The sequence below is a fragment of the Canis lupus genome, chromosome 3, assembly GCF_048164855.1.
Source record: "Canis lupus baileyi chromosome 3, mCanLup2.hap1, whole genome shotgun sequence".
In the NCBI taxonomy this organism is placed as follows: Eukaryota; Metazoa; Chordata; class Mammalia; order Carnivora; family Canidae; genus Canis; species Canis lupus.
In genome coordinates, this window is record NC_132840.1 from 24,728,528 (window position 1) to 25,257,767 (window position 529,240).

The following is a 529,240-nucleotide window of genomic DNA, read 5'->3' on the forward strand; positions in this document are numbered from 1 at the left end:
CTGCTCCATGATGAGAAAAATCACCGATTCATGCCCAGAAAACACTGGAGCACTGTGCTCTGTGCCTCTCCCCAGGCAAGCAAGCATGGAGTGGAGGGGTGCAGGGGGCAGGGGGCATAGAATCTGCCTGGAGGGAATCTGCACAAGGCAGAGAACAGGGGTCAGGAGACAGGAGTCCTCCGGTGCAGGGGTACCACATCTCCCATGCAGCACCCTGCATACCCCTACACTGGGAGTCCTGCCTGCGGATGGGGGTCCTGTGGAGCTGGGCCTCATGCCTGCATGAGGCAGAGGAAGCACAGGGGACAGGTGTTCCAGGACAGGAGGGAAAGGCTCACCTTTGACCCTGCCTGGACCTCAGCCCCTCCACCCCCACGTGTCCCCAGTGCCCTGCTTGGGGGAGGGGGGGTGCTGACAGCATGAATCAGGCATTGGATGGGGTGAGGTCCTTGTTGAGAAGGTGGCCCCAGGCCAGCTGTGTCCCATCCCTGCAGCGTCTCTGAGGAGCACAGGGTCTGTGCTCTGTGGGCACACACTCCTCCTTTGCACTGGCTCGCACGCCCGGCCCCCGCCACCAACATCAGCAGCCTCCAAGGGACTCCGCTGGTCCCAAGTGGAAGCTCAGGGAAGTGGCTCCCGTTCTGGACATAGAGCCAGACAGTGGTCTCCCTGAGGCCACGCAGCACAGGACCTCCTGTCCCAGTCGTGAGTCACTCTGCTTTCCCTCCCACTCCTGCCCAGGCCCTGGGAGCAGATGGCAGGGGGTGGGTCAGTCTGGGGAAAGGAGGAGACAATTAGTTTCCAAATTAAAAGGTCTTAATTGGCGAGGAAAAAGTTGAAGACGCAGAGCGACCCCTCAGCTCAGTCCTGTGTGCGGCCCCTCCTGGAGAGGGCCGGTCGTGTACAAAGAGCATTTAATTAATTTATTTATTTCTTTACACATAACTGAAGTGATGTTACAGTACATAAGTTATTTACAACTGTGCAGTAATGTGTTGCAAAATAAATTATCTAGAAGGCAGCAAAAGTACATTGTGAATGTGTATAAAACTGTACAGCGTTTACGGGTACACTTTTTATATGATTATTGGCTCTGTAGTGTTTCAAGTTATGTTCTCAGAAAGAGAAACAAAATGCCCAAGATTAAAGGAAAAAATATACAAACCACGTGGATTTGACTCCATTAAAAACACAACCCAAGTCCTGTCCTGGCTCTGTGTCCATCTGTGGCGGGAGGGCGGCGCGGCCGGGCCCTGTCCCCAGCACAGTGTCCCAGCGGGACTGGCGCCCATGGCAGCAGGAGGGCCGCTGGGGCGGTGCTCTCCCTGCCCTCCGACCTGGAGGGCACTGTTTATGAGGGGTGGACGCCTTAATTTTATTTTTTAGTTGATCAGAATGGAACAAGAAATTTTAAAAACACTCGGTTCTGCAGCTCCTGAAATGCCTGTGCAGACGGCTGGAGAGCAGACCCCCGGGCCGCTGTGTCCGCCTGTGCGTCCCCGCGGTCTTCTCGGCCTCCCGCGGCAGCTGGTAGAAAAGAGACTTGCTCCAGGGAGCAAAGTGCGGGGTCTCTCCCTGGGTGTCCCCACCTGAGGGACGAGGTCTCCTTCCCCAGCCCCGGATGTGGCAGCAGCGCCGGGCAGACGTGTGTGGCCCTCGCCTGTGTCCTGTGTGGCCGTCCTGCGGTGCGTCAGGCTGGCAGAAGCACGAAGTCGTCATTGACATCGACCATGGGCACGTAGAAGGAGGGCACCTCGTTCACGCACAGGGATTTGTGCCCTGCAGGGTCCAGCTCCTGGACCTTCAGCTGCCACTCCATCCTCTGCACAGCGTTGAGGGCTGCGGCCTCGTGCTGTTGCCGCATCAGGAGACACGTCTGCGCGGGAAACACAGCAGGTGAGGGGAGCTGAGGCCAGACCCCGGCCACCCCCCGCGGCTCCCATGCCCCGCCCCAGCTTCACAGCAGCATCTGACTATGAATTCTAGCTGCTGTTCTTTTCCATTTCATTTTACAATTACTTAGGGCTGGTGATTTCTGTTTCACTTGCAGTAGAAATTATGCCATTTTAAAAATGTATTTTTAAGAAGGCTCCACACCCATTGTGGGGCTTGAACTCATGACCCCAAGATCGAGTTGCGTGCTCCACCCGCCGAGCCAGCCAGATGCCCTGAAATCACGTCTTTTAAAAGTGAACATTAAAAAAAAAGGGGGTTTCAAGCATTTAGTATTTGGGGGTATCCTCTCAGGTCCTAAATAATGGTGGTGGTACCATCAGGGTGTGATACTAAGTATCCCGTGTCAAGTAGGAAGAAAACTGAAACCTGAAATAATGTCTCTGACGGGATTCACTGAGCAGGGACAGGACGGGATGCGGCACAAATGGACCTGGGTCGGACGCGGTTTGAGCAGAGGGTGGCTGTGAGCAGTCTGACGTCACCGTGTGGCTCGTCTTGTTTCTCAGATGTGTGCAAAAGCACTGAGGGTGGTGGAGTATCACAATGTCTAGTTTCCCTTAAAATAATTCAGTTAAAGTGTGTTGAGGGGATCAAGGCATAAGCCCTCCTCCATCTGTAGCCTTCTGGAAACAAATCATTGTGCGCTGCAGCGTGGTGGCCAACTCTCCAAATCTGTGCAGACTCAGTGTATTTCATCCGTTTCTTTTTCTTTTTTTAAAAGGTGTTTGTTGAGAGTGCATGCACCAGTGGGAGGAGGGGCAGAGGGAGACAGACTCCCACGCAGACTCTGTGCTGAGCGTGGAGCCCGATGCAGGCAGGGCTCGATCCCACGACCCTGAGATCAGGACCTTAGCCGAAACCAAGAATTGGATGCTCTACTGACTGTGCCGCCCCTCCCCCCGCGGCGCTCCTCCATTTCTTCTGTTCACTCTTTTCTTACGGTTTTGTAAGTGCCTCATGTTAAGGGCACTGGACTCCTGGGCTCTTAATGTATAACGTCTAACTCAAACGTGGTCAAGACGACCGTCTCCGGCTACAGGAAAGCCTTCCCTGCGCAGCCCTGCAGCCCAGGCTGGCCCAACTGTGCGCCATCACCCTGGAGCTTCCCAGGGACCAGCCCAGGGCCATGGACGCCACAAGGGCTCCTTTCTCTCTGCTCTGGGCTCTGTCTACTCCGCACAAGCACCTCCCCGTGTGCACTGCTGTGGCGCTGTCGTGGTCACAGGTCCAGGAGGGAAGGGACACAGGTTAAGGCTGGCATCCTGGAAACACTCTTCCTCTCCAAGAACAGGTACCCCCAGGGGGTGGGGATGGAGCCCCAGAGCTTTAATGAGAAGAGCAAGTGCGGCCCTCCAGGCCCTGCCTCCTGGAGCTTTCTGGGGGTGGCGCTGACCCTAGTATTAGTTCTGGAAATGGCAGTTCAGTTCCTTGGCTGGTGACCCTAGCACCTGCAGGTGAGGACGGGCTTCTTACTTGCTAATCTTTCTCTATCTCCCACCCATCCTCTGGCCTGCTGCACTGGTCAGCACATCCAGAGCAGTGGTGCTGGGTGCATGCTGTGACCTTTGAGGAGGGCTCAAGGTGGGGTCCCACAGAGGTCTGACCGCCAGCTGGTGACAGGAGCTGCTCCCCGCACACCTGGACAGGAGGGAAGACACTCTAAGGAAGCAACATGGGGGCGGGGAGACCTCAGCTCCCTGAAAGTATCAGCTGGGCTCAGAGGGTCCGACACTGTCACTTCCAAACAGGGAACCCAGCAGCAGCCCACCCGCCCCCCACCCCCTACACCTGCTGGGACCCCCAGCCCAGGCGCAGCTCAGGGGCCAGAGGCCCTCACCTTCATGCGGTCATACTTGTCGTCCACGTCCTGCAGCCAGGAGATGAACTGGCGGGCATTGAACCGGTCACGCACAGACTTGTTCTCGTCCCCCTACAGGAGAGAGAAATGTGGACACTGGGTTGGGAAGAGCCAGGAGAGGGCACCCATGCTGGCACCTCAAACCGTCTCTCAGGTGGAGAGTGAAAGCCACAGCTTTCACTGGGTCTTCCAGGGTCCCCATGGGCAATCCTGTTCAGGACTGACCAGCATGACCCTCCCTGTGCTCCCCCGCAGGAGGCTGCTACATGGGCGGGTGGGAGTACAGGCTTGGCACAGACATGGGCACCATCTCCCTTGGGGGCCATCCGGAGGGACACCCTAAGGCCTCAAGGAGCACATATTTTCACTTCTTTGTAACTGTCTTTGAAAAGGACTGTGAACGGCCCGAGTTGGCTCCACACAGCAGACAGTGCCAACTTGATGTCACAGTCCTCATGTACAGTGGCACCTGTGCCCTGGGAAGAGTCTACAAGCAGGTAAGCCTTAGGCCAGAGGGGCAGCCAGCTTGGTGGTTTCACCGGCCCCTGCAGTCGGGGCCTTCTGTGTGACCAGCACTTGTCAGAGTCTCTCCCTGCGGCCCCATGCAGCCCCTGGGAGCTGAGCGCAGGCCCTGTACCAGATGTGTGGGCAGGCCTGCTGTGGCTGGACTCCTCCCTTACGCTCAGAAGCAGCTCCTAGGGTCACCAGGATCAGCTCCCAGGGTCACCAGGATCCTTGCTAATCCCTGAAGTATCCTTCAGCCCCTGACCTCGTGATTTTATGGTTGATGGACTACTGCTTTGCTCCAGGCAAAACTTGTCCTATTACATGGTATGTTAAATGGGGAAACTTTATTTAAAGTAGGTTCCATGGCCAATGCGGGGCTTGAACTCACGATCCTGACAGGAAGGGTGGCACGTTCTACCGACTGAGCCAGCCAGGCTTCCCTGGGGGGCAGAAATTTTTAAGATCTATCCTTAAAGACTGTACATAAGTAAATGGAAAATCCTAATCTCTAATTAAAAAAAAAAAAAAAACCCACCAACATCTACACACAGCCAACCCGAGAATGCTGCTCACAAGCCTGGGGTGCAGCGGGAGCTCACGCTGGCTCATGGGGCACCGGGGGTTATGAAGGGGCACAGCAGTGTTTGGGTCTGCCCCCACACCATATTCATGTGGACTCGGCCCTAAGTGACACACGCTGGGTGGATTATAAGAAGTCACGATGGTTGCTGGGGAAAAGAAATAGTCTGACCTCCGGTGTGAGTGCGGGTTGCAGCAGGATGTGGAGAAGCAGTGGGCTTGGGATGGAGGAGGGGGAGGGACACCAGAGTCTGCTCTATGCGGTTTGATCTCACACATGTCTGTGGACAGCTCAGCACTGGGAGTGAGCTCGCCAGGCTCCTGACGGCATAGGCACGCTGGCGCAGGCACAGTCCTACAACCATGGCAGGGGCAGTGGGAGGAAGGCTGGCCACCTGGAGTGGACAGAGCAGGACTGCACTGGGGCCTGGGTGTCACCAAGGCAGAAGCACAACCATGGGCTCTGACGCTCCTTGGCCCTCAGCTGCAGGATTGTGCTGTGCCCCTGGCCACACAGGACAGGCCTTCCCTGGGGCAGACCCCTGAAGCAGCAGGTCTAGGTACAACTCACCCTAATTGTTCGTTTGAGAGGAAAATATTAGTGACTTTAAGTGACAGACTGTACTCACTGAGGCCCACGAGGACTGTGGAATGGAGTCATGCGTACTGCTGTCTGGTGGCCCTAGGGCCAAGACTGAATGAGACCAGGTGGGAAACAGGAGAGGAGTGCCCAGCCCAGGTGGCCACCAACCTGACTTTCCAGAGGCATGTTATAGACCTCAGAGTCGAGCAGCATGGTGCAGGCGCTGAATGGCACTGCCTGGTTCGCGATGGTCCTCGCCGCCCGGCAGTGAACCCGCAGGATCTCCTGCTCGCAGGAGACAATGAGCTTCTCCTATAGGAGAGGAGCTGGATGAGCTAGGACTCATGTGGGCCAGATGTGCCCCGACCCCAGGCCCCATGCCCACCTCTTACCCGCTCGATGCTGTGCTGCAGACGCAGCTTCCCCCGCACAGCCTCCTGCTGCTTGAACAACTCCTTCAGGGGCTCCGCCAGGGAGGGAGGGGGCGCAATCTGCAATCATGGGGGCAGGGGGTTGGTGGGGCTGTGAACCAGGAACACCCAACCCATGCTCTGCCGCCCTCTCTGTACAGCCTGGGTGCCCTGCACCATGGTGACAGGCAGGGGAAACTTAGCTTTCTTCTAGGAAGAAAGATGTGAATCCCAGTGGAAAATAAGCAGAGATTACACAAACTACAGGGACCCCTCCTGTTCTCCGTTTCCCAAACTTCCCATGATGATCATGGTACTGTTTTGAAAACTAAAGTTTAAACAAAAAACAACCAAACATCTCACTGAACAGAAATCTCAGGCCAGATTTTTCCAAATCTAGTAACCCAGGGGATTAAGCAGCCCCTCAGGACAAACAGCCTCGGTCTCTTGCCCAGGGTATCCTGGAATAGGGAAGAGTCATGCTGGGACGTCCTACTGGGGTCAAATCTAGCTGTTCCCACTACCCACCCCCAGCTACCCCAAGAGCTGGCCTGAGCTGTGCAGGGAGAGGGGTGGCCCAGGTGCCACACCTCCCACTGCCTCACCCTGTGAACCTGACACTCAGAGCCACTTGTCCTGGATCAGAAGGCCCTGGATGTCAGTCCTGGTCAGCTGTGCTTTGTGCTTAGAGGGGAGCCAGCTCAGCAGCTTTGAAAGCACCCTCGTCCAACGTGACCCCCTCTGGGGGGTTCCCACTCAGACTAGCCCTGTGGGCTGTGTGCCTGGGCCTTCTTTAGGAGGGCCTCATGGCATAAAGAAGTTTCAGCCTTTCTTCAAAGTGTGCTGGCGCCCCTCTCCCCCCCAAAAAAGCAGCAGTTCACGGGTGCAGGGTGAGAACAGCCACCTGGGCTGAGATCCTGGAAAGCAGAACAGAGGAAGGCTGAAGTCTGGCTGTGTTGTGCAAAGAGGAGGCAGGAGCCCACGCAGGGGAAGCCGTGAGGGGCAAGATGTGTGATTAATGGCTCAGACGTGGACTTGAAGGGGTTAGGAGGTGGTGTGCATGGTAGGGCGTGGATGGGTCACGTCTGCACAGACACGGGGTCACCAGGTACCAGTGGAGGACAATCAGACGCCAAGGGAATGCAGAGAGGGAGAAGAGGGCTCTGGGTGCAGTGCCTACAGGTGGGCTTGGGAGGCCTGAGGATAGCCCTCTGCATGGAGAAGCCTGGGAGACCCACGGAGGGTACACCTCGGGGAGGTGGGAAGGGCCCTCGTGGAAGGAGGGGTCTGGCTTTGAGGCAGCAATGTGGGGCTACTGGGAACCAGCACAGAAGTGTGGCAGGGCTCAGAGGGGCCAGGCCCTTATGTCCCTGGGGTGGTAAAGGGGTGAGACAGACCCTCGAGGGTCAAGAAGCAGTACTGCTGCATAGGTGTGCCTGACGAAGGAGGAGGGCCATCCAGGGTGAGGAGAGAGGACACTGGGGGGGTAGGGGGGGGTGCAGTGCACAGGGTGCAGTCACAGCAGGCAGAGAGCTGGGTGGAGGTGGACAGCACACAGGCACCAACTGAGGACCCCGCGGAGCAGACGCAGGACAAATGATGAGTGACAGAGCCGAGCGAGCAGGTCTCCTGAGCCAGAGGGGCTCTGCCAGCAAGGACCACTGAGCGGGAGGCTGGTCCCAGGAGGCAGCAGCCCAGGCGCCCCAGCCCTGCTACTCACCACGGGGATGTGCAGCTTGCTGAGTGGCTTGCCGTCCAGGAGGTAGGAGCCCGTGTAGGTGACGTACTCGGCGTAGCACTGGGGTGCCTGAGGGGTGATGTAGCAGAGGATCTTGCGCTTCTCCTCGATCTTCTTTCTGATCTGCAGGTATTCAAAGTATGGGTTGGACCTGTCGCTGTGGTAGGGCTCGATGTCGTCCAGCTTGATGGCGTCCACGATGGCAGCCAGGGTCTGCTGAATCACTTCCCGTGTCTGCTGTGTGGACGTGTTCATCTGCTGCTGCAGCTGCTGACTGGAGCGCTGGAAGCGGCGCTTGCGTGGGTGCTGGGCCTGGGGATCATCCTCCTCACAGCAGCGGCCCTTTGCTCTGGGGGCAGGGGCAGGGGCGGGCTCCTTCTCCGAGGGAGGTGAGCTCTGCTTGTTCTGATTGGCTAGCATCTGAGCCCGGTTCCTGGTCATGCGCTGGGGGATCTCCTCTACTTTGGGCGCCTTTGGGGCTTCAGCTGCAGGTTTGGGTTCTGGTTCTGTCACTTCAGGCTGGACGCTGCCCAGAGGCCCCTCGAGACTGGCACTATCCAGGGGGCCTGCCCCGTCCACTGCATGTGCCTGGGCCACACCATCCACAGGGGTGTCAGGCACACTGTGGGATGCGGCTGTGAGATCCTGGCCCTCGGCCTCCTCCTCTCCACTCCCTGGTGGAGGCTGCTCCAACGGTGCTGCCGCGGGCCCCAGGCTGGAGTCTGAGTCCTCGGGGACCCTACCCTCTGACACGGTGCCTGCTTCTACCGTGGCTTCCAACATTGCATCTGGCTGGGGCTCCTCAGGGGGCTCGGGCTCAGTGGGGAGCCGGGGGGCCACCGAGTCAGGAGGCAGCACAGGCTGTTCCTCGGCAGCTGATGCAGGGATGTCTCCACCACTGGGGACTACAGGGGGCCCTGCAGGGGCATCTTCAGGAGGAGCCAGGGCAGTCTCTTCTACAGGTTCTGTTTCAACATCAGAAACATCTTTTGCTTGAAGAGGGGGGAGCTCTGGCAACGAAAAAGGCCCAAGATCTAAGTCGTCTTCAGAGTTGGGGAATCCATCAGGCCAGGGCACTGGCTCCACCTGGCTGAGCGCCGACAGGTCATGCCCATTTTCCAGGAAGTTACTTTCTATGGGCCCCAGAGCCTCCACCTGAGTCACCGTGGTCAAACACGAAGGCTCCGCGGCCACATCGGCAGGTGCTTCTGGAAGCGGTTTGCAATTGGTAAAGAAAGGTTCCAGCCTGGAAGCAGCGGCAAAGGGGGCTGGCTCCTCTGGGGTGGAGACGGAGGCTGGGACAGCCTCTACCTCATCACCCTTGGCACCCTCAAGTCCAGGCTCAGTGGCTGACAGAGGGTACGCGTCAGGGGAGCCTGGGTAAGGGGGCTCTGTGGTGCCAAAGGGCCCTGGGGCAGCAGGGTGGAGGGCCTCAGTGGGGCAGAAATGCTGCGGGGACTCTGGGAGCCGCTGTGGGGACTTGAGCAGAAGGTCCGGCCCAACAGGCCAGCTGACAGGGTTCTCAGGGGCGCCCCCAATCAGACTGCAGGAGAGGCCCTGCTCTGAGGCCGCCGGATGTGCCCACTCGACGGGTTCCTCCGTGATGACCGTGCTGAAGGGGCCCTCATCCAGTGGCTCCAGGTAGCTGGGCTCTGGGGGGATGATGGCGGCAGTGGCCTGCTGGTCCTCTGTGGCATCCAGGGGAATGCCCAAATCAGGGGGAAGGGCTCCCTCCATGGATGGGGCCAACAGTTCATCTCTGTGCGGAGGGGGGGACTTTGCTTGTAAACCAGAGAAGGCACCCTCTGGGGAGGGGGTGACGTTGACCACAGCTGCGGGTGGGCAGTGCAGAGCATCTGCTTTGGGGGAGGGGATGCCATAGTCTGGGGAGTAGTACCCCGGAGACAAGCAGGCGAACTTCTCGGCAGGACCCGGGGGCCCAGGGGCCTTGTCCTCCAGGTGTTGGCCTGGTGAGTCATAACTGGATGCCGTGGGCACGCTCTGCTGTCTGAACAGCTTGTCCCCAGTGCTGAACTCTTCCTCAGGGGTCCTCCTGATATCGACAGAGACCGAACGATAAAGGCTCGTGCACAACGGCCTTGTGGGCGTCTGGCTCGCGGTCTCTGAGATCCCGCTTGCTGCCACTGAGAACCTGTCGAAGAAGGATGGGGAGCAGGCGCTGGTGGATGTACTGGACACAGGCTGAGGGTCTGTGCAGTCGAACATGAGGTCAGAGTAGTCATCAGCACTGCAGGACGGCGTCCTGGGCGTGTGCATGGCCTCCTCATAGCTGGGGCATGACACCACGGAGGCAGGCGTGGGGACCCCAGTGGGCCGGCCTTGGTCAGGCCTGGGAGATGCAGGCAGAACCTCTTTCATGTGTGGCCCTGCCAACCAGTCCCTGGTGTCCACAGCTGGCCCTGGGTGGGGCTTGTTCTCGGGAGCTGCTGGAGCGGGAGCAGACTCCCTGAGCTTCTTGTCCTTCAGGGCGGGGTCCAGCGCCAGCGGCTTCTTTGGAGGGACATCCAGGCTCTTCTTCCGTGCGTCCTCAGCTGGCTTCATCCTCTCCTTGAGCTTTGGGTCTCCAGACCTGTGCCTCATCTTCTCCATCTGCTTCATCCTCTCCTTATGCCGCTTGTGGCGCTCCTCGACCTCCAGGTCCTTCTGGGAAAGCATGCGCTCGAAACTGGTCATCATCAGGTCGCCATCACCCAGCAGCTTTTCTCTGGGCCGGGCGTCTCTCTTGCCCGGGTCTCTGGACACTGGCAATTTCTCGCCGTTGCTGACTTTTGCCGGGTCACCCTTCTCTTTCTCCGGATTGTCCTTGAACTTCTCCTTCAGTCTGGCCTCGCTGAGTTTCAGGCTGTCCTCCCTGGACCTGTCTCGGAGCGGGTTTGGGGGTGCATCCTTGTCTCTCGCCGCAGGCCTCTGCTCGTCCTTGTGATGCCGCAGGAGCCCATCCCCGTGCCTGTCCCTGTGCTTCTCCCGCTCGTCCCTCCACTTCTCCCGGTGCTTCTCTCTCCTCCTCTTCTCCTTGAGGGCACTGGCAGCACTCGACCCATAGGGCTTCAGCTCCTTCTCTATTTTCTTGGACGGCTCTCTTTCAGAATCATTTTTCTCCTTCTTCTCTGTGGAGAAGAGCTCAAGGGCTTTCTCTAACCCGTCCTCTGTGTCAGCTTTTGCGCCATAAGGGAGCCCGTAAGCATCAGCATCAGAGAAGTCCTTATCATACTGGATGGGGTCCTTCCTGCCACCGGAGTCCTTGTAGTCATCGCTCTTTTCTCTCTTCTCAGATTTGTCTTTCTTGACTCTCTCTCGATCGTGGCTTTTCTTGGACGAAGATGAAGAGTGTCTGTGCCTCTCCTTGTCCTTGACCTTGTCCTCGGTGGGCTCCGTGAAGGACACCTCTAGGAGGGCGCTGAGGCCAGGCTCCTGCCCACGGTCAGTGAAGCTGTCCGAGGACACCTCACTGGCCTTATCATTGGAGTCCTCCCTGTAGGCGTGCAGGGCCTCCTCTTCCAGCTTCTCCAGCAGGCTTTTCTCAGCCTCGGCACTCCTTGATGCCTTCCTGTCACGGCAGTGCTCCTTGTCCGGCCTCTCCCGGTGCCGGCCCTTGGTCTTGTCCTCGGCAACAGGCCTCCTCTCCACCTTCTCCGGGGGCTTCTGTTTGTTCTTCTTCTCCTGTGTGGAGTCCACCGATGTGCGGTCCTTCCTGTCCTTGTACTTCTCTGCAGGCTCTTTCTCCTTTTTGTCCTTGTGCTTCTCGGGAACTTTCTCTCTCTTGTCCCTGGCCCCATCTGGAGCTCCCTTCTCCTTTTTCTTCTCTCGGAGTTCCCGGTCCTTCTTGTCTGTGTGCTGCCGCTCAGCAGAGTGCTTCCGGGGCCGCTCAGTGTCTGTGGGGCCATCTGCCCGCGCCACATCACCGGCCTCTCCGAGCCTGAGTGCGCTGGCCGCGTACTCATCTTTCTCGTCCTCACTCTCGTCAGTGAAGATGTCTGCGATATACCAGCTCTTCTCCTTACCCTTCTTCTCGTCTTTCTTCTCAGGGAAGTCCTCGGAGAGCAGCCCAGGGAAAGTCTTCTCCCTTTTCTCCTTAACTTGGTCGAGAGATGCTTTCCTCTCCTTGTCTTTGCCGTGTGTATCTTTATGCTTCTCCTTGGCATCTTTTTTCTCTTTGAAACATTTATCAAATTCCTTGTCCTTCGGACATTTCTCAAGGATAGACTTTTCACTTTTATCTTTGTCGCCGGACTTGTCTCTGTATTTATCCCCCTTCCCTCTGTCCTTCTTCTCCTTCTCTCGGGCTGGATGGAGCCTTTCCCAGGGCTCTAGGCCCTTTCCAAAGTCGCAGTCGGGCCTGTCCTTGAAGCCAGCCTCACCCGCCAGCTCCTTGAGCTCCTCGCGGTATGCCTCATCGGGCTTAGCCCGGCCATCCCTCCGCTCCTTGATACTCTCAAGGGGGTCCTTCCTGTCCCGTCCACCCTCGGCAGATTCCCTCCTCTTCTTGTCCTTCTCGGGGAGGCAGCTGGTGACGCCTTTGTGCTTCTCCATTGGCTCCTTCCTCCTCTCGCAGCTCTTGTCCAGACATTCCCTGTCCTTCTTCCTGAAGAAGGCATCCCTGTCATTCCGCTTGTCCCCATAGTCTCGCTTCTCGCGGCCCCTGTTCTCTCGCTTCTTATCCTTGCTGTCCTCTTTGACTGTCTCCAGGATTAGCCTGGCCACAGGGTCACTCTTCACATCCCTGTAGTCCGTCACTGGAGAGTCCCAGCTGTCATCCCCTTTGAAGTCGAAGGAGGAGTCGGACAAGTCAGAAAACCACCTGTCCTGTTGGTCATCAGAGAGGCTGAACTTGGTGTCTTCGTTCTCCAGAAACTGACTTTTGTTACAGTATTCATCAAAGGCGGACGAGTCTTCCTTATAAACCTTTTCTTTTTTGAGTTTTTCTTTCTCTTCTTTGAAAGTCTTCTCCTTCTCCTTTGAAAGTCTGTCCTCCTTAAAGTCATTCTTTTTCTCTAACTTTGAGGGCCTGTCTTTGGACTTTTTCTTCCTTTCCTCTTTGTACAGTCGCAGTTTTTCCTCTTTTGGAGACTTTTCCTTCACTAATTTCTCCTTTTCTGCTTTATTCAAGCGCTCCTTCTCTTCTCGGAAAGACCTGCTCATATCTTTGATTCTTCTCAGGGATTTTTCATCCTTGGAAACCTTGAGCATCTCGTCTTTGAAGAGCCACTCCTTCTCCTCTGCCTTTACTTTGCCAAGTCTCTCCTCCTTCTTGAGATGCTCCCGGTCGTGCTTCAGGGCTTTCAGCTTGTTGTCGTTGGAAACGTCGTTGTCCAGAAGGATGGCCTTATCCGACCTCTGCTTTGAGTCCTCATACTCATAAGTGAAGCTCTTCAGCTTAAGCTCCTGACCAGCCGAGCACAGCCCCTTCTCCTTGTTTTTGTGTTTGTGTTTCGTTTTGTGTTTCTTGACAACTTTGCCCTCCTTGTCCAGCTTGGGAATGGCACCATCCACGCTGGTGTGAAAAGAGTTCTTCTTCTCTGACAGCGTGCTCTGCAGGCCACCCCTCTTCCTATGCTCCTGCTTCTTCCTCACGGGCTTCAGCGACTCCACACTGGAGCCGTCAGAGGAGCAATCAGACTCGCTCGTCAGTCTCGTCCTTGTGGAGTCTGATAAAGAGCTGACCTCCGACCAGGCAGGAGAGGAAATGGTTTTCCAATTGTCTGTCCGCCAGTGCTTGGCGTGTGGGTCTGCATGGCTGGGGTTATGCTTCTGGGCAGCAGAGCTCCCGTGAGACGAGGTGGAGGAGGCAGACAGGGAGCTGAACAGGGAGGGGTCCTTCAGCACCAGCGGGGACTCCTTGAGGCAGCCGGAGCTCCCCACCGAGTCCCCGTCGTCCTCGCCGCTCTCTGAGGACTCGCTCTCTGACTCTGATGAACAGAACTTGTCATTCCTCTTCCCAAATCGCACTTCTTTGCCTTTTGTTTCTTTCTTTCGCTTCTTTTTCACTTTATTTTTTTCCTTCTGCTGCTTGGAGTTGGAAGGTTCCCGTGTTTTGTTACTGGGCAGGATCGTGTGTGCCGAAAGCCTCAGCTTCTCTCCTGTCCCCACGGTGACACCAACGTCCTCTTCATCCGACGTGTCTGACAAGATGCGATGAGCCGCTTTCTTTGGTGCTATTGTGTTATTTTTAGTGTAACTTTTCACTTCCATTTTGGGTATAGAAATAAAACTATTTGATTTAGTTTCTTTTCTGTAATCCTTTTTCAGTAAGTGTTTGTCATCTACTGGAGGGACTCTGTCTTGCTCATCATCCTCATCAAACTCGTACTCGTCCTTGACAGGTGTCACAGTTTTCTGGGGCTCCGGGTTCTTAGCCTTGTGCTTCAGGCCTTTCTCAAATTCAGAGTCTGTGTTATTGCCATCAACTGAGCTAGAAGGTGCGAATGACGGGGCGTCCTCCTCCTCTGAGCTCTCTGCTGGGAACAGGGAGGAAATGGTCAGAGGCAGATTCACAGCAACTGCGCAGGACATGCGCAGGGAGAGTGCTTTGTGTGTGAGGCCTGGGCTGCCCTTGGCCGGGGGAAGGAGAGCTCTTCACCAGATTTAGTGGATTTAGTGATGTGGAAGGCTGACCCCAGGCAGCAGGAAGTCAGAGAGAGGCTTGTGTGAAGGCAGGGCCGGCATATACAGAGCCAGCCCCTAGTACTGTTGGCAAGGAAACCCCAGAGACAGGTCTGGGCAGTCCAGAAGCTCCTTTATAAGCACAGGTGTCTACAGAGGCAGGGAGGCCCACTGTGCCCATATGGTTTCTGGCGCCCTGTGGCACTGGGAGGCCCATGCCCTGCACCCCCACCCCAGCTGACACACATAGCATGGCACCCAAGTCACTGACCGGTTGAGCTCTCCTCACTGGACGTGTAGGTTCCCTTGCCCAGCAGGAGATTCACCATGGTTGGGGAGTTGGCCACCTTTAGTGGCGTCTCGCCTTTTCTGTTGCTCTGCTGAGGGTTTCCTCCATAGCGTAACAACAGCTTCACCACCTACAAAACAGCAACAGGCATATCAGGGAGCTTTCTGACAGACACAAAGCACACCACCATCTGGGTGAAACTGCAGCCCATTCAGAGAGCCTTATGCTGAACCAGAGAGCAGCGCTCCGTCCCCATGGCTGAGGACCAGAAGCCGTCTGTGTACACTACACAATCCGGCGGGGTCTCTGAGCCGGAGCCTCTCCTGCAGGAAAGACCCTAGCGGTGTCCCACCCCATTTCAAGCTCTCCACTGCAGAAGTCCTCCCCGCTCTCCATGGGGTCCCCACACCCCCAGAATCTCCTCATATGTGCACTCCCTTCCCGCCAATGATGAGCTGCCATCCGGCAGGGTTGACGGGGAGTGGGCACGTTCTGAAAGTTTTGGGGGAGGGAAAGGTGTGACAGAATAGAGGATACAAAGACCAAGCTTCCGTAAGCAGGTTTATTTTGGGTTTTCATTTATTTTAGAAAAGATCGCCTCTTCCATGCTTTGTGTTACATTGAGTAAGGATGGTCCTGTGAATAATAAACATGCAGGGTGACATTTCAGCAGCTCTGTCCAACTGTCTACACCTGTGCTTTACACGTGGGGGACGGCCACTCCCTGGACTCAAGTGCAAATCCCAAATCTAATCACAGCTTTGTTCTGGAGAACATAGCATGAAAAGAACCCATAACAAGGGCAGGAGGTCGCTCACACATCCGTTTCTCGCTTAGGATGCCGTGGCCTCCCTGACCGGGCCAGACACCTACTCTAGCGATTCAGCATGCCCTCCAACTCACCAAGACTGAAACTGATCTTGTTGACCCTACAGTGTGGGTGGTGTTTGCTCCTTCCTTTCCCTGCGCGTGGGGCCCTGGTGGTGCTGGGATCCTGGTGCTGTGTCCCTGCTGTTTGCCCGCCAAGGGCTATCCCAACCGCTGGAGGCCACCATGTCCCTTGGCTCCTTCCACTAAGGCCAGCAACGTGGGGCAAGCCACCCTCATGCTCTCCTCCCTCCTGCCACTGCTGGGAACCATGACCTGGCCAGGAGAGGTCTGTCATACAGACCCTAAGGCTACAGGCCCATGTGATAATCCAAGGCCACCACTTCCTGATCCTTTGCTTCCTCCCATCTGTGGAGTCCCCTTACCCACATGAGGTCACAGGTCCCAGGACCTGGGCAGGGGTTTCTCTGAGGGCCATTACCCCATCCCTCACAACACTTCCACAGTCTATCTCATGAGATGGTTTCACAATAATTATGAAAGAATAGAGATTCAAAGGGAAATCCCCTTCCTCTCCACTCTATCAGCTACCAGCTCACAGCAGCCTCATGTCACCCATATGGTCCCCCTGCCCTGGCTATTTTTAGCAGATCTCAAGCATTTCATAAGCTTTATCAGTAGATTTCTCTAAAAAGACCCTTAAAAAAAAAAAAAAAAACTATGATGCCTTTATCTTACCTAAAAAGTCATCTATAATCCCTAACATCAAGCACAGAACCCACGTGCAGATTTCTCCAGTCACTGTGGGCATCTTTTCATTCAGAATCCCTCCTCCCACCGTGGTGACCTGTCACCTTCCAACCTCTCATCACACGCTCAGTGCTTCTAGTTCCCTGGCATCAGCCAACAGCGGCCAGGCAGGGCAGCTACAAAGGAGTGTTAGAAGTGCATTCTGGTCTATAGGTGCTGTCCTCACCATGCCCCAATGTCCATCTCTGGTCAGGGCCTCATCACGATGGTCTGGTAGTGACTGCAGTGAGAGCCTTGCCCTCTCTGTGCATCTGCTGCTTCAGATCTAGAGAGAGCTGTGTCCCCCAGGGGGGCTGAGTCCTCTTGGGGAGATGGCACACTTGGGTGCTTGCTGCTCCCAGGCTGGTTACAATAGTCCTCCCATGTACTGGCTACGCTAACAGTGAGTAGGACAGGGATGAGGATGGGCAGGCAGTAGCCCCTGAACCCCCTCCCTATGGGTACAATCATTCACCTGCTCAAACACAACCACACCTGCACGGCCAGAGCAGGGCCCTGTCACACAGGCCATGAGTGGTTAAGAGGCCACCAGGTGCTGAACCAGGATGAGCAGAGTGAGCCATGCAGAGGATCGCTCTGCTAGGGGAGGGGTAGGCAGGTAACATGCAAGCCAACAGGGATGATGGGAGGAGGCCCAAGCCAGGGAACATGTGGGGCGGCGCTCACCTTATAGTGCCCATTGTTGGCAGCGTCGTGCAGGGGCGTGTCATCATCCAGGCCCTTGGTGTTCACCTCCGCGCCTGCGGCCAGCAGCTGCTTGGCGACATCGTAGTAGCCCCGGTTACACGCCTCGTGCAGTGCTGTCCAGCCTGGAAACAGACACTTAGGACCTATGTTATTTAATCCTCGAGAACACCACTCCTGTCCTGAGGCCACACCCTCCAGTGCATTGGTGGTGGTGCCTGCAAGGGAGGGCCGCAAGCCCTGGGAGGCCCTGTGTGTCCTTTACTGCAGTACCTCATTCGCTCCAAGATGTGTAGCTAGTTAACTCTGAACATTAACAACTTGCAAGGATCACCTGGGATGGAGGACCGGTGAACATAGGGTAACAGGCAGCAGCCTTGGCCCAAAGGAGCCAGAAACATGAGGAGAATACTGGGGAGGCTGAGGAGGGACTTGGGGAGGATGACAGAGCCTGTCGCCATGGCTGCAGGCCTGGGAGTGCACCCTCTGTGAGCATGAGGCTGAGGCCACACACGGAGGCCTCCCCTGGTGGCTGCTTCTGCCAGAGCCTCAACAGGCCACCAGGAAGCATGGCCTCAAATGTCAGTGTGCAAAGAGGCCCACCCCCATAGACACAAATTCCAGGACTTCGGAAAATCCTGACTTAGGAAAATGGCTTTTTAAGAAAAGGTGCTGGGCTCCCTGGATGGCGGGCTCAGGGTGTGATCCTGGGGTCCTGAGATCGAGTCCCACAGCAGGCTCCCCACAGGGAGCCTGCTTCTCCCTCTGCTTATGTCTCTGCCTCTCTGTGTCTCTAACGAGTAAATAAATAAAATCTTTTTTAAAAAAAAAAGAGGGCTAGATTAGTTTTGGGTCAGACAACCACCAACTAGGGCAGTGGGAAAAATCTAGATGGGTCTGTCATGAAGACTGCTTTGCTCGTTTTCTGTTCTCCCCACACTCAGAACACAGGGCTGGAATCCACAGCAGAGCCTCGCGCCAAATATCCCGTGCATACAAGGTAGTGCCCAGCTGCTGCACAGACTCCCTCAGGTCAGTTCGGCTCCGCCGTCTCAGGCCAGGCAGCTTCTCCCCAAGTACGCCAGAGGCAGACCTCCTCCAGTAGCCAGGGAGGAGGATTCCTCTGCCACAGAACTGGGGTTTCCATAACACTGCAGGGTGGTATCTAAAAATTCCCCAAGCCTCATTATTCTTAAAAATAATGAAAAATAAGAAAACAATCTTACTTTGAAATATTTCCCAAAACACTGATGCCATAGAAGCAGCAAATTATGCTGGTGTAAGAGCGAGGACTGCCCCCCAGTCCTGTGCACATGCTTTGATTCCCATCATGCTGACTCCCAGGTTGGAATTGTGCCTTCTGAGACCTGGTGCTCACTCGGCCAGAGGGCTCCAGCACACGGGGGCCAGAGCAAAGCCTCCCGTCCTTTCATGAGTGCTCACCTGCAAAATCCTTGACGTTGACGTCCGCGCCCTCTCCAATCAGCTCTTTGATGCGCCGGGCATCCCCGCGGATGGCTGCGCGGTGCAGGCGGGTCTCTCCACGCTCGTTTCGCTTGTTCACTTTGTCTTTGGTTTTTGAGGCAGAGTTAGGCGTCCCCTTCTGACACACTGTCGACTGGGAGGGGTGCTTTGGTGTTGTGTCTACTGCAGGCCAAAGAGAGGACAAGCAGGGACGTCAGTGAGGGGTGGTGTCCCTGGTCACAGAAGCTTCTAGGATCTTGGTCATTTCCACATGGGAAAGGGGACACCTTCACGTGGGCACCCATCCCTAGGATGACCCCAAACCCAGGGGCTCACCTGGGCTGTTGGCAGACTCCTCGGCAGTCATCTGCATGAGGAGAGCCACCTGCTGGCGCTCGGAGAGGGGGTAGCCGGCTCGGATCCCAGAGAGCCCCATGCCAAACAGCAGTCCAGCCTTTCGGGTGACAGGCTCCTTCTTAATCCTCTTCCGCTCAGGACCCTGCTTCTCTGTGAGGCGGTGGAGGAGACAGGGGGAGATTTCATGCCACGCAGTCCTCAGAACCCAGAGCCTTACCTGGCACCATGGAGCCCCTGCCTCCCTCCTCACAGCTCACAGGGAAAGGGCAAGAGCAAAGGTGGCAGCACCGTGCCGCCTGTCATCACCTCCAGCAGTAACAGAGACAGTTTCGACACCGTGTTATGAGCCAATGAAGCCTGCTCCGCCTCTGCCCCCACCGACCGTTCAGTCCGCTCAGGCGCCTCCCCATACTGACCACCGTGCGCCAGGCGGTGGGACAGCCTCTCACCGGTGTCCTGGCTCACACAGGACAGGTCTCCGTCTATTAAATACTGTGTCCACACTCTGATTCCTCCTTCCCCGTCCCGCCTCCAAACAGTGCAGATATAATTGGCAAACATAGTTTAGAAATACATAAATAGATCAAGGCCGACTCGTCAGTACTGTACCTTTCTTCTTGCTTCTAGGGACCTCCATTTCATGCCATGGCCCTTCGAGGAGCGAACCAGCCTTGCAGTACCACGACATGGACTGAGCTGGAGGCATCTAAAGGCATCAACACAGAGCACTAACCAGATACGATGGAACAGCTCAGCCGTTCCGTGTCAGCCTCCTCGGGACGCGCACATCCTCCACTTGTCTGACCCGTTACAAAACACCCTGCCAACCCTGAACACAAACACGTTGTGCTGTTTCTTCTAGAAGAGGCAGGTGTAAGGGAGAGAAAATACACCCCAAACTCCATGAGCCAGGAGCCAAAGCTCGCTTTTGTCCTTCACCCTCACCCTCCAACTGGGGATTAGGGGTCCACGGGAAGCCTGGAACCCTCCCCACACTGCCCCATGTGTGCGGGGGGGAGCGGGGAGGCTTGTTTGGGAACCGGGGTAGTTAGGGTGTGTTCTAGGTCACAGGGTGCAAGCTGTAGCTGGGGAAGGAGGGGCACCATGGGAAACTCAGGTCCCTGAAACTTCTCCAGGTGGGCTGAGGGGAGTATTGTCCTGCTTTCCACCCAGTGCAATGGGAGACCCCTCCAGGCCCTCGGCAGGTTCGCTGGCTGGGGCCTGCCTGAGGGAGGTGGGTGCTGTCTGTGAAAGACGACCAGACAGACTCCAGGACAACATGCCCAGCCCCACAGATACAACATCTTCCATTCTCTTAACAAGAGTTTTCTGGAGCTGTTTCCCAAGAAGGTATTTTGGTCTGCCTGTCATAAACTACGGCTATGACCTGCTGGAATGTAGGTTCCTGTGCTGCGAGTGGCAGCTCCCCATCAGCAACAATGAGTTTCTAACCAGCCCACCAAGCACAGGCCCAAGAAAAAAGTAAATTCCAGAACGCTCCTCACAGTGACCACAGAACCCCAGCTCATCCCCTCTGTCCTGTTCTACTCATGCTGGCAGAGGCAGGGATGAGCCTCTGTGCAGGGTGAACAGTATACCACAGCAGCCCTGCCCAGTGGCCCCCCAGGTCCCAAGAAGTTATGCTACACTTCCACAGGGACTTGGGGCCACAGAGCCCAAATCAGGGCATTTGGTTTACAAGTGCTCCCACAGCTGAGTGCTCCACTGATCTGTCCCTGGATGCGCCCTGCCTCTACCTGCCTTCTCTGTTTACCATTCTGCCACCAGCAGAAATGTTTATACACGTTCTGATGTATAAACAATGACAGGAAATAAGACCCACATCCCACAGGCTGGCCCTGCCAGCACAGTGCGTCCAGCACAGGGCTCTGGGTGCCAGAAGAGCAGGAGGAAGGCATGTGCACACGCCCATGCTCTGCAGTCTCCCAGGAGTTACCACTTAGTCTCAGACCACTGGAGCCCAAGGTGCTCCCACTAGGCGTTCAGGAGGCCTCTGCTGCCTCCCTCGGGTGTAGTGGAGACATACAGCCAGCAAGGGGAGGGAGACGGCAGAGCTCAAACAGGATTCCTGCAGTGCCGAGGATTCCTGGTCAGGGGACAGAGGACGAAGCCAGTGGCCCAGCCCTGCTCTCCACTGCAGTCGGCCCAGGGAGGGGCAAGGCAGGGCCTGCGCCAGGGTGCAAGCGATGGTACAGGCTGCAGACTCCTTATAAGTTGGGAAGCCAGGAGAGGCACTTCCCGGAGGTGACAGCTCCAAACCCGTGGCCTTTTGCCCAAAGGGTTTTCTGCAGTAACAGAGCTTGCCTCCCACACCAGAGGAAGACATGACAGCACCAGACCTGTGGCCTCAGACGACACCAAGACACATGTAGGCTGTGGGGGGACAAGGTATGCAAGGAGGCCTCTGCCCCACCAGGCCTCCTTCCCTGCCCCCTCACCTGAGGCCAGGAGCCCTGGATAACATGGGACAATGCTCAGGGACACTCCCTCCTGATGGGTCTCCTAGGGCTTAAACAGGACACCCTACGTGTCTGTTTTTTCCCTCTACGTGTCTTAATGCAGAGGAAGAAACCCAACTGTAATCACATCTTCTAAGACACCCATTGCTTGATGGGGAAATGTGGTTCTCCAGCAGCACCTGCAGCTACCAGTACCCAGAGGGCCTGAGTCCAGCCAGGCCATGTGGCCTTGGGCGAGGGAGCCCAGGGAAGCAGCACCCACAAGAAGCACTGACTTCTGGCCAGAGGAGCCAAGCCACGTGGGGTTGGTCCAGCCTGCCCCTCTTGCCAACCACTGTGCTGCCTTGACCGTGATGGGGTGAACGCATCAGGAGGGGGAGGACACAGAGCCTGCCTCTGCACCCCCACTGGCCAGATGAGGTGCCATGACCCAGAGCGGCCTCTCAGACAATTTGGTGGGGGGGTCCCCACTGAAATCTGCTAGTTTTTGTTTCTAATAGCCGACTGGAAGCCAAGTGGAACTTACACAACTTCCCAGAGCAGAAACTGGCAGGTACACTGGTGATGGAGAGAGGTCGAAGGACCCCAACAAGCCCACCTGTGGAATGTCCCCGTGGTCAGCTGCAGGCATAGGTGTGACGCATGGGCTCTGCACAGGCCAGGGAAGGCAGCCCAGAGAGTGCTTGGGAAACATAGGGCCCCAGTCCCAAAGGCTGTGCAGGGCTGCATCTTTCTGCTGGCTCCTTCCTTCCTGGACCCAGCCAGTGGGAGATGATGGTTTCCCTGAGCCTGGACAGTCCCCCTGCATCACTCTCAGGAACACACGCTGATGGGACACCACTTTATGTGTTTATGGCGTGAGCGCGCTGTGGCCTGTGACACTGGTGCCACACCGTGTCACCTCTTCTCAGTGCAGCCCCCTTCCCCAAGCTTGTGAAAGCAGGGGTCTCTGTCCTCCACAGCCCAACCCACGAAGCCCTCCTTCTCACCTGGGCCTTCTGGGACACAGCATAGAGGGTACGGGGCTGGAGTGGTTCTGAGGGACCTTGGCTTCCAGACTCCACGTCCTGCCGCTGCACTTCCCTCCCCAGCAGAACCTGGATGTCCCACTGCAGGAAAGGCTGCCAAACCCCAGTAGATTCTGGCAGCAAGGAAGCAAGGTGTGCCTGCAAGGCAGTTTTCCTCCCTGGAAGCAGGTGGGAGTGTTCCTGGCCCTCTGGCCTCGGTGGCCACCTCAGCACTGCTCCACCATCTTGTCACCACACACTGCTGTGTATACCCACCTGTGTTCTGCCCATAACACATTGTACCCCTACACTGGAGGACCCGTTGCACAAAGGCTGAGGGCTCTGCCTTCCCGGTGCCGCCCAGCCGTCTTCTCTCAACACCTGGAACCTCTTTGCTGCCTCCTGTCTCTTCCTTTTTCTCTACCGCAGTCCAGGCAATCTCCTTGGCTATAACCACCAACCTGCCAATTCATATGCCCTATGTAATGAGCTGTTTAATCTGTCCACTGAAGTTTTTTAATTGCTAATTTTCATTTCCATGTATCCCATTTCATATTTGAAAAAAGTCTACATGGATGCAGTCTCTGGCTGCATCTTGTTCCTTGGCTGTGCTTTCATTTTCTCCTTTAGTACATCTACTGATTTGTGCTTTGTATCCAGACATCCCCACATGAGGTCTCCAGGGCTGGGTCCCGCCTCAGGATGGGACTCCTCCTCATGCTCTGTGGTTCTGACCCGGCACTCGTATTTGTCTGAACCCTGGGGCCCAGAAGTTGCATGGAAGCTCATCTCTCCAGAGAGGATTGGCTTTTCCTCTGATCTGAGACTAGAGAGAGGGAGAGGCATTCCCAGCAACACAGGGTGTGGCTCAAGTCCAGGTCACAGGGAAGCTGGGGTTAGTCTCTGGGGCCACCTCTCAAAGCCCTCTGCCCCGTCAGGATGCCCCCAAGAGAAGACAGAGATGGGGGTCTTCTTCCTGCCTGAAGTGTCCCAGGTGTGGCTCTCACGCGCATGTCCATTGCGGCCCTGACACCCTGAGGCCAGCAGCCTGACTCCTGCACTGTTCCTGGCTCCTGAGGACTTCGAGCGCTCCACAAGGCATTATGTTCACCACTCACCATCTCTGACTTCTGGAGTGTTCTAGCTGAGGGCTTTGTCAGGAGACACAGTCTTCTACGTCGCCTTAAAGGGAAATCTGAAACCTTTACGTTCCACCGTAAAATCCTATGATGTCAACACCGCTTTGATTCCACTCCACAGGAGAGCATCTGGTAGTGCTGCTCTGGAATCACAGCACTCACTAAGATGCCAGGCAGAGTGCAGGGACATCTGATGGTGGGCAGGGTGCTAGGGAACCAGGGACACACCATCATCAGGAACACGCCTTCTACACCAGACGCATGGCCCGCGCCCGGTGGTAGGAGTTATGAAAGAACCACTCTGGGTGGGATGGTCCCCAAGCTGGAGGTGATGCAGGAGCTGCAATGGGGCTGGTCTCTGTCACAAGCCCCCTGCTCAGGTTTTCTAAGTGCGGCAAGACCAGGACCCGAGGGCCCACCCAACCCAGCTCTGACGTTCGGGCTGCACTTGTGACTGGCTTTTCCTTTTGTTTTCCTCATGTGTGTCCACTTCTTTCTTTCCTCTTTCTGAAAATGACCACCACTGATCACAGACAGAGAGGGTCTCCAGCAACCCCCTCCTTCTCTGGTCCAAGAAGGGAGGGGCTGGGGTCCCTCTCTGCCACCTGCCTTCTTCTCCCAGGTCACAGCTGTGGCCTCTACAGCTGTGTTTCTTCTTCTCTAGACAAGAGTAACCATAGTCCTCTTTCCACAGGGGCTCAGGAATTCAGTGAGGGCTGCAATGGCCATGATGAGGAAGCCAGGGTATTAGGAAGTGCTGTTGGCATAAACGGCCCACATGATACAACCTCCCAACCACTGACCCTCCTTTCATGGCACCAAAGCACAGTGAGAACTTTTTTAAATAAAATGAAGTAAATCATACTCCAAACCCACACCAGCTTGTGAACCATGCCATCAATCATGCTAACCCTCCAGGCCTGTCTGCAAAAGCCTCTAACCACCTCTTAGCCCCTGCCCCAGGCCCTGGGAGCACTACCAGGTGGAATGGCCACGTCGTGACCCAGGCTCCTCTCAAGAGGACTCCCGAAGCTGCAGCCAGCTTCCCTGGATGAGGCCCCACGTGCCCTTCTCTGTGCAGATTTTGTTCTGCACATTGTTGGGTCACCAGCCATGGTCCAGAAGTCCTCCCTGCGAGTCACAGACCCAAGATGCTTGTGAGGGCCTGGCTCACCTACACTGTGTATGGACAGCAGGGCCCCTGAGGGAGGCCATGATCCTGTAAACAGGGGACACTGGGGATTCTCAGCAGAAAGACCTTCCTTGGCTAGTCCACCCGCTCTCCGTACAAAAAGGAAAAAACTACTCAAGTTTAGGGAAGAAAAATGATGGAGAAGTGGTGTCACTGTGGGTGGCACGTGCCCTCTCCAGCCAGAGACCCCCCACAGCAGCAGCAGCACTGCCCTGCTCACTACCATCACCTGGCGAGTAAGCAAGTGAGCAGAGAAGCCCTTCATTGTCATGCACATGTCACCTGCGGCATGCAGCAGCACATGGGGTTCAGAGTTCCTTGGAGTCCTGCAGATAGTGGCGGCGGAGCCAGAGTTCTTCCTCAAACGGGGACAGCCCCCCGAGGGTAAGTCCTATCCCTTCCCATCTTATAGAAAAGGGATGACCACCATTTCAGTAAATACATGAGTGCCTCCACACCCGTAAAATGGAGTGAACAAGTTGTCTACATGTCAGCATTCCTGAATAAACACAAGACACAAGTCTTAATCATAAGATAAAAGCAAAATAAGAAAACCTGAATTTTTCACTACTCCAAAAAAACTTTCAGGTAGAACAGGCAGTTGCCAGCTCATGATGCTTCTGACAGGGCAGCCCTCTGTGAGGGGATCTGGCCTCTGGGGACAGGCAGGGCCCACCCCAGGGGCACACAGCCTACATTCAGACTAAGGGACAGAACACTGTAACAGAGCAGGAGGTTTATGAAGGAGCCTGCAAAGGGTAAGTAAGCATATAAGCCAACCTAAACATTTCCTGACAGGTTTTTCTTTAAGTTGAGAGGAAATTTAAACATACAAAAAGTAGATTTGTATAATTTAAGTGCAGACATCATATAATTTCATTGTAAGTTTGGTAGGTGATAAAGCATTGTACTTGGAGACTAGCATCACGCTGGGGGCCAGGCAGCAGGGCCTCATGTGGCCTGCCTGGAAGAGGCCACCTCAAGAAGCGTGCCTCTTCTTCAGCGGAGGGGCTGCCTCCCTCAGCAGCAACAGGAGGAGCTGTTGCTGGGCTGGTTTGACCTAGCCCTGCTTTGGGTCTGGGCTGGCAGGGTTACAACGCAGTGAGCACACGCCGCCGGCTCCTCTGGTGCCCACCTGGGACATATATGGCTCTGGGGCATGCTCTGGCCATAGCTTCTGGAAGGATAGATACAGTGACATACCACATGTGGTGGCTGGCCTTCGATAGGCTCGGATGCAGACAAGCTGTACTGCTCCTGGCAGGCAGCCTCCAGGCCTGACAAAGCACTGTAGACAGAGGTCGCCTCCTGGGAGGTGAGGAGGCAGGACAGCGCTGGCAGTTCGGTGGTCCTTGGGCAGAGGATCATTAGCCTCTTCCCACTTGAGAGACACAACTAAGCAAACTCACTATTTGCCTCTCAAAACCCTGAGTTCTGGAGCCTTCTACCAAGTTCCCCTCGGGGTGAGCACAGGCCTGCATCTTCCCAGCAGAGGGCGCCGGAGGGACGCAGCAGGAGCAGGCACTGGGCGGGGTGGGGATGCATCAGACCTTCAGGACCTGCTTGGCCCCTCCCAGTCTGCCACTCCTGAGGACACTTCCTCCTGACCCTGTGGGAGGCACAGTCCAGCAGCTGGGAGGCACCTGGCCAGAGGTGTACGTCTTTCAGAGTCAGGCCAGGCTCATCAGAGCTACAGTTTGACCAGCCAGGGGCCCCAGAAGCCCACCTCCTGATGCTGCGCATGACCCACAGATTCATATTTGGAAGGCTCCTGATATAAGTCATGCACAGCACACCCATGTAAGAATCTTCTTAGTGGAAAATCTAGCTTTGTTATGTTAACAAAGCGGATGTACAAGATATAAAATCGTCCCCCAGAATAATGAGCGCAAGTATTATATCTCATATGTATTCAGATGTTTGTAACACAGTCCTTGCCTGTAAAATACTGTTTTTTAAATGTTCACTATTTTTCTACTTCATGGTGAATCCCTCCCTGCCCTCACCCAGACCTACAAGTTGCAGAGAATAAATGTCAACACTTCCTGCCTGCCCCAAGACTGTCCTAGACACCTGAGAAGCCACGTGGATTCAGGTGAACCCACATGTCAGCCTCTTGCTGAAATGCTAACCATCAGTAGACAGATCCATATGGCCTGCTGGAAACACATGAACCCGAGAAGTCAACATCACAATAAAATGGGCACTGCAAAGAAATCCTACCAACCAGAGCAGAATGGGCAGCCTACTCAGGCATGCTCAGCTCAGGCAACATACTCCCCCAGGAAGCAGAAGCTCTAACACTGTCTCCTTAACTCACAGCAAGGCTGCTGGGGAATTTATAGGAATGTCCCAGAGGCTGGACATCCATCTCCAACTCTGACCATGCAGAGAGCTAACAACCAAATAGAGATATCAGGCCCTCCACACCCAAAACTGGAATAGGCACCAGCGACAGGAGGGAGGATTTCCAGGCCTGGTCTGATTTCCTCCAGACCTAAAGCCTAAGTAACAGCATCTCTGCAAGCTCTTGCATTCTGGCAGGAGCCCAGCGTCCAGAGGTATCCACAGGCACCTCTGCTCTTTTGTGGAGCATCAGCCCCTCTACCTGCCCACCCACCCAGTCCTATCCCCACTGTGCCAGCCCAGCCCAGACACAGGTGCCGTGGGCTCTACCACACCTCCGTGAAGGATTGCTGTGGGCCCATGATACCTTCCTCATATCCTAGTCGGAAAAACAAAATCTACTTCTCTGGCTTTCAACTAATCACATGTATGCTCACGGAGCACCTGCACAGGGTATTGGGGGAGGGCCCCATGGCCCTGTGAGTAACAGCCAAGGCACACACACATTTTCATGCTGCTCCCTCTGCCATTTCTCCCAATTTTCTCACGTTTATTCTGTTTTAGTACCCAGCACTTTCCCACTGACACAAACCCGAAGATGCAGGAAGCCCCACCCACACCCCCATCCTGGCAGGGCCTCAGCTCCTTCTCCTAATGGCTGCATTTGTGTTTTTATGGGTTCACCCCAGGTTCCATGGCTCTCTGGGTATTGTGCCCATATTCACCCCTGCCTGTGACTGGCATACATGTCTGCTGCTCAGATGACCAGCAGGCCGGGAAGGCCCCTGAGCACCAGGGTTAAGCAAAAGAGAGAGTCTGGGCTGGTATGAGAAAGGCTGGGCTCTTGCCTAGACCCAGGGTGGGCCCCAGGATGTCTGCTCAAGATGGCATCAACTTCAAAGTGGACGTGCCAAGTATGAATCCCCCATGCACACACATACACAGAGAAACACATGCACGCTCATGTGCAGACACGTGCGCGTGCGCACACACACACATGCACATACACCCCTGCTCTGCAACCCCAGGCTCCCCCACACACCCACAGGAAACTGCACTGGCTCTGGCCCACTCTCAGTGGTCCTTTTGGCTTTTATTTCAAACAACTGGGTTTAATTTATGTGCTGTTGTAGCCCTAAGGGAAAACACGTTTACCCAAGACTTTCAGGGGACTGCATAGAGCACGGTGGGGAGCAGGAGGCTGGAGCCTCCGGGGAGAGGAGCTCATACTCATGCCTACACAGCTGGGCACACAATGGGAACCTCCCTGGGTGTGCTGGGGGCTGGGGGTATGTTCCTGCTTGGCACTCTTGTGGAGAATTCTCTGTGAACCTTTCCTATCAGCACCAAGTCACCCTCAACATCAAGAACAGAGCAGATGCTCTTAGACCTCACTCTAGATGACCCCACCCAGGCCTCCAACAGGACTCCTCAAAGAGTCCTGGTGCAAAGCCAAAAGATGAAGAGAGGCTGGGGCTGTCAAGGACACTTTCTGTAGAAGAGAAAAGCGTGGCAGGTGAGATGGCCTTGGGTGGTCAGCAGGGAGTGAGGGGCGGCACCTATACCTGTGTCCGAGTCCTTCTGCTCTCCATTGGCCCCCACAGTGAAGGGCAGCTTCCGTTTGGTTGCTCGCTCCCTCACCTCCTTTCCTCCATCACTGCGGTCCAGCTTTGGGGTCTTGGTCAGAGAAACTTTATCTTTATCCTAGAAAAGAAAGTGACGCTTTCAGACATCATTCCCAAATTAAGTTCTCGGAATCCTCACATTTACTGCGATTTCATTTCAGGTACCAGGAAAAGCAAATCTTTTACTTGGGCAATGAGCAGCACCTCCCACTCGCCAGGCTCACACGAGCATGCACGGCTTCCTCCACTGTATTCTGGCCCCACACCCACCCCTTCTTGTCCTGAATCCCAAGTATTCCCATGAGTGTGAAGAGAGGAGAGATACAAGTTGTCTCCAACACAGCTTTCCCACAGAGGGATTAAATAATGAGAAAAATAAGAGCTGGCCTTAAAAAGGCCACGTTGCCAAGTGGAGAGTCCTATGCATGATTCAGGGAAGGAGCCCGCAAATGCTCCCACTTGCCTGGACCTCCCTCTTCCCCAGCTGACATCACCACCAGCCAGTGACACGGTGGGATTGTTGTGGGAACAGATCAACCCCCGATGCAGGAGAGTGGGTGGTGCACATCACCATCACCCCCTTCCTGTGTCTCAGGGCTGGTCCCTCCTGTAGGATAAGGATCAAGAAGCCCATATCCCAGGCCCATCCTGACCAGCAGGCCAGCCCTGTGCCTGTCTGGGTACCAGCAACTGTACAATGCTAAATAGCATCTACTCCTTCTGCAATGCTGTCTGCACAAGGGAAGAGGGCCCATGTGGAAATGTAAGTGCACAGATCCCTGAAGGGCAGGAATGGGGCAGCCCCATTCCAAAATGATGAAGGACCCAGCACTGAGCAGAAGCAGAAGCCCCTGCCTTGCTGCCTGCAGTAGCTAAACACCCTAGACCCCTAAAAGCTCCTGGCTGATGACACTGTCCTGGATGGGGGCTGCTCACAGAGATTTCCAAATTCTAACTAACACCCTGGCTCTGTTTGCTCACAGTAGTGCCTCAGCATCCCCACCCTGTCCACAGTATAGCAAGAGGCTCTAGGGAGCATGTAGAGAGCCCCACACAGGCAGAACATGCACAGCCTGCCACACTGGTCTGCACACTGGGGTATGATCTGCATACTGGGGTATGACATGGTAGAAAGGATTGCTCTACCAATACACGGCTCCCTTCTCTGCCAGGGTGCTTGCTGACTAATTTTCCCCAGGGAAGCTGTCAACAAACACCGTACAGTCACAGCCACACCCCCATGCCCCCCTCCCAGCAGCAGGGGTCCTTGAGGTGCTCCTGAGAGGAGCCACCTGCCAGCACAGAACATGGCCACAGTCCCCAACACCTGTGGTCCCGACAATCTTCCACCTTGAACAGCCAGCCATGCCACGGCAGTTAATGACAGACACCCCTCAATAGACCAGGGGGATTTCTGCCAGAACACATGGCCAGCTTTAAGGGTGTCTGGAATGCAAAGAGGGGCCCTGGGTAGGGCCTAAGCCATGAGACACTGCGGGAAGAGGGGGCTGCACAGATGCTAGGTGCACCACACCTCCAGAGACGTCCACCAGGACGCCTGTCATTACCTGCATGCTGCCCATCAGGAAAATCCCCAAAATGTAATAAACACCTATCCACCAAGAACACTCCTGACCCATTGGTGAATCTGACCCACAGGTTTATATAAAAGAGATAATATAGATAAGAGCAATAACAAAGTATTCAGGAATGCAAGACATTAAAAAAACCAATGTAACACACCACCTAAAGAAAATAAAAGAAAGAAAATCTTACAATCACCCAATATTTGCAAATAAGCCTGTGAGAGAGTTCAATACTGGTCCTGACAAGAGCTCTCAGCACACGGGAATGGGGACAGTCCTCCACCTGACCAAGAGCCCCCAGTGCTGATGCTGACAAGGGGTGCTTCCCCAAAGAGTGGGAGGCAGGAAGGCCTAATTGTCACAGCTACTAAAGAACGAAACAATTGTTTTTAAGAGAGCAAAGATGTGAATATACATTTTGGAAAAGGAAATAAGCATGTAACCAATTCACATTTGGGAAGATGCTCCGTATAAAGATAAAGTGAATTAAAGCCAAGAGGAGATACCAATGCTTCCACCAGAATGGCTAAAACCAGAGACACAGGGTATCAAATGTTGACAAGAATGTGGCAGAGTAGGCACAACTCGAGTTACTGCTGTCAGCAGCTTCTAACATTAATGCAACATGCCCCTGTGCTCACAACTGGCACTACTGTTCCCCAAAATAAAAAAGAAACCTCACAACTGCTCACCAAAGACAAACACACACAGAAGGTTCCAGAGTGTCAGAAAGGCACCAGCACACACAAGCTCACAGAATGTCTCCAAGGGGCAGACAGGACCCGTGTGCTCAGCTGCCAATGGAGACACAGGCAGGCTCCTCTGGAATCAGATCTGCCTCCATTCCTCCCCCACTTGTCTCCTGAGCAATAACAAAGCCTTAATGTGAAGATGTTATGAGTATATCCATGAATATTAAGCCATTCAGATTAATAAGTGAACGAGACGTTGCTGGATACAGAAAAGTAGCTGATTTCTATCAACTCGAAACAATTAGGAAATGATGTTAAATATCACTTCAGTTAGTATCAAAAATCATCAAATACACAGGAATAAACCTAACAAATGACAATAATTTAAGCCATCAACACAATTACAAAGCATTACTGAGAAAACAAAGGCTTAGAAAAATGGGAGACATGCTCCTGTTCACGGGACAGAAAGGGCACAACTGTTAGCAGGACGACTCGCTGCAAACTGCACTTTCCGTTCAAAGTGATCCCATCAAAATACCAGCAGGCCTTCTGTGGAAACCAACCAGCTTCCTCCAAAAGGTCTGAGTAATGCCAAGGGTCAAAATCAGAAAGAGAATGCTAAAGAACCACAGACACCCAGACTACAAAATGAGAGCAGTCCTGCCCGGTGGTCTGGGGCTGAGGCCCAAAGTTTCCGAGCAGAGGCTGCAGCCCTATGTGCCTGGGGTCAGGCGATGCTGTGACACAGCAGAGGAGGGGCCCTGCTCCATCAGCAACGGTGACCTTGTGAACATTCCCAGGGAAGGAAATACATACTGACCCCTGCCTTCCATGGCAATTATCAATCCCAGATGAATGCCAGACGGCAAAGATAGGCGCATGTCCTCATGACCAGCACACAACAGAAAAACAGGCAAAACCACAAGGTGCCACTATACCCAAGGGACAAAAGGTCAGCCACACCACCTGTGTGACAAGGACAGCCTCAACTCTCTCAGCACCTAGGATCCAGAACTGGGGCAATCACCATGACAAGCCATTACACCATATCTGCCAATGTGCACACATTTGTGCCATCACTCTGTTACACCCCCAAATGGAGCAGCCTGGATATTCGTCAGCAGTACAATGCATACAGAAGGGGCTGCTGCTCACAGGAAATGTCCTGTGAATGGGACGTAACACTGAACAGCTAGTCCCCTCTTATAAGTCCCAACAGGGGCGGTCCCTCCATGGTGATGGATGTTGGGAGGGAGGCGGTAAGGAGGCCTCCCCAAGGCAGGTAATGCCGTGTGTTCTTATCTGGAGGGAGATTTATCCCAGGTTTTATTTTTTTATTTTTATTTTTTTTAATTTTTATTTATTTATGATAGTCACACAGAGAGAGAGAGAGGCAGAGACACAGGCAGAGGGAGAAGCAGGCTCCATGCACCGGGAGCCCGATGTGGGATTCGATCCCGGGTCTCCAGGATCGCGCCCTGGGCCAAAGGCAGGCGCTAAACCGCTGCGCCACCCAGGGATCCCTATCCCAGGTTTTAAACGTGAACTGTAAGACGTGACATATCTTACTAGAAAGCTGACAGGTCTTGAGTCCAGCTCCTCATCTCATGAGCTGTGCTGGGAAAGTGAACACTGGTGACGTAACCAGAGTGGTCCAGAGTGAGCCCTGGGGCTCCGATGAGGTACTCATGGCAGACAGGATGCAGAACCTTACTGAGCAGCTCCACCAGGGCAGGGAGCTCACTCGAGGCTGCCACTGATCCCTCACTAGCACAACAGGGATTGCCACAGAAGCCAAGAGAGAGTCTGTCTTAGGTGGTACTGGGCAAAGTATAAAGTTATCTTACTTGAAAAACAAAACAAAACAAAACAAAGCCAGATCCATACATCACCTGTGGCAAACGTGTGTGCTGCTCATGCTGCCCACACCGGAGCCGGTTCCATCCAGTGACTGCTCTCATCAAGGAAAAGAAAGCAGCTGGAACCAGCCCAGACCAAGCCCTGTGTCCAAAGGAGGCCAGGAGTGCATGAGACCCACATAACTGTCCCCATCCCCACTGCCCCTGGCAGGTGCTGAGCTCTTGGGGGCCTTTTCTGATATCTGCCTTAGTGGGGCAGGCCACATGGACAGAGAACACCTGAGCTGGTAGGCACAGCAGTCTGAAGCTCTAGCTGCCCACCTGCACCGGGGAGCCAGTGGAGAGGCAGAGAAGGCAACCCCAACAGGGATGCATGTGGCCTCTCCCTTGTCCTGTGATCGTGTAATCCCGTCCCAGGAAAATCCAGAGACCTGGGAACTATGATTACCAACGACAGTCTGGCCATTTAGTGTGAGTGTCCCAGAGTGGGAGTTACCTGCTCCCCCAGGGCACATTTGACCCCACTGGCTCCAGCTCCTCCTGGGCACACCAGCACACGTCCATCCCAAGTTGTAACGAGACCCTCCACAGGCCTCCTGGACAAGCACACCTCTCCCAAGTCCAGACCAAGCTCAAGCCTCAGCCTCCCCACAGTTCCATGCTGTGGCTCTGTCCCATTCCTGTACATGGCATGGGGTCCTGGGGGACGGTGTGTGGGAGACAATGTGTGGCCACAGATGCCCATATACCAGAGCCTCTGAGGCCTGGTCATTCTGATGAGCACTGAAGCATGCCTATGTTCACAATCTGCTCCATGTTTCACCTAAACCAAAGGAACCACACGGCTCTGCTTGCTTACCTCCTCGTGTGGAAAACAGGCTAACCTCATGCCCCATCCAACCAGGGTGTCGGCAGAGCCAGCAGGCTCAGTACAGAGAACTTCCATGCACACCCAAGTGTTGAGACAGAAGACCGGCCCCGGGGTCACAAATCATACAGGTCACAGCATGGATGGCCTGCCACATGGGCATCCAGGGGGGACAGGGACACATCAAGGCTGTGGACCAGCCGGCACAGGCACCTCAGCTCGCCTGCACCAGCACGTGTTGCTCTTGCTCTTACCACAGACACGGTCGGGGCACAAAGAGAAGAGGCAAAGCCCGGACCTGCTCCCTGCTCCCATCTGATTAAAGTCCACATCCACCAGTGCCCCTAGGCTTCTGGGCGGGGCATGCACCCCGGAGCCCAGAGGCAATAGCACAGGGCCTTTTCCAAATTACATGGACAATGGGCTACATTGGGCTACCCACCTCAGCCATGTTTCTGGTTAGGGCAAGGCAAACATGGTTAAATGTCAGATCTGCTCACTGAAACCAACAGACATCTGTGGCCAGAAATGTGGGCCCTAATTGTGGTTCCTGAAAAATGAACACATCCTTAAGATACAGCAGGTCCTCTCTGGCCCTCTCTGTCACTGTAGCCACAGAGGGACATCTACAAAGACAGGGGCAGCCAGCCAGAGCTCAGTGATGGTGAGGCAGCAAGGGGAGGGCAGCTCGGATGTTACCTTTTTCCCCGTCTGTTTCTCCACCATGTCGTTGCTGAGGGAAAAGTCTTCGTGCTGTGGTGTTCTAGAACACCCACCCTTGGGCATCGTTCTTCTCCCCTCACCTGATCTTCATCTATACTGCCATCGCTTCGTCATCGACAGTCTGCTTCAAAAGAGAGGACACACAGCGTTAATCAGGACCAATGCACATGAAGCCCAGGCAATCTCAAATTCATGCCCCAGAATGGACTGAATGTCACCCACTGCTCTGACAGGGACCTCAGGACCCATAGCCCAGTAGGCCACTCCAGGATGAAAAGTTTGGCCCTGTCCTCCCCTCTTCCCCCAGTGCCCTCTGCCTGCACCACGGGCAAGATCAAAGCCCAGGGGCAGTACACCACACTCACCCCCCTCCTAGACATGGCCTCCACCCCACGCATCACCTGCACCCCCTCACCCCAGGAAAGCAGCTCCCTTCCCACACTGCCCCCAGACAGAAGGAAGGTCAGGATGAGCTCAGACCCAATCCCTAACCTCTCTCAAATAAATGAGCAGAAGGTAGGGGAGTCCTCACCATCCCCTAAGGTCCAGGCAGCTTTGGTGTGCTGATCTGTGCCCACTGAGCCAGACCTTACAAAGGGGCCTGAGGCCCAGCCCCTGCATTTCCCAGGAAATCCCAGGACATACGCTGTATCAATTCTGTATTTTATGATGTTTAGGCATGTCAAACCAACCAACCAACCAACCAACCAACCAACCAACCAACCAACGCCTGCTCTCTGGGGAGAGACTGTCCCTCCCAGAGCTAGCCCTTTATTAGAGACAGAAAATCCTTCTTGCATAAAACCACCAACCATTTCTTTATCTAACACACACAAGCCAGTCACCAGGCAACAAGAGACCACCGCATTATTCAAACTAGCCAGTCCTGAGCTGTCCACCCTGCCTGCCCGCTCTCCCAGCAGAAAACCCAGCAAAAGCTCTGGCCAGCTTTGTCCTTGGTCCTATCTTCTGGCCTGTGAGGGCTCCCTCTGGGACCTGGGAGAAGAATCAGCCTCCTTCAGGTTCTGCCCATGGCCACACTGACCTGACCAGACCATGGCCTCTTCTACACCTTTCAGCGTCCGGTTTGCTCCATGCATCGATTCCATCTTCCCAAAAGCCACTGCCTTCCTTTTTATATATTCTTAAGATTTTACTTATTTATTTGAGAGAGAAAGAGCTAGGGAGAGGGAGTGCAAGCGGGGGGGGGGGGGGGGGGCGGTGGGCGGAGCAGCAGAGGGAGAATCAGGTTCCCGCTGAGCAGGGAGCCTGGAGCCTGACCTGGGGCTGCATCCCAGGACCCCTGCGATCACAACTGGAACCAAAGGCAGACAGACGCCTCCCCGACTGAGCTACCTGGGTGCTCCTACTTGCTCCTACTTTCAAATTTTCATCATCAGAATTAGAGAACATTTTATACAAACAAACCACGTGTACTATTTCTTCTCTACTTCCCTTGGTGATACACCTTTGCCATTTTGGATAAGTAGTTTTTTTAAACTAAATCACCTGGAATTAAACAGCCTCTATACATGAAGTGTGGCTTCTGAAATACTATGTTCAATGTAATCTATAAGAGGAGCTCTAATCCGTAGTTTGTGTAGCTCTCTGTGCGCTGAAAACTAAACCTGCCCTTTACCATGTTTTTTTCTACAGATCCTCTTATTTTTCCACATTAACTGATAAAATTTCACAAAGTATTCTCTTGATACTTAACTGACCTAAAACTACATCTAAAATTTATTTTGGGAAGATGGACAAGGCTGACTGCTTTATCTACTTCCTGACACTTCCTTCCCCAGCACACTCAAAGCAGGTGGACAGGGCGTTTCTATCCACACACTCCAGTGGCTGAGGCCAAAACAACATCTCCCATCTCCTCTTGAAACTGAATTCAACATTCCTCTCCAATTTTGCACTGGGAAACTAGAACATCTCAGCCTAGAGAAGTAACCTCTCAGAGCCTGACTCAGAGACAGCTGCTAGAACTCATTGGTAATGTTTCAGTAGAAGTTTAAAAAAGAGTACGGAAGTTAAATTTTTAAAAATTCCTGACTGCCTGCTGTCATGATGGGAAATCGAGCATAGTCATCATGGGATGTCCAACCCTCCTGCTCTTGAACGTGAAACACAAGAGTCCGTGACCATGTAGGATACACCTAGACCAGCACATGGCCACAGCGCTGCCCCATGATGTCTAAACACAATCTTCCAGCCTACTCCACAGTGCCCACACCAATAGATGGGCACAGGTGGCCACCTCACTCTTTCACCCAGTGATTTCACTACATGTCTGCTAGGTGGTCTCTCTATTCAGAGTAGAGTCGTGAGACCCCAGAGCTGAAAGACCTGCCTCCTCCTCCCACCTGCCCTCCCTGGAAAGATGGCATGACAGCTACACAACAGCATGAAGAGAACAGAGTATAGTTCCAGAACAACCACTTCAACCTCCAAAGCCTAAGGATCTTTAAAAACCGCCCCAGTAGCCACAGGGCAAGAGGAAGGAGTGAAGCGAGTTCTGAGCTTGCTCCTCCAGGACCTTAGACCTTCACGGTGCCCTGGTCCCAGTTCTGACGTGGATGCTAGGCATCAGTGGGAAGGATCTCTGCCCAGGACTGGAACAGCCTGAACTGCACAGTGCCACCTGAAGGCCACCCACAGTGGCCCTCTGTGTGCACCTGGCTGCTCTCAGAGTGCTCTACAAACCATCAGGTACTAAACCAGTGTGCCCCGTTAACGAACCTTTTGTCAGTATTAAAATTAAACTACTGAGGCCCTGGGTGCAAGTCTTTGGGCCCAATGCCTCTGACATTCAACTCTTCTGCCACAGACAGCTGTTCCTTGCTACCAGTGGACACCTACCTGCCAGCATGTTCTGTTAATGTTCAAAATGAAACTGCTAGTTATTTTAATAGCAAAAATGGCTTTATTCCGGAATAGCAGACAATGGCAAGCCATGCCTAACACACCAGCCCCAAACCATAGACAACTCCAGGGAACAACACAGAGGTGGCTCTTTTATAGCAGAAAGGGGTAGGGATGGGAAGAGTGGGTGAGGCTGTTGTAAACTACAAGTCTATTGGAGTAAACTGGGAGCTGGAAGTGTAGTGGCTGTTCACTGGCTGGGTTGTTGCTGGGACAGGAGAAAACCTTCCTTTCTCCTCCTGGATTAGGAAAGCAGGAGCTGCAGCAGGTAGCATCCCTCCACAAGGTCTCCTCCTGTTGGATCTGTAACTGACAGCTAGTGCTGGGCATCAGAGCTTCCCATGTTTGTGTCGCCTCCCTACTCCACTGTCAATGAGATTTCCCTTTATTAATTTTCACATTTCATTTTGTGAACAACCAGATTCCATGCAATCTGTTGCAGAGTGAGGGCATGCCCAAACCTTACCACAATGGCCCAAGGGACAATCTGTGCCAGCCACTGGCCAAGCTTGCAGTGTTCTGTACCCACCAGTGGGCCTCACTCACTCCCGAAGGTCAGGTCCTCAGGGCACCACCCTTCCCCTCCCCCAAGGGCTAGGAATGCCATTAGCTAGTAGGTTAGGAGTGTCATCCCAGATGTTCTATCTTCTTTTTCTTAAGACATTTTTCTTGAGCCCACATTCACAACAACAGCTGAGACCACCAGAGCCATCTCACTCCTCTTGGTTACAAACAGCTCAGTATTCTGAACTAGTCAGAAACAGGAGGACAACCACAAGGAGCATGGTCCCATCAGGGTCTGGGACATTGGACTCATTTCTTTAGGGACCGTCACTGATGGAGCTTTCAGCTCCAGGGCTCAGATTGCCACTGATGCATTCCAGTTGACTTTCTTGGAGAGCTGGGCACACTGGGTGAACCATCCAGTGCCTCTCAGGACCCGTCTGGCAAGCTGTAGGGCCAAGGGGACCGGAGTCCTCCCTGTTACTTTTTCAATAACAAATCAGCTAAGGACAAATCTCAAATGCACCTTCATCTTCTCCCATCTACCTTGTCTTTCCAACCCCCTCATAAGCTGTCCAGGCTCTAGGGCTGAATGCCATTTCACCCCCCTGTATCCATTCAGCCTTTCCTTCGGCTTAGGGAAATGGCCATGCCAGCAAAGGGAAGGACGCAGACACAGAGAACCCAGCAACTCTCATCACCACCCACGACTTCTACACGTCAGAAGCTGGGCTTGCTGTTTCTTCCACGGGTCCTCTCTGAGAGCGAGCAGAAGCTGTCAGGGTGCCACAGGCCTTCCTGCTGACTGCTGGGCATTCACTGCTCAACCCAAAAAAGAGGATGGGACACCACCACCACACCCTATAGAGCCATCACAGTGGAGGCAATCTTCGTGGCAGAGGTTGGGGGGAGTCTTCCCTTCTAACCAGCTACAAGGCTACCTCAATCTGAGCTCTGGGGCTTTCTTACCAAACAACCCAAGCCTCAGGCCCCAGAGACAAGCAGGCTGTCCCTGCTCAGATATACTGTAACGGGGATCTAAATCCTCTCACTTCTAGTGTCAGAAGATGCCTGATCTGAACACAGGGATGTTCTGGTCCACGTCAGAGCACTTGGGGACACATGCAGACTTGACACACAGCACCAAAGCAGCAGCACGTGGGGGAGACATCTGCAGAGCAGGATGAACACGGACAAAGAGAGAATGGCCGGTATGGGGTGTGCTTTGGCTGCTAACCAGTCCCTGATCGGGATGTGCTACAGGGTGCAGGTTCTCTCCTGTGCCTCCAAACTGAAAGGCAGCTGCTCTAGCATCAGAAGCTGTTGGGAGGCACAGAGACCACTCAGGAACGCACTCAACAGTGTCTGGAGTTAGACGAGTTCTCTGAATAGAGACCCCAGCCCGTTTCCTGAAACCAAGGTACAATGCCCACACTGCTGGTGCAGGGAATTTGCCAATAATTTGGCAGCCACATGCAAAGCCCAAGCAAAACATCTCTTAGCCTGGAAGGGATCCAACAGCTGTCTGCAGCCAGGGTCATGTCTGACCCAGGGTCACATATGGGCTGGGAAAGGTCATCTAGCCCTGCACCTGTCTGCATCACAAGTGGCACACAGCCCATGGAAGCTCCAGGTGCTATCTGGCTGGTGGGGTATCTTTCCTGCTTGCCCCCAGGACCCTGCACTGTGGGCTTAGAGAGAGAGCCTGATTCAAAGGGCTGGCAGAACAGACATGCTAAGAGCCCTCCAACAAGGACCATGACCAGGTGCATTCCCTCCCAAAGGTGCCTGGAGCAGTGTTCTTGTGTGAGAGCTGCCACCAGAGCCAGCCCCCACCCACACCTCCACAAGCACACACAGGGCTTCATCTAGGCTGACACCTGACATACCATACTATCTTCCCTTCTCACAACACAGAATCACACGGCCAGTCCCTCTCCATGGGTAGGAGACACAACGCACAACAGAGGCTCCCTCCCAGATTGAACCTGATACAAGAGCGGTAGCTGACTCTACTGCAGGGCCTGAACACAGGGATTTTGCTAACCTGAACCCAGGTTAGCAAAAATCCAAGGAGTTAGTCACCTTTTCAACTGACATGCTAACAGCAATAAACTAAGGGAAACTGGAAGGCACTGGTACTGGATTCATGTGGATCAGAGGTGGAACCCAAATGGACAAAGCCATCGCCCATGAAAGCTCACACAGGCCCACAGGCCCCACGTCCACAGGACCAGGAGGGCTCCACCCAGCGAGGCCAGGGCAGAGCAGCTCCTGTGGGAAAAGTGCAGTGGCCCTGGATGTAGGGTTGAGAGCCACTGCCACTCCAAGCAGGCATCATGCCACAGCCATCAAGGAAGGCCCACCAGCCCCCAGGGGTCTCGTCCAACTTGGCAGTTAGCTCAGTAAGGAGAGAGGAAGCCTGAAAAGACAGTCAACATGAACAAGCTCACACTCATGAGGGAGTTCGGAGAACTCCAAGGACACCAAGAACCCCTCCTTAGTCTACTCAGAGACACAGATTGCAAAACAAAAGAGAAACGATGACTTAGAAGCAATCCTGGTTTTAGGAGAGTAGAATAATTCAAGGAGAGAGAATAAAAGATGCAAAACTTTAAAAATGAGAGAAAAGGCTAAGTACTGGAGAATCAATACAAAATGCCCACTGTCCTATAAGGGCAAAGACATAATAACAGCCTAGGATACAACTCTTTCAACCGGAGGAATCTGACCGAGAGCAAATCACCAGCACTGATTGTGACTTCACTTTGCCAAGCCTCCAGAGGTGCGCCCACCAAGGACAAGAGCCTGGCGAAGCGCCAAGGTCCTTGGCAAAGGACTCCCTCCATTCTCGGAGTGCCGGACAATGGAACAATGGTCCAGAGACACAAATACATTTCAGCTACATGGTCAACCAGGGTAAGCACACAGAAGAAAGCTTCAAGTACACAGAAAAGCCAAGCTACCGGCCCCTCTACTCTTCCTGAAAGGAGGATGAGAGCTTACAAAGGTGACAAACTACAGCCCAAGGCCAAAATCAGCTCTCTCCCTGCTTAGGTAAAAACTGAGAGCTACTAATGAGTTTCCTGGTTTATTTTATTTTTAAACAATCTCTACACCCAACATGGGGCTCAAACTCAGAACCCCAAGATCGAGAGTTTCCTGCTCCAATGTGACAGCTGGGTGCCCCGGATTTCATATTTTATACCTTTGAGGGACAAAGAAATTTAAGACTAGTATTTGTGACATATGAAAATTACATAAATTAGAATTTCCATGTCCATAAATAGTATTACTAGACTACAGCCACAACCCAAATGCTTTCCTGGCCCACGATCCCGCTGCATTAGCTACTGACCCCCACCATGACGCAGTGATTATGTTGTCTGTAGGCGCAGAGGGTCCCATAACCATTCTGGGGGGTGGGGGGCTTTTAGGGCCAACACTGTTTTTTTTTTTTTTTTTTAAGATTTTATTTATTTATTTTGAGAGACGCACAGAGAGAGGCAGAGGGAGAAGCAGGCTCCCTGTGGGGAGCCCAACATGAGACTCGATCCCAGGACCCTGGGATCACAACCTGAGCCAAAGGCAGATACTCAACCACTGAGCCGCCCAGGTGCCCCAGGCCAACACTGTTTTCGTGACAACATGCCTTTCCCACAGGACTGGTGCAGAAATGCTGGTGTGCCCCACAAGAAGAGACCCTCACACATGCCCAGTAAAAAGCCCCAGCATCATCTAACAACTGTCCTTGGGAAAGAAGCAACAATTTTAAATCTTATTAAATTACAAACCTTGAGTCCCTGTCCTTCTGGTACTCTGACAAGACTCAAGGGTGCATGGCGGGCAGTGTTAGTCCCCAAGAGAATCTCTGGACGTGACCAGCTGACCCAGCTGCATTTTCACAGGACACAGGTTTCACCTGAAAGACTCTCAGGCAAACTGTTATTATTAAGAACTGAGTATCCAGCAGTTATCTCCTCAATAATCAATGAACTGGGGAATCCCTGGCTGGCTCAGCAGTTTAGCGCCTGCCTTCAGCCCAAGGCATGATCCTGGAGTCTCAGGATCGAGTCCCACATCAGGTTCCCCACATGGAGCCTGCTTCTCCCTCTGCCTGTGTCTCTACCCCTCTCTCTCTCTCTCTCTCTCTCTCTCTCATAAATAAATAAATAAAATCTTTAAAAGAAAAAAAATCAATTAACTGGAGCTATCACTTCAAGGAAAATTAATAGTAGCTGTGGTTAATAATAAAATTTAAGCTTCCAAGTGCAACTTGAGCTTAGGAAAATTTTATTCGCATCCATTAGGCCAACAGCATCGCAGTGCTTGAAGACATTTTAATGAGAATGTTGGTAACCTTAAAAGGTATATGTATGTAAATATTTATTTACAGTAGATTCCAATGTGGGGCTTACACTCACAATCCTGAGATCAAGACCTGAGCTGAGATCGAGTCTGACACTTCACCTACTGAGCGTCCCATGAGCCTCTAAAAAGGTGATTTTTAAAATAAACACATTAACATTAGGAAGATATGCATAAATCAATGAACCAACATTTTCCAAATAACCAATATGGGATACCCACAAGGGAAGACCTGCTAACACACAGGACACAGCCCCCAAATATGTCTTTCCATACCACATGTCCATGAGAGGCTGGATTATTTTTACAATTAGAAAAAATAGCAGAATGCCATAGATGGAGTGCAGACCATAGGTAGCAGTATCCAGTTATCTGTTATTTAAGGCAGATAGAGAAGACAATGCCATTCCTCTCATTAAATTTGATTTCTTTTGTAAAATAGTTATTTTACGGAAAATTTTATATTTTTATGTACTATTTTACTACTTTTTAAAGTTTTATTTTCTTTAAAGTAATCTCTACTAGACCCAACGATGGGGCTTGTACTCATAACTCCAAGACCAAGAGTCACATGCCTCTGAGCCAGCCAGGTGCCCTGTACCACTTTATTATTTTAAGTGAATTAAATATTTAAAAATTTTTACAGTGTTACTTTTATCTATTTTTTATTTTTTTTTACAGTGTTACTTTTAAAGACAATATGTTACTGTGATGAGAGCTGTAACCTATACAATAAAAATTGAGTGGGGTCTTTACCAATCCTCAAGCCTTGTAAGAGAATCAGCCCAACAAGTCTGAGAACCTCTGCAGAAGCACAAGGCCAGAGTAAACCCTGCAAAGACCTGCTATCAGGAAATAAACTCAAACCAGGAGGGACTGCCATGAAGCCATAAAACAACTATGGAGAAGAAGCCCAAACTGTCCTGAGAAAAAAAAGACAGATCTAGAAAAGATCTCTAAAAAAAATAAAGACAGAATTCATACAAATAAATTTGAAATTGAAAGGAAAGAACCTCAGATTACATAAATACATATTAATAAAATTAAATAAAGTCAACGTCAAATAGTTGAAGAAACAGTGTCAAAGCAGCATCACGTGCTGACTAACAGAGTGGGGGGGAAAGAAGCCCTTGCCCACTGTGGACACTGATGTGGGACCTTGCGGGCTGCAGAGGGCAGGGCAGGGGTGAGAGACAGCTCTGCCCACCGGTGGTGAAGGGACAACTGGACACATCTATGGCAAAATGTGACAATTTCCAACTTACACCATATGCAGAAATCAATTCTGTACAGATCACAGATGTAAATGTAAAAGGTACAGTCACAAAGCTACTACACAATAGTACAGAAAAGACCATCACAACTGCGTCGTGAAGACAGATCTTTTAACCAGAAACGTTAACCAAAAAAGTCTGAAAATTCTGACAATTTAAATAACAAGTTTTGTCCATTAAAGGTGCCTTCCCACAAAGGAAAAGAGGATACTTTCCACGCATATAACTGACAAAAAGCTTTTATCCAGAATAAAGAGCTCCTACAAATCATTAAGAGAAAGACAAAATACCCAAAACAAAAATGGACACTAACACATATCACAAAAGAGGAATCCAAAAGGCCGATATGTAGATGAAAAACTTAACTGCTTTAGCAATCCAGGAAATGTAAACAAAAGTCAAAATAAGGTATCAAATATCAATGAAGATGTAGAGCGAAGAGAGCAGATTCATTCTTATGAGAGTGTGAATCATGCAACTGCAGCAAGCCTGGGCGCATATCCAAAAGAAATGCAAGCACAAACGTACCAGGACCTGCACAAGAATGTGCCCTCGAGCCACATGCCTAAGAGGCCCCGCTGGCATGGAACAGTACATGGCAGTGACAACACAAAAATGACCTGAATCAGTCTCCCAAATAATGCTGGGAAAAAATACACTGTGTATTTACATAAATTTCTCCCAACAGTAGACTACAGTGCTTGCAGATGCATGCCTGGGCATCAAGACTATTTAGAGGTGAGGATGTGGTTGCCCAGGGAGTCTAGAGACCAGTGGGGGCTGGAGGTTGGCTTGAGGGGCTGCGTGAAGTACATCTTTACTTTGTGGACATTGTGTGTCATGTTACATTTCACAATAAATGTTTTAATCATACCCAGCTTCTTAAACTTCATAGTATGAACAATAACCTGGCAGGAATTTAGAAACAAGACCTCTCTGCAGACCAGCCTCCCCTCCTGTGGCCCTGGTTCCTAGGAAGGGACAGTGTAACTACGCAGACATAAAAGAGTAACATTTCAAAGCTTCCCAACACATGGCATGAACCTAACCTATGCACAAGGCATAAAACTGACACTAAATAGAATGGAAAACAAAACCTTCAGACATTCAAGGGTAGGAGATGAAGAGGGACTCAAAAAATAGCACAGCGAAAACACTGCCTTCCACAGAAGGAGCTAAAATCCACACTGAATGTGATGAAACAAGAGGGCAACGTGGGGCACCTGAAGGGCTCAGGGGCAAAGAGTGCCTTTGGCTTGGGTCATGATCCCAGGGTTCTGGGATCAAGCCCTGCATGAGGCTCTCCGCTCAGCTCAGCGGGGAGCCTCCCTCTCCCTCTGCCCCTCCCCCTGCTCACACTCACACATGAGCGCTCTCTCTTGCTCTCAAATAAATAAAATCAAAGAGGAGAAGGAAGGAGGAGGAGGGGAAGGAGGAGGAGTCATGTGGACTCCACAACCACCTGACAAAGAACAGCAGCAGACTGGAGGAGGACTGAGTTCCAGACATACTCTAAGGTTGATATGCGTGGACACAAAGTGATGGAGGTGCCCAGTAGAAGAACAAATACAGAGAGAAGATCGGAAAGAGGACCAGGCACACCCTGCGGAGTCAAACATGCATCATCCTACAAGCCAGCTGCCCCATGGCTGGAGCTGTCCCGAGATGCAGGGGCAAGGACAAGGAGAGGCAGTACCACTCAGAAACAAAGCCCATGTGCCAGGTGGCTGCTTAGAGCATGAGGTATATCTACACCACGGAGCAGGACAAAAAGGGGCAAGATCTATTACTCTGGGGTGATTTCACAGTCTTGTCAGGTGGAGATGTAGGTGTGTTTTTGGTAAAGAATACAGACTGTGCGAGGCTGGGTCTACCTTGAAAATCTCCCCATAGTAACAGGCTAAAGAAAAAAATCACAAATCATAACAACCGATACAGATAAAGTATTTAACAAAATACTCCTGATAAAAACTCATAGCACAATCAGGGAGGGCACAGAGGAACAGCCTCAATGTGATAACAAGCATTCACAACAGCCTACAGCTAACATCATTCCTGTGAAAACCTGAATGCTTGCTTTCCAGGATCAGGAAGAAGAGAAGGATGTCTCCTCTCACCACACTTTTTGGACATCATAATGGAAATACTAGCCTGTGCAGTAATGCAAGAAGAGATAATAAAAAGTATACAAATTGGAAAGGAAGAAAGAAAACATTGTTTGATGACAACATGATCATCTAACCTAGAAAATTACAAGGAATCTCCAAAAACTCCTAGAAATGAGTTCAGCAAGGGTGCAGAATACCAGGTCAACACACAAAATGCATACAGAGGTGACCCCAGAACAACACAAGTTTGAATTGCAAAGATCCACTTACATGCAGATTTTTTTTGATAAATACAGCATAGTCCTGTAAATTTATTTTTTCTTCCTCATGATTTTCTTAGTAAACATCTTCTCTTCTCTAGTTTACTTTATGGTTAAGAATATACAATGTGGAGGGGCACCTGGGCAGCTCTGTTGTTGAGCATCTGCCTTTAGCTCAAGTCATGACCTCACCCTGCATCGGGCTCTCTGCTCAGTGGGGCATCTGCTCCCTCCCTCTGCCCCTCCCACCTACTTGTACTCTCTCTCTCTCAAATAAATAGAATCTTTAAATATATATAAATGTGTGTATATATATATACATATATATAATACGTACAACATTCAACATGTGTGTTGTTTATGCTATTGTTAAGGCTTCTGGTCAACAGTGGGCTAATTAGAAGAGTTCTGAAGGACTCAAATTTATACAGAGATTTTCAAGTGTGTGGGGGTTGGTGCTTCTCACCCCACATTGTTTAAGGGCCAACAGTATTTCTACAAACTAGCAATGAGTGTGTGGAAATACAACACCTACAATTGCACTAAATAAAAATGAAACAGTTATAAACTTATGAAAGAAAAACTATAGAAACCTATAAAATTTTTAGAAGAAAAAAATATATCAGAAAATCTTTAAGATCTAGGGTGAGGCAAAAAGCTTTTATTTTTAAGTGATCACTACACCCAATGTGAGGCTCGAACCCATAACCCCCAGATCGATCAGGAGTCACAAGTTCCACTGACTGAGCCAGCCAGGCACCCCCGGGACAGAAAGTTTTTTAGACGGGACACCCACCAGAGAAGGAAAATTTTGGTAAAGCACACCTCCACAAGATGAAAGCCTTTGCTCTGTGAAGAACTCAGCTCCCAAGTGAAAAGATAAGTTGCCGATTTGAGAATCACCAGTCAGACAAAGGGCGCATTTATTAATAAACCACAATCAAAACAGCAGTAAACAGCAAGCAATCCAATTAGAAGATGGACATAGGACAGAAGACACATTTCACCAAAGAAGAGACAGAAACAATGTACCGTGGCTTAGGAGTCATGTTAGGGTGAGATGGAGATCACCTGGCAAGGCATTTCCAGAACAGACACTGTTTAGAAAGTGAAATAACACACACCATCTCATGAAAGAAGATGCTCTGTAAACATGTTTCTGGGGTGTGTGGAGAGGGCGTGTGTGCAGGGCAGAGCCACAGACTATGTTTCTCATGACAGGAAGCTGTAAGGACATTTCAGAAACACCAGCTGAGCTGCTTAAGATGGTCAGATATGTCTAAGTTTCTCCATCTATAAAATAAGAAAATAAAACCTTCTCCTATTAAGAGGTTAGGACAATGTCTGACACCTGGCCCAGTGCTCACTCAATGCTCCTTAAGGACCTGCTTCTCAGGCTTGAGGGCCCCAGGACGTGTGTCCCTAATGCTGGGAGCCCTGAAATTGATGAAGCCTGGCTCTATCAGGAGCCATCAGTTGTGAGCCTCCAACCTTCCCTGATAAGACTGGAACACTGCCTGTGCTGATGTGCTGCTGACAAAGCCATGAGGCGTGCTTCAATCTGCCCGATAACACTCTCAAGTAGGTCTCTGATTAGAATTCCTAAATTAGGAGCAACTGGGTGGCTCAGCAGTTGAGCATCTGCCTTTGGTTCATATTGTGATCCGGGGGTCCTAGGATCAAGTCCCGCATCGGGCTCCCCAGAGGGAGCCTGCTTCTCCCTCTGCCTCTCTCTGTATCGCTCATGAATAAATAAATAATATCTTTTTTTAATTTATTTTTTAAATTTTTTATTTATTTATGATAGTCACACACACACAGAGAGAGAGAGGCAGAGACACAGGCAGAGGGAGAAGCAGGCTCCATGCACTGGGAGCCCGACGTGGGATTCGATCCCGGGTCTCCAGGATCGCACCCTGGGCCAAAGGCAGGCGCCAAACCGCTGTGCCACCCAGGGATCCCAAAAGGTTAGAGTTCTTTTTTTTTTTTTTTTTTTAAAGATTTTATTTATTTATTCATGAAACACACACAGAAAGAGAGAGAGAGAGAGGCAGAGACACAGGCAGAGGGAGAAGCAGGCTCCACACCGGGAGCCTGATGTGGGACTCGATCCCAGGACTCCAGGATCACACCCCGGGCCAAAGGCAGGCACCAACCACCCAGGGATCCCTTTTTTTAATTTAAATGACATTTATCTGAGGTGGTCTGGGGGATGTGATTAGAGCCTCCCCAAAATCCTTGGAATGGCCCGTGGGACTCAAAACAGGATCCAGTACATAGGCCAGGTAATAAATAGTATCTTAAAAAAAAAAAAAAAAAGAATTCCTAAATTAAGAAGTGATGGCTGACATCACAGGAAAGTCAATACAATAAAGACACCTTTTAAAGACTGGATCCTGGGACCCCTGCCCACATTCCCTTGTACCTTCCTAACAAAGTTCAGGTTATAGCCGCTGTCTTTGCCACATGGGTGGGAATCCAGAACATGCTTGAAACACGAGGCACCCTGATTACAAGAGGAACCTCTGGAGAAAGGAGAGGGAAGCCACCGGCCAAAGCAGGTCTTCTGGGAGTATGGCTGGCAGGTCCCTGTCCTAGGGCCCCTCTGTGTAGCTCTCAGCACTTTCATGGCACCCACAGGACAATGATTTTCATGTAAATGTAACATTTTAGATTGAAAGGGGCTCTTCGAAAGAAAGAAGAAAGAAAGAAAGAAAGAAAGAAAGAAAGAAAGAAAGAAAGAAAGAAAGAAAGAAAGAAAGAAAGAAAGAGAAAGAAAAGAAAGAAGAAAGAAAGAAGAGAGAGAAAGAAAAGAAAAGAAAAGAAAAGAAAAGAAAAGAAAAGAAAAGAAAAGAAAAGAAAAAGAAAGAAAAGAAAGAAAGAGAGACTCTTCCCATTGGAAATAAAGGCAGACACAACAGCCTCTGAGATGGACACCCTACATTCATGGTAGTGTTGAAAGGAGGACACGTAACTAGACATTCACCCACACGGGATTCTGCTGCACAATAAACAGAGCATGTTCAGGCCATTCCAACAACAGAAATGATATGTGTGTCTCCTCCCTTGTTCAGCTCACCTGGGTGTGCACACACAGGCAGCTCTGAGCATGTGGGCATTCTGGGAACTCTGGGACTCCGGGTGTCCTGTCTCAAGGCCTGTATCCCCCACACATTGACATTCCCGCTGTGGCATCCCATCCATGCCATCACCCCTCATTCACAAGCCCACATTCCTACACCAGCCCATGGCATACATGGGCAGGCAGTCAGGTGACACATTCATGAGATACTGCCAAGTGGTCTGGAAAAAGGCTGTCCCATGCATGGCCTTGCCAAGAACACACGGGGTGCCCAATCCTCACCCTTGCCAAAACCACTTTTAACAACAAAAAGATGGGTTAACACCAGCCTCCAGGGCCCACACAATCTTGTTGGTGCTGGTGGCTGCCTGTCCATTTGGGTCTCTTCCCAACTGCCTGCACCCTTCAGTGAACCACCTGCTCTGCTTGTACTGACTGCACTGCCCTGTGTGCATTTGGCATGTGTTTCTTCATTCCAGAATGTCTCAGGAAAACAACTTGCTCAGAACAAGGCAAGCAGGGCGGGCGACTGCGAGCAAGGGCATCATGGGATACATGGTACGAAACCATGACTGTGCAGGTGGACAAGAATCATCAGAGCCAAAGGAGTGGCCCTGCTCTCCCCCCTTCTCCCCCACCCTCCTGTGTCCTCACCCCACCCGTGCAAGCCTAGACCTGCACTTGACCCCATGCTGAAACTGAGCTTATGGGCACACCTGCTGAGCACCAGAGTCCTGCCTTCCCAAGCTCATTGTTACATGGAAGACACACTAAATGCAGCTATCAAAGTGATGGCAGGGCACACTGGTGTCACCATAGGATGTGATGGGCTGTCCAGCTGCCATCATGTGGGGCATGCCCCCACTGTACCTCCACAGTGACAACCTCTCCCCTGTAGCCCTTCATGTCCATCTGTCCAACATTACAGAAGATGCTCGCCCTGTGCACGTGCTGTGACTTTCCTTCAGTACCACACAGTAATGCTGCCCAGGACAGCCATCTGCTTACAGAGGGTACTGATCAGTGCACACCTGCTGCCAAACCAAAATATCAGTCTGCAAAGGACCTGTCTGTATTAGAAATACTGTATTCACAATGCACTCTAGTTTCCTAAAACAGAAGACCTTCTGCAGAAAAAAGGCTACCCCCCCCCCCAAAAAAAAAAAAACAAAAAAACAAAAGATCATCTTTGCTTTCATAGATTAGATAATCGGCTGGGTTAAACAATAATTTCCCTCCTGTAACTGCAACGTTTGCCAAGTGAATGCTGGGAGCAAAACAAGCCTAATTAGTAACAACTAAATCTTCCAGAAATAAACCCATAATGAAGCCACCTCCTTTCCCCTCAAAGTCATTGTTAACTGGTCTCACCAGACTCAGAAATGTAAAAGCCAGGAAGGTATGCAGCGTCCAGTGCGCCCCAGTGTTTAACCTCTGTACTTGAAACCAGAAGGCTGCTCCAGGGCAGGCCTCCCAATAGCATGTAACTTAGAAGAACTCAGTCTGAAGATCTGTTCATAAGGATGGACAGCAAGAACTTCGTTCCTTGTTCTCCTGGTTAAAAGAGGGTACAACTGCATTTGCCTTTGTGGGAACAGGAGGGGCAGGTTCAGAGTGGTATGGCCGCAGAAGTAGTGACAATTCCACACTTGCCCTGTGCCACCTCACCAGGATGGGGCTTGGCATGAATGTGACTCAATACCTAGGGCACACCAAGGCTGGCAAGCTGGATGGCCACAGAAGCTGCTTACAGAAGAAGCCACGGCCCCACTGCCTCTAATCTGTCAGCATGGCTAGCGGGGTGGTTGTAGCACATGGTGCACACACTTTGTCCTGCATTTCCTTGCGAATGTTACACAGGGACCTCTGGGTTCTCCTGGCTCTCTGGCACCTACTGTAGCCTGACAGAAGAGAAATCCTGCTCCCCCAGGACAGCTTGCCCTGGACCACTCTCCTTCTCAGTCCAGGACTGCCTATCTTTGCAAAACCAAATAAAAAGCTTCTGGGGAAGGGGTGCCTGGCTGGCTCGGTTGGTAGAGCATCTGACTCTTGATCTCAAGGTTGTGAGTTCAAGCCCAATGTTGGGCATAGAGCCTACTTGAAAAATAAATAAAAAATACATTTTTAAAGATTTTATTTATTCATGAGAAACACAGAGGAGCAGAGACAGAGGCAGAGGGAGAAGCAGGCTCCTCACAGGGATCCTGATATGGGACTCAATCCCTGGACCCAGGATCATGCCCTGAGCCAAAGACAGATGCTCAACTGCTGAGCCACCCAGCTGTCCCTAAATAAAATTTTTTAAAGAAAGCTTCTGGGAGGGGTGCCTGGGTGGCTCAGGTCATGATCCCAGGAGAGTCCCACATCAGGCCCCCTGCTCAATGGGGAGTCTGCTTCTCCTTTTGCCCACTCATGCTCTCTCAAATAAATGAAGAGAAGGAGAAGGAGGAGAAGAAAGAGAATGAGAAGAAAGAGAAGGAGGAGGAGGAGGAGGAGAGGGGAAGGAAGGAAGGAAGGAAGGAAGGAAGGAAGGAAGGAAGGAAGGAAGGGAGGGAGGGAGGGAGGGAGGGAGGGAGGGAGGGGAAGGAAGGAGAAGGAAGGAAGGAAGGAAGGAAGGAAGGAAGGAAGGAAGGAAGGAAGGGAGGGAGGGAGGGAGGGAGGGAGGGAGGGAGGGAGGGAGGGAGGGAGGGAGGGAGGGAGGAAGGAAGGAAGGAAGGAAGGAGGAAGGAAGGAAGGAAGGAAGGAAGAAAGAAGAAGAAGAATGCTTCTGGGTAAGGCAGCAAAATGTCCAGAGAAATTAAGATTTTTTCTTTATTAAGATGGCATTAGCTGAGAGAACACATTTAAAATACATTTACCCAAATGTCCTACTTTCAATACAAGGGAGCAAATCCAGCTATATGCATGAGAGCCCAACTGCAAACAACACAAATGTCCATTACCAGGTGAATGGATGAGGGAGATGTGGGGGTCATGCCATGGGATGACAATAAGGATGAAATGACTCACTACACAGCACTGTGGATGACCCCCAAAGAGACTGTGCCAAGGGCAGACAAAGATGAGGGACACAAACATGCTCCAAATAGTGTCATTCTGTTTACACGAAGGCCCCAAACAGGCAACACCAGGCCACTGCAGGGGGGCTCGTGGTACCCACAGGGTACTGGACCCAATCTGTACCTTACAGGGGTGGGGGAGGTTTACACAGTGGTGCACACTTAAAACTGTACACTTCAAACCTGTGCATCTTATTCATGTCTAAATCTAAAAGGAGAAAAAAATAAAAACTATACATTTATCTCAAGAAAGCATCAGTAGTGTGCTGAATTGTAGCACTTACCCCAAAAAATATATCCACACAGAACCTGTTAATGTTACCTTATTGGTGCAGGTGTACTGGACTGTGTGGGCAGACTCTGAATTCAGAGACTCACATCTCTCTCTCAAATAAATAAATAAAACAAGAAAGAACACCAGTTTCCTCCCAATAGCATGTAACTTAAGAACTCAGTTCCACAGAACAGCTCTAAGACCTAGGGAAACAGAAAGGTAAAGAGGAGAACAGAACCACAGAACAGTTTCCAAAGAACAGCTCTAAGACCTAGGGAAACAGGTAAAGAAGAGAGCCTGATGGGGAGAGACAAGTCACAAAAGAGGACACTCAAAGTTCTGGTAAAAATGTAACACACAATATAAAAGATCATTTCTTTATGAGACAAGAACCCCGAAGCTCCTAACATTAGCCGTCCAGGCAGGAGGGATGCATTTTCCAGAAAGTATTACCTATTTGTATTTTCTGCTTTTCTACCAAGCACATGCATTGTTTCTAGAATCTGACTTCAAGAAAAGACAGACTGAATCTCAATGTGCATGAACAATACTTATTCAAGTTTTACTCATCATCTTCCCTACATGATCTGGACAAAGTCCTATGAGTTTTGTCCCAGGGCATACATTCCACAGGTGAAAAGTAGGACATGCACACAGTGGGAAAGGAGAGGAGGTAAGACTACAGCCACACAGACACTGCCACCAGCCGTGGTCCCTGTAGTCCACAAGCATATTAAAAGGGCAAGTTTCGCTATTAAGTAAATTTTCACCCGCCAATTACAAGGGAAAAAAATCAATTATGAAACCTAAAGCTGTACCCTCAGTGCGCTGGCCAAGCAGCACCCTTGGGTGACACTGCAGCCCGAGCCCACAGCACCTCCTCGGCACCAAGCATGACTTGCATTTACAGAGCGTAGAAGGTAAAAAGTTCTTTTTCAAACAACCCCAGGAATTTAGAGTGTCACTAGATGTGTTCAAGAGGGGTTGTTATATTTTAGGATTTCCTCAGAAATATTTTCAATCCTAGGGACACCTGGGTTTCAGCTCAGGTCATGATCTGCAGAGTCCTGGGATCAAGTCCCACGTCAGGCTCCTTGCTCAGCAGGTACCTGCTTCTTCCTCTGCCCCCAATTCGTGCACTCTCTCTCCCTCTCTCAAATAAACAAATAAAATCTTAAAAAAAAAAAAAAAAAAAAGGACAAAGGGTTGCAGGGGGGAGGAAGGTGGGGGGATGGGGTAACTGAGTGTTGGGCATTAAGGAGGGCACACAATGAGATGAGCACTAGGTGTTATACTATATATATTAGCAAATTGAACTTAAATATAATAAAAGAAATATATTTTCAATCCTCATCGTTCTACAAAAAAGTAACAAGGGCTATGATTTTCACTAAAATGTTTCAAGCACACAGAAAAGGATGAGAAATAATGCAACAAACACTCATATATCCACCATCTGTTCATTTTGCCATGTTTGCCTTGGAATTTTTTAAATATAGAAAATATTATATAGATACCTGAAGCCCCTGTGTAACCTCATCTCACCCTTATTTCTCTTTCTCTCCACAGATTTTTGGATTTTGATGCTAATCGGATTTAGATGCTCATTATTCATATATATGTCTTTATACTCACATGTAACCCTATAAATACAGTACATAGTATTTTTACAGGAAACACTGTACAGATCTTCATGCCCCTGTCTCCTCCAGGTCAGGCTTTGGGCATCTATTTGTGCTTTTGTTACACGCAGTTCTACTCTCTGCACTGTAACAGTGGTGGGACAGCCTCCTTCCAGAAATACTCCCTCTCCAGTGCAATGGCACTTGTGGTTCCCTGCTCCTCATGCTACAATAAACATCTGCCAGTGCACTTTTTTACACACCTAAGAATTCCCTTTAAAGTTTACAGGCAGAAATGGATCTGTAACAAGACACTAACTGTAAATGTTTTAAAAAATCTGATCAAACTACACAGTCATTCACAAACATACCTTCTCTTGCATTGTAAAATTATCAAGAAATTTTGGTTTGGAAAGGGGAAACGGTACATTTCATGTAAGAGACTCTCAAGGAACAAGATGAGGTTGTACAAAAATAGTCAATAATCAACTTTTACTTAAAGAGAAATTGTGAAGTCAAGAGATCATGTGAGGTTGTCCCTGGACAAAGCATCTCAGACAAAGTATAGGGACAGCAGAGCTCAGAGAATCACAGTCCAGAGAGTTTCGAAACCCCAGAAATCACATGAACAAAGTGCAATACACGTAGGTTCCTTAGGAAGGATCCAGAGCTTCTGCCCAACTCTCACAGAGTCCATGACCCAAAAAAGGTCTTGACAGTTGTTTTTTCTTTCTCAAAGTGTCCAACACCGTGGCAGGTATTAGCACCCAAATGAAGGGCTAGAAGGACACTCTATTTCCCGAATCCAACTTCCAAATGACTAAAAATTTACCAACATACACAGAGGAACATAATTCTGTTATAAATAACTTCAAACTTCTTTAACCCAGAAAAAATTCACAAATCATTACCCAAGTCCTATGACTAATGCTGTTTGTGTGTAATATTGTAATGTTTTTAAAAATTGAGATTTCCACTGAGAAACCTGTAAAGCCAAGGTCATAGTCCTGTTTCAAGAGGAGTGAGAGGTGAGGCTAATGGCAGACCTGAAGGCTGGCCACACAGTGGAACAGCGACAAGACATGAAAGCAAGGCCGTCTTATTTCTTTTGGCAGTAAATACATCTCAGGACTTTTCTGTGCAAGCTGTGAGGTAATCAGGCAATCAAGCTAAAAGGGAACAGACAACATAAGCTGGACAGGGCACCCCGTAAACTCCCCGAGTACACCGACAATGCCATTGTATGCATGGACCCCATTGAGCATCCCCACCTTCCAGAAAGACTGTGTGGGTGAGAGTGAGGCTCATCACCTTAGCAACAGCTCCAAACATATGTGCACCCAACACCAGCTGATTTCTGAAAGCTGTAAATAGAGGACAATAGCGTAAAAATTCCAACTTAAGGCAAGGACCATTCACCCCCTGCCCTCTCTACCCTTCTCAAGCCTGCAATCCCTCTGAGAGCACCGTCTCATTCTGAGTATGCACAGGTGCTTTTAATCTCCAAGCATGTGGAACACTGAATAATTATGTGCCTCCAGAAGGCAGAGTAAAGCCGGGCTGACCACGGGTCTCCTCCAGGGCCCCCTCTCTAGAGGCCCCTATCCCCAAGGTTCTTGTGACAAACCAGAAGTCACAACAGAACAGAGGAAAGGTAAAGTCGGCCTACAGCCGAGGGACATCAGCCTGGGAGAGGCTCCTGGTGAAGCCCAAGGTATGAGACTCAGAACCCATTTCTGTCTTGGTTTGGAAAACAGTCCATTCCATCTTGGGGGAAGAAAACAAAGAATTTCCTGGAAATTTTAAGAACTTGGAACTCAACCATTCGGTCCAGGATAAAACCATAGTATAAGCAGGTGTGCCAGGGACCAGGACTGCAGAGGGCCCGAAAGGAACACACAGAGTGAGGCAGGGCTGAACAGAACAGCAACTGGCTTAGTTTCATACTAACTCTGTTCAGGTCATAAATACCCATCCCATCCCCTTCCATCTTCCTCCAGATTATGATGTGGTAAAGAATAAAATGCTTTTTCCTCATTCCCTTTCTACTGTTTTTAAAACATTAAGACAGAAAACTAGCAAATAAATCCCCACGCATGGACTAACATTTTTCAGAGAAAAGACAAACTTGATATTTCAGGCTGCAAAAACCCACCATGGGCTGTACAGATACACTTCTCAGTATAACCATTACAGAATCTAAACACTCAATATTGCAAGGAAACACCCAACCACATGTTAAAACCGAGATGTTAAAATGTTCTTATGAACTGTTTTTACAGAATAATCAAACTTTTGTTTGTTGAGAACTGAAATAACTGTCTTTGTGCAGAGATGTACCCCCAAATGGTAAAGGGGTGGAGGAAAGAGGTGAAGTCAGAGAAGGCCCCTGTGACATATCCTGAGACAGGTGCCACTTATGTGCCTCAGAGGCCTGAACTCAGTGTCCTCATGTTTGTAGGCAGCTCTAAGTGCATTTTGTTGAAGCAGAATCTCAGTTCCTAAACACATATAAACCAACACCGACAAGCTACAACACTTCCTGGTGGAGGTCCAGCTATTAAACTGCACCTGTGGCAAATTCCTTCCAAGTAAAAACAACTTAGATTTATCTTTTTAGGTGACCATCACTCTGTGTGTAGGGGTGATGGGGAAGAGAGACCCTGGCAGTGGAGGGAAGGGTACATGCCAACCCACCAGGTGGTCCTGGATGGACAACCTCTAGAGAAGGACCCTGGCTGGGAATATCACTCTGCTGAGAACACACAAATACCAAGGAGTCTGGAATTAGCCAGCAGCTGCCTGATGAGAGGCACTTTAGAAGGCCTATGTGGTACTCCTGTAGAGAAAAATGGACAGAAAATCTTTATTCCCGAAGAGTCACTGCTCTTCTTCTTCAAGGACATATCTTGAGCCGAAAGAAATCCACATGCCGTGAATGCCGCCCCACTCCTCCTCAGCCTCCTGCCCCACTGCTTTGGGCTCTCCCTGGCCACACAAGACTGTGTTCCGTGCTCTGGAGGCCCCGGGGGCTGCTCTGGGTCCAGGAAGCCACAGGTGGGAGTGCAGGCACCAAACACCCCAAGTCATGAGCCAGCTGTGGACTGTGTGCCTAGGCGTCTCTGCCTGTCACTGGGAGGAACCACTGTCCATCAGGGCCTCGGGAGCACAGGAGAGTGCTCCATACACACTGGCAACTGTAATTAATGACAGCATCCCACCCTCTGCTGAGATTGAATGATCCATTTCAAGTTACATCTGCACAGCACTTTCCTCTGTTATTTAGAGCCCCTAAGTAGTTTCGGTTGAACAGATGGTATTATTTCCACTTTACAAACAAGGCAGGAGCTGAGATAATCCAAGACACACCCTCAGTGGGAGTGCCCGACAGGCAGGACCTCAGACGGGGGATGGTCCCTCCGGGCCATGGCCAGGCTGTCGGTCAGCAAGCTCCCAGGGAAGGACAGACAGATCTTATCCCCTTGGGGATAAAGAATGTTTCACAATCACCTATGAATTAAGGAGTCCTGTCTGTGTAAAAGCTGCCTCTGTCTTGAGGATAACCCTGGGTGTTTCTTGGAGAACAGGCCTAACGAGAGTCAATGAGATCTATAAATAGGCCAGGAGGAAAAGCCTGCAGGGACTGCCACATAGAGTTCACAAGCGTCAGGATTCAAAGGACAGGAAAGATGATTTGAGGAGCACCATAAAAAGGACAACAAATGAACAGGTGGGAAGTCTGAGCAATCTTGAAAGTTTCTGTCATCATCTTCAGGTATACACAAAATTGCATTTTCTTTGGTTTTATCAAAAGGCCTCTCATAGAAAATACCACTAAAAAAATGACAGAGGGAAAAGGAAAACCAAGAGCACATACACAATATAATCAAAGGAAGAGTGGACAAGGAGTCTGCAGAGGTCGGCCTAGGCCGCCTGCCCAGTGACTGGCATTTAAAGACCAGTCTGAAGCATACGCAGGGGTCGACACCTGGGAGCATCCACCAGGAGACGGAGAGGCTGGCTTGCCAACATAACACTCTAACTTCCAAAGTGACCATGAAAAGAAGGTGTGTAAGTGTCAAATTTGTAGGGAAAAAAGCAGAGAAAAAAATAAACAAGTGAAAACAGTCTAATCTAGGTGAGCAAACTGAATGCTCCTAAGTACAAAGGTAAGAGGGCTAGGAAATCCACCTAAAAGACAAAGTCTGTCAGACTGGACTGAGAAGCTGAGAACAAGTGAAGGAAATCTAAAACATTAAAATCTGGAAAGATTCCAAGAAGAGAGGAACAATAAATCAGGTAAACACTGAGCAGAAGGGCAGAGGTTGCTCCTTCATGCTGGACACAGGCTTGAGGTCAAAGCACAAGTCCTGAGACAAAATTAGCTTCTAAACACAGCAGGAGGCTCCTTCCCCAGGGGAGGCGGTTCCCAGTACCAAGGGAGCCACGGAGCAACCCCGATCAGGGAAGGAGACTTCAAAATAACTGTCCGCATTTGAGCAGACAACTTCAACGAAAAATTAGGACTACAGAAGATTCCAGCACAATAGCAAGCCTGGCCCAATGAGCATACACAACACGTTTGGACCAATAACCACACAAGGTCGATTGCTTCCAAAGACACAGCAGGCAGTCGTGAGCACTGACCAACCACACACAGACCCACTGAGCAAGGCTGAAATATCTGGCAATTAAGAAATTGCTTCCAAGGAAAGAGCCAGGGCCAAACTCAGAGTGGCAATTAAAAATCTTTAAAACAGGGAATGACACAATGCTACACAGTACATCAGGAAATCCAGGTAAAGCAGTTTTTAGAGGGAAATGTACTTATTTCCAGAAGGCATCCCAAAAGAGGTTTAAAAATAAGAATATACCTGGGATGCCTGGGTGGCTCAGTGGTTGAGTGTCTGCCTTTGGCTCAAGTGATGATCCCGAGGTCCTGTGATCAAGTCCCGCATTGGGCTCCCCACAGGGAGCCTGTTTCTCCCTCTGCCTATGTTTCCCAAGCTCATCTGCTGTCCTCCAGGCAACTGATGGTGGGCTGTCCACACCCACAAATAGCTTCCCAGCAACAGCTACACTAATGCACCGCAGCCTAACCCAGTCAACCTATCCAACGAGCTCACACATATGTACACACACACACATATATGTGCACACGTCAACACACTCAGAAAAAAGATTTCTAGGCAATGAAAATAAAAGGATTTTTACAGCTATACTGATGTGGATGTAAGATTATAGACTTCCACTCTCATCTTGCCTCTGATTATGGTGTGAGGTGGGGTGGGCACTCTCTGCTATGGAGAAGCCTGTGAACAACTGGGCATGGTTTATTCTTTAATGGATGGTATAAGTCAAAAGTGAGCCCATGTGGGACTAAAGGTTTTTTTGTGTCAATAACTGTAATTAAATATTCAACTTCTTTAACAGATACAGGACCACTCAGGTGATCTATTTCTTCTTGAGTAAGCTTAGGTAATTTGTGTCTTTTAAATAATTTATTCATTTCATCTCAACTGTCAAATTTATTGACATTAAGTTAATAAAATTCTTTTATCCTTTTAATGGCTATAGGATCATAGTGACATTCCCTCTCTCATGCTTGAGACTGAAAAATATGTATCTTTTTTTCATGATTTGTTTGGCTAAAGGTCTATAAGTTTTATTTATCTTTTCAAAGAACCAACTTTGGAGTCCATTTTTCTCTACTGCTTTTAAAAACTATCATTCTGGGTAGCCCCAGTGCTTCAGTGGTTTAGTGCCGCCTTCAGCCCAGGGTGTGATCCTGGAGACCCAGGATCGAGTCCCACGTTGGGTTCCCAGCATGGAGCCTGCTTCTCCCTCTGCCTGTGTCTCTGCCTCTCTCTCTCCGTGCCTCTCATGAATAAATAAATAAAATCTTAAAAAAAAAAAAAAAAACTATCATTCTGATAAATGAATAAAGCATGACATTTACAGAGCAAAGTAAGACAGGGAGACTTTGCCAACCTAATAAAGGGAATCTAGCAGAACTCAGGAGGTGAGGACTTCACAGTGAAAAGCCAGAACCATCCCTCCCAAACGGGACTAGGCAAGAACAGCTACTCCCAACACTCTGTCCAGCATGGCAGGACCTGGACAGTACACTGAGACCATAAAAGGAAATGCAGGGTATACAGACTGAAAAAAGGAGAAGTGTCTTTATGCACATTTGGTATTAACATCTATGTAGAACATTCTACGAAATCTATTTTCTCAAAGAAATTACAGTGAGTTTATTAGCAAAGTTGCAAGTTATGTCCCTATTTTAAAATATCAATTATATTTCTATGCATTACAAATAAACAAGCAGACACTAAAATTTAAATAATACATTAATGTGTAAAGTTGTTTAATCACTATATTGTATACCTGAAACTAATATAACACTGTCATTTAAAAAATAAATAACAATAAAGTCACAATAGCATCCCCATAATGAATTACTTAGGCACAAAATATGTGCAACCTCTCTAAATAAACATAACATTCTATGCTGTTAAGATGGCAGTTCTTTCTGAACTGATTTATAGATTCAACACAATCTCAGTCAAAATCCCAGCAGACTCTTTTTGTCATAAGGAGGAAGGGATTCTGAAATATTTATGTGGAAATGAAAAGGTATACACTATGTTTCAAGACTTACAATAAAGCTACAATAATCAAGATAGTGTAACAGTGACATGTAGACCAACAGAACAGAACACAGTCCAGAAACAGCTCTGCATACACACACTCAAGTGATTTTCAATAACAGTAAAACAACTAAATGGGAAACAATCGTCTCATCAGCGATTATGCTAGAATAACTAGACATTCTTCTGCAGAATGGGGGGAGGTGCTTTAACCGTATCTTACACAAAAATGGGTCTCAAAATAGATTACAGCAATGAATACAAAAGCCAGAACTACATAACTTCTACAAGAAAACATAAGAGAAAATTTTTGCAACATTAAGTTAGACAGAGGTTTCTTAAGGCATAAAAAAGCAGGGGATCCCTGGGTGGCTCAGCAGTTTAGCGCCTGCCTTTGGCCCAGGGTGCGATCCTGGAGTCCCGGGATTGAGTCCCACATCGGGCTCCCGGCATGGAGCCTGTTTCTCCTTCCTCCTGTGTCTCTGCCTCTATGTCTATCATAAATAAATAAATAAATAAATAAATAAATAAATAAATAAATCTTTTTTTTAAAAAAAGACATAAAAAAGCATGAAGCATCTAAGAAAAGAATTGTTAGGCTGGACTTCATTACACACTTTTGCTCTTCAAAAGACACTTTAAGAAAATGAAAAGAAAGCCACAGATGGGAAGAAAATATTTGCACAAGAGAAATCTGATAATGGATTTGTGCCTAAAATTTATAAAGAACTATTTTTTTTAAACAGACAAAAATAAATAAATATACAGGAAGAGATACTTTACCAAACAAGATACATGGGTGACATGCCCCCCCCAAAAAAATCATAAAAAATAATCTACATCATGTGTCATTAGGGAAATGGAAGTTAAGTCCACAATGATTGGGATACCACTAGAATGACCAGGTAAAAAAGACTAACCATATCAAGTGATGGTAAGTAAAGAGAGCAACTGAACTCTTATTCACTCTTGGTGGGAACATGAAATTGTATAGTCACTATGAAAAAGTTTGGCAGATTCCTAAAACATTAAATTTTGCCCTGCCATATGAACCAGAAATCCCAATACTAAGTATTTATCAAAGAGAAAGTAAAATATGCAGCCACAGAATATCTTGTATATAACTATTCATAGCAGTTTTTTCCTAATAGCTAAAAATTGGAAACCATGCAAAGGTCTATCAGCTGTTGATCAGATAAATAACATACATGTACAATGGAAGACCAGGTTAAGTGAGAGAAACCATTCATATTAGACTCTAGAAAAAGAAAACATAGTGACCAAAGTCCATCAGTGGTGTCCTGGGCCCAGGGATAGGAGGAAGGTACTGACTACAAACAGGCACTTTCCAGGACAATAGAGATGTCCTAGGTCACAAATGTGGCAGTGGGAGTGTGACTCAGTAGTGTCAAAACTTATCACACTGTATACTTTCAACTGTAGAATTTCACTGTATTTAAATTATGTCTCAATAAAGCTCTCAGAAAGAGAGGGTGGGGAGGTTAGAGAGACAAGTATGACCATCTCTTTAAGAGGGCTTTTGCTATAAAGGGGAGTAAAGAAAGGGGGTGGCAGCTGGTGCTAAAAGTAGGATTGGGTTTTTTGGTCAAGAAGGGATTAGGAGAGCAAGTTTTCCTGCTGATGAGGGCACCTCACCCTCACCCCTCCAAAAGAAAGTCTGGGGGACAGGATGGCAACTCCTGGATCCTGGGAGAAAGCACTCGATGGGGTTGGGAAGGGAGGTGCTCAATGACCTGTGGGGCAGCAGCTGTGGCAGGCACAGGCAAAGGGCAGCTCTGGTGCTGGGGACAGTGGAAGACCTCTGGGACCTGCATGCAGCTAGCTTCTCTAGACGATTTGTGAGAGCAGTTCCCAGGGCTGTTTCAGCTGGGCCGGAAGCTGACCACAGCAGAGCCGATCCTCACTCTGTACACTGTACACAGGATCATACCCTACTTTCAAATGAAGTGTTTGATACAGTATCTTTAAAGTGTTTTTTTTTTTAAGATTTTACTTATTTATTCAGGAGACACACACACACACACACACACACACACACACACACACACGGGGGGCGGGTGGGCAGAGACACAAGCAGAGGGAGAGGCAGGCTCCATGCAGGGAGCCCGATACAGGACTCGATCCCAGGACTCCAGGATCATGCCCTGGGCTGAAGGCAGGCGCTAAACCACTGAGCCACCCAGGGATCCCCATCTTTAATGTGTTTCTAAGTTAAATCACAGACACCTGGGTTCTGTGTTTTGCCATTACAAACAATTTTCCACAGACACTCTTGACGTGTCCACAGGCAAGAGTGCACAGATCTCTCGGGACCACACAGTATAGGACTCCAGATAGGAAATGTCCACAACAGGCAAATCCACAGGGAAACAAAATAAATCGGTGGTCTGCTCCAGGGTGGGGAGGGGATGAGCAGTGATGATCACAGGGCATGGGTTTCTCTCTGAGGTGATGAAAGCCTCCTAAAATGGAGTGTGGTGTTAGCTACCAATTTCTGTGAACACTATGAAGACCACTTTAATGGGATGAACTGCATAGCATGCAGGCAATATCTCAATAAAGATGTAAACTTGTTGAAAAACTTGAAATAAGGTGCCCTAGGGATGGACTGCTAGACAAATGATAAGGTCTGTCAAAAGGACTGAGCCTCCTAATGATGGAGAATGTGCTACACCCAAGGCCAGGGTCAAAGCCAGGCATCAAGGCCCAGCGAAGACCTTTCTCACTGCTTGCTGGTAGGGAGTACCCTTGGTGTGGCCCTGGAGAAATGGGCTCTTTTTGTGCTAGTAAGTGGACAGGAGGGCACACCCAGGCACAGAGGGGCACACCAAGGAAGCTTCTGAGCTGCTGTCAGGGCCACCTGGCAGACACCGAGCCAGTAGCAGCCCCACCGCCCTTCTGTGCAGCTCTCGTGCATGCAGGAGGCCTGTGGCTGCCACTCAGTCTGTCACTCCCAGCCCTCAGTACCCAAGCAGCCCACGCTGGCCCTTGTATACCAGCTGACCCAGTCTGACATTAACAACCCTCGTCAACATAGCATCCACCTGCTTCTGGGAATGTCTGCAGCTCAGCCTTGCACAGGTGCCTCCAGCACTGTCTCTTGCACTCACCCTTTCTTCTGCTCTGTGGCACGTTTGAGCAAAGGGGACAGGTACACCAACATTATTTTTAAAGTCACATATTTAAGGAAAAGCATATGGAATAAATTTTAAATGTGAATATAAACTGCACAGAGCCTCTTTAACTTATCCTAACACTGATGTAAAATTATAACACCAGAGAAGTGAACAAGAAGCTTCTACCTGTCTCTAAAGAGCATCTCCAAGAAAGGCTGTCAGAAAGAGTCATCACAAATGAACACTGTCCCAGGCAGGTGGAATATGGTCACATATTTATGTAATGTAACATTTCTAATACGCAGACACAATACTATACCCATCACCATTGAAATTGAAACACCAAAACCAAAACCAAAACCCAGGCCTGGAGGCTGACCGTGTGCTGCCCAGGCCAGCAGGACCACAGGGGCAGAGCTAGGGCAGTAAAGATCTTCTGCGGGCATGCTACCCCCACAGCACCGGCTCAGGGAGCCAGGAGTCCAGATGGCTCTGCCCCTGCCCTGTCGTCTGTGTCTGCCAGCAACATCACTTCACAGCATCAGGGGATTGAAAGCACACCTCTGCTCATTCACATCTTCTAAGGCATGCATCTTTACAAAATAATTTTACATGTGATAAATGCTGCATCAAGAAAAAAAAACTGTCCTTGTTGGAGCATAGTATCTCACTCTAGAATATGAAAAGCCTTCTTTTCCTCCTCACTTTCAATTTAAAAAAGGAAGCTCTAAAATAAATAAATAAATAAATAAATAAATAAATAAATAAATAAATAAAAAAGGAAGCTCTAAGACAATCACTATTCTGCAAGTGGAATCTCGTTGAGCAGTACTATGGAAAGTCGGCCAGTTGCCTCCACCGGTAACCCCGACATCAGGCAAACTGCCAGGACCCCCGAAGGCCAGCAGAGTGCACGGTGTGCCGGGCAGCCCTCTGCTCCTTCTAGACACACCCTGGAGAGGCTGCAGCAACCAGACGTGGTTCATCTGTGCACAACCAATGGTCCAAACATGTGAGGATGATGTGGCAAGCACACACTGCTGTTTCCTTCAGTAAAGAGAAGCCCCAGAGGTGGAGGGGGCAGGAGACAGGCCCTCAGAGCCCAAGGAGGGGTTCAGAGCAATGTACTAAGAAGAAACTATTGAAACAAGAGGTTTGTTTTTAACTAAAAGCATCAGAACACAATCTTGATGTTGCCAACTCTTTGACAACACTGGCTCCAGGCCGGAACCAGGTTGGAGGAAGGGAAGGGGCAGGGGGCCTTGCCAGTAAGTCCTCAGAAGGCAACAGGAGTTCCTGGGAGGACCAAAGATTCGGGAGCCGCCTTGTAGGCAACCACCACTTCTGGGATTTAACTTCTCATCAGCCAGACTGTTCTTTTTTTTTTTTTTTTTTTTTTTTAATTTTTATTTATTTATGATAGTCACACAGAGAGAGAGAGAGGCAGAGACACAGGCAGAGGGAGAAGCAGGCTCCATGCACTGGGAGCCCGACGTGGGATTCGATCCCGGGTCTCCAGGATCGCGCCCCGGGCCAAAGGCAGGCGCTAAACCGCTGCGCCACCCAGGGTTCCCAGCCAGACTGTTCTGCCTAAAAGATTGAATTAAGGTTGACAAGAATTCTGCAAAAAATTTCAAATTATCATCTGTGGTGAGCTTCACCTCAGTACAAAGTGCATGTGCCACTTTCTGAAAATTATCTTTTCTAGCTATGACAATGAGCACCAAAATAAACTCAGAACCAGACCTGCGAATCACAAGTGTTATAACAAGGTATTTTAAAAACTAAGGTTTTGTTCCATTAATAAACAAAATAGAAAGCAAAGATACATCCATTTTTTAAAAAAATATTTTATTTATGTATGAGTGTGTATGTGCGCTCAACAGGGTTCGATCCCACAACCCTGAAATCATGACCTGAGCCAAAATCAAAAATGAAGATGCTTAACTGAATGAACCACGGTGCCTCAAAGATGCCTCATTTTATTTAGTCTTGGAATAAGCAGACATACAGTGAAGCCAGCCACCTATTCACAGTGCGAGTTAATGCTTCACTTAGCAAGACATGAAGCTCTCCTGTGGAACTTCTCGTGGAATTATTCAATAAACCCATGAAACAAGGGAAAAGAAAACATTTCCTAGCTAGGGACACCAGGGCTCAGGATTATAAGTGCCTTTATCCCAAGGGCACATGAAATGGAACCAAGAAAAACCAAAGGGGGATCCCTGGGTGGCGCAGCAGTTTAGCGCCTGCCTTTGGCCCATGGTGCGATCCTGGAGACCCAGGATCAAATCCCATGTCAGGCTCCCGGTGCATGGAGCCTGCTTCTCCCTCTGCCTATGTCTCTGTCTCTCTCTCTGTGTGACTATCATAAATAAAAAAATAAATAAAAAAATAAAAAAAAAAAAACCAAAGGCCTCTGCCTTTAATGCGTCCTTAACTGCTCTGCACCTAAAAACTGGTGTAGTTGCTAAGTGCTGGCCTGAGCAGGAAGAGCAGCACACAGAAGGAGGAGAAGAAAGGCATCTGATGGTCCCTGTCAGGAGCCATGCACTAGAGTGGACTTGCAAGCGTGAATCATGTGCTGGGCCACCTCACATCACTCCCGCAGGAAGCAAGCACGTAACTGTGTCGGCATCCTGAAAACCTCAGCACGAATTGCTGCTTTTTACCAATGAAGCACAGTATTTCTATTCTTGAATTTATAATCCTTATCTTTTTACAAATTTAACATTTACAGATTGCAAACAATGAACAGTCTGTTCTGTTTATTATTATTTTAATAAATAGTAATAAAATTATTTATTACTGGTTCTCAATGGTCCAAACGGGACATCTTTTGTCAAGGGAGTAACAGGGAAAAGCTCTCTCGATGACCGGCTTCTCTGTCGTCACTGAACAAGGGACACTGGACATCAGCTGGCCTTGCTCACAAGAAAAGTGCCTCGGGAGCTGGAGGGTGCAGCCGGATCCACACACTGCTGACTCCAATGCCTACTCTGTCAAGAATGTACCAGGGCAATTCTGGGGATGCCTCCCCAAAAGGACAGAGCACATAATGGAAAAGCAACCCCGGCTCCTGCCAGGGGTCAGCTCCTGGCCAACTCCAATGGTCCTAGGGAGGTGGGGAGGGGTGGCGGGATGCTCCCTCAGGATGACATATCCCACTGTGAACAGTTCAAACATCCAGGCACGGCATCTTTTATTCTAGAAATTTATCACAAAATAACCAAAGGGCAGAGATGGGAGTGAGGCTGAGCATATTGGAGGGACAATGGGGGACAGGCAATGGGAAGAAGCACCGGGAGTGGTGGCTTCGACAAACCTATGTATGTGCACATCTCAAAAGGGGGTGGGTGCCTGGGTGGATTGTCTTTAAATACACCCAGGATTCATCTCCCATTGAGAGAGGCCTGCTGATGAAGGCAGCACCACACTAGGAAGGAAGACAAACTGCTGACCATGTGTCCTGACTGGCTGGTGGCTGGCGGGTACTGAGCAAGCAGGCAAGGGTGTGGAGGAAGGGAGACCCATGTAGCGCCAGCGGGAACGTAAAATGGTGTAGCTTCCATGGAACCCAGGGTGGCTCCTCAAAAATAAATCTGGAACTACACCAGTGGGTCCCATTTCTGGATACACCCCCAAAAGGAATGAAAGTGGGGTCTCTAAGAGATGTCTGCATCACCATACTACTATCAGTGTTACTCAAAACAGCCAAGACATGGGAGGAACCCAACCATCTACTCACAGATGAACGCGTAAAGAAAATGTGATGTCTACGCACAATGGAATATTATTTAGTCTTAAAAAGAAAGGAAACCCTTACACCTCTTCCGACACATATAAACCTTAAGGACATCAATGCTAAATGTGTGATTCCACTTCTGAGAGACCCCTAGAGGAATCAGACTTGCAGATGTGACAGGGATGGAGTGAAAACAAGCCCTCCCTTACTGGCCTCCTCTCAGCCTGATCTGTGCAGGAACAGAAGCACACAAAGGCCTTCTGCACACTCGCCAGGGCACTATGGCCCCAGGCCCCCATGGAGGACCACTGCAGGAAGCCAGGAAGGGGCTGTGCCCATCACAGAGTAAAGCAGGGAGGCCTTCGCTGGCACACAGGAGCAACACCACTGTCTCAGCCCCTTCCAAACTAATCTCTGCAGTGTCCAAGGCAGCTCTACAGGGCAGAACTGTTTCTGCCTGTAGTGGCCGTGTGGGGACCTGGGAGGTCAGCTTCTGGACTGAGGGGTAGCAGGTAAGCAGGTCAGAAGGTGGGGTGGAGGGGTGGCTGGGAGAAACTCTGCCACCTTCTACTCAGTAGTAGGGGCCGGAGCACAGGCCACTCTATTCAGGGGCACCTATCCTTTCTTTTTCTCTTCTTCTCTTTTTGTAAACAACAACGGGGTAAAAGGAATGAAAAATACTAAGTCCTTCAAAACACAAACCAGGTGCAATTAATGCACTCCCTTTCTGAAACCCACGTTTAAAATCAGTGCTGTGAGCATGTCCTTTTCATTTCATGAAACCACTTCTCACAACCACAGGGGCTCTCAGGACTCCTCCACCCTCCAACCCTCTAACCACCCCCCGCCCCCCACCACCACTAGGAATGTCCACACATATAGCTGTAGGTTCCAGGAAGACCAGCTCCCTCACTGGTTCAAACAAGGGGGAAACGGAGGCTCCAAATGTTACGGGTCAAAGGTGTGACCATTCTTTTTTTTTTTTTTTTTTTTTTTTACTTATTTATGATAGTCACAGAGAGAGAGAGAGAGAGAGAGAGAGAGAGAGAGAGGCAGAGACACAGGCAGAGGGAGAAGCAGGCTCCATGCACCGGGAGCCCGATGTGGGACTCGATCCTGGGTCTCCAGGATCGCGCCCTGGGCCAAAGGCAGGCGCCAAACCACTGCGCCACCCAGGGATCCCCAGGTGTGACCATTCTAAGGACCAGGGCTATGGCGTGCATCCCCCATGGCCCTGATCGACACTCGTCCTGCACAGCGGACACAGGGCAACTGGGCAAGCCCCACTTGGTGTAACCCACCACTAAGTGTGCCTCCCCAGCAGGATTTTCACGGCACATACACAAGAGTCTCCATATTCATAGATACATGCAGCTTAGCAACAGTGCAAAGAGCAAGGCAGACAAGTGCCTCTGTCACTGGAACCTATGTGCACAATGGGTTAGTCACCATGTATACAGGAAGGACTCTAGAGGACCTTTCCCCTTCATTGTCACATGGGCCTTATTCAGAGGTTCTGTTTAAAATGGGAGTAGAAAAATAAAAAACATACACAAAACCAAAACTTATGAGCTTTCTCAGACTGCCATCTGACCAACAGGAAACCTATACATGTGTTCTCCAAAGCGAAAAGCCAGGAGGTTCTAGAGGTTTCTGTGCCGGGAGGCCCGAGGCTGGGAGGCCAAGCCTAGGGACTCGGGAGGTAGCTCTCCAAACACTGCACACTTGTCCCTCACGCATGCTGAAAAACATGTCCCAGGGATTATGTTCCCAAGCCAGAGAAGGTGGAAAAGAAAGGAGCCCTTAAGCAATGGACCAAACTGTCCTCCTTCACGCCTCAGTGCAGCTTAGATTGCTCTTGCAGCCCACCATGAAGACGGTTCAAAAGCTCCAGCAAGATGGCACTTATGGTAGATATGAGAAGGCCATGAGCCAGTCATGGGACATCATTCTCCTCGTGCCAGTAAACCCCAACTAGTCTCACTTAAAGATTCAGTTTCAGCTTTAATATTTTGGTTTCTGGCTGAAGATTCTGGAACACTATTCACAGCCATTTTAATGTCTGTTAGTAAAGAAGATGATGCCTGGTTTGGTAAAGATCCAGATGCCATCCACTATATCTCATCACAGAGGACTCAAATGTGACACAGAAGACTGGGACTTTAGCACCGCCCACTCGGCAAATGAGAATTCCACCGCTGGATGTGACGTCATTCTTCTGTTGTAAAGCACCATCGGGACCATCACCAGTTGGTCCCTGAAGGAGCAAGGGCATCAACAACCACAAGACCCAGGTCCTTCTCCCAGAGACCATTTCTGCTATATCCATCCATGTTACCAGTTACTTATTGAGCAAAACTGTCTTCTGCTTTAAAACTGAGGATTCCACAGACCTCAATACATCACTGTCAATGTCCTCATCTAAATGACGGCTCCAGAAAACACAATCTCAAAGTAAGACCACAGAAGTGCCCCCTGCCCTCCACACACCATCAGTGCCTCCACAAAACAAATGCCAGATGTAGATGGCAGAGGAATCTTTATTTTTAGTAAAGACCAAGTAAGATTTCCATGGAAGCCATTTTCCATACAATCCAACTGATGTGAGTACCAAGTGAGAGGCTAATCCCCTGCGCCTCAGCACAGACACCCAAGCCTGTGCCTGGCAGTGGCCATGAGCTTCTTGCTCAGCTCCTGCCTCTTTGCTGTGGTCTGGCCATCCGGTTGTTCTGGCTACTTCCATGATCTGAGCCTTGGCTGCCAGCCACAGCTGTTCCTACTGGCACTTGGGACCTCTCTGCCTCTCCACACTGAACCTGCAGCTGGAATCTGACCTCCTAAGAGGCAACTTCACTCTTCTAGCAGCAGCGTGAGATGTCCAAGCTACTTTCCAAGTGATGCAGAAAGGAAGAGAGGACAGCACTCATCAGACTCTTGTGTAAAAGCTACAAAACTTAAAAACGACAAATGTCACAGATACCAAAATTAGCATCACATATTTTAATCAGTTGATATCACATTTGTGATGAATAGTATTTAAGTTATAGGTGATGAAATTATGAAGGATCATACACCTTAAATTTTAAAATATTTAAAAGATTCAAGGCCCATAGATCTATTTTTGTTACCTGCCAGTGCTGGTGTTTTCAGGAACCAATGTCCCCTCTATATACGTTGGCAACATGGGAGGAATGTCAGGAAATGGGGCATGTTAGGAATAGCTCCACTCAAGATGAAATCAACTGCACAGAGCCTAGAATGCTGCCACTGACATTCAGCAGCGTCATCTTTATGGGGGTCCCTTTCTCATCCAACGGGGGCGGGGGGCGCGGGGGGATGGCTACACAGAGAAGAGATAAAGTCTGGCATCCACCACAACCACCTATTACTGCACAAGAGAAGGAGCTCAGTGATCAAACACCTTTGTCAGTCCTGGCCTGAAACCTCCCAGCTGTAAAGGGAAGCACAATCCAAGGTGTCTCCCCACAAAGCTGCAGTGTCACACAGGTGGCAGACACCCCCATCCTTCATGCAGCAGGTGCCTCCAAGTCCTGTCCCTGCATGTCCTGCTACAGCCTCCACAGTGACCCTGGGAAGACAAGACCCCTCTGTCCCAATCCTCAGCTGCCCTCTTGGGCCTTGCCTTTCTCCTGCAAAGTCCGAAAGCCTGCTCCCTGATGCAGGTAGGGAATCTTCTCAGCCATCCAAAACCACGACCTTGGCCCTCTCGACGGGAACCCCCACAAAAATTTCTGTTCCTTCCCTTCTGGGAAGCATGCCCAGGTAGCAGGGAATAAGGTGACTCAGGGACACAGGCCTGGGGAAAACCTCAGGAGAAGCACCAACTGCACTTCTCTGGGAGCCAGCAAAATTCTCAGGGCAGTGAGCTGCAGATCACTGCCCATGCAGGCCCAGGGACCACATTGTTCCAATTCAGTTCTGAAGCTGGGGGTTTTCTCATCCTGTCTGTGCTCCACAGGTTCACCCTGAAAACATGAACATGCACGGTCTCTGTGGTTAGAGTAAAATGTGAAATCATCAATAAGGTGTCAGTCAGAAAATACCCACAAGAAGGCACGCCCAGGAGCATCAAACCAAAGTATTCAGTTACAAAATGAAGTGGGCAACACTGAAGCCTGAATGAAACATAATGAATATTAGATAAATGTAACTCAACTCGAAGTTGGAAAAAACACACCTACCAATATTTATTAAATACATACAGTATTTCCAAGTTAAAGAATTCTAGTCAGAAATATATAGGTTTTCAGGATGCCTGGGTGGTTCAGCGGTTGAGCACCTGCCTCCGGCTCAGGTCATGATCCTGGAGTCTAGGGACGGAGTCCCACATCCAGCTCCCCACAGGGAGCCTGCTTCTCCCTCTGCCTATGTCTCTGCCTCTCTCTGTGTCCCTCATGAATGAATAAAAATCTTTTTTTAAAAGTGAAAGAAATATATAGATTTTTATTCACTCTATAATCCAAAAGCATTCTCTAAATTCACCCTATGACTGAACAACACATATAAATTTGCTATTTATGCTTAAACCCAGAGAAGGATCAAGATTTAGTCTCACAAAGTTTTAAAATCTCTCAAGTTAGCAACTTAAGTAGTTCACAATTCTCTATCTAGAATTCAGGAAAACTGACCCAAATTTTCTTATCATTCTATTAAATTCAGATGCAGCCTCTGTACCAAACCCAGCTCACCACTTAACACACCACACACACCATGTGGACTGGATAACGAGCCACAAGATTCCCAGCTCACCTCATCACAGAGAGAACCTCTTTCCCTGGCACCTCATGAGCACTCCTGCACCCACAGGGAATCCTGGGCCACCAGCTTACTGTCACCTAATGAATGACTCCAACATGACCAGAGAAAAACACATTAGAACATTAAAACTGCTGTTTTTAGACATAAGGTTTTGTGTGGTTTTGTTAAACAGCAATAGACAACTGGTAAATCTCATTCAGGACAGGGTCTATTTTGAAATAAGGAGAAAAATATGGGACGCTATGCAAACACACTTGGCCCTGCACACAGCACTGCCTCTGGGTCTAAGTTTCTTTCAAATCTCTTCTTCCTCTGTATTGCCCCTAAAATGGCACTGAGGGAGTACAATCAGATCCTAAAGCACCTCGTGTTCCCTGCAAGGCTGCAGAGTCCCCACATGGCACAGGTTGGTCCTGGCTCCTTGAATTGAAGCACTACCCACTACCCTCATCACACTGTTTCCTTGTTACGCTCAAAATGCCGGGCATGTGCACGGTCCCCACATGTGAAATCCCTAGGCATGAACCAAAGTGAAAACTACCATGTTAATTTTCAAATTTTAGGGATGCCTGAGTGGCTCAGCAGTTGAGTGTCTGCCTTTGGCTCAGGGCAGGATCCCAGATTCTGGAATCAAGTCCCCGCCCCCCCCCCCATTGTGCTCCCTCCATGGAGCCTGCTTCTCCCTCTGCCCAAGTCTCTGCCTCTCTCTCATGAATAAATAAAAAATTCTTTAAAAAATAAAAGTTTCAAATTTTAGCACAGAAATGACATTTCAATATTTTTTTCCCAAAATTTTTAGAGGATGCTGGGAAACCTCTTTCAATAAGTAACAAGTCTGGAAGTCAAAATAATCAAGATTTAATAAAAGTGACACAAATCTCCTTCCCATTGCCTGCTCTTCCTGATTACAGACACTATGTGCAGTCCTTTCTAGGAGATTATTAATTCAATTCTCTGTGAACAGCCCCACATGAATGACAATTTTGTTGGCTGACTGAGGGCTGAATTCTTGAAGTAGCTGAAGGATCCAGTGGGAGGAAGAGTTCCAGAGAAGACAACTGATTTTTGGAAAAACAATCTGTAAATGGAACTTTAGAAATCTCAGATTCCATTTGATAATAACACGTCCTTGTGAATCTGGTTAGTGTATGCTTAATTATTACAGACAAGTGTGCCAAATAATTCAATATAAATACAAAATATATACTATATACATAACATTCCATATATTCTCCATACCGCCTGCTTAGTAACATTTCCATCTTAATTCACTAAGGTCATCAAAGACCTGTGTTGAATCTTGATGTTAGAGCCATAAAGCTAAATTACTTATAGGAAAAATTCAAAACACACAATATGCAACCACTATTTGATTTATTTGACACAGAGAGAGAACGCACCAGAGACCACAAGCAGGGGGAACAGTAGAAGGAGAGGGATACGGGGCTGGATCCCAGGACCCCGGGAACATAACCTGAGCCAAAGGCAGAGGCTTAACTGAATGAGCCACCTAGGTGTTACTCTTTGATTTAGAAGAGTGAGAACATCCACATGTGGCCCCAGGGTGGGCTAAGCCTTAGGGGTAGGAAGGTATCTCTTTTGTGCAGGGGGGGGGGGGGCGCGCACGGGACACTTTGTAACACAGAGGTGGCTACAGGGCTTTCTGAAACTGACCCCCCCCCCCACACACACACACACCCTATGAGCAGAGAAGTAGGCAGGCTCACAGAAAGAAGGATGGTGTCCAGAGAGAAATGTGAGGATGGTGCTCAGGGAAGTTCTCAACAAAAGCTATCTATCATGACAAACTGGCTTCGATGTGCCTGCAACCAAAAGATTCTTGCTAATGGTGCAAGAATGGCGAGATAGTGGCCTCTCGCCTGCCCCGGCCTGTGTCTCCTGACTGCTGGAATACTCCAGACATAGGCTGTCAGTGCTGCTACCTGCACTTCAGCACCACGACTTCAATTTAACAAAGCAACTCCCCAGAGCTGGCAGTGAAGGGCACACCCACTCCTGGCTCCAGGAGGATGGCCCCTGGAAAAGACCAGACAGCATCTCCTCTGTAGGCTCTGCTACTGTGAACAACTCTTCAAAAAAAGGTAAGAACCACCCCCAGCATTCTGGTCATGCAGATACAGTCTGCAGTTTGCCAGCAGCTGGCCTGTGGCCCAACCAGTGCACAGCCCCAATCCCTCCCTGTGGCCTTCCTCTGCCTCGACGACAAGGGGCAGGGACAGTGAAATCACACAGTCCTTGTGCCAACACCTAAGACAACTTTGAGTGCCTGAGCATGTGGGCTTGATACTCTTACAGGCGGGGTAGCCTTCCTGGTAACAGTTCTATTTCCTGCTGACAGCTGGTCCCACCAGCCAGGCAGCACCAGACAACCCATCTCCTTCGGAGCAAGCCTGGGCTGCTCATGGCCAAACCGGAGACTGCTCCAAAACTACCCAAGGGACCCCGATATGGCCTTCGCATTTAAACAATCCCTGTAAATGCCCAGCAGCCCACAGCAACCTGTGGCAGAGGGAACAGCCTGGAAGTGTGTCTGCGCTGTTACTCACAGGACCCTCCAGCCCCCTTTCCTCTGACCCAGTCCCTCCCTAGCCTCACCTGTTCACCTGCTTCCCTGGAGCCTGCAGCAGGCCAGAACAGACTCCACACCTGTTATCCCTGTGACATCCAGTGACCACTTGTGTGTGTGTGCGGCTACCCCTCCAACACAGCTACCTGCCCAAAGGCAGAAGCCTTGTCCTGATGTGGACAGGCCACCCTCCCAAGGCCCTGAGGTAAGTGCTTGGGAAAGGGGTTCATGCTTAGAAACGCTTTCCAGATACACACGTTGTGTTTTGGGTTAAAACCACTTACATCTGAGGAAAATGACACTAAAACAGTAACTGAATGGGCCTCTGAGCGGTGCAGATGGTTACGTGTCCAACTCTTGGTTTCCACTCAGGTCAAGAGCTCAGGGTCGTGGGATGGAGCCCCGCATCAGGCTCTGCACTCAGCAGGGAGTCTGCTTGAGTGCCCCCCGCTTCCACTCCCCTCCCCAATGCACATGCTCACATGCGTGTGCTCTTTGTCACTGAAATAAATACTGGGGGAAAAAAAACAGTAACTCAAAACTAAATATCCCTCTTAAATTCCCTTTTTGTTTTATTAAACACCAAACCAAGCAGATTTACCATGTGTGTTAGCCATCATGAGAGACACAGGAGGAGGGAGAAGCAGGCTCCTCGCAGGGAGCCCAGCATGGGACTTGATCCCGGGACTCCAAAATCGCATCCTGGGCCAAAGGCAGGCGCCAAACCGCTGAGCCACCCAGGGATCCCCCTAACAATGAGTTCTTTTTTTTATTTTATTTTATTTTTTTTACTTATGATAGTCACAGAGAGAGAGAGAGAGAGAGAGAGAGGCAGAGACATAGGCAGAGGGAGAAGCAAAGGCTCCATGCACCGGGAGCCCGATGTGGGATTCGATCCTGAGTCTCCAGGATCGCGCCCTGGGCCAAAGGCAGGTGCCAAACCGCTGCGCCACCCAGGGATCCGTAACAGTGAGTTCTTAATGGAAGTATCTGCTTTATAAGAAACTGTACTTGCAGCAAACTGCTGCTCTATTCATCTCAAGAGGTTGCATCTACCTGGTTTCTGGTTTTGTTAACAAACAGCAAGTTCTGTTTTTTTTTTTTTTTTTCAAACAGCAAGTTCTAAATGCAACCAGCTTTCAACCACTTTGTCCAAACCCATCTTTTCAAGGCTTTTCTGTGCAGCACTTTCTCTTGCTCTCAAATTAATTTCTTGCTTTAAAGGAAAATACAGGACAATAAAAGATCACAGAAGAAGGGGGTGAAAGGACAATAACAGAAGGCCCTCCTATTTTCCTGAGGAAAGTGGATAGCTGTGTGGTGGCAGGATGTCCGTCATGATACAGGCGCCAGGCTGCAGAGGAAGAGGAAGCCCATCCGTCCCCTCACAAGCCACAAGGACCAGGAACACCCAGCTCGACCCTGGCAATGTGGTCTAGAATAAGCACAGCACCCCAGATCAACAGGCTCTTCTGGGTGACACATAAAATTCTCTCATCTCCAAAGGCTTGAATCCAAATAAAAAAGCAGGGCAGCAATCCGGCTCTTGGCCAAGAGAAATGAAAACTTGTCCGTGAATGTTCCTCCAGCACTATTCATCACCACCACGAAGAACAAACAATGCAGATGTCCGATCACTGGTGAACAGACACACTGAAACAGGATTCAATGGCAAAACAAGTCAGGTTCCGGAAAAAACAAAACAAAACAAAAACAAGTCAGGTTCCGACACATGCTACAGCAGGCGGGAACCTTGCAAATGGGATGCTCCGGGCAAGACGCTGACCACAAAAGGCCCCATATGGTGTGGTTTGGTTACATGAAACGTCCAGAAGAGGCAAATCCACAGACACAGAACAGAACAGCAGGGCGATCCTGGTGGTGGGGAGCTGGGCTGAACTGCAGCCATGTAAACACACACACAACTAAAGCAGCCGGTCCAGGACAGCGTGAGTAAGATTAGAGGATATCCTGTCCTGGCTGTGGTATTGCTCACAGGTGTGCAAAATGTTACCACTGGAAAAGCCAGGCAAACTGTGTGTGACTTGACAACAATCTGGAGAAAACCCATAGCCAAAAACAAAGCAGGGGGAGCCAGGCCATGTCAACCTCTAGCCCCCAGATGAGTGCTTAACCCCCAGGCAGGACTCTGTTTCTAGGACCACAAAGCAAATCTCTTCTGGATTCATGTCCAGGAACAGCCATTGGGGAAAGACACGGGCCGTGTCAACCAGGTGTGGTGGAGAGGGCATGGAGGGGGCGGAGCTGCACAGCAATGGAATCAGGACAGCTAGCTTCTCTTCCTTTCCAAGAACACTTGGTCCTTCTATTCACTGTTTGACACTCTCAGGCTGAGAGGACCCCCAGTCTGGAGGCAGCCACAAGCTCCAAAGAAGTGTAACCTGAGTGTGGGGTCCATGGGGAGAAGTTGCCGGAAGGGGCTATAGACCACAGTCAGCGGGTCCCAGGTCCCTGACTGAGGGAGCAGTGGCCTGCCAGCACCTCTCTAGGACCACTCTAGTCACTATCCTGGAGCCCAACATAGACTATGTAGGCAGGGACACCTGAAGTCTCCCACTCCATCATGTCAAGCAAAATGGTAAAAGACTTTTACAATCTGATACTCAAGAGGCTTGGAGCCAATGCTTCTAGCTAAGAGACCAGGATCAGTGTCTGCTTTGAAGACATCTCCAACTGCCTACTGCTAATGAGAATGAGTCAACCAAAGCCATCAATCACCCAGATGAGTGTCGCATTGGGGTTCACCGGCCCACCCTCAGCTGACCTCATATCCTGGCCCTGCAAGACCCAAATACAGAAGAGAGCTATAAGCAAGGAGATGGTCATCTTGAGCAAGTTTTCCGTGACCCTGGTGAAAGCCTGCTGAGCACTGCCCACAGACAGCCCCTGCTCACCTGGCAGATACGTGCACACAGGATGAGGGAAGAACCCACCCTGAGGCCCCCAGTATTGCTTGGCACAGCTCTGCACACTCTAGGGTCCCTAATGGAGAAAACTATGTCTGGCAAATGACCCTACCAGCAGATCTCATGACAAATAAGACAGTGAGAATGAAAAACTGCCACAGAAGCACAGAGCATGTGTGCCTGTGCCCTTTCTTGATAAACCCAGAAGGAGACTGACGGACTTTCATTTCCACCAACACTCTCTCAAATACAAAAGGAACACCTCGCAAAGAGGAGGGGCATGAAACATGACACCTCACTGAGTGGTTCCTAAGAAACAAGACTAGTAACTCTGCCATCTCCACAGTCTGGTGTAGTTTTAACTGGGCCCATCCCACCCTCACAACAGACATGGGACACTGTGGCCCCAGGCAGCAGAAAGCAGAACACATGGGTTCCTGTGAAGTCAGCACACAGGTCCAGCAGAGCTTCTCTGGAGGCAGGAAAAGGGGAGGGCAGTGCAGGCTGCAGATCTGAGCCCCAACCCCAAGAAGGGGCTCTCTAAGGTGACCAGGCTGGCACAGATCTGCTAGAGCTATGCTGGCAGCACCCAAACATTGCCACACAGGACAAAGAAGGCAGGGCTGCAGGTGTACCTTGTCCTCTCCAGGCCTCTGCCCAAGGTCAGCACATCCTGACACTCACAGGCCAAGGTCTCCCACAGAAACCAGAGAACCATGTCGACAGCAGGCACGCTGACCAGGGGAGGCAGGGAATCTGACAGCCAGGAGAGGAGCCCATCCAAACACTTGTCTCCTACAATCTGGTCCATTATACAACACCAAAGGCCAGTTCATCGAGAATCACTTTTTATTTATTTGAGAGAGAGAGAGAGAGAGAAAGCGCACATGAGTACATCCACACATGTGGGGCCAAGGGTGCAGAGGGAGAATCCATGCAGGCTCTACATCCAGCTCAGAGCCTGATGTGGGGTTCCATCAAACCCGAGACAAAATCAAAATTCAGACACTCAAACAAACTGAGCTGTCCAGGCGCCCCAAGAAGCACTTCTGAAAAAGTCCTACAAAAGCTCTCCTAAACTGGAACCAGAGAGCAATGGATTCCAGAGCACAACAGGAGGGGTGGTCTGTGCCGAACCCAAGGGTCCTCCCACTGATTCCCATTTCAAACCAAGAACTACAAAGACCTGACTCTCACATAAAAGATTTTAAATACTCAATTCTGTGAAACATTACCACTAGAATACACACCCTAAGGAGGAAAAGAACAAATACGTAAGAGATGTACCATACACAATACTCAAAGTCTAAGAGAAAAGCCACACAACGTCGTCTTCTATGTTAGGGTGAGGGAGCCACCCACAACTACACAGTATCACCCCCATGTTTTCCTCTATCAAGAGGGTCAAGGGGAGCCACCTATAAGAGAGGTGGGCAGGAAGTCCAAGCAACAGGCCCGACGAGAGGGAGCCTCTGCTCTGGAGCCAGGCGGTCAGCAGGTCTTCAAAGGACAGTTATAAGCACCGGCTGTGTGAACCAGGCACCACTAAAAAGCAAAGGCCAAGATTTTTTTTAAGTCTTTCACTATTAGAGATACTGCTGAGCACGTGCAAGGACAATGATGTGATGTCTGAGATTTACTTTAAAATGTTAAAATTACAAATTTTTCAAGAAAACAGATACAAATAAGCAGAGGAAGGGAATAGATATAACCAGACTGACAAAATGTTAGTGACTTTTGAAACTGGGTACATGGGATACTATTCTCTAAGATTATGTGAATTGTTTGGAAATATCCCTAATGGAAAGTTAAATAAAAACTTTTATGTGAAGTCAGAAAGCTGCTGTGTCTCAGTGGTTCATGGAAAGTCATTCTCTGGCAATACACTGTCCATCCTCTCAGTCATCAGTGTTCATTGATCCCCTGTGAGCGTTCCCACATGACCCAATTTCACAGCGTCATCATTCACAGAATGGCTGCTATGCACACATGCACGTGTCAGAGCAAAGCCAGAGAAACCACAGTCAGTGTTTTCACCACAAGAAATGAACATTAGTCTGTCTCCCCCCATAATTACGACCATAAAGAGCTCTCCTACTGTTCTAGATCACCGACAGAGAGGAGACAAAGCCACCAGCCAGGCACCTGGGGGAGTAATGGGGTGACGAAAAAGCTTTCAACGATCAGCCAGTCAAATTTCAAAGAGTTAAGTCACTTTCCCAAGATCCTGAACCAAGCTAATGGTTGAGCTTGAACCAAAAAAGCCGTTATTTCCAAAATCATACCAAAGCAAGTAGTATAGCTATGGGGTAAAAAGCAATACCTGCCCTAGCCACACTGGGTTCTGGCCTTGTGTGCACCTCACGGCTAAGTGCTGTAAGGCACTCTGGTCCCTAAAAATGCAGAACACCAGGGACACTTGTACCTACCATTAAGCACCGTGACCACAGTGAGAGCAGCTAGCCTTCCTCCCTGTGCTGTGCTCCCCCTGCAGGCCCCCAGGGCTTGATTCAGGTCCCAACCCCAGGGGCTTGAGGGTAAAGGTGCAGGGGGCTCCCTGTCGGCCCCTTTCTTATGACTGGGAGGTGGGTAGTCTGCAGTGCAGGTCAGGAAAATCAACTTCACAGTGCACATATCTTATTTCAGAGAGCTGGAAAGACCAACTTCAGCACAGGGCTAATGTCACGGTGCACAGACTTTCTGAGCCACAGGAAAATGACATTCTAGAAGGTAGACACCTATAGATGAGATGCTAAATGCAGCTCACAACACAGCCAGAAACCAGCTACTCCAGAAAGAAAACAGCTAGCACGTAACTAATACCAACATGTGAAGTTCATGTTCCCCCAAGATGCTCCAGAGCCAATCACAACCCTGTGTAACTCCCACTAACACACTAACCAGGGTCCCTGAGAGGCCTCTGAGAATATAACCTGGTGTGGAGCAAACACATGCTTTGACCTACCCTCATATCTTCCACACTTAAGAGATGATTGTGATCAGCATAATTACATGTGATTAGGAATATTGATTCTGCTTGTGGTGGAAAACTAAGCCCCTCAGACACTGAGGCCATGGCTTGAGTCTCTGCAGGTCAGATCCATGGGTCAGGGTCAGGGTCCTGGGCCCCATCCTGAGTGACCATCTGGACTCTAACAAAGGAGCGGCTCTTTTTCCCCAGCATGGAAGGAGGCCTCCCTCCGAACCAAACCATACTGCCCAGTGGAGAGGCAGTCAGGTCTGCCTCTGAGCTGGGGAGTCCCAAGCATCCTCCACCACCCACAGAGGATTGCTGTTGAGCCTTGGCTGCCCTCCTCACCCACCAAAGCACTGCATACCTTCTGCCTTAGCTCTGCTCTCTGCCTGGCGGAGTCTCCCAAATGCCCATGATCCTAGATCTAAACTCAGTCCAAGTCTTGTTCTGATCTGGAAGAATTCCCAAATGCTGCCTCCCCTTCCCTAATTCTCCCTTGCACTGCTGATATTTGAGGTGAACTATGAAAATCTGAGGTTTACAGGGGCAGTCCGGGTGGCTCAGCAGTTTAGCGCTGCCTTCAGCCCAGGGCCTGATCCTGGAGACCTGGTGTGGAGCCTGCTTCTCCCTCTGCCTGTGTCTCTGCCTCTCCCTCTCTCTCTCTCTCATGAGTAAATAAATAAAATCTTTAAAAAAAAAAAAAAAGAAAATCTGAGGTTTACAAATAATAAATGCAGCACTAAGACACAACAAGTACTCAAGAAAAGAAAAACCCAGCCTTTGGGCAAGGAAGACAATTCCTAGATGCTCTGGGACAATCATATACTGACACATAGCTGTGCTCACCTGCAGGGGGACAAAGCTGGGGGGGAGGGGGTTCAATATTGCAACAAGACAAAACTTTTAAATAATTATTTTACTGGCCATTTCCTTCACTTTCTCCCCTCCCCATATCCTTTAAATATGTCCTTCATGCATAAAAACTCTTTTTAAAAATATTACTATCAGACTTGCAAATGTATAGTTTTTTTTTTTTTTTAAAGAAAGGGAAAAAAAAAAGAAAAAAATAAAGAAAGGGAATGGGAGGGGCAGAGGAGAAAGAATCTCCAGCAGGCTCCACGCCCAGCACAGAGCCCAACAAGGGGCTCGAACCCACAACCCTGAGATCATGATCTGAGCTGAAATCAAGAGTTGGACACAACCAACTGAACCACCCAGGCGCCCTGCAAATGTGCAGTATTTTAACAGAAACCAACCAGATCTTGTGCCTACTGATCTTAGTTACTCTCTTCATAAAAAGTACTGGAAGAGAACAGGGCTCAGCGACTCACGGCCACCATCTGTCTTCTCCTAGAACAATCCTGCTGTCTCATTTCCGCACCGTCTGTGGCTAGCCAGGCCCAGCATGCTGACTAGCTGGCCCTGCTCTGAGCTGCCCTCCCCAGCAAGGTCCCAGAGAGGTCAGATAGATGGTCAGAGACAGCACGTGTGGTGAAGGAGGGCTTTCCTATTGCTTTGGGGCTGCACCACCTATGCAGCCTCTCCTAGGAAAACCATTACTTCAGTCACTTCGGTTCAGATGAGTGGAGGCCCTCTCCACAGCCTTGATTAAAACATTTCAGCACCTCTGTTGAGGTAAGGGCTGGAAAAGATAAGAGTCAAAAGGTTCAAAAACCATGTGATTACTATGTCTGTATGCATGTATAAATGACGACTTGATAAACACAGAGGCCCACCATCCTGGTGAGTGATGCTTAGTCCCAATTCTTGATCCTGACCTAATCACTATGACAATTTCCACAGAAAATGACAAAAATACAGAGCTTAAAAAGATATTAAACTAAACTCAATGTTATTAGGGTACAGATAATGCAGGTGGAAAACAAGAGTAATGGGATTATAAAGCATGATTAACTAGCATGGTATTTTTTCAGGGCTTTCGTTAAGACACAGGTACACAAAAAGATCTTGAATATTAACAGTCTAAGAAAAACATAAGCCTGATTGTGAGCTTGGTGATATACAAATGCAGTCTGAATTCAGCAGTGGCTAGAACATCAGGAAGGGTGAGCAGCAGCATGCCCTACAGTCTGAGTCTCCATGTGCAAAGACTGTCCCCCTTAACACACACATACAGGCCCTGGCCTGCAGGCATCCCTGCTGGGGTCAGGAGTCACTTCTGTGACAACAACCGCAGCCGGAAGCATAGAGCAGGGAAGAGGAGATACAGAGTCTAGAGGATTGCGGAGAAACTCTTGGGCACTGCTTCTGTGGAGGTGCGGGGGTGAGAAGAGATTCTGTCAAGGTGAAAGTCCTTTTAGGCCTATGTCACTGTACAGGGTATGGACAGCACACGAGGAGTCTAGGATCAAGGTGTCTCCAAGAGCCACAGCCAAGCCCAAGCATGCACTGGGACGTACTAACTCTGCTACTCCCTGACAGCGGCCAACCAACAGAAAGGAGACTCAGCACTTGGGAGTCAACCGTGCCCACTAATATTCTGCAAAAAACTGGCCCTGAAATGTGTGAAGCTGGGACATGCCTGGAAAGCTTTTCTGATGGGTTCCTAGAAGGTGGGGACAGCCCCACGCCTGCCCCACACAAGCCACGAAGCAGTTCCAGGAGCAGTCTGCAGTCAGCTGGGTATGGAAGGAGGCTGGCATGTGTCTCAGCAAACAAGGCACACTTGGGCATTTTATCTCATTTTAAAAATCTAAGGATTTCTGAGATAGACTGTCTACCAGTTTCTAAGCAGAATGAAAAATTTATAAGATAATAAAAAAGGAAAAAAAGCAGCAGCTCAAATCAAGTATAAACCATTAACAGGCCTCTTAATATGCCTTGGAACCTGGATGTGGGGCTAAGAGCCTGGAGAGGCAGAGCCCACATGAACAGACCCATGAACCCAGACCTTGTCAGGGTCTCCAGAAGCTGCTCCCTCAGTGCACTCTGTACCAGTGCACTCCTCTCGTGGATGCAAGCTCAAGATGCAGTGCACACAGCCCAGCAAACGTCAGATTCATGCCTGCTTGCTAAGAGAGGATGGCACGGAGGGTGGGGGCAGATAGGTTGTCACCTCCATGCATGCTGTGACTACTTCTGATAATTTCCTAAGAAACAGAATTTTCATCTAAAAACTTTGTAAATATAAAAAGCCCCCAAAATTTAAAAACCAACTTGTTGCAGGACCTAATAACTATTTCACAGTTTCCAGTCCTCATTTCTTAAACACATACACCTTCATCTTTATTCACCAAACATTCTATTTCCTGCGTCTCTGAGCTGCTCAAGCTCTGATTCAGGTCCAAATATAAATGAGTATATATCAAACGCCTCCTTTCTACCAAGAAAGCCACTGTGAAAGATGTTATTTCTGGCATCCCAGTTGCAAAGTGATGATGCTTTTTTATTAACTCCTTTTCTCCTAAATTGTGGGGCACCATGAATGTCAGGTATCTAGCTAGCAAGCTACTCTAGAGAACATGCACCTACACCTGTGTCCCCGGGGATCTGGCACATCTTGCACACTCACACTGAGGACCCTGCCCAAACAAGGGAGGGATCCTGGGCACTCAAGAGTCAGTATTTTTGCTGTAAGGCCAAATAAGTCTTTGTTTAAAAATAATAATCAACAGGACACAGGTTTATTTGCAAAAAATCTAGAGAAGGGACACCTGAGTGGCTCAGTGGTTGAGCACCTGCCTTTGGCTCAGGGTGTGGTCCTAGGATCCCGGATCAAGTCCCACATCAGGCTCCTTGTGGGGAGCCTGCTTCTCACTCTGCCTGTGTCTATGCCTCTCTCTGTGTCTCTCATGAATAAATGAAATCTTAAAAAAAAAAATCTAGAGAAAAATGCAGGGCAAGTTGACTGAGCTGCTGAGCTGAAAGCCACAAGCTCTCCCATCAGTTTGCTTTCTGAGGGGTAGGTGGGGGTGGTGGGGGAGGAGGAAGAGAAAGGGGAGGAAGAGAAAGGGGAGGAGGAAAGAGAGGAGGAGGAAGAGAAAGGGGAGGAGGAGGAAAGGGAAAAAAGGGAGGAGGAAGAGGAAGAAGGGGAGGAGGAAGAAAAGGGGAGGAAGAGGGAAGAAAGGGAAGAAGAGGGGGTAAGAGTGCTGGAGAGAGCTGGTGGCAAATACATAATGAAGTCCTCACTGAAGTGAGCGGCACTAGCTCACTTGGGAGAAAGCGTATGGTTCTGGCCTCAAAGATGATGAGAGCCACACCCAGCAAGTCAGCCTGGGGTGAGGAACACAGTGACAATGGAAGACAGTGATGCAAACAGGCAGAACAGCTTCCTGGCATGTGCTCCAGAGGATGGTTCACTGCATATATGCCCCAGCCATGGTGCTTGCAGGCCCAGGGCCCAAGCCCTGAGCTGATGGTTAATAATCGATCCAAACATATATGCAGGGGTGGGCATCAGAGAGGGGACAGCAAGAAGGTAGACCTGAGAAACTCCCCAAATGCCCACACCCATCAGGTCAGGCATGCCATCTGAAGGAACAACAGCTTTCCTTGTTGTAAAAGCCCCAACTTCACACTGTCAACAAAAAGCCATACTATGACAAGAATCCTAGTTTACACATGATTTTCTAGTTATGTGAACAAGCGACTCACACAGGATGACACACCTTCTGACACCAAAAGGAGGATGGAGTTATTAGTCCTGCCCAGAGGCCCAAAGGAACAAAGCTCCTGGACCCCCAGGTTCATGGAGACTGTGGAACCCACACAGACACAGACACAGACACAGCATCCCCCCTCCCTGCAAGAAGGATACTATCTTCATCTCAAACGAGGGAAAGCACACAGAGGGCAGGCAGGCTGTCCACAGGGACTGCTGCATGGGGAGCAGCTCAGGAAAGCTGGGGGGGACAGCACAGCCCCACATTAGATCCATTTCCAAGTGCCTTCACCTTGGCAGCTGGTTCCAGGTGAACATGTGTCCTCAGCTGGCCCATGAAGCAGAGCCTCAGGACTCTTCTGGAAAAAACCTTTACAGGCAGAGGAGAAAGCTCCCTGCACTGAGACTCACTGCCCTGGACTGCCGCGTCCCGTGAACCAGTATGTCATTCCTGAAAAGAGCTAGCTGGAGTCAGGATTTGAAGCACATACCATGTGGGCCCCCAGGACAGCACACACAGGTCTGCTTCCACACAGCCACATTCATCTGTCCAAACCCAGAAAGCAGTAGCACCAACAACAGCCGTGCTAGGGAATGCAGTCTGCTGAACTCACCTTTAGAATTCTCATCTCAAGAAACGGAGGCTATTCTGTGACTCAGATTCAGGCTGGAGGGTATTTGCTGTGTGTGTGTGTGTGTGTGTGTGTGTGTGTGTGTGTGTGTTCACCAAACTTACCTCATCATCAAATGTTTAATGAACATTTTTAGCAGAATGAACAAATGTGACGGAGGCAGAAGAAAGCCAGATGAGACCTCTGAGGGCCATGCGTCACTCGCCTGGTGACCACAGTGCAGCCACTCAAGCTACTGGGGCCGTGGCCTGGCCTGGCACTCAGGGTGCCTGAATTAGTCTTAGGGTACATGCTTTGGCAGCATTCCCCAGGCCCGGGACAGGGGAGTGTGTGTGTGTGCTGACCCACCTCCCCTCCCCTTCCCCTGGAGTCCTCAAAGCCATCAGACACACTGCAGGTCGGTAGCCACTACAGGGATGCCCCCAAGCAGAGCTGAAAGAAATGTGTCACTTCAGCCTCTGCTTCACCTGAAGTCATCACCTTACAGTCTGACCAAGGAGTACAAATAATCCACAAAGCCATTTATTTAGTTTTAACTATGCCATGTCAATACTTCTTTCTTGTCTGGATTTTCAACAACTTTCATACCACTATCAGTTACCAAAAGCTACTGAAAACAGCTGATGGTCAACACTAACTCAGGCTTGTACCCCCTCCCTTCTGCACTACAGTCCACCATTGGGCTCACAGGGTCAGGAGAAAAGAAGAGGAAATGAAGTGTGGTCTCTGTCAACAGCAGTTTCATGTGAAAACAGGAATACATTTTTACTATAAAACATTAGATAATATGGGCACACCAGACGAGAATTAAAGATGAATTCCCACTACCCATATCTCCCAGTAAGACAGTGCTATGCGGTTTTTGTTTGTTTCTGCAGTAGGCTCCACACCCAACATGGAGCCCAACATGACCCTGAGACCAAGATCTGAGTTGAGATCAGGAGCCTGACATGGAACAGACTGAGCCACCCAGGCTTCCCTGCTGTGTGTGTGTGTGTGTGTGTGTGTTTTTAAGCCAAAACAACAAGATTACATTGAACCTGCTGTTTGGGGACTGAGGTTTCTGAACCAATGCTCCCCACCTCTCCACTGAAGATTACAAGTGTTAGGAGCCAACTTTCTCTACATCAACATGGAAATACAACTCATGATCCAGACTCGCTGTGCCTGGATCCACACTACTTTATAAAATGGCAAGGACCCATTATCTTGACCTGCTCCCACTGCTCAGTTGAACAGAAGAAGAGCCTGAATGAAATGTCCCAAAGCATCGTAGAATGTGCACCTCCTGCCTTGCAGAGCAGAGGGCAGGCTCTCTCCTCTGTCACTTGCCACCCAGTGGGACTGACCCACATAGTTATTAACACATAACCATGACCTTGGAGAAGGTTTTGGTGGTGGCAGTCATTTATGGACTCCCCACTGGACCACTCCTAGTGGTAATTACAAGCTCCTTCCCAACCAGGACCAGTCCTTGTGGCTCTGCTGCTTCTTTTATCTTCAGGTAGCTGCTAAAAGAGTGTGACCAGCAGCCTCTTGCCACCTGGAAATGTGTGCCTATGACACAAGGCAAAAGAGGTGCTGTGGTACTGATTAAGGTCAGAGATAAGGTATAGGGACCAAGGTCATCTGGAATATAAACAGAGAGAACGATAAAGGGAAATTATTATTTTGTGGATAAAAATTGCAGGATAACAGAAATTTACCAGGAGTGATGTGATTTTCCCAAGGAAAATCCTCCTGGCTGTGACTCCCCAGCTGGGGGGGGCGGGGGGGACACGACGACGATGATGACGGGACACCAACAACCTCCGCATATATGTGGACGCCTGCCATTTTATGCATGTCTGCAATGACATAGTAGGGAAGTCACCCTGGAATAAGGCTGCTTGCTGCAGGAACAGCCAGAGACCAGCTGAGGCCCCACAGGTGGTCAAGTGCTCTGTGGAATCAACATGCAACAAGTGGACAGTCAGACAAAAGCCAAGAATCTGAGCCAGGTTACGATGGCACCAAATGGGCATATCTGTGGATCCCACAGACCTGGAGAGCCTGGCCTGGCCCTACCCGCACCCCGCTTCCACCTTCCAGTCCTCGTTACAATATCCATGAATTCCCAGGGAGGTGACTGCATTTCACACCCCCTAGCACTACACAGGTATTTCACATGCTTTTGTAGCTGTCAACTTCAGCTCCCCCTGAAGGAGGCACTCTAATGAAACCAGCTGGCAAGATAAAGAATCCAAATGGTCCCCATCCTGTCCTGAATTCTGAACTCAGGAAAGGATATTCTCTAAGGCTTCCCCAAATTGCTCAGGCTTGTCTCAGACCTCACCCTCAAACCCTGAGGCCTGGAGCACTCTGGAAGAGACCGACCCTATGCCCCAGCCAACCCCAGAGAGTCTGCTGAGAGGTGGATGGAGCTACCCAAGCATGGTCCTCCAGAGTTCTGCAATGGGTGGGTGTTCAAGTGAGAACAGATGTCCAAGCACACCACGGGGCACCTAGGGGGGCTCAGTGAGTTCAGCATCTGACTCTCAGTTTCAGCTCAGATTATGATCTCAGGGTTGTGGGTTCAAGCCCCGCTTCAGCCTCCACACTCAGCGAGGAGGCTGCTTGAGTTTCTCTCCCTGCCCCTCCCCCACCCTCTCTCTTTCTCTATAATTAAATCTTTTTTTTTAAAAAAGCAGCACTCCAAGAACAGCTTGTGAAGAAAGCTAACCTGTCTGGGAACATACTCCCCCCTTTTGTGCAGGCAGTCACTTGCTCTAAAGTTGCTGTGAGCCAGCAAGATTAAGGTGTGAGTCAAACAGTCACCTAGGTATCAAAATACAGCAGAGATCCAGAACACAACACCCATCTCCACGCACCAGTATGACAAAATCTGAACTCCAGAAATCAGGGGTAGAACAATGAGAAGGGTGCCTCTGACCAGATCAAATACAGGGAGCTGGCACAGATGAGGATGCCTAGGGAGCAGGGAGAGGTTAGCAGAGGACAAAAATATTCACTGTGGGAAGGGGCAGAGTAGGTGTTACCCACTCTCATCACAAGAAAACAACGGTGAGTCCATGAGGTGTGCATGCGGGATCAGTCCACAGTGGATCACACATATCCAATCACCATGCTATACACCGTAAGTATATGCAGTGTCAGATGTAACTATATCTCAATAAAACTGGGAGGGGGGAACATCATCAAAACTTTCAAACTGGAAAGGGAGAGAAAATGATGTTATGCTGCCTCTCACCTCAAGCTACTGGCCTCTGGCCTTACACTCACTCTCTAGAGAAATCACATCTAACACTCAGCAGCCAGAAGCACGGGAGGTCATCAGCTGTTCGAGGGCCTCTGTGGGAACACATTAAGAGGTGACTTTTCATGGCAGAGTCTGTATGAGAGAAGAGAGAGCTTCCAGATCATACCAACAGTCAAAAAGAGAACTCAAGACTGTCTTTCCCTGTGGTCTTTACAAAATAATAAAACACCCACCTGTTCATATCCTCAACTTCAGGGAAGAATGTGCCCACGAGAGCCCTGGCTATGATAAAAACACCCACCTCACAGCAAGTCGGGCCAGAGGGTGGCTGTTTCTGCTGGCTGCCAGCAAAAGACGAATAAAAACAGAGAAGGCAAAGTTGAAGCATCAAAGCTACTTTTCATTCTGCCTTCAGAAATGCAATTTATTCCCAACTATTAAACAAACAATACAAATATTTCATGGTATTTATAAATTTATATTCTCCTCATTATTCTCTAATCAGACCACTGAGTTATTTGAGAAAACACAAACTAAATGTTTCATAGGCCACCTTACAAACAAAACTTTTCTGATACTGTTCTGCTATAACTGTTTTGAAAACAATTTTCAAGAGAAGTTTCTAAACTTCCAATCCTCCATAGCTAAGAACAGATCTCCAGTGGTTTACAACCAGAAAGTATGAATGGACAGCTTGCTTACAGACAAGGACATAACTTTCTGATCCTCTGCATCAGCAACAACCAGACAGATGGCCATCACATGCATGAGGATCTTGGCTTCTGGCTGTGACGTGACCACCTAATCGACCAACCTCCTCCCACCCAGAACACTGAGGAAAGTCCATTCTGCAAGTCAACAGCCTGCACTGCTGTTCTCCCCTTGCTGTGCAGAGGGGAAGCACAAGAAGAACCCCAAGAACCCACACGTGATCATGACTAGGCCAAGAACTGCTCTCTGTGGCCTCCTCAGCCCCAATGAGTGAGAAGGGGGAAACCAGAGGTCCTGTTCCCAACAACAAAGATGATCAAAGGACCCTGTTTTCCTTCTTCACTCAAAAGTTTTTAAGACTTAAGAAACATAAATTCATTTTACTACAACCCATCAGCCTCAGCCTTTGAAAGAAAACAATCCCGTTCAGCACCATTCTTCATTTTTGGTAAGAGAAAGCCCCATGCTGGTTGTGACATGATGGTGTGAAGAATCTGCTACTGGGTGACATGGGGATGAGGGGACCCAGACACTAACACTGGGCTGGCACCACTTGCCTTCCAGGGGAGCCTCTCTCCATCCAATTACACAGGGACTCAGGCAGGAAGGCCCAATGCCCAGACACATCATAGGAAAACTGAGGACAGCCAAGTGTCTCCAGTACGAGTGCCAGCTGTTCGTTCTCATTATTGCCCATGCAATGAGCTACCCCAGGATCCCCAAATCTCTACAACAAACTGTGGAGGGTCAAACTTTAATAATTTAGCTAATCTCATTAAAGGAGAGAAGAAATTCTAAGCCCTGTCAACTGGCTTTAAAAAGTTAAGAAACACAACCTCAACAAAGTCATGGAAAGTAACTGGCTTTGCCATATTTGCCAGAGCTGAAAGAGGTGCCAGGGTTCCCTTATTACTGCTCAGATTTTCACTTTTTAAGTAAAGCCGTTACTGATTAAAAAATACTAGACTTGAGATAAACAACTTATCTACTTTTAATGTGGGCCAAAAAATAACAAAATCCACACTGCAAGGTTTTCTATTAACACAGTAACTAAATACAAAAATGAATTCATGTAGAGAATCACATTTTCAAAAGTTAGGTGACTAAGAGCGATGAGGCACGTAACCCTTCTTCTCACAGCAGCATATCCAGGTTTTACATGGCAGGCAGATGGTCCTGGGGAACCTGCCCATGCTCCTCCCTGTGACCCTACACACACAATCACCTGTCCCTCAGAGCCAACAGCGAATGGGGACACAACCACTCACCAAGGACTTGCTGCCCAGCAAGGCACCCAGTGCTCAGTTCTGATGGCTGAGAACAGAGAACATAGCACAGCTCTGGGGCAGAGGAGGTCTTCACTTCCCCAGAAGGGTCCTCAGAGTTGCAGTTCTGGTCACCTGCTAGGAACAGTGTTTTTTAAGAAGGCCGCAGGACATAAGTAATGACGGAAGTGCAAATCCTGACCTAGTGAAATCACCTCTCACCTTCTGGTAGGTGGAAAGAGCAGATCTTTCACAGGTTACTAATATTTTTATTTAAGAAAATATGGCATTGAGGACCACAGATTACATCAAGCCAAAACAAAAACCAGAGAGTCATTTTCAGACAATACAACGACTTCTTTTAAACAGCATGTTCATAAGCTGGAAATCTGAAAACTCCAGCCCATCACTGGCCAAGCTGCAGGCAAGCCCAAAATGCACATCCCAGGCACCAGCAAAGCCACTGGAATCACTCCTGAATAGCCCAGGTCATAAGGCAGGAAGGGCTTAATGTGTCAATACAGTGTCTGTAGCACCAGCTATGGCTGGAGGCAGAGGGACCCCTATACGGAAGGCCCCGTGAAAAGCCAGTGGACAGCACTGTAAACAGATGGCAACACGTGAGGCACACAGACACAAGAGCAGGGAGAGACAGACCATGCCGGCTGGCAACAGTGAAAGCAGGCAGTGAAGCCCTATCACAGAAGAGGGCAGGACGGAGAGGCCCACAGGATTTCTAGGACATGACACCATGTTTAAAAAAAAAAAAACAAAAAAAACAAAAAATAAATAAAAATAAAAATAAAAATAAAAATAAAAAATAAAAAAAAAAACAAAAAAAAACAAAAAAAACAAAACCACAGCCAGTCTGCTGAATAATGCCAGTGGATGTAAACACAGGGAGGCAGGGTCAGCAGGATGTGCTTCTGGCTAACAGGCCCCGACCTCCAGTCCGGAAAAGAGAGGGCAGGCAGAGACCACAGTGAGAGAGAAAGGAGGGGCTGTTGCGATTCACACTACACACTTGTGAGTCTGCGCTTTTTTTCTTTTTTTAAGATTTTGTTTATTTATTCATGAGAGACAGAGACAGAGAGGCAGAGACACAGGCAGAGGGAAAAGCAGGCTCCATGCAGGGAGCCCAATGTGGGATTGGATCCCGGGACTCCAGGATCAGGCCCTGGGCCGAAAAGAGGAGCCAAACCACTGAGACACCCAGGCATCTCTGAGCTATTTTTCTTAAAACTGTACCCTACTGGTAGAACACTGCCGTAAACATCCACTTGGGGGGGGGGGGGCGGCGGGGGACTCTATTCACCTATTGGGTTCTTTTTTCAATTTTGAGATAATTTCAAACTTATAACAAAATGCAGAGCTCCTATCTACCCTTCCCTAGCCTTCCCTAGGCTCTCTTACTGTTAGGATCACACACAATCACGGTGAAGGGATCCAACTCCAAAGACCCACAGCGTGCTATTAAGAAAGGAACAGAGGGCGCCTGGGTGGCTCAGATGGTTAAGTGCCTGCCTTTGGCTCACGTCACAAACGATCTCATGGTCTTGGGATCGTGCCCCACAGTAGGCTCCCAGCTCAGCTGGGAGCCTGCTTCTCCCTCTACCTCTGCCCTTCCCCCTGCTTGTGCTCTCTGTCTCTCTCTCAAATGAATAAAATTTTAAAATCTTTAAAAGAAGAAGAAGGAGAGAACAGACCTAACTCCAATGTGACTGTCCTGCTCTAGCCCAGGCCCCACATTGTACTTAGGGTCATGTTCCCTTGCTCTCCTTGCTACTTTTAAATGATATAAAATGAAACAATACTCTTTTAAATCACATCAAACAGAATGGAAGCAGTTTCTGCTTTGCATGAAGGTCTGTAAAATATGCACAGTTATTAAAAAAAAAAAAAAAAACTCAAAAGGATTAAAAAGCCAGAACACTACATGTGTGTGTTAGTGGGAATATTTAAATCAGAGAAGAAGTAGTTTGAAGGAAATTCTCCAGAGGCCTGCAGAAGTCCCCATGGGTCTTCGGAGAGCAGGAAACAACCCATGAGCAGGAAGGGAACCATACACAGATGAGAGGCAGTGCTGGGCTCCAATGGCCAGAGTGCAACACTCTTGGGGGGCAAGGGAGAGCTCTAGCCCAAAACTGAGCAAGGCCCTGACCTGACCCACAAATCCTAAAAGCAAGACCTGAAAGGAGCAAACTGTTTCCAAGAACTAACTGGATCCCAGAACAAAGCCCAGGAAGATTTACAGGAATACAAAACCATGCAGCACCGAATGAGGCAAAACCAGGCGTCTGGCATCCAGATACTCCCAGACATGGAAGCTGGGACAATCTGAACAAAACATAAATAGCCTGGTACAAAATAAATATACATGAGTCCATACTGACATAAATAAATGACTGAAGAAACAAAGAAGTGGGCAGAAGATACAAACCTTCCTCACAAGGAGATGTTCCCCTCCCCTTCGTGTGCACAAGGCTCCTGGCTTGCTTTCTCTGAAGGACAGAGGGGGGGCTGTGACTGCACTGTGTGGGAACCTGGCAGTCGCCCCTATGACCAGACAGCTGAGGCTAGCCCGTGCAGGCCACAGTGAGAGGACACACTCCAGACTAGATATGAGGAGAAGGCATGCCTTCCCTATAGTCATCTCCCCCCAATACAAAAATCCCAGTGTACAAAGAAAACATCACACAAACCCAAATAGAGGACATCCTACAGAACACTGGCTGGAGCTCCCACAGACCGCCAAGGTCACGAGGACCAGAAAAGACTGAGAAACTGTCCCAAACCAGAGGAGACCGGGAAGATAGGCCAATTCAATGCGCTGGATGCGGTCCTGGGACAGAGAAGGGACATCAGGTAGAAACAGAGGAAATCTGAATAAAGTCTGCAGTAGTGTGAATAGCCAATGTACTGATGCTGGTTGCTGTCTTAGGGAATGCAACATGGAAAGAGAAGATGTGAGCACTTAGAAGAAACTGGAAGAGAGGTATACAGAAATTCTCAATTACTTTAAAACTTTTCTGAAAATCTGAAAGTTCTCCAAAATAAAGTTTACTGAAAAAAAAAAAATGCCCCCAGGGATGCAATTAAGAAAATACAGCACAGGGCAGGCCCGGTGGCTCAGCGGTTTAGCACTGCCTTCACCCCAGGGCATGATCCCAGAGACCTGGGATCGAGTTCCGTGTCGGGTTCCCTGCGTGGCACCTGCTTCTCCCTCTGCCTATGTCTTTGCCTCTCTCTGTGTGTGTGTGTCTCTAATAAATAGAATCAAAGAAAAAAAAAAGAAAAGAAAAGAAAAGAAAAGAAAAGAAAAGAAAAGAAAAGAAAAGAAAAGAAAAGAAAAGAAAAGAAAAGAAAAGAAAAGAAAAATACAGCACTTAAGAAAAACCAATCAATTGAAACCAACCCAGAGTTGACACAGATGGCACAATTAGCCGGTACAGACATGAGTCAGTTAATATATGTGAACTAGAGACAGGCTAGATAGGAGCCTCTAGAGGGTGAAGCCTATGCCCAGAGAGGAGAGATACACCAGGTGGGGCTGCCAGCAGCAGAGGCAATTAGAAGGGAAGATGGGGGATGCTGTGTACAGACCAGAGGTGATGCAAAAAAAAAAAAAAAAAAAGTGCAAGTTAGGGTCAGCAAGCAGGCAGCTGCAAGCACCTCAAGAGCTGTGCACAGATGGCCCCACAGGGATGAGGGGCAGAAAGATACTTTCTGAAGAAGAAATAAAGCACCCAGAGTTCAAATCCTGATGAAAAACCGTCAACTCGATCAAGGCACTCAATGAACCCCAAGTAAAGAAACATGAAAGAGGGATCCCTGGGTGGCGCAGCGGTTTAGCGCCTGCCTTTGGCCCAGGGCGCGATCCTGGAGACCCGGGATCGAGTCCCACGTCGGGCTCCCGGTGCATGGAGCCTGCTTCTCCCTCGGCCTATGTCTCTGCCTCTCTCTCTCTGTGTGACTATCATAAATAAATTTAAAAAATTAAAAAAAAAAAAAAAAGAAAGAAACATGAAAGACACCAAATCATGGCACACCACATCATTGGAAAGTTTTAAAAGCATCCAGAGTGGAAACAGCAAGCAGAGAGAAGCAATGGGATGGCAGCAGGCCCTCGTAGGGAACAAGCAGAGAGAAGCAATGGGATGGCAGCAGACCCTCGTAGGGAGCACAGGCCAAGCAGCATCTGTGAAGACCTGAAAGAAAAATATCCATTATCCTTCCATTTGACACCCACTGATAATTTCTCAAAAACACAAGTCTATGAAGATGGGAAGGGAATGGTCCTGACAAGGGTGTCGATAGGGTCCTTCCACGGGAGGGAGAGGACTCCGGATGGAAACAGGCATCTTCACTAGAGCTGAAGAGCACCAGAAATGGCAAGGACACAGCAAATACCTCAGACTTTCCTTCTGAAAATGGTCTCGTTTCAACAAAAACAATAGCAATCAACCGCATAAAAAGTAAAAGGTAAGACAACAGTATGGAGGTGGAGGAGGAGACATGGAAGGATACTATTTTAAGGTTCTCATGCTATAAAAGTGGTACCTGACAGGACATTTAAGCTTCATCACATCAATAAGCACACTAGGTGTAAATGAATGGTCTAAATACTCATTAAAAGGCAAAGATTGCCAGTTGGGTGTACTCTTTTCCAATTTTTTAAAAATATCTGATAATTTTCAAAATAAAGTTTGTTTGTTTTAATGTACATGATGCTATTCCTGCCCTCCAATTTCTTTAAAGATTTTATTTATTTATTTGAGGGAGAGAGAGCACGAGCAGGGGGGAGAAGCAAGGAGTCCAATGTGGGGCTTGTTCCCAGGACTGTGAGATCAGGACTGAACCACCCAGGGGGGGGCCCCCAATTATTTTTTAAATTCTTAAAATAAGAAGGAAAGGCATGTGAAGTTGGCTTAAAATTAAGATGGGACTTGTTAAGTTCAAAAGAGAACTTGCGAATATAGCTGAAATGCCCTTCTGGGGGCGCCTGGGTGGCTCAGTGGTTGAGTGTCTGCCTTTGGCTCAGGTCGTGATCCAGGGATCAAGACCCGCATTGAGTCCCACATCGGGCTCCCCACAGGGAGGCCTGCTTCTCCCTCTGCCTAGGTCTCTGCCTCTCTCTGTGTCTCTCATGAATACACAAAATCTTTGGAATGCCCTTCTTCAGAGACCTTCACCATTGAAACAAAACACATGTAGAAATTTTGAATCACCCTTAGGTTTCTTTGCTGGAGTGCCATGCCAACTTCTTTCACTAATGTCACTGTCTCTCACTGAAAGACAAAGTGTCATTATCCCAGGAGCTGACCAAGTCCATGGAGTCTCAACATGGATGGAGCTAAAGGAAGTCAGTCACAGAAAGACACACACCACATGGTTTCACTCATATATGGAATTTAAGAAACAAACAAACAAAAACAAACAAAGGGGGTCAAAAAGAGAAAGGCAAACCAAGAAACAGACTCTCAACTATAGAGAACACCTTGATGGTCACCAGAGGGGAGGGGGAGTGGTGGAAAGGTGATAGGAATGAAGGAGAACACATGTCATGAGGAGCACTGAGTAACGTATAGAACTGAATCACTAGATTCTACACTTGAAACTAATACAGCACCATATGTTAACTATACTGGAATTAAAATTAAATAAATAAGGAAAAATCTGTCTAAATGTTTTTAAAAAGGAAAAACAGTGTCAGCTGGATTTCAAGATTTATTCTAGAAAAAGAGGGAGGGGGTCCAGAGGAAGCAGGAAAGAAGCAGACTTCCTGCTGAATGTGGAGTACCCCTTGGGGCTCAATATCAGGACCCTAAGATCAGGACCTGATAATGAAGCCAAGAGTTGGACGCTTCACTGACTGAGCCACCCAGGCGCCCAGGTTAGACTTCTTTAAAAGGCAATACCCAACTCCTACAAGGCTGCCTGAAAAAAAATCCTCTTTAAATATAAAGACAGGGAACCCTAGGTGGCACAGCGGTTTGGCGCCTGCCTTCGGCCTAGGGCGCGATCCTGGAGACCCAGGATCGAATCCCATGTCGGGCTCCCGGTGCATGGAGCCTGCTTCTCCCTCTGCCTGTGTCTCTGCCTCTCTCTCTCTCTCTCTCTCTCTCTCTCTCTGTGACTATCATAAATAAATAAAAATTTTTAAAAAATAAATAAATAAATATAAAGACAAATAGCTTAAACCTAAAAAGATGGAAAGGATGGTAATACTAGTCAATACTCATGGAGAGTAGCTGCTTTAGTATCAGACACACTAGACTGCAGAGCAAAGACTATCACCAGCAGTAAGGGCATCTCATAATGATGAAGGAGCAGGATTCACCAAGGGGACCTAACAGCCTCTAATAACTTGAGCTTCAAAATGAATGAACTACATGGAGAAATACATAAAACCAGAGTCATCAGAGATTTCAAGACCCTTTTCTGAATAACTGATAGGACAAGTACACAGAAAATCAGTAAGGATTGGGAATGCCCACCTCTAAAGGATAAAAGTAAGACTCATTACCCGGATGGTGGGGTTTAAGCTGGGTTCCTCCCACTCTTTTGCATGTTTTATTGTGCTTTCTATGATAGGTGAAAACAGGAAAGAAAAAAACAATGTTTCTTTTCTGAGAACCCCAGGATGGACCTCTTGGTCTGTTTTCTAAATGAAAGGACGCAGTGAGGCCCAAGCTGAGGTTCTCAGGGCAGCACAGTCCCTCATTCTGTCACTTTCACTGGGCATTAGCCTTGCAGGGCACCTTGACTGGACCGCAGAACCTGGCTGCATCTACAGTCTTAGAAGAGAGGCGATGAGAGGTGACCCAACACCACCCACAAGCTCATCAACAGTCTTGGGGCCTGCAATGCTTAGTGTCAAACTCCTGAAACGGAACACTCCCTTGAAGGCTGCTTTTTTCTGAACACTAAGTTTAGGGGGCAGAAGGGAACCCACTGGAAATAGCTTTTAACAAATTTCATTATCTAAGCAAGAAAACACTCTTGAGAGTGAACCTATGTCTAATCACCACTGGTTACCTCTCCCATCTGAAATAAATGAGTGACCCTCCATCATGCCATTTAGCAAAGGCACTTTGATATATACTCTTTCCTCCAGTAAGATGCTTCAGTATCAATTGTGAATAACTGTTAAACAATTATTTCAAAGCACCCACGGGCACGAGCCCACATCCACTCCAGAAGAACTTCCCCTGCCACCCTATACCTGCTCCAACTCTGGCCCTCTCTCTCCTCATCCAAGGAATCGAGAATCAGGGAGTGGGACTGGGGGGAAAGAACAATAAAGATGTAACTTAATCCAAACAGGTGTGTGAAAAACTAAACTCTATTCACGGTGACACATCAATGTGTCAGCTCCATTAGCACAGGGACATCCCTAAGGTCTGGAGCAGCCCTGGACAGAGCTATGTGGCCAGAGAATGAGTTTACTCAGCTCTGCTACAGCAGCCCAGGAAGGTCTAGGAGAGCCTCACATTCTTCATGTTCACTGCTTCTGTTGTTGTGGGTCCCAGCCCTTCTGACCCCCAGAATCAAGGAAGTCAGCTTCACTGGAGGTAGGGCATCAGGCTCACAAACAAGAAAGGCCTGTCTCAAGTTGAAACAAACAAACACAACTACTAAATGGGATTTCGGACTGAAACCTCACCACATGGGGATCCCTGGGTGGTTCAGCGGTTTAGCGCCTGCCTTTGGCCCAAGGCGTGATCCTGGAGTCCCGGGATCGAGTCCCGTGTCGCACTCCCGGCATGGAGCCTGCTTCTCCCTCTGCCTGTGTCTCTGCCTCTCTCTCTCTTTCTCATAAATAAATAAATAAATCTTTTAAATCAATCAATAAATCATCAATCAATCAATCAAACCTCACCACAAATATCTGGAAATTAAACTTGACTTCTTGGGGTCTTAGTGGACTTCAATCTGAAAAACATCAGTTATTGCTTCATGAGACCATTCTAAAGCCCTAAAATTGCGTAGGAAAAAATAACACGAAGGTTATAGGAGCTACACTTTTTTATATAATAACATACAGAAGAGAACACAGGCATCTGATTTCTGAAAACAGGAAAATGACCTAGTATACCTACACATTACCGATTCAAACAATCTACTACAGTGGGAAAAGTTACATTTATACATCTTTTAATTTCTTAAAAAAAAAAAATCAAATCATGCCTGCTGAAGATTACTGTGTAATGCTAGAGTGGTTTATGTTGGTTTGTTCTGTTCATAACAAATCTTCCTTCTTTTTGCCATGTGAGCACATGCACACAGATATGCACAGATGTGGGGGACTCCAGGGCTCAACTTCCTGTTCTGAATGGTCTCCCAAACCCTGGACACGCCTTGCAATGGTCCCTTTTCCCATGAGCACCTTCAAATCCATCATGCCCAAACCACAGCCTCTCCAACCATCCCCTATATTTCTGTGTCTCCTATCTCTGCAGGGACACCACTGTCCTTCTAGTGACCACACCTCTAGGATCCAGTTGCTCTGCTTCCCAAACCCACATTCCATGGGGTGTCCTCTCAGGCCCTGGGTCCCAGAAAAGCCAAGGAGACAGAGACTCGTTCCCCACTCCCAGGGATTCCTGACCCACGGCCCTCTTCTTAACACATGCTTCTGTTCACCACCTATCAGGATACTCCTTGATGTGGCATCAACAAGCATTCCAGGTAAGCCATTACTCTTCACCTCGAAACCCAGTCCAGTTTTACCTGGCATCTTGCATTAACAGATGCTAAATATTTACTCAATAGAAGGAAATATGTCGGACAGCCCCAGTGGTTCAGCAGTTTAGTGCCACCTTCACCCCAGGGCATGATCCTGGAGACCCGGAATCGAGTTCCACGTCGGCCTCCCTGCATGGAGCATGCTTCTCCCTCTGCCTGTGTCTCTGCCTCTCTCTCTTTGATGAATAAATAAAATCTTTATAAAAAAAAAAAAAAAGAAGGAAATATGTCAGACAATGAGAATTACCATTTTTATTTGTATAAAAAAATTGATGCCAAAAAAGAATACAAAGACAGTTCTTTAATAGAGGTTGATGTAATTCTGAGGTCTACTAAGAAAGATCACACTACCATTTGTCAAAAATGGAAGTGGGTCCTGACTAACAGTTTCAATTATGCATATCCAGCAAGGCCAGTGACTCACAGGGATGTTCCTCTTGGCCCCTTTCGTGACATCCCAATGCAGAGCAAGCTTCCACAAAGCATTCAGCAGCCTTGGACACAATCCAGTGTAGAGGTGAGTATTTCAAGGGTCCATCCTAGTCCACCCCACAATGTGGCCCTGGGCTAAGACTATAACCCCAACTGGGCTTCCAGGTCACAGAAAACAAAGAGCCTCAATCCTGCCAAGTCTGCTCTACAACTCTCACCAACCAACACACTCTTACTAACATAAAAATCCCTCTGAAAAGTAAAAAAAAGTATAAAAAAAGAGGGTTTTTCCTTCTTTATCTCAAAAAAACCTGAAAAATATAATTTCCTACATGGGAGCTATATTTTAAAGGTATCTATAGGATTTTACAGCATAGTTCATAGTTACTGGCCTAAAGAATTAAAAACAAGAGGTTGCTGGGCTGCCTGGGCAGCTTGGTCAGTTAAGCGCCAAATTCTTGGTTTTGGCTAAGGTCATGATCTCATTCAGGGTCGTGAGACTGAGTCCCGTGTCAGGATCCACATTCAGCACAGAGTCGGCCTGGGTTTCTTCCTCTTCCCTTCCCCACTGCACTTGCATGTACGTGCTCTCGTTCTCAAATAAATAAAGCTTTAAAAAGAAAAAGAAAAAGAAAAAAAAAAAAAAAACACCCAGAAACAAAAAACAGGAGGTTGCTAAGGTGTTGAAAAAGATCCAGGGGATCCCTGGGTGGCTCAGCAGTTTGGCGCCTGCCTTTGGCCCAGGGCGGGATCCTGGAGTCCCAGGATCGAGACCCGCATCGGGCTCCCGGCATGGAGCCTGCTTCTCCCTCTGCCTGTGTCTCTGCACCCCCTCCTCTCTCTCTCTCTCTCTCTCAGTGTGTCTATCATAAATAAATAAATAAATAAATAAATAAATAAATAAATAAATAAATAAATAAATCTTTAAAAAAAAAAAAAGAAAAAAAGAAAGAAAAAGATCCAAAGTCCTCATTGTCAATTAAAGCAAATCAGCTCCAGCCTCATTAGAAAGTCTGTCTCACGGTCTCATTGTAGCCAATTCAGAGATGGCAATTTTTAGAGAGACTACTATAGGCTGAGCATTTGGAACTTCATAACTTTAAAAAGTTCTTCTAACTGGCAAATATGTAATGATATATTTTAAGTCAATGAAATCCATACCATCTTTAAAGATCCACAAGATGTGGAAAAACAAATTTTTAAATCCAGTGACCAGGCTGACTAAAAGCTAGGATTAAAATGGGCAGAAAGGGGTGCCTGCGGGGGTCTGTCAGTGAAGCGCCTGCCTTCAGCTCAGGTCATGATCCCGAGTTCCTGGGATGGAGCCCTACGTCGGGCTCCCTGTTCCACGGAGAGTCTGCTTCTCCTTCTCCCTCTGTTTGTCTCTCCTGAATAAATATCTTTAAAGGAATAAATACAGCAGAGTAAGCAACATGACCTAAATAATCCAAGAGAATCAGGGACGCCTGGGTGGCTCAGTGGTTGAGCATCTGACTTCAGCTCAGGGCATGATCCCGGAGTCCTGGGATCAAGTCCCGCATCAGGCTCCTTGCAGGGAGCCTGCTTCTCCCTCTGCCTGTGTCTCTGCCTCTCTGTCTCTCTCATGAATAAATAAAATCTTGAACAACAACCAAAAAAAATCTAATAGAATCAGTGTGCAACAGGAGGTGCAGGTTCAGTTCTGAGGCAAGAAGAGCCATGTGAGGGGCCTGCATCAGCACTAGGAAGGCCCTGTTCACCCCAGCCTGCACCATCGCACTCACTGGTAACTCTGGTTCACAACAAAAGGCCGAGTCAGAGGAAAGGAAAACAGCCCCATGTAAGCCGTGGGCTGTGAGCCACGCACAGGTGAGGATGTATGCTGAACCCAGGAGCCCACACCCAAGAACAGATGTGCCATCTCATCTCAAGCGGGCAGAGCTTATTACATTTCCACAAAAACTTCGGGAGAGGTTCACTGAATTAGGAGGTCCCTGAAAGTGTGCGCTCATGTGTGTAACTGGGGAGATAACAGGCAGAGTCAGATTCTCCCCTTTAGGGCTGTGAAATTTTTGGATAAACACTTAAGCTGGGCAGCACTGGTGGCTTAGCGGTTTAGCACCGCCTTCAGCCCAGGGCATGATCCTGGAGACCAAGGATCAGTCCCACATCAAGCTCCCTGCATGGAGCCTGCTTCTCCCTCTGCCTCTCTCTCTGACTCTCTCTCTAATAAATAAATAAAATCTTAAAAAAAAAAAACACTTAAGCTGACTTGATTTGTTCAGCTACATCTCACACAGACTGAACAGCTTCATACAGCTATTTCCAAAATGTGGTCCGAAACCTTGGAGATCCCTGCAACCCTTTCAAAATTTTTCCCGTAATAATGCTGCATTTTTAGCCAGGGTAATATTTGTACTGATGCAAAAGTGATGGTCTAAATTTGCTTACGAACCTCCAAGATAAAGTAGTAATTATTAATTTCATTAAATCCCACATCTCCATGCTTGTCTATTTCATATCCTATGTGACAAAATGAGAAATGTGCCTGAAGCTTCTCTTCTGTGCACCAAACAGCTTGATAGTGATGATGTGGGAAGTGAGCATCTGGATGATCTAAGTAACTCAGCAAACCAAAGCTTGCCAAATCACCAATGCACAATGCTTACAAAACCAAACACAAGTGAAGACGCAGTCACAGCGCCAGAAAGACCAGGGGCTCCGTGCTGCTGCACACCTTCACCATTTGTGCAGCTAGGGTGTCCCATCAAAGAAAATCTCCAAAATTAGGGGAACTATTCAAGTACTCTTCCCTATTCCAACTATAGACATTCTTTGTTTACTTTAACCATGGCAATGTGACAATCACCAACTTTTTGTTCTGGAAAATATAGTTTTAGTAAAAATGTGTTATACAATGAGTTTAAACACAATTCGTAAATAAATGTTTTACTGATAAACATATCTATATAGACAAAAGTTTTCTGGATTCCTCTGTATTTACAATACAGAGAGTTTCTGGGACAAACAGCATGAGGACAGGGCCCAGGAACAAAGGGAGGCGGGGACACTGCCACCCAGGCCCTGCCTCTACCACATACCCTGCCAGGACCTCACCCGTGCATGACAAGACCTGTTCAATCTGCGTGCCCCACTGTGAACACTCTCAACTGGATAAGAAGAGAGAAAAGGTGTAAGTATACAAAATCCAAGTGTTTCAAAGAAATGTCGGCTTCCTGACTCCCCTTGGAGTGGCCCCAGATGGCACTGTTCCACGTGAGGACTATGGAGTTGTGCCTATGATCCCACTTGCTGCAGTCCTTGATCCTTCTACAGAAACAGGAAATGCAGTCACTTCTGACTAAGATATGTGGAGACCATCAGAGCATGCCTTGTTGGCTACAGGTCAGGGACACAAGAGGCCCATTTGCCTCTGGCTTTGGCATATCCGTGACTTAGTCCTTTATGTGCGGCAAGAATAAAATACTATTTTATATTTTACAGTGCCTTTTTATAAACCCCAAACCAGCAACATCCTCTGAATATCAAGATGAAAGGATCCAGAATCATCTACTGCAGGTGTCCCCTAATTTACAGACAAGTAAATGAAGGTCTGCATGCCTGGGGGCGGGGGGGGGGGGTAGGGAGTGGGAGATGTAGCGTGGAGTGAACTGACCTGTTCCAAGTTGCCCCAAGCACCCGAAGTCCTTCTTCCTGGGACATGCAGTCTGCCAGGCAGGACTCTGCGTCAGAATATAACGACGCAGCAATCCTGTTCCTGAGCCAATAGAGCTTATGCTCAAAAGCGACCAGAAAGGACCACAAGATGCTCTGTGTGTTGAGCAAATGAATAAAATTAAATTGTTTTTTGAGAACTTGGTGATATCTTGAAATAAAGACCCCAGTGAACCCAAAGTGTTCTAAATCCAGGTGAAGAATCATGAGTCTAGTCTCTGAAAGAAAAGCTAGGTGGTGTGGGCAAAGGCACAGTAGCTAGACACACTTAAGTGTGCTTCCCAAGGGGGCCCAGTAAGTGCTTCACATGTCTCTGGACCAAGAGGTACCGCCTCAGAGGCCCAGCCTCCTCCTTGGGTGGGTTTCAGCGTCACAGGGACAGTTTCCTGAGATGTACGCCTCTTTCAGCTGCTGGGCAGACATCTGAGCAGGACATGCTGAGCAATGTGGAGGCAGGAGAGAGTTTGCCACCTGCTCACCCCAAATCCTGTCCCTGCCCCAGTCCCTGTCCGCCCCCAAGGCCCCAGAAACAACACAAAATGACTTCTGGTTTGTTATAAATTTACAACAATTTGGAGCAAACAGATGTGGCAAACTGTGAGGGCCCTAAGCACTAGCACGACAGTGACTCAGGCTCTCTGGAGATGGTGACATTGCAGGTGGGAGCAGTTCTGGGCACAGCGCAGAGATGCTGCCAAGTCTCCTGAGCGGCTGTGTAAAGTGCAGCAGCACCTCTCAACCTCCTGGAGCCTGAGCATCTCTGATGGGGCCCTGCCTCGGTCACCTAGATGCCAGACACCGGGAGGGACCTGAGGGCATGTTTACAGTAACACACACAGCAATGCTGTGAGGTACACGATGTGAAATGTTTTTCCATTCTCAGATGAAACACTTCCCAGAAAGCCCCATGACGGGAAGGCCCCAGAGCCCCTGGCACCCGAGCCACTCGCACTCCCTGACCTAGGAATACTGTGAAATCCCACCACCCGCAGGCCCAGAGCAGTCTCACCTGTGGCCCTGTCCCTCACTGGTCACAGGCTGACCCCACAAGAACGAAGAACGCATCCATCCGAACCAAGCCTGAGACCACGTCAACCGCAGCCTAGTCTCCTGGAAGGTCTGTGCCATAGGGGGAGACACCTCCAGAGAAGCCAAAAACCTGCCGTTTCACACATAAACTGCAAATGAACTTAACAAATGTTCGGCCAGGGTTAGGCAGCTGCTTAAAAAGTACTTCCCCATCAAAACAATATGCTTTGTCCAAATTATTTTCTGTCCTTATTATTGAGATGGATTAATCTCATTTTTTTCTTGATGATTTGAAATTGTAAAAGTTGTCCAGCTATTGCTTAATAAAATCTTGCAGATAAAAAAAATTACTTCCCTCCAATAAGTAAGTCAGGTGTACATGCACAGATGCCCACCGCTTCTAGGGAAGGTCCAGAGTGGGTGCTGTGCAGCACACCAGGGACAGAGCTGCGCAATGACACCGGGCTCCCACTAAGTCACGGCCACCACAGGATCCAAAGCCAGGAGCAGCTCCGGCAGCCCACCAGGCAAGCGGTCAGCCAGGCCACAAGGAGGGGCAACAGGACCCACAAGAACAAGCTCAGCTGAAAAGAGGAGACCTCCTACAAGTCAGCGGGTCAGCAGCACACTCCTGTGGACAGGTGATGCTCAGGCAGACCTGTTAGTAAATGCCTCTGAGACCCCTGTGAGCCTGCAGACTTTGGCTACTGGCAGGAAGACCTGCCTGCGCTGTACCCACCCCCGAGGGCAGAGTTCTGCTGTTCTTGGAAGGCCACTGTAGGACCCCTCACACATGAATCATTCGCTGAAAAGGGGTCTGAGGGCAATAGGAGGCCCGGTTCAGTCCTGAGGCAGAGGCAGTCCCAGCCCAGAGAGGACACAGCTGCATGGCCACTGTCTTGAGCCTCGAGCAGGAGATGCTCTGAGCATCATCAGGTCTACACCCCATGCTGGGGTCTTTCAGAAGCACTGAGGTCGAGGCTGCTGCCCCTCGCCCAACCTCACAGGGCTGTTCTGGGAGCTGAAGGTGTCACGGGGCCAGAGGCAGACCCGGCTTTCATAATGTTCACGCCACATAAACATACTGCTGAGCCCTGGTTGGCATTCTTTTCTCTGGCATGGGTGATGCAAGCTCATTAGCAAGCAGGAGAGTAGTATGCTCAGACCACCAGAAATGCAGTGTGTTTTAAATAAAAATCAGACTTCCGAAAAGAAGCATCTAATGATTTCTTCTTTCCACAAGGCACCCAGGTCACCATCAAGAGCAGGCCCAAGGTCACGACCACAGACTCCCCTGTGCACCATATACTTGACAGCCAGCTGACACCTGAGCAGAGCAGGAGGGAAGACATTCCTTCACGGTACTCGCTCGCTTGCTCTAAGATTTTAAGGGGTGTCTGCGTGGCTCAGTTAGTTAAAGATCTGTCTTGATTTCAGCCCAGGTCCTGACCTCAGGGTCATGAGATGGAGCCCTGGGTCAGGCTCAGTGCTCAGAGTGGAGTCTGCTGGAAAGTCCCTCTCTCCTTCGGCCCCTTCTCTTGCTAGCATGTGCATGTGCACACGCTCTCAAAAAAAAATTTTTTTTTAAAGAATCACACTATCCACTATAACAAATTGTTTAAAAAAATATTTTAAGTCATCTCTACACCTGATGTGGGGCTCCAATTCACAATCCCAAGATCAAGAGTCACATGTTCCACAGACTGAGCCAGCCAGGAACCCAATCCCTAATGTTTTTTTAAATACTTTATTCATTTATTTGAGAAAGAGAGAGCACCGCAAGCAAGAGAACACAAGCCAGGGGATTGGGGGGGTGGGGGAGAGCAGGCTCCCCGTGGAGCAAGGCCCAAGGATCATGACCTGAGCCCAAGGCAGACACTCCCCCAAAGTTATTTTAATGAACCTCAGAGCAGCTCTGCTGCCAGAACCTGTGCCCTCAAATCATCTTCACTAGCTTATAAAAGATGCCCTACTAGGTAACAGAGGAGAGAAAATAAAGGATTCTGTAGTACATATTTGCAAACAGCTATGGACAGAGCCTCCCTCAAGCAGTCATGCCCAGCACACTTCCTGAGGACATGTGTGATTACGTTTAAGGCAGGTGTGTACTTTTGGTTCCGTATCAGGAAATGTGCTACTGGGACGCCTAGGTGGTTCAGTGGCTGAGCGTTTGCCTTTAGCTCAGGGCATGATCCCGGAGTCCTGGGATCCAGTCCCATGTCAGGCTCCCTGCATGAAGCCTGCTTCTCCCTCTGCCTATGTCTCTGCCTCTCTCTGTGTGTCTCTCGTGAAGAAATAAATAAAAATCTTAAAAAAAGAAAAAGAAAAAAAGAAATGTGCTACTGGAATTCCAAGTGCCCTCAGAACCCACACAGACCCCCAGGCACTCAGGGCTCAGAGCCCCTCCCTGCATTACCATCAATTTCCACTGGTCTCCAGCAAACTTTCAACCAGAAAATCACCAACGTCCTAAATCCAGTTAAGCCCTTTGTTTTCTGTTTCTTCATTATAAACACACAGCAAGGGGTTGGTGCTGTGAGTTGGAAACCCTTCAAGACCCAGTTACTCTGGACGGCAGCACTTGGAGGATGGCTTCCAGGCAGATACATTTTACACCCACACCACAGCCAGAGCACAGAACTGTCCCCAGGCTTCATACCAACTCAGGGGCACACACTCATTACACCAAGGGAGAGCATCACCTCCCCAGCACTCCTCCAGGTGGAGAGAAGGAACCCAGTCACAAACCACCCAACGTGCTCTTGAACTTAGAAGCAGTCCTGGAGGAAAAACAGAAATGTGCAGCCCCCAGAAAGGCATGAGGGGTGAAGACACCAACATGAGCCATGGAAAAAAGACAGCTCTGAGGAGGGAGACAGAGGCACCCTGGGTCTCAGGACCTGGGGGGACAGAGGAGACAAGGAAAGCTTAGGGCAGGAGAGCAGACATGGAGTTGGCTAGATGCAGCATGTGCCTGCATGAAAGGATCAGGAGAAAGACTCCCTTCCAGAAGACAAGCCTACGTGTGTTCCCTGAGCTCACCAAGCACAACCGAGGACAAGAAACGCACCCCCCCCCCGCCCGCCCAAGGCTGTGCCCTGCTGGAGTGTGTCACAACCCAGAGGAAGATGCTCCCAAGAGGCAGCAGCAGAGACAGCAGCAGAGGGCACAAAGAGGTGAGGTGAGGGAGCTTGATGTGAGGACGACAGACAGGACAGGCCACCAAGACAGCAGTCCACAGAGACGGGAGGGAAGGAAGCAGAGAGGGTGGATGGGTGAGGGCAGGCAGGGATGAAGTTCAGGGAGCCCAGGGGGACCGACCACTGCAATGTGCCTCTCCTATTGGCCCAGCCATGCCCTTTGCCCCAACTCCACCTCACCAGCGCCAGATCACCAAAAACACAGAGCAAGGAAATTAACTTCTTTGTTCAGACAATAAAACTCCATCTTCCATTTAACTTTTAAAATTAATTAATTAATTACAGAGGCCAGACTGATGAGCCACTAGGTCAGGAGCCAGGATCTCATGAACAGTGTGCGGGAAATCACGGTTGTCCCTCCACAGCTGCAAACACAGCATGGTGGTGCTGCTCCCCCTGAAGTGGATCCCAGACGCCAAGAACAAGGAGCCCTGGGCACACGTGTGATCATAGGCACAGCTGGCAGGACTCGCACTGCGTGCACAGAGACAGCCTGCAAACCAACTCTGACTGAGTTACCAGCTAGGAAACCTCATACCAGCGTAGGCCTGCTCGGAGATTCTCAAAGCAGCAGCTCCCAGGATGAGGACACAGGCCCAAGACACCACTGCGTGGGGTCAACAAAACAAACCACTGCCAATAGCAAGGCTCCCTAGTTCACTTGTCTCAGAATGCCATGTAAATGGGAAATGGGGGACAGCCATGCCAAGTGCCAACCATGTTAGTGAGGTGGCCTGACTAGGCAGGGAAGGCCAGGTCCAGCAGCTAGTTCCCTGGATAACATAGAAGGAAAAGGATGACAGGGAGAAGGCCTTTAGAAATGAGCCTCACCCTGGACCCGGGTTTCACAGATTCGTTCCCTGGGCCTCAGTCTGGACCTGGCCCATTTTAAGCACATCATGTCTGCCCAGGAGCAGAGCCTTGGGGCTATAAGTGCTGGGGTGAAAACCTCACCCTCTACCACACACACTCAGACCTTAAGGACCAGCAGATATGCCTGTGGCAGAATCATGGGACAGATCTGAAAGAGGGTCCAAGGAAATGCCAGCTGCTACAGTAGACCCGCACAGCCTACTCCCTCTACTGGGCTTCCCACCACCCTGTCCCTTCCCACCTGCTTCCTCCCATCTTGCCCAGAGTCAGGTACTAACGTGACTATCTCTTGTGTTAGTCTAAGAACCTTGCAATTTCAACACTCACTCTGCTGCCAATCAGCTATGGAACCATGAAAACCCTACTATTTAACACCCTTGAGGCCTAGGCTCTCAGACTAACAAGTGGAAAATGCTACCTATTCGTAGGGGGGAAAACAGGATGTAACGTGAAGAAGGTACGTGCCTGCTCATAGGCCTGGAGAGTTACTGGAATATGCAAAGCAGCAGGCATTCTTGAGCATGACTTCTCCTGTGGGCAGGGGCCTCCAGTAAGGGGGTTCCAAGAAAAGACTCTGAGCAGAAACCCAGAAAAGCAGCAGTCCCAGCTGAAGAAAAGCCAACATCGAACAAAGATTTTTATTTTATTTTATTTTTATTTATTTATTTTATTTATGATAGTCACACACACACAGAGAGAGAGAGAGAGAGAGAGAGAGAGAGGCAGAGACATAGGCAGAGGGAGAAGCAGGCTCCATGCACCGGGAGCCCGACGTGGGATTCTATCCCGGGTCTCCAGGATCGCGCCCTGGGCCAAAGGCAGGCGCTAAACCGCTGCGCAACCCAGGGATCCCGATTTTTTTTTTTTTTAAGTGAGGTTTCAGCTTAAGGAGGTTATGTGAGCCTATACACCCAATCATAGCTTTTCCTATAAAAACCACTCAAAATGGTTTTTCTGGCTACACCACCCCAGGCTCCAGTACAAAACTTTGTTTGCCCCCCACCCACCCATCCATCTGTCTCTAGGGGACTCAGGCCCAAAGACTGGCTCTGCAGTCCCGGGGTTAGGCCAGCCAGCAGGCTGTGGTACCCAATTCACAAACACTCTGACAGCCACCTCTAAACTTTCTCCATCCCTTCTCCATGAGCTACAGCCAGCATTCCCATGGACCTGTGTAAGTCACTATGCCTATGAAATCACAAAAGCACAAAGAAACGTGGGGGTGGACAGTGCATGGAGGAGGTGAGCTAGACAGTAAACTTTTCAAAAGAATTAAAATTGGTTTTTATGTTAATGGAAGTTTTAATTATAACACTGAGGTTTAAAATACAGTATTAGCAGGCCAAAATACCCTAGAGCTTTCTAAGGTTTCTTTAATCAAATCTGGTCACACCTAAATGGGCATCTTTCCGCTTGATTCTCAGCTTCAATCTAACTTTATAACATCTGCTATTATACTATAGGGCAAGTTTAACATAAAATAGGTTCACCATGAAACTGGATGGGTCACCTGAGCACCACATGACATTCTCGTGGGATCACTTGTCTCCAAGGCAGCATCTTGTCAGCCACTAGGATACAATGTTTAAAACTCTGGTTCCCACTAACTAAAGCTGAACAAGAATAAACTATAAAGAGGCTAACTGTATGCAGGAGATGAAAAGAGGAAAAGACTCATGGAAGGCAACGGCGGAGAGACTCCTCCAGGCACACCGAGCAGGTGCAGAGGGCCAGCCCACCTGGGGCTGCCATCAGCAGGCCATGCACCCCTACGAGGCCCAGAGCTGCAGAAAAACACTGCCTCCACTCCCTGCTCTGGTTCTACCCTTCTTTCCTCCAAAAATACCCAGGGTCCAAATAGCTGCTGCTCTCGTCTTTATGTGCTAACACCCTCAGAGGCAGACAAGGGCCCCAGAGTGTATATTTTCCAAAACACAAACCATCCATTCACAAAAGGTCAACAAAGTCAAAAGCTTTAAAAGAAAAATATTGTCTCCCTTCCTTCTTTCCCCCTTTTCCTGCTCCTGCCCATGCAGAATGCTCTCTGAGCCCATAGGTGCTGTAACCCAGGCCCAAGGCTGGGGACTCTGACCTTAAACGGGAAAGGGAGGGGGCACAGAGCTACAGATGAGAACATGGACGGGTCGGCATCAAGAAAGAAAATGCACGTGTGTGGAGAGTGCACTTGTGTTTGCAAGCAGAGCCTTACACACTGGGTCACATGACGAGCAAAGTCCTGGCAGAGCCCATTGCCAAAGTCAACACGTTCTATTCTCCACATTCAGTTTCCTTAAAGTGAGATGCAACAAGACGGGGGACTCACCTGGCCCAAGGCTCAGGACTAGATGCTGGCAATGCAGCTGCAGCTGTGCACACACACATCCACGCAGCTCAGATCCTGCCCTCCCCCACCTCTGGCACTTGCTGGTCCAATCACAGGTCCAGGGACAGGACCCTGCTCTGCTGTGCTTTCTTTTCAAACTTGCTGCCCAAGCTGGCACTTTCTTTGTTCCATCTCTGGATCCCTCGCACTGCTGGGGTGGGGGGGTGGGGGAAGCCCCTCAGTGGCATCAAAAAGAGGGACAGACTGACCCCACTAAACCAAACACTGCAATCTTGAACTCAGAAGAGTGCACATTTCAAACCCCACCACCACCCTTTATTTTACACAAAGGATATCCCAAATTCCTTCTCCCCAGCAGCAATGCAAGTGACAATCAAGATACCTATTCTAGAGTGGAGAAGACACAAAGTTCTTGTCAGGCCCAGCAAGCTGACACCTCTCCAGATATGGCCCCTCCTGCCTCCTTCTTCCTCTCACCAAGATCCAGATGAGCTGCAGGTGGAAATTCCTGTAGCAGACATCCCTAAGCTGCACAGAGCCCCCTTCCCTCTGTGTTACAGGACCCCCTTATATTCCACAAGGCACAGGAGGAAGGGAAGACAGGTGGTGTTCCAGAAAAAAAGTTCAGCTCACCTTATGAGTACCCACTCTAAGAGAGATCCAGGCACTCCTCCTCACCCTCAAATACAAAACAGAGAGGAAATCTCTTTAGCCGGTTTTAAAATTTGATGGTATTAAAAAATAAACACTGGCTCCACAAGAATTTCCATAGTTAAAAATGGAAGGAAAATGATAGCAACTGATAATAAATGGGGTATCACGAACCACAAAAACTCTTCCTGGAACCCAAACAGGTAACTCTACATGCCTGCCTTCCCAGTGTGGTTGAGCCCAGAGGCCCATTCCAGCTAGAAATATCCAGAGGGAAATGACCCTGGCGGCCAGAAGTCCTGGCCGGGGTGCAGATGTGGGTGTGGACTCAGACTTTCCCCTTCTGCTTTGATCTGTCTACTTTCCAAACCCTCTCCCTGTCCCAGGTACATGAATTGTCCCAGCATTCCAAAGTACCCTGGAATAAGAAGACCAAAGTTCAACCAGTCGGCCAGCACTGCTGGGGGAGAGCAAGAGTTTCTGGGGGAAAAGTGTATGAACACACTGTTAATTTTCATATTAACCAAAAAAACACACTTAATGAAATCTCATTTTACTGAGATCTAACATTCTGTACTTTTTATATAGTTTAAGGGGGTGTAGCCAAAGGATATCCCCTAGAACTCTAAATATACAATAAAAACTTATACTCAAAAATTCAGTAAATTATGGCACAATTAGCTATGCATATTTCTTTTTTTTTTTTTTTTTTTTTTTTTAGCTATGCATATTTCTTTGAGAATGAAGCAAAGTACGTTTTGTTATCTATTTGTGAACCCTACAAAACCTCTTTGTTAAAAAGGCAAATGAATCAGCAACAGGACCTACAAGTTCCTTAAAATCTGCAAATCCAAGTCTGCATTGCCCACAGGTATGGCAGCAGTAGCAGGAGCTGGAACCCACCTGGCAGCCACATGTGCTGTGACCATGAAGGGCACCTAACAGCCAATGAGCATCGGGCTGGTGGTTGGGTCAGGAAGAACTGCCACTCCTAACATACGAGCTGGGAAGAGATTCTCCGTTTCAATACCAGATAGCAAAAACATTCAAGGTCAGGAGGGGCGTCCTCCAACCTTGCTGCTCAGGTGGGATCCCTGGTGTCGCCAGCACATCAATAGTTGACAGAGGGACACCTGACTCTGTTGTCAGGAAGACTTTCAGTCCCTGTGCTTTTAGGGAAGCAGGACCAAGTGCCAGCCATGTACACCACTCTACAGTGAGCACCACTTGCTCAGGGCACCCAGCTCAGCATCATATCCAGGGACCCTGAGACTATGCCTTACAAGTTCAATGTTTTAGCTGGTCAAAAAGCAACCACTTTTCTATTTTATTTACTTTTTTCTTTTTTTTAAGATTTTATTTATTTATTCATGAGTGACACAGAGAGAGGCAGAGGGAGAAGCAGGCTCCTCGAGGAGAGCCCGATGTAGAACTCGATCCCAGGACTCTGCAGCCACGCCCTGAGCCAAAAGCAGATGCTCAACTACTGAGCCACCCAGGCATCTCCACTTTCCTATTTTAAATAGAGGTGTCCAAGTATAAAATCTATACCTCCACTCATATAAACACTACCTTTATCATTACAACATGTTACTTTCAGAACCTGTTTTGTTTTTAGAAACACCAAAATTCCTGTCTCCCAGCAAGCATGAGTGTACACTCACATGCCACCGGGGGTCAGGGCTGGGTGACAGACAGCTCTTACTCTCTTGTACACACATTCACCTGCTCCTGGTGAGATGGGACCTGCCAAGAGCCATGTCAATCTCAGCACTCCTCTGAAGAGGTCGAGACCCTCTACCTCTACCAAGCAAGATGTTGACAAAGCAAGAATCACACCAACTGTCAGATGAAACAGTTTTGTGCTAAAGAAAGGTTAAAATTAATCTTATAATTTTAAAGTTTAGGTTTTCATGGAGCTTTATTTCCATCAACAGTGCCACTTAATCTTGGAAGAAATCTTTAAGATGGGTGTCACCATTACCCCGTCACAGCAGGGAAGCCCAGGACTGAAGAGAGCCAGGTCAGCCAACCCAACCCACACAGGTTGTTATGGATACTGTAACACAGCCACACCTGGAATAATATCTCAGGGCAGGGCCAGCCCAAAATCTATCCAAACTGGGTGCTTAAATAATTCTCAAGATGGAGACAAGAGCACAGGATGAAATACTCACAGGGCCTACCAAGCCTACCTCTGTCTCAAATCTGATCTAAATGGCTCATATTAAGCAGTCAAAATGAAAATTAAAAATAATGTGAATAATAATGAAAAATTATTAGAGTCCACAAAATTATCCTATTTTTAAAATTCTGCCTTTTTGGGCACCTGGGTAGTTCAGGTCATGATCCCAGAGTCTTGGAATCAAGCCCCATATTGGGTTCTCTGCTCAGCAAGGAGGCTGCTGCTCCCTCTCCCTCTGTCTCTGCCTTCAACTCGTGCTCTCTCTCAAATAAATAAAATCTTTTAAATAGATAGATAGACGACAGATAGATTGACTGATTCTGCCTTTTGATTCCAGGAACGGTCATGAAGGGCAGACCTCACCCACAACTGCTGCAGTCCTGTTTCCTGCTAACACATTTGGGCCACTGGCCTAAGAGGAGACCTCACCATTAATAAGAATCTTTGTATTTATTCAACCGAAACACTAGATTTTTTTAAGACTATTATAATCAGTATTAAGTGAGTACCGGGATGCCTGGGTGGCTCAGCAGTTGAGCGTCTGCCTTTGGCTCAGGGCAAAATCCTGGAGTCCCGGGATCGAGTCCCATTATCAGGCTTCCTGCATGGAGCCTGCTTTTCCCTCTGCCTATGTCTCTGCCTCTCTCTCTGGGTCACTCATGAATAAATAAATAAACTCTTCAAAAAATATATATTATCTGAGTATTTATGATTTCCAAAACTATTAAATGGCATGAGATGCCTTGGGTTATTTTTGTGATGTGGTCAAAAAAGCTAGTCCTTCCTATGTTAGAAAACCTTCTAAAGATTAACGCACCTATTGCTCTCAATCCATCAGACCAACTGGGCTGACCCCAGAATCTGCCAGCAAAGAGTCACTAGTAACTTGTTTTCCTTTAATCAGGAAATATATTATTTTGAATCACCAAATGCTTACTAGAACCTAATTCAGGCAGCACTTCCTTTTTCCTTATTATGAATTAGGACCAATGTTACAGTTTCCAAACAAATGCAGAGGTAAGCTTCCTGTGGGGAGTGGGTTTAGTTCTTTCTCTGACCCCACTACGTCCTTTTCTTTAGGACCTAGTCTCTCAACGGCTGACCCGCTGCCTAGGACAACCAAGCTGAATCCACATGCACGTTCTGGAAAACCACACAGGGGAGCACTCTTCTACAAAGCCCACCAACGACCTCACCTGATCACCAACACCTGCACTGGCTTCTTTCTAACCACTAACCATCCCGCAGATTAAGAGAAGACAATTCCAGGCCTACTGTCAGAGACATCTAAGATTCCTATTCCGTCAAACCTTATCGCCATTCCCAAGGAAATACCTCAGTCAAGTCAAAGAGACCGAGAGGAACCTTCTAAGTGGCTTGATTCAGCGATGGCTGAGATAAAGGACAGGTTCTGTTAGATTAAGGACACTCGTCTAAGGATGTAGCAGGAAAGGTTTCTGTCATGTCTGCTAGGAACAACAAAACAGAATGGATAATGCATCTTTGGACTGTCTGCTTTAAAACACTAATGCCTGACCAAGGTATGAAAAACTAAAATGAATCAAGAGTTTTCTATCATCATCAATGTACTTATTAAAAGAAATAAACTGGGATCCCTGGGTGGTGCAGCGGTTTAGCGCCTGCCTTTGGCCCAGGGCGCGATCCTGGAGACCCGGGATCGAATCCCACGTCAGGCTCCCGGTGCATGGAGCCTGCTTCTCCCTCTGCCTGTGTCTCTGCCTCTCTCTCTCTCTCTCTGTGACTATCATAAATAAATAAAAATTTATTAAAAAAATACATAAAGTTTAAAAAATAAATAAATAAATAAACTGCCAACCAATGCAACATATCCCACAAGGAAGGGACTTTGTTCTAGAGCAATAGATGCTTGCTGAGACCTGAGACCAGGGTCCTTAAGGAAGCAGCTCCTCCACCCCTCAAAAAATTTACCAGTAATTTCCAGGAGGAAGCAAGCAATCAGGGCAACCTAGCAAAAGATCCCATTCTTTACCCACCAACCACACAAGCTGGCCTCAAGCTCCTAAGAATCCCACGAATAGTTGCCCAGACACACGGGACACCAGATGAGAGCACAGCCAGGCCTCCTCCACTGCTTCCCCCAGAGGAAGAGGACAATTCTCAGACTAGAAAATCTCTTCTCCATGCCAAATGTTTGTGCAATATGCACAGAGCACAAAACATAGTACTGGGTCCAGACTCCTCCACGGTAGAGCCAATCAGATAGAGAGCTTGAGCAGAAACAAACTTCCTTCACAGCCTAGGCTCCTGGCCTAGATTCTACAGAACCCTGCCACTGGAACACCAGGGAGCTGTTTAATAGCCCACAGCTCACCACCACTGCTCTGACACACCGGCATCCAAAGGAAGTCTAGGACAACATCCAGAACAATCAGCTAGCACAATCAAGCCCCAGGAAGCCAACATGGAAGTCTAGCATTATCTTCTTACCCCTTTTCACAAAGCAGTGAATATAACAAAATATGAACGGCAGTGCAATAAAATATTTACCGATTCCATAGCTGAAAGTCGATGCTGATGAAGACTGTTACATCCAACAAGGCGCGTCCCAGAGCAGAGCTGTGCACATTCTGAAATGAGAGAGCACAATTAGCTTATACATTTTTCCCTCAGTCACTTTGTCCAATTCCAGTCTCTCCATCTGGACCAAATATTCACTCTGCTGCTCCCTTCCTTCAATTCACTTAACTACGGACAACAAAAAAAAGTTGTTAAGATGTGTGCTTGGCTGATTTGGGTTATAAAGGGAAAATAAGCCCATGAAAGGGCTCACACCTAATGATTTGCTTTAGGGCACTATCCAAATGGGAATTAGTTTTCGGTAATTTTTCCTGGAAAGCAGTACCCAGAAGGGCCAGGCTAAGGAAAGAACACTCCGTGGGCCTGTTTCTCTCCCTGGAGATGAGGCTTCTGGACTGGGGGCTTGAAGAGGTCATTCACAGACCTTCCTTCTCCCACGGACCTCAACAGAAACCTCACAATTATGAAGCCTTTGTCAAAGTTACCCATCCTGCCTCATGGATGTTCTATCACACCCACGTGAAAGCCCGAAATCTCCCTCAGGCTTCCAAAGGCCCAGCAATTGCCTCTCTGGCAGCACCCACCACCCCTTGCCCCACTCTGCCCCCACCTGGAGACTCCCACTATAGGAAGTAAACCAAGTGGCCACTGTGGCCTTGCCAGTAAGACGAGCATCACGAAGAAAACTGGCTGAGTAATAACACTGTGTGACCTCCTAGGAGAGCTCTGAGATTTTCAAGAATATAACAAGCCAGTCACAAGAAAGAAAAAAAAATTTTTTGTTCGTGACCCTTTTCCCAGAACCCCATCAAAACATCAGACTTGCTTCCATCTCCAAGCACATCACAGGTCCAGTCAGTAGGGCAATCATACTCATGGACAGGAGGCAGGGAGAAGGCTCCCAGACACGGTGCCCACAGCAAGCAGGGTCCCTCAGTTCTCCCAACATCTATCTACCTGGTCTCCTGACCTGTGCTTGCAGGTGGCTGTGTGTTTGCAAAGACAGAGCAAAGTACTTCTGTCCCTGTATTCCTGTACTAGATTTTTCAAAGCCAGCATGAACTTCAAGGATTATTAAACACAACACAGAAAGAAAGCAGCTTCCAAAACACAGTACTTGGTTTTATTGAAAAGCAACAAGTATGTGGTTAAGCTTTTCGATTTTCTTATAAAGACAGTAAGAGAAAATACAGAATGCATGATGAATGTCCACACTAGGAATACAGCATACTATCCACCATTACAACTTTGAAGAAAACTTGTTCCTAACCCAAGGTTTCTCACACTCAACAGCCCTGACACTTAAGACTAGGCCATCCTCTGTCTCCCGGGCCCTGGAAGAGGATGCTGAGTAGCAGCCCTGGGCCTGCACCCCCTAGATGCCAGCAGCACACTTCCCCAAGCAGGTTGTGACAACCAGAACGTCTCCAGGCCCTGTCACAAGTCCCCCAAAGGGCAAAACCATCTAGGCAGAGAACCAGTGCTATAAATCCAACTGCTACTTGACAAATAAGGAAACCAAATCAGGTTTAGCTGTCTGTGGTCATGCAAGGAACTAAAGGCAGGTTGGAAAGAGAGCCCAGGTCTCCCAAATCCTGGTCTAAAGGTCTTTTTATTCTAAGGGAAAATACTTTAGTAATTAACCAAATTACTTCTGACAAATTAAGAGCATCCAAAATATTTATGCTTTTTGACAAAGTAACCTCATTTCTGGAGAATACACATTGAAGAAATGTTCTAAGACACAAAAAAAGCTTCATGTGGCATACACGTTCACATCAAAACTACAACCACCGATGCAATTATCAAGCTACATTTTCAAACAGAAATGCACTGGACCACATCTTTTACAGTTACCGTAGTTCAAAAAGCATGTTCCCAGCCAAAAAATAAAGAGATCAGTGAAGACAGAGTACAAAGACTGTGGAGACATGAAAAGCCAGTGTCCAGCACAGCTGGAGAGTCACCAGGAGAGGCAGAGGAAGCATCAACAGATGGGGCAGCTGCCTACCCACATCTGAGGGCAAGGCCACCCTGACATATGGCCTTGCCAAGAATCTATCTAAAACAACAGGGAGATGTTTTCACACCAATGGGACTGGCAATATGGATAGGACAATAATCACAAGTGCTGAGGAAGTCTGATGCATTATGAAAAACAACACAGGTTTTTGAGAAAAACTAGGAAATACTTTTAACATTAATGGTGGTTATCTCTGAATAGGGTAGCAGTACAAGATTTTAAATTTATCTTTCTACTCTTTCATATCTCACCAATTCCTATAATGAGCTGGGTACTATATGAGGGGTAGAGAAAAAGCTTTTTATTTATTTTTTTAAAGATTTTATTTATTTATTTATTCATGAAAGACAGAGAGGCAGAGACACAGGCAGAGGGAGAAGCAGGCTCCACGCAGGGAGCCCGACGTGGGACTCGATCCCGGGTCTCCAGGATCACGCTCTGGGCTGAAGGCTGTGCTAAACCGCTGAGCCACGGGGCTGCCCAAGAAAAAGCTTTTTAAAAAACCACAGATGGGGATCCCTGGGTGGCTCAGCAGTTTAGCGCCTGCCTTCAGCCCAGGGTGTGATCCTGGAGACCTGGGATCGAGTCCCATGTTGGGCTCCCTGCGTGGGGCCTGCTCCTCCCTCTGCCTGTGTCTCTCTCTGCCTCTCCCTCTTTCTGTCTCTCATGAATAAATAAGTAAAATATTTTTTAAAAAATTAAAAAATAAAAATAAAAAACCACAGAAAAACAAAACCTTGCAGAGCACATGGGTGGTCAGTCAGGTAAGTGTCTGCCTCTGGCTCAGGTACCGGTCCGGGTCCTGGGACGGAGCCCAGTGGGAGTTTGCATCTCCCTCTCCCATTGCGGCCCCCTTGTTCATGTGCTCTCGTGATGGAGCTAGAGGGCATTATGCTGAGTGAAGTAAGTCAGTCAGAGAAAGACAAATGCCATAGAATTTCATTCATATGTGGAATTTAAGAAACTAAACAAAACAATCATGGGGGTGGGTGGTAAAAAGATGGAGGCAGACCAACAGTAAGAGTCTTAACTGTAGAGAACCTACTAACGGTGTCGAGGTGGGGTGGGGAGCACAATGGACGGACAGACGATGGGGATGAAGGGATAACACTGGTTGTGAGGAGCACTGGGTGATATATGGATCAAGGAATCACTGAGTTCTACATCTGAAAATAGTAAACGGTATGTTAATTAACTGGTAGATAGACAGTATTTAGAGACACACACACACACACACACACAAAATCAAGAAATACTGTGCTATTCACATTAACCAGACTTCCTCTTGCCTCTGCGTCATACTGGCCAGCCTTCCTTTCTCTGCTACGGGACGAGAGACAAGCTGCCTCTGAAGAACCAGGGATTACATCACTGTCCCCAGCACAGAGTCATAACTTGTAAGGACCCTGGACAGATTTTACTACTTCAGGAGTTTTCTCTGAGTCCAAAATTACTAAATGCTTTTTTACCACAGAGAGTCATCCTTCTCCAAGGTAACCCCAAGTTTTAGAAAATTTTACTTAACGTGAACTGTATTTAATTTGCTTCAATTTTTATCAATGAAAGACCTATAATTACTAACCATTATTTCTGATTAGCATAAGATGATCAAATTTTTTTAAACCTATGTTGATACAATCCAACCAATACCAAAGTAATCCCACTATCTTCAGTTGGCCCACACAGCCTTTCTCCAAATTACTGATTTTCATTCTGGATTTAAAGTACTGCACACTGCCGAAGGCTCCTTCAGCCCCCTCCCTTTACCACCTTTCCAAATGTCCTAAATGCCCAGGAATCCAAATCAGCAAAGGCATCATCTTACTGCACAGGCCTTTGCCCATGGGATTAAAACACAATCGACAACAAAAACACACCATCAACCACAGTCCATGTAGACCTCAGGCTGAACAGGAGAGTGTAAACTCAAACCAGTACAGAGCAAGCACCCACATGCCCTGGTTGATTGAACAATTTAATGATGCCAGAGTCCTGGGTGCTGCTCACCCCTAAACAGCCGCAGGACCTGGTGGGTTCCTATATCTTCCTTGCCTGCTGTGCACAGACAAGCAGCAGCGTGCTCCTCCCATGAACGGCTGTGAGCAGGGGAGCACAGGCTGGCTCTTCAGGGACCTATGCGGTGCTGTGGCTTTCCTATTAAGTATACACTTTCCAGGTTGATTCAAACACATTCACAGAGATGGCAATGTCCTGCTGCACTCACAGTGGAGCCCTCAAGTGCCTTCTGGGGACCACATTGAGCTATTAAGGACCACCATCTCTGGGGGGTCAAATACGGCCCAACAAAATCTCCCCAAAGTGTTCACAGCAGTTTTATTCGTAACTACCAAAATCTAGAGTCAGCCCAGATGTCCTTCAGTGGGTGAAGGGTTAAAGTGTGGTCCACGCACAGCACAGAATGGTAGGTACACAGCAATGAGAAGGAAAGAGCTACTGACACACAGCAAGGACTTGGACAGACATGGACAGACAGAACCATGCGGAGCAAAGACAGACAGACACTCCCCGCAGGTTACATTCACACAGCTCCATTTATAGGACATTCTCAGGTGACAAAACTCTAGAAGGGAAGGACAGATCAGGGGTTGCCAGGATCGCAGGTGTGGTTATAAATGGAGAGCAGGAGGATCCCGGTGGCGATGTGCATCCACCATCCAGGAAAACGGGGGCGTCTCAGACCTGTGGACCATGTCCCTATAACGTCTTGGCTGTGACAGCATACTGCAGTTCTGAAAATGTTACCAGGAAAGAAACCAGGCAAAGCATACAAGGGATCGCTCTGTATTTTCTTACAGCATTATGAATCTACAATGATCTCAATTTTTTTTTTAAGTCTAAGATTGGCCATTTCATATGGTCTGACCTAGTATTAGCTCAGTTCACTTAAACCTCACAACTCCCTAAAGTAGAGATCCTTATAACCAAGGCTATAGATGAGAGGTCTGAGGCCCTGCAAGGGGTCCCATGTGAAACGGTGGGGCCAGCACTGGCTCCAGAGTCAGTCACTGTCCCTGAAGTTGGACACATGAATTAAAAGGCACATGGAGTTCTCCTTACAGGTTAAAAAAATCTTCTTAAAATGGGGGTACCCGAGTGGCTTAGTTGGGGAAGCGTCTGACTTCAGCTTAGATCATGATCTTGAGGTCTTGGGATTCAGCCCCAGAGTCAGACTCTGCACTCAGCAGGAAGTCTACTCATCCCTCTGCCCCTCACTCTCCTCATGCTCGTTCTCTCTCTCTCTCTCTCTCTAAAATACATAAATAATATATTTACCAAAAAAAAAAATTCATTACATTCTTAAAATGTAACCTTGGAGAACTTAAGTAGGACACAGCCCTCAGATCTGGCCTTACCTATTTTAAAGTTCTCCTTCAGGGCAGGTAGGACAAACTGAATTCTACCTATACTCAGAGCTACCAACATACTCCCCTGATGGCGTCTCCCGCTTCACTCTGCTGTGGGGCCAGCGCCACCTGCCATCTCAGGTTGGGGCTATCGGCCTGGCCTTGACTGCCTTCCAGGAAACAAGCAGGGGGACCACTAGGATTTTTTGCTTTAGGATGGGTGCTATTTGTTACTGCCTTATTTGCTAGATTGGTAGTCAGAGCCAGCTCAAAGTAATGAAAGCACTTAGCAGATGGCAGATACAAAGGTAAGGTTGGCCAAGACACCACTAGGAAAAGGAATGCCCCTCACAGAGCTTCCGTCCTCGGTTCAGATGCAGAACAAGGGAAGAAAGAAACAGAAAAAAACTGATGTCCCAGGACAATTCTCTTTACATCCCTTATCAGAAGAAAGTGCAAAGTGAATCAATGCAGAATGCAAACAAAGTAGGTGGTTTGCCCCCACGCCCTCAGCTCTGGACAATGGTGCAGGCAGTAATCAACACCACATCCCAACTCACCAAGGTCCAGGGAGAACAGTCTGAAACTCACACTGCTAAATCCAAGGAAATGACAGAAAATGAGTTTTTTAAATAAACAGATACAAAGCCATAAAGGAAATCAGAAAAGGGAAATTCTGTAGACCAGAGACTGGGAAATTCTTGAAAATCAGGAGGATAGAAGCATGAAATCAAACCAGAGAAAGTACTGGGAACATGCCTTGAAAATAGGCCCCTCACAACCACAGCAAATGGACAGGGCTGGGGTGGGCCAAACTAGCTGTCTCATCCCCGGCAGAAGTAATCCAGATTCCACCACCAACCCATCACCCAGTGCTGACTCTCAAGAGCAAGTCCACAGGCTCCTCAGCACCCTCAAGACGATGCACACATGTGTGTGCGCGCGCACACACACACACACACACACACACACATTGAAATCCTGATTAACAAGGGCATCAAACAACTTTTCTGAGGGTCTACATCAGGAAATAGTACCAGTACCTCCAGCTCTTAGCAAAGTCATGGAATTCCAAATCAGCATCATGCTCTAAGGGCAAAACTCAAAAGAAACATGAATATGCTGTTATCTGCTCGTCTTTTGGAATGCATTGCTGACCTCACCATTTTATGATGGGGCCAGGGGCACTGGAAATACAAAGATAACAGGAATCAGGGCGGTTACTGTTCCACTTCATTGGTGTGAAGCTCCAACAAAACGATTGCTGATTTATTTGCAATCTCACACAACACTTATCTGCTCTATTGCTACAAAATGAACAACCTGAGGACAGACTACAGGACACTGGGTACCAGCTTCCCTTCTGTTAAACAGCAACTCAGAATCAGACAGAGCTCCCCTTATTTCACACAAGTGCTCTTTGCAGTGACAGAGCTTAAGAGAAGAGACGAGCCAACCACACCAGGTACACAGATGGGAAACCCAAAGCCACCCTCCAGCAGACACAGCGTAAGCTTGAACTCAAGAAGGCTGTCCAGCTAGAAAACTCACTTTGAAAAAAGGAATATAAAACCGAAAGGATATACAAGACACTGTTGGAGCAAATAAATGAGCAAAGCGAGCAAGGTTACAGGATATAAGATCAATATACAAAATTTGGTTGTATTTCTAATCACTATCAATGAAAAATCTAAAAAGGAAATAGGGCAACACCATTTACAACAACATCAAAAAGAATGAAGTATTTATGGATACATTTACCCGAAAGAGGTGGAAAACTTGCACATTGAAAACTACAACATACTGCTGAAACAAACTCAAGAAGATCTACATAAGAGGAAAAAAATCCCATGTTCATAACCCCAGGACCTAATGTTAAGATGGCAGCACTCCCCAAAGAGATTGACAGATTCTGACAGAATTATAAATGCTTTCCTTTCAACATCCTATCTACTGCAACTCACAGAACTACAAAAGTTTTCCAGGGTCTTTTTTTTTTTTCCCTAAAAGGGTGATTTTTCAAGTACTAGAGAAACATCCCTCAGACTATCACCCTATAAAACAAAGAGATTAAGATTTGAGAATCCCTAAACCACTTTAAATTATAAAAGTTTAAGATTCCTCAGCGTGAAACATAACATTGTTTCCCTTAAGAATACACCCCTTTCAGGGTGCCTGGCTAGATCAGAAGGTAGAGCATGCCACTCTTGAGCTCCAGGTTATGAGTTCTAGTGGCACGCTGGGTATACAGATTACTTAAAATCTTTTTAAAAATACTCCCTTTTCCCTAAATGTACTCTTTTCATTGAGAATATGAACCCACAGCAGTACTTTGTACAGTTTAACCTCTAAAATGCAATGAAGGGGATCCCTGGGTGGCTCAACGGTTTGGCGCCTGCCTTTGGCCCAGGGCGCGATCCTGGAGTCCCGGGATCGAGTCCCATGTCGGGCTCCCAGCATGGAGCCTGCTTCTCCCTCTGCCTCTCTCTCTCTCTCTCTATCATAAATGAGTAAATAAAAAATCTTTAAAAAAATAAAATAAAATAAAATAAAATAAAATAAAATGAAACAATGTAAGGGGGGAGGGCGGTAAAGAAGGACTTCCAGCCCCCAAGAACTGAAGCAGAAGCAGGCAAGTCTGAGCTGTGACATTCCAGCATTCTGCTGAGTGTGTCCTGTCAAGAGGACAAAGCTCAGGAAGTGTGTGTGGGACAAATGACTTATTATCAGGTGCTCTGCACTGCAAGCCCTACCCCACCCAGCCCTGTGGGGTGTGTCCAGTACCTTGAAGCAGTATATCTCCTGATGCCCAGCCAACAGGAATGAAAGGAATATCCCCAGAACCAACTCAGTTGCTTTCTTAAAACAAACAAAAGGGAATTTACTCTTTATATATCTTTTCCAATTCCTCCCTGGAAACCATCCTGTTAGTTTGTGATGACTGTACTTACGCACCTCGACTTTCTCTCCCATCACAAATGGAGGCCCTGCACCTGCTAGGAGTGGGTGAGGAACAGCAACAAGAAGCCACACACCAGCAAGTCCTTAGAGCCCCATCCAAGGTTTTCAGCAAAGCCTTCCTGGCCCGCAGAGTTCATGTCACCTTCAACACAATCTCTAATTCCAGGAACCCCCACTTTAAGTCTGCTTCCTGGTTAGGAACTGTTTTTACAGATTCTCAAGTAGCAACAATGAAGTACAGAAGACAAAAGCAAGCTGGCCGGAGGACATGCGACCCCACAGACAGCTGCACTTCTGTGTTGTCTGCATGAGCTCTGAGGCATTTCAATGTCTGGAAAGGTTGTGGCACAGGATGGTGGCCCCAACCAGCCCCTGCAGGTCCCCACCACTAACCTCTGTGATGTCCCCCGAGCACCTCACTAACCCTCATGACAACCCTCCCGTAACAGGAAGGGGTAAGAAATCAGGTTCTGAAAGTCTGAATCATATGCCTCAAAATTAGGATCACACTTGGGGCTGTAGTGCTATCACACACACCAGGCACCTGCCATGCCTTCACAGCTCCTGGAGAGAGTCCTCCACAACCTGAAATATTGACATCATGCCAGCACCTATGAGGACCTCACTCACACCTTCAACACCCAGGCCAGTTTCTGTTCATCCTCCATCTACTCCAGAATGTAGCTGATGCTAACCCCCCCACCCAGCCTCTCAGCAGCATCACCCTACCACTGACCCCCTTCCCCAGGGTTCTCTCGGGCAGTCTTAGCTTCTCTTGCTGACTCTACTTCCACTTTGTTCCACAAGCTAGATCTCCCTCCTCCACTTCCTCCTTAAATGGCATTTCCTACATGCTCGCTCTGGGCAATCTTATCTGCCTCTAATAACCATGCTGTTAGATCCCTCCCATTTCTCCAACTCAGAGTTCCCCAGTGAACTCACAAAGTCCAACTATGTAAGAGACACACCTGCAGCCACACATACCTTGCACACGTGGACCTCTACCTTGATTGTGACTGCTGTATTTTCTGCCCTGGTTTAGAGTACCATTGTCTAGAAATCCTCCAAGCCAGAAACCTGTTGTCCCTTTCTCTCTCATGATCAAAAGCCATCTGACAAGTTCTGTCAATTCCAGCTTCTGAACACACTCTCCTCCTTACTGCCCTAACTCCTCCTAAATGAGCAGAATCTCCATTATTTTTTCACTTATGTTATCATGACTTCATTATCTCTACCTCCAATCAAACACACCAACCAACCCATTCACCATATTGCTGAGAAGTGAACTTGGCATGTCTGATTCTCATCTCTCGAGCCTGGTATGGGGTAGAGGGACTGGGCTAACGAGGACTATGCTACTCTTCAAATTTCAAACCCAGAGTAAGAGATATTTTACATCATGATCCAAGACACACACACATGCAAATACACAAGTGAAGGTAAGGCTTCCTAAGACAACACTGCCCTCACTCTGTGCAAAGCACCCCAGTGTTTTCTACTACATCCTAGGCTGCCTGTTGGTTGTGGCTGGTTTTTAAAGTGGGTGCCGCCCACCAAGTAGATCTCACAACCCATCAGTGTGGCAACCCGCTAATGGAAAGCCACAGGAACACAGGCTTTGAATGATGCTGTCCTGGGCTGCCTCCTCAGCAATTTCAAACACCTCCCAGTTTCTGGAAAACAAAGTGTTTCACTCAGAGGAAGCTCCCTCCTCCCCTCTGTACCTGGGCAAGTCCCTGTTCATCCCTCAGCATCATACCTTAGTCCTGACTTCCTGACACTGCCAGTATTCTCCAGCTTTCCTAGAGTGGACAGGTACTGTTCCAGCTTTTTATATCATGCTGCCATCCTAGGAAACCTTCCCCAAATGCCCCTCCGATTCATGCTGCAGCATGACCATTAAGCACTGAGGCCCAATACTACACTCAGGTCTCACAGCACATACACAAACCCAAGACCCACTGTAGAGGAAAGCCTGCCTTCAGAGCTCTCAGGACACATAATCTGCTGGTAAACTGTTAAGCTGGAAGCAAGGCTGCCTCCCAGGGGAGCAGGGCCACAACAGGCTTCTACCCTTTGCATCAGAATCTGTGCCCTTTCCAGGCAGCTCACACACATTCTTTGACACACATGAAAATTCATCTCAAATAAACACAGTTGACAGACAAAATCAATGAGAAATTAAGAATACAAAAAGGAAGAAGGCTTCCCATCCAGAACATTTCACTGTAAGATCCAGCTGAGTGAGTGGCCGTGCCTGGTCACCCCGACATCCAGATAATTCATTCTCACACAGCTGGTTCCTCAGAGTTCTCTGATTCTGCATCATCTATAAATCAGTTCACTTCTATATGTCTCCATCTTCTCCTTTCCAGAGTTACCACTTCCTGACAGTGCAGAAACACCTCTGTGTGCAAGGTTCCCTCCACCCTACTGCTATCTACAAAGCTCTCAAAATATATTACTACTAAATGGAAAAGAAATACAACTCACTAGTTCCAGTTCAAGTGAGATGAAGCTCTCAAGTTCAGAGCCCCCTCAAGGAGCCACGAGGGAAAGAGACAGAGACAAGTGAGGTGGGCAGGTGCTCAGCCTGCAAGGACAGCACAGGAACAAACTGGGGAAAGAGCCCCATAAATGAACAGGCTACACCCGGGGCAGCACCACTCCCTGGCTCTTTTTCCTCCACCCACAGTGGCTGAGGGGAGAGACCCACACAGGACCTGGCCTCCAAACACAGAAGCTTCCCAGGATTTAAGACCCCCACTGCCCTGTCCTACTCACTAGATGGAAACCAACAGCCCAAACTTCAAACAGGCCAACAGGCAGCCGAGGCAGAATGCAGCTGCACAGGAGGCATTTGCTAAGTCCCAAAGACAGAAACCACCATTATTTGTCTCCTTTGTGTCTCCACCCCAGAGATACTTCAGTCCGTGTGCCCAGGGGTGAGGATGGTAAAATGTTATTTTTGTGAAATGTATCCCAAGCACATCTAATACATAATCACTGATCTCATCCCACTTTCTGACCCAAACCCCCAATTATGCAGTTGTGGAAACAATCACCAGAAAACACTGTCCCTTAAACTTGAGAATTCTTGTTACCCTTCCCTCCAAAATAAGTTGAAGAGGCCTCGTTTGAGGAAGAGGCCAGAGAAATGACAAGATCCCACAGAAGCCCTGTAAGGCAGGAGTAGCAGGGCGTAGGAGGGGCCAGCATTCCCCCAGCGGGGTGCCCGCAAGTTCACATGACAACGTGAAGGCACAGGCTGCTGGTCTACTGACCAGGCTGCCCCCCAAATCCCATGACAGAGGTCTCCTCAGCCCAAATCTGCTCTGCAGGACAGGATCAAACCCTTCTGTATTCAAGGTCGGAACGTGAACAGGCAAAATCAGACTCATACGGCTGCACCACATACATGATTTCTGAGGAGTAGAATCAAAAATCTTCCAGATTCTGGTGATCATTAATGTGGGAGTTATCTACCAGGGTTTGGGGAGGTTCTCATCCTGAAGATTGCAGCAATGTGCAAGAATGAAGGAGCTGCAGGGGAGGTGCAGGTAAACTCTCAGGTGTGCACAAAGTGTGCCGATTCATGTTCAAGACAGGACATCTGCTGAGAGCCCAGTGTCCACCAACCAACTCACAGTTCATCACCCCTTCCAAAAACCAACATGCTTTCAGTGCTGTCAGTTCAAGGAATAATGTGTCTGTCTCCCTTCAATTTCTATATTTAATTCAATACACTAGCAATGCTCTTCATGTACAAATCTCCTCAAATTTCCTGAAGGACAACTGTGTTCTAACACAGCTAAACTGTTACAATGATGTGTTTTGCTGCCAAGCAGAGAGACACTGGCACATCCACACATACCCTCCCACCAAATAAACAGGAGACACCGAAAGCAAAGGAGGAAATTTTCCATTTTGAAAAGTAAATTTTTCTTCTATTAAAACATGAAAATTCAAGTTTCTTCCCTGTTAGATAAATCCTCATTAACAAGAGAAATTTCAATAGAAAAAGATACAGCGGGGCACCTGGGTGGCTCAGTGGTTGAGCATCTGCCTTCGGCCCAGGGCGTGATCCAGGGATCTTGGGATTGAGTCCTGCATCAGGCTCCCTGCATGGAGCCTGCTTCTCCCTCTGCCTGTGTCTCTGCCTCTCTCTGTGTCTCTCATGAATAAATAAATAAAATATTAAAAAAAGAAAAAGATACAGCTTTCTAGCAATAAGTATTAAACAGGAACCTCAGATAATGGCTGCCTTGGGTGTTAAGAGAGAACAGAGCAGGACAGTCACCGAGCAAGAGTCTAAAACTAAAGCAGCTGAAAGGGAGGGACTGAAATTGAGACCCAGATGCATGAGCTTCAGGGCAGCCCAAGCCTTCTTTCTAGAGCTACTACCATCAGAGTATTCCTATCAGTGGACTCCCTTCAGAAGTAGAACAAAGAATTATTTTCAACACTGACAACTAAGTGTAGGATACTTGCAAATGAGACAACACTGACCACATATTTGTTTCAATGAAATGATTATAATTATCTTAAGTAATTAGCAAATTGTCAATTGTGACATCCCGAAATAAGAGTTAAATAATAGTACTCCTTTAAAAAGAAGTTATGTTTTACCCTTAGGTGGACTAACTGAACAAAATTCTGAATGTAATGCACATTTATTAATCAAATTTTTTTTAAGATTTTATTTCTTCATGAGACAGAGAGAGAGAGAGAGAGAGAGAGAGAGAGAGAGGCAGAGACAGAGGCAGGCTCCATGCAGGGAGCCCGATGTGGTACTCAATCTCAGATCACGCCCTGAGCCAAAGGCAGACGCTCAACCGCCAAGCCACCCAGATGTCCCTTATTAATCATATCTTAAAAGAGATGGGGAGGAGAGGAATGGAAAGTGGGGAAGCTCAAAGTAATTTCATTTAAACCAAAGATGGTAATAGTGGGTAAACTGAGTTCTTGCCCCCAATCTCCTGAAAGGTGACTCCCAAGAAAAGAGTACTATCAACAAAACGAACACCTACCCAAACCTAACTCAACTTGCGTGTTACCATTTTCAAAACAGTAATATAATTAGAGGGGCGCCTGGGTGGCTCAGTGGGTGAAGCGTCTGCCTTCAGCTCGGGCCATGATCCCGGGTCCTGCTCAGTGGGGAGTCTGTTCCTCCTCCTGCTCGTGCACGCTCGCGCACTCTCTCTTTCTCTCCTTCTAAGTAAATAAAATCTTTAGAAAAAAATAAAATACAGGGATGCCTGGGCGGCTCAGCCATTGAGCATCTGCCTTCGGTTCAGGGCATGATCCCGAGGTCCTTTGATCAAGTCCCACATTGGGCTCCCTGCGAGGAGCCTGCTTCTCCCTCTGCCTGTGTCTCTGCCTCTCTGTCTCTCATGAATAAATAAAAAATCATAAATAAATAAATAAATGGAATGGAATGGAATGAAATGAAATGAAAAATAAAAAACACTGGTCAAATATTTTTTTCCTAAAGAACTGTCCATTTATAAATTGAGTGGGAGACAGGACACAACTCTTATTCCATGACCTAAAGAAAATGCTTATCAATCTATCCCACAACAGAGAATAAAAGTGAAAGGCTGCAGAAAATCTTTCAACTATACACCAAAAAAATGGAACACAGTTTTGCCTTCAACACCTGATTCCTTCCCTCTGACGTTTGCAACAACCAGTAGGGCCACAGAGGCTGGCACTGGCCTCCTGCAGCACCCCTGCTCCATGCTGTGGACTTCACCTACACCTCTTCCTCCTCCTGCTCTTTATTCCTCCCCAACCCTCAAACAGCCCCCCAAATCTTGTACCTCAAGTCTGGCATCTCTCATGAGATCCCCACTCCCTCGACACACCTCCAACAAGGGTGTATCCAGCTGGCGTGTCAAGGTCACACACTCAGACCCAGGCCTCCCCAACTCCCTGTCCTGGCCACACCTCCATGCCTCCAGTACATTCACTTCCCCTCTGTGCCCTCTGTACCCTCCTGCAATCTGCCACAGCACTGCACCATCGTGCTGTGGCCTGTGTACTTTCCTGAAGGTCAACATGAAGCAAGCTAAGACCAGAGACCACAGACTCTGATGGCTGGGGCCAAAATTCTAACCCTGCCACTGTATTTACTGGCAATGACTTGCATACATTTTTACAGCCTGTAACATCCTTAATTTTCTCATCTGTAGAAAAAGAAGTTCTTGGACACAACACGTAAAAGGAATATACACAATGCAACTGCATTTCTGGATACCAGCAACAATCAGTTATAACATATAATGAAGACAGGTGACAGTGTCACAAGGATGGATGGGCTGAAGAGTCCTGACACACTTCAAGCACAGCAGGAGACATGGTTCAGGACAGGTTGCACTGCAGGTCAGCTAGCAAAGAGCACTCTACTCAGTAGATGAGGCCTGGCCAACTGGCCAACTGCTACCTACCTGGGAAACTGTGAACACTCCTTATTTCACACCATACACAAAAACCAATGTGGGATAGATTAAAGGCAAAAGTATATAACTTTCAGAAAGCACAGGAAGCTATCTTTATGTCCTCAGGATAGGGAAAAATTGCTTAACCAAGAACTAATGGGTCACGATGCACAGTTTGGAAGACACTGTCCTACAAGTTGGCACAGTCCCTTCAAAAGGATTCATATTTCACTCATCGAGTGGAAGAGTGTTTTCTAGTCATCTTAATGGTAAGTATCACAACAGATTACATTTTTTTTATTATTTATTTTAGTAACCTCTACTCCCAATGTGGGGCTCAAACCCACAACCTCGAGATCAAGAGTTGTGCTGCATGCTCTTCCGACCCAAGTGCCCCTCACAACAGAATATTATCATAATGCATCAAATGACTCTTCCTTTCACAGATGATTTCTCTGTGGCAGACAATGCTGTTTTATGACATTTTACCCACCATAGAACTTACAAAATTAGAGTCCATCCTCTCAAACCTTGCTGCTTTATCAATTCAGTTTATTCAATATTCTAAATCCTATGCTGTCGTTTCAACAATCTTCACAGAGACACCACCAGAAGTAGATTCCATCTCAAGAAATCACTTTCTTTCCTCCCTCATTAGAAGCAACTTTTCATCTGTTCAAGTTTTATCACAAGGTTGCAGCAATTCGGGCCCATCTTCAGGCTCCATTTCTAATTCTAGTTCTCCTGTTTCCACCACATCTGCAGCTACTTCCCCCACTCAAATCTTGAATCGCTCAAAATCCATGAAAACATTTATCTTGCTGCCCATCCCCATCAGAGCTCATGGATGACCAGGTGTACTGTCAATGAGCAGTAATATTTCTGAAAGGAATTTTTTTTTCTGAGCAGCAGGTCTCAACAGTGGGCTTAAACTATTCAGTAAACCATGTTGTAAACAGATGTGCTGTCATCCAGATTTCACTGTTCCATTTATAGAGTACAGCTCCTAAAGGCCCCAGGATTTGGGGAATGGTCAATGAGCACTGGCTTCAACTTCAAGTCACCAGCTGTATTAGCCCCTCACAAGAAAGTCAGCCTGTCCTCTGAAGCTTGGAAACCAGGCACTGACCTCCCCTCTAGCTGTGACAGTCCTAGATAGCATCTTCTTCCAAAGAAGGCTATTTTGTCAACCGTGGAAATCTGTTCAGTGTAGCCACCTTCAGCAATGATCTCCCCCAGGATCTTCTATACCACTTGCTGAAGCTTCTACATCAGCACTTTCTACATCACCATGCACTTTTGTTACAGAGATGTTCCCCAGGATCTTCTACATCACTTGCTGTAGCTTCTACATCAGCATATGCACTTTCTTCTACATCACCATGTGCTTTTATGTTACAGAGACAGCTTCTTTCCTTAGACCTCATGAACCAGCCTCTCCTAGGTTTAAACTTTACCTCCATCTGCAACTTCCTCACCTCCCTCCACCTTCAGGGAACCCAAGAGTCAGGGCCTTGCCCTGGACTAGGCTCTACCTTATGGGAATGTAGTGGCTGATTCAAGCTTTTATCCAGACCACTAAAACGTTCTCCTATCAGCAATAAGGCTGTTTTGCTTTCCTATCATTTGTGTGTTCACCAGAGTGGCAATTTTAATTTCCTTCAGGAACTTCTACTTTGCATTCAACACTTAACTGTTTGGTGCAAAAAGCTGTTTTTGACCCATCTTGTCTTTTGACATGCCTTTCTAACTAGGCTTAGTCATTTCTAGCTTTTTATCCAAAATGAGACATAGGAGATTCTTCCTCTCACTTAAACCTTTAGGGGCCATTGTAGCTATTTACTGGGCTAATTTCAATATTATTGTGTCTCAGGAAATAAGAATGCCTAAGGAGAGGGAGAGAGATGGGGGACAGGCGGGTTGGTGGAGCTGTCAGAACACACACAGCATTTATCAATTAAGTTCACCAACTTCTATGGGTACGGTTTCTGGCACCCCAAAACAATCACAACAGTAAGATCAAAGACTACTGATCACAGATCACCACAAGAAAAAAACATGAAAAAGTTTTGAAATATTGCAAAAATTATCAAAATGTGACAGAGACACAAGTGGGCAAATGCTGTTAGAAACATGGCGGGCGGGGGGGGGGGGTGGGCTTCTCCTCTATTGCCCCTCCCTCTGCTCCTGCTCTCTCGCTCACTCTCTCAAATAAAATCTTTGAAAGGAAGGGGGAGCCTGAGTGGCTCAGTGGTTGAGCATCTGCCTTCAGCTCAGGGTGGGATCCTGGGGTCCTGGGATAGTCTCACATCAGGCTCCTCTGGGACACTGCCTCTCCCTCTGCCTATGTCTCTGATGAATAAATGAATAAAATCTAGGAAAGGAAAAGGAAAAAAAATTTTTTAAATGGCACTGGTAGATGTGCTCTACACAGGTTAGCCAAAACCTTCAATTTCTACCAAACACAGTATCTCCAACTACAATAGACAAAGCATGCCTGTATATATAAACTTAAAAGCCAGGAACATTCAGTTAATAGTTTTACTTCTAAGGGGATAAAATCAAACATGGCCTAAAAACTGCACCAAATGAAAAAAAAAAAAAAAGCAAGTAACAAAGTTCTCCATGTAAAACAGGATTTAGGCATATGCATGAAAAATTAATGGAAAATACAACGTGATATTTAAGATGAAACTGAAAAATACAGGGAACAGCCTCAGCAACAAAGACTGTGAATATAACCGCACAGTCAACAAAGAAATGCCTGTTATATTCTGTACCTACACAGTTCACAGGCAACACCAAAGGTGTTCTAAACAAATCTCTGTAAACCTTAGACCCCTGTAAAATGTTTCCATTCTAAATGATCACATATGGACCTGGCTGCGAGCTAAATGCTAACAAACAGAACTCTTTTAGGGTCTAGACTGGATGGCCAGCCTCCAGAAAGGAAGGCTCCACTGCACTCCATACACAGCTTTCTGAACACCCTACCCACATCAGATGGCATTTTGTTTCTCCTCGGTCTGGGAGCTGAGCCACAGTTACCATTTTAACTCCATGATCCATGACTTTACTCTCATGAGGAGACTGCAGAGGGAAGGACTGCATGCCATGGGCAAGGTCTACAACAGTCTCCCTCACTTCTAGCATTGGGTCCCACACCATTCTCCCTGCCTCTTTTTACTCTCTGTTCTTCAAGGGGACAAACAATGCAATGATTCAAACCAACAGGCTTCCTGCGAAGAATTCAGCATGCTGTTACTGAACAATGAACATCTTACAAATATATTCGTATAAAATGTCAGCGTTCCCACAGGGGTGGAGTAAATATAACAGTAGAGCCACGACAAGAGAACCACCAGACAATGCCAAGTACTAACTAAGGGCCAAAAAAAGTCTCCGCCCCAGCCATGTGGGCACAGCCCCCAAGAGGGCTACAGACACTCCTGGCCCCATTCAGCAGGGGGCAGAACAAGGGGACAACCTCCTCCAGGAGCTGAGAGCTGCACCCAGCCAGTCAAGCGAGAAGAGAGAAGAAATCCATATGACCCAATAATAGGCACACTTGCGACTGTGTTGTAATGTGTGTACTGTAGGCATCTTGGTATGCCTATGTATGTTGAAGCAAAAGGAGAAGAGTTTATTTTAGATCACAGTTAAAATAATAAGTAAGTTTCCTACACTATGTATGTGCTAAAGCTCCCTGGGGGGAGACGCCCTAAAATATTTAAATGAATTTTCATTCTGAAGAGACTAAAGAAATTCTCAAAACAGACTATATTACACAGACGTTTTTTTTCAGACCCTGCAAATCTAAGGGCAGAATATATTCTGCCATCCAATTACAAATGCAGTAAAAAAAAAAAAAAAAATTCAATTTCAAAAAAAAAAGTCAAAGATGTACAAACTTGAATTGAAAAAATTAAACCTACCCTGCATAATTAAACACAGGCCTCATGCTGCAATCTTCGTAACCTAGTGTTGCCATAGTGACCCCACAGCGGCACCAGCCAATTATAGCCACTCACAGAAAGCTGCCTTCCTGGGTTCTTGGTAAAAACCTTTTCCTCAAGTCATCCAAGATCTGAGCCTGACAGTACATTTGTTGGCAGATTTCAAAACAATCTATTCTAGTTAAACAACTAAAAATTAAGGGTCTAAAAGGTAAAAAGTCTTGCACTGGAAGCAAAATCAAGATCAGTTGTGACCAAGATCCTAGAAATACACTTCCTCAAAGTAAGAAACATTAACTCACCACCATGTGGAGAGTCGGACAGGTCTAAAGAGTCCTTGGTGCGTACAAGTGCAGGAATCACCAAGGACAGGAGCCAAACCAGCATTAACACATGAGGGGAGGGAGAAAGCCCAGCAAAGGCAGGGGTGACACCCACAGGTGTGGCACCTTGGGAAACACACCAGGTGATGTCTATACCCTCCTCACCAAGAACTTGCACCCGGTATTCTACACTATCTTCTACACCGTTTAAAACATAATTAAAAAACATGTTTTGGGATGTGATGGAGTAGTACCTATCTAGGTCACACTTGGGAAGCTCTGTCTCAAAAAGCTGCCTATTAACAAGAGATTAAGATTCTTCATTTCCCCAGAGTTTTGCTCGAAAGTGATCCCAAGTAAAGAAAATTCCGTCACCTTCTCTCTAGAAACAGCTTATCCAGACATATTGCTTTTGTCTGTTTCCATCTTTGTCTCTCAATTCCTTTAAGTTCTAAGCCAAAACAAATCCATTTTTTTACCTAGCTGGCCTGTGTCTTTCAGGAATATTTTAACATGTCTAAGACTCACTTCCTAGACAAGCGTGCAAGTGTCTCAAGGAGGAGATGTGCACAAACATCCAGGCTGGTTCCCAATACAACAGGAATGCTCACAGCAAGACATCCCTGAGCTGCTTCCAGCAGCCTCCACATGCCCCACCCCTACCATCCAGCCCCTCAGGCCACTGTTCTGGACAGCCTCCAGCTGTAACCAGCACTCCTTCCAACTGGCTGTTACTGTCGCTGCCACTGTTATGGAGCACTTCACCACAACATCCAGTCTCTCTGTCTCTTTCATTAGAAAGACAAATATGAATGTTTCCTCTAGCCAGGAAATGTGTCAAACATGAAATATTTGAAATGAGACCTGTTCTGACTCAGCAAAGACAGACAGGTACCTGTACTCCAGGGCATCGGGTGCCCTGCAGCCAGTGAGGAGGTGAAAAACACACAAACACCCCTCCCCTAGCACCACCCTATGTGAGAGTCAACACACAGGTGTGGAAGAATGCCTGCCACACACCCTCCCTGCCTACCTCACATGGAAAATTCTTTAAGCAATACCCTCCCCACCCAGAGGCTACCAAGCCTGTTAAGCACTTTCAACCAGGTTTTGCAAGCAAGAGAAATAAATAAATTTATTAGGGAGAGTGCTTATGGGGAACATTCCTTTTTACATGAGAAGATACACAAATGGAATGAATTGAGGGGAAAAGAGCAAAGACCTATTACCCAGACACATTAAGAAGCAAGTCTGCACCTGTGCTGAGGAATGCCCCCCAAGGGCCCAAACGAGTAGAGTGAACCCACTCTGAGAGTGTGAACAGAACTGTGCCAATGTGTAACCACCCTGTAAGAGAAATGTGCAAGGACAAAGCAACCTGTCAAGCTGGACAGGGGGATACATCTGAGGATCAACCACAAAGTTTTAGTAAAACATTCAAACCTATCAAGGGTGGGACAGAAGTTGATGGAAATTTTAAATATTTATCCAATAGGGGTGGCCTGGGTGGCTCAGTCAATTGAGCTTCCAATTCAATTTCAGCTCAGGTCATGATCTCAGAGTTATGAGATCGAGCCCCACTTCTGGCTCCATGCTGGGCATGGAGCCTGCTTAAGATTTTCTTCCCTCCCCCTCTGCACCTCCCCCAAGTCCCTTTTGCTAAAAAATTAAGTAAATAAATACATAAATATGTAAATATCTTTAATTGATAATAACACGTGGATGTTTTACTAAAATAGTTACATAATTTTTGTGCTCCTGCATACAGTAGTAAAAAGACTCAGGATGATAAATATTGCTGTGCAACAAACTGTTCTGAAAACTTCCACATCAGCAGTAAGCCTAGGTGATGGGCATTAAAGAGGGCACACAATGAAATGAGCCCTGAATGTAATACCGTATGTTGGCGAACTGAATTTAAATTAAAAAAAAAAAAAAGAAAAGAAAAAAGAAAAAAAGAAAATGCTGTGAGCAAAAGAATTTATCAATAAGAAAATAAGTTTCACAGCCAGAGTATGCTCAAGTGCATGAAAGACCTTTGCTGAGCAAAGCAGCTGAACCTTAATACATTCTTTCTTCAGAGGACCTGTTTTGGGGAGGGGTGCAGGCTGGGATCTGCTGTCAGAATCAGCAGCTTCACCGACCACAGAGGCCCAGACTTTTCCACAATACCTGTCCATCCCTGCACTGCACCTAAAATCTGATTCGACCAAGAGCAGCAGAAGAGCCAAATGGTCTTGGCAAGCACACTATAGCTACTGCCTCTTCTCCCAAAAGCAGGAAAAATAAAATGAGGCCAGTAAAAATGAAACTATTATGGACCACTTCGGGGATTTATTCGTATGTAAGATTACTTTTAAAACTTACAAACAGGGCAGCCTGGGTGGCTCAGCGGTCTAGCGCCACCTTCAGCCCAGGGCGTGATCCCGGAGACCGGGGATAGAGTCCCATGTCGGGCTCCCTGCATGGAGCCTGCTTCTTTCTCCCTCTGCCTCTCTCTCTCTCTCATGAATAAATAAATAAAATCTTTAAAAAAAAAAAAAAAAAAAAAAAAAAACAAATAAAACTCTTACAAATAGAAATCAATTATGAAGAGCCAATCAACAGACTCTATTCTGTGCTGTCTTCATGAAGCGCATCAGCGACTGGCCTACAGAGAGCCTCTCAGAATCTTCAGAAGGAAAGGAGCCCACAGAGGGCAAGGTCCCAGGGCTGACAGGGACACACACAGCACCACAGCACTGCTAGACCCTGAGCCACTCAGGTCACATGGCATCTACCATGCAACAAGCACCTAGTCCCGCTGGCCTCCCAGGGAAAGGACAAGGCATGGGTGCACAGGCATGCACTTACTGAAGCCCTGTATCTCCCCACAGCAGGCCCAGCTCAGGGGACGCAACAGTCATGGGCTGATTCCTTCCCAGGCCTTATCTGTGCGGCTTGTGTAAGAGGCAAACAGGCTCACTGCAGAGAAGGCAGCAGAGCTGTTGTAACACAAACACAGAGCTAGCCCTGTGATAGGCAGGTGCGAAGTGCTTTACCAATCTGACCTCAATGAACCTTCACAGCACCTCCACATGGGAGATTCCACCATTCAATGCCCAGCTTTCTCAGCAGATAAGGAGACCCAGACACAGTCTTGCTCTGCAACCTCCCGGCCATACGAGCGGCAGGTTCATGACTGCTTCTCACAACAGGAAGGACAGGCAAGCCTACAGATGCGTCTGCAGCACCCACAACTAGACTCAGAGTGCAAACTGACGTAGACCACCACCCAAGACACATGTCCTCTGACACAGAGCGGCAAGAACCTCTTTGGGAGAACACAAGGCCATGCAATGACCCAACTGGACCGGAAGTAGGAAAAGGCACTATACAGATGCTGCCACAGATTCTCTTCCTCCAGCCAGGAAAAGCCAAAAAGAGTAACAAGTATTGTCACCAGGGGAAGCAGCCAGCAGAGCAGAGGAGGACTCCAATAGAGAGCGAGATTGTAGCTCAAGTCCTATCAATGACAGCAAATCCAGGCAGCCTCTGTGCCCTCTGGGGAAACTCAGAGACCATGTCCATGGAGTCCTAGATGCTGCCTCTGGAAGCCACCTCCTACCTTCAAGGACGCCACTATCGGCCTCAGACCCTAATCCCCCAACCCCGTCTGGAACCAGTGCCCCCAACCAATAATCCCCTACCTCCTTCAAACTGTCAGGCTGTTTCAGCTGCTGTACACAGGAGAGAACCACCATGACAAACACAACTCCCTGCCTTACATCTGACTTCTTATTGGGATATCCCAGTACCCTTTTGACTAAAATCGTGGAACAGGTTTATTTTTTTAAGCACAGAAGGATTTTTTAAAAGATTAAAAATGAAAGAGATTTTTAAAAGTCTAGCATAGCATGTATGTTCTTTAACTAATAAACAGCAAAGAGAATATAAAGTTTTGTTTGGTTCCTGAACAGGATCTACTTAAAACCACTGCCTTAAGGAACAATGTCTTTTACAATTTTATACTAATTTCAAAAGAGCCTCTTTCTAACTGCATTTCACACAGGATGTAAGAAATCGACGATCAGCTCCTAGGTGTGTTTTCAAAGAACGGGACAGAGAGGTGAGGGGAAACACCAGAGGATCCCCGGCTGCCCAGACACTCCCTGGCGAGCACTGCCCCCCCCCCCCGCACTTGCCCAGTTCTCTGACTGGGAGGCCTTAATGGAGGCTAGTACAGCACTTAGTATGATTTAGAAACATCTAACACAAGAGCCCTGAACAGACTCCTAAAGCTTGGGACAAAATCATGAGCACTGACAAGAAGGAAAAAGCTTACAACATAAACAGAGATGAGGCTCTGCCTGCCAGGCCTGTGAGAGTTTTGAGGTGAAATCCTGCAATTCTTCTGACAGAACCCCTGTATATACACTGGACATCCCTCAAAACGTGGCACAGGTAAAGCCACTCCAAGCACTCCGTTCCCTGCCCCAACAGCACCCACTGAGCACCTTCCCACTAACACTTTCCTGCTTTCCTGCATGTAGTCGACTTCCCCCTGACTCCACTCCAGAGTCCAGGGACTGCTGCCCATGCCCACGGCTTTCCTCTGACCAGCCATGGAGCTCTGGCTAAGCCACCCTCTCTGCACCCGTGGGAAGGATGGCAGCCTCTCCCTGCTGGGCTGGGTCTCAGTTTAGGCTTCCGTGGAGCAAAGAACGGGAGTACTCAACACAAGGCCCAGCCCACAGTCCAGGCCCCACTGATGAGGACGCTGCAAGAGTCACCCCTCTTATCCCCCAGGCTCGGCCTGTGCCACCTCCACATGAAGGGCATGTCCAGCCATCCAGACACAAACCTCCCCCTTCAGCCCCTGTATACATCCAGCACCAACAAACACACCTCCCACCCTTGTGGTGGCTCCCCTCACTGTACTTCACTAAGATAGCATCCTTGGGTGGCCCTCCACCTGCAGGTCCGCCAACTCCCCGGTCTTCACTCCCAGGAGATCCCCTGCATGTTGCTAGCTGAGCCAGCATTTCTGAAGGCCAACAACAGGACCTGAGCTGCAGACCATGGTGCGAGCAAAGGTGGTGAGCCAAATCACAGGAGGTTCGTGCAACCTCACAATCTCTCTTCACGCCTCTGTTCCCTCTGGACTCTCTACAACTCTGAGGTAATGCCCCACCCTGTGTCACAAGTGCCGCCTCTTCTTCCTCCTCCTAAACAAGCTGCATGCAGGCCCTCAGCCATCCTCCACAGCTAACCTGTGGAGCTCACCTCACACCTTCCTGGGACTCCATGGACTGTATGCTTCCTAAGGCCAACCCTCCTGACAAAGCCCACCACCTCCCAGCCACCGTGGGACCCTCACCAGCCATCTCTGCCAGGCTCTCCTTTCTACATCTTGTACCACAAAACAAGTTGTACATCTTCACATGTAAAACATCCTATTACATACCAACCAGTACATACTATGAGAATTATTCTGCAATTGGCTCTCTGGCCTCTCTACCATCCCACTGAGGCACCCTGCAGCCCCTACCACCTCCTAAACAGTCACCCAGACTGTCTCTCCCTGCACTGCTCGACCCTTGGTTCCCTTGCACACTTAGGCACTATTCTGTCCATGTGATCAACTCTTAATACACACCACAGAATCCATGTCAGCAGTCCCTTTCCTGATAATGCATGAGGACTGTCCCTGGGCTGAGGTGATCACTCTTTCCTTAGGCCATCAGTCTGCCTTATGTTCACTTTTTTTTTTTTTTAAAGATTTTATTTATTTATCCATAGACACAGAGAGAGAGAGGCAGAGACACAGGCAGAGGGAGAAGCAGGCTCCACGCAGGGAGCCCAACGTGGGACTCGATCCCAAGTCTCCAGGATCACACCCTGGGCTGCAGGCGGCACCAAACCGCTGCGCCACAGGGGCTGCCCTTTTTTTTTTTTTTAAAGATTTTATTTATATGCCTTATGTTCACTTCTGTGACATGTCTAACATCACCTAACATTTCATCTATCATACAAATGTTACCATTCCCCCATGACAGTGCCATGTCATGTGAAAGCTGGTCACATGAGCCTCTGCTTCTCTCAACTATTCCGAAGGAAGTGGCTATTTCCTCTTGCTTCGGTGGCAGTCCCAGCTGTGACAGGCACTCTTCAGTTATAAAGCAAAGATGCATTTGTTAACAGGGATCATCCTTTTTAGGCTCCATAACGCACCCAGTTGTTGCTTTGCAAGAAATACAGAACTGCGGGGATCCCTGGGTGGCGCAGCAGTTTAGCGCCTGCCTTTGGCCCAGGGCGCGATCCTGGAGACCCGGGATCAAATCCCACATCGGGCTCCTGGTGCACGGAGCCTGCTTCTCCCTCTGCCTGTGCCTCTGCCTCTGTGTGTGTGTGTGACTATCATAAATAAATAAAAATTAAAAAAAAAAAAAAAGACATACAGAACTGCCTTCATTTGACCAGGGCCAACCATGTATCTCACTGACAGAAATCAAACACTGTGCACACAAGAGCTTTCCATTTCAAGGTTCAATCTCAGTGTAATTTTTCAAAAGACGTTCGAACATCAATTGCACTTAAGATTTTTAGTACCAATAACATACATAACTCACCTAAGCTGACAACAGTGTGAACAGCAATGACCAGGACCACGCAAGGGCCAGGAGCTCTAACTCCTTAGGACTGCTGCCTGCATCCATCAGACATTCCACTTCAGAGCTGTAAAATACCATACCCCTTGGAATCAATGGGAATGACAGCAATAACTGATTTATAAAAATTGTTTTCTCATTTATGGCAAAAGGTTCCTTAAGGGCAGGGCTTGAGTGTCTTGTTTACTTCTGTACCCAGCATCCTAGCCCAGGCCCTGGCATGAATTAGGTATTCAATAAATAGTGGCTGAAAAAATAAAGCAAAATAGAATCTGATGTGATGAAAAGTCCCTTCAAGGTCATTTGAGCCAGGAGTTCTCATACTTTTCTAAACACAATCCATGGTGAGAAATACAATTCACACCCTGATCAGGATACACCACACCCAAGCAAATCAAAAATATTCAGAGACGGGATTTCCATACAGTATGTGTGACACACCAGTGTTTTCTATTCCATTTCCTTAAATTAAAAGAACTGGCAAGACCCACTCTTCTATGCTCTCCACTAGCCCACCCAGCCAATGACTGCCCAATTCACCCATCTGGGTACCATATTCCTAAGTTTTTGCCATACTCATGTACTCACTACACATATCATATTTTCTTTAAACAGAATAGCATTCTTTAGGGGCACCAGGGTGGCTCAGTTGGTTAAAGGTCTGCCTTCAGCTCAGGTTCATCTCAGGGTTCTGGGATTGAGTCACAGATCAGGCTCCCTGCTCAGTGGGGAGCCTGCTTCTCTGCCTACTTATGCTGTCAAATAAATAAATAAAATCTTTAAAAAAAAAAAAAAAAACACTCTTCATGTGTTTAAGTAAAAATAAAAAGCTCCCTATCCTAACACCACTATGATGAAAATGAGAACCTTTCATATATAGACACTATCCTGAAATGCACCATTTGCTCCGCCTTCAAAGTTCTGTGCCTCAGCCCCTCCCTGGAAGCAAACCCTATGAGCACTCCCCTATTTCCTCCAGGTGAATGCCTGGCCCCATCCACCTCCCCACCTCGGCAGAGCTCACAGAAAGATACAGAGATACAGAGAAGAATGGAGGTTGGACATTCTTTCACTAGCTACCTTGACACGAGGAGAGCAACAAGCCTCTATGCCCAGCCCATTCAAATCACAACAGCACACGTGTGCACAAGTGTGGCAAGTGCACGCTCACCTATAAGACTCAGCTCAACCCCAGGCTAGGAGTCCTATTACAGTCCTGCGCATCTCCTATTCCTTCCAATGGGCTTCTGGCTGTCTGGTGTCAAGTCTGTGTCCACACCCAGGTACCCAGCATCTCCAGGTCAGGCACTGTTGCCTTTCCTCATGGTGGCCCTAATAACGAAGCACAGGGTCAGACACATAGTGGGCATGACACCCTGCCAAGGGAATGCAGGACAAGCTCATGGCACAGGCCTACTCCCTGACCAGTATTAGACACTGCCTGACAGAGGGAATGACCCTGTCACATTCACCCTGGCAAGCAGCAGGCACAGAAACTGAGATGAAAAGGCTACATTTAGGTAGAATACACAAAGAAGAAAGTCTCCTGGGGCACCTCGGTGGCTCAGTTGGCGAAGCATCTGCCTCAGGCTCAGGTCATGATCCCAGGGTCCTGGGATGGGGCCCCACGTCAGGCTCCCAGCTGAGTTGGGGACCTGCTTCTCCCTACCCCCCTGCCATTCCCCTTGCCTGTGCTCTGTGTCAAATAAATAAATACAATCTTAAAAGGAGGAGGAGGAGGAGGAGGAGGAGGAGGAGGAGGAGGAGGAGGGGGAGGGTCTCCAGAAATATTCAATCGCAGGAGGAGGAGGAAAGTCTCCAGAAATATTCAATCGCAGGGGCGCCTGAGTGGCTCAGATGGTTAAGCATCCAACCCTTGATTTCGGCTCAGGTCATGGTCTCAGGGTTATGGGACTGCGCCCCAATCAGGCTCAGGCTCTGTCCTAGGCGGGGAGTCTGCTAGTGATTCTCTTTCCCTCTGCCCCTCCCCGACTCTGCATGCAATGGCTGGCTCGCTCCAAAAAAAAAAAAAAAAAGGAAAGAAAAGAAATTATCAACCACAATCATACATGGTCCAACAATAAAATCAAATACTTTCTTTAAAATTTGAATAGTAAAAGATAAAATAAAATTTGAATAGAAAGGATAAGTTAAATTAATACGAATGCTAGTGTTCTATAAAACACTCTCTGGGATCCCTGGGTGGCGCAGCAGTTTAGCGCCTGCCTTTGGCCCAGGGCACGATCCTGGAGACCCGGGATCAAATCCCACATTGGGCTCCCAGTACATGGAGCCTGCTTCTCCCTCTGCCTATGTCTCTGCCTGCCTCTCTCTCTCTCTCTCTCTCTCTCATAAATAATAAAAAAAAAATTTTTTTTAAAAGCAAACAAAAAAATAAAACACTCTCTATGATCTGCCAGAATTCACACTATGGGTTCCAAATCCTGTCAAGGCATTCAAAGTCTTGGCCTAAACAAACCTATTGTGGCACCTGAACACAACTTTCCATTATCCTTAAAAAAAAAAAAACAAAAAACAAAAAAAAAAAAACTTACTGTCATATTACTAAAACTCTCAAAGCACAAATCGAAATTTAAAATATAAGCTTTAGGGGCGCCTGGGTGGCTCAGGTAGTTAAGCATCTGCCTTCAGCTCAGGTCATGATCCCAGGGTCCTGGGATCAAGCCCTGCATCAGCTCCCTGCTCAGAGGGGAGTCTGCCTCTCCCTCTGTCCATCCCCCCACCTTGTTCATGCTTGCTCTGTCACTCTCTCAAATAAATAAATAAAATATTAAATATATATATATATATATATATAAGCTTTATATGTAAGTAAGTACAAAAATACCTTTCAGGTAACATTCATGTATCCCATATTAAAAGCAGATATTTACCCATACACACATTCAGTGAATTTAACATTTGCAAGCAAAGATAAATGTCAAACAGTGCTGGCCTTGCAGTCCTAGAAAAACAGCACCGAGCTGAGAGGACTCGTCACCCACCATCTCTGGCATGGTCTGCGTACGAGCAGCACCACTCTCCCCGACCTAATGCCCCAGTGTGCTGGCCCCACTGTCCCTTCATTCACTTCTTATTAGCAGCTATCAACCGGGATAAGCTAGCTTGTTATGTTCTTTGCTATTTCAAATCAGCAAATGAAAGAGAAAATCCAAAAATAGAAACACAGTAATGGAGAGAATGCAGCTATAATGGGGCCGGTGTAAACAAGGTTGGTGATCTACAATTATACACATACACCATGTTGCATTCTTCCATCCTTGTAAAGAGCATGTGTATCTTTTTAAGCACTGTCTCCTGAGCAAGGTTAGTCACAAACTGAAACAGAGGGACAGATGACTTGTTCCAAGTGACACAGACAGGGCAGAGCCAAACTGAGGAGTGCAGTCCCCCTGGCCCCCCAGCTGGGCCTCCCTCCACCACAGGTGCACTCCCCACTTGACACAGGAACATGTCTTCATTGCATGTTTAGTAAAGTGCATTATTTTCCCTTGGATTTCTCATAGAGGTCTAGCCATTTCTGTGTGGAGTATCTGACTTCAAGATTTGTAAACATTTATGCATCTGCCCAATGTGTCATATTTCCCTCCATGTTACAGGGAGAGTAAATGGCTAGAAATACAATGGAACAATTCTGGCTTCATCCCTATTTTCCTTTTTACCCCACGCCCAAAGAATCTATCATGTGCTTAGCTCCGATCCCTCACTGAGAGCGTGACCGAGCACTGAGCCAGCCTAGTCCAGCTCAGATGTCCCCAAAATTCTGGAAGCCAGTTCCACTTAAAGGACATGCCATAAGTTATTTTTAGTCATTAAAATTCAAATACTGGAGCACCTAGGCATCTCAGTCAGTAAAGCATCTGCCTTCCACTAGGGTTCAAGGAGTCCTGGGATCAAGCCCCTCACAACAGGTAGCATGCTTCTCCTTCTCTCCCTGCCCCTCCCCCTACTTATCCTCTCTGGCTCTTTGTCATATAAATAAAAATCTTTTTTAAAACTTTCATAAACTAAGAAATTCCCCCAAAACGTCGTTACATATCCCTTTTTTAAACTTAATCATAAACACAAGAGCCAGACCCATTTTTTAGCTCCACGAAGCACTTTCTTTTTATTTTTGTGTTATTAGTTCTACATAATTTACTGGTAATTCACTGATGAACAGGAAGACAGTACCATCTTCTTGTGCTGAAAGAGTCACAAGTCATCCTAACTTGTGCTCTCTCTCTTCTCCAAGGGAAAACAGCAGGGGTTCTAAGAAAGGATGAAGGTTGATGCTTAAGAACCAGAAGGCGGTGCACACATTAAGAGCTCTACTCTGAGGGCAAGAGAGTCAGTAAAGTTACCCAGGACAATTTACGAATTTTTATAGAAATTTGATGTAGGCACCTCTGGTGGTGCAGCGGTTTAGCACTGCCTGCAGCCCAGGGTGTGATCCTGGAGACCCAGGATCGAGTCCCAAGTCAGGCTCCCTTCATGGAGCCTGCTTCTCCCTCTGCCTGTGTCTCTGCCTCTCTCTCTCTCTCTATCTCTCATGAAGAAAGGAAAGGAAAAGGAAAAGGAGAAAAGAGAAAAGAAAAAAGAGAAAAGAAAGAAAAAAGAAAAGAGAAGAGAAGAGAAGAGAAAGAAAAGAAAGAAAAGAAAAGAAAAAAGAAAAGAAAAGAAAAGAAAAGAAAACGAAAAGAAAGAAAAGAAAAGAAAAGAAAAGAAAAGAAAAGAAAAGAAAAGAAAAGAAAAGAAAAAAGAAATTTGATGTAGAATGGGGCACCCAGGTGGCTCTGCTGGTTGAGCCTCTGACTCTTGATACCAGCTCAGGTCATGATCTCAGGGTCTTGAGATTGAGCCCTGTGTCAGGCTCAATGCTAGACATAGAGTCTGTTTGAAATTCTCTCCCCCCCCCCGCCATATGTATAAACATATGAATGTACATATGTGTGCACATATATATACAGGTATGTATATGTATTGAAAACTTGAAATTTATTTTTAAAGAAATTGGAAAAGATAGAGGTGATCAAGTTAATCACTTCATCTTCTTCTTAAAGTTCCTTTATATATCTCAGAGATAAAAGTCATCAGAAAGAAAGTTAGAACATCTGAACGACCCAAAGTATAATTCTGTGCCAAAGAAGCCTGAGAAAATTCCAAAGCATGTGTCAATTCTATAGCACACAACCAACTGCCCTAAAACCTAACAAGCATTAATGCACAAGGGCCAAAGTACATGACATAGCAGAAATAAATCAAAATACATCAGAAATCAGGGACGCCTGGGTGGCTCAGCGGTTGAGCATCTGCCTTCGGCTCAGGGCATGATCCCAGGATCCGGGATCGAGTCCCATATCGAGCTCCCTGGGAGAAGCCTGCTTCTCCCTCTGCCTATGTCTCTGCCCCCCTCCCCTCTCTGTCTCTCATGAATAAATAAATATTTAATATATAAATAAATAAATCAGAAATTATTGCATGACGCTAGTCAGAAAAGTGGAAGCTGACTTATGCAAGGTCCTCACTATTAGTAATACTCTGAATGTCCTCTTGAGATCCAAATGCCAGAGGACAGAAAAATAAAGCCTGTAGGCCAGAAGCGCAATGTCACGCAATATCCTGAAGGCTGATGAACCCCAGAGGTACAGGGGGAGTCCAAGCCAGATCTCACTCCTCTTTAGCCTTTCATTTGAAACTTCCTTGCAAACGTGTGTCAGCACTGCACTCCCACAGGAAGCACCTGCAAAGAGCACCTACCACATGGGAGAACATCCATGCGGTCATCTTCCATCATGTGTGCATCTCAGAGGATGTGAGGCAGGGGTGGGAGAAGAAAGGGCCAGGGACTACCTCAAGTCCTGGTATGTAATCCTCTAAGCAAGGGCCACTACACTTGTAGTTAACATGCTGTTTCCCGCGGTTTACTCCAGACCCACCCCCAGGGGATCTAGCAGTGGGGTGCTGGGCAAGAGTGATGGCAGTGGTGAGCACATCTGTAAGTGAGGAGGAAGTAACCCTGAGCAGAGGCGGCATGGTACAGGGCTGGAGCACATACATGTATGCTGCAATCCTTGACTTTATTATTATTTTTTAATCCCTGACTATATATATATATATATAAGATATATATATAATATATATCTTATATATGTATCATATATATATCTTATATATATCATATATATCTTATATATATCCTATATATATCTCATATATATATCTTATATATATCCTATATATATGATATATATACATATATATATAGGATATATATATATATCCTATATATATATCTTGGGACACCTGGGTGGCTCAGTGGTTGAGTGTCTGCCTTTGGCTCAGGTCGTGATCCTGGGATCTGGGATCGAGTCCTGCATCAGGCTCCCTGCCTGCTTCTCCCTCTGCCTGTGTCTCTGCCTCTCTGTGTGTCTATCATGAATAAATAAAATCTTTAAAAAAAAAAAAAAACAAAATAAATTTGTGTGTGTGTATGTGTGTGTGTGTGTGAATAAAATCTTGTTCTCTGGGGACAGGGACCCCGGATTCTGTAAGAGGACACAACAGCCCACCCCGGTGGTACTCTCTATAAGGTGAGTAAACACAGGATTGCCAATTTCTGCTGTGAACACCTCAAGGTTGCTCAGAACACAGCAATTTTATAACTGGAGAAGGGAATTTTTCCATTTTGTAAAAAAGTAAACAAAAACGTCAGACTCAGAGACATAATGAAAAAATCACACAGAGGGAGTATGGCTGGCTAGAAGGACAACTTTTACAGTAACAACCAAGCCCACCAGGACCAAACCCACACCTGCTGGTCTAGAAATGTTTAGATCTTCCATTTAAATCTAATAGATCCACATTTAAATTTTTAAAGTTTTATTTTAAGTACCAAATCCCCTCACTTTCATATTTATTGCTGATGAATGCTTACTCATGACCCTACAAAACTCAAATCCTGTCTCATGGTTACCATTCCCAGACTCTCTAAAACCTAGTACTTACATGAGTACTCCTAAACTCCTAATTTCTCTGAATTGTCAGGATAATCTAAATTCTTGAATATCTTCCCAAATACCATTACATCTTACTTAATTAAATATCACCCATAAATTAAGTAGCTTAATATCAGCCATCAACATGACTGCTGAAAACATAAACTTGCTGTGATCTCTAGTCCTGGTTTCTGTACAAAGTCCAGCTGGCTCCCATTCACCATTTCACCAACCATCTATGGCTATTTTCATGGTTCAATGGCAAAGTTGGGTACTCGCAACAGAGACCTATATATGGCCCACAAAGTTCAAAATATTTACTACCTGGCACTTTACAGAGAAAGTATGCTAGCCCCTGGCCAACATGCAAGCCCAAAGCTTTATACACTGGATAATGTGCTGCTGCTTTTAAATGTGTTTAAAGATTTTTATTTTAAAAGTTAACTATAGGGATCCCTGGGTGGCGCAGCGGTTTGGCGCCTGCCTTTGGCCCAGGGCGCGATCCTGGAGACCCGGGATCGAATCCCACATCGGGCTCCCGGTGCATGGAGCCTGCTTCTCCCTCTGCCTATGTCTCTGCCTCTCTCTCTTTCTCTCTCTGTGACTATCATAAATAAATAAAAATCTAAAAAAAAAAAAAATTTTTTTTTAAAAAGTTAACTATAAAAAAAAAATCAAACCCCCAGGGGCGTCTGGCTGGCACAGTCGGTTACGCATGTTACTCTTGGTTTCAGCTCTGGTTCTGATTCTGGGTCCTGGGATCAAGCCCCACGTGGAGTTCGCACTCAGCGTGGAGTTTGCTTCAGATTCTCCCTCTCTCTCTGCCCCTCCCCACTCTCTAAAATAAATAAACAAACAAGTAAATAAATATTTTTTAAAAACCAAAAACCTATAGAGGCAGAAAATAGACTAGTGATTCTCTGGGGCTGAGGACAGGAACAGAAATTAACTATTAACAAGTGTGAGGGATCTTACTGGGGTGACAAAATGTTCTAAAACTGGATTAAGGGTGTTGGTTTCACAATTCAGTAAACTTCACTAAAAATCACTAATTATACATTTTACAGATAACTGTTACAAGCCAAAATGCATTTCCTGGAAACAGTGACTGCCTATCACTAAGGTACCACATAGAAAAAGTGTTACTAACACTGGTACCAGGTACTTCAAAAAGTATGGCCAACCAAAAGGACGCAATAGAGATGTTTTTTAAATAAAACTACAAAGTGTCCTTTCATGAGCATGGATATAAATGGGAAGACATGAAGACAACACAATGTAGAGAGAACATCATTAAATTATCACAGGAGATACAGCCACGTTCCTCTACCATATAGTTATTTACCTGTCCAAAAGAAGAAGGGGAGGGGGGTAGAGGGGGGTGGAGAGAGCCAAATCATAGAACATGTGACTGGGGACAACACTGCTGAGTGACCAGAGTGGGGCTCTGGAGCCAGCTTGCCCAGGGCCAACACCAGTGCTGCCACTCATGGCCTGTGTGACCCTGGGCATGTGGCCCAGCTTCCCTGAGCCTCAATGTACTCACCTGTGCAACAGGGAGAAGAGGCCTGTGCCTCGGGGGTACCAAGATCAAATGAGTTCATCTGGTAAAGCACACAGAACGGCACTGGCACTGCGCTCTGTGTTGGCAACAGTGAGTAGAAATGATATACTCCCTAAACTCACATGGGGAGGGTGCTTTACAAAGAGCCTGCAGGCCGACCACCGGAGCAGATAACAAGAGTGCTCTGATCATCAGAGATGTGAAGAGCTGCTTTTTCAATCACTGAGTGTGAAAAGTCCTGCCCTGCAGGGGCCAGAGATCACGACCTCTGCAGGCCTGCTGCTCAACAGATAAGGCTGAGCACAGATCAACAGAAGAGCCAGTGAGGCCAACCTTTAGTCCAGCATCAAGGCCTGCATCTACAGGTGTAAGAACCTGACTCACAGTTTGCAAATCTTACACGCTGACCCAATAGATAAGAGAACCATAAGAAAAAGCAAGTTCTTAGAACCATACTAAAGCCAGTTAAGGTGGCCCTGGGTGGTTCAGTCGGTTAAGTATCACTCTTAATTTCGGCTCAGGTTGTGATCTCAGGGTCCTAGGATCAGGCTACACAACCAAGACCAGATCTGTGCTCAGCAGGGAGTCCGCTTATCCCTCTGCCCCACCCCCTTGCCTCTTCTGTCTCACTTTTGTGTGTTCTCTAAAAAAAATAGATAAATCCTTTAAAAAAAAAAAAGACCAATGTCATATGATTCCATTTACATGTAATGTCCTGAATAGACAAATTCACACAGAACGAAAGCAGATTTAGTGACTGTGAGCAGGAGCACAAGCAGTGGCTGTTTAATGGGTACAGGATCTCCTTCAGGAAGTGAAAAATCTTCTCAAACTAGATGGTGGCAATGGTTGCACAACAATGTGAAAGCACTAAAGGCTACAGAATTGTACACTTTAAAATAGTTAGCATGGTGAATTTCATGTGCTAAATTTACCTCAATTTTTTCTTAAAAAAAAAATCATGCTGTGGGAATGAGACTCAAAAGAGTACCTCCTGTGTGATTCCATTTATGCAAAATTCTGAAACAGGCAAAACTAACTCAGAACAAAAAAAAATTGGTGATTGCTTAGGGTGAGGCTGGAGCTGGGGGGATGGTGATTAAGTATTACAAAGGGACTTTTGGGGGTAACAGAAATGTTCTAAATCAAAATTTGCTGTCAGTGCCATGGACAAATACAACTCTAAAAACTCACTTAACTGCAGATTTTAGCAGGGGCACTGTTACTGTCTGAAGCATACCTGCACAAATGTCACCAACACACTCACAAGTACCTTAGTGATAATCATAGGAAACACACGAACAGGGAGCTCAGTGAACCATGAGAAACGACACATAAAGGTTTGACAGAGGCCTTCAAAGGACAGAGGCCATGAGCCTCCTGGTGAAAGCCCGTCAGCTATCGTGACCAGTGCAGCTAGGAGCCTGTGAGTGCCAAGTCTGTTGGTGCAGTCACCCTTGGGCTCTCAGTGTGGCACCATTGCTGAGAAGTGACCAAAGGAAGAAAGTGACGATAAAAGAAGTGTTTTCTGAAATTATTAAATTTTTAAAGATTAATCAAAGTAAAATTTAATCCATTATTTTCTTCAAAAGTCCTCTTCTTTCTTCTTGTAATACTTTAGCACACATTTTATGTACTTCAGATACGTGGGTGCCATTTCTTAGGAAGCACAGACTGTACATGAAAAAACTTTTTTTGCAGTGCTTTCATTTACTTTACAGTTCCACTGTAAGGCTAAACATTACCCTGGCATGTTCAAACATCTTCCACTAATCATCTCCAAAGCTGCTGGCTACAAGAACCTGCTTCATTACACAGCAGGTCTTTAAACACAAAAATCCAAATTTGTCTTACCTAAGGTAACAAAACTTGATTTAAATTCTCCAAAAATGAAATAAGCCTACCTTATTTCTTTTTTAAGTGAGTGTATCTTTTATATCCTAAAAATACTTCCAATCTATCCAAAACCATGGCTACAGCACCAGCCCTGACCCATTTGCACCAATCACTGTCTCTAGACTTTCTCTAATCCAGAGTGAACAAAGCAGGGTCTTTGAGACCCAAAACCACCGTCATAATGGTTTAAGAGAAACTGTCTGTCCTCTTCTTGGAGTCAACATTTATTTGCAAGGAGGGTAAAAGTGCTGGTGCTCCAGACAAGTCAAGGCAGAAGCTCCAATCCACCAGAATAGCAGGTACCATGTTCTTCATCACCATCCAATCATAATTTTAAAACATCAGTGTCAAGTGCCTGGGTGGTCAGTCAGTTAAGCATCCAACTGTTACTTTTGGCTCAGGTCATGATCTCAGGATGGTGGGAACGGGTCCCATATTGGGCTTCATGCTAGGCATGGAGCCTGCTTAAGATTCTCTCTCCCCTTGTGCCATCCCCTACCCTCTCCCTTTCTAGATAGATAGATAGATAGATAGATAGATAGATAGATAGGTAGGTAGGTGGATAGATAAAAGCAAGCCAGGGCACAAGGGTGGCTCAGTCAGTTGAGTGCCCGACTCTTGATTTCAGCACAGGTCATGATTTCGAGCTTGTGGGATTGAGCCCTATGTTGGGCCCCGCACTGCAACACCTGCTTGTGATTCCTGTCCCTCTCTCTTTACCCCTTCCTCCCACTCGTGCTCTTGTGCTCTGTCTAAAAATAAACAAATAAATAAAAGCCTAGCCCACCCCCCAAAATAACAACAAATAAAATACCACTGTCACTGAAGACTGCCCTGGATTAATTAGCAAAAACTAATTTTATTAAATTTTGACACAGGAGTACAAATCCTTTTAATACTCTGTGACAAAACCAAAGAGAGCATAAAGCACACCTGCTGAAGGGCAAAGTACATCAGTTCTCAGGGGCAAAGTATTTGGGTTTGAACTCCAATTTGTTATGGAAAACCCAATTTTACTTGAACAAATGACAAACCGCAGTTATTCAAGTAAACAACTGTTGATATTTGTCAATTATAAAATCTGAGCTTTCAAGCAAAAATATTAAAGTTTCAGGAAATTTCTATCCCAGCTTCCAATTTGACCAAGGTGGAGTAAAAAGGGACTAGATCCACTATTGCCCTTAAACTTGGACAAAAAGTAGGAAACAATGATTTTCAAGACACTGACATCAAGCAACATCCTTGAGATGAAAACCATGCTACAGCCCACTGCACAGGTAGAGGAGACCCAGGCAGGCCATGCCTCCTTAACCAAGAGGGATGACGCTGGGATTCCAGGCAGGCCAGACCAGCTCGACTCTGCAGTGAGAGTGCAGGAGAGACCTGCACAGACATCTGTAAAACCAGCCCTGGACTAAAAGCTGCTCTAGATCTAACAAAGCATGAAATGAGTAACTAAAACAACCAAACTGCTTCAAAGTGGCTTAACTACATCCAAAAACAAAGCCCAAGGATATTTACAGCAATATAAAAATATCCAATGACAAGGTAAAATTAACAATGTCTGGCAAGCCATCAAAACTTATCCAACACACAAAGAAGCAGGAAAATGTGAGCAACAGTAAGGAGAAAGACAAATCCACAGACCAGAAGTGACACAGATAAAACAATTAACAAAGGACATGAGAGCATTCTATATATTCAAGAAGCTAATGATTGTGAGCATACTAATTAGATACATGAAGGTCTAAAAGGAACCCAGGTCACACTTCTTGAAATTAAAACTACAGTATGTGAGGTAAAAATTTGAGACAGGGCAGCCCTGGTGGCTCAGTGGTTTAGTGCCACCTCCAGCCCAGGGCCTGATCCTGGAGACCAGGGATCGAGTCCCGTGTCAGGCAGCCTGCGTGGAGCCTGCTTCTCCCTCTGCCTATGTCTCTGCCTCTCTCTCTCTCTCTCTCTGTCTGTCTCTCTGTCTGTCTCTCTGTGTCTCATGAATAAATAAACTTAAAAAAAAAAAAAAGAATCTAATGTTCAGGGGTGTCCAGGTGGCTCAGTGGTTAAACAACTGCCTTTGGCTCAGGGTGTGATCCCAGGGTCCTGGGATCGAGTCCCACATCTAGCTCCCCACAGGGAGCGTGCTTCTCCCTTGGCCTATGTCTCTGCCTCTCTCTGTCTTTCATGAATTGAATAAATAAATAAAATCTTTAAAAAAAAAAGAATCTAATAAAGATTAGAAATCTAAGTGGATAAACATCCACTCGGGTGCTATTAATCTTGTGATTAAAAACACTTTTACAACCAAGTGGATTTTTTTTAATTCCATTTATTTATTCATAAGAGACAGAGAGAGAGAGAGGCAGAGAGAGAAGCAGGCTCCGTGCAGGGAGCCCAACGTGGGACTTGATCCCGGGACCCCAGGATCACACCCTGAGCCGAAGGCAGGCGCTCAACCACTGAGCCACCCAGGCAGCCCATCTCAGGGTATTTTTAGCTGATGGGACACTTGGGTCTGTCACAAGCTTCACTTTACAAGCAACCTCATTAGCACCAGCTCAACCATCACAAATACTTCGTCTCCCTGTTATTCCAGAGCAGCGTTTAGCTCACATTTAATTCAAAATTAATTCCTGAAGTTAGCTTGAGTGCATGATGATTGTTATTAAGGAGTAACAGCTTTCTCCATAAGGAAATCATTCATCCCTTCTGTACACATCCATGCATGTGTAGGGGAAGGTGCTTCCTGTCCAGAATGCAATTATGCTAAGATCAATGCTATCAGATCCAGTGCTGGACTATATCCTTTTCATCTTAAAGTGAGAAATATTTTGGAAAGAATATACCCATAACAGTACTGGAAAACAGAATGATATACCAGATCAGATGGACGAATAACCCAAACCAAGAGAAACCGCAGAGCAAACTATACAAAAAAAGAAAGAGCAAAGTCAAAATTGCTGCAAAGCTAAAAGAAAGCTTCAAAAACCGAAATCAATTAATTCAAGCAGTTCCAAATTCATGTCATAAGACCGGGATCAGCAAATGGGGGCCAGGAGGCAAAAATCTGGCTGAATGCCTTTTTTTATATGGTCCACAGTCTATGAATGGTTTTACATATGTACTTGATTGAAAAGGAATATTTTGTAACAAGTGAAAATGACATGAAATTCAAATTTCAGTGTCAATAAATAAAGCTTTATTGGAATACAGCCAAGCTCATTTGTTTATATATAGTCTATGGTCCTTTCCTGAGTTGAACAGGTGGTCCACAAAGTCTAAAATATTTACTGTCTGACCCATCACAGAAAACTTTTGAAAGATGAACTCAAAAAGATAAGTCTGCATCTTGAAAGAGCTACTTAATACTGAGCAGTATGAAAATGTCCAATCCAAACCCTAACAAATAATTGTGAAATTTCAGACTCCCTCAGATACATAGAAAATCCTGTAAGTTTCCATAAAATCCTAAAAGATTACCTACAAAGGATTATGAATCAGATTGGCCTTAGACTTCCCTCAACATCAGATACCACGTGTCACAGAACAGGGATTGGCAAAATTTTAATGCAAAGGGCAAGAGAGCAGCTGTGTCCCTCTGCTGAACCCAATTCCTGCCCACACACCTCAGTAGAAAGCTTGCAAGGAGAACAGCTGCTCTAGCAGGTGGGTGATCCTAACTCCTCCTCCACGACTCCATAGCAAGACAAAGGAAAATCCCTTGCCCCAAGTATCTGGCAACAACCACATGATTCTTGTTTACTCCCAAGATTTCACGTCTACAGAAAAGCAGCCTACTCAGCTGCAGAGTCACCAGTCACACTCTGAAAAATGTCAGGATGCTGACAACAGGGACCAGAAGAATGAGGTTGTATCAGCATAAACGCAATACCGTGTCTAGAAAAAGATGCTTGTAAAACCTGCCCCACTGGACATAAGGCAGTCCCATCATGTTAATATATGAAGAACACATTCACTCTCCTTTCTCTACTGGCACAATTCTGCTGACAGTTCAATTCTCTGAAGAAGAAATTATTCCCTCATTTATCTAAAACCTGAAAACCTTACTTCTTAACCTCCCTGCTAAGCTTCACTTTGGTCATTAATAAAACAGAAATCGGGACCACACAAGATCATGGGGGGGGGGGATGTAGAGTACCTGGCATGCATACAATTAACTATCTGACAAACATTAGCATAGTATTGGTTAAAAACTAAATAAATTTTTAAAGCAAATCATACTGACATAGGGTGGGGGTTACCTGCTCTCTAAGATTAGGAAAGCCAGAACAAGTCCTCACTTAACATTCTAATACCAATAAATTCAGCACAAGGCAGGGACCAGATTAGAGGAATGGTGCCTGCACTTACACAAAGCCATGGACAGCTCCTGTTCACACCCACCTGAGGCGTGCATCCCTCCATGCATACACACATGCACACACTCAGATATGCCATCAATCACAGCATCTCAGGATAAGTGAGTGTTTATGAACGTCAGATAAAACTGCATTACCCACTATTCATGTTCTCTAACACTTCACAACACTGTTACCAGGAAACCTAGCAAGGAGGATCTGCTGATTCAGTAAATGTTAACCTGAAAAGGAAAACCAAAATGGAGTTAACTAAACATTTGTTAGGACAGTTACAGCAAAAATGAGAGGATCTCGGTGTAAGCCACTAAGACGGCCATGAGCCACAGTAGACTGTACACAAGGCACAAATTCTTGCTCTTACTTATTATCCACACCTGTGGGTACTGGAATCTACTTCACATCCCACAATCCCAGCGGGCCTTGGGACCTGTTTGGAGCAGCAGAACGAGGCAGAAGTTAAGCTCTGGAGGTCATATGGCTTCTGCTCTTGCTCCTCCACTGTTCCTAGGAACACAGCAGCCACCACTGCATGGGGAGCTCAGGCCTCTCTGCTAGATGATGGCAGGCACATGGCCCAATCACCCACCAGCCAACCAGCTATCAAGACAGCTAAGTGGGTTCTTTTTTTTTTTTTTTTTAATTTATGATAGTCACACAGAGAGAGAGAGAGAGGCAGAGACATAGGCAGAGGGAGAAGCAGGCTCCATGCACCAGGAGCCCGACGTGGAACTCGATCCCAGGTCTCCAGGATCACGCCCTGGGCCAAAGGCAGACGCTAAACCGCTGCACCACCCAGGGATCCCAGCTAAGTGGGTTCTAACTCTAGAAGACAAATTTGGTTTAACAGTCGAAAAACAATGTTATTCACAGTATTAACAAACCAAAAAAGTAGGAATGCCTGGACGGCTTAGGGATTGAGCATCGCCTTCGGCTCAGGGCATGATCCCGTGGATCCAGGATCGAGTCCCACATCAGGCTCCCTGCATGGAGCCTGCTTCTCCCTCTACCTGTGTCTCTGCCTCCTTCTCCCTCTTTCTCTCTGTCTCTCATGAATGAAAAAATAAAATCTTAAAAAAAAAAAAAAAAGTAGGGACATCTGGGTGGCTCAGTTGTTGAGCATCTGCCTTTGGCTCAGGGCCTGATCCCAGGATCCTACACCAAGTCCTGCATCAGGCTCCTTGTGGGGAGCCTGCTTCTCCCTCTGCCTGTGTCTCTGCCTGTCTCTCTCTCTCTGGATCTCTCATGAATAAATAAAATCTTAATAAAATAAAAAATAGGGATCCCTGGGTGGCGCAGCGGTTTGGCGCCTGCCTTTGGCCCGGGGCGTGATCCTGGAGACCCAGGATCGAATCCCACATCGGGCTCCCGGTGCATGGAGCCTGCTTCTCCCTCTGCCTGTGTCTCTGCCTCTCTGTCTCTCTCTGTGTGACTATCATGAATAAATAAATAAAATCTTTTAAAAAAATAAATAAATAAATAAATAAATAAATAAAATAAAATAAAATAAAAAATAAAATAAAATAAAATAAAATAAAATAAAATAAAATAAATAAAATATTAAAATATTAAAATAACTTAAAAAATAAAATGAAATGAAATAAATAAAATAAAATAATAAAATAAAATAAAATAAAATAAAATAAAATAAAATAAAATAAAATAAAATAAAATAAGAAATGGTTACCTGGGTGGCTCAGTCAGTTAAACACCTGCCTTCAGCTCAGGTCACGATCCCAAGGTTTTGGGATCCAGTCCCACATCAGGCTCCCTGTTCAGCAGGGAGCCTGCTTCTCCCTCTCCCTCTGCCTGCCAACTCCACCTGCCTGTATTCGAGCTCTCTGTCAAATAAATAAATAATATTTTTAATTGTTTTTTTTTCTTTTATTGGATACCTATACTAGTACAAAAATAATCAGAAAAAGTTTAAATACCATTTACAACAGCATTATAATATGAAATGCTTTAGGGATGTGACTAGAGGTGCCTAGGTGGCTCAGTCTGTTAAGCATGACTCTTGATCTCAGCTCAGATCTCGACCTCAGGGTTTTGCGTTTAAGTGCCGTGTTGTGAAAAAAGACGTGTAAGATTCCAACACTCAAAACAGAAGCACTGTTCAGGGAGACTGCATCCACCTACATCAAGTAGAAGGTGTGTTGTGTTCATGGGGGCAGAGGCTCAACAACCTTACCAGGTCAGCTCCCTACAACTAGTCAAAGCCACCCCAATGAAATTCCCAGCAGACTTACCTATATGGTTGTCCAATCATTAATGGAACACTATGTGCTATACTTCAATTAAAAAAAGGAAAAAAAATCCCAGGAGGCTTTTTTGTGCATTTTGACATATTGATTCTAATATTCATATGGAAATCTGGAAGACCTAAGATAACCAAAACAACTCTGAAAAAAGGAAAACCAAGCTTGAAGGACTAGTAGTCCCAGATTTCAAGGCTTATTATAAAGCTACAATCATGGTTACAATGTGCTAGGAGCAAGAACACATAGAGATCAATGGGACATAGAAGAGTCTCTAGAAACAGACCCATCCGTATATGAACAACTGCTTTTGACAAAGACACAAAGGCAACAGGGAAAGAAAAGATTCCATTCATATGAGTTCTAAAAATATAAAACTAGAAAATTTCTAGAAATTTTATAAATTTTATAAAGAAATTCTAGAAAATACAAAGTATTCTACAGTTACAGAAAGTAGACTAGGGCAAGGTAAGGCAGAGTGAAAGGGAGGGATCATGAAGGGGTCCCAAGAAACCTTCTAGGGTGATAGATACATAACTGATTATCTCCACTGTGGTATATACATATGCCAAAAGTTACCATATTGTATACCTTAATAAGTAGTTAATTGTAGGACAATACGTGAATAAAGCTAGTTAAAAAAAAAAAAAACAGCAAGCATCAAATGTCACCCTCGGCAAAACAAAACAGGAGGAAAATAATAAATAAAATTATTAAAATTATTATTTAGAGCTTATGTACTAATCAGTATGCTAGCTACTTTTTTTTTTTTTTTGCTAGCTACTTTAATAGTCATTAGCATATTTTGTCAGGGGAAAAGAAAAAGCCTGGAGAGGCAGACATAATCCCAGTTCTATGATAAAAGCAAGAGAGGGGCATCTGGCTGGCTCAGTCAATGAGTCATTTGACTCTTGATCTTGGGCTCCTCAGTTTGAGCCCCACAACGAGTATAGAGATGAAAGAAAAGAGAAAAAGGATTGGAAGTAATTTGCCCATGGTCATGGGTCATGGTTTATAACCCTGTCTACACTACCCTACAGGAAAGAGGCTGAGGTGGGATGTGCCACAGAGCATGCACACAGCAAAGTGAAAAGAGTGCACATCAATTAAAGTCAAGGTCAGTGGCATAGGAGTCTGAGGACAGGGTTTGTGAGGGACAAGGCTGAGGACATACAGCCACAGAAGTCCTATGTCCAGACTAAACAGTGAGGAAATTGGTTAGTCTGAGGAACTGAGATGAAAAAGGGAATACTCCACCTCAAGAAATCTCAGGAAAGGGGATCCCTGGGTGGCTTAGCAGTTTGGCGCCTGCCTTCAGCCCAGGGCGCATAATCCTGGAGTCCCAGGATCAAGTCCCACATCAGGCTTCCTGCAAGGAGACTGCTTCTCCCTCTGCCTGTGTCTGCCTGCCCCCCACCCCTCTCTCTTTCTCTCTCTCATGAATAAATAAAATCTTTTTTTTTTTTAAATGAAATCTCAGGAAAGCATAGAAACCAATTCTTTTCCTCCTGTATTCTAAATTTAAGGAGCACTACTGAACCCCAAAATGGATGCTATTCAGAAATTCCAAAAATTTCCTCACAGCCTGAGAGCAGCTGAACACAACACTGAAAGGGTTATGCACATGAACCCCTGCATCATGACCTCATGCCCCAGGAACATAAACATGAAGCAGGGGATTTAAAGCAGGCCAAGGAAAATCGTGAATTCTGCTCCAGAAGACACAGCTCACCACGCTAAGGAAAGGCATTCTCTATTCGAGGCTGCTCTGTGCAAAAAGGTCAGGCCATGGACAGGGCCTCTGGGACTCGATCCCAGGACCCCAAGATCATGACCTGAGCCAAAGTCATTCACCCAACTGAGCCACCTAATCGCCCCATCCTAATTTTTTTAAAAACTATATTCACTTTCTGCCAAAGGGTACCTGAGTAGTGAAGTTACTATAATTAGCACTGCTTCCCCCTTAGCAGGCATACATCATTACTCAAGTCAACAAACACACCAATCTCTGTAGAGGCCCCATGTGAGGCCTCCTCCAACTCTGACATTCAGGTGATTTCTTGTAAAGGCACTCCCAACGGAGCAGGAGCACATCAAGACCAAGGACAGAAAGAGAAAATGGCACCACGTTTCAAGGCTCTACATCCAAGAGGACATTTACCAACCTTTTCCTAAAGCTGAAGCTGCTGTAGCTGTGACCACTGAAAGCACCATGTCAACAGTCCCAGGGGCAGAGAGCAAGAGCTACAGGAACTGACAATGGGAGACATGCAAGGGCATGAGCTTGATTCTCCATGTTCCAAATGAGTTACCACCTATGCTCTTATTTCTGCACAAAAATGGAAGAAGGTATCAGCATCTCTAGTTAAGCACAATATTTGGGAGATCTGGACAATTACTACAATAGAGAATCTCAGACTCACACAACAAACCCAGCAGTGAAAGTCAGCAGACTTACTAATACTCAAAGTAAATGAAAAGCAAGGTGGGTCACAATGGCCAGAGACCCAGGGGTCACAGACCCTTTCCCTCTCGGTTCCACTTGGAAGCCTTTGTTAGGCAGGGACACTGTTTCATTAGGCATCCCACCAGGAGTATGCCAACCCCTGTGTTCAGTGCCTGCAGATACAAGCTGCATTTAGTGCAAAGACACCTAAGGATGACTAACACAAAACCATCAATTATTACCATAGAGGGGAGCAGAGGGCATCAAGAGACAAAGGAGAAACTCGCCAAAGGGGGGGGGGGGGCAGAAATCACACACCACAAAGAAACTGAGCCAGGAGATGGAGAAGGTGGACATGGACACTGAGGCCTGAGGGTAAGCGTGCATCGCCAGGGAAAAGTGGGGACAAGGGAGTTCCAGGCAGAAAGTGCACCATTTAAAACCTGGAAGGTGGCAGTTCTCTCTCCAAAGAAGAGAATAACAGAAGTAGATCTTTGTTTGTTTGTTTGTTTTAATATTTTTTTAAAAAATCACTGTGGTGGACGCCTGGGTGGCTCAGTGGTTGAGCCTCTGCCTTCGGCCCCAGGCATGATCTCAGGATCCTGGGATCAGGTCCCACATCGGGCTCCCCACGGGGAGCCTGCTTCTCCCTCTGCCTGTGTCTCTGCCTCTGTCTCTCATGAAAAGATAAATAAAATCTTAATAAATAAATAAAAATAAAAGATAGCTGTGGTAATTTGTGTGGAAACGTCAGGCACCAGCTAGGGCTGCTACGGTCATAAAAGAGAAAGAAGTGGGACCAGCAGTAAGGGGGCGACAGTGGAGACAGACCTAAGTCTGCACACAATGGGAGACGTTCAAGAGTTAGAGTGGTGGGCAGCCCAGTTGGCTCAGAGGTTTAGCGCTGCCTTCAGCCCAGGACATGATCCTGGAGACCCAGGATTGAGTCCCACGTCGGGCTCCCTGCATGGAGCCTGTTTCTCCCTCTGCCTGTGACTCTGCCTCTCTCTCTTTCTCTCTCTCCTGTGTATTCTCATGAATAAATAAATAAAATCTTTAAAAAAAAAAAAAAAAAAGAGAGTGACGAGGGGCACCCAGGTGGCTGTAGTTGAGCATCTGCCTTCAGCTCAGGGAGTGATCCCAGGGTCCTGAGAGCGAGTCCCACATCAGGCTCCCTGCAGTGGGCTTGCTTCTCCTGCTGCTTATGTCTCTGCCTCTCATGAATAAACAAATAAAATCTTTAAAAAAAAAAAAAAAAAAAAAGAGTTAGAGTAACAAGTGTCCAATGCTGTCCAAAAGGCCTCAGACAATACTCCCCACCAAAGGGCCCATCTACCCCACAGAGCCCAGGCTGGAGGACCAGAACATCAGAAAGGCTACAGCAAGCCAACAATTCTGTGTGTACGCCTGGACAGAACCAACCCACAACCTGGAGAACGGAGAAGAGGCAATTTGGCTCACTTGGCTCAAACCAGCATTCCACAAGTCCTGCCCAGCTGGCTCACTGACCACACCCACTGTCTCACCTTCACCACAAACCTGAGAGCCGGGCAGGACAGCTGAGAACAGAAGACATGGGGGAAACCTATCATTAGGCAGCAGGCCACATGCTCTTTGCACCCAAGCTGTGGCCCTTAGTGTCACTTCTGCTCTCACCCACGTAACTGGGCCCAACCACACAGAGAATGGAATGGGTGGTGGGGGGAGACAGTGTTCAGAGGGATGCCACCCCAAGACTGGCACACCACAATCTAGGGACTGAGAGTTCTAAGAAGCACCGATTCCAATGGCACTCCACATGGCAGACAGACCCTAACGTGATCCCAGTGACCTCACCTCTGAGGACCCATACCTTCCCCTAACCTCCGTCACTGCAGTAGAGAGTAGGGGGGACCTGTGACTTGCTTCTAAACAACAGAATATGGCAAAGGGGATAGAATGTCTCCTCCGTGATTAGGTTGCATGTGTGGCAGAGTTAGTGTGTTGGTACTCCCATGATGACATCCTGTTACATAAGACTCAGTCTTAGCCGACTGGAGCACCACACTCTCACTTTGGGCTTGAAAGAGGGTTATAGGGCAAGAAGTGCAGGGGCCTAGAGCAGTCTCCAGATGATAGCACAAAAACAGGGACTTCACAACCACAAGGAAATAAATCCTTCCATCAACCTGAGAGAGCACGGAAGCCAACCACTGCCCACTCTAGCTTCCACAGAGACTACAGTCCCACCTGACACTGGGGTTGTAACCAAGTGAGAGAACCCAGTTCAGGCATGCCCAGACTCCTGACCCACAGAAACCGCAAGGTAATAGACGTGTGTTGCTTTAAGCCGCCACATTTGCGGTCATTTGTTGTGCAGCAATACACACATATTCCATCTGCCCTTTTCTGCCTGCCACCTCCCTCCAGGCACAGAGAGTGAGTGACTGGATCCAGGCCACCAGAAAGTGTGCACAGGCCTCTCAGGCATGAAGTTCAAGAGAAGAACATCAGAACTCTAAGTGTTCTTTACAACCTACAACTCAGATTCTGCCAGCCAAGCTAACTGACCTTGTCACTTCCCAAACTGCTTTATGCAAGGTTTTCTCAATAATTTAACAGAACGCTGCTCTCCAGGGTGAAGTCGGCCACCAACTCTAACCCAAAAACAATGCGTAACAGACTAAGACCCACTGACCTATAATAGTTCACAAAAAAAAATCTAATTTAAAATCTAACTTAAACTTCCAAATCCAAAGATGCTGACAGCCCAGCAGGAAGGGACTGGGTTTTTTTTTGTTTTGTTTTGTTTTTTTATTTATTTATTTATGATAGTCACAGAGAGAGAGAGAGAGAGAGAGAGAGAGAGAGAGAGGCAGAGACACAGGCAGAGGGAGAAGCAGGCTCCATGCACCGGGAGCCCGACGTGGGATTTGATCCCGGGTCTCCAGGATCACGCCCTGGGCCAAAGGCAGGCGCTAAACCGCTGCGCCACCCAGGGATCCCGGGACTGGGTTTTATCTGGCAGCCAAGGCCTTCCTCCTTCTTCAGCAGTGGGCAAGGCATCCCTGCCCTGTCTTCCTGCCCTGCTGGTGCAGGGAGATGAGGATCTCAATTAAGGGGTTGGCAGTGAGGATGTTCCTGTTCACAATTCAGGACAAATTTTAGCATGTCTTATTTAAGTAGTGATTTTCAACAAGCCCTCCTGACTGCTCCCTGGGAGAGGATCTTATAGGACAAGCAGAGAGCCTGAAGAGGTCTTCAAGAGCCAGTGGGGTTATACAGACAAGAGGCACAGGCAGGAAGAAAATCCATGACCACTCAGCCAAAGAACAAAAGCCTCCAGCACTTAAGCTGAAGGGAAAGAAAATCACACCATTCTAATCATCCAGATCCCAATACTCCTGTACTAAACAGGATGAGCTAAGGAGACAACGCAGTCCCTCCCCTGCAAGCCCTGCTGCAGCTGTGGATGGCTGCGGAGCCGCAGAGGGCTACAGCCAGTTAACAGAAAGGCTAACCCAGCACTTGATTAGCACTCACTACCACACTGGCTGTTTCCATAGCAACCAGAAGGAAACTATAAAGCAACTAGCTTTACATGAAAATCATTCTCCATCACAATAAAATGTTACAGTCAGGAAAAGCATTTTGATAAAGAACTAGATAGACACTGACAATGATGCTAATTATTTAGTCACCATCCACAAAACCATTTTTCCTTCTATTTTAAAATAATTTTATATTGTTCACACCAGAAGTCTAAAAGCTATTTTATGAGTTCCAAAATTGCTATCAATAAAGTACGTCAGGTCCTCCACTTTTAAATCAGGAAGAGGCAAAGGCTATCACAAAAGCAATTACATCAAAAACCAAAATTACAACCAAATCAAAATTCTGATCTTTGCTCTAATATCTACATCAAGCTAGAAATGCCCTCTGAAATCTGGAAAGAGATAAGGAACAGCTGAGCAAAACAATGACAAAAAAATAGAAATACACAAATTCTAAGAAAACAATTTTAGCCAATGCCTTGTCACAGCAAACATGAAATCACAAACCCAACTCAGGTCATGTCAACCTATTGTCAAAAAATGCAGTCAAGGGGCACCTGGGTGGCTTATTTGGTTGGGCATCTGCCTTTAGCTCAGGTCATGATCCTGGAGTCCTAGGATCTGAGCCCCACATTGGGCTCTCTGCTCAGTGGGAAGCCTGCTTCTCCCTCTCCCTCTGCTTGCTGCTCTGCCTACTTGTGCTCTCTGTCAAATAAATAAATAAAGTATTTTTTAAAAAATGCAGTCAAATTCAAAAGACCTTGGGGTACCTGGCAGGTTCAGTTGGTGGGGCATGGGACTCAATCTTGGAGTTGCAAATTCCAGCCCCACACTAGGTGTAGTGATGACTTTAAAAAAATAAAATCTTAAGGGGCACCTGAGTAGCTCAGTAGGTTAAGCATCCAAATCTTGGTTTCAGCTCAGGTCATGATCTTGGGGTCGTCAGATTGACCCCTGCATTTGGCCCCATTCTCAGCGGGGAGTCTGCTTAAGATTTTGTCTCTGCCCCTCCCCACCCCCTGCATGCACTCAGTTGTGCTCTCTCAAATAATAAAAATTCTTTAAAATTTTTTTTCAACAGACCTTGTCCTCAACATCCCTAGAACTCTTGCTTGTCACAACACTTAATAACCCTTAATAAAAAAAAAAAAAAAAAAAAAAACCTTAATAACCCAGCCACAAACAGGAGGTAAAATCAGAACTCTTAACTGGAAAAGTGTTAATATCTCGTTATTCTCAGTTCTTAGCTTGTGTATAGAACAGTAAAGTGATTTGCTTTGTAATGATAAAATGACTATTTACATGTCAACATAAGGAAGAATACAGACCAAACCTGGCCAAACTGGGAGTAGTGTCTGGACCTTGCCGGCCCACACCTGCTTCTGACCAGACCGGGCAAGCAGGCAGATCCTGACTCAGCAGGGTGTGGATCTCTAAACAGCAGCCGCAGACGCAGCTGAGACCTCCAGCTGCAGGGACTGGGTTGCCCAGAAAGACTCTTCTCCCTGTTCTCACACCCGACTGGAGTAACTGGTTCTTCCAGAAAGAGGCTCTAGCACCTTGATCCTGCCAATGCCACTATGACCACTGCCACTCCATGCACAGACAGGAGAGGGGACTGGGTTTGCCACCAGCCCCTCCCTTCCCCAAAGGCCCACCACCACCCACCTTCTTCCCTGACTCTGTTGGTATTCCTTCCCCAAATCCACTTGTGCTTCTAGAAACTCCTCTGCCTTCAGAGAAGACTGTCCAAGAGATGTCTTCCCCTTCTTCCGGACCCACAACCTTCAGCCAAAAAGTATCCACTGGCTTTGCAGACACTGATCTCCCAGCACTCACATGGTTACATGTTCCTTGGAGTCCAAAGGGCTTCCACCATCATGGAGACAGGCAAACACTACTGTGTACAATTACACATTACAATAATGACAAACTTTAATAAAATTAACTGTGTAACCATTAATATTTTTCAGCCTTTTCTAGACAGAAATAGAGAAATCTCCATAAAATACAACACCCCCTAAACACTAGTCCCCCAATGAATGAAACTTTTCAACCTATTCAGAAAGGATGACTAGTTTGACACTTCTCTCAAAGGTCAGAATTTTACTGCTTTTGACCCAAAGAATGGAGAAAGAAAATAGTTAAATGGTCTTTAGAAATAAATTAAGAGAATGGGATGCCTGGGTGGCTCAGCAGTTTAGTTCCTGGCTTCAGCCCAGAGTGTGATCCCAGAGTCCCAGGATCAAGTCCCACATTGGGATCCCTACATGGAGACTGCTTCTCCCTCTGCCTGTGTTTCTGCCTCTCTCTCTCTCTCATGAATAAATAAATAAAATTTTTTTAAAAAAGGAAGGAAGAAATTAAGAGCATGCATACATAATTGGTGAGCATTAGTCAGCACCACCTCAGCAGAAAGCAATCTAGCAAAATCAAAATGTTAAATACCTGTCACCCTTGACTCAGCAATGCTAGGGATGTAACCTACACCCATGCACAAGGACATTATCCTGTCTGTAAAACAGGGGGAAGAGGCAAATAAAGTAGGTTGTGGCACATTCCTATCACCATGATGAAACAACAGGAGGCAGCTCTGTATCGATTTTTTTTTTAAATAGCCACTTCTTTTTTTTTAAGATATTATTATTGTTGTTGTTGTTATTATTATTATTATTCATGAGAGACAGAGAGAGGCAGAGGGAGAAGCAGGCTCCCTGCAGGGAGCCCGAGCGGGACTCGATCCCAGGACCCTGGGATCATGGCCTGAGCCAAAGGTAGATGCTCAGCCACTGAGCCACCCAGGTGCCCTGCAGCTCTGTATGTATTAATACAGAATATACTCCAAGAGAAAGTACAGAAGAACACGCCTAGTCCGGTGCACCAACCACTTTCTATACACTCACAGGTATGCACATGCAAGGATGACCAAGGTGTACAGAAGCTGCCTCTGGGCTAGCGCTCGAAGGCTGGGGACCTGAGGCCAAAACTCCCCATGCCAGCCAACACAAAGAAAACCACTATTCCCAATGGAAAAAGTAAGCATAAAGATATAAGCAGAACAAAATTAAATGGCATTAAGATAAGAAAATGCATAATTTTAGTTCTCAAAACAGAATCAATCCATACATCACCATGGAGTCATTAACAACCCTAGGTACAGAGACTTCTGTTTTCTCCTATTACTGAAAATTCTAGCCAACCTCTGTCAAAACTTAAGATTTTTACTATTCAAGTTACTTACACTTCTCTATATAACAAGAGTGGGCCAGACCTAAGTCACCAGATGTAAACATCTTGAAGGGTTCTAGAACTCTTTGTCTAGAACCACAATCCTAATGTTTATTGCACTCGCTGGAAAGTAGACATAGGAATACACCCTCTCCCTCCTCCCGTACCATGTCCCCTCCTCACTTCCCGAGGAATCTGGCACTCAGAGAGGCATCAGAAAAGCTGGGGCACAGACCAGACTTGACCTCTGAGTCTCTTTGCAGACCCATCTTACTCTACAGGAAACACACAACATGCACAGACTAGCATACAAGATCTGGCTGGCAATGTAATGTATGGGACCTCACTAAGCTTGGAGCTAATTAAGGGTAAAATAGGAAAAATGGGTGGAAGTCTACTTTGAGCATCTATTAATGAAAACAAGTAGCTTAGGAATGTGAGAAGGGGGATCCCTGGGTGGTCAGCGGTTTAGAGCCTGCCTTCGGCCCAGAGTGTGATCCTGGAGTCCCGGGATCGAGTCCCGCGTCAGGCTTCCTGCATGGAGTCCGCTTCTCCCTCTGCCTCTCTCTCTCTGTGGTTGTTGTGAATAAATGAATAAAATCTTAAAAAGAGAGAGAGAGAGAGAGAGAAAGGGTTTTTTTTTAATTTTAAGATTTTGTTTATTTATTCATGAGAGGAGAGAGAGAGAGAGAGAGAGAGAGAGAGAGAGAGAGAGACATGCAGAGACAAAGGGAGAAGCAAGGCCCCCTATAGGGAGCCCAATGTGGGACTCAGTCCCAGAATCCCGGGATCGTGTCCTGAGCCAAAGGCAGATGCTCAACCACTGAGCCACCCAGGTGCCCCAAGAGAAAAAAGTTCTTTAGTCTTGCTTGGTCTTACCTACCCTTAGAAGGACGTAGTTTAGCTTGCTAAATGCACCTGAGCAAATGGATGCAATATGAAACACATAAGCATTACCTGCAAAGTATTTCTCCCATATTTTTTATAAGAACATGTGAACTGTAGAAAAGGTGAGAAATTACCACAGTGCACATGTGCCAGCCCACACACAGACTCAAGGGCTCACACTCCCTCTCCTCTCCATCCACATATCTATGTGAAGCAAAATTATGTCCAACAAAACCACAGAATCATTATCACACATATGTAAACTAACAATTACTAATATCGGGATGCCTGGGTGGCTCGGTGGCTAAGCGCCTGCCTTTGGCTCAGGGCGTGATCCTGGGATCCCAGGATCGAGTCCCACATTGGGCTCCCTGCATGGAGCCTGCTTCTCCCTCTGCCTCTGTCTCTGCCTCTCTCTGTGTGTCTCTCATTAATTTTTTTTTTAAATTACTAATATCATCTTGTATCTAGTTCAAAATTATACAAGTGTTGCCATTTTTTAATTGAGGCATAACTGACATACAACCCAAAACAGTTTTTATTTTTTATTTTTTTTTTAATTTTTATTTATTTATGATAGTCACAGAGAGAGAGAGAGAGAGAGGCAGAGACATAGGCAGAGGGAGAAGCAGGCTCCATGCACCAGGAGCCCGATGTGGGATTTGATCCCGGGTCTCCAGGATCGCGCCCTGGGCCAAAGGCAGGCGCCAAACCACTGCGCCACCCAGGGATCCCCAAAACAGTTTTTAAAAGCCATTGTGTTCCCTCCCTCCAAACCAGGATCCAAGCAAGGTTTCCTCATTGCATCTGATCATTAATATAGACCCAGGTTAAACATTTGGTAAGAATACAGATGATGCTATGAATCAGTATTAGTAATGATGAGTTGGATCACCTGATTAATAAGGTAGGGACCACCAAATCTTTCCACTTCTAAAGAAACCCATGACCCTCTGCAACCAAGAAATAATCTATGGGGTGATCCTTCGTCACTATTAACAATCCAAAAGTTTTACTTATGTAGGTAATGTTTAATCTGACTTTAATCAAGCCTTTCAACCAAACTTCCAGTTTACAGGAAACACAGGACAAAGAATAAGTGAAACCACACAAGCAGGAAAAAGCCAGACAACTCAAGAACGCCCTCCCGTGTACAGATGACTGGTCTGGACTCATGAAGAAAAACAAAGCAAGGAGAGTTACTTGACATTAAAAACACTAAAGGCAAGCAAATGAATGGCAAGAAGACATGTATAAGTTAGCTAGGATTCCAGAGCTAGTGGACTGCACAATATAAAAATGACTTCTGAGGTGTAATGTGGTGTTACAGTATGCAGGAGGCAGTCATTTTATAGACATGACTATGAGAGTTAAGTGTCCTAAGGTCTACATTTTACTTTTTATTTTGAGAGAGCGAGCACACGAGGGCAGAGGATCAGAGGGAGAAGCAGACTCCCCAGTGAACCCCTCAGGTGCCCCTATATCTTACTTTCACTGTCAGGCAACAGGACACATGGGAATGCAAGGCAAACATGGCAAATGTTAACAAAGCCTGAATCCAGATGATAGGACATGGGGGTACTGGGTACTCTCACTGCTTCTCCGTATTCCTGAAATGTTTCACAGTACTCTCTTTACTTCTCCATATTTCTGAAAAGGGTGAGGACAGGAGAGAAAACACTGATTTGTTGCTCAAGTTTACTGAACTAATAGGTGCTTACAAAATCAATTAATAAAAGTATTTCATAAGCTAGATATTAAATGATAGAAAATTATTTTTTATTTTGTTAAATATGACAAAGGTAGTATGATCGTGTAAGAAATTAGCCTAAATGACGTTTTTCCAGATCTGTAGTTTGCTTTAAAATACTCCAACAGGGGCACCTAGGTGGGTTCAGCTGGTGAAGCATCTACATTTGGCTCACATGATATCAGGGTCCTGGGATCCAGCCTGGAGCCAGGCTACTGCTCAGTGGGGAGCCTGCTTCTCAGTCTCCCCACCCCTCCTGCTCTCTCTCATAAATAAATAAAACCTTAAAAAAATACCATAAATAAATAAAGCCTTAAAAAAAATAAAATCCTTCAACATAATAATGCAGTGCATGGGTCACTCAGTCAGTGAAGCATCTGCCTTCAGCTCAGGTCATGATCCTGGGGTTCTGGGATGGATCCTCTGCTCAGCAGGGAGTCTTCTCCTGCCTCTCCTCCTTGCTGTGGGCACACACACACATATTTTTTCTCCCTAATGAATTTAAAAATCTTTTAAAAAAATACTTTAACAAAAATAATAATGAAGCAAATAGAGCGAAATGCTAATTGTTAAGTCTAAATGATATACATAGAATGTTCATTTTACTATTCTACTTTTCTGTATTTTATAATACAAAGTCAAAAATGAATGCTCCTTTTAAAAAATGTGTTAGTGGTGCAGCTGCTGTGGAAAACACTTTGGCAGTTCCTCAAAAAGTTAAACATAGAATTACCATATGATCCAGCAATTCCACTTCTGGGTATATCCCCAAAAGAACTGAAAGCAGGAACCTGAAGAGATATTTGTATACCCATGTCCATGGTAGCACCATTTACAATAGTTAACAACCCAAGTGCTCATCAACAGATACACAAAATCAGTACATACACAAAATGGAATACAATTCGGCCTTAAAAAGGAAGAAAATTCTGCTACAACATTGAACCTTTAAATCATGATGCTGGGGCAGCCCAGGTGGCTCAGCGGTTAAGCGCCTGCCTTCAGCCCAGAGGCCTGATCCTGGAGACCTGGGATTGAGTCCCACGTCGGGCTCCCCGCATGGAGCCTGCTTCTCCCTCTGCCTGTGTCTCTGCCTCTCTCCATGTGTCTCTCATGAATGAATAAATAAATAAAATCTTAAAACAAAAATAAAAATAAATAAATCATGATGCTGAATGAAATAAGCCAGACACAAATGGACAAATACTGACGATTCCACTTACATCAAGAACCTAGAGTCACCAAATTCACAGAAAGTACAATGGTGGTTACCAGGAAATGGTGGAAGGGGAAATGGGGAGTTACTATTTAATGGGACAGGGTTTCCATTTGGAGTGATGAAGTTCTGGACATAGACGGGGTGATGGTTCACAATAATGTGAATGTACCCACTGCCACTGAATTAGATGCTGAAAAGTAGTTAAAAGGGTAAATCTTATGTAATGTATATTTTATTACAGTAAAAAAAAATACAAAGAAAGATGGGGAAAGTTTATGAATATACAGATGAAGGTCACAACCCCTAACTCTACACCAGAGAGCACCTGAAGAGAGCTCTAGCTAAAAACAGATACAGGTATCGTCTGCCACAGCTTTTACAAAAGACCTACAGTGGTATTAGTTTTCACTAACCAAAAGAAATCCAAAGAGGATTTTCACTTTTATCAAAGAAAGCAAAAAGCAAAATCAGAATTCAGCGTTGGTTTTGCACGAGCCAAGGTAGCAGCAGCACTCCCAGAAAACAAGAAGGGCCCCACCCAGCTCCTTCCCCAGGAACTACACTCAGAATCTCAGCAGTGGGCAGCCGGGTGGCTCAGCAGGTTAGCCTAAGGTGTGATCCTGGAGACCCGGGATCAAGTCCCACATCGGGCTTCCTGCATGGAGCCTGCTTCTGTCTCTGCCTCTCTCTCCTTCTGTGTCTCTCGTGAATAAATAAATAAAATCTTTAAAAAAAAAAATCTCAGCAGCAAGCCTTCAGAGTTTTGAACTGTATCTTTTAGCATCTGTGCTTTATCTCAATTTATTTTGTGTATCCATTAACAAGAGGCATCCTGAAATATCAGAAAAGCCTCCCAGAGCCTGGGAATGCTCAAAAATTTTTCCATGTAAGTTAATGGTAACTACTTCCTCCCTTTACATCATTTCAGCTTACTTCATAGGAGCATTCTGCTTTCAGACAGGAGGGGAGACTTGTCAAAGGCAAAAATCAACACCATGATGCAGAACCTTTCTGAAATATCCCCTGAAAACCTGGCTAAGTATTACAGAATTTAAGATGAGGATCATGCTTGGGATGTCTGGGTGGCTCAGTAGGTTAAGCATCTGTTTTCAGAGAGGGTCACGATCCTGGGATTGAGCCCCACCACAATGGGCTCTCTGCTGAGCTGGGAGTCTCCTTCTCCCTCTCTCTCTTCCTCTACCCCAGCTCACATTCTCTCAAATAAATAAATAAATCTTAAAAAAAAAAAAAAAAAAAAAGAGGGATGCTTCAGTCAGTCTACCTTCAGCTCAGGTCATGCTCTCGGCCCCACACTGGGCTCCTTGCTCCTGGGGCAGCCTGCTTCTCCCTCTCCCTCTGCCCCCTGCTTGTGCTGTCAAATAAATAAATCTCTTAAAAAAAAAAAAAAAGATGAGGATAATCTTCTCTTTTTGTTTTTCTGTTTAAGATTTTGATTCATGAGAGATACAAAGAGAGAGGCAAAGACATGGGCAGAGGGAGAAGCAGGCTCCCTGCGGGGAACCCAATGCAGGACTCCATCCCAGGACCCTGGGGATCAGACCTGAGCCAAAGGCAGATGTTCAACCACTGAGCCACCCAGGTGCCCCCAGAACAACCCTTCTCTTAACTAGTTTATTTCTACTACATCTGAAGATACCTTTTTCATTAAACTGACTCACCGGATATCAAGTGCCTACCTATGAGCAAAAAATATCAAAATCTTGATAACGCGGACCTAGAACACTTAAGTCACGCCATTACCCTTTTTTCTCAACACATCGTAATCTGACTTCACTGGATGTTAGAGCTGCAGAGAAGTTATGGGCAGAACGGAGCCAATCATCCTTTCTCTGTCCCTAGTGTGCATGTTTTCTTTCTTTCTTCCAGTTTTCAGAGTACTGGTGATTGCACACCTTTGGATATAATTAATTGTGCTTCATGGAAAAGAGCTCACAGTAAAAGTTTTAGAATTATTAAATACAATAGATACATTTTAATTTTTTTAACATTTTATTTATTTATTCATGAGAGACACAGAGAGAGGCAGAGACATAGCCAGAGGGAGGAGAAGCAGGCTTCCATGTAGGAGGCCAATGTGGGACTCGATCCCAGAATTCCAGAGGCAAAGGCAGACACTCAACCGCTAAGCCACCCAGGCGTCCCAATAGATACATTTTAAATGTCAAAAATTAGACCTTACATTTGTTTCTTGATATGTATTCGGCAATATCCAATTTATTATGGCTTCAAAAAAAATTTAATGGTTTAACATACAGAGTGCTTAATAAGCTGGTTTTGAGTTTTACTTTGTTTTTAAAGATATGTTTGTTTATTTGAAAGAGGGTGAGGGGCAGAATCTTCAAGCATACTCCCTGCTGAGTGCAGAGCTCAACTCTGGGCTCCAGCCCACAAACCATGACATCACGACCTGAGCCAAAACCAAGATACTCAACTGCCTGAGCCACTCAGGCACCCCAAGTTTAACTTTCTCAGGAATGGTTCCTAACCAGTCTTTGCCAGGACACAAAACATCAGTGGGCACAGCTCAGTGGCCTGCTCAGCCAGCCTGGACTTGGGACTGTGGGGGAATAGCACACAGGCCGGCCCTCAGGGATGGCAGGCACAAGCCAAGAAACATCCCCATGACTCAAGAGCTGTGCTTCTATAGCCAGGGTCCAACAAACAGGAGTGCACCTATGAACCATCACCCTAACAGTGTGAATGCAACAACGACAAAGAAAAAAACAAAAAGGAGAGGATAAGTAAAGCCAGATTCTTGGGATGTATTTTTCTACTGAAATCTCTCAGGGACCTGGTGGCTCAGTGGTTGAGCGTCTCCCTCAAGCTCAGGTCCTGGGATTGAGTCCCACATCAGGTTCCCCACAGGGAGCCTGCTTCTCCCTCTGCCTGTGTCTCTGCCTCTCTCTCTGCCTCTCGTAAATAAATAAAATCTTTAAAAAGAAAGAAATCTCTCAAATCTACATAAAACTAAGACATCCTATTCCAAACATCTTAGCAGAAAAGAAAGACCAATACACCATCTCCATCCCACCTGAAAACATTCCCACTTGGCCCACCAAGTCAGCAGACACAATGTCCCAAAGTGACCAGCTCTCAGGCAGGCCTCACAGACTGCCCCCAAGAAGCAACCTGGAGGTCTTTCTCACATAAGTAGTGTCCGTGTACCCTTGAATCCTTGCTGTACTCAACAGTCACACCAGCTGGAGGCTTCCCCCTTGGGACTACACTCTCTCCTCACACCTGATGGCTGGTGGATAACAGTTCTCAGCACATTTCTAACACCATCAACAACAACCAACAGTTTCTTCCTAGGAAATCTGCATCAGGATTTCTCATAAATGAATCTCTATGCTTAATGAAAATCCTTATTCTCATAACTCTCACATCAAAGAACCACATCTCAAGGAAAGGAAACCTTCATTGTTGTCACGTTTTCTGCAATGAGGTAGGATGGAAAACTAAACGTGCACAAACTGAGCCATCCTCCACAGACATACATGGGCCCTATGTGAAATGACCCAAATCAGGTAAACAGCCCATCTTTGAGAAACATATGGACAATGTATTAACCTGCTCCCATAGTCCTTAGGAGTTCTGGGTATCAGGTAACTGACCTCAGGACAGAGTAGTGTCCCTAGAAGAACAAGTATTACCAGGCAGGTCTGTCTCCTGTATAAAACAAATGTGACTTGATATAAAAAATATCTCACTACTCAGAAATGACTTTTCATAAAACTGAGGACTATTTTAAGCAGCCTGAAAAAAACTACTTCCTTAGCCTAATCAACACTTGATGCTCAGTTTTGTATAAATTCAGTTTACAGACTATATCTGACTGTTTACCTTCTAAAGCATAGTCATGTACAGATATACTAACACTCCAGCAACAGACAGGGCAAAAAGCAGAAGTGGTCAGAGGTGGTGAGCCATATGGACTTTAGAGAACTCCAACCAAAGGTGTCAGAAAAATCCACTGGCCTCGCCCTGTTTAGGAGGTTTTTAGATGGCATTTCTAGTACTAAGTAAGCACTGGTGAGGTCTTACAGTGATCTTTTTTTTTCCCCCAGCTTTATTGAAAAATAATTGACTTACATCTCTGTGTAAGTTTCAGGCATACAGCATGGTGGCTTGTTTAGAGATATTACAGGAGAGGTTCAAGTAGATATCACAAAAAGAGAAAGAAAAAACTCAGGACTTACTCTTAACCACTGTGCTATAGATCACAGAGCAGTGTCTGCTCTCTTCACCATGTCATCCATCACATCCCTAAAACTTATTTATAACTGGAAATTTGTACCTTTTGCCCACCTTTTTCTAGTTCTGCCTCCTGTACTCTGGTAACCACAAGCCTGGTCTCTTTTTCTGAGTTTGGTTTTTGTTTTTGTTTTTTTAGATTCCAAACATAAGTGAGACTATACAGTATTTCTCTTTCTCTGCCTGACTTCACTGAGCACAATGGTTTCAAGGTCCATCCGTGTTGCCATAAATGGAAGATTTCCTCAACTGCTTTACGGATAATATTTCATTGTACATATACAATATAAACCACAACTTCTTTATCCATTCACCCGCCGATGGGACACTTAAGTTGTCTGCCCCTCTTGGCTAATGTAAATAATTCTGCAATGCATGTAGGGTGCAGATATCTTTTCACGTTAGCATTTTCACTTCCTTTGGATATGTTCCTAGAAGTGGGATTGCTAGATCATATGGCAATTCTATTTTTATTTTTGGAGGACCCTCCATACCATTTTCCATAATGGCTGAACCAATTTACATTCCCACTAGCAGTGCACAAGGGTCTTCTCTTCCCCCCAACCACACCAATATGTGTTATCACTCACGTTTTTTTATGATAGCCATTTTAGCAGATGCGAGGCAGTATCTCATTGTTTTGATTTGCATTTCCCTGTTGTCTTTCCCTGTATCTGTTGGCCTTTCATAGATCTTTGGAGAAATGTCTACTCAGGTTCTTTGCCCATTTTTTAACTGCATTATTTGAGTTTGTTTTCTTTTCTTTTGCTATGCAGTTATAGGAGTTTTTATTTTTATTTTTTGTATATTAACCCACCATCAAATATATACTTTGCAAATATTTTCTCCCTTTCCATAAGCTGCCCTTTCATTTTGTTGATGGTTCCCTTAGCTGTGCATGAACTTCTTTTGAAGAAAGCTCCATTGTGCAGCCTGGGTGGCTCAGCAGTTTAGCGCCTACCTTTGGCCCAGGGCGTGAACCTGGAGACCAGGGATCAAGTCCCACGTCAGGCTCCCTGCATGGAGCCTGCTTCTCCCTCTGCCTGTGTCTCTGCCTCTCTCTCTGTCTCTCATGAATGAATAAATAAAATCTTTTAAAAAATAAAAATTAAAAATAAAGAAAGCTCCATGAGTCAAGAGAGGACACAAGCGATATAACATGATGCTAACAAAACATTAACATAAACTCACTAACATCTGGAACAAACTAGACTTTTACATTTTACAACCCAAAGAGTAATTTTTATTGCTTGATTAGATTATAACACTTGAGAAATAGGCCCATACAGGAATGAAAACTTAAAACCACTCAGTTACACCATGCACCTGAAATCATAGCCCTCAAAAGTATCCATGGACAAACAATAACAAGTCAGCCTCACCTAGGGTAAGAACAGCCATGACCTCAAGAGTGCTCCATCCCATCCCCCATCCCTGCTGTGACCGGCACAGTCACCAAACACTGGAGCTAGGGACACCAGTAATTTATAAATCCAGACTGCATTGCTCTGTAGCTTCTAAATGCAGTCTGCTAATCAAGAAAGGACGAGTGGCAAGAAAGACCAAGGAGAGGAGAGGACAGAAGAGGGGAGGGGAGGTAATAGGGGAAGGGAAGAGAGGAGAGGAGTGAAAGAACTGAACCAGTGGCAGAATTAGCTCTGTGACAGTGTTAACTATAAAAAAAAAAATTTCTCTCCATCAAAGAAACTCCAGCTGTCAACCAGTGAAAAGGTAAAATGCAGCAAAGTTACAGAGGGATTGGTATCAAGGGGATTTAGCAGAACTAAGGCAAGTTTAAAAGTAAACAGAAGGAAGTAAACACACCACACACAGGCAGGCCACCCTTGGCCCTGAGGCAACTCCCTTTATTAGCGCCCCGCCCAGGGCACCTGCAATGGTCAGGCTGTCCAAAACATTTACTTTTGCTCTCCATTTATTTCTGCATCTGCAATCAAACTACATTCAATTTAGACTCCTGACAGAAACAGTACAGTCCACAGAGACAGCCACCCAACAGAAAGCTGTCTAAGCCAGATGCCCTGAAATTCACTATTGCTCAAACCAAAGACAGACACTAGGACAAAGCTCTTCTACCCCAGCACATAGTAAATAGTGCTGTAACAGAGCAGGATAAAGCCTACATTTTACCGACTCGAAGTAACTCAGGAATACTCTCACACTACTAAATATGTTTGGCACATGTTTAACATATTAAGTATTTCTTACATGGAATATATTTCCTGATAGGTATTATTCTCTGGCCATAAGCCTCTTTTCTTAAGTCATTAACTTGAAAGATTGAGCTGTCATGCAAATATTAATCAAATACCTATTAATATGTGTATTGATATATGTAAAATACAAAACAAACACAAGTCCAACATAAGTCTAACAAAAACAAAGTACAGGGTGCCTGGCTGGCTCAGTCAGGGGAGCATGTGACTCTTGACCTCAGGGTTTTAACCCTGCCCATGTTACAGTACAGGGTTGTAACCCCTGTACACCATTCTGGGTGTAGAGATTACTCAAAAAATAAAATCGGGGCACCTGGGTGGCTCCATCAGTTAAGCGTGTGACTTTGGCTCAGGTCATGATCTCAGGGTCCTGGGATTGAGCCCCGTGTCATGCTCAGCATGGAGACTGCTTCTCCCTCTCCCTCTCCTTGTGCTCTTTCTCTCAAATAATAAAACCTTTTAAAAAATAAAATATAATCTTAAAAGAAAAGTCTAACAAAGTATTTGAGCAAGTAACAAGATAGCAAATACCTTCCTTCTATGCTGACTGTACCAGCAGGCTACTTCAGCCTCCCAATCTCTGGCCCCTCCTATATATGAACCCCAAGCTACTATCCCTGGCATGCAGTTTATACTGTCTTAGCCAAGACTCTGTCTTGAACATGAGAGGTCCAGACTCCTGGCCTCTGCCCGTCAGACTGCACCATGAGAACAGGAGCATACAGGTTTCTCACAGGTGCAGAGGTCCCATCGCATCTAGTGTGCCATGCTACAGGCACAAGACCATACCCAAGCCCCCTCCTGCCTCTCTTCCATCACCTCTGTCTCTTCACAAGACTGTCCATCACTTGTATGCCCCATTCCATCTGCTCTGAATCAACTCATCTCTCATTTTCTACCATTTCTATACGAACACATATTAGCAAACCACCACCTCCTCTAAGTCTTCACAACTTGCTTACCCAGCCCACCTGAAGAGCCCCCTCCATTACGAGGCTCCTCAGATCCTCTTAGGAACGTCTTGGACCACACCACCCCCTCTCTGTTGACAGAACCTCCTTCTCTTGCCTACAACACTCCCCCCTCATTGACAGACCTTCCGCCAGGCTCTCCTCACTGCACTTCACTCCCTAGTTACTTCTGTGATAGGCATTTCAGCCACTCCTTTGAGCTTGAGCTTTATTCCTACAACAAATTTTAAATCCCATCATCCATTTCTAATTAGCTGTTTTATATTTTTCCCTGGAAAACAGTGTTCCTACTTTCTGCAATAGTGCCTCTGGTGAGAATTCTTTTAAACCTGCTTATTTGTCCGAAAGTGGAGGGCAGTGGGGTGAAGGACAAACAAGACACGTGGGTGACCTAGCATTCACCTGCCTCCAGGAGCACTGCCACTCTTAGATACCATCCTTCCTCGTGTCGTGACTTCCCACATTCAGGCACAGGTTCTCCCAGAGCCAGTCTGACCTCCATCGGGCCTGTCTACCAGCGTCACACTCGGACACACCACCTCCTGCCACAGAGCAGGGAATACCACCTTCTCAGCAGGCCCAGTCTTACACAACTGGAGTCCAGTCCGTTTTCCCAGCTTTATCTGCTACTATTTTTTTAAGGGCTACATGTTCTAACAGGTCTAGCTGACATTTCCACATTACAGCCTATCTCCCAGTGCTTCCCACAGTCCATGACGGCCTCACCCTGCTTCCTACACACCGATAGCTCACTGATTCTTAAATAACACTTCCTCCAGGACATCTCCCATCCAGACTTCCAAATCAGACAGGCTTTCTCTCCCCTGTGCTCCCTCACCTCCACCCCTGACCCAAGGACCTCTTCTTCCTCCCCAGGCTCAGGGCAGGGCCAGATCTCAGTGCTCCTTGGCATCCCACGCCACATCCTAGCAGCGTGAGCAACAGTGACTACATCAGTGTAACATGGGAAAAGCTAGGTTCACCTGGTCCCGGAAGTCTCCTCCATAAACCAGGTTATTCACTCCACTTGCAAAAAGATACATAATTGTTCTCCTACTACACAGCAGTCCACCTCTGGAAAAGTAATCAGACGTACAGCCCTTTGTAACTGTGCCAAATGGGTGAATGGTTACAAAGATGTAAAAACAAAGACTGTACTTTTCAAAACTGCCAAAGTCATGAAAAACAAGGAAAGACCTGAGAAACTATTACAGACAGGAAGAGACTAAAGAGACATAACTAAATGGAATATAGGATCCTAGAACAGCAAAAGAATGTTAGAAGAAAAATGAGTGAAATCCAAATGAAGACTGGGATTTAATTAATAGTAATGTACAGGGATACCTGGATAGCTCAGTTGGGCATCTGCCTTCAGCTCAGTCATGTTCTCAGGGTCCTGGGATCAAGTCCCACATCAGGCTCCCTGCTCAAAGAGGGTCTGCTTTTCCCTCTCCCTCTGTCCCACCACACCCTGGTACGTTCTCTATTCTCCCAAAATAAATAAATAAAATCTTTAAAAAATAACAATAATAATGTACCAATGTGGACTTCTCAGCTTTGACAACCTCAGCATTGTTATGTGAAATCTTACCATTCAAGAACCTGGATAAAGAATAGAATGGAATTCATCCATTCTATTACTTCTACCATGTGCACCACTTCTGTAAATATAATTATTCCAAAATAAATAAAATAAAATAAAATAAAATAAAATAAAATAAAATAAAATAAAATAAAATAAAATAAAATAAAATATAAAATAAAATAAAATAAAATAAAATAAAATAAAATAAAATAAAATAAAATAAAATATAAAATAAAATAAAAAAAAGCAAAACCTCATGAAGGACATGTATTCCCACCACACTAACTTCCTATCAATGCAGAGTCTTCCCAAGGCCAAGACAGTTCTGGTGAACTGAGGCAAGCGCACCAGAGCCACCTGCACAATAACTTAATCCAAGCTCAGGTGTTACGACCACATTCATGGAAAATCTAGTGTGGCCAGCTGAACACTGCTCCCAAAGAGTCCCTATTCTAATCCCTGGAACTTGTGGGTATTTTAGGTCACACAGCAAAGGGGAATTAAGGTTGCAGATGGAATTATGTAGTCTAATCAGCAGACAGGGAGTGTATCCTGGATTATCAGGGTGGGCCCAATGTAATCACAAGGGTCCTCAAAAGTGGAAGAGGGTGCAGGAGAGTATAAAGGAGATGTCAGGGATCCCTGGGTGGCGCAGCGGTTTGGCGCCTGCCTTTTTTTGGCCCAGGGCACAATCCTGAAGACCCGGGATCGAATCCCACGTCGGGCTCCCGGTGCATGGAGCCTGCTTCTCCCTCTGCCTATGTCTCTGCCTCTCTCTCTCTCTCGTGACTATCATAAATAAAATAAAAAAATAAATAATAAAAAATAAATAAAAATAAAAAGGAGATGTCACACCGGAAGGTCAGAGATGCAACACTGCTGATGGAGAAAGGGGCCAGAGGCCAAGGAATGTGAACAGCCTCTAAAAGATGAAAGAGGATAGGAAACAGCCTCCCCCCTGGAGCCCTTAGGAGGAACCAGCCCTGCCGACACCCTGATTTTAGCCCAGGGAAATTCACATCAGGCTTCTAATCTACAGAGCTTTAAAATAATAAACCTGTATTGTTTTAAAGCACTAAGTTTGTAGTAAAAGTGAGCAGTGGCACCACTGAAATACAGCAACACAAGCGTTTCTCCAAATTCTGAGGGCATGTTGTCTTCCTCCACCCTTCACATCCTCTTGTGTCACCTCTCTAACATAACATACCTTCCACCATCTTCTGTTCCCCATCTCCCTGGAGCCAACACATTTGGGGACTTCAGAGAAAACTACCTAGGAAAGGGGAAAGGAGTAGGTTAAATAGGACAAAGATGCTTTCCCCAACTAATACTTCACTGTGCCATTCGTCTCTACTTAAATATCTCTTTTCAAAACATTAAAACTACTTCAGCACAGTCGTCTTTTACAAGTCAATCATCTGATGAGAAGCCAAGTTTAGCAGAATCAGATGTAAGCACTTCACTAAACAGAAAGTTCCCAAATAAATTCCATTAAGGTTGCATCTGCTGAAAATTAATCAGTGAAAGCACATATCATTTTTCTAAGCTTCATACTAAAAGACAAAGGACACAATTCAAAGATTACTCAAGCATTGGAGAAAAATTTTCCTACAAGAAAACGTTTTAAGTGTTAGCATATTTAATGTATTAATCGCTAACCTAAGAAACTTCAAATCTCAGATGAACTATTCTCAAAGTAATGGAAATACCCATGAAGGTAATCCAAATCCTCTACCTCTAGCAAAGAAAAAAAATTCACAAAGCCTTGGGACCCCTGGGTGGCTCTGGTTGAGCATCTGCCTTAGATCAGAGCGTGATCCCAGAGTCCTGGGATCGAATCCCCTATTGGGCTCCTTGCATGGAGCCTGCTTCTCCTGTCTCTACCTCTCTCTCTGCCCCTCTCTGTCTCTCCTAAGTAAATAAGTAAAACCTTAAAAAAAAATTTTTTTTCACAAAGCCTACACACTCCTTGAAATGAGAACCACCTGAAGGACTACGGAACACTTAAGACACTGAAGCTTCTTGGCAGTTTAGACCCATAAGGCTGGGCTTTCTTTTTCATCATCCAAAAGGTGAGGTGTTTTTTTTTTCTCCTTCTCCTTCTCCTTCTCCTGTGGTCTGCATGTTCTATAATCAGCCAGGCATTTTTGTGTTTTTTTTTGGTTTTTTTTTTTAAAAAAGGGGGAAGCCCGGGTGGCTCAGCAGTTTAGCACCGCCTTCACCCCAGGGTTTGATCCTGGAGACCCAGGATCGAGTCCCATGTCAGGCTCCCTGCATGGAGCCTGCTTCTCCCACTGCCTGCATCTCTGTCTCTCTGTGTCTCTCATGAATAAATAAGAAATCTTTAAAAAAAAAAAAAAATCCTTCAAGAGTGTTGCTTTGGATTTTCTTGTTGTTGTTGTTTTATTTTTACTTCCTGTTTTACAGGATGTAAAACCACATTTAGAAACGGTGGTGCATGCCAGCAAGGCTTCACCTCTCAAGAGTAATAAGGTTCTTCACTACTTCTCTCACCTTCTCTATTTAAGATAAGTTTACTCAGTTATAGCTATAATGATTTCAAGTTGACATCATCACCCAGAATTAAGTGAAAGTCTTACTTTGCTACATATGAGTGCAGTAGAAAATAAAACAATCAGAACTCTGGCCAAAACCTTAAAAACCAGGGGCACCTGGGTGGCTCTGTGGTTAAGCGTCTGCCTTCAGCTCAGACGATCCCAGCCTTCAGCTCAGTGACTCTGGGGTCCTGAGACTGAGTCCTGCATCCGGCTCCCCGCAGGGAGCCTGCTTCTCCCTCTGCCTATGTCTCTGCCTCTCATGAATAAATCAGAATCTTTACCAAAAAAAAAAAAAAAAAACACTTAAAAACCAAGCACCCTAGGCAAACTTCTCATTACTTAGAAATATTCACTATTCCAGGACATTAGCATTCTAGCTCTGGCGCCTGCCATCAGGAGGAGGGAGGAAAGGGGCACTCTCTATCAATGCCCTGAGAAAAACTATTTGCTACACGTTAGATGAAAACTAACCTCTGATATCACAAAGTTATTAAGCATTTACAGGTTAAATTTCTTCTAGCCATTCTAAAAGGTCACATTTTAGGGCACCTGGGTGGCTCAGCAGTTGAGCATCTGCCTTTGGCTCAGTTTGTGATCCCGGGGTCCAGGGACAGAGTCCCACATCAGACTCCTCATGGGAGCCTGCTTCTCCCTCTACCTGAATCTCTGCCCTTCTCTCTCTCTCTCTCTCTCTCTATCTCTCATGAATAAATAAATTCTTTAAAAAATATAAAATTAAAAAAAAATAAAAAATATAAAATTTAAAAAAAGGTTTTAGAGAGTTAAACAAGTAACTGGAAGGCAGAGGGATTTCATCATTTTTATTTAACCTTGACAAAAAAATTCTGATTTTCAAAATGTTTTATGTTGAGAAAAGGCCAACATTTTTATATAGTGAACCAATGCATACTGGTCTCTTTACAAGTGGAAAAAGAGTGCCTACAGATTTTCAGGATAATAAATAATTCACCGCACAGATGCCAAGGGCAGAGCTGGCAACCTGGGTCTTACCCTCGGCCAGCCAGTAAAGACACTGTAATTCCCACAACCACCTCAACCTAGGTTGGGGGTGGTGGTGTCCAACAAGCCTCGGCCCAGCAACAGAATTTCCAGTCCTTTCAGCCCTTGAAAACTTCAGCTGTATTAATGGGACAGACTTCTTTTATTTTCACACTGAAAACCCACTTAACTCTCTAGTCACTGAACCAACTTCAAACCTGTGGGATTTCTTAAGTTTGAGAATGGTGTCTCTAAATATTTTCAACCACAATCAATTCCCCTTACCCCTTACTGCCTAAAACGTTAAAACCACACAAATTCAGCAGCTATCCAAACCAAAAACTCAAGTGTCTATCACTCAATTATACCCATAATTAGTCTTTTCAAAATCAACCTTTCTGGGGCACCTGGGTGGCTCAGTGGTTGAGCGTCTGCCTTTGGCTCAGGTCATGATCCTGGGGTTCTGGAATCAAGTCCCACATCAGGCTCCCCACAGGGAATCTGCTTCTCCCTCTATGTCTCTGCCTTTCTCTTTCATGAATAAATGAATAAAATTTTACAAAAAAAAAAAAAAAAGGCAACCTTTCTGCCAATTACATAACATTACAAGACATAAGCAGGGGAAAATAACACACAACTCCATTCTGGTGTATTTCCCTCCAGAGAGATTACCTTTTTCTTCATAAGGCAGCCGACTCTTGATCTGGGCTCAGGTCATGAACTCAGGAAAGTGGGATCCAGCCCCTCTTCTGGCTCTGGGTTCAGCAGGGAGTCGGCTTGAGATTCTCTCCCTTTCTCTCAACCTCTTCCCCCACTTGTCCATCTCTCATTCTCTCTCAAAATAAAATAAATAGGGACCCCTGGGTGGTTCAGCAGTAGAGTGTCTGCCTTCGGCCCAGGGGTTATCCTAGAGTCCTGGGATTGAGTCCCACATTGGGTTTCCTGCATGGGGCCTGCTTCTCTTTCTGCTTGTGCCTCTGCCTTTCTCTCTCTGTGTGTCTATCACAAATAAATAAAATCTCTAAAACAAAATTAATGAAATATTTTTAAATTCTAAAATTGGGGTCAGGGCAGCCCAGGTGGCTCAGCGGTTTAGCACTGCCTTCAGCCCAGGGTGTGATCCTGGAGACCCGGGATCGAGTCCCACATCGGGCTCCCTGCATGGAGCCTGCTTCTCCCTCTGCCTGTGTCTCTGCCTCTCTCTCTCTCTGATGAATAAATAAATAAAATCTAAAAATAAAAATAAAAACAAAATTGGGGTCCAAGGGATATTAAGAGGCCACCTCCATTCTGGAGAATTTATATTTGAACAGAATCTGTGGCCTCAAAGCTCAGGAACTTTTTTATTACAATAGCTTGGGAGGTTCAAATAAAAAAAAAAAAAAGTAGGATAAAATGCTTAAATTTTCCAAGTACTCCACTATCATAATAAACCACTGCTTAGGGGATCCCTGGGTGGCTCAGTGGTTTAACACCTCCCTTTGGCCCAGGGCGCGATCCTGGAGCCCCGGGATCGAGTCCCACATTGGGCTCCTGGCATGGAGCCTGCCTCTCCCTCTGCCTGTGTCTCTGCCTCTCTCTATGTCTATCATAAATAAATAAAATCTTTAAAAAATAAAAATAAAAAAATAAACCACTGCTTATGTTACAAGGGGACAGAAGGTGCTTAAAGTTCTAAATGAAATACAGCAGCAGCAAAACTACACTCAGTAAGCCTTCATCTTGGCCCCAAAAGCAGCAGTCCTACTAAAGTGCTTCGAAGGTTTTTTTTTTTTCTTCCCACAAAGACAACTATTCCATTAATTATTTTCCTTTATCTCTTGTGCCATCTGTAAAAGCCATGTCCCACACCTTGACCTAGATTATAAAGGAAACCTTACTTTGAGGACAAATGGGAATGTGGCTGAAATCATCACCTAGCATCATTCCTAGTCAATCAAATAAATCAAAGTTCATGATCCCAAGTGTATCCTTTCAAAATCACTGAAACACTTCCAAAGACAGTCTTTAAACAATTCAACAGATATTTCTGGAGCCAATTCTATGACTACTGTCATACCCTAGACTGGCCCCCTAAGTGATCACAGACCATCCTTTTTTTTTTTTTTTTTTAAGATTTTATATATTTATTCATGAGACATACAAAGAGAGAGAGAGAGAGAGAGAGAGAGAGAGAGAATGGCAGATACACAGGCAGAGGGAGAAACAGGGTCCATGCAGGAAGCCTGATGTGGGAGTCGATCCCGGGTCTCCAGGATCATGCCCTGGGCTGAAGTCGGCACTAAACCGCTGAGCCACCGGGGCTGCCCCATCCCTATTTTCATTAAGCATCCAGTCCCTTCTTTCACAGGGACAGATGAAAACCAAGTGTTACCCATTTGATCAATCTTGTTATAAGTTCTATGTGGCTTTAACAAGGTGGGATGGCACATTCCTTGGAAATGATGATTAAGAAGGTTAAGAGAAAGCATTATTTAACTAAGACCCAAAGGCTAAGTGGGAATTGCCTTGTAGATTTGGAGAGGGGAGGATCTGCAGAGGCACCAATGATGGACACACAGCAGGACCCTGGTCCAGAGGATCAGCATGTGTCGAGGTCGTAGGAGAATAAGGCCCACCCATGTCCCAATCTAGGAAATGGTAGGCCAATGTACCCAGAACATCAGGAGTTTATAGAGTGGCAGTGGATCACAGAGGTGGTTTGGCAGGGGAGGGACCATACAACCAGGGTTAGGACCTTACCATAAAAATAACATCTGTAGTTCTGGTACATATATAAAACACTATTTTTAAAAAGTATTAACTGTGGAGGAGGAGCAGAGCAGAGTTAAGCACAGAAGGATAACAAAAACAGACATGGAAACACAGCTCTGTCTGACTTAGCTCAAAAGATACCAAGAATAAGATCCATCCAACAGAAAAGGAGCCACTTCATAACAGAAACGTCTTCATTAGAATTAACAAAGTTGTCTTTAAAGTGAATCATTTCCTAAGCCTTTTAGGCCTTCTGTGCTGATTATTTCTAAATGTCTGAGTTCCAGGAGCTGAGGATTAATACTCTCTCTTTCATATAGCTTTAAGATAAAACTGGAAAAGGTGAAATGCACAAAAATTTCATTTGAAATACAATCAAGAAAACACATACTGAAAATTTTTAAGACAAAAACTTTTAGCATTTGAGTTCAATCTTTTTTAGGAAGTTTATCAAGCAGGCCAAGCTCAACCCCCACAGAGCACGGACTAAACAGCAGTAATAAACTGACACAGCATGCAATCAGACAAGCAATGCATCCTCATTTTCACCTATTAACTAACAAATATCTTGCTATTAAAGAAAGCTCATCCATTACACTTACCACGTGAGGGATGAAGGGACTTACACGAGGTAATGGACAGATCAAAACACTTATTTTGGCAACAAATGCAGATTATGCTCTGAACCAGCATTTACTGACACTGTCTAATTATGTTATTTAATTGATAATGGGCTCATTGCCCATATGTAAAATAACGCCCCTGTTATATTAGATAAAACATAACCCTACTACATCAAATATACTTAAAAAACCAAGGCATACAAAGGTGCTTGAAAAATATTCTCCAATACAAATTTAACTCAATGTGTGGAAAGTTCTACTTGTCACAGTATCCACATTGTAATTACAGCTAACATGACAGCCACTAGTCATAAGCAGCCCATCTGGTTTAGAGAGATGAAAGGCACTGCCAGGGCAATGTGATTAGCATGGCTAGTCCACAGAGGGTCTAGAGAAGAACATCTGACAGGGCAACACAAGTAAGAAAGCAGACACAAAGTGAGAGCTGCAAATGAACTCAAGACTATGTGACATCTTTAAAAACAAACTTCTGGTAAAACTTCTCGATATTCTTTCGCCATTAAAAAATATATTTAGAATTTAAAAACCTCTCAACGTTTCAGATTTAGATCAAATTCAGCAATATTTGGGGGCAGCTGAGAGACACGCACAAAGGACAGAAAAATGTCATAGTTCCTTGGTCTTTGTTTCCTCCCATCCCATTCAGGAGGGCCAGCCTATCACAGGAGATCCGGCTCCTCAACACAAAACTACAGAGAGACCAGCAGCTGAATGGAGGGTGGGGGAGGAAACACCACCATAGGGATCCAATTCAAGGGTCACAATCAAAGTTGAGCAAGATGTTTTTCCTTTTTCTTTTTTTAACTACAGTTTCAAAGTAGTATCACAGCACTTGTGCAATCAGTCTCAAAAGACATAAAACAGAACAAGTCTTCCCAGACAGCAACATTTAGTAAGAGAAATCAAGGTCCCAAAGGCATCAAATACATCGTCTCAGGGTCTCTGATTTAGAACTATTCAAGTTATGCCATTGACTGGGTTTGCACAAACCAAAAATAGCAACTGTGTCAATGGCACTTTTTCCACCAGCAGTATCATGTTACATCGTTTTTGCTGAATGCCTCTCATCAATCCTCCATAGGTACCAAAATATTCTAAGTTTTCCCATTCGACAACTGTGCACACTTTCACTCCTAGGTTGAAATGGAATGTTAAGTGTATTACTCAAATCGCTTTAGAAACTCTCACCTTACAAGAAAGCCCGGAATTTCATTTTTCTACCGGGAAATCTGCAAAACCATCCCGTTCTTGGAATGGGATATAAAACCTCCTATAACCTGTGGAAATCACGAAATCCGGGCATACTGCATACTAACTGGTTTTCAAAGAACAGGGTCCTCCTGGGCCAGCTTCGTCTTCCAAAGTCCCTTCCAAAAAAACCCTGGGAGCCGGGAGACAAGACGAGCTCTCCAAAAGAACAACAAAAGCAGAAAACCTGGTTGGGGCACCAGGAAAAGAGCAGACCTCAAGAAAAACGAGGGCCCGTCCACCTCCCCGCACAGCCAAGACAAGAGATTCAACAGCACAATCCCTCTTTGAGAGGGGACTGAATCCATGTGGCAAGGCCAACCACACACACACACACACACACACACACACGCACGCACACACACTCGCACTCGCACTCACAGCTACCGCCCTGCCAGGGGATGATGAAATGAGGAACGGAAATTAACATTTCAGGCAACGTCTCACATTGTTCCTTGAGGCCAAGGACTGCTGTTGCAGCCGCCACCGCCACCGCTTCCCTCCCACCCGCCCCCCGGTCCCGCCTCCCCTCCCCCCGAGACGACACCCCCGCGCCGCTGCCCCGCATTCCTGCCCCTCCGCGGGCCCACGCGCGCCGCCTGCACCCCCGGCGCCCCCACTCTCCCTTCACGACTCGGGCTCGCCCGCCCCCTCCGGCTCGGAGCCCGAGAGCCGCCTGCTCCCGTTTCAAAACAGTGATAATAATAGGGACGCTGGGAATAACAACTACAACCCACAGCGCGGAGGCCCCCGCCCCGGGTCAGAGGTCGGCGCACCCGCACCCCAGGCGCCCGGGGCCCCCGCCCCCCGAGCGCAGCCTCCAGCCCTCGCGGCAGCCCCGGGCCGCCCCGGCCCCCCCGGCGCGCTGCACGGCCGCCGGGCCCCCCGCCCCGCCCGGAGACCCCCGTCTGTCCCCTCGCGGCGGCCCCCGGCGCCCAGCCCCACCCGGAGCCCCACCCGGAGCCCCTCGCGGCCGCCCCCGGGCCCCCCGGCCCATCGGGAGACCCTCGCGGCGGCCCCGAGCCCCCCAGGAGCCCCGGGAGCCCCCCTCGCGGCCACCCGGGCCCCCCAGGCCAGCCCGAAACCGCCAGTCGGGCCCTCACGGCGGCCCAGGCGGCCCAGGCGCCCCAGGAGCCCCCGGAGCCCGCGTCAGCCGCTCACGGCGGCCCGGACCCCCCGGAGCCCCAGGTCGGCCCCTCAGGCCCCCGGGCCCGCCGGCGCCCGTCGCGCTGCTCCGCCCGGAGGGGAGGCCTGCAGGCCGCACGGCGGCCCCGTGCCCCCGCGCCCGCCCCGACCCCCGGCCCGGCCCGCGGCGGCTCTCACCGGCTCCCGGCTGCACTGCTCCGCGGGCTCCGCGGGCTCAGCGGCGGCGCGCGGGCGAGGCCATGCAGCCCCGGCCCGTCTCCCGGCCCGAGCGGGAAGGCGGCGGCGGCGGGCTCCGAGCGCCGGCGAAGCGGCGAGGCCGGCGGGAGGCGAGCCCGCCCCTCGGGCGCGGCCAGGCTCGGGCGGCGCCGCGGCGGCGCGGGCGCTCACTGAAGGGACGTCGGGCCGCGCGCTCGGCGGCGGCGCCTCCCCGCCTGGGGCCCTCGCTCCATCGCGCTCCGGCTCCGCGGCCTCTGGCTCCGGGACCCGGCGGCGGCTGCGGCGGGCGCCGGCCGCATGAGACGCCGCCGCCCATTGGCCCGCCGTATCCGCCTCCGCCATTGGCCCGCTGCGGCCGGGCACAGGGCTGCGCACGTCACGGCGTCGGGGAGGAAGTGCGCCGGCGGGGGTGAAGGGGCGGTGGCAAGAGGGGCCGCGGCGGTGACAGGCCGGGGGCGGGGCCAGGAGGACGTCCGGGGACGGATTGGTCAAGGTCGTGCGTCCCGGGCGCACGGCACGCTGGGGCAACGAGCAGCTGGATTGGCTGCTGGCGCCGAGGGGAGGGAGGGCCTTTTGTTCTCGGAGGCGACGATTGGTCTCTCCAAATGCCGGAAGCGACGAGGGGGATGGCCGAAAGACGGGGTCTGGCATCCACCGAGCGGGAAGACGAGGTGTCCCGAGGGCGGCCGCGGCGCTCATGCACGGTCCCCGAGCCGCGTCCCCGGGGGACGCGAGTGGCTGTGGCTCCCTGGGTGAGCCGGGCACCTCCTCGGGAGAGTGGCCTGCAAAGTGGGTAAAATGCAGGCTGGCGACCCCACGCTCGTGTCAACCTGCACGGGAGAGTCAGGGGTCAGCACGTAGTGTGACCACGCTCCTCCGTGGGAAGGGTTGAGAGCCACTGACCTTCGCCGGTCACATCCTCCCTACAGGGAATTTGCCTGGGAAACAGTCGGACGAGGTGAAAACGAAGCCGTGTAACAAAAACAGCTGCAAGTGAGAACTGCAGCGGGGAAAGAAGTGCAGGGAGAGGGGAAGTGTCGCCGGGGACAAGGCCCGGGTTGGCGGAGCTCGGGCGGGATCCGAGGACCAGGGGGGGCCCGGGGAGGTGGCTTGAGGAAGAGGCGAGTAAGTCGTGGGAGAATATTCTAGGTCTGCTGCCCAGGATAGCTTATGGCCACACAGGAAGCACCAGAGATGTGGCTAGTCCGAAATGACAGGTGCTGTGAGTATAAAATACACGCCAGGTTCCTTTTTTCTTTCCTTTTTTTTTTTTTAAGATTTTATTTATGTATTCATAAGAGACACACAGAGAGAGGCAGAGTCACAGGCAGAGGGAAAAGCAGGCTCCCTGTAGGGAGCCGGATGCAGGAATCCATGCGGGATCACGGCCTGCCAACCGCTAAGCCACCCAGGCGTCCCAGGTTCCTTTTTTCCTTTAACATTTTACCTATTCAGGGATTCCTGGGTGGCGCAGCGGTTTAGCGCCTGCCTTTGGCCCAGAGCGCGATCCTGGAGACCCGGGATTGAATCCCACGTCGGGCTCCCGGTGCATGGAGCCTGCTTCTCTCTCTGCCTGTGTCTCTGCCTCTCTCTCTCTCTCTCTCTGTGACTATCATAAATAAATTAAAAATTAAAAAAAAAAAAAAAACATTTTACCTATGCATCGGAGAGAGAGCGAGCAGGGGGATGTGCAGAGGGAAAAGCAGATGCCCCAGAGCAAAGAGCCCGAGATCCTGACCTCAGCCGAAAGCAGACGCTTGCCCACTGAGCCACCCCGGCACCCCAAAATACACACCAGATTTCAAAGACTTAGCATGAAGAAGAAGAGAACATAGGATATCTCATGAGTACTTTTTGTATTTATTACATGTGGATAGTCGTTTGGATAATGGCATTAAATATAGTGTGGGAATTAATTATATCTCTTTGTAATCATTGCTACAAGGAAGGTTTTTTCAAGATTTTATGTAGTTTGAGAGAGAGCATGCACGAGGTAGGGAGGGGGTGGGGGCAGAGGAAGAAATAGACTCCCTGCTGAGCAGGGAGCTGACCCCATCAGCCGCCGGGCTCCATCCCAGGACCCTGAGATCATGACCTGAGCTGAGGCACATGCTTCACTGACCTCACCAGCAGAGCCACCCAGGTGCCCCCCTGCTAGAAAATTTTAAATGATGCCGCAGCTGCATGCTGAGTCCTGGACAAAGGGGCAACCTAACTGGTGTCATTAAGGTAAAGAAAGGTGTGGTGGCTCAAGAGCCAGCATTCAACACACATACCTAAGGCTCTTAAGTTCCACCGTTTGAAGAACTATATTATATATGGGGTGATGGTGGCAGAGGAGGAGGTGCTGTTTAAGTTAATTGGTGAAGAACTCAGATACAATGACTTTTGAAGAGAACCACGGAGTGAAGAAGCAAGGCATGATTTGGGGAAGAGCACCCCAGATGGGATGGGAAGGAGCCCTACAAGCAGAGAGCAGAGTCCAAGCAAATGAGATAAAGGACGTGCCTGAGCAGAGGTCCTGAAGTGGAGTTGGGATCTCACCCAACTGAATGAAAAGGCAAGCCACCAGACTGTCGCGGGAAGATGAACCATGCACGACCTGGCCTCCCATCGAAGGCTTGCTGTGGAGATGACAAGAGCACAGAGAGGGCGGTGTGAAGGAGCAGTGCAATCCACAATCGTGAGACAGTTGGGTCTGAGGCGTGTTTTGAAGATAGAGTTGGCAAGATTCTGTGGGCTCTAAGAGAAAGAGAAGGGTCCAGGATGAAGTAGGCACTGGCCTGAAGGACTCCAATGGAGGTAGACATTTGGGCTCACATACTGAGAGTTCAGTTTCGTACGGTTAGGTCCAAGATGCTTGGGCCTCAGTGTGGATGACAGGTAGGTGGGGGCAAGCAGGTCACAACAGAGCGTGGAAAGATCACTGGGGCAGGTGGGGCCTCCCATGCACACAGGACGTTTAGCCTGCAGGCGACACCTGCCAGTGCAGGGCTTCCATCAGGAGGCACAGGAGCAACATCCTATTTTAGAGCAGCACGGGGGAATCCCTGGGTGGCTCAGCGTTTTAGCGCCTGCCTTTGGCCAAGGGCATGATCCTGGAGTCCCAGGATCGAGTCCCACATCGGGCTCCTGGCAGGGAGCCTGCTTCTCCCTCGGCCTGTGTGTCTGCCTCTCTCTCTGTGTCTCTCATGAATAAATAAATAAATCTTAAAAAAAAAAAAAAAAAAACAGCATGGAGGGTGAGACCATGACAAGAGGCCAAGTGAGAAGCTGTAGCAATAGTTGCCGAGAAGAGAGACACAGGAAGGGGGCTGGGGATGTGGTAAAGATGGCAGACTAGGAAAGCAGGGGCTGGGTGGCCTGAGCCAGGCAGCCAAACAGCCAGCAGGGCCACACCTTCCAGTATTCCCCTGGAAACTAGGAATTAAATTTTTACGGGACATTTCGATAAAAACCATTTGTCAAACATGTGGCCAAACAAAGCACATCAGATCCATAGACTCCTCCTCTTGATTCCCACAGGGAGTTCTGCAGGGCTTCCCAGGGAAGCCTGTTTGTTTTAGCGCAGTTACCTGGACCACCAGGAGATTCTGATGCAGGAAACCCAGTTCCTGCCAAAAGCAGTTACATCGCAGTATGTCTCTGTTCCCCTAAAATCAAAAGAAGCTAATTGTTGATTAAACATAAACCATCAGGGATCCCTGGGTGGCGCAGCGGTTTGGCGCCTGCCTTTGGCCCAGGGCGTGATCCTGGAGACCCGGGATCGAATCCCACGTCAGGCTCCCGGTGCATGGAGCCTGCTTCTCCCTCTGCCTGTGTCCCTGCGCCTCTCTCTCTCTCTGTGACTATCATAAATTTAAAAAAAAAAAAAATTGTGGAGGGAGGGGCACCTGGGTGGCTTAGTGTGTTAAGCACCCAACTCTTTATTTAAAAAAAAAAAAAAAAACATAAACCATCATGCAGAATTCAATAAAATACCAAAAAAAAAAAAAAAAAAAAAACATAAACCGTCAAAAAAAATGAGCCATCATATGTGGCTCTGGAAAACTCTAGTGCCCAGGTGATTCTTGATGCCCTCCCAGAGAAGAAATACTGTGTCCTATGTTTTGCTCCCAGCCCAAGGTACTCGACATGACTCTCCCCCCTCCCCTGGACACCACCCTTCTGCTATGGCCTGGGAGAGTGATGGGGCACCGGTGGGGCCCTTCTCTACCTTACAGAATTGCCAAAGGTCACTGCTAGAAGAGAGTCAGCCCAGCCACCTTGTTTGCTTTCTACTTCCTTTTCTATACAAGTGCAGAAGTGGCCAGAGCAGGGCCACATTCTGACACCTTCCCTCTGTCTCTTTCCTCATTATGATGGGGAAATAACTCATCCGGGTTTAGGCCCAGCCAGCCCACCCCCAGCCCGTGGTCAACCCCAGCTGGCCAGCATTCTTAGCATTAGAATTTGGAACCCCAGCCAGCTTTACAATAAATCATGACATGCTTTCCAGTTACCATAGCTTTGTGATGCACTGCTCTCCCAAACCTCAAGGGAAGGAGGCAAGATTCAGATGTTCCTTGGACCCCTGACCTCAGAACCACCAAAACTACCCCATAATATTTAACTGTATACCTAACCTTTTTATAGTCTACCAGGTCGTTTTGTTTTGTTTCCTTTTATTTTAAAGATTTTTTCTTTTTTGTTGTTGTTGTTGTTGTTGTTGTTTTGTTTTTAAGAAAGCATGCATGTGGGGCGCCTAGGTGGCACAGTGGTTGAGCTTCTGCCTTCAGCTCAGGTGGTGATACTAGGGTTCTGGGTTTGAGTTCAGCATCAGGCTCACTGCCCAGAGCCTGCTTCTCCCTCTACCTGTGTCTCTGCCTCTCTCTGTGTGTCTCTCATGAATAAATAAAATCTTTAAAAATGATAATAAAAAAAATCATGTGTACCCTCATGCAAGTGAGGGGAGGGACAGAAGAAAGAATCCCCAGGTAGACAGACTCCCCACTGAGTTTGGAGCCCACTGCCCATGAGGTCATGACCTGAGCAGAAACCAAGCATCAGTCACTCAACTGAGCCACCCAGGTGCCCCTAGTCTACCAATTTTTATGTAATTTTAAAATCTAAATATATGAGCTATTCTTTTCTTCAATCAGTTTCTCACAAATCCAACTAGAAAGGTTGAGAGTAAAAAATAAGTCTTCCTAAGACTTTTTCCTAGTGAGGGTGTCATAATATTGCATAATGTGTTTTATGTAATGAATGTCAGCTTGCAGAAAGCAAGGAGCTTACTCAGCTGGGAGGTGGATTGTGTACTCATTCAACAAATGCTGGGGTCCCTGCTGTGTTCTGGACAGTGTCACAGCAGGGACAGAACACAAATCTCTGAAACACTTTCATGGCCCAGACAGGATTTCAAAGATGGTCCTGTGGTTCTGCAGCTGGCATATGACATTCCAGAAGCTTTGGTGTGTGGCCATGGTCAGTAAATGACACTACACCCATCTGCAGCCCCTCTCAGTTTATGAAGGGAATCACAGATTTACTACCATAGAGACTTTGCCCTTGGAAATCCCTAGAAACTAGCCCCTGGGAATACAGTTGAGCTTTCCTGGGACAACAGCCCTCTGGCCTGTGCCAGCACTGGGAGTAACCACGATAGTCCATTCAGAACCTTTCACTAATGCTGAATCCAGTGAAGATTTCCTAACAAATTCCCCAAGTCGTCCCCAGAGACTTCAAGATGTCTTTAGCTGAAAAGGTACTCACAAAGGATAATCTTGAAACTAATCTGAGGGCAGCCCCGGTGGTGCAGCAGTTTGGCGCCGCCTGCAGCCTGGGGTGTGATCCTGGAGACCCAGGATCAAGTCCCACATCGGGCTCTCTGCATGAAGCCTACTTCTCCCTCTGCCTGTGTCTCTGCCTCTCTCTCTGTGTGTCTATGAATAAATAAAATCTTTAAAAAAAAAAAAACTAATCTGAGTAACCTTTTAAAAAATTTTTTTTCAGTAATCTCTATACCCAAGGTGGGACTCGAACTTATTACCCTGAGATCAAGAGTCACACTGCCAACTAAGTCAGCCAGGTGCCCCCATGTTCCCTTTTTAATTTAATGAAACCCATATATATCTTTTTTTTTAAATATTTATTTCAGAGAAAGAATGTGTGCTTGAGCAGGTGGAGGGGCAGAGGGAGAGTCCTGAAGCTGACTTTCCACTAAACTGGGAGCCCTATGCCCTACCGGGCTCCATTAGAGGACCCAGTGATTGTGACAGTTTAAATCAAGAGTTGGTTACTCAAATGATTGAGCCACCCAGGAGCCCCAAATTCACAAATCTTTGTTAAAATAATTCTAATGATGTTAGAATAGCCATGATTAACACCATGGGTTCATTCACCAAGTGTGGTCCAGGAGCCCCAGGGGTCCCCCAAGACCCTCTGTGGGGGTCAGCAAAGAGTCTGACAGTTTCGAGGGCATGGCTGCAGGCTGTTGACAGAGGTAGCTGTTCTCAAGAGGGCAATAAAGAGGGCAGCCCGGGTGGCTCAGCGGTTTACCGCTGCCTTAAGTCCAGGGCCTGATCCTGGAGACCTAGGATTAGTCCCGTGTCAGGCTCCCTGCATGGAGTCTGCTTTTCCCTCTGCCTCTCTCTCTCTCTCTCTCTCTCTCTCTCCCTCTCTCTCATAAATAAATAAATAAATACAAACCTTGATTTAAAAAAAAAAAGAAGGCAATAAAAGTCACTGGGGTCTGGAAGATTAAGTTACATGTCCCTAGACTCGTTGGAAGGTGTACAAGGTGGGCAGCCCTGGTGGCTCAGTGGTCTAGCGCCTGCCTTCGGCCCAGGAGACCCTGGATCAAGTCCCATGTCGGGCTCCCTGCATGGAGCCTGCTTCTCCCTCTGCCTCTGTGTGTGTGTGTGTGTCTCTCATGAATAAATAAATAAAAATTTTAAAATATTTTTAAAAAAAGGAAGGTGTACAAGGTAACAAGGGAGAAAGAAGTAGTCCCATTGAGTAGTAGCACACAGTGTGGACAAATGGTGAAAAGCAGTGAGCCAAGATAGAGAACCACCAGGCTTTTTAGCAGCTTGGGAGCTAACGGATGGCCCCTGGAGCTGTCCTGCAGGTCACTTATGCACCTGCCTGGTGGTGAGCAACAGAGACTTCTGGAGGTAGGTTTGCTCTGCGGTATGACCAGGCCACAGGAACCCAGATGCCAGTCACTCGGCACTTTCCTGGAGAAGGCAGCCTGGGAATGCTCACTCACTCTCCCTCACCAGCTCTCTGGGTGTAGAGGGTGCTTTATGGGTATACATACCTGTCAAAACATGATTACACATACTGGGGACAGCAGAGATGTTCAGTATTATAGGAATTAGCAAATTGTGTCACTGAAACTCAGCTTTGCACCTTTAAAAAGTATTCAGAAAATGAAAGGATAGATGTCATAGGAGTTAAATAAAGAAATGCTACTGGGCGGCTCCTGTGTCTCAGCATTGAATGCTGGAGGTACCCCCCGCCACCACCACCCCCCCCGCAGTGGGCCTGCACATAGCACCTATACTGTCCAGCAAGCATGGCTCCTCGAGCCCACACACCCCAGACCTCCCAGAGAAACGCTTTAGTCCCTTCCTTCTGCCCAGAGGTGGATCATAAACATAGTCTATGGGCTCTGTTTCATTTTGTTTATTCTGTTTACGAAACTGTAACCTCATGTAGGATTGCCTTAGGGCCCAAGTAACAAATGAACTGTCAAACAAAATATGCGTAAAACAGCAGGGACAGAGATGTGGCCAAACCCAAATTGCATGCTTCGATTTCAGGAAAGTTTAAAGCCAAAGCACCCTCCTCTCTACAGATAATTTCCAACTTAACCTGACCAGCTCTAAGGCCTCCTCCAACCAGGGCTGGCTGTGAATTCCAGAAACACAGGATCCTCTGGGGAAAACAGCTAAGTGTACCACAGGGAGGGTCTGGCGCCTCGCTGCAATCTGCTGGTATGTGTCTGTAATATCCAATGATCCGTGGGGGAAGGGGGCTGAAGCGAGACCCGGTTCAAATTCTTTGTAGAAGTGGTCACCTTGCCCTCTGTCAAATCAGCCTGTAAATTACAGTGAAACAGACCCTGCCTGAAACTGTTCCTCTCACACCTGTGCCTGGTGGCTGCTACCCCAGCTGGCTTGTCCTACAGGGGGGCTGGTTGAGTACTCGGCCCTTCTCTAAGCAAGGGCAGTCATGTGCTGCTGACCCCGTGATCATTCGGCCACCAAGATAAACATGAGGCCACCCCAAGCTTTCCTGTGCCTCTGAGAAATGAGCTCCCTGCAACCTGTCTATCCCATTCCCCCCCACCCCCCACCCCCACCCCCTGCATCCAAGCATATCCTCCTGGTTGGGCTCTTACAAGCCCTGCCCTCCCCCTTCCCCACTTCTGGTCAAAAGGATGTTCATAAAACAGACCAATCAGTCTCCAGCTCAAACTCCTCTACACCCTCCTCCCACTTGAGCATGGAGGCAGGGTCCTCACAGCAGGGGCAGAGCCCAGCACCCCCCCCCCCCCCCCGCACACTGTTGCCCACAAGGGTGCTGGTCCCTCCGCTTTAGCTCCCGGAAGTCTGCCCTGACCATCTCATCTCATGCTTTCCTCTTCTCACATGCCATGTGCTTTGCTGGTTTGGTTGACTCTTGTTTCTCACTAGGATGGATGCTCACTGAGGACAAGCATCCATTTGTTCACTGCTGTGTCCTCAGCACCAAAGACCCAGAGTGTCTCTTAAGGGAAATTCCATTTTATCCCATAAAAATCTACTTTTTTCTCCAGTTCTTTCATTTTCTGCAACTGCTTTGAGGGCCTCTCACCACCTCCCCCAGAAACTACCCCCACCTGCCCAAGGCACCCCTCCTCCCCTCTTTTCTTCATCTTTGCTTTGGGACCAGTAACAGCTTTGAGGGGGTCTTTCCCTCACCCTTCTTTATCTCATCCTTTCTTTGACCTGTTTTTGTCCTTTCTCTTTTTGTTCTGTGTTACAGAACCTCCGGGAATGAGCTAGCAATCTCTGAGAAGAGGGAGTTGGAAGTTCTAAGTGAACAAAGGCAGGCTGGCAGAAGAGGCAGGGGTGTGTGGGAACATTTGCTTGTCGCTGTGCCTTGTCCAAATTCAGTGCAGTTCATGGGAACTTCTACAGAACACGTCCACCCCTGATCTGCTGAAAGGCTGTAAAAGTCACAGACCTCTAGGGTCCAGGCCCAACCAGCTGGTGGGGACAGAAGGGCACAGAGACCTCGTACTGTCCTCCTTCTGGGGGACAACATGCTCTGTCCAACCCCAAGAAATGGAATCACCCTGCTGACAATTGCTAGCTGTAGATTAGAGTGGAGACACAGCTGATTGATCACAGCCACATCCCAGAAACAATCAAGCAGAGGATCCTATTGGTTACGTGGCACTCCTGTCTGAGGGACCACATACAAAAAGTGAACGCCTTCTTCCTTTGAACATCTTATCATTCACCTAACAAGTAACCCCTGGGGCCAGGGAGATAGCAAGCTAGTAACTTCCAGGAACATCCAGACATAGTCCCTCTTTTCTGGGAGCTGAACCAGACAAGGTTTCTGAACCCACAGTGAAAGGTCAAGGAGGAACCCCAGGGCTCTGGCCAGTGACCACTCCCCATTAGCTAGTGAACCTGGACAGGTGAACCCCAACTTGGACCAATGAAAGCCCCAAATCCCAATGTACATTTGCATCTAAAGAAAGGGATTGGCTCATAATGAGGAATGAAGTGGGGGATCCCACCTACTGTGACTGGAACTAGGGACACAAATTGGCTTATCCCAAGCCTCACCTGCAGCCCTTGTTTCTTTATCTGTGGGCCAACTTCTCTCCAACCATGGTCAGCTTTCTCCACATGGTGTGAAAGGGCTGACAGGATACTCAATCCATACCTCTACTCCATGATCCCAAAGGCAGAGTCCCTTCTTTCTTCTTCTTCCTTCTTCTTCTTTCTTCCTCTTTTTTAAAATTTTTATTTATTTATGATAGTCACACAGAGAGAGAGAGAGAGAGGCAGAGACATAGGCAGAGGGAGAAGCAGGCTCCATGTACCAGGAGCCCGACGTGGGATTCGATCCCGGGTCTCCAGGATCGCGCCCTGGGCCAAAGGCAGGCACCAAACTGCTGCGCCACCCAGGGATCCCTCTTCTTCTTCTTTCTTCTTTCTTCTTTCTTCTTTCTTCTTCTTCTTCTCCTTCTCCTTCTTCTTCTTTTCTTCTTTTCTTCTTTTCTTCTTCCTCCTCCTCTTCTTCTTCCTCCTCTTCTTCCTCCTCCTCTTCCTCCTCCTCCTCCTCCTCCTCCTCCTCCTTCTTCTTCTTCTTCTTCTTCTTTTTTTTTTACCCAGAGTCCAGCAGTGTGGTGTGTGGTGGCCTGACAGGCCCTGGTGTGGGGATGTCAAAGTGGAAATGGCACAGAGATACTGAGAAAGCCCAGAGACAGAAACTGAGATGTGGAGAGATATCAGAAAGCACAATAAAAGAGAGATAGAGAGACAATCGGAGAGGCTGCTGGGTAGACCCACAGAAGACTCCAGAGACACAACGGAGATGGATAGAGAAAGAGAAATAGAGTTTCTTCTTGGGAGAGAAACTCTTTGAGGGCAGTGGGAAGAGGGGATGCAAGAGGGGATGCAGGACAGGTGAGAAGTCCAGCTCCTCCTCCCAGGGTACCCTGGCATGGGGCAGCGATCAGAGGCTGGGGTCCCCACCAGCCATCCCGTGCAGGGCGCAGCCTGGGGCAGAGTCCCTTCTTCACCTTCAAATAGAAGCTCTAAGGAAGGACCTCATAGGCTGACTCTGTTTCTGAACCAATTAATTTTGGGATGAATGCAGCACTAGGAACGTCTGGGGTCATGTGGCCAGGGGGAGTCAGGATCCAAGGGTTGGGTTTTGCTAAGCAGATGTGAACAACTGACATCTTCCATAATCATCACTGTGGTCAGTAGCCTTCAAGGAAACCCTCAATGACCCCTGCCCCCTGGTATCCACACTCTTGAGCTGTTTCTGCCAAAAGGTACCATGTCACCTGAGAAACCCCATTGAGACTCCATGTGGTGAGGAGCTGACATCTCCCACCAATAGCCATGCGAAGACATCACCTTGGAAACCCAGCCACTAGCACCAGGAAAGCTTCAAAAGACTGCAGCCCCAGCCATTGATGAACTGAGGAAAACTGAGCCTGAGCCACCTGGTCAACCACACCCAGATTCCCGATCCAGAAAACTGCGCGACACAATGAATATTGTTTTAACTTGCCAAGTGTTAGGGTCATTTGCTCCATATCAACAGATAGCTGATACTATCAACAGAACAGATTAAATGAATGAACTTGATATGTGCTCTCCAGAGCTATGGGAGTTAATATGTAGAGAAGCAGCCCCTGCCCTTTCGGGATGCCCCCTGGACATCAGTCAAAAATCTCACACACATTGGGAATCCCTGGGTGGCTCAGTGGTTTGGCGTCTGCCCAGGGCATGATCGTGGAGTCCTGGGATCGAGTTCCACATTGGGCTTTTTTTTTTTTTTAATTTATGATAGTCACAGAGAGAGAGAGAGAGAGAGAGAGAGGCAGAGACACAGGCAGAGGGAGAAGCAGGCTCCATGCACCGGGAGCCCGACGTGGGATTCGATCCCGAGTCTCCAGGATTGCGCCCTGGGCGAAAGGCAGGTACCAAACTGCTGCGCCACCCAGGGATCCCCTACGCATTGGGCTTCTGTGTGGAGCCTGCTTCTCCCTCTTTTTTTTTTTTTTCCTGCTTCTCCCTCTGCCTGTGTCTCTGCCTCTCTGTGTGTGTGTGTATGTGTGTGTGTGTCTCATGAATAAATAAATCTTAAAAAAAAATCTCACACACGGCTGTCTTGAGAAACACTGAGGATACAGACATTTAGTCACACACAAATTTCTGTACAGGATTTTGCTAGTAGAAATGGACTTTTTATCCTTTCAAGAACAAAATCTATGATTACAAAATCTTGTACATATGATGACTGAAAGCCAGCTAACAAGTGATATGAGAAGAAATAATTTCCTAAGAAAGATCTCTAGTTCAGAAACAAAATTTACCCAAACTCAAAGAAATGAATGAATTTACTGAGACGTCCTATAAGGGAGTATATCTTATAGAAGATGTCCTAATATTAGCCAACTACCTTATTGTGGATCAGGTCATTCCAAGCTATGCGACGTGGCCTCAGCAGGATGAGCTAGCTGCCCGGCAGGATTACGGAAGCCACAATTACATGGCATAGCCACCTGAGGCCCTCAAAACACAGGCTAAGTGTGGAAGCAACTGTGCTTGAGAAAAGAAAAGAGTTTAGAAGTTTAGTTGCTGGGGGATCCCTGGATGGCTCAGCAGTTTAGCGCCTGCCTTTGGCCCAGGGTGTGATCCTGGATACCCAGGATCGAGTCCCGCATTGGGCTCCCTGCATGGAGCCTGCTTCTCCCTCTGCCTGTGTCTCTGCCTCTCTCTGTCTCTCATTAATAAATAAATAAAATCTTAAAAAAAGAAAGAAAATATAGACATTAAAACCAAAAAGGGCCCAAAAGATCAACTCCTGTGTCAACTGCTAGCATGTCATTCCTACTTTAGAGACAAGGAGGACTTGTCAGGATTCTGAGCGCCAGGACCCCAGGGGTGGGAGTGGGCAGGGGTCTTCCCATAGCGCAGGCTCGAGCACATGCACCTCCTCAGGATTGCTTAGTTCATGGGGAGATGTCCACAGATGGTTAAGGGAAGCCACATGGAACTGTCCTGAGGTACACTGAGTTCAGAGAAAGAAGAAATCTTGCCAGGGATGGATGTGGTGGCGGGGAACGCCTCTGAGGTAAGGGCTGAGGGCTGAGGAAGGTCCTGTGAACCAGCCTGCCTAGGCCTGATGTTTCTAGGGTCTGGGTCACAGGGCACCTGGAGGCCTAAACTAGATCCCTATTGTCCAGGGGACTGAAGCAGGGCAGGTGCAGAGTCACCTGAGGGCCTGGACACAGCCAAGCTCCAGAACAGTTGTTAGATGCATCTAAATAATGCATCCATAATCTCTTCTCCCACAATCTCATTTGCCATGACATCCCAGGAAGAAAGTCCTGGATGAAAAGAGTTCTGGCCTCATGGGCTGTTCTCAGGTTCTTTTATTGCATGTTATTGTTATGACAGCCCCGTGGGAAACTCAAGGCTGCTATTAGCCTCATTTTGCAGATAATTATAACCCCATTTTACTGTCAAGAAAATTGAGGCTTGGGAACCCAGTAACTTGCTCAAGGTCACAGGCTGAGGGCAGAAGCCAGTGTTCTTCCACCAGAGGCTGGCCCTTTGCCACTGCACTGCTTCTGAGTTGTTGCCAAGAAGTCAGACCACAGTAACAATTTTACTTCAAGTGTTAGTGGGATAGTATCTTACACTCTTCCCAAACATGTTCACATTTCCTCGAGGAGGCTTTGAATCACAAATCCTCTGGACTGGATGATGAGGGCATAGGCCTGAGGATGGGGGGCTAGGCTGTTTCCTGTCAGGGCACATTGCACAAGCTTCGATAAGGTGCAAGAAACCACGCTCTCAGAAGTCTGGTCACAGTCACAGGACTGGTCTGGGTAGAGTGAGGGCAGGACAGCTCTAGCTGGAAGGCACAAAGTGAATGGGACGACTTAACCAGTAGCGTATGGAGGGGGCTGGGGGGCTGGAGAAGAGGAAGATGGTACGAGGACAGGAGAAACAGAGGAAAGGCAGTGAGTCCAGGTGTGTGAGCCACTGGCAGCCTGGGGCCTAGGGGTCACTCTCTCTGCAAACCAACTTCCAGTAACCACCTCTGCAAAAGCACCAGCCACTGAAGAGCTCAACACTCGTAATCAAGTTACTGACGGTAAAAAATGTCCCGAAACTTTTCCAGTTTCTGCAGCAAAGGAAGGAAGGACACACAAATCACAGTACTTGTGTAAGACGAAAGGAATCATGGTGGAGGGTGCAGGCCCAGAAACCAGTCAGACCAGCTCAGAGACTCTGTGCCATCACTTCTTAGCTGCGACCTTCAATGCGTTACTAAACCGCTGAGCCACACAGGCCGCCCCTCGATGCGTTACTTTTAATTTCTGAGGCTGTGTCCTCATCCATAAAATAAGTATTAAAGTACCTCAGAGGGGACACCTGGCTGGCTCAGTGGTTGAGCGTCTGCCTTCAGCTTAGGGTGTGATCCAGGATGGAGTCCCACATTGGGGCCCCTTAAGAAGCCTGCTTCTCCTTCTGCCTAAGTCTCTGTCTCTCTCATGAATAAATAAATAAAAAATAAATCTAAAAAAATAAGTACTTCAGAGTTGTGACTATAAGGGTACCTGATATGGGGCACCTGGTGAAGCGTCTGCCTTGGTTCGCTTCACAACCCCAGGGTCCTGGGATCCAGTCCCATCTCTCCCGCTAAGGCGGGGGTGGGGGTGGGGGTGGAGTCTGCTGCTCCCTCTCTCCCTACCCAGGCCTTGCTTGCGCACGCGCTCTCTCTCTTTCTCTCTTAAAATCTTAAGAGTATCTGCTATGGAGCCGGGCACCAGCTCTTACTAAGATGCCTGTAGGAATTTGTGGAATACAACGTTACCATAACCCTACTCTGGAACATCCACCTAACCTTTCAGTTTTCTAGGAAAGGAGCTTTTCGGCTGGCAGTCAGCAGCTCTTCAGCAGCGTCAAGGCGGAGCCCTCAGGCGCTGGGCCTCAGGCCGCAGGGAAAGGGTGCACAGGTGGAGCAGAGGGGCGGGGGCGCCGACACACTGACTCCAGGCTGCCATCCTAGTCACCGGGGCTGGGCACCACTTCCAGACTTCGTCGTGCCGTTGGCAGAAAGTCACTAGTTACCATGATTATCTGAAAGGAAACACTCTTAGGACAAGGACCCCGGCACCCGAGGGTTCCAGGCCACCCTCCCTCCGCTAAGCCCCAGGCTGGACCCCAGGCCCGACCGCTGCACTTGCAAGGGCGAAGCCCTGCGGTCAAGACACGGACAGATGGACCAGGGTCCCCGGTCCCCAGATGGTCGGGGTCTGGATCCCCGGTGGAGGCTGAGGCCGTGGGGTCGGAGTCCGAGTCCGGGATGGAGACTGAGGCTGGGGTCCGGGTTGAGTCCGGGGTTTGGATCCCGGGTGGTGGCTGAGGCCGGGGTCCCGGACCCCGGTGGCGGTCGGGGTCTGAACGCCGGCTCTCTGGGCTCGTTTCCTCGGGCTCTCCCGCTCCGCCCCGTGACCCTGCGACCTGGCTGCACCTCGCAGGCTGCTAGGAAACACGGGCGGAGCGCGGCAGCGGGTGGACGGCGGGCAACCGGCTTGGGCAGCCCCGACTGCGCAGGCGCCTTTCGCGCGGCCTCCACTGCGCAGGCGCCGCTTCCGGGCCAACATGGCGGCCGCTCTCCTGCTGCTGCGAGCTCTTCGCCCGGGCCCTGCTGTGGGGTCTGGGCGACTGCGGGGCCCCTGCTCTGGCTGGACCCTAGGCCTCTCCCCCGGGGCGGGAAGGAGGTGCCTCCACTTCGTCCACAGGCCTCCGACCCGACTCGTGGGGACCAGAGACCACGCCGAGCAGGTAACCGCCGACCTGGGGTCGGGGACCGCCCATTCCTGCCCCACAAGCTGCTGGGCCCTCCCGCAGCCTCACCCCTCATCCCCTCACCACCCCCATCTCCTCACGTCCCCCCCATCCCCTCACTTCTCCCATGCCCTCACCCACGCATCCCCTCACCCCTCCACTCCCTTACCCCTCACCCCCATCCCCTCAGCCCCTCACCCACGCATCCCCTCACCCCTTCATTCCCTCATCCCTTCATTCCCTTACCTCTTATCCCCTCACCCCCATCCCCTCAGCCCCTCAGCCACGCATCCCCTCACCCTCATTCTCTCACCTCTCAGCCCCATCCCCTCACCCCCCTCCCCTCACCCTTTCATTCCCTCATGCCTTCCTTATCCCTTCATTCCCTTACCCCTCATCCCCTCACCCACGCATCCCCCTCACCCCTCATTCTCTCACCCCTCAGCCCCCCATCCCCTCACCCCCATCTCCTCACCCCTTCATTCCCTTACCCCTCATCCCCTCACCCCATCCCCTCACCCAGGCATCCTCTCACCCCTCACCCCCTATCCCCTCACCCCTTCATTTCCTTACCCCTCGTCCCCTCACGCTCGCATCCCCTCACCCTTCATTCTCTCACCCCTCAGCTCCTCACCCCCAGCCAGCACCTAGCCGCGGGTCCCCCCATTCCCCCCACCCCAGGGCAGCCCTGGAAGAGACCCCGCACAGGCCCCAGCCTGCATCTTTCCAGCCCTTTTCTCGTGTATTGATTTTTTTCTGCCCATTTGCTTACTTTCCTAGCGTCTTCAAACTGAATCCAGGGATGCCTGGCCCAATCAGTGGAGCAAGCGGCTAGATCCTCGGGTTATGAGTTCGAGCCCCATCCACGTGGGCTGTAGAGATTACTTAAAAATAAAGTTTTAAAAAATGTTTAAAAACCGAATCCAGTAAGAGTTTGACCGAGAACTATTTGACCATTGGCTCACATACAGACGTTGTGAGGATGATGGTACCTAGTCATCGCTCAAGTGGGAGGACAGTTTTGTATGAGCAGATCTCCCTCAGCTGTCTTAGGTTTGTCTCCTAGCGGAGGGCGTTATGGACCTGGATTAATTGAGCACTCTTTTTTTTTTTTTTTTTAAAGATATATTTATTATGATAGAGAGAGGCAGAGACACAGGAGGAGGGAGAAGCAGGCTCCATGTCGGGAGCCCGACGCGGGACTCGATCCCGGGACTCCAGGATGGCTCCCTGGGCCAAAGGCAGGCGCCAAACCGCTGAGCCACCCAGGGATCCCCCTAATTGAGCACCCTTAAGTGAGGGCTGTGCTTCAGGATCTGCTCAAGTGACCTCTACCTAGAAACAAGGATCCCAAGCTCTAGTGCCATCTTGGCTGCTTTTTCTTCCAGTCCTTTCTTAGGAGCTTAACATACTTGAGGTCATAATTTATTATTGTTCTTTTTTACCGTAACTTGAAGACCCGTTTGTATTATAGTTCTATTGTAGATCACTGGTTGTTCCTCCCGAGCCTGAACCTGAGGGACGTATAGATGTATTACACTTTTTTCCTTTCTACTTTTAGTTCTATTGAAAAGGAAAATCATAATTAATATTGTCTTTAGTCTGACCCCATGCTTATTCTATGAAAGGAAAGGCTGAAGTAGGAAATTCACATATTGTGGAATCTCCGCAGGCTCCCTCACCAGTGGCTGTAACAGAAGTAAACTTAAGTAACCTGGGTTAAACAAACTGTTTGGATCTGACTTTAGAGAATGACAATTTTTAAATTTTTATATCTTTCAAATTCATGATACTCGTTTATTAGGCCCAGTCTACATTCTGTGTCTACTCCTTATAGGACTCCTGAACTCAGTCATCACTGAGCCAGGTGTAGTAGTTTTAATTAAGTGGGACAATAACTATAGATGAGGAATGTTCTTCCTGTTGCTAACAGGAAATTACATGGAATGTGCTTGCTACCCAAAAACATTGAGCAGGATATTACTTTATTTTTAATATTTTGTTTATTAGAGTGAGAGCGAGCACAAGCGGGGAGCATAGGGAGAAACCTCCCCACTGAGCAGGGAACCTGATGTGGGGCTCCATCCCAGGACCCCAGGATCCTGATCTGAGCTGAAGGCAGACACTTTACCGAATGAGCCACTCAGGCACCCCGGGGTATTACTTTCCTTGATATCAGGGCAGAGATGAGCTAAGGAAAAAATTAAAAACAAAGAAATAAAACAAATGAAGAAAGTGCCAACAAAGAGATAAAAAAATTAAATTGGATCATTGACCTTGGCATAAAACACAAGTGGGAAAATGCTCATCTTGAAAGCAGAACTTCAGAAAGACAGACTAGTAACCCCCTATAGTTCCTGAAAATGTTCTGCAAGGAGCATTGTCTGGAGAGGTCAGGTGTAAGGGCTCTGGGCCCTCCCTTCCACTTAGCCCTTCCAGGGAGCTGTGATCCTCAGGGCACAGAATGGCAGTCTGCACTCCCTGCCTTTCCTTCTATGTTTCTTTGACTGGCTTCCTTGCATCACTTTTGTTTTGATGTTGAAAGTTTGAAATAATGCTTAGATCATATATCAGGGCAATGTAAACATTATAAATATTTGAGTTCTCAGAGGAGATTTTGCTACAGACTCCAGATTTTCGGTCCACATTGCTCTGGTGTGGTATTAGTGTGATCCATCCTCTGTGTTTTTTGTTTCTTTTCAGAGTTTGCAGCTGTGCCTGCTAACCCCTACCTTTGAAGGGCTCACTGGATTGTTGTTGAGACAGCATCTAGTCCAGAATCCAGTCAGACTCTGGAAACTCTTAGGTGTGTATCTTCTGAAACAGGTGATAGGCACATCCTGTGACATCTATAAATAAATTAGGGTGATATGGCTGGTTTGACACTGAGAAACAAAATCACTCAGAGGAATTTGGCTTCTGTGTAATGTGAGCACTTTAGATGCTCTAAAGTGAAGTTTGCAAAGATAAAGTCTGAATAGGCCACTTGTGCTTATTTGAGTCATCCCCCTCCCTGTATTTTAAATTCTGGCGTATAGCAATAATTGGGCTGCTTACAAGGGTTTCCGTGTTCTCTAGCCAGCTGCAAGAAGGTCTAGTAAGGATCTTCAAAGTGGCTCTGTATGTTTATATCCAGTAGGCAACTACAAATAGGTCACAAGTAATTCATTCTTAACAGTTTCATCATTCAGTGAGATACCATGACATCCTTAGGAGAGATCTTAGGGCAAAAGGACTTAGGACCTTCAGGATTGACACCCGTGATCTTACTTCCCCTCTATCCAGTTGGAATAGGGAGAAGTGTAGTCTTCCAGCTCTTAGAGGACGGTAAGTGGCTTGGTGCCCACATGTGGTCAGGAAGAGCCACTCGGCATCAACTCGCTCATCTTCTGTGTTTGCCCACATAAGGCACCCAGTGGCACACGCTTCACTCTTTAGCTAGCCTGAGCCCTTGTCAAGGGGCATCAAAATGTTCTCATTTGTGGTGCCTTTAACGTTGTGAAGAAACCTACAGCTCTCAGAGTTGGTGAGACACTTTCTTTTCCTTGTTTTTAAAGATTTTATTTATTCAGGAGAGAGAGAGAGAGAGAGAGAGAGAGAGAGAGAGAGGCAGAGACATAGGAGGAGAAGCAGGCTCCTCACAGGGAGCCTGATGCAGGACTCGATCCAAGGACACAGGATCATGCCCTGAGCCGAAGGCAGATGCTCAACCACTGAGCTACCCAGGTGTCCCTCTTTCCTCTCCTTTTATTTTTATTTATTTATTTATTTAGTTTTTAAAAGATTTTATTTATTTATTCATGAGAGACACACACGCACACACAGAAAGAGACAGAGACACAGGCAGAGGGAGAAGCAGGCTCCATGCAAGGACCCTGATGTGGGACTTGATCCCGCGTCTCCAGGATCACACCCCGGGCTGTAGGCGGCACTAAACCGCTGCGCCACCAGGGCTGCCCTCTTTCCTCTCCTTTTAAACATTAATTTAATTAGACAGTGGACAAGACAGAGCCTTTCATGTGAGAAGTGTTGTGTCTTGGTGATGGTGGCCACTGGGTTGCTGTTGCTGCTGCACATGTCAAACCACCATGTTGCTCATTTGTTTAAATTCATTTAAAGTGACTGAAAAAAAAATAAAGTGACTGTGTGTATAGAAGGGGTTGTTCTCCACCAAACTCATGAGACTTGCTCAGTATATGGTCATAAGTTTTTTTCCTTTGCATTGCTAATTTGAATTACAAAGGTATTCTGTAGGTTGAAGTAGTTTATTATTCTATAATTAGCAGTTACTATACTAAGAGTGATTACCACAAACTTCTAGATCTTAGGCATGTAGGTTTCAGATGGCTTCTGTTTTGGTTTGGTTATTAAAGAATGCACTCTTCTCCTGATGCTCCCCTGTAGTGGCAGATCTTGTTGACATGTTCCCTATTCCTTACAGGTGGCACTCGCTATTTTAACACCTCCAGGATGAAGCAAAAGACTAAGGACAATGATAAATCTAAGGGGAGGACCCCTGAAGATGATGAAGGTATACCTATTTGACTTTCTTAAATAATGGCTACCTTGGCTGTCTTCACATGTGTATTCTGGTCTCAGCAACAGGAAATCTATCTAAGAAGTAGGGTGAACCCAAGGGCGCCTGGGGGGCTCATTCAGTTAGGCATCCAAATTTTGGTTTTGGCTGAGGTCATGACCTCAGGGTCCTGGGATCAAGCCCCACTTCAGTCTCCATGCTCAGTGAGGAGTCTGCTTAAGATTCTCTCTCCCTCTGCCCCTTCTCCCTGCCCTGGCTGTCTCTCAAAAATTTTTTTTAAAAATGTAGAGTGAATCCTGGCACCTGTGTCTCCCTTACCCTAAGCACACCTACCCTCAATCTTTAATGTGATTACTGGATCTTTTCCTGCCTGTCCTTTTAGAGATGCTTCCATCAGCACCTGTGTCCCTTGTCAGGTCCAGACATCTAAAGGCAGGCAGAGTTACTGTTCTCTGCATGGAAAGAGTGAATCTCACATCTGCGTTGTACTCAAGTGTTCTGGGGTTGGGAGGAAGGCACCAGGACACCTTAGTTGAACCCACCCCACACACACTCCTGATTATGTGTTGACTTGAGAAGCAGCCCCCAGAGAAAGGCTGGTACAGTGCATGGTCTTTTTTTTTTTTTTTTTTTTAAGATTTTATTTATTTATTCCTGAGAGACACAGAGAGAGAAAGAGAGAGGCAGAGATACAGGCAGAAGGAGAAGCAGGCTCCATGCAGGGAGCCCGATGTGGGACTTGATCCCAGGACTCCAGGATCACACCCCAGGCCAAAGGCAGGCGCTAAACCGCTGAGCCACCCAGGGATCCCTCAGTGCGTGGTCTTGAGCAAGGAGTGGGACATGTCGCTATCCTGTGTGAGTGACCACTCTGTGCCAGTTGGCCCCTGCTATAGCCCCAGTTCACAACAACCTCACTTGAAAATCTTGAGTCTTGGGACACCTGAGTGGCTCAGTGGTTGAGCATCTCCCTTTGGCTCAGGGCTTGATCCTGGAGTCTCAGGATTGACTCCCATATCGGGCTCCTTGCACGGAGCCTGCTTCTCCTGTCTCTGCCTCTTTCTGTGTCTCTCATGAATAAATAAATAAAAATCTTAAAAAAAATCCGGAGTCTCATCTGCTACAGAATTAGGACTCTGATCAGGCAAAGGGGTGATGGGGAAAAAAGGTCAGTTTCAACCAAATTGACCCTAAAGTAAAAGCTGGCTGCTTGGAGCTAATGACAATGGAAACTGCCAACTACAGCAATGTCCGGAGTGTGCTCAGCACTGTACTAAGTGATTTTTTATTTTTATTTTTTTATTTTTAAAAATTTTTTTTAAAAATTTATTATAGTCACACAGAGAGAGAGAGGCAGAGACATAGGCAGAGGGAGAGGCAGGCTCCATGCACCGGGAGCCCGACATGAGATTCGATCCCAGGTCTCCAGGATCGCGCCCTGGGCCAAAGGCAGGCGCCAAACTGCTGCGCCACCCAGGGATCCCCTGTACTAAGTGATTAATACATCTTTTCAATTAATTCTCTCCCCATAATTGCCCTGGTATTGTCCCCTTTTTATACACGAGGATATCAGATGCCTGTCCTGTGCAGAGTCTCCAGAAGGACACACAGGTAGAGATATGGTTGTCTTGTCAAGGAAATCCCTCATATTTAGGTGCTGATTTTGTTTTGCTTTACTTATTTTATTTTTATTATTATTATTTTTAAAGTAATCTCTATGCCCAAAGGGGGGCTCAAACTCATGACCCTAAGATCGAGAGTTGCACATTCCACCGCCTAAGCCAGCCAGGTGCCCCCACAATTTCCAGCTCTTTAGGAACAGATCTTAGCTCCTGGAAACCTGTGGCCATTGTTTGGGTTCAGTTTAGACATTCCTGATTTCAGGCTTCACAGGGCATCCCTTCTGGCAGTCACTCGTATCTTGCCAAGAGAGCTCCTGGGGAGCTTGGCTCTTCCTCAGAAGGCTTCTGAGTTCAAAGGTTTTCAGGGGTGGAGGATGAGGGTTTGGCACGTCAAAAAATTTATAGGATTTTGAAAAACAAATGCCAGTGAGGGTGATAGTGATAGATATTAAATTTTTTTTCTCCCCTGTGGCACCTGGGTGGCTCAGGGGTTGAGCGTGTGCCTTTGGCTCAGGGTGTAATCATGGGGTCCTGAGATTGAGTCCCACATCGGGCTCCCTGCAGGGAACTTGCTTCTTCCCTTGCCTATGTCTCTGCCTCTCTCAGTGTCTCTCATGAATAAATAAATTAAATCTTAAAAAAAATTTTTGTTTTAAATTTTTTTCTCCCCCCAAATTTTTGTGTTGGTCTGGTAATAGGTAGGTAGTTTAATGGAACAAAATAGAAAATCCAGAAGCAGAGTGTGGTTTATCTTAGAATTCATATGTCACTATAGTGGCATTTCACGCAGTAGCAGAAAAGAGGATTGTGTATGAAATGGTTTGGAATAGTTGCTGTTACTTGGGGAGAGACTACATCACATGTACCAAAATAAATTCTGGATAGATTAAATCATTAAATCTAAAAAGCAGAACTATAAAAGAATTATGGAAAAACTTGGGGGAATATTTTGTATCTCAAAATGGGAAAGGCCTTCCTAAGTGAAAGAAAGAATGATGAAGGGTTTTGTGAAGGAAGAGGCAGTGGGTGGAGGGAGGGCTTGCAGCCTGCCTTGCATGTGCGACCCAGTTACTCAGGCACGTGCTTGGTTCTGCTGATAATTCTGATTTCTGAAGGAATGACTGGCTGCTTGGCACACCATAGATGCTGGACTGTGTGCTTACCAAGTGCTCCCTGTCACAGCACCATCAGCCAGTAATGTGCAAGGGATAATAGCAGCAAAAGTCAATGTCAATCCTTCCCTTGCTGCATCACACAGTTGCACACATTTAGTGTGTGTCTCCTCTGCCTTCTTTTTGTGATTTGTCTATTTATTAGTTTTGCCTGGAAGGTCCTATAACCTGACTGCATACAGGAGGCACAGCTCAGTTTCTTATCCTCAGACCTGCTGAGAGTTTTTTTTTTTTTTTTTTTTAAGATTTTTATTTATTTACTTGAGAGCAAGCATGAGTGGGGGAGGTGAGGAGAGGAGAGGGAGAAGCAGAAGCAGAAGCAGACTCTTCAGGGAGTCTGGGAGGGACTCAGAGCAGGGAGCCCAACATGGGGCTCCATCCCAGGACCCTGGGATCATGACTTGAGCAGAAGGCAGACACTTCACCAACTGAGCCACCCACGTGCCCCTGCTGACACTCTTGAATGAAAAGAGCCAATCCCGAAAGATTGTTTACGATATGGTTCCCATTTATAGAACATTCTCCAGGGACAGTTGCAGAGGTGGCAAGCAGATTATGTTGGCAGGGCCTAGGCTCTGGGCAGCCCTCGTGGGATGGAACGCCTGTATATCTTCACTGGCAGTGGATATCTGGTAAAAGTACACAGGATAGGGCGCCTGGCTGGCTCAGTCTGTGGAGCAGGCAAGTCTTGATCTCGGGATTGTGAGTTCAAGCCCCATGCTGGGGGTCGGAGGTTACTTACAAAAAAGAAATATTTTACCCTACTCTCTTTTTAAAAAGTGCACAAAACTAACACACACATAAGAGCACGTGTCAGCTGGAGTGGTCTGCATAGGGCCAGGAGCTGTGTCACTGTCCGGTTTGTAAAAAGTTACTGCTGGGGCTCCCTGGGTGGCTCAGTGGTTTGGCGCCTGCCTTTGGTCCAGGGTGTGATCCTGGAGTCCTGGGATCGAGTCCCATGTCGGGCTCCCGGCATGGAGCCTGCTTCTCCCTCTGCCTGTGTCTCTGCCTCTCTCTCTTTCTCTTTCTCTCTTTCTCTCTCTTTCTCTATGTCTATCATGAATAAATAAATAAAATCTTAAAAAAAAAAAAAGTTACTGCTGGAAGCAACCGGTCAAAGGATAGTTTTTTTTTTTTTTTAATTTTTTTTTTTTATTTATTTATGATAGTCACAGAGAGAGAGAGAGAGGTAGAGACATAGGCAGAGGGAGAAGCAGGCTCCATGCACCGGGAGCCTGACGTGGGACTCGATCCCGGGTCTCCAGGATCGCGCCCTGGGCCAAAGGCAGGCGCCAAACCGCTGCGCCACCCAGGGATCCCCCCAGTTTTTTATTACTGCTTATGAATATGCATAAAATCTACAGTATCGCGAAATAAAAAGTTTAGCTGAAAAAGCAGTTGCTGGAATTTCCAGACAACTTTTATGTTAGTGCCTCATGTCCCTGAGAATTGAGAACACCCTGAGTATGCTGTGGAGTTGCCTCTCCATCTGGGTCAGGACCAGCACCAGATGACTGTTGGATAGAACTGGATTGTCACCGTGATCCTTAGAAGCTTCTCACTGCAGTGCATATGTTCAGGGTTAGTGGGAATAAGTTCTCCTAGAAGGATTTCTGGACTGAAAGCCTGGGGCAGCTCTGGTAGCTGTCTCCCTGGAACTCAGGCGTGTTGGTTACTGACCTATCTACGGGTGGGTGATGCAAGGCACCCTAGTAGTGATAGATGCCATCCCCCTAAGAGAGATTTTTGGCACCAGAGTTTCTGGGAGTTCTGTCCAGTGGGTGGACAGTCGGGTGGCCAGGAGGCAGCAGTGTTTCCTGGGCTTAGTCCTTGGCTCTCTCCAAGCCTGTTCTTTGTGTCAGATGCCAAAGTAGATGTGCACCACAGGGAGCAAAGCACCTGAGGGCTGTCTTCACAGATGCTGTCGGATGCAGTGGAGGAAGGGGGTCTTCCAGGGACAGGAGAGGTCTTCTACATCGAGAGTGATGAGAGACCATTTTCTGGTTAGAATCTGAGGGTTAGATTTTGTTTTATCTCAGACCTCAAACATCTTACTTTCATGTAGCCAATCCTCTGTCTCATACCTGCATCTTCCTTTACCGGTCCTCTTTTGTCTTTCTCAGACTGGCCCTCATAATTTCATTCCTGACCAACGCCACAGATATGTGGGGTTTTTGTCTGCTTTTTTTTTTAAGATTTGTTTTTCAGTAACCTCTACACCCAATGTGAGGCTCAAATCCATGAGTCTGAGATGAAGAGTTGCAGGTTCCACTGACTGAGCCCGCCTGGTGTGTTTTTACATTGGATTTCCTTGGGCTGAAGTTTCAGAAGTACAGTTAGTGAGTTAAGGGAACGGTGTTTTCTGTGGCTTCTGACACACTCAGCCAAATAGCTTTCAGGAGGGCTTATTCATTCATACCCCTTGACAGCGTGTGCAGGGCCAGTTCTCTGCATCTTGTGGGCCTGGGTTAGCGCAAATGGACAAAGCACATGACCAGATATCTGCTGCTGGTACAGCCCTCTCTGTGAGGTCCTATCTGGAGGGGGCGTGCCGCTCCATCTCCCTGGTACCCAGGGTGATTTGGGCTCAGAAGCCAGAATATGAGTTATATTGAAACATGCAAACAGTTATAACCTGACCTCAGTGAACCGTCCTGGAGCTTCAGAGTAGGTTCCACTCTGGGTTGGGACCTCCCTGCTCCTTAGCCTGGAGAGCCCTCTAATAATGAGGTATGCAGTCTCCGGGCCTGGTCAGGCAGACCCTTTTCCCTGAAACAGGCCGACAGGGCCAGTTCCATGTGTGTCAGAACATCTGGCTGGTATTTTTTTTTTTTTTTAAGATTTTATTTGTTTATTCACAAGAGACAGAGAGAGAGGCAGAGACATAGGCAGAGGGAGGAGAAGCAGGCTCCATGCAGGAAGCTCAATGTGGGACTCAATCCCGGAACTCTGGGATCGCCCAGAGCTGAAAGGCTGTAGCTCAGTTACTGAGCCACCCAGGCATCCCTGTCTGGCTGGTTTTTATTTGAAAAGGGTTGGATTTATTTTTTAAAGGTTTTATTTATTTGAGAGAGAAAGAGGAGAGAGAGAGAGAGAGCTCGATCCCAGGACCCCGGGATCATGATCTGAGCCAAAGGCAGATGCTTAACCTACTAAGCCACCCAGGTGCCCCAAAAAAGGTTGGATTTTTGTGAAGAAAGAAGAGGTGTTTATTGTAACCTAAATCCAAGCTGTTGTTTTATTTTGAAATTCTTACAAAAAAGTGCAGAGCTATCTATTATTTTAAAACCAAGCCAGGGACGCCTGGGTGGCTCAGTGGTTGAGCGTCTGCCTTCAGCTCAGGGCGTGATCCTGGAGACCTGGAATCGAGTCCCACGTCGGGCTCCCTGCATGGAGCCTGCTTCTCTCTATGCCTATGTCTCTACGCCTCTCTCTCTCTCTCTCTCTCTCTCTCTCTCTCATGAATAAATAAATAAAATATAGTTTTTTAAGATTTTATTTATTCATGAGAGACACAGAGAGAGAGAGAGCGGGGGGCAGAGACACAGGCAGAGGGAGAAGCAGGTTCCATGCATGGAGCCTGATGTGGGACTCAATCCTGGGACTCCAGGATCACTCCCTGAGCTGAAGGCAGACGCTTAACTGCTGAACCACCCAGGCGTCCCAAATAAATAAAATCTTAAAAAAAAAAAATCAATCCATATCTGGGGTTCCTGGCTGACGTGGTGGAACATGTGACTCTTGATCTCAGGTTTGTGGCTTTAAGCCCCACATTGGGTATAGAGATTACTTGAAAAAATAGATGAAACGTTTTTTAAATAAATGAAACCAAGCCATATCTTTTAAAAATCATAGATCTGGTTCACATTCTGCAAACAGATGTGTATGAGTTGTAGAATTGCTGCAAGCCCTTTTCTGTATGGATGTGATGTTGTGGCAGGCAGAGCAGTGAGGAAACTCATTGTTGCCACATAGCCTGCCAGTGGTTTGTGGACTGCAGCCACTGGCCAGGAGCTTGGGGATGTGCGCACAATTTCAGGGTCTCGGATCCTATCTATCATGCAGAGTTTCTGACAGAGAGACTTTCATCCTGCTGATCCAGTGTCACGTGGCTTGCCAACTTGTTTTAGTTGACAGTTGATGACTGTCAACTTTGTTAATTAGAACACAAGACTGAGGGTTAAATAGACTAATAGAAAATTAAATGGTTTCTAAATAATTACCTACTCACCTGAGAACATAAATTTGCTTTCCAAGACAAATGGTACCTTCATTTTGTTGCTTGTTGTTACTATGTGCTATAAATATTAAATTTGCTCTTATAGTCCGGTACCATATCACGTAACACGTGAAATGTGCTTTCACGTTTTCAGAATGATTGCTGACACAGGTTTCTCTGTAAGATTCATTTTGCATTTTTAAGCTGATTTAAAATGCTTTTCAGTTCCTCTAAACTGATAGAGAGGAAACCAGTGTGTTTGTGGATGGTACACCTGTAGGTAGGGCCGAGGGAAGTGGGTGGATACTGAATTCCAGCTGTGATCTTGTCTTTGGAGAAGTGATCACACGTATAGCTTGAGCTGAGCCCCATGTCTGTGTGGGGCCCTCCTGCTCCTGTAACCAGGTCTCTGCTCTTCCCTGAGTGGATGCTTCTGTCTGTGCAGGCAGGAGAAGTAAATGGTAGAAGCTTTGGTTGTTAAGATATGGCAGGGCTGTCTTGGGCAGGACTGGTGAGGGACTGTACATAATGACAGATCTGATGAGGTCTGGATGGAGTGTTGGGAGGATGGCCCTGACAGTAGTCCAGGCCTCTTGGTGTGTCACTGCAGGTACCTGGTGCTTCTAAGGACTGGGCTGGGCAGGTCAGTGAGGTGATAGGGCACATCATGTAAATGAGATGCAGAGAACACCCTCTATCCTCAGCAGGGCAGGGGCTTATCTGGCTGGTTTGGGAGGAAGACTGTGGCCCAACCTTTGGTGGCTGTAAGCAGGACCCTCCCGTCTGTGCTCTGGCCCTGAGGGAGGTGACTCCTGTGATCCTCAGTGTCCCCCCAGTCCTCCCAGTGGTGGCCATGCTGATTGCTGCTTCTCCCGGTTCCGTATGCCCAGTGCTACTCGCCTGTAATGTCAGCCTTCAGCCTCCATGCGCTACTACCTCCCTGGGTGTCTGTCCCTAAGGTCAGGGGCTGAGTTTCCTGTCTGTCTGCCACCCTCCCCAAGAACTGGGCATGATGCAGTCTATACCCTAAGAAGGGCATGAGTAACTGAATAATGTGATGGGGGGGGGTGGGAATTTAGCTAATGGTTTGGATAAACACTTGGTCTTTGGGAACAATCTTGAATTAAGTGGTCCCCACCATAGGTCCACAGACTAAACTTTTTATTTTTTTATTATTATTATGATTATTTTTTTAGACTAAACTTTTTAAATGTACTATTTTCAAATGAACAGGTTCAGGATAGGTGGCTGTTGGGCAGGGGATGGCAGACTGTGGTAAAATGTGTTTCATTGTTATTAATAACTTGCATGTGTGCCACATACATCCTTCATGATCCTGCCAGGTCAGGGGGTCCAGTGTGCCTGTGGTGGGGGGCGTACTGTGGAGATAGGAAGCTTTTGATTCTGAGTAGACGGGACCTCAGGCAATGGTGTGTGGCTCGAATCACCTGTTGGAAGTTGGCCAGCAGGCTTGGTTGGCCTTCTTGTGGCTGGGCTGTCCTGATGCCCTGCCTGCAGCCTGTGTCTGATGCTCCCCCGGTTGCCCTGCTTGCAGAGGAGAGGAGACGCAAGGAGAGAGAGGACCAGATGTACCGCGAGCGGCTGCGCACTTTGTTTGTCATCGCTGTGGTCATGAGCCTGCTGAACGCACTCAGCACCAGCGGAGGCAACATTTCCTGGAATGATTTTGTCCACGAGATGCTGGCCAAGGGTGAGGTACAGCGCGTGCAGGTGGTGCCGGAGAGCGACGTGGTGGAAGTGTATCTGCACCCTGGAGCTGTGGTGTTCGGGCGGCCTGTGAGTCAGGGCAGAGCTCCTTTTTATTCTGTCCCCACTGCCCTGAGACAAGCTGGAATTGGAGGGGGGGTCTTGGGGGCCTGCAGCTGTGGCCCTGAGGACACCTGGGTCTGTTGCTGGCTGTAGATGAGCACCCAGTGCAGCTTTGGGAGCTGCTGGGGAGTGTCCAGGAGATTCTCTGGGGCACGGTGAGGGTGGCTAAGAGGTGGGGTCAGAGGCCTGTCCCTCAAGAGGAGGGAAGAGCAAGTTAGCAGGACCCCTTCACCTCCCCACCTCAGGTCCCCCGGGAGGCTCCCGAATGCTCACCAGAGGAGGGGTCAGGAAGGTAGGATTTGGTCCCAGGAAGAGGGCTGGGCATCAGGAGTAGGGGCACTGGGCCCCAGAAGCTGACTAAAAACCTGCTGTGGGATTTTTAAACTGTCCTCCTTACCCTGTAACCACACTGCTGGGAGGCCCAGGAAAGATAGTGATGCGAGAATATCTTTTGAAGCATTTTTCCTGATCCTTTTCCCTAGTCATCTCTATAGTGACATTAAGAACTGTTTTATTAGTATTTTATTTTATTATTTTTTTAAGTAGGCTCCACCAGTGTGGAGGCCAGTGTGGGACTTGAACTCATGACCCTGAAATTAAGAGTGGGATGCTTAATCCACTGAGCCACCCAGGCACCCTTATTAGTATTTTTAATCCAGGGTCCCATCAAGGACCATGAATTGTATTTAGTTGTCATGTTTCTGTAGTCTCCTTTTTTTAAATGATGGGAGACTCCTTTTTTAATGATGTCCAATGTGGACTTACTCCGCTCTGGTGGAGCACGGGTGTACTCTTGGGTGTAGTGCTCTGTCCCTTACAACAGCATCAGGGTTGCTTCAGAGCATGCCCTTTTAATACCCCAGCTCCTGCTTGGGTTCTGGATAGGGCTGAGTGCCAAGCACCTTGTTTGCAGCTGGTTGTCAGTTTACAAGAGCTTGTAACTTAGTTGGGGATGACAGGCTTCTCCCGGCCCTGTGTACTAGGTTACCTGGGTGACCTTGCAGAAGCAAGTGGATGGTCCAGGCCCCAACAAAGAAAAGACATGGGAGTTGATTTGGCTTCTGGAATCAGACATTTTGCTCTTGGCACCTGGCATAAAAAGATCATTGCTAGTTTTTTCTGTTCTATTTACATGGCCAGGCAGGTGTTTGAGTGACAGAGGCATGTGTAAAGTCCAGATCAGGCGTTTAGAGGTCTATTAGGTTATTTAAGCAACTGAGGCTACCAGGTGTTCCCATGCAGACTACGATCAGTGTGTTTTGGCTGGTGGGTACCCCCATCTGCTTCTCCCATCTGGCCTGTGACCCTGTGACATGCAGCCTGGCCAGCCGCTCATTCCACAAGGAATCTTCTGAGGCTCTTAAGAGCAAGAGGAGTATCTGGTTGCTCCATGTAGATTGCACAGTGTATTTAGAAGCTGAGTATGGGACAGCTTAATTCTTTTTTTTTTTTTTTAATTTTTTCTTTTTAAATTTATTTATTCATGATAGTCACACGGAGAGAGAGAGAGAGGCAGAGACACAGGCAGAGGGAGAAGCAGGCTCCAAGCACCGGGAGCCCGATGTGGGACTCGATCCTGGGTCTCCAGGATCGCGCCCTGGGCCAAAGGCGGGCGCCAAACCGCTGCGCCACCCAGGGATCCCGGGACAGCTTAATTCTAAGAAGCATTTGGACCAGGTCCTTAGGAGAATGATACAGGACTGGTATGATGCTGTCCAGGCCAATGGAGATCATCAGAATGGCCCCTTGCTGGGTGACTCAGGTCAGCTCACAGAAAAGGGATTGGGGGACCCAGTGTGGATGTCTGGCTTGCTATGGAGCCTCCTCTCAGTGAAGCTTGTACCCCTGGAGGAGGCAGTGATGTCACTTCAAGATACTTTACCTGCTCACTCTCCCTGAGCCCTTTCTCTACCCGAGAAAGGTTTACTGAGAAAGAGAGAAATCCACCGCTGAATTTTAGATTTAGCCAACGGTCAAGCAGCAAACCTGTGTTTCTTGTCTTGGTGGGTTGCCTACAACCCAGCAAGTACCTCATGTCTGTCATGTGTCTCTGTGCTCTGCATGCACAGCTGAGGCTGGGTGATGAGTTTAAAGCATAAGGCCCACCCTCCATTTTCTTAAAATGCACCTGTTAGTGAAAGTAGAGCCAGCACATGTGTTGAGAATTTGTTGTCATTGTGATCTGGAAAAGGATTCTGAATGGCAGATAGAGGTTGCTGCCCTCTGGAGCCCTGCAGGGTGTGAATACTGTGTCTAAAGGCTGTCCTCAGCTGACCTGTTTGTCACCTGCACTGCCTCTGCTCTCTGCCCCCAGCGGCTGGCGTTGATGTACCGGATGCAGGTGGCAAACATCGACAGATTTGAGGAGAAGCTCCGAGCTGCTGAAGACATGCTAAATATTGAAGGCAAGGACAGGATTCCGGTTTCCTATAAGCGGACAGGATTCTTTGGAAAGTATGTTGGTCATTGTTTTGGCTCTTGAACTAAACCAGGCTTGTCTTTGTAATGTGATAACAAACCACAAACATCTCACACTGGCTTGGCCTACAGTAAAGCAGCCCTCGTGTGGGAGTGTAAGTGTGTGAGCCAGTGACCACACATGGTGGGGGAGGGGGCGTCCGTGGGCCTGTTGGTGAGTCTTTCACTTTGTTTAGTTGTCTCTGACAGTTCTTAATTCAGCGCATTGTGGGGCTGCCATCTTGTACAAACGGGGAAACAGAAAGGGGAGTAGCAGGGACGTCCAATAGAAATTCTTGCTTCTGGGCAGCCCCCGTGGCTCAGCGGTTTAGCGCCACCTTGAGCTCAGGGCGTGATCCTGGAGACCCGGGATCATGTCCTGCATAGGGTTCCCTGCATGGAGCCTGCTTCTCCCTCTGCCTGTGTCTCTGCCCTGCCCCCCTCATGAATAAATAAATATAAAAAAAAAGGAAAAGAAATTCTTGCTTCTGTGTGGCAGATGGAAATGGGGACCCGGTTAGGCCCCTGGGACCTGCCAGTCTCCCTTAGTGGAGCACAGTAATTCACAAGAGTCCCAGGGGTATTTAACAGCATGCTGGGGCCAACTGGCTGGAACTCATGGGCAGAGGTTCACTGTTGACTCATGGAGATATGCCCACACTCAGAAAATGTGGGATGCCAGTGACTGGCAGGCACTCCTGAAAAATGACAGGTCTCTCCTGAAGGCACAGGGCTCCAGGGCTGGTGTACTGTGGGGAATGGCAGGAGGTATGGCTGGTGCCCTAGGGTTTACTTTTTTTACTGCTCTGCTTATTTTGCCTTACAAACCAAAACTGGTGGCCTGCTTTATAATGATAATTATTATTATTTAATTCATGTATTTGAGAGAAAGAGACTGAGAGAGCATGCTTGCATGAGCAGGGGGTGGGGAGGGGCAGAGGCAGGGGCAGAGGCAGAGGCAGAGGGAGAAGCAGGCTCCCTGCTGAGCATATAGACAGACATGGGACTCGATCCCAGGACCCCAGCGTCATGACCTGAGCTGAAGGCAGATGCTTCACCAACTGAGCCATCCAGGAGTTCCTGATGGCCTACTTTTGAAAACAAAATATATCAAACATGAAAATCCGTTCTTGTTGGGCATTATTAAAAGGCTCTAGGTGACAGGGTCAGTGTGTGGGCTCCACCATGGTGAGCTGCTGTCTCTGGCCTTTACATGCTCCATGTGACAGTGGAAAAAGGATACAAAAAAGAATTGGATAAGGATACCCATTTCACAACCAGTTCTGCATACTTCTCAGAGTGGGAGTTGCTTTTCTCCTCTTTGAAGTATCGGTAACCCCTGACTTTGTGAGTTGCATCTATGAGCTGCCATGACTGCCTCTCTCTCCCGCTAGTGCCCTCTACGCCCTGGGGATGACTGCAGTGGGCCTGGCCATCCTGTGGTATGTGTTCCGTCTCGCTGGAATGACGGGAAGGGAAGGAGGACTCAGTGCTTTTGTAAGTTATGAAAATCCTGTCTCACCAAACCTGTGGTTTTAAGGTTTGTGCTTGTGCTTGCTGAATACACCTCACATATACCACAGAGTAAGTGTACAGTGAAAATTATCTTGTCATGATGGCCAGCCTGGAGCTGTGGCCTGGACAGCTAGGCTGCTTGGCTAACTGGGGGATGTACCTGAGGCCTTTCTCTCCCTGACTCCTGGGACAGCAGAGCCAAGCAAGTGTATAGGCCAGTTTATTCTGCAGTTTTTCAGGAGCTGAGCATGACTTATTTTTTGGTTTCTCCTACTAGCTAAGACACAGAAATTTTTAAAGGTTGTCTTTATGTTTTATTTTATTTAAAGATTTTATTATTTTTTTAAAGTAATCTTTACACCCATGCGAGGCTTGAACTCAAAACCCAAGCATCGCATGCTCTACTGAATGAGCCAGCCAGGCACCCCAAACATTAATATACTTTAAAAGCATTCTCCTGGGTCTTCTGGCTGGCTCAGTCAAAAGAACATGTGATGCTTGATTTTGAGGTCTTGAGTTCAGGACTCGAGTTGAAGGTACAGATTACTTAGAAAAAAAATTCTCCTATTGTGGCTTTTGTTGTCACATGAACTTTCCCTCCATGGCGTGTGGGATATGGCCAGTTAGCCCATCAGCAGAGGTGCCAGGGAGGGACCTGAAATCTGGTTGGAGCAAGTCTGCAGAGGTCACCTCCCTGGGAACCGAGACAGGTTTCTACTGAGACCAGGAGGGTTTTCCTGTCTGTAGCTAAAGACTCACACCCTTTTAATGGTGTTTCATTGTGGGACTGTGTTGTATTTTACTCAGCCAGTTTCACCAGTCTTGTATATTTGGGGCTATTTATTTTTATTGTTGTATTTAAATAGTACTGTGATAAATCCAGTGCACAAGCATCCTTTGGGTGCCCGACCATTGCCTGGTGTGCTTCCTGAGGCAGTGTTCAGCTCAAGTTTGCTCCCCTCACTGAGCGCTTTATCTTGCCTGATGGCTCTCCAGAAATTTACCATCTAACATTTCTACCAAACCTTTCCAGAGCTCAGTGTTATTACATTACTTTTATAATCAGAGTTCCACAGTACTGGGAAAAGTCGTATAGAAAAATATAGTTCATGTGCAAGAGGTGTTAAATTACATAGTTTGTATAGGGGGTGGTTTATGTGGGTTTTTTTTAAAGCCAAATTGCTAGATGCTAGATAATTTTCTGTTAATGATGCACAGTAAACATTTCCCCTTGTAAGCCTGAAAGGTGATGTTAAGTCCCATCTGTCTGAATAAGGGGAGGAGCTGTGGGAGATGAGAGCCTGGGCCAAGGGAAGGCAGGGCCCCAGGGATGCAGGCCCAGCCCGGGGGTGCTTTTCTTCCCCTTTGTGCTAGGAGTGCACAGCACCCTGCCGTTTGTTCTTTCTGCCCAGAATCAGCTTAAAATGGCTCGTTTCACAATTGTGGACGGCAAGATGGGGAAAGGAGTCAGCTTCAAAGATGTAGCAGGAATGCATGAAGCCAAACTAGAAGTCAAAGAGTTTGTGGATTATCTGAAGGTAGGTGCACGTGCCAAGCAGGAGGCAGACATGAGCTCCATTCTTTTTTTTTTAAATGTATCTTTTTTTTTTTTAAGATTTTTTATTTATTTGTTCATAGAGACACACAGAGAGAGAGAGAGAGAGGCAGAGACACAGGCAGAGGGAGAAGCAGGCACCATGCAGAGAGCCTGACGTGGGACTCAATCCAGGGTCTTCAGGATCACGCCCTAGGCTGCAGGCGGCGCTAAACCGCTGCGCCACAGGGGCTGCCCATGAGCTCCATTCTTGAGGGAAGAATTACACTAGTCAGGCAATGTGTGATGGTGCTTGCTAAGCCAGCAGTGCAGGCTGAGTGTGCAGCTAAACCAGTAGAAGGGCCAAGAGCCCATCACTGACTGCACCATGAGCCATCTGGGACACCTGGTCACTGCCGTAGCTCCCTGCTTTTCTCAGAACCACACAAACCATAGCTGATTAATGACAATACATGAGCTGATCTCCATGTGAGTCCTGTTTTAAAAATTCTCTCTGAAACACCTGTGACTTGTGTCATTATCTGCTGCTTTTCCAGAGCCCAGAGCGATTTCTTCAGCTTGGTGCCAAAGTCCCAAAAGGTGCGCTATTGCTTGGGCCCCCTGGCTGTGGAAAGACACTTCTGGCCAAGGCGGTGGCAACAGAGGCCCAGGTGCCCTTCTTGGCGATGGCAGGCCCAGAGTTTGTGGAGGTCATTGGAGGTTGGTATTGCCCGGGGGGCTGTGGACAGGTTTGCCCGACCATTTGTGCAGGATGGCTCTGTCATCACACACCCTTCCTTAGGCGGCCAGATAGATGAAGACATGGGGGACAGAGAAGAATACGTGAAATCTGTGACACATTTATGGAGAGAATTGGGTAGTGATATTCTTTGAAACCACTTCCATGCTTTGCCTGGAGAGTCCAGGGGGGTGAGCATCCACTAGGATGATCCTGTGAGACTTTGTTATCCTCAGTGGGCAGCTCTGGCCCCTGGAATAAGAGTTGGGCTCATCTCCCATTACTTGTCCAACTCCTGGTCCTCTATGTTGCCCTAGGCCTTGGCGCTGCCCGTGTGCGGAGCCTCTTCAAGGAAGCCCGGGCCCGGGCCCCCTGTATTGTATACATTGACGAGATTGATGCTGTGGGCAAGAAGCGCTCTACCACCATGTCTGGCTTCTCCAACACAGAGGAAGAGCAGACACTCAACCAACTTCTGGTGGAAATGGACGGTGGGTGCCCCACACTCCCAGCCTGCTCCTGGGCAGGGGAAGTTTTCTTCTAGATAGACCATGTGACTGGTGTGTATTGTTCTGGAACCTTGCAGTGATGCTCACAGGCATTTCATTTTCCTACAGTCACTGTTTCTCCACCATACCACTGGTCACAGGCACGGGTGTTCTCTGCACTCTCCAGTAGGTAGTAATGAGACCAGGCCAGTTTCAGAGGTGTGTGTGTTACCTTGCTGCACTCAAGAAACACAGGTTTTAATGCTAAAGAGTCAAGGTAATAGTAGCAAAGAAAGGAAAACCTGGAAGCACAAAGGTCAGGGCAGATCATGACACTGTTCTCAGTCTTAGATACACCCAGGGGATTGTATTGTGTGTGTGTCTGCTGCACAGTGAAGTAAAGGTGACATGGGGCACCTGGCTGCCCTAGTCGGTGGACTCCTGATCTTAGGGTTGTGAGTGACATGGAATGGTTTCTTTAAGATTTATAGAGCTAGCGAGAGAGAGAGCATGATGGGAGGAGGGGGTGGGATGGGAGCAGAGTTAGAGAGTATCTGCAACAGACTGCACGCTGAGCACAAAGCCCAACCTATGGCTTGATCTCAGGACCCTGAGATCATGATCTGAGCCGAAACCAAGAGTCAGACACTTAACTCACTGAGCCACCCAGGTGCCCTGAATGGTTTCTCTTTTCACTTTTGTAAGATCTTTTTTTTAATAGTGCATGTTTAATTAATTAATTAATTTTAAAGATTTTATTTACGTATTGGGCACAAGCAGGGATGGAGGGCAGAGGGAGAGGGAGAGAGAATCTCCAATAGACTCCCTCCTGAGCATGGAACCCGACACGGGGGTCAGTCTCACAACCCCAAGATCAGGACCTGAGCTGAAACTAAGAGTCAATGCTTAACCGACTCAGCCACCCCTGTATCCCTATTTATTTATTTTTTTAAAGATTTTATCTTTAAGTAATGTCTGCACCCAACATGAGGCTTAAACTCACAACCCTGAGATCAAGAGTCCCACACTTGACTGACTGAGCCTACCAGGTGCCCCTGTTTTTTATTGTAAAATATACATAACATTTTACCATTTTAACCATTTGTAAATGTTCTCTTTGGTGACATTAAGTACATTCTCATTGTACAGCTGCCGCTGCTGTCCATCTCTAGAACCTTCTCATTTTCCCTGACTGGAACTCTGTTCCCGTTAAACATGAACTCCCCAGCCCCTGGCAGCCACACACTCTCCCCGGGTCTGCGTCTTCTAGGACCCTCATGTGGGTGGACTCCTACACATTTGTCCTTCTCTGCCTCACGCAGCATAACGTCCTCTGGGTTCCTCCACACAGTAGCACGTGTTAGGACTTCCTTTTTTTTTTTTTAAGATTTTATTTATTTATTCATGAGAGAGAGAGAGAGTGGCAGAGACATAGGCAGAGAGAGAAGCAGGCTCCATGCAGGGAGCCTGATGTGGGACTCAATCCCAGGACTCCAGGATTATGCCCTGGGCTAAAGGCAGATATTCAACCACTGAGCCACCCAGGCATCCTAGGACTTCCTTTTCAGGGCTGAATAATACTCCACTGTGTGGCCAGATCCCTTGTGTCTCTCCATTCCCCGCCAACAGTGCCTCGGCTCTTGGAATGATGCTGCCTTCAACTGTGGGCACACAGATGTCCCCTGCGGGCCCAGGGTGTCAGATCCACTTTTAACTTTTCTTCAGTCAGAATTCTATCTCTGTTTTCAGTATTGCAGATGAAGGAGACAATTTTCTTTCAAAGTACTGCTGGTTCTAAGAGAACCACATAGGTGTGTTTGTTTTCCTTTTTGAAGTGCTCCTGCCATTTGGGACGGTGGGTCTTTTGGCAAGTGTGTAGATGCAGAGTTGGATTGTGTGTGAGTAATGATGAACTCTGTTTGAACCTCTCATTTTGAAATCATTTCAGACTTAGGAAGGCATTGCAGAAGCAGTCCATATGTCCCTCCATACCTTCCCCTAAGCTTCCAGGAAGGCTGGCTTGCCCAAGACCAGGGTGTGGGTGTCCTTGAGGATTGCCTCTTGTCCCACAGACATGCCTTTTCTGCTCTGAGGTCCAGTGCAGCCTTCCGTCCTATTGAATTGTCCTGTCACCTTGGTGTCCTTCAGGCTGAGAATGTTTCTACATCTTTGTTTTTGGGACTGGGACACTTTTACAGGCCTTTCCCATTAGAGGATGTCCCCACCATGAGGCCAGCACAGGAAGAGTTCAGCAGTCCCGCACCTGTCATGGTGTACTGCATGGGCACACCTCATCTCTGGTGCTGGGGTTTGCACTGGAGTGGCTGCAGGCAGCAGGGCGAGGCCTGTCCTCAAACTTTCATGTGCAGATCAGATGCAGTGGTAAATTTTGTAAGCTCCGAAAACTCTACAGATTTATTTTATTTATTTATTTATTTTTTTAAGATTTTATTTATTTATTTATTCATAGAGACCGAGAGAGAGAGGCAGAGACACAGGCAGAGGGAGAAGCAGGCATCATACAGAGAGCCTGACGTGGGACTTGATCCAGGGTCTCCAGGATCACGCCGTGGGCTGCAGGCGGCGCTAAACCGCTGTGCCACCGGGGCTGCCCAACTCTACAGATTTAAAATCAAAGTGTCTTGTCTAATCAGTCTGCAGAAAAGACTGTGTTGTAACATTGTAAGGAGAATAGTGTGCCTCTTGAGCTGTCCTGCAGACCTCTCTGTCCCATCTCTGACCCTGTTGCCTATCACTGTTTGCTTAGGAATTGTTGTAAAGAGCAAGTTTCCAGGGAAGGAAGCTTCCACAGAACTCCATGTCATTAGAAATGTGAATAGAGTGAAGCCCCGGTTCTGAACACAGCTGTGGAGACCCTCACAAGAGAAGCCTATGGGAGCACCTTCAGGCCAGATCCCAGGGAGCCACCAACCCCACCCTCCGCTTCTGGGGCAGGCACTGTACTGTACCATAGGTTTAAAGTTATCCTCTAGAGTCTCCAACTTCTAGGAAACCACACGGCAGTGTGGATTCCTTTAGACGATCTCTTAATGGTGTGCTTTCACTCTTATGGCTTTGGTGATTGCTTCTGGAGTTGGTTCTGGAGTCCTGCAGAGATTTGTAAGCCCCCCCCCCCCTCAGATTCTGATCACTAAGTCTCATAGCCCATGGGTGCCCAAGCTTGAGGTCCATCCATCCACTGAGACCAGTACAGTGTGTTTGATGAGCTTCTGCTATCAGAAATACCAGATTTTAATGATGGCTTCTGGTTGTCTGTTTAAAAGAATGGCTAGCCTCTGTGATAACTGAGTAGGCTAGGGAGAACAGGCTATTGGAGATCATCAGATGACCAGTTGGCTGTCCAAGCTTGAAGTGTCCTCAAGTTCACATTTGTCCTTTGGCTTCTGCCGATGCCAGTCTGAGCACTAGACATCAGGCATGCTCCTGGACTGGGAGGGCACTGTGGGGTTCACATCTGCCCCAGTTTCTCCAAGCTCTGATTTTCTGACATGTGCAGTGATGTTAGAGTATGTGACCTCACCTGCAACTCTGTGGCCTTCTGCGTGTGACAGCACGTTATCTTGGGTGATATGAAGGAGGTCCCACACCACTCCCACTCTGAACATGTAGCTCACGGGAAGTAACGTATCTTCTGCTTATTTTGGTTGTTTGCCCTTGAAGACTGAGACTGTATTTTTGGGCAGACTTGAGACCAGGAAGCATTTATTAATTGGCATCTTCCTCTGAGCCAGACTGCTCCACGCTGCCATGAATGGGGGTGCTTCCGGCCCATCACTAGCTAGGGCCCCAGAACTTCTGACTGAAGGCCCTTGTTGGGCTGGGCCAGCAGTGAACAGGTCCCTTTGTGTGCAGACACAGCCGGGCATTCTCAGCCCTTTAGATGTGTCTGAGGAGTCTCTGTTAGTCCTTGTGGAAGGGCACTGCTTGTTCATTGAAGTGCGGAACACGGAGCAGACACTGTGCCAGTTGTGGGAAAAGCTCACCAGGAAGAGAAACCCCCCACTCATGGGTCAGGGAGAGGCTGCGCTAGCAGACAGCCAGGCCGCATGGGATGGGCACCTGTGCAGAGAGCGCTGGGGTTCTCCCAGGCAAGTTATCCATTGACAGTCACCTTTCTCCATTTTCAGCAAAAAGAAGGCTTTGCACCAAGTACCCCTAGAGATGGAAGCCTTCACCTGAGCTTCTGTGTTAGCAGGAATTTATGGGGTCGTGAGATCTAGTCTCACGTGGAGTCATTAGAAAGTTCTAGCTGCCATCCACACGGCCTTTTCCATTTTAATCTGTAATCTGTCTTAAGTTAACTTTTGTAGAAAATGTGAGGGTTTAGTCATGGCTCATTTTTTTGCCTGTGGGTGTCTGGTTGCTCCAGCTCCATGTGTTGAAAAGGCTGTTCCTTCCTGCACTGAATTGCTTTTGTGCCTCTGCCAGCACTTGGCTGGGCATGTCCGAGAGTCTGGGCCCCCTGGTCTGCTGCCCTGGCTGACGAGGCTGCCCCTCTACCACACCACCCTGCCTTCCTCACTCAGCACAGAATCTTAGATGAAGGTGGGGTGGCTCCTTGCACTTTGTTCCTCTCAACTAAAACTGTTGCAGTAATTGTGCTTTCTTTACGTATTCCTTTTTTTTTTTTAATACTTTATTTTTCTTTGCGTTTTTTTTTTTTTAAGATTTTATTTATTTATTCATGAGACACAAAAAGAGCGACAGAGACAGGGGGAGAGGCAGGCTCCTCACAGGGAGCCGGAAGTGGGACTTAATCCCTGGTCTGGGATCATACCCTGAGCTGAAGGCAGACGCTCAACCGCTGAACCGCCCAGGCATCCCCCAACTTTTTTTTTTAAAGATTTTATTTATTTATTCATTTTCTTTGCATTTTCATGTAATTTTTAGAATAAGCTTGTCCACATCTACCAAAATATCTTGAAGCACACATACATCACAGGAGAGCTAGAATGAAGAATGGTGGCACCGCTGGATGCTAGTGAGAGCGTGGAGAGGTCAGACCCAGGTCTCCCTGAGAACCTAGATGATTCTGATTTGAATAAAACATCCAGGGAGATGTGAGCAGACACACTGCTGGTGAGAGTGTCTCTGGGAGACAAAACCAAACACATCTCCCATCTGACCCAGCCCTAGCAGTCCTGCGTGCTTATCCTGGAGAAATGTTTACACAAAACGTTTACTTATTTGTGGTAGGTAAAAACTGGAAACAAACCAGAAGTCCTCCAGTTTGTGCAGTTTTTTTTTTTTTTAAGATTATATTTATTTATTCATGAGAGACAGGCAGACACACAGGCAGAGGGAGAAGCAGGCTCTCTGAGAGGAGCCCAATGCGAGACTTAATCCCAGCACCCCGGGACCACGACCTAAGCCAAAGGTAGACGCTCAACCACTGAGCCAATCAGACGTCCCAGTGTGTGCAGTTTTTAAACTCGGGTATGTCCTATTATGGTTACCATCAAAGAGTGGAAAGCAGTGAACAACTTACACAGAACTGTTTGGATGGGTCTCGGGATGTGGTGGACCAAAAGGCCAGCCTCAGATGGCTATATGTCATCTGATGCCATTTAGACAAGACCATCAGAGTGACCAGATCCTAGAGATGGAGAACAGACTGTTGGTCCGCCGGCTGCTGTCCTGCAGCCACGGCTTCTACTTTGTCCACATGGTTTCAGTGTATGTGACCAGAAGTCTGCATTTACACAGCCTTGGCATGTGGAAGGAGGACACTTGGGAAGTCTGAGCTGGCAGTCTCAGCACATCCCCCATCCAGGGTTCATTAGAGGAGTGAAGCTGCGTCTACCCCAGGACCCTCCTTCCATGCAGCCTTTTGTGTCTGTGTCAGAGTGTGACTTTTCCTAAAACCACACTGCAGGCATATGGAGCACAGCAGCAGAAGCACTGCATGTGCTGGATGTTGCGTGTTTTTGTTTCCAGGTTATTGTAAAAGTCAGGATTATCTGCTATACTCTCTACTTGACACATGAACGGGACTGGACCTGTCATGGTGTCCTGGCTTGTCACATTCCAGCAAGAATACACAAGCACAGGAGAGTTCCTGAAGATCTCCTTGGGAGTGGGGTGTGGCCTGAGTGTCCCAGGGACTGCTGCTTGGTAACTCAGGTGTCATGTCCCAGGTGAGGTGGGTGCCCCATCCCCACCCCCCACCGCTGTATGCGCTCAGCCAGGCCCCTCTCTGCCGTCGCAGGGTCCTGGGATGGAGTAGATGGCAGTGCTGGGAGGTGGCGGTCACACCGTCAGCCTAAATCTGTAACACTTCTTTTAAATTTCACTTAAGACTTTACAGGTAGTCTTATTATTTTATTTTATTTTATTTTATTTTATTTTATTTTATTTTTTTATTTTATTAAGATTTTATTTATTTATTCATGAGAGAGACACACAGAGAGAGGCAGAGACACAGGCAGAGGGAGAAGCAGGCTCCACGCAGGGAACCCGACGTGGGACTCGATCCGGGGTCCCCAGGATCACACCCTAGGCTGAAGGCGGCGCCAAACCACTGAGCCACCCGGGCTGCCCTACAGGTAGTTTTAAATTGTACTTGTCAACATCAGCTCACTAGGGAATTTTTTTTATTAGCAAAGGATAGATCGTGGCATTTTTCTTTGTTTAATTAAGTGGGCTTCACACCCAACATGGGGCTTTGAACTCAAGACCCTGAGATTGAGCATTGCATGCTCTATCAACCAAGCCAGCCAGGTGACTCAATCCCAGGTCTCCAGGATCAGGCCCTGGACTGAAGGCGGCGCTAAACCACTGAGCCACCCGGGCTGCCCTTCCTTTCCTTTCCTCTTTCCTTTCCTTTGTCAGAGATGCAGACAGAGGGAGAAGGAGGATCCCTGCAGGGAGCCTGATGTGAGACTCGATCCCAGGAACCTGGGATCATGCCCTGAGCTGAAGGCAGTTGCTCAATCACCAGGCCACCCAGGTGCCCCTTGTACTTGCTTTTAAATTCCTGTAAGATGGGCAGCCTGGGTGGCTCGGCAATTTAGCGCCTGCATGGAGTCTGCTTCTCCCTCTATGTCTCTGCCTCTCTTTCTCTCTGTGTCTCTCATGAATAAATAAAATAAAATCTTTAAAAAAAAAATTCCTGTAAAAAACCCAGGGCCACAAACCCAGGCCACATTCTTGCCGCATCACTTTTGCCCAGAGCAGTGCACCCCCCAGGCCTGCTGGGCAGTTACCTAGGAGAAATGCAGTCCCCTAGGGTGCTGTGTGGATGGCAGTACGAGCCTCCATCTGTGTCACTGCCTCTGGGCTGACAGCCTGGGGAGGACAGGCAAATTCTTGCTCTTGTGGAGAATTTGGTCCTAGGTCAGTCCACAACTCATTCAGAGTGACCTGTCTGTCCCTTTCTCACGGATCTCAGTGGGTTCAGTCCCATTTGTGTCCTGAAAGGGGCGCTCTACCTGAAAAGCTGTCTGTCCCTCCAGGAATGGGTACCACGGACCATGTCATTGTCCTGGCATCTACCAACCGAGCTGACATTTTGGACAATGCTCTGCTGAGGCCTGGCCGACTGGATCGACATGTCTTCATTGACCTTCCCACACTGCAGGTCTGTGCTCCTGGGAGATGGTCCTTCTGGCACTTGTCTGGCCATACTTTCTTTGGCTTACCACTCTTCCTGTGGTTTTGCAGCTTGTTTTGTTCACCTGTATTTTTCTCTTTATCCCTAAACGTTGGGGCTGAGTTTTATAGCAGAATCCTTGGAGAACCTCAGAATTCTCGTCCTGACCCCCTCGAGTCTATAGATGCTCCATGGGTTTGGAGCATGAGGTATGCTGCTACCATGGGGTGGGTGGTCTCTGAGCACCACCAGCTTCCTCAGGCTTCAGAATGGATGTCTACCTTCTGCTGGCCAGGGCTTTGTAGTGCTCCAGGCAGCAGGAACCAGCAGGCAGTGATGTGCACCCCAACATGAGTGGGGAAAGAATTCGAAGCCTAAGTGTAATGGTTCATGTTCCTGTGCCACCGCCAGCAGTGTTCCTGGGTCTGATACTCAAACCATTTCTGCTCTCTAAGCAGCAGAACAGGGCTCCCCTCTGACTCTGCTTGGGGAACAGCTTTCTATCTGTGTAAGAAACATTCTAGAAATGGAATGTCTAGAAAATAGAGAATGTATCTGAAGCAAATGTTCTACAGAATAACCCTTAGATGCATCATGAACTTCATTCTGTTTCTTTCTTTTATCTTTCATTTGTGAAATGCTGCTTGAGGTCTATACTGGTCTCCTATTTGTAGGTCGGGAGTGACGACAAAGAAAGGGATCTAACAGCCAGTGGCTCCTGTTTGTGGGGCAGGAGTGAGCCCACACTGTGTCCTTTCCCTGCAGGAAAGGCGGGAAATTTTTGAGCATCACCTGAAGAGCCTGAAGCTGACCCAAGCCAGCAGCTTTTATTCCCAGCGTCTGGCGGAGCTGACGCCGGGATTCAGTGGTATGGAAGCTGGTTTTTGTCAGTCCTGAGGATGCAGGCCACCCCCACAGTGCCCTCTACCCCTTGCTCTGGGCTGCACAGCAGTGTAGCCGGGTAGGCGTGAGGTTGTGCACAGAGAGCCAGCAGCAGTAAAAGTAACCATGAGTTTCTTTGCTTTTCCTGCCCAACTTTTGCTAGACCCAACATGGTTCTGCACTGGCCCTGTGCCTGTGCCCCCCATGGGCACTCCAGGCACTGCTGCCTTCAGGACTCTGCACACGGGCTGTTTGGTGCCTTCCCAAAATTGGGCTTAGTGTGCCTGCTGCTCCCTGCCAGGTGATGCCTTCTGAGGCCTTGTGGCTGCGCATGTGTACCACTGCCCTCCTCATAGTCTGTTATTATTGAGTAGAGACATCATAAAGCAAGATGTTTTTTGTATGGCTCTCATTTTAAAGGGTAATATAAACAAAATTCCTTTTATGATTATTATTTCTTCCCTTTGGACTTTTTTTTTTTTTAATGCCCTTAACTAGAATTCTGTGGATACAGGAGAAGCTAATTTCTTGTGCATCAGTGCACATGAATTACTGGATGGAATGAAACAGCAGGTGCTGCTAAGCTGATAACAGTTGGTCAGTAAAGAGCTTAGAGGTGGCAGAAAGACGAGAACGTGCAAAGAGGATATGCTTTGTGTCTGTTCGCGGGGTGCATGGCTTCAGCCCAGGACACAAGCACCACCTTGTGCCTTCAGCCTCCTGCCCACACTCCCCTCCCCTGCGGACAGGTGCTGACATTGCCAACATCTGTAACGAGGCCGCGCTACACGCTGCAAGAGAAGGCCACACGTCGGTCCACACATTTAACTTCGAGTACGCTGTGGAACGGGTCATTGCCGGTATGAGGGGCATATTTTCAGCGGGGAACCTACATAGACGGTGGGGTGGAGGGAGCCAGGGCTACATGTCACAGGATAGAAGTGGACAGCAAGAATTATTGGACAAGAGCACAGTAGGTAAAGTATTTCTGTTTTTATAAGTCAGGTCCTTATAACATGACTTCTCCTTAGTTTAAATACCAGAAATGTGCTGAAGAGCAGACATACTCTTCAAGTAGAAATACAGAAGGATCTTGCACACCCAGATGTGAGTGGCGCTCAGCCCCTCAGCCGTGGGCAGGGCCTTGGAGCTGGCTGAAGGCCATACAGCACACCATCCCCGTTGAGGGGCCAAGGCCGCTGCTGCCTGGGGACAATCTCCTGAGAGCTCCCCTCGGTGCAGCAACAGGAGGGGTCCTGGCAGTGGGGCAGGGGTTTCTGGCAGTGTTTAACTGTCACCACTCAAAGTCAGGTCCCTGGGTTTCTGTCTGGAGAACGGGACTGAAACTAAGAGTCTCCAGAAGTTTCTGTGGCTCCTTATGTCTTGTCCTTGAGCTGGGTTCCACCCAAGATGCTGAAAAATTTTTTAAAAGATGTCTAGAGGGCAGCCCCAGTGGCGCAGTGGTTTAGCGCCGGCTGCAGCCCAGGGCGTGATCCTGGAGAACCAGGATCGAGTCCCACGTTGGGCTCCCTGCATGGAGCTTGCTTCTCCCTCTGCCTGTGTCTCTGCCTCTCTCTCTCTCTGTGTCTCTATGAATAAATAAAATAAAAAATCTTTAACAACAACAACAAAAAAGATGTCTAGAGGCACTAGCCTCGCATGTGGGTGGGGAGCACTCAGCCATGAGCCGTCCCTGCAAGGGGCTTATCCCTGTCATGGTCTAGCTGAGTTAAAATCTGGTACAGATGCCACCAGGCACCCAGGCTGCAGCTTAGGAGTCTGTGTGGACAGAAGAAACTAAAGTGGCTGTTTCTTACTACAAATTTGGTTTCATATAAGCCACTGAGTTTTACGTGGAAATTGATAAACTCACATTAACAATCAAAGCAAGAAAGAAGAAAGTATAGACCAAGCTGCACTGGCCAGAGCAGTGCTTAGACCCAGGGACCTTCTGTTCCCTGCTGGTGTGTCCTGCCTGAGCTAGAGCACTTTTATTTTTTTTTAAGATTTTTATTTATTTATTCATGAGAGACACAGAGATAGAGAGAGAGGCAGCCTCCATGCAGGGAGCCTGATGTGGAACTCGATCCCAGGACCCCAGGATCACACCCTGGGCTGAAGGCAGGTGGTTAACCGCTGAGCCACCCAGGCTTCCCTGAGCTAGAGCACATTGAGCTCAAGTGAAGCCCACCGTGCAGGGCTGTGGCCTCATGTCTAGATGCTCACATAACCAGCTCTGGTCTGATTTATAACCTTGCAGTAAATGGAGGTAGCACACACCCAAACCCAGAGCTGATCCAGGCTGTATGAAATGGGGATTTGGGGAGGTGTGGGGAACCTGGGGTGCTGAGTGAAGCCTCCCGAGTAGCACAGACAAGGTAAGTGTACAATTGAGTCACAAGGGGGAAGCGGTCACCTAGCAGGGGGCTGCAGCTTCCAGCTAGTCGGGGGAGAAGCTGCTGCGAAGCCTGGACCTCAGTGGAGACCTCATGTGAACACAGTGGCCCTGTGGGCCCCTGAGGGTGGGTACTTGTAAAGCCTGCAGGGACTAGTTTGCTCACCCTAGCATTCACAGAAGTAGAAACAAACAGAGGCCCTCCAGCACCTCTCCCCCTAATGGGGATCAGTTCTGGGTGTTGGCTCGGGGCGGAGATGCAAGAGGTGAATATCAGGGACAACACTGTTTTGATGACATAGGGTAGACCTCCGTGGGGCCACAGAGAGTACCTGGCATGCTTACAAAGGATCAGCTGTGTGCCCAAACTCAGATCCTCGTGCATTCTTTCAGGGACTGCCAAAAAGAGCAAGATCCTGTCAAAGGAAGAACAGAAGGTGGTTGCATTTCATGAGTCAGGCCATGCCCTGGTGGGCTGGTTGCTGGAGCACACTGAGGCCGTCATGAAGGTAGGTTGTCCGTGTTAGGAGGGTCTGGGGTCTCGGTAGCTCTGAGCCCTACTGGCCCTTGCACAAAGCTGACTGCCTGCCTGTTTTTGCTTGAAGAGAAAGCACAGTGTGAGGTAGACGTGGACAGGAGGTGATGGTACAGGATCTCTTTGCCCAGAAGCAAAGTGCAGGAGATCTTAAGTGGGCTCTAGTTTGGGGCATGACCATTGCAAAGTCACTGGATGACTTGAGGTCTCCCTCTGCCATCTACAGGTAATCTTGGAATTAAGAATTGCCAAGTTTATTGCCATCTTTAAAAGGGTTGATGTAATGACTCCTAACCTTAAAAATAAGTGAGCTTGGTTCACATTAAAAACAGCAGTCTTGGGCAGCCCAGGTGGCTCAGCGGTTTAGCGCCGCCTTCTTCCCAAGGCCTGATCCTGGAGACCCAGGATCGAGTCCCACATTGGGCTCCCTGTGTGGAGCCTGCTTCTCCCTCTGCCTATGTCTCTGCCTCTCTCTCTCTGTCTCTCATGAATAAATAAAAATCTTATAAATAAATAAATAAATGAATGAATGAATGAATGAATGAATAAAAAGACAGCACTCTTGTAGGCATTTGTGAACTTGGAAATTTATTTGTACCCACTGCTAATATCATAAACAACTACCCCCGGGATGTGGGTGCAGACGTAATTGTGCCCTCCACACAGACCTGACATACTGCCTGGAGAAGAGCCCCACAGGTGCTCTGGTTCCACAGTGTGGGGGGGAGCTACAGCACCGCACGTCCCCAGCACCAAACATGGGGACACATGGTGATTGCCGGCCTGCATGTTAGCGTTTCCTGTCCTTAACTTCTTTTCAGGAGAATTAGGTGCAGCCATGTAGGTGGTTAGTCTGCTTGCATCTGACGACACCCAGTTGATCAGGCCAGTCCCTTTTCTACACTCCCCAGAGGGCTGGAAGTCCAGGGTCTGGTGATCTGGGTCAAGCCAAGGCTGAAGAAGGCAGGGTTCAAGACAAATGCTTTAATGCAGTATCTCAAAAAGTAAAATAAAAATTAATATAGAAAAATTCCAAGTGAAGTTTATGTCATAATTTTAAATTTCCTTAAGATTATCACTTCATTTAGTGTCCAAAAGACACATCTGTCAGGATGAGAACCTGCTGCTCAGCAGGGAAGATGGGGCAGTTCCATTTACCGGGCCCACAGTTGTTGACAGGCATTTATGTTGTGACTTGCTACAGTGTTAGATTTGAAGTTTCCTCTCAGATGCCCAGGGCGCTGGGAGCTGGTCCTCCTGCTGCCCCTGAGGCCCCACTTGCTGCTCGTGGGGCAGGTCCTGTTCTGCCAGGGCAGCCCCCTACCCCTGTGTGCACACCTTGGTGTTGGGCCAGTGGGGAGGCAAGGGGAGTCCCCCTTGTCCTTGGTGTCCCCAAGCCAGGATCTCAAGGGACCCAAGCCATGCGATGCACCCACAGCAGCAGGGGGTGACAGGAGGATGGGGAGGGGGCATGTTTGTCCCCCGACTCCTTCTTGGTTGGCTTTACCCAAGAGGCCCTGTCTTTGCTATTGTACTTTAGGGATGCACAAGGAAGACATAGCCCAACAGCATGCATGAGCCATTCTCCCTCAAGGACAGGGTCTCTGTTAACAAAATAGGGCCAGTGCCGATTTGCTTTGACTGCTTTGAAACCCTCCAGTTAAATATGTGTCTGACCTTTCCCCACCTGCATCTTTATTTTTTTTTTCTTTTAAAGATTTTATTTATTTATTCAGAGGGAGAGGGAGATGCAGGCTCCATGCAGGGAGCCCGATGTGGGACTCGATCCTGGGTCTCCAGGATCACACCCCAGGCTGCAGGCAGCGCCAAACCGCTGCGCCACCGGGGCTGCCCCCCACCTGCATCTTTAAAGTGTGAATCCTGCCTGCTAACTCAGCCACATGACATTCTACAGGTCTCCATTGCACCACGGACAAATGCAGCACTGGGCTTTGCTCAAATGCTTCCAAGAGACCAGCACCTCTTCACCAAGGAGCAGCTGTTTGAGCGCATGTGCATGGCCTTGGGTGGCCGTGTGTCAGAGACCATCTCCTTCAACAAAGTCACTTCTGGTGAGAATCTGGCCCCTGCAGGAGTTTTCGAAGCACTTTCACACCCACTGTGCCTTTTGCATGGTAGTGGGAGAGGGAATCTGAATAGTAGGATACAAATGTATTTCTGAATGTCAACAAGTGTTCTCAAGCTATTACTTCCCTGGGATGCCCAGACAGGAAGTGGAGATGTGCCTTTCTCATTCCCAGTGACATTGTGGTTCAGTGTGATACGTGAACCTCTGCAAAACTGCTGGGGAAGTGAACCCAGATGTGCATCCCGGTAGTAACTTAGAGTTTGAAGACTTTCAAGGAACAGTAACAGGATACATCTGTACCCTGGGTCCTCGCTGTCAGGCCCAGGCCTGCGCCAGTGGGGGCCCCAGTGTGCCCTGATTTAGCACTGTCAGGAAAGCAACCCCTTTCTTGACCCCACGCTCCAGGGGCTCAGGACGACCTGAGGAAGGTCACACGCATTGCCTACTCTATGGTGAAGCAGTTTGGGATGGCACCAAGCATTGGACCCATCTCCTTTCCTGAGGTGCAGGAGGGCCTCACAGGCATTGGACGGCGCCCCTTCAGCCAGGGCCTGCAGCAGATGATGGATCATGTGAGTCTATACAATGTGTTGGGCATCAGCTCCATCCTGTCGTATGCTGGGGTTAGGAGGTGGGTCTCTCACATGCTGGCGCCATGCCCACTGCCACACTGAGCTGAGGGCCCAGCTGTGTGGTCCACATCAAAGGCATTCCAATCCTCACCTGCTGAGTGTCTGTTCTTAGGGGAGGACTTGTATGGCTCTTGGTGACATTGTCTGCGATGTGAAACCAGAAAGGAGATAGAACAAATACCTCAAATGATACAGCCAGTGCCCAATGGTCGCTGCACCTGCAGGACACGCTGCATGCTCCCCATGAGACTGGACCAGGGCAGTGTTTGGGCTGGCGCATGTGTGAGGTGGCTGCAGGCAGGGAGCACAGACATAGGCTTCCCAGCTTCAGGAGCTGGTGGGCTGGCACCTTGAGCAGGGGCATTCCCAGGGGACAGGGTAGGGGCAGGAAATGTTATTGGCAGCTGAGCCCTCCTGGCCACGGTGAGATAAAGGCTGTGTCCCTGACCCTGAGGCTCTCTCATGTGCTCTGGTGCCAGAGTCGGCCACAGGGGATGTTGTGTTTGTTGGCTACCTTCCCCATTACAGATCTGTTGTCTTTCTTTGGCAGGAAGCAAAACTGCTTGTGGCAAAGGCCTATAGGCACACAGAGAAGGTGCTGCAGGACAACCTGGACAAGCTGCAGGCGGTGAGGCTCTGGGTACCAGCCTGTCCCCCCAGAGGGCAGGCAGCCATCACTACACAGTGCTCCTCACAGGAATACACAGAGCCATAGAGAACAGGGCCACTGTGTCTAACCCAGTACAAGTGAACTCTGACATTTCTCATATCTCCTTTTTAGCTTATGAACACGACCAGCCAGTCCGTTCTATGTGGGCAGAGGAACATCAGGTTTCAGTGGTTATCACTATGTGGTCAGCTTCCCTTACTGTTTCCCAGCTCTTAAGTTTTCCTTGGAATTTTATTTTATTTATTTATTTTTTATTTTTAAATAATCTCTGTGCCAAATGTGGGGCTTGAACTCTCAACCCTGAGATCAACAGTCGCACGGTCTGTCAACTAAGCCAGTCCAGTGCCCCTTTCCTGGAATTTTTAAACTGAATTATTTTAAAGTTTACAATCATTTTAGATTTATAGACAAAGCTGCAGACATAGCACGGAGCTCCTTCTACCCTATGCCAGTTTTCTGTATTGTTAAAATCTTCTGTCAACATGGTGCGTTTTCCACGACCTAGTGAATTAGTATTTGTTTTGTTTTGTTTTTAGATTTTTTATTTATTCATGAGAGATGCAGAGAGAGAGAGGGAAGGAGAGGCAGAGACACAGGCAGAAGGAGAAGCAGGCTCCATGCAGAGAGCCCAGTGAGGGACTCGATCCTAGGACTCTGGGATCTGAGCCAAAGGCAGACGCTTAACCACTGAGACACTCAGGTGTTCCTGAACCAGTGTTGATACCTCGTTAACTCAAGCCCACACTGTTTATACTCAATGTCCTTTCCTGTTCCAGGACCCCATATTATGTTTCCTTGTGATTTCTTGTTAGGTTTCCCTGGGCTTGGACTTTGTTACCTGTTGCTGACCACTCTGTCAGCTGTAGGACCAATGGTTTGGTGTGTGTAGAAGGTCTTACACTTGAGATTTGTGGTTCTCATAGACAGACTGGGAAGAGGACTCCTGAAGTGGGCACTTCCCATGTCCCCCGTAGAAGTGGGCACTTCCCATGTCCCCCGTAGAAGTGGGCAGCTCATCGTTTCCCCACTGCCTCTTACTCCAGTCATGGGAGGCAGCTGCTCCACCAGGCAGGGAATTAAGCATGTTGCCCCCAGGCCAGCAGCACCTGCTTCCTGGGGCTTGTGAGCAGTGCAGAGCTGAGCCAGAATCTGCTGTTAATAAGATCCTGGTACCACACTGTGGCTGCTGCTTGGCAGGACTCAGGCTCCCTGTGTGGGGCCCAGAACATCCTGCCTTTGCCCTATTGGGAGGTTACAGGGCTTAGCAGTGCACCGGAACTGCCCCACGGAGGATGCAGTGGCCCTAGTCAGAGGTGCCTGGGACAGTGTTCCTTGTGGCCATGATGGAGCCATCAGAGATGGATGGGCTGCCGGTGCTGGGTGCATGCGTGCACGCGCGCGCACACACACACGACCACATCCAGGATGGCAGAGGCTCCCTCCTCACACTTCAGCACAAGCACCCCCCCCCTCACACACACATATTCCAGCCTCCACTCGCTCTCCCGTGTACAGACACACGCACACATACACCTTGTTTGGGAAAGGAAATCGAAGTTGCCTCAGAAAACAGATTTGGAAGGGAAGCAGAAGAATTAATGAGGCAGGCAGCTGGGAGACCATCTCCAAGGTTGAGACAGGGAGGGATTCTGTGTTCGAGCTGCCTGTGTTCATAGCTTCCTGGGAAAGTGGGCTGCCCCGGGCGTCCGCTCACAGACACCCACCCCCTCCCGGGTGCTCTGCTTTCAGAAGGCTCTTCTGTGTCCCTGTCTGGGACTCATACACTGCCCTGTTTGTTCCCTTAGCTGGCGAATGCTCTGTTGGAGAAGGAAGTGATCAACTATGAGGATATCGAGGCCCTCATCGGTCCGCCACCTCACGGCCCCAAGAAGATGATCGCACCTCAGAGGTGGAGTGAGGCCGAGAGGGAGAAGCAAGACGCTGGGGAGGAGGAGGCACCTCAGCAGCCCCCACTTCGAGGGGATGAGCCATCTTGGCCCAAATAGTTGGACCTCCTCAACTGTGTCTGCGGGAATGTGATGTTCCTGCCAGCCGCAGGAAGGAACTCCTTACTTAGTGCCACCACCCACCCCACCATGCCCGTTTCTCCCAGCCCCCACTGGTCTCTGAAAGGCTTCTGGGATCTATTTATTGGTTTCCCTGCTTGTGAATAGTAAATGTTTCTTCAGGCAATTTAGCTTTTTTGTAAAGCCTTCCCCCACCCATGGGGAGGGTACCAGTGTGCAGGTCCCAGGTCTGTGACACTGTTATTTTGGGGGTGCTGGGCAGACCAGAGGCAGCACTGCGTTCAGGCTCCCAATAGCTTGTTCTGTCCTCAGCTCCTCTGGCCTCATCAGAATGCTGACAGGATTGGCAATGAAAGGCCCCTCTGAGCTGACTGGCTTGTCCTCCCTTGCTGGGCCCTGCTCTCGTGCTCACACCCCCACAGGGGCAGCACTGGGGACAGGCACTGGGCTCTACAGCATTAAAGCACTGCCACCTGCTGCTTTGTGGACATGAGCATGAGAGCCTTTCCTTGCTGCTCTAGCCCCCAGCACCCCGGCATGGGTAGTGGGGAGACAGACACCTCTGAGACCTGCTATGGTACTTTCTAGTAAATTCTGTGGGCGGAGAGTCCATCTTTGTACCACATGGCCAGCTCTATCTCAACACAGGGTCACATGTTTCAGTTTATAATTTCATCCACATGATAATCTGTTGAAGAGTCCCTTTTGTAGGAATCTGGTGGGTAAAGGCCCTAGGACACACCCTCCTTGCAACAAGTGCAGTGAATTCGGCTCCTTGTCCCCAGGGGCATGCAGCACACACATCCTGTGCACTGACATTGGGAGCCATGGTTTGATTATGGGCACATCCTGACATAATGGGTTGTTCTGTTGCCCATTCCACAATCTGTGCCCTGAGGAAATGGCAGGATGTGGGCAGGTACAGGTCGCAGCTCTGAGAGGGCACTCTTGCCTTTGCCCCAGTTCCCCAAGTTCACTTCCACAGATGAGCATGTGGTTAGGAGGGTTCTGGTCTCTGCCCCAGGGTGGCACCCTCTGTCCTGGACTGTAAATGTGGTCAAGCTCATCCCCCATATACTTTACCATTAAAGTGGCCTTTGGAAAATTGTTTGCTGTTCACCAGAAGATACTTAGGAATCGAATGTAAATGGCAGGAAAAGTGGCCCCTCACTATGGTGGAGACAGGTGGAGCCCGACCCTAGCACTCACTAATGGGAGCAGGCTCCGCCATGCAGTGAGGGAGTCTCACTGTGCTGATTTATAGAAGCAAGTTGTTTGCAAACTTTGGTTCTCCAACTCGTCATAAGTGACATCCCCTCCAGATCGAGTATCTGGTACTCAAGAAGAGTGCCAGAAGTTAAACCTCCTCTTGCTACCTCATCAGGGCCTGAGGCTGCCTCTCACTCTGCCCCTAAAGAGCCTTCTCCAACTGCAGCGTGGAGCAGCCAGACCACACTGGGCCACCTGTGTACTCAACCCTCTGCCCTCCCCTCAGCACAGTGGGTATAAGAGGGCTAAATGTAGCTTCTGGAACTCCCTAAGACAGAGTTTTGTTAGTAAGCTCCACACCCAACTTGGGGCTCGAATTCATGACCTGGAGATCAAGAGTCACATGCTCTTCTGATTGAGCCAACTGGGAGCCCAGTGAACGACACACTTTTTGCTTTTTAAAAGTAAACAGGTATGTTTAACGCAATCATCACAGAAGAGTGAAAAGTTAAAAAATTACCATGTTTTTAAGTAATACAAATTGTTCTCCACTGTAATCTACATTCATCAACATGATTCTTATGCTTATGAAAAGTTTGTTTTGGTCTGATACGCATATTAGTTTCAGATTTACAATATGACTGAACGTTTGAATGTGTTGCAAAACGATCAAAATGAGCCTAGTTAACATCTGTCATGCAGATATTTTCTGTGATGCAACTTTTATTTTTTTTATTATTTTTTTTTTAATTTTTTATTTATGATAGTCACACAGAGAGAGGCAGAGACATAGGCAGAGGGAGAAGCAGGCTCCATGCACCGGGAGCCTGATGTGGGATTCGATCCCGAGTCTCCAGGATCGCGCCCTGGGCCAAAGGCAGGTGCTAAACTGCTGCGCCACCCAGGGATCCCCTCTTAGCAACTTTTAAATAAAAAATTTATGATTATAATGCTAATCTTTCTGCCACGTTTCACAGATGTCAAGTGTTCCTTCAGGTTATAGGAATCTCCTGAGTTATCCTACAGCTGATTTTTGTGTAGGCCATGATTCTGGAAAGCTGAGACACTGGAAAGTTAGGAGTTCTGTGATTAAGTAGTGAATATGACGTATCCTGTCCTGTTACTGGGCTACTGCTTTTCCAAATTCAACCATCAGCCCATATTTTTATGACATAGCACACTCATTTCTACAGTGTTTTCGGATATAACCCCCCCCCCCACACACACACACCCCAAAAACCACTATAAAAATTACTTTGTAGGGACGCCTGGGTATCTCAGGGTTGAGTGTCTGACTTCGGCTCAGGATCTGATCCTGGGATCTGGGATCGAGTCCTGCATCGGGCTCTCTGTAAGGAGTCTGCTTCTCTCTCTCTCATGAATAAATACATAAATCTTTAAAAAAATAAAAATCACTTTGCTATGAAACTGATTTACAAAATCAAGACTGTATGTCTGAGAGGCCTCCAAACACTTGTTGACTGTCTTAAGTGGAATTTCTTTGAAACCAAAACCTACAGCAGCAGCTAGAGGTCACCAGTAAGGTCCAGGTACTGAATGCGCAGGTTCTGCTGAGTAACTGGGGCTCAGTCTTGCAAGGAAATTCTGGGAGGCTGTGTGGAGCATTCTCCCATACCTTCGGGGGTGTTCATCCAGGAATTGCCGGCCACCTTGAGTGCAGTTCCCAGAGGCATGAGCTAGCTACTTCTATGGCCCTGGCATGCCCAAGTCTGGTACAAAAGCCCTGGAGCAAGCTGTGGAATTCTGTGCCCAGGAGGACAAGGCCTGTCCCTATGCTACCAATTATTAAAATGCTTGAGCCAGACACATTTTTGTATTAGAAGGACTCCTGCTTGGGACGCCTGGGTGGCTCAGTTGTTGAGCGTCTACCTTCAGTTCATGGCGTGATGCCGGGGTTCTAGGGTCAAGTCCCACATCGGGCTTCCCACAGGGAGCCTGCTTCTCTGCCTGTCTCTGACTCTGTCTCTCATGAATAAATAAGTAAAATCTTAAAAAAAAAAAAAAAAAAAAAAAAAAAAAGGACTCTTGCTTAATAGTTGCCAACAGTTCATTCTGACTTTCCCAACAAGAAAGCCGAGCCTGTCGCCTGAAGGATTTGTCATCAGAACCAGTGTGACCTTATCATTCTGCACCCTTTTCTACCACCCATGCAGGGAGCCCAATGTGGGACTTGATCCCAGGACTCCAAGATCTCGCCCTGTGCCAAAGGCAGAGCTAAACCGCTGAGCCACCCAGGGTTCCCTTTTGCACCCTTTTCTAAGGAAAAGTGTGTTGACTATTCAAGTATGGGATACTGGAGTCTGCATCTGCAATGCTGTGCGCAGGAGACCAAGATGCTTGAATTACAACGTCACTTTCTTACCGCTAACTTGGTTCTGAGCAGCGTTTCTATTTTCAGACCTCTCTCCCCCAACCAGTGACCCATGGCTGGAACTTAAGTGGAAATGTGGGTCAGGGCAGATGGAAGTGCGCAAGTCTGGGGGTCTGTCCAGAAAGAGAAATTGGGGGCAGGGATAGGAATGTGTGAGATTAGAAGGAACAAGGTACCTGATCCACAATGATCCAGTGAAGGGTGTCTGAGAGAGACATGGGAGGTGCAGCCTAACATCTGACAGGAGAACAAAGACACCGTGCAGGTCAAGGCAAGTGTTTATACAACAACTGTTTTCTCCAGCATCACTCTGCTGCTGCGATAGAGCGAGTGTGGGCTCAAGCTCCAGTTTCACTAGAAAATCCCTCACAGTTTGCGTGACGGCTCAAGGAGGGTTCATCTACTCTCCTCCCTCCTCCTCTCCCGCACTGCTACTTTCCGGGCTCCAAGCACATACCTGGAAATAGAGCTGTGTTCTGTGGCCCCAACAGTCCATCCTTCCATTTCACAGAGGGAAAAGTGCAAATAAGGTGCCCAACATCCCAAAACTAGTACAAAGGTAGAGCCCAAGGCAACTCCACAGCCACGTTCTTGGGGGCTTGTCGCTGACCCCCCCCCTCAAGCTTAGCCCCTGTGTGTGTGAAAGCGGCAGACCAGAGAGGTTCACAGACAGGTACCACTTCCAAGTCCAAGAGGGGCCTTCAGGCCCAGCCTGCACGTGCTGATGCTGTCCACAGCTTCCTAACTAGCTTCCTAACAGGCAGGCTCAGTGCGTCTGCCTGTGCAGACCGCTAGCCCCTTGTATTACACGGTTCTGTGTCCCCAGCCAGACCCTAAAGTCCTCAGCGAATCTCAACCCGATTTTTCTAACATCCCAGGATGTCTCAAAAGAGCAGAAAACTCAGTCCGCAGCTATTCACTCAGGGAAGCACACGGGCCTTCAAACTTCTCATCCTGGGTCACGACGGTCTTCCAACGTCGGTTACATTGTATTAGCGAGAAGCCTCGTGTTTAGGGCGCCGGTGGGAAGGCGGCAGGGTTACTTGGGTGTAGACCTGCCCGCAGTAGAGAGGACCACAGGGCCCAGGTCACAGAGGTCCATGTGGCTTCTCGGTACGTGTTAGGGCGCTCGTCTCCGCCCAGGTAGCAGGGCAGGGCTCCCGACCCCGGGGGAAGGCACCCGACCTCGGGGAAGGCTCCCGACGCCTCCGCCCAGCGAAGGCAGCTGCGCGGAGCTGCGCAAACACGCCCGTCAAGTCCTCACGCCCCGCGTACAGCTAACACTCCGGAGGAGTCCACTCTGTGTGGACGCACGGGACGCGGAGGCGACGCCCTAGAGTTAGGCGCACGTACCGAGTCCCGTGGCGTGCGGGAGCTAAAGCGCTGCTGCTCTCCTCCGGCCCCGGCGTCCTGACTTAGGGCCACTGAGTCCTACAACAGCCCGCCGTCCGCCAGCAGGGCCCGGCGACCAGAGCGCCGCTGCCGTAGAACGCCATATCTGCGCGGGGCCGCGGGGGTGGCTGGGAGGGTGTGCGCGTCACTTCCGCGATCCCCGATTCTGATTGGCCAGAACGGTTGGCGCTTTTGTGATTGGCCGGACCCAGTACCATCCCAGCATGCTTCGCGCCGCCAGTTCTTTTCCGCTGGCCTGTCTCCCTAGGAGGAGGTGAGTGTGCTATCCCGCGGCCTCCGCTGCCATCCGCTGCCATCGGTGTCGGGCTGCTCCAGGCCCGGCCGCAGAGGGGCTTCGGGCCCGCGCTGCCGACAGGAGAGGGCCGTGGTCCGGGCTCTGGGGGCGAGCGGGCCGGCCGGAGCCCCGACCCTGACTCGCTCCCCGCGCCCGCAGGCCCGTAGGTAGCCGCCATGGCGCCCAGCCGGAATGGCATGATCCTCAAGCCCCACTTCCACAAGGACTGGCAGCGGCGCGTGGCCACGTGGTTCAACCAGCCGGCGCGGAAAATCCGCAGGTGAGCGGCCGTGCGGGGTGTGGGAGGGGCGCCCCCTGACCCCGCACTCCGCACCCCTGACCCCCGCACCCCTGTCCCCGCGCAGACGCAAGGCCCGCCAGGCCAAGGCCCGCCGCATCGCCCCGCGGCCTGCGTCAGGGCCCATCCGGCCGATCGTCCGCTGCCCCACGGTGAGGTACCACACGAAGGTGCGGGCCGGCAGGGGCTTCAGCCTGGAGGAGCTCCGGGTGAGTGCGGGGGCTCGGGGGCCTGTGGGGGGGGCCCGGGGGCCCGCGGGCCAATGATGACAGTCTCCGGAATCGCTGTACTCACGTGATGAAAGTACACTCGAACCCTTTTCCATCTGACGGCCAAGCGCGGCAGGGGCGGGCGGCTCGGGGCGGGGCGGGGTGGGGTGGGGGGGCTTCATGGGCCTCTCTATCGGTTAGGTGGCCGGCATTCACAAGAAGGTGGCGCGGACCATTGGCATCTCGGTGGACCCGCGGCGGCGGAACAAGTCCACGGAGTCCCTGCAGGCCAACGTGCAGCGGCTCAAGGAATACCGCTCCAAGCTCATCCTCTTCCCCAGGAAGCCTTCAGCCCCCAAGAAGGGCGACAGCTCAGTGAGTGCCCCCAAACATCCAGAGGTCACAGGCAGGGCGGGAGGCGGAGAAAGACCCTGAGAATTCACTCCCTCAGTGTCTAGAGTGGCAGGAAGTGCACTGCTGCTCCTGGAAACTCCTCTTTTGTGTCTTAACAGGAGCTATCATTTCAGTTTAGTTAGAAGTTAAGCATTTGTTACCGAAAGCGTTTTCTAAAATGCTGTATATGAAGTATGCATTCCTAGGGGAAGATTTCAGAGAGAGATAGATGGTTCGGAGCTAGGTCAGTAGCCTGGGGGCCTGCCTGCACCTAGGGTTCACGTATGGGCGGCTGTGGCACAGGCCTGTGCATCTGCTGTCAGCTGATGGAACAGGGCCCCAGCAGGAAGTGGGACTGGAGTCCTAGGTTACATGCTTGCAGCCCCAGGGCCTTTGAGCTGAACTCAGCCGACTCCCTTCCCCTTAACAAACAGGCTGAAGAACTCAAACTGGCAACACAGCTGACAGGACCAGTCATGCCCATACGGAATGTAAGTAGGGATCCACCATGAATGCTTGGGTTGGGGGGCTTGGTTGCAGGGTGGCAGCCAGGCTGTGTGGAGATGTCTGGGTTTGTGGGAACCTTGCTGTAACTCTGGAGGGAGCATCTTTCCTTCTTCATGGGCTCCTGGAGGGAGGGTCTTGCTTTTATCTCTGGGGACTTCATTGTCTCATACACACTCCTGCTGCTATTCTGAAAGGCCAGGCCACGGGGCATTGTTTGGACGTGTCCGGGGATCCAGCAATTGATTGGGCCCCTGAGGTTCCTGTGGCAAGGGAGGTGGGCTCCCTCTGTCCAAGGTCTCTGTGGTGTGACCTGGTATCCAGCCTCCACTTTCTGCAAACACCTGAGGTGGTTGTGGGGTTATGTCCTAGGGAGCCTCACTGTCATGTCTCCTTGGTGGATTCATAATGGTCTTGAAGCTGAGGGTGGGCATGTGTAGTCTTTACCTCCTCTTGTCAGAGGTTTTGCTGACACAGTCATGGATCCTCCTGCAGACAAAGGTTTGACACACCCTGTGTTCCCCTCCAGGTCTACAAGAAGGAGAAGGCCAGAGTCATCACAGAAGAGGAGAAGAACTTCAAGGCATTTGCCAGCCTCCGCATGGCCCGTGCCAATGCCCGGCTTTTTGGCATCAGGGCAAAAAGGGCCAAGGAAGCTGCAGAACAGGATGTTGAAAAGAAAAAATAAAGTGCTATTGGCAACTCCTGCTGCTTGCTGTCTCCATGTGATGGCGTTCTCCTCTGAGGGGACCTGAGACCTGGCAGGGGTGATGGCACCTTTGCAGGGCAGCACAGTGACTGAATAACATCAGTACCTATCTCGTGCAGGTGTTGCAAGGAGTCCTTGTTAACCAGAGTAGTTTCCAGTTACCTATCTCAGGACTTGGGGCTACATCTTCCCAGACTGGTGTGCACGTCTGCTGTTCTGAATAGCAGTCCCTTCATCCAGGTTTGCAAGGCATGCAGGCTGCCCCAAACCCATCCTCAAGCCACTGTGCCTGCGTGGCGGCTAGGCAGAGCCAGGGTAGCTTCAGTGCCCATCCCAGGGGAAGGCTGGCACTGGAGCAGGGCTTGAGCTGGATCCCTTGTGGCACATGGTGCCCAAGATCCTTTGAAACCAAAGCTGGTTTCTCCACAAATGACACTAAGGTGGGAGCTCCCAGCAGGGCCTGCTGTGATGAGGAGTTGGGAGGGTGTCTGGATGCTTCAGCTGTGCAAGTACAGGTCTTCACTGACCTGACCACTAATGAATGACGTGACTTTGTACCCAGCAGCCACATCACTGGTGTCCTGACCCAGGACCTGTGCTGTCACTTGGGCTTGTTTGGAACCAAAGCCGGAGTAGGTTTTCATCTAATAGATGATTTGAAAGGCTCTTCATTTCTTGTACATCCAAAGCGAACAGTTGAGCTGCTTACTTCCACGCTCTTGTGTGAGGGTCAGCAGAGGTGGAGATTTGAGTTGAGGAGCCTAAGCTCTGTCCCTGACAGTCCTGTGCAGAGGGAATGAACTGGTGCTGCATCTGGATGGCTAGTGGTGGCCATCCTGCCTGGTTTGTGTTGAGAAACCTGGTGAGCTCGACTAAGCTGGACATGGGCTGGGAAGCCCACACCTCTGGGGCAGTGGCCCCTGTGCTCCAGCCTTGGAGTGAAGGGAAGAAACACGGGGGGCCCTTAGATGTTGCTTCACCTTCGCTGTACGTCTTCTGGCATTGTGCCACCAGGACAAAAGGCCTCTGCAGGTGTGCGGAGCATCAGGAACAGGCCAGGCACCTGCTGTTGGTGAGTGCGAGTGTGCTGGAGAAAGGCGGGGTGGGGGACCCCTGTTTTAGGACTCTGTTCATTGGGTTGTCGGTGGCGGTGGCAGCTGTGCTAGATCATCTTGACTAGTCTGATCCCCTGAGTTCCTTCCACTCAGCTCGGCACCCTGGGTGTTTGGGAAGCAAGACGGGCCTGCACCCAGCAGGTGAACTGGATGTGCCATCTGATGAAGCCAGGCAGGAAGTAGGCCTGATCCCATGCACCTGGGCCATGAACCACACTAGAGACAGATTGAGAGTGAACTCCACACCTGGTAGGGATTCAGGTACCCTAGGGGGCTGGAGCCGTCCCCGGCCCTGCCAGCATTGCTCTGTGTGTGTGGCAGCTCCGTGGCAGCACCACCAGGAGGAGGCGTTCCTTTGCCCACTTGCCATTCCCTGGCATTAGGATTCGGGCTCCTGGAAGATTTCCCCTTGAGTCTGGGCAGAACCGTTTCTGGGAGAGGTGGCTCCTGACCCCGCCATGTGTCTCCTGAGGCGGCAGAAACTTGGCCAGCCTTGAGGGAGCAGCCACTTGTGAGGGACACAGCAGTGAGAGGATGGGCCCCTATGCCATCTGGGTGAGGAGCTGAGTTCCGAGGCGGCCTCTGAGAAGCCCCTGAGCAGGGAGCCCAGCTGTGGTCTGCTTTGATTGGGAGTATGATTTTAGCACTAGTGTACGGTGACTGGAAAATGAATACAGGCCCCGATCCCTTTATCCCTGTCTGCCCCTGGGTGGAAGTCCATTAACAGGCGTGGGCTTCCTATGTGGAGAAGCAGGCAGGATCTGACACACAGGTGGTTCCACTTGTTAGCACCATATTCTGGGTTACAGGTGCCTTCTGGGGCCAGATTCCCAAAGTGGGTACGCGGGTGTTGCCAGCAATGCCCTCAGCGGCCAGCAGGGGTGTTTGGGCTTGCGCTGCCCACAAGATGGCTCATGGGGCACATTTCTCTGTTAAAATAGATAAAATTGTATTTTTTAAAGGAAGAATTAACATTAATTTCCATTTGCTTGAAACCGTTGTAAAAAAAAAAAAACAGAAACCGTTGTAATTTAAAGGAAAACTTCAATTGTTTGACATTATTTAGGCTTTTTCCCACTTAACCTCAGTTGGAGCCAGAGAGAAGGTAGAGGTCCGTGTAAAGGGCTTAAGGGTTCCTTTCTTGTGTCTCACGTTTGTATTTTCATTTGTAGGTAGTTGTACCCATCGTGTTTTCTCCTGTGGTTTCTAGGTGTTCACTTAGTTACATTTTTTCTTTCCTTTTTTACATTTTTAAAAGATTTTATTTATTCATGACAGAGAGAGAGCCAGAGACACAGAGGGAGAGAAGCAGGCTCCATGCAAGGAGCCTGATGTGGGACTCGATCCTGGGTGTCCAGGATCACACCCCAGGCCGAAGGTGGTGCCAAACTGCTGGGCCAGCAGGGCTGCCCATTTTTTATTTTTTCTAAGTTAGAAAAGTCCTCTTTGTTTAAAACGGAGAAGAGAGAAGAGCATAAACAGAAGAGAAAGTTGTCCCTTTCCGCCTCCACCCACCTTCCACACCCCTAGAATGACTTCTGCCCATGATAGGTTACATAAAGTTATGTTCTCATATAGATACCTGGGTCTTGGGGTGGCTGGGTGATGCTGTCAGTGAATCTCAGTGTTTGGTTTTGGGCTTTTTTGTGGGGTTTTTTGTTTTTTTTTGTTTTTTGTTTTTTTTTTAATCTCAGGGTTGTGAGATCGAGCCCTGCATCAGACTTGGGATTCTCTCTCCCTCTGCCCCCCTTTATGTGCTCTTGTGCTCTCGCTCTACGTAAATAAATCTTTATATATGTTTTTAAAGGTTTTTATTTATTCATGAGAGATACAGAGAGAGAGGCAGAGATACAGGCAGAGGGAGAAGCAGGCTCCATGCAGGGAGCCCGATGTGGGACTCGATCCTGGCCCCGAGCCAAAGGCAGACACTCAACTGCTGAGCCACCCAGGCGTCCCTAAATTATCTTTTTTTTTTTTTTTTTGGTTCATCTGTCATGTTCATTTTTCTATTGTGATGTTTGTCATTTTCTTGAATTGCACCAGCTCTTTGCATATTAAGGAAATTTGCCTGTTGTCATATGTTGACAGATTTTTTTTCCAGTTTATTCTTTTCCTTTTGAGTCTTGCTTATATCTTTTTAAAAATCTCTTTTGAAAAGTAGTCTCTGCACCCAACATAGGGCTCGAGCTCATGACCTGGTGATTGATGAAGAGTCAGATGCTCTGCCAACTGAGACAACCAGGCTCCCTGAGCCTTGCTTGTATCTTGAACATGTGGGCTGGAGCTGAAATGAGGTGCTCTCTTTTAAGAGACAATGTGGTATAGTAGGAAGACCACTGCTTGGCCCCTGTAGCGGACATTAGTTATTCTTTTGACTCTTTGGCATCAGAATTCACATTGTGAATTTTTTTTTAGTCTTGGGAGAAGCAGAATTCCATGCTTTTGTAGGAGCTGAAGGCACCTTACTCTCTGCTCCACTTCCTGTAGCAGGCCGGGTCTCCTTAGTGCCGCAGCCTCAGCATCTGCTCCATGGGGGTGGGCATCATCCCCACCAGTTCCAGGGCTTTCCCAGTGTTTGGTCATTTGTGGCTCCATCAGCCACAATCAGTCTTCAGTTGCTCAGACTGACCAGACATATGAGCATGCTGGCCCAGGTTTGGATCTGGGCTGCCTGGCACCGACCAAGGGACTTTCAACAAGCAGCAAGTGCCAACCAAGTGGGGGGAGGGTGTTGGGCCCCAAAGGTAGCAGAGCCTGATAATGGGGCAGACAGATGGGCAGCACGCCAGGGGAGGCAGAAGGTGACATGAAGGGCGAACATTCCCTCAAGTATATCTAGCTCCTACTGTGCACCAGGCATGATCCCTGGCTGCAGGGCAAAGCCGGCCATAGCACAGCCCTGCCTTCACAGGGCTTTCATTCAAGAGGGTCCCAGATACAGGCTCTGGCGGACCCCTCATCCCCTGCTGTAGTGTCCTGCACACATGTCTGCCTCATGGGGCTCTGGGAGGGGACATCAATAATGAAAATAAGGGGGTGCCTCAGGTCTCCGTGGGTGAAAGTCTGCCTTGGGCTCAGGTCAGGATCCTGGGGTCCTGGGATGGAGTCGCACTTTGGGCTCCCTGCTCAGCATGGTGGAGGGGAGGTTCTGCTTCTCCCTCTGACTGCCCTTCCCCCAGTTCATTCTCTCTCTCCCTCTCTCTCTCAAATAAAGTCTAAAAAAAAAGAAAGGGGCCAGGCACAGAATCCCTTGCCAGCAGTGCCTGCCAGCAGTGCCAGCAGCTCCTCTCTCTCCCCTAAGTGTGTCTTCTCCATGTGGTTCTAGGACAGGGTAGAGCAGGGGGTACAGAGTACCTATTGAACACCTACTGCATGCCCTGGAGGTGCCCTTAGGTAAACTAGAACCAGAACACAGCAGATTCAAAGCCCATGGGATGGGGAAGGGCTGATGGGGGCAGGGAGCGAGTGCTGGCCAGACAGCCATAGAGGGCCCAGCCCAGGGCTGCCAGCAAGGACCTGTTGCCAGGCTACAGGAGCACTGTCTGGCCGTCCAGGCCCTGGAGAAGGGCCATGGGCATTGGAAGAGTGGACTGGCCTTCCAGAGTCTCAGACCCACTGTCCTGGGAGTGGAGGCCCCTATGCCTCCACCCGCCTCCTCGGGGCTGCCCCTCCAGAGTGCTGAGGTCCACTTCTGAAGGACCTGGTCACAGGCACTCGACTGCTGCCAGGGGGCCACGTGGGGCAGCAAGTAGGTGTGTGTCAGACCCGGCTCCCTAGTACTCAGCTGCAGGGCTGTGGTTGGCCCCTCCTTTCCATGCCTGTTTTCACTGTTGCAGGGGGACCCCAGATTCCAGAGTGTTGGGGGACAGATAGAAGGCAGCTGAGCACCTGGTTAGTCCTGCCCTGCTGAAAAGTTCCCCAGAACTGGGTCAGTGATGAAAGGGACAGGATACAGAGGCAGTGTCAAAGCACCGTCCAGGTGGCCCTTACCAAGAATATCATCAAAAGCCCCCGGATCAGTCAGGTGGGAAGAAAACCAGGACGTCCATCAGTTGGAGACATCAGCCCTGTGGACCCTGCTCCCACCCTGACCCACACTGCCGTCACTGCCTCAGGGACCTGCGGGCAGCTGTGTCCTCATGGCCCCCTGCTCCTACTCTGGCCCTATGGTCCCTGACTGCTGACCTCATGTCCTGGTCAAATGCTGCCCCTGACATGTGCTTGCTTCCACTTGGACAGAGCGAAGGACATCAGGCTGAGGTTAGGTCACACAGACATTAGATTGTCATAGCTCCTTCTGGGTTCTCCGTCTCCCAATGTCCTCCCGCACCTTCAGCTCCCCAGCCCTGGGGAAGCAGGACAAGCGCTGAACACAGAAGGTCTCCTGGGTCTGGGAAACTCAGGAGGGGGACAGCTGGTTCTGGACAGCACCTGGACTGTGGCCCTGGGCAGGTGTCCTGGCTGCCCCATCAGACTGATGGCAAAGGGGCTCAGGTGGCCCTGCCCACAGCAAGTGCTCTGTGCCCTCCGAGTTGGCTGTGACTTTTCAGGGGGTGAGGCAATAGCAAAGCCACTGAGACACACTGGGGGTCAGGACGGGCCCAGGAAGGCTTGAGTTCTGCGTTCTGAGTGCAGGAGTGGCATCTAAGTAGAATCCTAGCTCTGTTCCCACTGTGTGACCTCAGGCAAACCATCACCCTCTCTGAGCTGTGGTCACCTCGTTGACATCACCTGCCTGGCAGGGACTCCAGCAGCCAGGGACTGAACAGGAGATGGCACCAAGGTAAGGGCCATGGTGCCCTTGGAGGTCAGGGCTCCTTGAGCATGAACATGCTAGTGCTCATGCACGTCTGCCTGTGTGTCCACGTCCTGTGTGTGTCTTTGGGGGGTGTGTGTAGAAATGTCCCACCAACCCCTGCCTCAGGCCCAGCTCTCAATGCTGAAATAAGGAGTGGCCCAAGATCCAAGGCCTAGCCAGGACCGCAGGCCTGTGTGCTTCTCCAGTCAGGGTGGCCCTTCTAGGTGTGACTATCTGATTTCTGAAGCAAGATAAATGCCAAATCTTACAGGAAAACAATCGAGAAGGTTGCAGATGTTCTGAGATGAAATTTTTCATCTTTTTCTTGGGAGGAAAGAAATAAAAGAGGAAGGTAGGTTTGCAACCAGCTTATAAAAGGAAGCACTAGCCAGACATATGGAACATATTCCCTTCCTGAAAATCCTGTTGGCACCACCTGCCCCAGCCCTGCTTCTACAGTGTCAACCTCCTGGCTTGCTGGGAGGTGAACTGCATCCTCGGTCCCGATGAGGAGCAAGACCAAGGGGTGGGGTGTGTGGCAGGTGGACCCTCCCCACCCCCGAGGCCCACACACGGGGACTTGCCCTGGGCCTGCAGCATGTCACTCATGCACAGGCCTTGCCTCACTTTCCAGGTACGGGACAGAGGTGCAGAGTGGTTCTGGAAGTTACTTGAGGCCAGTGCTGTGAGGCTAGAGCCCAGGAGCTCCCGGAGGGATGCTGGAGGCTGGTGGAGCCCCCCGTGGCTAGAAACACTAGCTGTTCGAAGCAAGACTGCCTCCTTGTTGCTCTAAAACTTCACGATTTGGAAGCATCGCAAGAGACACATGGGAGTTAGTTTGACACATTAGGAATGGTTGGTTCAGTCAGCTCGTCCCTCAGGTGACCTGGGCTGGCAGGTTCAGGGTAAACAGCTGCAGGGGTGAAGCAGTGGGTGTGGGGTGCCCCTCACTGATGGCGAGACCAGGCCGTGTCAAACATCTTAAAGGAACAGCTAGTGAGTATTTCAGGCCTCCTAGTCATGTGGACTCCGTGTCCCAGCCACTGAGCTCTGTCCTCGGGGCAAAACCAACTGCAGATGATATGTGAGGGACATGATGGATGGCCAGGTGTGTTCCAATTAAACTTTATTTACAAACAGGCAGTTGCCAGACTTGGGGCCTGGAGGGCTGAAGCTCCCTGGCACCCCACTGTAGGCCTACTTTTATTGAGGTAGAAAGTCAGTGTGCTTGGGCTTCTGAGCACCAGGACACCCTAGATAGGGCTCCCGGCAGCAAACATTGGTTCCTCACGGTCCAGGAGGCTGCACGCCGAGGACCAGGGTGCCTGCAGGAGCCTCTCCCTACCCTGCTGCGGCATCCTCAGGTGGAAGGGGCACGGGAGCTCTGGGGGCTCTCCTGGGTCAGGGCAATGATTCCACAGTGCGGGGCAGGATCTCCACATGTGGACTGGAGAGGGCACAAGTATTCCATCGTCGGCTTGAAAGAAGGCCATACAGGCTTGCTCATGACACAAGAAAGCAAGTGGTTACACAGCGCAAAGACTTTGTACCCCCCACTCGTCCCGCAAACGCGTCCTGAGCAGGTGCCAGGGGCCAGATGCCAGGCACAGCCCTGGGGCAGCAGACACGGCTGGGATGGGCCGCCTAATGAACAAGCTGTGGCTCAGATGCTGGAGGCAATAGTGGAGAAGGCTCACGAACAGATGCTCACAGAAACGGGGATAGAAGGCCACCTACCCGCACAGCAGCCGTGTCTGTGGCTGGGCGCTAGAACTTTCCTGCCCATGGGCCCCTCCACATTGTGTGACTCCAACAAGGACCTGTACTCTTCTTTGCCGAACAATAATAACAAAATGTATGAGCGAGGGTCTCGTTCCCGAGGCTGGCCACGGGAGCCCCCCCCCCCGCCCCCGCTCCACTCATCAATCCCAGGACCCATGTAGGCTAACAGCGAGGAGATAGATGGCTCTACCACCCTGCTGCCTGTTCTGGGGACTTGGGAAGGCCACACGGGCCTAGGCATCACAGACCAGGGTTACAGGGAATCTGCTTTTCTGCGGTTCCTTGCCATGCACGCCGTCTGCCCTGGATCACACTGCAGAGGCAGCCACATCCTGGGAGTCTCCAACTGGAGACCAGTGGGTCCGTGAAAAATCTCTGGACCTCAGATACTTGAACTCCCAAACTCTGAATTCTCTTTCCTCTCTCTCTGTCAGCGGAAATGTTGCCTGTTACTTCCTGTGGAGTAGCGTGTGTAGGGACTGCACCCACACCTGCAAGCCGTGTGCCCTAGGGCAAGTCACTGAGTTTCGGGGTGTGCCTTTTACTCATCTGTGAAATGGGGCTGTTGTGAGCATCACGTGGCATCACACCCTGCAATCAGCATGCAGTGTGCACAGCGGTGGCAGATCTATTTGCATCAGTTGCAGTGGTCAAGCCTGGAAGTTGAGCCTGGGGGAGCCAGTCGTCTGGGCAAAGCCTCCCGAGGAGACCAAGGAGCCTTCCTGTGTGGGGCCAGGTGCCCAGCTGAGCCCAGCTCCTTGCCCTTATTTCGCACCCTTATCCCCATGGAAGTTCACAGAGGCCAAGGAGCCTCTCCCAGGGTGCAGTTGGGGCAGGTGTCCTGGAGAAGCGGGTGCTGGGAGGCCTGGGGCCCTGTAAGCCCGGGAGCCACCACCACAAGCCACATGCATGGCTGGGAGGCTCAACCCTTTGACCCCTCTCAGTTCTGGGAGGCTGGGGCTGGGATCGATGCAGGGCTAGAGGGCCCACAGGAGCTCCAGACTGGTCCCAACAGAGCAGCTGGCCCTGGTCAGCTGTTTTCCACAGCTGTGTGCACCTGGGCCAGCTTCTGAGGAGTGTTACAGAGGCTGGAGGAAGCAGAATAAGGGGCCGCCGACTGGCCTCACATCCCTCTGTGTCTCACTGTCCCTTGCCTCTGGAGCCAGATGCGTGGACCGTGAGCCCCTGCGCTGGAGTCCAGCTCACTCAGCCAGGCGGCAAGGATTTTCCTTCTGCAAACTGGGCACCTGGTCTGTGCCTTCCAGATGTGCCGGGGCTGCAATCCCGCCATCTCACCGCCAGGGATGCTGTCCGCTCACGGGGACTCCCTGGCGGAGGCAGCCTGACCCATCCCGGAGTATACCTGTCGGGTCCTTATTGGGCCCTCTGACCCCATAATCTTCTGTGGTCCTGGAGGCCAAGGCTGAGCCCTGATCAGCCCGAGGACACAGAACCTAGCACACCAGAGATCCAGTCTCTGCTCCCCTGGTCCTCAGGCCCTCCCTGAGCTCTCTTCTTGTCCCCTGCCCCCTATGGCTTCTGGCCAGGTCTGTGCCCTATTTTTAGGAAAAAATTGGCAAAGAGAATGGGTTGGGAGGCAGTTTCTGCATCTGTTAACACCTCCTCTTCTGCAGAGCTTCCGTCAGGTGTTCCAGGGCAGAGTAGAGTGTTCCCCCCCCTCCACAGAGCTCAGGGCTGCTCCCATCTGGCTGAAGGGCAGAGGTATGGGTGGCAGGGTCCCCATGCACTGCCAGGTTGGGTTCTGACACCCAGGGCAGCGAGGGGCTATCCCTGCTCTTGGACTACAAGTTCTGGGGAAGCGGGGACCTGTCCCTTCATTTCCAGCGCCAGCCTGGGGTGGGGGCGCCCAGCACACATTAGGTGCCTGTGAAATGCCTGTTGATTGAGATGCTGCATCACCATGTGCCCTCGACATGGGGTCCAAGATGTGGGGAGGATCATGGGGATGTGGCGCTGAACTGGGGGTCCAGCTGCCCCCCTCACCTCACCAAGGGACCTGGAAGTTCTGGACCCTTACTGCCAGGCCCTGAGACAGCCAGGAGAGGACGCCGCCCCCACAGCCCATGGGAGTGCACCCAGTCTGGAGGGCGCCAAACCTCTGGGCTCTGGCCTCCCAGGAGGGAGCTTGAACCCTGGGAGCCCCAGGGGGACGCGGGAGCAGAGCTGGCTCAGGCCCCTCCCTGCCCCTGCATGATTCCCCCTCCTCTACCCTCCCCCCATCGCCCCTTCCCCGTCCCCTCCTCGGTCCCCCTCCCCGGCCACCCTTCTGCATTCCCCGCGTGGTGGCGGCCGCGGGAGCCACGTGTGTCGGCGCCCGGCGGGCGTGCAGGGAAGCGCGGCCACGCCTGGCCCGGCCATCATTCCCGAGCGGCGGCGGTGCCGGTGCCCACGGGAGCGGCCCCCCGGTGGTGTGCCCAGCCGAGTCCCCGAGCGCTGGCGCCGGGAGCATGAGCTCGAGCTGGGAGCGCGGGGCGGCGGCGCCCCCCGGAGTGCTGCCCGCGCCCTGCGCCTCCAAGGTGGAGCTGCGGCTGAGCTGCCGGCACCTGCTGGACCGCGACCCGCTCACCAAGTCCGACCCCAGCGTGGTGCTGCTGCTACAGTCCCAGGGCCAGTGGGTGCAGGTAGGGGGGCGACGAGGACCCCCAGACCGAGGTGGGTAGGGTGCAGGGCAGGCTCAAGGCTGGGGTGACCAAGTCTAGAGAATCCGTGTCCAGAAAGGGGGGTGACCAGAGCCCCAGGGAGAGAGAGGGAGCACCAGAGTGGGGGCGCGAGAAGGGTCCCACGTGGGGGTTCGATGCCTGCGTGAGGCACCCAGGCTTGACCGTGCTGGCAAGAGCGCAGAAGGGAGTGGGGGGTGCAGGAGAGAGTGGTGTGGCCGGGGGGAATGCAGAGCTGGCCTGGCCTGGGGGTCCCCCGCTGGCCTGCCAAGTCCTCATCCAGAGGGCAGAGGCACCAGACCTGAGATCCAGGGCAGGGAGCAGGAAGGGGCTGGTGGGGCTGCCGGGGGAGTGGGAAGCGGCTGAGTGAGGCCGGTGCGCTGGAGGAGCTAGAGATTTGGCCCCAACCCCCCTGGAGGGCTCCCAGCCTGTCGCCTGCTCTTCTGCCGTGGCACTGGGAGTCCCCAGCAAGCCCAGAGTGACCGGGCTGGGCTGGGTCAGCTCCACGGACCTGTTTCTCCCTTTGACACCCTCTGGTCTGGGGGGGGGGCGGTCACTGGGGTACCTGTGTGGCCTGCTGCCCCTTGTCACCCCCGGCCCAACCCTCCCTGTGGGCCAGTTGGGTGACAGCTCAGAGGGCTGTGCATCGACAAAGCACTTTGTCTCCTGTGAGATGTGTGCTTCACCTCGCAAGACCAAGAAACGCCTGGTGTGGGCCAGTGAGGTTAGGGTTGGGGCCATGGTGGCATTGAGGGGTCCCTCCCCACGCTCTGGCACGCCCCCTGGCTTTGGTGGCAGTGCAGGGTTCTGGGTGGGGCAGTGGGTGGGGGGAGGACAACCCCCCCTGCACCATGTTCTCTGCTGGGGACCCGGGTTGGGGAGTTGGGCAGGACACGGGGGAGGCAGACACGTTGGCCCCGACCTTTGTGGGGCTGTCTTGGCAGCCCCAGTCTCCAGCTTCTTCAGCCTGGCTCTGCTCCCCCAGGTTGCAACCTCATGCTGTTCCTTGTGGTCTCTTGACCTCCAGCCTCCTGGGCTGCCGAACCCTGTTGGTCACGGACCGCAAAGGCAAAGGGGACACTGCAGCCCAGTGTCTGCGTGGTGGTGGGGACACTGGGAGGATCTGGAGCAGGGCTCTCTGTACCGTAAGCCGCCATTAGCTTCTGCTGCTTGGCCTGAGCTCTGTCTGGTGCAGATGTCCCTCGAGGGGGAACAGACCCTCCATCTGAGGATGTGGGGTTTGTGGACTTTGGAGGGTGGCAGACCTGCCTGCCTAGGCTGGACTGTGCTTTAGGGGCACGGGTTGGCCTATGTTGGAGGAAGAGCTGAACCCAGGAGGAATCTGGACCCCTACCCAGTCTCCCTGCCTGTCTGGCTGCAGGGAGATCTCCACTTGGCTTTGCCCAGCCCAGAATTCTGACCTGGCTCTGCCCTGACTTGGACTGCTTCTGCACAGGACCCCGCTGTTCTCCAAGCCTCCCCGGTTGTGATGGGGATAGAGCAGGCTGTTCTGGGCATGACAAGAGAAGCTGCAGCCTATGGCTAGCCTGGGCTGTGGGCCTTTCTCTCCAGGGGGGCAGGTGCCCAAGGCTCCTGGAAGCCCCCAGCAGCAGGAGGGAGCTGGAATCCTGAGGCCTGGAATGTGGATTGGTGGGGAGGTGGGGGGCCTTCCCAGGGTGCGGCCTGGAGCAAGCCCTCCAGGAGCACCTGAGGGCAGGTGCATGGACTCTGCGGGCCAGAGCTGGGGGCACAGGGCCCTGGGGGGCATCAGTGTGGAAGCTGCTGTCCCATGGGCCTCTCACCCTGGGCTGCTTGCAGGTGGACAGAACAGAAGTGGTCCGGAGCAGCCTGCACCCCGTGTTCTCCAAGGTCTTCACACTTGACTACTACTTTGAGGAGGCACAGAAGCTGCGTTTCGAGGTATATGACACCCATGGACCCAGCAACCTCGGCTGTCAGGATGATGACTTCCTTGGGGGCATGGAGTGTACCTTGGGGCAGGTGGGCATCTGGTCCCCTGGGGAGGGAGGGGTCAGGAGAGCACCCCTGGGCTAACGCTGAGTGCTGGCATGATGGCCTGGGTGGCGTGGGGATGGCCTGATGGAGAAGTGCCTCAGAGGTCCCTCTGGGACGAGCATCCTGCTCTGTCTGTCTCCATAGTGACTTCTCTTAAAAATTTCCTATTAGTTTTAAAAAGATGTGATTTTGAATGGGGTAGTGCGTTCATATAATTCAGCGTTTGGAGAGTATGAAAGGCATGTCATGGAATGTCTGCCTCTGGCCTTTTCCTGGACTTTGTGTTCTCATGTGATGAAATGAGTGTATATTTTTTTCTCCGTGTATATATTTTAAAACACAAACTACATACACTGTTCTGCAACTTGCTTTCTTCACTTTCATGGCATAAGAGAGCCGTTCCACCTAGGCACATAGAGGTGTCCTTGCTTCCCCTGCGGCAGACTGACCACCCCGTCCCAGGCTGCGGTCCTCAGGTGATGTCCTGTCCATTAGGTCTTCCATTCACAGCATAGCAAGAGCGCTTGCCCACTGCCACCCAGACAGCCCAGTGCCAGGTGGTGTGCTGAGTGTTCACGCTGCGTATTTCCCTCCCAGCATGTCAGGGGAGGGCTTCTTATTTACTGAGACATAATTTACTTACAGTAGAACGTGTAGACCTTAAGGGTGGATATTGATGAGTTTAGGTACCTGTCTACCTGACCATCTCCCGGCTCACACAGAACATTTTATCACCCCATATATCCCCTCCTCTCCAGCCAATTCCTGCTAGTTTCGCCTGTTCTAGAAGTTCCTGTTCACGAATCACACAGTGTGTTCTCATTTGTGTCCGGTTTCTCTTACCCGACATGATGTCTGCATGACTCATCCCCATTGCCGTCTGGTTTGGAGCTGGTGGAGGGTGGATCCCTCTGTCATCCCCATTTTACAGATGACAGCACTGAGATTAAGTAGGGGCACAGCGCAGAGCAGGATTCCACCCAGGTGGCTTCCCACCTGCCCATCTCGAGCCTGGAAGGATAGCATGCACCATGGACACACGTGTAGACACACATGGAGAAATGCACAGACACACATGTATTGACCTGCATGCACAGACCCACATGCACACATGGGCACAAGTCCCTGGCGTGTGTAAATACATGGACACCTACAGAAACACGTATGGGCACACGCATGTCGAGGTAGGCATGGAAACTTTAGACAATGAAAAGTTCCATCAATAAGCGTGCTCTAAGCTGCTCACCAGGCCTGCGTGGCCATCAGGGGAACTGTGGACAGAGCTCAAGGTATGGACACTGGCTGCCAATCCCCGTCGTGTGACATGGAGAAGTCCCTCACCTCTGCCTGAACCTCCAAGCATCAGCCACCTCAGTGGATGGTTCTGGGGATCGAGAGAAGAAAGCACCTATCGACTGTAACTGGTTCACAAACCAGCTACCCCATTTGTCCTGATAGGAGAGCCCCGGAAATGGAGCCTATGGCTGGGGGAACCTGGGGAGGCTTGGGCCATAGCCTCCCTCCCCTCGCACTCACACCCTGCAGAGAGCTTTCCCACCCCTGGGCTGTCTGTCTGGACACCAGGGAATGTTCCCATGTGCTTGGACTCTGTCAGCGAGGCAGCCCCTGCTGGGTGTGTGGGTTGGGAATGTCCTGTCTGCTGTGTGGACTTGGCTTCCTCTCATGGTCACCCCAGCTCCAGGAGCTGGGAGGAGGTGGGGCTAGGTGAGTGCTTATGAGCATCAGTGTTGCTGTCTCCATGGTAATAGTGTGTGTCTTCCTTGGCCAGCAGCGAGAGGTGTCCCCCTACGAAGGCATTGAACCTCTGGTAGTGGTGAGGGACTGTCATCATCCATCTCTTCTATAGACCAGGTGCCCCCCACCTCAGTCCTGCCCTCTGGTGAACAGGGGCCACTGGCTGCACACAGCTTCTCTGTGTCAACTCATGGGCCTCAGTTAGGGGTTTGTGGCCAGATGAGGGCAGCATCCCCGTGGGGCCAGGCGGGGGGTGGGTGGGGGAACAGGACGGAGGCACAGGCAGGGTGCAGCACCCGTGAGTATAGTGAATGATGGTCCGTAGGCTGCACGGCCCGGTGGACAGCTGTGGGCGGGTGACTCCAGTCTTGTCTCAACCCCTCTGCCTCCGGCAGCACCTCCCGGGAGTCCAGGCTAGGGCCCAGAACCGCTGGCCTCACGCTGGCAGGCGCTGCTCGAGGCACCTGGCTGCCCTGGGGCTAGGCCGGGGCTGCCCTGGGCTGCTGAGGGACCTGGCCGCATGTTTGCTCCTGCCTGGCTGTGGCACTGCTCTGCCTCCCGCCCCGGGCGTCACTTCCTCTCTGGCCGTTTCTTCTCCTGACACATGGGGCAGGCAGCTCCAGGAGGCTGTGGAGCTGAGCGCACTGGACAGGGAGAGGCCGTGGGGCCCTGGGTCCTAGGTTTGGAGGAGCCAGGCTGCCCAGGGTGACTGAGGACAGGGGCGGGGTCCCTGGGGACAGGGGCTGACCCTCCCTGACGGTTGTCACTCCCAGATCGTGGCCCAGAAGAAGATGACCCGGGCGCTGCTGCTCAAGTTTGGCAGGAACGCCGGCAAGTCCACCATCACGGTGAGGCCGCCTGCCCTCCTGCCCAGCCCCTCCGCCCTGCGGACCCCCGCCCCTTCCTCCATGCGTCCTGGAGGACAGAGGGGCTGCCTTCGGGCGTCCAGGTGCCTCCCCTGGGCCCGGCCTGCGGAGCTCGGAGCCGTGGCTTCCCCTCCAGGTGATAGCCGAGGACATCTCCGGGAACAACGGCTACGTGGAGCTCTCCTTCAGGGCCCAGAAGCTGGATGATAAGGTGAGGGCAGTGTCTGCAGGGTGGGGGTGGGGGGAAGGTGCTGACAGTGACAGTGACAGCAGCCCTTCCCCCGCTGGAGCCTTCCACTCTGAGGCCGCAGACAGGACTGGCCGCAGGGAGACAAGTGATAGGCTGAGTGAGAAGCGCGTGGAGCCATGTGCCCCAGGCAGGCTGCTCCTGTCACTGCTGCTCCTGTCACTGCCCTCTGCCATGACCCGTGTGCTGGGCCCCTTCCTGAAACACCTGTTGATGGTCATGCTCCCTATGGCAGAGGTGCTTGCGGCCGCATTTTATGATGGGGACATGTGCTCAGGGAGGTGGCCATCCAGACAGCGGAGGACCTGACTCTGAGCCTGGTTCTGTGGCTCCTCACACGGGGTGGGGACACCGAGAGCAGGGATCTGACCCCCTGGCCAGGGGGATGGAAGCCTGGGAGGTCGGCAAGTGGTGCTAGCTGAGGGCGTGCAGACACAGCTGGAGAGAGGGTGGGCCTGGGGATGCAAGTTACAAGGGTACTGGGGAGCCAGTGAAGTCTCTAGAGGGGAGGGCAGGGCCTTGCATCACTCTAAGAGGCTCTTGCCCTCATTTCATAACTAAGGAGATGGAGGCTGAACCCAGCAGAGCTGGGCCGGCTGCTCCCACTCCACTTAGCTAAACATGGCCTCTGCTCCTCCTACAGGACCTCTTCAGCAAGTCGGACCCCTTCCTGGAGCTGTACCGCGTCAACGATGACCAGAGTGAACAGCTGGTGTACCGCACAGAGGTGAGGGGTCCCTGCCTAGCGCCTGACATTTCCCACAGGGCTTTGGGGACAGGAATGAGAAGACAGGGAAAGGATCCATCTCCCTTTCCACAGGATCCAGCAGCCCTGGTGCCCTGCGTCCACCCGCTAGAACCCACCACTGTGTTCTGTTGTCCCTGACTGCAGGTGACACTCAGGGAGAGCACTGAGAGACTGTTTCCTTTTCAGATGCATTAATCTGAATAAACAAAAAGGCTATTTAAAGAAAGAGGGTCCAAGTGGTCCAGGAATGGGGCGGAAGCCTGGTCCTGCCTGGAGCCCAAGCCAGCACTCCCCCACCCCCTACTACCCCCCTCTACTCCTGGCCCCCAGGTAGTGAAGAACAACCTCAGCCCTGCGTGGGAGCCTTTCAAGGTCACCCTGAGCAGTCTGTGCAGCGGCCAAGAGACACGGCCTCTGAAGGTGGGGCAGCATGGGGGGCCGGTGGGGGCGGGGATGGGGACTCCAGGTGGGGGTCCCAGAGGGGCAGGCGGGCTGAGGGGGCCTGGGCTCCCCAGTGCCTCGTCTGGGATTACGACTCCCGTGGAAAGCACGACTTCATCGGGGAGTTCTCCACCACCTATGAGGAGATGCAAAAAGCTTTCGGGGAGGACCAGGTGAGCTGGGGCCCCTCTCCCCCTTCCCCCGAAAACAGGGTGGAAACGGGGTGAAAGCCTAGCTCTGGTCCTTCTGCAAAGGGTTCCCTGGGAGGAGCCACAAGGAGGCAGGTAGGGCACCTGCCGGAGCAGGATTTGCTCTGGAAACTCTTACTACTGGGAAAACCCAAAGAAGATAGGTGGTGACCACGCCTGCCAGGGGCCAGAGCAGGGACAGTAGTCCGCTCGGTACAGCAGCAGAAATGCAGTTCAGGGCTGGGGGTTTTGGGTTTTGTTTTTTTAAAGATTTTATCGATTTATTTGAGAGAGAGGGAGATAAAGCAGGAGCAGGGGGAGGGGCAGGGGGAGAGGGAGAGGCAGGCTCCCCTCCCCACTGAGCAGGGCTCCATCCCAGGACCCCGGGATCACGACCTGAGCTGAAGGCAGACGCTTCACCGACGGAGCCCCCCAGGTGCCCCTGGGCTGGGGTTTGAGGCCTCCCTGCCCCCTTGGGGTGGGTGTTGGGCCCTGGCACTCTGGGGTGGGGGTGTCTGCCTATCCCTGCCCCCCAGGCCCAGTGGGACTGCGTGAACGCCAAATACAAGCAGAAGAAGCGTCATTACAAGAACTCCGGGGTGGTCATCCTGGCAGATCTGAAGGTGAGCTGCGCCCCCTGCCTGCAGACACCCCACGCACCCTCAGTGGGCTGGGGGCTGGCTCCCACCGAAACCGCCCCTCCCTGCAAGTCTCCCCATTGTCAGACGGACCCTCAAAGGCCTCCCATCCCAGAGGTCCAGTGGTCCCCAGTAATGGGGAGGGAGGTGAGGAGGGATGGAGGAGAGGAGGTGTCAGAGAAGGGAAGTGGGGGGGTGCTGGGGGTCGGGTGACCCTGGGGGGAGGGCAGCTCCCTGGGGCTCCAGCCTCAGTGCCTGGGTGTGGGGTGCCCCGGGTGGGCCCTGCTGACGCCCCTGCCTGGAAGTTCTACAGGGTTTACTCTTTCCTGGACTACATCATGGGCGGCTGTCAGATCCACTTCACAGTGAGTGCACAGGACCCTGCTCCCCGCCCTGCCGGCAGAACCTGGGGCCCTCCCCATCCTGGATGGGGCGGACAAGCATAAATGGGTACAGTAGGCACTTCTGCAGGGTCTGGAGGTCCTGCACACCCCCTGCCCAGGCTCTGGGTTCTTCAGGGGGCGACTTTTCCGATGCAGATGAAACAGGCACAGAGGGTCTCCCTCGGGAGGGGATGTAGCCAGGACAGACACAGTCACAGAAACCTAGGTGAGGAGAGAACAGAGTGGCCCCTGTTGCTGCCAGGGACAGCACCAGAAGCCACAGGCCCCTGCTGGTGTGGGGCTGGCCTGTAGCTAGAGAGCCTGGTGTCCCTGCCTGTGTGTCACCTCTTTGCTCATTCATGGACGCATGGGGTCATGTCACTCCCCTGAGCAGCAGCCACCATGGTCTGAGGGAAGTGGCCCAGCAGGGGAAGTCCTTGGGGACCCCAGCCCAGGGCTTGTATTCTCAGACCCTGCCTGGGCAGCGTGGCCGCAGAGACGGGATGGACCTGGTCATGGCCTTGGGTCCCTTCTGGCCACCCCTGCCCCGGGCCCAGGACACTGCTGGATGAGCCCAGGGCTCAGTGTGATGGCACTGTGGGCCATAGGCTGGCGTTCCCTGGAGAGGTGCTTGTTTCTGCCTGAGGATACAGGCTTCAGGGTCATTGGTCAGCACTGACGGATGCCCGCTGTCCCCAGGTTCCCCTCTGTCCTCCACCCCAGCAGAGCTGGGCCCTCGGAAGGCCCTGGAACTGCTCTCGTTTGCACCCCTTGGCAAGCAGCTCCCCACGGCTCATTCCCCTACTTGCCGAAGGGGGTTCTGGGTGCCTAGTCCAGCCCAGGTGAGAGAGGGGCCCCCAGCTCATGAGCCCGGGTCTCTGCAGGTGGCCATCGACTTCACAGCCTCCAATGGTGACCCCCGCAACAGCTGCTCCCTGCACTATATCAACCCCTTCCAACCCAACGAGTACCTGCAGGCCCTGGTGGCCGTGGGAGAGATCTGCCAGGACTATGACAGGTGGGGCCTGTCCCTCAGTCCCCAACCTGCCCTCTACCCTCTGCCTTGCCCTGCCCCCCTGACCTGACCTGTCCCCCTGACCCATCCCGTCCACCTGACCCACCTTTCCCCTCTGACCCTCCCTGTCCCCCCCGACCCACCCTGTGCCCCCCACCTGCCCTGTCCCCCTCCATCTTCCCTCTCTCCTGACCTGCTCTGTACCCCCCACCCTCCTTGTCCCCCACCACCCGCCTCTCCCCTTCCCCTTCCTGCCTCCCTGGCCTCCAGCACAGGCTTCGGCCCAGGGGGTGGGCACCATGACTGTATCCACCGACCAGAGGAAGCTGCCCAAGGACGGCTGGCAGTGCCTGGGCCACAGTGGGTGGGGCTCATTCCATGGGCTGGACCCTGGTGTCCTTGTGTGGCTCCTCCCCATGGGTAGTCCATCCCCTGAGGTGAAGCATGAGTCAGAACCCCCATGTGCTACGGTGGGGCTGCCCCTCACGTGTTCTCCTTCACACAAACATGGGGAGCGGTCTGTGGCCCACTTTACAGTTGGGTAAACTAAGATCATGGTGGGGTAGACCCCTCTGTGAGAGGGTGGGTGGCAGAGAGCTGAGGTACCAAAGGCAGGAGGCCGGTCCTTTCCAGGGTCAGGCTGTGGTCCCAGAGCACAGGCTTGGAGAAGGAGGCGGCGGCTCTCCCCACCACTGGAGGCCACTGTCTTCTTCGTGCACTGCCTAAGTGTCCCCCATGTGGTGCGAAGTGGGACTGGGCGCCCAGGAAAGTGTCAGGGTGGGCCTGGTCACACAGGGGTGGAATCGAGCCCCACTCTCTTGGTCCTGGTGGATACCTCCCCAAAGCACCCCCGTCCCTACCCCCGGGAAATCAGGGACCCCTGTGTGATGGGGCCACCTCTCTTCCAGCGACAAGAGATTTTCTGCTTTGGGGTTTGGAGCTCGAATCCCTCCCAAGTATGAGGTAGGAGAGCCTGGGGAGTGGGACCCCAGCCCCTTGTACCTGCTGGGGCCTCCAGGGCCACGCAGCTTCTCCCCAGCAGAGGCTGTCCTGGGTCCTGGGACCCCTTGGCTGCTGGGAACTGGTTCCTATGTAACGGGCAGTGGGCAGGTTGCAGGGACTCTGTGCTTCCTGCCAGAGAGGCTGACCTTGCTCACCTAGCACTAGTGGCCCTGGAGAGCTGAAAAGAAACTGTGTCCCTGTCAGGAGAAGGGGAAGGAGTCTGGAATCTTCCAGTTGCAAAGAGCAGTTCAACTGGCTCAAGTGGAAAAACATAGTGGCAGGAGGGATCTGTTGGTTTAGTGCTACTCAGAAGCCTCAGGCCTGCAGGGGCTGAGGGACAGGTCAGCCTGCCCTCTGTTCCAGGTGACTCCCTCCATGAGACTCTGTCCACACGGGGGCTCCAGGGGCTGCAAACCTACCTACCTCAGTAGGTATGGGGTGGGCGTCCTGGAGGGGTAGCCTAGCTGAAGCCCGTCTGTACCCACCCAGGTGTCCCACGACTTTGCCATCAACTTCAATCCCGAAGACGATGAGTGTGAAGGTAGGGGCCTGAGGTGGGCCTGGGGGGGTGGGGTAGTGAACCCACACCCGGCTCACGCTCCTTCCCCCACAGGAATCCAGGGTGTGGTGGAAGCCTACCAGAACTGCCTGCCCAGGGTACAGCTCTATGGCCCCACCAATGTGGCTCCCATCATCTCCAAGGTGGCCCGCATGGCAGCGGCCGAGGAGCACACTGGGGAGGCCTCCGTAGGTACCTGGGGCAGGTGGTGCAGTGGGAGCCAGTGTACCAGAAGGTGGTGTGTGCCGCTGGGGGACCAGGGCATGGGGGCCGTGGTGTGTGGGCTGGGGCAGGGAGGTCAGGGAGGCTGAGGTGCAGAGCTGGGGAGCCCTGGGGATGCAGGAGGGCCCTGAAGCTTCCTCCCCTCTTCTCCCTCCTGGTCCCTCCCTCTCTTCATGTGTGTTTGTTACTACATTACTTCCTTCTGAACCATTTGAGAGTTGGAGCTGGCCTCCTGACACTCCTCTTGCCACAGCGGGGACATTCTGTGCACAAGCACAGCTCTGCTTTCAAGCCCAGGGCCTTGAAGGCACCCCTTCTTATCTCGCCCTTCCCATGTGTCCATGTTTGCCCGTGGCCCTGGATCCGCCTGGGGTCCTGGGCTCTTGACCCACACTGTCCCTCAGCCTTACTCTGTCCTTGTGACTTGCCATTGGCCAGACACCAGCCAACCATCCTCCCATGGCTTGAACTGGCTCTCACCCCGTGTTGGGGCTGCCATACATCCTCACTTTCTCTCCCAGGCCCAGAAGGCCCAGAATCCGAGGGTTGCAGCCTCCTGCCCTGTGACCTTTAATGCTTTGCTGTGTGTTTCCTGATTTCTGTGTGTTCTCTTATATAATCATAGTACAAATACCAATTTCAGGAAATTTAATTTATTTTTATTATTTTTTAAATATTTTATTTATTTATTCATGAGAGGCAGAGAGAGAGAGAGAGAGAGGCAGAGACACAAGCAGAGAGAGAGAAAAGCAGGTTCCATGCAGGGAGCCTGATGTGGGACTTGATCCCAGGTCTCCAGGATCAGGCCCTGGGCTAAAGACAGTGCTAAACTGCTGAGTCCCCCGGGCTGCCCCAGGAAATTTAATTTAGATAGAGTACTTTAATCTATAGGATATATTCCAATATCATTACCTTCCCAGTAATAACTCCATAGCACTATTTAAAAAAATTTTTTTTAAGATTTTATTTATTCATGACAGACACAGAGAGAAAGGCAGAGACACAGGCAGAGGGAGAAGCAGGCTCCACACAAAGAGTCTGAAGTGAGACTAGATCCCTGGACTCCGGGATCATGACCTGAGCCAAAGGCAGATCCTCAACCACTGAGCCACCAGGTGCCCCAGTTCCGTAGCACTATTATTTCTGGCACAGGATCCAGTCAGGATCAGAAATAGCAGGCACCTTCCCATATGACTTTGAAGCAAGTCCCAGACACATAACCATCTCTGAATATCACCGTAAGACTCTAGAAGAGGTGAAATCAAGCCCCAGCGCCATGAGCACACCTGAAAGACCACAGTAACTCTGAGGCATTTAAATATGAATATGAAATATTTAGGTAGCATGCACATGTCCAGCTGATGGTCCTTACGGGCAGAACTGGGGTAAATGGCTCCCAATGGGATTGGTGTATAGCCGCAGGGGAACCTGGGCTGTGTGTCCTGTCGGGTCTCCTGGTCTGGAGTTGGCTGACCCTGCCCTTCAGTGGCATTCAGCGCCCTCTGGTCTGATTCCTGCAAACAGGGGCCAACTTCCCAGGAGGTGGTGGGCGTGTCCCCCGGTCCCTCTCAGTCCTTCCTGCCTCCTGGAGCCTCTGTCTTAACCGAGACACTTTTGGGGAGGTTTTTGTGGGCTGTCCAATAACATCCCCCGGAGCAGCGTTGGTACTGTGGGGAGGTGCTGGGTGACCTGGGACCCACTGCCCGTCTCTCTCCGTCCTGAGGGGAAGCAGTGTGACTTCCTGGGACTGGACCACAGTCCACTGCTCCCTGACCCTGGGAGGCCTATGCTCTGTCTGGGAGCCCAGTGTTTGAATATTGGGCACAGCTCCGGGCTGTGAGGTATCCGTGGCACTGGAACTAGTCTGGGTGGCAGGAGGAGGTCCAAGAGCTGGGCTAGGTCCAGCCAGGGGTCCCCAGACTGTCAGTCCTCCTGTGGGTCTGGGGCTCAAGGGGGAGGTGGGGTTGGGGTGGCAGGGGCCTCTTGGCAGAGGTGACCCTGCTGGACTGCCCCTGGCTCCTTGCCCTCAGATGCTGTTGCAGTGCTGGTGCCCACTGGGCCAGGGGCTTCTTTTTTCTCCTCTTTGTTTTCTCTTGTCCAGATTTTCAGTACTGATTTTTAGTAGTTCTGTTTTTATGAGGGGGTTGCTTGCTTTGTTTTGTAAAGATTTTATTTTTTAAGTAATCTACACCTAGTGTGGGGCTTAGACTCATGACCCTGAGATCAAGAGTTGCATGCCCCATCGACCAGACCAGCCACCCAAGGTGTTTTGAGAGAGAGAGAGAGAGAGAGAGAATGCATTGGGGCTGGGCAGAGGAAGAGAGAGAATCTTTTTTTTTTTTTTTTTTTTTTAAGAGAGAGAATCTTTAGCAGATTCCACTCTAACTGCGGAGCCCAACATGGGGCTGAATCTCAGGTAATGACCTGAGTCAAAATCAAGAGTTTTTGTTTTTGTTTTTAAAGATTTTATTTATTTATTCATGAGAGACAGAGAGAGAGGCAGAGACACAGGCAGAGGGAGAAGCAGACTCCATGCAGGGAGCCCGACGTGGGACTTGATCCCAGGTCTCTAGGATTACGCCCTGGGCCGAAGGCGGCGCCAAACCACTGAGCCACCCGGGCTGCCCAAAATCAAGAGTTAGATGCTTAACCAACTGAGCCCCAAACTCATTGTTTTTTTTTTTTTTTAAGATTTTATTTATTTATTTATTTATTTATTTATTTATTTATTTATTCATGAGAGACACAAAGAGACAGGCAGAGACATAGGCAGAGGGAGAAGCAGGCTCCCTGAGGGGAGCCCTATGCAGGACTCAATCCCAGGACCCCAGGATCATACCCTGAGCCGAAGGCAGACAACCTCTGAGCCACCCAGGTGCCCCTGTTCTTTTTTTTTTTTTCAACAAAGGAAATGGACTCTTCTTTGAAACAAGTCCCAATGTGTCTTTGTGCTGATGTCCTGAGCACTTGGCCAGGCTGGACCAGAGTGTGTCCTCTCTAAATCGTTCCTTGGATCCCAGTGTCCCTTTGGGGTACGGGAGGCCATGTCCACCAAGAGCCCACAGGTTCGTCCTCTGGCCTCAGTCCTGGCTTCAGACCCAGGCTCCACCAGCATCAGCCTGTCCATCTCTAAGAGGCAGAGGCGGGACAGGTTGGGAGACGGAAGCTCAGCACCCAGCACAGAGTGTGCCACAGTACGTGAGCTCCTGATGTATCACGGTTGTGATATATTACACTTTAACAAAACACAATTTCAGAAAAGCCTGAAAACCACCAGCTAGAGATGTCTGCAGTGGGTCCCAGGCTGTCTGGGGGAGGGGAGCTGGTTGGGGCCTGGAGGCTGCCTGGGGGGTGGGTACGACCGGAAGGGCCCCCAGGCAGCCCCTAAGGGCCCGAGGAAGGGGTGGGGTCCCGTGCACACTCTCTCCCTGTTCCCCCAGCAATACTACATTCTGCTGGTCCTGACCGACGGAGTGGTGACCGACATGGCTGATACGCGGGAGGCCATCGTGCGCGCCTCCCACCTGCCCATGTCCATCATCATCGTGGGGGTGGGCAATGCTGACTTCACGGATATGCAGACCCTGGACGGGGACGATGGTGTCCTGCGCTCCCCCCGGGGCGAGCCCGCGCTCCGTGACATCGTGCAGTTTGTGCCCTTCCGGGAGCTCAAGAGTGTGAGTGCTGGGGAAAGTGGGGGTCAGGGCCTCCACTCAGGCTCCCAGGCAGGAGCAGGACTTCAGCTGCTTTCCAGCATCTACAAACCCGCCCATTTTGAAAATATCGAACCTACTCACAGGAGAGGAGGCAGCTGGTGGGCTCCCCCGAGGCTCTCCAGGCAATTTCAGACCCTCTGTGAGACACACAAAGGACGTTCATGGCCTGTGGACATACTCGTGGGGCTTTATGGGGCCAGGGGAGGGGGCAACCCACCTCCTTCCTGTCTTAGGCTTGCCCTGGGTGTCCGAGGGGTGGCACGACGACCACGTGGGTGCAGGTGCCACTTGGGACAGTGCCTGGAGCCCAGTGAGGCCCCCACCCCATGCCCACAGGTGTGGGGCACTGCAGCCTCGTGTTCTTAGGTCCATATCCCTTACAAAGTCTCACCTGGCCACCAGGAGACTTGCTGGTCAGCTGAGGGACAGGTTCCAGCTCTGCTAGGCGGTGGTGACCACAGCTCCAGGGATGAGGCTGGGATACAATCACCTGGGGGGCAAGAGGGTCGAGAGAGCCCCCAGCTGTAACCATGTTGTCCCCGCTCTGCAGGCATCCCCAGCAGCGCTGGCCAAGTGTGTGCTGGCCGAGGTGCCCAGGCAGGTGGTGGAGTACTACAGCCACAAGGAGCTACCTCCGAGAGGCATCAGCACCCACACCCACGAGGCCTGCCCCCAGAGGCTGGGGCAGCCGGGAGTGCAGCCAGTCTCTGTGTCCAGCACCTTGGAGGTCCCTTAGACACCCCATCTTCCAGAGTCCTCCTGTGCCCACCTGGACCCACCTCTGACCCCCTGTGACCCTGTTGCTTGGGCTAGCCTCCGGGACCCTCAAGGCTGAAGGTTGGACAGATCCAGGCCTGGAGATCCCCGAAACAGGAGCTGACGGTGTGGAGTGTCACGATGGCCCCCATGCCTGGCTCTGCTCCAGCCAGGCGGTGTAGAATGGTGGAGTGGGGAGGCCTGGCAGCTCAGCCCCCAAAACGAGGGGAAGCTTTCGGCGTGGGGTATTCCTGCTTTGCACCTGATCTTCACTGAGGAGGGTCCTGCGTTCCAGTTATGGAGGAAACCCTGAGATGCCCCTAGATGCCCTCGCCCCTGGTCAAGATGCCCCTGGTCAAGATCCCTCTGTGCCCCCTGCCTTCCTCCCCAGGTCTCTGCTCCCTCCAAACTCAGCACCCAGGCCTGTGGAGTCCGCAGGTGGGGCTGAAGCAGAATAAAGTGTCATGTCCATCCTCAAAGCAGTTTGAGCCTTTACTGTGCCCACACTGGCCTCCCCACCCCTGCAGCACAGGACTGCACCCTCTGGAGGGCTGGAGAAGGCAAGCTTGCCCCTTCCCATCCCCCACACTGGGACAGGGAGCCTCTTAGCCTCAGGCCCTCAGGGTCCTTCCTGGACTGAAGGAAAGATCCTCTCAGGAATGTAAGGGTGCCAGGGGGCAGTGCTCCATGGAAGGAAGGGCCAGAGGGTGCCGTGGCTGCCCCCACCCTGAGTGGCCTCCCCTTGGCCTTCTGTGACCCACTGTCTGTAATCAGCATCGGCCAGGCTCCAGTGGGGAGAGGCTGCCAGGCAGGGACGCAGGTGCCTTTAGCCTGCAACTCGGCTTTGCAAGGACCTACCATGCTACACACTGTCAGGGGAGGAAGTACCACACTTCCAAAGCCTCCCAGCCCTGTGGGGTGTGTGTGTGTGTGTGTGTGTGTGTTGGAGGGGGGGCTTCTTATTGAGATTTTCCTGGAAATATCTTGTCTGGGAAAAACAAGCTGTTCTGACCCTGAATCTAGTCCCTCCCATCCACTTGCTCATCCTCCATCCCTCCATCCCTCTATCCACCAATGTATCCATCCATCCACAATTCTATCCATCCACCCATCCATCCATCCACTCTTCCATTCATCCATCCACACTTCCCTCTCCCCATCCAGCCCTCCATCTATCCACCCAACATCCATCTACCCATCCACGTTTCCATCCATCCACCCATCCTCCCTCCCTCCTTCCCTCCCTCCCTCCATTCACCTGTCCATCCAATCATCCATCCATCCATCCACCCGTCCATCCGTCCATCCATCTATCCATCCGTCCATCCACCCATCCACCCACCCACTCTGGAGGCCTATTTTTAGCTCCTGATTCATCTTCTGTTAGGCAAGGATAATGGGCATTGCCATGGTAACCTAGCTACTGCTGAATTCTGGGAGGGCCGATGTTAGTCTCTTTGGGGATGGAGAGGACACAAGAGAATCAGCCTCCTGCATCCATACGGGGAGGCAGCAGGGTTCCAAGATGGGAGGGTGTGTCAGCTGTGTCCTGACCCAACCACTAGCTATGAAGACCCGGCCACAGTTTCAGTGGCAGCAAGATTCAGACCATCCTGAGTTCCATTCAGGAGCAAAGCCAAGGGAAGTTGGCCAATTAAGATCCCAGTGTGGGCAGAAGGCACAGAGGGTCAGCTGAGAAGAATGGGAGGGGGTCCACACACAGCATCAGGAAGAGGCTCTGGGCCAGGGCAAGGCAGGGGGCCTGATGAGCTGGCCCAGAGGAAGGGCCCCTCTGTGGCACTGTTGCCTGAGCAGGGACTGTACTCCCAGAACATGTGGATCAGAGAGGCAGCAGGGGTGGGAGGTCCCCACCTCTACCCTCCACATTGTCCCCCTGCCCTTTCTCTGTGGGCCCACAGGAAGCAGGAGCAGCCAAAGGCAGACTGCCGATGGCACCCTCCTGGACAGGATGAATACAGAAGGCTTGGGTCTGGGGCCAGGCCAGCAGGCAGGCTCGGCTGGGTGCCGGCAGGGGTGTGTGTGGGAGGGCTCCTGGGAGAGGAGGGGTCAGGATGGGGTCACCAGCTCAGCTGTCATGATATGGTGACCGTTACCAGTCAGAGCCCAATCTCTGCCCAGGGCGTAGCTGGCCAATGAGACAGTCCTGGGACTTTTTTTGGCCTTTGGCTTTTCCTCGAGTTCCTCAGCTAGTAGCACGGGAGCCAGGAGCAGCTGGTGACCCCCCCTGCCACCATGTGGGCTGAAACTGCCGGCCAGAAAAATGGCCTGGGAGGCACCTCGTTCTGAGCCAAGACTGAGCTTGTTCTGAGCTAAGACTGGCCAGCTCAGGGAGCCACAAATTTCCTCTCTTCCCAGACCAACTGGTGGTGGGTTTCCACCTCTTGCCACCCAAAGATTCTGGCCCACAGGGATGGCAAGTACTCCCTTCTCACGGAGAAGAAAAGCAAGGCTCCTAACAGTGAAGTGACTTACCCAGGGTCCTACAACTGGCCAGTGGCAGAGGTAGGACCCACCAGCCCCAGGCAATTCCAGGATTTATGTCTTTGGCTACAACACCTTCCATCAAGGGGTGGGATGTATCTGGCTCTGGGCTCTAGCCAGAAAAGCTCTCAGCTGTTGTGGAGACCTGCAGAGCCTCACTCTTGCTCAGAACAGGACAGGACTCGGGTTTTTTCAGCAAGTGGAACTAGAAAGTGTGGACCGAGGACCCAATGGCAGGAGCTACCCTGGGATTGAGTCACTTCAGAAATTGCTCCCCGCCCACTTTTTGGAGTGGTCCCCTTGTCAGAGGTTGGATTTGGGATTTGCAGGCAGCCTGAATGTGCTTCCAATGGCCAGCCACCCAAGCACTGGTCCAGAGTCAGACACCCAAGCTTCCAATAACTGCAAGACCTGGGACAGGTCGCCTCCTCGTCTGCCACATGGGAGTGGATGACTTTAAGTCATGGCCCTAATTCTATGGCAACCTCTGCTATGTTCCTGCTCCTAGACCCTGGGAAGGCTTGGGGTCGTATGTGATCTTCTGAAGCTTGGTCATGAAAATGCCACTCTGCTGTCTCGCTTACTTAAGACACTGGCTCTGAGGACCCAGTTGCCAAGCTACAGAGAAGTCCAAGTAGTCGTCAGAGCTGAGGCCCCGGCCCACCAGGCGTGACTGGGTGGCCACACGAGTGAGACACCGTGAAACGGATGTCACAGTCCTCCAGCCAGCTGAGACCCTGAGCAATCCCCAAGAGAGGGCCTGAGCTAGATGTCCCAGCTAAGCCTCTCCTGTATTCCTGCCCCACAGACATGGTATGAATTCATCCACGTTTGTTGTTCTAAACCACCAAGATGTGGTATAATTTATCCTGCAGCAGCAGATAACTGGTACACTGTCTTTTTTTTTTTTGGTACACTGTCTTCACAGGGGTCTTGTCAGGGCTGAATGGTGGTGGTGCACAGCGCCTGGCACAAAAGACCAGTTGGTAAATAAATGTTATTTTGCAGAGGAGCATGGCTTCTCCTTCTTACTCTGAGGGACAGTTGTGCCAAAACTCCATCTCTTTGACTGTAAACTTGTCCCCTGCCCCCTGCCCACCTGCCTCCCCCCAGAGCCCGGGCTGGGCCTCAGAAGCCAGCAACTCTAGGTCTGTGTCCACACCTGCGGGTCTGCTCCCACAGTCCCTGAGTCAGCCACACTGGAGGGAGGGGGAGCAGGCAGCTGGGAGCGGGCAGCTGGGCATCAAGACTGTTCTTCCTTCCGCTGCTGAGGACGCGCAGGTGGCACTGTGAGTAAGTGCTTTTAATTGGTGCGGGGGCGCGGGGCTGTGAGACATAGGCACAGGGGCCTGGGCATGGGGGTGGGGGGATGCCGTGGGCGGAACCAGCTTTGCATCCCCCCCCACCGCCTGCCCCCAAGCTGGGGCACCCGGGACCCTTACCTGGCACGGACCCTCTCCCCTGTCAAGGCTGGCAGCATGGCCAGAGGACTGTAGCATGCGGGGCCTCACCGAGCCTGGCTCCAGTCTTATTGGCTGAATTCCCACGGCCCAGCCCCGAGGCTGGCCCCAGGTGAGCACCATTTCCCAGAGGGGGACAAGCTCAGAGGAGTTCAGCTGCTTGGCCGGTCCCAACAGCTGGGGTGCGGGGCTTGCAGCCCGAATCTCAGGATTCAGAGCCCAGAGCCAGAGCCACCAGGCCTTGGGCTGGATGCATATGTGTGAGTGTGTGCGTGTGCAGGGACGTCTGTGTCCTCGGCTGCCTCACAGAAGCCACTTTCTGGCCCCCCAGGGGCACTTTCTGGCCCCCCAGGGGCACTTTCTGGCCCCCCAGGGGCACTGTGGCAGGCTGCACACAGCCTGCTTTCCTCACTGTCCTGAAGCAACACGGAGCAGGCCAGACCAGGCGTGCGGGCTGATGGCCATGGTCCTTAGAGCCCCATGGCCCTACTCTGGGCCCGCAGGGGTCAGAATGGGGTCACCCATGGCCAGGATGAGGGAAACCCGGTAGATTCAATGTCAATCAGTGCTCAGGTTGGACTGAGCTGGATGGGGACCCCTAGAGCATGGCTGGTGTGAGATGAAGGCCTCGTGGGGTCCGACATCTCCCGATGCTGAGGGGGCTTGGGCACAGCCCTCAGGGGGCACATTTCTCACTCATTCACCCAGTGTTGGCTGGGACCCAGCACAGCTCAGGCTCAGTACCACATACTGAGGAGTGGGGGTCCTACCTCAGGGGACCTGAGCTCAGCAGTGCTGCTGTGCCCAAGTGGCTCCTGCTCCCACCCCCGAGGAAGTGGAAATCCAACCCTGCCCTGACCCTGGCTTCCTCCAGGAGCTCCCAGGCTCTCCCAGCCCCCAGGACCTGTGGCTGACCTCGGGCAACCTGCCTGGGCCTCACTTTGGACTGGCTCCAGCAGTGCCCCATGGTGACACAAGGTGGGGGTGCCCAGGTGAAAGGCAGTGACATAGTTTGGACAGCGGTGTCCCTTGCCAGCCCTGAGCCCAAAGTGCTGATATAGGAGCTGGTGGCAGTGTTGGGGCCAAGGAAACAGGGCAGTGCTTGCCAGGAGGGAAGCATGCCTCTTGGAAGGTTGACTGGGATCCTGGCTCCATCCTCTCGTCCTCACCTGGTAGGACAGTAAACATTTCGTAAACACCCACTGTGTGCTGACACTGAGAGCAGAGTGATTTATGTCTATGCAACCGACACGGACAGGCCGGCCTTGAAGATGCCAGGAGGTGGCTGTACCACTGGGTACACTGGGTGCCACTGGGTGGCTGTACGAAGCCAGCAGCTGCCCTGCCTACCGACGGGAGCATCCGGGCCATGGGACACAGATACTGGAGGCACCTGACACTTGCCCTCCCCTCTTCTGTGGTAACAAGGCTCCAGCATTCAACAGGGCACATAGGTGTCCTATAGAGACTACATTTCTCCTGCTGTGAACACCTGACTACATTTTCGCTAATAATGTGAGGGTGAGTGGTTTGTGCTTCAGGGCTTCTTCTCTTCTCCCTCCTGTTGCTTGGATTGAGACGTCATGGCTGGAAGTCAGCAGCCCTCTTAGACACTTGGAAGTGAACTTGGAAGTAGACACCATACAGAGTAGATCAAGAAGATGGGAGGGCCCAGATCCTGGACACAGTCCTGGAATGGCCACGTGTGAATTTCTTGAATGTGAAACAGATATAAACTTGAATGATCCATACAACAGGTTCTTTTTTATTTTTTAAAGATTTTATTTATTTATTCATGAGAGATATATATAGAGAGAAGCAGAGACACAGGCAGAGGGAGAAGCAGGCTCCATGCAGGGAGCCCGACATGGGACTCGATCCCGGGACTCCAGGATCACACCCCGGGCCAAAGGCAGGCCCTAAACCGCTGAGCCACCCAGGGATCCCTACAACAGGTTCTAAAACACTTGCATCAAATAACTTTCTGGAAAATGTCTGCCATCACTGCTATGAGTGATGTTGTAGAAAAAAAGCCTCAGAAGAGGCAGCTGGCTCAGCCTTGGTGATACAGGAAGGCTTCCCTGAGGAGGTGGCATGTAGGTGGAGATCTAAGGAGTGGGAATAGGCAGTCACTTCTGGGGCAGACAGTGACCTCTCAGAGCTGGGGGTGGGGGGTGCAGGACCATCAGAAGCTCCCTTCTGGCTCCTGAATTCCTTGCTTAGTGGTCAGACCCTGCCGTAAGTGGACCTCAGTCATGCCTTCAGGTGTGTTCCAGCAGACTATCTTGTCTTCCTCTGCTTCTGGGTCTTGGACCTCATTACTGAACATATTTTTTTTTTCTTCTAACAAAGGCAGTCTGTGTTCCTTGTAGAAAAAGGTCAAAGTCTTTGCATCCCCGCCGCCCAGAAGCAGGAAGTGCCAATGCCCTATCTGTTTTAAGTGAGACAAAAGAGGCATTGGGCTGGACCTTCTACCAGGCCTCCCACCCTTGGGTTCTTGAGCTGACACCCATGCCTGGCCTCCACTTACCCCTGAAAGCTGATGAGTCTGCCTCCAGAAGGTGAAGCAGGGAGGCTCTGACGGCGCCACTTTGGGCTGGACACCCTCCCCCACAGCAGGGGCCTCACTCACAGAAGCCCCAGGTCTCTCCAGCTGGAGAGGGTCCAGGACAGAGAACCCCCAGAGGGACTGCCAGACCTCACCTTCTCCTTCTATGACCATCTGGTAGATCTGGACACTCGCCCCCAGTCCACACCCAGAGGAACAAGCATATGTATCACCTATACCTGTGAACAAGTATGCAGGGCAAGCCGGCACAGGGGTAGCTCAGGAGGCCATCAACATGACAATGGACCCATAAATTGTGGAAAATCCACAGAGAGGAGCTCTAGACTGCAGCGAAACCAAAGAACTCTGAGACCCTTAAGTAAGACCCGGCAAAGAAGGGAGACATAAGGCAATGCCTACTGTGTGTGGTCCATTTACACGAAGTTCAAGGACAGGAGGTATGAGTGTTAGAAGCACAGGAATGATGTGTCTTGTTCTGGGTATTGAGATATAATGTACAACGTGTGTGTACATTTGCGTGTGGAGGTTACATCTAAGGGAGCAGGTGTTTCTCCCTGCCGGCCCCGGCCTGGCCCTAGGTGCCTGGTTGACGCACTCCTGCCCCTGCCCAGGCCCTCTCAGCCGAGTCAGTGGACTTGTCCACTGACTCCACAGCTGGACCAGCAGAGCCTGGACAGGAACCTATACCTAGATCCTCCTCGGGGAACCTGCAGGAACAGCTGGCAGTGGATGCACTCCTGGAGATTTCAGTTCCAGGATACCTGCTTGTCTGATGCTCCGTGACAGCTCCTGGAGGTCTGAGGCCCTGCGTGGAGGCAACCCAGCTAGTCATGGGCTTGGGGTGTTCATAGGCCACCCTCCCAGGAGGCAGCAGACCAGGGATTCAGCAGTTCTGCCCCTCGTGGCCCGTGTGCACCAGGGAAGCACACACCTGTGGCAGTGTTATGACCCCCTGCTTCGTGGGGGTTTGAAGGTGGCCTCTTGGGACCTAAGCCCTTCATTCCAGGAGAGGCAGTGGGGAAGCTGTGCACTCTTGGCTCTGCTCCACTACCTCCTTCCTGATGTGCAAACCTGGGGTGACCCCTGCCACCATCCTGCACCCCAGCTTCCTGTCTGGGGGATGAGTGTGCTAACAGTGCAGTTTCCAAGGACAAAGTAAGATAGTGTGCTCAAAGCCCTACTAGTGTCTGCTCGGCCTGCTGGGGGCTGAACGCACCCATCTCACCCGGGCCTCCATGGTTCCTCTGGGCTGCGTGGCTATTGTGGTGGCACCACAGCTTAAAGGGGACATTGTCACCGTGCCCTGTCCTGCAGATGAAAGATTGGGGCAGGGGGTGAGTCTCCCTGGAGCCCATAGGCTGACAGTGGGAAGAAGAAAGGTCAGAGGAGGGTTCACAGAGCAGGCACCCACGAATTTTATTGGCAGGCTGGGAGTGCACCCAGCACTGGAGGCCCTGGCTGGGCAGGCCAGGAGGAAGCAGGTGCAGCAGGGGCAGAGAGGTGAGGTCCAGGGCCAGGGTCAGTGGATTGTCCCGGGGAGTGAAGGCCCGAATCACCCATTCTGACTTTGTAGGTGGTCTAAGTCCCATGATACCTGAGGAGGCGACATGTCGGGTGGCCATGGAGACACCGCAGCCAGGCTTTACAGTTCGTTGAGTTGTATCTCCCAAAAGACATGTTCAAGCCCTAACCTCTGGTACCTGTGAATAGGACCTTCTTTGCAAATTAGGGCTTTGTAGATGTGATCAAGGTCAGAGGAGGTCATTAGGGTGAGTGGTGTCCTTAGGGCACGAGGAAAGCACCCACATCATGGTTGGGGTGATGCAGCTGAGGACCAGGATCCTCGTTGACAGCTTTCCGGGAGTGTCACCCTGCTGACCTTGACCCTGGACTTCTGGCCTCCAGGACTGAGAGACAAGACATTTCTGTGTGGTCATTTGTACAGCAGCCTTGGGCCACTCAGGCGCCCAAATCCTCCACCCACTGGAGGCAGATTGGAGGTGATGAAATGGGGGAGCTAGAAACCACCCAGACATTATACGTTACATTTTCTAAAGTAATTTATTTAAAAATAAAGATTCCATAAATGTACTTTGGTTTGATACACTGTTTTCTTGCACCAGACACAGAGGCCTGATGCAGGGTATCTGTTCCCAAGTTCCCGCCCCACTCGGCTCCTCTACCATCTGTCCTGGAGTCCAGGCCCGGACTCGGGAGCCTGAGGTACTGCCCTCGGGAGGGGCCTTCTCAGGATGTGTGATGACGAGACACTGGCCTCCATCAGGTCTCCTGGATGATTTTGATTTACAAACCCCAGCCTTTACTCCAGCTTCCCTGAGACCAATTAGTGTGTAACATTGTACAAACCTAAAGTATACAGTGTGATGATAGGATATGGGTCCATGTTGCAGAATGTTCTCCACAATAAGGGAACACCAGCATCACCTCACAGGACCACCTTCTCTATGTACGATCTACTCTCAGCAGCATTCAAGTACACAGGACAGAGTTGCTCACACTGCAGCCCCCGGGCATACACTAGATCCCCAGAACTTACTCATCTTGTCGCTGGAAACGTGTGCTGTTTGACCAGCATCTCCCCATTGCCAGCAGCCCCAACACATGGCAACCACTGTTCTACTCTCTGTGTTTGAGTATAGTGCTCTTAGATTCTGCATGTAAGTGAGATCGGACAGTGATTATTGTCTCTATCTTATTGCACTTTGCATAATGCCCTTACTGTCTATCCTTTAGTAGAAAAAAAGGGCAAGGCTTCCTGCTTTTTAAAAGGCTGAATAAGGGGATCCCTGGGTAGCTCAGCAGTTTAGCGCCTGCCTTTGGCCCAGGGCGCGATCCTGGAGTCCCAGGATCGAGTCCTGTGTTGGGCTCCCAGCATGGATCCTGCTTCTCCCTCCTCCTGTGTCTCTGCCTCTCTCTCTGTGTCTATCATAAATAGATAAATCTTTAAAATAAAATAAAAGGCTGAATAATATTCAATTTTCTGTATATCTTATTCATCTGTTGGTGGGCACTTTGGTGGCTTCCGCATCTTGGCTATTGAATATGTCACTGACTTCATTTCCTTTGATTAAATACCCAGAGGTGGGGTTCTTACGGTATTTCTATAGATTTTTTGAGGACCCTCCATACTGTTCTCCATGGTGGCTGCACCGGTTTGCATTCCCACCAATAGTGCTTGAGAGTCCCGTTTCCCTAAAGCCTCAAAACTCTCATTATTTCTTGCCTTTTTTTTTTTTTTTAATGATGACCTATCTAACAGATGTGAAGTGGTATCTCACTGGTTTTGATTTGCATTTCCCTGTTGTCTGGTGATGCTGAGCATCTTTTCATAGGCCTGCTGGCCTTTCATAGATTCTCTTTGGAGGAATTTCTGTTCAGGTTCTTTGTCCATTTTTAAATTGCATTATTTGTTTTTGTTTGCTATTCAGTTATAGGAGTTCTTTATACATTCTGTACATTAACCCCTCACCAGATACATAGTTTGCAAATATTTTCTCCCTTCTGTATGTTGTTGTTTTCTGTTTTGTTAATTGATTCTTTCACTGTACAGAAGCTTTTTAGTTGAATGTGGGCCACTTTGTTTTTGCTTTTATTGCCTGGTCTTTTGATGTCAGATCCAAAGAATTGTTGCCAAGGCTGATACCAAGGAGCTTTTTTTTTTTTCTTTAAAGATTTTCTTTATTTATTCATAAGAAACACACAGAGAGAGGCAGAGACATAGGCAGAGGGAGAAGCAGATTCCCTGTGTGGAGTCTGATGCGGAACTCGATTCCAGGACCCAGGGTTCATGACCTGAGCCAAAGGCAGAAGTTCAACCGCTGAGCTACCTGGGTGCCCCAGAGGGAGATTTTCTCCTCTGTTTTCTTCTGGGAATTCTGTGGTTTCAGGTCTTACATTTAAGTCTTTAATCCATTTTGAGTTAATTTTTGTATGCAGTGTGAGATGGGGGGCCAGTTTCATTCTTAAGCATGTGGCTGTTTGGTTTTCCCAACACTGTTTATGAAGAGACTGTCTTGTCCCCATTGTGCTCCCTCATCAAATATTAGCTGACTCCGTATACATGGGTTTATTTCTGGGCTCTTAATCCTGTTCCATTCATCTATGTGTCTGTCTTTATGCCGAATCACACAGTTGATGACTAGAGCTTTCTAGAGGAGTTTGAGATCAGGAAGTTGGATGCTGTCAGCTTAGTACTCCTTTCTTAGGGTTGCTTTGGCAATTCAGGACCTTTCCTGGTTCCATATGAATTTTAGGGTTGCTTTCTGTATGTGAAAAATATCTTTGGAATTTTGATAGGAACTGCGTTGAATCTGTAGATGGCTTGGGTAGGATGGACATTTGAACAGTATTAATTCTTCTTCTTCTTTTTTTTTAAATAATAAATTTATTTTTTATTGGTGTTCAATTTGCCAACATATAGAATAACACCCAGTGCTCATACCGTCAAGTGCCCCCCTGAGTGCCCATCACCCATTCACCCCCCCCCCGCCCTCCTCCCCTTCCACCACCCCTAGTTTGTTTCCCAGAGTTAGGAGTCTTTATGTTCTGTCTCCCTTTCTGATATTTCCTACCCATTTCTTTTCCCTTCCCTTCTATTCCCTTTCACTATTATTTATATTCCCCAAATGGATGAGAACATATAATGTTTGTCCTTCTCCAATTGCCTTATTTCACTCAGCATAATACCCTCCAGTTCCATCCACGTTGAAGCAAATGGTGGGTATTTGTCATTTCTAATGGCTGAGTAATATTCCATTGTATACAAAAACCACATCTGCTTTATCTATTCATCTTTCGATGGACACCGAGGCTCCTTCCACAGTTTGGCTATTGTGGACATTGCTGCTATAAACATCGGGGTGCAGGTGTCCCAGCGTTTCATTGCATCTGCATCTTTGGAGTAAATCCCCAGCAGTATGCAATTGCTGGGTCGTAGGGCGGGTCTATTTTCAACTCTTTGAGGAACCTCCACACAGTTTTCCAGAGTGGCTGCACCATTTCACATTCCCACCAACAGTGTAAGAGGGTTCCCTTTTCTCCGCATCCTCTCCAACATTTGTGGTTTCCTAAAGCACAAGATACCTAGGAATAAATCTAATCAAAGAGGTAAAGGATCTATACCCTAAAAACTATAGAACACTACTGAAAGAAATTGAGGAAGACACAAAGAGATGGAAAAATATTCCATGCTCATGGATTGGCAGAATTAATATTGTCAATGTTACCCAGGGCAATTTACACGTTTAATGCAATCCCTATCAAAATACCATGGACTTTCTTCAGAGAGTTAGAACAAATTATTTTAAGATTTGTGTGGAATCAAAAAAGACCCCGAATAGCCAGGGGAATTTTAAAAAAGAAAACCACAGCTGGGGGCATCACAAAGCCAGATTTCAGGTTGTACTACAAAACTGTGGTCATCAAGACAGTGTGGTACTGGCACAAAAACAGACCCATAGATCAATGGAACAGAATAGAGAATCCAGAAGTGGACCCTCAACTTTATGGTCAACTAATATTCGATAAAGGAGGAAAGACTATCCACTGGAAGAAAGACAGCCTCTTCAATAAATGGTGCTGGGAAAATTGGACATCCACATGCAGAAGAATGAAACTAGACCACTCCCTTGCACCATACACAAAGATAAACTCAAAATGGATGAAAGATCTAAATGTGAGACAAGATTCCATCAAAATCCTAGAGGAGAACACAGGAAACACCCTTTTTGAACTCGGCCACAGTAACTCCTTGCAAGATACATCCACGAAGGCAAGAGAAACAAAAGCAAAAATGAACTATTGGGACTTCATCAAGATAAGAAGCTTTTGCACAGCAAAGGATACAGTCAACAAAACTCAAAGACAACCTACAGAATGGGAGAAGATATTTGCAAATGACGTATCAGATAAAGGGCTAGTTTCCAAGATCTATAAAGAACTTATTAAACTCAGCACCAAAGAAACAAACAATCCAATCATGAAATGGGCAAAAGACATGAACAGAAATCTCACAGAGGAAGACATAGACATGGTCAACACACACATGAAAAAATGCTCCGCATCACTTGCCATCAGGGAAATACAAATCAAAACCACAATGAGATACCACCTCACACCAGTGAGAATGGGGAAAATTAACAAGTATTAATTCTTCTAAACCATGAACATGGGATAGCTTTCCATTCTTCATGTCTTCTATTACTTTCATCAACATCTCATAGTTTTGGGATGCCTGGGTGGCTCAGCGATTGAGCACCTACCTTCGGCCCAGGGCATGATCCTAGAGTCCCAGGATCGAGTCCCACATTGGGCTCCCTGCATGGAGCCAGCTTCTCCCTCTGCCTATGTCTCTGCCTCTCTCTCTCTCTCTCTGTCTCTCATGAATAAATAAATAAAATATTTAAAACAAAACATCTCATAGTTTTTGGTGGTACCATGACACCCAGAGACGCCACCCCTAGTTCCCAGAACTTGTGAATAAATATATTACGTGACATGCAACAAAGAGATCCAGGTGGGCCAGTCTAGTCATATAAGCCCTTACAAGAAAACTCTATCTGGAAGCACAAGGAGCTGAGTGAGATTCGAAGGATGAGAAGGAATGCATGCATGGTTCTGAACACGAAGGAGCAAGGTGACAAGGAGTACAGGTGTCTTTTGGGAGTGGGAGGCCCCTGAAATGGGAGCTCCCAAGAATCAGTCCCGCAGGCCCCACCTTGATTTCCATCTGTGAAGCCTGGAGCAGGGGGATCGGCCAGACTCGTCTCCAGAACCATGACCGAATACATTGCTATTTTCAGCTTCTATGGCTGTGGTCATTGGTGATGGCAGCTACAGAAAACTCATGCACATACCTTTAAAATCATTTTGATATATTTTTTTAAGGTAGGGTCCACGCCCAGTGCAGAATGTAACACAGGGCTTGAACTCACGACCCTGAGATCAAGCCCTGAGCTGAGATCAAGAGTTGAACATTTAACCGACTGAGCTGCCCAAGTGTCTCACAGTCATTTTGGTTTAATCCCTATGAATTTATTACTTATTCAAAACAAAAAGTGAGGGCAGCCCAGGTGGCTCAGCAGTTTACCGCCGCCTTCAGCTCGGGGTGTGATCCTGGAGACCCAGGATTGAATCGCATGTCGGGCTCCCTGCATGGAGCCTGCTTCTCCCTCTGCCTGTGTCTCTACCTCTCTCTCTCCTCTCTGTGTTTCTCATGAATAAATGATAAATAAAATCTTTAAAAAAAAAAAGTGAAACACAAACATCACAATTTAAGGAGAAATCCTTGGTGAGGGCTGCTACTCTGGGACCCAGCCTAGAGTTGGGACCTCCGCTCACCAGCTGGGACCACCCAGGCACATGGCTCAGCCCACTGCGGGGCGATGGCAACCTCTGGCAGGGGCCTTGCAGGTCATGTAGATGTTAAGGAGGCGATGGGGTTATAACGATGGTAGCAGGGCTGGGGAGGTAGTGTGCACTCTGTTGGCCACAGAAGAAAATAAAACCAGATAACGTCTGGCCAGGAGCATTTGGAGACTAATGACAATAATGCATCACAGTATGTCTTCAGCTCTGAACTTTCTGCAGTTGGGTAATGGGAGGTTCTGGTTCCTTCCAGCGACTCTGCACCCACCGCAGCCTGGGAGGGCATCCTCCCCTCTCTGGAACCAGAAGCAGAGCCCAGCCAGCCTGGGAGAGGCTCTCTAGGGCATGAGCCAGAAGCACACTGGCTTCCTGCCTGGATGAAGGGGCAGGGCTTGGGTTTGGTGGCTTATCAGCTGTGTGACCTGGCACTGAACCTGGGCCTTAGTTATAAAGTGAAAGTAATAGTATTGGCTATCTCTGTTTGCCCCACTTTCCACAGTTTCTCTGTTTTTTTGTCCTCCTCCATTATTGTTTATTTTGTTATTTAAATGGATGGAGGTTTCCTGCTTCTTCATCTTCTTTTTTTTTTTTTTTTTTCCCTGCTTCTTTTCTTGTTCTAGTTTTACCACTCCAGGTTTGGAAATTTTATGTTTTTTTCCTTTTAATAGTTACTTCAGATATTTTATCATTAAGAATTCAATATGTATTCATATCCTAATTCCCATCCTGAACCACTAACATTTTACGATATTTTAACTCTGATCACCTCATTTTAATTTTTGTCAGGAATTCTAGTTGTCTTGTGGTCATTATTAGTATTATCTTATTCAGATAATCCATGTTTGGTTTATCACAACACTGTTTCTTTACTCACCATCCTTCCTGTACCTCAGACTTCTGGAGTCATTTTTCTAAGGGCCTTTTCCCAAAGGACATCCTCTAAAGTTTCTTTTACTAGGGCCCCTGGGTGGTCAGTCCATTATACATCTGACTCATGATTTCAGCTCATGAGATCGAGCCCTGTGTTGGGCATCAGTCTCTGCCCTCAGCAGGGCACCTGCTTCAGATTCTTTCTCCCTCTCCTTCTGCACCTCCCCTCACTCTCTCTAAATAAATAATAAATATGTAAAAAAAATCTTTAAAAAAATAAAACAAAATTTATTTTACTGAAGGTCTATTGATGGCAATTCTCAGTTTGTGTTTATCTGAAAAAACTTTATCATTAATATACCAATTTAATATTAATTAAAATATAACTGCCAGTAGCAGTTTCAGATCAGCATTTTCTCTGAACATTTTAGAGAGCCTTTTCCATTGTCCCTGGATTCCATGGTTGTGGCTGACAAGTCTGTCGCCAGCCCAGTGGTTCCTTCAGGGACAAACAGCCTGTGGATCTGTGGCTTTGTCTTTCATCTCCCTAGGATAGTCTCAGCGATTATCTCTTCAAAATTTTGCCTTTCTTCTATTCTATTATCTTCTTCTGGGATGCCTATTAAGTGGATGTTAGACCTCAGTCTAGCCTTTAATTTTCTTGACTTCTTCATAGCTGAGGTCTCCTTTAGATGGCTACTGCTCGTCATGACCCATATTATTTATTTCTCACATTTGAGGGCCTAGGATGGGCTCACTCATGTACATCCATCACTGGGCACTTGGTTATTATGAATAACCTGCTATGAATATAGATGTACAAATATCTCTTTGAGATCCTGCTTTAAAGCCTTTTGGATACATACTCAGAATTTCTGGGTCATAAAGTAGTTCTATGTTTAATTTTTTGAGGACCCTCTATTCAGTTTTTCATGGCAGCTGCACTATTTTACAATCCTGGTAGCAGTGCACAGGCTTCCAGTTTCTCCATATCCTCACCAACATTTGTTGTTTCCTGGAGATTTTTTTTTTTTTTTTTTGGTAGTAGCCATCCTTATGGGTGTGAGATGATGTCTTATTGTGGTTATGATATATACATTTCCCTGTTGACTCCTTTTTTTTTTAAGATTTTATTTATTTATTCTCGAGAGACACAGAGAAGCAGAGACATAGGCAGAAGGAGGAGAAGCAGGCTCCATACAGGGAACCTGATGTGGAACTCGATACCGGGACTCCAGGATCATGCCCTGAACCAAAGGCAGATGCTCAACCACTGAGCCACTCAGGTGTCCCTCCCTGTTGACTCCTGATAGTATCTTTTCATGTGCTTATTGGCCATTTGTAGATTTTATTTGGAGGAATGTCTTTTCAGGTCCTTTTTCCATTTTAAAATCTGATAGGTTTTTCTTTTAAGTTTTTTTGTTGTTAAGGTTTAGGGGTTCTCTGTATGTGCTGGATATCCATTTCTTTCAGATCTGTGATTTGCAAATATTTTCTCCTCTTTGGGGGGGGGCTGTGTTTAACCTGTTGTTAGCGTTTTTGATGCACAACTTTTTAAATTTTCATGAGTCCAGTTTTTCTTTTTTTAAAATATTTTATTTATTCATGAGAGACACAGAGACACAAAGACATAGGCAGAGGGAGAAGCAGGCTCCCTGCAGGGAACCCAATGCAGGACTCGATCTCAGGATCATGCCCTGAGCCAAAGGCAGATGCTCAACAACTGAGCCACCCAGGTGTCCCAATCTTTGATCCATTTTGAGTTCATCTTTGTATATGGTGTTTGGAAAGGATCTAATTTCATTCTCTTTCATGTGGCTGTTTAATTTTTCCAGAACCATATATTGAAAAGACCATCCTTTTCCCTATTGAATGGTCTTGGCACATTTGACAAAAGTCATTTGACTACACGTGTGAGGGTTTACTTCTGGATTCTCAATTCTATTTCCTTGCTGTATGTGTCTGTCTTTATAAATAAGTTTTTTTTATATAAATAAGTTTTGAAGTCAAGAGGTGTGAGTTTTTTCTCCTTTCTCAAGGTTGTTTTAGCTACTTGAGATCCCTCAAGATTTCATATGAATTTTAGGATGAATTTTTCTATTCTACAAAAAAAATGTCATTGGGATCTTCGTAGGAATTGCATTGAATCTGTAGATCACTTTGGGTAGATCAGTGCTGACACTGAACAAATTAAGTCTTGCAATCCATGAATGTGGGACATATATCCATTGACCTAAGTCTCCTTAAGATTTCTTTTTTTTCAGCAATGTTTTGTAGTTTTCATTGTACAACTCTTATTGTTTTGGTTAAATGAATTCCTAAGTATTTTTATGCTATTGTAAATAAAATTATTTTTCTAACTTCCTTTTCAGATTTTTCCTTGTTAGTACATAGAAATATAACTGATTTTTGTGCATTGATGTTGTATCCCGCTACTTTGCTGAACTCATTTATTAGTTCTAAGAGCCAGAAATACATTTTCTCAACTTCCACTTGCCAGATCCAAGGGTTCAATTTTATCTAGTGTTCTCAATTACTGCAAAGTGGAGTGCAGGAGATCCATTCTCTTTGCTTGTCAAAATGCTTTCCCCACCTGTCTCTAGCTCCCTGACCTCCCCTAATCCTCCCTCAGGTTCTAGCTTTCTGCCTCCACCTCTTTGCCTCCCTCTCCCCAGCCCATTTCTCTGGCATTGGAGTCTTTGACTCTCTTTAGCTTTCTGGCACCATGTACTTGGCAACACCTGTACTATGATGACTTCCACATCTTTGTGATAATAAAAGCACCTATCCTGGAAAAATATTTTTTTAAAAAAGCACCTCTCCTGTTGCTGCCTGGCTCTTTGCTAATTGCTACACATACTATCTCATTTAATCCATTCCTCAAACCGTGGGAAGAATATGTTCTTGGCACTACTTTCAAGAGAGGAAACTGACTCATAGGGTGAAAGTTCTGATCCAAGCTCTCACAGCTAGTAAATATTAAAGCTGAGGTTTGAACCCAGGCCTGGGTGACTCACAAGCTGTTTATGCAATCACTCTGGTTTACTGCCTTTGAGCTGCGGCTCACAAGGCCACATTTCTATATATGCACATCCAACTGCCTAGTGGAGGCTTGTGTGTAGGCATTCCAAACTGATCTCCCAATCTGGTCTATAACAAAAATCATACAATACTTTGGATTTTGCCTTATATCCAATCTTCAAAATTGTGAATATTAATGTCTCTTGCTGCCTTTCACTCTATCCTCTCTTGATCCGGACACCACCTAGAGTATTGCCCCTTCAGGCAGATGCTGTTAGTCCCACCATTTTAGAGGTAAAGGGATGCAGGCAGAAAGCATTTATTGAAAATAACGTTACCCCAACCCTCGAGTCCACACCAGGACAACCAGGCAGCAGGCAGGGAGAGAGCCAACCAAGTAGAGAAAATAGCATGTGCCAAGGTCCTGAGGCAGGGGGTGGAAGTCTATTCAAGGACCTAAGAACAGGTCAAGAGGTGTGGTGCCTCTGGGATGAGGGCCACTCCCCTATAGTCTGTGGTGGGGCCTGAATTACAAGGGACATGGGACAGTGCCTCCAGAGGGCAAGAGGGTCTCTTCTGTCCAGGCCAAGAAAGAGAAGTGGGGCTTTAAATGTTTACACTCAGGGTGCCAGGTTGGTTCAGTCAGTAGAGCACCCGACTTTTGATCTCAGGGTCGTAAGTTCAAACCCCACATTGGGCATAGAGCCTACTTAAAAAGAAATATTTATGCTCAACATTGAACACGTCCCAAACACGAGATAATGTAATAGTGCCAATAAAAGTATTTCAGAAGCATTTATTGACATGGTCCACCAGGGGAGTGTTTGGTCAGAAGACTCTGCTGACAGGGATGAGGTGACCCATAGTCTTATGTCATGACCCCCAGAGCCAACAGCTCATCACAATCCTTCGGGGTGCTGCATGTCTAGGGTTCCTGAGTAGCCTCCACCATCAGTCCCGCCTCTGTACCCTCACACCCTCTAACCCCAGAGGGGAGGACAGGACCCCTGGACACCCTCTGAAACAGTCTAGCCCCCCTCTCAATCCTCCTCATCCTGCTTGGCTGCCCATCCCTGGAAAATTTGGCTTACTCATCAGGCTGGCATGGAAAGCCCCATCTGGAAACTTCTGGAGTTGAAGGTGGGTAGCTGGAATCAGGATGGATTTGGGGTCAAATGATAGAGAGAGTGCTGGGGAGCCTCCAAACACCCCTCCCCTTGTCCCCTGGGTATAGACTCTACTCTAGAGGACAGAAGGGACAGACCCCTGTGGATGAAACAAAAATGTTCTTTCTTGAGGATGATTCACTATGTAGTCCATCTGGATCCCCTTCTCAGCAAGGACAAGGTGTGGTCATTTCAGTAATGAATGGGTTTGATTGATTTCATAGCACACTTCCCTGTCACAAAAATACTGCCTCATGAGGTACTGGTGACGATCCAGCATGGTCATGGGAGGCGGTGGAGATAGGCTTGTGGGGCCCACTTCCCCTGGTGGTCTCAATAGAAGAGGGTGGCCATGTGCATACTATCCAAAAACCACATTTTTTTTTTTAAGAGAGAGAGCAAGTGAGAGAGCGCAAGGGTAGAGGTGGAGCAGGGGTGGAGTGACAGAGGGAGAAGGAATCTGAATTCTTTCAGCGTAGAGCCTGACATGGGGCTTCATTTCATGATCGTGAAATCATGACCTGAGCCGAAATCAAGAGTCAGATGCTTAACTGGCTGAGCCACCCAGGTGCCCCTGAAACTGTAATTTTTATATAAACCTAAAAATGTGGTTGTTGTGAATAGTGAGTATGGTAATATCCTTTCATAGTACAAAGAAATCAGTTTTAGGGGCGCCTGGTTGCCTCAGCAGGTAGAGCATGTGACTCTTGATCTTGAGGTTGTGGGTTCCAGCCCTACGTTGAGGGTAGAGTTCATTTAATAAACAAGCAAACAACCAAATGTACAGCTTTAAAAAATTAAAAACTAATCAGTTTTAGCAAGCTGCCCCCAGAGACGTTGCCCAGTGGTAACCACTGTCACTGTGTGCATGTGCTCCAGCTGGGCTGCGTTAGGCAGCCCCCGGCCCTTACCTTCCCTCCTCGTGCAATGGTGTGTGCGTGAACAACGCCTGGAGGTTTTTGCACGTGAGCCTACAGAGAGCGTCCACATTTGTTTAATAGCATGAAGAATACCTGTAGGGTTTTTTTTTTAATATTTATTTATTTGTTTATTCACGGAGACACACAGAGAGAGAGAGACAGAGAGAGGCAGAGACACAGGCAGAGGGAAAAAGCAGGCTCCATGCTGGGAGCCTGATGCAGGACTCGATCCTCTGTCTCCAGGATCATGCCCTGGGCTGAAGGCGGCGCTAAACCGCTGAGCCACCCAGGCTGCCCTGTTGGGATTTTTTTTAACCACTCTCCTCTGGGTGGACGCTGGTTCTCTACACTCTTTTGCTGTTAAAATATGATAGGTTATTTCCAAAAGGAATTCAGAAAGTCACTACCCCCTCCCGTGTGCATGACACTCTTCCCCTATGCCACAGCTGGCGTGTGACTCGGTTTGACCAACCGGATGTGACAGAAATAAGGCTGTGAGGCTCTAGCAGTTTCAGCCAGTGGCCTGCAGGAGCCTGCTGGGGGGAGGCCCAGCCAGGGCCTTGGTCGCCCAGCCACCCAGCTGAGGCTCGGGACAGAGGAGTGAAGGTGTCTGGGACATTCTAGCACCAGCCAAGCCCCAAAAGGCAGCCCCAGAAATGACCCAGCTGACACCCCAGGAGCAGGAGCGCTAGGCTGGGCCCAGTGGACACATAGGCTCCTGAGGAACAGACTGGAGCGTCGGGGTGGTCTGTTAGATAACAAACAATGTTGCAGCGAATCTCCTCCTACAAACACCCTCTTGCATCTAGTCTTGTATGTATGTGCGGTGTAACATCTGCAGGACACGCTTCCCCATGTGGGGTGCTTGTTCAATGGGCAAACGCAACTTTGATTTCAATTAACCGTTGGGTTTTTGTCAATCATTTTGCAAGAGGAGTGGTGTCCTGGCTTAATTTGCCTTTCCCTCATTCTGCATGAGGTCAAGCATTTTAATCAGCCGGCCAAGGGATTTTTTTTTCTGTCATCTTTCATTGGTATCCTTTGTCCATTTTTTAAAATTTTTATTTATTTATGATAGTCACACAGAGAGAGAGAGAGGCAGAGACATAAGCAGAGGGAGAAGCAGGCTCCATGCACCGGGAGCCCGACGTGGGATTCGATCCCAGGTCTCCAGGATCGCGCCCTGGGCCAAAGGCAGGCGCTAAACCGCAGCGCCACCCAGGGATCCCCCTTTGTCCATATTTCTGTTGGACAGCTTCCTTTTTAAAAGTGATTCTAAGGGGCTCCATTGGCTGAGCCTTCAGCTCAGGTCGTGATCTCGGAGACCTGGGATCAAGTCTTGTGTCGGGCTCCCCACTCAGCGGGGAGCCTGCTTCTCCCTCTCCCCCTGCTCGTGCTCTCTCTCAAATGCATAAATAAAATCTTTAAAAAAATACTTTAAAGAAAGTGATTCTGAGAACTGCTTCTATACTAGCACTTTGTCTGCTGTGTGCGTTATTACAAATATATTTTCCAGGGGATCCCTGGATGGCTCAGCAGTTTAGCACCGCCTTCGGCCCAGGGCGTGATCCTGGAGACCCGGGATCGAGTCCCCCATCGGGCTCCCTTGCATGGAGCCTGCTTCTCCCTCTGCATGTGTCTCTGCCTCTCTCTCTCTCTTTGTCTCTCATGAATAAATAAAATCTTTAAATATATATATATATATATATATATTTTTTTTTTCCCCTAGTTTGTCACTGGTCTCTTATCTTCCTGAATGATGTTCTGGCCACTTAGTATTTTGTTCTACACAGGAAAATCTATTTTTCTCTAATGGCTTCTAGACAGTTATTCTGCATGTTCTTCTAGTACTTTCTGATTTTATTTCCATTATTCAAGTCATTGATCTACTCAGTATTTGTAGAATATGAGGTACAAATTCCAACCTGGGGCAAGCCCCGGTGGCTCAGAGGTTTAGTACCGCCTTTGGCCCAGGGCGTGATCCTGGAGACCTGGGATCGAGTCCCACGTCAGGCTCCCTGTGTGGAGCCTGCTTCTCCCTCTGCCTGTGTCTCTGCCTCTCTCTCTCTGTGTGTCTCATGAATAAATAAAATCTTTTTTTAAAAGATTTATTTATTCATTCATTCAGAGAGAGTGAAGAGAGGTGAGGGGTGGGGGAGAGTGGGGGTGAGGTCATAGTAATGGGAGTTTGAGGGGATATGTGGTAAAGCAAGGAGGACTGCCTGGGGGTAGGGGACATCTAACTGAGGTTGAGAAGATGAGGATAAGTTGGATTCAGCCAAGTCAGGAGCCGGGAGGGAGTGCTGGGGACCCAGCAGGCTTCCACTCCACTCAGGCTGGATTGGGGGGTGCCTAATGGGGAAGAGCTGGAAATTAGCCTCTCCCACGCAAAAGAGAGAGAGAGAAAAAAAACACGAGCGGTGGGGTAGGGGCCGACAGGGAGAAGGGAGCTGAGTGCAGAGCCTGATGTGGGACTCGAACTCAGGACCCCGGGTTCCTGACCCCAGCCGAAGGCAGATGCTTTCCTGATGGAGCCACCAGGCGCCCCTGCCCCAGCTTTTTTTTTTTTTAAAGATTGTATTTATTTATTCATAGAGACACACACAGAGAGAGAGAGAGAGAGAGGCAGAGACACAGGCAGAGGGAGAAGCAGGCACCATGCAGAGAGCCTGACGTGGGACTCAATCAAGGATCACGCCCTGGGCAGCAGGCGGTGCTAAACCGCTGGGCCCCCGGGGCTGCCCTTGCCCCAGCTTTTAAATGTGGTAGCTTTTTTTTTTTTTAATTTTATTTATTTATTCATGAGAGACACAGAGAGAGAATGAGAGAGAGAGAGGCAGAGGGAGAAGCAGGCTCCATGCAGGGAGCCCGACGTGGGACTCGATCCTGGGTCTCCAGGATCACACCCTGGGCTGAAGGTGGCGCTAAACCGCTGAGCCACCCAGGCTGTCCTAAATGTGGTAGCTTTTAATAACATATTTTAGTCACACACTTCACATAAACATGGATCATCTAACAGCTTTAGGCCAAAAAGTAGAGGGAGTGCATCTGAATTTCAATGTTTTCATTTCCATATTCTGTAGCTTCTAGCGCTGTCCTAAGGAATGGAACTGATAGAACAGCTTGTCTCTTTACCAAAGCAGACAGCAGTTGGAGCTCTTAGATCAGAGAACATTCAGACCAGAGGAAATGTCATTCTTTTTTTTCCTCTGGGCCTTTTGAGAAACTAGACCTAAATTATAAATGATCTAGGTTGCCGGCTAGCAGCTTCTCTCCGGTACCGTCTTGAGAAGCCAACAAGACCTCCGCGGCCCCTGGAGGGAGCGCGCGGACTCGGGGATCCTGAACAGCAGCTCAGAGTTTTCTTACACATCCTCATTGCCCTGCTTTTCGCCAACTCTTATGGCAAATTCATTGTGGGGGCCCTTCCTGCTTTTTGTCGGTTTCTACTTCCTCACTCACTGTCCCTACCTCTCATTCTCCCCGTGAATGCCATCCCCCTGCACAAGCCCAGTGTAGCGCCCCCCTCCCTCCCCCAGGTCTTCTCCCTGGTGCCCTAGTCATCACTGATTAAAATCCTTCCTGCACACTTTAACCAGTGTCTGGTTGTGTTTGTCTCTGAAATGTGCTTGGCTGGCAGGCTCTGCCATCTGCCTCTGTTTACTCAGGATTTCATCCAGCTGTTTTCATTTTAAGTGGGGCTGGTGGCAGGAAATGCAGCCGACATACATTCTCATTTTTCTCCAACAACCCCTCCTGCAGTGACCAAGCTGGGAAAGGCCCAGCCCCCAAGCTGGCGGTGAGGAAGCCAGGGGCTGCTCAGCACCCTCACTTAGAAGGGAGGAGGGAGGGCCCAGCCCAGTGCTGAGGTATTCTGGAGAAGCAGATATGTTCAGGAAGAATTATTGGGGACAAAAGGTCAAATTTGGCCCCAATGTCCTGGAACAGAATGAAAAGAAACAAACAAAATGTTCCCCAGATGAGCAGAGAGGGGAGGCAAGGCTTCTCTCCAGGTGGTCTGTCTGGGCAGCCTGGCTCTTTGCTCCAGGAGAGAGAGGCTCCTCCTCATCACCCCACACCCCCATCATGACCTCCTGGGCACGGGCTGGCTCACCCCTCTTCTGGGCTGCAGCCTCGGGGAGCGTGGAGAGCCCACTCTGACATGCTAGCATCCCCAACACATGTGCCCTCACTGAGCACCAGTTCCTGCACGTGGATATTCTTGGGGTCACTCCTGCCACTGGGTATCAGGTGTGGGAGTGACTCAGAGCCTCCCCTGTCAGGCCCACCCCTCGCGTTTCCCCACAGAGAGTGGGTCCCTGCCAGCACACGGCGGGGGGGGGGGGGCGGTGGACATTTGGGTGCGAGGCAGAGACTCTCATGCAGGCCTTTCTACCACTGAGGTATGTGAGACCTTCCGGTTCAGCCGCTCACCGGCCACCACTGACAGACCTGGAGCTGGGCACCCTGGCTGGAGCCCCCGCCTCCTGCCCGCAGGGCTGCTGACTCCCTCCCCCGGGCATCCTGCATCCTGGCCTCTGCTCTTCAGAGTCTACAGACTTGGTTTGATGGGAGGAGCGTGGGGTCTTGTCCCCAGATATGCCCAGGTGTTTCCTTGCCACAACTTAGTGACGGTTTTGGCCGATAGCATGGGCTCCTCCCAGGGGAACAGTCCATAGCCTGTGTGAGACCCTTCTTTGCCTCTGCCCCCCTCCCCTTCCCCACATCCAAAGAGGCAGCACGAGAACGGACCAGACCATCTTCCCCTTCCTGGGCAGAGGCCTGAGAGGACAGGAAGGTGGCTGGGGTGCGGCCTGTGCAGTAGGGATGTCCCGAGGAGGGGCTGGCCCAGGCCACCAGAGCACCTGGCTGGAGACACGCCCACCTGAGGGGGGTCATTGAGGGTGCTGCTGCCCAGGATGGTGTTGTCCAGAGGGGAAGTGGCAAGAGCATCTCTTCTGCCCCTGGGCCCCACCCAGGCTCAGCAGGGCATGGCTGGGAGACAAGGGACCTCAGAAACAGACAGGATTCTAGAAGGTGGGAGAGCCGTGGTTGGCCCCATCATCTAGAGACAGCAAAAAACTTTGCCTGATGTAGAGTTCCTCCCTACACCCCCTCTTTGCGTCAAAGCCCCTCTGTGCTGTTCTTAGGATGAGGTCCAGGCCTGCCCAGGTTGGCAAGGCCCCTGCTGGCCTCTCCAGCCTGTGCTGCCTGACATCTCTCTGCCTCACAGGTTCCGACCTACTCCTTCAGGATTCAGCTGACTGGCTTCTTCCTCCAGGAAGCCTTCCTGTCCTGGAATTCCACCTGCCGGAGAGCAGGGTCCCTGCCCTTCCCACTGTGGAAAGAAGTGTGCTTTCTTTCCATCAGGTGGAAAGGGTTTGTTGAATGAATGAATGAATGAATGAATGAATGAATGTCAAAGCAGCCCACATGTTAGGGTCCATTTTTGGCAGGATGACAAGGGTTGCTTGATTCTCCCAGAAATCTCAGAATGTTCTGCCCTCATGGGGCCAAACCAGATCTTCTTGCAAGGATAACTCACAAAATAGTCAAAATATACTCAGGGCATATTCTTTGTATCTAATGCGCAGACGTTTCCTCCACCTTATCTTGCCATTAGAGGTAAGGAAATATTCTGGAGCATCAAACCCACCGACGCTCTGAGCCCCGCCCCTGCCCGGGGCGTCTGGCTGGTCACTGGGGCCTCCTCCTCTTGGACTGAGCCCAGTCAGCAATGACCCTGAAGACCTCTGCCTTCCGCCTCCCTCTGTGTTCTGCTGGTAATGAGTGTCTCAGAGTTAATTTTATATCCAGCGAAATCATGTTTGAAAGATTATTTATTTTTCAAGGAGCTTGTATTACTTTTCCTTTTCTCATTCATTCTCCTCTTGTGCTCACTTCGGCAGCACATATACATTCTCCTCTTTCCGTGGGCATCACTGTCACAGACACTAGGAGGGACACACTTAAATTCTCTGTGTGCTCACAGCAGGAGCAGAGTCTGGACTCAGGGGACCGAGAGGGGACAGTTGGGTGGGAGCAGGGACATGCCAGGACCAGCTGGGGAGGACACTGCCTGGTGCCTGGGGAGCTTGCAAGTGTCCTCACTGATATGCAGTAGAGCTGTTTTCAGCGGGGAGAGGCGAACTTAATGCATGGGGTCTCCCCTGAGATTCAGAATTGTCATTGGCTGTGTCCAGCCCCGGGGAGGTCTGTGGTGTTTGATGTCATGGGCAGGAGGGGACATCTGCTGCCCCCTGACATGCACAGGTCTCCCAGGCATGCCTCTCTCTGGGCCTCAGCCCCCGTCTATACAAGGACTCCCCGATGAGTCCTGATGGATCCGAATGATGTGTCTAACTAGCACCCACTGGGAAGCAGGTTGCAGGTGTAGTTGCCAGAAGCTGCAGTGGGTGGCCTCTGACGGTGCAATGCAACGAGGGGCTTCCAGCTCCCGGGGGACAGGGCAGGCAGGGGAGGTCCAGATATTCTCCTCCTCTCACACTGTCCTGGGTGATGTCAAAACATGGAATAATGCACAAAGTGCAGCCCCAGAACCCTGTGGTCTGGGCGTGTGCTGTTTGTGCCTGTTTCCAGAGCTGGGAAAGAGGGCGGACAGCACCTGAACAGCCCTCCTGCAGCATTCCTGCAGCGCCCCCCACCCCCTACCCCCATCCCCCGCCCCGTGTCTGCAGGGCTCTCAGAAGTCACCTCCGGGCCACCCCTGCAGGAGCCCAGCCACCAGGGGGCAGCAGCGGAGGGGCAGTGGGGTGGTCAGTGGGGATGGCTGTCACTTGGGGCTCGCCACTCTAAGGAAAACTGGCAGCCCCTGGACTGACCCCTCACCCCTGGCCTGGACCCCGAGTGCCCCCCAGACTCAGCTCAAGCTTAGGGCTTTCGGACACAGAGGTCCCACACACGGTGCTCAAGAGTCCCCAGGCATTTCCACATGATCTTCCCCAAATCTCCAGTGTCATCATCCTGGGCACCATTGTCCTCACCCTACTGTCCAGGGCACGAGGCCAGAGCTCCTGCCCAGCACAGTGACTTTTCCCGCCTCTGCACCTGCGTCCTCCTCTCTCCTCCCTGGGACTCCTGACCCTGCTGGGAGTCCAACCATGGACAAGATGGGGGTGCTCATCTACCCCCCATGGACGGAGGGCTCAGGGCGAGCTGGGGGCAGAGGCAGCGGGGACTCTAGGCCCCTCAGGTCACTGTGCAGAGTAGGAGACCTGCTTGACCCCTCGGCGGCCTCTTTTTTGTTTTAATTAATTTGATTTTTCCATTTTCATGTACATGCTAAAATTTTCAAACAGTACAAAAAGTAATAACTTAAAAGTAGAAATTTGTCTCCCTGCCCTGTACCTGGTTCTTCTCCTGAAGGTCAGTGACAGCAATAGATGGGGGCCTCCTGCCCTGTCCCTCACTGAGGGTCTTGCAAGAGGGTCGCCCTGGTGATGTCAGGGCCCCAGGGCAGGCCCAGAGGACACGCTCTGCCACCCAGTGTGGAGCTGGGGGGTGGTCCTCTAGGCAGGCACCTGCGTCTGCCCTTCCCCTGCTCCCCTCTGCCCTCCTGCTCTGCGATGCCCAGAGGACACTCAGCTCTGCCTCCGCCTTCCCTGGAGCACCCCTCCCTTGGACACCCTTGGCCTCTGTCACTGGTCCCCAGGTGGCCCTGCCAGCTCTGCCCCCAGCCTGGATCCCTAGCTCTGTCAGAGCCCCTTGCCCAGCCCCCAGACCGCATCACCGAGGCATGTTCCTCTAGGTCTGGTACGAACCCTTCACTCAGGGCCTGACCAGGGGCTACTCCTGTTCAGAGACAGGTGACTGCGGCACAGCAGGGCAGAGGCGGGCAGGGGTAGGGCAGGGGGGCAGAGGGAGGGCCATCATGGGAAGGGTGGCTGTGCCCCCCATTGGGTCTCCATCCCAGGCTCTGGGCCCTGTCTAGCAGAGTTGTGTCCCTTGCCCCGTGGGTGTCAGGACAGCTTGCTACCTGCTGGGGGAGCCCCCCTGAAGGCATGTGCCCCTAACCCAGCCTCAGATTTCTGAATCCACTTGGTGAAGCCATTCCCCAGTTACCAGTTGGTCCCCAGAGAGATCTTCTTGATTTTGAAAGTCCCCGTGGCTCTGCCAGGAGACATTCTGATCCATGATTGCATGTGATCCTCTAGTAGCTGGAATGTGTGTGTGTGTGTGTGTGTGTGTGTGTGTGTGTGTGTAATCACCTGCCTCCCTGCCTCCCATTACACACATGAAACCCAGGGCCCCCAGCCTCTGGGCCAGACAAGGGCCAACCCTGTTCCTATGTCCGAGAGAGGGCATAGAAGGTCCTTCCCGACCCCAGGGCATGAGGGCAGTGGGCAGAGGTTGGGAACTGGAAGAAATGTCTGGGTGGGCATCCTTGGCCCTTGGGTGACAGGCTGCCTGCTGCCTGGGGGCTGCTGAGCCTTTGGGGAGGGTCCCAGGTGAGGTCAATGAGCCTCCCGCTCCCTGCCCTCCTCCCTGGAGCTCAATGCTGCCCACCCACCTGACCTGTGAACACCCTGCATTACTGTCTGGGGGGTCCGCTCCAAGCAGATTCCTGCTGCCCTGGGGCCTGGGGCCCAGCCTGTGGGACAGGAAACCCCCCACCCCTGGGACGGCCAAATGCACCAGCCCGACGGGCCTCCTGCGTGTCTGCACAAACCACAGCCAACTGACATGTGTAAGGCATTAAAGCCCCTGGGTCCCTCTCCTTGCCACGGGTACATTGTGAGGCCCCCGGGGGAATTTGTTTTTAAAGAGGTGGCTTTTTATGTGAGAGGGAAGCTGGCTGGAGAACTCAGGGGAGGGACCAACTTGGAGAAACAAACACAACCCCCCAGCCCTCAGGATCCGGGAGCCGACGCCAGAGGCGCCGAGAGAGCACCCCAGCCTGTCCACGGTGAGTCCTGGGGAGACCGGGAACTGGGTCTGGGGCCAGGGCTCTAAGGCCCTAGGAGGCCTGTCTCCTTCCACCCCTGTTCGGCATCCGGATGAGGCTGAGTTCATTAGTAGGTGCCTGCTGTATGCCCAGGGAGCCTCGGAGTTTGACCTGGGGAGACAGAGGCAAGTTCAGTCATACCAAACAGATGAGTGTGTGAGGGAGAGGAGGAGGAAGGGTCCAGTGAGTGCATTGTGGAGGGGGAGGGGGAGGGGGCCCCAGTGAGTACATTGTGAGTGGGGTGAGCAAAGCCCAGCTGGCTGGGTTTTGGGATTCTTGGGGAATAGTTGGATACCAGCAGAGGAATAAAAAGGTCACTTCTGGGGGCACTGGGGTGGAGCAGTTGGTTAAACATCTGACTCTTGGGGCGCTTGGGTGGCTCAGCAGTTGAGAATCTGCCTTCGGCTCAGGGCATGATCCCGGGGTCCTGGGATCAAGTCTCGCATCAGGCTTCCCACAAGGATCTGCTTCTCCCTCTGCCTGTGTCTCTGCCTCTCTCTCTCTCTCTCTCTCTCTCTCTCTCTCTCTCTGTGTCTCTTATGAATAAATAAATAAAATCTTAAAGAAAAAAAAAGCATCTGACTCTTGATTTTGGCTCAGGTCGAAATCTCAGGGTCCTGGGTTCGAGTCCCACCTCATAGGTCATAGGGCTCCGTGTTCAGAGGGGAATACACTTGATGATTCTCTCTCTTCCTCTCCCTCTACCCTACCTCCTGCTCCCTCTCTCTCTCTCTCTCTCTCTCTGTCTCAAATAAAAAGGGTTCACTTCTGGAGTTGGGGAAGTGGTGAGACAAAGCGACAAGGCTGGAGCCCTCCCTTCCCAGCTGAGGCTAAGGGGCCAGCTCCTCATAGGAGCATCTTGGGGAAGTCCCTGAGGGAGGCCCACTGCCATATGGACAGTAGGTCATGAGGCTCAGAGCAGTGGAGGTGGCCAGCAGGGTTCTGTGGTCTCCCCTGGGGAGTAGGGGACAATGCAGGGCCAGGAAGGCTATGGAGAAGCCACCAGCCTGAACACAACTCCCAAAGGTTGGATGGACAAAGATGTTATCTGTGTAGACACTGGGAAGCGAGGCTTTCTGGGGGATAGAGGTCAGTGTGGTGGCCTCCTGACTGGGCCTGGAAGGTTGAGGGGCTTGAGGACACTCCAGGGCCAGTGTAGCCTGGGAGAAAGGCTGGAGCTGCCCTTGCACCCTGAGTTCTCTCAGGAACACATCACCTGGCCCTGCTCCATCGTCTCTCCAGGCCCACTTGAGGCCATTGCATGCCAGGCTCCATCAGTGGTCACTGGGGCTAAGGGCTGTGCTGCAGGTGCTTGGGCGGGCTATGCGTGCATATGACAGGGCATATGTGCATGTGGTGTGTGATCACATGGATGTGCCTACGTCTGAGTGTGTGTGGGCTTACGAACGGTGTCTCTATGTTTGCACACATCTAGACAGCCGAGTGTGTGTTTGCTTATCACATGTGGAAAAGTATGCATGCGTGTGTCCATCAGTATGTACACATGTCTGCATGCTTGGGTTTGGGGTGTGTCCAGGCATTCTTGTCTGTGATGTTTGTGTCATGTGTGCAAGTGTGTGGGTCATGGGCCAGTGTGTCTGCATGTGTCCACTTGTGGAGATGCAAGGATATGTAGATGTGGATGTGGATGGGGTGTGCACATGCTTGTTACAGGGGCAGGGCATGTTTGCATGCAAGTGATGTGTGCGTGTCACTGTGCAGGTATATATGGGATGTGTCACTCTGCTTTCACAGTGTGTGTGGGGGGTGTGAACGCATGCTCATGTGGGAGGTGTGTGGTGGGCTGTGTTGGCACGTTTCTTTTTTTTTTTTTTTTATGATAGTCACAGAGAAAGAGGGAGAGACACAGGCAGAGGGAGAAACAGGCTCCATGCACCGGGAGCCCGACGTGGGATTCGATCCCGGGTCTCCAGGATCGCGCCCTGGGCCAAAGGCAGGCGCTAAACCGCTGCGCCACCCAGGGATCCCCTGTTGGCATGTTTCTATGTGTGTGTATATCTCCGTATGTGCTTACTCGTGTACCACAGTGCATGTGTCCTTGAGGGATGCTGGGTCGTGGGTCTTGGGACCTCCATGCTGCTGTGAGCTGGTTGGAGGCACGAGGGCAGGAGAAACTGGTGGGAGGGGCTTCCTTGGGTCCCCTGCCATGATGCAGTTCTGGTGAGCTCCAGCTGGTAATTCATTCCCTGGTGCTGCTACGACAGGGCCTAGAGACTCTCGGCCCCCAAGGTAGCACCCCAGCTGCCTGTGCAGGGGGTTTGCAAGGAGGCTCTGCCCACCAGCTGGGCCATGACCTCTCCCAGGACAGGAAAGCTGTCGGTTTCTGTGTGCGACCTCCCTGTGGCTCAGGCTGAGATGTTCTGTTCCCACGTATTCCTTTTCACTGTGTTCCTTCTGTTTCTGATGCTGACTTCTCAACTAATAACACTCTTCCCTTTATTTAAATAAAAAGAGCTACAATTTAAAGCAAACTACTGAGTGGCTCCCCTGAAAGCAGGGCTTGAGACAAGGATTGGGTGGAGGCCACGTCCATGGGAAATGGCCAGGGGGCCAGGAGGAGAGAAGTGTATGAGAGGGGCCTGGTCAGGGTGGTCTCAGGATATCCTCCCAGGAACTGCTGGCAAGAGCACTGTCCCTGGCTTCCATCCCACGGGTTGAGGACCACCCACAGTCATTATCCAACATCATGTGAGTGAGACTGAGATGAGAAGTGGGCATGAGAGCTTTCTCTTCCCTGAAAGGAAGCAACCCTGGGGCACAGACAGAGTGGCACTCGTGAAGGGCTTCCCAGAGGTCCTATGAGGTTAGGATTCTTCATCCCCATTTCACTGACAAGAAAACAGAAGTCACTGGTCACAGGAAATGGCCAGTGTGTCAGTCCTCTATGCTGTGTAACAAATGATCCCAGGATGTAGCAGCTAGTGCATATGAGCGTGTTGGCACTCTTTTTTCCTGTGGGCTGAGATTTCATCAGCGGCCGGGGGTGGGAGGCAGCCAGTCTCTGACCTCCAGGGTCTGGGCCTCAGCTGGGATCACCTGAAGGCCTGTATCCAGGCTGTGCTAGGGGTGTTGGCAGGTTTCCAGGGGCGAACAGGACAGAGAGCACAGAAGTCATGCCTGCCACCACCTACCAGCTGGGAGAGCGAGGCAGGGAGGTCCCAGCAGAGGGGTCAGGGTTCACTGTGAGGACAGCCTACGGGCTGGGAGGCGTTGGTGCAGCTGTCTCTGAGAGATGCAATCTGCCACAGCCAGCGGTTTGAACACTGGACTGATTCTGAAGTGTGTGCTCTTCACGAAGCACTATTTCCACCTCCTTACCTGTCTCCTCATAGTGAGTCCTTAAAAATGAGGGGCCTGGACCAGGCGGGCCCCTGGCTTTCCCTGAAGCACTACGACATGAGGATGTAAAGATGCGTACTGGGTGTAGCCACCACAGCAAGTGGAGGGACTTGGAATGAGAAGAAAATGCTATGAGAAACCTTCATAAGTGCCACACTTGCATCCCCCAGAGATAATGGAAGAGAAGACAAGCATCCCTGTTCTCGTGCATTGGGTAAGAAGAGAATCCAAAAGAACTCACAACATCAGAGAGTGGAGAGCATCCAACAGCAGGCAGATTTCTATTCATTTCTGGGAATGAAAAATAGGATGGAAGAGCCCACCTAGGAAGCCGAGTGAGGAAGATCCATTGGGAATATTTACAGAGAGGGCTGCAGGGGACGGACGGGCAGCCCACCCAGCAGACACCCAAAAGGAACTCCACTCTCATGCTGCAGGGGTAGAGTGAGAAAGATGGCCCCAATCAGCATTGGCTGACTGCCCAACTCACGCTCACCTAAACGCAGGATCCTAGAGCCAGGAGGGGCTTCTCTAAATGTTTGCTTATTTGTTCATTTGTTTGGAAATCAGGGAGGAGTTCTGGCATTGAGGGGTCCCCATCATCACGCTGGCCTCCCTCTGGCTCATTTTACACCAAACCTGAGTGAAGAGCCTGCCTGTTTATACAGCACACCCAGCTTTGGTGTCACTGCCTTCTTAAATGTGAAGTGAAAGAGATGGCCAGTTGGATTGAGGAAATCATGGAAAGGTCCAGATAAACTATGGGGGAAAATGAGTCAGAGGAAACAGATTATCTTCTGGTAAACAGAAGAAAACAGAACCTCTGCTATCAGGCATTGTTTCCATAACAAAAACAGGGTGCTGAGGGGAAGACATCAACAGCAAAAACCCAGGGGACCACTCTTGGGAGATTAAATATGTAATTCCTGAAAGAAAAGATTAAAAGTGCTCAAAGTCAAAACTGAGGCAATCTCTTAGCGCAGAGAATAAAAGCACAAGAAAACCTACAAGAGGAGACCTAAAGGATGGACGCAGGAGGTCCAGCGTTCCTGCGGAGAGCAGTGCCAGAAAGAGGAGAGCGAGCAGTGGTGGGGAAGGAGTGCTAGCGCGCCCCTCTACCACACGCAGACTCCTCACCAGTAGACCCCGATGCTGAGCTAGTGGGATGGAAAACAGCCTCAGAGTAAGACACCCCATGGAAAAACTGCAGAAGGCCCAGGATGAGGAGGTGACTCGGGCCCATTGTGGACAGAAAACACATCCCCTCCCCACAAAGACCCAGGGCTCAGACCTGCACAGGATACCCCATCAACACCTCGGCACAGGCGGACCACAGCCCTCAAGTTCTGAGGGAAGGTGGTTTACCACCCATTAGTACATGTGCAGCAAAACTACTGGCTACTCTTTTCTTTTTTAAAAGGTTTTATTTATTTGAGAGAGAAAGGGAGGGAGCACAAGCAGAGGAAGAAGCAGACTCCCCTCGGAGCAGGGAGCCCGATGCTAGACTTGATCCCAGGACCCCGGGATCATGACTTGAGCAAAAGGCAGACATTTCACCAATAGGAGCCACCCAGATGCCCCTAGAATTTTTTTTTAAAGCTTTTCTTTTTTTTTTTTTTTTTTTAAGATTTTATTGATTTATTTATTCATGAGAGACACACACAGGGAGAGAGAGACAGAGACACAGGCAGAGGGAGAAGCAGGCTCCTTGCAGGGAGCCTGATGTGGGACCCAATACCAGGTCTCCATCTCCAGGATTACACCCTGGGCTGCAGGCGGCACTAAACCGCTGCGCCACCAGGCTGCCCAGAATTTATTTTTTTTGAAGATTTTATTTATTTATTCATGAGAGACACAGAGAGAGGCAGAGACACAGGCAGAGGGAGAAGCAGGCTCCATGCAGGGAGCCCAATGTGGGACTCGATGCCAGGACCCGGGATCACACCCTGAGCTGAAAGCAGACACTCAACCGCTGAGCCACCCAGGCTTCCCTAGAATTAAATTTCTTTAAAAATAATTAAAGCCAATGAATTCTGAATTTGAAAATGGAGAGAAGGTCAAAATCAAGGGTGAGGCAGGGTTCAAAGGACAAGCATAGAGTCACATGGGGAGGATAAAGGGATAGAGAATTTGACCCAGAGAGACCATGTACAGACAATGAAATCTGACCTGCGGGTGTCACGGTACTGGAAGGCAGACAAGAAAGGGTTGGGCCCATTATCCGTGTGAGTTCACAAGGATGCCACCGTTCTTGGAGAATGGTACGAGAAAGCACTGTAGACAAGTGAGAAATAAATTAGAATAAATACCTATCTAGAGAGGAGAAAATAAGGAACTTGCTATTGTGAGAGGAATTGAAATAACCTGAAAATTTTGGCAAATGCAAGAAACAGGGGAGGAGCCTGGAGGTAGGACAAGAAACAGTGGACCCAGCACCACTGCCATTGCACTGGCTTGAACGATCATATTTAAAGACAAACATGTTGGGCAGCCCTGGTGGCTCAGCGGTTTAGCTCTGCCTTCAGCCCAGGACATGATCCTGGAGACCTGGGATCGAGTCCTGCGTCAGGCTCCTTGCATGGAGCCTGCTTCTCCCTCTGCCTGTGTCTCTGCCTCTCTCTCTCTGTGTGTCTCTCATGAATTAATAAATAAATAAATCTTAAAAAAAATAAAAATAAATAAAGAGAAACATGCTCAGATGAGGCTAATAAAATACAATTATGCACTTTTAAGATCCAACTCTAGGGGCACCTGGGTGGCTCAGTGGTTGAGCATCTGCCTTTGGCTCAGGTCATGATCCCGGGGTCCTGGGATTGAGTCCTACATTGGGCTCCTCGCATGCCTTCTTCTCCCTCTGCCTAGGTCTCTGCCTCTCTGTGTCTCTCATGAATAAATAAATAAAATATATTTTTTTTAAAGATCCAACTCTGAAGCAAGAAGGAGAAGAAAATAAAGTTAGAAATAAATAGGAAAATAGGGGGTAGGCACATGTTCATAAAAACAGAGAACGGATTCCAGGAGAGGTTCCCAGAGAAGGGGAGTGGGCAGTGGAAAAGGCAGGTGTGCCGGCACGAGAGCCCGAAATGCCCACGAAGCAGCGTTCAGGTGTCGGGGAGACGGGTCATGGGGGTCGGAGGCAGGTGGCCGTAGAAGCTGTGTGCGTGTCTCCCGTGCAGGGACGTGTGGTTCCAACAGGTCATGCTTCGTCACAGCCCCCCGCCCCCGTGGTCTGCTGAGAGTGCTGGGTGGAGAAGGGCTGCCAACGCTGCACAGGGGCCTTCCTGCTGTCACTTCCACGGGGACAAATGGGCAGAAGTCCAGGCACGGACACACCACTAATGGTGGCAGAGCCAGGGCTGGGACACGACCTCCCTTCTCAGGTCTGTCCTCGGGGGTGCTGGGGACCCAGCGAGGGCTCTGCAGGGCTGGTCTGCTTGAGGGGCCAGTGCTGTCCAGAAGCTGGGGCGTCAAGAACCCAGGAGGGCACAGGGTCTGCGTGCCGCCCCATCCCTGAGAGGGCCCTGAGGACGCAGAGCAGCTGGGGTCTCCCTACCTCACCCACACCCCTCACTAGCCTTCCTGGCCTGGTTCCCTCCCAGTCCTGCTGCCGCCTAGAACCCTGGATGGTGGCCCAGCCTGGGACCAGGATCCTCTGGTTCTGGCAGTGACCACGCACCAGGGGCCCTGAGTGGGCAGCAGGGCTGCAAAACGCTGACGCTCCAGATTTCTGGCCTAAACCCCCAGGTCCAGCCTGCTCTGCAGCCGGGGTCGGGGTGGCCGGGACGCTGAGGGCTGCAGGCCAGGAGCACTAGGTGAGGTGTGGTGGGAGCATCCGGGGCCACATGCCATCTTCCATGCTCACCTGAAGCTATTTTTACAGGCAAATAAAGGGGTGTGGTGACAGTAACAACACGACCACTGGTTGACCACTTACCCTGAGTGGCCTCTCCCAAGCTGCCCTTTCACCGGGGCTCTGGGTAGTCTCTTGGCATCAGCAGCCTCCTTTATGGCCCAACAGCTGCACCCAGCCCACAGGGTCCAGGGCTTTCCATCTGCACCCCCCGCCCCCTTCTCAGGGAAGTGTTGGTTACTGATTGAACACTGGGAGCCTTGAATGGGACGGCTCCTGGCAACAATCAGCCAGACTGAAGACCTCTGCTCTCTCTTCCAGCACACACAGCAGCTCCTTACGGCCTCCGCTGGACCTCGCCGTGCACAGGCCAGCCTGGTGGATTGTGTCATGTGGATCAGCTGGTGGCTCTGGCCCCTGGTGGCCATCTGTGCTGGAGACCGGTTCCGGGATGAGGCTGAGAGGATCATGCGGGGCACACCTGTCATCGACGGGTGAGTGGCCACATGTCCTGGGACTAGGGATCTGGGGCTGCAGGGGCAGGAGCTCATGTGCCCTTGATTTGACAGACCTATCTCTGCTGGGACTCAGTTTCCTTGTGAGGTCTGTTAGGGCTTTCCAAAGCTTCAGCAGGAGTGGAGCAGTTGCAAAGCCCCTGTGGCTCTCAGCAGCACCTGGGGTGTCCTACAACCTGACCCCCCTGTGCCCGTAGGTGCCAGATCCCAGCCTGGAGTGGGTGCTGGGGGTAGAAGATGGTGGCACCTGGCCCTGGGCATGCCTCCAACTAGCCACAAAATCCAAGGGGCCATACTTCCTCACTGGGCCTTTGCTGCTTCACCTGAAGCTGTGGGTAAGGGTGGTGTCTGCCACCAGCCCCCGGGAGGCCTTTCCTGGCCCTTGTGACCCTCCTCTGAGACGTATCCACCTGGGGGTGACTCACCAGGCAAGGGGCCCCTGGGTCACCTCTGTGCTGTCTGCCTAGCATGACCTCACTGGTGTGCTCCCTGACGCACCCACTCCTGCAGACCCCTTCCCATCTTGTTGTGCCTCTGGTGTCACAGCTGCCCCAGCAGAGCTTATGTCCTGCATCTGCACCCACCCTCTCTCCCTGCCCCCACTTCACCTCCACCTCCACCGGGTCACCAGTGAGCCTCTGTCCTGGTTTCCGCCAGCCAAGGTCCAGGCTCAGAGCTGCAGCCAGGGGAGTGTGGGAGATATAAGTTCCAGCTCCGGTCCTTCTGGCTCAAACCCTCCACTCGCCGCGTCTCCCACTGAGCTCAGAGTAGAGCCCAAGTCTGCTTTCAGCCCCCAAGACCCCCCCTGGCCATCCTCACACCCCCAGATGCTCCAGGCAGGTCCCACTGTCCCCGCTTGTCCTCACACCCATGCTCCCACTCTCTTCTCCTCCTGAGCTTTGCTCAGGCCACCTTTCCTGACCCCTGTGTGAAATGCCACCTGTGCACACACCACACCCACTCCTGCTTCCCTTCTGCTGCGGTTCCCCTGCCAACCAGCAGACAGCAGGAACTGGACCCCTGTGTGTGCCGCCCAAGAGTGGCCTGTGGCATGCACTAGCACACCCTGGGTGCAGCACCGTTAGGAGGGCACCCGTGTGTGTCTCTGTCTGCTCCCAGCAACTGTTCGGTGAATGCTCCAGTTATTACTATTTGGCAGGTGTTCTGGGCTTTGTTGGACAAAAAACTAAGAAAATGGGCTATGTCATTCTATGGGAAGCCCAGGGAGCTGCGGTGGCCCAAGAGAAAGGAGGTCGTGCACCCCTCCCTCCCTGTAGCTCCTCCTTGGCCCCAGGGTCCCCTCATACATGCTCCGAGGAGGGTGAGGCCAAGTCTCCTCAGAGGCTGCTACCTGGGTACCCCTCCCGCCCTCCCGGGACGGAGCCACCGCTGTCTGGTCGGTGGCCAGCGAATGCGCAGATGCCAAAGGTGTGAGTCAGGGAAGCTGCTCTGCTCCCTGATTCTCAGGGCCAAGGGGTGGCTGGGCACAGAGTGGGGTTCCTGAGGCCCACATGACAGGTGAGTTGGATCCAAGGGCCCAGACAGCCAGGAATGCTCAGGGAACTGGAGTCTGGGGACCTGAGATAGTCCAGAGAGCTACAAAGTGAAGACGAGGCTGACAGGACCAAACCCAACGCTTGGGTATCAGCTACCTGCATTACTCTTGGGGCAAGAGACCCAAGTCGAGAGACATCCAGAGGGAGGCCCGGCGTGGTGTTTCATAATGGTCACGGGCTGCTATAAGCGGCCGTCTCCATCGGCATGCCAGCCAGCAGGAGTGAGCAGGGGACACGGAGGACACGGACTGAGCTACAGCTGTCTGTGAAGGAGAGCTTTCGGAAGCTCCCAAACGGCAGAACTTGTCACATGGCCATACCCGCCATACAGGGGCAAGAAAGTATCTCTATTTCTTTTTTTTTTTTTTAATTTTTATTTATTTATGATAGTTACAGAGAGAGAGAGAGGCAGAGACACAGGCAGAGGGAGAAGCAGGCTCCATGCACCGGGAACCCGACGTGGGACTCGATCCCAGGTCTCCAGGATCGCGCCCTGGGCCAAAGGCAGGCGCCAAACCGCTGCGCCACCCAGGGATCCCTATCTCTATTTCAAATGGCCAAAAATAGGGGTTTCTGTTACTAAGAAAAAGGTGGAGATAAGAAGCCACCAGTAATCTCTCCGACAATAGCTAGCTGTCATTCAAGGGCTGGGACTTGTCACCTGTCCCCTTGGAATGGGACAGGGTCCTCCGGTCACCTCTGAGGACGCTGCCCTGGCCTCACAGATAAGGAGGGTGGATCCAGCAGGGTCTAGAACAGCAGTGTTGACAGCAGGCCGAAGGTGGCCTCTGTTCCCTGCTGTGGGTTCCAGTGAAAGTGCCCCTCCCTCCTGGTGGTTTCCAGGCTGACAGCTAGAGGGTGTGGCAACCTCGGAGGCGGGGACGGGGGGTGGGGTGGGGGGGTGGGGGTAGGGCAAAGTCCTGTGCAAGGCCCTGCCCCGCCCTGCCCCCAGAGGCCCTGGTACTCTGAAGTTTACCTACCCCATCCACCACTCCACCAGCAAAGGCGTCCTGACCACCAGCCCACACCCTGTCCCATCAAAACACAGTTATGACAGGAGCCCCCCAAGAGAGCAGGGGGGGCTTCCAGGGTCTGGGCCCAACTTGCTTTGGAAAAGCTCCACCCAGGGGTGGCTGGCCTGAGGTCCTCATCTACCCTCCCATGTACTCTAAAGTACCAAAGCATCCCCATGTTCCAGGTGGAAAAACTGAGTTGAGAGGTGGGAGGAGGGGTTGGAGATGGGAACTAGATGGGGGGTGAGCCTGGGGCTGCTGGTCCTGGGAGGAGCGGTCTCAAAACCAGGAGTGGCCACCCACATAGGGCAGTGCCCCCTGGGATGGGGCTGGGAGGGCTGGCGAAGCGCCAGGACGAAGGCCCCTTGGCACTGTATTAGGGATCCAGCAGGAGCGCCTTCACAGGTGTCCTGAGTTCCAGACTTCGCTGATTCCAGCGCAGTTTCCAGCTGGCAGGTCTGAGATGGGCCCGAGACTCTGCATTTCCAACCAGCTCCCTGGCCCATGTCTCTTCCGTCTATGCAACCGAGGGAGACCAGGCATCCCAGAGGTCTCTCCTCCTTTGGGCAACTCCTGGTTCTTGGGTCCAGCCCTGTGGGTTCTGCCTTTGTAGCCCAGACCAGCTGCTGACATTCAGCCCCACTCCTTCCCCCTCCCTCCCCGCCCCAGCCTCCCTCCAAAGCACTAGCTCCTATGGCTCCTGGGAAGGCTCAGATGGGCCTCAGTGCTGTGCAAGCATAGAAGGCTGTGCTCGGAAATGGGGCGGGGCTGTCACAGAGTCCCTGATGCCCTGCTCCAGCAGTCACAGGAGGGTGGGGTGGGGTGGGGGAGCCAGGTCTCCAAAGGCAGGCCACACCCACATCCCCGCCCCCTCCCTGCAAGGGGAGGATTTCATCTTGTGCAAACTCTCAGCGTCCCACACCCAGCTACCCAGTGTCACAGACTGTTGGAATTCCTGCCCCTGCTCCTCCCTCTTCCCCAGGAAGGGTCCTCGCAGGGAAGACCTCCCAGAGGTTCTCTCAGCTCCGTTACCTGGCCTGGGTGTGGAGCACCGTGGAGCGGCTAATCTGTGCTTAGGTGTGTTCACACAAGGAGCAGTCTGTCACCCCAGTGGCTGGCTTTTGTTCGGAGGCTTGGAGGCCCCAGGTCCATGGGGCCATCCTGGCTGGCCTCTGAGCCTTTCTCTGGCCTTCCCCAGGCACAACGACCTGCCCTGGCAGCTGCTAACCAGGTTCAACAACCAGCTTCAGGTTGAGGCGGCCAACCTGACGAGTCTCACCCACACACACACCAACATCCCCAAGCTGAAGGCTGGTTTTGTGGGGGGCCAGGTATGGCTCAGCCCAGCCCTACATTTGCCTGTGCTGGGGTCCCTTCACCCCTCCTCTGTGTCCGGGCTATGGTGCAGGTCCTCCCTGGTGGCCGTGGACCTCCTAAGCCCCTTGAAGACACAGGTCTTTGGAAGGGACTTGGAGAGCCACACAGGCCATGGGAGGGCTTCCAAGATGGGAGGGGAGCCCGATGCCCACATGCCTGTGAGGGTGGGACCCAGAGCCTCCCTACTAGCACCTCTCCCCTGTGGCCCCTAGTTCTGGTCCGCATACACACCCTGTGACACCCAGAACAAAGACGCTGTGAAGAGGACACTGGAGCAGATCGATGTCATCCATCGCATGTGCCAGATGTACCCGGAGACCTTTGTGTGTGTCACCAACAGCACAGGTGGGTCCTGGTCCAGCCCCAGCCCTCAACAGAGCAGCTAGAGCTGCCCAGATATGCCTTATGTGGAGGCTCCAGGGACACTCCGCCGCAGTTGGCTCTCCCCACAGGCATCCGGCAGGCCTTCCAGGAGGGGAAGATAGCCAGTCTTGTTGGTGTGGAGGGGGGCCACTCCATAGACAGCAGCCTGGGCGTCCTGCGGACACTCTACCACCTGGGCATGCGGTACATGACTCTCACCCACAGCTGCAACACACCCTGGTAAGTGCGCACAGGAGGGCCCACGGGCCAAACGAGGGTCTGCCTCTCTCCGGCACCTTGCTGTCCTTCCGGGAGTCCTAGGTGTGGGAGGACCAGGATGACTGTTCTGCCCCTGGGATACCTGCTTTCTGCTCTCCCAGGGCTGACAACTGGCTGGTGGACACAGGAGAGGACAAGGGCGAGAGCCAAGGCCTGTCACCCTTTGGCCAGGTGAGGGAGGGCATTCAGCAAAGACCACTGTCACCCTCAGAGAAGTGACCAGGACACAGGGTCCTGTCTCTCAGGCCCTCAGTTCAGTCAGCTGGAGCTAGCAGGGGTTGTCTCAGGGTGGGTGTTCCCTGGAACCTGTGGGTCATCTCCTAGCCATTGAAGAGTTCATTAATACCTGGTCCAGCAGGCCCTTGCCCAAATCCGCTCCTCCCCATGCCTGGCCTTGTCATGGGGGGCTTCAGTGAACCCTAGAAGGCTGGCCGCTGAGCCTTGTGTCCATGCAGCGTGTGGTGAAGGAGATGAACCGGCTGGGGGTCATCATTGACTTGGCCCACGTGTCTGTGAGCACCATGAAGGATGCCCTTAGTCTGTCCAAGGCTCCCGTCCTCTTCAGCCACTCCTCGGCCTACAGCCTGTGTCAGCACCGGCGCAACGTGCCTGATGATGTGCTTCAGCTGGTGGTGAGGGGCTAGGGGACAGGCTGGGGTTGGGGGCCGTCTGCCCTGTTCCCTGGACTGGTCCTGAGGTGCGGTGCTTGCTCTTGGCCCACTGCTCCACCCTTCTCCTAAGCAGAACCAGACAGGTAGCCTGGTGATGGTGAATTTCTACAATGACTACGTTTCCTGCAAAAAGGAGGCCACCCTGTCCCAAGTAGCAGGTAGGCAGATGTGAGTGGCCCCAGGAGCTGAGTAGGGGAGGGCTGCTCCCAGGACCCACACCTGTTGCCTTCTTTGGCAGACCATCTGGATCACATCAAGAAGGTGGCAGGAGCTGGAGCTGTGGGCTTTGGTGGGGACTTTGATGGTGTCTCCAGGTAAGGGGCAAGGCCAGTGTCCTGTGGATGAGATGGGTCATGCCTCCCATAAACATGTTATGAGAGTCTGAAGCTGGAAAGTGTGTAACTGTGACCAGGCAAAGTATGTCTCACTCTAGAAGCCACTCCATTGGGGCCCCAAAGGCCTTGGGATGGGAGCATGGGCAGCTCAGTGATTTGTGGGAAGGTGGACAGGCTTCTGAGGCCCTGACCCCTAGGATGCAGAGCTTGGTTCTCTCTGCCCTCACCTCAGGCTCCCCTTGGGGCTTGAAGACGTGTCCAAGTACCCAGACCTGGTGGCTGAGCTACTCAGGAGGCAGTGGACAGAAGCGGAGGTCAGGGGTGTCCTGGCCAACAACCTGCTCCGGGTTTTCGAGGCAGTGGAACGGGTGAGGAGGGGCAGCTGTGCTTACCCAGCTTTCTCTGCTGGGAGGGAGGGATGCAGGCAGGCAGGCAGGCAGCCCAACCTGTGTCTGTCCCCAGGTGAGTGATCACACACAAACTCCCGAGGAGGAGCCCATCTCCCTGGACAAGCTGCAGGATTCCTGCAGGACCAACTATGGCTACTCAGAGGCCCCCAGCTTCCACCACCAGCCAAGGGTCCTGCTGGCCTCCCTCACCACCGTCCTCCTCGGCCTGTGTCTCCTATGATGCTCTGGGGTCCGGACCTCCTGGGCTCCTACAGCTCTGGGGATACTGTGGCCCTCAGTGCAGAGAGATTCCAGGATGCTGCTCCCCATGCACAAAGCCTGGGCTCTCCTGAGCAGGTACCTGGGCTCACCTGAGGCAGTAGGGCGTGGGCACTTCCAGACTAACACACACTGTACTGTCAATAAAGGCCAACAACCCTTCTGAATCATGAGGATGTGTGTCCCTGGAGGGGGTTTCTGAGCATCCGAGGGCAAATCCTGTGCAAACGGTCCCAGGCTGGACCTGAAGGCACAGGAGTGCCTGCGTCCTGGAAGAGTAGGACCAGAAAGGGCTCAGCCTCTTTGAAAGTGCTCTGCATGGGCTCAAGTCTTTATAAACGCAGTCTAGGCTCCTGGTGCCCCCTTCCCAGGTACACACACACCTGCAGGAAGGCACACCTTTACATGTGTACTCATGCATGTGTACAAAAGCCTATGCTTACGCATACACGTATGCAAACCCCTTCCACATCCTCATGCACACACATGTGCCCACATCCCTCCCCACATCCTCATGCACACACATGTGTTCACATCTGCCCCTTGGCCCTGCTACCCCCTTTCTAGACCAGAGCCTCTGGGAACACCCCATGTGGACAGGCACAGGCTTTAATAGTGAGGGAGGAGCTCCCCTGCCCAGATGCCCTGGGCCCAAAATGCCCGCAAAGGAAGAGCCAGCCCTGCACAGCCCCCACCTGAAACTGGACAGCCCCCCAGCCTCCGTGAGGGTCCCTGCCTCTCATTCCCAGGCTGATCTGACATGACCAGAAGGGACACTGCTGGGTATTTGCTGATCACTTTGGGTCAATTTAACATTCAAGGAAAAAATAGCAAGTAAAGGTTCCTCCCTGATTTGGCCCCATCAGCCACCAGAAAGCCTTCAGGCAGCCACAGGATTTTCTGGCGGAGACTGCTGGAAGGGGCCCTCTGGTGGGTTGCGGAGGTAGCACACCAAATTTGCTACGTGGAAGCATTTTTTTCAAGGTTTGAAATAACCCTCATCACACCAGAGACAGGCCATAGCCGTGGTGCCACCCAGAAACCCATCTGGTCCCAGGCAGCTCTCTGCTATCTACTCTCCATTTGTCCTGCTACAGCTTATTTCCATTTCCGCTCAACCTTGTTCCAAGCTCGAGACCTTTCTTGAGTGAGGGAAATGGGGTGGGGGTGGGGAGATGGGCCACCCCTCCCCTGGCGGGATGCACACGCAGATGTGCGCAGGTGCAAGGGGCCTGGGTGGTGGGGGTGCCTGCCGTGGAGTCCAGGGAACCCTTCTCCAGCCAGTGGGCAAGTGGAGGCCGAGGGGTCCAAATCTAAGCCTCCATCACATTTCATACAAACACCAAATCAAGGCCCAGCAAGATGGGGGCACCCACAATAGAAGAGCAGCAAATCATTGCACCAGGGGGACACAAGGATGTGGGAAGCAGTGTGGATGAGAATGGGAGGCCAAGGAAGGACCATGCATGGTGTCCTCTGCTCAGCTGGGGGCCAATAGCAGTTCCAAGAGCTTTGTGTAGAGACAAAGGGGCAGGGATTGGGGGGAGGGGGATTGAGGAGAGGCAGGTTCTGCTGCCAGTGAGGAGAGGGGTGGTGAGATTGAGCCTCTTTAGGGTAGACCTGCGTCTGGTCCACACAGAGCAGAAATACCCACAGGTCCGCTCTGACACAGATATAACACAGTAAGTGCAAAGAAGAAACTCTTCCTTCAAACAGAACCACAAATAGGAAATCACCACAAATACTGTTACCAGGAAGATTCACCAAGGAGCACAAGCATCAGGGCCGAGTACAACAGCCCTGTAGGTGACGCTGGCAGTCTTAAAATTGCTCCCCACAAGATACTCCACAGAGGAGGAAAACACAACGTCACAGGGGAGATGCCTGGCCCACACCACCCCCACCCCCACCCGGGGAACAACCGGCAACACCATGCACCTAGCTTCGAGCATGGGGACGCTTGCCAATAGCTGTGACCTCAACGCTCTTGTGTGAAAATGTCACCACAGCCTGAGTGGAAAGGCAGGCTGCCAAATAACTGGCCAGCATGCCTCAAGGCCATCCATGTCAGGGGCCTGGGGGCCTCAAAAGTTTAGCGTCTGACTCTTCATCTCAGCTCTAGTCCTTATCTCAGGGTTGTGGATGGAGCCCCGTGTCAGTCTCTGCGCTGGATGTGGAGCCTGCTTGGGGTTCTCCCTTGCCCTCTCCTCTGCCCCACCTCTGCCTGGCTCACGCACGCTCATTTTCTCTAACCCTTAAGAAAAAAGACCATCCAGGTGACAAAGACAAATGAGAAGGACTGTCCAGGCTGGAAGAACGGAGGCACTGCAAGTAAATAACGTCAGGGTGGTTTCCCGACTTAGCCAGTTACATACAATTAACTAGGAAGTGCACGTGGAGGGTGCTGGTGTACACAAATACATAACTATAGAATCCACACAAGTTGCAACTTTTATGTATGTTTAAAATTATTTCAAGATAAAAACTTAAAAAGAAAACTTAAAACTTCAGATTCCAACTCTGTGGGGTGGGGCCTGAGAACATGCATACCTCATACCACCCACCCCACCTGCTCCTCTGCCAGGTACCACTCGTCGGCCTCTTGTACAGGGGTGGGAGAGCCATATGGAGGGTCCCACCTACAGCTCCCCACTCTACCCAAGGCCACTAAAGCAAAGCCAGACAAAGTTCTCAGGGATCAATGTGTTTACTCACAATAGCATTTTAGGAAAACGGGCAAACATGCCCACTGCTCTTTGATGAGCCACAGCCATGGAGCTTGGTGCCCAGTGGGCACCAGGGCAGTCGGGGTCTTCTCTGAACCCCCAGCATGTGGTGCCCTGAGCGACCACAGCCAGGGAGTAAGGCGAGGCCGGCATTGTGGAAGAAAAGCCAGACAGCACTCTGACCCTCCCTCTGGGGTCTCACATCACAGTCTAGAGTGTCAAGGCTGTTCAAACACAACTGACCACACAGGACACCCAGGGACAACCAAGTCCAGAAGAATCAAATGTAGCAAAGTCATGGTAAAGGTCTCCAACATCTCTGTTCACAAGCGTCACTGGTGTGAGGACAGACTGGGGAGTGGCAGGAAGCCTCTGAGAAGGGCTGGTCAGGCGGTCAGCTGTGCACGGAGCTGGGCCCAGCTCAGTACCAACCATGAAGTTCTCACCAGCTCACACCAATGAGGGGGCTGGGGCCCAGTGTTCCCCATCTGCTGTCTGCTCCTTCTATTTTGGCAATAAAACAAAAAACCCTGGAAGCTTCAAGAAAACAAAGTAAACTTCAAGAAATGAAAAACGGAAACGGCTGCCTGTCCCAGAAAATCACTGGGAGTTGCTGGCTGCTAGCGGCTCAGCTGTGGCTGCCACGGCTACTCCAAAGCTGGCCCTGCTGGGGGCACCTCTCCGAGATCTGGTGACCCCCTCTGGCTTCCAGATTAAACGGTGTGAGCCCACGAGGCAGGAGGGGAGACCAGTCGGGGGGAGGCACCCATTATCTACAGTATAGGGAGGATGAGACACAGACCCAGCACCCCCAGCAGGGGTGTAAGACCCCGTGCTCCTTGCTGGGAGGGACCTCAGTGCACACCCTGAGTTCCCAGAGGATACACAGCACATCCTGTGGGGCCCCAGGCCCTTCCAAGGCAGCGGTGGAACGAAGATGGGTCCCTGCGGGTGGGCCTGCCTGGATTGGAGCATGGCACCTGCTGCTGGGGATCCCTAGTAGGGCTCAGCCAGCTGGCCTCCAGGTGCTTCCTGGCTACCGGAAGCAGCGCTGACCCCACTGGCTGGCCACTAGCAGCACATCTGCCATTACACGGACTCTGAAGGCCCCCGTGGCACACATGGCATCCACTGGTCAGTCCCCGTCAATTTCTCAGAGGGTGGGGGAGAGAGGGGGGCCTGCAGAACCCCAAGCTGGTCAGCCCACAGTCCAGAAATAACCCACAGAAGTCAGAAGTGTGTGCAAACTCACCCACCAGGACACAGAGCCACCATCTACGCTAAGAGGGACAATCCCCAGGCGTGGAGGGAAGGGCCGCACGGCAGGGTGTGCGGAAAGGCAAGAGGCGTGGGGACAGAGATGGGGGCCTCCTCCCCGGCCCTTCCCACACGTCACGGCCAGGGAAGCAGGGCACTGAAGGAGGGCTCGGCTAGTTTCTCAGGGCGGCCAACCTGCAAATCAACGACACAACCCCTATGAGGGCGAGGGCAGAGGTGCCTCAGCACTGCTGTGCACTCCAGCACAAGATCTGGATTGGCATCTTGTACTGGAGACTACAACCCTGTCCTCTTTATCTCAGCTCTGCGAGGCTGTCCTGAGACAGCACAGGAGAAACCTGGGGAACAGCAGTAGAGCAAAGACTTCTTTTCCTACAGTGAACCAGCGACAAGTGTCTGAGTGCCATAGCTGACACATGACACAGACACTGGACAAGGAGCAAGGGAGAGAGGCCCTCAGACGGAGCCTGGACTGGGCCTCGGGCAGGCCCTCCTTGGAAGGAATGGCACCCCTGGGCCAGAGCCCCCCACACAAGCTCTCCTCTCGAGGCTGTATGCGCCTCCTTCCCCCACAACCACAGGGTCAGAGCCCAGGGTGAAGAGCCTAACGTCTGGGGCACTGAGCCCACCTCCGAGACAGCTGGTCCTCTTGGCTGCGCACGGAGCTCTCGCCCACAGCAGAGGCGCCCTCAGGCAGCTGGTTGAGCTGGTCCAGGACCTCCAGGCCGTTCTCCTCAGCGATCTGCATGATGAGGCTATCCACCTGTTCCTGCGGCGTGGTCAGCGTGGTGGCCGAGCTCATGGAGTCCTCCATCACCTGGGGGTCATGTTCTGGGCAGGTGGGTGCAGGCCCTGGGACACCACTGCAGCCACTGCAGTGGCCCCATTTCTGGCCACCCACTTCAACCATGCTTTGGGCTCACTCCCTCCACCCGCACCAGACCACCCCACTACTCTCTCTCAGGGCACTTTCTCCAGCGCTCAGGCCCCTGGGCCTCCCTCTTATCTGCTAGACCTCTGTGTGCTGGTCCAGACCCCACAAGCATCAGGCGCTCTGGAGGTGGCCCCCATAGGGAGACCAGTGGGGGAACGTGTGTGGGGCCAGCCACATAAGCCACCCAAGACCACAGGCCACGTACCGCTGTATGCACATCCAAGTTCTGAACCTGTTGCTCGAACCTGTCCATCACCGCAGAGACCTTCTGCAAGTCCATGGTGCTTAGCGCCCTGTCCAGGGCTTTGGTCACCTGGGCCATGTTCTTGGTCACCTGGCACAGGAGAAAGTGAAGAGATGTCCCCCACCGAAGATGGGCCCTCTGCACTCTCCAGGAAATGCTGTCTGCTAAACAACAGACAGAAGACCCATGCCTTGGCCAGTGAAGAAAAATCTGAGGATGCTTTGTTTTGTCCTTTGGTGCCGCCATTATGGTGTGGAGGGAATCTCCACTTTCACTACCACCGACAGGGTCCTGCACGGCTCCCCCTGCCTAGCCAGGCTCCTCCACTCCGCCATGTGACCCTGGGCACGAGCACTCACCCCCTTCATGGTCACGGCCGTCTGCACCTTGGAGGCCACTGCATCCACACGGGATGCCATACGGAGCCAGTTCACGCCTTCATTCTTCTTGCGGATGGCGTTCTCAGCGTACACACGGGCACATTCTACGTTCTTCTGCTGGAGGGCCTGAAATTCAGAAGGAGCGCCAGTTGGTACAACATGGCTGTTTGTCTCACCTCCACCTGGCCCGTTCAGGGGCCTGGTCCTGGCTTTTCCTAGGGTGAGACCTGCTAGCTTCGTGCAAATGCAGAAATGCCAGGCCCCTGGCCTGTTCAGGAGCAAGGGTGTCCGGGCAGGGCACCAGACCAGCCATGCTGGGGGCTGCACAGAGAGCTGGCCATGGGACACCACCTCCTGCCCCCACCCCCCCAGGCCTGGCACTCCCTTCAGTCTCTTCAGCGCCTATACCACACGAGCTCACAAAAACCAGAGCAGCAAAGTGGGCAGGGCCGTGAGGACAAAGGAGCCAACTGGACACAGCTCTCTGGTTTTCCTTCTGCCCTGGGGTGAGAGGGTTACCAAACCCTAACCCCAAACCCCAGGAGCCAGTCCACCCATGCAACAGCCAGACGTTCCCACCTGCCTGAGGTATGGGCAGGGTCATTGCAGGGATGGCTGGAAGCCACGTCCCATACAGGTTCAGAACTTTGAAAGTGATTAAAGGCTCAGATGTTCAATGAAATAAGGAAAGGCAATGCATGGTCCTTTGGCTCCGGACGCCCTCAGTGGGCAAGGAGGAGCCACCATAGGCCCTAAGCAGGCTCCTGGGAGAACACCCACAGCCAGAGTCGTGGGGCATACCTCACACAAAAGGAAGATACCAGAACAATGCAAAAGAAGCAACAGAAACAAGGAACATGAGAACAGCACACGGCCTGGACATGGTGCAACCTCACCTTCTTCACCTTGGCCTGCTCTGCCTTGGAGTCCTTTTCTGCCTTCTTGGCCAGCTTCTCTAGCTGCTTTGCTGTGAACTGAGCAGAAGCAGGACACTCAGGTTAGATGCACGTGGCCTGCCCTTCAGCACCCTCCCTACCCTCCTCAGCACCCCCTGCCCCATACACAGAAGGTGCCCAGCCCGTCAGCATCCTCATGGCCTAGGGCTGCATGGAGGAGGCTCACTGGGTTTCTGAGGCTCAGGGGACAGGAGGGCTGTGAGGGTTTCCTAAAATGTCCTATCCCAGAGCACCATAATCCAAATTCTCCCCTAGAGTGGAAAGTTAAAAAGCCAACTCACACGGGGCACCTGGGTGGCTTAGATGGTTAAGCGTTGGTCTTTGGCTCAGGTTGTGATCTCAAGGTCGTGGGATCAAGCCCCTCCCTGGGCTCCCTGCTCAGTGGAGAGTCTGCTTCTCCCTCTGCCCCCTGCTCATGCTCTCTCTCTCTCTCTTGTGAATAAATAAAATCTTTTTTTGTAATTTTTAAATTTATTTATGATAGTCACACAGAGAGAGAGAGAGGCAGAGACACAGGCAGAGAGAGAAGCAGGCTCCATGCACCGGGAGCCCGACGTGGGATTCGATCCTGGGTCTCCAGGATTGCGCCCCGGGCCAAAGGCAAACCACTGCACCACCCAGGGAATCCCTAAATAAAATCTTTAAAAGAAAAGCTAACTCGGGACACCTGGGTGGCTCAGAGGTTGAGCATCTGCCTTACGCTCAGGGCGTGATCCTGAGGTCCCAGAATCAGGTCCTGCATTGGGCTCCCTGTGGGGAGCCTGCTTCTCCCTCTGCCTATGTCTGTCATGAATAAATAAATAAAATCTAAAAAACAAAACAAAACAAAACAAAAAAAAATTAACACAATCACTACTACTTCTGGATCTTCTTTCGTTAAAAGATTTATTTATCCATGAGAGACAGTGATGAGCACAGGAGAAGAACAGAGAGAATCTCAAGCAGACTCTCCACTGAACACAGAGTTGGATGCAAGGCTTGAACTCAGGACCATGGGATCACAATCTGTGCTGAAATCAAGAGTCAGACACTTAACTGACTGAGCCGCCCAGGTGCCTGTACTTACAGATTTTCATCTTTTGGGAAAAAACTCAACAATGTTTCAGGCTACCCCAAGCGGTAATACGGAATTCCCAATGAACATACACCTCAAAGTGTTCTCTTCACAGAACAGTGTGCCTGTGAGGGGCTGCTGGGCAGTGCATGCTCTCGGGCCTGGTCAGAGTGGCCCTGTAGCTCCCCAAAGAGGACTCATTTGATGACCAGGAAGCCCACAGGAGAGAATGCTCAGACAACCCAAGTGATGGGCTCCCTGCTCTGCTCCGCAGGGAGTCAGCCTCTCCCTCTGCTCAAATAAATGATAATAAATTAATTTAAAAAACAGAAAAAGGGGGATCCCTGGATGCCGCAGCGGTTTGGCGCCTGCCTTTGGCCCAGGGCACGATCCTGGAGACCCAGGATCGAATCCCACGTCGGGCTCCCGGTGCATGGAGCCTGCTTCTCCCTCTGCCTGTGTCTCTGCCTCTCTCTCTCTCTGTGACTATCACAAATAAATAAATAAATACCTTAAAAAAAAAAATAAAAAAAAAACAAATAAAAAACAGAAAAAGGGATCCCTGGGTGGCGCAGCGGTTTGGCGCCTGCCTTTGGCCCGGGGCACGATCCTGGAGACCCGGGATCGAATCCCACATCGGGCTCCCGGTGCATGGAGCCTGCTTCTCCCTCTGCCTGTGTCTCTGCCCTCTCTCTCTCTCTCTGTGACTATCATAAATAAATAAATAAAAATTAAAAAAAAAAAAACAGAAAAAAATAACTCATGGGTGTCTCAGTTGGTGAAGCATTTGCCTTCGGCTCAGGTCATGATCCCAGGGTGCCTGGACTGAGTCATGCACTCCAGCATAGAGTCTAGAATCCACCTCCCTGCTCAGCAGGGAGTCTGCTTCTCCCTCTGCCCCTCCCCCCTGCTCATGCATGTGCACATGCTCTCTCTCTCTGTCTCTCAAATTACAAAAAAGAAACAAACCCAAGTGAAAGAGAAACCTTCCAGAATCCCACATAGCTTTCCTGCCGAAACCTGCCTGCTTGGAGGATACCCCGCCCCCACCTAGGACTTTCTGTCACACAGAAGGTGCTTCTTGTCTGCCTACCTCACACTCCTACATTCCTTCAGGGAAAAACCCAGATTTTCCTGACCTGGGAATCTGGCCCTGAGCGCCTTCCACAAGGTGGAAGCTTGTTGAACAAAGTGCCTGGGGTGTCCTGGTGTTCCCTGCCCTTCCTCTCCACTGCAAAGCCAGGGTGATGAGCCACGGTTAGCAGCGTGGGCACATCACTCCTGCCCAGTCTTACAGAACTAATCAGGGACGGTTAACTACGGAGGCATTTGAGGGAAATGTGGCAGAAGCTTACCCTGGATTAATTATCAGAGGCATGCTCAGTTGCTCAGAATGCTCTCCTTCAACATGATTTTAACGAACTTAAAAGCACAGATTTAAATGCCTAGTGAAACGTCAAGGGATGCAGCGAACACCCAAGCTTTGTTTCCCAAAGACAGCATGCTCCCTCTCTCGTGGATGAGCCCACACGACCCGATTCTGCTTAGCCCAAGACAAGGAAAGGATTAATATGCCATCAAGCCAACTCAATGACCCCCTGTCTGTCATCAGACTGGAAGAGCACTGTGCAGAATCTTCCGATTTATAATCTGTCCCTCTGAGCACGACAGACACCATTTGTCCTCATTTGCTGACCACCAAGGCAGGGTGGGGGTGAAAGGTCATTCATCACATACCTTCAACTGGAACAGGGTATCTGCAAAGAAAAGAGAGGGTTTGAGGATTTCAACTGTGACAGGTGGCATGTCTAACAAAAAGATAGGGCCACAAAGACCCTCCTAGACAGAAAGAGCTGGAACAGGACGCAGGCACGGATGGGGCCTTCAGGGAGGCAGGAGATGAACGAGGGCACCAGTTCTGCTCCCTTGTCAGCCAGACGGTTTGGGCAAATGTAGAGGCTCCCTAACATTCGACCCTATAGGTAATACCAGGGAGCACTAGCTGACCAAGGGTTAGTGTACAGACATGTGAGGTCATGGACACAGCACATGGCCCACAGTAAAAACCCGAGTGGGTGCTTTGTAATTAAGACAACTTCACAAAGGCCCTTAAGATTCTTTCCTCATGGGTAGCCCTGGTGGTGCAGCGGTTTAGCGCTGCCTGCAGCCCAGGGTGTGATCCTGGAGACCCTGGATCGAGTCCCACGTCAGGCTCTCTGTGTGGAGCCTGCTTCTCCCTCTGCTTCTCCCTCTGCCTGTATCTCTGCCTCTCTCTCTCTCTGTGTCTCTATGAATAAATAAATTAAATAAAAAAAAAAAGATTCTTTCCTCATTTAATAAAGTTCGGTAGTGGGCAATCTAAATTTTATATACTCTTTCTCCCCCAAAGTAAATGAGTTTAATTAGCAAGAAGATGACTCCTCTGATATCAAAGATGTGACCCACAGAGACCAACTTCCATGGCAGCTGGCATGTCTGAGCTTTCAAATCTGGCTTGGGTGCCTTCCTGTCCCTCATGGAAGATTCAAAGAGACTGGAGAGTATAGATAACTCTCCTGACAGCTACACTTGCTACTCACTCACCGAAACTCAAGAGGCAGGAAGATCCAGATTCACGTTTAAACCTCAATTTATTCAGATTTTTAAATGTGAAGAATATCTAAAAGGGTTTCACTAGCCCATAATGAAGAAACAAAATCCTGTATCCAGAGTCAGGGTGCAGAGCGCTCACAAATGCAAATCAAGGTCCCCAGCTGAGAGCCCACTATGGGTTTCAGGGATGGCCTGGTTGTGCCCTGGTCAAGGCCAAAGTCAGCTGTGCAATCTGCAAATCAGACCTAACCTGACACAGGTGGCAGGCAGAGTGCCTTCCACAGGGAAAACAAGGTGTGGCTCCAAGTCTCTAGCTGGCAGTGTGACATAATCACCGTCTCTCCCTGCCTCGGCTTTCTCATCTAGAGTGGCAGGAATAGACTGAATAGCAGAGAGCTGTTAAGACAAAACCTAACCCTCAAAAAAAGTGAAACCGCCAAAAGAAATTCACCCTCCCTCCCGCCCCCCAGAGAGCTGAGAAACTGTGGAGCAAAACCCAACATGTGTGGTGGGGGAGTGCAGGTGGAGTGTGGAGATGTGTGTGGAGGGGTGCAGACAGGTGTGGTGGGGGATGTGGCCTTGGGGGGAGTGCAGACATGTGTCTTCATGGGGTGCGAGGATGTGGACAGGTGTGGGGGTGCGGATATGTGCAGTGGGGGCTGTGGGCTTGGAGGGGTATGGACAGGTGTGGGGTGCAGGGGGTGTGGACAAGTGAGCTGGGGGGTGCAGGGGTGAGGATAGGTGTGCTGGGGGTGTGGACATGTGCAGTGCGGGATGCAGGGGGTGCAGACGTGGGAGGGAGTACTTCATCTTGTCTGAGGCAAGGGATACAGGGTGTCTTTCCGGACAACGACGTGGTTGTACAGCTCTCTACACTTCCCAAAGGGATCTTCAGAACCTGTGCACCCCAGCAGTCCCCGATCATCCTAGCAAAGGTAGGTACCCGACCGTATGACGCCCCCTTCTGTTCCTGGTGTCCAGAGCGGGGCGGAGCGGGGCACAGGAGGTGCAGCAGGCGGTGGCGCCAACGCTGGGAGCCAGACCTCCAGCTGCGTCCCCGTGTGCAGGAGGGGACATCAAGCTCCCACCGCTAAGAGCTGCTGTCAGGGAGGCCTGGCACACGGCAGGTGCTTTCTGCCTGGGCTCTTCTTACTGTCGTGTAGTGGTATCCTGGGGACGGGGATGCCGTCTGACCTGACCCCCAGGGCCCCAAAGGCCGATGTCTGTCGTCGGTCCAGGAGCTGGGGGTGGGGCGGGGGCTGGACGCTGAGGAGCTTGGGGAAGGGGGTGAGGGTCCGGCATCGAGGGTGAGGATCGGGGTCCGGGGTCTCTGACCGAGGTCCGCGGGGCCCGCCCTCCCCCGACGGGCGGGGTCTCCTACCGTCCATGGCCGGTCCGGCAGCGGCAGGCCCCCCCGAAACGTACTAACAGACTCCCCCGGCAGCCGAGTTGATCGCCCCGACCAGTTCCGCCCCGCGGGAACTTCCGGGGTCGTCCCCACTTCCGGCGCGCGCGGCTCTCGCGAGAGCACGTCGCTGGTCCCGCGGGCCGGAGGCGTTGCCGTGACGACCCGCGCCGCCCGGCTGCGGGAGCCTCTGTGAGTCACTCGGGCTGCGAGCCCGCGGAGGGGCGGAGGGGCGGAGGGGCGGGGGGCCGGGGGGCCAGGTTTGCCGGCTGGGGCAGTGGGCTCACTTATGGGACTTTCCAAAAGCAAACACAAATCTAGGAAAGGTAACGGAGCGCCGGCGCCTCCCCGCGTACTCGCCCCTGGAGACGCCCGCGCAGCCTCGGGGAGCCGGCAGGGCTGACTCCTCATCCGTGTGTTTCAGGGGAGAAGGGGCGCGGGTACTCCGTGGCGAAGGCTAGGGAGAGGTCGATGGACAGGCAATCTCAGGAACTCGAGAAACCTCCGGACAGCAGGCCTGCAGACAGCTTCCCAGGGAAGAGAGGGGCACCCAAGCGGCTGCGACCTTCCTCGTCCGAAGTGGAAGGTAGGCCGTGCGCGGCGGGGATAGGAGTGCCGGGGGTCGGGGTTAGCCCCGTGCACTGCTGTGGGCACGGCTGCTCCCTCCACGGCCCTTTCGCCGAAGCAGAAGCTCGGAAGGCCACTCGAGTCTGGAGCAGGCGTGTAAGAAGGGCTAGGAGCACCGTGCTGGGGCGCAGGGACCCTAGGGCTTCCACTAGGCGGACAGCCCCATGGCCGGACGCTCGTGGATGGGCAGGAGGGTGAGGCCACAGAAGCAGCGGAGTAGGAAGCCTTTCGTCTGTTTGGCACCTGCCTTGTGGAAATGGAACTGTTAAGTAATAGCAACAAGGGAGGTGTGATGGGGTTGGTGCCTTGGAAACGTTCTCCAGTAGAGGGGACCTGTGGTAGGCCCAATGCTGCCACCGAGGAGGAACTAATGAGGCCCTGGCAGCAGGAATCCCAAAAAGATCCAGGAGGTGGAACCAGCAGACCCTGACCGTGACAAGAATGGTCAGGAGGAATGTGGGCCTGGCGAGGAGAGGGGCAGGCTCAGAGTGAGGCACCTGTGAGCCCTCAAGGGCAGACACCCTTTCAAACGAGGCTCTTGGTCTTGGAAGCAAGGCCTGGACTTCAGATCCTGATGTGTCAACCCTTAAGAGTGGAAGGCTGCAGGAAGGGCCAGAGTCCTGGGGAGGAGATGTGGAGAATGCTAATGCTACCAGTCTGTTGGGAGCTTCTGGCTGCAAGCCACAAAACAGCTAACAAGATATGGTTTCCCTGCTGATGGGTTCAAGGTCTCCCAAATAAAGGATCAGAGAGGGACACTCAGGGTGGCTTGCTCAGCAGCAGGAAGTGATATCAAGGACTGTTTGGGTCTACGCTTTGCCACCCTCAGTATCCACAGTCCCCAGAGAGCTCTAGGTGTCCCATGCAGACATGAGATGCTGCTGTTCTTGCAAGGAAAACCTTCCCCTGCTAGGCCTCACTTGTCCAGCATTGCTAGGATGGACTCAGATGTGAAAATTCTGGTGCTGGACCTCTACCAGTGAGGGCAGGTGTGGGCAGGGAGGGTGCCTGCTGGAGAGGCACAGCATCTGTCACACCCTCATTCCAGAGGGTAGAGACAAGTTGGACTAGAGAAGAAAAATCAGAGAGCAAGAGAGAGGATGGACTTCCAAGAAAGAAGGTGAAGGGTGTGGTTCTTTCATAGAAGGGAACATCCCAGCAATAACAAAGAGCAAGCTACTGACATGCTGCATCATGAAGACGCCCCCAAATCAAGATACTCCAGTGAGAGAAGGCAGACATAAAGACCACAGCTATTAGTATTCCATTTATATGAAATGTCCAGAAAAAGCAAATTGATATAAAGGGAAGCCTAGACTAAGGGTGGGAACAGGGATTAGCCACAAATGGGCAGAAGAGGTCTTCTGAAGGTGACAGAAACGTTCTTAAAACTGGATCAATGGGTGCCCAACTCTGAAAGTTTACTAAAAATCATTGAATGCTATGCTTTAAACCAATGGTACATAAATTATAATGTAACAAAGCTGTTTAAAAAGGTAATAAACAATCTTAAAAAAAAAAGATAAAATAGTCAACAGTGTTTTTTTTTTTTAAGACTTATTTATTTATTCATGAGAAACACACACAGAGAGAGAGATAGGCAGAGACACAGGCAGAGGGAGAAGCAGAAGCAGGCTCCATGCAAGGAGCCCGACGTGGGACTCAATCCCGGGCCTCCAGGATCACACCCTGAGCTGCAGGCGGCGCTAAACCGCTGCGCCACCGGGGCTGCCCCAGTCAACAGTGTTAAATGTTGCAAAGAGATTGAGTAAACCCAATCTCTTTGCAACAATGGACGTTGAGGACTCCACTGAATAAGGCAAGCCACTGCTCTTGGTGGCCTTGCAGAGAGCACAATCCAGCAATCAGAAGTGAAGACATACACATGGTCTGCCAAGTAGAACATCTGAATTGGGCAAAAGCATCCCCTCTCACATTTGGGTTTTAAAGCTAAAGAATTTCCCTATTAGATTTGGAAGTTAAAGTTTCCTTCAATTAACCTAATACCATAAAAGTCTTAGAGAAATGGAGAGTCCTGATGAGTCAAACATTCCGTGCATTACATAATTAATAAAAGTAGGTCTTACTACTGTGGGATAGAAATCAGAAAGTTCTTGCTGAGGCTGGGGAGGGGGAGGCTAGCTGACTGGAGGACTCTGTAAGGTGATAGAAAGTTCTGCTGCTTGTTTGGGTGATTAAAAAGGTTCATACAATTGTGAACTCATCGAGCTGAACATTTTAAGAATTGTGCATTTTATCTTGTGTGAATTGTGCATCAAAAAGCATGGAATATACACAAGCTCTTGTCTCTTAGAACTGCACCCAAAATATTAAAGTACAAATCAATGTGATTAATGGAGGTGGTATCTGAGATTTGCTGTAAAGTGAACATGTATAGTGTGGATGAGGATATTTTCCAAAGACAGCCACAGCTCCTATCCCTCCTGTTCTACCGTGTGGCCTTGATGCTCCTCCCAGCTGGAGTCTCTACCCTCTCTCCTTAAATGGCTGCAAGTTTGACATTTTCTTGTAACCAACAGAATGTGGTGAAAGTGGTTTGAGGCAGGGCCATGGAAGGCGATGCCGTCCTGCCTTGCTCACTGGAACACAGGTTGGTGCTTGGAACCCTGAGCGGCATGCCACATCACGTCACGTTGTGAAGAAGCTCAGCCACCTGGGGAGGCCATGTGGAGGTGCTGCAGTCAGCAGTCCTGGTCTCTAAGCTCTTCCAGCCCGTGTCAGACTTGTGAGTGAACAAACCTTTAGGTGATTCTAGCCCCAGGCCTTTGAGTCTTCCCAGCTGAGCCACAAGACACCATGTAGCAGCAGCATTAGTGACGAGCCCTATGAGTGGCCGTCTCGCATGTCCAGCCTGGTGGAGCCTTCAGAGGACTGCATCTCCAGACAACATCCAACGTAGCCACCTAGGGACCATAAGTGATAGCTGCCTAGTTAAGCCTATCCTGAATTCCTGACCCTTAAAATTGTGAGAAAATAAAAGCGTGGTTTTAAGCTCCTAGAGTTTGGGGTAAGTTGTTATACAGCAGTAATAACCAGAACAGAGGGTAAGTGCTAGGGCACAGATAAAATTTGATTATGGGTTTTAACTGTGGCCGCTGTGTGATGGGGTATATATATCATCTTGTCTCGATACTTATGTATAACTTAAATTTTTCATTACAAAATCCACATACAGAGATTAATACACCACAAATTTGCAATAAGCCAGTTCCAAAATGCTGGAAATCCTATTGAGAAAAATACTCCAACTTTTCTACAAATAAATGACAGGAGGGCACCTGGGTGGCTTAGTTAAGTGTCTGACTCTTGATTTAGGCTCAGGTCATGATCTCAGGGTTGTGAGATCAAACTCAGCATCAACAACAGACATTTAGGGAACCCTGGGTGGCGCAGCGGGTTTAGCGCCTGCCTTTGGCCCAGGGCGCGATCCTGGAGATCCAGGATCGAATCCCACGTCGGGCTCCCGGTGCATGGAGCCTGCTTCTTCCTCTGCCTATGTCTCTGCCTCTCTCTCTCTCTCTCTCTCTCTCTCTGTGACTATCATAAATAAATAAAAAAATAGAGTTTAAAAAAATATATATACTCTTAGCTCTAAAAAAAAATAAATTAAAAAAAAAAAACAGACATTTATTTGTCATAATCCTAGAGGCTGAGGAGTCCTACAACCTGGGTGCCATGATTTGGTTCCTGTGAGGACCCATTCTTGGCTTGCAAAAAGCCATCTAATTGCTGTCTTCACATGGCTGAAGAAAGAGGTTTGTGGTCTCTTCTTCCTCCTGTAAGGGCACTGATCCCATCATGGGGGCTCTACTCTGATGATGTCAACCCAACCTGATCTCCCAAAGGCCTCACTTCCAAATACCATTTCATTGGGGATGAGGCCTTCAACACAAGACTTTTGGGTGGATTCAGCCTAGAGCAGAGAGGACTGTACAAAGTTTGAGGGACTAAATACACTGGGAGCCTGGGCTAAGTCATTCTTGAGATAACCAAATTGGATATTAGATAATAAGGAATCAATGGTAGCTTTCTTAGATGTGACAAGGCTATTGTGGTGATGCTAAAACAATCCTTGGTAGAGATTTGTATTGCATTATTTATGGGTAAAATTATATCTGAGATTTGCTTGAAAATACTCAGAAAAAAAACTGAGAAAGAACAAGGTGACAAAATATTGAAATATTGATTGAAGCTCAGTGATGCATATAGGGTACTCATTACACTATTCTATTTTCATGTGTGTCTGAATATTTCCATATTTTTTTGAAGGTAGAGTGTGTTTACTTGCAATAAGTTTTTGGGGAAAAAAAAGAAACTTAAGGAACATTTGTTTATCAGCTACTAAAAATATACTGAATGAAAAAAGCCAAGTTCAAAAGGTCACATGCTGCATGATTCCATTTTTATAATGTTCTCCAAGTGACAAAATGATAGAGATGGGAGAACACAGCAGTCATTGCCAGGGGTCAGAGATGGCAGGGGAGTGGGGAGGTTGCAGGGGGAGAAAGGGGTGGCTATTGAGGTCTCTAGTGAGAAGGAGGTCTGTGGGGTGATGGGATAGTTCTGTATCTTGATCTTAGTGGTGTTTACATGGTACAAAATGACATAGAACACACATTGTGCCAAATCTAGGTCTTGGTGTTGTTATATTGTCCTGTACGTACAGAAAATGTTACCATTGGAACCATTGGGTGAAAATGGGTGAGGGTATATGGGACTTCTCTGTACTTTTGCAACTTTCTGTGAATTTATAACTTTAAAATTAAAAGTTCAAAAATGCATCAAATTGGGGTGCCTGGCTCAGTTGGTAGAGCATGTGACTCTTGATCTTGGGGTTGTTTTAACCTCACATTGAGTGTAGTGATTATTTAAAAATAAAATCTTTTAAAAAATGTATCAAAATGTATAATAATTAAAATAACATAGTTAACAGTACAATAGTAGATCAATGAGGGGCTTCTGGGTGGCTCAGTCAGTGAAGCATCTCCCTGAAGCATCTCCCTTCCGCTCAGGTCATGATCCCAGGGTCCTTGGATCAAGCCCCGCATCAGGCTCCCAGCTCAGCAGGAAGTCTGCTTCTCCATCTCCCTCTCCTCTTCTACTCCTCACCCCTGCTTGTGCTCACTCTCAAAATAAAATCTTAAAGAAAATAGATCAATGAAATAGAAAATATGGACAAAAATAAATGCTTACTATGAGTGTATATATGCAATTAGTGTGTAAAAACCCTGCAGCAAATGTTAGTGGCAAAAGGAAGGATTATACAATAAATTATGCTAGGAAAATTGCTTAACATTTTGAGAGAAAGTTCAAGTTGAATTTTAACCTCCTGCCATATGCTCAAATTCCAGATGGGTAAGAATATAAGAAGTGACTACAGGGGCTCCTTGGTGGCTCAGTTGGGTAAGCGTCTGCCTTCACCTCAGGTCATGATCCCAGGGTCCTAGGATTGAGCCCTTTGTCCAGCTCCCTGCTCAGGAGGAGTCTGCTTCTTCTTCTCCCCCTACGCCTCCTGCATCTCATACTCTCTCTCTCTAAATAAAATCTTTAAAAAAAATGTTGGGGATCCCTGGGTGGCTCAGTGGTTTAGTGCCTGCCTCTGGTCCAAGGCATGATCCTGGAGTCCCGGGATCGAGTCCCACATCAGGCTCCCTGCATGGAGCCTGCTTCTTCCTCTGCCTGTGTCTCTGCCCCCCCCACCTCTCTCTGTGTCTCTCATGAATAAATAAATAAAATCTTAAAATAAAAAATTGTTTAAGAAGTTGTCGTGCTGTGAGAAGAGCTGGGAACAACCAACCCCCTGCTAATAGCCAGCAAGAAAATAGGGACTTCAGCCCTTCACCCATAAAGAAATGACTTCAGCCTAGCATCTGGAATGAGTTTGGAAGGCCACGGGTCCAGGTGAGGGTGCAGCCTGGCTGACAGCTGGAACATTGTCTGGACTCTGGACAGAAACTGAGATGATACATGTATATGCTATTCTAAGTTAGCCACTAAATTTGTGGTGGCTTTTTTTTTTTTAAGATTTTATTTATTTATTCATGAGATACAGAAGAGAGAGAGATAGAGACAGAGACACAGGCAGAGGGAGAAGCAGACTCTATGCAGGGAGCCCAATGTGGGACTTGATCCCGGGTCCCCAGGATCACGCCCTGGGCTGAAGGCGGCGCTAAACCACTGGGCCACCGGGGTTGCACTGTGGTGACTTTTAAAGCAGTAACTGAAAAACTAGTACAGGTAGTAGATATCAAGAACCCTAAAAATGAAGTTTTAAAACTCTAAAGAAGTCTTTTTTTGAACTAGAAAACCTCAAAACTGTAAAGATGCTAATTCTCCCTTAATCTATGAAATCAGTGACCACAATCAAAACACCAGAGGTCTTTTTGGGAACTGAGCAAGTTATTCTAAAGTTCACCTAGGAAAATAAAAATGTAAACACAGTAGGTAACTGGAAAATCGAGGTGCAAGAGGGATTGAGCACTGACGTGAAAACATGCTGCTACAGTGTGAGCTGCGGAGGACACGCAGTGTCACACATTCGTGTGGGAGTTCATGATAAAGGCACCACGTGGAAGATGTGGAGCAACAAAGGGACATTCGTTCACTCAGTGGTGCTGGGACAACTGAATTGACAACTGAGAAAACAGTATTTTTGTCTCAATCCTTACTTGAATTCTTTATGAATCAAAAAATTAAACATAGAAAGTAAAACAGTTTTTATTGGTTTGGTGTGGAGAACACCCTTTTTCACTCTGACAGACTCTAAGAGCCATAAGGAAAAGACTGATGTGCCTATCTGTCCAAAAAGCAACAAAGAGAAACTGAAAAGCAAGGGGAACCATTTGCAATAAGATCACAAAGGTAAAATCTCCTAACTATACAAAAAGCTCTCACATACAAAAAAGGTCAAAGTACAAAATGAGGAAACAATATGACATGCATTCAAGGAAAATAAATACCACTGGATCATGAACAAGCAAAAGGAGGCTCAACCTCCCCAGGGAAGCTGATGTGACCAGTGGAGACAGGAGCCAATAGTTCCATTTTCATATAACATAGGGCAAGATTTAGCAAATTGACAAGAATTAGGGGAAGGTACAGAGAAGTGTCCTATTTACGGATTCTTAGTGGACATATATATTGATATAATCTTTATGATAAAGTGGCCACATTTACCAAAACCCTTCTAGTAACTTACCCAATAGGTAAACCCTCATAAATGTGTAAATATATAAATGCAAGAATGTTAATTATGGCACCACTCGAAAAAGATTAAAATTGGAAGTAACCTACATTTATATTCATTAAAGGGAGCTGGTTATGTACTGGATGGGACCCCAGATAATGGACTACAGGCTGCCACCCCTGTTATGTGCAGATATGGATCTCAGCCATGACATAGTGTGATCCTAAATGCATCAAACTCCACATGCACATATGAAATGTCTGAAAGGAAAAGAATCCTTCCATAGGCAATTTTTAATTATGTATTATTTTTTAAATCAAATATTCATAGATTTTTAGTCAATATATAAAAAGTGTATTAAATTAATGCCAAAAATGAACCCTCCAGGGGCACCTGGGTGGCTCAGTCAGTGAAGTGTCTGCCTCTGACTCAGGCCATGATCTTGGGGTCCTGGGATCAAGCCCTACGTCAGGCTCCCTGCTCAGCAGAAAGTCTGCCTCTCCTTTTCCCTCTGCCTCCTCCCCTCCCTGCTCTTTCTCTTTCAAATAAATAAATAATAACTAAATAAAAGTAAATTAAAAAAATTTTTAAAAAGAATCCCCAATTTAAATTAAATGCAAAATATGAAATGCAGTTTTTTACTTCATGACAAAAATACAAAGGACGCTTCCAGTCCTAGTGCAGGCCATGGGTCATTCATTGGTAGTTCAAACAATCAAAGCTGCAGATGCAGCAATGAAGATGGACAGAGCTCTGGGCCCCAGCATCTCCCTCTACTACTCGCCTTGAGCAAATGACCACTCTGTGCCTCAGTTCCTTCATCTGTAAACAGAGGTGATAAGAGGACCTACTTCAGAAAGTTCTGTGGCTTGGTATTCACCATCATTATTATTATAGGCTCAGAATGATGTCTGACACAGAAAGAGCAACTATTCACATGTCGCCAGGTAGCTGGGTTCATGAGGTATTTAAAGTAGGGAACAAAGAACACTGCAAAGCAATAGGACCACCTGCTAGCATTTTGTAACCAATATGTGACACTGATTATTCTAACTCTACCTGCATGCAAATGTGCACAGAGAGAGAAAGACCCCTCTCTGTAGTGCTTGAACAGAAGCCTGAAAGGATGTGCCTCCAACCTGGAACCCTGGGGAGCAGGCTGGGAGAGGCAGCAGTGAAAGCCATAAAGGCATTCTGCTTTTGTATTTTGTAACATTTGACAAACTTGGCATTTCACAAGTCCTATGCAATCCTTGCAACCTTAACAAGTTTAAGAAAATGCTGTGGCCAACATCAGAAATGTTCATTCTTGGGTGCCTGGCTGATTCAGTCTGTTGAGTGTCTGACTCTTGGTTTCACCTCAGGTCATGATCTCAGGGTCCTGGGATCCAGCCTCGTGTTGAGCTCCGTGCTCAGCGGGGAGTGTGCTTGAGGATTCTCTCTCCCTTGCCCTCTGCCCATCCCCCAGTTCGTATTCACTCTCTATAATAAATAAATCTTTTTTTTTTTAAAAGAAGAAATGTTAATTCTTCAGCATTCTGATTGATAAAATTCTGTACAGAGAGGTTGTCTTTGTTTTGTTTTAGTAGATTTAGAATCCTTTGCAAATTGTGTATCTGAACCTTCAACCCTGAGGCAGACCATGTCTCCTCTTTTCTCTCTGTTCCCTTTTCTTCTATGTCTGTCATACAAGCTGGCTGGCAGCTCAGTCTCTCCACAGTGGATGGTGGAAGTGTGTCTCCCTTTTTCTTCCCTGAAAGAGGGTGTCGAGGATTCACCCCCCTCGTGGCTGAGCTGTCAATCAGTTAAAGCTCTAGAACATTCATGGACTGTTCTGACTGCTTTCAACCTTGCCCACTTCTGTTCCTGAACCACATCTAATTCTTTTGCTCTGGCCCTAACACAGGCATTGTCTGCCTTATAGAAGAGCTTTTCCACAGACATGTTAAATACCTGGATGTTTTCTTCCTTCTAGAGAAACCTGATGTAAAGGTAACGTCGAGCAAGAAGAAATTTGCCATTCCACAGATCATCATCACTAGAGCCTCTAAAGAGACTCTAGCCAGCTACAGTTCCATCGGAAGCGAAGAGCAGAGAACCATTCAGGAGCAGGTTGAATGGGGCCCCTACTACCGACATAGAAACCCCAGTACAGTAGATGCCTATGATTTACAAGAATAAACAAGCACCCCAAATAGTTGGTAATAGTTATTCACTGTGCTCTGAGTCTCAGCAATGATGGCGGAAGGGCCACCCTGCCCTGTGGGAAGCTGCATTTGCCCCTTTGGTAAATGAGGTCCCCGCAGTGGCCACCTTGGTCTTACCTTCCCCAGAGCTGCTGGCAGCTTGCAGAGGGCAAGAGTGACCCTGGCTCAGAGAGTGAACTTGGTGCATCTACCTCTGTTGTAACTGGCCATGCAAGTTGATGAGCCAGAGGCAGGCAGCATCTCTCTCTTGGTGGGCACTTCTGAAGGATTGTGGTGTCAGGACTTGGCAATTATACCGAATGAGATAGATGTCACTCACACTTGGGAAAAAGGCTGGACTCAGGACTTACCTTGAAGGTGTCATGCCCCCGAACAGGAAAGTGCACAAGTCACCCTGTGGGGATCACGGGCTCCTACCTTGATGTTACCTGACCCAGAGTCTTAGAGGATCCAGAAGAATGTAGAATTGGGGTAGGGGCCAGACATAGCACTTAGCACTGTGTCAGTGTCCATATCAGAGCTGCCATGGGAGGATGCCTTTCTGGCTATGGACGGCTCTTCCCTGCTGGCATCCAGTCTCACTGGCAGGCCCAGATCTGATTCTACTCGCTTACAGAATCACTGCAGGAAGGCTCTGTCCTGTCTGCTCTGAGGCCTTCAGTCTGGTAACAGTAAGTTGGTTTCTTTCATTCCCAGAACGGTCGGCAGGCTTTACATCTCTATTGATGAGAATCGTATTCTTTTAGTATTAAACAGTAAAATTGACTTCCAGTTGTGGTATAACCCCAAAAGAATAATGGGTGTTTAATAACACACTATTAACATCATTACTTATATTTCTTTGTATTTATTCCATACATTTACACATCCTGACTCACAACTAAGTATTTACAAAGAAGTCAAGCCCGTACAAACGTGGATCTGAGCCCACTGGTTGAGCGCGACTACCGCCCCGAAAAATTTCCAGGAGCCATTCCATTTCTCTTATTGGACCTAGAGATGATGGCCCTCCTAGCCTTGCCCGGAGTCTTTCCAACGAATAACGTCAACACTACACGAACTCTCATTTCATTATTAGCTAGAAGCTTAGCTCATGAACGAACTGAAAAAGAGCTGGGATGAAGTGAGGAGGAGCCTGTGAACTCCACGTGGTTCATAAGGTGGGACTGACTTGACTTCACATCTCCGGCTGCCCCGGGCCTCCCGGCCTCCTGAGCGCGGCATCACTCACCTGGTCCGCCAGCCCGGGGCCCCCAGCACCTTGGGCTTGGGTCTCCTCCTGGTCCTCATCCGACCCCCAGCACCCCAGCCAGCTCAGGTGCCGGCGCTTAGAACGAAAACGAAGCCCGAAGCGCGGGAGTGCGGGGGGGGGTGGGGGGGGGCCCGCAGGAACGCAGGACCCCCCCGGCGTTTTGGACGGTTGCCCGGGGAACCGTTGCTAAGGTGGAGAGGCCCAGGAAGTGAGCGAGGCGCCTGCGCGGAAGAACGTCGTCTGCGCCTGCGCACACAGGCAGCGAGGGGCTGTGAGGGGGTGCTCTGCGCTCGGCATGGGGGACACGGAGTCAGAGTCGGAGCAGATCCGTCTGAAATGTATCCGTAAGGATGGCTTCTTCACGGTGCCTCCGGAACACAGGGTGCGACGGGAGACCGCTCGGGGTAGTTCTGCCGTTGGCAGGGCGGAGCCGGAACGCCCGGGAGTCGCTTAGTGTCGCGCTAAATCATTGAGGTTTCCGACGCGGGTGGGAACGACAGTCCCAGAGTTCCTCACGGCCGGCGCGGAATCCGGCGGCGGGCGTCCCAGGGGGAGACTGCCCTGGGGGGCGGGCTGTCCTCCGAGGGGCTGCAGTTCGCCGCCGCTGTCCCGCAGCGCCCTCCGGAGGAGGCCCCGCCTCTCGGGAGGGGATTTCCCTGGGGGAAGACTGGCTGGCGGGGTGCCCCCGGGTTCGGGTGGATCGGGCGGCGCCCCACCCGACAGCTTCCGTTGGCGTTGCTGGCGCGAGACCTTGCTTGTGTTACTGTCGTGGAGTCGTTCAGGGGCCCGTCAGAAAGATGGGGAAAGTGCAGCGGAGAGTGTGGGGACGGCAGCTAGGCATACGGTCCGGGCGCCCTGGGAGACCAGGAGGGATCAGGAAGGGACGGCGGCGGAGGGGGTGCCAAGGGTCCCCAAGCAGTCCCCTGGCCACCCTGATACCCAGCCGGTGCTCACCGTGCTCGGTGCGCTGCAGCCCCGGAGCCCAGGGCCCAGATGAGCGCAACCCAGGGGCATCTTCAGGCCAGCAACCTATCAGGATTTCAGAGGAAGAATTGTGTTCAGCTGAGGGAAATGTTTGTAAAGGATATTTGTAGAAAGGGTGGCATTTTTGCTGGGCTAGTAAGTGGGACTGGGATTTTGACACGCAGAGACAAGGAGGGGTGGCATGCCATAAATATGCAATGGCAGGAGTGTGAATAGGAAGCACCCAGAGGTTCCCCTGGAGAGAGAATGTGAGGAAGAACCGGTGGGAAGAGAAAGCTGAGGCCAGATCGTGGAAAGGCTCAGTGCAGAGGATTCTGACCTGCTTCCATGGGTGGTAGGAAGAGACCAGAGGCAGCAGGGCCGGAGAGCAGCTGTTAGACTTTGAATCAAGGAGACATGCTCATTCAGTGTACCCACAAATGTATTGCATTATTAAGATTTATTAGGGCATAGACTTTCAGCTAGAACTGAACCCCAAAATACAGTGGCTCAAGTACAGGATTTAGGGGCTCCTGGGTGGCTCAGTCAGTTAAGTGTCCAGCTCTTGATTGCAGCTCAGGTCATGACCTCAGGGTCCTGGGATGGAGCTCAGCACTGGGCTCTGGGCTGGACACGGAGCCTGATCAAAATTCTCTATCCCTCTCCCACTGCCTCTCCCTCTGGCCCTGTGCGTGCACATTTTCTCTCTCTCCAAAAAAAAATTAAAAAAAAATAAATTAAAAAAAAAAAGGACTTTATTTCTCTCTTCCCTGACATTTCCAAGAGAGGCTGGGAATTTCCACAAGGTGAGGCCAGGCACTCAGGTTATCTGTCTTGTAGATCCACTTGTAGCTCGTTCAAATCCCACCCCGCTTCAGGAGCAAAAAGGAGCGGGCAGCAACATCTTCATTTGATCAGGAAGTCCTCTTTCTTGAAGCCCTTGTCCTTTCTGCTCACATCCTATTGGCCGAAATTTATTCAAATGGACATACCTAGCTGCAGGGAGTCTGGGAAATGCGGCCACCAGCTGAGTGGCCATGTGCCATTGGGTGGTGTTGTCTAATTCTAAGAAATACCATGTGGATGTTGGGACAGTCTCTGCCACAGAAGCGTTTCCACTGTGTTCGATGGAAGTTTTGTCTATTTTCAGGGCATAGTTTAGACTGGTGCTCCTCAGTAGTTTTCCTGTGATGGTGAAAATGTTTTCTTTCTCTGGACTCTTGATCTTGGAATTATGAGTTAAAGCTCTACGTTGGGTGTGGAATTTACTTAGAAGAAACAAAAAAGAAATGTTGCTTTTTGAGTCATCCAGTATGGTTACCATGAGCCCTGTGGACTTGTGGAGGGCTACACACGTGGCAGTTGAGGAAATGAAATTTTAATTTAATTTTAACCATATGTGGCCTGTGGTTATTGTTTTTAGACAGCATCCCTCTGGACCATGGGTTTGGAAGGGAAAAGGGTGTCTGTGAAATAGCATTGAGAGGGTCTGATGGCCCAGTAACATCGTCTCTCTTTTCTCCTCTGAAAAGCCCAAGTGTGTGGTTCTCTTTGGCGAGCAAAACATGAGTGAGCAACTTGGTACAAATTAAGTGTGAAATACTTATCTTTAGTTGTCCCTTTAGTTGCCCAATCCTTGCACTGCCAGCACTTCTGTCTTTCAGCTGGGACGGTGCCGGAGTGTGAAGGAGTTTGAGAAGCTGAACCGCATCGGGGAAGGCACCTATGGCATCGTGTGTGAGTGACTGAGATGGGAGCCCTGGGGCTCAGGGGACTGTCCCAGCAGTGGCTATGTCAGGACTGGAAGGGAGTTAACAGCTATTGCTTTAGGGCCAGGGCAAATGTTGTACAAGTGAACTCTCATCCATGGTGTACTTAAAAAATTTCACGCTGTGTTGTGTCAGATTGCCAGAGTGGTTGCAAGTGGAGATAATTGTTATAGCAAAACCTAGGACTTCCAAAAGCAGTCAGGGCTGCAGCTTGTAGTGGCTGTGACCTTGGTGTGCACTCATACCCATGAAGATTTGGAAGCTCTGTGCATTAGCACAGTGCTTCGAGGAGCCTCGTTTGCACAAAACAGGGTTTTTTCCTAACTAACGTATCTTACTTGGTATTAGAACATGGTAAACAGAGGGCAAAGCAGTGGCCTGTGTACTGACGCTAAGGAGGAGAACTTAGGGGGAGCTTGTTCTAACCAGCATCCTGTGCTCCCCAGAGAGCATGTGTCTGGTAGGGCTGGGAGTGCTGCTTGCCCTTATGTCCCTGGGCATCCAGTTATCAAAGAAGAAGAGAAAGGGGCCCTACAGAGTTCAGAATGAGGCCCCTACAAGGCACAGGGGTGTGTGATGCGGGCTTAAGTAAGATTCCATCATGGATGAGTTTTCCTTTCAGATCGGGCCCGGGACACCCTGACAGATGAGATTGTTGCCCTGAAGAAGGTACGGATGGACAAGGAGAAGGATGGTGAGCTCACAGTGGGAGGGGTGGAACGGTGCCAGTTTTCTAAGGCTTCCTCTAGCCCGAACCCCCAGTGCTGAGAGCATCTGTGTGAGGGTTAAGGGGGACCTGTTTCTGGGAGGCTCTAGCCTGGCCCTGCCTGTCGTGTCCTCCTGCCCCACGCTCTGGGTCTTAGCTCCTTTGTACCTTGTGCACTTGATCTTCTTTCTCCGGTGAGTGACCTGTTTTCTGTCTCAGCCCAGCCATCACCCCTCCACCCAGCCCTCCTTGCCTAATTGCACAGGGTGTGCCTCCACACACCCCTGATTTCTAGCCCTAGCACCTCCCTGGCTATCCATGCAGGCAGGGCCTCACAGTGGACCCCCTGTCATACACAGTAGTCAGTACAGGGAGTCACTGCTTTGTATCATTGAACAAAGGAAGGGTTCAGGTGGGCAGGGCCCTGACAGTAGTAGGGGTCGGGCTCACTGAGCAGGCCAGCTGGCTGCAGGGTCCCTGTGTGCAGGGATGGAGGTTGCTGAGGCCACGTCTGCTTGCAGGGGTCCCCATCAGCAGCCTTCGAGAGATCACACTGCTCCTTCGCCTTCGCCATCCCAATATCGTGGAGCTGAAGGAAGTGGTTGTGGGAACCCACCTGGAGAGGTAGGCTGTCTGCTGGTCCTCTGCACAGGGCCCTACTGAGCCTGCCTTGTCTATCCAGCTCATCCTTCCTGCAACCCCAGGAGGTGCCTTTGGCCTACCTAGGGTGATGTGGAAGGTAGCATGTGTCTTCCCCTTCTCCTTCTAGCATCTTTCTGGTGATGGGTTACTGTGAGCAAGATCTGGCCAGCCTTCTGGAGAATATGCCGACACCCTTCTCTGAGGCCCAGGTACAAGGCTGGGGGCCCTGGAGCAAAGGCACCATCCCAGGTTCTTGTGTAGCTTGTTTGTGCTGTGCACATCTCACCCTAACTGACACTTCCTGCCTGGCATAGGTCAAATGTATTGTGCTACAAGTGCTCCGAGGCCTTCAGTACCTGCACCAGAACTTCATTATCCACAGGTAGGAGGCACCTCGAGACGCATGGGAAGAGTGACTGCCAGTACTGACTGCTGGAGAGGACCAGGCGTTAGTGCAAAACTGTCCCTTGGGGCAGGATCCAGGCCCACACAGCACCCACGTCCCCCCACCTTGCTGTTGAGGGGCTGGGAATGTGTGTAGTCAAGGCTATGAGAAGTCCTACAGTGGACAGTCCCTCCCGGAGGCAGACAGAGTGGGGGACCTTCCCGGCTCAGGGCAGGAGTGTGCAAGCCACGGCTTCTTGTGTCGTGGGGCAGCTGATGCAGCCCTGGGTGGCGAACAGGCATGGGACTGGAAGTTAGGCCTGGGCTTGAGGCCAGGCTCTGCCACTTCCTGAGAAAGGTACTGAGAGCTCTGGCACTGCCAACTGCGGCTTGGCCTTCTGATGCCTGTGATGGAGACAGCCTGGCTGCCCCATAGGGCTCGCGTCTTGGGAACCACTGATGTTCCCTTCCTGTCACAGGGACCTGAAGGTGTCCAACCTGCTCATGACTGATAAGGGCTGTGTGAAGACAGGTGGGTGTGGGGTGCCGCTCTGTGGGACGTGTCTCTGGGAGTGCCCCCTTGGGTGGGGGGTGGCTCAGGCCTTGCCAGCACCCTGGTGCCCACACAGCAGGCAAGGTGGCCGCCATTTGGTGACAGGCTGCCTCTCCTGCCCCTCTGCCTTTGTCACAGCGGATTTCGGCCTGGCCCGGGCCTACAGCATCCCCATGAAGCCAATGACCCCCAAGGTGGTCACACTCTGGTGAGTCCCTCGTGGGGGAGGAAGTTTGGGGGGTCGATTGTGTGGAAGCAGTGGAAGGACCCTGAGGCTCCTCATAGAGCCTGGATCTGAGACAGCTGCCTGAAACTTCAGGGCGCAAGAATGACAGCACGCATGGCCTGGGGGACCACCCTGCCTAAGGCAGCCAGATGCCCAGCCTACTTCCAAGCCCATCCCGGGAAGGGGAGGTCGTGCCTCAGACTTTGGCAGGAGTGGGGTGGGGTATGCAGCTTTGTGTAATTATTTCTCACTTAGTTTTTTAAGGAGCAGAACAGGATTGTGGTTAAGAATAGGACATTGAGATCATTCATCTTCTGCTGTCCATCTACCAACCCCATCTGTAGGATGGGCTGACAGGAGACCCCCAGGAGCCACTCAGCAATGCTGAGAGGAAGAGGCGATCTGAGCTGGGCTTGGTGGTCCTGGAGCCCGGGCTATCTCAGGTGCTCAGGAAGGCTGATGGAGGCTCAGCTTACTGCAGGGTGCAAGAGGAAGTACTTCTCCTTGCAGGTACCGAGCCCCTGAACTGCTTTTGGGAACCAGCACGCAGACCACCAGCATCGACATGTGGTAAGAAGCGAACACAGTTCCCAGGGCCCAGGGGAAGGGCTGGGGTAGGTCCCATGGGGGCTGGCTGGAGCAGCAGCAGGGCTGGAGTCCTTGCCAGCCTCCCAGCCCCTGGGGGATGGGGAGTGGATGGGGGTTGGGCTGAAGCCTGGAATCCCAAGAGGAAGCATGAGAACATGGCTTCCACAGAAGAAAGGTCCTCTGGGACCGGGTCATGTCCCATCATGAGCTCCCAAGCTCCACCTTATCCTGACCCCAGCTCACGAGATGTGTGTTGGGCAGCACTTGCCCTCAGCTGAGGTGGCCACGGCGAGCAGGTGTGTGAGGTAAGGCCCGCTCTCCTCTGCAGGGCCATGGGCTGCATCCTGGCAGAGCTGCTGGCCCACAAGCCCCTTCTCCCCGGCACTTCCGAGATCCACCAGGTGGACCTGATAGTACAGCTGCTGGGGACGCCCAGTGAGAACATCTGGCCAGTGAGTGCTCGGTCTCTGCCCTCGTCCTGCCCCCTGCCTGGGCCAGCTCCTGCAGCTTCAAGTCTTGCTTCCTGCAGGGTTTCTCCAGGCTGCCGCTGGTGGGCCAGTACAGCCTGAGGAAGCAGCCCTACAACAACCTCAAACACAAATTCCCGTGGCTCTCAGAGGCCGGCCTGCGCCTGCTCAACTTCCTCTTCATGTATGACCCTAAGAAAAGGTGCTGTGACCTGGCCTGCAGGCAGGAGTGGGGACCCCTCTGACCTGAGCCCTTGAAAGAGATTTTCAGAACCCTGGCCATGCTGCTACAGACATGGGCACAGAGGACCAGGCACCCAGTCTGGGCGGTTCCTGCCTACCTGGCTCATGGAGCCCATTCTGAGTTTCCTGTCTGTTTCTGGGCCCCAGCCCCCTTCTTGCCACTCAGCATTTTTTGTCTGGAACCTTGAATCAGAGGCCACGGAGCTGGGTGGGTGTGAGGGTGACCAGCCTGGGTGGCACCTGCTGTCCTGCTCACGCTGAGGCCTCCTCTTCAGGGCCACAGCCAGAGATGGCTTGGACAGCTCATACTTCAAGGAGAAGCCACTGCGTGAGTCTCCCAGACAGCCCCCAACCCCACTCAGCTCTGCAGGGTGTTTGTCATGTCTTGCCTAGGGTGGGGGGTGGGGGCACAGTCTCACAGGACACCTCCAGCCCCTGTGGGGTGGTTTGGGAGGGCCCTAGGGAGGCAGGTGCTCATGGGCCACACACTGTTCTCTGAGGGGAGCGGAGGGAGATGCAACCTAAGGGCCCCTCATACATGCAGAGTGGGGTTCTCAGACCCAAAACACACTCCTCCCCCATCCCCCTGCCTGCCTAGTGCTGAATAGCTCCCTCCCTGCAGCTTGTGAGCCAGAGCTCATGCCCACCTTCCCCCACCACCGCAACAAGCGGGCCATCCTGGCCACATCTGAGGGCCAGAGCAAGCGCTGTAAGCCGTGACAAGTTGGCAGGAGGTCTGCGATGGACAGCCATGGACTGGGGACGCCTTTGTAATCCAGGCTTGCAGGGCTGCTGACATCTGCTCCTCCCTTGGTTGAGAGCCACCTGCTGTTCCTGCTGATTACACCCCTTCCCCAGAAGAGTGGGGAGGGGGACACCCTGAAGGGCTGGCACTCTCATACTGGGCACCTGCTGTCATGTCCTCAGCTGGTAACTCTAACCCTCACTTTCCAGGGGGAAATGCCCACTGGGCCCAGTTCAGTGAGCATTGCTAGCTTGGGATGGACAGACCCCCATGATCGCCTGTGCCCCTCCCACCCCCACCTCCGAGCACCAGGGTCTGTCCGGGTCAGCAAGAGGCTGTGGTGAACAGCCCCCTCAGACCCCAGGTAGGGCTGGCGGCACTCAGGATGGGAAGGAGAGATTGAGCGTGGGTCACATCCCACCTGATGGACTGGGGTCCAAGCCCTGCTGCCCCTGCACTCACACTGAGGCCCAGAGGGGAGAGGATGGGAGTCAGATAAAAAAGATTTTCTAACAGGCATAAGCAGGGTCTGCGTCCTTTAATGAACTTTAACGTCCTGATTTATGTGATATGATGGTGGTTCTCTGAGTCCTGGGGAGAACAGGAAGTGGACTAAATGGTCTAGGGCAGTGTGCCCAGTGAAGAGGGGCCAGCATAGAACATAGGCACCTGTCCCCTGTGGTCCAGGGGGTGAACAGTTCCAGGACCCCTTCCCCCCCAGAGAAAGGGGCTCCACCTGCCTTGGTCTTGAGAGTCTGCCTTAGGTGGCTGCCTACGAGCCTGGCTACTTCTTTACTACTGGATCTGGGGGAGTCCTCTGGTGAAAAGCACGGCCTCCCACCCTGCCTTCCAGAGCCTATGCAGCAGAAAGCCAGCTCCAGGGTGGCTCCTGGGGTGCTGACTGCTCAGAAGCCTGACACTCTACCCGGAAGGGGAGTGACACAGCCCGTCCACTAAGCTGCCCACCTCCTACTTCCTGCTGCCTATTCTCTGGACTTCTTGGGAGCTTCCTCACTCTGCTTTGAGATCAGATCATGTCTTCTCTGTTTGTGGGCCAAACTTTCCGGTTCAGCTGTGAGCAGGGCATATGGGCTGGTTCCAAGCCAGACCTTGGCCTGTTCAGCCCTGGCTTAGGACACCCATAGGCAAGGGGCTAGGCCAGCCATGTACCTGGCAGGGCCTCCAGACTGGTCACACTGGTGCTCAGTGACCCAGAGTCACATGGAGGCCCCCAGGGACACCCCTATGAGGAGAATCTCCCCTGGACACTTGGAGGGAGGCAACACGTTCTGAAGCACAGCTGTAGGGATCGGGTCAAGAGTTCCAGGCTGAGTGCTGGGCCCCTAGAGTGGGATGGGAGGAGTGAAAAAAGAAGAGAGGGCTCTTCGTAGTACAGGCCTCGTGGGGAGACTCCTCCATCGAGCATGTCTGGATATGGGCCTGGATGCTAGGTGCAGGGGGTAGGGAGTTGGCCATCCCAAGGCAGGAGCTTTCTGTGGGAGGCTGGACCCCACTGAGCTGTGCCCAGGAGTCCCCAAGGGGCAGGGTGGCCAGAGGCTTAGGCCCGAGGAGTGATGAGGTCCAGAGAAGCACCACAGAAACTGTCTCTGGAAGGCCTTTGACTCAGGGCCTGGCTGGGCCTAAGGTTGGGCCCCGGTCCCGTCATAGAGCAAGGAGTCCACCTGTGCACGCTGTAGCCAAAGGCGCCGTTGTGTATCACTGAGCAGTGCACGAAGCGCGTGGCCTGGACGGCAGGTGGGCAGGCTGCCACAATGAGCAGCGTGCAGCTGGCGACAGGTGTCACAGCAGAGGGCAGGCAGGGCACCCGGAGCTAGGCAGCTGTGTGCCTGGTAGCCTAGGGCCTGGGGGCTGGGCCGCCCAGGGCTTCCTGGGGCTTTGGTAACAGCTGCAGCTCCAGGCTGACTTAGCAGCTCTCGTCGCAAGGAGAGGAAGGAGAAGGCGGAAGGCTCCCGCTCCAGCTCCAGCTCCTCCTCCATGGCCCCATAGGGTGGGCTGCTGGCCTGCGGCAGCACCTCAGCCTCCCCCAGAGGCTCCCAGGCCCCGCCCCTGGCACCCCACAGTTTGGCGCTCTGTTCCCAGAGCAGAGGTTGGCAGGCCAGCTCCGGGGGTGGTGAATCGGGGCCTGGGGAGGGCCCGCCGTACAGGCTGGCCTCCTCTGAGCCCTCATCCTCCTGCAGGTCCCGGTATAGGTCCAGCTGGGTCTGGTAGACCGTGGGGGAGCCCCGAGGGGGCAGAGGCGGTGGCTCTTCTTCCCGGGCCAGCCGCTGCTGCAGCCAGGCCACACAGGAGGCCACATCTGCGCTGGCCCGCCGTGCCTGCAGCAGCTCCTCAGCTGGCAGCACGCTGGTGCCCAGCTGTGCGAGCACCTCGCCCAGGATCTCACACTCCAGCCGAAGGGCAAAGCAGCCCAGAGCCACTTGAACCAGTTGGCAGGCAGGTGGTAGGGCAGCCATCATCAGGCGGTGGTTGTCCCTGGGCACATAACCCATCTTCTGGAAGCTCTGTATGAGGAGGTCCTCTGAGAGGGCACCCTTCAGCACGTGCACATAGCCTCCTGAAAAGGTCTGCAGAGGAGGGTCCTGGTCAGCAGCCCAGCTCCCGCAGACCTGACCCACACTCAGGCTCTGTCCTGGCGGTGGCCACGCCCCAGAACCAGGCTGTTCCAGGCTATGCTCACACTTCCTTCAGAAGGGCTTCTCAACAACCACGCTCAGAACCACCCCCCACCCCACCAGAGACCCATTTTTGTAGCTGGGGCAGGCCCAGTGAATAAATCGGAACAAAATAAAGAGCTCCTACGGTAAGAAATTTCACTTTCCCCACAGTGTCCTCCATCTCCTGTCACCCCTGGGGCTTGGCTGAGATTTGGTCAAACAAATAAGGGTGCTTATCTGCTTCAATCAGGTAGCTTCCCCAACAACGTTCTGAACTCCACCTTCCCACTTCCTGTTCTGGAGAGCTTTCCCCCGTTGGGACAGAGGGTTAGCCGTTCATTTTTTCCAACTGTGTAGCATTCCATCACGTAGATGAAACATCCCATGTTTTTTTGGAGGCTCTAATGTGCATCTGGTTTGAGAGCCCAGGGATGCCAGAGGGGAAAGTGCTTTCTAGGCTGCAGTTGTGAGGAACTAGGAGGGTTTCAGGATGATGATCCTGTGTCTCCCCCCAGTTCTAAAATTCCGTAACTCTGGGATCCTGCCAGCATTCGTCTGCTTATAGCTGATGACGATACCTCCCACAGACTGACCACTACTGTGTGCAAGCACTATACTCAGGGTTTTGCCTTCACCCTCACTACAGACCTTGGACTGGACTCTTCTTGTGTCTGTTTCACAGACAAGGACGAGGCTTCAGAGAGATTAAGTAACTTGCACAAAGTCACACAGCCAAGAGGAAGCAGAACCAGATCCCCACCAACACTGAAGCCCATCAGCCTGTCTGTTCTGTTCTTGGCTTCCCATGGGGCTGGCCCTTTACGGTGCTTTTCTTGCCCTGTTATCTGAATGAAAAGTCCTAGAACCTCTGACAAGCAGGTGTCCCCATGAGGCAGTAGGCTCCAGAGCACACCTCTTGAGACAGAGGAGCGGAGGAGAGGAGGGTGGGGGGAGAGGGAGAGAGGGAAGGAAGGAGAGAGGGAGAGGGGGAGGGAGGGAGAGAGAGAGAGAGAGAGAGAGAGAGAGAGACTGCTGCTGCCATGACAACCAGTGGAGGTGGACTCGCCCACGTGCCCAATGACATCAGCACCTTTCTACTCTTCCAAATTAGCTTTGAGGGCCAAATGCCTGCCCCCTCCTGCAGGCCAACAGCTCACCCACAGGGGAGACCCATCCAGACCCTGAGGGTCTGCAGAGTCTCCAGCCCTTACCGACTTCATAGGGGACACACCCACCTAACGCCCTTCTCTGTAAATGGGATTATGGAAGGATCGGTGACCATGGAACCTCTCATCCGCCCCATGCACCTGTCCTAGGAGTTCTGTGCCACAGGGGCTGTGAGGCCACTTTGAGGGAGGGCAGCGATTCAAGCTTTGAGGAGCAAGGGTCTCCTTGGGAGGCAGGCACCCAGGGTGGGTGGCCTCCACCCATACCATGTTTTCAGCTGCAGGAGTGCCCAGGGGGACCTTGGCCAAAAGCTGCCCCAAAGCACCCAGAACCCCCCCCCCCACGCGGGCACGCTGCGCCCCGCGAGACCCACCGGCTCCGGGGACACCCGCAATGCCCGGTTGCCCACGGCAGCCTCTACCCCCTCGGGCCCGCGCCCTACCTTGATGGTGGTGAACTCCTTCCTCCAGGGCAACAGGTACAGATGCACAGCGGCCAGCTCCAGCAGCTCGAAGGCGCGGGCCAGGCCGCGCAGCGCGGGGGCCAGGTCGGCGCGGCCCCACAGCCCGTCGGAGAGCAGCGCCAGCGCGTCGTCCTGCAGTGCCCCGTGCAGGTCGAAGTCCTCCACCAGGATCTGCCACAGCACCGCGCGCAGCGACGGGTCCCCGCACACGCCCGCGCGCCCACGCCGCAGCTCGCGCTCCAGGCACAGACGGTAGTCCTCGGACAGCGAGCTGCTGCCCATGCTGGCGGGCGGGGGTCCGGCGTCAGGGAGCAGGGCCCGGGGCCCGCCGGCTGCGCGCCCCCCGAGGCCCCCGCCCCGCATCCACATGGCCCCCAGCAGCCGGGAGGCCTCGCAGCGGAGCCCCCCTCCCGGGGCCCGCCCCGCCAGCTGGGTGCCCCTCGGGGACGGGGACCCCCGCCTCGCCCGCCGGGTCGTGCGCCGGGCCTCGCGGAGGGGCCGCTCTACCTGTCGTCCCCGGCGGAGCCCCGTCCTCCCCCTCTCGGCTCGGACCTCCCGGCGGCCGTGCTCTTCCGCCGCCCGCGGCTCCGCCCATCGGTCTGGGCCGTGACGCTCGGGGACGGGGCTTGTGCCGGGCTCCGCCCCTCCGCTCAGGGGGCGGGGGCGGGGGCCGGGCGGGGGCCGGGCGGGGGCCGGGCGGGGGCCGGGCGGGGGCCGGGCGGGGCCTCGGGCCGCCCGCGGGGCCTCCTCTGCCGCCGCCTCCCACGCCGGCCCGGCCGCCGCACCCGGGCAGCTCCTGGCGGGTCCTGGGCCCGGCCGCGGGCGGGCGCGCGGTGGGCGCTGGAGGAGCGGTGCGTGCCCGCAGCCCCTCCCTCCGAGCTGGGGCCTGGCCGCGCCGGCCACGGCGGAAGCGGGTACTGCTCGCGCGCACGGGAGGGGAACCCAGCAGCCTCAGGTGGGTGGAGCGGCCTCCGGGTCCTTCTGTGGGCTCAGCTTCCTGCTCCCTGACAACATCATCTGGGGGTCCCTGAGGCGGAAGGGGGGCGGGGGAAAACCCTTCCTAACTAGGCCAGCCTCGCTTCCAGGTGCCTGACCCGTGCGCTAAGCCCACCTGGGTGGAGGATGGATGGGAGAGATTTAGTCCTTGGGGGGTCCTGCTCAAGGCAAGGAAGGTCGTCTTCTGAGACCTTCCTCCCTGGGCAGGCTCTGTTCCTTGATTTCTGGACCCCTAACCTCTCCAGGCCGCTCTATGGATATCGGACCTGTCTGGGCAGTGCCCTGCAGGTGCGTCTTAAGATATTTCAGATGGGACGTTTAGAAAAATATTGTGACCAAGCTGGTGATCTTGACACATGTTGCTGGCCTGCACTCAACGTGGAGGTATTTCACTTACTGTGTCCTGAACCCTGCCCTAGGGCCTCACCAACCCTGAGGACACAGTTAACCTCTGGTCATCTTTTGCTTGTACGCAGAAGGGTTGAGCTTAACCTTCACCACTGAATTCGTGGTGGTCTTCAGATGCGAGGCGTCTGGAATTGATCATCTGAGGCCACAGCCCCCGCTCCCCCAAAGAAGAGAACTGTTAACTGGTGCAGCTGCATTCTTGGTGCAGATTCTGGCAGAGCGTGCAAAATCGTGTCCTCAACTCTATGTAGCTGATGTTCTGCACTCAGTACGTGTTTACCATCTGTCTCTGTTGCCGCATGAGACTCTGGGAGATTGCTCCCAACTGTTGCTTCTACTCTAGGGCGTGTATGTGGCTCTTCCCGGTGTGACATGTGAACCTGGGCAGGTCTTTGCACCTGCTTCCACCTGTAAAATGAAGGTGACATTGTTTGGCTTCCCAGGATAAGTCATTAAAATACCTCGTTGAGATGTTTGCTCTGGGAATCTAGCCATCCTATTGGGGGAGAGCTGGAAGCCACATGGAGAGACCTTGCACTAGACTAAATAATGTCCCCCCAAGTCCATGTCCCCCTAGATCCTGGGAATATGAGCTTATTTAGAAAAAGGTTTTTTGTAGATATAATCAAGTTGAAGTCATGCTGAATTAAGATGGGCCCTAAATCCAATACCTCTGGTGGTGTTATGAGTTTAGGGGAGAAGGTCTGTGGTGATGGAGGCAGAGATTGGGGGCCTGCCTACAGTTACCAGCAAGGATTGCAAGGGCCAGGAAGCTGGATGAGGGAAGCAAGGTTTCTGCTCTAGTACTTTGAGGGAGTATGGTCCCATCAGCATCTTGAATTCAGACTTCTGGGTTATAGAACTTTAATAAATTTCTCTGGTTTTATGTGACACAGTTTGTGGCATTGTGTTATGGCAGCCAGAGGAAACTAATGCAGGCCTCACATTCTGTCCTAGAATGTAGTTCTGAGTCCTGAGTCTTGACTGAGGTCCTAGGTGACAAGCATTACTGTAGACATGTGGACAAAAACTCTAGAGGATTCCAACTCCTGATGTGGGGTCACCCAACCTGGAAGCTGACCCAGCTGATGCTGGGATGCAGAGATAGGCTGTCCCCACTGAATCCTGCCCAAATGGAAGATTCACAAGCAAAGTAAATGACTGCTGTTGTGGTTAAGCCAGTGTGTGTGAGGGGGCGGTGGTCTGTTACACAGCAATCCATGTGGGACCATGTGCATTTACCTTCCCCTCCACCTTCCTGGGAATGGATGCCACACTGCCTGATCCCATCTGTGTACGTGTCCTCTTATGACCTTGGGCTACAACCAGGAACAGGCCCGCTAGGTCAGAGGGTCAGTTGGTATTTGCCTTGGCCCAGGACTGCACCTAGTTCTTGAATCTGCTGCCCAGTACACGGCACACTGTGTGCATAGTTTTCAGCTCCTGCACCCCACCTTGCTCGGCTTCACCCAGCTTTTGGGTTTTACCAGTCTAGTGCACGTGAAATTCTACCTTGTTATTGTGTTAATTTGCCTTTCTTGATTTGTAAGGTTTTGAACACTTGTTATGCTAATTATCTTTTTAAAACTTCTTCCTATGGAGGCACATAGGTGGTGCATTCAGTTGGGTGTCTGACTCTTGACTTTGGCTCAGGTCATGATCTCGAGTTGTGAGATCAAGTCTCTCAATGGGCTTCACACTCAGCATGGAGTCTGCTTGAGGATTCTCTTTCTTTCCCTTTGCTCCTCCCCCTCCCCCTGCTTGCCTGCTCTCTCTCCCTCTTGCTCTCAAATATTTAAACAAACAAACAAACAAAACCTTCCTCCTTGATAGACTGTTCGTAGCCTTTGCTATTTTTCTTTTTCGGACTGCTGCCTTTTTCTTGTTGATTTGCAGGATTCCCAGGGGGAAGAGTGAATTATTCATACATTTTATGGAGGAGTCATGGGTTCAGAGAGGCTAAAGGACTGTCCCAAAGTCACACAGTAAAAAGCAGCCTAAGCACAGCCTGACAGCAGCGTCTAAAAGAGGGTGCCAAGGAGACAGCTCATCCCCAAAGGTGCGGTCCCCAGTGCAAAGCCAACAGGTACCTCCAACTGTCAGGCTTAGCTGAAGACACTTTCATCCTCCATCTGCTCTATGAAGGGCCCTTTAAAATCCCACCCCTGAGACGTCAGTGCCAAGGCCTGATGCATGGATGTCACCCCCTCTTCCCAGAGTTCTGTGGTTGGCTGGGATTCTCATCCAAGCCTGGGGTAGTCAGAACTCTACACTTAACAGGAACATACCCAGAATGTCAGGGAGCGAAGGGCAGGGCAAGGGTAGGAGACAAAGGCCACACAAGTGTATGTATGGGTGCTGGCTTGTCTGTTCCTGGGGCACTGGTGGGCAGGGGGCCCCAGGCCACAAGAGCACCTGACACATGACAGCTGCCCCAGCCCACTGGGGTCTTGACGACAGGTGTCCATGGCCTCTTGAGTTGGTTTGCTGAGCTCAAACCCAGCTCTGCCATCATGAGGTGCAGCCTAGAGAAGTCACTTCCCCTGTCCATACCTCAGTTCCTCATGGAATTCCTGTGAGGACAGACCTCAGAGGACTTGGAATACTGCTTCATAAGAGCACCCAATAAACACCAACTGCGGGCTGTTTCCTCAGAGCCCTTCCCCAGGGAACCTGCACACCACTCCCCTAACTGGCCCCTGGCATGGCTGGGCCCAAACCACCTGCCTCAGTGGCAACTCAGGTTTGCCAGAGATCCCTCCTTCCCTGGCAGATGCTGCTGCAGCTGGGGCTGGGCTGCTGGCTTTCTCCTCTCTAGGGGAAACATGTATCATGACCCAGGGCACCCCCATGTGTTTCCCACCTAGAGAACAAAGATGCTCTCTGAGCCCTTTGGGTCAAGAGGCCCAGTCACAGGTCCTGCCCAAACTACTAGGCCCTGCAGAGCATGTATTATCTTCAAGGATGCAGCCCTAGGGGGGTCCCTCTCCTGTTCAGGGGGTGCCTGGGGAGATGGGTTTTGTCCGGGGGTAGACCTTAATGATCTCAGGGACAGTCTGGCTCTGGCTGGTCAGCAGGGGAAGTAGTTGTGCTACTTGTGCCTCCACGTAGCCAATGGAATGGTGAGCAAGAGAGCTATGCAGAATGAGACATCAGTGACCTCTTTATTTTTGGCTGTGTCAATGGCTGCCCGGGGCACGTAACAGTCAGAGTGGACACTGGGCTGTAGGCAGGCACTGATCCTTAGGCTCACACTGACCCAGAAGGGGACATGCGGGGGTGGGAATCAGCCAGGGGTCCAGGAAGGCCAATGCCTACTGCCGAGGTGGGAATGGCTCAGAGGCTCCAGACGTGAGTGGGTACCCTGGGGATGCCTGGGCTCCAGAGGAGAATGGAGTGGTCAATACCCAGTAAGTAAACAGTACAGAAAAAAAAAAAAAAAAAAAAAAAAAAAAACAGTATAGTTTCAAGCCACCTGGGCCCCAGGCCTTGGGGTGGGGGCAGGGGATGGGGAGAGGCTCTCATCTTGACTCCACCAAGAAAAGGGATGACACCAGAAGCCAACTATCACCAGAGATGGAAAGGGAGAGAAACCAGACCTGCCCTCTGCCAGGCCCATGGCCCCCTCCCTACTGTGGGGTTGATGGGACTGTGAGGACATGTGCACAGGCCCCAGGGAGCCCACAGCTCTGGTGTTCCTGCTGAGACAAGAAAGGCTCAGGCTGAGACAAGAAAGAGACAGGCCTCGTTCCTAGGAGCTGCTTCAGCTCAGCTCTACTCTCTGAGCAAATGAGGTGCCTCCTCGAGTCCCTGGGGGCGGATGTCAGGGCAGGTGCAGAGCTGCAGAGCCCCAACCCTGCCAGAGCAGGTGCCTCCTGGATGGTCCTCCACTACTTGCCCAGAGCCCCCCGGGGCAGCAGCTCCACGTAGCTCAGGGCACTCTGTAGTGACGTCAGGCAGTAGCCCTCCTCTCCGATCAGGTATCTGAGGTAGGCAGAGGTGGCATCTGTCACCTCCAGGTGAGGCAAGGAGGCCCCTGGCATTTTGGAAGGGGTGTCTGCACTTGTCGGGCAGGACCTGGACACTGAGGCCCCACAGGGATCTGTCAGGGAGGCTGGGCTGGGGGACAGCCCTCTCCTCAGGCAGATGCTGCTCAAGGGATGGGCCCCGGTTCCCGTACACAGTATGCTGAGCAAGGGGTGGTGGGAAAGGGCTGGAAGCACGTGCCCCATACCCCACAAGTGCCTGACTCGGGTGGGGGCTCCTACCCCTCATGGATGAACTCCTCCAAGGCTGCACACTCTGACACCAACTGGGGGAGACCACTTCTCAGCACCACGAAGGACAAGATGGGCAGGAGATCATCGGCACCACTGTTGGGCAGAGGCATGGCTGGCCAGTAGGCTCTGGGGGCCAGTACAACTGCTCAATCCCCAAAGCCCTGCAGCCCCCAGCTCGGCCTCTAGAGTGCCAGCTGCTCTCCCTGTGCCCCTCCTGCCCACCTGTGTGGGGGTAGTTGGGAGTGAGCTCAGGTCAGCGGCACTGGCAGCCACTACAGGCAGCAAGCCTGTCCCTAAATGGGGACCCTGTGCTGCAAAGCCTGTGGCTGGACAAGGGGAGGCCCCCACAGTGGACATGTGGGGGTGGCCTCAACCTCACAAGCTTGCCCCACAAGCGTGCCCACATCTGGGGAGCAGGGTAAAGGAGGGGATGGCCCATGTCCCAGGCACTCTGCTGATACCTGGCATACTGCACAAGAGGCATCTAGGAAAACTAAAAAGGTACCAAGGGAGGCCCTGCAGGACACGCAGAGCCCTGGTCTGAGGGCTCACAGGGTGGTGGTCTCTGGGAAGAGCACGGGAGCAAAGACTGTGGCTCGAGTATGTTTACCAACCAGGAAGGCCTCACACACTGGGCTCCTCCTCGTGGCCCTGCCCCCACTAACCTGGGTACTAATACCTGCAGAGACATAAAGCTATGTGCAACACCATTCTCCCTGCCTCCTTAGACACACAGAGGAGAGAGGAAGTGTGAGACTGCAGCTGGGACTCAGAAACACTGGCTAACCTACAACTCTTACACCTATAGCTACTCACCCAGAAACCACATGTAAACTGGTGAAGGGGTCCCTCCACCCCACCCTGCAGCTGAGGCCTTATTTCCTGGCCCTGAGGTTGGTGGGGGTGGAGCTCTTCCCTGCTGATCTCACACTCAACTCTGATTTCCACCTGCCTGTTACCTTCAGGCCCTTGGGTGTAGGTAGCTACAATGTTCAAATGACAGGTGTCTTCACTGTAATGCTGGCCCCTGAGGCAGGGTGGCAGTGAGCAGAGCCGCTACAGCTGCTAGGGGGCTACGGGTCTCAAGGGGGGCCAGGACAGGAGGGTACAGGTGACACAGATAGGACCAGGCATCAGAGATCCAGGCAGAGAAGACCCCTGCCTCACCTCAGGAGACTGGGACAGGGATAACTCAGGAACCCCAGGCCTGGGGGGTGGGGGGGTACGCTGTTCACTGAGGCCAGGGCTATTTCCCCGAAGTGTGTACTGAGGCACCAGGCACGTGCTCCTGGGACAAGCAACCCTAAATTTCCCCAAATTATCCAGGTGGTACCTGATGCCTAAGCAGCCCTGCCCAGAGGGGTGGGAATGCATCGGCCATGAGGGCTGGAGCTGCACCCCTCTCCTGGACGATAAGCCCTGCAAAGCTCACTGCAGCTGGGGCCCAGGGGCCTGAATCTAGGTGGGAACCTGCGGCCCCGGTGCTTGGGGCAGGATGGAGGGTTCTCTTTTCCTCCAGGCCTTTGTCTCCCACTTGCTCAGGGCCCACTCACATGGCTGCAGCACCAAGCTGGGGTCTGGCCTCAGGTGCAGCCTCCTGGGCCCGGTAGTAGTCCTCGGCACAGGCGCAGATGACCCGCAGGACCCGCACTGTGGCACAGAAGTGAAACTTCACGAGAGGGCTAAGTGGAGCCAGTCCCAGGACAGCCCTGGGGCCAGGCACCGCCTCCCCCGCCAACCCGCCCCCCCCGCCCCACCCCATCACTTGGAGCTAGGCGGAGCTGAGAAGCTCTCTCAGGAAGGTAATGCCCCTCGAACCATGGATGTCCCATGAGACACAGCCCCCATCTGCTAGGAGTAAGGTCTGCAGCTCAGAGGCAGAGACTCTAGGTCACCCTCTGGGATGGCACCTTATCTGAGCTTGTTTTCTTTCCCTCCTGTCCTCCCAAACTGCGACCCCCTCACCAATGCACTCCAGCTTCTTCTGGGGGCAGCTCTCCAGAACCAGCAAGCCTAGCTCTTGGGCTGCAGCACAGTAGGGGTAGGCACCAGCTCCTGTGGCCTCCAGGTCCCGGGGGAGAAGCTTCGAGGGTATGCCTATGGCTGCTGGGGGTGCATTCCTGTAGAGTTCCATGCTCCTGCTCAGGGCAGCCTCCCGGAGGCGGTGCACACTCCTGGGGCAGAGACAGGCCAGGCTCAGCTGCCCAGGGGACTCTGCCCCAGAGATGGAGGCAGGGTTAGGGAAAGCAAGCTGTATCTCCTGTATCCCCGAGTCACAGGAGGTGGCTGTGGCACCACCTGAGAACCAGAAGCATCTGAGGATGGCCAGCAAAGGGTGGGGAGCAAGGGGAAGGCCCTGTGAGGGGCGGTGCTGGGATCATACCTGTAGAGTGCCAGCAGCAAGGGCCACAGAGGAGAGAAGAAGGGTTCCTCGATGCAGGCTAGGCACCGGTCCTTGGAGGCAGCCGCACTCAGGCCTTCGAAAGCCAGGAGGGTCAGCGAGAGCAGCCTGTCTGCCGGGAGCAGAGCCGGCACAATGGCACTGTGGGGACGGCTGGGCCCTCCAGCCCCAGGCCGGCAGCCCCTGGAGGTCATCCCCAGCCAGCCTGGAGTGTCTGAGGGGGGCCCCATACCTGTCCCCTCCTCTCCCACCCACTGAGAGCCAGGCTCGGTGTGGACAGCACCAGTGTTCTGGCTTGGTGGGGAGTGGCTCTGCCTGAATCTCTCCCCTTCAAGTCCCCACTCCTGTATCCATGGGGTCTGGGGCCAGAACACTCTAGAGCTCAAGGATCATGCCTAGCCCCCCTGAGGAGCTAATCAGACAGGCTGGCAAAGGACAGCCTCTTTCTGAGAGTTTGTACTCCATGCTGCGGGGGTAGGAGCTTTAGAAGCACATTTACAACAAGACCTTCAGCCCAGGGACTTGGGAGACCCATTGGGGGATTTTGGAAGGCATGGACCTTGAGAACCAAGGCCCCTCAACTGCTGGGACTCCCTCACTGCTTCTTAGAAAACCCTGGAAGCCTTCTTCCTTGGAAGGTCTTGGGGGTCACCAGCTACCCCAAGTGCCAACCTTTAGTGAATCCACACACTATTCTCAAAATGGAAAAGGCCACTGTCAGCACTAAGCTGGTTGGGAATGACCTGAGTCCAGCCCTGTGGGCCAGCCTGGACCACCTGGTGGCCAGAGGATCTTCCCCAAACAGAAGGCTGGGATAGGGCAGGCCATGCTTCCCCCATGCAGCCCAGTGAGCAGACAACCTGGGATCGGAGACCTCGGGGCCCCTGCCAGCCCCACCTGCTCTCAGAGCAGGGTATGTTCCTGTCTGCTAAACATGGAGTTCTCCTCAGAGAACGGTGGACAGAGAGGGTTCTGCAGATCAAGCCTGGCTGGCGGCCGAGAAGAAGGCCTGCCCTCCCCAGGGCCTATCCTAGGCCTGTGAAAAGCATTTCGCTGGGCACAGGCTTCAGAGTGGGAGCAGCTCCCTTCACCCACCCACCCGTCCTGCAGGCACGCTGGCCCTCACCGATAGCGTTGTGTATGTCCTTCACAGCACTCTTCAGCTGCTCCAGCAGCGGCTCCTTCTTCACCCCTGTTGTTTGGGGCTCAGGTGGCCTCCCATGCCCCCGGCCCCACCCCTCAGAAGTAGCCAAGAAGTGTTCGAGGTCTTCAAAGGAGCTGTCTTTGCCCTGTACAGCCGTGAAGCTGTGCGCCAGGGGTGAGGGAGGCCCCACAGGGCTGCTGTCCAGCCCTCTTTCGGGGGGGCCAGTGTGGGGAGGGGGTGTAGGGGGACTGGCATGGGTGCCATCTGGGGGCCGCGGGGCTGGGCTGGGATCTGCAGGGGATAGCATGCAGTAGAGGCTCTGTGAGGGCCGGAGCCGCCGGCTTCCAGGAGCCAGCAGCCCGTCGGCGTCCGGGGGCAAGGAGCAGCAGCCAGGGGCAGAGGCGGCACCAACAGCGCCCCTGCTCACGATGGGGTACAGCGCCCGGTACACCGCACACTGGAGCTTCTTCAAGAGCTGTGAGATGGGGTGGTCGGGAATGCTGCGAGCACAGGAAGAGGTGTGGGGGCACAGCGCTGTGGCCACGCCCTCACCTACCATCCACCCACCTACAACATGTCCCCACAGGACTTGTGTCGAAGGACTGAGTCTTGCATTGTTTCCTTGTGAGTGAATGTGGCAGATAAAGTCTGACCCACCCTCTGAGAAGATAGAAGAGAGCTGCTGAACGACCGTGAGGAAAGCTGGATGGGACATCTGCCACCCCAGACCATCTGAGGGAGCCCATGTACGCCCTGTATGGCCACCCCTGATCTCCTTTGTCTCTCTCCTTTCTGACCCTTTTGTTTGTCATCAGGGCCAGCAAGGTAGGGGGTCTGAAGGCCCCTGGTACCTGAGTAGGTGGGAGACCAGGCTGGTCACTAGCGACAGGTCCCCTGGGCTCTTCTTGAGCTGGGCCCTCCAGTGCTTGGGCCAGTCCTGCAGGGCAGAAGACTCTGGAGAACATGGCCGGGTCCCTGCGTCCTTCCCAGCCACGGCTGCACCCAGGGAGACCAGTGCCACATGGTCTGTGCCCTCTCTGGGGTGTAGGGAAGACCCAATGGCAACAGGCCCCCGAAACAGCAAACCCACCCCCAGCTCCCAGGACTCACATGGTCTTGCTCGTACTCGAGGATAGCAGCATAGAGGGCCCGCTGCTCCCGCTCCTCTGGGGTCAGGGCAACTTGACTGCAGAACCTCCTGGGGAGAGAGACGAGGCTAGGAGCTTCAGGCTGGGTGGCAGGTGCAGAAGTCCCCACAGTCCTCTCGGCTGTCCCCAGACCAATGGGAGCAAACATACCTGTTGGCTGCCTCCTGGAGCCGTAGCCGGCGCTCCTCCATCTTTCTCTGCAGCTGGGACAGCAGTCAAGGAGGTGTCTGGTGAGGCAGCCCCTACTCACCTGTATGGAATCTCTGGGCATCCAGGAGATACGGTCAGGAGAGGAGCCCCTGGGTAGTAAGAGGGATCGGATGGACTGTGCAGAGACAGGCAGGACAGGAGCGCACGTCTTTCAAGCACACGCCTCTCTGAAGCTGGATGAATTCTGTCCCCACCCCACCCCACCCCCTTCTCCCTCAGCTCAGGACACCAGGTATGGAGGGAAAGGATACTGTCTCCTCCCGAGCTTTGGCGATCACGAGGTTCTCCATCATCTGCCGCTGCAGGGACAGAGTCTAGGAAGGGAAGGAGATAAGGACTGTTCCTCTTCTTCTTCTTCTTCTTCTTTTTTTTTTTTTTAAGATTTTATTTATTCATGAGAGACATAGAGAGGCAGAGACATAAGCAGAGGGAGAAGCAGCCTCCATGCAGGGAGCCCAATGTGGGACTCGATCCCAGGACCCCAGGATCACGACCTGAGCCAAAGGCAGATGCTCAACCACTAAGCCACCCAGACGTCCCGCCTGTTCCTCTTCTACCACCAACCCAGACCCTCCCAGGGGCCCGCTCACCAGGGATGTCTTCTGCATGGCCTGGCTGGGGTCCAGGCGGGCCATCCGTGCCTCATAGGCCGCCTTCAACTTCTGATTCTGCAGAGAAGCCTCCTCCAGAGGTGTCAGCTCCCTGCAATAGTGACAAGCTGCTGTCCAGGCTCTAGGAAGCCCTGGAATACCTGGAAGCTCTGGTGACCTGAGGACCCTCCCTGACAGTGCCCTGAGACCAGAAGATGAGCAGGTGGTGGTGGGGGCAGGCAGGAAGTGAAAAGGAGGGAGGGGGTCTGGGGTGGACTGGAGACCTGTGCCCTGCTCACCCAGACCAGCAATTGCCAAGACCTCTGATTTTTCAAGAGAAGCTGGACATTGCGCTTTTTTGCAGATTGGTTATACATGTTTGGGAACAATATGAAACTTCTTAAAGGCATCATGTGAGCTAAACAGCTAGATGAGTTTGCCACCATTAAAAAGAGAACATGTCTACTTTGTAGAAACAACCACCAAAAATACAGCCCCCTGCTCAAAAAAAAAAACTTTTGTCCTCACATATCTTCATGCTTTCCTGGTGGGAGAGGGTCAGTTGTGAGGACTCCAGCTGAGGAGGGAGTTTGTCCTGGGTTGGAAGTCTTGTGCCTGGCCCTGCCCCCAAACTGCACAGGCAAAAGTGAGGTGCTGGGACCCTCTCAGTGGCAGTGGCCCCCAAGGCTTGGTAGCAGGTGGGCCAGGAGGAGCCAGTCCTTGTCTTTCCTAGTGAGGATTCTCGTATCCATGTCTGCGTGTGTTTATCAGTTCTAGAAACTAATACCCTGGGGCGCCCGGGTGGCTCAGTCAGTTGGATGTCTGACTTCGGCTCAGGTCATGATTGGCCCAGGGTCCTGGGATTGAGCTCTGCCTCTGCTCCCTGCTCTGCGGGAGCCTACTTCTCCCTCTCCCTCTGCCTGCCACTCCCCTGCTTGTGCTGCATGCTCTCTCTGTCAAATAGATAAAATCTTTAAAACAGAAAGGAAAAAAAAAAAGGAACTTATATCCTGTTAGGTCTTCAAATAATGCCTCTCCCATTTTGTTTGCTTTTTTCCAGAACTCCGATATTCCTGTGTTAGATCTTCTCTCTCTCTTTTTTTCCTCCCCTTCTGAGTCATTCTCGGTACCTACTGACCTTTTAACCAATTCACTCATTCTTTCAGCAACTATGTCTACTCTGTTGTTATAAAATCGACCACTCATTTCCTATGCAAGTGTGGACTTTCACTGGAAGATGTAATTTGTTGTTATTGTTTTCTCTTAGTTTTTTAAGATTTTATTTATTCATGAGGGACACAGAGAGAGAGAGAGGCAGGGACACAGGCAGAGGGAGAAGCAGGCTCCATGCAGGGAGCCTGATGTGGGACTCGACCCTGGGTCTCCAGGATCATGCCCTGGGCTGAAGGCAGCGCTAAACCACTGGGCTACCCAGGGATCCCCTTCTTTTAGTCTTTAAAACAATGTTGGCATTATATTTTTCATTTTGTTTTTACTTGGTTCTTCATTTGCTGGGTCAGATTTTATGCGTTTTTGTTCCCTGGAGCTGTTTTCAAACTTCTTTTTTACTTCTGCAAACACAAGGAGTGTGATAGTTTCATGATAACCACACCTGAATACTTCCAAGTCTGTGTCTGCGATTACTCTGTAACTTTCTCATTTCTCCTTCTGTTTATCTCTGTGTGTCATTCATGCACATGCTTTTGTGCAAAGGGGATTTACATTTGTTTTTGTCAAGCAGGTGGCTATTTCCATTCCGCAACCCATTTTAACTACAATCAATCATCATGGTTAGCTCACTTTTCCTGGAATTCAAACCTAGGCTCAGCCCACCTTCCATTTTGCCCCCTCTTACTTCTTAGAACTTTGTGACTCTACCACCTGAAGCTTCTGGAAGATCTCAGGCGGCAGAAACGGAGATAGTTTCCCCCCTTCGTCTGAGTACACCCGGCGATGTCGGCTGGTAGATGGGGGGACAGGAGCAGCCACAGGCATAGCTGGCTTCAGGTGTGTTTTCCCTGAAAGACATATGTCAGCAAGGGGCAGCATGGAGTCCAATGTTCCACACAGATGCAGACTTGCAGGGGGATGCCCCATGAAGATCTGCTGGAGACCCACCAAGCTTGGCAGCTGTGGACTGGGCCCTCTCCAGACACTGCTCAGCCAGTTTCAGCATCTTTGAGGTGTCCGGAGCCACAATTTCTCCACCTTCTGGGGATCAAGAGACAATAAAGTTGGTCATTATCACCTTTATTACTCAGTAGATTCTTGCTGAGATAAAAACAAGGACAAGCCTATCTCCCTCCTCATCTCTGACCTCTAGGTCACCATCCCCTCCTTTCTGATTATCTGCCCTGGGTTTACCTCCTGAAGTTGTGTGGGCTCTGCGCTTGGCCTGCCTAACATCTGGCTGTCCTGTTGTCCCAGCGGGACCATCAGAGCCCCCTCTCTCCCTAACCAGGCCTTTTCTCAACAATGGCTTTCCTTGTACTTACAGCCCCTCCAGGTGGGCCTTGCAGTGACCACAGACCATTTCACAGAGATGACTTTGTCACCTGTCTCCTGTCCTCTAGCTCTGCTTGACCCCAGCCCTGGCACATCCGCAGGTCTTCTGTTCTGCATTCCCCTCTCTGGCGATCACTTCTGTCATGTTGAAGGAACTGGACCCCACCAGCCTTAGTTTCCAACCGAAGTAATGTTCCCTTTATAGCCAGCCTCTCACCACATCCTATTTCAGTCATTTGACTCCCAATGAAACTCCCCTCACTCATACCCTCATGTCGAGCCCTTCTCTGAGGGCTCCTTGACCTCTCCAGAACACCCTCCTGGGTATGGCACTGTGCTCTCCTGCGAGGCCTGTCTTGGAGTGCCCAGAGCTCTACTAAGCTCCCTGGCTCCTCACGACCCCGCAGCCCACCCCCCTAAACAACGTGGCCCTATATCCACCAAGGTGCTCAGCACTTCAAGCACAATATGCTCATGCTGGAGCTCTCTCTTCATCCCACACAAGTCGGCTCCTGCCACTCTCTGGGTCACCTTTCTGTACCTCACTGTTTCCCCCCAGCAGTTCAACTCCCCCATCCCACCAGCCAGTGGCTCACCCTCCCCCCTGCAAATCTGTGAGGTCCACCTTTATGTTTATCCTTTTCTAAAAAAAATATGTATTTATTTATTTATTCACGAGAGATACACAGAGAGAGGCAGAGACACAAGCAGAGGGAGAAGCAGGCTCCTGGCAAGGAGCCCGATGTGGGACTCGATCCTGGGATCACACCCAGAGCCAAAGGCAGATGCTCAACTGCTGGACCACCCAGGCGCCCCTATTTTTATCCAATTTTATTTTTTTTTTATTTACTCATGAGAGACACAGTGAGGGGCAGAGACACAGGCAGAGAGAAAAGCAGGCCCCCTGTGGGGATCCCAATGCAGGAGTTGATCCCAGGACCCCAGGGTCACACTCAGAGCCAAAGACACTCAAGCACTGAGCCACATAGGTGTCCCAATCAGGTCCACCTTTAAAGAACATCCTCAAGCCCTACACTCCTTCCATCTCCAAGTGGTTCTACCACTACTGTCCTCACTGTAGTAGCCTCTGGAGGCTCTGCTTCCATGCTGGCCTCTCTCCCACAAAGCCTCTACAAGTTTCCCCTTACACCAGAATGACCCCAATTCCACCCAAGGCCATGACAGCCCCAACTCACCTACTCTTCCTTGTACCCAGTATCCACTCTCATCTCAGGGCCTTTGCACATCCCTCTGCTAAGAGTGTTGCCAGCAGCCCCTGACCTTTCCACAGCTCCCTCCTTCCTGAGCTGGGATTTGATGTCCAGTCTCTGCTTAGGTCCCATCCCTTCCTGCTTCCACATCACACAATGGCAGCTCATGCTTACTTTATGCTCACTCATTCACCTTCTGCTAATGACCAGCAGGTAGGACACAGGACACCCTCAAGCCTGAGACCCACCAAGGGCTAAGCTATTTGTAATTTGTTCAGCACAGGAAAGTCCTGAGGCTGGGAGCTGTACCTTTGGTGGTTTCCACTTCTTCCAGCAGCACCTGGGAGATATAATGGATGCTCCTCAGGTATTCTGTATATGCCTCCTGGGCCCAGAGAAGAGAAATGCCAGGGGTCAGGCCAGTACTGGCAAACGGTTCCAACAGACCTGCCTCATGCCCTTGCGGGAAACAGAGACATGGTGTCTGCTCATCTCTTGAGTTTCACCTGAGCCATCTAGCCTGGGGTTGTTTGCTGCTAGTTCCTGCAGGTCTAGGTCATGCACAAAGAGCACCCCTCTTCTGTTGACCTGAAGGGCACCTATCTCTGCACTCAGGGCCTCTCCCCGGCACAAGAGGCACGGAGATTCTCCTTCAGTGCACCAGGAGAAGCTGCCCTAACCATTGCTATTGTTTTTCACTCTGCAACAAGTTCCCTTCCCATGCAAGTCAGGGGCTCTTAGGGCTTAAATAAAAAATAAAAAATTTCCAGAGAGGTTACTGAGGGAGATGTTGCAAATCTTAGAAATCGCTATGTGGCTTCAGTTGTGGGCAGTCCCTTTCCTGAGCACGCCACCATCCCCCACATGAGACTGCTGCCAGTCTGAACATTTAACATTTAACATGCCAGGGATCTGAACATTTTCAGGGCCTGAGTCCGAGCCTGGTGTCCGGTGGTGGCACCAGTGCCTTCAGGAGCCCCATCTAGGGCTACACCGCCCAGTAGGGGAAATGGGTTCCAGAAAGGACTTCTGACCCATGTGGGCACCTATGGTCCTAGAACACTGGCTCAGAGCAAGCAGCAGGCTGAAGACCTGCTGGGGCTGTGCACAAGGGCTGTCCTCTGGGGCTGTGCATGAGGGTTGTCCTCTGGGGCCGTGCATGAGGGCTATCTTCTGGGGCTGTCCACTGGGGCTGTGCATGAGGGCTGTCCTCTGGGGCTGTGCATAGGGGCTGTCCACGGAGGCTGTCCTCTGGGGCTGTCTATGGGAGCTGTCATCTGGGACTGTGCGCGGGGGCTGTCCTCTGGGGCTGTCCTCCGGGGCTGTCCTCCGGGGCTGTGCATGGGGACCCGGCCTGCTGCTCCACCCCGACAGTGACCCGCCAGTCACAGGCCCACTGCCCGGCCCGCGTCCCCTCCGAACCGGTTCTGCGGGAGACGCGTCGCGGAGCAGCCCAGCGTAGCCTCCCCACGATGCCGTCCCTTGGGGTCTTCCCGGGAAAGCACACATCGCTCAGGAAATCGCTTGCCAAACACATTTCGCAGGGCTGCCTCCAAGCCCCTCGCGAAGCCCCTCGCGAAGCCCCTCTAACCCCGGGCGCTGGGAGCTGTCCAAGGTCACGTCCGCCGCCCACGCCCAGCGCCCCCGAGACCGCGACGGGAGGGGGTCCGAGACGCGCCCACCTCCACCCGGCCCCGGCCCCGGCCCCGCCCCCGCCCCCGCCGCAGGCCCTGCTCCCCTTCCCCTGCCGCCGCCCCCTCCCGCGGCCCTGCCCCGCCTGCCCCGCCCTCGGCCGCCGCCCCCGCCTCGCTTTGTGTCGCCTCACCCGGGGCCGGTTGCCGGTGTCCAGTTCGATGGCCCCGTTGGCCAGCTTCATGGCGCACTGCAGCGGCTTCACCGCGCCGTCCCCGGCCGCAGCGGCCATGGCGCCGGGCGGGGGAAGCCGTGGCTGTGGACGGCTGCGGCGGCGGGGCCGCGGCAGCGGCGGAGCGCCGGACGGGCGGCCGCGAGCCCGGAACACAGTCTGCGCGGGAGCCGGCGCCGCCCGAGCCCTGGACCGCCGGAAGGGGCGGGGCCTGCGCGGCAGCCCTTCCGGCGGCCCTGGTCCGGCCGCTGCTCGCGCGGATCTCCCGGGGCTGGAAGGGTGGCGGCGCTCGCAAGTAGCGTCACGTCGTAGCTGCGAGCGAGTAAGTGTACCAGTCGGCACCTGCACTCCACGTCTGTGACATGCCAAACGCGTGGGCCCTACCGTGCCGCCCCTGCCCCCTCTCCTGGCCTTTCCCCTCGCTGCCCCGCCCCTCCCTCATCGCTCCGCCCCGCTTCCTGGGGGCCGAACGGGGCCGAACGGCGGAGTCGAGCGGAAACGAACGAGCACAGTCCAGCTGAGCTGACGCGCGAGGCTCTGGGCCGAGCAGGACTTAACCCGGTGGAGAGGCCGGGGCCCAGCCCACACAGCGGGGCCGAGCTGATCCGAGTGGAGCCGAGCCGGATCGAATAGGGCCGAGCGGAGCCGAGCCGGGGCCGAGCCGAGCCGAGCCGAGCCGAGCGGGGCCGAGCCGAGCGGAGCCGAGCCGGGCCGAGCACCGGGGCCCGGCTGCAGCCTCGGCCGCCGCCATGAAGCGGGACCGGCTGGGTCGCTTCCTGTCGCCTGGGGCGGCGGGGCAGCGCGGGGGCTCCGGCGGCGGTGGCAGCGGCCGGACTCGAGGCCGGCCGGCCCGCAGCGGGCCGAGCGTGGACGAGGCTGCGGCCTTGGTGGCGGCGCGGCTGGGCTGGGGCCTGGCGCGGGCCCGCGGGGACCCGGGCGAGGACGGCGCCGACGAGGCAGGTGGGTCCGGCCGGGCGCTGGCGGGGCGGGGGTCCGTCGGCGGGGACGCGCTGCCCGGGCGCCGTCTGGCCCGGCCGCTGACCCTTTCGTGCCCGCTGTGCGCTCACCGAGGGGTTTGCGCGTAGGGGTGCTGGCTTTGCTGTGCGCTGTGCAGCCTGAGGTCCGCGCCTAACCGGTCTGGGCCTCCGTGGCCTCTTCCTTAGAGCAGAACGGAGCGGGTCGGGTGCCGGAGGCCCTCGCCCGGTAGGTGATGCCCCCGCCCCGGGGACCCTGCTTGCCCGGGGGCCGGGGGTGGCGGCGGGGGCAGCGTCTGCAGACGAGAGGCCGGGGTCGAACCTGGACGGGTCAAGGTCCCCGGCTGCCGGCGCCTTGCTTGGGGCGGACGGCCTGTGCTGCTGCAGTGTCAGGAGCCCGGGAAGGCGCCGATGAACGAATGTGGTGCCTCAGCCGGGCACTGGGCCCGCGCGGGCTGTCTGACCCGGGTCAGCGCGCAGGGCGGTTCGGTTCTCGTGGTGACAGCGTAGCCGCTTCCAGAGCCGTCACCGGGCCTGGTTTTCTGACCGCTCCTCTGCCCCCGCCCCCCTCCGCCCACAGCTTCTCGGTTCTCCGTGACGTGGTGTCATCTTTTCTAATGTCAGACATGTAAGTGAGGTCATGTGGTGTTTGTCTTTTTCTGTCTGACTTCCCTTGGGGCCATACCTCGGCGGTCTATCCGTGTGGTCACACGGGCAGGATTTCCTTCTTTTTTAGGGCTGAGTAATACTCCGTTGTGCGGGGGCACTCGCACCCATCCCACTTTTTTTTTTTTGGTCCATTCGTTAACCTATGGACTTCCCTTATTTCCACACCTTGGCTGTCGAAAATGATGTTGCAATGAAAATAGGAGAAAACACTAACTCAAAAGTTTCCTTTGGGTAAATACCCAGAAGTAGAATTGTTGGGTCAAATCGTAGGGTTTTTTTTTTTTAGATTTATTTGTTTATTTTAGAAAGAGGGTGAGTGTGCTCATGAGAGACAGTGAGGGAGCAAGGGGAGGGGCAGAGGCGGAGGCAGAGGGGAAGCTCCCCGCTAAGCAGGCAGTGGACGCTAGGCCCCGGGCAGTGACTGAGATGGTGACCTGAGCTGAAAGAGGCACTTAGGCTACTGCACCACCCAGGTACCCCTGGTAGCTTTATTTTTAATTTTATAAGGGTCCTCCAGCCTGTTTTCAAAGAGACTGTATCAATTGATACAAATTTGCATTCTCACCAAGAGTGCCTAAGGGTTCCCTTTTCTCCATGTCCTCAGACTCACTATTTGTCATCTTTTTGAGAATAGCCATCCTAACAGGTGTGAGGTAATAGCTCATTGTGGTTTTGCATTTCCCTGATGAGCACATATGCACTTGTACTTGTTAGCCATCTGTATGTATGTCTTCTCCTGAAAAATGGCGATTTAGATCTGATGCCTGTTTTTGTTTTAAGATTTTATTTATTTGAGAGAGAGCAAGCAGAGGGAGAGGGAGACAAGCACACTCCTCACTGAGTGTGGACCCCCACATGGGGCTTGATCCCGGGGCTTGATCCCATGGTCCTGAGATCAGGACCTGAGCTAAAACCAGGAGTTGGAGACATAGTCAACTGAGCCACCCAGGTACCCCTGCTGCCTATTTTTTAATTGGATTATGCTTTTGAATTGTATTAGTTCTTTATTTTAGATATTAATCCTTTATCAGATAAATGAGTGGCAAATACTTTTCCAAAATCAGTCGGTTGCCTTTTCATTTTGTTGATGGTTTTCTCTGTAGTGCAGAAGCATTTTACTTTCATGTAGTCCCACTTGTTTATTTTTTGCTTTTGTTGCCTTTGTTTTCAATGTCGAATCCAAAAAAATCATTACTGAGACTGAGGAGAAGGAATATACTTCCAGTGTTTTCTCCTATATACTTCCAGTGTTTTCTCCTAGGAGTTTGTGATTTTAGGTCTCACATTTACATCTTTAATCCACTTGGAGTTTATTTTTATGATTTAAGTTGGGGGCCTCGTTTCATTCTTCTGTTTGTGGCTGTCCAGTTTCCCAACATCATTTATTGAAAAGACTTACCATTTCCCCACAGTATATTCTTGCCTCCTTTGTCATAAATTAATTGACTACACATATGCATGGGTTTATATCTGGGCTCTCTATTCTGTGTCTGTTTTTATGTCAGTACTATACTCTCTTGGTTACTTTAGTTTTGTAATATAGTTCAAAATCAAGAACTGTGATGCTTCTGGCTTTATTCTTCTTTCTCGAGATTGCTTTGGCTGTTTGGAGTCTTTTGTGGTTCTGTATAAATTTTAAGATTGTTCTGTTTCTGTGAAAAATGCCACTGGAATTTGGTCAGAATTGCACTGAATCTGTAGATGACTTAGGGTAGCATGAACATTTTAAGAGTACTCTTCTAATCCACGAACGCAGAATATTCATTTATTTGTGTCAATTTCTTTTGTCACTGTCTTATAGTTGATTTTATATAGGTTTTTCATCTCTTTGGTTAAATTTATTCATAGGTACTTTATTCTTTTTGATGCAGTTGTAAGTGGGATTATTTTCTTAGTTCCTTTTCTCTGGTACTTCATTACTGATTTTATATCCTGCAACGTTACTGAATTTGTTCATTCCTAGAGTCTTTTGGGGAAGTCTTTAGAGTTTTCCATATGTAATACCGTATTGTCTGCACATAGGGATAGTATTTTTACTTCTTTTTTTTTTTTTTTCCTATTTGGATATTTCTTATTTTTCTAGCCTGATTGCTCTGGCTAGGACTTCCAATAGTATATTGAGTAAAAGTGGTGAGAGTGAGCATCCTTATTTTTTAATCTTAGGGAAAGCTTTCTGCTTTGTACTTGTGTGTATAATGTTAGCTATGACATTTATCATGCTGAGGTACATTCTCTCTCTACCCACTTAGTTCAGAGTTTTTATTATGATGAGCATTGAATTTTGTCAGAAACTTTTCTGCATTTATTGAGCTGTTCCTATGATTTGAATCCTTCGTTTTGTTAATATGTATCACATTGATTGGTTTGTGGATGTTGGACCATCGCATCCCTGGAATAAATCCCACTGGATCCTGGTATATGAGTCTTTTAGTGTATTGTTGAATTTGGTTTGCTAATGTTTTCATGAGGGTTTTGCAGCTGTATTTGTCAGGGTTATTGGCCTGTAATTTTCATTTCTTGTGGTGTCCTTGTCCTGTTTTGTTATCAGGATAATTGTGGCCTTGTTGTAGAAGCACTTAAAATTCTCTGAAAAGTTTTCTGGACCAGAAGGGCCTACACTGACCACACCTCCCAAAGGCTGTATGTTCAGCTGGGAGCTCAGAGCCAGAGCCCTGCCTTTGGCCCAGATGTGGGTTTGTGTTGAAGAGGTGTATGTGGGGAAGCTCCCTGGAGGGTCTTCTCCACTTGGGGAGCTGGGAGGATAGCAGAGCATGGGCCTCACCTCCCCTGGGCCGTTGCTCGCTTCCTAGGAGCTTGTGTTTTCCTTGCCCTGTGCAACGAGCAGCCTCGCCTGCTGACTTAATGTCCCTGTGCTTGCCCAGGAACAGGCCGGGCTCTTGCCATGGGGCACTGTCGCCTCTGCCATGGGAAGTTCTCCTCACGGAGTCTCCGCAGCATTTCTGGCAGGGCACCTGGGGACAGTTCAGGCAGACCACCTCCAGGGGAGCGAGTTTTCACCAGGGACTTCCAGCATCTGCTGGGGGTGGCCGTCCACCAGGACCCAGCTCTGTCTCAGTTCGTCTGCAAGAACTGCCATGCCCAGTTCTACCAGTGCCATGGCCTCCTCAAGTCCTTCCTGCAGAGAGTCAACGTCTCCCCGACGGGCCACCGGAAGACTTGCACAAAGTAAGCATTCCTCCTCCATTCATTTGGTGGGCTTTCAGGGATCGAGCACCCTGCGTGCTGGGGCTGTTCTAGGCCCCCAGAGTGTGGGGTGGGGGTGTGTGTCTCTGCAATGGGGAGATACCTCCTGCCTGGAGCAGCAGCCATGTGTGAGCACCAGTGTGACTGGTGTGAGGGAGGTGGACAGACGTGCATGAGGATGGTAAGGTCCTCAAAGGGCCCTGAGATGAAGACAGCTCTTGCAAGAGAAGTTTCAGACAGCATGTGGGAGAGGTGGCCTGTGAGAGGGGTCTGGTGAGCCCGGGTCTTGTTCATTGCTAGCCCAACTCACAGCCATCCTGATCCTTTGCAGGGTTGGTGCCCAGCCCCCACCAGGGGCAGAGGAGGGAGCGTGTCTGGGTGAGTGTGCCCCTGGTGTGTGGTGTGTGGGTAGGCTCCAGGTGGGCTGGATGCTGACTGGCCATGGGTATGGCGTCTCTGTGCCTTTCCTCAGTGGACCTGATCACTTCGAGCCCCCAGGGCCTGCGCGACTTGGTGGCATGGGTGCATGGACACGCAGCCAGCTGTGGGGCCCTGCCTAACCTCCAGAGGACACTGTCCTCCGAGTACTGCGGTGTAATCCAAGCTGTGTGGGGCTGTGACCAGGGCCACGACTATACCATGGATGCCGACTCCAGCTGCGGGGCCCTCTTGCTGGACAGTGCATTGGCAGTCAAGTGGACATGGGACAAGGAGATGGCCCCATGGCTCACCCAGCATCGGGGCTCCAACCCCACTGGGGCTGCCCCTCAGAGCTCCCAAGGCAGAGCGACCACAGCTCCAGCCGAGACCGAGACACTGCCCAGCACGGACCTGGCCCAGCCTTCTTCAGATGTCAACCCTGTAGGGCCTGGGCTGGGCCCCCCATCTCAGCCAAGCTTCCCCTCAAGTGGGGCCCCAGGTAGGAAGCTCTTCTGGGCTGTAAGACCAGGATTCCTAGTCTTGAGCCAGGCAGGGCCCTCAGCAGGAAGTGGATGTCTTTATTGCTGTGGGCAGTGGTCATAGTGTTGTATGCAGAGGTTCTGGGACAAATGATGAGGAGTTCCTCCTGGGCATCTGACAGCAGGGAGGAGTTGAGGACCCTATTCCAGCAGTTTCTGTAAAGGCATGCTTGTCTGCCATCTGGTCTTCCTTGCTAAGCCTGCTTGGGGCCAGGGGGCTGAGGGAGGCAGAAGAATGGGGTCCTTGTTGTGGGACATAGGGGAAGAGGGCAGCTGGTACATCTGAGGCTGTTTTGGGACAGCTGCAGGTCATTCCCTGGGTCTCAGCCAGTGTCCCAGTAACATCCCAGTGGGACTCATGTAGACAGGTTCCTCTGCCAACTGGCCAAGAGGAAACACAGGGCCCTTGTTGGGGACCTGATCCCACATTACTGTGGTTAGGGTGTAGCTGTTGATGACTTTATGCTAGGGTGGCTAGGGTGGCTTCCCCCTGGCTTCTCTCAGCCTCCATTTGTGCAACTGTGTGTGCGCGGTACTTGGCTGTTCCTATGTTCAAGCTCTTGGTGGCACTTAAAAATGCATCTACAGAGATGGTTCAGAGAGATAGAGGTACACAAATGCTGGGAAGGGAGAAGGGAATTGTGTCAGAGGGTTCTTAGAACTGCTTGGCCTATTAAACTGTGCGCATGCAATTTTGATAACAGTGACTTTTTAAATATCTTGGAACATGCACAAAGCACAGGTCGTCCGTCCTACCCTGAAACGACAGGATCTGAATCTCTAGGAAGGGCTGGGTTTGCTGATGTGGACTGTCGGCTAGAGTTTCTGATGTCTGGTGCTGCCCATGCCTGTGCTAGACATGAGGGTAGCCTGTCTGGCTGTGCAGAGACCTTATGGGGGATGGGACTGGGAGGTGGCTGGGATTTCAGGTGGGAGGACCCCAGGCTCCCAACGGGGAAGGCTCCGTTGTCAGACAGGTACACGCCTCCTTGCCTGCACTCTGTGTTGGTAATAGGAGCCTTGTTCTTTGTTTCTCAGGGCGGTTGGGTGAGAAGCAGGTTCCATCTTCAACCTCGGATGATCGGGTAAAAGACGAGTTCAGTGACCTTTCTGAGGGGTGAGAGAAGAGTGGGTTTAAATAGCCTAAAATTCCTCCTTGGAAAACCAAACTCCGCCAACTTGTGCACTCCCTGCCCGTATCCTGGCCAGGACCCTCTCCTTCTCTCAGTGGGAAGGAGATGAGTGGCCGAGGGTGCTTCCAGGGTTCTTGTTCCTGATGGGGGCCTCCTGGGTCTAGAGGGCCTCTCAGACCTAAGGCATCTGCGAGGGAAACAGGACCAGGGTGGTGTGGAAATTAGAGTCCCATGCTCGCCCCTTTGCTGTTGCTGGCCCGTGTCCTCCAAGGCTGTATGTAGTTTGTACCAGCTGTAGATGATTCTGAAACAGGAAGTCAATCTCTGGTCCTTTGTCATGATATGATCATCACTTGGGTCAGAGGTTCTGCGCAGGAGGACAAATTGCCCAGGAAAGGGCATTACCAGGGACTGTGTTCCTGGGGCCACCTCCTGCTTTTCGGCTGAGAGCCACTAATGGTGGCAGCTACACGCCAGCTGGCCTTCACACCCTTTCCCCATAAGCTGTGGCTGGACTATACATGTACCCTCGTCCACACAAATCGGAGGACAGTATGGTTTTTGGTACAACTCCAGTGGGGTATCTGTGATAAATGACTGAGGTGCCTGGAAGAACCCAAGTGGATGTGCTAAAAACACTCCCAGGACCAGGAGTGGTCACAGGCTGTTCCATAGGCTACTAGCCAGCCTTAGTCTTTCCTGTCCAGACAGGTGGCCACCTGTAAGGGAAGGCCATACATAGGGTACTAGCTTGTCTCTGCTTCCCTATAGAGACTGAATAGTTACTCATGTTTTAGGGTAAAGGTTACAGATACGCAGATCATTTTTTGGCCTTTGTGATCTTTGCAATGGCTGATAGCTGACCTGTCAGCTGGATAGGTGTTCACACAGTTCTGGGTATAGGTGACCCCTAGTCTGAAAGTCCACTTCCTCAGAAGCCCACCTCCTTGAGGTCTTGGCGCGCTACCTGGGGCCCCATAGAGTGGTCCTTCCAAAGTTCAGGGTTCTAATGTGAGGGGATTGCGGCTTCTGGGGGATGGTCCAATTTGCTGGACTTCAGTGACTCTGGCCTGACCTTTCTGTTAGGAACCTAGTTCAGAGATTTGGGGATTTTAGGTTTCTGAGACCTTTTTGAGAGAGCTAAAATATGGAGTATGGAGATTTGATGGTGTTTTTAGTTAGGAAGTATCATTGCATCTGTCATGCACCCTAGGCCTTTGCTAAAGGTTCTCTCTTCTTCCCAAGGGACATCCTGAGTGAAGACGAAAATGACAAGAAGCAGAATACCCAGTCCTCAGATGAATCCTTTGAGCCTTACCCAGAAAAGAAGTAAGGGGGGGCAGTCTTGTTGCATGTCCATGGGGTCTGGGAATGGCATCACTGGGTAACCTGGAAACCTATGTCTGCCTGGTAGGGTCACCGGGTAGGAGTAGTGGGGATAGGGAATGGAGGCTCCTGCTTCCCGGGCTGCCCTGTCTCAGCACATGTTTTCTGCTTCTCTTTGGCCTGACCACCCTAGTCCAATGCAGTTTGGCTTCTGAGTGAGCTGGGAGGCGTTTCCTAGTTCAGTGCTGGGACCTGGTCTCAGTCATGTGAGAGTGTGCAGGGTGCCTGTGGATATGATTCAGCCTCATTCTGGGAGCTCCCTGCTTTCCCTTCTGCCAGCCCTGCTCTGCATTGTGGTGGAGTAGTGTCTACCGTCTTAGCCTCTGACTTCCTGCAGGAACCTCTACCCCGTTGTTCTTTCTCTTTCTGTGCCAAGGTCTCTGGAGGCTCAGGGACCCAGCCCTGCGGTTGCTCTGGCACAGATTTCGACACCACCCTCTAGTAGATCTGCTTCTGTGGGCTTGTCTCAACCTTCTGTTTTCACAGATTTGTGTTTTCTCTTAGTTAGGATATATGGTCCTGGCAGGGAAGGCTGAGATGTACTTGTGTCTCTTTCTTCCCAGCCTTGTGCCCAGGAACACCCAGAACATCTGCGGTTAGTCACTGTCCCACTTGGGTATTCTTGGGCATTTCACAGTAGAATGAAAACACAGGAGCACCACACCATCAGCCAAGAAAACACAGCAGAAAGATTAAAAAGCAAACCTGACTTCCTTTTTACTTTTGGGTTTTGACATGGCTGTGGAAAGAGAAACAGAAGCCAGGCCCTGTGGAAGGTGACCCACAGGGCCCAGGTGGCAGTGGGCTGGCCACAGCTCTGGGTTCAGCCTTGTGCCCACAGAAACACTCAGACATGGTGGCCGCATGGTTCCTTGGGTGCCACAGTGTGAGTCATACCTGGAGACCTAGGACAGGGCCTCTGAGCAGCCCTGCTCCATGTGACTTTGTTTTAGCAGACATGCCTGTGTGGGCCCTCACCTGGGGGCAGACAAGAAGACACTTAGCAATGTGTGGATTAGGGCACCATGGCTCCAGGAAGAAATGAGAGTCAGGAGCCTGAGTGATCGAGGGGAAGGAAAAGAAACCAAAAAGCAGGGAGTCAGGTGTTGCCAGCATAGCCCTCTGGTGTCTGCGGGGATTTGAACCCCACACCCTTGAGGGACTCACCCAGTGGGGAACCTGCTTTTCCCTCTCCTTCTGCCTGCTGCTTCTTCTGCTTGTGCACTTGTGCTTGCGTGCTGTCAAATAAAATATTTTAAAAAGGAGAGATGTGTAATCTGGTGTGGGAGGGATATGGTGAATCACTGGTCACAGGGTGGTTCTGGGGTGCCTGAGGGTGGAGGCCAGTGAGAAGAGGACACACGGCCAGATATCAAAGAAAAACTGTTAGACAAGGAGAGGAGGAGAAGCCTGAACAGTCCCCGGAAAGGTTCTTTTTAATATACTCTTTAAGGAGGACAACAATTATTTATAATCTGTGTTGTTTTAAGATTTTATTTGTTTGAGAGAGTGCATGTGTGCACAAGCGGAGGCAAAGGCAGAGGAGGGAGAAGCAAACTCCCCCACTGAGCAGGGAGTCTAACTCAGGGCTAGATACCTCAGGTCATGACCTGAGCCGGAGGCAGACGCTTCACCAACTGCGCCATCCAGGAGCTCCTATAATCTGTTTTTTTTTTAAATTGTGGTAAAATAAAAAAAAATAAAAATAAAAAAAATGTGGTAAAATATATATATAAAATTTTACCGTTTTATCATTTTTTAAAAGATTTACATTATTTTTTAGAGAGGGAGCATATGTGAGCAGGCGGAGGGTCAGAGTGAGAGAATCTCGAGCAGACTCCCCACTCAGTGTGGAGCCCAGTACAGGGGCTCTGTCACTCAATCCTGAGACTGCGACCTGCGACAAAATCAAAAGTCTGACATTTGACCGACTGAGCCACCCAGGTGCCCCCATGTTATCATGTTTAGATGTGTAGTTAATTCAGTGGCATTAAGTACATTCATAGTGTTGTGTAACTGTCATCACTGTTTCTAAACTTTTCCTCATCCTAAGCAGTAATGAATCCCCGCCCCCCCCCCCCCCCGGGCTCTGGCAGCCACTAATCTAATTTCAGGGTACCTCATTCAAGTGGAAATATGTATTTGTTCTTTTTGATAGGCTTCTTTCAGTTAACATAATGTTTTTTAGATTCATATGTGTTGTAACATGTCTCAGAATTTGGTTCCTTCTATGGCTGAATATATTCTGTTGTATGGATAGACCACAGTTTGTTGATGCATTCATCTGTCATTTCGGGTTGCTTCTGCCTTTTGGCTGTTGGGAATAATGTTATAAGTACTGGCCAACAAATATATGTTGGAGAGGCCCCTGGTGACTCGGTTAAGCACCCAATTCTGGATCTCAGGGTCGGAAGTTTAAGTCCTGCATTGGGCTCTAGGCCCAGTGTAGAGTTTACTTAAAAAAAAAAAAAAAAATTATCTGTTTGAGTCTCTGTTTCAGTTCTTTGGGTGTCCCCCGAAGTAGAATTGTTGGGTCATATGGTAGTTCCATGTTTAACTTTTTTTTTTTTTTCCATGTTTAACTTTTTGAGAAACTGCCTTATAGTTTTCCATAGCAGCTGCATCATTTTACATTCAACAATGTACAAGGGTTCCAATTTCTCCAAATCTTCAACATTGTTTATTTTCTTTGTTTTAAATTTTGACATGATTTTATTTTGTTTTTTAAAGATTTTACTTACCTGAGAAAGAGCAAGTAAGAGAAAGAGCACAAGTGGTGGGGGGGTGGTGTAGAGGGAGAGGTGAGAAGCAGGCCCCCGCTGACCAGAGACCCTGAAGCAGAGCTCCATCCCAGGACCCCAGGATCATGACGTGAGCCAAAGGTAGATGCTTAACTGACTGAGCCACCCAGGTGGCCCTGTGTTTTTGGTTTTGGGGTTGTTTTTTTGTTTTTTGTTTTTTTGGTTCTTTTTTTTTTAGAGAACGCTTCAGGGGGGCATGTAGAGAGAGAGGAAAGAGAACCTTAAGCAGGCTCCAAGCCCAGTATAGAGCCCTACATAGCCCAGTATAGAGCCCTACCCTGAGACAAAATCAAAGGTCAGATGGTTAACAACCAACTGAGCCTCCCAGGCACCCCATTATTTTGCTTATTTTTAAAGTGAAGTATACTTGACATATGGTGTTAGGTCCAATCATGTTGTGACAAATGGTAAGATCTCATTCTTTTTATGACTGAATTATGTTCTGTTATATACATACCACATCGTCTTTATCCGTTCATCTTGGAGCCCTTGGGTTCCTTCCATGTCCTGGCTATTATAAACAGTGCTGCCATAAACATGGGGGCATGTGTCTTTTTGAATTAGTGTTTTCTTTTTGTTTGGGTAAATACCCAATAGTGGAATTACTGGATCATATTCTATTTCTATTTTAAATTTTATATGAAGTTTTTTATTGTAATTCCAGGATAGTTAACATACAGTGTCTATTAGTTTCATGTGTATATATTTTTAATTTTTTGTGGAATATCCATACTGCTTTCCATAGTAGCCATTTCCTTTTTTCTAATTTTTAGTATAGTTAAACAGTGTTACCTTAGTTTCAGGCATATGACATAGTGATTCAAACCTGATTTCCTTTTCAGTCGTCATCCTCGGGGTGAAGTGGTATCCCATTGTCATTTTGGTTTTATGTTTATTTGTTTTTAAAGGTTTTATTTATTTATTCATGAGAGACTCAGAGAGGCAGAGACAGGCAGAGGGAGAAGCAGGCTCCGTGGAGAGCCTGATTGGGGGGACTCTATCCCAGGACCCTAGAACCCCAGGACTCTGGGATCACTACCTGAGCCTAAGGCAGACACTCAACCACTGAGCCACCCCATTGTCATGTTGATTTGCAATTCTTTAATGATTAGTGATGATGAGCATCTTTTAACATCTTACTATGTTGAATAGTGGTAGTGAAGAAATGTCTATTTAACTCCTTTGCCCTTTTTTAATTTATTATTTATTATTTATTTATTATTTTTATTCTTTTTAAAAGATTTTATTTATTTATTCATGAGAGACACACAGAGAGAGAGAGAAAGGCAGAGACACAGGCAGAGGGAGAAGCAGGCTCCATGCAGGGAGCCTGACATGGGACTTGATCCCCTTCTTCAGCATCAGGCCCTGGACTGAAGGTGGCACTAAACTGCTGAGCCACCTGGGCTGCCCTCCTTTGCCCTTTTTAAAAAAATATTAAATGATTTTTTTCTTTACTTTATTTGTGTTAGCCCATTTTTAAATTGGCTTGTTTCATCTTTATGCTATTGAGTTGTAGGGCACATTTTTCTCCTATTCGGTTATCTTTTTCATTCCCTTGATATTTTCCTTTGATGCACATGCAAAAAAAAAATTAAGATTTTGTTTATTTATTTATTTATTTTTAAATTTTTATTTATTTATTCATGAGAGACACACAAAGAGGCAGAGACATAGGAAGAGGGAAAAGCAGGCTACATGTAGGGATCCCAAAGGACGATGCCCGATGTAGGACTCGATCCTGGGACCCTGGGATCATGCCCTGAGCCGAAGGCAGATGCTCAACTGCTGAGCCACCCAGTTGTCCCTCATTTACTTATTTGAAAGAGAGACATAGCAAGAGATACATAGCGAAAGAGACCACAAGTAGAGGGGGCAGGGAGGAGAAGCAGGCTCCCCACCGAGCAGGGAGCCCTACATGAGGCTTGATCCCAGGACCTCAGGATCATGATCTGAGCCAAAGGCAGTCATTCAACTCACTGAGCCACCCACGTGCCCTAGCGCACAAAAATTTTTAATTTTTAGTCCAATTTACTTATGTTGCTTTGCCTTTTTTCTTTTTCTTTTTTTTAAGATTTATTTATTTATTCATTCATTCATTCATGAGAGACACACACAGAGAGAGAGAGAGGCAGAGACACAGTCAGAGGGAAAAGCAGGCTCCACGCAGGGAGCCCGTCGTGGGACTCGATCCCGGGTCTCCAGAATCACACCCTGGGCTGCAGGTGGCGCTAAACCGCTGTGCCCACCAAATCTCTATGCCCAACATGGGGCTCAAATTCACAACCCTGAGATCAGGAGTCTCATGCTCTGCTGACTGAGCCCAGCATGCTCTGCTGACTGAGCCCACCAGGCACCCTATGTTCCTTTGCCTTTGATGTCATATTCAAGAAACTGTTGCCAAACACAAGGTCATGTTTTCTTCCAAGAGTTTGATAGTTTTAACTCTTAGGTCTTTGATTCATTTGAGTTAATTTTTATATAGAGAATAAAGTAGGGATCCAGATTCATTCTTTGGCATGTGAACATCCAGGTTTCCCAGCACCATTTGTTGAAGAGATTGTCCTTTCTCCATTGAGTGATCTCGGCACCCTTGTCAAAAATCAATTGATTGTTCTTGTAAGGGTTTATTTTTGGTCTCTCAGTTTTATTGTTAGTCTCTATGTCGGTTTCTGTGTCAGTACCATACTATTTTGATTATTGTAGCTTTATGAGAAATCTTGGAATCAGAAATATGAGTCCTCCAGCTTTGTTTTTCAGACTTATTTAGCTATTTATTATACCTTGAAATTCCATGTGAAGCTTAGGATTGCTTTTTCTGCCAAAAACACCACTGGGATTTTGATAGGGATGGAGTCTGTAGATTGCTTTGGGAGAAATATTGCCATCTTAACAATATTAATCCTGTAACCCATAAACCTGGGATGTTTTCCCACTTATTTAGGTCTTTAATTTGTTTCAGCAGTGTGTTATAGTCTTCAGTATATAAGTCTTTCACTTTCTTGGTTAACTTTATTCCTAAGTATTTTATTCTTCTTGATGCTATTGCAAATGAATTGTTTTTTACTTTTTCTTTTTGTATTGTTCATTGTTAGTGTGTAGAACTGGTTTTTGTGTGTTAATTACATACCCTGCAACTTTGCTGAATTTATTTCTGTGTGTGGATTTTTCAGGGTTTTCTACATATAAGATCATGTCATTTGTGCATAGAGGTGATTTTCTCTTTAATATAGATTATTATATTTTTCTTTTTCTTGCCTAGTTGCTGTGGCTAGAACTTCTAATACTATGTTGAATAGTGGTGGTGAAAACGGACATCTTTGTCTTGTTCCTTATCTTAGGGGAATACCTTCAGTCTTTTACTGTTGAGAAAGATGTTAGCTGTAGACTTGTCCTATAATGCCCTTCTGTATTTGACAGTTTTCCTTAAATGTCTGGATCTAAAAAGGGCATTTCTCTTTATTTTTTAAGATTTTATTTATTTGAGAGATAGCACGAGCAGGGGGCAGAGGCAGGGAGAGAAGCAGATTCCTTGCTGAGTTTGGAGCCCAACACAGGGCTCTGTCCCAGGATCCTGGGATTCTGACCTGAGCGGAAGGGGCAGATACTTCACCAATGCAGCCACCCAGGCACCCCATGTCTCTTTAAATGTTCAGGAGACAGCACAGGGAAGGTTGGTCCTTTGGGGACCTGTCAGACTGAATAAAAGGTCCCCACTGCCCCACCTGGCTCCAGCAGCAGGACTAAGGAGCAGGGATGACAGCTGGCAGAGCACAGAGCTCTATCCCAAAACTACACATCTCCCTTTGAGCCCCTGCGTCGTTGCCATGCACCTCCCATCAGATTCCAGAATTGTGATTCTGATTTTTTTTCCTAGTCTAGTGGTTGGAAGGACTGACCCCTAGGGCTTCCCCACTCCACCATTTAACAGGATGTCTCCAAATAGTGTTTGGTTTTGATGTTTAGGGAGTGAAGTTTGAGTCCTGAAAACCCACTACTGTGGCCAGTGTGGTCCCTGTCCCAGCACCTTGCCTTCCCAAGGTGGTTGTACCAACCACCTTTCCAGGGGGTTGAGTTCTGCTGGTTAAGGGTCAATTTGGAGGCCAACCAGTGAGAATTGGGACTGGGGCAGGTTACCACTGAAGCCTGAGGAAAACCCCCAACTCTTCTGTTTGAGGAGAAAAGTGAGAAACACATATGCAGCAGAGATCACAAACATTGCTGAATCTGATTACATATACCTCCCCCTTTTTTTCCCCCTTACAGAGTCTCTGGTAAAAAGAGTGAAAGCAAAGAAGCCAAGAAGTCTGAAGAACCAAAAATTCGAAAGAAACCTGGACCCAAGCCGGGCTGGAAGAACAAGCTCCGCTGTGAGAGGTGAGGGCCTGGGGAGAGGGCTGCCCTGCCTGCTGGGGCAGTGGCTCCATGTGTGCTCTGCATTGCAGGGAGGAGCTGCCCACCATCTACAAGTGCCCTTATCAGGGCTGCACGGCCGTGTACCGAGGGGCTGATGGCATGAAGGTGAGAAGGAGCAGTGCCCCGTGTGTGGCTGACGGGAGGACCAGATGTTTCTATAGAGCTAGGTGTAGAGTTGTACCCAAGGGCTCATGTAAGCCTGGGCAAATAGAGAACTGAGCGGCCACAGGCCAAGAAGTGAGCCAGCACCCACCTGTTGAGTGAAGAATGGTTGGATCTCTCCCTTTGAGAGTGATCAGGGTACTTGTCCTGGCCAAGGCACTCAGGGTTTTGCTGTCCCTTCCGCAGAAGCACATAAAGGAACACCACGAAGAAGTCCGGGAGAGACCCTGCCCCCACCCTGGCTGCAACAAAGTGTTCATGATTGATCGCTACCTGCAGCGCCACGTGAAGCTCATCCACACAGGTATGTGCCCTGCTCTCCCACTCTCATCTGTACAGTCCCCTTGGGTGGCTGATGGGGACTGGACACCCTTCAGAAAGGCCCAGGGCTGCATCTTGGTGCATCAGTGGTTTGAAATGGACCGTGAAGAAATCCCAGTGCCTTTCTGCAAGTTTATTGTGGTGAGGTTGTTTTTATCATTACTTTTAAAACTGTCCTGGAGAGTAGCGTCCCCCTGTTGCCCAGGGCCCAGCATTTCAGGGGGGAGGAGGGAGTCCAGGGTGTGTTGGGTGTGCTCTGCTGTATCCTTCAGACCAGTCTGCAGCAGCTCTCTGCCTGGGAGGGCCGTGTGTGGTCCGAATGTGGTGCATTTTCACTGGCCCTACTCTGGTCTGCTTGTGAAATGACACCTATTGCCATAGCCTTGCCGAACCCCCAGAAAGGGGAACATGGTGTGAGCAGGGGTTTGGGCCTGTCTTCTGAGGGAGGAGGCCTGCTGTGCTGGGATGGGGTATGGGGTACCAGGCTTGGTGTAAGCAAGTTAGGAAGGGAGTGTGGTCCGTACCCTGCTGGTTCCTATGGGTGACCCCGTGCTTATGCTGAGGGGCGGGGGAAGGAAAGGGCACCTGCCATCTCCTTTGCTCCTGGAGGGGCCTCGCCCTGAGTGTGTTGGCGCTCTGGGATGCCCTCTGTGATGAGGCACTGGGAGTGTCCACGGGCTGTTCACCCACCTTCTCTCCAAGACCTTCTCTCTGTGCCCTCTGGGCCCTCCCTGAGCCAAACCCACTGACCTTTATTTAGACTCCAGGTGTCAAGCCCCCTGGTTACAGGAACTCAGGAAACTCGGCCTCTCGGTCCCTCTGGCGTTCTAGGCCAGTTGCCGTGGGGACTTGTTTTCCCTGTGAGCTGCCATGTGCTGGTCTGTCTCTTGCTCTCCTCCACCAGGGGGGCTCCTTCCTCCTCTCGATCTTCAACTCCAAACTTCACAAACAACTTGGAGTTTGTTGACAGTCTTGAGGGGACCTCTGGGGCATTTGGATGATTTGAGTTATCTAGATAGGTTTGTGGGACGAGGCGAGCCTAGGGCCCTCCTCCTCCGCATACAGACCACAACCCTGAGCTCGTGTGTTCATCACAGTTTTGATTCTCCTCTGATTTTGACATAGTCTATATTACATGTGTTAGAAACACAGGTACTACACCTGTCCCTGACCTACATGGCTGCTGCTCTCCTGAATTGCCATCACCCCCTTTAAAAGATCGATGTATTGCATATGTATTTATCCCTCAATAATAATTTGCTTATTTTTGAACTTTGTAAAAATAACTTGTGATTTTTTTTCACCCAGATTTGTCCATTTTTATTGTTGAATCCTATTTGTTGGCTTCACAATGAAACCATTTTCCTATGTCTTTTGCTCTGAGCTTTCTTGGACATGGCCTGACACAGTTCCCTCAAATTGGGTATTAGAGCTGTGTGTCTCAGTCTGGACGCCAGTGGTCAGAACCATTAGCAATTTTTAAAATTTTTTATTTAAATTCAATTTGCCGGGCAGCCCTGGTGGCTCAGCGGTTTGGCGCTGCCTTCAGCCTGGGACGTGATCCTGGAGACCCAGGGTCGAGTCCCACGTCGGGCTCCCTGCATGGAGCCTGCTTCTCCCTCTGCCTGTGTCTCTGCCTCTCTCTGTGTCTCTTGTGAATAAAATCTTAAAAAAAAAAATTTGAATTTGCCAAAATTCATTAGCAATTTTTTTAAAACACCAAAGAAGATATACTATCAACTATGAGGGTTCATTGTACTTCGTAGGGGTGAAGCCAGGCTCTGTGGGTATTTGTGGATAAGCAGGTGGGACTTGAAGTGGCAGGGAGGAAGAAGCTCATGGCCACCATGCCAGGTGCATGTCCAGTAGAACTGACTGTTCAGTTTTTGTTCAAGAATATAAGAAATTTACTTCCCAAGTGGATATGCCCCTCCCCTACCTTGGACCCAATATGGGGATCATTTCTAGAGCAGTAGTAATCTATGAAGCATTATTGATTGGGCTTCCTCTAAGGATTTTTGCTCCAGTAAATAGATGTAAAGTTTCTCTTTCAGAAAACAAGCTTCAAATGTACACAGTTAATGAAACCCCAGCCAGGTGACATTTTTAAGCAGTTTGGAGCACTTTATTCACAAAAAGTTTTTTTTAATCTCTGAATAAAATGAGGTTTGCTCAGGCCCCTTCATTGGGCCCTGAGTGTAAGGAAACACTATGTCAGGGCACTGTGCTCTACGGGAGTCCTGGGCTTTCCTCGTGCCTGTGCTCACTCCATCTCTGGTCCACAGAGGTGCGGAACTATATCTGTGATGAGTGTGGACAGACCTTCAAGCAGCGGAAGCACCTTCTAGTCCATCAGATGCGCCACTCAGGAGCCAAACCTCTGCAGTAAGTGTGGGTCTGGGCACCTTCTCATGGCCACACTGGTGCCCATGCCCTTGCTCACCTGACCCTGTCCCCCAGGTGTGAAGTCTGTGGGTTCCAGTGCCGGCAGCGGGCATCCCTCAAGTACCACATGACTAAACACAAGGCTGAGACCGAGCTGGACTTTGCCTGTGACCAGTGTGGCCGGCGGTTCGAGAAGGCCCACAACCTCAATGTGCACATGTCCATGGTCCACCCTCTGACGCAGACCCAGGACAAGGCCCTGACCCTGGAGCCAGCACCAGGGCCTGTGGAAGGCCAGGCCGTGAAGCCCGAGCCCACCTGAGTGGAGGTGGTGAACAGGGTGACGACAGTTTCAGTAGTTCCTCATATGCGAACTGATGGCACAGCTTTGCTCGCTCGCTCCCCTGGAGCCCCCATGCTGTACACTCCCCCCACCCCACCCCCCCACCCTGTGTGTCAGGAGGGCATTGATCTGCAGTATGGGGAAGGCGGGCTCAGTATGCAACTCATGTTGCCTTTCTAGCCTCCACTCTGGGACCAGCATTTTCCTACGAATACTGAGTGACTTGGGGCCAGATGGATTTTAAATAACTGATTCCTGTTCCCCACTAAAACAATCAAGGAGATTTGTAATCCACTTTTTAGTGCAAGAGCTCCATGTTATGCTTGTAATAAATTATTTACAAAGGAGCTGGGCTGTGCACTGCGCAGGGTCCAGTCAGAAGAGATGGGGCTCCTGGTAGAGGTCGTCGTCGGATACTGCTTGATGTCTGCTCAGGAGGGCTGCACTCACCTCTGGGTCACAATGTCCACTAGTGGCCAGCAGCTGCAAGAAAATAACTGTGCTCAGCCTAGTGCGGCCCCAGGACACCCAGGGCCAGCAGAGAAGCTGGCAACCATGGCCCTGCAGGTGAGTGGCCACAATGCAAGTGTCTTCAGCACTCTTAATGTTTAAACAGTGATTTGGACTTAAAAGTACACATGCAACTGAGGATCTGGGTGTTACCTCTGCCATGTTTGCAAAGCTCTTTTCTGGGCACCTAGGTATTGATTGCAGCAGAAAGTGACGAGCTTTTATTATCAAGCCTACAGGGTCACCCTAGAGAGAAGACAGGCAGAGCCACAGGTCAGGGGGTATACTGTGAGGGGTCATGATGCACCCCCACCTGCTCACTGTACCACGAGAGTTGGCTGCATGGGTATGTGAGTGGTGTCACCTGCCTGGCCCTGGAGCTCCTGGCTCCTGCCAGCTAGAGCTGAGACTGCACTTGTCTCCCCAGTCACGAAGAGACAGATCAGCTTTAGGTACATGTCGACAGCAACGCGCAGGAAGGCATCTTCCCTGATGAAGGCGTCTTCATCAAAGTAGGAGAGAAGGCTGAAGGTAAGAGAAGAGAGCACATGTCTCTTAAGATCATACAGAAGTGAGTGGCAGCACAGAGCAGCTACTCATCTGAGGAACGAGGTTACAGGCATCTTTCCCATGTGAAGGGAGACTCAAAATGGTCCCACAGGATTGGGGAAGGAGTGACACCCTTTCTCTGACCACACAACCGCCTGGGTGTGAACTCCTTCACTGAGAGAGAGAGATGGTATTAAGTCACCGACCAGAGGAGCAGGGGCACTTACCTGTAGAAGGCAAACGGTAGCAGCCTGATGTATGGATCTGGGGCCAGGCGGAGGAGGACTTGCCCCAGACCACCATCTGCAACCAAAGGAGGAGGTGGGCTCAGGGGACCTCAGGTGCCTGCCTGTGACGAGTGTTGTCCTCATGCCAGGGCGAAGAGGCAGGGAGGCAGATCCCCATAGGACGGCCTAGTGGCACCCTGGGACCCCCCTGTACTCCACTCAACTCTTCTGTGATTTAAAGGAATTTGTACTGCATTTATCCTAGTGGTTTACATACTTGGTGTGAAGATAGACTTCCAAAGAGGAGTTAGTGAACTAAGGCCCAAGGGTGAATACTTAACCCTTGAAAGTTTCTGAAGGAGGACTAAATAAAAGTGGGGACCACAGCCTGCCTCTACTGGGTCACCCATGTTGCTGGTAACTAGGACCTACTCAGGCCAGCCCCTGCTACCAAGTCTCAGGGGCTTCTCACCAGTGTCTGTCAACTGAAAGAGCACCAGCCAGGAGACCTTCCTCTTGTCCAAGCACCTCAGGATCTCAGCACAGATGTCCACAGCCTTCAGGAAGTCAACAGCCTATGGCCCACAGAAGAGACAGGCTGACTATCTGTAGACAGGCTTGCCCTGGGAAGGGGTGTGGCCTCCAGCCCAGAAGGGAGCCTCTGCTCACTTTGTTGAGTCTTGAGTTGTGACTGAGGAATAGGCCAGGGACCCAGGGGTTCTTGCTTCTGCAAGCAGAGGACTCCCAACAAGCCCTTCCAAAGGTTTCAGGGCCTTCCTCCTCCCAGAGCCCCTGCCTTACCCAATGGGGTCTTACATGTGGGGTGAGATGTGATGAAAGCAGGCCCATTAAGGAAAAGAAAAACAGGACAACCAGCAGCTGCAAATAAAATCAGTACATTTACAACATGAAAATCAGCTAGGCTGTACCCTCAAAGAGTAATTCTAAGTAAGGAATGTCGACATTGTTCTTTGACCGAACATTTATAGGCAGAGGGCATAAATCTTACCCCTAAGTGGATCTTCTCAGGAAGGAAAATTTTCAAGTGATAATTTGAGGATATCTTACTGACTGGGTCATTTTCTATGTGCCTTAAACACAGTTTGAAAGGGGCTGCAAGGGAAAACTGTGCGAGCCATCCCCGGCCCGGCCCAGCCCTGCTCCTGGGCTTCTTGTCCGGAACGGTGTCTAAGATCCCAAGAGATAAATGCACAGGTCCCATGCTGATTTGAGGCCAGAGTCCACCTCCTCCCACCTTCCCTGGAGCGCACCCAGGTTGGCTGGGGTCTCTCTGGATACTTCCCCTCAGCACACACAGGCCTGAGAGGCTTGGAGCCATTGAAATTACCAAAACCTAAAGCAGGCATGTATGTCTGGAGTGACAGGTTGACTTTCTAGTTTACAAATGGTTTAGTTCAGGGAGCGGTGAGGGAAATAAGGCTGTGGGAGAACAGAGAAGGTCCCTGGGGCAGCTGACAGCCCCAGCCTGGGTTGTGGGGAAGATAAAAACAAGCAGAATCAAAAGTTAAACATGTAAAAAAAAAAAAAGGTTAAACATGTATTCCTTCTACCAGTAAACTTGAGAGTCAAATGATACACCACCTATAAACCTGGCAAGTTTTAATTCCTAATAAAAAGTCACAAGAATGCCATACTTCCTATCTGTCCTTGGAAAAGCATGGTTCACTAGACGCACCTCAAGAAACACAGCTGATCTCAACACTGATTAAAAACAAACCTGCTAGAAAGAAGTGAGGGATGCCTGGGTGGCTCTGGTTGAGCATCTGTCTTTGGCTCAGGTCATGATCCTGGGGTTCTGGGATTGAGTTCTGCATCAGGCTCCCTGTGAGGAGCCTGTTTCTCTCTCTGCCTATGTCTCTGCCTCTCTCTCGTCTCTCATGAATAAATAAATAAAATCTTAAAAAAAAAAAAAGTGAAAGAATTTCATTTCTTGCCTCCTCGCTTTGGCAGTTGAGCTTCTCCAGCTGGCTCTTGATTCTGGTTTCCTCGGCTTGCTGGATGGCAAAGTGTAGTGCAGCAGCAGAGACCCAGGCTGGGCCAGGCGGCGGGGATGCCAAGTCAGAGGAGAGGCAGCTAGGAGAGAGGGGTCAGCATAGGAGCTCCCAGTCCTTCCTCCTGAAGCTGTCAGGAAGCCAGCCCTATCCAACTTCAGGGGGCAGCAGAAGCAAAGTCTAGGTCCCCAGCTCCCCATGGCTTCGCAAAGGGACCTACATAGGACCTCTACATACGACCTGTGTCAGCTTCATTGTCGGTTTAGGGTCGTCTCTCGGTTCCCTAACATGCTTCCATGCTATGGATGTGAGGAGGGGGTAGGGTCTGACCCAGACACCTGGTCGTTGGACACAGGACTTTCACCTGGTGTCCATCCACCACTCAGCCCCTGGGCTTCTGGGTACAATCCTCCTACTCAGTCCCTGCTGTGACTGCAGTGATGCTCAGAAAGTTTCCCCAGCACGTTAAAAACAGGGCCAAAAATTAGTGGAATGTAGTGTATTTTGGGTTTCCTTATTTTCTGGGATTCTGAGCACTCGGGACCCTGCACAGGGATAGGAGGAGGCGGGGTGGGACCAGCTCCTCCTGACTACCTCTAAGGACACGGCTCTCCACTCATCCAGCAGATGCCAGAGACCACCAGCTGGGCAGGCTGGGACCTGCCCCTCAGACACATCCCCATGATGCTGCCACTGCCAGGCCTGTGTGGACCTGAGAGGAGACAAGGGGCAGGTGGGCTGGAGAGCTGGGTGGAGACTTCCTCTTTCACGTGCATCTTGCTCAGCCTGCCCCTAAGGCTTCTGTGTTGCATCGCAGGGGTTCATGGAGGTAACCTAGAGCAGGCCCTACAGAACATCTGTGCTTCCTCCCCTTGTCCCACGTACCTCTTGCCAAACAGCTGGGCCTCCCACAGCCTCTGCAGCTCTTGGGGCAGTGGGCCCTGGAAGCATCTCCTCCACCGGGTATGAAGTTCAGGCTCCAGGCGTGGCCACCATAACTTCCAGAGAGAAAGATCACCAGTGAGCACGTCAGGGGAGGCTAGACTTGGACCCGTCTTCAGTCCTGACAGCCGAGATACAGAACCTCTGAGGGACCAATGGAGACCTGCCTGAGGCTGGCTAACCCCACCAGCTCTGCTCATGTTCGTCTCAAGTACTTGCTTTACAGTTCAGGGCAATCCCACAAGGTACTATCCTCCTCTGTAGAGGACATGATGTTTTACACAATAGCTTTTGCAGTGAATTCCACCCAAATGAACCACAGACTTCAGTGTAAAGCCAAACTGATCAGGGGCTACAGCAGCTCAAGTCCAACTGCTGCTGGGGCTGGAATTCTATATAACACAACTAGGAGAGCTGTGTGCTATCAGGACTTCCAAAAAAGCCAGCAATGCACCCATGGTAACCTCACACCCTCCATGTGAGTATATCAGGCCAGCAGGGGACTGGGCCTCCTCACTTCTCAAGTCCTGACAGTTGTCTGTCAGGAAACAGGCGTAACCTGAGTTGAGTGCATCTTCAGCCAACGTAGACCCAGAGATACACTCCTTTCCAGCGGGCAAGGCTAGGGAAGTCCGTCTTCCTACCTTCTGGTGGATTCTGTGGACCCCCTGCCCCCGTTCCTCATTTTCTCCTAAACAACAAGAACCAGGATGCTGCCCCGGATGCGCCGTGAGAAAGCAGCTACACCTACCAGAGCAGAGGTCACAACTATGGGGCACTCAGTCTGGCATGTGGTCAGGATCAGGTTGGCTGTCAGGGAGGGGTCTCTGCTTTGTGAACAGGTGTTGAGGAGCCCCTGCAGGAGAGAACATGCCAGAAGCTCAGCAGCATATCTGTCCCTGAAAGGCACCACGGCTTCAAAGCACCACTGGGTATGAGGGTCAAGCCCAAGGGGACTGAGCAGGTCATCTGGGAGGTGCAGAGGGCAACAAATTACCCTGAAGAAGTGGACAGTGATGTCGTGGGTCAGGGCACTTCCATGGCAGCAGAAGTTTCTCTGCAAAACAGCACAGACCAGTGAGAAAAGAGCCAACGGGACTGGGGGTGGGGGTGAGGGCAGCATGTGCCGAGAGGCTTTCGCAATGTTCATGGCACCACTGCTGACCACGGATGTGGTTCCTTTGTGCAGCCAGACAGACCCCCCACCAGCCTGCCACAGGCTGGGAGGCATGGGCGGCACTCCCTGATGGCACTGTTGCTGGGATGGCAACTTGCCTCGCCACCTCTGGGTTCTCCATTCTGCCAGCCTGCACAGCCCCTTCTGAGAACTCTGAGGAAGACGGCCTCTGCTGAGAACTGAAAGCTCCTCTCTGCTTTCTGAGTCACCTTGTAAAGCTCTGTGTGACTGAATGGAACCTTACTTCCACCTCTAGTCATATTTGTGCATTTTTTAGAACTGGAAAAACATCTTCAGGGGTAGAAGCTGTTGTGAAGCATGTAGAAGCTGTGCTTATTCCTGGTGACCTCAGTGACCCTGACTGGATGCATGTAGGCTTTCATTTTTCTGGGTAAGATCATGGAGCACCTGACACTGAACAGGGTGTACAATGGAAGAAAGCAGGGCCGACTGGTGGGAATGGCTGTCCTCTCAGCATCACTGGCTTTTGTGTTCCTGAAATGTCAAAACTGCAAAGAAATGGAGATTCTTGGTCTAAAATACTTTTTGGATCTTGATGGCTGAACACTGGGGAAAGCTCCAGGAAAGGACTGAAGCTTTGGGACACCTAGGTGGCTCAGCGGTTGAGCGTCTGCCTTTGGCTCAGGGTGTGATCCCAGTCTGGGGATCGAGTCCCACATCGGGCTCTCTGCATGGAGCCTGCTTCTCCCTCTGCCTGTGTTTCTGCCTCTCTCTGTCCCTCTTATGAATAAATAAAATCTTAAAAAGGGGGGGGGGGCTGAAGCTTTGGAGGAAGGGAGTTACAGCTGATCTCTGTACCTCACTGGTGGTCACTCTCTTCGCTCCTGGAGCAGGACGCCCGTTCTTTCCCTCAGCAATCTGCTGGTCTGCACACACACTGAAGCAGTGGGCTCCAAGTGACCACAGATGCACCCGTGAATTTTCAAGAGCCAGCCCTCAGTGGTAGACCAACCCCATCCCTGCGTCCTGAGGTTGCTGCCCCACACCTACCAGCTCAGAGTTGACCAAGTGGAAGAATTCAGTGCAGTCAGGGGTGGCCGGCTGTTTGTTCTGGGGGCTGCCGACGAGAATAGATGGGGGCAGACCGAGGAGGATCCTTGCAAAGAGGAGCGCATCAGTGGTGGATGGCACAGCCTAACTTCACTCCCAGAGAGCCCAGACTCAGATCTGTAACAACCCTCCCTGCTTACTCTGGGAACCAGAGTCCCCGCCTGGGGCTGCGTGCTGAGCACTCATGCCTGCAGGGCCCCCTGTCAGCATTCACAGCATCAACTCTAAGAGCCATTCTTAAGTTGCACCTAGGGAGGGTGCACCACAGACTAACATAGCTATGCACCTAGGGAGTTACACCTAGGGAGGCAAAAGGGTGCACCATAGACTAACATAGCTATGCCCAAGAACTAGGGGATTACATGATCTCACACTCATAAATAAGGAGTAACTGTAACCACACACGGTTTTCCTTATTTCGACATGAATTCTTTAGGCTACATCTTTCAACAATTAATCTCCAGGGTCTGAAGAGGCAGGCATTAATCCAAAGCTTCAGACCCTGCTCTCTCCATGGGAGCCCCAAGGAGAAGATGCAGTCACAGCCTGGGGGTAGGGGCCAGAAACAAATGACCAATGGAAAAGAAAACTCGTGACAAAAGAGACACTCCACACAGCGCCATGGTACCATCTGTACACAAGCAGCTCCTGCTGTCTCTGAAGGCGGGCAGCCACATCCCACCCGCTGGCCAGGGCCTGGAGCCGTCTGCGGAAAACTCTGAAAAGGAAGTGCCCCTGAGAAGGAGAGCACCTCTGGGGTGCTACTGGGCCCTGCTCCAGGTCAGCAGCCATCTCCTGGAAAAAACAAGACCAAAACATTCACATACTTTAATTGCTGGTCCCAGGGGCTTATCCCCAGATGTGAAGCCAGAAAGTCCTCAGAGCTTACTGTCTGCCCCAATCAGGACTCTGAAATGGGGTTGACTGGCTTGGGAGAAAGGTTTCCCAAGAGCTGGGCATGAGTGGGCCAAGCCTTTTAACTTGGAAATCACTGAAAATTTGCAAAAAGAGAGTAAGAATAGGACAAAGAACACCTTTACCAGATTTCCCAAAGCTAATAGTTTATCATTTATCATCTGCTTTTACTAACACGCACAGGTGAATTTCAGACGTAAGGCATATACACAGCAGGCACTCAGTAAATGCAGAGGCAGAACAAGCCAAACGCCTGCACTGCAACATCACCTCTGCTGCACTGTCTGCCCTCCCCACTCGCTCTTCCTGCCATAGCCAGGTAGGATGAATGTGAAGGACCAGAGGTCAAGATGAGGGGTTGTGGGGCTGGGAAGTCTCTAGTGGGATGTGTTATTCACTTGTAGGTAAAATTTCCCCAGTGCCCCAGGCCACACCTTCCATGGTCTTGTCACTCCCCACATTCTCTCAATTCAAGCACTTGCAGAACATCAGCAGAAACACCAGCAGGAAGCGTCAAATCCACACACACAATCCTGTCAACGTGGGGCCTCACGTAACGCTTCCAAAGGTAGATTCCCAAGGCACACTGTGGACACGGAAACCTAAGGGAGCCGTGGTCTGCCCTATGACCTCAGAGCCTGCTCTCAGGGTCTGACCTTTATGGCCCTGACTAGACCTGAGGCACTCTGGCTGAAAACTGCACTTTTCACCTCAAAACGACAGCCCCATTTCCACACCCTCTTAAATGCACTTGCTTTGGTGAAGAGAACCCGCCAGCCTGTGGAGGTGCCAGGTGACCCTGTGAAAGAACAGTAACTTAGCCTTCCTTTGCCAAGTAGAGGGCTATTTACGTTATTTCTCAGAGCCTAATATCCACATAGAATAGCCAAGAGCTACAAAAACACAGCAAGCTGTGGATAGCAACCATTTTACTACCAAAGTTGGTATCTTCTCAATTTCCTCTGCTTTCAAATTTTAAATGTCCCTAAGCCTGGAGATGGTCTGGCACCACAGCTTTTGTATCTTGGGGACAGTCACGGGTGAGGTGAACACACTGTCACTCTGGGTCTGGTATATCATATGTATGATGTGACTTTTCATTCTATTGAGCTGCCTTAAGATATTCAATAATAAATATCTTAATAGCAGATGACACAAATGCCATGAAACAGTGAGTTTTATATCTTCTAACTCACCTGCAATCTGGAAAAAATATCCCGATTTCCTGTGCAGCTGAGAACCAAATCAGAATTCTCCAAGCAGTTGTAACTCCTCAAACTGAAACAAAAACACAATAAAAGCCTCCTAAGTATCTCCTGATGTGCAGGGCGTTCCTATTTCTCCTGGCTCCAGAGTGGAGTATTGTCATAGAGCCAGGAGGTCCCAGGGGACCAAATGACACCCAGTCATCAATAAAAAACAAACAAACAAAAAACCCTTCTACAACAATACAGTAGCAACCCCAATCTAGTGACATCTATAAACAATTATGTACCACAACCAAGTGGGATTTATTCTAAGAATGCAAGGTTGGTTCAAAACCCTAAAGTCAACACACCTATCAATAGAATAAAAAAAAAACATGTAAACATCTCAATAAACAGATATTAGACAAAATCTAATACCCTTTCATGATAAAAACACTCAACAAATTTGGAGTAGAAAGAACTTCCTTAATCTGATAAAGGCCATCTATGAAAAACCCGCAGCTTACATCATACTTAATGATGAAAGCTTCCCTCCTAAGATCAGAAATAAAACAAAGTTCTTCTCTTTCACCACTTCCATTCAATACCACTGGAAGTAGTAGCCAGTTTAGCCAGAAAAAGAAATAAAAGGTATCCAGATTGGAAAGGAAAAAGTCAAACCATTTCTATTCACAGATGATATGATCCTGTATACAGAATACCGTAAAGAATCCACAATTAAAAACTATTAAAGCAAACAATTTCACAAAGTAGCAGGACATGCCATCAATATACAAAGATCAGTTGTATTTCTCTATACTAGCAATGAACAAATAATCCAAGCATGGAATTAAGATATTAATTACATTTACAATGGTGTTAGAAAGAATAAAATACCTAAGGATAAATTTAACCAAGAAAGTGCAAGACTTGTACACTGAAAACTATAAAACACTGTTGAAAAAATTATAGAAGACCTAAATAAATGGAAAGATATCCCATGTTCATGGATATAAGATTTGGTATTGTTAAAGTGGTAAAAACTACCTGTAATTATCTACAGATACAATGCAATCACTATCAGATTCCCAACTGTTATGTTGAAACTGACAAATTGACCTTGAAATTCAGATGGAATTGCAAAGGACCCAGAATACCCAAAATGATCTTGGGTGGGGGGGAGGGGGGGGAGAAGAAGATTCATTTCCCAATTTAAAACTTCCTACAAATCTACAGTAATCAAAATATTGATATTGGCAATAAGAATAGATGTGTACACCAAAATGAAGAGAGTCCAACAACAAATCTTCACAGGTAGGATTAACTGATTTTTGGCAAAGGTGCCAAGATCATTTAATGGGGAAGGACCATGTCTTCAACAAAACATGCTGGGACAACTGGATATCCACATGCAAAAGAGTGAAGGTCGATCCTTAACTTATTCCATAAAAATTAAATCAAATGGAGCTAAAACAAAAAAATAGATGAACTGAGCTTCATCAAAATTTAACATTTTGTGCATCAAAGGACTCCAACAAAGGAGGAAGTGAAAAGATGACTCCTAAAATGGAAGAAAATGTTTCCTTCTCTTATCTGTTAAAGATCTGGGATCCAGAGGGCACTGACGACCCGGGTCTCGCCGGGCCTCGCCTCCTCGGTGGGAGCTCGCCCTGAGCTGCAGAGCGCGTGTGCGCGCGCGGCCCCACGCCGCGGTGCATCCCGCCCGCTCCGCGGCGCACACTCGCAGTCAGTGGGTGAGCCGGGAGCCACAGAGGTCACCGCGGGGAGGCGGAGCGGGGGCAGCATGGCAGCCTCCTTACGGCTCTGTGCAGCGGCCTCCGGCCTCCGGTATTGGAGCCGCAGGCAGCGCCCGGCCGCGGCCAGCCTTGCAGCGGTATGTTCTAGGTCAATGGCTTCCAAGACTCCAGTTGGATTCATTGGACTGGGCAACATGGGGAATCCAATGGCAAAAAACCTCATGAAACATGGCTATCCACTCATTATTTATGATGTGTTCCTTGATGTATGTAAAGAGTTTCAAGATGCAGGTGAACAGGTAGTGTCTTCCCCAGCAGATGTAGCTGAAAAAGCTGACAGAATTATTACAATGTTGCCCACCAGTATCAATGCAATAGAAGCTTATTCTGGAGCAAATGGAATTCTAAAAAAAGTGAAGAAAGGCTCACTATTAATAGACTCCAGTACTATTGATCCTGCAGTTTCAAAAGAATTGGCCAAAGAAGTCGAGAAAATGGGAGCAGTTTTCATGGATGCCCCTGTTTCTGGTGGTGTGGGAGCTGCTCGGTCTGGGAACCTCACATTTATGGTGGGAGAAGCCGAAGATGAATTTGCTGCTGCCCAGGAGTTGCTGGGGTGCATGGGCTCCAATGTGGTGTATTGTGGAGCTGTTGGGACCGGGCAGGCTGCAAAGATCTGCAACATGCTGTTAGCCATTAGTATGATTGGAACTGCTGAAGCTATGAATCTTGGAATCAGGTTAGGGCTTGACCCAAAACTGTTGGTGAAAATCCTAAATATGAGCTCAGGACGGTGTTGGTCCAGTGACACTTACAATCCCGTACCTGGGGTGATGGATGGAGTTCCATCAGCTAATAACTATCAGGGTGGGTTTGGAGCAACGCTCATGGCTAAGGATCTGGGGTTAGCACAAGACTCTGCCACCAGCACGAAGAGCCCAATCCTTCTGGGTAGTCAAGCCCATCAGATCTACAGGATGATGTGTGCAAAGGGTTACTCAAAGAAAGACTTCTCGTCAGTCTTCCAGTTTCTACGAGAGGAAGAGACCTTCTGAGTTTGCCCTTTGGCCGTGCACACTGTTGGAAACTAAACTTTCTGGAGCCTCTGTATAGCTCACTCCACAAGTAAATGGGTTTAATCAAAGGTCACCTGTCTGCTTTTGATTGTCTAGGTCCCAGTAAACCCTAGGATTTTTCACCCATTTTTAACTGCTTATTCTTTTCATCTATTTAGCAAACATGTGTTATCTGAATTTTTTTTTTTCCTGTAAGCCACTGATGGTCTCTGCTAACTAGCTGATTAACCTTTTTCAGAAGTTTGATCCCTGAGCACCTTCAACTAAATCGTAGCATACTTCAATCAGGATATTATTTACTCCACTTTACAGATAAAGCCAAGTATTTTTTTAGCAGGATGAAACCTATCTGAAAGAAAAGAAATTGGTGTTGGGGAAAGAGGTAGAAAAAGGGGAAGTATAATGAATTACTACCTGTGTCCCTCAGGAAGTCAGTCCGGTTAACCAAGTGGTGGTATTCTTGCAGTACTGAGGTTACTGATTTTCCAGGAAGTTGATAAAGCCAGAGAACTCTTTGCTGCATGTATTATAATTTGGACTCTGTTACATTATCTTAGTGTGTCCTTGTTACAACTCCCAATACTCAGCAAACTTGTTTTTTATATTTTTGCTTCCTTATACATTCTTACTACATATTTTTTGACTTCAAAAGAATGACATCTTTAGAACTGTTTCAGAGCCAATGATGATATTTGCTTTAGATAATTATTATGTTATTCTAAATATAACCATATTATTTTGAATTAAAATAAATTTCTATGCTGATAAAAAAAAAAGATCTGGGATCCAGAATACATAAAGAATTCTTAAAAATCAATAAAAGAACCCAATTATAAAATGGGCAAAAGATGTGACAGTTCTCGAAGAAGATAACACAAATTGTCAACAAGCAATTGAAAAGATGCTCAACATCATTAGCCAGCAGAGAAAAACAAATCAAAACCATAATGGAAAAAAAATAAAAAAACCATAATGAATTATACCACGGCATATCCATTAGGATGGGTATTATCAAAAGAAAACAATAAATATATTTGTGATAATGTGGAAAAATTGGAACCCTCTGATACTGCTGATGAGAATGTAAAATGGCTCAGTTTTGGAAAACAGCCTGGTAATCCCTAAAAAAAGTTATGACACAGCAATCCCATGATTAGGTATATGCCCCCCAAAAATGAAAACACGGGACTACGGAAAAGTCTATACACAAATGTTTATAGCAGGGGCACCTGGGTGGCTCAGATGGTTAAGCGTCTGCCTTTGGCTCAGGTCATAATCCTGGGGTCCTAGGATTGAACCCCATGTCAGGCTCCTTCCTCAGCGGGGAGTCTGCTTCTCCCTCTCCCTCTGCCCCCCCACTCATGTTCTTGGTCTCAAATAAACAAAATCCTTAAAACCCACAAATGTTTGTAGCAGAATTATTCATAATTAATAAGTGAAAACCCAAATGTCCATCAGTTAATAAACACAATGTGCTCCATCCTTCAATGGAATACTATTCAGTAATACAAAGAATGAAGTTCTGATATATGCTACAAGGTAGACTAACCTTGAAAACGTTATCCTGAGTGAGCCTGATATAATGGACCACCACATGTTTGTCTAATTCCATTTATATGAAATGTCTAGGATTGACAACTCCACAGAAAGTAGATTCAGGGTTACCAGGGTTGGAGGGGAATGGAAGGAATGCAGCACACATACTCATTTCTCCCTCCCAAGAGAAAAACAAAGGACAAGAGGACCAGCCCCAACTTCAGCTTGACTGGTACTGTATGTGTTGCTCCCAGCCACTAAGCGCTGCAAGTAAAAAGCCCAGTGCTACTAGTTGTACTGCAATGTAATGTGACTTCTAAGAGTTTTGCAAACTAGGCGGTGTTTACAGATCCTTGTGGAGAACGGAGGGACAGTGGGAAACATAAAGGCACCTGTCCTGCACTGTCTTCAGTAACCACTTGCACAGGCTATGTTTCTTAGGGGGTAACAAGATTTGTTTTCTATGATTTAATATATTACCTAAAATGTGGAAAATGGAATGGATTTTATTCACCATCTTGACACAACAATCATGAAGACAAGGACACTAATACAGACTTGCTCAGCAGGAACACAAACACAGGGAACTCTGCCTCCATGGCAGCCGGCCCACATCCGTGTTTCAGGCACGCTCAATGCCTGCCACCTGCCAGCCCACTTGTTCCCACCCTGATGCCAGGTGACAAAGCAGAAAGACTGGCACTGCCAAATCTATACACAAAGAAAACACATCCGAGAAGCTTACCTTTACTTCGAATAGACTCAGACTTGCTATCAGGATATGTTTAATTGTGTTTTGTATAACACAAAGTAGACAGAGATAAAAACTTTCTGAGAACTAACAAAATTAAAAGTATGATGCTTTCCGGCATCAGCATTCCTAACCTTTGGCAGAAGTCTATCAGCACGTCGACAAGAACTGTGCACGCTGTCTGCATGTCCCCATCGCAGCCCCCAGCCTCGGAGGGCTTGAGGAGGAAGTGCTCATGGATTGCCCACTGGTGGAAGTCCCACCTGCAACAGCAAATACCAGGACATGTGCTGAGAAGACCTGCAAACCAGTGCTTCCTGTGGACAAAAATGAGCCCAGAGCCAGGAGCACAACAATGGCAGGGGGTTAGATCTGAGGGTTTGGAGGTATAGGAAGGCCCTCTACCACAATCCAGGCCCCCTCAGGGGCCACCTCCCTGGGTCATTATCCCAAGGTCCACCAGCAAAAATGTCCAGAAGATCCTGATGATGTACTAAGTGAAAGCCTCAGCCAGAGAACCACTGACAGAAGGAGCCAAGCCCAAGGAAGATGTTCCATATACCCAGGAGTGGGCAAGGAACAGGTGATAAAGGGCTGATGCTCCACCCACACCGTCTATACTTGTACGCAACGCATTGGACTGTGACTTGTGCAATTAGAAAAGAAAAGGTCTAAGCACAATTCAACATACAGTGAGCTGGGGGTAAGAAATGCTTCTTATGGATCCTCATACTAGAAATGAATTCCTTCTTTTCCTACTGAAAATAGAACAGGAGGAGAAGGGAAGATAGGGGAGACCCCAGGGCACGCAAACCCTTGCAGAAAGCACTCATGCTGGCACAGACCCGAGGAGGAGGCAAATCTCCATCTTGGAAAAGCAGTGTTTTTTATTTCTACTGGCTCCTTCTACAACCTGACACCACGAGATAGCATCCCACACATGTGAGACGCATCTCTGGCCACACAGGGACAGTGGCTCAGGGCAACTCACGCTGACTCCTGCCCTTGGCTACCCCCTGGGGCTCCTGTGCCACATCAGCTCCCTTCTATCTACAGCACATTCCCTCCCTGACCTCCGCACCACCACGCCCAGGGGCCTGTCAACACCCCACTCTTACGCCCAGAACAGCACATCCCACCTCCTGATGGTCTGAACAGTTGGTGGCAGGACCCACAGGGGCTCAGACTTTGATTTACCACTTGCCAGCCCTCTGCCTGCCCAGCTGGCCACTGTGCTCTTCCCATGCACAAGAGGGAAGCAGGCCAGCCACACCAGCTGGGAACCCTCTCAAGCTCCCCCAGCAGGACCCCGCGGCAGCCCCTTACCACACTTGGCCTTCCCTGCTCTTCTCCCACCCAGGGGATGCACATTTGCTGTTCCTGCAATCCCCACCCTGGGACCGGTTCTCACAGCCCTGTCAGGGGTCCTGAGTGTTCATCCCTATCTCTAACCCATTTTAACTATCTACCTGTTTGTCCTCAGGCCCACTCAGGTGCATACTTGTGTACAGCTGCTTGGCAACAGGGCCCAGGGTGTCAAGGCAGAGGTGCACCGCACTGAGCTTCTATGTACACAAAGGTGCCAAAAAGGCAGGCAAACTGTTTCGTCACAATGCACCTCCAGTTTCAAGAACATTCTAGAAGTGCCTGACAAACAGTAGAAACTCAATGTTTCTTGAATTAAGGAATAAAAGAATGAAACTGCTCATAAGTTGTACGTTAAACTGAACACGGAGAATGTAAGACTCAGACTTTAAGACAATGTAGAAAACCTTATAGCATTTCGAAGGGCAGATCCGGCCCCCCGCCCCCGCCACACACACACACACACACACACACCACTATTTTAAGATTTTATCTATTTGAGAGAGAGAGAACGTGAGCACAGGGGGTAGGGAGAGTAGGAGACAAGAGGGAGAGGTAGACTCCACACTGAGCGCAGAGCTTGACAGGGCGCAGTCCCATGACCCTGAGATCACAACCTAAGCTGTGATCACAATCAAGAGTCAGATGCTCAACCCACGGAGCCACCCAGGCGCCCCAAGGCAGATCCTTTCAACACTTACCTTTCCATATCTGAAAGAGAATCAAACTCAGGTTGAATTTCTAGTTCCAGCTGTAACCAGTCTCTGTAAGTTAACTGAGAGAAAAGGACCAAATGAACACCATGGTGAGGATGGGACACAGAAATCACAGGTCAGCTTGGTAACTGCTGTCTGTTCTGCTGCTGTCAGACATGACAGCCGAGAGCCACATAGCAAGGCAGGTGTGTCTATACTGCTCTCTATTCTCATGCCGCTTCCTGTTATCAGACTGGCTGGCACCAAGCCTGACAAAGAATTTGGATATTGCTTTAACACAACCCTGAACGAAGCTAACAAAAACTGTTCAAATGGGTATTTTTAAATTGAATCCTCCAGGAACACCTGGATGGCTCACAGTTGAGCATCTGCCTCTGGCTCAGGGCATGATCCTGGGGTCCTGGGATGAAGTCCTGCATCAGGCTCTCTGCAGGGAGCCTGCTTCTCCCTCTGCCTGTGTGTCGCTCATGAATAAATAAATAAATAAAATCTTCTAAAAAATAAAGAATAAAAAATAAAAAATAAATTGAATCCTCCAGCACTTGGCCAGGTTCTAAATTAACCTGCGGCATCTGCAAACCATACCACAGCACATAATTTTCTAGTTCACTTGAGTTGGGCAAAGTAACTGAAAAATACACTTGATTTAATAACAAGCTTCAAATATTCAGGATAGCATATTTCTTATTTTTAAGTTGTTGGAACGGGGATCCCTGAGTGGCTCAGTGGTTTGGCGCCTGCCTTTGGCCCTGGGCGTGATCCCGGAGTCCCGGGATCGAGTCCCACGTGGGGCTCCCGGCATGGAGCCTGCTTCTTCCTCTGCCTGTGTCTCTGCCTCTCTCTCTCTCTCTCGAATAAATAAATAAAATACTTTTTAAAAATAAATAAAATAAAATTGTTGGAACAATTTCACTCATCAACATGGAGTTCTCAAAACCTCCCACTGTCTGTAAAAAAGCACATCACAGAAAGAAGTGTGCAGCATGTACCCTATTTGTAAAGACCAAAGCCAGGCACTATGGAGCAGTTCTTTGGTCAGGAACACACCCATGTATAAGCAAGAGAAACATGTCCGTGATTTCCCAAAGACAGAGGGACAGCAGCCCTCTGAGACACCTAGGCTGCAAGGGTCAGCAAGTTCCCTATAGCATTACTTGTTATGTTAAAGACTGTCACACCTACTCTGGTATAACTGATTAATAAAAGAACTGAATATATAATAAAACAATTGAGAATGTTTTTTCTTTAAAGACAAAAAAAAATAAGCAAACATTCAAGGAATAAATGAAAAGTTATGAAAAAGTAGCAGAGTGGTAACGGAGGCATGTTTGGCTGGAGCAGGCCAAGGCTCCCAGAGACTATGCTCAGAAAAGCCCAACCCCACACTGGAGCCTGGCAGATATGTTAAAATATGCTTTTATTTACCCTTAAAATCTCCCACAAAATGTTAGTGCTGGGGGAAACTGGGCCGAGTAGGAACAATCCTTCCATCTTACTTCTTACAACTATGCATGAATCTGCAGTGATCCCAGTAATGATTTCAATCAGAGCCACTTCTGTGCTGCCGTACTGGTCCAGCATCATCCAGTCAGGCCCACCTGCCTGCCCAACATGTCCTCAGGAAACCCCATGTCTACCTACAAATCCCTATGAGTTAGGACCAGGCGAGGGATAAGGGGCAGTTGGACCTACGTGAAATTCTTTCTCCTGCAACAGTTCCTGGAAAGTTCTCTGTTTCCACAGACAGAGGGCGGCTCTCTGCCAGTCTGCAGAGGGCAGGCACAAGAGCTTCCAGGGAGGGCCGGCTGTGTCCTCCTGAGACAGGGGTCCTCGGGCTTCTGACAGCAGTCTGAATAAAATGAACTGAAACTGAAGAGACAATAAACTGGCTGTGTATGGCAGGGCAGCCTGCAGACCCTATGGGCACCCAGCATTCAGTCACAGAAGGCATTTCTGTGACCAGCCCTGGCTGGAAATCTCAGGGGCCATCTAACTGTGCCAGGGGACTCAACACTGGGAGGTAGAATTGCCAGTTCTGACCTGCCCTCCATGGGACAGTGTGGCCACATACAGTCCTCCAGCAGTCAATGGAATTGCTGGCATCAGTGTTTCCAGTAAAAAGAAAAAACGATGCCAACTGGGTAAGCAAAATCCTGTTGCCACTGGGAGCTGAGACTTTCCCCCATGTTTACTGAGCCACGCACTGCTTGAAGGGGCCTGAAGAGGGCACTGGGACACCCTTCAGAATCAGGCAAGGGGGGACCGAAGGCGTCCCCATGTGGACCACCTCTCATCTCTGTTCCATGCTTCATAATGTTGGCACCTGGGATAAGTTCCTCAACACCTATGATGAGAGCACAGGTATGCCCAAAACCCACTTATCCCATGGGCACAGCCAGGACTTCTGTGGATTCTAACGTGGAGCCTGGAATGAGATCTGCATTTGAACTTCACAAGATGTCCCTTAAAACTCCACCAAAGGAATAACACTGGTTTCCTTTCTAACTTCAACTTCACTTTTGCCACTGAAGGCTTCTGACACACATCTTTAAACTTCTCTGGTCTTAGGGTGCCTAGGTAGTTGTGAGTTAAATATCCAACTCTAAATTTTGGCTCAGGTCACGATCTCAGGGTTGTCATATCCAGACCCACTTCGGGCTCCATGCTCAGTTCAGATCTGCTTTAAGGGGCACCTGGGTGGCTCAGCGGTTGAGTGTCTGCCTTCGGCCCAGGGCGTGATGCTGGAGTCCCGGGATCAAGTCCCATATTGGGCTCCCTGCATGGAGCCTGCTTCTCTCTCTGCTTATGTCTCTGCCTCTCTGTGTCTCTCATGAATAAATAAATAAAATCTTAAAAAAAAGAATAAGAATCTGCTTTAAGACTCTCCCTCTGCCCCTCCCCCCACTCATGCTCTCTTTCTCTCTCTCTCTCTCAATTAAATAAAATCTTTAAATTTCACTGTTGATGGGACGCCTGGGTGGCTCAGTGGTTGAGCATCTGCCTTTGGCTCAGGGCATGATCCCAGAGTCCCGCGATTAAGTCCTGCATCGGGCTCCCTGCATGGAGCCTGTTTCTCCTCCCTCTGCCTGTGTCTCTGCCTCTCTGTGTGTCTCTCACAAGTAAATAAATAAAATCTTTAAGAAAAAATAAAAATAAAAAAATAAATTTCTCTGGTGATGAGGGGAGTCTTTCAAGAAAATTCAGAATGATTCTTTAAATAGAAATATATTTTCCATGAATATTTATCTTCTAATACACCTACTTTTATTTTTTTATTTTTTGAAAAGGAGGGACATTTGTAGTTTTTGTTATTTTACACCCCTTCATCCTAACTCTGGGAACAGAAGGAAAGGCATGTTCAGCCCAAGCAGACAGCTAAGGTGGCTCCCAAGACACAGTGTGATAAACAGAGCACAGCTGTCCACAGACACAAGTGAGGAGAGAGCAGAAGGCTGGAGCTTCAGTGGGAAGCCTGTCTGAAACTGGAGACTCGCAGAATGTAGACAAGGAACTGGACAGACCTACCTTTTTCATGAGGGCTGGAGATAAGCAGCTGCACAAAATATCTTTTGACTGGGAAGAAGACTTACATAAGGAGTAAGAAATTGCTGCTGTACAAAATCTGAAAGTAGGAAGCAAAAACAATGTAGAAATGTGATCCATGCAAAATACGGGATGAAATAAAAACAAGTATGAATTTCACAAAAGGACTGCATCCTAAACCAGAGGGTCTGAGGGTTGGTCTCCTGGCCCCCCAGGAACTGGCCCATGTGTCACATGTGTGAGTCTGAGCTCTGTCCACATTCACAACACAGACACAGAAAACACACCAATGGACAGACTGTGCAAGTGAGGGCTTACTTTCACCGCATATGAAGAGCAGTCACAGCCAGAACACAAGGAATTAAGTTAGATGTGACTGGAGCATTACTGATGCATCATCTGAGAGGGTTTCCACTCACTCAAGTCTTAGCAAATCATTCCCTGTTCCTTCTTGAAAGAAGTCCAGAACAGGACAGAAGCAGCCCCAATTTCAAACTCCGCCTCGGGAGGAGCCTCTGCCCACCAAGAACACCCCAATGGGAAGAGGCTGTACCTAGGGCCCAGGAGCGTCAGGAAAGTGTGAGGAAGGAAATGGGACCCACCTTCAGGACTGGATGCCAGTGGTGACTACTGATGTTGACAAAAGCTCCCAGGCTGGGCCACTCTGCCTCCCACTGTGGGGGGCACAAGTGGACCACGGCAAGCACCCTGGTGCTTGTGTCTGCCCACTCGTTACCTCCCCTTAAGCTTTCTGTGAGTTGCTCACAAACCGCAATCCCAGGCCCAGCAAACAATTCTCACTGGAGCTTCCTGGCTTCTAGCCTGACCCTCCATCTACTCACCCTGGGACTGCGTAAATCTAGACTCCCAGGGCCCTGCCCACCCTGGGATGCACAGCTGCTCTTGCCCTCACCAGCCCACCTCTCTCCCAGCACCGACCACCCCCATGTGCCATGCTATCAACTTCCCAGCTGCCCCCACACAGAAGGGCAGCACTGGGGCTCCCCCCAGGTGGGTCTGGCCCACAGTGGTGGATAGAGAACTGTGGGGGTGTATATTGGCACAAACTTATAGGATGAAGGGTCTCAAAACCCCTTCAGATGAGTTTCTTTGGACAGTGCAGCTCCATGGGCAGGAACTCACCCCCTAGAAACCCAGCAGCCTCACCAGGGGCACGGATCCGACCAAATGCCAGGAGCTCCCGAGACAAAACCAATAACGCTCACCACAACCCCTGAAGATGGCCCAACAGCATGGAAGGAGGCCTATGGTCTGTTAACGTCTTAGAAAGCAGGTTTTAGGGTAATAGGATCTCATTTATGTAAACAAAGAAACACATACACACACACACACACACAAATACAACTTAAGACTCTGGAAAGACATATGCCAAATATTAAAGAGTGATTATCTGTGGAGTGTGTTTTTGCCAATGTTACGTGATCAGAATGTTACTTCTGTGGAGTGGAGAGGCACTGCGGAGGGACGGGAGGAACAGCTCACTTGAGACAGAAGAGTGAGGCTTCTGCGGTCCTAAGCGTCAGGAGGCTACTCAAGAACTCTGGAAGGGGGAGGCTCTTCACGGGGGCGGGAGAAGCCACGTGCACCTCAGGGACTGCAGGCCTGCACTCGCCCAGGTGGATGACCAGGGCAGCAAGGCCCAGTACGTGGGAGGCACTCAGGCCTGGGCCCTAAAACGGGAAACAATAATCGTACAGGGAGGAGGGCAAAGCCCACTTCCCAGCTGGATGGAGGCAGCAGCCCTACCTGGTGACGGAGCAGCTGGCAAAGCCTGGTAAGCACAATGGGTAGAAGCCGGCGTCCACACAGGCTTGTCACGAAGTGAGCAGCCCAGGGGCCCTGCCTGCAGGGGGAGCCACCAAGACCAGCAGTCTGACCAGCCCTGGCCCTGCCCAGCCTTCCCGTGGGGAATGAGCAGGAGGCACAGGGGAGGCCTTGGGAACCGGGCTGTTCCCTAAACAGCAGGGTCTCCTGAACTGATGCCTGACGTCTGCCAGGTGTCCACCTGATAAACATCAGCACTGCCCCTCGCTACCTGGGACCCCCAACCAGGACACAAGTCAGAAGGCAGGACCCAGGGCCTGGGGTCAGAGCTGGACTAGGATGGGTGGCCATGCCCCTCATCATGCAGAACAGGGAGAAGCCCCAGTCCATGAGGGAGACCTGTGCAGAGCACCCAGGCTGCCCAAGCACAGCTCCACACCACCCAGTCGAAACCCCAGGCCTCTACCTGTCTGGAGGGGTGAAGCCATTGGCTGCAATCAGGTTCTGACAAAAAGATGTCAACAGGAGATCCGCGACCTGACAAGAGACAGATGGTCAGAGGGCACAGAGCAACATGCGTGAGCCTGTTTACACCACGGACACAGCAAAGCAGGAGTGTATCTGTGGAAGAAACCACCACACTGACTGGCACAGAACCCCAGTCCCAAATCCTGCAAGACCTCAGGCCAAGTGTCCCACAGTCCCAGCCATCAAACTTATTGGACAACAGCACCACCACACCTCGTCTATAGGACCAAAGAAGAAATCGTTTGAGGCTTTGGTGCTGCAAATGGCCTCTGCTGCATGTTCTTTAGAAATTTAAAGAGTTTGTCCACAAATAGGCTGGGGCCAAGCAGGCCCAGCACAAGGGTGTCTCCACATACACAGTTCACCTGGCAAGACCCGGGGCTGGAAAAGAGGATTGTCTGCATCCTGCACTTACCTGTTGGTCCTGCGGCTCCAATTCTGGAGAGAAGATATTGACCTGAACCTGTGATTCCTCAAAGCTGCCATCCTCCTCGCCCAGGCCCAGGGCAGAGCTGAGTCGCTCAGAAACCACCGCCATCTGAGCAGAAAAAACTACAAATGGAGAAACGCGTTTAGATGAACAGGAAAATACAGGTGATGGCGGCGGACAGGAAAGCCCAATGCGCATCCTTGACGTCCACCTCCCCCCCACATGTAGGGCTGGCTCGGCAGAAGCAGATGGCTGTGGTCAGGCTTAACTACCACACTCTGCCACTGAGCTCTGGCCACAGCTGGCTCAGCCCACGAACATCCATTGCCTATAGCCCTGCCCACAGCAACGTCCTCACCATCATACTGGGTGGGGTCTGTCATCGTGGTTCTGAGCTCTCTTAGCGCAGCTGCAAGCAGTCCCAGGGGTTCTACACAGATGGCTTCCGTCTTTGTTCCCAGGGCAGCATCTGGGGGATAACAGGACACACACACAACTGGACATGGCTTCTCTGTGAAAAGGGCAGACAGAGGCGCCAGGACTCTACAAGGAGCTCACTGCTGCACACTATCCATATCAGAAACTTGTTTACAGGGTGCCTGGGTGGCCTCAATGGTTGAGCACCTGGTTTCAGCTCAGGTCATGATCCTGGGATCCAGCCCTGAGTTAGGTTCTGTGCTGGGCATGGAGTCAGCTTGAGATTCTCTCCCTCCCCCTCCCTCTGCCCCTTCCCACTACTTGCATGTGCTCTAAGGTAAAAAAAAAAAAAAAAAAAAAAAAAAGAAAGAAAGAAAAGAAAAATGTTTCTTCAAACGCAATTTTTCTTTTTTTTTTCCTTTTTTTAATGTTAAGCTCTATATACAACATGAGGCTTGAACTTACAACCCTGAGATCAAGTTGCGTGTTCCAATGACTGAGCCAGCCAGGCTCCCCAAACATACAGTTTTCATTACAAAAAGGAAGACACACTATGTATGTTTTAAAAACAAAACAAGGGGATCCCTGGGTAGCTCAGTAGTTTAGCGCCTGCCTTTGGCCCAGGGTGTGGTCCTGGAGTCCCAGGATTGAGTCCCACATCAAGCTCCCTGCATAGAGCCTGCTTCTCCCTCTGTGTCTCTGCCTGTCTCTCTCTGTCTCTCTCATGAATAAATAAAATCTTTTAAAAAAATAAAATAAAATAAAATAAAATAAAATAAAATAAAATAAAATAAAATAAAATAAAATAAAATAAAATAAAAACAAGTTTGAGGTGTGGTATCACTGGAGAAGACACTGGGTATATGCAGTGAGCCTCACAAGACAAACACCAAGACAAAACCAGAAATCATAAGGCTTTCTGCCAGAAAAAGTAAAGAAAATGTTCTCGAGGCCTCCAGGGCAGGCCAGAGGGCTGAGTTGGTGGGGAGCATGCCTCTCACACAGTGGACACAGCCCTACAGCCTCCCTAGCACCCCTAGCACAGTGGGGAGCTGTGTCAACACTGGTGCAAACAAGTGTGAAACCAGGGACCTTCATTCTTTGCCCTCTCAAGTTTTCTGAGTCTCTGTGCTATGAGAAATTATCCAAGCACATAAAAGGAAGGTTTTTGGCAGACAGAACTACAAAACACCCCCTCATTCAGCCTAGCAGACTCTGCACAAGTCAAAGGACTTAAACCAGCAAACAAACACTACTGTTCACCAAGTGGAGGACAGGCCCTCTTACCATCGCCCTGTTAGTGAAGAGAACGGGAAAGGCAGGAACAGGCCAGCAAGTCTGCACAGTGGCTCCAAGCACCGCTGTATCATGCATGCTGGCACAGACTGGACCTAGGTCTATACCACCGATCCCTAGGAGGTGAGTGATCCCCAACCCAGTATGGAACAATTCAACCATTCAAACAAGCTATCGCAGACCACCCACTACACCCTGCTTCAGAATCAACTCTCTAGGCCTCAAAGCCTGGCCACCTGGTCATCTGAATCAGGACAGCAAACAGAAACCATATCATAGGCTTAAGCAGCACATCAGGGACATGGCCTGTCAGTTAACTTCTCAGGGCGCCTGTGAGCCTGTGACCTGACAAGTGAGGTGGGTCCCTCCTGACATAGCGAGACCAGCACTGGCTGAGGGATCCCCTGCACACCTCCTGACCAGAGAAGCAGAAAGGTACTCATCTCAGGGACAGGGAGACCTATTAACCTTACTTTCCGGCTTCTTCTCTGCGGCACTGGAGCAGGCTTGGCAGTAGGTAGAGTACAGAGATGGGGGTATTTTATCTGCTCTGGATCAGGAGAAAACATGAAAACCACATCAACTATGACTCAAATTAGTTCTCAGGGTTACAATTCCAATAACGATCAAAAAACAAAATGCATGACATAATCTACTACCCATACCTTATAGTATAACCCCATTTTTAGAAAGAAAATAAATTACATGCATGTAATCCAATGGTTCTTACTGTTTCATAATTTGTCATATATAAATACCTGCCAACTGTGGTTGTCACAGGAGAGTGAGATCATAAATGATTTTTTTTAATTTTTAAAATATTTTTTAAATGTATTCATGAGAGACGGAGAGAGAGAGAGAGAGAGAGAGGCAGAGACACAAGCAGAGAGAGAAGCAGGCTCCATGCAGGGAGCCTGACGTGGGACTCGATCCTGGGACTCCAGTACCATGCGCTGGACTGAAGGCAGGTGCTAAACTGCTGAGCCACCCAGGGATCCCCTCATAAATGATTTTTACTTCTCTCACTGAAGTTTGGTAATTTTCAAACTTTTAAAATGAACTTCTATTACTTTTAATGAGTAATAATGAGAAAAACACCAATTAATGTCATTAAAAATACACAGAGTTATAGAACAAAGTCCTAAGATAAGGACTCTGCAGGGCATGGACCCCTGGCCAGCACATTCTCATGACACACGGACAAGCCCAGGGACCGGAGCTGTAGAGTCACCTTCAGAGGAGCAGGAGCCACACATGACAGCCCAGGCATGGGACAAAGGCAAGGTGTGGCCTAGAGGACACACAGTCTAGAAACAAGCAATGAGGCGAGAGGCCAGCCCACCCGATGGTGCTGCAAACCCTGACAAGCCAGGAAAGGAGATGATGTGTCCCAGGGTAGGGGTCCCATTGCAGCCCACAGCCAGGCAGAGGACAGCACAACCATAGCCCTAGGACTGGAGAGTCAAAAGTCCTCAGTTTAAGGATTAGAAACCAATGCAAATGAAAAGAGCAAATCTGAGGAAATGGGAGAAATTCACAGAAAAGAGCATTTCAGACATCGCTCATCCTCAGGGAGCTAAAACAATGAAAGAAGGGTCGGGCAGGTAAAGTGGAAGAAATGCCCCAGAAAAAATAACACCCAAACCCCCAAATATGCAAAACATGACTGAGAACAAGTCAGAAGACAATCCTGGCGAAGTGGTAGCAGCAAGAGGAAATCACACAGAAAAAGACCTGCCGGGAAACAAGTTAATAACAGCGTCTGTGTCTGGGCTTTGCTTCGTTGGGGGTACAGAGGCCTGTGAGCATGACATAAACACTATTCTACTTTTATCTCTTCAATTTTTCATAACAAAAGATTTAAAAGTATCTGAGAAAATGTCTTAGTGCTGAAGGACGAGTTTTCAGGTCAGAGGGCCCATCTGCAAGGCTGGTCCAACACAGTGAGGAAGAGGAGCCCTCAGCTCCATCTGCCCAGGAATTCATCTAATACTTCTGAACTCACCTGAGGTCTAAGAAAAGAGTAGCTGCAACTCTAAAAATACAGTGACCACTTTTTGCAAGGCAGAAGTGAATCAGAGGCCATCTATTGGAAGACAGACCACAGGAAGAGAGCCTCTGGCAGTGGGTTAACTGATGGAGCAGCAGAGCACAACATCAGAACAGTTAGAAGTCCGCTCCCATGTGAGATGTCCCTGCCTGGAAGATGCTCAGTGGCTCAGCAGGGTGGAATCCTGGGTGTGACAAGGGTGGTCTCAGGATCCCTGCGATCATGGGAAGACAGGGGTGTGAATGTGGCACAGTTCCCAGGTTTTGGGGTGGGGAAGTAGGCTGCAATCACTGAGCCCAGGAGCCGGCTCTCAGCTCGGGGTGGCCAGAGACTGAGAACAGAGGGAAGGTTGGCCACGGCTCCTCGAGCAGGAGCCCAGCAATGAGGAGAACCGCCAGGAGACTTTCCTCCCTCCCCCAGGTGGAGCCGCATGGGTATACACCACAGGAGCGTGCAGGGTTTGGAGACTCCAGACAGGATAGTGTGCCTGAGACAGAAACACTCGGTCCCAGGCTGAGTGAGCAGAGTGCGGACAGGGATTGGGGAGATGAGAGGGATGAACTGCTTTTCCCTGGGGGCCCTGAGCTTGCACTCCAGGGTTGGAGAGTGGGGGCCCACCATTTTCACTTCCCCTCTAGAGCAGCTTGGAAAGCCTTTGGGGAACAAAATCCACCTAGAGCAATTTGGAGCAGGTAAGTTAGCCTGGCAAGGGCAGTGCGATTCCACCCAGAGCAAGGACATCTGAGAATCAAGGCCACAGGCCCCTCCCCAGAAGATAAGCCAGACCCTACAGCCAAGATGGAGTTTACGGATCATAGAGAACTGCTAAACTCCACCACTAGGGGAAAATATTATATAGAATTCATGAGTTCTTTCCCACGATGCTTTAGCCTTTCAATTTTAACCTTTTTTTTTCTTTCCTTTTTCTTTTTTTTTTTTTTTTTTTTTAAAGATTTTATTTATTTATTCATAGAGACACAGCTAGAGAGAGAGAGAGGCAGAGACACAGGCAGAGGGAGAAGCAGGCACCATGCAGGGAGCCTGATGTGGGACTCGATCCCGGGTCTCCAGGATCACACCCCGGGCTGCAGGCGGCGCCAAACCGCTACGCCACTGGGGCTGCCCTCTTTCCTTTTTCAATGAATTTCTTTTACCAACATTTTTTTCACCTTTTAAAATTTTCATTAAAAAGAAAAAAAGAAAAAAAAAGAAAAAAAGAAAATAAAATAAAATTTTCATTTTTACAGTTACATTATATCCTTTCATAGTATTTTATTTTTGTGTATATATGTTGTTCTTTCTTTTACAATTTTGGGATACAGTTTGTTCTATTTTTTTTAAAAGATTTTATTTATTTATTTGAGAAAGAGAGAGTACAATGAGCCCCCAATAAGGGGTTCAATCCCTGGACCCCGAGATCTAGACCTGAGCCAAAGCCATCCAAGTTCCCCAGCTCCAATATACCTTCTGTCCCTACCTTTTCTCTTCTTGGATCCCAATCATTCTAGTATTGTTTTGCTTTATGGCATCACTTATCTCTTGACTCCTGCCCTGGTGATCCAGTAGCTGTTTATCTCTCTTTCTCAACTTCTTTATTCTCCATTATTTTGTCTTCTAGATCACTAATTCTGTCTTCTGCCTCATTTATCCTAGTAGTCAGAGCCTCCATTTTTTATTGCATCTCATTTAATGGCCTTTTTGATTTCGACTTGATTAGATTTTAGGCTTTTTTCCTCCAGAAAGGGATTCTTCTGGTGTCACACCCAGGATTCCTGGTCTTTTTTTTCAAGTCCAACCTGTATCTTTATAATTGTTATTCTGAACTCTAGTTCCCACATCTTACTTATATCCATACTGAATAGGTTCCTGACAGTATCACCTCTTGTTTTCTTTTTTGAGGTGAATTTTTCCATCTTGTTATTCTGTCCAGAGAATAGATGAATGAGAAAAGAAAATACTAAAATGGCAACAATGACCCTAGAAAAATATACGCTAAACAAATCAGAAGAAACCCAAAACAAAACAAACAAAAAATAGAATCAGACAGATGGACAGAAAGAGCAGTACACTGGATCCTTCATGTATTTTAGTCTGTTAGAAAACTGGATCCTGAAATTGTAAAGAAAGAAAAATACGGGATCCCTGGGTGGCGCAGCGGTTTGGCGCCTGCCTTTGGCCCAGGGTGCGATCCTGGAGACCCGGGATCGAATCCCAAGTCGGGCTCCCGGTGCATGGAGACTGCTTCTCCCTCTGCCTGTGTCTCTGCCTCTCTCTCTCTCTCTCTCTCTCACTGTCATAAATAAATAAAAAAAATATTTAAAAAAAAAGAAAAAAATAAATATGTACAAAAACAAAATTAAGTACAATGAAAGGATAGAATGTAACTAAAAATGAAAATTGAAAGAAAAAAAAAACACAATCAGGTGAACAGAATAGAGCAATACACTATATCCTGAGTATATTTTGGTCAGTTTGTTAGAAAAACTACATCTCAAAATTATTAAGAATGAAAAACATATATATATATAAATTAAATACATTGAAAGGATAGAATGTACTTGTAAAGATGAAATTTAAAAAGACTAACACAGGCAGCCCGGGTGGCTCAGCGGTTTAGTGCCTGCCTTTAGCCCAGGGCGTGATCCTGGAGACCTGGGATGGAGTCCCACGTCAGGCTCCCTGCATGGAGCTTGCTTCTCCCTCTGCCTGTGTCTCTGCCTCTCTCTCTCTCTCTCTCTCTCTCTCTCTCTCTCTGTGACTCTCATGAATGAATAAATAAAATCTTTATAAAAAAAAAAAAAAAAAGGGATCCCTGGGTGGCGCAGCGGTTTGGCACCTGCCTTTGGCCCAGGGCGCGATCCTGGAGACCCGGGATCGAATCCCATGTCGGGCTCCCGGTTCATGGAGCCTGCTTCTCCCTCTGCCTGTGTCTCTGCCTCTCTCTCTCTCTCTCTCTGTGACTATCATTAATAAAAAAAAATCTCTAAAAAAAAAAAAAAGACTAGCAAAAAATAATATGATCAGATAGACAAAGAGAACAGAGTCATACACTAGATTCTTGGTGTATTTTGGTCTGTTTGTTAGAGTAAATTGTATTGGCACCCCTGGGTGGCTCAGTCGGTGAAGTGTCTGCCTTCAGCTCAGGTCATGATCTCAGGGTTCTGGGATTGAGTCCCAAGACGGGCTCCCACTTAGTGGGGAGTCTGCTTCTCCCTCTGCCCACCACCCTGCTTGTGCTCTCTCAAATAAAGAAATAAATAAAATATTTTTTTAAAAAAGGAAGGTATATTGGTGCAAATTATAGCTGAGAACTTCCCTAATATGGGGATTGAAAAAGGCAAAATGAATAAATAGGTCAACACCACTGACATATAATAGTGAAATTTACAAATCTCAGAGACAGAATCCTGAACACAGCTTGGACAAGAGGTCTGTAACCTACAAAGGTAGAAACATTAGACTGACAGCACACCTTTCCGAAGAGACCCGGCAGGCTGGAACGGACTGGCATAATACATTCAGGGTGCTAAATGAGAAAAACATGAAGCCAAGAATACTTAATCCAGCAAGGCTGTCATTCAGAATGAAAGGAGAGACAAAGAGCTTCCACGACAAATAGAAAGTAAAAGAATATGTGATTACTAAACTAGCTTGGCAAGAAATAGTAAAATGGAAACTTTAAGCAAAGAGGGAGCCCAAAAGTAACACAGACCCAGAAAGAAACAATCTACAGAAACAGTGACTTTACTGGTAATACAATGGCACTAAATTAATCTTTCAATAATTACTCTGAATGTAAATGCTCCCATCAAAAGGCACAAAGGGGCAGCCCCGGTGGCGCAGCGGTTTGGCGCCGCCTGCAGTCCAGGGTGTGATCCTGGAGACCCGGGATCGAGTCCCACATCGGGCTCCTTGCATGGAGGCTGCTTCTCCCTCTGCCTGTGTCTCTGCCTCTCTCTCTCTCTCTCTGTGTCTCTCATGAATGAATAAATAAATAGAATCTTAAAAAAAAAAAAAAAGGCACAAGGTATCAGATTGGATAAAAAAGCATTGATATGCTGTTGGCAAGAGACTCATTTTAGACCCAAGGAGACCTCCACATTGAAAGTGTGGGGGTGGAAAACCATTCATCATGCTAACGGACATCAAAAGAAAGCTGGGATGGCAATCCTCATTTTCAGACAAATTAGATACTAAACCAAAGACTGTAATAAGAGATGAAGAAGGACAGTATATCATAACTAAAAGGTCTACCCAACAAGATCTAAACATTGTAAATATTTATCCCCTTAACATGGGAGCAGCCTATTACATAAACCAATTTATAAGAAAATTAAAGAAACCCATCGATAATAATACAGTAATAGTAAAGAACTAAAATACCCCATTCATGGCAAATGACAGATCATCTAAGCAGAAGATCAACAAGGAAACAAGGGCTTTGAATGACACACTGGATCAGATGGACTTCACAGATATGTTCAGAGCATTTCATCCTAAAGCAACAGAATATACATTCTTCTTGGGTGCACACGGAACATTCTCATGTGCACAATAGAATACATACTTGTTCACAAATCAGGTCTCAACTGGTACCTAAAGACTGTGATCATTCCCTGCATATTCTCAGACCACAATGCTTTGAAATTGGAACTCAATCACAAGAGGAAATTTGGAAAGAACTCAAATACATGGAGGCTAAGGAGCATCCTACTAAAGAATGAAAGGGTCACCTGGGACATTAGAGAATTTAAAACATTCAGGGAAACAAGTGAAAATAAAACACAACTGTTCAAAACCACTGGGGACACAGCAAAGGTGATCCTAAGAGGGATGTATATAGCAATACAAGCCTTTCTCAAGAAACAAGAAAAGTCTCATATACACAAGTTAACCTTACACCTTAAACAGCTGGAAAAAGAACAGCAAATAAAGCCTAAACCCAGCAAGAGAAGAGAAATAATAAAGAGAAGAGTAAAAATCAATGAAACAGAAACCAAAAGAACAGATGAATGAAATGAGGAGCTCCTGGTTCTTTGAAAGAATTAGTAAGATTGATAAATCCCTGGCCAGACTTATCAAAAAGAAAAGAGAAAGGACCCAAATAAATAAAATCATGAACAAAAGAGGAGAGCTCACAACCAACACCAAACAATACAAACAATTATAAGAACATATTATGATCAACTATATGCCAACAAATTAGGCAATCTGAAAGAAATGGATGCATTTCTAGAGACATATAAATTACCAAAATGGAAACAGGAGAAACAGAAACCCTGAACAGACTCATAACCAGTAAGGAAATTGAATCGGTCATCAAAAGTCTTCCAACAAGTAGGAGTCCAGGCCCAGATGGCATCCCAGGGGAATTCCACCAAACATTTAAGGAAGAAATACCTATTTTTCTGAAGCTGTTTCCAAACATAGAAATAGAAAACTTCCAAACTCTATGAGGACAGCATTACCTTGATGCCAAAACCAGACAAAGACCCATCAAAGAGGAGAATTATAGACCAATATCCCTGATGAATATGGAGGCAAAAATTCTCACCAAGATACTAGCTAATAATAGGATACAGCAGAACATTAAAAGGGTTATTCACCAGAACCAAGTGGAATTTATTCGTGGGCGGCAAGGGTGCTTTAACATCCAGAAATCAACCCATATGATACAGCACATTAATAAAAAAGGACAAGAATAGTATGATTCTCTCAATAGATATAGAAAAAGCATTTGACAAAGTATAGTATCTTTTATTGATTTAAATTCTTCCAGTGTAGGGATAGAGGGAACATACATCAATATTATAAGAGCCATATAAGAAAAGCCCAGAGCGGGAGTACCTGGGTGGCTCAGTGGTTGAGCTTCTGTCTTTGGCTCAGGGTGTGATCCTGGGGTCCTGGGATCGAGTCCTGCACTGGGCTCCCTGTATGAAGCCTGCTTCTCCCTCCACCTATGTCTCTGCCTCTCTCTCTGTGGCTCTCATGAATAAATAAAATCTTATAACACACACACACGTACACACAAGAAAGATAATAAAACACTGAGTTAACAACCAGTTTAAGAACTTATTAGGCACCTGGGTGGCTCAGTCAGTTAAGCATCTGCCTTTGGCTCAAGTCATGATCTCAGGGTCCTGGGATCGAGTCCTGAATCAAACTCTCTGCTCCGTGGAGAGCCTGCCTCATCCTCTCCCTCTCCCCTTCCACTTGCTTGTGCTCTCTCTCATACATGATCTCTCTCTCTCAAAAATAAATAAATAAAATCTTTAAAAAAAAAAGAAAAAGAAAAGGGCAGAATTAACACTAGCAGGAATTACAAAAAAAGCGAAGGGCAGCTGCGTTTCTCAATCAGTTAAGTGTTCAACTCTTGATCTGAGCTCAGGTCTTGATCTCAGGGTTGTGAGTCGGGTGTGGAGCCTGGTTAAAACATATATACATATATATGTATGCACACACACACACACATATGTGATAAACAATACTATGTCAATAAATTTGAAAATTTAGATGAAATAGATGGTTTTGTAGAAACATATACAACTAACTCAAGAATAAATAAAACACACGACTAAACCAATAACCATTCAAATAAACTAAGTCAGCTGTTAAGAGTCTGCCTCTAGGGGATCCCTGGGTAGCTCAGCAGTTTGGAGCCTGCCTTCGGCCCAGGGAATAATCCCAGCAGTCCTGGGATCGAGTCCTGCATCGGGCTTCCTGCATGGAGCCTGCTTCTCACTCTGCCTGTGTCTCTGCCTCTCTCTTTCTCTCTGTGTGTCTCTCATGAATAAATAAATAAAATCTTAAAAAAAAAAAAAAAAAAAAAAAACAGACACTAGGAACAGATGACTTTATAGCCAACCTTCACCAAACTAAAAGGTACACAGAATCCTTGCATTACATAGACTGTTTCAGGAGACAGGAAAGAGGTAAGGCTTATAACCTTGAAGTCAAAGCAGCCACGATGAGTAAAAAAATATGAGTCACAGATGCAAAAATCCTATACAAAGGATCAGTAAACCAAATACAACAGTCTATATAATATAAGACATCATTACCAAGCAGACCCTGGGTAGCTCAGCGATTGAGCACCTGCCTTCAGCTCAGGGCGTGATCCTGGAGTCCCAGGACTGAGTCCCACATTGGGCTCCCTGCATGGAGCCTGCCTCTCTCTCTCTCTCATGAATAAATAAATAAAATCTTAAAAGAGATTCAATGAAAGTATAAATTCATGCTAAAAGTCTTTAGCAAAAAAAAAAAAAAAAAATCTTTAGCAAATTCACATAGAGGGAACTTTCCTAATATGGTAAAAAGCATATGAAAATATAAAAAGACTACAGCAAATAGAAGTATAGGTAAAACTTTATTTTTTTAAATTTTTTACTTTTAAAGATTTATTTATTTATTCATGAGACACACACACACACACACACAGAGGCAGAGACACAGGCAGAGGGAGATGCAGGCTCCGTGCAGAGAGCCCGATGCGGAACTTGATCCCGGGACTCCGGGATCACACCCTGAGCCGAAGGTAGACGCTCAACCATGGAGCCAGCCAGGCGTCCCTAGGTAAAACTTGAGAAGCGTTCCAATTTCAGTCAGGAACAAGACAAGATGCTAACTTCTAATCCCTACAATTTCATATTATACCTAAAAAGCCTATCCAACACAATGAGACAAAAATGAGGTATAAAGATCAAAAAGGAAAAGACAAACTGTTATTCTTATAGACAATGCAATTATCTACAAAGAAAATTACCAAGCACCTTTTAGAAATAAGTTAAACAGGGTTATTAGATACAGGAGCACCTATACCTCAGCAATAACAATAAATAAATAAATAAATAAATAAATAAGAAAGAAAGAAAGAAAGAAAGAAAGAAAGAAAGAAAGAAAGAAAGAAAGAAAATGATACGCTTTTAACAACAAAATCTAGCAGGACCTAGCAGTATAATGAAAAAAAATTTACAAGATAGAAAAATCTATTACTGAAAAGTTTAAATAGATATACTATGTTCATGGAAGGAAAACATTGTTACCATAACAAAGTCAACTATACACAAATTAATCTAGGGGATCCCTGAGTGGCGCAGCGGTTTAGCACCTGCCTTTGGCCCAGGGCGCTATCCTGGAGACCCGGGATCGAATCCCATGTTGGGCTCCCGGTGCATGGAGCCTGCTTCTCCCTCTGCCTATGTCTCTGCCTCTCTCTCTCTGTGACTATCATAAATAAATAAAAATTTTAAAAAAAATTGTTTTTAATTAATCTATAAAATTAAGGAAAACCACTAAAAATTCTAAGTTTTCATGGAGATACATGCAAGGCTGCTCACTGAAGCACTATTAATACATTATATTTCAGGTAACCTGAGAGCTGTTACAGGGATAGATAAGTTAATCAAGGCAGGTATTCTGCAGGCCATGAGGACCTCACTTTCTGCAACAAGGAATTGTAGCCACAGAACAGAACTCAACTCTTTGGTTCAGTGGTGACCCAGAGCCCACAGCCACCAGGGTGAGTGGAAATGCCAACCGCAGAGTGACATAGTGTGATGTGTCCATATATACACATATATTTTTGTAGCTATAAATGTGTAATAAAAAAGCTAAAAATAGGGGATCCTGGTTGGCTCAGTGGCTAAGCATCTGGCTTCGCCTCAGGGAATGAACCAGGTCCTGGGATCGAGTCCCACATCAGGCTCCCTGCGAGGAGCCTGCTTCTCCCTCTGCCTGTGTCTCTGCCTCTCTCTCTCTGTGTCTCTCATGAATAAATAAATAAAATCTTAAAAAAAAAAAAAAAGAAAAATGATATTCAGAATTAAAGAAATTTTCTTTTTAATATATTCATAAATTTTGAGCCAATATTTTATCAATAAAAACATATGTGATAAAACACTTTTCTCTACAAAAAAAACACAATTTTTTGCATTTGTCCAAAGCCCTTCTGGAAACACATGTCCTTGCATACCTCCTCAGGGACTCTATCAAGGCCGCTCTGGAGTCAGGGGTTCTTGGGAGCTGTGGGAGAAGATGTGATGCAAGTCAGACATCTGCTCTCTGCCAACTGGGCACCAAGTCCACGAGCACATGTACTGACCACTCGAGGTGTGAGCAGGGCAGGGAGAAAGTGCGACATGTAGTAGGGTCTCCTGAAGATACTGCAACACAGAAGAGCACGTTTAGAGGCATCACATACTCGGTCAGATGACAGAAACATTAGAACGTCTTCCTGAAAACTATGAGAACATCCATTTCCACAGACAGTCACTGCCATTCACAGGGAGGCACCACATGGGTTGTTTCATTTGTGTCATATGGCTGTGATATTATACCAGGGTTGTTTTGTTTTTGTTTTTTAAAGATTTATTTATTGAGGGCAGCCCCAATGGCCCAGCAGTTTGGCGCTCCCTTCAGCCTGGGGTATGATCCTGGAGAGCTCAGATCAAGTCCCATGTCGGGCTCCCTGCATAGAGCCTACTTCTCCCTCTGCCTGTGTCTCTGCCTCTCTTTCTCTCTGTGGCTGTCTTGAATAAATAAATAAAATCTTAAAAAAAAATTTATTGATTGATTTCAGAGAAAGAGAAAGAGAACAGAGTACACGCATGTGCTGGCAAGCCAGTGAATGGAGGGGGGAGGGCAAAGGGAGATAGAATCTTCAGCAGACTCCCTGCTGAGCATGAAGCCCAACATGGGGCTTGATTCCAGGACCCCAAGATCATGACCTGAGCCAAAACCTAAGAGTTGGACATTCACTGACAGAGCCACCCAGGTGCCCCATACCACAGTTTTTCATTGTTTTGGGACATTTCATGCAAAGGGAAACAACGGGCCTGCATCCCAGGGATCTTGAAGACACTGTGTGAGACACAGCCATGCAACCTGAGTAATTTCAGAAATCCTGGGAGCTAGACTCAGTTCACATTTCTGAAAAGCAATACCTTCAAAAACCTTGCCCACACTGGTAGAATCCAGAGTTCAAGATGTCTCCGGATCACACCAAATTCAACAAAATTCTGCTATTCAGTTTAGTCCTGGCTCCACACTGGTCACCCATGGAGCACTGATGAAAAATCATTATTAAACCATGGGCTCATCTCATCCTTCTGTCTTGGCTCTACTCAACAATATCCATTGGTTTTACCTCAAGAAAATGAATTTTAAAGCAAGGGCTCTTTGAGGTACCACCTCACTACAGGACTTGTGCTGGAACACCTACCCTCAGTCATCCACAAATACAACAGCCACCCTGCTCCCCGCGGCTGAGAATAGACGGGACAGCTCCAGGAAGCATGGCCCTACCTGGCCTCCATGACGGCAACAGGGACTTTCCCCGTGTGTTCAAACACTGCGATGGCCTTCTCCACATCCTGGTGTGCTTGGCTGTGGGGCTGGTTCCACACAGGGAAGATGGGAAAGAACAAAAGATGCGAAAGAAAAGAGACTGAGCAGAGAAGGGTGCCATCAGCCTACCCTGCAGCACAAAGACAACCCTGCCATTTCAAGGTGGACAATATGGTCGCTGCCAACACAGCAAGGGGATATTGCCACAAACCAATAACGAGTCCACAGAAAGGGACCGACTGCTGCTTCAAGGTCTCAGAAAGATCACACCTCAAAAGAGTCACCCCAGGGACCAGTCAACACCTCTGGGAACCTCTGTCACCCCCTGGGCTTGCCCTAGGACAATACAGGGTTCCAAAGAAAAACTCTGAAGTGGGAAGGGGAAGGAACTTAATTTTTGAGAGTTAAAAAAATTATGAAATGACAACATATGAACATATGTTGACAGCAATGTTAATAGACACCAACATTAAATACTTAGAATATTCACCTAATACTTTAATGGCAGCCGTAAGGGCTCTCCAGCCACTCACAACCTTTAAGTAAGAGAGTCTTAAAATGGGCAGCCCAGGTGGCTCAGCAGTCTAGCACCGCCTACGGCCAGGGTATGATCCTGGACACCCAGGATCAAGTCCCATGTCAGGCTCCCTGCATGGAGCCTGCTTCTCTCTCTGCCTGTGTCTGTCCCCCCACCCCCCATGTGTCTTTCATGAATAAATAAAATCTTAAAAAAAAAAAAGTCTTAGAATAACATATACACACACTATACCACCATCTGACATTTGGCTTATGTAAATATAGTTAACATTTTTTTTCTGTAATTCTCAGAAATACAGGATCTTTCTCCTGTCCCATTTTAAAGACAGCCTCTGTAATGCAAATCCACATGAATGAAGATCTAAAAGACAGAACTTCCTGCACACACTAAGTTGCTTTGCTCCTGTTCTGAAAATTTAACTCACATCCTCCAGCTATACTAGGAAGAAAAGGCTGAGAGTCCCAGGAAATGAGCCTGTGCTTGGTGAGCACAGGCAAGAGGCCACAGGTGATAGCAGAACCGAGGTGACATTACCTCTGTGACATCCTTGGCTGAAGACAGATCTTCATAGAGGCCCATGTTTTCCACTGAAACCTGCAGAGGAGATGTGGTCAGGAGCATAAGGCCCTGGCCTCTGTGGGGAGAGGCTGAGGAAGCCACTGCTGCAGGGGAGTAGAACGGCAGGGAGGCCAAGACTCACCTTCAGGTCAGCCAGGCGCGTCTTAGCCAGTGTGACATAGTCTGTGAGGAGAGAGCGGTACTTGCTCGGCACCAGCGGTGGGTAGAGAATGTGCACCTGTGGGCAGAGCAGGGTTATGTCAGCCCATGACCTATGGGTGACTTTCTTGGGAAACAGCAACAGCTTGCTTTGGATACTTGTACTCCTGTGGATGGCAGGAGAGTCAAGGATTAGCCAAAGTCCACAGGGGGCTAACGCTAGAGATAAAACAGACAAAAATCACAGCTGAGGGTCTCCAAGTATACCTGTGCACATTCCTTCAGAAGCGGGCCAGGCAGGCCCCTCCCTGACCCTGGCACCACCTCCCAACCCCACTCCCCTGCCCTCCTCACCCTCCCAAACCCCCCACCCTGTCTCCTACAGCACAAACACAGTGGTGCCCCAGGGAGATGAAGGGTCTAGCCCTCAGGGCAGGCTGGAAGTTTTGAGCTTCACTCAGTGATGATACAGTCTCTAGTCTATGTCCCTTAGGTCACATGTATTCTTTGGAATGTAATACAAATTTCTTAATTACAAAAAGAAGAATCAGTTTCCAGTGTCCTACACCCCATAGAATGCTGGGCATCATTATCTAATTAAAAAAGAAAGCTTGCAATAAGGCATCTTTAACCATGAGATTCATACAGCTTTGTTATAAAAAATGCAAATTCTATACAAGGGTGTAATGTTTTCCACCTCTGGAAGGAAATGGCCACAGGCACTTTGGGGTATATTCTGTTGATTCTCCTTCAATATAAAAATACAACATTTTATATGTTAACTAACTGGAATTTAAGTAAAAACTTGAACCTACAAGGGAGGGAGGGAGGGAAAGAAAATATCCATCATTTTAAGAAAACGAACATGGGGCTGTGCCATACGCATATATGCTCCTCCCACCAAGTGGGTGCCAAAGACATCCTTCTATGCCAGCACATAGAACTGTCTCATCCTTGTGGGGGGCTGTGTGTTGTCACCCTCCACTCGACACCAGTGCTCACCAACCACCTCTTAGGGATGGACAAGCGGCTGGTTCCTGGGCACTTTACCATCATAAACATGGTTTCCATGCCGAGTGCACAATCACATCCCTAGCTGGCACGTGTGCATCAGGGAAAACCAGCAGGATGGTGGGCGGTGAGACTGCCCCTGCCTGAGGCACCTTGGGTGGCTGCTCACCTGCATGTACCTTGGAGCCTCAAAGGGAACGAGGTCTGACAGGAACTTGAAGAGAAAGACCAGTGTCTTCTTGCTGCCACTGTGGAAGCCCCTTGTGCTCCCAAAAGAGGCCTGGAGGGAGAGGCGGGCATGAGGCCAGGTGGCTGGCTCCACAAGGGGCAGCGCCACCCACCCAGGTACATATCACAGAACGGCAGAAACAGAGGCTCAACTGCATCCAAAGGGAAACAGCTGCTTGGCCTCCTGTAATCTCACAATGCCACAGCTCTGCATGCCTCACAACATGGGCTGAAAGTTCATTTAAAACAAAAATAAAGAGACACCTGGGTGGCTCACAGTCAGTGAAGTGTCTCCTTTCAGCTCAAGTCATGACCCCGGCGTCCTAGGATCGAGTCCTGTTTTGGACTCCCTGCTCCATGGAAGCCTGCTTCTCCCTCTCCCTCTTGCCTGCTCGTGCCCGCTCTCTCTCTCAAATAAAGAAAGTTTTTTAATTAAAAATATATTCCTATACAAAACAGTAACTGTGTTATTTTTTTGTGACTCTCAGGAGCACAATGTATTAGCAGCCCTGAAAAGGCCTCTTTCCTAAACAAACACATTCTATATGATGAAGCCACTTCTGAACACATGGTATCACCCAGATCACCCAGACTCTTCTGTGAGGGGACAAGGTCACTGCAGGAGTGGCCAAGAAGGGTCACCCCTCACAACACTGCAGAGAGCCAGGAACTGAGGGTGCCCAGGGAGTGCTAGTAATTTCGGAATGGGTATCAGCCCTGCAGTGCCACTATGAGCCTTTGCCAAGACGACTGAACCCCTAGCCACACACAGCCCTGCCCTGGCCCAGCTCACCAGCAGAGCCACCGCCACTGCATCTGAGGCCCTCAGCACTTGTGCCAAAGTGCACGACATAATTCTTCTAAGAGGTGGTGGTGCAGACACAAAAAGCAACCAGGTAGAGGAGGATAGCAGCTGAGCAGGACCCTAGGCTCACCTCATCCCATGAACACAACTAGATAACTATCAAATTATCCCAAATGCCCCAGAAATCGACCTGAAGACTAGCAGAACAAACTCCACAACACTATAAACCTAGAAATCAACCACAAGAAAAGACGTGGAAAGACCACAAATACATGAGGTAAAACAGGCTACTAAATAATCAGTGGGTCAACCAAGAAGTCAAAGAAGAAAAAAAAAGTTCACAGAAACAAATGAAAATGAAAACACAACAGCCCAAAATCTCCGGGATGTGGAAAAGTGGTTTGAAGTACAAAGTTTATACCAATAAAGGCCCACCTTAAGAAGAAAAGGAAAAAAAAAAAAAAAAAGGAAAACCTCAAACAATACAATTTTACTCGCAGAAGAGCTAGAAAAGGAACAACAAACAAAACCTAAAACCAGCAGAAGGAAGGAAATAATAAAGATTAGAGAAGAGGGGCTCCTAGGTGGCTCAGCAGTTGAGCATCTGCTGTCAGCTCAGGGCATGAGCTTGGAGTTCCAGGATCAAGTCCCATGTCGGGCTCCCTGCATGGAGCCTGCTTCTCCCTCTGCCTATGTCTCTGCCTCTCTCTCTGTGTCTGTCTCTCATGAATAAATAAAATCTTTTAATAAATAAATAAGTTGTACTTAAAAAAATTAGAGAAGAAATAAACAAAAAAAAAAGAAAAAAAAAAAAGAAATAAACAATATAGAAACTAAAACAAAAAAGATCAATGAAACCAGGAGCTGGTTCTTTGAAGAAAAAAAAAAAAAAAGGCAATAAAAATGATTACATCTGTAGCCAGACTTATGAAGAAAAAAAGATAAAGGACCCAAATAAAATCACGAATGAGAGAGAAGTGACAACCAACCACCCCAGAAATACAAACAATTTTAAGACATTATTATGAAAAACTACATGCCAACAAACTGGACAACCTGGAAGAAATGGATAAATTCCTAGGAACACATAACCTGCCAAAACTGAAACAGGAATAAACAGGAAACTTCAACAGACACATAACCAGCAAAGAAATTGAATCAGTCATCAAAAATCTCCCAACAAACAAAAGTCCAGGCCAGATGGCTTCACAAGGGAACTCTACCAAACACTTAAAAAGAGTTAATACCTATTCTTTTCAAACTATTCCAAAAAGATTGAAGGAAAACTTCCAAATTCATTCTATGAAGCCAGCATTACCCTGATACCAAAACTAGATAAAGACTCCACTAAAAAAGAATTATAGGCCAACAGCCCTGATCAACATGGATGCAAAAATCCTCAACAAATACTACCAAACCGAATCTAACAATACATTAAAAAAACCATTCACCACGATCAAGTGGAATTTATTCTGCAGCTGCAAAGGTGGTTCAATATTCACAAATCAATGTGACACATCACATCAATGAGAGAAAGGATAAAAATCACATGACATTTCAATAGATGCAGAAAAAAACATTTGACAAAGCATAGCACCATTCATGACAAAAACCCTCAGCAAAATTAAGTTTAGAGGGAACATACCTCAACATAATAAAGGCTGAAAAACTCACAGCTTACATCATCCTAAAAGGGAAAAGTTGAGAGTCTTTCCCCCTAACACCAGGAACAAGATAAGGATTTCCACTCTCACCATTTTTATTCAACATAGTACTTAGGAAATCAGACCACAAACAGATATGAAAGATATCCAAATCAGTAAGAAAGAAGTAAAACTTTCATTATCTGCAGATGACATACTATATATACAAAACCCAAAAAACTTCACCAAAAAACTACTAGAAGTGATAAATTCAGTAAAGTCACAGGATATGAAATCAACATCCATATTTTTTTAATATTTCTATGCATTAATAATGATGCAGCAGAAAAGGAAATTAAGAAAACAACCCCTTTACAACTGTACCAAAAAACATTAAGATTCCTAGGAATAAACCTAACCAAAGAGGTGAAAGACCTATACCCTGAAAACTATACAACACTAATGAAGGAAACTGAAAAGAACACAAAGAAATGGAAACACATCCCATGAGAATGGACTGGAAGAACAAATATTGTTAAAATACTTAACTATACTACCCAAGGTAATCTACAGATTTAGTGCAATCCCTATCAAAACACCATCAGCATTTTTCACAGAACAAACAATCCTAAAATTTGTATGGAACCTCTAAAAGACCCCAAACAGCCAAGGCAACCTTGAACAAAGAACAAAGCTGGAGGCATCATAATTCTGGCCTTCCAAGTTATATTACAAAGCTATAACAATCATGGGATTGTAGGTTCAAGCCCCATGTTGGGTCTAAAAATTACTTAAAAATTTAAAAGTAAAATAAAATCAATTTTAAAAATCTTACAAAGCTGTAGTGATCAAGACAATATGGTACAGGCACAAAAGCAGACAGACAGATGAAGAAAATAGAATAGAAAACCCAGAAATGAGCCCAGAACTCTATGATCAATTTATCTTCAACAAAGCAGGAAAGATTATCCAATGGGAAAAAGAATGTCTCTTCAACAAATGGTACTGGGGAAACTGGACAGCTAAAAGAATGAACCTAGACCACTTTCTTACACCAAACGCAAAAACAAATTCAAAATGGATTAAAGATCTAAATGTGAGATCTTGGGGCAACCCAGGTGGCTCAGCGGTTTAGTGCCACCTTCGGCCCAGGGCCTGATCCTGGAGACCCGGGATCAATGCCCACATCAGGCTCCCTGCATGGAGCCTGCTTCTCCCTCTGCCTGTGTCTCTGCCTCTCTCTCTCTCTTTCTCTCATGAATAAATAAATAAAATCTTTAAAAAATAAATAAATAAATGTGAGATCTTAACCAAGAAAAGAAAAAAAAAATCCTAGAAGTGAGCACAAGCAGCAATTTCTCTGACATTGACTGTAGCAACATTTTTCTAGATAAGTCTCCTGAGGTAAGGGAAACAAAAGTAAAAATAAACTACTGGGAATTCATCAAAATAAAAAGCCTCTATAGAGCAAAGTGAACAATCAATACAACTAAAAGGCAACCTACAGAACAAGAGAAGATATGTGTAAATGACATATCCAATAAAGGGCTAGTATCCAAAATACATAAAGAAATTACACAACTCAATACTCCCCCCCAAAAAAGAGAATCCAATTAAAAAATGGGTAGAAGACATGAATAGACATTTCTCCGAAGACGACATACAAATGGTCAACACACATGAAAAGATGCTCAACATCATTCATCATCAGGAGATACAAGCCAAAACCACAATGAGATACTACCTCACACCTGTCAAAAAAGTTAAAATCAGTCACAAGAAACAACAGGTGTTGCTGAGAATGTCAGAGGCGAGGGAGATGGGGGGATGGGGGAAGAGGCGTTCGGGATTAAGAAGTGTACTTGTCCTGGGCAGCCCAGGTGGCTCAGCAGTTTAGCGCTGCCTTCAGTCCAGAGCCTGATCCTGGAGTCCAGGGATCGAGTCCCACGTCAGGTTCCCTGCATGGAGTCTGCTTCTCTCTCTGCCTGTGTCTCTGCCTCTCTCTCTCTCTGTGTGTCTCTCATGAATAAATAAATAAAATCTTAGGGGATCCCTGGGCAGCGCAGCGGTTTAGCGCCTGCCTTTGGCCCAGGGCGCGATCCTGGAGATCTGGGATCGAATCCCACGTCGGGCTCCAGGTGCACGGAGCCTGCTTCTCCCTCTGCCTGTGTCTCTGCCTCTCTCTGTGTGTGTGACTATCATAATTAAATAAAAAATCTTAAAAAGATAAATAAATAAATAAAAAATAAAATAAAAATAAATAAATAAAATCATAAAAAAAAAAAAATAGATGGGGATCCCTGGGTGGCGCAGCGGTTTGGCGCCTGCCTTTGGCCCAGGGCGCGATCCTGGAGACCCGGGATTGAATCCCACATCAGGCTCCCAGTGCATGGAGCCTGCTTCTCCCTCTGCCTGTGTCTCTGCCTCTCTCTCTCTCTCTCTCTCTCTCTCTGTGACTATCATAAATAAATGAATAAATGAATTAATTAATTAATTTTAAAAAAATGAAAAGAAGTGTACTTGTCCTCAGTGCCAGATGATTAAAATAAAAACTAAAAAACAAAAAAACAACAAAGGCCACCAGATGACAAGAAAACCGCCCCACATCACCATTTCAGCTCCCACTCAAGTACAAGGGCAGCATTTCCCTCCCTCTAATCTGTCTACATGGAAGGATTAGTGATTCATTGTAACATCCACTCAAGAGGGAGCCTTGAGCATCCCAGGTGGCTCAGCAGTTTAGGGCCATCTTCAGCCCAGGGCGTGATCCTGGAGACCCGGAATAGAGTCCAACGTCGGGCTCCCTGCATGGAGCCTGCTTCTCCCTCTGCCTGTCTCTGCCTCTGTCTCTCATGAATAAATAAATAAATAAATCTTAAAAAGAAAAAAAGTGGGAGCCTCAATGACATCCTGGAAACAGGAATACAAACAAGCTCCTAGGGGGGATGCACAGTTTATTTGAAGTATTTACATCAATAATCTAAAGTAACAGACAGATTCCCCAGATCTGCAACAGCCTTTAGTGTCACTCCAGGAAAAAGACAGTTATTTTCATTAGAAAAATTACATCTAAGCACACCGTGACGAGCTAAGAACCATAATTCATGACCCCAAGGGGCTCAAATTTAAAATCATGTTGGTCTATTTACATTAATATTCTTAAAAATAAAGATTAAAACAATCTTCAAATACTAAACATCTATCAAACTCACCCAACCATTCACTTAACTTGGGTGCATTTTCTATAAATTATATTTCAATAAAGTTAATTTAAAAGGTAAAAGAAAAAACAAAATAAAAAACCCCATCACCAACAGCACTTCTGAAGCACTCCTGTCCTTATGTCACCCAGGGAACTGAGCAAAAAAAAACCAGGACTGGGGTACACCTTGCTTATGACCAAATCACCTAGGCACACAGCTCTTGGCAGACACAGGAAATAGGCCAGCTCTGTGTGACCGCCAAGGGTACCCAGGCTGTGGACATGTGTGTCCAACAGGGGCCCCTGGGCCCATTGCTGGGGGAACACAGGGCTGAGAAGCAGCAGCTCCACAGAATAAAGGAATAAAGAAAGAACACCACGACCACCTGTCCTGTACCGATGGCCCAGCAGGCAGAGGCTGGGCCAGGGCAGGCTACCACACTGGCGGTACAGGTGCAGCCACCCTCAGAACTAGAATAAGGTTGGCTCCCCACAAAGAAGCAATAACTACACCTCCCTGGTGGTGTGGCAGGAAAACCCAAAACCTGTACAGAGAATTAGACAACTTTTTCCACGACAGATTTATATACACCCAACGTTCCAAGTTGATGTCTAGAAGACACCAGCTCAGAAGTGGGACTGCAGTGGGTCTGTGAACATCTGCACAAACGTCCCAAGAACATGGATATGGCAGAAACAGAGAGGAGACCCCAGGAAGCTGAGGAGCACTCCCCTGGGACGCAATACATGGTGCAGGCAGTAGCAGTCACATTTGTTCTCACACTTTCCTGACGGCACTCGCTGCCTCAGAGACCTGATGGCGTGGGCAATGTGTTAATGAGGGGAGCAGCCAGACCCTGGACAAGGTAGCACAGAGCCCCAGGGGGAGGCTGAGAGGAATAGCCCTGACCCACAGAATGCGTTTGTAGCAAGGATGGCAATCAGGGTCCTGGCAATGACTGCCAAGAGGTAGCTCACCTGGAACCAGTCTGCATAGGATGGGAACACAGAGGGGCCCTCCAGTGCAGCCTGACGCACAACCAGGAACGCAGTGACCATGCTGTCCAGGTCGCAGCTCTCGAATGCACGGGCCAATAATCGAGTGACCCAATCTAGGAGGGAATCTCTGGTCATGGCTGGCAGACCATGACATGCAGTAAAATAAAATGCATACATTCTGCTGGAGGTAGAGCGTGCCAGTTAGGAGGATATACATGCCCCCTGCCACATGCAAGAGACTGGATAATAAGTAACCAGAGCAGCCAAATGCCAACTACATGAGGCTCTGGCAAGCAGTGCTGGCACCACAGGTGGATGACGGGCCCAGATGAGGAGACATGGGGCTCCCAACCAAGTGTACCTTGAACCAACTGCTGTGCTTCAGGTGAGCAGATCACCAGCGTAGACACACAGGAGAGTACGTGCTGCCAGTTCACTTCATGTGTTCCCAGAACTTCTTCTAAGTGTCCAATCAACTCCTCTGGACTAAGCATCACAAAGAGCTGAAACAAAAGTTCCCCAACCTGGCTGTCAAAACAAGCCACTCAACAGGCAGTTGGCTCCCCGCATCCACCCCACTTTGCAGCAGACACAACACAGAGTCCAAACCGTGACACTTCTGCCCTTGTCAGTGTGGGCAAGGAGGGATTCTCCTCTCAAGGAGAAGATGTTTTATAAGTTCAGTCTGGGACCCCAGGGGTCCAGGTGTGGATGGCTGTGTCTGAGGAGCCTCCTGGCTTTTCTCTCCCCAGACTGGGAGCCACAGAGCCCCGTGGAAACAGTGCCACTCAGCACAGGAGCAGCAGGTCTTAACACTGCACGACACCCACCCTGCGGTACAGACTGCTGAGCAGAGGGTGTGTCTTTGCAAAGCTCCAATCTCTCTGCAATCGAACAGCATCAGAAACTTCATTCAGGAATAAAAACAGACAAAAATGCTAAGTCAGTAATCATGAAAAACTAGGCTATGTTTCAATGTCAAAAAAACTACCTTGTTTTAATGTGCATTCCCCCCCCAGTTATTAGCAAACATCTGTTTGTGAACCATCTTCTGTTACCAAGTATGTTTTTGGCCAATTCCTTGCTGCTAATCCTTTACCATATTTGCTCTATTTTCTAATCCATCAATTAGTTTAATTTTGCTGCTTTTAAACTTTAGCTGTCGATAAGCAATCAGCAATGACGCTGCAAAGCCTGTGTGTGGTTGGAGTGGGCACTGACACCTACCCAAGCCCCTCAGGAGGTGCAATACAGCACCTGCCAAAAGCTTCCATGTGGGCTGCCTGAGGACCCTGCCTGGGCCACCATGCTGCACACACACAAAGCCTAGTAGGTAAGGTGTTCATTTCAGCTCCTGAGCAATTGTGAGCATGTGCCATCAACCCAAGGACACTCACTGGGATCCAACATGGCATCAACCACTCCTGAGAAGAGCCTGCAACTATGGTGGACCCTTGAACAGTGTGGGTCCACTTACATGCAGTGTTTTCCTGATACATACAGGACAGCTATGTAAATGTATTCTCTTATCATGTCTGAATGTTATTTTCTTTTGTCCAGCTGACTCATTCTAAGAACACAGTACACAGTACATGTTGCATACAAAATATGTATGTTCGCCGAGTGCTGTCACCAGGAGGGCTATTAGTAGTTAGGTTATGGAAAGTCAAAGCTATATGCAGATTTTCAACTGCACCAGAGGTCAGGGTCCCCCACCCACACATCATCCAGGGACAAACTGTACATAAGAAAATGTTTATGGGGCAGCCCCGGTGGCTCAGCGGTTTGGCGCCGCCTTCAGCCCAGGGTGTGATCCTGGAGACCCGGGATCGAGTCCCGCGCCGGGCTCCCTGCATGGAGCCTGCTTCTCCCACTGCCTGTGTCTCTGCTTCTCTCTCCTCTCTGTGTATTCCCATGAACAAATAAATAAAATCTTTAAAAATAAACTTTAAAAAAAAAAAGAAAATGTTTGTGATACAGAATTTATTCTAACAACCTAGGAATTCAGTCTAATACCTAGATTTTCAACATCTATTGAGAAAATACCACAAGAAAGGTCACACGTTAAATATATTCCTATTTTAATGAAGATATGGCTAACAGTTCTCCTTCCCATACTTCTTTAATTCTGAGTGTTCTTTATGAGAATGTGTACTTTCAAATGGAAGGGTATCTGATGGTAGTGGGTCCTCGATGATCTCAGCTGTGTCTGGGGCCCACGCTCCCATGAGGGTCCCCAGAACCCACCTTTCAGCACAGGCTTATGGGTTAGCACCTGAGTCAGAGTATGACTGAAGAATCTCTTTGGACAATCTGTTGACATCATTCTGCCAAACGTGTGTCCACAAAACATGCCAAACCTGCAAACACAGCATTGAGAGGTGCTCAGGGAGAGAGGCCCTCCAGGATCCCAGCAGCACTGACAGTGTCACACACACACACACACCATCAACAACTCCTCAAAGACTACTGTCCAGCAAGGCGGTACAGACCTCAAGGCCCCTAACTCTCAGCTAAAGGGATGCACAGGCTTGCCCAACATGCCACAGACTTCAAGACCAATAAGAACGGAGTTGCCAAAAAAAAAAAAAAAAAGAAAGAAAGAAAGGAGTTGCCCATGGATTAGAGAAGCCGGAAAGGGAAGGCTGGGCCAGTCCACAGCAACCTCTAAACCTCACAAAGCCTCAGTCTCCCCATCTGTGAAATGGGTATCAGTGGCAGCAGGGCAACACCCATGCTTGCACAAAGCACCTGGCACACAGAGGCACTCAGATGTCAGTGACATCCCGTGACACGATAAGGAAGGACAATGGGCAGGTCATCACTGATGGGTCAGGAGGGACACAGGGTGTCAGGGCTTCTTGACAGTGGGGTGCCGAGGGCACTTCTGTGTGCCAGAGTCAGAGTCACCAACAGTTCAACCCATTCCTCAGGAAGAAAACCCCAGGGAGAAGAATAGCCCAGTCACATGAGCCATGAGGAGACACCAGGCAGGAGGAGTGCTGCTGGCCCTCCTTGGGGACAGAACCAGGATGAAAACCCCCATGTGCCAGGAGGGCAGCCACCCAGACCAGTCTGGTTTTATTGTAAATACTGACAAATAAGCAACTTAAAAAGAGGGGCTCTAGGGTGGCACAGTCAGCTAGGTGTGTGACTAGTTTTGGCCCAGGTCATGAGATGCAGCCCTGCGTTGGGCTCCGTGCTCAGTGGAAACTCTGCTTGGAACTCTCTCCCTCTTCCTCTGCCCGTCCCCACCGTGCTCACTCACTCTCTCAAATAGATAAATCATTTTTATTTATTTATTTATTTTTATTTATGATAGTCACACAGAGAGAGAGAGAGAGGCAGAGACATAGGCAGAGGGAGAAGCAGGCTCCATGCACCGGGAGCCCGACGTGGGATTCGATCCCGGGTCGCCAGGATCGCGCCCTGGGCCAAAGGCAGGCGCCAAACCGCTGCGCCACCCAGGAATACCTTAAAAAAGGAAACTTAAAAAGGAAAAAACATATCTAGTCATGATCTGACTCTCAGGACATAAGCTCGAGCAATGCAGTCAGGCGAGTTACAAAAACACAGAAAATTTAGGAAACAAAGCAGTATTGCATCAACAGTTGCAGTGAAGTACAGAATTGGACAGTATGTCTAGGATCACTAGAGTACTGACAGGAGCAAAGCCACGTTTGCAAGGCCTGAGGATGCTAGAAAACTTCCCCGGTTTCCCCGGCCAGTCTCATCCCACATCACTGTGAAGCAAACCCAATACCCCAACGACCAGTCCCAGCATGTACCTCCAAGAGCCACAGAGAGAGAAAGCTAACATAGTGAGTATAAGTGCCGACCTTGGGGGGCACAGAAGACTCAGTGGGGAGAGAGGGCATGGGGGGCAGGCACGAGGAGAGAGCCCACACAGGGACAAGGTCGCTTCCAGGGAGCCATGGGTAGAACAAGGGGCACATCACAACCCGTAGGAATCTGGGCTCAGACCAGAAGTGCAGACCCCGAGGTGAGAGAGGATTCACACAGAAAGGAGGCCTGCCTCCTGCCTCATCTTCAGAGGGAACAGGCAGACCACAGGGCTTCTAGGGCTTTCCAGCAATCATTCTCACAGGATGTCGTCACTATGGCAGAACGTATGTTCAGGAATCAGCCACTGATACTTCAGGAGTGTTTCAAATACATAGGACCTTTAAGACAGTAGGCACCACCCCATAAACATGACTAGCAGGCCTGCCCCCAGGACATACCAGCACTTCACCGCCTTGTACACTGGGGATTCATCCTGCAGGCCAGTGGCCAAAGCCTCGAGAGCAACTGAGGACAGATGGTGGGAAGAGAAAACACATCAGCTCAGCATCAAAGTCCATCAAAAATGATCCCTGACCAAGTATCACCAGACAAATCAGGTAATGATTTCCAAATAACAGACCTTGTAGCCCTTCTAAGCGCCCCAAAGGTACAAGTCCTCCAAGCATCCTAAAGGTACCAAAGACTCAAGCCTTTTAAAGCAATGGAAACACAGAGACAGTAAACCACTTCCCTAATTCACCGTTAAACTGGTTATCATTTACAGCTCTGGAGATTAAATGCATAGCCACCAAGAACTAAAACCCAGGAGAAGCAGTAGAGGCTAAGTTCAGGTGAATACTTGAAGTGGAAAGGCAGGAAACCCTGAGAATCCCTAATAAGCAAACTAGCTCTTGCCCAGTCTGGAGAATACAGCACATGACTCACAGATCAGCATCCTCCGAAGCACCGCAATGGCGAGCTGTCAAAATAGAACACAAGAGTCACTGTCACTCACCTCCGTGCATCACCCAAGCAAACCAGCGGTCACCCCACGGGAAAATGAGAAAGTGCCTCCACACGGTACCCCGAACTAGGGAGACTCTGCCAGTGAAAAGGCAGACTTTCTGGAAGAATCCACTGCGATCCCCAGGACCTCTCTCAGCATGGCCCAGGGCCCTGACCACACAGTGCTGGCCTCCCACAGCCCCTGCAGGGTTCACGGGGTTGGTGCAGAAGTTCTGCTGCTAAAAAGCTCTCTTCTCTCTTCCCTCAGATTCTGGGCTGTGGTAAACGCCTTCACCCTTAAGAACCATGCAAACTAGAACACGGCAGGGGATGCTTCTGCTTTGTTCCACTTCCTCACGCCCGCCAGACGCGGGGAATGACAGTACTCATGAAGCACCCCAGGAAAGTAACAGAACAAATTTCCTATCAAACCTTATAGACTGAAATGTGGGGCCAATGGTCCAGGAACTTCCACTTCTGTAATGAGCCAATTCCAGACTCTTCATTTACTTTTCCTCATACCTGCGCCATCCGTTCAGGCTCCATGTTTCTTCTTGGATCTGAGCTTTTCTGAAATCCTCTCAAAACAAACAATTGCACAAAATCTGAAAACCACAAAACCCAATTATTCAGATGCACTGTGGTCTCCAAACAGTTGTGGATCATGCTGACTACCTGCTTCCCAACAACTGGAAGGGTGAGGACCCATATCAGCCCATCCCACTCCACATCCCACACACAAAGCGAACCAACCCAAACCCTGCCTGGACCACACTCGGCTTCTTGCCACTCTATGTGAAAGGGAAATACTTATAATCAATCAAGTTTATGGGAAGGATTTTTCTCTTAAAACAAAGTAGTATCTGGGGCACCTAGCTGCCACTGTTGGAAACATGTGACTCTTGATCTTGGAGTTAAGTCTGAACCCCACGGTGCCTGGGTAAACCATCTGCCTTCAGCTCAGGTCATGATCCCAGGGTCCTGGGATCGAGTCCCCATTGGGCTCCCTGCTCAGTGGGGAGTCTGCTTCTCCCTCTTCCACTCCCCCTCCTTGTGCTGTCAAATAAATAAATGAAATCTTAAAAAAAAAAAAAAAAGTCTAATCCCCATGGTGGATATAGAGATTATTTTTATTTATTTTAAAGATTTTATTTATTTATTCATGAGAGACACAGAGAGATGCAGAGAGAGAGGCAGAGACACAGGCAGAGGAAGAAGCAGGCTCCATGCAGGGAGCCCAACATGGGTCTCGATCCTGGGCCTCCAGGATCAGGCCCTGGGCTGAAGGTGGCGCTAAACCGCTGAGCCACCAGGGTTGCCCTAGAGATTACTTTAAACAAAAAGGAGCAAGTGGTTTGGCACCTGCCTTTGGCCCAGGGCGGGATCCTGGAGTCCCGGGATTGAGTCCCGCATCAGGCTCCCAGCATGGAGCCTGCTTCTACCTCTGCCTGTGTCTCTGCCTCTCTCTCTCTGTCTATCATGAATAAATAAAATCTTAAAAAAATAAATAAAGATAAAATAAACAAAAAGAAGCATCTAGGGCAGCCCCGGTGGCTCACTGGTTTAGCGCCACCTTCAGCCCAGGGCGGGATCCTGGAGACCCGGGATCAAGTCCACGTCGGGCTCCCTGCATGGAGCCTACTTCTCCCTCTGCCTGTGTCTCTGCCTCTATGTCTCTCATGAATAAATAAATAAAATCTACAAAAAAAACAAAAGGAGCATCTAAGGTCCTCACACGGATTGTCTCTCCAGCCAATCTCCTAAACAATGTAAGGGCTGTTGTACAAGGACCCAGAAACATATTCTGGGGAACAAGGCAGGAAACTATCTGAGCCCATACTACAGGATTCAGGAACCGTAAGGAACTCATATTCATCACCAAGAAAGTTGTAGGAAAAAGGAACACATCTTTTGCAACGTAAAAAAATTCATTAAAAAGATAAAAAATAAGTGAAAAGATTCATAAGCTAACTGTAATGAACATTCCACTTCTCATCTAATATTTTATTTGTAGATTTCATTTTTTTTTTAATTTTTTTTTATTTTTTATTTTATTTATTTATGATAGGCACACAGTGAGAGAGAGAGAGAAAGAGGCAGAGACATAGGCAGAGGGAGAAGCAGGCTCCATGCACCGGGAGCCCGATGTGGGATTCGATCCTGGGTCTCCAGGATCGCGCCCTGGGCCAAAGGCAGGCACTAAACCGCTGCGCCACCCAGGGATCCCTGTAGATTTCATTCTTGAGGTATTACTGGCAATGGCAAGAATCTGCTGGCTCAGAGAAGAGCCAGCGACAAGGCCCACTCTAAGGGAGGCACCCAGAAAAACGCAAGTGGGACAAAAGGATAGTCACTCTGAGCTGCTGCCCAAGATGGCATGGCGCTTCTGCCCTCTCCCTGAATCTGACGTTTAGATCAAGCCGTGAGCTCGGCACACTTGCCAGGTAATACTTTCCTTCTCCTGGGCACCTTTTAAAATAACCACTTAGAGCTTGAGCTCACAAAAGGTCCGTGACCTCAGGCGCGACCACCTTCTAAGGAACAGGTGCTTGCTGTCTATCTCCCACTTGCTTGTGAGCCTTCCTGCTCATTTTACCCCCTTTTCTGGGATCTGAAAGTAACAAATTCCTATGACTTGATTTCCTTTCCCCGAGTGGACTGAAGCTGCACATCCAATCAACATGGCTCTAGAGGTTTTCACTTCCCCAGAGTGGGAGCTCAGATGCTGCAGAAGCTACCTGCCAACCCCATGTGGGTAGCTTGTGCCTCCCAATTCAGCAGGTCATAGTCTGCATATTTTAAACATGCCAGCTATAGGCCCCAAACACAGTGGGTCAACAGACTGACTTTATTAAAGCGTGCACATTGTTCAAGCGCAAGCTGATACAGGCACCAGGTCCAGATTGGGCTGGTTTTGTTCCAAGTTCCCACATGAGTGATGTGGGGCTGTCCTGTTTCTCAGACTGTCACAGCAAAAAGTATTCCCACAGATCTACACTTTGCCCGTGAACCTGTCCCTGGTGTGAACTTACCAGAAAGCATAGCCTGGGCGATGTCTGTGTCCTGCGTGGACACTTCCATCTGCTCACACAGAAGGCACAGGTCCCTGAAGAGCCACGCCACTATGGCCTGTGTGTCAGCATGACTAGGGACAAAGCACACTGCTCACCATCACTCCATCATCTATCAGGCCCTTTTCTTCCACGTTCATTTCACTAGAAAGCCTGAGCACTGAGAACCAGCTGGCAGCCATCTGAGCCATTCCCAGAAGTCACAACAGGGCCTGCTGACACATGAGCGGTGTCAGGGAGACCACTACTGACATTAAAAATAATCATCATCAAAAAGCTTATTTGGAGTAGCTAACTACTACTCAAGGGGGGTGGGGGGGGAAGTTCAGTAAGAGTAAAATAACAAAATAGCAGCAGTTTCAGGACACCTGGGTGACTCAGAAGGTGAGCATCTGCGTTTCGCTCAGGTCATGAACCCACAGTCCTGGAACAGAGTTCCTCTCCCACTGCCTCTCCCCACTGCTCATGCTCTCTCAAATAAAATCTTTTAAGAAAACCTTTTTCGGGGATCCGTGGGTGGCTCAGCAGTTTAGCACCTGCCTTTGACCCAGGGTGTGATCCTGGAGTCCCAGGATCGAGTCCCACTTCGGGCTCCCTGCATGGAGCCTGCTTCTCCCTCTGCCTGTGTCTCTGCCTCTCTCTGTCTCTCATGAATAAATAAATAAAATCTTAAAAAAAAAATTTTTTTTCTAGAAAGTTTATTTTTATTTTTGTTTTTTTTTTGTAAACTCTATACCCAACATTGGGCTTGAACTCACAACCCTGAAATCAAGAGTTCATGCTCTTCCAACTGAGCCAGGCAGGTGCCCCTTTTCTAAATTTTTTTTCTTAATTTTGTTTTTAAGATTTTATTTATTTATTCATGAGAAACACAGAGAGAGAGAGGCAGAGACACAGGCAGAGGGAGAAGCAGGCTCCAAGCAAGGAGCCTGATATGGGATTCAAACCTGGGAATCCGGGATCACACCCCGAGCCAAAGGCAGGTGCTCAACCGCTGAGCCACTCAGGCATCCCTAATTATTTTTTTTTAATTTTATTGATTGAGAGAGAGACAGAAATAGCACAAGCGGAGGGCGAGGCAAAGAGAGAGAGAAGCAGACTCTCTGCTGAGCAGAGGAGCCTGACCTGGGGCTCAATCTTAAGACCCTCAGACCATGACCCAACCCGAAGTTAGACACTTAATCGACTAAACCACCCAGGTGCCTAATTTTTAAAAATATTTTATCATAGGGGCACGTGGCTGGCTCAGGTAGTATGAGCCAGCATATGACTCTTGATCTCAGGACTGTGAGTTCAAGTCCCAACTGGGTGTAGAGATTACTTAAAAATAAAATCTTTAAAAAAAAAAAATTTATCCCATAATATCTTATACAAAGAAAATATTTCAAGTTTGTGCATGACAAAGACTTGGATCATAATAATGTTCTCTTCAAATAATGAAGTAAGAGGGATGTCTGGGTGGCTCAGCGGTTGAGCATCTGCCTTCGGCTCAGGGTGTGATCCTGGAGTCCCGGAATCAAGTCCCACATCGGGCTCCCTGCATGGAGCCTCCTTCTCTCTCTGCCTATGTCTCTGCCTCTCTCTCTCTGTCTGTCTCTCATAAATAAAAATCTTAAAAATCTTTAAAAAGGAAGGAAGGAAGGAAGGAAGGAAGGAAGGAAGGAAGGAAGGAAGGAAGGAAGGAAGGAAGGAAGGAAGGGAGGGAGAGAAGGGAGAGAGAGAGAGAGAGAGAGAGAGAGAGAAAGAAAGAAAGAAAGAAAGAAAGAAAGAAAGAAAGAAAGAGAAAGAGAAAGAGAAAGGGAAAGGAAAGGAAAGGAAAGGAAAGGAAAGGAAAGGAAAGGAAAGGAAAGGAAAGGAAAGGAAAGGAGGAGGGAGGGAGGGAGGGAGGGAGGGAGGGAGGGAAGGAGGGAGGAAGAAGAAAGAACAAAGAAGAAGAAAGAAGAAAGAAGAAAGAAGAAAAGAAAAGAAAAGAAAAGAAAAGAAAAGAAAAGAAAAGAAAAAAGAAAAGGAAGGGGAAGGGGAAGAAAGAAAAGAAAAGAAAAGAAAGAAAAGAAAAGAAAAGAAAAGAAAAGAAAAGAAGAAAAGAAAAAAGAAAAGAAAAGAAAAGAAAAGAAAAGAAAAGAAAAGAAAAGAAAAGAAAAAAAGAGAAAAGAAAAGGAAGGGGAAGGGGAAGAGGAAGGGGAAGAAAGAAAAAAGAAAAGAAAAGAAAAGAAAAGAAAAGAAAAGAAAAGAAAAGAAAAGAAAAGAAAAGAAAAAAGAAAAGAAAAGAAAAATCTTAAAAAAAAAAAAAAAGGGGGGGATGCCTGGGTAGCTCAGCAGTTGGGCGCCTGTCTTTAGCTCAGGTCATGATCCTGGGATCTGGGATCGAGTCCCACATCGGGCTCCCTGTGAGGAGCCTGCTTCTCCCTCTGCCTGTGTCTCTGCCTCTCTCTCTGTGTCTTTCATGAATAAATAAATAAATCTTTAAAAAAAAAAAAAGAAAAAGAAGGAAGATAATCTCTCAGTTATTTTTGGCTTTGATATATAAATAAGTCATAATACACTAGATTACGAAAAAGAAGTCATATATTACTAAGGTAATGTTAAATTCTCAACGATACACTACCTTTCCAACAGCTCCTGGAGGCTCACAATGTTTTGTACGTGAAGATGCCACACAGCTTCAAGCAACAAAAAATTCTGAAGAAAAAAATAGTACTATGAGTCCTTCATGCACACATTTTCCTACAAAATGTGTAGCCTGTACACTATTAAAAATTAAGTGGAGTAGGGGGATCCCTGGGTGGCTCAGTGGTTTAGTGCCTGCCATTGGCTCAGGGCGTGATCCTGGAGTCCCGGGATCAAATCCCACGTCGGGCTCCCTGCATGGAGCCTGCTTCTCCCTCTGCCTGTCTGTCTGTCTGTCTCTCTCTCTGTCTCTCATGAATAAATAGATAAATAAAATCTTTAAAAAAAAAATTAAGTGAGTAACAAGCACAACCTAAGACACATACTCGATCGCTTTGACTAAAAACTCACCAAGTCTTCAGACACTCATTAGCATCTTTCATCTCTCCACCTGCCAGCATCCTGCCCAGGCTCTAAGTTAACCTGCTTCTAGGACTTTCTCCACTGTGGCCGAAATGAGATTCCAAAATGTAAACTGGACATGTCAATCTCTTCTCTGGAACTCCGTGGTGGCTTTTGGCAGTTTCCAGAACAAGTTCAGACTCTTGGACTCAGCACAGGAGCATTGTAACCATGTTTGTGTCTCTCTTATTCTCCTACCCCAGCGAGGTCCTCCCTTTGGAAGCTCGGACACCCTTGCCCCCAGGACATCTTGCTCAAGTCAGCTCTATGCCCCAATGCCTACTTTGTCCTGTTCTTCACCCAATATGGCACTCTTCCTTCACATGCCATGCGCCTGCCAGTACTCTTAAAAAGCCTCTTGTAGGACCCTCCGACCCCCTGCTCTTGCCTGGACACCTGTGGACCTTAAGTTCTTTCAACTATTCAAATATCTATAAACCTACTGAATTCAAAATGCTTCATAGAAGAATAAAAATAATTTTTCATATTATAATTTTCTAGAGTACTACCATGGAAAATTATTCATAATTATACATAAGAAGAAAGAACGTGGGCAGCCTTGGTGGCGCAGAGGTTTAGCGCCGCCTGCAGCCCAGGGTGTGATCCTGGAGACCCAAGATCGAGTCCCACTTCGGGCTCCCTGCATGGAGCCTGCTTCTCCCTCTGCCTGTGTCTCTGCCTCTCTCTCTCTGTGTCTCTCATGAATAAATAAACAAAATCTTAAAAAAAAAAAAAAAAAAAAAAAAGAAGAAGAGAAGAACATGTTTCTGTGGTACATTCTAACAAATACTACTAATGATGGGTGAATATTGGCAAATATGGTAATTAAAGGTACTTCTTTACCACCCATAGAGGCATTTGCTAAATGCTTTTTCCCCCCCGACTCTGTGATTAATGAGATGCTTAAGAATCCCTAAGATCTCCCTCTGCCTGTGTCTCTGCCTCTCTCTCTGTGTCTCTCATGAATGAATAAAATCTTAAAAAAAAAAAAAATTCTTAAGAACACATCGGGACCCTACTGTCTTTTCAAATCAACAGAACACGGCTTGAGAAACCTCTAGAGTCAGAATTACAATGTCAAATTTACCTGTACTTCCCGTAGTTCTTGACAGAAGGAGAAACGAGAGAACATACTATGTGCTAATAAATACTGAGCCACCTCCAACACAGAAGACAGTTTCTTCTGAAAAGAGAGATTAAATCTTTAAAAAAAAAAAAAAAGCAAATACCTGAAACAACATTATAGAAATGTCCTATTTTCCCAAATAGCTTAAAGTAATGAGTAAGCACAGTTAGTTAATCACCGTGTCTTACCCTTTGCTCTGCGTTCAGCAGAACCCTGTGGGTGGGTTCACCATTAGAACTACAGATCTGCATGATGCTGGAGGCAACTGTCTGGCTGGACAGCACGGCCACTGGGACACCCAGTCTCGAGGCTTGATCTCGTAAAGCAGAGCCTTAAAGACAGAATAGACATTTTCCTTAAGAAGACATCCAGATGGCCGACATAGGTAAATATGCTCAACACCATTCATTCATCATCAGTGAAGTGCTATTCAAAGCACAAGGAGATGTCACCTCACAGCTTTCACAATGGCTAGTCTCAAAAACATACAAAGCAAACTGTTGGCAAGGATGTGGAAAAAAAGAACCCTTGTGTGATGTTGGTGGGAATGAAAACTGATGCAGCCACTGTGGAAAACAGTATGGAAGTTTCTCAAAAATTACGGGTGCCTGGGTGGCTCCATGGTGGAGCGTCTGCCTTCAGCTCAGGGCGTAATCCCGGGGTCCTGGGATCGAGCCCCACATCAAGTTCCCTTCATGGAGCCTGCTTCTCCCTCTGCCTGTGCCTCTGCCTCTCCCTCTCTGTGTGTCTCTCATGAATAAATAAAATATTTAATAAATAAATAAATAAATAAAATCTTTAAAAAAATTAAAACCAGAATTATTATATGATCCAGTAATTCTACTACCCAAAGAAAACACCTTTAACGGGGATCCCTGGGTGGCGCAGCGGTTTGGCGCCTGCCTTTGGTCCAGGGCGCAATCCTGGAGACCCGGGATCGAATCCCACGTTGGGCTCCCGGTGCATGGAGCCTGCTTCTCCCTCTGCCTATGTCTCTGCCTCTCTCTCTCTGTGACTATCATAAATAAATAAAAATTAAAAAAAAATTTAAAAAAAAAAAAAACAAATTAATGATTTAGTTGATATGTTTCTGAAATGATAGTCATTTCATAATAAAAATGTGAATGGCCAGAAAGTAACTTATTTTTTTGTTATCCCCAAAAAACTTCCCCAATCTCATATCCTCACAATGAAATATCCTGAAATATTCTTAAACCTAGAAATATCCTTCTGTCAATGAGGTACTTGTTATGTCCCATGTTTTTCCAAGGGACACTTTGGTTCCTCCTGCTTCTCAGTCCTACGTTGAGTCAAATATTGTTTGAGTCAAACACTGTTTTTAAATAACAACTTCAGGGATCCCTGGGTGGCGCAGCGGTTTGGCGCCTGCTTTTGGCCCAGGGCGCGATCCTGGAGACCCGGGATCAAATCCCACATCGGGCTCCCGGTGCATGGAGCCTGCTTCTCCCTCTGCCTGTGTCTCTGCCTCTCTCTCTCTCTCTCTCTCTGTGACTGACTGACTGACTGACTGACTGACTAAATAAATAAATAAATAAATAAATAAATAAATAAATACTTCAGGGGCAGCCCAGGTGGCGCAGCGGTTTAGCGCCGCCTGCAGCCCGGGGTGTGATCCTGGAGACCCAGGATCGAGTCCCACATCGGGCTCCCTGCCTGGAGCCTGCTTCTCCCTCTGCCTGTGTCTCTGCCTCTCTCTCTCTCTCTCTCTCTGTGCCTCTCATGAATAAATAAGTAAAACCTTTGAAAAAAGTAAAATTGGGCAGCCCGGGTGGCCCAGCGGTTTAGCGCCACCTTCAGCCCAGGGCGAGATCCTGGAGTCCCGGGATCAAGTCCCACGTCAGGCTTCCTGCATGGAGCCTGCTTCTCCCTCTGCCTGTGTCTCTGCCTCTCTCTCTCTCTCTCTCTCTCTCTCCTCTCTGTGTAATAAAATAAATAAAATCTTTTAAAAAAATGTAAATTAATAAAAATAAAAAAGTAAAATAAAATAAAAGCAAATCAAGGTCACCTTACATAAGGCTCCTCCATAACTCCATTTATTAGGGAAAATGAGCTCTTACCTATGAATGAACTAGAAAGATTAGCAGAGGCCTCGGGATCACCCAACTGATTGAGACACAGTGTTTTACATGCTGGACCTTCTACCTGGAAACCAAACACAAAGAACTCTCTTTGTAAAACTCAAGCTGTGTGAGCATAGAAACAATCTGTGTATAGAACACTTGCTCACTGCACTATTCTCAAATATTTTGAGGTAGACATTTTTAAAGTGAAAGCTACCAAAGTTTTTTTGAGAAAAACTAAATTCACTCTGAACTTACTGATCTCTCCAAAGAGAAATAAATGCTCCCCATCTCTTTCCTGCCCTGCCCTGCCAACATTTAACGGATGCTCCTACCAGATACTCCTGAGGCTTTTCTCAGGCGTCTCCACGAAGATGACGCTGTGGCAGGGGGGGGGCAAAACCCCCAACTGAAATCTGCTTTCAGAGGCCAAACCGGTGCCCTCTTACCTCAAGCAGAAGGTCGTCCAGGTTCAGGTGGCGTCTCAGGAGGTGCACGGCCGAGTCCTGCAGCCTGTGCCCCCTCCCGGGGCCGCGCAGCTGCCTCTCGACCCGTCCCGCTGGGGGGAAAGCAGTTCACAATAGGACAGCAGCCCTGAGGAGCCCTGTGCAGGGACGCGGCCACGTTCCCGCCCCGAGGTCATGCACCAGGGGACGCGTGAACCCGGAAAGCCCCACCCCACCCCCACCTGAGGCGCAGCTCATGGAACGACGGACCTGCAGGTCCCCAGGGTCCAGCTAAGGAGAGACGGAGGCACTGTCAACGGGACAGAGCACACTGGCCCGTGGGGGTCCGGGGCAGGAAAGGGCACGTGGGGGGAAGCTGGGGACACCCAAGTGCGCTCTGGGTCAGCGAGCAGCGCCGCACGAACGCCAGGAATCCCGGGGGCCCAGCTGTCGTCCCTGGGTGTCGCTCCTGGACGCCTGGGCTCCACTCTCACGTGCCCACCTCTCCTACCGCCCCCGGCGTCCGCTGCGCCCTGCCGGGCCCCGCAGCGGGGGAGAGCCCGAGACCGCGGGACCAGGGGCCTGGCGCCCGGCGGCGGAGGCTGGGGCGGCGCGGGATCTCAGGGCCCGGCCCCAGCGCCCTCTTACCCAGCAGCTCGGCCCACGTCCTCCTGCGGCTTCCCGAACTGGAGCCCGACGCGGCATCCTGCGTCCGCAAGTCCGACATGGCGGGAACTCAGCATTCCCTCAGCTGCTCGGGGCAACCGGCCCGCGCTGCCTCCCCGTTGGCTGCGGCCCGCGCGGCCTCCCCATTGGCTGGCGCCTCCCAGGTCCCACCCCCTTGGGCTGGAGGCCACGCGCCGCGGCCATCTTGGGGGTGGCGTGTGGCGCCATGTTGGTGGTGGCAAAAGCCCGGGAGGAAGGTGTGGGAGTCCTGCACAAAGGACAAGATTGCGGTTGGCGGTGTGGATGCAGAGTGGCGTCGAGTGCCAGAAAACCGGAATCCTTGTGCATTATTCCTGCGTATAAGGACTGAGAGTTGGTCATGAAGAAACAAGCCTACAAAGCTAGAACCGGGAAGACGCTAAAACGCGCGGGCCGGGCCTGGTTCGTCTGTTGGGAGTCGGTTCGGTCCCCGCGGGGACTGTGGCAGGATGACCCTCTGCCCCTGCGGACACAGGCCGCGGCCAGCGACACTGACTTTAACTAAGTGTAAACGGTTGCAGGTGCCTCCCGAGAGCCGCCCACCTGCCCAGGTGTCCCAGGTGTTGAGACTCCAGGCGGCGGGCCCTCTGCGGAGGTGGTATCTTTTGTGGTGTCTTTCCCTCCATGCTGTGCCTGTAAGATTCATCCACGTTGTGCTGCGCTGCAGTTGGTTTGTTTTCATGGCTGTGTACTATTCCACTGGATACATAAACATATGCACATAAGTGATAACTTACAAAACCTATTTTCTGTGCATTATGATGTTTTCACATCTTAAAAAGCCTTTCTGGCTGGGGAGAGACTCGCTGACTTTAGAGATGACGAAAGGCCCACAGGAGCATGCCCTCTAGAAGACTACCCGCCCCAGAGCCAGAGCTCCTCCATCTGGCTCCAATCCCAGGAGGCAGTATTCTTCTGCCTAATCATCCATGGCCAGGTGCCAGGCAACTGAGGACCACTCCTGTAGCCCAGAGCCCACCCAAATTGTTCAGACTACCCTCTCCGAGCTGTTTACACTGCCTAGCCTAGCCTTCCCTGAGAAAACCACAATAAAGACCTTGATGGAAAGCTTGCTGTCCCTCCTGCCTTATTTCCTGTGTCTAAGACTGGGGGACATAATAAACTTTGTGTGTGTGTGGGGGGGGGTTGGTCTGTTTTTTAAAGATTTTATTTATTTATTCATGAGAGACAGAGAGGCAAGAGACACAGGCAGACGGAGAAGCAGGCTCCCTGCAAGGAGCCCAATGTGGGACTCGATCCTGAATCCCAAGATCACGCCCTGAGCCGAAAGCAGATGCTCAACTGCTAAGCTACCCAGGTGTCCCAATAAACTCGGTTTTTTTTTTTTTAATTTTTATTTATTTATGATAGTCACACACAGAGAGAGAGAGAGAGAGGCAGAGACACAGGCAGAGGGAGAAGCAGGCTCCATGCACCGGGAGCCCGATGTGGGATTCGATCCCGGGTCTCCAGGATCGCGCCCTGGGCCAAAGGCAGGCGCCAAACCACTGCGCCACCCAGGGATCCCTAAACTTGGTTTTTAACTGAGTCTCTCTGTGTCTTCTCTTGTGACCATTTCACAAGATTTTTTTTTTTCCCAGCTAAGGCTAGGGCAACTTAAGGTTAGGATTGATACCTCCAAGCCTGGTTGACACAGCATGGGGCTGGGGAGCCAGCAGTGGACAGAGGGCTGTAGGGTTTTCACATTGGTGAACCATGGGGTGGGGTGAGTAGACTAATGCTGGCTCATTCCTGTTGATAATGAATTGTAGAAAGCCAATCAAATAATGACTCAAGGCTTTCTTGTCACCTCAAATTGAAAGAACACATCTAGATTTGTTTCAACAGACTTTACCATATATCATGTTTATGCATATATGAAAAAACATAAGTGAGAAATGCATTGAAGGTATCCTGAGCTCTAACTTCAGAAGAAGGGTGAATAAGAAAATCTGCTCAGTTATCCTGAGTAGAAAAACCCAGTTCTTCCTTCCTATGTGAACCTTACCCCTGAGTATGTCTTCTGCCTCTGGTCCCCAAATGCGTGGGGATTTTAACCTCAAGCAATTCTCTGTGACACCAGCTGGGTGTACTACAACTGAACTCAGTTCTGGTTTTTTTTTGTTTTTGTTTTTGTTTTTAAGATTTATTTATTTATTTATGAAAAACACAGAAGGAGAGAGAGAGGCAGAGACACAGGAGGAGGGAGAAGCAGGCTCCATGCTGGGAGCCCAACGTGGCACTCAATCCTGGGTCTCCAGGATCGTGCCCTGGGCCAAAGGCAAGTGCCAAACCACTGAGCCACCCAGGGATCCCCCTGAACTCAGTTCTGACACTATTTATTGGGAGACAGTGTCAGATCCCATAGGTAAAGGACTCAGTTTTGGCAGTCAGCCCCCCACTTCAGATGCCAGTTCCAAATAGTTGGTCCTCAGATCACCAACAATGTCTGTCAACAAATCAGGGGTTTCCAGGGGCTCTCACGACCCCCTCCTCAGATTTCATTAATTTGCCAGAGTAGCTCACAGAAGTCAGGGAAACACATTACCAGATTATTTTTTTTTTATAATTTTAGCTTTTTTAAAAAAAGATTTTATATATTTATTCATGAGATACAGAGAGAGAGAGAGAGGCAGAGACACAGGCAGAGGGAGAAGCAGGCTCCATGCAGGGAGCCTGACGTGGGACTCGATCCTGGATCTCCAGGATCACGCCCTGGGCTGAAGGTGGCGTTAAACCGCTGGGCCACTGGGCTGCCCCATTTACCAGATTATTAAAGGCTGTGAAAGGGGCACCTGGGGGTTCAGTCAGTGAAGCATCTGCCTTCGACTCATGGCCTTGATCCTGGTGTCCTGGGATCCAGCCCCATATTGAGCTCCCTACTCAGCAGGGAGTCTGCTTCTCCCTTTCCCTTGGACCCTAACTTGTGCTCACTCACTCTCTCAAATAAAATCTCTTAAGAAAAAAAAAAAAAAGCTGTAATAAAGGATACAGGTAAGCAGCCAGATGAAGAGATACACAGGGTGAGGCCCAGGGGAATTCTAAGCACAGGCTATCTGCCTTCATGGAATTGGGGCGCATCATCCTCCAGGTATTCTGTTTGCCAGCCTGGAAACTCTCTGAACACTCGACTTTTGGGATTTTACAGAGGCTTCATGACAAAGGCGTGATTGATCATTAGCTCCATTTCCAGCCCCTCTTCCCTCTCTGGAGGACAGGGACAGAGCCAAAAATTCCAAGCTTCTAATCATTACTTGGTCTTTCTGGTGACCAGCCAAGCCACCCGGGGACCCACACAGAGTCACCTCATTAGAATCAAAGATGCTCCTCGTGTTCTTTTTTTTTTTTTTTTAAGATTTTATTTATTTATTCATGAGAGACACAGAGAGAGGCAGAGACAGAGGCAGAGGGAGAAGCAGGCTCCTTGAGGGGAGCCAGATGTGGAACTCGATCCCCAGACCCCAGGATCACAACCTGAGCCAGAGGGAGACACTCAACCACTGAGACACCCAGGCATCCCACTCCTAGTGTTCTTATCACTTAGGAATGTACAAGGATTTCAGGAGCTCTGACCTGGGACCAGGGAGCAGAGCCCAATATGTATTTTGTATCAACTCACAGAGGGTTAGAAGAGCTGAATCATCATTCAGCTGAGTCTCAACATCCAGATTTTCACAGAATATCATCCTGTCAGCCATAATTTGTGATGCCGGAGGCCCTCAAAGAGCGCCCACTGACAATTCCTGGATTGTCTTCCAAACCACTGGAAACCACCTACATTCACATTTGTGTGCAGGCTACAACCACCCTGCAGAACTATTGCCAGGCCCAACCCAGACCCGGAGCTGTTCAATTTGGGATCAATGCCCACAAGACCCCATGGAGGGTGATAAAAGCTGGGCAACATGTGACTTGTGCTGTGGGTTGCAAGACATGACCACAAATTCTCCTTCACCATCAAGAGGTGGGGGTGGGGTCTAGGGCAGCCCGGGGGCTCAGCGGTTTAACGTCACCATCAGCCCAGGGCGTGATCCTGGAGACCCAGAATCGAGTCCCACATCAGGCTCCCTGCATGGATCCTGCTTCTCCCTCTGCTTGTGTCTCTGTGTCTCTCATGAATAAATAAACAGCATCTTAAAATAATAATAGTAATAATAATACTGAATATTGCCTCAGGTCCTGCATGGAGGATGGCGACCCTCCCCCACCCCCTCCCTTCTCAGGAGTGATACCCAGGAAAACAGGAAGATCTGAGTGGGAGTCATGCTCACTCACTATAGCCCAGGGGTGGAACCCTCCCCACTTCTCAACATAAATCCAAACCCCTAACATTGCAAGCATCAGAGCAGGTGTCCACTCACCACTTCTCAGGAACAGCAAAGGAAGGAGATGCATGATCTTCGTTGTTTCTTTTTTTTTTTTTTTTTAAGATTTTATTTATTGGGGGATCCCTGGGTGGCGCAGCAGTTTGGCGCCTGCCTTTGGCCCAGGGCCTGATCCTGGAGACCCGGGATCGAGTCCCACATCGGGTTCCTGGTGCATGGAGCCTGCTTCTCCCTCTGCCTATGTCTCTGAGCCTCTCTCTCTCTCTCTGTGTGTGACTATCATAAATAAATAAAAATTAAAAAAAAAAAGATTTTATTTATTGGGACGCCTGGGTGGCTCAGCGGTTGACCATCCATCCGCCTTTGGCCCAGGGCGTGATACTGGAGTCCTGGGATCAAGTCCCACATCGGGCTCCCTGCATGGAGCCTGTTTCTCCTCCCTCTTCCTGTGTCTCTGCCTGTCTCTTTGTGTGCGTGTGTGTCTCATGAGAGGCAGAGACACAGGAAGAGGGAGGATAAGCAGGCTCTATGCAAAGAGCCCGATGTGGGACTTGATCCCGGGACTCCAGGATTAACCCCTGAGCCCAGGATCATGCCCTGAGCCAAAGGCGGACACTCAACCGCTGAGCCACCCAGGTGCCCTGATCTTCGTTGTTTCAAACATGGAAAGGACGTTCCCCCACAATTACAAACGTAGTGAGCACATGCTCACTGATGAATGACACTAAAGGAGCAGAGGAACACTGACCCGTCCACAGTCACACCCTGGGACAGTCACCGTGAATGTTTTACTGCACAGCTTTGAAGAAAGCTTTCTGCCTTGCAAATACTTTTTTTTTTTTTTTAACAGCTGCTTTATACTCTTTTTTTTTTTTTTTTTGTCCACAGTAACTCATGGACATCTCTGTCAACGGAGCTATCACCCCCTCTTAAATCCTTTTGCTTCACAGTGTTGTGTTGTGGTGCCCTCACTGATTGCTGAGTAGGTGAGTCTTTCCCCTGGCCCCTTTGAGGACTACAGGTTTGTTTTTATTGCCTTAGGATAAAATGCCACATAGCAAACTTTCTGGGTCAAGACCACACATACATTGTTACTTGCTTTTTACTTTGTGACCATATAAGGTCCTTACTGAGTGAAAATTCAGGTGTGCAATAGAAATACTGTGTTCCAAATCCAGCGACTTTGTTGCAGGGTTCCTGACTCAGGTGCCTGCAAGTACCCTCAGGAAATCCTGGGATTCCAGGATACAGAATATTAAAAATGTTTATTTGACAGACTAGAGTCTGTCAAGGTTTGATAAAATCCTTTTTTATTACCTTACTCAGGAAATTCTTTTTTCATTAAAGGTTTTATTTATTTATTCATGAGAGACACTGAGAGAGAGGCAGAGACAGGCAGAGGGAGAAGCAGGCTACCTGAGGAGCCCGATGTGGGACTTGATCCCAGGACCCCGGGATCATGACCTGAGCCGAAGGCAGATGCTCAACTGCTGAGCCACCTAGGCACCCCACTCAGGAAATTCTTTACAAAAACTGGCCTTTCTTTCCTCCCTCCCTATTTTTCTTTCACTTTGAGTACATGATGCTACAGGTTGCTGCTGTTCGGTGGCACAGCCTTGCTCCATGCTAAGGCATGAGCATATCCTACCCTACCCCCCTATACAGTGAAGTAAGTGGCCCTAGAAAGATCTGTCCATGTTCTAACTGGCTTTCTGTGAAGATGACTAACCTTACTGGGAATTGGGTCTTTGTAGATCTTTAGTTAAGGATCCTGAGATGAGCTTGTCCTGGATTATCGAGGTGGGTCCTAACCCACTGAGAGCAGTCCCTCCATCACTGACATGGCCCTATATGTCAGGACACTGTCTAGCACTTAGAAATGGATCCATAGGAATGCCTGGGTGGCTCAGCAGTTGAGCATCTGCCTTTGGCTCAGGGTGTGATCCCTAAGTCCTGGGACTGAGTCCCACATTGGGCTCCCTACATGGAGCCTGCTTCTCTCTCTGCCTCTCTCTCTCTGTGTTTCTCATGAATAAAGAAATAAAATCTTAAAAAAAAAAAAAAAAAAAAAGAGGGATGCCTGGGTGGCTCAATGGTTGGACGCCTCCGTTCAGACCAGGGCCCAGTGCGTGATCCTGGAGTCCCGGAATCAAGTCCTGCATCGGGCTTCCTGCATGGAGCCTGCTTCTCCCTCTGCCTATGTCTCTGCCTCTCTCTCTCTCTCTGTGTCTCTCATGAATAAATAAGTAGAATCTTTTTTATAAAAGGATCCATAAACACTTGTTTAATTGAGTAATTTTTGTTTAAAGAATCTGTTGTTCGGGCAGCCCCGGTGGCCCAGAGGTTTAGCGCCACCTTCGGTCTAGGGTGTGATCCTGGAGACCCTGGATCGAGTCCCATGTCAGGCTCCCTGCATGGAGCCTGCTTCTCCCTCTGCCTGTGTCTCTGCCTCTCTCTCTCTCTGTCTCTCTGTCTCTCATGAATAAATAAAATCTTTAAAAAAAAAAAAAAAAAGGAATCTGTTGTTCCAATTTTACCCTAACAAGAGAAATGGAAGTTAGGCCACTCTTCGCCCATCAGAGATTCAAAAGTTTAATCATATGCTGATGCTGTGAGCGTAGGGAAATAGATACATTAGCATTACCACTGGGAAAGTAAACTGGCACAGCCTCTGTGAGGGCTGCTTGAATAATAATTATCAAAATACTGAGTTTATATATCCTTCAACCCAGCAAGTCTGTTTCCTAGGATTTATACTGAACATGCGTAAAAGTGTGAATGTCAACTATATGTCCACAGAGTCCAAGGTACTTGGGACAGCAGCAGTTCAACCAACGATATCTTCACCATCACAAGCCTGTGCTAAGTATGAGGTTATTCAGTCAAGACTGGAACAACCTACATGCCCAGCAGATGGGGATCTTATGGTGCCCCACTAAGGGACATTCTGTAGTAAAGAAGGACACAGACACCCTGCACACTGGTTTCCCTCACTGGTGAGTGAAAAAGCATAGCACAGGACAGGGTGTAAAATAAGTCTTTCTGTGTGAGAAGGAGATGATATATTTGTAATAAGACTGTATGCGGGGTCAGCATGTAGTGGAAGATTTCTCAATTTATAACTTTGCATACCTTTGAACATCAAACCAGTCAAATTAGCCAACACCAATTTGCACAGTTATTTCTGTGTTCTTACAAATTTCAGGGCCCACACAGCCCTTTGAAGCTCATCCCACCAGCAAGATCACTTGTCAGCTGTGATGTAAAACTTCCTTTACTCCAGGCTGTGAGGAAGACAGGATACCAGAAAAAGGATCATACAGCAGCTAGTGTCTGAGTAATACATTTGGAAAGTCATGGATTCATTTTTAACCATCCTGTATTACCTGTTCAAACATGAATCAATTCAAACTTTGTAAAGGACTTCAAATGTCTTCAATAGGAAGCAAACAGTGTCCTCAAGTACGTCCCTACTCTTGATATCCTCTCCTTGTCCTATGTCACACAGAACAGCCCTGCCTGCTGTCCTCTCCACTTTCCATGACCTTCTAGGGTTCCCTCTTGTTCCCTTGGCAGGGCTCTGGAACTTCAGTATCCCGTCCCATGCTGTGGATTTCCTCCTTCCACCCTCTCCCCCTGTTCAGACTCAACTATGTGTAACCGCAGTGTCTTGAAGAATGCCCAGTCTCAGGGCCCTTCCTTGGACCTGTCCTGTGCTCCATTTCAGAGATCAACCATGGCCTGGCTCTATCTGGCATCCCTTGGGATACATAGCCTTTATCATTATCCCAAAATAAACCTAATGTACAAAACCATGGCCTCTTGAATTTCAGCTTTTCCTCTTGGACCCTTAAGCCCTGCCTGGCTGCAAGGAGCATGACAAAGAGGGCATTCAGGGGCCTCTGAATCATGGCAACAGGGGGCCTGGATGCTCACTGCCCTCAATGTGCATGGGTCCCTTGAGAGAAGCTGACCTGCTTTTTAATCTGAAGTAGAATGAATAAGGTGGGGGCAGAGAAAACCTTTGCATTCCATCACCACAGGTGAAGTGGTTCTGCTTGTGCCTGGGGGAGTACACTGGTCTCTAATCTCAAATTGTCTTTATTATTAAACCAAATTGCCCATGTACCTGACTTGCTCTGAACTTTGTCTCAAAACACTCAGAGCATTCTTATGACGTCATCTTGGGCCCTGGAGCCCTGAACTGCTCTCCTGGAATGATGTAACTGTAGTCCACAGCCCACCAGTGAATCCAGCACTGAATTATGTTTTTGAACCCCATCAGGAGCCTAAAATTAGGACCCTATAGCTTTTGTGTCTGCAAAGATGCTCAGAGGTATAATTTCTAGAGCTTTTTAATCTATGGCCATCTGCAGTTATGAGCCACCCACCCCTCTGATTGCATTTGCCATGGTATGGGCATGATCTACACATGGTTTCCTCAAAGCATCCAACACAGACTACGGGAAAAAACAACATAATTGGTGGGGCTCCTGGCTCACATAAAGCACTGTAGCTCCTACGCACCTACAGAGACTGTGTTTCTTTGTGTGCTGTTTCCACTGAGAAGGGGTGGGGAGGGATCTGGGTGGATTTTCCACTAGTCCCTCCCAAGCAGAAGGCATCAATGCCCAGTGCTCACCAAATATGTGTGAACAAACAGCTTGCACCACAAGATGAATATTTGGGAGCATCTTTGCTAATGTGATAAAGTCATGAAGTAATTCTCTAATTCCAATTGGTGGTTAGTCAATATACTCAACCTTTCTATCCTGTCCTAAAGCACAGCAGCCTATAGTGACTGACGATGTCCCTTCCCCAAGATTCTACATCTACTGGAAATGAAGAATAAAGAATGTGTTTTTAGGAGTAGGCTACAGGTGATCCCTTAACTATCAAAATTACCTTCATCCAAAGCTTTCCAAGTTGAGTTAATGATCGACCACAATCAATTTCTATTGTTCTCAGTTGAAACTCTTTTTAAATAGCTGGAAATATGTGGCTTTATTTAAATTTATTTATTTAAATCCAAGTGGCAAGTTCCAGTTATGGAAGGGCTAACATTTCTTTGATTCTGATGTTCTGTGGACAGATAGCTAAATGTTTTAACTCTGGAGCCACTTTCACCTCAAATAAACCCCAGTTCCCATCTTAACCAGGAGCTGCTCAGCTTATGGTAAAAAGCAGGTATATGTTCTTTCCCTTGGTGCATGTAGCCCAGATGAGGATCAGTTTACCCACGAGTTCATTCTGAAGTCATGAGCCCTCCGTGGGACTTAAAATATGCATTAGACTTTTTTTAAAAAAGATTTTATTTATTTATTCATGATGCATTAGACTTTTTTTTAACTTTTTAAAAAAATTATTTATTTATTTTTATTGATAGTCACACAGAGAGAGAGAGAGAGAGAGGCAGAGATATAGGCAGAGGGAGAAGCAGGCTCCATGCACCGGGAGCCCGACGTGGGATTCGATCCCGGGTCTCCAGGACCGCACCCTGGGCCAAAGGCAGGCGCTAAACCACTGCGCCACCCAGGGATCCCCTGCATTAGACTTTTTAATCAAAAGTATGAGTTGGAAAAAAAAAAAAAAGTAGGAGTTGGGCTTGGTACTCTTCCACAGGAAGGAAATGAGGAAATAGTTATCTTGACTTTGACTTGTGACTAAGAGGTAGAACTTGTCACTGTACCTAGAGTTCCCACCAACCAGGTCAGAAGCTAGTTGCATCTAGTTGCCTAGAGTCCTGGGAAAATTTGATCAGGTTTCTCTTCTAGTGGATTCATGCATCATTTTTTTTTTAAGATTTTATTTATTCATGAGAGACACACGGAGAGAGGCAGAGACACAGGCAGAGGGAGAAGCAGGCTCCTCGTAAGGAGCCCAATGTGGGACTTGATCATGGGACCGGGATCATGCCCTGAGCCAAAGGCAGATGCTCAACTGCTGAGCCACTCAGGCGTCCTCATGCATCATTTCTGATTCTAAGCTTAAAAGTGGCTCTTGGCTCCCAGTCTACAATGTTGGAATCCCTCTCACTGCAACCACCACCCTTACACCATGTGGGGCTTCCTCCACACTGTAGGCCCATTTCTATGTCTCATCTGGTACTTTCTGCGGGATGGGGTGGTGGTGGTGGTAAATGACCTAAGAGGAGAACAGGTACAGTTTCTTTCTTTTTCTTTTACGTTTTTAAAAATTTAAATTCAATTTGCCTACATGTAGACAGTACAGTTTCTACGAACATCTAGAGAGCTGAAGAATGCTTCTGCTTCCTCATTTTGGTCATGGGGACAAATTTTCAGATGTCAAGAGGTAAGTACTCTTTTGGTGTATCGATTAGGTTTACTTTCCATTATGCTATTTTGAATAATCAAAGCTTTGTAAATCTTATAATTTAAAAATAAATTACTTAAGAACAAAAAAAAAAGGAACACAAATGAAATAAGTAGACCTAACTTTTATAATTTTCAGTAAAATCTCCATGTTCTGAATCTTGCTGGCTAATGTCTTGGAAGGTACATGGGGAAATCCCTGAAAAAGTTATTAATCCCAGATCAGAAAGGATATTGTACTCTTACGTGGGTGAACTCAAGGGCCACTGGTCAGCCAGGTGTGAGTCATCATCTCCATGAGCCCCCTCACCAAGGCCCATGCTCATTGAATGAGATCCTAAAACCGTGTGGTCAATTAGGGAAATGTGAGGTCCTTTGAAGAATAGGGAAGGAACTTCTTGCTACCACCCAAGCAGCTTCCAATTATGGTGATTATCACCTTCTGCTCTGCTCAGTTGCATGGAAGGGTGCCCCTCCTAAGAATGCTCCAACTATGCAGGACAGCAGGGGTGAACCAGCCTACAGTAGAAGCAATGACTCTAGTTTCTGAGGAACTGGTGATGAGACTTACATGACCTGAGGTGTTCTGAATGGAAGTCTTTATTCTCCTGGAATCTGAAAGCAGAAACCACCCCTGTGTGGGCCCATCAGGAGCCTCACTGCACTGGGGGAGGACAGTTCTCAGAGCACATACACCTGGCATTGTGTGACTGAGGAACTTTCCTAAACCACCGTATAGATGCTATTACTTCTCCACAGATAAGACTCTTCACAGGTTTCTTACTGCTGTCCTAAGGTAGACTTTGAAATTTTTCACTTACCTCTATTAATCACCACCGGGGTGGGGGTGGGGGTGGGGGTAAGAAGTAAAGATCTGACAGGGAAGATTAACCTGAGTCCTAGGTTCTTTGCACAATTTATACAGCAGATACCCTACCTCCCCCACCTCCTGGTCTCTGTTTCCTCCCACAAAGCACCAAATGCTGTTATTTTGACTGTGTAACGCTTGGAGAACTGAAAGTTGCCCAGCTATTGAATATAAAGACTTTGGCACAATTTGTCTTTATCAAATTCCTGTTTGAAGATTAACAATCCGGATGGGACCATCTGACAGTAGGGCCCCAGGTGACAGCCTATGCCCTATGCCAAGTCCTCATCCCCTTTCCTCAAGGTGAAATGGCCACCTGGTTTCTATATTCCGTTGCTTGGCATCACCAGGGAACTTGGAAAGACCTGCCACGGAATCTCCTGCTCCTCCTCCCCGCCCCCTTCCCAGGGATCCAGGTTTGGGACCAACTGCCTCACTGCCATTTATCTTCCAGGCGCATTCTGGCTCTGCTATTCTGATCCGATACAACTATGGCTCAAAAGGTCTTGGGATCTGCCTGAATAAAGTTACCCATATGCTTGGCTGCCTGGCATGAAGGCACACATTCAAAAGGGGAGTGTTGCATGACACTGGTGAATGATGCTGCCGTTTACTTTCCACAGAGAGCTCGAGCATTTAATTCAGACACGGGTCTCCTGCTGGACAGGGTCCTTCATCAAGTGCTTCACAGCGCTGGGTCTCCCTGGCTCACATTACCCGAGAGTAAGTGACCTCCTGAGGTCACCTTGCCAGCGGCCCATCGCACCCCCCTCTCCCCGCGCGCCACTACAGGTATCTGCCTGTGAGCTGGGGGTGGGGGTGGAGGGGTCCGCAGGCCTCTGGACTCCCTCCAGCAGCCCAGCAACAAACGTGCCCCAGGCCCCGCAATCACTGCAGTGTCTTCGGCGGGGTGCCGGTTACACCCGCTGAGAGAGCCTCGGGAGCGCGCCTCCCTTCGGCCGGGATCCCAGCCTCCCCCCAGCCTGCCTCTCCCCTACCCCGCGCCTCTCCCCCCTCCGCCCCGCCCGGCGCCCTCCCAGCTTCCCTCCGCTCGGCGTCCGCAGCGCAGACCCGCTCCACTCCCTCGGGTCCCTCCTTTCCCCTCCCCCATCCCCTCCCCTCCCCCTCCCGCCCCGCCCTCACCTGCGGCCGCTCGCAGGGGCGGGGCCGCCCGAGGATGACAAAGCAGCGGCCGGCGGCGCGGGACCCGCCCCCCTGCGCTGGGCGGGTGCGTCGGCCGCCCCGGCGCGGCTGTTATGGAAACGGGCAGGGCGCGCAGGAGGCGATAATGGGGCGGCCATGGCCGGGGCCGGCAGGTGCAGCACGGACGCTGCCGGGGCGCCGGGGGCCGGGGGCGCCGGGCGGCCGGAGCCGGGGGAGCTGTCCCTGGAGGAGGTGCTGAAGGCCTACGAGCAGCCCATCAACGAGGAGCAGGCGTGGGCCGTGTGCTTCCAGGGCTGCCGCGGGCTGCGGGGCGCGCCGGGTGGAGGGCGGCGCATCCGGGACACGGCGGACATCCTCCTGCGGCGGGACGGCTCGGTCAGCGCGCGGCGGGAGCCGGGAGCCGCGGGTGAGGCCGGCGGGGGTGTGCGGTGTAGGGTGCGCGGGCCGCGACCCTCCGCTCCGCTCCCCTACCTTCTGTCCCAGCCCTCCGCTACCCTCCCCTTCCCTCCCCTCCCCTGTCCCTGCCCTCCTCGGCCTTCCCCCTGCTCTCCCGACCCTCCCCTCCGACCCCTCCCCTCCGCTCCCCTCTTCTCTCCCCCTCTCCCTCTGCTGGGCCTGGAGTGGAGCCCCCATTCTGCGCCCTCCTCCCATCCTGGAACCGGCAGCCCTTCCACACCCTCCCTATCCTGAACCTGGAAGTCCCATGCTTCTCCCCATCCTTCTCCCCATCCTTCTCTTTCTCACCCGGTCTAGGATACCCCCTCCCTTTTCTGGAACCCTTCCCTAACCATCCATCTCTTAATGTCTGCTGTCACTTGGGCATGTTTTCCTCAAGGGAGAAGGATTTTGGTTTTTGATGGCTGAGTACCTTCAGCAGACCCAATTCTGCCTCTCTTATCCCCAGTTCTCCCCACCTGGGGCTAGTTCCTTCTGCTTTGGGGGTGTGTAGCCCTAGTCTTTTTAATCCAGTGATTCATGATGTGGAATGCTCATTGCATTGATAACTGCAGATGCCTTAGGCTGCAAAGGAACAAGTGTCCTCTTGAAGCTTTTTTTCGTGGGAATGAGAGTGGGAAGAGGGGGCTGTGTCTCCCTTGGAATCCCTGCAAATTCACCAGTTGCCTGGGTTTAATAGCAAGAAGAATGTGTAAGATTTGGGGGACAGCCTGCTTGATCTTCTATGCTTAATCACCAACAAGAACAAATAATCCTTTGAAAGATATTTGAAGTCTACTCAAAATAGTGAGTTTAAGTGATTTTATCCTCTTTCTTAGAAAAAAAGAAAGTATTTTCTTTCCTGGAGAACTGGAGTGCTAGTCTGGAGCATATGCTGATATTAACCCTGTGGGGAAGCACAAAGGCTCTGTGTACTGGCAGAGAGCGGGGCCTTCTCCAGCCCTGAGAACGGTGGTTCGCAGAGGTCCTTACAGGCTGGTTTCCATCCCTGCTGTGGTGACAGGGAGGCCCTGTCAGGGCCCTGCTTTGCTCTGGGACATTTGCACGTTTCTGCATTTCACACAAAAAGCTCCAACATATTTGACAGATGAATAAGAGTTGGTAGAGACATAGTATTATTCCGATTTTATACTCCGTGAAGCGGGATCCCTGGGTGGCGCAGCGGTTTGGCGCCTGCCTTTGGCCCAGGGCGCGATCCTGGAGACCCGGGATCGAATCCCACGTCGGGCTCCCGGTGCATGGAGCCTGCTTCTCCCTCTGCCTGTGTCTCTGCCTCTCTCTCTCTCTGTGACTATCATAAACAAATAAAAATTACAAAAAAAAAAAAAAAAAAAGCTCACTATACTCCGTGAAGCTGAGGCTCACGCTTTCTCAGAGTTACACAGCAAGAGGATTTCGATTCAGCCTCAGATTCTTGCTGCCTGTGTGCAAGGTCTTCACAGGTGGGATGGGAGCATCTCCCCGGGGGGGGGCTAGATGCTGCATATTTACAAAGAGCTTGTTTCCTGCAGCTGTATTTTCCTGTCTGTGCCACTCCGTATCCCTGGAGATGACAATATAACCCAAGATCTGGCTCCTGGCACCACGTAGTGGGATAGGACTGTAGGGACCTGCCTGATCTGGCCCTCTGATTTTAAAGATGGGAAAACTGAGGCACAGAGGGCTAGCTGGTTAAGACTCATGGCCCTGCATCTCTCTAACTGGGGTGTGTGTGGCAAGCCATGTTTACTTTCTTTCTTTCTTTTTTTAAGATTTCATTTATTTATTTGACAGAGGGATAGAGTCCGCACAAGTGGGGGTGCTGAGAGAGGGAGAAGCAGGCTCCATCTCAGGACCTTGAGGTCATGACCTAAGCCAAAGGCAGATTCTTCACCTGCTGACAGGCGCCCCGTCAAGCTGTGTTTCTTACTGGTACTCTTAACAAGCACCTTGAGGGCTGTCCAAAGTATTGGTGGTCAGTGGGTCTTCTCTAGTCCCCAGGAGACTCTGCTTCTTGCTGCCTCCACACCCACAGCCTGACCGGAAGTCTGTGTTGGGCTTTAAAGCTAACACGTGGCCACTCCATGACTCCATGGTGACTTACAAGCCCGGGACGTCAGGGAGCCCAATTTCATTTTCCATTCAGTACGATCTTTGGTTTCTGTTCATAAACACGTCTCATAAAGCTGGATGAGGTTTATGACTTGCTACCTCTTTAAAGATTAAGAAAAATAGGCACCTGGTGGCTCAGTGGGTTAGGTGACTCTTACTCTCAGCTCAGGTCTTGATCTCGGGTTGGTGAGTTCAAGCTCCATATTTGGGTTCCATGCAAGTCATGGAACCTACTTAAAAAAAAAAAAAAAGATTAAGAAAAATATATTACCCTGAACTCTCTCTTCACTTCTGTTGAGTTTTCATGAATCAGCTGAAACATTAGTCCCTCAAAGTGTCTCTCCCAGCATTTCTCCAGGACTCAAATGAGTGGTAAATTCTTGAAGGATGTATATTTATTTCTTGCCATGAATAGCAATTGGGAAAATCAGGATCATTTAACCTTGCCTCTCCTGGGCTCTCAGGACAAAGTTCTGGTAAACCTAGCATCAAGTAAATTTTAAAATAAGTGTATAGAAATCAACAAAACTAAGCCACATTTGGGGGAATGACTAATATCCTAGCATACCAGGTGTAGTATGTCTCTCCTTTTCCAGCTAAGTGCAGAAAAAGTCCTCGCCTCCATTCTGAAGACGTATAACTACTTGGAAGCCCACTCTTTTTTTTTTTTTTTTTAAGTGGGGAAAATGTGTTAATATGTGAAGTTATTTTTGAGAGGCCATTATTAAAACCTTTTCATGGGGAAGGGTTACTTTTTTTTTTTTAATTGAGGTGAGAAACTCAGTCAGGCATCACAGTGAATGCCTGTACACAGCCGTTGCCTGAGGCAAAGCTAATTCCCTAAATACAGCGTGGTCAACGATCGATCCATCTATTGATCGGGTGACCCTGCAATGCTTTCAGGACATTGTCCTCTTGGTGCCCTCCTGGGCAGTTCACCCCAGGAGACTGCTTCTCAGTGCCGTGTTTGGCTGTCCCCTTGACGGAAAGACCACCTGCCCTTCTGCTGGTGAAACATTTCTCCAGGCACCAGCGCTACAGATGACCAAGGAAACCCCCTTGGGCAGGCAGCAGCTAGACATTAGTGTTGACAAAAGTGTGTCCGAGATGAGGGTGAGCTCATTATCTCCCACCTTTCCCATCCTGCTTGTGCTGATTTACACACTGTCCTACTTTTTTTTTTTTTTTTTATGCCGTAACTTTTCACAGGCCCTACTCTTCAACTTGGGTACCTCATGTGAGCTGTCCACCAGACCCCACCTGCCCCTCTAGCCCCTCCAGCCTCTTCCTGTTCCTTCTGTGTAGAGTTCAGAAGCCAGGTGCCCCCATGGCCCCCAAAGCACTGGCACCTGTCCGCAGGCTAAGCCTCTTCAAGTGGCTCACCGCTGCACAGACCCAAGGCCTTCTCAACTCAACTCATTTTCAGCCCTGAGTTTCAAGCACAGAAATGACTAGTAGTCTGTCCTGCATTGGATGACGGTGTCCTGTGTCATGAGTTCCATGGGGCCCAGAATTCTTTTTTTCACCTCAGCCCAGTGGCTAGAGAAATAGCATTGCTAAGGAGCAGGCTTTGGCATCTCACCAGTGGCCCGGTCCTCCTCCATAAACTGGGATGATGGTAGCATGTGCTTGAGGAGGGGTGAAGACCAGTGAGGGAGCATCAGTACAGAGCCCTGGGCCCAGGAAGTATGTATGTGCACAGACACAACACCCACACGCACACATGCCCACACAGACATACAGATGCACGCAGACACACACGCACACATGCCCACATAGACATACAGATGCACACAAACATGCATGCACACAGATGCCCACACAGACATACAGATGCACACGCACATGCACATGTACATGGGTCTACCTGCCCCATTGTAGATGTTCTCTCAGGTCCCCTGGCCCTGTGTACCCTCTCCCAGGAACTGAATGGGGTCCATGGCCACCAGGAATGGCTGTGGGCCATTGGTGTTCTAGGAGGCCCTATTAGTCCTGTGGCCCCAGCTGGTGAAGCTGAACTTGCTGGGTCTCAGTGGGAGGTCCCCTTTTCAGTGACTGAGGACTGCCTTTTTAGCTTGCCTGTAGTTTTGTTGATGGCTCTCCACACAGATGAACTTGCAGATGAACGTTGATGGGTACTGTCCAGCGATGGTGTCCCCCTGACATGCTAGGGAGAAGTGAGAGCTGCTTGGAAGGATGAAATCCTGCTTCTGGAGCAGAGAATATTCCCCTCTTGGCAAATCTCACAGAATATTTCTGGTTGAAATATTTTCTTTCAGTCAGGTCCTGCTCATATAACTTTTATTCTGGGTTCTTGACTCCTCACCAATGCTGCCCCAGCAAGAATGACACCCATTCTTGCTGTCACGTGGGATCCTTGGCGCTCTGGGGCTTTTTTTTTTTTTTTGCTTTTGTGGCATCTTGGGAGGGTCACCCAGTCAAGACGTAGCATAGAGATGAAGCCAAGCCACCCAGGGAACTGGAGGGCACTTTGCTTTACAATCCAGGGTGACAGCAGCTGATGTTTTCAGGCCCTTGCAAGGATGTGCTGGGGGCAGTAATGGGCTTACTCTTGTTTACAGCCTTGACACTGTTAGGATCCCCATTGTGCAGATGAGAAGACTGAGGTTCCCAGAGCAAGGATCCAATGGGGGACCAGCTGGGCTCCAGCCCTGTGCTCCCCCCTCCCGCCCCTCCCCCCCCCCCCCCCGGCATGGGGCAGCATTGGGTACCACAGGAATGGCAACAGTCTCCTGCTCCAGGGGGCACCTCACCCAGACCTACCTTTGGAAGCAGCACCTTCAGGGTTACATGCATGGGCGCTCACAGAATTTTTGGCTGCAGTCCTAGGAACAGGAAGGAGTTCTGCTGGATGCACTTGCCTAGGGTCCCTGTGTACATTTCTTGATGATGTAAAACCTCATCCACAGAAACATCCACATACTTCCTTGTATGTGGAGTAGGGGCCAGTGGGCATGGTGAGGTTCCTGGTTCTGCGTGCAAGGGGAGGGTGTGGGCCCTGGGAGGATGCCCTTCTGGGTGTGACTGTGTGAGGCAGATAGCATTCCTGATTTCTTTTCACCTCTGAGCAGAGATTATCTCCAGGCATTCCCCAAAAAGACGTCTGTGAGATGCTACAGCCTGGGGTTGGCTGCCACAGATGACCAGGATAAGCTTAGCCTGTGTGGCTGCTTTGGCCCAATACCCACCCAGCTGTTTGCAGGTTCTGCCCTGTGCTTTCAGGAGAGGCTGCAACTCTCAAGAAGGTGTCCTTGGGGTCCCTGTGCCCCTGCAGATTGGCTCATGAGGGATACAGCCCCAGTGTCTCTGCTACCTTCAGGGCCCTGATCACCCCCACCATGGAGGTCTTCACAAAGAAGGGGTTCTCTGTCTCCTGTGATGGAATCAATTGTCTTTTCAATTGGGCACCAGGGGGTGACCTGTGGGGGCAGAAAGTATTTGAGTGGCTCCCACAAAGGAAGCATTGTGACACTGGTTGGTCTGGTCCTGGGATGTGGCCATTTAAACAAATATGCCAGTGAGTATCAGCTGCAGGAAGGCTCTAGAGTTTCTCTCTCATCCTGTTCGATTCCTCAGAGGGAGTTTGGCCTCCAGTAAGGACCCAGTCAAGGAGGAAGCCTGCCTGGAAGTGGCAACCTGGGGATGAGGCCGATCAGCATGGGCAGAGTTCCGGGTACCTGTCCTTGTCTTTAGCTCTGCCTGCAATCACCACTTGTTCAGTGTTCACATTTGGGTGTACTCAAAGAGACAAAGTGGTACTCGTGAAACCAATATTGCACTGTATGTTAACTAACTAGAATCTAAGTAAAAATTTGGAAAGAAAAAGATGCAAGGCATAAGAGTTTAGAAGCAGGGTGTAAGAGTTTCTTTTGGCTACAGTAAACAATTTACACAAAGTCACTACTTAAAACAACACACATTTATTTTGTTACAGTCAGAATCGTCAAAATCCAGGATAATCTCTTTGCCTTAAGGTCAGCTGGTGAGCAAGTTTACTTCCATCTGCTATCCCAGTTCCCCTTCCAAGAGTAGGTAGGCCCTATGAAAAGTTTTGGTATCAAAACTTTTGAGGTAACATAACATGTCCACAGGTCCTGGCAATTGGAACATGGACAGTTTGGGGGCCATTGTTCTGCCCATAATGGAGGGGAAAGAGTTACATGGGTAGAATGAACACTCTTCCTACCACCTGGATTCTTCCTATCAACAATATCAGAACATGGACTCTGGAGTTAAAGTTCTACCTAATGCTTTACTGGGGCTCTTCTCACCCTGGAGTCCACTGGTGGGCATGTTAAATACAGGTTCTTGGATTGCTGGGTCCCATCCTGATAAGCCTGATTCTGCCCAGGTCTGGGGTGGCCCTAAGAATCTGCGATTCTGACAAGTTCCTAGTAATGCTAATGCTGCTGGTTCCAGAACCACTCTGACCACCAATCTACTGTCTGTGGATTCTACACACCACACCCTAAGAAGAGGTCACCCACCTCTTATTGGAAACACCTCCAGGGCCAGGACCCATTCCATCTTCAGGTGACTAGAATGGCCCCAGTGAAGGAAAGAACTATTGGTCCCGGTGTTGGCTCCAGAGCAAGGCTATATGGATTGGATCTCCGCCAGGTGACTTTGGGCTAAGTTTCTCACCCTCTCTGGGCTGCATTTAGGGCCAATGGTGGGGACTACATGAGATGGGCCCCCAAAAGTACTCAGGAGGTTCAAGTGAGTCATCCTTAGCCAGGGGGGAGGAGTCCTCAGAAGGGAATGCGTCCTTTCAAGCCTGCTACCTGTCTGCCATGACTATCGGTGGGGGCTTTCTGGGGTAATCTCCAGGATACCCTAGCAGACGCTGGGTGTAAAAGTTCTGTAGGAGCAGAGGAGCACTGACCTTTCCCTTACTAGAACTTGGTGAAAATGCAGAAGGTTGACAGTATTATTGCTTGGAGTGTGGGGAGTCTCTGACGCATTTCCTGGTCTTGGGTCTCCCCTGGAATTGATTCAAGTCATGGCGGTCCTAGATTCTTGCTGCAGGGGAGGAAATCACACCCTGTGGGTGGTGTGTGAGTGGATGGAGAAGCAGCCCGATGTCAGCCATGGCTGTGGAGAAGAGCAGTTCTGGAAGCGAGATCCAGGAGGAAGAGCCTGTCACCAACTTCTGAAGGCATCTGCCCCACTGAGCTCTCCCCTTGTTTGCTGAACACACACACAACTTCCCGGATTTGAGTAGGCGCTTTCCACTTAGCTTGGGTTTGCTACCAGCTCACTTCTAGAAGCCAATGCTTGATCTCAGACATTACTTAAGTTTTAAAGTTGTTTCTTGACAGTGAAACAAGCATTTATTGAAGCATTTCTAGATGCCAGACACTACATGGTTTTTGTTTTGTTTTGTTTTTTAAGAATTTATTTGTAAGTAATCTCTATGCCTTACAGTGTGGGGCTCAGACTCAACCCTGAAACCAAGAGTCACATGTTCTTCCAGTGGAGCCAGCTGGGTGCCCCTGGTTTTGTTTAATCTTTACAACAACCTGTGTGGTAGGTGATACCCATCCTGTATAAAGACTCTGAGGAACCTATTGTGTCACTTTTGGGTCCATGTTTGCTCCAGACCATGAGCTCCTGCCCTGGATTGTGGGAGAGCAAGGCGGACACTGCGCTCTTGCTCATTCTCACACTTGCACAAAAATTAATTTCTTGATGCCATAGCACATGTTCCAAATTCAGCAAGTGTAAAGGGAAACTGTTGGAGTCTCCTGCCAGCCTTCTCATAATAGGAGCAGACTTAGTGGACGTGTTTTATGTCTATACCAGCGTGCAGGTTCATACAGCTCCTTCTCAATACGGGGGCTGCCCTCTGCTCTTCCCCTTAATAGGGAGCTCAGTTTGTCTCATTACAAAGGATACCTCCTCCTTTTTAGGGGCTGCCTGGTGCCCCCTCCTGCAATGTCCCCACATATCTTCTGTGGATATCTGTGTGTCCAGTGGTTCACTGGTACGAAGGGCATTCCTGTGAGTGACGGGCTCAGTTACCCTGCCATGTGGGACAGACCGGCTTACTCAAGGCAAACAGGGATGAAGTTCTGAGAGATGTTGCAGGTTGCCTTCCTTGGGATTGTTGCCATTCCCCACCAGCACTGAGGGGGGCCCTGCAGGGGCCTTGGACTGTCCACCCTGCCTCTTAGCCACAGAGGTGTTCCTGAGAACTCAGCCAGAGGAGCAGAGACAGGAGCTACCTGGGCTCAAGCTAGAACCCCTACCCCTTTGTCATCTGTGTGCATTGTTGGTAATTAAGAACCCTATGGTGCCCGGCAGCCTGGGGGGGCCTAGTGGAACCAGTGCTGTAGCCTCCCCACACCCCTGCACGTGTGTGGTCTCCTCGGGGGTTGAAGAGGGGAATCCCTGGCTCCCCCATGACTGTTCCCTGTCCTGGCACCAAGCCTAAAGAGAGTCACAGGCAGGGTGACTGTGGGCTGAGCCTGGTCGGGAGGTCTGATGGCCCCATGGATGATATCATCATGGTGATCACAGCTGTCCACATCTTCACAGGATACTGTGTCCTAGGAGGTATCTGCGTCTGCTCCCCCACGTGTCTGCTGAGGTAACCTTGTGAGTTAGGTTGGGCAGGTATTGTCTCCATCTGTGGGTGAGGAAAGGAGGTCAGAGAGGCGAAACCCTCAAGGTCGTGACCACACATAGGTAGGGGTCTGGCCTAAACTGCACTTCTCCTTCCCTATGCTCCACACCCAGGCACAGAGGGGTGAGGCTGTCAGACCACTGTCCTCCTACCACCTACCCCACCTGCTGGGTAGGGGGAAGCACTTCCTCTGGGAGCTTCCACTACAAAGTCCAAATCATCTTTCATCTTATACTAGCGGGGCATGTCCTCATTTCCTTTTTTTTTTTTTATGTCATCATTTCCAAGAAAACTCCCTAGTGTCTTGATTTCTCCTCATTTGTTATTTTTTTAATTTTTTAAAAATTTTTAAAAAATTTTTTATTTATGATAGTCACACACACACACACACACACACAGAGGCAGAAACACAGGCAGAGGGAGAAGCAGGCTCCATGCACCGGGAGCCCGACGTGGGACTCGATCCCGGGTCTCCAGGATCGCGCCCTGGGCCAAAGGCAGGCGCTAAACCGCTGCGCCACCCAGGGTTCCCTCATTTGTTATTTTATACACAAGACATCACAGTGGCTTTTCTTTCCCAGTACATCTTGGCAATGATGTTCTTCCTTACAGGGGGAGAGAAGCACCCAGTGGAGGGGCAGCCCCCCATCAATGTGATCTTTTTTTTTTTTTTAAGATATATTTATTTATTTATTCATGAGAGATACAGAGAGAGAGAGAGAGAGGCAGAGACACAGGCAGAGGGAGAAGCAGGCTCCATGCAGGAAGCCCGATGTGGGACCTGATCCCGGGTCTCCAGGATCACGCCCTGAGCCAAAGGCAGACGCTCAACCCCTGAGCCACCCAGGTGTCCCCCATCAATGTGATCTTGATGGACCAGTGAGAATGCTTCCATCCGACCTGCCTCCATCTACTTCTGTCTGGGTCTCTCTACTTTCCCTCTAAGACTTTTTTATCCTTTTTTAATTTTTATTTTATTTTTAAGATTTATTTAGTTATGAGAGACAGAGAGAGGCAGAGACACAGGCAGAGGGAGAAGCAGTCTGCACGTAGGGAGCCCGATGCGGAACTCGATCCCGGGTCCCCAGGGTCACATCCTGGGCCCAAGGCAGGCACCAAACCGCTGAGCCACCCTAGGATCCCCTAAAACTGTTTTAAAAAAGCAGAAAGTCGTTTGCATAATCCCGTGTGACCATCCTGGCAACAAAGTTACTGTAGCTCAAGTTAGGACTCTGCACTTTGGGGTCTGGCATTGCTTGCTGGGGGCTCCGCCTCTGTCGTTTATTGGCTCAATGGTTTTGTGTGACATTCTGCACTGCCTGAGCCTCGGTTTCTTTGCCTGTGAAGAGGGAGTCATGGTACCAACCTGCATAAGGTCATTGTGAATTGAACCCATTATAAGTCATGTATTACTTTTGTAGCAAAGAGCTGGGCACAATCTCTGCCCTTAAGGGGTAGCTTGCTCCTCAAAACCCAAAGACCCCCAAGTCCTTGCAACTTGAAATATAGGTAGATTAACGAACACTTATTTTTGTTAACATATAGACTGTTTAAACCAGGGACATATGCGTTAAAATTATTCCAACCAGAAGGCTTTCTGTTGACCAGAGGACTGTGCGGTACTTAGTACGTAAAGGGTATTGAGAGGCTGTCTGACTCCCTCCCTTTCTTGGTCCTCAGGATAACTCAGGACACTGGCTGCTTCCAGGGAGTATCTTTGTTCTGAGTCTGATTTCTTCCACTTTCCATTGTCTTGATCTAGTCACAGCTACGGACTTGCATTGAATGCTCAAACATGGGCCACAGTATACTGCTTGCTGCTCACTTTCAACTTCCCTTATGTTCGGAGTAGATTGTTTTCCATTATTTTAATGGATCAGCCCAACACAAACTCCCTTTATCTTTGGCAATCTCCCTAGCTCTTAATGGCATTTTGAAAATATTTGCAGAGTTAGCAGGTTCACTTAGCAGAGATTTCATGGTTTATGTTTTTTTTTTTTTATGCCCTACCTCATTCCAAAAAGAAGGCGACTCAGGTTCACCCCTTAGCACAGGTTCTACTTGGATGCTTAATTCAAGGAAGGCTGTAGAAGTAGGTGGGTTTTCTGTGTCTCATCCAGCCTGGCATCTTGGGAGACCCCGGCGGTGGTGTGAGGGAGCAGCTGAAGCAGATTTTAGGGTTCCATGGTATATGGCCTCTTCTGGGACCACCACTTACTAGCTGTGATACTTTAGGGCAAATTAGCTTACCTTTCTGAGCCTCTTTCTTCATCTGTGAAATGGGTAACAAAACCACCTATCTCCTAGGTGGTATATGGGTTACAATGAGTGAGCACTTTTAAACATGTTAATTCAGTGCCCTGTTTAATAATAAACATGATAAAATGCATAGTGCCTAATGTATATTCAACCCAGAGATTCTGACTCTCTGATGGAGGCACCGACAGTTTGGGGGCAGATCTCCCAGTCTACAGATGGTGGCCAGATGCTGACTCCACTCAGCTCTTAGGAACTCCAGAGCAAAATCTGTTATTTCCCGGGTCTCTCATTTGACTCTGCTGTGATTTGGGGGCACATGGGTTCAGATTGTGAATTTTAGAGCATGAGGTCTTTCATCAAACAAGACTTAACTGACCTGCTTTCTCCTCATTCCCTCCTCACTCTAGCACCAACCATGCTTCCCCAGGGGAGAGTTGGCTGCTCCACTCTGAGGGGTCACTTTGGGGTGTGACTGGTATGTGGGGTGTAGGCAGGGGCTGTATCATTCTCCTGGCCACTGTACCTGGATGTCCAGCCCAAAGATGGATCCTCAAGTATCTTCCCAAATGACTGGCAGCTTGGCTTGTTTAAGCTTTCTGGTGTTCCACTGGAGCCTCTGGGGGCTACACTGTGTGTTCCTCAGAGGGAAGGTGGGTGGGTGGCCCTATTCGTCAGGGCTTGGGGATGCTGAGGCATGTCTTGACTGCCTGTTATCTCCTCTTGCAGAGTCCACAATGATGGTGTTGTCACCAGCCAGCTCAGAAGCCCAGGTACCTTTAAAATAATTTTTAAATTTACTTAATACACATTAAAAGTAACATATGTCATATAATGTAAATTAAAAAGCATGCAAAGTTACATAATTGTTTCCACGTGGTAGGACACAGATAAAATACTCAAAGGGCTTCATTGAAGGGACGTGATGAAGAGAGTGGGCAGATGAGGATGCCCACTGGGGTGGTGTAGAATCTGACATGCCCTGGAGGGCCTGAAGCGGGGGTGGGGGTGACGGGACCCCACCTCACTCTCCCCTTCCACCCCCAAGCTCCTGGCATTGTCTCCCACTGAGCAGAGCGAGGGAGCACAGGTGATGTGGTCTGTGGGGTTGGCCTGCTGCGCACACAGTGTCAGTCAGAGGGTGGGTCTGGGGGGCCAAACAGGAAAACCAGCTTGTGACCAATGTCCAGGAACCCCCATCCCACCCACAATTAAAATCTCACCAATGTCTCCCTGTCCCATCCACCTGCCCCCAGGAATTTGTTCTGAATTTAATGTTTATCATTCCACTGCCTTTAAGAAAGCTTTATGCAAATATGTATTTATATATCGAACATAGTGTTACACCAGGGTAGCAGGGTGGTCACAGGCCAAAAAAGGCCATATAGTCTGTTGTGGAGAATTTTATCTTATTTTTTTATTTTTATTTTTAAAAATATTTTATTAATTTATTCATGATAGACATAGAGAGAGGCAGAGACAGGCAGAGGGAGAAGCAGGCTCCATGTGGGGAGCCTGACTTGGGACTTGACCCCAGGTCTCTAGGATCGCGCCCCGGGGCCAAAGGCAGGCGCTAAACCACTGAGCCACCCAGGGATCCCTGTTGTGGAGAATTTTAAAACAATAATAAAATCATCCCAGAGTTTTCCTGCTTTTCCTTATTACTACATGCTGGCAGTTAATAATGTTGATGATAAGACACCCTTCCCAGCAGCATACTGCCTAAGACTGTCCAGAGCTCTATGAAGTGGTACTGTTGCTCTAGGTTGCTTTCTGTAATTCACTTCAGGGAAAAAAAAAAAAAAAATGTTTTCAAGACTCCTCTCCATTTCTGACCTGCCTTTCTTTGCCCACTGAGAGTATTCTGGATACTTTTGTTTACCCAAAGCCCGGGAACATTCCCTTGCCTTTCAGACAGTGCTCCCAGGGCTGTCCCTCTTGCCCAGAGTGGAATGTGCATCTACCATCTACCACTCCAAAGGAGACCTGTTATCAATTTTGAAAGTATTTATAAGGAACTTTGTGGGGGGGGGTCCAATCTGGACTCTTGTGCTCGGAGGCCCCCACAAATTAACCTGAGAGCCTCACCCCAGGAACTATGGCAGGAGGCCACTTGTCATATTAACCTAGATTCTTGCTACTGGCACCCAGCTAAAACTGTAAAACTATCCTGCAGCTTCAGCCGCTTCTCTCTGTGAGGCTTTCAGTTTGCAGGCTGCTCAGTTCTTGCAACACTATGGGCAGGGAGGGGTTGGAGGTTCTAAGACTCTGGCTGGCTGCCCAGATTTTTCCTTATGGGAAAGAACAGGCTCTTTGCCTTTCAGGGAGAGTTTCCAGTGTCTGCTGGAGCACAGAGAAGCTTTTAACGGTGCAGTTATCAGATAAGAGGCTCATGTTGGAGTTAACCCTTTAACTGTTGTGGTGCTAGTTCAGGCCAGCTACCAGAAGAAAGGGAGAGGCACGGGTGGGTTTGGGTGCTGCTCTGTGATGCGCTAGAGCAGGGGGTTTCCTGCGTGGCCTGTCTGTCCTGTTCCACGTGCAGCCTCCAATGGAGAGACCAGGACAGAGCTGCCCCTGGGTCAGCAGGGCCTGTGGAGTAGAGAGGGGGCATGATTGCTCCCACCATCTCCTTCCTGGCATCTACCTCTGGGCCAGGGAAGAATTCACTGGGAATTTGTGTGAACCATGGTTCTTGCCAGCCCAGCAGTCCTGATGGCTATGTGGGTCCTCTCTGGAGATCCTACTGCCCCAGGAGACTCCACCGGGCACTGGCCTTATGCCCTCTGACTCATGATTTGGGGTTGTGACCCTTGCCTGCCTAAAGCAGAGATAAAACCGCCTCCAAGGGTGGACTGGGGTTTTGTTGACTTTAGGCTGGAACTTTGCTCTATTGGAGTCCTTGCTCTTTGTAAGCAGGTCCACCCCTCTGCCGGTGTGGCCCCTCCAGGCTCAAGCATTTCTGCAAGATAGAGAAGGCTGTCTTGTGCCTATCCCCTGCTTAACACTGATTTTCTCCATATTGTCTTTCAGCTCTGCTCAGGCTAGCCCCCCCACCCCCACCCCGGGGTTGTTTTTTTTTTTACATACAAGGCTTCAAGTGGTGGCAATGTAGGAAATGAGAGGAGAGGCCAGAGGCCTCTAAGATCCACCAGGCTGGGGGTGGAAGGTGAGGGCGTGGCTCTGTTTGCCACAAAGCAGCCTCCCACCTTGCAATAGGCTTAGAGCACAGGCTGCGGGCAGAGTGGAGTCCCAAGTCCAGCTCTGCCAGCTGCTAGCTGTGGTCAGGTAACCTGAGGTTCGGTGCCTTCCTCCTCTACCTGCAAACCAGAGGTTATCTCTTGGGTTGTCCTATACTTAAGCAGCAAAAGGGTCCCAGTAGTTAATGAGATGAGGCGTGCTATTGTCATTTTGTATCATTGTCATAAAGGGGAAATGTCAAAATATGAAAGCCAAGCAAACTGGAAGCAGATCCTAGGGAGTTATCCATATTTCCTCTGTGTTCAGCTGCACGTGCCTCTTCCCTGTGTGAGCAGATTGGACCTTTCCAGGACTGTATTGCTGTGAGGGAATGTTAGGTGCAGATGGCAGGTGAACAGATAATGAGTAGAGTGGCGGTATTTTGCCGATGTTCTCTAGAGAACGCAGATTCCCAGTTAATGGTAGTCCATGAAACTAGTGTTTTCTACCAAGTAAAATTGAGAAAATGCTGAGTTAAAAGGTCTCTCTCTCACAAAACTCAAAAGTTTTTTAACGTGGCTAATATACTTTCAAAAGAAATAATAATGGAGAACTTCAAGCCTATGTAAAGTAAATAACAGCATAGTGGACCTCACACCTGGCTGGGTACCAACAGCTACCCTTAGACTTGTCCCTGGGTAGCACCACCTGCTCCCTGCCTCCACTCAGGTGCCATCACTTTTTTATTTTCTTCTTTTTCGGGTTAAATTTACATACATTGAATGTACATGGAGTTTAAAATATTTTTAAGTGAGAGAATGTCATTTTTTTAGTTCAAGTGTCTGTACTTTATCATGTGTAGCTAACAATTCCAGCATGCTAGTCTTTCTCCTCTGACTTAAACAATTATGTTACTTTAAAAGCTAATGTTTAATTCAGTTGACTGTCCTTTGAAATCACATTTATTGGGGTATGCTTTATATTCAGTGAGCTTCTGTGTTCCTTCCAATCTCTATCTCAACCCTTGGCTTGGAACCACTGATCTGCCTTTCATGGCTATAGCTTAGACTTATCTTGCCTAGAGTTTTGTATAAATGAAAACATGCAGCAAGGAGACTTTGGCTTCATCACTCTGTGTTCACTGTGTGTTTAAGATGAGTGCATGCAGTTTGATCCTTTGCACTGCTGCCTGGTATCCCACTGTAAGGATGGGTCACCTTTGTTTATCATCTACCAGTTGAAGACATTTGGACATGTCAGGTTTGTCCTGTGGGCATTCCAGGAGAAGTCATGGGTGGGATGTATGTATGTCTTTCCTTTTTCTTGGTTAGATATCCGGGAGAGGAGTTTACCACTTCATGTGGTAAAACCATGTTTGACCATAAGAACTTGCTGAGCTGTTTTCCACAGTGGCTGTGCTGTTTAGGGAGCATCGTGTGCATTCTGTGATGTGTCTGGTTGGCTCACAGTATATACCCTCTGGATGGGGAGCAAGCTGTTGCCATCTGACAGAAGCCGTGTGCTGTACTTTCATCTCAGGAAGTTCTCTTGTTTTGTTGTTGTTGTTTTTTTTAAAGATTTTATTTATTTATTCATGAGAGACAGAGACAGAGACACAGGCAGAGGGAGAAGCAGGCTTCATGCAGGGAGCCCAATGTGGGACTGGATCCTGGGTCTCCAGGATCACACCCTGGGCCAAAGGCAGGCGCTAAACCGCTGAGCGACCCAGGGATCCCCAGCAAGTTCTCTTGTAATTGGTGGGGCTGCTGTCCCTCTCCGGGCTGGATCCTTTGCAGGCTACTCCCTACCCCCCATGACACTCTGGCTCCTGGTCCCACAGATGGTGCAGTCACTGGGCTTTGCCATCTACCGCGCACTGGACTGGGGTCTGAACGACAGTGAGGAGCGAGAGCTCAGCCCACAGCTGGAGCAGCTCATCGACCTCATGGCCAACAATGACTGTGAGGACAGCAGCTGTGGGGCTGCCGATGAGGGCTATGGGGGCCCGGAGGAGGAAGAAGAGGCCGATGGTGGCCCCCGTGCCGTGCGCACCTTTGCCCAGGCCATGCGGCTGTGTGCGGCACGCCTGACAGACCCCCGCGGTGCACAGGCCCACTACCAGGCGGTGTGCCGGGCGCTCTTTGTGGAGACGCTGGAGCTGCGGGCCTTCCTCGCCAGGGTCCGTGAGGCCAAGGAGGTAAGTGCACAGGGATGTGCAGGGGGGAGGGGGTGAGTACATTGAGGGCTCCCTGGAGGCCAAGCAGGGCAGGCATGGGCCAGGTGGAGCATGTGGAAGGGGAGCAGGGCACTGGGTGTGGTATGAGCAGTTGGGAGGGACCACAGGTAAAGAGGACTTGGCATCTGTCCTGCCCCATCCCCCCACTTCCCCATGTGTTGGTACCTCTGTCTCCAATAGGAAGTGGAAATCCTCAGCTCAGGACTGGGAGTAGCCTAGGCTTGCTGTCTGCACTCTTTGTGGGCACTGCTCCAAATGCTTTGCAGGTTTTACCTTAACCCTGAGCCTACTTCTTAGCCCATTTGCCCAGGAAGGAGCTGAAGTTCATGGACATTAAGTTACAGGCTCTCAGCCTCTTGGCCCCAGGACCCCCCAGGTCCCCATGTTTACATCTCCAGCAAGGCCTGGGTGTCCTTTCCCCACTGGTTCCTTCTGGACACAGGAGCTAAAGGCTCCTTGCTGTAGGTCCATGCCCACAGGTTCTCACTGTGCTTGGAGTTTTGGGGAGGTAGGAAATGCAGTGACAGGATCGCTCCACCACTCTTTTTACAGATAAGCAAAGACAGGTTCTGAAAGGTGTCCCTTGCCCCAAGTGTGAGTTAGTATAGGCAGACTGCAGTCTTCCCAGGGCTGTCCTGTCTCTTCATGGTCCCAGAATTACTAGCTGGAAGTCTTTCTTCAATCTCCCATCTTCTCCCTTGGAGGGGGCTGGCATACTTCCTTGAAGCAAGGGGTCTTGGAACAGGGACTTCTGCCTCCCATCCGCAGCCACAGATGACAAAATGCAGACTTTGTAGAGGGCCAGGGAATCTGCTTCACCCATTCTTGGTTAAATGGAAGAAGGTGTTTTTTGGAATTGGCTGATGCTGGTCCCTGGTTCTACCCTGACCAGCTTCCCTGAACCTGTGGGTCTGAGTAGACTCTCAGGATTGTTCTGATTGATAGAGCCTGTGACCCAGCACAGGATAAGTCAGTGACACTGCTTGAGCCATTGAGCCCTCATCTACAACCCCAAGGGAGGTGTGGTTGCTCTGCCCATTCCTTGTTTCCCCTTCCCACTTCTTGGCATCTTGGAGATGTTCTTCTAATGTTCTAATTAGTGGATGGTCTTAATTCTTTTGTTTTTCTTGCTCTGAAGTCATCTGTTCTGTTACTGAGATCAATTCCTTATCCAGACAATGGAAGCTCTTTCTTTAGCAGGAGCAAACCATTCTAGACTTCCAAGTAATTGACCCAGGAGATGTCCAGGGAATGGGTAGTGACAGGGAGTGAGAAGAGGGTCTGTCAGCGACACACTTCTGGGCTGGCATTTTAGGAAGAGACACTGTGCTCAAGGACAGGTATAGAAACTCCAGGAGGGGTGAGAGACCCACCCTTCATGCCCTTTGCCCACAGGAACTGCCAGATCACACACAGGTCTATTTTTAGAATCAGCCAGATCACACCCCATGTGCTGCTCCAAGACTTGGCAGCATTTTCTAGAGCATCCCAAAGCAGTTTAGCAAGTAACTTGGGGTGAAACCAGGGTAACCGGTTCTGTCCTAGGTAATGGGGGTGGGGGGAGGTGGTGAAGTGGGAGCTGTGTGCTAAAGGTTAGATGCTTCTCCAGGGTAGGGGACTTGATGGGAACAGAGTCTCCAGCTGCTGTCATGATCCAGGACAATAAAGGCAATGAATCTAGCAGCCTCTTGCCAAATTCTCAGGAAAGAACAGTTACCTAACAATCCTTGGTGTTCTCCTTTGGCCCTCACCATGATGACAGCATTTTCTCTCCTTCAAGAAATACAAACCTGTGTCTGTTTCCCAGGACTTGCCGTGTAACTCATCCATCTACCCATCCACCCACCCATGCATTCATTCATTTATTCATCCATTCAACCATTGTTTGAGACCTAGCATCTGTCATGTTGTGCTAGAAGCCAGGAGTACTTAAGTGAGAAAAAAACAGAAACATATACGTGGTTCTGGCTTCATGGAGCCAGTAGTCCAGACAATAATCAGAGAAGCAGATAAATGTAAAACTGCCATGGGGATCATGTGTCAAGAAGCAAGCATGGGTATTCTAAGAGGGTGGGTGTGCATGTGCCTGGGCAAAGAGGCTGAGGTATTCCTGAGGAAGCACCTGGAGAGCTGGGTCTGAAGAAAGACTGGGAGCTCTTCACAGATGACAGAGGGCTTCCCCCTGTATCCCCTCTCTGGGTTGTGTAAGTCATCTGAGAGAAGGGTACAGGAGGTTCTGTATGGGTGCTAGGTGGGTGTCACGCTCTCACCCCTGCCCTTGACCAGGAGGAGCTGCCAGATACTTGATGGGACACAAAGTATCCCACATGGTTCCAAGACTAATGGAGTTGTTTCCTTAGATCTTTCTGAGCCCAAGCCTTGGCCAGAAATGCCCACTCATCCCTTTTTAGCTGGTGGAATAGTAGCCAATGTGTTGAGGAAATGTCCCCAGATGGACAGACCAGCAGGGACCCATTTCCCCATGACTCCCATTCTCTTACCTTCTCCTGGACCAACAGATGCTGCAGAAGCTCCGGGAGGATGAGCTGCAAGCAGAGAAGCCCCTGGCAGAGCTTGACAACCTAGGACACACAGACTGGGTAAGACATGGCTTCTCTCCTAACCTGGGACACAGGGTGCAGCCCCCCAACCTGGGGTTTGTGCCAGGGCCTTTGGGAACCCTGCTGGGTCTAAGGGCCTTTTTTGTCTTCTTGGGGGCCCAGGCCCGACTCTGGGTCCAGCTCATGAGGGAGCTCCGCCATGGAGTGAAGCTCAAGAAAGTTCAGGAGCAGGAATTTAACCCCTTGCCCACCGAGTTCCAGCTCACCCCTTTCGAGATGCTGATGCAGGACATCCGTGCCCGGAACTACAAGCTACGCAAGGTCATGGTGAGCTGGTAGGGAGAGGAGCCTGCCTCCGAGCCTTCTGCTCACCGGTGGTTCTGGAGCCCCCGCTCTGTGTGTGGCCACTGAGCTGGGTTTTCAGATGTGCACAGGCAGATATGGCCCTGATTTACCTGGCTCACTTGACACTGTGTGACATGAAGGACATGGTATGACATGAGGGACATGATGTGACACCAGGAATGGAGTGTGACATGAGGGATGCAGTGTGACACCAGGGATGCAGCATGACATCAGGGATGTGGTGTGACATGAAGGGCGGGGTGTGACACCAGGGACGTGGTGTGACATCAGGGATGCAGTGTGACAAGGGCAGACAGAAGAGATGTGTGGAGGATTCTGGAGGACCAGTAGCAGGAGCTGAAATTGTGGGATTGTCTCATTTTATGCTCACATAGGCCTTCTGTGTACTGGCTTCACTTTGCAAATGTTAAATGTGTGAGTTCATTTTGTTCTTAGAACAAGTGAGTGAGAGGAGTGCCACTGACCTTCATTTCCACAGGAAGGACCTGAGATGTAGGGAAGCTAGCAGTTGTGTCATAGCTGCCTTGTCCCTGCCATGCAGCCTCTGCAGGGAAGGATGGTGTGAGGACCAGCCCAGCTCCTGCCCTCAGCCTTAGCTGCCTCCCATCCTCCCCTACAGGTCGATGGAGACATCCCTCCCAGGGTGAAGAAGGATGCCCATGAACTCATCCTGGACTTCATCCGCTCCCGCCCTCCACTGAAACAGGTACCAGCTATGTGGGGCCCCTACTCTTGGTCTTCCCTCCCCAAGGGCAGAGTGGCATCTCTACCAGTGGAAGTGGCTGGAAGGTAGATTCTGAGATGGACCTGGGGGCCCCGGGAGTACACAGGTCACCTTCTAGTCTGCCCCCTAGTGTGCCAGCTCCTGACAGGCCTGGCTGTGCCAGCAGGGTTCCTCCCCACTCCAGTGTGTCCATGGCACAGCCCCACTGCCCTTCCTTCCTGGAGCTGCCATACTCCCTCCAGGTCTCAGAGAGAAGGCTTCGCCCCTTACCTCAAAAGCAGAGGACCCTGCATGAGAAGATCCTGGAGGAGATCAAGCAGGAGCGGAGGCTGCGCCCAGTGGGAGGCCAATGCTGGGGTGGCCGGGGTGAGCATAGAACCCCTCCCCCTGCCCACCTTCCCTCCATCACTTCTCCCTTCCTGCTCCGTCCCCACCTCCTCACTTTCCTATCCTGCCCCACCTCTCTGCCTCCACCAGGGTTTGGCTCTCTGCCCTGCATCCTCAATGCCTGTTCTGGGGATTCCAAATCCACTTCCTGCATCAACCTGTCCATCACGGATGCCGGGAACAACAGTCAGCGCCCACGGCCCCGGGTCTTGCTCAAGGCGCCCACCTTGGCTGAGATGGAGGAGATGAACACATCTGAGGTCAGAGCCCATGGGTTCCTGGAAAGAGGCCAGGGAGGAGGAGGAGGGGCAAGTGAGAAGGGCTGAGTAAAGCCAGTGTGTAGCATTCAGCTGTGGACATCCATTGCTCAGGGCTGAGGGCAGCACTCTTCTTTGGAGCTGGTGTTCTGCTGTGGGGCTGGGTCTGCCCTGAGACCAAACATGGTGGGACTTGGGAACACTTCCCCATTTGGTGGCTCAGACAGGTGACTGTAACAGTGACCTTGGGCCACCTATTCCCATAGCACAAAAAGGGCTGGAATGTACATGCTCCATCATTGGACTTGGGAAGCTAAGCAGCCCCCTGGCTTATGTGAAAAGCCAATGTGTCTCAGTGTGATTCCCCCCCCCCCGCCCTCCAATCATGTCATCACTGCACTTAGAGCCCAGGGAAACCAGGGGTGGTAGCTATCTCAGTGGGCTACACCTGACACCAGACCTGTCATCTCTAGGACTTTCCACAGGCCTCAGGGAAGGGTTTGGTTTTTGAGGTCCTTGCCTTCCACTGTCTAGAGGATAGTCAGGCTGGGCAGTGAGTAGAGGATGGCCCCATGGTGTCAGTGGGCCCAGCAGCAGCCCCCTGCCAGTCCAGGGACAGACAGGAGGTGCTGGCATGCTGGGTGATCAGGGCTGAGTCTGGTGTGTCCACAGGAGGAAGAATCTCCATGTGGGGAGGTGACACTGAAACGGGACCGCTCTTTCTCAGAGCATGACCTGGTCCAGCTACGGAGTGAAGTGGCCTCTAGCCTGCAGCCAGCCACTCAGCCCCAAGGAGGGTTGGAATCATCCCGGCCCCGTGCAGGCAGTGTGCATTCCTGGAGGCCAAGCACCCAGGAACAAGGCAAGTGATGCCTCTCACCCCCTCCTCCCTTGACTGTGTCATGTGTGGGCACCATGTCCTGTCTTCCTGAGCAGGTAGCTCCCAGAAGGCACAGGGAGCTCACGTCTGCATGAAGGATGTTTAAAGGTCAAACCCAGACTTATCTTATTGCCTCAGGCAGGCATCCTCCACTTTTTTTTTTTAAAGATTTATTTATTTATTCATGATAGACAGAGAGAGAGAGAGAGAGGCAGAGACACAGGAAGACGGAGAAGCAGGCTCTATGCCGGGAGCCCGATGCGGGACTCGATCCCGGGTCTCCAGGACCACGCCCTGGGCCAAAGGCAGGCGCTAAACCACTGAGCCACCCAGGGATCCCCAGCATCCTCCACTTTTTACACTTTAAAACATTCTTATTAAATTAGTAATCCACATTTTTGTAAATTACTTTTTAAAAACTTCAGATTCTAGTATTGAGAGATAATTACTATTAATATATTGGATATGAAAAGAAAAATGGGCAGATGGAGGACGGATTGACGGATGATGGGTATATAGATGGATGGATGGTGGATGGATGATAGAAGGATAGATGAATGGATGGATAGGTGGATTATAGATGGATTATGGGTGGATAGATGAATGATAGAAGGACAGATGACTGATGGATGGATAATGGGTGGATGTCAGATGGGTGATGGGTGGATGGATGGATGGATGAATAGATAGATGATGAGTAGATGGATGGTTGGATGATGGGTGGATAAGCAGGTGGATAAACAAATAGATGGATGGGTAAGGTGATTGACAGATCTTTCTAGTGTTTTTTTTTTTCCCCTGTCAATTAAAACATGTCTGCAATGAACCAGATGAACTATGCAGCACTTACCACTCTAGAACCTGACTTGTCATCAGCTGCTTTCCCTGTTGTTCAGCACAAAGGTCAAAACAACTGGCCATATGGCATGCATTAATCCCACTGCTGTAAGGGCTGTGCTCCCCAGGTGCTGACAGGACATGGGGTTGTCATCTGCCCCCTCCCCTACCACTTCCTATCAGACATGGCCAGGCCACCCTCTCTGCCCTCAGGGCTACCTTGAGCCATGCTTTCTTGCCACTTTCAGCGAGGTCCCATTCAGTAGCTGACTCACTTTCTGGAGTGAAGAGGTCCAGACAGGCCAGGCCAGTTCCATACCTCACTGTCCCCCTACAACTCTCCTTAGACTCAGATCCCCTGTGGTGGAAATGAATCTGCCTCTTTCTCCTCCGTCCCTTTCTGCTGAAGGGCATTGAGTGATTCTTAAGAAGGATGCAGTCTTCCTGGGAGACAGGCACCATCTGCTTTCACTGTTGGCTGCTATGGGACTCCCAGCATTGGCCCATTAACAGGGATCAAATATGGGGCCCACCGCACATACCTGCCCCTTGTGTGGTTGACATGCTGTCTACCTGTCCTGCTTCCCCACTGCCGGGCCAGCCTTTCCATCACTCCTGGACACAGCCCTCCCACACCACAGTTTCTGCTGAGTTGTCTTCATAGGGCTTCTGTGCTTTTGCCTCAGCTTCCTTCCCTGTGAGAGTCCAAGCCCAGCCTGACCCCAGCTCCCTACCACCCAGTGACCTAGACTCAGCAGAGGACAAGCCAGCAGCTTCTGCGGCCCCAGACACCAATCACCTGTGGCTGGTGAGTGACAGAGGCCTTCTTGTCCATGGTGACTGGATGGGGCATCTCCCCGGGACAAGGCCTAGCAGGATTGGGGCAGCTCCTTTAGACAGTGTGGCTAGGTCTGCTCTAGAGCCACCAAATCTGGGGCAGTGGTGCTGTTACCTTTTGGGCCTTCTGAACACTGCAGCCCCCAGTCAAAACCGGACCTTCCTAAGGGGACAGAGGGCATGGGAAGTTCTTGCTTCTGTCTCTGAGGGTTAAGGCCGATGAGAAGCTGGAGCCCCACGTCTGAAGGCAGTGAGCTGTGACAGAGCACCTTATAGGGCCAAGACCTCGACTCTGCTCCTGCATTGCTTACCTTCCTCAGCTGTGAGTTTTGTTGTCTGAAGTGGAATTGTGAAGGGCTGACAGCTGCTGGTATTGGATCTGAGCCTTGGGGTATGATGTCATCAAAGGGCTGACAGTGGTGCATCCGGAGGTCACTGGTGGTATCATCGCCCTTTCCTTGAAATTTGTCAAGAGGCTCAAATGAGAACAGATGTTAAAATGCTTTGAAAAGTGCTATGTAAATGTAAGGCAGTATTAGTAATGATATTCCCACTAAATCATGTGTTAGCTATTGCTGCATTAAAAATTATCCCAAAACTTAAAAGTGCAAAAAACAAATTTTTATTATCTCACAGTTTGAGGGTCAGGAATCCAGAGGTGGCTCAGGCCTCCTTGGGGGTTACACTGGAACGTGGCCTCTCACATGGACTGCCCCAGGGCTCTTGAGTGTTCTTAGGAAGTGGCATCAGGCTCCCCCAGGGCTCATGGTCTGAGAGACACCAAGTCTCAGAAGTGACTCCTTGTTATTTCCACTTTAATCTGTTCATTACAATTGAGTCACTAAGTACATTCTCAGGGGAGGAGAACTAAGGCGCCCCCCTCCACTTTGGTGAGGAACCAGAACCAAATTTTTTACTTCTTTTCTTGCGTTTGAAGTATTCCTCGATGACATCTTCAGCCTCTTTGTCCTAGCCCTTAACCACCACACACAACCAACCACTTTATGGGGTTTTCCCTGTCAGTTTTATAGAGGCCCCCCCATCTCCCTAATTTCTCATTGTCATCAACCTATTAATTAGGTTGACTTTGTGATCAGCACAAAGCACCCCCACCAACTTAACATGCAGGCTCATCATAGTTGAGTGATACAAGTGCACAGTGTTGGGTTTGGCTAGTGTCTAAGGCTGTGGCAGCTTCACAAATTCCACGTGCTGAGCCATTGTGGATGAGGGTGGTCCCCAGCCCCTTTTGGGAGGCAGTATTAATGTCTATAACACCTCCAGCAGCAATACCTTCCTTGGCCATAGTGCTGGAATGTGGGTGAAGCTGAATTTTGGGTGTATGTGAGCCTCCACGTAACTCAGGGGCAACTGGGAAAGAGGAAGGCTCACTTCTGCTGCTGCTGCTTCTTTTTTTTTTTTTTTTTTTTTAAGATTTTGTTTATTTATTCATGAGAGACACAGAGAGAGAGGCAGAGACACAGGCAGAGGGAGAAGCAGGCTCCATGCAGGGAGCCTAATGCGGGACTCAATCCTGGGACTCCAGGATCAGGCCCTGGGCTGAAGGCGGTGCTAAACCACTGAGCCATCCAGGCTACCCCAAGCTAACATTTTAAATTTGGGGTGTTGGGCATTGCGCTAAGGGCTTTATGTGTTATCTCAATGGAGCTGGAATACAACTCCACATTCTAGGAGAGGAGCTGGATTTGAGAGGTCGAGCTCCACACTAACCTCCATGGAAGGAAAGGCAGAACAAGGTATACTCACCATGGCGGCCTAAAGAGGTAGGCGGTTGTGGAGGTAGGACACATGCCACCTAGAGATGGGCCGACGCAGGCAGGAGGTGCCTAGGGCCTTCCGCTGCCAGGGAGGAGAGACCTTTGTGAAGGGTTCCAAGAAGAGAAGATGTGGGGCAGGAGACCCTGGCTGATTCTGATTGGCTGTGGTATTGTGTGCAGGTGAGGGACAAGGTTGGAGTCTGGAGAGCACTGTGAACACTGCTGGGGTAGCTGGAGGGGATGTGGTCATCCATGGGCTGGGGCCAGGTCCCAAGAAACCTTGCTTGCTGTTGTAGGAATCCATGGGAGAAGTCATGAGAAGCTTATGTGGCTCCCAGGGATAGAGGAGCTGAAGAATGGGGTGTTTTAGGAGGTTGCTAGGCTTGGGTAGTCTGAGGCCATGGACTCCAGAGTCCTCAGAAAAGAGAGAAGCTTGTGGATAGACTCCCAAGTAGCCTCATTCCTTAAGGCCTGAGGAGCACCCACCTCTTGACCCTTCCGTCCCCAGGAGTTCAGCCACCCTGTGGAGAGCCTTGCTCTGACTGTGGAGGAGGTGATGGATGTACGCCGCGTGCTGGTGAAGGCTGAGATGGAGAAGTTCCTGCAGGACAAGGAGCTTGTCAGCAGTCTGAAGAAGGGGAAGGTAAGCTGGCCTGAATCCCAGCTGGCTTCTTCACCATGCAGAACTAACTAATCTGGGTCTTTTCTTACAGATTTGCTGCTGCTGCCGAACCAAGTTCCCGCTGTTCTCTTGGCCACCCACCTGTCTCTTTTGCAAGAGGTGAGCCTCTGTAAGCACCCTGGCTGTGAATTAACATGGGAGGAGGAGGTAAGAGTCTCTGAGCCAGCACTGTCCAGTAGAACTTCCTGTGCTTGTGGGGATGTTCTATCATGTGTCATGGCCTAGTGCAACTATGGAACATGATTTTAATTTTTTATTTAGTTTTAATAGCTAAGGGGCTCCCACTTTCAGCAAAGATGGGGTAACAGGCATGTCAAAAAGCAAGAAAACACAATCCATGGCAGAAATATCTATCAAAATCACCCAGAACTGACACAGATGTTAGAATTAGTAGATACAGACATTACAAGGTTTGAACTGCATTTTTTTTTAAGTTTTTTTTATTAATTCATAAGAGACACACACAGAGAGACAGAGAGAGACAGAGACACAGGCAGAGGGAAAAGCAGGCTTCCCACAAGGAGCCTGATATATGGGACTCAATCCCGGGTCCCAGGATCACGCCCTGAGCCAAAGGCAGTTGCTCAACCACTGAGCCACCCAGGCATCCCTTGAACTGCATTTCATATGTTCAAAAAGTTACAGGCAAGAAAGATTTGGAGAAGACACAAACTTCTAGACATGAAAACCACGATATTTGGATGAATATTTGGAATTACAGTGGATGAGATTATCGGCAGATTGAACATTCAGAATAATGTGTGGAAGAAAAAAATTAGTGGACTCAGAGACAAAGCAATAGAAACTATCTAAAGTGAAAACACTGAGAGAAAAAATAACTTAAAAAATGAAATGGTGTCAGTGAGCTGTCAGATAATGTTAAGTCTAATACAGATGTAATTAAAGCTTCCCAAGGAAAAGGAGAGGGGACAGAAAAAGTATTATAGTTAAAAATGTGTTTCAAATTTGATGAAAAATATACACTCATAAGAAACTCAATCTCAAACAAAAGGAATCTGAGTACAATTATACCAAGGCACCTATTAATCAAATTGATCAAAACCACTACAAAGAGAAATTCTTTTTTCTTTTAAGATTTTATTTATTTATTTGACAGAGAGCAAGGGGAAGAGCAGAAGGAGAGGGACAAGCAGGCTCCCTGCTGAGCATGGACCCCAGCGTGGGGCTCGATCCCATGACCCTGAGACCATGGCCTGAGCCAAAATCAAGAGTTAGATGTTGGGGCACCTGGGTGGCTCAATGGTTGAGCATCTGCCTTCGGCTCAGGGCATGATCCTGGGGTCCTGGGATCAAATCCCATATCAGGCTCCTTGCAGGGAGCCTGTTTCTCCCTCTGCCTTCGTCTCTGCCTCTTTCTCTGTGTCTCTCATGAATAAATATATCTTTAAAAAAAAAAAGAAGAAAGAGAGATAGAGAGACTAGATGCTTAACGTACTGCACCATGCAGGTGCCCCAAGAGAAATTCTTAAAATCAGCCAGCAAATAAAGACATATAGACGACAGACAAGAGTGGTTGCAGGCTTCTCACTGAAATAACGTGAACAAGAAGAGCATTTTTGAAGGACTGAAAAACTGTCAATCTAGAATCCAATACCCAGCAAGAATATGCTTCAAAAACAAAGACAAAAAGTAAAAACATCTCCAGAAATACAAAAACCAAAAGAATTCTTCACAGTAGACCCACACTAAAACAAATGTTCAATGAGGTCCTTCACATAGAAGGAAAATGAGTCCAGCTGGAAACCTGAATCTATGCAAAGAAATAGCACCAGAAGTAGCAACTACTAACATAAAAGGTTATTTTCTTATAACTCTTTCTAAGGTAAATCAAGATCCAGTACCAACAGGGTGAAATTCAGTGTCTGGTATCCAATAAATGATTACTAGGCAGGCCAAAAATTTAACAGCAGTGTATTAGAGGATTTATAACATAACTATAAGTAAAAGCTATCATAACAATGGCATTGCATTCAGGCCAAGGATGGGATCCGAAGTGTGCTGTTGGAGGTTTCTTAAACTCTACCTGAAGACTGTAGGCTATGATGTTACAGAAGTACAGTATAAGTCTGAAAGCAACCACTATAATAACAAAGCAGAGGAATAGCATGCAATCATAAAAAAAAAGTTGATTAATACAGAAGGCAGAAAAAGGAAAAGGGAACAAAGAACACATAGGGCAAAAAGAAAACAAAAAGCAGAATGACAGTCCTCAACCCTGCCGTGTCATAGTTACCTTAACTGTAAAAGGCCTGAACAAGAGGACTAGAAGGTAGTGTCCCAGGCTGAATTATGAAAGCAAGACTATCTGCTGCCTGCAACGCATGTACTTGACATAAAGAGACACTGATTGGTTAGGAGAATGGAGAAGATATGCCATGCCAATACTAGTCAAAAGATAGATGATGTATTAATTTCAAGGTAGATGGCAAAGAATATGACCAGAGATAGAGGCATTTCTGTCATAACATTAATGGAGGAAAGTAACTTCTAAACACTTGACATACCTAACAACAGAAGTAAAAAATACAAGGAGTAAGAATCTGATATAGTTGTAAAGAAAAATAGATAAATCCATTGTTATAATTACAGAGTCAATAGTTTTCTCTCAACAACTGATAAAACTTGTAGACAGAAAAATATTAAGGATATAGAAGACTTGAACACTACCAACCAATTTGATCTGACATTCATAGAACACTACACCCAGCCTCAGCATTAAGTACTCCTTCTCAAGTACACACAGAACATTTCTAATATAGACCATATTCTGGGTCATTAAACAAGTCTCATAAATGTAGAAGGACTCAAGTCATGGAAAGTAAGTTCCCTGACCACAGTGAAATAAAATTAACCCAGACATTTCTAGATGGCAAACCAAGTATAAAAATATCCTTGCAAGGGCAGCCTGGCTGGCTCAGCGGTTTAGCGCCACCTTCAGCCCAGGGTGTGATCCTGGAGACCCAGGATCCCTGCATGGAGCCTGTTTCTCCCTCTGCCTGTGTCTCTGCCTCTCTCTGTGTGTCTTTCATGAATAAATAAATAAAATCTGGGATCCCTGGGTGGCACAGCGGTTTAGCGCCTGCCTTTGGCCCAGGGCACGATTCTGGAGACCTGGGATCGAGTCCCACATCGGGCTCCCTGCATGGAGCCTGCTTCTCCCTCTGCCTGTGACTCTGCCTTTCTCTCTCTCTCTGTGTGACTATCGTAAATAAAAATAAATAAATAAAAATAAAATAAAACAAAATCTTTAAAAAATAAAATAAAATGAAATGTTCATGCAAGATGACATCGTCCCTTGTTTTAAAAAATGGATTTGGCGCAAAAAAAAAAAAAAAATGGATTTGGACAATTTGTCCCCTGACAGATTTACCTTTACTTTTACCTTTACAGAATAGTACATATCATACCCCATTTCATTTATTTTTATTTTATGTGTAAATGTGTGTCTTTGTCAGTCACACTTAGAGAGATCTGGAGGTGGGAAACGGGTCTGCAGGGATTGCCTCTGAGGATGGGCTTTACACGGCAGGACTCTTGGGTCTCTATTGCAGTTTTCTTAATATCAGGGTTTTTACAAGAACGTGTTCATTTTTGAAATCAGGAATGGAGAATAAAAAGATTTAATCACTGCTTAAAACAGAGTGGCCCCTCTGGCTCTGATGGGGCTTCTGTGGTTGGGAGTGTTGGGCTCACACAGGTATAGAGGGCATGAAACTCCCCAGACTAAATGGTCCACAGAAAGAGCTGTGAGGGGCAGAAATACTTGAGATGTACAGCTAATTAAAAAGAAAAGCAAGATTTGGGGATAAAATAAATACTGAAGTAACTGGGGATCAAGCAGAGGGCAAGGACAGTTTGACTGGCAGGACCTGTTCCTCTGTGGCCTCTTCCCAGCTGACCCTACTGCCCTTCCTCTTTCCCTTCCAGGGCTGTCTGCACTTCCTGTAGCATAAAGGTAAGGATCATCTGGGGTCTGAGGTGTCCTGTGGCTGATCTGGCTTGTCAGGAGGGGCAGCTGGGGAGCTGAGGGGGGACAGAGGTTCTGTCTCCTACAAGCTGGTCACACACAGATGAGCCACCTTGTCCATCTCCTTCCTCCACAAGCAACCCATTCCTATACTTTCTAAGACTGTATAGTTTTTATTTTTATTATTATTTTTTACAGTGGGAGAGAGAGGATTTTAAGCAGACAACCCACTAAGCACAGAGTGGGATGTGGGGCTTGATCCCACAATCCTGAGATCATGACCTGAGCCAAAATCAAGAGTCAGGCCCTTAACCAACTGAGCCACCCAGGCGCTCCAAGACTATATGGTTTTTAAAGACCCTTGTAGGTGTTTGTGTTTTTTTAATGTTTTTTTAACATTCCATGTTAGCAGGCTGAAAAGAAAACCCTTCACTTCTCCTCTAAAAGTCCTATATTCTGACACAATTTCCTTGAATGTTTTTGGAAAGGTTCTTGTGGTGTCTGTGTACATGCAGGTGTATAGATACAGAAACATAATCACATTTGGAACTGTATCATCCTGTTACACCTCAGCCTAGAAACAAGGGCCTGCTGCAGAGGAAGAGTGACCACTATGATCTTCACTCCTTTTTATTGTTTCACCGCTGAGAAACCTCTACCTCTTTGACATGAAGAATTTACTGCATATAGGACATGATGCTAGACTGTGTGTGGTGCAAGTACCTGTCTAGATGGGCAGAAGTTGTGGTTGGGTTAGGGTAACAAGCAGGGGTGGGCACATGCCTTCAGGGAGCCCACATCAGGCATTGCCAGGGTGTCATGCAGGCCCAGAGCATGCGGCTGTTGATGGGTGTGTCTGTCGGGGGGGTCCACCTCTCCCTCTGTGTGTTGTAGATGAAGATGCCTTCTAAGAAGTTTGCACACATTCCCGTCTACACGCTGGGCTTTGAGAGTCCTCGGAGGGTGTCAACTACCAAACCTACACCAAGCCAGAGAAGAGATGCCTTCCAGTGTGTTCCTTTACCCTTTGCTGATGTGGTCAGGCGTTGACAGTAATACAAAAGCTGGGGTGGGTGGGATGGTTTGCTAGGACACTCCCAGGACACGGAAATCCAAAGCACTTGTCTAGAAAGAGATACCTCAGGGGGGTCTTGGGGACTAAGTAGTAGGAGATGGGAATTGAACTCCTAGCAGACCCCAGGATTCCAGCTAACTCTTGAGGAAAAGCTTTTGCTGTGGGGAAATATGGCAGGTGGGACTTCCCTGATGGCTCTGTCCTGTTTCAGATCCCTGCAGGGGCCCCAGTGGCAGAGTGTGGAGGAGGCGTTCCCACACATCTATACCCACGGCTGTATCCGCAAGGATGTTTGCAGCGACTGCACCAGCTTTGTGGCAGACGTGGTGCGCTCTAGCCGCAAGAGTGTGGATGCACTCAACACCACGCCTCGCCGTACCCGCCAGACGCAGTCCCTCTACATCCCTAACACCTGGACTCTCAACTTCAAGTGATGGCTCTCAGCCTTACTGGACCACCCAGCCAGAGACATTTCAAGGAGGCCAGACGTCTGGGGAGGAGCCAGGCTAGGCCTGGACATGGCTGAGAAACTCCCCATTCTGGGGCATAGCCGCTAGCCTGCCCTCCTGAGTGTGCATGTACATATATATACATATATAGATACATTTATATAATATATACACACAGCCTATATATTTATATACATGTCTCCTGGCCCCAGAGTTTATTTAGGGTCAGGCTCACTCCAGGACCCTCCCTGGGGGAGGCAATTTCCTTTTGGGAGTCCTTGGGTGGGGTACAGGATGTGGCAGGAATGGGTTTTCTCAGGAAGGACAGCAGTGGATTCTAGATAATAGGGCTCTGAAAGACCCTACCCCTGTATTTGTTCTCTTCTCCATCCCAAGGATGAGAACACAGCAGCTTCCCCTCCCTAGGTGGATGTCCAGACTGGGACAGGACACCTTGGTCCCCAGGTAGGCAGGAGCACTCTGCTGGCCTCTGTGCTCTGAGCAGAACCTGGCCTGCAGACACAGCCAGGAAGACCGTCAGTGGATAGATACTCTCTTAGCACCATCTCACCCTTCCAATTGGAAGGTCCAAGGCCAAGCTCACTCCTTGCCCCCTACCCAGCATCCATTCCCCAGCCATCTGCCACATCTGGCTGGTATTGCTGTCCTCACAGACTCAGAGGTCCAGAGATGGTGCTGGTTCCGGGGCCCTGGTGATGCTGGTGGTCCTGGTCCAGGGAGAAACTCTGTAAATTTGTACACACGGCTGCTCTTGGCCTAATAAAGGTGGTCTTACAGCCTTCTGTCTGGGATGTGGACTGAGGACTATTGAGCCACAGTGGTGGGCACATTCTCAGAAGCTGGGCTCTGAGGGGTCACCTGCCCTCTGGTGCACATTCAGGATGCCCACCATGACAGGAGGGTGCTCAGGCCCACTCCTGTCCATGATGCCCAACTTCATCATCTGGCCATCTTGGTCTCACGGCTGGCAGGGCTCCATGTGGCTCAGCCTGATGCCTACAAATTGCCAGCCTGGCCCTTTGGCCTCCTCCCCAGATTCCTATTCCTATTCTCTGGGGAGATGATTCCCTTAGGGTTTGCAGGGTAGGGGCAACTCTGCTCTTCAGGAGACTGGATGGAAAAGCACCTACATGCTCTGCCTGCCACATGCATCTGGGAGGTGGCTTCTGTTGTCATCTCACAGGTAAGGAAATCGAGTTCAAGAGAGGAAGGAATTTGGCCAAAGATACATAGCTCACATGGGACTTCAATGCAGGTCTATCAGATGCCAGGCTCTAACTCCCTGCCATATGGACAGGGGCCTGGAGGAGGCCCTGAGGGACGGGACTTGTAACAGATGGGCCTGCAGGAGAGGGTCCTTCATCAGCTGGGGTCCATGACATTCAATTATACCAAATTACAATAGCCAATAAAAACAGCCAGCTTCCAACACTTTTGGGCACTTCATGGACAAGGAATATTTTTACTCTTATTTAAAAATGAGAAGCAAAGTGGTGCCTGGATGGCTCAGTCAGTTAAGTGTCTGACTCTTGATTACAGCTCAGGTTATGATCTCAGAGTCAGGAGATGGAACCCTGAATTGGGCTCCCTGCTTAGGGTTCTCTCTCCTGCTCCCCTCTCCCTCTCTTAAAAGAAAGAGAGAAAGCAGACACAGAAAGCATAAAGATTTGTTCCTGGTCACACAGCCAGCAATGTGTGACCCACCATGGGCATGTGCTTCTGGGAGGTGAACACTGTTGTCGTTTTAATTACATGGGTGAGGAAGTCGGGTGGGCCTGCCAATAGGATCAGGCCCACATTCCCAACAGTGAGAAACCAGTGTTCTATTCCACATAGGAATACTTGGAAATTAAAAACCCATCCTGGGGGTAGCCCCAGTGGCGCAGCGGCTTAGCGCCACCTGCAGCCCGGGGTCTGATCCTGGAGACTGGGGATCGAGTCCCACATCGGGCTCCCTGCATGGAGCCTGCTTCTCCCTCTGCCTGTGTCTCTGCCTCTTTCTCTCTTTCTATGTGTGTCTCTCATGAATAAATAAATAAAATCTTAAAAAAAAAATAAACCTATCCTGGGACAGCTGGGTGGAGCTGCGAAGGGCCCACATAAAAGCTTGAAGGTGATGTTGGAAGGGTGCTTCCACTTTGTCTCGGGGTTCGCCTTCTGCTGACCCTAAGTACTGAAAGCTATGCAGTCAGCCCAGTGAACCAAGCCTACCCTAATTTACATTGTGACAAATGGAGATCACTTTGTTTAGAACTGAATGGTTTACAACCAAACTCCTGAGGGCCACGCCGGTTACAACCAAACTCCTAAGGGCCACGCCGGCCTTCAGTGGTACAGGGAGAACTTCAAGTGGGCCTGATGTTGCATCTCTCAGCATCACATGACTGCTCTCTTGTGGAAGGCAAAGGAGGCAACTCCAGGTTGAGACTCCCCAAGTTTTCATCCACAGGTGAGGCAAGAAATCTGCATAAATTGGTCACACACTTTAGGGGTGACACCAAATCTATTTAACAACTAGCCCGGCCTTGGACAAATAGAATGGACAAGAGAGCGGCGTCCTGGGGGGTTCCACCTGTGCTGAGCATAGCTCTTTAACAGGATTATGGGAGGTAGGGAGGGTAAATTCCAGGGGACTACAAGTGTATGGCTGGAGAGGATGAGGCATGTGGGGAACTAGAGACAGCAGCTACGTCAGGCGATGTGAAGTAATGCAAGAGCCTGATGACCAGTACAGGCCGACAGACCAGCCAGGCACACCTGTGTGCACACACCCTCTCCCTGTGTCTGGAGACTCAGTTCCCAATTGGGGTGGGCATACCTATTTCCCAGGATAGAAGGATTAGTACAGTGCCATCCCCACACTCAAGGCTGCCCTCTCCTCTATTCTAGCACACACCAGAGCCTCTCCCTCCTGCATTTGGGCCTCTGCGGTGTAGGCCTGCATATTTTAATCCTCTAAATAAAGAGTTTTTAAGAAATATCAATGCCTGACCCCATCTCAGAATTTCTAGGGATGGGTCCTTGATCTTTATTGTACAAATCTCCCCAGGAGGTTTTGAAACACAGGGAGGGTGGCGAGCCTCCACCTCAGACCACGGATTCCCATACCCCAGAGATGGGGAGAGTCACCTGGGACGCATTCACGACGACAAAAGGCAAACTCCCAGTCCGGCCCCTAACACTGGAAGATTTCCAGAAATCTGCAGCTTTGGGAGGGTCCTGGGTTTTGACGTGTTTACTCTCAGGAAGGAGAGAAGGTCCCCCAGGCAGCCACGGAGGCGGGCTCCGTGCCGCCCAGCTGTCACCTGCGCACCGCCACAGGTGCACCGTGCCCTGCGCGCATCCCCTCCTCACGGAGCCCCAGCTGAGCTTCCTCCCGCCCGGCGAGCCCGCTCTCGGACAGCAGGGTCTAGGTCCCGGTGTAGACGGCTCGGAGTCCATGTGGCCCCGACATCCGTCGCGGACACGCCTTAGGAAGGCCAGCTGTGGGTACCCAGCGCGGCCGCCGCGGGAGGGATGGCCGCGTGGTGGCGCCCACCTCGCGCGAGACTTCGTCTGGACAAGCCCGCACCTTCTTTGATGCCCCCGGTGACGGAGAGGAAGTTCCGGAGAACCTCAACGCGCAGACGTGACACGCCAGCCTCGCGCCAGCGCGCCGTAAGTGCGCAGGCGCGCCAGCCGTCCTCTTTTCTGCTCTTCCTTCTCCCGGTCTCCAGACGTCAGCGGCCGTTGGGTCCTATGTCGCGCCGGGCCCTCCGGAGGCTGAGGGGGGAACAGCGCGGCCAGGAGCCCCTCGGGCCCGGCGCCCTGCAGTTTGTCCTCCACGATGACGATGATGCGGAAGAAGAAGGTCCAAAGCGGGGTCCAGGTGGCCGGCGCTCCCGGGGCGCAGGCAAGGAGGGCGTCTGCGTCAACAACCGGTTCGAGCTGGTGAGGAACCGGGCTGCCGGGGGTGGGGGCGGTGGGAGGGGGCGGTGGGAGGGGCGGGGCCCTGATGTCACGGGGGCGGGGCGACTCGTGGTCTGGGCTGCAGCTGGGCGGGGCCACATCGGCGGGTGGGGCGGGCGGTGTGGTGGGCGGAGCTACGTTGGTTCGGGCTGCAGCGTGGAGGCCGGGCGTTGCGTGTCTGGGCTGCCGCGGAGTGGGCGTGGTCGTGACGCCTTGGGGGCGGGTCCGCAACCTGTGGTCGGGGTCTCAGGTCTCAGGCTTTGGGGGGCGTTCGCTTTAGCTTAGGGTGGGGCGCTGCGTCCAGGGAGCACTTGGGGGTCCGGGCCCCTATAGACCATCTCGTCCCCTGCTCGCGCCCCGGGGCTGAGTGTTCTGCTTGCTTCTCGCTGCGTCCCCTGAGCAGGTAGATGGTGGATGTGAAGTGAAGGAGTAAACGCCCCCTGGGGATTCTTCAGCTGGCCACAGTCAGTATCTGGGCTTGTGCGTGCATCGTTTTCGTTTGGCTTTTCTGACCTCCCTGTGCGGGCAGAGTGTCCACGGTGTGCCCGACTGGTTGAACAAGCAGCAGGAGGTCTGAAGGTGATGGGGAAACCAGCGACTCTTCTTTAGCTCGTTCTTGGTCTTGGATTGCACCCAACTTTAGGTAAAGTTGACAAGTTAGGAGCCTATCATAGATGACAGAGAATGTGGGTGGGCTTCCAGTTCTGGAGTTTGGTTCCGAGATTATCGACCTCCCCTCCAAGGTGAGAGACGGCCTTGCGGTGGAGTCTGGGGTGGAGGTGGGACCAGGCCCTTTCTTCAGATTCCCTGCAGTCTCCTTTTTCCTGTTCTGATCCTGAAACCAGAAGCAACTTCCTCCTTTCTACCCTGTTTATTGTCATGCTTCCTTTCTTTTTTGACATTTTTATCATAAAAAGATTCAAACATGTACAAAAACAAGAGTAGTATTAACCTTCCTGTGCTTATCTCTCAACTCCCACAATTGAACACACAGCAGGCTGTCTCCCCAGTATTCCTATCACATCCTGTGTTCTTAAATTTGCCAGTCATTTTTCTGATTTCTCTCAAAACACCCAAGTCTTCTCCCCCATCTCACTTGTTCTTATCAGTTTGTACTGTATTCGGCCATCTCCAAGGACGTTTGATTGTGTTGTGCTTCCTCTTTCCCATATGCCCCACATTTGTCATCTTTAACAGCCATAGCTTTTCTTTGGAGGACATTTACACATTCCAGGCACTGCTGTTGTACCACAGGATTCTCGTAGTCTGGGAAGGAGGTCATATTGTCCTTGTGAAACGAGGTAGTAAGTGACACCTGCAGAGTAAATCCAGGCTTTCTGACTTAAAACTTGTACTCTTGACTATGTTTTTTTTTTTTTTTTTTTTAAGATTTTTATTTTATTTATTCATGAGAGACACAGAGATAGAGAAAGAGAGAGGCAGAGACACAGGCAGAGGGAGAAGCAGGCTCCATGCAGGGAGCCTGATGTGGGACTTGATCCCTGGTCTCCAGGATCAGGCCCTGGGCTAAAGGCAGCACTAAACCTCTGAGCCACCCGGGCTGCCCTACTCTTGACTATGTTATGGTTTTTGTCTCCAAAGCAATTTTTTTTTTAAGATTTTATTTATTTATTCATGAGAGACACACAGAGGCAGAGACACAGGCAGAGGGAGAAGCAGGCTCCATGCAGGGAGCCCACTGCAGGACTCGATCCCAGGATCAAGGGATCATGCCCTGAGCCAAAGGCAGATGCTCAACCGTTGAGCCACCCAGGTGTCCCTGAAGCAAATGTTTTTAATGTTCCTGTTGAAGAAGAAAAGAGAGTAAATGGACAGGGGGGTGGGCAGAGTGTTTGCAAGAAGTGGAAAAAGTGTGAAGAGAGGGGTTACATGTGAAGGGAAAGAAAGAATACTGATGTGGACCTCCCCATGAGATCATGTCAGTGGGACTCACGGTCTGTACCTGTTCAGGATTCTGCTGTCTGTGTGTTCCCCTGTCACCAGCTCAGGTGTCCTGGTCTCGGGATTCATACATCCAGCTCAACATTTGTCCCTTTTTAGACCTTTCACAGATCTGTCAAACCCAGAGTGTCCAAATGTTAACTGCCTTTGCTGCCTCCTCCAGCTTTCCCTGTCTTGGTAGAGGGCATTTCCATTTTGCCTCTTGTCCATGCTGCAATGTGAAGGCATCCCTGAACTGCTTTTTTTCTCTCACAATCTACACAAACCTGGGCCACCCTGTGGCAGTTCCAGGTGCAGCCTGTGGTTCGAATCATCACCGTCCTTATACTCAGTCCTGCTGCTCCTCTTGTTCCTTTGCAGTCTGAACACAGCAAGCACAGTGACCCTGTTCGGCATGTGTCTGTCCTCAACCCTCCTTTCTTTATAACCCCCCCAACGGTCCCATGAGCTCTTCTACCTCGTTCCTTTATAATCTTGCTTACTGTGCTCTGGCCATGGTGATCTGTCCTCCTTGCCATCTCCTCTGCCTTTAACACCTGTATTTAGGTGTCATGTGGCTCACTCCTTCTTCCTCAAGTTTTGGTCAGATACCACTTTCTCAGTCTTGCTTCCCCTTCCTACCTGCTTTAATTTTTTTTTTTAAATAAATATTTTTTGGGGGATTCCTGGGTGGCTCAGCGGTTTGGCGCCTGCCTTTGGTCCAGGGCATGATCCTGGAGTCCCGGGATCAAGTTCCGCGTCGGGCTCCCGGCATGGAGCCTGCTTCTCCCTCCTCCTGTGTCTCTGCCTCTCTCCCTCTCCCTCTCCCTCTCTCTCTCTCTCTCTCTCTGTCTGTCATAAATAAACAAATCTTTAAAAAAAATAAAGATTTTATTTATCTGTTCATGGGAGACACACACAGAGAGAGGCAGAGACACAGGTAGAGGGAGAAGCAGACTCCATGCAGGGAGCCCAATGTGGGACTCATTCCTAGGTCTCCAGGATCACACCCTGAGCCGAAGGCAGCACTAAACCGCTGAACCACCCAGCCTGCACCCTACCTGCTTTAAAAATACTCTTACCTTACCTCAGGGCACCTATGTCAGGTGGCTGCAGGTGGCTCAGTCCGGTAAGCATCTTACTTTTGATCTCAACTCAGATCCTGATCTCAGGGTCACGAGATTGAGCCCCATGTCCTCAGACTCTGTGCTCTGCAGAGAGTCTGCCTGAAGATTTTTTTTCTCCCTCTGCCTCTTTCTCTGCACTCACTCTCTAAAATAAATATATCCTTAAAAAAAAAAAAAAAGTACAGTTACCCCCTTATTCCCATTCCCCTTCTCTTCTTTCTCATTTTTCCCTCCTCCCTACTGAAGTATAAGCTTCTTGGGAGTAGAGATTTTGCTATTGCCTATCGTGTTTCCGCCACCCTGTGTCTGGCACCCAGATATGCAGAAAAGTTACTGCATGAGTCAGCATTTCCTCTAAGAGGACCAGCAGGTATTGTCTCCAGCCAGAATGTTTGCATACAGGCTTTGGAGTCAGAAGGACCCAGATTTGAATCCTGGCTCCATCTCTTCAGAGCTGTAAGAATGTAGATAAGATACGGTCTTACTTCATGGGGTTGTCATGAGTGATACATGAATTAACATGTATAGCCTTTAGCCCAAGCTGGGCATATAGTCAACACTCAGCAAATACAGATACTAAAAGCCAAGTGAAGGGTGCAATAGAACTTAAGTAGAAACGTGACCCTAAGTTGTTTACTTAGAAACATTTCCAGGGACCAGCAATGCTATCCTACGGAGAAGAAAGAGCAGAGAGAAGCTCTCCTTTGTTAGTTTATGAATTTATTCTCATGACAGGCTCTTGGGTGAGTTTTTTTGGCCTTAGAATAGAAGTTTTTCCTATTTCATTCAGAGTAGTTTTTAAAAACCAGCTTTATTGAAGTGTAATTTGTACATGATAAATGCATCTGTTTTAAATGTATAGTTCAGGTTTTGCAGCATAACATACTGTGCAGCCTTTGAAGATGATGTAGAATAGAATTCAGTATTTGGGGAGTCAAGAACTACTTTGACTATCTGTTAAAAACCCATAAACACACTTTTAAAAGATTAAAAAAAAAAAAGATCAGATTTTAAAGCACTGAGAAATTTTCCCTCTAAATGAGGAAGATCAGTATTTTATAAAGAATTGCATTTAGGAGATCCCTGGGTGGCTCAGCGGTTTGGCGCCTGCCTTCGGCCCAGGGCATGATCCTGGAGTGCCAGGATCGAGTCCTGCGTCAGGCTCCTTGCATGGAGCCTGCTTCTCCCTCTGCCTGTGTCTCTGCCTCTCTCTCTCTCTCTCTCTCATGAATGAATAAATAAAATCTTAAAAAAAAAAAAAAAAGAATTACATTTAGCCTGTAAGCAACTCTAGGGCTGGGGACACTCAACCCCATGCAGTTGAAAATCTGCACATAACTTTTCATTCCCCCGAGCTTAACTGCTAATAGCTATTTATTGGAAGCCTTATTGATAACATAGAAATCTATTAACATGTATTTTGTATGTTATATATATTATATACTCTTTAAGCTGCAGAAAAAATGTTATTAAGAAAATCATATGGGGGAGCACCTGGGTGGCTCAGTCAGTTAAGCATTCGACTTGATTTTGGCTCAAGTCATGATCTCAGGGTCGTGGGATCGAGCCCTCCACCAGACTCTGTGCTGGGCATGGATCCTGCTTACGATTCTCTTTTCCTTTGCCTCGTGCTAACCTCCGGTGGGGTCGGGGGTAAGAAAATCATAAGAAAGAAGATACATTTACAATACTGTGCTGTATTTATTTTTTAAAAAATTTATACTAAATTCACATGCATAGTTCAAACCTCTTGTTCAAGGGTCAACTGTATGTGCATATGTCTGTCTGTTTTTAGGTACAATATAATGGCCATTCTCTGAAAACAATTGCAATAAATCTGAATTGTAAAATTATTAGTTTTTTAAAGATTTTATTTTTTATTTTTATTTTGAAAGATTTTATTTATTCATCAGAGACAGAGAGAGAGAGAGAGAGAGAGGCAGAGACATAGGCAGAGGGAAAAGCAGGCTTCGTGCAAGGAGCCCGACTCAGGACTCCATCCCAGGACTCCAGGATCATGCCCTGGGCCGAAGGCAGGCGCCAAACCACTGGGCCACCCAGGGATCCCTGAATTGTAAAATTAAATAAACCAAACTTCATCCAGAATAAGTCTCAGTGATTAGGATGCTTGTTTTTTTGTTAGTTTTTAGAGATTTTATTTATTTATGAGAGACAGAGAGAGAGAGAGGCAGAGACACAGGCAGAAGGAGAAGCAGGCTCTCTGCAAGGAGCCCAATGTGGGACTTGATCCCACATCCCAGGAGCACACCCTGAGCCGAAGGCAGAAGCTCAACCACTGAGCCACCCAGGCATCCCCAGGATTCTCTTGTTTGGCTGGAATAAGGACTTGAAATTGTACAGTGACCTTTGACTTGGCAGCATGTGTGTCATCTTTGCTTTCCAGTTTATTTGGACCCTTTGTTTTAATGGCAGCAAGCGTAGAAATCTTGGATTCACATTCACAAAAACATTTAATAACAGATGGTGTTAGAACTCTAGTAGCTTTTTTTTTTTTTTTTACCGGTCATGGGCACATTTGGTCAAGTATTAACCATAATTTTCTAAGATTCTTTTTTTTTTTTTTAAGATTTTATTTATTCATGAGAGACACACACACAGAGAGAGAGAGAGAGAGAGAGGAGCAGAGACACAGGCAGAGGGAGAAGCAGGCTCCATGCAGGGAGCCAGATGCGGGACTCGATCCTGGGTCTCCAGGATCACACCCCGAGCCAATGGCAGGCACTAAACCACTGAGCCACCCAGGCATCCCTTTCTAAGATTCTTCAAATTAAAGTTATGTTACATCATTTCTTTTGTCCTCACATCTGTAAGATTATCTTTAGCAAAATTAGTATCTCTTAATGCTGCTGTGAGTGAGGAAAGAATTAAGAATCCATATTCCAACTGTGTAATTATTTGAACAGTAGAAAAAAAGTTTGCGGTGGTTCTAGATATCTGCTGGATGTATAGACAGATGCATAAGGCTTTTGAAAAGCCCGAAGCAGGATGAACATAAGGAAAACCACAGCAAGGCAAATCATGATCAAATTGTTGAAGCCAGTGGTGAATTAAAATCATAAAAGTAGTTGGAAAAGAGACACATTATCTACAGTGAAATAGTGATATGAATGATCCTGACTTACTAGATACAGAGCAAACCAGAAGGCAATGGAGCAACATTTCTGCAGTGCTAATAGAAAAAATGTAACCTGGCATTCTATTCCCAGTGAAATATTTTTCAAACATGAGCGTGAAATTAAAAAAACGATAACTGGGTAGCCCCGGTGGCTCAGCGGTTTAGCGCTGCCTTCAGCCCAGGGCATGATCCTGGAGATCCAGGATCAAGTCCCACATCAGGTTCCCTGCATGGAGCTTGCCTCTCCCTCTGCCTGGGTCTCTGCCCCCCTCTCTCCCTCCTCTCTCTCTCTCTGTCTCTTGTCAATAAATAAATAAAATTAAAAACAAACAAAAACAACAATAACCATGAATGTGAAGTAAAGATACTTTCATTTTTTTTTAATTTTTATTTATTTATGATAGAGAGAGAGAGGCAGAGACATAGGCAGAGGGAGAAGCAGGCTCCATGCACCAGGAGCCCGACGTGGGACTCGATCCCAGGTCTCCAGGATCGCGCCCTGAGCCAAAGGCAGGCGCTAAACCGCTGCGCCACCCAGGGATCCCGTAAAGATATTTTCAAATAGACAAAGGTTAAGAAAATTCATTGCCAGAGTCATACTAAAGAAATATTAGGGCAGCCCTGGTGGCTCAGTGGTTTAGCACCTTCAGCCCGGGGTGTGTTCCTGGAGACCTGGAATCGAGTCCCACGTCGGGTTCCCTGCATGGAGCCTGCTTTTCCCTCTGCCTGTGTCTCTGCCTCTCTCTCTCTCTCTCTGTGTGTCTCTCATGAATAAATGGATAAAATATTTATTTTTTTTAAAGATTTATTTATTTATTTATGATAGACAGAGAGAGAGAGAGAGGCAGAGACACAGGCAGAGGGAGAAGCAGGCTCCATGCCGGGAGCCCGACGCAGAACTCCATCCTGGGACTCCAGCATCGCGCCCTGGGCCAAAGGCAGGTGCCAAACTGCTGAGCCACCCAAGGATCCCCGGATAAAATCTTTAAAAGAAAAAGAAAGAAATATTAAAGGAAATTCTTCATTCTGAAAGAATATAGTGCCAGGTGGAAATATGGATGAATGTGAAGGAGTGAGGAATGCTGGAAATGTTAAATATTAGGGTAAATATATAATGTTCCCTAGTTTTTAAATTTCTTTAGAAGAAGTTTGGCTCTTTAAAGCGAAAGTAATAGTGTGTTATTGGGTTTACAACACACCAAAGTAGAATGTATGGCAGTAATTGTCCTAAAAATGGAGGGCAATGTAAGCATGCTGCTGTAAAGGTCTTATATTTTTATATGAAATAACACGAGATGCATAAAAGATGCTTATTGTAAGCTTACAGCAAGTACTGAAAATAGAAAGCAGACACAGTCGGAGGTTGGCATAAATGTAGACAAATAGATCAACACTACAGAATCAAGAATTCAGAAATGGGTTTATGCTTATATAGTCAATTGATTTTTTTTTTTTTCAAAAGCAATTCCATGAGGAAGGTAAAATCTCTGTAACAAATGATGCTACAATAACTGTATGGAAAAAAATGAACTTCAATCCATACAGTCCCCTCACACAAAGCATACTCAAAATGGACCTTGGATCTCCACATTAAAGCTATAATGCTTTTAGAATAAAGTGTTGGAAAATATCCATATGACGGAGGTAGGCCAAGACTTCTTAGACTAGGTCCAGGAAGCACTAATTAATCCTAAGAAGATTGAGAAAGTAGACTTCATCAAAACTTAAAACTTTCATGCCCATCAGAAGATGTAGCTAAAAATATGAATAGGCAAGCCACACACTGGGAGGAAAAGATCACAAGACATCTATGACAAAGGATTTGTATCCAGAACATGTCTGAACAGCTCTTATAAGTCAGTAAGAAGTCAGCCCAATTTTTCATTGTGCAGAAGATTGGAACAGGCACTTCACAAAGGGCTGGCTGATACACACTTGAAAGAATATTCAACAATAGTCAAAAGGTAAATGTAAATTAAAATTTATAAAACTGTGCCATTGTATACTCACTAGAGTGGCCATATTAGAAATACTGATAATGCCAAAAGAGGCACCTGGGTAGCTCAATTGGTTAAGCATCTGACTTCTGCTCAGGTCATGATCCTAGTGTCCTGGGATCAAGTCTCAAGTCCAGCTCTCCTCACTGGGGAATCTGCTGCTCCCTCTGCTCCTGCCCCCACTCATTCTATCTCCATCTCTTTCGCTCTCTCAAATAAACTCTTCCAAAAAAAAAAAAAGGAGGGACACCTGGTGGCTCAGCGGTTGAGCGTCTGCCTTTGGATCAGGGCATGATCCCGGGTTTCCAGGGATCTCGTCCCTCATTAGGCTCCCTGCAAAGAGCCTGCTTCTCCCTCTGCCTGTGTCTCTGCCTCTCTGTGTCTCATGAATAAATGAAATAAAATATTTTTTTAAAAGATTTTTATTTGCTTATTCATCAGAGACACACAGAGACAGGAGAAGCAGGCTCTATGCAAGGAGCCCGTTATGGGACTCAATCCCGGGACTCCAGGGTCACACCCTGAGCCGAAGGCAACTGCTCAACTGCTGAGCCACCCAAGCGTACCAAAATCTTAAAAAAAAAAAAATTTTTTTTAAGGAAATACTGATAATGCCAAATGGTGAGCACATGGAGCAAGCAGAGCTCTCTGGGAGCAATATAAAGTTGTACAACCACTTTGGAAATAGATCTGACAATTCAGCATAAACCTTATACTTTATAACCCAGTTACTCAACTTCTATATACTTATCCCTGAAACTTCTACATAAATGTTCAAAAGCAGCTTTCATTCAAACAGCCCCAAATGGAAAGCCACTTAAATGACTTCTGCCAGACAGTTAAGCTAATGTAGCATATCCATACAAAGGCATACTGATGACCAGTAGTACAGGTACCAACAGGATAGGCCTCAGAACAGTGTTTTGTGTGAATGAAGCTAAACATGAAAGAAGACATGTTCTGGTTCTTTCTGCATGAAGCTCTAGGACAGGCATAAGCCAACTATGGTGGAAGAAATCTTAGCACCTGAAGTCAGCAGAAAATAATAATTGGGGGTGTTACTGTGGTATATGTTTCGGGGGTAATGGAAGTATATTATATCTTGGTAAGAGTATGGGTTACACACCTATGCATATGCCAAAACTCATATTGTATCTCCATTTAAATTTTAGATTTAAATTATACCTTGGTTCCTCCTCTCCTCCAAAAAATGGTAAAACTCATGCCCAGTGTTTATTGTTCCTCAAGACTTGTCCTGTAGAATAGCAGAGAATGTATGTGTAGTGAACAAAAACCCCTTGAAATTCTTACCCATTTGAGAACTTGAAACTGATGAAAATGACAGCTTTTGGATAGCAAATAAGATTTTACTGGGACTATTGGATAGAGTCTTTGAGTGCTTTTGCGTGCTGATAGAGATAGCAATGAAGCATGCACTATCAGCAACTCTTAAAAGGCACAAAGCTAAGTATGTCATCAGAGGGCTCCATGTGTGGGTGCACAGAGCCAGAACATTGCAGGTGAAGTGTAGCTTGGCATAGAGCTTATGAATTTGAATTTCTCTAAACACCTCAAGCTTCCAAAAGGGACTCAAGAAATAAGATCGTATGGGACAGCTGGCCTAGTTGGTGGAGCATGTGACTCTTGATCTAGAGGTCTTGAGTTCCAGCTCCACGCTGGGTGTAGAAATTACTTAAGAAGGAAAGTAGACATGACTTAATAAAGTAAACCAGCAGGGAACCTGGGTGGCTTAGTTAAGCATCTGCTTTCGGCTTAGGTCAAGATCCCAGTATCCTGGGATTGAGTCGAGTCTTGCATCTGGTGCCCTGCTCTGCAGAGAGCCTGCTTCTCCCTCTGCCTCTGCCTCTGCCTGTTGTTCCTCCTGCTTGTGCTCTCTGTCAAGTAAATAAATAAAATCTTTCAGAAATATCTTTTTTTACTTTTTTAAAAGATTTTAATTTTTTTATTCACGACAGACACACAGAAAGAGGGGCAGAGACACAGGAGAGGGAGAAGCAGGCTCCATACAGGGAGCCTGACGTGGGACTTGATCCTGGGTCTCTAGGATCATACCCAGGGCTGAAGGCGGTGCTAAACCACTGGGCCACCAGGGCTGCCCTCAGAAATCTCTCTCTTTTTTTTTTTTTTTTTTGATGAAAAAAATAAAAGTAAACCAGTAGGGTACCTGGCTGGCTCAGTCAGTTAAACATCCGACTCTTAATTTTGGCTCAGGTTGTGATCTCAGGGTCATGAAATTGAGCCTTGAGTTGGGCTGTGTGACTACTGGAGAGTCTGCCTGAGAGTCTCTCTCCTTCTTCCTCTGCTCCTCCCCCCTAGCATGCACTTGCTCACCCTCTAATAAATCGTTTTAAAAAAAAAAAGTAAACCAGCACTCAGCTTCGTTGGAGGCATTGGAGGTATCATTTGGTTGCATGCTGGAGAAAGTATGGGTGCCAATTCTCTCATAAACCCCCATTGTTTAGAGGAAATGTCCCAGGAGGCCTCATTCCAGCTTCCCCCCTTTGCTCCTGAATCTAAACTACCCAGACCACAGCTGAGCCCCTGGCTTTACAATGGTGCTACTCAAAAGAAAGCATCCACAATAGGAATTGCCATAGTTATTAGTCAGGTTGGGACAGATGCTATTTTGGTAGAATTCCAGCATTTTTGAATCGGATATGGATTTATAGATAGACAAGCATGACATACTCCTGAGTTGTGTCCTTGCCACATGGAGATCTCCATCGGTGAAGAAAGAAAGCAAAAGAAAGGGATCCCTGGGTGGCGCAGCGGTTTGGCGCCTGCCTTTGGCCCAGGGCGCGATCCTGGAGACCCGGGATTGAGTCCCACGTCGGGCTTCCGGTGCATGGAGCCTGCTTCTCCCTCTGCCTGTGTCTCTGCCTCTCTCTCTCTCTCACTGTGTGCCTATCATAAATAAATTAAAAAAATTAAAAAAAAAAATAAGTGCTAACATTAAAAAAAAAAAAAAAAAAAGCAAAAGAAAGGATGCAAAAACTTGTTCCTTTCTTTTCTTTGATACTTTCCAAACTGAGACAGTAGGTCCAAAGAGAATCTGAAAAATCACCAGATAGAGTATGATCTTAGTTTAAAAAAAAAAAAAAAAAAAAAAACTTAGGGTTTTGGGGGTAAAAGTAGATCTTGTTTTTATTTTACAGCTTTTTATTTTTCAGATGTCCTAAATTGAACATACAGTTTTATTTATTTTTGGATCTCAGTGCACTAGATGGGGTCCTTCCTGTCTGGTTTATGAAACATAGTTGTTTTTATTCCGTGTTGGACTCTTTTGTTTACTTTTTCATGGACTGGGTGAAGGGCCAGAAACGTGACCTGTACTCACCCCTGCCCCTCTCTCACTTCCAGAGTGTGTGTGCATGCCCGTGCACCATTCATTCCTTTTCACTGCTATATCAGGTTCTGTTGTGTGAGTTACTTTTATTAGGGAAGAGTTTCTCAGTAAGTCACTTCTTAGGTACCTTTTCTTCTCCTCAGTCCTTTTGCTGTCGGTTACTGTAGATGAGCTGAGCTAGAGTTCCCAGTGGCTAAATAGATAGTTGTATTTACAAATCTTTGCCCTGGGGCAGTGTTCAGGAAGGGAGGTGAGTTGTAATGTTTGGGAACTCTTATGAAGTCAGCTCTTAAGACAGAGACACCATGGAGCCACACAGTGCCTCCGTGTTTTCTGGGGTTCACTGACTAAAATGACCCTGAACGTGTCTCCCTGCCACACCTCTGCCCTGCTTTCCATCTCTGATGTAGTTCAGTATCACCATTTAATATGTGGCCAGGATACACCGAACATCCTTTTGTCTCTCATGTGTTCTTCCAGATAAACATCGAAGACCTTGAGGAGGGACCTGTGCTGAATGGGGAGAGATCCGATTGTCTGCTTACAGATGCTGTGGTGTCAGGGAACAAAAGGAGATCTCAGAGTGGAAGTGCAGACACCAAGAAAGCTGGTGAAGCAGCTGACAAAGCAGTGCCCCCAGAGCAGGTAGGTATGGGGACCAAGAGGTGCCCACCACACACGTGCACACACACACACACACACACACCCTCTGCTGTCACTTTCTGAGTTCCAGTTACCCCCAAATTCTCTTGGGACCTCAGATAAGATTTGCAGGAAATCCTCGAGATTGGTTGTGGGCATCAAGGGGACCACATACAGGGTCCCCTAGACAAGTTTCCTTGACACATGACTTGCCTCCACACTTTGGGAGGGTCTTCTTCTATTCCACAGGGTGTCTGTTCTTTGTGATTGTGTGTCTGGAGCTCTGGTCAGGTGGACAGGCCTTTGGGTGGGCATGCCTTGAAGAAATGTTAGTGAATGTTAGTGAAATGTTAGTCAAGTTAGTTTTGGGTTATGGCTGGGGTGCATGCTTGTTTACTCAGCAAGTACTTCTTACAAACTTTCTGGGTTCTAGAGACAGGTCTGCCTTCCAGGGGCCTCTGGTTGGGAGTGTGACAAGTGGGTGGACACGTGCATAGGGGCACCTGACTGAGCTTGAGGTGGTGGAGGCATTACACTGCAAGGAAGGAAAGCACTAGGTGAAGGCACAAGAGATAGAGGCAGAGGCATCATGTGTGTTGGGGGGTGGGGACAGTGCAGTACAAGGGGCCCTGGTCCCCCAGGTAGCTAAGTGTGCCAGGAAGAGTGGTTGGCAAAGTGAAAGATGAGAGCAGAGGGCAGGTGGGTGCCCTCTTAGGCCCTCTTGAGGTCGTGGGAAGCCCTGGGTCCTGTCTAGAAGTAGGGGAGAAAGTCGGAGGGAGGACCAGAGATGCAGGCCAGTGAGAGGTACTTGTTGGAGAAATAGGTGAGTTCACAGGACATTCAGGGTGGGAGGGAGGGGATGCCAAGCCTGGGTTCCCATGTCCCTCTCTAGCTTGTTGCTTTAGTTGTCAGACTGAAGATTTTATTGTCTCTTTCCCTTGACTAAAATGTGCTTCTTTTTTTAGTCTAATATAAGTGGTAAACTCCGAAAGAAGAAAAAGAAACAGAAAAATAAGAAAAACACTACAGGAGAAATTTTGGTATGTGCTTTCAGCTGTTTCTCAAGATGAAGTTAGAACCAATTCATTTTTATTTGATATTTTGATTCCTTACCATTAGGATATAATTCAGAGGTTGGGGAAAGTCACTTGACAAATTTTGCTTATGTTTGTTCATGTTGTTTCATGAGGGTTAGACCTCACTCTGTGCTTTCCATTTTCTGGCAACCATCTGAAATGACGTCCTTTGGACAGCACAGTCCTTTCTCAGTCCACTGCCCCTGTGCCCTGACCTTTTTCTAGTGCTGATGGGCTAATTTGATGTTGACATGTAAGCATCCAGATATAGCCTGTGTCAGAAAATCTGTTTCTTTCTTTTTTTTTTTTTAATTTTTTAAAATTTATTTATTTATGATAGTCACAGAGAGAGAGAGAGAGAGGCAGAGACACAGGCAGAGGGAGAAGCAGGCTCCATGCACCGGGAGCCCGATGTGGGACTCTATCCCGGGTCTCCAGGATCGCGCCCTGGGCCAAAGGCAGGCGCCAAACCGCTGCGCCACCCAGGGATCCCAGAAAATCTGTTTCATTGATGATTCACTGTCTGGTTCTGTGTGTCCTGTCACTGGTAGTTACAGTCATGAGTTCCACCTGAAGAAGTGAGGTGAGCAGTATAGGCATGTAACTTGTTATTTCAAGAGTTCTTCTGGTTCTGCAATCACGCTAATTCTGAACTTCCTCTAATGAAGCATTTCTTCTTTTTTTCTGAATATATGTGCAGTATGTAGTGTTTGGATTATGAACTGTCAGGAAGTAAATACAGTATAATGCTAGTTCTCTGTAAAAATCATTTTGTTAAAAAAATCATTTAGTTGTTGATTGTTATGATGTTTAAAGTCAGTGTAGTTATTAATATGTTGTTCTGGGGCTTTTAGGAAAATGGACTGGAAGATATTGACCGCATCTTGGAGAGGATTGAGGATAGCAGTGGTTTAAACCGCCCAGGCCCGCCTCCCCTGAGCTCGAAGAAGCATGTCTTGTATGTGGAGCACAGGTACAGCCCCTCTCCCTCCTGGCTGAGACTTTGTGAGAGGAAAAATCATACTAAAAGAAAGAAGAAAGCTTACTGTATTTAAAAGTGATGTAGGTTTATGGCCAAACATTTAGGCAATAGGAGCAAGGAAAAAGAAGTAAAAGAGAAATCCAAGGACCTGTCACCTAGGTTTATGTATCTGGGACTGTTTTTTTCTTGAACGATATTGAAGAAAGATGTCACTCTGTGATAAACGATTCCTCTCTTGTCCTAGTAGATGCTTCTTCCTGAGTCACACCTTGATCTAGTTTATGGGTCTGAGACTGCTCTGACTTGGCCCCAGCACTGGCCGCCTATGCTTCCGGCCAATGTGGTTTGGGAGAACGTGGGCCAGCCAGTTGTCTTTCATGTCAGAATAGCTGTTCTCCCTGGTGGGTTTTATGTGACCTTTCAGAATTCCCAGAATCATTATAGAAGAACTCAATTTCATTTTTCTTTGTAAAATTTTCAATTCTCTAGACACTTGAATCCAGACACAGAACTGAAAAGGTATTTTGGTGCTCGAGCTGTCCTGGGGGAACAAAGGTAAGATCAACACTGGCTGTGTTCTCAGAGAAGGGAGGGTGCATTCCCAAGGCCAGTTAAACCCCTGGGGAGGGATGAGGAGGATAGGTAAGGCGCTTTGCCAAATGAAAGCCTGAGGATTTCTGGTTCTGAGGAATCTCAGGGGTCAGGGAGAAGTTGACATTTGACCTTTTCAGTGACTGTTGGGCTCTCACCCTCACACTGCCTCTCCTAGCATGTGACTCATAATTTTACAAAGATTCTGTAAGTCCTAAAGTTTTGAGCTGAAATCTTGACCAAGTTAATTTTTTTCTCAATCAGCAGCAAAACCAACATGGGGTTTAGATTCTGGGATAAGTTTGATCTTTGTCAGTTTAACAGTTTTTAATGGTTGGCACCATGTGGTCAACAAAATGAGAATGCTCTGAGCATGAGGATCTATTTGCAGGATTTTCTGTAGGAGTTGGGGGTGTTTAGCTGTCTGGACACTCCAGCATGGAGTCCCAGTTCTGACCAGGAGCTTCCACAAAAAAGCAGACAAAGCAGAAGCTTTGTCTTTTCTGGATGTATAATTAAATGCTTGTTATGAAAAAAAAAGATGAGGTAAGGGGCACCTGGGTGACTCATTTGGTAGGGCACCTGACTCTTATTTTCAGCTCAGGTCATGATCTTTGGGGTCCTGGGATCGGGCCCCACACTAGGCTCTGCATTCATTGGGGAGTCTTCTTGTCCTTCTGTCCCTTCCTCCTCACCTGTGCATGCTCTTTCCCTCTCAAAATCTTTTTTAAAAAAAAAGGCTATTTATTTTTAAAGATTTTATTTATTTATTAATGAAAGACCCAGAGAGAGGCAGAGACATAGGCAGAGGGAGGAAAAGCAGGCTCCATGCAGGAGCCCGAAGCGGGACTAGATCCCGGAACTCTGGGACCACATCCTGAGCCCAAGGCAGATGCCCAACCGCTGAGCCACCCAGGCATCCCAAAATTGAGGCAATTTAGAAGGAGAATTGTCTCCTTTGACACCTCCGCCTGCCAAAGATAACCATTCAGGACAGCTTGCTGCACCTGTGTGGGGTCCTCTGCACACACATCTTGTTCCCCGGCACCACAGAGTTTTGCTGGCGTGTCACACCACCCAGTTCTGCATGGCTAGGTTCTAGGCACCATTTTCCACACCCTGGTATACAAGGGGAATGCGCTTACCCTAGGGGACAGGTGTTGGCTGTAGTCTCCCTGCATCTGTGTGGTCATTTCTAGTGAAATTGCGTGGCAGCAGGTATTCCCATTTGCATTACCTCCAAGTTGTTCCACTGCCCTCCAAGCACCTATGTGCCTCAATCCACCAGCCATCTGTTTCTTCTTCTTTGAGCTGTCGTAGAGTTAGGAGTTCTAGATTCTGTCTAACGTGTAGATGGAGGACTTTTTTTCTTTGCGAATGGTTTTTGCTTTTATCTTTGGTGTTAAGTTATTCAGGACACAGGGTTTTGGACTTTATGTCTTCTTTTGGAATATTGATGAAAAACATTTTCACATTTAAAACATTCCTCTGGGTCACCTGGACTATCTTGGGCTGGATGTTGTGCCTGTCCTCACCAGCTCCACTTGTTTGCTTCTGCTTGGCCCACCTTTGCCATCGCTTCACACTTCTGCCTTGTCTTGTTTCTGTGCAAATCATAGTTCATAGTAATTATATTTGTTTTTCTAGTACTATTTTACTTCTAGAATATTGATTTCCTTAAAACTAAGTCCCACCGGGACACCTTGGTGGCCCAGCGGTTGAGTGAGTGTCTGTCTTCAGCTCAGGGCCTGGTCCCGGTTCAGGGATTGAGTCCCACATCCGGCTCCCCGCAGGGAGCCTGCTTCTCCCCCTCTACCTGTGTCTCTGCCTCTCTCTGTTTCTCTCACGAATAAATAAATAAAATCTTAAAAAAAAAAAAAAAAAACTAAGTCCCACCAAAGGCTTCCCTGAGAAGCCACGGTTCCCTGTCTCCTTCATTCCTTAGCCTGCACGAAGATAGACTTAGTGTGTTTCTGGTTGTCCTTCCTGGTGGCTGCTTCAGAATCTGCAGATGTCATGTGCTCGGCTTTCTCTGACAATCTCCATGACACAAATACTGGGCATGCTCATCCTCCCGCTGCTCTGCTCATCTCTGCCCTCCTCAGTGCCTCCTCCCGCCACCTCCCTGTATTCTGTATGTTCTTTACGGACAGCTTATTGCAGGGCTGGGCTAGCCCTGGGGTTCCTTAGATCACACAAGTCTGAACATCCAATTTTCCTTTTTATACACTACCAAGCTCCCGGTCAGAACTGGACTCTGTACTGGAGCGTCCAGAAAGCTTGAACACCCCCACCTCCTACAGAAAGTCCTGCAAACAGACTCTCATGCTCTGAGCATTTCTCACTGTGTCTACCATGTGGTGCTAACCATTAAGAACTGTTAAACTGACAAAGATCAAACTTATCCCAGAATCTAAACCTCATGTTGGTTTTGTTTTGCTGATTGAGAAGCAAAAATCTGGCTAAAGTTTCAGGGCTAGCAGCTCAAACTTGAAGAGGGAAAAATGAGTTTTCTTCAGATTTTGGCCATGGTTTTCAGGTACCATGTGTTTTCTTTTTTTTTTTTTTTACCATGTGTTTTCTCCTGCAGTTTTGCCTTCTTGTTGGAAAAGAAATACACTTTTTTATCCTGTTCCTAAAACAGGCCAGAGTCTTACTCAAGTTTTCTTTCTTTTTCTTTTTTTTAAGATTTAATTTATTTATTCATGAGAAACACAGAGAGAGAGGCAGAGACATAGGCAGAGGGAGAAGCAGGCTCCCTGTTGGGGAGCCTGATGTGGGTGGGACTCCATCTCAGGACCCCAAGATCATGACCTGAGCCAGCCACTCAATCACCGAGACTCCTAGGCATCCCAAATATTTTTTCTTAATGAAGTGGTTCAGATTATCAAGAAAGTATAAAGAAGAATGTACACATGTTCACATGTCTGTTGCTCAGCTTAAGAAACAAAGCATCAGTGATGGCACAGAAACCCTTCTTTGCAACTACAGCTTTCAGTGGGTGATGTGGCACCTGTGGAAGAGACTCCTGGATCACAGAGGTGGAGCACATGGCTGAGGGGAAAGAGCAGTTCATGCACAGCATCTCAGGAGATGGACCTCCCTCCTCTGCTGCCCACTTGTGCCTCTGTCTTGCTAGTTATCACTCAGAAGTGTGTTGACGTCAGTGTACTGATAGACCCTGCCAGTTCTCTTCATGGTTACCGTTATTCCCTTTTCAAAATGTATTGTTAAATTGGTGGTGTCTTGAGATAGGGGAGAGGACCCACCTTATGACAGACCTGCCCTTCATCCTCTTTGCTCAGCTGGCATCACATTTGTGCCGCCTGGCCCACAGGGAAGCCAGCTCACTTGAGTCCGCCGGGTCCCTACACATTTGCTTTCCTCCTGGTCTTTATTTTTAGTTTTCAATTTTTGTTTCCTTTTTATCTGTATTTCCTGCCATTTTGCTGGACTGTAAATTTGCTGGGTTTTTTTTTATTTCTCTGGTGGTTTGGTTATTTAGATTATACAGTTTCTAGTTTTGTCTGGCAATGGTTCCCTTTTTTTTTTTTTTTTTTCTGGCAATGCTTCTGTTGTGTTGTTGACACCATTTGCTTTCTGTCCTGGTCACGCTGGTGGAAGTACCACCACTCTTCCCCTCCCTTCTCTTCCCCACAGTTTTGTTTCCATAGTCCCTGCAGAGATCAAGCAGTGAAGGTGAAGCTGTGACCATGTCTTTTCTTCCTAGGCCAAGGCAGAGGCAGCGTGTGTACCCCAAGTGTACATGGCTGACGACCCCTAAGAGCACCTGGCCACGGTACACCAAACCAGGTGAGGGGCTGCGTGGTTTATGCAGAGCCAATGTACCGGGGAGGACAGAGGACCCCCCTCTCCCGCCCCCCACACCAGCTGCATGTTTTCTCAAGTACGTTTTCATGCAGCTTTTTTCTTTTTTCCTGTGGATACTGTCTCATAGGAAGCAACCAACTTCATTTTTCAAGTGTGATATTTTATATTTTGTTGCCAATTAGTAAGTACAAATAATTTACAGAAAAACAGCAACAGTGCAGAAAGGTTTGGGGTGTGGAGTAAATGCCCCATTAGAGGCACTTGGCATCTGAGAACCCTTGGATCGTGGGGCCCGACTGGGGTGGGACCAAGGGTAGAGGCAGGGGCCCCCACCATGACGGAAGCATGTGACGGCCCCGCCCTGCCCCCGTGTTTGTGGGGTTCTGTGTGGTTCCCTCGTGCTGGTAGTGAGGACATGGGAAGCCCTAGGTTCTGGTGGGTGTCTTGTTTCCGCTGTCTTTCACCCCCGCTTTGCTTCCCAGAGGCCCCTGAGCCAGGGCAGATGAGGGCTCCTCAGCTCTGTAGTGCTGCAGGCCTTGGCCTTTGGTGGGGCCGTCAGGAGGGTAGCCTGGAACCACTCACTTATTTCATGAAACTCCTGAAGGTTCCTCAGAAGAATCTGGTACAAAGAGAAAAGACTTTCACTCGTGGTTATAGATCACCATCACCATGGATGCCTGGCTGCAGCCCTGCATGATCTCCCATGCCCATCTGGGTCTGGGCTCTGCCCAGTGTTTAAGCCTAGCTAGATGAGAGGCGGATGGCTCCATGTGTGTCCTCACCTCTATTGTCCTGGGATGATGATGATCCAGGCACACCCATGGGGGAAGAAACACCTTCATAGGAAAAATGTAGGCAGAATGTGGTGCTCATGTGGACCAAGCCACGAGCAGTCAGCCCCAGGCACCCTGGAAAAGGAGACACTGATGGGGACTCATGTCTAATATGCACAGAGACTCCTCATCAGGAACACTGATGCTGCACTCTCCTCAGGTCTGTCAATGCGCCTGCTGGAGTCCAAGAAAGGCCTCTCCTCCTTTGCATTTGAGCATAGTGAGGAGTACCAGCAGACTCAGCACAAGTTCCTGGCTGCCGTGGAGTCCATGGAGCCCAACAACATTGTGGTGCGTGTGTCCCCTAGAGAGTTCTCACCAGCCTGCACCCTCTCCTCAGTTATCCAGGCTGCCCCGGGCCTGCATCCCAGCCTGTGGTCGCTCAACCCAAAGTTGTCCTTGTCCTTTCTTTCTGTTCCTCTGACCCTCACTGTGTGCCTGGGTCACGGGGGCTGGGGGCCATGGCAAGGTGCTTCTCAGGACTTGCCACCTCTCCCAAGGGCTGTTTAGGGGAGTGGTGGTAGAGGGTGAAGGTGGAGATCCCACCACAGGGGTGGTCAGTGACTCATCTGAGCAGTGGTGATGAGCTTAGTTTGAGGTGAAGGTATTGTGGGTATCACCCTTTGTGACATTTTCCCAAGGTTTAAATGACTGAAGGAAAGCCCTGCCTAGGGCTGGTACTTTGCTGCCTGCTGTCCAGGGGTCTCCACGTACAGCCCCATCCATTGTCCCTCTTTCCTCCCAGGTTCTGCTCCAGACTAGCCCATACCACGTTGACTCACTTCTGCAGCTCAGCGATGCCTGCCGCTTTCAGGAGGATCAGGAGATGGCCCGAGACCTCGTAGGTAAGAGCCTCCATGGGCCCGCCGCCCTGCTGTGCCTCGGAACCCACGCACAGCTCTGCTGGAGGAGGATAGGTGCTGCCTTGTAAGGTGACAGCAGGTACACAGGGGTTTGCCAGGACTTTTTTTTTTTTTTTTGAGAGGAAAGGGGAGAGAGAGGTGGGGGGAGGGGCAGAGGAAAAGAGAGAATCTCAAGTAGGCTCTGTACTGGGCCCACTCGGGGCTCAATCTCATGACCCTGACTGAGATCATGACCTGAGCTAAAACCAAGAGTCTGATGCTTAGGTTCCCCTTTTGGATACGATTCATATACTATATAACTTTGCTGTTAAGAGCATACAATTGATTCATTGGTGTTTAGTTTATTGTCAGAGTTGTACAGTTCCATCACCACCAAATCTGGGAAAATTATGTTAACTTACAAAAGAATCCCTGCCCATAACCTGAGACCACCCTACCTCCAGCCCCTGGCAACCCCAAGTCTGCTTCCTGTTTCTGTGCATTTGCCTGTTACGGACATTTCCTGTGAGTGGATTCCTGTGACATGTCTACCTGGCTTCTGTAATTTACCACAATGTCTTCAAGGGTCACTCCTTTCACGGCTACCTGATGCTCCTTAGTGTGGACAGACCATATTTTGTTTATCTACAAGCACTTGGGGGACACTTAGGTGGTTTCCACATCTTGGATCAAGTGAATGAGCTGCTATGGACGTGTGTATGTGGGTTTTGTGAGGCCATGTGTTTGTGGCACTTTCAAAATCCTTGCTGTGTTACCTTCTTCCTTTGAGAGCTTTCTTTGTGAGCCGTAGGGGGATAGGGTTGCATCCACAGTGGCCATGACACCTTCCCCTGGTGTTTGTGTGGCCCTCAGAGAGAGCGCTGTACAGCATGGAGTGTGCCTTCCACCCCTTGTTCAGCCTCACCAGCGGGACCTGCCGGCTGGATTACCGCAGACCTGAGAACAGGTGGGTTTCATGGATGACAGGTGTGTCAAGGTGTGTCCAAGGTGTCACACTATGTGAGTGCCTTTATAGGTGTCATTGAAGCAGGTGGCAGGGGACTGTCCCCGATATGTCCTGCCCACTAGCTCACACAAGGGCATCTTGTGTTGTGTTTACAACTTGAATGCAGGAGGGCTGAGTTCAAGGACAGATGGATGGGGCAAGCCTGGTGTTCCCTTTGTCCTTGTTAGAAGTGAGTCTGACAAGCCACTTCATTATGATAGGGTCTGTAGTTGTGTTTACTTGTACGCATGGACAAAAGGATCTGTGCCCTGTGAGTTTAGAATACTCTGGAACGCTTTGTGGGAGCCAAACATGCCAATTCCTAAATCATTGAGCTACTTGAACTCAGCCTGATCCTGTTCCCTGCACCTGCACTGAGCGGTCATACTTGCTTGATGTTCTGTTCTCACAGATGCACCTCCTGCCCCAGAGCCCCACTCTGGCACCAGCCCTCACTAATGGAGGCCTGAACAGTCTTACCCACTGGATTCCTGCCCTCAGCCTGGCCTTCAAGGCCCCCCCGGGCGGTGGGGCGGCATCCTTGGTCCCGGTGCCCTGCTCACCCTCTTCTGGCCTCAAGCGTCCTTGGTCATCTCCAGCACTGGATGTTCTCCACACCTTGTCAGTCAGCCTGGAACCCAGGACTTGCTGACCATCACCCCCCGCTCGCACCCAGCACAGATTGTCTGGGTTTTTTTGTGTTTGTTTTGTCTCTCCAATTAAATTTTTCATTCTTGGAGATAGGTTATAAAATACCAGCATCTGTAGGCACTAGCAGAGTTGGTGGTCATTGATAAAAAGAATAGTCCACCAGGATGATTCAAGTCACAAACTTGATGCATCCAGCTGCAGTGCCACTGGCAGCTACTGAGATTTGAGGGTAAATTCAGATGGTAATTACAGTAGGAGATGTGGACTCTGTTCTCTGAAATTATAAACAGTAAAGGAAGAAAGCTAAGTTTGTTTTTCTCTACATGGATACACATATAACTGCAAACAACAAGCAGAGCATCGCCTTCTCTGCAGACACAGGGGGACACTCGCGAACATTCACGGTGATTAGGCCACACAGGAAGTGCCGGCGCAGCCAGTGAGCAGAGGGTGGACTCGGTGCTGGACGAGGCTTCCAGGCAGTGCGGCTCTGTGCCTGCTGCTGCTCTCATTCACGAGGAACTGTCTTGGATCTAGGAGCTTCTACCTGGCCCTCTACAAGCAGATGAGCTTCCTGGAGAAGCGAGGCTGCCCACGCACTGCGCTGGAGTTCTGCAAGCTCATCTTGAGGTAAGCGCCCATCGCTGCCACCTGTGTGTCGTCTGCGGCCTCAAGCTAGCGGATGTCCACACCAGCCCACTCTGCACTTTGTCTCCCTCTGCCTGTTTGCTGCCTCTGGAAGCCTGGAGCCTGATGAGGACCCCCTGTGCATGCTGCTGCTCATCGATCACCTGGCCTTACGGGCACGCAACTACGAGTACCTGATCCGCCTCTTCCAGGAATGGGAGGTGGGTGTGAACATGATGTCACATGGGGCCGAGTCTCCCTCTCTTGTCTTAGGCCAGAGTCTGTGCGCTCCAGGGGAGTCCTGCAACACCATGGAGAGGGTCTGGGCAGATCCATATGCTCCTTCCTTGCTCCCTGCTCATATGTGCGCACACCAGCTGCTGGGGGTGGGGATGGGGGTGGGCCATAGGGAATGACGCACATTCGGGAGCTTGTGTGCTGGGTGGGTTCATGTGGACACATGCAGGTGGGGTCTGCCTCCAGCCTGATACTGAGGCTTAGACTAGGCATAGAAAAGAGTCATTAGTGATTTTCATAATGCTTGCCTTTGAAGTGATGCTATTTTAGTTATTTGGGTTAAATGTAACAGTAGTAACATTTGTTTTATCTGTTTTCTTTTTAATTGAGCTGCTAGGAAATGTGTGTTCCTGTTAGATGGCTCTTGAGTGTGTGTGAGCCTGACTACCTCCAGTGGGGTGGGGGTGGTGGGTAGAGAAATAGCAACTTGTTATCTTTTTGTGTAATTGAGAAATGAAAGAAGTCAAACCACATGGAGAGGTCACCTACATAAATCATTTTGGACTGTCACTTGGCTGATTTGCTGAGGAGTCCTGCTTCTGGGACCTAGTTTACAGAAGTTCCTGGAGCCTTCAGAATGCAGCTGCAGGGAGCACCCCCTCCCTCCACAGTGGGTCTGCAGAAGAATGTTTGTGGTAGCCTGTAAGGTTCCATAACTGTGTAGGCCACAGTTCCACTTCAGTGGAGAAAACATGGCATGTCGTTTGTTACATACACACAGAGAAAGGCAAGCTGAGTGCTCGGCCATGTCAGCTGATGTTGATGAGGTCCTGGCAAGAGCAGGGATGGTCCTCATTGCCAACCAGACTTTCTGAGTTCTCCAGTGTGACACTGCAGCCTGAGGTTGGGTGCTTTTCTGTGACCCCACCCAACTTCGCCTGCCCCAGGTCCTTCCACTCTTTCCTGTCAATTCTCTACAACCCCCTACCCCCAAACCCTGCTCCAGGGCCTTTTGACTTGTCTCCTGCCAATAGAAAGCCTCCAGATGCAACATGAAGTGATTTTTATGCCAACAGAACACTTGTGTGCTCATCACAGGGGCTCCTTGGGTGACTTCAGAGTGTCTGTGAATTGTGCATCTTTTGTCTTTGCTGTGTCAAAACTCCAGATTTTGTTTCTCCATCTCTGAAGGCTCATCGGAACCTGTCTCAGCTCCCAAATTTTGCCTTCTCTGTGCCATTGGCCTATTTCCTGCTGAGTCAGCAAGCAGACCTCCCTGAGCAGGAGCTCAACTCTGCAAGGGAGCAGGCCTCTCTCCTGATCCGACAGGCACTCACCATGTTCCCTGGAGGTTGGTACATCCTAGCAGCCCCTGCAGACATGGTTGGGCCCCCGCACACACGTAGTCATGGTTTGAAAGCTGAAAATGAGTCAGAACTGACTTTGGTGTCCAAGTGTCTCAGGGTTTTAGGATAATAAAAGGTGTTTTGATATTGACTGTTTAAGAAAAACTTTCTCTCTGAAGATGGAGTGTTTTCTAGAAAGAGGGACATGAGCTGCTAGATGTTAGCAGAACTGTGCAGAAGGGGCCCAGTCTGCAAATTAGGCATTATATTCTCATCCTCAAATCCTATTTCTTACTGAGTTGAAGAACTTAGAGGCCAGGTTGTCCTGGGAATTGCACAGAGGCCCTTCCAAGCATCCCTGTGCTCCCTGGAGGCTGGTGTCCTCGTGGAGATGGAGTCCTGTGGGCTGATCTCAGTGCTAACGAGATCAGAGAAGAGCCTGCTGGTACATCAGGGAACTGGTGGACTTGGGTCCTCTTACCACTTGCAGTTTCACAGAGGATTATGTGCCTGGGATAGGCTATGTGGCTCATGTACACCATCCTCACCCCCATGAGCCTGTTGCATCCCTGGCCAGGCAGAGGAGGCAGCCAAGATCCCCACTTTTAGGGCTCACATCCTAGGGCAGGGAGGCAGACCAGGGAATGAGATGAGAAGGACCGTAGATGAGGTGGTGCTAAGTGCTAGGGAGAAAACAGAGCTGAGCATGTAGACAAGGGTGGTGGAGGTCTGAGGAGGCAGCCAGGGCAGGGCTGAGGCCGGTGTCACTCAGGGTTCCCACCCTACAGCGTGCTCAGTATCTGCTGGTACATCTGGGCTTGACCCCCATTCTGTGCACACACAGAGCTGCCTGTGGTGTTTTCATACGACCTGGGGTGGTCCTCCTGCACACTGAGCTGCCCTGGAAAGTCCCTCAGACGATAGGGTTCTCCGGGTGCTATGACTGTGGGGAAGCCGCAGCTGCTCAGAGCCTGTCTCTGCCCAAGGCCTGAACCCCGTGAGCCTGTAGGTGGAATGCGTGTGATCTCAGTGGTTGGAACGCCTTGTGCACGTGCTTGGGGGGGGTCATGGGTGCGACCCTTCAGATGCAGATGGGGCTGCTGGGAGGCAGCAGTACAGACAACCCCCTCCAAGGTGGCAGAGGCCCCTTGGGGGCTGGCGTGGGTACCCTGGCCTCACCCCGGTGTCACCCTGCCTTTGGGGGCCCCTGCTTCCTCCTGCAGTCCTCCTACCTTTGCTTGAGTACTGCAGCGTGCGGCCAGATGCCGCTGTCGCCACTCACCGCTTCTTTGGACCGGATGCTGAGATAAGGTAAAGACTGGGATGGGCCCCAAGAGAACAGTGCCCGCCCACGTGTGGGTCATGGGGGTGCCCCTAGGAGCAGAGCCCGGGAACCATTTTCATGAGGTTGGCTGTCACTGCTCTCTCCTCCCACCAGGAGGGTCTTGCCAGGTGCTCTCTACAGGTGACCTTTGTGGCCAGACTCTTCTCCCACTGAGGAGGGCTGTGTGCCATGTCTACATGGGGCATTGCCTCCTGGTTAGACACCGAGCTGGCCAGCGTGTAAGCAGCCCACAGCCCAAAGCACCAACCTTCCTGAGGGGAGTGGACAGGGTGTGGGGCCCACTGTGCTGGCACCTGCAGGCTGGAATTAGCATCGGTACAGTCATTAGTGTGGTTCACACGTCTGTATGTGCACGGACTACCTTACCAGGTGTCTTACAAAAAATAAAGGAAAACATGCAGTGTGGGAACCAGCCGCCTTCAGACCCTGTTCGTAAACCATCATGGTTCCTGCCTATTTTTGTGTGTGAGCAGACGTGCATGTTGTTTTTCCATGTTCTGTTTCTATTGAAGACCTCATATTTATTAAAATACATGTCTTTCTATGGAAGCAAATGCTAAAGTGTCCCACCACTGGGCACTGGCACATCCCAGTTTGGCAGCCCCTCTGCGCCACCTCCTCTGGCCCCAGGCTGCTGGACAGGCCCGCACGCTCCCCACAGGTGCAGGTGGGTGCATGGAGGCCGTGCCCTAGCGGGCTCTGCTTACAGGCCCCACTCTCCCACAGCCAACCCCCTGCCCTGAGCCAGCTGGTGAGCCTGTACCTCGGAAGGTCACACTTCCTCTGGAAGGAGCCCGCCACCATGAGCTGGCTGGAGGAGAACGTTCGCGAGGTTCTGCAGGCGGTGGACTCTGGAGACCCTGCGGTGGAAGCGTGTGAGAGCAGGTGGGCCTGGAGGTGACAGGGCAGCGGTTAGCCTGATGCCCATCTGCTCGGGGGTGGCTGTCTCACATGTGGCATCAGGGCCGGGGTGGCTCTCGTCCATATGCTGCCCCTTTTCTCTGTGGGCTCTAGACGGAAGGTGCTCTACCAGCGTGCGCCCAGAAATATCCACCGCCACGTGGTCCTGTCCGAGGTCAAGGAAGCTGTTGCTGCCCTCCCCCCGGTAAGGGAGCTTTGTAACATTTGGGGCCCCTCCCCTCACACCTGGAGTTTTGAGAGGTGGGATTGTGCTCCTGACTGGCCCAGCCGCTGTGGGGGCCCTGGAGCCAGCGGCCTAGAGCACTGACGTGTGAGATGCTGGCACAGGAGATCACGAAGTTCTCTTCCTTCCCTACTGCACATGGGCCATCTGAGTGGGGCAGAGTGAGTGTCCTGGTGGAAGAAAGGCTGTCCCCCACTCCTTCACCCAGTTTCTCAGTACAGTAGACACAGCCTCGCAACCAAGGACCACTTCTATCAGACTGACGGGACTCCTTGCAGAAAAGCCAGTCCAGGCTGGAATCGCCTGAAAGTCTGCTGGGGGAAGGCCAGGACTCACGACGGTTCTGTTTCCCTTTCTGAAGGATGTGACCACGCAGTCTGTGATGGGGTTCGACCCTCTGCCTCCTTTGGACACCATCTACTCCTACGTGAGACCAGAGAGGTACCTCTCCATCTCCCGCTTTGTGCCTTTGCTTGTATAGCTCTGAGTCAGTGCTTGAGGGCTCACTGGGACTCCCGGCCTTCTGCAGACACAAGCCCTCCAAGGACATTGTGCTTTGGGGTCATGGGTAGGCTTTTCTTGGCTATGTTCTGCGCTTACGCGATGTAGGAGCCTTTTTCGATCAGATTGTAGAGCAGATGTTGGAGGTAACACTGTGAAGTGAGAGTAAGACACCACCTCTACCCTCATGGAATATGCAGTACAGTGGGGAGATATATTCATTATAGAATCTAGAAATTAATGTAAGATCAAAACTGCATTAAGAAACCGCTGGTACTTTAAAAAAAGAAAGAAAGAAACTGCCGGTACATATGATTCTCAGAGGAAGCCATGGTCAGTGAAGTATGAAGGAATAATATATCTTTGCCAAGGAAAGAGGGAGAGAATGCTGGTATTCCAGAAGAGTCAGCATGTGCAAAGGCCCTGTATAAGAAACACAGCACAAGGAGAGCGTATTCCAAGAGCTGAAAGGAGCCCATGTGGCCAAGCCAGAAGAGCTATAGTAAGGGCACAGCAGAGCCAAGTCTGCAGCGGATTTGTGGATGGCGTTTAGCCTTGGATCATGGGAAAGCTGCTTTTTTTCTTTTCTTCTAGCCTTAAAAGCTAAGCGATTGCCTTACCATGAGGCTGTTAGCACCGCACTGTAGATCTGAAAGTCACAGGCAGATTTTCCCATTTCAGAAAGTGTGCTTTTCAGACCTCTCAGACACATTATGTAGGATAAAGGAGTTTTTCTTAACTGAATTACATTCTAAAAGTTGGACTGTGTGCTTCTGGGGAACCAGTGCCCAGTTAAATTCTCAGAATGATTGAGGGGACACGAATTTTTAATGTTGTTAGGTTCACACAAAAAGCTAACTTGCTGGACATTTAGCCCTGAGGAGTGGTTAAAGGGCCGTGCCAACCTGAGGCCATCTGTCCTTAAATGTCCAATGGAGGGCAGCCCAGGTGGCTCAGTGGTTTAGCGCCACCTTCGGCCCAGGGCATGATCCTGGAGATTCAGGATCGAGTCCCACGTTGGCCTCTCTGCATGGAGCCTGCTTCTCCCTCTGCCTGTGTCTCTGCCTCTCTCTCATTCTCTCTCTCATGAATTAAAAAAAAAAAAAAAAAAAATCTTAAAAGAAAAAGAAAAAAAAAATGTCCAGTGGAGCTGGGCTGCAGCACCAAGTCCTACCAGGAGGGTCCTCCCCAGCACACGCATCTTCTCTTCACATGACCCCTTTGCACCCGTGCATGGCTTTTCTCAAAAGCAAGCCACCTGTGCCATGGCAGGTGACCCTCTGCTGTCTGCTCAGCTCAGCCGGCCAGGTCTGCAAGGACCCGCCCCCTCTGGAAGGCCTTCCCTGAGGCCTGAGCTGGTGCCCAGCTGCTGCTTGAGTTGCGGTGGTGTGTATATCCCCGCTGCCAAGGGCAGAGTGTACTGTGTGCTTCCTGACTTTCCTCCCTCCTTTTTCAGGCTGAGTCCCGTCAGCCATGGAAACACAATTGCACTCTTCTTCCGGTCCCTGTTGCCTAATTACACTATGGAGGTATGTGAGCATGTCTTGGCCCCTCTCTGTCACATGGGTTCAGGGAGGGCTGTGGGCTGTGCATGTCTAGAGGCTTTACTGACTCCAGCAGCCTGCTCAGGAGACTGGGACATGCCTACCTGAGACTGTAGCCGCCACCTTGGCCCTGCTCTGGGGCCTGGCCTTGTCAGTCACATGTTTGGGTTAGGAGCTTCTTCCTGACAGGGTCCTAGGCCAGCTGGGTTGGGAGCAGTGGGCCTCAGAGCCCAGGACAACCCCTGCTCATACGAGTCTCATTGCTGCAGGGGGAGAGGCTGGAGGATGGAGGGGCTGGGGGTCTGAACCACAACCAAGGCTTGAACAGGCTGATGCTGGCCGTACGAGACATGATGGCCAACTTCCACTTCCACGACGTGGAGGCAGCTCGCGAGGACAACCCCGAGGGGGATGGGGAGTGGGACTGAGCCCGCGTAGATGCCACGCCCCAATGCTGTACAATTATGTTCCTGATTGCTGTTCTGGTCGGAATTGACCAGTACCCTGGAGTAGAAATGCTGTGTTGTCCGCTTGCCTCCTTTGTGTCTCCTATAAATGTGAATGGGTTACGCTCCGTGCAGCATGAGCTCTTCTTTCCTGGGGCTGGAGTTCCTGCCCAGTGTGAGGCAGGTGGGTGCTAGATCTGCATAGCCCCTGAGCTGTCCCAGGAGAGGACATGACCCACCCTCACACACAGCCAAGCCCAAGCCGCATGTGAACTCTCTCCATGGCCACCCTGCCCCCCATATTTTGGGGCACAGAGTAGAGAAGGCCCCACTGGTTTCCAGTGCAACATCTCTGCTGAGACCACAGAGACATGCTTCCATTGGGAACTTGGAACAGGCTGGCCAGGGGCAGGGGGTGCTGACACTGGAGTCCTTGGCCGGGGCATTACACCAATGCAGAATCCCAGTGATTTTATCGGGAAACTTCAGGGCAGGAGTTGGAGGGAGATGGAGGGAGGCTGAGAGGTGGACCTTGGAAAGTATGTCCTGCCAGCTCTGGGGAGTGTGTGTAGCAGGGGTTAGGGTACATTTGATGGGGGAGGGGGAGAGCAATGAGGTGAATAGAGCATGGAGGAGGGCTCATCACCTGGGGCAAGTCCTGGCCTACTTGACAGCTCAGTACCACACAACCCTGCCAGTCTGTCGGATGCCCTCCCTGCCCTGCCCTCCATCCCTATAGGTAGCCCACAGCTGGGAGAGAGGGAGGGAGCACATGCTGCTTACATGCTCTGGGCCAAGATCAGGTCTGCTGAGCATTGGTATAGAGGCCCTTCTCCCAGGAGGTCCCACACAGCATTCTAGACAGTGACATGGAATCACCTGTTGGGGGAGATCTGTTAAGTTATCCTGTCCGAAGTTCCCAGCTAGGGAACTCCCAGCATCTGGGAGTTAACAGAAGCCTCTGCTCTGAACGCCCATGGTAAGAACGGTGCCCTGCAGATATGTTGATGTTGGTCAGTTACTACCCATGCTTAATTCCTTGTCACCATAACTGGATTTGCTGGGTGGGATTGGGTATGATTGAGATAATCCCAGACTATCCTAGATCTACATGTCTCCCACTAGGGTATCCTGCGATAAGCTTCAGCCAACAGGATAGGAGTCTACTGGGTTCCCCCAGAAAGGGGTTGGTCCTCTGATAATGACAGGCAAGCAAGAAGAACTTGGTACTCTGCATCATCCAGCCTTAAATACAACCAGATGGGATTGTGATATCCGGAGCTGCAGCAGCCATTTTACGATCAGGAGTTGCTGACCCTCAAAATGAAGAGCCAGTGTCCTAGAGATAGGCAAAGAGAGGCTGGGCCCAGACTGGTGAAACTGCTCACTTCTGGGCCTGCTGTCCCAAGAGATTATTAAATCATCAGTGCTCAGCTAAACCTCTTGGGTTAGGTCATTACTTGTAGCTCTGTTTCCATGGAGATGAAAAGACAGCCACCTTTTTCAAATCTGAACATCTGCTCTGAAGGCTTGCCTTGCCACCCAGTGTCCAGGCAAAGGTGAATTGGCTCTTCCCAGGCCTCCTGCTGCCCGTGGACAGATTGCTAATAGTTTATGCTCTTTCCCACCAAGTCAGGCCCTACCTCAGGGTCTTTAGGGCAGACACCACAGGTAGGGCACACAAGGTGTTCCCCTCACTGAGTTCAAAGACTTCATGGTGACTCAGCTCTGGGCTGGGTCTTCCTGAGATCCCACGATGACAAGATCCAGGAGGAGCGAGCTGTATACCCCACATGGCTGCTGGGGGCGGTGGAGGGTAGGAGGGCTGCTGTGTCTCCTGACTGGCCCTGGGAGGACCTCCATGAAGGAAGCAGGGCCTCCTGGTGTGGCCATGGCTAGACACTGATCTCACTGGTCTCTGCAGTGAGAGGCCATTTACACTTCAGCTCCCACATGAAGGTCATTTACACATTGAATGCTCCCATGTTGCGGGCCTCGTGTGCAACTGGCACTCAACTGTTCTTGGTACTGGAGACAGCCACTGAGCGACTCTTGTTCTCTCAGCCTCCTCACAGATGGGTCAGGCCCATCCTCTCATGTTGATACCCTCTCATGTCCACCACCTGTCTCCTGGCCCTTCTCCGTGTCTCCCAGGAGCACTAGAGATCAAGTTGATAGA

At 49.4% G+C, this 529,240-nt stretch overlaps 14 protein-coding genes, 4 long non-coding RNA genes, 1 other non-coding gene and 1 pseudogene across 68 annotated transcripts; 11 read left to right on the top strand and 9 right to left on the bottom strand.

Annotated features, from left to right (window-relative positions):
* Positions 1–913: 913 nt before the first annotated feature.
* On the bottom strand, positions 914–191,314 carry ANKRD11 (ankyrin repeat domain containing 11). 10 transcript variants are annotated; one of them, XM_072819611.1, is made up of 14 exons: positions 191,171–191,313; positions 116,679–116,758; positions 34,181–34,328; positions 28,414–28,552; positions 19,294–19,390; positions 18,664–18,834; positions 18,307–18,510; positions 16,846–16,988; positions 14,524–14,671; positions 7,614–14,104; positions 5,876–5,974; positions 5,652–5,795; positions 3,794–3,886; positions 914–1,876 (listed from the first exon to the last, which is right to left on the bottom strand). In XM_072819611.1, exons 4-14 carry the CDS (start codon positions 28,438–28,440, stop codon positions 1,691–1,693), a joined length of 7,803 nt encoding a protein of 2,600 aa, XP_072675712.1. In that variant the 5' UTR covers positions 28,441–28,552; positions 34,181–34,328; positions 116,679–116,758; positions 191,171–191,313; the 3' UTR covers positions 914–1,690. The 10 variants fall into 10 exon arrangements, with proteins under 10 accessions (XP_072675712.1, XP_072675711.1, XP_072675705.1 ...); XM_072819610.1 differs by having other exon boundaries at positions 7,614–14,107; XM_072819604.1 differs by lacking the exons at positions 19,294–19,390; positions 191,171–191,313 and adding exons at positions 182,852–182,917; positions 185,874–186,445 and having other exon boundaries at positions 7,614–14,107.
* A 15,264-nt stretch (positions 191,315–206,578) lies between these two features.
* SPG7 (SPG7 matrix AAA peptidase subunit, paraplegin) lies at positions 206,579–244,862 on the top strand. Its single transcript, XM_072819612.1, has 17 exons — positions 206,579–206,796; positions 209,503–209,605; positions 211,241–211,330; positions 219,905–220,146; positions 222,494–222,633; positions 224,031–224,133; positions 225,564–225,689; positions 226,243–226,405; positions 226,742–226,915; positions 234,388–234,512; positions 235,290–235,392; positions 236,156–236,266; positions 238,195–238,310; positions 240,252–240,408; positions 240,831–240,997; positions 241,608–241,685; positions 243,533–244,862. Exons 1-17 carry the CDS (start codon positions 206,614–206,616, stop codon positions 243,731–243,733), a joined length of 2,382 nt encoding a protein of 793 aa, XP_072675713.1. The 5' UTR covers positions 206,579–206,613; the 3' UTR covers positions 243,734–244,862.
* Positions 244,863–248,871: 4,009 nt separating this feature from the next.
* RPL13 (ribosomal protein L13) lies at positions 248,872–251,151 on the top strand. Its single transcript, XM_072819621.1, has 6 exons — positions 248,872–249,021; positions 249,202–249,322; positions 249,408–249,549; positions 249,751–249,924; positions 250,377–250,433; positions 250,976–251,151. Exons 2-6 carry the CDS (start codon positions 249,219–249,221, stop codon positions 251,132–251,134), a joined length of 636 nt encoding a protein of 211 aa, XP_072675722.1. The 5' UTR covers positions 248,872–249,021; positions 249,202–249,218; the 3' UTR covers positions 251,135–251,151.
* On the top strand, positions 249,604–249,683 carry LOC140631310 (small nucleolar RNA MBII-202). Its single transcript, XR_012028947.1, has one exon. It is a non-coding gene; the product is annotated as a small nucleolar RNA MBII-202 (small nucleolar RNA).
* An 83-nt stretch (positions 251,152–251,234) lies between the features above and the next one.
* CPNE7 (copine 7) lies at positions 251,235–276,559 on the top strand. 8 transcript variants are annotated; one of them, XM_072819613.1, is made up of 15 exons: positions 251,235–252,227; positions 263,347–263,529; positions 266,073–266,147; positions 266,302–266,376; positions 267,056–267,139; positions 267,491–267,580; positions 267,676–267,774; positions 268,326–268,412; positions 268,733–268,792; positions 269,695–269,828; positions 270,734–270,788; positions 271,317–271,368; positions 271,441–271,574; positions 275,049–275,285; positions 275,875–276,559. In XM_072819613.1, the coding sequence occupies exons 1-15, from the start codon at positions 251,952–251,954 to the stop codon at positions 276,058–276,060; spliced, it is 1,827 nt and encodes a 608-aa protein (XP_072675714.1). In that variant the 5' UTR covers positions 251,235–251,951; the 3' UTR covers positions 276,061–276,559. The 8 variants fall into 8 exon arrangements, with proteins under 8 accessions (XP_072675714.1, XP_072675715.1, XP_072675716.1 ...); XM_072819614.1 differs by having other exon boundaries at positions 263,347–263,448; XM_072819616.1 differs by lacking the exon at positions 251,235–252,227 and adding an exon at positions 261,216–261,492.
* Positions 274,349–277,415, bottom strand: LOC140630076 (uncharacterized). 2 transcript variants are annotated; one of them, XR_012027873.1, is made up of 4 exons: positions 277,339–277,415; positions 275,716–275,814; positions 275,406–275,461; positions 274,349–274,737 (listed from the first exon to the last, which is right to left on the bottom strand). It is a non-coding gene; the product is annotated as an uncharacterized lncRNA (long non-coding RNA). The 2 variants fall into 2 exon arrangements; XR_012027872.1 differs by lacking the exon at positions 277,339–277,415 and adding an exon at positions 276,104–277,304.
* Positions 277,416–304,770: 27,355 nt separating this feature from the next.
* Positions 304,771–319,093, top strand: DPEP1 (dipeptidase 1). The gene is made up of 11 exons (XM_072819654.1): positions 304,771–304,900; positions 312,471–312,643; positions 316,432–316,564; positions 316,823–316,955; positions 317,063–317,213; positions 317,354–317,423; positions 317,708–317,884; positions 317,997–318,081; positions 318,162–318,237; positions 318,491–318,626; positions 318,721–319,093. Exons 2-11 carry the CDS (start codon positions 312,540–312,542, stop codon positions 318,886–318,888), a joined length of 1,233 nt encoding a protein of 410 aa, XP_072675755.1. The 5' UTR covers positions 304,771–304,900; positions 312,471–312,539; the 3' UTR covers positions 318,889–319,093.
* A 2,521-nt stretch (positions 319,094–321,614) lies between these two features.
* CHMP1A (charged multivesicular body protein 1A) lies at positions 321,615–330,610 on the bottom strand. Its single transcript, XM_072819657.1, has 7 exons — positions 330,472–330,610; positions 328,236–328,255; positions 325,385–325,462; positions 324,468–324,614; positions 324,070–324,198; positions 323,560–323,747; positions 321,615–323,104 (listed from the first exon to the last, which is right to left on the bottom strand). The coding sequence occupies exons 1-7, from the start codon at positions 330,476–330,478 to the stop codon at positions 323,083–323,085; spliced, it is 591 nt and encodes a 196-aa protein (XP_072675758.1). The 5' UTR covers positions 330,479–330,610; the 3' UTR covers positions 321,615–323,082.
* On the bottom strand, positions 329,110–330,463 carry LOC140630089 (uncharacterized). The gene is made up of 2 exons (XR_012027881.1): positions 329,896–330,463; positions 329,110–329,452 (listed from the first exon to the last, which is right to left on the bottom strand). It is a non-coding gene; the product is annotated as an uncharacterized lncRNA (long non-coding RNA).
* Positions 330,586–349,596, top strand: CDK10 (cyclin dependent kinase 10). 11 transcript variants are annotated; one of them, XM_072819643.1, is made up of 15 exons: positions 330,586–330,687; positions 330,920–331,081; positions 340,305–340,441; positions 344,416–344,488; positions 345,143–345,214; positions 345,748–345,850; positions 345,996–346,077; positions 346,183–346,250; positions 346,732–346,784; positions 346,944–347,013; positions 347,542–347,601; positions 347,948–348,071; positions 348,149–348,288; positions 348,605–348,657; positions 348,952–349,596. In XM_072819643.1, the coding sequence occupies exons 2-15, from the start codon at positions 330,967–330,969 to the stop codon at positions 349,047–349,049; spliced, it is 1,248 nt and encodes a 415-aa protein (XP_072675744.1). In that variant the 5' UTR covers positions 330,586–330,687; positions 330,920–330,966; the 3' UTR covers positions 349,050–349,596. The 11 variants fall into 11 exon arrangements, with proteins under 11 accessions (XP_072675744.1, XP_072675753.1, XP_072675743.1 ...); XM_072819642.1 differs by lacking the exon at positions 330,586–330,687 and adding an exon at positions 330,726–330,821; XM_072819652.1 differs by lacking the exon at positions 340,305–340,441 and having other exon boundaries at positions 330,592–330,687.
* Position 349,597: 1 nt separating this feature from the next.
* On the bottom strand, positions 349,598–354,044 carry SPATA2L (spermatogenesis associated 2 like). The gene is made up of 3 exons (XM_072819653.1): positions 353,887–354,044; positions 353,359–353,662; positions 349,598–351,659 (listed from the first exon to the last, which is right to left on the bottom strand). Exons 2-3 carry the CDS (start codon positions 353,659–353,661, stop codon positions 350,715–350,717), a joined length of 1,248 nt encoding a protein of 415 aa, XP_072675754.1. The 5' UTR covers position 353,662; positions 353,887–354,044; the 3' UTR covers positions 349,598–350,714.
* A 297-nt stretch (positions 354,045–354,341) lies between these two features.
* LOC140630088 (uncharacterized) lies at positions 354,342–355,258 on the top strand. Its single transcript, XR_012027880.1, has 2 exons — positions 354,342–354,759; positions 354,852–355,258. It is a non-coding gene; the product is annotated as an uncharacterized lncRNA (long non-coding RNA).
* A 2,670-nt stretch (positions 355,259–357,928) lies between these two features.
* On the bottom strand, positions 357,929–370,260 carry VPS9D1 (VPS9 domain containing 1). 4 transcript variants are annotated; one of them, XM_072819635.1, is made up of 15 exons: positions 370,098–370,260; positions 368,582–368,657; positions 366,675–366,767; positions 366,412–366,574; positions 364,557–364,668; positions 364,218–364,280; positions 363,907–363,959; positions 363,719–363,824; positions 363,460–363,545; positions 362,591–363,108; positions 361,447–361,576; positions 361,029–361,237; positions 360,617–360,713; positions 359,052–359,156; positions 357,929–358,767 (listed from the first exon to the last, which is right to left on the bottom strand). In XM_072819635.1, exons 1-15 carry the CDS (start codon positions 370,194–370,196, stop codon positions 358,674–358,676), a joined length of 2,004 nt encoding a protein of 667 aa, XP_072675736.1. In that variant the 5' UTR covers positions 370,197–370,260; the 3' UTR covers positions 357,929–358,673. The 4 variants fall into 4 exon arrangements, with proteins under 4 accessions (XP_072675736.1, XP_072675738.1, XP_072675735.1 ...); XM_072819637.1 differs by having other exon boundaries at positions 363,719–363,806; positions 370,098–370,259; XM_072819634.1 differs by lacking the exon at positions 370,098–370,260 and adding an exon at positions 369,695–369,911 and having other exon boundaries at positions 363,719–363,806; positions 368,582–368,731.
* A 76-nt stretch (positions 370,261–370,336) lies between these two features.
* On the top strand, positions 370,337–389,236 carry ZNF276 (zinc finger protein 276). 3 transcript variants are annotated; one of them, XM_072819639.1, is made up of 11 exons: positions 370,337–370,458; positions 374,662–374,965; positions 375,315–375,361; positions 375,456–375,902; positions 376,981–377,059; positions 378,321–378,404; positions 385,529–385,639; positions 385,708–385,783; positions 386,027–386,144; positions 388,447–388,546; positions 388,622–389,236. In XM_072819639.1, the coding sequence occupies exons 2-11, from the start codon at positions 374,682–374,684 to the stop codon at positions 388,866–388,868; spliced, it is 1,593 nt and encodes a 530-aa protein (XP_072675740.1). In that variant the 5' UTR covers positions 370,337–370,458; positions 374,662–374,681; the 3' UTR covers positions 388,869–389,236. The 3 variants fall into 3 exon arrangements, with proteins under 3 accessions (XP_072675740.1, XP_072675739.1, XP_072675741.1); XM_072819638.1 differs by lacking the exon at positions 370,337–370,458 and adding an exon at positions 370,871–371,096; XM_072819640.1 differs by lacking the exon at positions 370,337–370,458 and adding an exon at positions 371,492–371,738.
* On the bottom strand, positions 387,636–449,605 carry FANCA (FA complementation group A). 16 transcript variants are annotated; one of them, XM_072819624.1, is made up of 44 exons: positions 449,449–449,605; positions 448,804–448,913; positions 448,352–448,436; positions 446,462–446,604; positions 446,235–446,330; positions 444,684–444,757; positions 442,040–442,152; positions 439,530–439,612; positions 438,948–438,981; positions 438,461–438,527; positions 436,464–436,576; positions 435,047–435,123; positions 434,578–434,719; positions 434,196–434,329; positions 427,509–427,619; positions 426,312–426,407; positions 426,146–426,205; positions 425,032–425,120; positions 423,830–423,890; positions 423,701–423,750; positions 413,153–413,229; positions 411,325–411,435; positions 410,952–411,088; positions 410,475–410,545; positions 409,991–410,087; positions 409,727–409,914; positions 408,206–408,302; positions 406,373–406,549; positions 404,666–404,739; positions 402,734–402,862; positions 397,489–397,570; positions 396,006–396,172; positions 395,318–395,423; positions 394,127–394,186; positions 393,881–393,985; positions 393,073–393,185; positions 392,131–392,269; positions 390,992–391,054; positions 390,648–390,750; positions 390,176–390,251; positions 389,768–389,924; positions 389,553–389,645; positions 389,231–389,372; positions 387,636–387,826 (listed from the first exon to the last, which is right to left on the bottom strand). In XM_072819624.1, the coding sequence occupies exons 1-43, from the start codon at positions 449,525–449,527 to the stop codon at positions 389,265–389,267; spliced, it is 4,347 nt and encodes a 1,448-aa protein (XP_072675725.1). In that variant the 5' UTR covers positions 449,528–449,605; the 3' UTR covers positions 387,636–387,826; positions 389,231–389,264. The 16 variants fall into 16 exon arrangements, 10 of the variants coding, with proteins under 10 accessions (XP_072675725.1, XP_072675723.1, XP_072675726.1 ...); XM_072819622.1 differs by lacking the exon at positions 387,636–387,826 and having other exon boundaries at positions 388,265–389,372; XM_072819625.1 differs by lacking the exons at positions 387,636–387,826; positions 389,231–389,372; positions 389,553–389,645; ... (3 more) ...; positions 390,992–391,054; positions 392,131–392,269 and having other exon boundaries at positions 393,113–393,250.
* LOC140630086 (3-hydroxyisobutyrate dehydrogenase, mitochondrial-like) lies at positions 399,228–401,088 on the top strand. Its single transcript, XM_072819656.1, has one exon. It carries the CDS (start codon positions 399,284–399,286, stop codon positions 400,289–400,291), a length of 1,008 nt encoding a protein of 335 aa, XP_072675757.1. The 5' UTR covers positions 399,228–399,283; the 3' UTR covers positions 400,292–401,088.
* Positions 449,606–462,291: 12,686 nt separating the features above from the next.
* On the top strand, positions 462,292–494,683 carry SPIRE2 (spire type actin nucleation factor 2). 2 transcript variants are annotated; one of them, XM_072819660.1, is made up of 15 exons: positions 462,292–462,600; positions 474,376–474,419; positions 478,664–479,020; positions 481,579–481,659; positions 481,783–481,947; positions 482,606–482,692; positions 482,953–483,076; positions 483,188–483,357; positions 484,027–484,216; positions 485,758–485,879; positions 488,195–488,329; positions 488,400–488,467; positions 492,317–492,344; positions 493,251–493,366; positions 493,643–494,683. In XM_072819660.1, the coding sequence occupies exons 1-15, from the start codon at positions 462,330–462,332 to the stop codon at positions 493,863–493,865; spliced, it is 2,181 nt and encodes a 726-aa protein (XP_072675761.1). In that variant the 5' UTR covers positions 462,292–462,329; the 3' UTR covers positions 493,866–494,683. The 2 variants fall into 2 exon arrangements, with proteins under 2 accessions (XP_072675761.1, XP_072675762.1); XM_072819661.1 differs by lacking the exon at positions 462,292–462,600 and adding an exon at positions 463,003–463,436.
* On the bottom strand, positions 468,667–488,590 carry LOC140630094 (small ribosomal subunit protein eS12-like; annotated as a pseudogene).
* Positions 494,684–496,886: 2,203 nt separating the features above from the next.
* TCF25 (TCF25 ribosome quality control complex subunit) lies at positions 496,887–528,500 on the top strand. Of its 2 annotated transcripts, none has more exons than XM_072819659.1 (18): positions 496,887–497,831; positions 509,898–510,062; positions 511,025–511,099; positions 511,990–512,108; positions 512,607–512,672; positions 516,439–516,521; positions 517,533–517,663; positions 518,118–518,217; positions 519,088–519,181; positions 520,409–520,501; positions 520,614–520,719; positions 521,927–522,086; positions 523,305–523,392; positions 524,153–524,311; positions 524,441–524,531; positions 524,932–525,011; positions 526,528–526,600; positions 528,187–528,500. In XM_072819659.1, the coding sequence occupies exons 1-18, from the start codon at positions 497,418–497,420 to the stop codon at positions 528,199–528,201; spliced, it is 2,112 nt and encodes a 703-aa protein (XP_072675760.1). In that variant the 5' UTR covers positions 496,887–497,417; the 3' UTR covers positions 528,202–528,500. The 2 variants fall into 2 exon arrangements, with proteins under 2 accessions (XP_072675760.1, XP_072675759.1); XM_072819658.1 differs by lacking the exon at positions 528,187–528,500 and adding an exon at positions 526,885–527,189.
* Positions 513,516–517,959, bottom strand: LOC140630095 (uncharacterized). Its single transcript, XR_012027882.1, has 4 exons — positions 517,692–517,959; positions 517,322–517,447; positions 515,978–517,158; positions 513,516–514,312 (listed from the first exon to the last, which is right to left on the bottom strand). It is a non-coding gene; the product is annotated as an uncharacterized lncRNA (long non-coding RNA).
* Positions 528,501–529,240: the final 740 nt, after the last annotated feature.

Excerpts from the sequence above, each read along its gene's own strand:
- ANKRD11 (XM_072819605.1), bottom strand. The coding sequence starts at position 34,267 with ATGCCCAAGGGTGGGTGTTCTAGAACACCACAGCACGAAGACTTTTCC. Across the intron at positions 28,553-34,180 it reads AGAAACAGACGGGGAAAAAG|GATAAAGATAAAGTTTCTCT; the intron begins GTAACATCCGAG and ends TTTCTTTTCTAG. Across the intron at positions 18,511-18,663 it reads GGAGTCTGCCAACAGCCCAG|TAGACACAACACCAAAGCAC; the intron begins GTGAGCCCCTGG and ends TTTGGCCTGCAG.
- SPG7 (XM_072819612.1), top strand. The coding sequence starts at position 206,614 with ATGGCGGCCGCTCTCCTGCTGCTGCGAGCTCTTCGCCCGGGCCCTGCT. Across the intron at positions 225,690-226,242 it reads AGTTTGTGGATTATCTGAAG|AGCCCAGAGCGATTTCTTCA; the intron begins GTAGGTGCACGT and ends CTGCTTTTCCAG. Across the intron at positions 240,998-241,607 it reads TGCAGCAGATGATGGATCAT|GAAGCAAAACTGCTTGTGGC; the intron begins GTGAGTCTATAC and ends TTTCTTTGGCAG.
- RPL13 (XM_072819621.1), top strand. The coding sequence starts at position 249,219 with ATGGCGCCCAGCCGGAATGGCATGATCCTCAAGCCCCACTTCCACAAG. Across the intron at positions 249,323-249,407 it reads CCGGCGCGGAAAATCCGCAG|ACGCAAGGCCCGCCAGGCCA; the intron begins GTGAGCGGCCGT and ends GTCCCCGCGCAG. Across the intron at positions 249,550-249,750 it reads TCAGCCTGGAGGAGCTCCGG|GTGGCCGGCATTCACAAGAA; the intron begins GTGAGTGCGGGG and ends TCTATCGGTTAG.
- CPNE7 (XM_072819613.1), top strand. The coding sequence starts at position 251,952 with ATGAACTGGTGCTGCATCTGGATGGCTAGTGGTGGCCATCCTGCCTGG. Across the intron at positions 266,148-266,301 it reads CCGGCAAGTCCACCATCACG|GTGATAGCCGAGGACATCTC; the intron begins GTGAGGCCGCCT and ends CTTCCCCTCCAG. Across the intron at positions 267,775-268,325 it reads AAGCTTTCGGGGAGGACCAG|GCCCAGTGGGACTGCGTGAA; the intron begins GTGAGCTGGGGC and ends CCTGCCCCCCAG.
- DPEP1 (XM_072819654.1), top strand. The coding sequence starts at position 312,540 with ATGTGGATCAGCTGGTGGCTCTGGCCCCTGGTGGCCATCTGTGCTGGA. Across the intron at positions 312,644-316,431 it reads GGCACACCTGTCATCGACGG|GCACAACGACCTGCCCTGGC; the intron begins GTGAGTGGCCAC and ends GGCCTTCCCCAG. Across the intron at positions 316,565-316,822 it reads CTGGTTTTGTGGGGGGCCAG|TTCTGGTCCGCATACACACC; the intron begins GTATGGCTCAGC and ends TGTGGCCCCTAG.
- CHMP1A (XM_072819657.1), bottom strand. Across the intron at positions 324,199-324,467 it reads CGGCCGTGACCATGAAGGGG|GTGACCAAGAACATGGCCCA; the intron begins GTGAGTGCTCGT and ends CTCCTGTGCCAG. Across the intron at positions 323,105-323,559 it reads GAGGACCAGCTGTCTCGGAG|GTTGGCCGCCCTGAGAAACT; the intron begins GTGGGCTCAGTG and ends GTTGATTTGCAG.
- CDK10 (XM_072819642.1), top strand. The coding sequence starts at position 330,785 with ATGGGACTTTCCAAAAGCAAACACAAATCTAGGAAAG. Across the intron at positions 344,489-345,142 it reads AGGCACCTATGGCATCGTGT|ATCGGGCCCGGGACACCCTG; the intron begins GTGAGTGACTGA and ends TTTTCCTTTCAG. Across the intron at positions 345,215-345,747 it reads GATGGACAAGGAGAAGGATG|GGGTCCCCATCAGCAGCCTT; the intron begins GTGAGCTCACAG and ends GTCTGCTTGCAG.
- SPATA2L (XM_072819653.1), bottom strand. The coding sequence starts at position 353,661 with ATGGGCAGCAGCTCGCTGTCCGAGGACTACCGTCTGTGCCTGGAGCGC. Across the intron at positions 351,660-353,358 it reads AGGAGTTCACCACCATCAAG|ACCTTTTCAGGAGGCTATGT; the intron begins GTAGGGCGCGGG and ends CCTCCTCTGCAG.
- VPS9D1 (XM_072819634.1), bottom strand. The coding sequence starts at position 369,809 with ATGTGTTTGGCAAGCGATTTCCTGAGCGATGTGTGCTTTCCCGGGAAG. Across the intron at positions 366,768-368,581 it reads AGAAGTGGAAACCACCAAAG|AAGGTGGAGAAATTGTGGCT; the intron begins GTACAGCTCCCA and ends CTTGATCCCCAG. Across the intron at positions 363,960-364,217 it reads CCAAAGCTCGGGAGGAGACA|CTGCAGAGAAAGATGGAGGA; the intron begins GTATCCTTTCCC and ends CTGCTGTCCCAG.
- ZNF276 (XM_072819638.1), top strand. The coding sequence starts at position 370,886 with ATGAAGCGGGACCGGCTGGGTCGCTTCCTGTCGCCTGGGGCGGCGGGG. Across the intron at positions 375,903-376,980 it reads CCCCTCAAGTGGGGCCCCAG|GGCGGTTGGGTGAGAAGCAG; the intron begins GTAGGAAGCTCT and ends TTTGTTTCTCAG. Across the intron at positions 377,060-378,320 it reads TTCAGTGACCTTTCTGAGGG|GGACATCCTGAGTGAAGACG; the intron begins GTGAGAGAAGAG and ends CTTCTTCCCAAG.
- LOC140630086 (XM_072819656.1), top strand. The coding sequence starts at position 399,284 with ATGGCAGCCTCCTTACGGCTCTGTGCAGCGGCCTCCGGCCTCCGGTAT.
- FANCA (XM_072819624.1), bottom strand. The coding sequence starts at position 449,527 with ATGTCGGACTTGCGGACGCAGGATGCCGCGTCGGGCTCCAGTTCGGGA. Across the intron at positions 439,613-442,039 it reads CGCCCAGGCTATGCTTTCTG|ATTTTGTGCAATTGTTTGTT; the intron begins GTAAGTTCACAC and ends TGTGGTTTTCAG. Across the intron at positions 397,571-402,733 it reads CTGATAGACTTCTGCCAAAG|TTTGAGGAGTTACAACTGCT; the intron begins GTTAGGAATGCT and ends TTTTTGTTTCAG.
- SPIRE2 (XM_072819660.1), top strand. The coding sequence starts at position 462,330 with ATGGCCGGGGCCGGCAGGTGCAGCACGGACGCTGCCGGGGCGCCGGGG. Across the intron at positions 488,468-492,316 it reads ACCTGTCTCTTTTGCAAGAG|GGCTGTCTGCACTTCCTGTA; the intron begins GTGAGCCTCTGT and ends TTTCCCTTCCAG. Across the intron at positions 493,367-493,642 it reads CAGAGAAGAGATGCCTTCCA|ATCCCTGCAGGGGCCCCAGT; the intron begins GTGTGTTCCTTT and ends GTCCTGTTTCAG.
- TCF25 (XM_072819658.1), top strand. The coding sequence starts at position 497,418 with ATGGCCGCGTGGTGGCGCCCACCTCGCGCGAGACTTCGTCTGGACAAG. Across the intron at positions 512,109-512,606 it reads GTCTTGTATGTGGAGCACAG|ACACTTGAATCCAGACACAG; the intron begins GTACAGCCCCTC and ends TCAATTCTCTAG. Across the intron at positions 512,673-516,438 it reads GCTGTCCTGGGGGAACAAAG|GCCAAGGCAGAGGCAGCGTG; the intron begins GTAAGATCAACA and ends TTTTCTTCCTAG.